Genomic DNA, 465,788 nt, shown 5'->3' with positions numbered 1-465,788 from the left:
GTGCCAAATAGCTCCTGTGTTTGTTTGAAAATGGCATTTCCAAGGTAAACAAACATCTTGTTTTAAAAGCTGATGCTCTAGTTAAAGGAGGGTCAGGAACATCTTTTCCTTTTAAGTTATTTGGGTAAAGTATGTTTAGGTAAGCAAATTTACCTTTCTGAGTTCTCCAAAATTCAGATTGTAATTTTATAACAGTATAGTTGTCTGCATGAGTTCAATAATAGTTAATTGTTTTAAGGGAAAAGTGTAATACTTAATACTAGATTTCAGCCCTAACTTTTTAAGTGTAGGTTAAATCATTATTTCTTGGATACAATAAATCTTTAGAAAGTACCAAATTATAATTTTTTCTTCAGATTTTTAGTTGGTTCCCTAATGGAATAGGTTCCTTTTTCTGTTTTAACATGCGAATTACTCTCATAACTGTCAAAACTATAAATGTTATTTATCTCTCCTTGTTTTACTTCCAAGGAAACCAAAATCATGGTATTCTGAAGACCAGAGATATGAGTCTCCCCCATTTGGCATCCCACTGGACCCCGATCTGTTTCGCTCCCAATTCTCCACTGCTAAAACTATACAAGCTGCCTCCCTCTAGGCCCAGGACTATCGCGGAAGACGTGGGCACATAAGATTTAAGAGCCAGTTTTGAGGGATAAAATTAGGAGAAGATCAAACTTCCAAATTAAGAAGGGGGTACAAAAAATGCCTAAACAGCTGGTAAAACAAGTTTAGTTGCCTTCTAAACTGTTATGTGTCACTTTTGCATACACCCCTACCACACAAAAATTTTCTGCTTACTATAAAATTTTAAAAATATATTTATTAATGGGGTAAAATACCTTTTAACAAAGCCTCCTGGTCATAATACTCCCAATTATAAGTTGTGAAGATAAATATATCTATACATATATACACATTTTTAATAATTTTTCAGAACAATGCTTATGTTTTGTATTGCTAGTTGCTGTAAGTCTGTAACAGAAACCAAGCTTACAGTAGCTCAACACATAGAAATTAAAAATAAGTTAGTCTTCTAACTTTGCATTTTGGTTTTATTGATGGCTTTTTCTTTCTTTTTGGGAGGGGGATGGGGTCTCGTTCTGTCACCCAGGCTGGAGTGCAATGGCGCAATCTCAGCTCACTGCAACCTCCACCTCCTGGGTTCAAGTGATTCTCCTGCCTCGGCCTCCCGAGTAGCTGGGATTACAGGCACCTGCTACCGCACCTGCCAAATTTTTTTTTTTTTTTTTTTTTTGAGATGGAGTCTCGCTCTGTCACCCAGGCTGGAGTGCAGTGGCACGATTTCGACTCACTGCAAGCTCACCTGGGTTCACGCCATTCTCCTGCCTCAGCCTCCCAAGTAGCTGGGACTACAGGCGCCTGCCACCATGCCCAGCTAATTTTTTGTACTTTTAGTAGAGACAGGGTTTCACCGTGTTAGCCAGAATGGTCTCGATCTCCTGACCTTGTGATCCGCCCGCCTTGGCCTCCCAAAATGCTGGGATTATAGGCATGAGCCACTGCACCCGGCCTAATTTTTGTATTTTTAATAGAGTCGGGGTTTCACCATCTTGGCCAGGCTGGTCTCAAACTCCTGACCTCGTGATCCACCCACCTCGGCCTCCCAAAGTACTGTGATTTTTTAACTTAAAATAATATTAGGAAGTAATGAATGCCTGTCCACATTCATTCCTATCTGGCCTGGAACAATTAATTGGCTGTAAGACTTCTGACTCTTTTTTTTTTTTTTTTTTTTTAAGTCTTTTGACTCTTAAAGCCCTCGGCCATAGGGAATCCTGCAGAGGAAAAACTGACACTGTGGAATTATGTGACTTCTCCTATGACAAAACCTTTTCTCTCCCAAATACCAGTATATGGTGCAATACAAAAGTGGTGGGAAAAAGAGATTTGTCTACTGTTAACAAGTCTGTAACAATTTAGACACTAAGGACCAGGCATTTTTTGCATTTAATTTATACCCTCCTCAGGATGCTATACCTATGGAGATAAATTGGCCGGAAGAGAGATTAAACTTATTAAATTATAATTTAATTTTGGTCCCACGATTTTCAAGTAAGATTTATCACAAGGTCCAAATAATCCTTGATAAGGACAATAAACACATTGTGAGTCTGATCAAAGAATATGATGATGCACAGGGGTTTTCTTCTGGCTGACTGGATTGTTTACTGCCCTCTGATTCTACCTATAACCTTGAATGTCCAAACCTTCACTATCTTTATGATATTTGTTACTGTATTAACATTAGACATTTCTTGTAAATGTTATGGCAGATACAGCGGAAGGAAAAGGCAAATTTAAAGACCTGAATCATGATCGCTTAGAAAATAGATCTGATCCAGAATTTTTTTAGACTAAACCCTAAGCCTGACTCCATCTCACCCCTTAAACAATTGGCTATTACATCGGGTTAGGCCATATCCTCCCACCATGATCCAAATCACTAATATTTAAAACTATTACCATCAAATCAGAGAACTCTAGGAACAAGCCTTTGTAGCACTGTGGGTCCCTGCCAGATTGCCAAATCAGACACTAATTTAGCCGGGCATGGCAGTGTGCACCTGTAATCCCAGCTACTCGGGAGGCTGAGACAGGAGAATTGCTTGAACCCGGGAGGCGGAGGTTTCAGTGAGCCAAGATGGCACCACTGCACTCCAGCCTGGGTGACAGAGCGAGACTCCGTCTCAGAAAAAAAAAAGAAACAATTTACAACCTGCTCTCTCTCTGAAGTCTGCTATCTGAGAGCTTCCTCTGCACAATAAAACTTGGTCTCCACAATATCTTAACCTGAACATTCCTTTCTATCAATCCCAGGTCTTTAGACAAACTCAAGCAATTGTCAACCAGAAAAATGTTTAAATTTAGCTATAGCCTGGAAGCCCCCTGCTTTGAATTGTCCCGCCTTTGTGAACAAAACCAATGTATTTCTTGAGTATTTGATTGATGTCTCATGCCTCCTTGAAATGTATAAAACCAAGCTGTGCCCGACCACGTTGGGAACATGTTCTCAGGACCTCTTAAGGACTGTGTCACGGGCCGTGCCATTCATATTTGACTCAGAATAAATCTCTTAAAATATTTTACAGAGTTTGACTCTTTTCGTCGAGAAGGACCACCCACCAAAGTGAGAGCTGGGGCTGGTGAATTCATTTAGAGGCAGGAACTTGCCTCCCCACTCTAAGTTCGAGGCGGAATGAACTACTGTGACAGGGTAATTTTTTAAAGGATCAATTCATATTCTTTTTTCCTTCCCCTTTGTCTTTTTCTCCCCTTCCTTTTTCTCCCATTCAAGCAAAAATCAGAAATATTGCATCTCCTAGCTTTGGCTTCCAAAACCCTCCATTGAGATTAAGCTAGGTGTGAAACATTAAGAGGAAGTATGACCCTTAAGAATGCATTTGGGGCCAGGCACGGTGGCTCATGCCTGTAATCCCAGCACTTTGGGAGGCCAAGGTGTGAGGATCACAAGGTCAGGAGTTTGAGACCGGCCTGGCCAACATAGTGAAACCCCATCTCTACTAAAAATACAAAAATGAGCTGGGTGGGGTGGCACACGCCTGTGGTCCCAGCTACTCGGGAGGCTGAGGGAGGAGAATAGCTTGAACCCAGGAGGCAGAGGTTGCAGTGAGCTGGCACTACGCCATTGCACTCCAGCCTGGGTGACAGAATGAGAGTCCGTCTCAAAAAAAAAAAAAAAGAATGCATTTGGAGGCCAGGTGTGGTGGCTCACGCCTGTAATCCCAGCACTTTAGCAGGCCAAGGCAGGCGGATCACTTGAGGTCAGGAGTTCGAGACCAGCCTGGCCAACATGTTGAAACACTGTCTCTATTAAAAATACAAAAATTAGCCAGGCATAGTGGCGGGTGCCTGTAATCCCAGCTACTGGGGAGGCTGAGGTGGGAGAATTGCTTGAACCCGGGGGTGGAGGTTGCAATCTCTGTCCAAGATTGTGCCACTGCACTCCAGCCTGGGCAACAAAGCATGACTCCATCTCCAAAGAAAAAAAAAAAAAGCATTTGGGCCGGGCTGGGCGTGGTGGCTTATGCCTATAATCCCAGCATTTTGGGAGGCCAAGGCGAGAAGATCACTGGAGCCCAGGAGCTCAAGACCAGGCAACATAAGGAGACTCCGTCGCTACGAGAAAATACAAAATTTAGCCAGGGAGCATGGTGCATGCGTGTAGTCCCAGCTACTTGGGAGGCTTAGGTGGGAGGATCCCTTGAGCCAAGGAGTTTCAGACTGCCGTGATCATACCACTGCGCTCTAGTCTGGGCAACAGAGAAAGACCCTGTCTTGAAAAAAAAAAAGTGTATTTCACTCTCACATAAAAACTGAGAGGTGGTCACTGCAGTGTTGTTCAGGGAACCAGGATTTTATTTTTTTGCTCTGCTGTGTGTGGCTTCTGATTTCAAGATCACTGCATGGTGCAAGACAACTTTCCTACATGGCAGGCATCGTTCTAATCCCTCTTGTATGCATTATCTTGTAATACTCATAACAGCCCTGTGAGGTAAGTGCTATTATTACCTCCATTTTGCAGATAAGTCAGATAAATAACTTGTCAACCATCAAGTTTATGCTCTTAAACCATATTTTTAGAGATTATATCTCCCTATCCAGGAACCTGGCTCATGACTTACTCTGCATTTATTTAGGTCTCCTTTAATTTCTTGCACATCTTTTATTAAATTTATTAGTAGGTTCTCTATTTTGCTCTTGTTACTGATATCATTTGGGATATTATATTTTCTTTGAGGCTGATGAATCTAAAATGTAATTGAATTTTGTGTATTGACTTTATATCCAGCTATCTTACTAAGCTTATTAACTATAATAATTTGTCTAAAGGATTTTGAGTTTTCTATGTAAACATTTATATCATCTCTGAATAAAACCAGTTTTGTTTCTTCCTTTTCACTCCTAATACCTGCCCACCTCCCTTTTCTCCTTCTCCTCTCCTTTCCTTCCTCCCTCCCTTTCTTGTCTTACTGCATTGGTTACAAGCTCTAGAAATGAGAACAGTGAGCATCCTCTTCTTGATCCTGGTTTTTAAAGAGAAAGTTTCTAAAGTTTTACTAAGAATGATGTTTACTATAGGTTTTTGTAGATAGTCTTTATTTGGCTAACAAGAATTGCTCTCTAGTCTTGGTTTGCTAAGGGTTTTTCCATAAACGCTTTTCCTACAACTATTGAGAATGTGTTTTTTTCTTTAATCTATTAATGTAATAAATTACATTTACAAAAATTTTTAGTGTTAGATGAAATATATTTCAGGGATAAAGTGAACTTAAGTTGTAGTATCTTTTCTATGTTTTGTTGCATTCAGTTTTGAAACTAAACAAAAACTAATATTTTGTTTAGTTTCACACCTATGTTTACGAGTGGGATTAGTCTGTAATTTTCATTTTTTATATTATCCATATCTAGTTTAGGTATCAAGATCACACTAGCCTCATAGACTAAATTGAGGACTGTTTCTTCTTTTTATATCCTTTGGAAGCCTTGTATTAAATTGGAATTATCTGTTCCTTGAAAGGTTAGAAAAATTTTCTTGTAGGCATGGTGATTTATTTTTAAACATTATCTTAATTTTTTATTTTTAAATAATTTCAGCTTATAGAAAACTTACAAGTACACTACAAAGAACTCCCATAAAATTTTCATTCAGATGACCCAATTATTGACGTTCTATCACATTTGTCTTATTATTCTATCTCTCTCTCAAGACACATACACACACAAATGCTTTTTTTTTTTTTTTTTTTTTTTTTTGAGATGGAGTTTCGCTCTTGTTGCCCAGGCTGGAGTGCAATGGCGTGCTCTTGGCTCACCACAACCTCCGCTTCCCGGGTTCAAGTGAATCTCCTGCCTCAGCCTCCCAAGTAGCTGGGATTACAGGCATGTGCCACCATGCCCGGCTAATTTTGTATTTTTAGTAGAAACCAGGTTTCTCCATGTTGGTCAGGCTGGTCTTGAACTCCCGACCTCAGGTGATCCGCCCATCTCGGCCTCCCAAAGTGCTGGGATTACAGGCATGAGCCACTGCGCCTGGCCACACAGTTTTTTTTTTTTTTCTCTCTCTCTTTTTTTAAATAGAGATGGGGTCTCACTGTGTTACCCAGGATGGTCTTGAACTTCTGGGCTCAAGCTATCCTCCCACCTTGGCCTCTCAAAGTACTAGGATTACAGGCATGAGCCACTGAGCCCAGACTCTATTTTTCTGAACACTTTTAGAATAAATTGAGGATATGAAGTTCCATTACCCCGTAATACTTTCAGTGCATATTTCCTAAAATGAAAACCACTCTCCTAATTAACCACGTAATACTCACAAAATAAAGAAATAAACATATATATACACATATATATATACATATATATATATTTTGTTTGTTTGTTTTTTGTTTTTTTTTTTTGAGACGGAGTCTCGCTGTCGCCCAGGCTGGAGTGCAGTGGCGCGATCTCGGCTCACTGCAGGCTCCACCCCCTGGGGTTCACGCCATTCTCTTGACTCAGCCTCCGGAGTAGCTGGGACTACAGGCGCCCGCCACCTCGCCCGGCTAATTTTTGTATTTTTAGTAGAGACGGGGTTTCACCGTGTTAGCCAGGATGGTCTCCATTTCCTGACCTCGTGATCTGCCCGCCTCGGCCTCCCAAAGTGCTAGGATTACAGGCGTGAGCCACTGCGCCCGGCCAGATATTACATTTTCATTTATCCACAGAACTCATTCAAATTTCACCAGTCATCCTAATGATGTCATTTATAGGTCTGGGGTCCAATCCAAGGTTGAATTGCACGTACTTATTCTGCCTCTTTAGTCTTTCCAATTTGGCACAGTTCCTCAGGCTTTCATGTCTTTCATGACCTTGACATTTTTAAAAAGAACAGTTTAGTTATATTGTAGATTGTTCTGAAATTTAGGCTTACCTGATAATTTCTTATGATTAGATTCAATCTATGCATTTTTGGCGAAAAACACACAGTGATAGGTTTTCCTGCCACACATCAGAAAGCACATAGTGATTTGTCCCATTACTGTTTTTGTTGTTTTTTTTTTTTTGAGACTGAGTCTCACTCTTATTGCCCAGGCTGGAGTGCAATGGCATGATCTTGGCTCACTGCAACCTCCGCCTCCGGGGTTCAAGTGATTCTCCTGCCTCAGCGGCATGAGTAGCTGGGATTACAGGCACCTGCCGCCAAGCCTGGCTAATTTTTGTATTTTTAGTAGAGACGGGGTTTCACCATGTTGGCCAGGCTGGTCTCGAACTCCTGACCTCAGGTGATCTCCCCACCTCAGCCTCCCAAAGTGCTGGGATTACAGGCATGAGCCACCGCGCCCAGCTGTGACATTAACTTTTATCCATTGGTTTAGATAATGTCTCTCTTTTTTCATCACTGTAAGTGAAACAGTATTTTGTACTATTAATAATAAATGATTATTTTTGTGATACTTTAGACTACATAAATGTCCTGTTCCTCATCCAATTTATATCCACAAATTTCAGGATTTATTGGTGATTCCTGTCTGAATCATTTATTATTATTATGGTGGTTGCCAATTGGTGATTTTTTTTCTATTCTTTTCTTTTTCTAGAGACAGGGTCTCACTCTCTTGCACAGGCCGAAGTGCAGTGGTGTGATTATAGCTCACTGCGGCCTCCAATCTCTGGGCTCAAGCAATGCTCCCACCTCAGCCTCCCAAGTAGCTGGGAGAACAGTCGTGCACCATTGCCATGATCTCTTCTTATAAAGCCACTAGGTCCCTTCCCATGATAATCCATTAATCTGTGAATGAACTAATCCATTCACGAGGGCAGAGCTCTCATGATCCAATCATCTCTTAAAGGCCCCACCTCTAAATACTGCCAATATTGCCAGATTGAGGACCTTTCTTTTTTCTTTCTCTTTCTTTCTCTCTCTTTATTTCCTTTCCTTTCCTTTTTTTGTTTCTTTTTTTTTTTTTTTTTTTTGAGAACAGGACCTCACTGTTGCCCAGGCTGGAATGCAGTGGTGCGATCTCGGGTCACTGCAACCTCCGCCTCCCAGGTTCAAGCAATTCTCCCACCTCAGCCTCCCCAGTAGCTGGGAATACAGGCTACTGTATAATTTTTTATATTTTTGGTAGAGATGGGGTTTCACCATATTGGGTAGGCTGGTCTCGAACTCCTGACCATAAGGTTCTTGTATTGGTTCGAACCCTGAAAGTATGCCAATAGACAACACGAGGCGGTGTGGAGCAACATGCTGTTTTAATGAGCGCCTGGGTGCAGGCAGGCTGAGGCCTAAAATGGCGTCATCCTGAGGTGAGGTTTTATAGTCTCTTGTAAACAGGAAGTGTCCTAGTCTGACGTTACTGCTACGTTGTACACAGATGGCCTCTTTCTGGATCTTCAGGGGTACGTGTCTTCCTGCCGGCTTTCTTCCTGCTTCTGCTACCTTGCTGGCGCACGCTGCTGGCACAAGTAGCCTTGCACCTTGGGACTGGGCCTGAGAAGGGAGGAGTCATTCATCTCCTTTAGCTTGCAGGCCCCAGAGAGAATCTTACATTCCTATTTGGTTATAGAAAAGGGAAAAGGGACGACTTTCTCAATAACTACTTCAGGTGTGACATAGGGGTGGAGTGGGCACCTTGGAAAAAGAAAAACCTAATTTTTGGGGTATTCTTGAGAGACGGGTTATCCATCGTGTCGTTGTAGCAGGAGCATCGTCTGGATTGTCTGGCGGTTAACTGTACTTTCAACAAGAGTTTTAATGGCTTTTAGCTTTTATTATCAGTGGGATAACACAGGGGAGAAACAGAAGGAGCCCAATGATGAAGATTACTGTCCCTACCAGTGCTTTAAATCCTCCTAAATGAGAGAACCACCCTCCTAGAAGGTTTGTTGGGTCTCATCCCTTCCAGGTTTGGACTGGTACATGGGCTACTTTTCTGATGTTTGAAGCGATTTCTAGAACCGCTTTTCTATTATCGCCTATGTTAAGACAGCAGTTAGAGATATTAAATTTACCACAGACTCCACTCTCTGGAGTTTTTGTATTTTTAGTGGAGATGGGGTTCCACCATGTTGGCCAGGGTGGTCTTGATCTCCTGACCTTGTGATCTGCTAATAAGTAGTTTAGTGCTAGCCCGTTTTAATAAATTGCCGTGCACATTTGGTTTTGTTGTTGCGCGAGCATTTCCGGGGCTGAGGCGGTTTGGTATTTCTAGAACAGCCTGTAGTCTAATTATTCTATTTAGCATATATAGGAGTGTGATAACCCCATGAACCCTTCTCAGCCCAAGTGGCAGGACTATAATATTCGATGATCTGTTGCGGAGGCCATTTGTTCCCTTGTCATTTTTGGCTTCCTCCTACCTTTAAGGATTGTTTTTCTTTGTTTAGGTTATTATATACAAGGACTCTGAGGGTGTTGCCTGCTGTTAATGTTTTGGAGGAAGGAGTACCCTTGTGGGGTGAGCTTGACCCTGGTGCGATGGACCCAGTGGGGGAGTCCTTGGACTCTCACTGCAGTTGGCGTGCTGAGTATCACAGTGTAGGGGCCTCTCCTCTTCGGCTGTAGCTTTTGATGAGGGTCGGATTGACAGATAAACACATCTGTGCCTGCAAGACAGTTATGTTGAGAGGACAAGGTAGTGCCAACAGGGAGAGGCATGGCCTCATTTGCTGCTTCACGAATGAAAGACCGTGTCTGGACTAAGGAGGGGAGGTAATTCCTGAGTGGCTCAGAGTCTGGTAAGGGTGGAGGCCCCAAGACAAAAGTTTGGCCATACATGATTTCAAAGGGGCTATAAAAAGAGGATGACTTTAGTGGTGTGTGGAGTCCTATCAGGGCAAAAGGGAGATTTTTTGTCCACAGCTGGCAGGTTTCTAGAGCCAGCTTGATGAGTTGGGCTTTAAGGACAGAGTTAATTTTTTTTAACTTTGCCTGAAGATTGAGGCCTGTAGGGTGTGTGGAGAACCCACTTTATTCCTAAGGATATAGAAATGCCTTGGGTAATTTGGCTGATGAAGGCAGGCCTGTTATTGGACTGGATGGATGTTGGGAGTCCAAAACGGGGAATTTTATGCATGATGAGAGTTTGTGTGAGGATATTTGCACCTTCTGAAGTTCTTGGGAACACTTTTACCCACCCGGAGAAAGTACAAAGACTAGAATATAGCAGAGCCGTTTATTAGGCGGCATGTGAGTGAAGTCTACTTGCCAATCTTGCCCGGGCAACTGGCCCTGGGCTTGGTGGGTAGGAAAAGGCAGTGGCCGGAGGGAGCCCTGGGGTGACGTTGAGTGGCAGATAGAGCAGGACTGAGTAATTTCTTGAACCAGCTGGAAAGATGAGGAAAGTGAGAATAGGACGGAGAAGTTGCAAGAGAGGTTTGTAACCAACATGGAAGGAGTTGTGGAGGCTTTGGATAAAGATTGTTTGAGAGTGAGGAAGAATGAAGCACCTTTCCTTGACATACCATGGTCCTTGCTTTTGAAGGTTGGGGGCTCAGAAGTCCTCCTTTTCTTCTGAGGAGTAAAGAGGAGAGAACAGCGACAGGGACAGAAACTGGTCTTGCACGGGTTGTAGAGCTACTTCTTTGGCTACCTGATCTGCCAGCGCATTTCCAGCTATTATAGGATTGTCTGGGGTTTGGTGGCCTCTGCAATGAATGATGGCAACTTTCTGCAGGAGCATGGCAGCTTGAAGGAGTTTGCTGGTGAGAGAGCCATTTATGACAGGAGTGTTTTTTTGCAGTTAGGAAACCCCATTCTTTCTAGATGGACAAGTGTGAGTGCACTATGTGGAACGCATAACGAGGATTTGCATATATATTTTTTTTTTTTTTTTTTTGAGATGGAGTCTTGCTCTGTCGCCCAGGCTGGGGTGCAATGGTGCGATCTCGGCTCACTGCAACCTCCGCCTCCTGGGTTCAAGCGATTCTACTGCCTCAGCATGCCAAGTAGCTGGGACTACAGGCGCGTGCTACCACGCCCAGCTAATTTTTGTATTTTTAGTGGAGACAGGGTTTCACCATGTTAGCCAGGGTGGTCTTCATCTCCTGACCTTGTGATCTGCCCGCCTCAGCCTCCCAAAGTGCTGGGATTACAGGTGTGAGCCACAGCGCCCGGCCAAGATTTGCATATATGTTGATCTGTTGTCTGGCTGCTACAGTGAGAGCTCGAGTGAGGGCGATGAGTTCAGCTTTTTGGGAGGTGGTGCCTAGGGAGAGCAGATTGGCTTCAGTAGTGTGGAGAGGTGACACTATAGCATAGCCAGCATGCCAGCGTCCTTGATGTAGGAAGAAGCTACCATCTACAAACCAAGTAAAGGAGGCATCTGGAAGGGGTTGGTTAGGTTTGGAAAAGGTATAAGAAAGGTTTGAACAGTGTTCACACAGATATGTGTAGGGTCTTGGGCGGTCGTAGCTTTAGGTAAGAGCATGGCCGGGTTCAGACGGGAGCTGGTTCGCATGGGATTTGGGGGGTTTCTATGAACAGAGCATACAGTTGGAGGAGCCGTGGGGCAGAGATGAGACTTAGTACACTGCGGTGAGCTAGCATATCTTTGATGTTATGGGTTGAATAAACTGTTACGTTGGCATGGAGAGATAGTTTTAGGCTTTCAAGGGTGAGGACAGCAGCTGCCGCCAATGCTTGGAGGCAGGCAGGCCATCCTAGAACTGTGGCTTCAAGCTGTTTAGAGAGGTAGGCAACAACCTGGAGGGTGGATCCCTTAGACTGGGTTAGAACACCTAGGGCAACTCTACGCCGTTTGTCAGTATAGAGGGAGAGAGGTTTGGTGAGGTGTAGAGAGTGAGGACGGGGACTGAGATGAGAGCTTTTTGGAGTAGACAGAAAGGTTGGGTAATAGGCTGTGTAGGTTTTAAAGGCTCACGGATAGGGCCTTTAGCAGTTTGGTATAACGATTTGGCAAGTAGAGCGAAGGAGGGAACCTAGAGCCTAAAGTATCCCATTAGTCCTAGAAAAGAGAGAATTTCTTGCTTAGTGTGTGGAGGCGGGAGGGACTGGAGGAGGGATACGCGGTCGGTTGTGAGCCCTCAGGTTCGCGGGGTAAGAGCTAGGCCTAGATAGGTGACTTGAGGGGGTGTATATTTGTGCTTTTTAAGGGGAGACCTGATACCCCCGTTCTGCCAAGAAGTTTAAAAGAGATGGTATGGGCGTTGCAGTCTCTTTGAGAGGGGCTACACAGGAGTAGATTATTAACATATTGAAGGAGAGTGGACTGTTTAGAAATAAGGTACAGAGGTTGCGAGCAAGGGCCTGTCCAAAAAGTTGGGGGCTGTCTCTGAAACCTTGAGGTAGTACGCACCAGGTGAGCTGACGTGAAAGGTGGGTGCCAGGGTTTTCCCACACAAAGGCAAAGAGGTTTTGGGAATTAGGGTGTAAAGGAATTGTGAAAAAAAAGCATCCTTTAGGTTTAGAACAGAAAAATGGGTAGTATTGGAGGGAATTGTGGAAAGTAAAGTATATGGGTTCGACATACTGGGAGTACAGCTTGGTTAATGAGCCTGAGGTCCTGGACTAAACGATAAGTTCCATTTGGCTTTTTAACAGGTAGAATTGGTGTGTTAAAAGGAGAGTCTGTTGGGCGGAGTAGGTGACTGGCGAGGAGGTGAGAAATGATAGGCTGTAGGCCTACGAGAGCTGCTTGGGGGATGGGATACTGCTTCTGTGATAGGAACTGGGTGGGCTCTTTAAGGGTAATGCGGATGGGGGTATGGTGTTCTGCGACTGAGGGTGTGGAAGTATCCCAAACAGCAGGGTTAACTATGGATGGAGGACAAGGAAAGGCTGCACGTTTTAGGGTGGGAGGTTGAAAGGGTAGAAGAAAGCTAGAAGTACTGGAGGGGTCTGGGTGGATGGATTGGGTACTGTGGGGAATGTGGAAGTGGAGAGTAGTGTGGAGTTTTGAAAGGATATTTCTGCCTAGGAGCGGAGTTGGGCATGAGGGCAGGACTAAGAAAGAGTGAGTGAAGGAAAAAGTGTGCAGGGAGCAGAAAAGTGGAGGGGTGGCTCGGGGTTTGGAGACTTGTCGGTCAATTTCCACAACAGAGACGTGGGAGGATTGGGTGGGTCCTGAAAAATTAGGTAAAGCAGAGTAGGTTGCCCAGGATTAATTAAAAAAGAAATACTGGCCTACCTGCCACCATCAGGGTTACCCTTGGCTTGGATGAAGCGATGGTAGTTGCTGGGGCATCCGTTCCAGGGCACCGTCAGTCTTCAGCAGCAAGGCCAATGAGATCCAAGTAGGCCAGCTCAGGAAGGGATGGGGGCGGTCCTCGCAGGGGCTGCTCACAGTCCGACTTCCAGTGGGGTCCTCCGCAGAGGGGGCATGGCCTGGTGGGCTTACCTGGCTTTGGGCATTGTCTGGACCAGTGGCCTTCATTGCCGCACTTGAAACAGGCACCAGGTGGAGGTGGAGTGTTAGGAGGCTTCCGTGCGGAGCTGCCGCCCCGTGGGCCTGCAGGGCTCCTGATGGCGGAGGCAAGCATTTGAAACTCTGCCGGTTTTTGCCTTTTACTTTTCTCATCACGATTGTTAAAGACTTTGATGGCTAAATTAAGAAGGTCTCTTTGTGGGGTTTGAGGGCCGTCATCAAGCTTCTGAAGCTTGCGCCGAATATCGGGGTGGATTGGGAGATGAACCGAAGGTTTAAGCTAGTGTTTCCTGCTGAGGGTTTGAAGGGAGAAGGGGGGTTGTGTTAACAGGCAGTGGAGGATAGATAGGGGCGTAAGGTGGCGGGATGGGTTTACAAGCCTCAGGAGAGGGCAGTTGTGGACGAGAATACGTGCAAGCAATACTAGAATTGTCCTGAGGGGGGATGGTGTAGGAAAAGAAGTGGATACAGCTGACTGGGAAGATGGCGGCTGGGAAGATGGCAACTGAGAAGACAATGAGGAGGCTTTCGGGGTTAAAGAAGGCAGTTGAGAGGAAAAGGTAGGGGCTGGGAGGGGTGGACAGCAGTCAGCTGGATTAAACGAGGAAAAAGAGGTAGGCTTGGGAGGAGAAAGGCGATCTGGGCCATGGGAATGAAGGAGGAGGATTTGAACAGTTGAGCAAGAACCGCAGAGGTCGGGTTGTGATCTGAGTGCAAAAAGGCCTGGACATAAGGAATTTCTTCCCATTTCTCCAGTCGTCGGCAATAAGTACTTAAATCAGTTAAAATTGTAAGGTTGAATGTTCTATTTACGGGCGATTTGGACCTGTTATTTAATTTGTACTGCTGCCAGGCTGTATTGCAAAAAAAAAAAAAAAAAAAACGCGCTTAGGGTGGATATTTTGCCTGAGGCCTAAGGTTTGCAGGTTTTTTATGAGGCAGCCTAGAGTACTGTTTTTTGGAATGGAAGACCAGGAGTTTCCTATAACAGAGGGTAGGCTCAGGAGAACAGGGAAAAAGGAGACCGTCCTGGACAGCCGGAGGGAGACCATAAAAGGAGCAACCGTCACCGCTGCCATTTTCGTTCCCGGAACGGGATCAAATGGCTTAGAGGCGTCTCCGTAAGACCAGATGATCAGTGAGTGCCTGGCACACACCAGAGCCTTCTTGGACCAACGTTGGATTTTCGGACCGAAGAAACCGAGAGGCCATGCGAATTTTTCCCTGTTAACTGGGCTCCCGGAGAAACCATTAGTCGAGACCAGTGACCGAGGTGCATGCACAGAGAGGCGACTGGAGGCTGAGGAGCTTCCTTTGTCCGGCTGCCTATAATCCCAGCATTTTGGGAGGCTAAGGCAGGCGGGTCGTTTGAGCCCAGGAGTTCCAACCTGAGCAACACGGCAAAACCCCATATCTATTAAAATACAAAAAAATTAGCCGGGTGTAGTGGCACATGCCTGTAGTCCCAGCTACTCAGGGGGCTTAGGTGGGAGGATCACCTGAGCCTGGGGAGGTCGAGGCTGTGGTGAGCCTCACACCACTGCACTCCAGCCTGGGTGACAGAGTGAGATCCTCGTATCAAAAAAAAAAAGTACAGTCTGTTAAATTTTAAAATGCATATAACTTTTCATGTAACAATTTCACTGTTAGGAATATGGTGTAGATTTTACTTATGCATAAATCCTTTATGCAGAAGATTTATATCCAAAGAGATTCACTATAGCGTTGTTTGGAAACAATATAAATGTCCATCACCAGAGGATTGGTTAAATAAATAAATAGAATATTAGCTAATAAAAAATGAGTTAGTTACAAACTGAAAAGAAATGACTTTCAAGGTGAATTTTGACTACTTGGTTTATAATTATATAGAGAGACTATCCCTGTGCTTACACAACCCAGGAAAGACATAGGAGAAATGATGATAGTTGGCAGCTGTGGGCAAACCACTTGGGAATCACACCAGCTCAGGGACCAGGTAGATAAGATCTGCTTAGTATCACCTATGATAGGGAATCATGCAAAACCTTTTGACTCCTGTCTCTTTGTATCCAGAAATTCCCACCCCACTACAATGAAAATAATTTAGGGTAATGTGGATTAAATTAAGCAAACAGGCTGGGGAACCAGACCATCTGGGTTTGAATTCCAGCTCCATTGCTTATAAGTTGTGCAACTTCGGGCAAGTTATTTAACTTCTTTGTGATACAATATTCTTATCTGAAAAAATTAGGATCATAAACAGTACATATTCATATTCAGAAAGTTGTAGGGAATTTGAATGAATTACTAAGTCTAGGAAATTTTGTTTCTGGCACATAGTAACTCAAAAAATGTGAGTTATTATTAGTAGTAGTAGTAATATTAGACCTAGAGAGAGGGAGGGAAGACAGGGTCTAAGTCTGGCAATCTTTTTTTTTTTTTTTTTGGAGGCAGGGTCTTGCTCTGTCGCCCAGGCTAGAGTACAGTGGCATGATCTTGGCTCACTGCAACCTCCACCTCCTGGGTTCAAGCGAGTCTCCTGCCTCAGCCTCCTGAGTAGCTGGGATTACAGGCGTGTGCCACCACGCTTGGCTAATTTTTGTATTTTAACAGAGACAGGGTTTTGCCATGTTGGCCAGGCTGGTCTCAAACTCCTGACCTCAGGTGATCCGCCTGCCTCGGCCTCCCAAAGTGCTGGGATTATAGGCATGAGCCACTGCCCCTGGTCCTGGCAGTCTTAAGACAAGGACACTTGATTTTTACTATGTAAACATGAGTAATGTTTGATTTTTTTTTTAAACCATGTACATGATTTTCTTTAGGGGAAAAGGAATTATTCTACAGAATAAAAAAAAAAAAAAAAGCCAGGTCATGGTAGATGTGAATGAACTATCCCACTCCATCCCAGGGTATACTTGGCAGATCATTCATTCATTCATGAGCATCAGGGCCAGGTTCCCTCTCCTGGTCTTTCTGTCTCTCAGTCTCCTCCCTCAACTCCAGCCCTCATGCTGGTCAGCAAAGTTTTATTGGCTCTCTCAAATGCATATAGAATAAAGTAGTAATTAAAAAACAAAATAAAATGAGGAACTGGGACTTTTGTTTGTTAGTTTGACCTATCTGTTTGGCAACAATTAAAAAGACAAAAAGTGCCTATTTTGGCAAATACGTTGGTGGGCGGATCTCCTAAGCCCAGGAATTTGAGACCAGCCTGGCCAACATGGCAAAACCCAGTTTCTACTAAAAATACAAAAATTAACTAGGTGTGGTGGCATCCGCTTGTGGTCCCAGCTACTCAGGAGGCTCACTTGAGCCCAGGAGGTGGAGGTTGCAGTGAGCCCAGATAACGCCAGTGCACTCCAGCCTAAGCAACAAAGCCAGACTCTGTCTCAAAAAATAAAATAATAAAAGTAAAAAGCAGTTATGAAATAACATATATGTTTTTATTTTTGTTCTAAAAAACCAATATATGTATCTTTGTGTCTACTGCACTTTCTTGCAAGTGTGTGCTCTTTTTTTTTTAATCCATCTATCATCTATCTATCTCTACGTTATTATCTGAAAAAGTCCTAGAAAGATATTGACAAAAAATTAGGGAGTAGGGTTGGGAGAAGCAGGGCTTTTACTGTCTACTGGTTTTCACTTTGGTACAGCTTGATTACTTTTCTTTCTTTTTTTTTTTTTTAACAATTAACATACATATATCAATTTTATGATTTCTTATTTCTATTTTGAAATAACAAAAATATATTGTTTGGAGCTTATAAATAGGAGTTTACATTGATGATGGAAGTGTAAATTCCAACAATATGTACAAACATAATTTGGCATTATGTTCCAAAATCCTTAAAAATGTGCATACTACATGATGGTAGCAATTTTACTTGAAGGAATTTATACTAAAGAAGCAAATAAAAATGCCCATCAAGATGCCTAATAATAGCCTGGGCAATATGGTGAAGCCCCACCTCTACAAAAAGATATGCATGCCTGTAGTCTCAGCTACTAGGGAGGCTGAGGTAGAAGGACTGATTGAGCCCAGGGAGGTTGAGGGTGCAGTGAGCCTTGATCATGCCATTGCACTCCAGCCTGAGCAAAAAAGTGAGATCCTGTTTCAAAAAAAAAAAAGTCCAAGCATGGTGGCTCACGCCTGTAATCCCAGCTACTCAGGACGCTGAGGCACGAGAATTGCTTGAACCAGGAGATGTAGGCTGCAGTGGGCCAAAGTTGCACAGTTGCACCCCAGCTTGGGCAACACAGCGAGACACACACACACAAAAGCTGCCTAATAGAAGGGTTTTGTTTTGTTTTTGAGGCATGGTCTCACTCTGTTGTCCAGGCTGGAGTGCAGTGGCCCAATCAGCTCACTGTAGCCTCTGCCTCCCAGGTTCATGTGATCCTCCCACCTCAGCCTCCCAAGTAGCTGGGATTACAGGCACACACCACCATACCCAGCTAAGTTTTTGTATTTTTTGTAGGGATGAGGTTTCGCCACACTGCCCAAGCTGGTCTCAAATTACTGGGCTTAAGCAATCCACCCACCTTTGCCTCCCAAAGTGCTAGGATTATAGGCATAAGCCACTGTGCCCGGCCAAGAGCAGGGCTTTGCCATGTTGGCCAGGCTGGTCTTGAATTCCTGACCTCAAGTGATCCTCCCCTCTCAGCCTCCCAAAGTGCTGGGATTATAGGCATGAGCAACCATGCCCGGCCATAAAAAATACTTTTTCTTTTTTTATGTGTGAGACAGGGTCTTGCTCTGTCACCAAGGCTAGAATGCAGTGGCGTGATCTCAGCTCACTGCAGCCTTGACCTCCTGAGCTCAAGCAACTCTCCTACCTCTGCCTCTAGAGTAGAAGGTATATGCCACTACACTTGGCTAATTTTTAAATTGTTTGTAGAGACAGGGTCTCCCTATGTTGGTCAGGCTGGTCTTGAACTCCTTGGCTCAAGTGATTCTCTGACCTCAGCCTCCCAAAGCGCTGGGATTACAGGCAACAGCCACTGCACCTGGCTGAAAAAAAGTTGTTAGTAATATTTCTGAGTACAACATTTCCTGCTTTGCTTTTAATAATATACTGTAAATACTCAGTCTCCACTCTGCAGCTGACTATGAAGGTGTTTATAATAACAGCTAATGACTGTGCGAAGCTTACCTTTTTTACTTTGTATTAAATCCAGCTTTCTGGATTTTTTTCTCTCAGTTATGCTTGTGTTTTTCCATATTCCTAAGGTGAAGTCAAGAGTAGGCACTGGAGCCTGTTGTCATGGATATAGATGACACTAAGTTGGTGAAAAGTATTCAATGACGAGAAAATATGATTATTTAGTCTCTGATATGAAGTAGTCCTTTTCTTAAAAAAAAAAAATTGGGCCAATGAAAGAAAATTTGACAATGGCTTCTGTAGATTATTTTAGGCTTTTATTTTTCTTTATTTAATTATATGGCTAAGAGAGAAGTCTGGTGTGTGAAGGTCAAACCTGGAGGTGATACAAAGCCATACCCTAAATTCTGATCTTAGCTCTATCACTAATTAGGTATGTCTGAGGCCTCTAAGTCCCTCTTTCCAAAAGCTTTAAAAACAATGACTTAGCCAAGTCTCCTACCGTTCAGCATAGTGCCCTAGATCCGGAGAATGCTATTTAATAGCTCTTTTAAAATCTTTTTGCATGCAGGCTCTTATGTCCTCAGAGTATTATATATTTTGTTTTTTATTTTTATTTTTTCTTTATTTTTCTTTTTGAGATGGAGTCTCGCTCTGTCACCCAGGCTGGAGTGCAATGGTGTGATCTTGGCTCCCTCTGCCTCCTGGGTTCAAGCGATTCTCCTGCCTTAGCCTCCTAAGTAGCTGGGATTACAAACACGCACCACCATGCCTGGCTAATTTTTGTATTTTTAGTAGAGATGGGGTTTCGCCATGTTGGCCAGGCTGGTCTTGAACTCCTAACATCAGGTGATCAACTCTCCTCGGCCTCCCAAAGTCCTGGGATTACAGGCATGAGCCACCAGCGTGGCCGGAGTATTATATATTCTGAAAATAGCAAGGTTATGTCATTTACAGATGATGAAACTGAGAAAGAGATAGATTAAAAGTTGGCCAATGTTTGACTAGATTGTGAGACAAGAGATCCAAAACCTGAATTTTCCAGCCCCTGAAACACTTACTGTCACAGGAAAAATATATAAGGGACAAATGTTTGTGAAGTGTCTCTCATCAGCAATGTCTACATCTGGAACAGTATAGTTTATCAACTTGTAACACTATCTTTTCCAATTTCTATGTTCTTCATCAAAATTCTTTCAAATGGCTGCATTAAGAGTTCATACTGGCCGTGTGTGGTGGCTCACACCTGTAATCCCAGCACTTTGGGAGGCCAAGGTGGGAGGATTGCTTGAGATCAGGAGTTTGAGACCAACCTGGGCAACATGGTGAAACTCCATCTTTACAAAAAATACAAAAATTATCTGGGCATGGTGGCGTGCCTCTATAGTCCCAGATACTTGGTAGGTGGAGGTGGGAGGATCACTTGAGCTTGGGAGGTGGAGTTTGCAGTGAGTGAGTGGAGATCGCGCCACTGCACTCCAGCCTAGGCGACAGAGCCAGACCTTGTTTCCAAAAAAAAAAAAAAAGAAAAGAAAAAAAAAACCAAACAAACAAACAAAAAACAGTTTGTACTATAGCTGTGCCATAGTTTACCATTTTCCTGGTGTTGAGTATTTTGCTGGGTGTGTGCCATTTGGACTTTATTTTTATACATCATTTATAGTTTTGGAGAAGTAGGAGTTCAATAGACAGTTATTGACCAAGACATCAACCCCCAAAGACAGTTGAGAGGAGTTGCTTAAGGGTTTTCTCTCTTCTCTGTCTCAGCAGACACCCTAAACCTCTCAGAGTTTCAGGGGTATAATTAGAATCTTTTGAAGACTGACATGGATGTTAATTCTTCATTAGTAAAGGGATAAGCACTATAGGAGCCATCTAATGAGGTACCAGCTCTCCTTGGAGAATTATTCATTTGCTTGCTTTTCTCTCCTGTTTCTCCCACCCCCATGCTGATGGTCCGTTAGATTAACAAAACTAGCTGCATCCAGTTTTTTTTAAAGCATTTTCTCTCTGAAAGACAAGGAAATTGTCTTAGTCCATTCAGTCTGCTATAACAAAATACCATAAACTGGGTGATTTATAAACAACAGAAATTTATTTCTCACAGTTGCGGAGGTGGGAATTCAAGGCAGATTTGGTGTCTGGTAAGGGCTGGCTTCCTGGTTCATGGATGGCCATCTTGTGGCTGTAACCTCACGTGGGGGAAGCAGCTAATGAGCTATCTGGGGCCTCTTGTATAAGGGCATTAATCCCTTCATAAGGGCTCTGCCCCACCGTGAACATTATAATCATCTCTCAAAGACCCACATCCTAATATCATCACCTTGAAGGTTAGAATTTCAACATAGGAATTTTGGGAGTGGGGACAGAAACATTCACTGCATTGCAGAAGGTATATGTATTAGTTACCTATTGCTACATAATAAATTACCCCCAAATTTAGCAGATTAAAACAACAAACTTCTGTTATTTCACACAGTTTCTGAGAGTGTCAAGAATCCAGGGGTGGCTTAGCTGAGTGGTTCTGAGTGTCTTTCATGAGGCTATAGTCAAGCTATTGGCTGGAGCTGCCATCATCTCAAGGCTTGACTGGGGCTGGGGAATCAGCTTCTAGGCTCACACACACAGTTGCTGGCAGGCATGGTTTGTTCACTGCCTGTTGGCTGGAGCCTTCAGTTCTTCAACAGGTAGTTCTCTCCATAAGACTGCTTAGCACATGGCAGCTTGCCTCCCTGAGAGCAAGTGATCTGAGATTGGGAGTGGAAGCAGGGAGAGCACGCAAGACAGAAGCTGCAATCTTTTATAACCTACTCTTGCAGAAGTGACATACCATCTTTTCTGCTGCACGTTTTTGGTCACACAGACCAAGGCTGGTACAATGTGAGAAAGGACTACCCACGGCTGTGAATACCTAGAGGAGGAATCATTGAGGGAGATCTTGGAAGCTGGCTATCACAGCATCCAGCCAAGCCCTATTGCCTCTACAAACCACTCTTACCTCCTGAGGATGGGTAGAAACAGGGAAACACAATTTCACGCTTTAACAATGAGCGTCCCGCTTAGTCACTCTGGAAACTGGAAACTTACCCATGGTTTGCCAAGTCCTGTGTGGTTTGTAGAGGCATATGTTGGAGGGAGTGGAAACTTCTTTGCTCTCTCAATGATATTTAATTAGCATTTTGCCACATTTTCTGTTATGTTTGTCTGGTCTTCATAATAGGTCTTCATTTCCCCACTGAAGTAACTAACTTTATATAAAATTCCACCAGCTATTTATAAAATTACTGGGCTTTTTACATTAAATGCTTTTTTCCCTGAGGGTTGCCAACTTAATTATGAAAAAGACTCTTTTCATAGAGTCTTTGTGTTAGTTTGGGCTTAAATTCACATACTTCAGCATGTATGAGAAAAGACATACACATATGTATTAATCCATTCTCATAATGCTATAAGAAATACCTGGGACTGGGTAATTTATAAGGAAAAAAGGTTTAGGCCAGGCACGGTGGTTCATGTCTGTAATCCTAGCACTTTGGGAGGCCAAGGCAGGCAGATTCCTTGAGGCCAAGAGTTTGAGACCAGCCTGGCCAACATGGCAAAACCCCACTTCTACTAAAAATACAAAAATTAGCCAGGCGTGGGGGCATGAGCCTGTGGTCCCAGCTACTCTGAGGCTAGGAAGTGGAGGTTGCAGTGAGCCAATATTGCACCACTGCACTCTAGTCTGGGTGACAGAGTGAGATTCCGTCTCAAAAAAAAAAAAAAAAAAGATTTAATTGGCTCATGATTCTGCAGGCTGAACAAGAAGCGTAGCAGTTTCTGCTGCTAGGGAAGCCTCAGGAAACTGACAATCATGGCGGAAGGCAAAGGTGGGGCAGCACTTCACATGGCCAAAGAAGGAACAAGAGGCTAGGGAGATGTGCCATGCACTTTTTTAAAAAATTATTTTTATTTATTATTATTATTATTTTCTGAGATGGAGTCTTGCTCTGTCACCCACGCTGAAATGTAGTGGCGCAATCTCAGCTCACTGAAACCTCTGCTTCCCGGGTTCAAGCGATTCTCCTGTCTCATCCTCTTGAGTAGCTGGGACTACAGGCGCCCACCACCACGCCCGGCTAATTTTTGTATTTTTAGTGGAGATGGGGTTTCACCATATTGGTCAGGCTGGTCTCAAACTCCTGACCTTGTGATCTGCCCACCTTGGCCTCCCAAAGTGCTGGGATTACATGCATGAGCCACCACATCCGGCCTACTTATTATTTTTTCTTATACTTATTTCAGATTCTCAAGTGTCACACACCTTTAAACAACCAGATCTCACAATAACTCACTCACTATCATGAGAACAGCACTGGGGGGATGGTGCCAAACCATTCATCAGAACTATGCCCACATGATCCAGTCACCTCCCACCAGGCCCCACCTCTAATACGGGGGATTACAATTCGACATGAGATTTGGTGGGGACACAGATCCAAACTGTATCAGCAAACTATTGTGGGCATTTCAGTGAATATTAGAATACAGGCCAGCCACAGTGGCTCATGCCTATAATCCCAGTACTTTGGGAGACCAAGGCAGGAGGATCCTTTGAGCCCAGGGGTTTGAGACCAGCTTGGGCAACATGGTGAAATTCTGTCTCTACAGAAAAATACAAAAATTAGCCGTGTGTGGTGGCATGCATCTGCAGTCCCAGCTGCTCAGGAGGCTGAGGTGGGAGATTGCTTGAGCCCAGAAGATGGAGGTTGCATTGAGCCATGATCGTGTCACTGCACTCCAGCCTGGGTGACACAGCAAGATTCTGTCTCAAAATTAGTAAATAAGTAAAAAATAAAAAAAGAATGCAGCCATATATATATATATATATATATATATATATATATATATATATATATATATAATTCTTAAATTCGCTTATGCCTAAATAAAAGCTGCTATTAGCTAACTCACAATGTAAATTAAAAATCTGGATAAGAATCATTTACAACCAATATTCTACAAAAAGTGATATAAAATCCAGAAAAAAATAACACTACTGTTTCCACATTGTAGCATATGGTCCCAGGCATTCTGTTTCTCAATAAAGGATATGAATGCCCAATGAAGGATATTATCTGTGATGTTAATAATGCAATCTTGGGTAATTGCTCTTTCCAATTAAAAAAGAACTATACAAGGCCAGGTGTGGTGGCTCATGCCTGTAATCCCAGCACTTTGAGAGGCTGAGGCATGTGGATCATCTGACGTCAGGAGTTCAAGACAAGCCTGGCCAACATGGTGAAAACCTGTCTCTGCTCAAAATACAAAAAATTAGCCAGGCGTGGTGGCGGGCACCTGTAATCCCAGCTACTCAAGAGGCTGAGGCAGGAGAATCACTTGAACCCGGGAGGCAGATGTTGCGGTGAGCTGAGATCGTGCCATTGCACTCCAACCTGGGCAACAAGAGCAAAACTCCATCTCAAAAAATAAATAATAAAGTAAAAAAGAACTATATATAAAAATAATTTTTGATTTATGGTTTAGTTTGCTTATCTTTTCCTCACCAATATTTTTGCACAATTTGAGTACTACTGCATACTCTTTAAGGAAATACACCCACTGTTGCAGGACTCAAGAGATTCTTTTCTCTGCCTTTATGCAGATGGAGAAATGACTTCTGATATCCTTTGAAACCATGAGCTGTGTCCTAGGTCTGGAGTTCTGCCTTCTAGCCAGGAGTGTGTCACTTTCTGCACCTGGCACACTTATCAACTTTTAGCCTTTCTTCTGCTACCTCATTTCTACTGTCCCCATTCACATTGTGTCCTTGCCCCTCTGTGCCACCAAGTCGTCCAAGTAGGGACGCTTGCTGGACTTTTGCTCTAGTCTCTTTCACCTTCTACGTGCAGTCATCAGCAGGCCCTGCTTCTGCTTACCCATTCCTATCTCCAACAATCAGAGTCTAAGCCAGCTCTTCATTTCCTCTTCCCACAGCCCCCATTATAATGCACCTTCCTGCATACAGTGTTCTTGCTGCGTCATGTTCCTCCAGCTCCAGACTTATCTGGCCCCTAAAGATGGCCACTGCTGACAAAGTGTATGCCTGTCATTCAGCCATTACAGTGTTCATGTCCTCACTTATGATGGTGGACACACAGCTTGGCACTATGCTTCTTGTATGTCCTCTCCCATAGACTGAATTCTAGTTTCTTCAAAGTAAGAAGCATTAGGGTAATAACAGTGGCCAAGGACTGTGGCAGATGCTTTACAGATACCAGTGACTCTTAATCTGGGGTGATTTTTGTCTACCAGGGGAGATTTGGCAATGTCAGGAGATGGTTTTCATTGTCACAACTGGAGGGGGCGCTACTGGCATCTAGTGGGTAGAGTCCAGGAATACTGTTTAACATTCTGCAATCCACAGGACAGTCTCCACAACAAAACATTCTCCAACTCAAAATGTCAATAGTTCCGAAGTTGAGAAACCCTGATTATATGCTCATTTAGTTTTTTATTTTTAGGAGACGGAGTCTTGCTCTGTCACGCAGGCTGGAGTGCAGTGGCTCAGTCTTGGCTCACTGCAACCCTGCAACCTCTGCCTACAGGGTTCAAGCAATTCTCCTGCCTCAGCCTCCCTAGTAGCTGGGATTACAGGCAAGTGCCACCACGCCTGGTTAATTTTTGTATTTTTAGTACAGACAGGGTTTCATCATGTTGGTGAGGCTGGTCTCAAACTCCTGACCTCGTGATCCACCAGCCTCGGCCTCTCAAAGTGCTGGGATTATAGGCATGAGCCACTGTATCCAGCCTTCTTCTTCTTCTTCTTCTTTTTTTTTTTTTTTTTGAGATGGAGTCTCGCTCTGTCGCCCAGGCTGGAGTTGCAGTGGTACGATCTCGGCTCACTGCAACCTCTGCCTCCCCAGTTCAAGCCATCCTCCTGCCAGCCTCCTGAGTAGTTGGGACCACAGGCATGCACCACCACTCCTGTTTAATTTTTTGTATTTTTAGTAGAGATGGGGTTTCACCATGTTGGCCAGGCTGGTCTCAAACTCCTGACCTCAAGCAATCTGCCTGCCTCGGCCTCCCAATGTGCTGGGATTACAGGCATGAGCCACCGCGATCGGTGTTATTTAGTCTTTATAAAAGCCCCACAAGGATCTGATAACCTCCTTTCCCAGATAAAGAGGCTGTTGCTTTCCTCAGTTTCCTTTTCCAGAAAACTGAGACTATTTTCCCTAGCTCCCTGGGTAGAACTAGTATTTGCATTCAAGACTCTGCCTAGAGAGTCTGCTCTTTTTTCCACCACCTCCATCTTGGTGGAAGCATCTACTGACTGCCAATCAGGAGCAGCTAGGGTAGGACTGAGGCTGCTGCATGACTGTGTTGTATAAATCAAACTGTAGCTTCTGATTTATTCGTGGGTTATGCGTGAAATTAGTGGTGGTCTGTGACCAGCAAAAATAGCAACAGCCACAGCAATTGTAATAATACAAGATAAGAAAGACTAGAAAACATATAGAAATATTGTTTGGTAAAACTTTAGTTTCAGATATACGTGTGGTAGAGTATATGCTCTATGTTAATGTAAACTAAATTTATTTATTTTATTTGAGAGTGGGTCTCACTCTGTGGTCCAGGCTGGAGTGCAGTGGTGCCATCTTGCAACCTCTGCCTCCTGGGTTCAAGTGATCCTCCCACTTCAGCCTGCCGAGTAGCTGAGATTACAGGCGCACGCCACCACGCCCAGCTAATTTTTGTGTTTTAGTAGAGACAGGGTTTTGCCTTCTTGCCCAGGCTGGTCTTGAACTCCTGGGCTCAAGCGATCCACCTGCCTCGACCTCCCAAAGTGCTGGGATTACAGGTGTGAGCCGCTGTGACTGGCCAGCAGAATTTATTTCTTCTTAATATTTGCCATCAAAATGTTTGATAAACATGTTCTATGCACTAAGAAACCCTTACTCCATCCCTGAAGATAGATGATTTTTTGTACCTTGAATCCAACTTGATCCAACTCATGGGAGATAGGAAGGAAAAGGTGAAACTGGGTTAATTATATACTGGAGACGTCATCTCCCCAGTAATTATATTTACTAAGCATCTGCTCTACTTGGGTCTATTCTAGGCAGCAAAGATACAGTGGAGAACAAAACAGTGAAACTCTATTGGAGTTTACATTCTGGTGGGGGCTAGCAGGCAACAGTCAGGTAGATAGAGGGAGAGAAGAAAGTATCCACCTAATAAAGACTGCAGTCACTTTCAGAGCTGTGATCTGCATAGACACCTCCTCCCCTGACATCCAAACAGTCATCCCATTCACAGGCTGCATCTTGGTTTCTCTCTTTCTTTCTTTCTTTTTTTTTTTTTTGAGACAGTCTTCCTCTGTCACCCAGGCTGGAGTTCAGTGGCATGATCTCAGCACTGCAACCTCTGCCTCCCGGGTTCCAGTGATTCTCCTGCCTCAGCTTTCCAAGTAGCTGGGATTACAGGTACCTGCCACCACGCCTGGCTAATTTTTATGTTTTTAGTAGAGATGGGGCTTCACCATGTTGGTCAGGCTGGTCTCAAACTCCTAGCCTTAAGTGATCCACCCACCTCGGCCTCCCAAAGTGCTGGGATTACAGACATGAGCCACTGTGTCTGGCCTGCATCTTGGTTTCTGATGACTCCAATTCATATCTCCCTCCAGAATCAGTGCAGTAATCAACCTCAGCAAGCACAGAATTTAAAGAAAGGAAAAATTAAGAAAAGACAGGGGCTGAGAACAATTGGGATATCGGATAATGTAGTCCCGAAACTACTTGAGCTTTAAAAATACTATTAATGTGCTCCAGAAATGCCATGAAGAAATAAGAATGTCATGGGGCTTTTAGCCATTTTGTTAAAAATATTATACATTTAAACAATTTTCCCTGCCTTCCAATTTATTTTATTGAAGAGTGGATTTTTTAAAAAAAGCTTTTTTGGAGTCCATCTCGTTTTTATAGATGATGACTCTACTTGAACAATGGATTCTGTATGTAGGAGCAAGAGGTTTATGAATTATTGATATAAAGTCAATAAATAATCAGACTAGTGCTTCTTTGTTGCTGTGGTACAGTAATACTGTATGATACAGATAAACCATTCATTAGAGATACTTCTACTTTCATGAGATGTCATATACACATGTTAACTGCATCTGTCTAGGACTGGAAGTGTCTGGTTTGTGAAGTTAGTTGAATTTTTGGTGAATGGCAGGTAAGGACATTGCAAAGAATGAACCTGTGAGCTTAGGTGAAAATGTGAGCTTAGGTGAACCTGTAAGCTTAGGTGAAAATGGCCCTTAGGGTCTGGGAGCACATGGATGTGTGGGGTACTTAGATACGTGACTGGTTGAGATTTTTTTTTTTGAGATGGAGTCTTGCCCTGTCACCCAGACTGGAGTGCAATGGTGCGATCTCGGCTCACTGCAACCTCCGCTTCCTGAGTTCAAGCGATTCTCCCACCTCAGCCTCCTGAGTAGCTGGGATTACAGGCACCTGCCATCAAGCCTGGCTCATTTCTGTATTTTTAGGAGAGACGGGCTTTCTCCATGTTGGCCAGGCTGGTCTTGAACTCCTGATCTCAGGTGATTCAGCCACCTCAGCCTCCCAAAGTGCTGGGATTACAGGTGTTAACCAGTGCGCCTGGCCAACTGGTTGAGATTTTATACATATCTTCATAGATTAGTTAATCTAAACTAGCTGCATGTATGCTAGGCACAGAGGCTAAAACAGTGAACAAAACATAGTGCCTGCTCCTAGGAGCTTGTCAGGGAAGTCAGGCCAATTAGCTAGCAATCACAATACCACAAGGGAAGAGGTGGTGGGGTAGAGACAGAAGCTCCTGGGAGGAGGCCTAACTCATAAACTTCTTTTGGGGTAAAAATGTAAATTAGCAAGTAGAGGGTAATTGAAAGCAGTAGGAGGTGGGTAGGAGGTTGGAAGGGGTAGGTAAAAGAAGAGATCATAGAATGGCGGGGCATGTTGAAGGACTGTACATGAGCATTCTGAGGGGCACCAGGAAAACTTCAGCCTACCAGAATGCCTGTAATTCCAACAGTGGAACTTTGTGTTTGAGCATCATTTTTAGGACACTGTTAGAGTGCACATATATTAAAAGGATGGGGAAGGAAGGAGGGCAAAGTAATTTCTTAGCTTACTGATTTTACCTTGGAAAGCAGAATCCATGGTTGTGAGGGGTGGGAAACAGGACAGATGGGTTTAAAGAACACTACAGAAGGCCGGGCGCGGTGGCTCACGCCTGTAATCCCAGCACTTTGGGAGGCTGAGGCGGGTGGATCACAAGGTCAGGAGTTTGAGACCAGCCTGGCCAACATGGTGAAACCCTGTCTCTACAAAAAATACAAAAATTAGCCAGGCATGGTGGCAGGTGCCTGTAATCCCAGCTACTTGGGAGGCTGAGGCACTAGAATCACTTGAACCCAGGAGGTAGAGGTTGCAGTGAGCCAAGATTGCCACACTGCACTCCAGCCTGGTGACAAAGTGAGACTCCATCTCCAAAAAAAATAAATAAATAAAAAATAAAAACTGCGGAAAAGACCTAAAGTAGGTCTTTAGTTTTAAGTCAATTTTTTTTGTGATGAATTAATTATTTGAGAATATGTTGCAATTTTGGACCATTTGGCTTGAAATTTCTCCCCTGAAGTATTGCATTAAATTCATGCAGCCTCTTGCATCAGGTTAAGAACTCCTGTTTTGAAGTATAGGTGTGGACAATCTCCAGTGGAATGCCATGTGAGGAGACCCTAGACAGCTGTAGGGAAACCAGAGAGGGGAAAGGAAATCTCTGGAAGAGAGGAGGAACTAAAAAAGAAATTTCACAATTTTTTCAATGATCGGCCCTGGAAGGTAATGGTGCATACTATGATAAAAAGTAGGTATGCCATTGTGAATATTGCTGCAATGAACATACACAAAGACATGGAATCAACCTAAATGCCCATCAGTGATAGACTGGATAAAGAAAACGTGGTACATATACACCATGGGATACTATGCAGCCATAAAAAGGAATAAAATCATGTCCTTTGCAGGGACATGGATGGAGTTGGAAGCCAGACTAACTCAGCAGACTAATTCGGGAACAGAAAACCAAACACTCACTTATAAGGGGGAGCTGAATGATGAGAACACATGGACACGTTGGGGGAACAACATAAAACTGGGGCCTGTCGAAGGGAGAGCATCAGGAAGAATAGCTAATGATTGCTGGGCTTAATATGTAGGTGATGGGATGATCTGTGCAGCAAACCACCATGGCACACATTTCTCTATGTAACAAACCTGCACATCCTGCACATGTACCCCTGAACTTAAAAGTTGAAGGGAAAAAAAAAGAACAAAACAAAACCAAAAAAGTAGATATGCCATGTTGTAGAGACGGGGGGTCTCACCATGTTGCCCAGGCTGGTCTCGAACTCCTAGACACAAGTGAGCTGCCCACCTCCTCCCCACAAAATGCTAAGATTACAGGTATGAACCACCACACCCAGCCAGGTAGAGATTCTTTTAGAGGAAAGGTTTACCAACACACCTTAATCCTGTAGAACAGTGGTCCCCAACCTTTTTGGCACCAGGGACTGCTTTCGTGGAAGATAATTTTTCCATGGACATGGAATTGGGGGATGGGGAGAAAGGTTTTGGGATGAAACTGTTCATCAGTTCATCAGATCATCAGGCATTAGATTCTCATAAGGAGCTCACACCTAGATCCCTTGCATGTTCAGTTCCCAATAGGGTTCTTGATCCCATGAGAATCTAATGCTGCTGCTGATCTGACAGGAGGCAGAGCTCAGGCAGTAATGCTCGTTCCCCTGCTGCTCACCTCCTGCTGTGCAGCTCAGTTCATAACAGGCCACAGACTGAGGCCCTGGGTTTGGTGGGGGGGTCCCCTGCTGTGGAATAATGTCAAACTTTAGTTTTCAGGCCGAATCAGCCCTCTGCCTATTTCTATATGACCAGCTCCCTGTTTTATTGTGATCCAAAAACTAAGAAGGATCTTTAAATTTTTAAGTGGCTGAAAAATGTAAACAACAGAATAATATTCCATGACATATGAAAATTGTATGAAATTTCAATTTCAGTGTCAGTAAAGTTTTATTAGAACACAGCCACGCTCATTCATCTGTGGTGCTTTTGTGCTAGTGGCAGAGTTGGTAGTTACAACAGAAGCCATAATGCCCATGAAAACCTAAAATATCACCATGTGGTCCTTCAAAGTTTGCCAACCTCTGTGTTAGGATAGAGCTAGTAGGCATCAAAAGACCTAAGTGATAGTGTTGGTTATTTGGGGCTAATATCAAAGAATAACTATTTTCATAAGAACAGATCAGTTCATTTCTTATACATCACTTAGAGGAGAGAAAAATTTTTAAAAAGATCTCACCTACAGTATGACGTATATATTAATCCTTAGGAAGCCAGCCTGAGCAACATAGCAAGACCTCTTCTCTACAAAAATTGAAAAATAAAAAAAAATTAGCTGGTGTATTAGGGTTCTCTAGAGGGACAGAACTAATGGAATGAATATATATCTGTATATATATAAATAACTTACTAAAATAATGGAATATATATATATATATATATATTCCATTATATATATATATGGGAGTTTAATGAGTATTAACTCACACGATCACAAGGTCCCACAATAGGCCATCTGCAGGCTGAGGAGCAAGGAGAGCCAGTCTGAATCCCAAAGCTGAAGAACTTGGAGTCTGATGTTCGAGGGCAGGAAGCATCCAGCATGGGAGAAAGATGTAGGCTGGGGGCTAGGCCTGTCTCTCTTTTCACATTTTTCTGCCTGCTTTATATTCTAACTGTGCTGGCAGCTGATTAGATTGTGCCACCCAGATTAAGGGTGGGTCGGCCTTTCCCAGCCCACTGACTCAAATGTTAATGTCCTTTGGCAACACCCTCACAGACACACCCAGGATCAATACTTTGTATCCTTCAATCCAATCAATTTGACACTCAGTATTAACCATCAAAGCTGGGCATGGTTGCATGCTCCTGTAATCCCAGCTACTCAGGAGGCTGAGGTGGGAGGACCACTTGAGCCCAGGAATTCAAGGTTACAGTGAGCTACGATGTCACCACTGCACTCTAGCCTAAGTGGCACAGAAAGACCCTAGTTTAAAAAAGAAGAAAGAGAGAGAGAGAAAGCAAGCAAGAAAGCAAGCAAGCAAGAAATATTCTTAGGAAGCATATCACTAAAGCTAAGACAACTTAAAGTATGTAATAAGTCTGCACATAAATTATTAATCTAGGGTGATACCTTATTTAAAGTACAGGGGACAAATGATGTGAAAATCGAGATATAATTTTATTATATTTTTCGCATCCTATCTTTTACACCCTTAGTGTAATTGTCTGTTCACTGGTGGGGACGTATAGCCATTCTGCTATACAACCAGGGTAGTTATTTATTTAAGCATCTTTGTATCTTTTATGCTACAAATGAAAGCACTGTGATGATTATATAAGGTTTTGTTTTTCTTCTAATATTTAGTTGACCACTATAGTCCAAGAGTCCTTTCTATGAGCATGAAATGTGAGGCTTCTCAGGAAAACTTCTATCCAATTCTAAAGAGTCTTTTTTTTTTTTTTTCTGATACAGGGTCTTGCTGTGCCACTCAGGCTAGAGTACACTGGTGTGATCTCAGCTCACTGCAGCCTTGACCTCTGGGTTCAAGTGATCCTCCCATCTTGGCCTCCCAATGTGCTGGAATTACAGGCAGGAACCACTGATTTACAATCTTCTAATAAGAGTCTTTATCTTAAAGATATTTGTTTCCTGTGTTTGAGAATTAAAATGCTGGCTTTTTGCTGAATAAAAACAAGTTGGCAATAATAGTTAAATTGACATGGTAAGAGAAATTATTCTAAAAACCCACCAGTTCTTTAGTAATTTGTTTTAGAAGTTTTCACTTGAGTTACCTTACAGATTTCTTTTCATTTTTATTTTGGAATTTAGCAAGTATTCTTTATTTTCTTGGGGGCAGGGACAAACCAATAAGAATCAACCAGTAAGCAAATAGTAAAAACAAAAACAAAACAGTTATAACTGCTTTCTGTCAAAAAGTTGGAGAGTCAGCCAAAGTTCAGGAATTGTTTGGAAGGTACATTTCATCCTGATTAGTTTCTCTTGACTGACACTTGGGTTCCTAGTCTGGAGGAGAATCACTGCAACCCCCGTAGGGTCAGAACAATGTATGCGGGACCCCCAAAAGACTTAACATGGAAGTCATAGTAATGAATTCCAGGGGCAATAGCTGAGGATGTGGCAGATTATGAAACAAAATTCAGAGTCTGCTGGCCAGTACTTATACATTGCATCTGGGTTCTCTGTGGTATAAGCCACCACACAGCGCAAAATACATTTCCCCAATAGTTTTTCCTTTTCTTTTCTTTTGTTTTTGAGATGGGTGTGATATGGTTTGGCTGTGTCCCCACCCAAATCTCACATTGAATTGTTGCTCCCATAATCCCCACGTGTCATGGGAGGGACCCAACGGGAGGTAATTGAATCATGAGGGTGGGTTTTTCCATGCTGTTCTGGTGATAGTGAATAAGTCTCATGAGATCTGATGGTTTATAAAGGATAGTTCCTCTGCACATGCTGTCTTGCCTGTTGCCATGTAAGATATGACTTTATTCCTCCTTCACCTTCTGCTATGACAGAGAGACCTCCCCAGCCATGTGGAACTGTAAGTCCATTAAACCTCTTTTTCTTTATAAATTACCCAGTCTCAGGTATGTTTGTATTAGCAGCGTGAGAATGTACTAATATAGGTTGTCACTATGTTGCCCAGGCTGGTCTACAACTCCTGGGCTCAAGGGATCCTCCGGCATCAGCCTCTCAATAGCTGGGATTACAGGCACACACCACCATGCTCGGCTAATTTCCCTACTAGTTGACTGGGAAATCTACCTGTAAGAAGCCCCAGCCCAGCTTTGTGGGTGTACAGGGCATTCCAGGATTTAGGCATTTACCCAATTCAGGCCACTATATACCAACACTTTTGTAATTTCCCTGTTAACACTGTAAGATGCATAATATGACTTTTTAAAATTGATGTCACACCATAGAAGTGTGAGCAAAGGAAGACATGAAGGTAAAAGTAGGAGAGAAAGTTTCAAGGTGACAGAAAATGATGGCATGATCAAATCAAAGAGTCTATGAAGGAGAAAATTAATAAGAATGACATTTTAAAAATTTAGTTTAATTTTATTTTTTAATTCCCCCAGCTTTATAAGGCATAAGTGACAAAAAGTGTATGTATTTACAATGTTCAATGTGATTTTTTTTTTTTTGAGACAGGGTCTCACTCTGTTACCCAGGCTAGAGTGCAGTGGTGGGATCATAGTTCACTGCAGCCTTGACCCCCCAGACTCAATACATTTTCCCACCTCAGTCTCCCAAGTAGCTGAGACTGCAGGCATGCACCACCATTCCTGGCTAATGTTTTTGTATTTTTTGTAGAGACAGGGTCTTACCATGTTGCCCAGGCTGGTCTTGAACTCCTGGGCTCAGGCTATCCACTCCCCTGGGCCTCCCAGATTGCTGGGATCATAGGCGTGAGGCTTCAATGTAATGTTTTGATATAACCACCTTACCCCCATTCTACTCTCTGCTTTTACTTTTTTTTGTCTTTAGAGACAGAGTCTTGCTATGTTGCCCAGGCTGGAGTGCAGTGGCCACAGGGCACTTATAGCCCCAAAATCCTGGGCTCAAGTGACGCCCTTGCCTCAGCCTCTCGAGTAACTGGGATTACAGGCACATGCCATCGCACCCAGCTCTACTCTCTGCAAGGTCAACCTTTGCAGATTCCACGTATGAGTGAGACATGCAGCATTTATCTTTCTGTGCCTGGTTTTTTTCACTTTTTTCACTTAGCATAATGTCCTCCATGTTGTCACAAATGATGGCATTTCCTTCTGTTTAAAGGCTGAAGAGTATTCCACTGTGTGTGTGTGTACGTATATATTTTCTTTGCCCATTCATCTGACAGACACTTAGGTTGATTTCATATCTTGGCTATTGTGAATAATCCTGCGATAAACATGGGAGTGCAGATATCTCTTCAACACACTGACTTCATTTCCTTTACATATATATATATATATCCAGAAATAGGATTGCTGGATCATATGGTGATTTTATTTTTAGTTTTCTGAGGAACCACCATTCTGTTTTCCATAATAGCTGTACTAATTTACATTCCCGCTAACAGTGTGCAAGGCTTTCTTTTTCTCCACATCCTTGCCAACACTAGTATCTTTTGTTTTTGTGCTAATAGCCATTGTTAACAAGTATGCAGTGATAGCTGATTGTGGCTTTAATTTGCATTTCCCTGATGATTAATTATGTTAAGCATTTTATTATATAACTCTTGTCTCTTTGATATGGGAGAAAATATTTGCAAACCATACATCTGATAAGGGGTTAATATCCAAAATACCGAAGAAACTCAAAACAACTCAATAGCAAGAAAAATAATAACCAGATTAAAAAATGATTTTTTTTTTTTTTTTAAGACGGAGTCTCGCTCTATTATCCAGGCTGGAGTGCAGTGGCACGATCTTGGCTCACTGCAAGCTCCGCCTTCCGGGTTCACACCATTCTCCTGCCTCAGCCTCCCGAGTGGCTGGGACTACAGGCGTCTGCCACCATGCCCGGCTAATTTTTTGTATTTTTAGTAGAGACGGGGTTTCATGGTGTTAGCCAGGATGGTCTCGATCTCCTGACCTAGTTATCCACCTGCCTCAGCCTCCCAAAGTGCTAGGATTACAGGCGTGAGCCACCGCACCTGGCCTAAAAAATGATTTTTAAAAGTATTTTTTCAGCTAACTGCTTTCTCATACTGCAGCTTTTTCTTTTTTTTTTGTTTTTGAGATGGAGCCTTGCTCTGTCGCCCAGGCTGGAGTACAGTGGTGCGATCTCGGCTCACTGCAACCTCCGCCTCCCAGGTTCAAGCGATTCTCTTGCCTCAGCCTCCCGAGTAGCTGGGATTACAGGCACAGACCACTATGCCAGGCTAATTTTTTTGTATTTTTAATAGAGATGGGGTTTCGCCATGTTGGCCAGGCTGGTCTCGAACTTCTGACCTTAGGTGTTCCACCCGCCTCGGTCTCCCAAAGTGCTGGGATTATAGGCGTGAGCCACCATGCCCAGCCAGCTTTTTCTTTAAGCATTGAATTATTGAAATATAATTCACATAACATACTATTTACACATTTATAATGTACAATTAAATATCTTAGTATAAAGCTTGTTCAACCAGAGGCATGATTCATATGTGGCATGTTCTTTCTTTTGGCTGGCTGAACAAGGTGTCCCAATTGCATATGTCTGCTTTACTCACTCCTGTATTTCAATCCAGTTTGATTGAGTGTTCTCACCAGCATCCATGTTAAAATGTAAATGCCACCAGGAAAAGAAATATGGCTGTGTAGAATAGACCTGGGTCCAAACCAAGTACAGTACCAGCTCAGTATAGAGCGAATGGTTAAAACTTGTTTTATAATAATAGTACCATTTTAAATTTAAGCTGCTTGTTTGAAGAATAGTAATTTTCATCATGGATTTAATTCATCCTTGAAAATGACCATGTACTCAAAATCCCTGAACTCTTCTCACTTCCCCTTGTTCTTCCCTCTTTTCTCATAGCAAAATGATAGGGTATGGGACCATATTAGTCCACTGTTCTGCTACCGAAGAAAAATACTTATGCTTTTAGTTAGATAAATGAGAATAGAAGGATAAATTATTAACAGTATAGAAGACAATGATCCAGCATGGCCAAAAAGGTGAAACCCCATCTCTACTAAAAATACAAAAATTAGCAGGGTGTGGTGGCTTGCGCCTGTAATCCCAGCTACTCGGGAGACTGAGGTGGGAGAATCGCTGGAACCCGAGAGGCAGAGGTTGCAGTGAGCCAACATCGCGCCACTGCACTCCAGCCTGGGTGACAGAACAAGACTCTGTCTCAAAAAAAAAAAAAAAAGACAATGATAAACACAAGGAAGGCCATTGTAGATTATGTGGGGTCAATTAAAGCAGGCTTCGTGATTTAGAGAGGGAAAAAAAAATAGTGTTCATTCCTAGGACTATCTTATTAATTCAGGCATTCAGGCACTTGACTCACCCAAACTATAGCACTTTTTCTTTTTTGAGACGGAGTCTCGCTCTATCACTCAGGCTAAAGTGCAATGGTGCAATCTCAGCTCACTGTAACCTCTGCCTCCCACGTTCAAGCGATTCTCCCGCCTCGGCCTCCCAAGTAGCTGGGATTACAGGCACCCGCCATCATGCCCAGCTGATTTTTGTATTTTGGTAGAGACGAGGTTTCACCATGTTGGCCAGGATGGTCTCGAACTCCTGGCCTCGTGATCCGCCCGCCTCGGCCTCCCAAACTTCTGGGATTACAGGCATGAGCCATGGCACCCGGCAGCACTTTTAAGTTAAAAAAAAAAAAAAAAAAAAATATATATATATATATATATATATATATATATATATATATATAATTTTTTGTGCTGTCTAGCCTTAATATGTAATCCATATGTCGAGCTTGCTGTATTGCATTTTTAAATGGTAGAACTGGCCGAGTGCAGTGGCTCACGCCTGTAATCCCAGCACTTTGGGAGGCTGAGGCGGGAGGATCACTTGAGGTCAGGAGTTTGAGACCAGCCTGGCCAACATGGTGAAACCCCATCTCTGCTAAAAATACAAAAATTAGCCAGGCACGGTGGCAGGCACCTGTAATCCCAGCTACTCAGGAGGCTGAGGCAGGAGAATTGCTTGAACCTGGGAGGTGGAGGGTTGCAGTGAGCCGAGATTATGCCACTGCACTCCAACGTGGGTAATAGAGCAAGACTCCGTCTCAAAAAAAAAAAAAGGTAGAACCACTATACTTCAAGCCCAAATTTAAATCTCGGGCCCTTCCTCCAACACTCCTTTCCCCAAATAGATGCTAGGTCCTCTCTTCCAGGTGCTAGGCATACAGCAGTGAAAAAGACAAGTACTTGTTCCCATGTTCTAGAAGAGGGGAAAGCAAAAGATTCAGTCCTCCTCTGCCCTGGTTTGCCTAACAACCACCTGTGGAAAGATCAGTATCTTATTTCTTCATGATACTACAAAGGAGCAGTATAATTTGCTTTAAGAATTCTGTCCTACTAGATGTCATGTTTTGGTGCTAGAAAATGGTTGACTATGGCTTTCTGTGGTGAACAACTGGGATTTCAGAGTAAATCTGAGTTTTTCATTGTATTGCCACTCTATGTAACAAACTGCAAGAAAGCTACAGCATTCTCTCTGCAAAATGTCCCAATTTTTATCGTTTTCATCAGGTCAGAGATAGCTTTCTATAATATTACTTAGAAAGTTTTCTTGGGGCAAAGAAATCAGATATTCATGAAAGCTAAACAAAGAGACTAGAGAATTAAGAGGAAGGAAACCCACTGCAACACTGTTTTAATTTCCCTTTAAAATGTGTCCATCTTGGGGTCTATCCAAAAGTGTTCAGTTACTGAAATACCAAAAAGGCCTTGTTAAGTGATGGCATGGATATTGAATATATATCTTCTTTGGTTTCTTAATTTCATTCTTAAACTTCCCAATGCCCATTCTCACCTACACTTTTCACCTTGATGTCTGCCCCTCATTTTTCTTGATTCATTTCACTCGATTCTCTCCTACTTTCATCAAAATGAATAAGAACATACAGACACTAAAAGTGACTTTAGAGCACTAAAAATATTAGCTTAATATATAAGAATGACCAATTCAGGATATTAAATTAGGGTGTTGTTAGTGTCTAATAAAATGCATCAGGGAAATAGGTAATTGTTGGATACCATTGAGCTTGACTGATCCTTATAGTAGAAGTTGAAATATGGCCAGGTGCGGTGGCTCATGCCTGTAATCCCAGCACTTCGGGAGGCTGAGGCAGGCAGGTCACAAGGTCAGAAGTTTGAGACCAGCCTGGGCCAACATGATGAAAACCCTGTCTCTACTAAAAATACAAAAATTAGCTGGGGCATAGTGGCACATGCCTGTAATCCCAGCTACCTGGGAGGCTGAGACAGGAGAATCATTTGAACCCGGGAGGTGGAGGTTGCAGTGAGCCGGGATCGCGCCACTGCACTCCAGCCTGGGCGACAAGAGTGAAACTCCGTCTCAAAAAAAGAAAAAAAAAAAAAAAGAAATTGACATATAAGGAAAAAGGTTGGCATGAAAGATTATTTAATATTAGTTTTAGTGTCATATTATTTTCTCCTTTAAGGAGCTAAAATGCAAAACTTCTAGAATAAGGATAAAAGGGAGTCTATGGGCAGGGCGCGGTGGTTCACGCCTGTAATCCCAGCACTTTGGGAGGCAGGCGGATCACGAGGTCAGGAGATCAAGTCCATCCTGGCTAACACGGTGAAACCCCTTTTCTACTAAAAATACAAAAAATTAGCCGGGCGTGGTGGCAGGCGCCTGTAGTCCCAGCTACTCGCAAGGCTGAGGCAGGAGAATGGCGTGAACTCAGGAGGCGGAGCTTGCAGTGAGCAGAGATCGCACCGCTGCACTCCAGCCTGGGCGACAGAGCGAGACTCTGTCTCAAAAACATAAAAAATAAAATAATAATAAAAAAAGGGAGTCTATGGTCTTAAGTTTTCTAAAAAGTGGCCGGGTGCAGTGGCTCACCCCTATAATCCCAGCACTCTACTCTGGGAGTGCCAAGGCGGGAGGATTGCTTAAGCCCAGGAGTTTGAGACTAGGCTAGGCAACATAGTGAGACCTCGTTCTACAAAATAAACAAAATTAGCCAAATGTGGTGGTGCGTGCCTGTAGTCCCAGCTACTTGGGAGGCTGAGATGGGAGGATTGCTTGAGCCTGGGAAGTTGAGGCTGCAGTGAGCTGTGATCATGCCACTGCACTCCACTCTGGTGACAGAGCAAGACCATCTCAAAATTAAAAAAAAAAAAAAAATCTAAAAAGCAAGAACAAAAGGTATTTTAAGAAGGCATTTTCAGCCAGGCGTAGTGGCTAACGCCTATAATCCCAGCACTCAGGTGGAACACCCAAGGTCAAGAGATCGAGACCATCCCGGCTAACATGGTGAAACCCTGTCTCTACTAAAAATACAAAAAATTAGCCGGGCGTGGTGGCAGGCGCCTGTAGTCCCAGCTACATGGGAGGCTGAGGCAGGAGAATTGCTTGAACCCGGGAGGTGGAGGTTGCAGTGAGCCGAGATCACGCCACTGCACTCCAGCCTGGGTGACAGAGCGAGACTCCATCTCAAAAAATAAATAAATAGATAAATAAGAAGGCATTTGCAAATTGGCTGAAATTCCATACGTTAGTTATACATTTTGTTTATATAGGGCAAATATCCACCTTTTCCTGGAAAGCACTCTTCTGCTGATTGATGTAATCATAGTACTCCACACATCTCCTTATGCTTGATAGTTCCAGGGAGGACATCTGATGCAAGCCAGGACAAACAGAGATCTTTTAGAGGAATTTTTTTTTTTTTTTGAGATGGAGTCTCGCCCTATTGCCCAGGCTAGAGTGCAGTGGTGCAATCTTGGCTCACTGCAGCCTCTGCCTTCGGGGTTCAAGTGATTCTCCTGCCTCAGCCTCCCGAGTAGCTGGCATTACAGGCACACGCCACCACGCCCGGCTAATTTTTATATTTTTAGTAGAGATGGGGTTTCACCCTATTGGCCAGGCTGTTCTCGAACTCCTGACCTCATGATCTGCCTGCCTCGGCCTCCCAAAGTGCTGGGATTACAGGTGTAAGCCACCATGCCCGGCCTTAGAGGACTTTTTTTTTTTTTGAGACCGAGTTTCGCTCTCATTGCCCAGGCTAGAGTACAGTGGCCTGATCTCGGCTCACTGCAACCTCTGCCTCCCAGGTTCAGGCAATTCTCCTGCCTCAGCCTCTGGAGTAGCTGGGATTGAAGGCACCCGCCACCACACCCAGTTAATTTTTTGTATTTTTAGTAGAGACAGGGTTTCATCGTGTTGGCCAGGCTGGACTCGAACTCCTGACCTCAGGTGATCCACCCGCCTGGGCCTCCCAAAGTGCTGGGATTACAGGCGTGAGCCAAGGCATCCATCTAGAAGATTTTATTTATTTATTTATTTTTAGACAGAGTTTCACTCTGTTGCCCAGGCTGGAGTGCAGTGGTGCGATCTCTGCTCACTTCAAGCTCCGCCTCTCAGGTTCATGCCATTCTCCTGCCTCAGCCTCCCGAGCAGCTGGGACTACAGGCACCATCACCACCGCCCGGCTAAGTTTTTGTATTTTTAGTAGAGACGGGGTTTCACCGTGTTAGCCAGGATGGTCTCGATCTCCTGACCTCGTGATCCACCCGCCTCGGCCTCCCAAAGTATTGGGATTACAGGCGTGAGCCACCGTGCCCGGCCAGAAGATTTTTAAACTGGACACTAGAGTGAGTCTCAGTCTCCTTAGAACAAACCTGGGGATATGGGAGTTGCTAGCAGCTCTGTTTTCGGTTTGTGGAAATCAGTCCCAAAGAAGAGAGCTAACGTAAGGAAAGCAGCAGACACCAGGGATGGCGAGTCTTGGGGTTGTGCTGGGTCAAGGTTCCAGACATCTGAGGCACACAGTGGAGGCTGGCAATAACACTGATCTGGTTCTTCTTATTATATACCAGATATTCAGCTCTAGGTGTTTTTCACATTTCACATTTAATCCTGAAAACCTCACGAGATAAGTACCATCATTATCCTGCCTGTTTTACGGATGAAAATATTGAGGCATAGGAAAGTTAAGTAACTTGCCTAAATATACAATAAATCCGAACAGCAAGTTCGGATTTAAACTGAAGAGGTCAAGCTCCAGAGCCAGTGCTCTGAACTACTTTGTTATTGTCTCTAGGCCAGGAATTTCCTTTATCTTTTTTTTTTTTTTTTTTTTTTTTTTTTTTTTTTTTTTGAGAAAGAGTCTCACTCTGTAGCTCAGGCTGGAGTGCAGTAGCGCAATCTTAGCAAACTCTGCCTCCCGGGTTCCAGCAATCTCCTGCCTCAGCCTCCCAAGTAGCTGGGATTACAGGCAGATCGACTATTGGAGTTCTTAAGTTGTTAAAATTGCTCCTCTTATTCAGTGAATATTCAAGGCATAAATTCACTTGATTCAACAAAGGATAAAAGGGTCTCTATTGTATAGGTAACATACAAATACAGACACAAAATATTCACATTTCACTTCATATTAGAGATTGTTTTATTGTTGTTGTTTTGAGATGAGGCCTCGCTCTGTTGCCCAGGCTGGAGTACAGTGGCACAATCATAGCTCACTGCAGCATCAAACTTCTGGGCTCAACGGATCCTCCCACCTTAGCCTCCCAAAGTGCTGGGATTACAGCTATGAGCCACCGCACCCGGTCTCTTTTTTTCTTGATATTCAATGTCCATATTGGCTTAATAAAACGAAAAGGGCCAGGTATGGTGGTTCACACCTGTAATCTGAGACAGAAGGATCACTTGAGATCAGGAGTTTGAGATCAGCGTAGGCAACATAGTAAGACCTGGCTCTAAAAAGTAGCCAGGCATGGTGGCATGTGCCTGTAGTCCCAGCTACTCAGGAGGCTGAGGTGGGAGGATCACTTGCCCTCAGGAGTTTGAGGCTGCAGTGAGTTGATTGTCCCACCGCTCTCCAGTGCAGATGACAGACGAGGACCCCCATCTCTGGAGGGGAGAAAAAAGCCTACTGTAAGGATCAAATGTAAGACAGCCTATGAGTTTTTCCCATTAAAACACATTTGTCTTCATTAGTCTTCTGGGGGAATAGAGCCATACATATGAGTCCAGCTAGGAGCCTGAGGGTCGTGTGGTTAAGACAAAATAAACTGGGCTGTTTTTTGTGTGACAGAAATAGAAAAGGAAGATCTAGTAATAATCAAACTCAAATGCATGATTTCCTGTCATGCATTGCTTAATGACAGGGATGTTCTGAGAAATGCATCATTAGGCAATTTCATTACTGTGTGAACATCACACAATGTACTTAGGCAAATCTAGATGGTACAGCCTACTCCACACCTAGGCCAGATATTGCTCCTAGGCTACAAACCCATACAGCATGTTACTATATTGAACACTGTAGGCAACTGTAACACAACAGTAAGCATTCATGGATCTAAACATAAAAAAGGTAGTGTAAAAATACTGATATTATAATCTTATGGGATCCACTATCGTATATGCTGTCCATCATTGATCAAAGCCTTGTTATGCAGAACATGACTAATCTACATATGAGGAAATGCAAAGTTAAATATGAAAAGAATGCTCAACAAAATCAAACATGCAAAATTAAACCAAGATGCCATCAGATTGACTAAAAATTAGTAAAATCGGCCTGGCAAGTGGATCATGCCTGTAATCCCAGCACTTTGGGTGGCTGAGGTGGAAGGATCACTTGAGCCCCGGAGTTTGAAACTGGCCTGGGCAACATAGTGAGGCCCCATCCCTAAAAAAGATTAAAAATTAGTAAGATCAATGTTGTTAATTTGTAGTCCTAGTGAGGAAATGGGGTAATGGTTATTGATAGAAATCACTGCAATCTTGACTTCTCTGATGACTTCTGAGAATCCATCTATCTGCTAAGTGTCACTATATGTAAGAATGTGCACTACATTAATCCTTTTTTCGAGACAGAGTCTCGCTCTGTCACTCTGTCACCAGGCTGGAGTGCAGTGACATGATCTCAGCTCACTGCAACCTCTGCCTCCAGTGTTCCAAAGTGATTCTCTTGCCTCAGCCTCCTGAGTAGCTGGGACTACAGGTGCACGCCACCATGCCCTGCTCATTTTTGTATTTTTAGTAGAGACACGGTTTCTCCATGTTGGCCAGGCTGGTCTCCAACTCCTAACCTCCTGATCTGCCCGCCTTGGCCTTCCAAAGAGCTGGGATTACAGGCGTGAGACACCTCGCCCGGCCTCACTACATTAGTCTAATAGTAGGAAACTACCAACCACCTGAGTACTCATACCCAGCAATTGGTTAAGTTGGGGAGCTGCCATATGATACCCTACTATGTCCCTATTTAAAAAGATATAAAATATCTTGATTACTAAACAAACACAAGACACTGTTCTGTCTCACATGCATACATTTCACCCTTATAGGAGCCCATGAATAACAGATGAGGAAACTCAGACACAGAGAGGTGAAGTACATTAATTTGTTCAGAATCAAATAGCAGATTCCAACCCAGGTAACCTCTCTGGAGTGGCTAGCAGCTATGCTAGAATAGAGTATATTTTAGTGTATTTATTAAGTAAGATGACCCAAGATAACAACTGGGTGAAATATAAATTGCAAATATATTTTTTGTTAAAAACTATTTTTTTTGAGTTTCACTCGTCGCCCAGGATGGAGTGCAATGGTGCAATCTTGTCTCACTGCAACCCCCGCTCCCTGGGTTCAAGCAATTCTCCTGCCTCAGCCTCCACAGCAGCTGAGATTACAGGAACACACCCCCATGCCTGGCTAATTTTTGTATTTTTAGTAGAGAGGGGGTTTTGTTATGTTGGCCAGGCTGGTCTTGAAATCCAGAGATATGGGTATCAATTGAACTTCGGGTTTGAAGCAAGGAAATTGATGAGGTGGCCTTACTTCTGTAGCATCTGAGTTGTTACAAGAAGCCTATTACATAAACATCAGAGGGTAGAAATGATAGAAAAAGGGTTTTCTCTTCAGCTAAAGATCTAAGCTCCAGGAATTCAAGAATTTGAATGAATGGTTTGGCTCAATCCTTCCATAATACACCGTGGTAGACAGGAGAGATGGAAAGAGGAAGAGAGGAAGGGCGAGAAAGATGATGCAAGATGCTCCACTGCTTGCTGATTCTGAAGATGGAAAGGGCCAGGAACCAAAGAATATACGTGGCCTTTTGAAATGGAAGAGAGAAGGAAAGATTCTGCCATCAAAGCCTCCAGAAGGAATTCCCCTGATAACCTGACTTCAGCTTGCTTAATTTTGGACTTCTGACCTACAGAACTATTTTCAGCCATAAATGGGTTAAATTTGTGGTAATTTGTTAAAGCACCAATAAGAAACTAATACAAACACTAGAGAATATAAAAAAACAATATTTTTCAAATTTTTTGAGAAACAGTCTGTCATCCAGGCTGGAGCACAGTGGTATTGACATAGAGCTCACTGTAACCTTAAACTCCTAGGCTTAAGGGACCTTCCCAAGTAGCAAGGACTACAGGTGCAAGCCACCACACCCAGCTAATTTTAAAATTTCTTGTAGAGGTGGGGGTCTCACTGTTGCCCGGGCTGATCTCAAACTTCTGGGATTCAAGTAATCTTCCTGCGTTGGCCTCCCCAAATTTTGGGATTACAGGTGTGTGCCACCATGCATGGCCAAAGGACAATATATTGTTTTCAGAAATGCCCTTAGTAAAATTGAATGTAGGGCCACCAACTACTAATATGAATAGAAGGTTCTCTATCATCTGTGAACCCACCGCTGAGAGCAGTGGTGGGTATATATATATATATATAAGGAGGTACTTAATAAACATCAGTTATTTACCTTTTTCTGTATGGATTTTGGAAATCAATTAAAATGTGTCTATCATCACACTGAGCCCTATCAGAATACTTTACATTCTTTAGAAGACAGTTACAACAAACCAGAATTTAAAACCTCATTTTAATGAGACAATTGACCCTAGGCATCACATGAAACTTTTATTTCCCAACTGTGGAAACATTCCTGTGGAAATACATATTCAAGTTTAAAACTCGTAAGCTCAAAAGATCTAGGATATGTACTGTAATGCCTTACTGGTATCATCTAACTTATAAACAAAGATAATCCAATGAGTGTGGGCATTTCTATTTCTACTGTAAAGGCATATCAAATAAAGAAAAAAGTCTAATAATTGCATAAAGGAATATAAAACTATTTATTAACCACTGTTCACCAGTATTTACAATAAAGTAAACAATATACAGTTGGATAACATTTTGATTACTACAAAGTTGTTCTTCCTGGCTTTTGCTGAACCAGTAAAGCAAACTCAAGATTGAGCCTCCATGTAATGAATTGGGGTAAAGAAAAAACATGCAGGTCAATAGGTTAGGTTACAAAAGGTTGTTCACACATTTATGACAGCAGGTCCTAAACTGCCAACACCTCTAACCATCTGATTAGGTTTCTATGAGCCAAGTCTTACATATTCCATTCATCATGACCTTTTAGTCAATGTAGCAACAGGGATTCCAACATTTTGCTAAGGAATGGCCCGCTAGGGAAACTTTTAAATGTTCATTTAACTTAGTTTTGTTTAGCTAGTTAAAACACACTAGCATTTGTCTAGTTTCCTCATCTGGATGAGGAAACCTGCTGTGATGGCAGTGATAAAATTTTTCCTTTTAGGAATTTTGCAAATAAACCACTGCAATTATAGACACTTTAAAATTATCCAATTTAAATTGTCCTATCTAGAATTACTTATTTCACTTGAAATGTATGGTTTCAGGAAAATTTTCAATTTAACTTGAAGGGATTATCTCTTATTTTGCTTGGAATAATGGCATCTCAGAAACATGGGTTTACCTGTGATTTTTTTGTTTGGGTGAATGCTTAAAAACAAAAAAAAATTTACATATGCATTTTATGGATACACACACACACACACACACACACACACACAAAAAACACGTAATAAATCTAGAATGGTCCTTAGGCTCATGAGAACACAAGTTTTGACTGAGTAATGACTATGGACATTTCCCCCAACATTTAGAAAAGCTGTTCTTTAATGAAGAGGAAATGATATACCATGGTATCAAATGTTCTTTTCTGATAAAGGAAGCAACTACAGAAAGCTTTTATTTATTTGTTCAAAGTAACCAGTGCTATGGATGCAAAAAACCCCCAACAACTCTTCCAACGCTACTTTCAAAACAAACATATCAAACTTGATTTTCATTAGGATGTAGTTATTTTGTCACACTAGTAAATCAAAATCTAAGACCCAATTTTTATATATATATATAAATATATATAAAAGAACAATGTGAACAATTATTGAGCTTCATCTTCTGGACAAGAATGCCAAGTTAGTCTCTCTTCATAAAAAGCAATTACAATTTGAGGACACTTCATATTTGCCTCTTTCGCCAGCACCAAGTCTGCCTCATCTGAATCTTTCCTGTTTTAAGAAAAAGAAAAATTCAGTTACAAGTCGAAGTTGTTCATGTCAACCGACAGCCATTCATTTAAGAAATAATAGTCCAAACAAAAGGTATTGAAGTGCTCCAGGAGAGTTATGTTACTTGTTGCTATGTTCTAATAAACTTCATTTTCAAAACAGGCCACAGTTTGCTGACCCTTGCTTTAAAACACTACTAGTAAAAGTAACCAGAATCATCCTCTCAGCAGATAGTTTTTCCCTACCTAATGATGAAAAACCATTTCACAAATTAAAAAAAAAAAGCTACTCTTACTTTCAAATGTAACAATCTCTGCATACTCACCATTTCATGAGAAACATCAATTCTCCACTGCTGTCTGTGGCACCAATTATTCTTTCAGGATCAAGACCTCTGGCAAATCCTCTTGGTTTGTCAGCCTGTTTAGAAGACATTTTTTCATACAGCAAACTCAGAGTATTAAATTGTTTTCATGGCGTATTTTAAATAAAAACATTCCAATAGTGAGATGGAAATGACTAGAGCAAGAACCCATATTTGGTAATTAAAAACATCTGATTTCCATTAACTTTACAAGCAGAAAAACCTGAGTTTGATACTCAACGTAGAATACTTAAAATTTCTGAAAACATTCAGAATAAAAAGTCAAGAAAATTACTGCGTTCAATGACACCAAAGTCAGAGTTGTGTGGGCATACAGAAAAACTAACCTCTTTATTTCTGGTAATAATAAAGTCTTGAAAGTTAATATATTTCAAATGACTTCCAGGAATTAGTCTGAATTACTGACACATTTTAAAAGCATAAACAAAACACAAACGGTAAGAAATATTAAAAATGTTAAAACTCATACCAACTATCTGTAATCATTCTAAATGATAGTAAATGTTAGAACAAACTTGTGTAACCTGTGGCCCAGGATGGCTTTGGAGGCCCAACACAAATTTGTAAACTTTCTTAAAACATTGAAACTTTCTTGCGATTTTTTTTTTTTTTTTTTTTAGCTCATCAGCTATGGTTGGTATTAAGTCTATTTTATGTGTAGCCCTCGACAATTCTCCTAATGTGGCCCAGGGCTGCCAAAAGATTGGACCCCCTGCGCTAGAAAGTACTTAATATAAACCAGTGGCTCTCAAAATGTGGTCTACGGATTCACTGGGGATTCCAGAGTCCTTTTTGGGAGGGGGTTGTGTAAGGCCCCCTTTTTTCATCTATTTGTGACTTTGGATTGTCTTCATATACCTCCACCAAAATGATCCGCCACAGCAATCAAATGTGTTTAAGTAAAATTGCCTTAAGACACATGTTGAATATCTGTAAAAATGTAAAATGCTACTCTTCTCAGCTTTTTTAGAAAAGTCATTTTAGAAATTTGTTTTAATTTCTACTGTTAGTATTGATAATTATAACCCATATAAACAAAAGCTCTCTGGGGATCCTCAATAATTTTTTTAGAGTATAAAGAGGCCCTGAGACCAAAAAAAGTTTGAGAACCAATGATATCAATAAATCCTTTATTCCTGTCAGAGTTTTACATCAATGTCACAAGCTCTGGAGTCACACTGCCTGGGTGAGAATGATGGACCTACCCCACTTACGAGCTGTGTGGCTTTGGGCAAGTTAATTAACCTCTTTGTGGTTTAGGTTAATAAAACAGAATTTTAGTATCTACTGCACAGATATTTCACAGCACATTAAAAGCAAATAATTTGGCACACAGTATAGCACATGCTAAGGACTCAATAAGTGTTGTTAAAGTTGTGCCTGATTTATTATTTAATAATTTTTTGAGACAAGGTCTTGCTCCGTTGCCTAGGCCAAAGTGCACTGGCATGATCACAGCTCACTGCACCTTGAACTCCCAGGCTCAAGCAATCCTTCTGCCTCAGCCTCCCAAGTAGCTGAGACTACAGGAGGTGTCCACCACGTCTTGCTGATTCTTTTTTTTTTCTTTGTAGAGATGGGGTCTCACTATGTTGCCCAAACTGGCCTCCAACTCCTGGGCTCAAGCGATGTTCCTGCTTTGGTTTCCCAAGGTGCTGGGATTATAGGTGCGAGCCACCGTGCCTGGCCAAAACTGCTTCTGTTGAGCATGTGATTTATTTTCAAAACCAAATTTGTAGTCAATCTCGTTTCCTCATCTGTAAAATAGTGATTATACCTATGACCTTATACAGAGTTGTCTTGAAGGTTGTACTTGGCTTCTAGTTCAAATGATCAAGTTTTAAATCATGTTTAGTGCCTGAGCCTAGAACCTAATTCAGCACCAAGATGTTTCCCCAAATTGCCACACTAGGTCAGTAGGCAAGACAAGTATAATCTGTTTTACAATCAAGGGTGTAAGTAAGAAGTTACCTGATTTGCCTGACGCCACAGAGACATAAGTAAAGCAAAGACTGGACCAAAACACATGTATAGTGAATGAACTGAATGTCTCAATTCATGCCAAGAAAAGTGTTTAACTATTATCAAAGATTACAGACTTCAAAATCAAGGTATTGTTTGGCAATACAAAGATGACATGCAAGTACTTTTCGGTGGTCAATGCCATTGATGGACTATAATCAGAAAGTTCTATTTGCGTTGTTCTTACTGTAGTGCAAAGGCTTTCGATAATCCAATCTTAGTATTGTTTGTATTTAAGATTGCTAGCCTTGGATCACAGGTAATTGGTCTGATCAGGGATCAAATCCATGAAACTAAGAAAAATTGCACTAGCACAACCTAAGTGGCATGAGCACTTACTGCACATTTACACAAAGTAGGCTAAACCACGCCCATCCTTATTGTCCTAAGTATTAAAATATTTAAAATACGATTAAGAGGCCTTTTATAAAAGTATCTGAATTTTAAAAAAGCAAGTCGTCAAAGGTGGGCTTGGTGTGGTGGTTCACGCCTGTAATCCCAGCACTCTGGGAGGCCGAGGCGGGTGGATCACCTGATGTCAGGAGTTTGAGATCAGTCTGGCCAACATGGTGAAACCCCGTCTCTACTAAATATACAAAAACCAGCTGGGTGTGGTGGTACACGCTTGTAATCCCAGCTACTCTGGAGGCGGAGGTTGCAGTGAGCCGAAACTGCACCACTACACTCCAGCCTGGGTGACAGAGGGAGACTCTGTCTCCCAGGAAAAAAAAAAAAAAAAAAAAAAAAAAAAAAAAAAGGCCAGGCGTGGTGGCTCATGCCTACAATCCCAACACTTTGGGAGGCCGAGGCGGGAGGATCATGAGGTCAGGAGTTCAAGACCAGCCTGGCCAACATGGCAAAACCCCATCTCTACTAAAAGTACCAAAATTAGCTGGGCGTGGTGGTGGGCACCTATAATCCCAGCTACTTGGGAGGCTCAGGCAGGAGAATCGCTTGAACCCAGGAGGCGGCAGTTGCAGTGACCAAGATCATGCCATTGCACTCCAGCCTGGGCGACAAGAGCAAGACTCCATCTCAAAAAAACAAACAAACAAAAAAGAAATCAAGCCATCAACCTTTTACAAAAGGACAAGCTGGTGGGCAATATTTTATACTTACAGCATCTCTTTTCTTCTTTGATTTGCTGTCATCAGATTCACTGTCAGATAAAGATTTTCTTTTTGTACCATCTTTTTCTTTGCCAGCTTTCTGAGAGTTAAGAAACGCTTCAATCAATTCTGGACAATCTAAATTTTCTTCAGGTTCCCAAGTATTGTCAGCACTGTGTTTAGTTTATTAAAAAAAAAAAAGGTGATTGAATTAAATATGATTCATCACCATTATCCAGATCTATTTTAATAGACACCCGGGGGAATAAAAAGTCCTCTGTACTGCAGATACTAATCATTTCCTCCTTCCCTACATTACCCCACCCCCCAGCCTGCCTCCGCCAGAGACAGGGTCTTGCTTTGTTGCCCAGACGAGAGTGCAGTAGTGGAATCATAGCTCACTGAAGATTCCAACTCCCGACTCAAGCGATCCTCCACCTCAGCCCAAGTAGCTGGGACTACAGGCATGCACCACCATGCCCAGCTAACTTAAAACACACACTTTTTTTTTTTTTTTAATAGAGAAGGGGTCTCATTTTGTTGGCCAGGCTGGTCTTGAATTCCTGGTGTCAAGTGATCCTCCAGCCTTGGACCCCCAAAGTGCTGGAATTACAGGTGTGAGCCACTGCACCCAGGCCCTATATTCTAATTTGCTACCCTGAGACTCCAAATTAGTAAACCCAAATTACTGGGTAGAGGACAATAAAAGTCTCTGCTCTGTAGTATTATTTTCATTAAAGTCTTCTTTGGCCTGGCACGGTGGCTCACACCTGTAATCCCAGCACTTTGGGAGGCCAAGGCAGGTGGATCACTTGAGGTCAGGAGTTTGGGATCAGCCTGACCAACATGGTGAAACCCGGTCTCTGCTAAAATACAAAAATTAGCCGGGCATAGTGGCAGGCGCCTGTAGTCCCAGCTACTCAGGAGGCTGAGGCAGGAAAATCGCCTCAACTCGGAAGGCAGAGGTTGCAGTGAGCTGAGATCACGCCACTGCACTCCAGCCTGGGCAACAGGGTGAGACTCCATCTCAAAACAAAACAAAAAAAAGTCTTTTACATTACCTGTTACACTGCACATGGGAAGTACGCTATAATCATGCTAGTGGCCTTAAGTTTTGGGAGAAGAGGGAGGAGCCCATTCATTTCCTAATGTTTTGATGGGTAAAAATAATTTTTCATGTTTCATGGGCTTAATAAAGAAGGGACTTACGACACATACTTAATTTAAACTAAGAATACTGAAGGATAAAACAGGCAAACGTAAATCTCCCATTCAATTCATAATTCCCAAACTGCTATGAATTAAATGTGAAGAGCAGGGGAAGTAGGAGATAACAGATAGGTGAAGCCCAATCATTCGACTATCATATGCTCCATCTCCAGCGTGCTCAGGAAATTGATCTCCACCTATCCATTTTTAATTGTCACTGCCTATGGAGCTTTGTGGTGTAAGGGGGAAGAATCAAAGCAGATAAGCACAACAAACCCCAAGCGTTAAAGTATGTAATTGTTGCATGTTCAAGTTATTCACATTTTGTGAATAACATTATCAAGAATAATGAGAGCAATCCATATCAAAGAACACAAGGAACCAGAGAGCTTAAAACATGCCCAGGTTCTACTTCTTAGGTATAAGGATATAATAAACCTAGTATAAAGCCTAGATTATATGTAATCCTGTATGAGACCCACTAGTCTATATTGTAAAGCTTCAATGTTTTTAGCACCCTCTGTGTGGAGGAAAATAATGCAGATTATTCTAATTAGTGTAATATCTAACCACATTAAAATATATTACATAGTAAACTACACTCCATAATTTTATAAATTTGACTCCCCAGGGTAATAAACTAGTCTCTAGTCTGCTCACCTTCAACTGTACAATAAAGTCTTGGTTCTTTTGAAATAGACCTCAAATGAGACACCTAAAATTCAAAGTGTCTTTACATTTAAAGACACCTACAGGAAAGCAGGTAAAAGAGCCAGGTTAAAAACAAATTCTAAAACCACTTAGCTGCAGTTAAACATATAGTAAAGATGCACTAAAGTTTCTTACTCTGTAAATCCCTTCCACTTCAGGAAATATTCCACTTTCCCATTCACTACACGTCGATCTAGTACTTTTTCCACGACAAATTCTTCAGGCTCTGCCTCTTCAACTTTTTTACTCTTTCCATTCTGTTTTTTTCCCATTTTTTGCTAAAATAAAACAAAAGAGAAATTAAGAAATATTCCTCTTGAATTTTGAGCACATTTTCAAGGCTCAATTGCTTATATTATTATCACATTCGACATAAATTTTTACTTCTATATCCCAGGGCAGACACCTTCTGGAAAGATTAAAAGTCAACAGACAATAAAATAAAAGAATGCTTTATCTTGTTCATTTAGTTCAAACTTACAACCCACCACCAAAATAATACAATAAAAAAACACTATCTGGAAACAGTTATTTTTTTCCAGTCTTTTTTTTTGAGACAGGGTCTCACACTCTTGTCGCCCAGGCTGGAGTGCAGTGGCGTGATCTCAGCTCACTGCAACCTCCGCCTCCCCAGGTTCAAGCAGTTCTCATGCCTCAGCCTCCAGAGTAGCTGGGATTATAGGCGGATGCCACCATGCCGGGCTAATTTTTTTTGTGTTTTTATTAGAAACAGGGTTTCACCATGTTGACCAGGCTGGTCTCAAACTCCTGACCTGAAGTGATTCACCAGCCTGGGCCTCCCAAAGTGCTGGCATTACAGGCGTGAGCCACTGCGCCCGGCCCTGTAGTCTTAAAAGACCAAGTTTACTAATTTTCACTCATTTTAACAACACTGCAACAAACAACTATGCAGGAAGTACCTAAAGGGTGATACAGAGAAGCAAGTAGTAGTGACAGGTCTTAGGTGAACCTATGACAGACCTTGTATCCACCCCCAGATGGTAAAAGCCCCAGCCCCCTTCTCAATTCAAATATTAATGTCAAAAGCATCAATGATACAGAGAAAAGATAAATGCAGAATGAAAACATGGTTCAAAATCCTGATACCAACTGCAGGGTCAACTATAGAGACCACTAGGAGGTTCAATTAAAGGACAAGATTATTTTTCCATAATCTCTGTAGATAATATTTCCTACCACTTAGAACAAAACTATAAAGCTATCACTTCAAGAGACCAACATTACAAATTTATTTTAATTCCCTAAGGTGAAAAAAATCCTTCCTTCCTGGTTTCTCAAGAGAAAGTCTATACTGGTAACCAAATTCACTTTAAACAGGCATTTTCTTTGGTATGACACTATTTAAGAGAAGCAGGAAACCAACGTGAACCAGCTCTTTCCAATGGCTCAAGATTTCCTATGAGAGGACTAAAAATGGGGAAAATTTTTATGAGAGGATTAAAAATGGGGGAAAAAAAACCCTGAAATGGTTAATCAGAAGATCCTATGGGCTGAGAAGGAATCCATCTTAACATTTCATCTTAAAGCAAATGCTATTGCCGGGGGCAGTGGCTCATGCCTGTAATCCCAGCACTTTGGGAGGCCGAGGTGGGCAGATCATCTGAGGTCAGGAGTTTGAGACCAGCCTGACCAACATGGAGAAACCCCGTTTCTACTAAAAATACAAAATTAGCCAGGCATAGTGGTGCATGCCTGTAATCCCAGCTACTTGGGAGGCTGAGGCAGGAGAACTGCTTGAACCCAGGAGGCTTAAGTTGCGGTGAGCCAAGATCACGCCATTGCACTCTAGCCTGGACAACAAGAGAAAAACTCTGTCTCAAAAAAACACAAAAACAAAAAACCCAAATACTATTTAAAAAAGATAAACCTTAATTGCTCAATCATTAAAGCCATCCCACAAGTAAAGCAGCAAGCAGAAAAAAGTTAAGAACACCTCAAGGCTACAGAAGGACATTTCAAGCTATGCAGGCATATGAAGTGTGCAGACAGATATGTAAGAAAGGCCTCAAGACTGCAAAAGGGCATTTCAAGCTATGCAAGCATATAGGTAACACATACACACACACAAAATAAAAATCCCCTGAAATACAAAAACATGCAGCAAACACCTGACGTTTTTGGATACCATTTCTAAGTCAGGTGTTATGATTCTCATTAGTCAAGATACTTGAGTACTGGGCCCAAACAGCTTTCTGCCACTGTACAGTACAAGAAGGTAGGAATAATGGTGGGAGGAGCAAAGACAAACTGTAATAGACAGAAGTGTATCAGATACCTATACTACATGAAAAACAAAACAGCTACTGCCACAAAGGGAGAAGGCTAACAAAATAAAGTCAACAATAAATACAGAAAATGAAAAGGATACACACTAAGGTTTACAAAAAAAAAAAGGCAGACAAAATGCCATACAGTATTCATTCACTACTATGGCATTCATAAGCTAGTTTCAAATGCTCACTATTTTCTTTTATAGTATATATTTGCCTTAACCCAGCACTTTTTTCCAAAAGTGGATGAGTCAAAATAAATTTCCCATTATTTAAGTGAAATTAACAGCACACATATCTCACAACACTAATGAATTTTTAAAATGGAAAGTTAAGAACTTTTAAAGTGGCCAACCTGTGATCCTTCACAAAATAAACTAAATACAATAACAGACCCCAAAGGCTATCAATTGCGTGCAAAAACAACTTCTGTTTTCCAGGGTAAACAGAATCTAATGCAGAATCTAATGCAGGGTAAACAGACTTAATGCAGAATCTAATGATGGCACAAATTAAAAATCACTAACGTGCCCTTTTTAGTGTGAAACCCAGAGAGAGCACATACAAGCCAAAAACAAATGCTTTATTTTACCTAGGAGACATTAACATTCACCTTTACGTGTTTAAGATTAATGCAATGTTAAATATTGTGAAAACTGTAACTTTGAATTTCATGATTTTTATGTGAATATTCCAGGGTTTAAAAAAACTTGTAACATGACATGGCTGAATAAGATAAAAAAAAAATCTAGCCTTTTCTCCCTTCTGGCTCATATTTGCGATTTCGATCATTTTGTTTAAAAAACAAAACACTGCAATGAATTAAACTTAATATTCTTCTATGTTTTAGAGTAAGTTAAAACAAGATAAAGTGACCAAAGTAATTTGAAAGATTCAATGACTTTTGCTCCAACCTAGGTGCACAAGGTACCTTGTTCTTTAAATTGGGCTTTAATGAAAATACTTCTCCAGAATTCTGGGGATTTAAGAAAAATTATGCCAACCAACAAGGGCTTTACCATTTTATGTAACATTTTTCAACGCTGCAAAAATGTGTGTATTTCTATTTGAAGATAAAAATCCTCAGCAAAATCCACATTGCACTGTCCTTCAAAGATTAGCCTTCTTTGAACTAGTTAAGACACTATTAAGCCAAGCCAGTATCTCCCTGTAATGAATTCGTTTTTCTCTTAATTTTCCCCTGTAATTTACACTGGGAGAGCTGGGAAATATGTGGATGTAAATTTCTCAGCCACAGAGATGCAAAGTTATACTGTGGGGAAAAAAAACTTGAGTTAAATCCTTACATATTTTAGGTTTTCATTAACTTACCAATGTAGTTTTGTTGGAGGCCATTTTTTATTGCAGACTTGAAGAGCTATTACTAGAAAAATGCATGACAGTTAAGGTAAGTTTGCATGACACAAAAAAGGTAACTAAATACAAATTCTGTTTGGATTCCAACCCCCAAGTAGAGAGCGCACATTTCAAACGTGAATACAAATCCAGAGTAGATCTGCGCTCCTACCTACATTGCTTATGATGTACTTAAGTACGTGTCCTAACCATGTGAGTCTAGAAAGACTTTACTGGGGATCCTGGTACCTAAAACAGCTTCACATGGCTTAAAATAGGGGACCAATGTCTTTTCCAATCTAAGTCCCATTTATAATAAAGTCCATGTTCCATTTTTAAAGGACAATCCTTTCGGTTTAAAACCAGGCACGATTACCCAAACAACTCACAACGGTAAAGCACTGTGAATCTTCTCTGTTCTGCAATCCCAACTTGGTTTCTGCTCAGAAACCCTCCCTCTTTCCAATCGGTAATTAAATAACAAAAGGAAAAAACTTAAGATGCTTCAACCCCGTTTCGTGACACTTTGAAAAAAGAATCACCTCTTGCAAACACCCGCTCCCGACCCCCGCCGCTGAAGCCCGGCGTCCAGAGGCCTAAGCGCGGGTGCCCGCCCCCACCCGGGAGCGCGGGCCTCGTGGTCAGCGCATCCGCGGGGAGAAACAAAGGCCGCGGCACGGGGGCTCAAGGGCACTGCGCCACACCGCACGCGCCTACCCCCGCGGCGGCCACGTTAACTGGGCGGTCGCCGCAGCCTCGGGACAGCCGGCCGCGCGCCGCCAGGCCTCGCGGACGCGGGACCACGCGCCGCCCTCCGGGAGGCCCAAGTCTCGACCCAGCCCCGCGTGGCGGCTGGGGGAGGGGGCGCCTCCGCCGGAACGCGGGTGGGGGAGGGGAGGGGGAAATGCGCTTTGTCTCGAAATGGGGCAACCGTCGCCACAGCTCCCTACCCCCTCGAGGGCAGAGCAGTCCCCCCACTAACTACCGGCGCTGGCCGCGCGCCAGGCCAGCCGCGAGGCCACCGCCCGACCCTCCACTCCTTCCCGCAGCTCCCGGCGCGGGGTCCGGCGAGAAGGGGAGGGGAGGGGAGCGGAGAACCGGGCCCCCGGGACGCGTGTGGCATCTGAAGCACCACCAGCGAGCGAGAGCTAGAGAGAAGGAAAGCCACCGACTTCACCGCCTCCGAGCTGCTCCGGGTCGCGGGTCTGCAGCGTCTCCGGCCCTCCGCGCCTACAGCTCAAGCCACATCCGAAGGGGGAGGGAGCCGGGAGCTGCGCGCGGGGCCGCCGGGGGGAGGGGTGGCACCGCCCACGCCGGGCGGCCACGAAGGGCGGGGCAGCGGGCGCGCGCCCGGCGGGGGGAGGGGCCGCGCGCCGCGCCCGCTGGGAATTGGGGCCCTAGGGGGAGGGCGGAGGCGCCGACGACCGCGGCACTTACCGTTCGCGGCGTGGCGCCCGGTGGTCCCCAAGGGGAGGGAAGGGGGAGGCGGGGCGAGGACAGTGACCGGAGTCTCCTCAGCGGTGGCTTTTCTGCTTGGCAGCCTCAGCGGCTGGCGCCAAAACCGGACTCCGCCCACTTCCTCGCCCCTGCGGTGCGAGGGTGTGGAATCCTCCAGACGCTGGGGGAGGGGGAGTTGGGAGCTTAAAAACTAGTACCCCTTTGGGACCACTTTCAGCAGCGAACTCTCCTGTACACCAGGGGTCAGTTCCACAGACGCGGGCCAGGGGTGGGTCATTGCGGCGTGAACAATAATTTGACTAGAAGTTGATTCGGGTGTTTCCGGAAGGGGCCGAGTCAATCCGCCGAGTTGGGGCACGGAAAACAAAAAGGGAAGGCTACTAAGATTTTTCTGGCGGGGGTTATCATTGGCGTAACTGCAGGGACCACCTCCCGGGTTGAGGGGGCTGGATCTCCAGGCTGCGGATTAAGCCCCTCCCGTCGGCGTTAATTTCAAACTGCGCGACCGTTTCTCACCTGCCTTGCGCCAAGGCAGGGGGCGGGACCCTATTCCAAGAGGTAGTAACTAGCAGGACTCTAGCCTTCCGCAATTCATTGAGCGCATTTACGGAAGTAACGTCGGGTACTGTCTCTGGCCGCAAGGGTGGGAGGAGTACGCATTTGGCGTAAGGTGGGGCGTAGAGCCTTCCCGCCATTGGCGGCGGATAGGGCGTTTACGCGACGGCCTGACGTAGCGGAAGACGCGTTAGTGGGGGGGAAGGTTCTAGAAAAGCGGCGGCAGCGGCTCTAGCGGCAGTAGCAGCAGCGCCGGGTCCCGTGCGGAGGTGCTCCTCGCAGAGTTGTTTCTCGAGCAGCGGCAGTTCTCACTACAGCGCCAGGACGAGTCCGGTTCGTGTTCGTCCGCGGAGATCTCTCTCATCTCGCTCGGCTGCGGGAAATCGGGCTGAAGCGACTGAGTCCGCGATGGAGGTAACGGGTTTGAAATCAATGAGTTATTGAAAAGGGCATGGCGAGGCCGTTGGCGCCTCAGTGGAAGTCGGCCAGCCGCCTCCGTGGGAGAGAGGCAGGAAATCGGACCAATTCAGTAGCAGTGGGGCTTAAGGTTTATGAACGGGGTCTTGAGCGGAGGCCTGAGCGTACAAACAGCTTCCCCACCCTCAGCCTCCCGGCGCCATTTCCCTTCACTGGGGGTGGGGGATGGGGAGCTTTCACATGGCGGACGCTGCCCCGCTGGGGTGAAAGTGGGGCGCGGAGGCGGGAATTCTTATTCCCTTTCTAAAGCACGCTGCTTCGGGGGCCACGGCGTCTCCTCGGCGAGCGTTTCGGCGGGCAGCAGGTCCTCGTGAGCGAGGCTGCGGAGCTTCCCCTCCCCCTCTCTCCCGGGAACCGGATTTGGCGGCCGCCATTTTCATGGCTCGCCTTCCTCTCAGCGTTTTCCTTATAACTCTTTTATTTTCTTAGTGTGCTTTCTCTATCAAGAAGTAGAAGTGGTTAACTATTTTTTTTTCTTCTCGGGCTGTTTTCATATCGTTTCGAGGTGGATTTGGAGTGTTTTGTGAGCTTGGATCTTTAGAGTCCTGCGCACCTCATTAAAGGCGCTCAGCCTTCCCCTCGATGAAATGGCGCCATTGCGTTCGGAAGCCACACCGAAGAGCGGGGAGGGGGGGTGCTCCGGGTTTGCGGGCCCGGTTTCAGAGAAGATATCACCACCCAGGGCGTCGGGCCGGGTTCAATGCGAGCCGTAGGACAAAGAAACCATTTTATGTTTTTCCTGTCTTTTTTTTCCTTTGAGTAACGGTTTTATCTGGGTCTGCAGTCAGTAAAACGACAGATGAACCGCGGCAAAATAAACATAAATTGGAAGCCATCGGCCACGAGGGGCAGGGACGAAGGTGGTTTTCTGGGCGGGGGAGGGATATTCGCGTCAGAATCCTTTACTGTTCTTAAGGATTCCGTTTAAGTTGTAGAGCTGACTCATTTTAAGTAATGTTGTTACTGAGAAGTTTAACCCTTACGGGACAGATCCATGGACCTTTATAGATGATTACGAGGAAAGTGAAATAACGATTTTGTCCTTAGTTATACTTCGATTAAAACATGGCTTCAGAGGCTCCTTCCTGTAATGCGTATGGATTGATGTGCAAAACTGTTTTGGGCCTGGGCCGCTCTGTATTTGAACTTTGTTACTTTTCTCATTTTGTTTGCAATCTTGGTTGAACATTACATTGATAAGCATAAGGTCTCAAGCGAAGGGGGTCTACCTGGTTATTTTCTTTGACCCTAAGCACGTTTATAAAATAACATTGTTTAAAATCGATAGTGGACATCGGGTAAGTTTGGATAAATTGTGAGGTAAGTAATGAGTTTTTGCTTTTTGTTAGTGATTTGTAAAACTTGTTATAAATGTACATTATCCGTAATTTCAGTTTAGAGATAACCTATGTGCTGACGACAATTAAGAATAAAAACTAGCTGAAAAAATGAAAATAACTATCGTGACAAGTAACCATTTCAAAAGACTGCTTTGTGTCTCATAGGAGCTAGTTTGATCATTTCAGTTAATTTTTTCTTTAATTTTTACGAGTCATGAAAACTACAGGAAAAAAATCTGAACTGGGTTTTACCACTACTTTTTAGGAGTTGGGAGCATGCGAATGGAGGGAGAGCTCCGTAGAACTGGGATGAGAGCAGCAATTAATGCTGCTTGCTAGGAACAAAAAATAATTGATTGAAAATTACGTGTGACTTTTTAGTTTGCATTATGCGTTTGTAGCAGTTGGTCCTGGATATCACTTTCTCTCGTTTGAGGTTTTTTAACCTAGTTAACTTTTAAGACAGGTTTCCTTAACATTCATAAGTGCCCAGAATACAGCTGTGTAGTACAGCATATAAAGATTTCAGCTCTGAGGTTTTTCCTATTGACTTGGAAAATTGTTTTGTGCCTGTCGCTTGCCACATGGCCAATCAAGTAAGCTTCAGCTTTCAGTAATTGTTATCTTAGAGATTATGCCACGTGAATGTATTTTATTGTACATATGGTTAAGCTGAGTAATTCATATTCTGTATTGTCATATATCAAATATAGACATGTCCACCAAAAATTAAACTTTTTAAGCTTCGAGTGCTGCTGGTCATAAAAATTAATTTGTCCTGGTTATAAGAGTAATTTTTAAGGTTATTTCTAATGCATATCTTTAAATATTTTCGTAACTGAGAGTCATATGGAGAAACTTAGTGTTTGTTGTAAAAAGTTGTGTTTTTTTGGCTGAGATACTTAGAATCACCACCAGAGGGGGCAGTTAAGGGAAAATAAATGATACTTTTCAGATATTGAATAGTGAAATAAAAACTTTGGGTCATAAGTAATGAACCAAGAGTTATTTTCTGATGTTTAAAAATAGAAATTTGCGTTTTTAGGTTGTAGGGTTGAAATTTTTGGTAAAGATTCTTTAATAATCCTTTGATAATCACGGTCTACATTTGTTTATTTTTCCTTAGAAAGTTTTTTTTTTAATTAATAATTTAAGATAATTTAATGTTGAGTAAATTTATATCAAGCATTAATGACTTTGAAACTTGTGTAGATCAGCTGAGGCAATTTTTTGGTGTAACACAACTAATATGCAGTTTAACATATGGTTTAAATTTGATGTAAGTTTTTTTTTTCCCCCCAGAAAACTTTAGAAACTGTTCCTTTGGAGAGGAAAAAGGTACTCTGCCAGCAGGTCACCTCATATTTAAGAATTTAATTTCCTGCATACAAAGAGGAAAATGTAAATAAAAATTGAAATGGTATTTTCCTTTGCAGAGAGAAAAGGAACAGTTCCGTAAGCTCTTTATTGGTGGCTTAAGCTTTGAAACCACAGAAGAAAGTTTGAGGAACTACTACGAACAATGGGGAAAGCTTACAGACTGTGTGGTATGTAAATTACTGAATTGTTACTGGATATTAGTCTTTTAGCTGTATGTTAAGTGAATCATGGAGGAAATAACTATCAGCATAGTAAAAAATTCTATTATGACTTCACTTATAAGCTATAATGAGATTAAATGCTAAAGTTTACCCTTTGGTTTGAAAGGTAATGAGGGATCCTGCAAGCAAAAGATCAAGAGGATTTGGTTTTGTAACTTTTTCATCCATGGCTGAGGTTGATGCTGCCATGGCTGCAAGACCTCATTCAATTGATGGGAGAGTAGTTGAGCCAAAACGTGCTGTAGCAAGAGAGGTAAGCAAACAATGACTGTCTTGTGCATTAACATGAAGAACGCTGCCCTGCTGAAAATCAGAAACTATTTCTGAATTTAGTTTTAACTCAAGATTTTTTCTCTTATTAAAGGTGTGTTGGGTTTCTGGACCATTTTCTTAAGCTAGCTTATTTTTCAAAAGCTAGGTCCCTAAAAGCTATTTTATATCTGGTAGTTTTAAGGTGGATACAAGCGAAGTATGGTACTACGGTTGGGTGCTTTGAATTATGCTTGTGTTTTTTTCTGTTTGGATGACTTTTACCCCACCACTATTTTAGGAATCTGGAAAACCAGGGGCTCATGTAACTGTGAAGAAGCTGTTTGTTGGCGGAATTAAAGAAGATACTGAGGAACATCACCTTAGAGATTACTTTGAGGAATATGGAAAAATTGATACCATTGAGATAATTACTGATAGGCAGTCTGGAAAGAAAAGAGGCTTTGGCTTTGTTACTTTTGATGACCATGATCCTGTGGATAAAATCGTATGTAAGTGTCTAACCACAAATGTACTGTTTTTTTCCAGTGTATTCAATTTTGTGTATGTTAACATCTGTAACTTTATTGAAAGGTAAACTTTTGAAGCTGCTTAATATTGTTGATTTAATTTAAAAGGAGTCTGAATTTTTCATTCCAGTGCAGAAATACCATACCATCAATGGTCATAATGCAGAAGTAAGAAAGGCTTTGTCTAGACAAGAAATGCAGGAAGTTCAGAGTTCTAGGAGTGGAAGAGGAGGTAATTTTAATTCTGTTTCTTCTTTATTTTTGTTCATATATAAGGGCTTGCTTCTAACTGGGGCATTTATTGTAGGCAACTTTGGCTTTGGGGATTCACGTGGTGGCGGTGGAAATTTCGGACCAGGACCAGGAAGTAACTTTAGAGGAGGATCTGGTGAGTTTCAAGTTCTACGTGTTTAAAGGATGAGTGTGCTTTTATTTTAAATATGATTAGGTTTTCATTAGTAGAATCAAGAAATCCAACCTAAGTCAATTTTCCTAAGACTTCAAATAGATTGTATCCTGGCAAGCTCTTGTGATTTGGCCAGACAAGAAGTTAATAGAGTTGTATTAATAACAGTTGTATTTATCTGGATTAATAATGTAACATGAAGTGTCATCCGAAAAGCTTTGACCCCCATCAAGTGTCATTCTTACGTATAAATAGGATGGAATCTCTAAGATTGAGACTTGTTAAGAGTCCAAAATTTAGGCGGTAGATTTAATTATATGCTTTCATGTTTTGTGGGTAAACTGGTAGCACTGGTGTGTCCTTTTCTGCGGTTCTTAATTATTGTGCTGAGGTAGTAAGAGAACTGAAAATGAATATTAGCAATAATGCTGAACAGTTTATAGTAAACGTAATCTTTTTTTGGCCCCTAACAGATGGATATGGCAGTGGACGTGGATTTGGGGATGGCTATAATGGGTATGGAGGAGGACCTGGAGGTCAGTTTTCCTCTACGTTTTGGTTTGTTTATGTGACTAATACTTAACTATATCGTATATTTACTTCATTTATATTTTGAGTTTTTAAACATTTTATATTAGTGTCTATAAATGGCTTGGGTGATAGTGGTCCAGTTATTTCTAAGTAGTTTTGCCATCTTAGCTGTTATAGCCTAAGGAATAGAGTGCCATTTTAAATGAAAATGTAAAGATAACCATCAGAGTATCTCATCTTTTCTCAAGCAAAATGATTGGATCTAGATATATCTTTGTACGTGCTTCTCTGGAAAAGTACAGAATACTGGATTTAACAGAGTAAAACCTAAGGGGGTGGTATATGTAGGAAAAAATATGAAATATGTCTAAACCCGTAACTAGATGGGAAGCATCCCAGGATAACTTTCAAAAAGCGTAACCTACGGAAATGTTCCAAAATGTTTAGTGTGCTCCTGGCTGCAGATAAGGTTGTGAACTACCATTAAACATGAAGTGTGATATATCATTGGCGTACAGAAAAGGCTGATACACACTGACAGATTTTGTAACAAGGGACATTTAAAACTGAGCTGGTAATAGACTTGATTTCTGGTGTTGCCACTCAATAGGCATGACTAAATAGTGTATCTCACTGTTCTACTTTTTATAATTAAAATTTTAGAGGAAGCTGAGTTCTTGTATTTAACTACAAGTTAGAGACTCAGCCCACAAGCTTTTTTTTTTTTTTTAATATGGTTTCTTTTTTTTTTTTTTTTTTGAGACGGAGCCTTGCTCTGTCACCCAGGCTGGAGTGTAGTGGCGCGTCTCTGCTCACTGCAATCTCTGCCTTCCCGGTCCAAGTGATTCTCCTGCCTCAGCCTCCTGAGTAGCTGGGATTACCGGCGTGCACCACCACGCCCAGCTAATTTTAGTATTTTTAGTAGAGACGGGGTTTCCCCATGTTGGTCAGGCTGGTCTTGAACTCCTGACCTCGTGAACTGCCCACCTTGGCCTCCCAAAAACGCTGGGGTTACAGGCGTGAGCAACCATGCCCAGCCTTTTTTTTTTTTTTATTTTTGTTTTGCAGTATGTGAAAGTGTAAATTTTTGTTTATGTCCGCACTTCTATTTACAGTAAAGAACATACTGTGTGGAGTGTTGGGTCTGTTTTTTTTCTTTGAAATGGGGTCTGGCTTTGTTGCTCAGACTGGAGTGCAGTGGTGTGATCTTGGCTTACTGCAATCTTAGTCTCAAGCCATCCTCCCACCTCAGCCTCCTGGGTAGCTGGAACTACGGGGTGTGCCACCATGACCGGCTAATTTTGTGTTTTTTTGTAGAGGTGTGGGGGTTTTGCTGTGTTGCCCTGGCTGGTCTTGAATTCCTGGGCTCAAGCAATCCACCCGCCTCAACTTCCCGTACTGCTGGGATTACAGGTGTGAGCTGCTGCGCCCAGCCAAGAACATTGTTTCGTTTTTTGAGAGGGAGTCTCTCTCTGTCGCCCAGGCTGGAGTGCAGTGGTGTGATCTCAGCTCACTGCAACCTCTGCCTCCCGGGTTCACGCCATTCTCCTGCCTCAGCCTCCAGAGTAGCTAGTACTACAGGTTGCTGCCACCATGTCCGGCTAATGTTTTGTATTTTTAGTAGAGATGGGGTTTCACCGTGTTAGCCAGGGTGGTCTCAATCTCTTGACCTCGTGATCCGTCCGCCTCGGCCTTCCCAAAGTGCTGGGATTACAGGCATGAGCCACTGTGCCCAACCGAGAACATTGTTTTAAGATATGTAATTCGTAGAGAGACATAATAGAAACTTTATCTTTTGGGCCAGTAGGAGGAAGTGCTCTTTTACTTTCCCTCTAGCCCACACTACTAGTCTAGCCTCACAGTCCTTACCCACAATATACATGAAGTATTTCAAGATACTTAAGATTTTTAGTTTTGAGGGAAAGCTGTGGAATTACAGGTATTTAACTGTGTGCACATGGTGTTATCCATTTGGCTGAGTAACCCCAGCCACCAAATGTTTACCAAGGATAGTTATTCAGTCCTTGAAGCTATTTTAGAGGAATTTCATTAAATATTTCACATGGAAACTTGGAAAGCTGGAAATGGATGTGAGGAGACAGTTCAAAATGGTATTGAAAATATTAAGTGATTACTTAAAGGCTTATTTTATAATAGGTGGCAATTTTGGAGGTAGCCCCGGTTATGGAGGAGGAAGAGGAGGATATGGTGGTGGAGGACCTGGATATGGCAACCAGGGTGGGGGCTACGGAGGTGGTTATGACAACTATGGAGGAGGTAATAAATTCACCTGCAACCTTTATGTGGGAATTTGGAATTAATGTCTTTGTAACACTTGATCTTTTGTTTCCATGTTTGTCACTAGATGCCCATAAAATTTGTGGATAAGTGTTTGCTTTTATTTGTTTTTATGGGAGCTTTGTCCTAAGTCCTTGGTTTAATGTTTGTATTGTTCTGAGTATTCCAATTTTTTAATAGGAAATTATGGAAGTGGAAATTACAATGATTTTGGAAATTATAACCAGCAACCTTCTAACTACGGTCCAATGAAGAGTGGAAACTTTGGTGGTAGCAGGAACATGGGGGGACCATATGGTGGAGGTAATTTATAAAAATTGAGGTTATTCAGATTTTTGTGATTAAAGGATTAGCCTTTTGTGACTTAAAGGGAAGATAACATACTAAGTAGTTTGTACTGTGGGCAGTGCTCCATGTACGGTCTTAGTGAAAATAAAGAAATTTTGCATAAATCTCCACAGAAGTACTCAGCAAGCAGTTATGACATCAAATTGGGATTAGGGATGTTGGAGGTGGGGGTGTTCAGTAGTTTAATTTCTGGTGGGGACTCATAAACAGCTAAATACAGTTGCAACCCACATTGCAAGTGGTATACATTGGAATGAGGGTCTTTGAAGTTAAATCCTTAAACCATGATTCAAACCATTGCTTAGCTTATTTTTGAGGTTTTTAGCTAGGAGTAAACTAGCTTTGTCTTGGGCTTGATGTACTTTTAAAAAAATCCCTTACTCAGTCCAAATGAGGATGAGAGGGTGAAAGGACCCTTTATTTAAAAGAATAGGGTCAGCCACGAAATAAAAATGTCTATGAACCCGAGTAATTTATCTCCTGAGTAATTCTGCTAACTGGCTGCAAAGGATTAGGATCTGCTTGTTTAAAAGACTGGATGGATATAAAATAGAATCAACTGTAGTGTTAGGCTGATCATGGGAAATCAAAGTAAGTTTGTTTTCTCTTGCTGTTCCAACAATTATAGGAAACTATGGTCCAGGAGGCAGTGGAGGAAGTGGGGGTTATGGTGGGAGGAGCCGATACTGAGCTTCTTCCTATTTGCCATGGGTAAGTAGCTTTTGAGTTTTACAATTATTATTATCTTGGGAGACATAGCTGCAGGAGTAAAAGCTTTTTAGGATCATGTTATCTTTCCTTAAAATCTGGTTAGATGGATAATTTCATAACCTATTTTTTTTTTACTCTTTACTTCTGTTGAAACAGGCTTCACTGTATAAATAGGAGAGGATGAGAGCCCAGAGGTAACAGAACAGCTTCAGGTTATCGAAATAACAATGTTAAGGAAACTCTTATCTCAGTCATGCATAAATATGCAGTGATATGGCAGAAGACACCAGAGCAGATGCAGAGAGCCATTTTGTGAATGGATTGGATTATTTAATAACATTACCTTACTGTGGAGGAAGGATTGTAAAAAAAAATGCCTTTGAGACAGTTTCTTAGCTTTTTAATTGTTGTTTCTTTCTAGTGGTCTTTGTAAGAGTGTAGAAGCATTCCTTCTTTGATAATGTTAAATTTGTAAGTTTCAGGTGACATGTGAAACCTTTTTTAAGATTTTTCTCAAAGTTTTGAAAAGCTATTAGCCAGGATCATGGTGTAATAAGACATAACGTTTTTCCTTTAAAAAAATTTAAGTGCGTGTGTAGAGTTAAGAAGCTGTTGTACATTTATGATTTAATAAAATAATTCTAAAGGAAATTGTGTAATTATAGACTTTTTATTTTAAATAAGTTAAGGAGTGGGTAGTATAATTAAGGTCCGTTGCAAAGCTGTTGTTATATTTGTATAAGATAAATGCTGGTCAGATGTAAGTGTGTTGTCTGCAATTCATCAGGATTAAATTATGTAGATAACTTAAGGGATATCTCTGCAAGGAGAAACACCTTTTTAGATCTTTTAGATGCTGCTTCTTCAATGCAAGGAAAGGAAATAACCCCAGCGAGGTACTCTTCAGGGACACAGGTCTAGTACAAGAGAACTCTTGACGGCTACTAAGTTCAGCCAGTCTTAAAAAACTGTGCTGTTTCTACAAAACTTTAACTACAGTAGTTTATAAGGATGCCAACGAAAGCTGAGGGTGTAGAGCAAAATAGTTCTAAGCTTCAGTTAAACTTCTTTAGGTAAGATCTTATTTACTTTTCCTTTCTTAATTTTCCTCCCTAAAAGATAAACTAATACTCTTAAATGGTCTTTCAGTATAGTGGTTCTTACGTAGTTTAACATAGCTATAAATTGAGTTTAACAATTTATAAACTCAAGAGAATAATTTTTATAAACCCTGTTTTCCAATCTGTCATTTACTTAAATTATTTTGGTTGTTTTTCCCTTTTTTTCCTTCTTTTCCCACCCCCTCCCCCTCCATGTGAAGATTTGGGTGCTTAACATATCATTTTTTTCCCTGCCGGAATTTTAGCATTGATATGAACCATGGACAAGTATATTCTGCTGCCACAAAGACTGTAAAGTGCTTCATTTCAACAGCTGAGGCAAGCCAAGTGATCATTAATAAAGCTTTTCTTGGTTCCTTCAGTGGTGTTGGTAGTAAAATGGTAGGTAAAAGTTAGGCTGCAAGTTCAATAAATCATGAGATTTCCCATCGTTACACCCTTGTGTATTCACATTTCTTGGATCAAACATTTTGAGTGAACTAGGGGTTTTTATTAAAGACATTTGTTGTATTTATGGTTGTAACTGTACATGCTTATCAGGATGAGACTGAAAGAAGGTAGGGCAAAAATGGTTGAATCTATTTTCAGATAGTAGTTCATACTTGAGTGAAGTGTCTTGTCTGCATTATGAAGCCTGGTATGTATCCAGTACTAAATAGGTGGGTTAAATGTGGTAATTCTAGTTCAGTGTCTTACCCTGAAGAGAAAGTTGTAGGTTGGCTGTTGAAATTCATTCCTTAGATATGATCAGTTTGATTGCCCGGCTTTATTGCCTTTACAGGAATGTGATACTCAGGGCTTACTCTATACACCAATGAGTCTTCTTTGATCCTAAGACCACCACTGAAGTTGTTTAGGTTCTTTTGGACAAACATGATAAACTTCTTCAGATACTTTTTTTTTCCTTTGGCAGGAAGGTGTCTTGCTGCAGGTAACTAATGAAGAAGTGGTCAACCACAGAGTCTTCAAGAAATAAGAAATTCTGTACCATCTGAAAGTAGTTCTTGTTGGTGCCTTCATTTAAAAAGCACTCTTTAAAATAAAAGGGAAATGTTTTCTGATAAAACAAACATTTAGTTGAGGTTCTTGATATAAAACAATTACAAAATGAGTGTTGTTTGTAAAACAGTAACATCAAATTGGCTAGAGAGATAAATGTATCATGTTTTAAATTAGGTTTTGTGAGTAGACAGATTACAATTCTATTTTAAATATAAAGTTTATAAAATAAATACTTTTTGTATCCAAATACTTGGTGTAATGTTTACACATAAAATGTGTGAATCTTGTTCTATAAATATTTGGTTGTCTAAAAGATCACCATCCCCTAAATTTTTAAAAGCAGTTTCACAAAGCTATGCATATTTTAATATTAACAGGTAAATGAGAAGAGCATTGTGGACATTATTGGCTGTCCCCAATAAAATGCTGTTCATTATGCACTGTATATTCAGCGTTTGAGTACTCCTAAAGTTTCTGGCTTTACTTTTACGTTTAGCAATACTGGTGGCATTTTGAAAATCATGGATTTTAAAGGTTAACCGGCTGGAGTGGTCCAGATTAAGTGGCTTTGCAGAAGCACTGAGGTTTACAATATGTGCTAGATTGTCAAATGTCAATTAGTTTTATTGTGGTTTACACTGAGTAAATGAATATCAGTGTTGCTTTTTAAATGTGTTTATTTGGACATTTATCTGAATTAAGAAAACCAAAAAGACCAGGTTAATTTGTTTCTATGATAATTTGTTTTGGTTTTGATAATGTGAGGTATCTAACAGGTAAGTCAAATTTAACAGCAGGTAACACATAGAAAGCAGCTTTCTGTTTGAAATAGCTGAGTTCGTCAATTAAAGACGTACAAATATCCCAACTTTAAGAAAATTTTGAAGGTTTAAAAATGTGTGGATGTACAAAGACGTTGAACTTTGAAATACATCAGGTTGATATGCATAACCTCAAAATACCAACTCCTATCCAGCCAAGGTCAAGGGAATATCACACAAATAGGGGAGAATTAGGTAATTGCACAATAGACTGAAATGAACTGATTGAAGGAGGGTTTACTGAAGCATGGGGGTAATGTTGGATATTCAACATAGGCTTATTTCCTGTGTGTATATGTTGTGTTGAGCTGTTTCTCTTGTAGAAATTGAAGTTTAAGGTAGTTCTTGTGTAGCTTTGAGACAGTGCCCTAAATGAAGAAAGGCTGCTTTTTGGCCAAGGCTTTATATTGTTGCTGTGTAACAACTTACCTCAATACTTAAGAGCAGTTCAGAGAAACAAACCAGCATCTATGGGTCAGCAATTGGGAGCAACTTAACTGATTCTGGGTAAAGCTCAAGGTTCCAATCACAGAAAACTAGGATTGGAGAATTTTTTTAATATCCAGAGTGGCATACTAACAGCTTTAAAGTTAATCCTGGTTGTCATCTTCCCTCGGTGAGTGATTTGAGCAAGAAAAGCTGTAAAATGAACACGCTCTACGAAGTAGTCGTGCTATCTTGCATCCTTTATGGTCACAGAATGTGGTGGGAGGGTTCTTTTCCCTGGTACAATTACCAAGCAGGCAGGGAGCATTGGGAACTCTCAGATGCCAGCTGTCACACTCAAGGGGGTGCCCTTACTCAGTTTATTCACTAGTGTGAAACCAGATTTCTGTATGTGTAAGCTTTTCCATGTAGCCCAATTTGGTAGATGCCAAATTGCTTGACCTAATAAATACTAGTTAGGCATTGGGAGCTAACAATGTAAGGCAACAAGTCTCAGTTTGTCACTGATGGTTGAAAAGTGGAAAACATCTGTCAGGACACCTGGACTGCATGTTACATAAATTCGCTCTCTTTAAGGTTTGGAACTAATATACTGAGATGTTGACAGGCCCTACATAATTTTTGACATTTCCACTATTTAGTAATGCACTAACACTGGCTTGTTTTGGGGTAGTGGAGGGGAATTGGTAACAAATCAGTTGAGTTGCATGGACTTAACAGAGAACAAATCGTTCAGAGACTGAGATGGGGAATGATTTAGCTACTTGAGTGCGTTTAAAAGACGTTAATATTACCACACAAAACCCTGTATACTGGTTCTGAAGCTCTGCTGAACCGAAGCCTACCTTGAGACCAGGGGACCACTAGAAATCTAGGTCTTTTTTTGCTTGGAGTTGCCGTACAATTGGCCTAAAATCTGATCACACTTGTGAAGATGCTCAAGTGATAGTTTTAATTGGAAAAGGAGATGTCCAACCCACTTGGGTTGTCTTTGTTCTTGTCTTCCTCATTCTGATTAAGACGTTAGATGATGCAATCAAGACTGCTCAACTAGGTAGGTAATGTGGAGGGTCCTAGGCAATGGTCAGCTTTCGGGCATTGGCTTTGTAATCTAGTTGGTTTGCACTGGAAGCCGAATGTGGAATTCCCTTCTGCCTCTAAAACTGGACTGTCAGAAAAGCAGTTGCAGTTTATATACCTTGAATCCAGCATGTTAAGATGGAGGCAGGGTTATGTCAGGAAGCCAGCCCATAGCCAATTAGAGCTTGTGACGCTGGCTGCTTAATGCGCCGATTAAAAGTCCCTTGATGGGAGAGGGGCCCATCAGTTTCAGGAACCTCCACAATACCAAAATGTGGATGCTCTAGCCCCCTTGTATGAAACGTGTATTTGCACGTGGTCTAAGCACATCTCATACACTTGAGTTGTCTAGGTTACCCAATATTTAATCCAAGGTAGAAGCTAGGTAAATGGTATGCTGCATTATGTATGGGGAATAAAGTTCAGTACAGACACTACCATCTTTAAATATATTCAGTTTGCAGTTACTAGATCTGTGTGTGCTATATTTAAGGGTTTTTAGAGTTTAAACTTCAGGCCAGGCATGGCGGTCCATAATCTGAGCAGCTCGGGAGGCTGAGGCAGTCCAGGAGTTTGAGGCTGGATCTTTTATTGGGGCCACTGCACTTCAGCATGGGTAACAAGAGTCACCATGATTACCGATTCTGCTCTCCACTGTCTTTTATTTTAGAGGTTTGAAAAGAATGCTATCTGATAAGCAGGCACTCTTTTGAGTGTACTTAGTAGGATTTCCTACTGAAATGTTTTATGTGTGTTCTTAAATTATAATTATCAAAAGCTTAAGACATTTGAAATACTCCCTTGTAAAAAGCAACAGACTAAAATGATCATTTGAACACCATGAGTCACTGAAGGGGCAATTTTATCTAGAAGCATACTAGAAGCATTTCTGGCAAAATAACAGGTCTTGGGAAACTTTATTATAAAAATCCAACGGTATATATAAACTGCATTTCTCTAGCCCAAGATACTTATGTGATACTCTACACTGTAGCTCCTATGGCAGAAATAATATCTGAGAAACTTCATTTTGAAAATTTGGACATATTAAGCATTATAGTACCCGTCAAAATCTTGATGTTCCCCAAACTTGAGTCATCTAGGTGAGGTCATTGCTGTCTTCAAAAAATTCAGCAATCTCCTGTTTACTGTTCTAGTGAACTTAAGTGAGGTTTTCATTTCAAATGCTATTATTTCTAGAATTTACCTTACCCTGGTTTATTTTCAAATTCACCTGTTTTTTTTCCCTTAATCGCTTTTGCCCATTTTAAACAGATGGTTTCACTGTTGCTGACTCTTTCCCTACTGTTTATATGGCTTACAGTGTTCTGGTGAGATCTCAGTATTCTAAGATGGTGAGGCCATCCCTTCAGGCTGGCTTTACTGCCAGAGATTTTATGGATTTAATATACACACAAGGAGTTACGTTTTTGCAAGTAGCCCATTCTGTCTCTGGTTACATGAGGAAGGCCTGTGGCTCAAACTACCAGTGACCGTAGGTCTTCAGTGCATTCTATATCACATAGTATTCTGTGTGTTAAGTATTGGGGTAGGGGGGTGGATTTGCCTTACTATGGATTTGGCATACTATGTTGACCTCAATTTGGCTTGAGTCTGAGCAGTTTGCTATGCTGCCTTATTTGTTATTCACCTATATTCCTGAATGTGGATATTTTGGAAGGAAAGTAAGGTAAATTTGGTTCAGATTCTGTATAAAAGGGAAAAGTTAATTTTTAATACAAATACAAAATTTATTTCCATAGAAAGCAAAATTTATAAGTTAAATATAAAGATTAAAATAGTGTTTGAAAAGCTCACTATAGTGCTAACAAACTAAATGAAAATAAGGCTATTTTGCATTTAAAACTGAAATACCTCTTAAAATAATTTGATCCCCAGTGTTTGCTCTTTTTGAAGTAACCAACTTACTCTTAAAAAGGATGGCTGCCAAGATGGAAAGTCTTACTGGGTTTTCATGTTAACCTATTCTTTGGACATAACTATGAATTTTGTATACAATGCACTTCATGAAAAGTTGTGGCTCCCCCAGATTGCCCACAAGTGTGATCTTGAAGTCCTAAACATTTGTCCATGTAAGCTTCAAAACAGCGTTAACTGAGTTATTCAAGTAGCAGTACTTAAAGATACAATTCTTGAAGCAGTTTCAATGGTTTCTGATCCAAATAATCAGTTTCTGAACATTACTACTTCACATAATAGAGTCCATCTTCAGTTTCTTCTCACTTTCTCTTTCCCTTTTGGGTTTCCTTTTTGTGGCCTGAGGCCACCAGTTCTTTGGGTACTATCAAGATACTTCCATCATGGGTACACTGGAGAGCATAGTGGTTGGGATTGACTGGCCTACCTTGGTCATCTCTTAATCTACTAAAAATATCATGATAAAGGTCATGCAGTTTCTGTTTCATTATGTTAATAGCTTTGTTACATTGTGCTTGCTCTCTCTTAAGAGTTTCCTTCTTTGCTTGCAAGTTACATACATCATCTTCTAAATTCAAAATTATGTCCAATTTGCGTTTACGACAGTTCTGCGCAGCAACTTTATTTTTCCCTCTTCGTCTGATGTCACGGATAAGTGAGACTTGTAGGTCTGTCAGATAATATCTACTTAACATGCTATTGAAAGAATCAACAGGCATGCCGACAATTTCATCTACAGAAAAAGGGATATGCAAAGCTTTAGCACGCTGTTCATCACGGCTCAAGTTTCTATCTGTGTCTTCAAGGTATCTACTCCTTATCTTCTGTGACTTCCCAGGCCACGGAAAAGGTTCAGAAGTAGATTCTGGTGCAGTTGGCTGTAAGTGGTAAGTGTGGTTATGAAATACGTGTTGAAATGTAAGATCTCCATGGAAATCAGAATCACTTTGATCCAAGTGACAAAGCTTACTGGGTTCTGGGTAGTAGCCACCTACAGCACCTTCTAAGTCATGATGGGAACTAGATTCATGGTCAGTGCAATAACCTATAGCACCTTCATCACACACAGAGTGAGAGGAATTAGACTTGATGACAGAGGTATTATTGTGACTTGAATCTAAAGAAAGGCCAGAATCAGAATCTGGTTCATCAAAAAGCTGAGAAACATCGATTGGATCAAAGTTGTCTTCTGTGGCCAATGACATTAAGTTTATCTCATCAAATATATTTATGTCAAGGTCATACAGTAGGTCTTGGCTTGTTAGATTCCTCATATGATTGTCAACCGGTGAAAGAAATCCTGTCAAATTAGTTCCAGGAAGGGTTTGCTCAGGATTGGTGGTATGAGAATTTAACTGCAGAAATGGTTCTTGTGACTGTGAAGTCCTTGCTGTTGGATCTCTTCTAAATGTATTGTTGGGACAAAGCAAGATGGCCTCATGAAGATTCACATCCTGACTTATAGCCTGGCTGAAGTTTACATGATAATGTGCTGAAGAATTCATGCCATCACTGATACTGCCTGGAAGAGGAATATCTCCCAATGAGATGCCCTGAAAAACGAAGGAGAAACACTTCAAACATGAATAGCCCTATTTCTGAAGCAGTTCTATTACCTAACAACTTTCTTTCCCCTCTTTTGTCAATTCCTCTACATTTAATAGAGATAGATGCTGTTGGCAGTAACTTCCTAGTTAAATACAGGCAATACAATACGAGATGTGAGTCCAAATCAGAATACCTGGAATTCTGAGTAACCTAGAAATTAAGATGGATTAGTATAAAAGCTGACTGGATTTTCTTAAAAAGTCTAATGTTACAATCTTGTAATTTGCTACTTTATAATAAGATGCAACTCATCCTAGCGGTTGGTAATCACATTGTGGAGGGTCAGGGATAATAAACTACAGTGAAGTAGTCTGGAGGAGAGAGGCTGTTTAAATGCCTCTAAGCGCTAAAACTACAAGGCTATTGTGAATATTGCTGCAATAAACATGGGGGTGCAGGTGTCCCTTTGATACACTGATTTCCTTTCCTTTGGATAAATACCTGATAATTCTTTTAGTTTTTTGAGAAATCTCCACGCTGTTTTCCATGACTAGTCTAAATTTGATTATACCTTTGGGATTATTTGGAAAGAGGAATGCTATACATATTTGGTTAATTCTAAGCTGAAGTGCTTCTGTAAAAATAAGCATTACTTTAAACTGCTGTGTCATCCAAGTAAAGGAGTTGTATTTGTTCACCAAAAGGTCAGTGCAGATATGTTCCTGCGAGGATAAAAGCCAAAGTTCCAATTACCTCCAGTGAATTTTCAGGCTGTGATGAAAGCAACTGGAATAAGTCTTCCAGAGAGAAAGAAGTATCTGTCCCATTCAGATGTCTCTGTAGAGAAACACAAAAAGTGCATCTTTCACATAAAAGACTGAACTGGTTGGGGCTTTAGGCTTTATCTTTAAAGGATCACCAGGTATTATTTCCACACTGGATTTTTATGCTATTATGTTCCTTGGTTGGAAGTTCTACTTTTTATTATATTTTGAGACGGATCTCACTCTGGCCCAGAATGGAGTGCAGTGGTGCAATCTCGGCTCACTACACCCTCTGCCTCCCAGGTTCAAAGGATTCTCCTGCCTTAGCCTCCGGAGTAGCTGGGATTACAGCTGTGCACCACCACGTCTGGCTAATTTTTGTATTTTTAGTAGAGACAGGGTTTCACCATGTTGGCCAAGTTGGTCTCGAACTTTTGACCGCAAGTGATCCACCCACCTAGGCCTCCCAAAGTGCTGGGATTACAGACGTGAGCCACTGCAGCTGACCTATTTCTCTGATTATGGTACTCAGTATTTCAACATGCATACTTAAAAGTCCAAAGCTAATCAGTATTTCTATTCCTACCATAAACAACTTCCATGTAATTTTTGGCTAATTGTTAGTTTCAGCTTATTTTGCCCCTCCATAGCCAGCCCTCCCAGTTGGTTACACAATTATATAATTTTGGCCAGGTGTGGTGGCTCACGCTTGTAATCCCAGCACTTTGGGAGGCCAAAGCAGGCAGATCGCCTGAGCCCAGGAGTTGGAGACCAGCTTGGGCAACACAACAAGACCGTTTCTACAAATTAAATTAGCTGGGTGTGGTGGTGTGCACCTGTGGTCCCAGCTACTCCGGGATGGTGAGGCAGGAGGACTGCCTGAGTCCAGGAGGTTGAGGCTGCAGTGAGTCGTGACAGCGCTGCCACACTCCAGCCTAACAGAATGAGATCTCGTCTCAAAAAATATTTTTACAGTCAATACTTATTTACATTTACTCCAATTTGTTTTTTTAAAACCAATTTATCGATGCTTCATCTCACTCCTGGCCTTTATGCTTTAGCCTCTTTCTAGTTGAAAGAACTCTTCAGAGTTCTTTTTAGAGAGGACCTGAGCAGTAAACCCAGTTTTTGTTACATGGAATTATTTTGAGACAGTCTTGTCCTGTCGCCCAGGCTGGAGAGCACTGGTGAGATCTCAGCTCACTGCAATCTCCGCCTCCTGGGTTCAAGTGATTGATTCTTGTGTGTCAGCCTCCCGAATAGCTGGGACTACAGGCATGTGTCACTGCGCCTGGCCAATTTTTATATTTTTAGTAGAGCTGGCGTTTTGCCATGTTGGCCAGGCTTGTCTTGAACTACTGACCACAGGTGATCCACCTGCCTTGGCCTCACAAAGAGTTGGGATTACAGGCATGAGACACCATGCCCGGCCTACATGGAATTATTTTGCCTTCATGCTTAAATGATGAGTTAACTGGTAAAAATATAAGGTTTAATGTTTTCCCTCAGTACTCTGTCTTATGGCATTTATTACTACTGGTAAGTTTGCTCTCAGTGTTATTTATAATGAAACTTTTCTATCTCAGGTAATTTAAAAAATGTTTCTTCTTAGTTCTTGACGTTCTGTTTCAATCTGGTATGTCTAGGACTTAATTTGTTTTCGTTAGGAGCTCTGTGTAGTCCTTTAATCTGAGGACTTTTCTGGAAATATTTTGCCATAAACTCATTTTAAATATTGCTTATCTTTCATATTTTATAGTTTCTTCTGGGACTCCTATTAGAAGTAACTTAGATTTTTCTCTTCTATCATTGTCTCAATTTTGCTTTCATATTTTGCATCTTCTCTGGTATATTCTAGATAATTTTCTTAGATCTTTCTTCCAACTTACCCTTTTCCTTAGCTGTTCACATCACTTCCACTGAATTTTCAATGAAAATGACTTTTTTCATATCTAGAATTTCATTTGGGCTCTTTTCTAGATCTTTTTCTTTTTTCATGATAGTCTGTTCTTGCCTTATAGATTCTGTTCCTATGAACAATTTAAACACTGATTTAGAGTCTTTTTCAGAGGACTAGGAATCCTGACTTTTGCATATGCTGACTCATGGCTATTTATGTCATTTTTAATTCTTAAAAGGTGAGCATTTTGGGGAGCAGTTTTGCATTTTTCTTTTCAAGAACCAGTGTTTATATCATTTTCCAGACTGTACTTTCTCTTGGCCGAGGATTCTTGATGGTGATGGTAGTGTGCATTCAGATCTTATATCTAGCTTTGGGGCCCCCACTGGGGTTCTGATTTCTAAAGGGTAGCTAGAATTGTACCAGTCCCCATTTCCTAGATATTCTTCCAGAGTTGTCATCTGGAAGAATGGAAATGCCAGTGATTCACTGGTCTAACTCATTTCTGTTTTATTTCAACAAGCTTTAAAAGCACCTACTAAGTAATAGCCCAATAAAAGAACAGAAATATCTTGTCAGAGCTACTATAAGAAATGTGGCTGGGTGCAGTGGCTCACACCTGTAATCCCAGCACTTTGGGAGGCCAAAGTGGGCAGATTGCTTGAGCCCAGGAATTTGAGACCAGCCTGAGCAACATGGTGAAACCCCACTTCTACTGAAAATACAAAAAATTAGCTGGGCATGGTGGTGTGCACCTATAGCCCCAGTTACTTGGGAGGCTGAAGTGGGAGATCACCTGAGCCCAGGAGGTTTAGGCTGCAGTGAGCCATGACAGCGCCACTGCACTTTAGCCTGGGTGACAGAGTGAGATCCTGTCTCCCCCGCCGCCTTCCTCAAAAAAAAAAAAAGTGTTAAGTACACGAAGATGTGACGTAAATGCTCAGGCTAGGAACATGGAGATAACACAATGAGGAACCAAGCCTGATAAGAATTAGGCACAAATGCCTGGCTTTGAATGATTAATATGTTTCTGAAAAGTTTTGTCCAAATTGATGTTTGTCCTATGTCAAATTACATTTTAAATTCTCTCCAAGGAAGCTCCCTACTTCATTTGTCTCCTCATTAATATTTAGTAAGTGCCTAGTCTGTGCCTAGCAGTGAATTAGTTTGTTACAGTTCTTGCTTTTCTGGGAAGCCCAGTGAGGGAGTAAAGACGAAGACATACCTGGGAGAAAGGCAATATACAATTCAGTGTTAAATAAGTGAAAGACTAGTGAAAACATCTTTTCCCTCAAACAGAGCTGTGAATACTCAGGGAAGTGGGCAGAAATGTTGTCCTCTTCAACATATATATGGTTCTGTCAGTATTTTAATATAAAAGTCCATGGGTAATGATTTGACAATACAGTATGTATGCTGTGGGGAGAGTGGTAAAACCATACAATGCATCCATTAATTAGGAAATAGATAAGTCAGAGGAGCTGGGGAGAATACCAGCTGGGAAAAAAGAACAGGCAGTTGCCAAATGCCAGGTTGCAATTGAGGGTTACAAAAGGGTTAAAGCTCCACTGGTCAGAGTGAAAATGGGAGGGTTCCTTGGGGTGTGCTCTCTACCCCCTCCCCTTCATCTGAAGAATGTCAAAAAGGGCCTCAAGGAGACCACTTAGAACTCAGTGTGTGTTTTCCGCAGTTTGGGGACACAGAAGCTTAGTGTCCTGTTTTTGCCTGGGAAATATAAACGATGAGAAACCATGCAAGAGCCATAGTTAGGGAACTGGAAAAGGGTCTAAGGGCATGTTTCCAGGTGCTAGGCGGCCAGCAAATGGTTGAGAGGGCCACCTGAAGAGGTGAGATGCATGTATACCACGGAACATTCAGGGAAGAGTCCTAAAGGACCAGCTGCAGTGGAGATGCATTTGCCCCTGTCAAGAGGAAGACTCCCAGCTGTGGGGCCAGGGGTCTCCAAAGAACCTATACACGAAAAGGTGCCCACGTGACAAAGAGTTGTATAATATTTAAATGTATCGCGTGGTCAAGAGAAACAATTTCCTATGTTCTTAGCACCCCACACCCTCAACCCCAGAGAAATCAGCAGGGCAGGCCACACAAAACTGAGGAAAGATGCTGAATTTTAGCCCAGTGTGTTTTGTTTTGGATTTTTCTTTTTTGAGACAGGGTCCTGCTCTGTCACCCCGTCTGAAGTGCAGTGGCATGATGACGGATCACTGCAGCCTCAACTTCCCAGGCTCAAGTGATCCTCCCACCTCAGCCTGCCAAACAGCTGGGACCACAGGCACACACCACTACGCCCAGCTAACTTTTGGTTCAGCGTTCTTGGAAATTACATTGGGTTATACTTTTTTTTTTTTTTTTTGAGACAGGGTCTCACTCTGTTGCCCAGGTTGGAGTGCACTGGTGTGATCACAGCTCACTGCAGCCTCGACCTCCCAGGCTCAGGTGATCCTCCCACCTCAGCCTCCTGGATAGCTAGGAGTACAGGAACACATCACCACACCAACTAATTTTTGTAATTTTTGTGGAGATGGGGTTTTGCCATGTTGCCCAGGCTGATCTCCAACTCCTGGGCTCAAGCGATCTGCATGCTTTGGCTTCCCAAAGTGCTGGGATTATAGGTGTGAGCAACTGTACATGGACACACTGGGTTATTCTTATCAATTGCTGCACTGGGATGGCCAGAGCGATTTTCATTAGTATCTAGAATTTATGGGACCTGCCCTAGATTTCACCAAGGGGCTCTAGGTGGAAGCTGGAGGGGCAAGGGAGTGGTAGGCAGGCAAAGAGAACAAACCTGTTTTCTGATTTCATGCAAAATAAGTAATGTTCCATGTAATATTACATGGCCAGGGCTACCATGATGACAGCTGTCTGAGAAGGGTCAGGGCATGGTACTCTCCATCCTCCAAGGTATTCAAAACACAGCCCTAAACTCCACATTCTGGGAAGGGGACATGCTAAAGCAGGTGATGCCTAAGAAAACCGTCAGGGCAAGACCCCTGAGGGTATGCCTTCCAGGTGGAAGTGCCACGTGGTTATTAAATATCTCGAGTGCCTGTTTGCCATGCTTGTGGGCAGGACCTCAGCAGGGCTGAAGAGAAATCAGAGTACAGCCCAAATGAAAGGAGGAGGAAGCACAGATCGCAGAAAGCATCCATCCCTTCAGCCTGGCTCCGGGAGTTCATCTTTGTACACCTCTTCTCACAGCCAAAGAGTAAGGTTAGGCAATGAGGAGTTAAGGAGGTGGTCCCACTGGACCATGGATGCCCAACGGTTCAGCCAGGCCTGCCAGGAGACTGAACAAAGATTTCAGCCCAAGCCTTAGCTGACATCATGGGTGATTGGCTGTAGGGTTGGTCCTCGGCTTGCTCTCCTGGACTAGGCCAGCCTGGCTACCTGTGCATGTGGCTGGTTGAGGACTCCTAGGTTCCCCATTTCTTCATCACTTGCCTTGGCAAACATAACTAGCAAAACCTGCTAGCAAGGTCCTGGAAGGGGGTGTGTGCACATACACACAAAATCTTGAGTTTAACCAGAGAAAACAATTGTATGGGCTAATTCATTTATAAATCAAATTACTACTCCCATAACTTAAAGACATAGGTATTTTCATATATCATATTTGTTAATAGTAGAGCATACTGTTTTACATGCTCATTCTTGACACAAACTGTCAATGCCACAAAATCTACATTAAAACCAAAACGGCAAGGCTTGAATATTCTGACAGGCTTACCTCATTTCTAGATTCAGTGGTCTTTTCTGCCTCCCAGTCAGGTTTCTCTGCTATTTTGTTTTCATCATCATCATTCTGCTGAAGTGAGTTCTCCTTCTGGGCTGACACCCTTTCTTCATTTTCCTCATGCTGGGAACTATGATCCACAGCTTCGTGCTTTTCTCTTAGTACCCCATTCTCCTATAAAAGTACGAAATTTCATCAAATAAGCAAACAGTCTTTAAAACTGCATTGTGCTTATTGTTCAGGGACCATGAAAACCCACAAGTCAAAAGCTAAGACCGGCATTTCAATATTTCAGTATCAAAGAAACATTTAATTCAGAAACAAAGGTCAGTTTTACATCCTGTCCTGAGACAGGCTGTTCTAATCTGTGCAATTTAAATTAACATGCACTTATAAAGCCCCTGAATTTAAAATACTCATGAGTTAGATTAGATTTGGAAATTAATGTTGCCAGCAGGCAGTTTTAGTTTTCTGTTGAAAATTGATTCCTTCCTTCCTCCCTTCCTCCCTCCTTCCCTCCTTTCGACGGTCTCCCTCCATTGCTGAGCCTGGACTCTACTGCCGTGATCTTGGCTCGCTGCAACCTCCCTGCCTCGGGCTCCCGTGATTGTCCTGCCTCGGCCCGCCCAGTGCCTGGGATTGCAGGGACGCGCCGCCATGCCTGACTGGTTTTTGTATTTTTGGTGGAGATGGGGTTTCGCCGTGTTGGCCAGGCTGGTCTCCAGCTCCTGACCTCGAGTGATCTGCCCGCCTCGGCCTCCCGAGGTGCTGGGATTGCAGAGGGAGTCTCGCTCACTCAATGCTCAATGTTGCCCAGGCTGGAGTGCAGTGGCATGATCTCGGCTCGCTACAACCTCCACCTCCCAGCTGCCTGCCTTGGCCTCCCAAAGTGCTAAAATTACAGCTTCTGCCCAGCCGCCACCCTGTCTAGGAAGTGAGGAGCGTCTCTGCCTGGCCACCCATCGTCTGGGATGTAAGGAGCGCCTCTGCCCGGCCACCCCGTCTGGGATGTGAGGAGCGCCTCTGCCCGGCTGCCACCCCGTCTAGGAAGTGAGGAGCATCTCTGCCTGGCCGCCCATCGTCTGGGATGTGAGGAGCGCCTCTGCCCGGCCACCCCGTCTGGGATGTGAGGAGCGCCTCTGCCCGGCTGCCACCCCGTCTAGGAAGTGAGGAGCATCTCTGCCTGGCCGCCCATCGTCTGGGATGTGAGGAGCGCCTCTGCCCGGCCGCCCCGTCTGGGAGGTGAGGAGTGCCTCTGCCCGGCCACCCATCGTCTGGGAAGTGAGGAGCGCCTCTGCCTGGCCACCCCGTCTGGGAAGTGAGGAGCGCCTCTGCCTGGCCACCCCGTCTGGGAAGTGAGGAGCGCCTCTGCCCGGCTGCCCATCGTCTGGGATGTGAGGAGCGCCTCTGCCTGGCCACCCCGTCTGGGAAGTGAGGAGCGCCTCTGCCTGGCCACCCCGTCTGGGATGTGAGGAGCGCCTCTGCCCGGCTGCCCATCGTCTGGGATGTGAGGAGCGCCTCTGCCTGGCCACCCCGTCTGGGAAGTGAGGAGCGCCTCTGCCTGGCCACCCCGTCTGGGATGTGAGGAGCGCCTCTGCCCGGCTGCCCATCGTCTGGGATGTGAGGAGCGCCTCTGCCCGGCCGCCCCGTCTGGGAAGTGAGGAGCGCCTCTGCCTGGCTGCTGTGCAATCTTCCAAGTGTGAAGTGACAGCCTTTCTGCAGGTGTACCCAACAGCTCCGAAGAGACAGTGACCATCGAGAATGGGCCATGATGACGATGGCGGTTTTGTCAAAAAGAAAAGGGGGAAATGTGGGGAAAAGAACGAGAGATCAGATTGTTACTGTGTCTGTGTAGAAAGAAGTAGACACAGGAGACTCCATTTTGTTCTGTACTAAGAAAAATTCTTCTGCCTTGGGATGCTGTTAATCTATAACCTTACTCCCAACCCCCTGCTCTCTGAAACATGTGCTGTGTCAACTCAGGGTTAAATGGATTAAGGGCGGTGCAAGATGTGCTTTGTTAAACAGATGCTTGAAGGCAGCATGCTCATTAAGAGTCATCACCACTCCCTAATCTCAAGTACCCAGGGACACAAACACTGCGGAAGGCCACAGGGACCTCTGCCTAGGAAAACCAGAGACCTTTGTTCACGTGTTTATCTGCTGACCTTCTCTCCACTATTATCCTATGACCCTGCCACATCCCCCTCTCCAAGAAACACCCAAGAATGATCAATAAATACTAAAAAAAAAAAAAAAAAAAGAAAAGAAAATTGATCAAACAGCTAATTGGAAGCAAACACTGATCAAATATGGAAACTATTTTTTTTTTTTTTTTGAGACAGAGTCTTGCTCTGTCGCCCAGGCTGGAGTGCAGTGGCACGATCTTGGCTCACTACAAGCTCGGCCTCCCGGGTTCACGCCATTCTCCTGCCTCAGCCTCCCCAGTAACTGGGACTACAGGTGCCCGGCACCACACCCGGCTAATTTTTGTTGTATTTTTAGTAGACACAGGGTTTCACCATGTTAGCCAGGATGGTCTCGATCTCCTGACCTCGTGATCCGCCCGCCTCGGCCTCCCAAAGTGCTGGGATTACAGGCGTGAGCCACCGCACCCGGCGGAAACTATTATTATAAACTATTAATTCTGGTTCTCTCTGAAGGTTGGCAACAGGGTGGGAAAGAGTTTACTTCACTTTATACGTGTCTATAACTGTGAATATTTTACAACAAACACATATTGCTTTATTTATTTATTTTTTTGAGTCTCACTCTGTCGCCCAGGGTGGAGCGCAGTGGCGAGATCTCGGCTCACGGCAGGCTCCGCCTCCCAGGTTCACACCATTCTCCTGCCTCAGCCTCCCAAGTAGCTGGGACTACAGGTGCCTGCCACCACGCCCAGCTATTTTTTTTTTTTTTTTTTTGGTATTTTTTAGTAGAGACGGGGTTTCACCATGTTAGCCAGGATGGTCTCAATCTCCTGACCTCATGATCCGTCCGCCTCAGCCTCCCAAAGTGCTGGGATTACAGGCATGAGCCACCACGCCCCGCCATATTCCTTTTATAATCAGGAAAATGATAAATGTAAAACATCTCCACAGATCTATACTTATTTACCCAGATAAGTCCTTCTACCTTAATTTACTTTATAAATAAGGAGACCTAAATAATTAAAAGGCTAGAGAATTCTTCTAAACATTCAAATATGGTTACCATTTAGAGTGTACTGCATATTCAGATAGTTTCAACTATCATGTTAAAAGCTCTCTGGATGTATTTTTTCCCTATAACATTAAAGCTTGTCAAACTTTTTCACTCTTTCTGTTTCTTCCAGGAACAGGACACACTGGCACATCCTTTTCCCACCAAACCACAGAAAAACATTTTTAAGTGAAGGTTGAAGAAATGGCAATTTACAGATGCCAGAAGAAAGGATAAAAATCAAGGCAAGATAAGAAAAAAGGAGGCTGATGTTCTGCTGGTCCACTTGGTTTACTGGCTTCTCTGTCTGATTGTGCCTAACTCTGACACTGTGCCTTCCCTCTAGACACTGTAGATGATGTTTAGTCCTAGCTCAATCAGTCTCTCCCTTTGCACATTTCCGTTACAACCCTGCTCATGTGCTCAAGATATTGCTCCTGCTACTCTCCCCTCTCTTCTGCATCAACAGTTCTTTCTCATCTACTGGACAATTCGCATCAGCCTACTATCATACACAAATACCCCCACCTTTAAAAACCCCTCCCTTGGTCCCACACTAGTCTTCAGATTCCATCCCATTTTTTGCTCCCCTTGACAGCAAAAACCTCCAAAGAGTATCTGTACTCAGTGTATTTTCTCTTCACCCATCAGCAAAATTTGACTTAGTTACCATCTCCTCCTGGAAACAGCTTCTTCACCTGGCATCCAAGTACCTCTCTATTCTCCTACCTCATCAAGAACTTCTGCTTTGCTGATTCTTCATCCCCTTGATATCCAAACATAGCAATGTCCCAAGGCTCAGTTCTCAGGTCCACCAAGCACTCTCCCACTTCACAGCCCTTGTATTTGCAGCCCTTTCTGCCTGTAAGCTCTCTCAACCCTCTTATCCTCCTGACCCCAGGTCTCTTCAAATATTTACCATCTCAGTTTTCTTTCTTAATCTCTCTATATAAAAAACTACATCAAAATCTTTTTCCCTTATCTTGCTTTATTTTTTCTCCATAGCATTTAGCACCAGCTGATATATTACCATGTTTATTTGTTTGCTGTTTGTCCTACTAGAATGCTAGTTTTTTGAAGGCAAGGGCTCTGTCTGCTTGGTTCCTGCTGTTGGCCACTTCGTAACCCAGATTCTGGCACATAACAGACCCTTGCTACATATTTGTTGAATAGCTGAACTCTTAGACACAATATCCTAAGACTTTGATAGAGATCTTACTTCTGATAGATTGTTCTTTCCTGCAACAATACTGATTCCTATATAAATCTGGGGAAGGAAGAAAAGGTGACTGATCACTTTTTACCTCTCATCTTTTGCCAAGGTAAGGTTTTTTGTGGTTGTTAAATCTGAATATAATTAAATTAAAAACTTTGGATACCCGAGGCAGCTAACTTTGTTTAAAAACTTGCTAGTGGTAGAGAGAGAAACTTCTAATCTCGAAATCAAATGATCTATTTTAGAACCATGAAGCAAAGTCCCCTAAATCTGTAATATGTGCATTAATACAACACACATGGACACACACAAACATGCAAACACAAGAATGTCACCTATATTACACAAATAATAACAGGGAAACAAGTGGTTGATACAGATCAAGCCCATAGAGAAATTGATCAAGCAAACTTTAGTCTGGGAAGGCTTTTTTTGTGGGGGGAAACTTTTTGAGTGTAATGAATTGGTAACAAAGGTATGTAAGATGTCTTGTCTGAAAACTCAGGAAGAGAAGGACTGGAGGCAGAGAAATTCTGTATGATCAAAATTCACACTACAGGAAGCCAAAATTAGGTATAATATAATAATGGATCATAACTCATTGAATAAAATGAGTTGAATAAAAGAATCAATGAGTGCACTCAAATATAAACAAATAAATGAAGGAAAAAGGAAATCTTTCTTATAGTAGAATACAAATAATAAATATAAAAGGAGAATGATGAATTAGAAAACCATCAATGGATGCTTAATTTAAGGAGTGAAAATTTTATGAGAAATAAGATACTTAAAGAGTCTCAAAGTATCACTCTGCAGATTACTTGTTAATTACAAAAAGAAAAATAATAACACTACAGGAGAAATCTGGCAGACACCATCTAAATCAAATGGTCAACTCTATCATCAAAATACGAAGTTAAACCAACATCGTGGTCTCCTGATATGGAGGACACAATACCATTTCTGTGATTTTCTCACCAAAAATTCATAATCTCAATCTAATCATTGAGGAAACATCAGATAAATCAACATTGGGGGTCATTTTTACAAACTAACTGATTGATGCCCTTCAACAATCTAAAGGTGAAGAAACACTGAGAGAGGAGTGTTTCCACATTACAGGTGACTAAAGAGACTCGGCAAATACATACTGACAGATTCTGAAAATGGACTGTAGATTAGATAGTAGCCTTACATTCAGATTAAATGTCCTGATTTGATAACTGGGTATAGAAAAGAAAATCACTGTTCTTAGGAAATATACACTAATAAGTATCTGGGTGATGAGGGATGCAATGGTTTCAATTCACATATGTATACAGAGAGACATCGTTATTAATATAGCTAAATGAGGCAAGACATAAATAGGTAAATCTGGGTAAAGGGTATATATATGCCATTTTTAAAAGTTTGAAATTATATTTAGCTAAAAGGTTCACCTAAAAATGCCTACATAGCAAAATCACTTTGGCTAAGGCAACAGCAAAGGGTTAGCCCAGAATTTCTCCCATTAAATTTTCTGTTTATTTGTGTTTTGCCCCCAAGGGCATAGACATATAAACTTTAATATTTTCAACTCTTCTAACATTTAAATTTCTTATTTCATTTTCTTATCTAATTGCTTTAGCTATGCTTCCCAAATAATGCTAAATAATAATGGTGATACCTGATATTCTTGCTGATGAATTTAATGAGAATGCTTCACCAATAAGGATGACTTGTATTTGAGATACAGTCAGTCATTTTAAATTGAGTATCAAATACAACACTAGTGCTGGGAATACGACAGTAAAAAATACAATCAGACCCTGCCCCCTTCACATCTTACATTCTATTTTTGTTTTTTTTGTAGAGATGGGGTCTTGCTATGTTGCCCAGGCTAGTCAAACAATTCTTCCTCCTTGGCCTCCCAAAACACTGGGATTATAGGTGTGGGTCATCACTCCTGGCCAGATCTCACATTCTAAAGAGAGAGGGAACCAAAAATACAAGTGAACTAATGAAATAACTGCAAGTTATGGTAAGTGAAAGAGCTAGCTAGCTATGTGAAAAAAGGAGACAAAGGAATTCAAGGCATAGATAATATCCGAATGGTATACTCATTTGCCTCTTACCATAGTTTATTTAACTGGCTTCTTTTTTTTTTTTTTCTTTTCAGAAGGAGTTTTGATCTTGTTGCCCAGGCTGGAGTGCAATGGCGCGATCTCAGCTCACCGCAACCTCCACCTGCAGGGTTCCAGCGATTCTCCTGCCTCAGCCTCCCGAGTAGCTGGGATTACAGGTGCCTGCCACCACACCCAGATAATTTTTGTATTTTTAGTAGAAACGAGGTTTCACCATGTTGAACAAGTTGGTCTCGAACTCCTGACTTCAGGTGATCCACCTGCCAGCCTCCCAAAGTACTGGGATTACAGGCATGAACCACCACGCCCAGCCTAACTGGCTTCTTAATGGTGCATAGTTGTTTCTAATCTTTTCTTGTAACAGATATTAAAATCTCCTCATCCATACTTCTTTGCACACGTGTGCAAGTAGGATACATTCCTGGAATTTATGCTGGGTCAATGGATATGTGTGTTTTTTATTTGATGGATTCTACTGAAAAGCCCTTCAAAAAAGTTTGTGCCAATTATAATTCCTACCAACAATGGATAAAAGTGCCAATCTGATAGATGAAAACTGGTGATCATGGCTTACTGCAGCCTCAAACTCTTGGGCTCAAGTGATCCTCTCACCTCTCAGCTTCCCCAGTAGCTGGGACTACAGAAACATGCCACCATGCCTGGCTAATGTTTACTTTTTGTAGAGATAAGGGTCTTGCTGTTTTGCCCAGGCTGGTTTCAAAACTTCTAGGCTCAAGTGATCCTCTCCACTCAGCCTTCCAAAAGGACTGAGTCATGCAGGCCAAGAGCGAGTCAGGGTCTTCTCTGATGTGCTTTTTTAGGCCTTGGTATCACTGTTATCCTGGTTTTGAAAAAAGAATTGGGAAGCTTTATTTAACATTGGAATTCCTGATACTTGGAATATTTGAAAGAAATCCCCTTGAATTCTGTCTGTGCCAGGAGTTTTTTGTTTTTCTGAAGAAACTGTTCTGACAACTTTTTAAACTTATTTCATGGGATATACCAACAGACATCCAAAAAGGCTGTTCCAACCTACACTGCCATCTGGTATGTGAGCAAACCCATTTCCTCACACCCCACCTACCTTGGGTTTGTTTCTTAATATTTGCTAATTAAAAGGTGAGAAACACAGCTCATTAGCAGGACAGTCTTGCAGGTATCAGCGTACATAGGAAACGAGGGGGTGAATATGAAGATAGTAGGGGCACAACTCTGGACTGAGGTGGGGACAGATTCGAAATGTTAGAGTGCCTGCCTGCTCTTAAAGATGAGCAACTGAAAGAGCCAAGGGAAGGAAGGTAGTGGCTACAGTGGATATTTCTTCTTTAGCCGGGTAGGGAGAGGAAGACACCAAGACCTGGGGACCATGTCACATCAGTCTTGAAAACCTGGTTTCCTTAGAGGGCCCCTTCCAGCTCTGACACTCCAAAGGTCTATGAATAAGTGACCGTATAATTTATCACCAAACCCATCCACTTTTGAGAGGGTAAGAGGGTACTATTAACCATTAGGCTGGGCAACAAGCATAAACCAGGACTATCCCATATGGTGACCCACCTGAGGCCACAGGGGAAGAGACTGCATAGCTCTTAAGAAGGGGAAGAAGAGACTGCATAGCTCTTAAGAAGCATTTTTTTTTTTGGTAGAGACGGGGTCTCGCCATGTTGCCCAGGCTGGTCTTGAACTTCTGGGCTCAAGCAATCCTCCCACCTCAGCCTCCCAAAGGGCCGGGATTACAGGCGTGAGCCACCGCGCCCGGCCACTCTCAAGAATCTGGATGGCAGACTGAATTCCACAGACTGAGGGAAGAAAAATACTTCAACCTGCACAGACTTAGGTATTGAATAAGTATCTTCTTAGATGGTCCTTCCTGTATTCATTCAACTTTTCTTTCTTGAGAGCCTATTGTGAAGCAAATATAATAAACACAACAAGCATTGTAAGTGATAAATGAGAGGAAGCATTTCCTCCAGGGCTAGTGGGATGCATGGGGAGATGTGCAGCCCAGGTCCCCTTCAAAGGAGGACTTGTGGCTATTCCCACATACCTGTGGGCAGCCAGCCTCCAGCAGCCAAGAGTCGCCTCCCCTAAGGTCACACCCATCCCAGTGTGCCCACATCCCATGACCTGTCAGGCGAGGGTAAAGAGACAAGGCCATCTTGGCCCAATGTGGGACAAGTCTGATGCATCCATGTCAGCCCAGGTGCTGGGTTCTGCCAGCCTGCATCACAGTTCGACTTCTGCTTCTGTCTAATCCTGCCTGTCTCCAGTTATTGATCCCAATGGCTCCCCCTAATAAACCTCCTTCACACTAAAGGCAGTCTCAGAGTCTGCTTCCCAGAGAACCCAACTTGTAACAGTTAGCAATTATTCTACCTTGAGGGAGAGAGAGGGAGAATCTCAAGGCAGGGAGGAGTGGAGGATTTACTACTGTAATATTTACAAAGTAAAAAAGGCCTACGGAATTTGTAATATAATTTGCAATTGCTTCTTGGCCTTTTGGCTAGAATCAAGTGTAATATAATGTGCAGTCTGCAAAGCCCAAAACAGCCTAGTGGCTAGGAGGTCCCAAGTTCAAAACAGCTGAGTAAAAAGACCTATCCTACCCAGTAGCTGGGTAACATTGGGCCAGTTGCTAAACCTCTTTGACCCTCAGTTTCCCGATGTGTGAAATGAGAAGATAATATCTAATTCATATTTTAAGGAATTAGTTGAAAACGGCCCCTTCAGGAACACTTCTCCCCTGCTGGTGGGAATGTAAACCACTATGGAAAACAGTACGGAGATTCCTTAAAGAACTAAGAGTAGAACTACCATTTGATCCAGCAATCCCACTACTGGGTATCTACCCAGAGGAAATGAAGTCATTATACAAAAAAGATACTTGCATACGCATGTTTATAGCAGCACAATTCGCAATTCCAAAAATGTGGTATCAGCACAAATGCCCATCAATCAATGAGTGGATAAAGAAATTGTGAGATAGAAATATATCTATAATCTCTCTCTATATATATTATATATAATCTCTATATTATATATATATTATATGCATATAATCATATAATATATATATGATGGAATACTACTCAGCCATAAAAAAGAACGAATTAATGGCATTCACAGCAACCTGGATGGAAATGGAGACTACAGTGGCTCACGCCTATAATCTCACCATTTTGGGAGGCGAGGCAGGTGGATCACCTGAGGTCAGGAGTTTGAGACCAGTCTGGGCAACATGGTGAAACCCTGTCTCTACTTAAAATACAAAAATTAGCCAGGTGTGGTGGCGTGTGCCTGTAGTCCCAGCTACTTGGGAGGCTGAGGCAGGAAAATCACTTGAACCCAGGAGGTGGAGGTTGCAGTGAGCCGAGATCACACCATTGCACTCCAGTCTGGGTGACAGAGTATGACTCTGTCTCAAAAAAAAAGAAAAAAAAAGACAAGAATGACACAATGGATTTCAAGGACTTGGGGGGAGGCAGGAAGGGAGAGAGGGGGGTGAGGGATAAAAGACTACAAATTGGGTTCAGTGTATACTACTTGGGTGATGAGTGCACCAAAATCTCACAAATCGCCACTAAAGAACTCACTCATGTAACCACACACCACCTGTTTGGAAATAAAAAATTAAAAATAATTAAAAAATTAAAAAATCAGATATTCATTTTAAAAATAGCCCCTTCATATGTGTAAGCTGCTATATAAACATGAATTACTCCTTGCTACTGCTTTTTGATTCTGAAGATTTGCAATTAATGATTAACTGCCAATAACTCAATCCGGATTTCAAGAGAAAGCAAAACCAGCTAGCCCTAGTAGCCAGTAATTATTATCTCTGCTTTCTTTTTCTGTTTTTCTTCTCAACTCAATGACATGGAGCTGAGATACAGAGTATGTTTTACTAGTTCTGTTGCGTAGTCTTGAGGTTTATAGTTCATGCTCTTTATTTAAAGAATAGACAAGTTAAACCCATCATTAAGTTACTTTTTATTTGTGAGCAGGTGACTTTTACCCTTGTGGGGCTGGGACAATTAAAAAAAAAAAGTACATTTTCACACCTGCCACACAGGAAGCTATCGTAAACTTGTGAGCTGGGGCCCTTAGTCACAACTAAACACCTACTGACTTGTACAGAACTGGCACCTGCTGGAAAGGCCTGCCCTACCACATCCCTCTGGCTGGTAACTGACCCATCTGTGCTCTGTGAGGATCCAGAATGTTCTCAGTTTGGGCCCTTTAACCAAAACTGGGTGCTCCTGTCTCTAAAATCCCATGTCTTCTAGGTTTTCTCTTATGGCACTTATCCTGTTCTATCTAAAATCACAAATTATATGGGTCTTTTCTTTCCTACTGGCTGTAAACATGATACCTGCCCTCCAGCCATTCACCTTTGCCACCCGGGTAAGAAGCAGAGCAGAAGAGTCTTGCGCAAAGGTTTTCTGAATCAGTAATGTAGTGGAAAGGGGAAGAAAGGAGCAAAGCTGGCCTTTTCTTTTCTCCTTGCAAAGTCTCTGAAGCCCCTGTCAACTGGCAAGTGTGCCGCTTATGCTGTACTGGGATCTGAGTCATGTGGTAGAGGGTTTGCCCCTGAAAATACCCTTTGTGAACAGCCTCGACTGCTTTAGCTAGGCCTTTCATTTATTCATCTGGAGGAGGAGGGATGGAGACCTGCTTTTACCTCTAGGGTTGGAAGAACCTTCAAAGACAAAGAACAGTGTGGTGCCTATGAGAAGGATGACGTCAGAGGGAGAATGGTAAGGCCAAAGCACTCTGAGGCCTGTCTCTAGGCTGAAGGCAAGCTAGAGTCATCAGGGCTAGAGAGAAACATGGAGCCAGATAAAGAGAGACTGTGTCCTGTTTGGCCTGGGTGGTTTTTAATAGTGGTTTGTAATAATTCCAGCTTGTGTTGATTGAGCACTGGCTGTAGGCCAGGCCCTATGTACATTATCTCATTGAAGCTGCTCGGCATCCCTGTAAGGTAGGTATTGTTATTACAGAGGAGGAAACTGAGACACAGAGAGGTTAAACAGCTTGCCTTAAGTCACACAGCTAGTAAATGACAGAACCAGGATTTGGCGGCAGGCATTTTTATTTCACAGCCAGCTCTTGGCCACAGTACTGGTTCTTCTTTGCCCCTCCAGGTCCATGTGTGTCCCTGAGAAACTCTAGGGCTCCTGTGCTGGCTGGCTTCCAGCTGGGTTCACCAGGGGAAGGCTAGAGCAGAACACAGGTATAGCCAAGGGGGAGGTCAGAGCATTTCCTCCATGATCCACGATGACAGCCCCTCATCTTGGGCTCCAGCAATTCCTTCCATCCCTTCTCACCGGGAGCCTCTGGGCACTCCAACGTCCCTGTCTGCCCCTGACCACATGGCTGTAAGAAGTCATTCATTTAAGTCTCTTCCATTGAGCCATCCAGGGTGAATTCTTTCCCCCCCGCCCCACCCGCTCGCTTCACACTGCATCACACAGATTACAACAGCAGTGCTGGCAGAAGCTGACTGCATACAAATCCAGTAAAGCACCTGTCTGCTTGAATACTACTTTATCATGCAAAAACAGCTGGATACAATGCAAGGTATGGATCTTGTCGGATTGTGATTCAAACAAACCAACTATGAAAAATTATTCATGAGATAACAGGAAATTTGAACAGTGACTAGATATGTGATGATTATTAAAGAATCCTGGCCAGCTTTGACAAAATTCAACAACCCTTCATGCTAAAAACTCTCAATAAATTAGGTATTGATGGGACGTATCTCAAACTAATAAAAGCTATCTATGACAAACCCACAGCCAATATCATACTGAATGGGCAAAAACTGGAAGCATTCCCTTTGAAAACTGGCACAAGACAGGGATGCCCTCTCTCACCACTCCTATTCAACATAGTGTTGGAAGTTCTGGCCAGGGCAATCAGGCAGGAGAAGGAAATAAAGGGTATTCAATTAGGAAAAGAGGAAGTCAAATTGTCCCTGTTTGCAGATGACATGATTGTATATCTAGAAAATCCCATCGTCTCAGCCCAAGATCTCCTTAAGCTGATAAGCAACTTGAGCAAAGCCTCGGGATACAAAATCAATGTGCAAAAATCACAAGCATTCTTATATACCAATAACAGACAAACAGAGCCAAATCATGAGTGAACTCCCATTCACAATTGCTTCAAAGAGAATAAAATACATAGGAATCCAACTTACAAGGGATGTGAAGGACCTCTTCAAGGAGAACTACAAACCACTGCTCAACGAAATAAAAGAGGACACAAACAAATGGAAGAACATTCCATGCTCATGGGTAGGAAGAATCAATATCGTGAAAATGGCCATACTGCCCAAGGTAATGTATAGATTCAATGCCATCCCCATCAAGCTACCAATGACTGTCTTCACAGAATTGGAAAAAACTACTTTAAAGTTCATATGGAACCAAAAAAGAGCCCGCATTACCAAGTCAATCCTAAGCCAAAGGAACAAAGCTGGAGGCATCACGCTACCTGACTTCAAACTATACTACAAGGCTACAGTAACCAAAACAGCATGGTACTGGTACCAAAACAGAGATATAGACCAATGGAACAGAACAGAGCCCTCAGAAATAATGCCACATATCTACAACTATCTGATCTTTGACAAAAACAAGAAATGGGGAAAGGATTCCCTATTTAATAAATGGTGCTGGGAAAACTGGCTAGCCATATGTAGAAAGCTGAAATTGTATCCTTTCCTTACACCTTATACAAAAATTAATTCAAGATGGATTAAAGACTTAAATGTTAGACCTAAAACCATAAAAACCCTAGAAGAAAACCTAGGCAATGCCATTCAGGACATATAGCATGGGCAAGGACTTCATGTCTAAAACACCAAAAGCAATGGCTCAAAAGCCAGAATTGACAAATGGGATCTAATTGAACTAAAGAGCTTCTGCACAGCAAAAGAAACTACCATCAGAGTGAACAGGCAACCTACAGAATGGGGGAAAATTTTTGCAATCTACTCATCTGACAAAGGGCTAATATCCAGAATCTACAAAGAACTCAAACAAATTTACAAGAAAAAAACAAACAACCCCATCAACAAGCGGGCAAAGGATATGAACAGACACTTCTTAAAAGAAGACATTTATGCAGCCAAAAGACACATGAAAAAATGCTCAATATCACTGGCCATCAGAGAAATACAGATCAAAACCACAATGAGATACCATCTCACACCAGTTAGAATGGCGATCATTAAAAAGTCAGGAAACAACAGGTGCTGGAGAGGATGTGGAGAAATAGGAACACTTTTACACTGTTGATGGGACTGTAAACTAGTTCAACCATTGTGGAAGTCAGTGTGGCGATTCCTCAGGGATCTAGAACTAGAAATGCCATTTGACCTAGCCATCCCATTACTGGGTATATACCCAAAGGATTATACATCATGCTGCTATAAAGACACATGCACACATATGTTTATTGTGGCACTATTCACAATAGCAAAGACTTGGAACCAACCCAAATGTCCAACAATGATAGACTGGATTAAGAAAATGTGGCAAATATACAACATGGAATACTATGCAGCCATAAAAAAGGATGAGTTTGTGTCCTTTGCAGGGACATGGATGAAGCTGCAAACCATCATTCTCAGCAAACTAGCACAAGAACAGAAAACCACACACTGCATGTTCTTACTCATAAGTGGGAGTTGAACAATGAGAACACATGGACACAGGAAGGGGAACATCACACACTGGGGCCTGTTGTGGGGTCGGGGGAGGAGGGAGGGATAGCATTAGGAGATATACCTAATGTAAATGACGAGTTAATGGGTACAGCACACCAACATGGCACATGTATACATATGTAACAAACCTGCAAGTTGTGCACATGTACCCTAAAACTTAAAGTATAATAAAATAAATAAATAAAGAATCCTGGCCACGTGTGGTAGCTCACGCCTGTAATCCCAGCACTTTGGGAGGCTGAGGTGGGCGGATCACCTGAGGTCAGGAGTTCAAGACCAGCCTGGTCAACGTGGTGAAATCCCGTCTCTACTAAAAATACAAAAATTAGCTGGGCTTGGCAGCGCACGCTTGTAATCTTAGCTACTTGGGAGGCTGAGGCAGGAGAATTGCTTGAACCCGGGAGGTGGAGGTTGCAGTGAGCTGAGATCGCGCCATTGCACCCCAGCCTGGGCAACAAGAGCAAATCTCCGTTTCAAAAAAACAAAAAAGAATCCTTGGGAATTTCTTTTAGGTGTGCTAACGGCATTGTGGTTATGTTTAGAAGAGTCCTTATGATTTGGGGATATATACTAAAATATTTACAGACGGTTTTGAGTTAATGGAAGTAGTGGAAGAGTAAGAAAGGAACAATGCTTGGTTTTTCTCTTCTCCTTGCTAAGAAATGTCTGGGATTTGTTTCAAAAGAATAGAGGGGCGGACAGAGAGGGCAAGAGTTAAAGATGAAACATGACCGGCCATGAATTGGTAACTGTTGAAGCTACATGATGGGGAGGGGGGCATTATCCACCTCCATTTTCTCCACTAGTAATAAATGCTTGATATTTTCCATAATAAAATGTGATATGGACCTATAATCCCAGCACTTTGGGAGGCCAAGGCAGGTGGATCATTTGAGCCCAGGAGTTTGAGACCACCCTGGGCAACATGGTGAAACCCATCACTACAAAAATACCAGAAATCAGCCAGGCGTGGTGGTGCGCACCTGTAATCCCAGGTACTCAGTAGGCTGAGGTGGGAGGATCACCTGAGCCTGGGAGGTCAAGGCTGCAGTGAGCCCTGATTATGCCACTGCACTCCAGCCTGGGCAACAGAGTTAGACCCTGTCTCAGAAAAAAAAAAAAAGAAATAGTCTAAACTTACTTCTAAAGTCCCCTGGAGAAGGCAGAGAAACAGCTGAAAAACTTGGCAGATATCCACTAGGTAGGTGAAGCTAGGACATAAGAGGCCCATGTTCCATGGGGGCGGCAGTAAAGAGTATCATTTATGATTCATTTATTTAGTGTTAAATTATCCCAGCAGGCAGAATAGGCCAACTGGTCCTCAAAATACATGATGTTTTTTGTATTTTTCCTTATTATGGAAAATTTCAAACATACGTAAACAGAATACAGAATCACTGTATGATTATACAGTGCACTTTCCATGTAACTATTACCCAGTTTCAACAATGATCAGCACTCTTATCATCAATACCTTCACCCCTCCCCACTCAATTCTTCTTTAATAGTTTTTAGGCAGGATTTATACACGCAGAAATGCAGAAACCTTAGGTGCACACTTTGACAAATGGAGGCACCCATGTAAACTGACACCCCAACCACGATATAGAACTTTTCAGAAAGTTCTCCTCGCTAATATTTTTAGCTCAGCTTTGCCTGTTCTAGAACTGAAGAATGAATTTTTTTTTTTTTTTTTGAGATGGAGTCCAGCTCTGTCACCCAGGCTGGAGTGCAGTGGCGTGATCTCAGCTCACTGCAACCTCCACCTCCCGGGTTCAAGCGATTCTCGTGCCTCAGCCTCCCAAGTAGCTGGGATTACATGTGTGTGCCAACATGCCCAGCTAATTTTTGTATTTTTAGTAGAGACGGGGTTTTGCCATGTTGGCCAGGCTGGTCTCAAACTCCTGACCTCAAGTGATCTTCCTGTCTTGGCCTCCCAAAGTGCTGGGATTACAGGCAAGAGCCACTGCGCCTGGCATTAAGCATGAATTTTAAACTGCACTTATGTGCAAGCTAATTCTGCATTCATTGTTTTTGCATGCTAGATCCCCATTCCCCAACCTACCTCCACCCCCATCCAGAGAGATGTTCTTTAGAATATATTAGAAAATAATAAAAGGAGCTAGGGAAATTGGGCTTTGACTTTTAAGTACCTGGTAAGTCACTTTGGCCCAGTTTTTTAACTGCTCTGAGCCTTAAATTCATAGAAGGGCTTTCAGCCAGACACTCCTTCCATTCAGGTATTGCCGGACACTGAGGAGCCCTGGGGGAGGAGCGTCAAGGCAGAGGACCTTAAGCTTGGGATGGCACAAGAACCACCTGGGGGTCTGGAAAACTCCAGAGGTATTCATTCAGCCTGGTGGTAGATGGGTGGGCCTGGCAATCTGCATTTTAACTAGTGCCCCAGGAGGCTCTCATTTTGTCACTGGATTTCCCTTAGACCCTTGGAGAAACTCTAAAGAAAGGTAAGACCCAAAAAAAAAAAAAAAAAAAAAAAAAAAAAGAGAGAGAAGCTAAGAAATTAAGTTCTTCCTGCGGTTGAGCTTTAGCAGAACTTCAGTTGGCATTTAGAGTTCTGCCTCCTCAACAAGTCCAAGGCCTCTTTCACATAACAGCTCTTCAAATATTTGAAGTTGGTGATCATGATCCTTCCTCAGTCTGATCTTCTCAACATGGAACTGCCCCAATTCATTCAACCATTTCCAGTATGACCTCCCCCTTGGGGAGGGAAGGGTTCCTTTCATGCTAAAGTGGATTCCAGTCTTTGGTAATTTCCTCTAGAAGACAAGGGGTGTCCTGGAGGTTTGACCTGGAGCTCAGAAGCAATAAAAGCGAATCATCTGTTGACGATCTATTACTATGCCAGGAACTGTACCAGCCCTTAAACATACAGTGTCATTTAATCCTCACAAGAACTCTTCAAGAAAGATGTTAATTTTCTCCATTTACCAATTTGGAAATCATGGTTTCCCAGGAAGAGGTGGAGCTGGATGGCGTGATGGTCAGTTTTAAATGTCAAGGAGCTAGGCTATTGTTCTTAAGTCATTCTATTAAGTGCTAACCTGTGTGTTGCTCTGAAGGTATTCTGTACATGTGGTTAGCATCTACAATCAACCAGCTGACTTTAAGTAAAGGAGATTATCTTCAATAATCTGGGTGGGTCTCATCCAATTAATTGGAGAGCTTTAAGAGCAAAACTGAGGTTTCCTTGATAAAGAAGAAATTCTCCCTGAAGCCTGTAGCATTGCAGCTCCTGCGGAGCTTCCAGAGTTTCTGGGTGCCCTAGAGAGTTTGAATTTGCCAGCCTTCCCAATTATATCATCCAATTCCTTGAAATAAATCTGTGTGTATATGTGTATTTATTTATTCATATTCTACTCATTCTGTTTTTCTGGAGAACTCTGACAGATAAAGACAGGAACCCAGTTCTCCCCAATTTCAAAAGATCACGTCTTGCCTCTGTGACTTGCCCACATTCTGCCAACCACCACCTGCAACTCCACCAAAAACAACTCAGGGATGTACCTCAGCCTAGGCAGGCTTCAGCTGCCTGGAATTGTATTTGAATATTAACATAGATCCAGCCGGGTGCGGTGGCTCACACCTGTAATCCCAGCACTTTAGGAGGAGAGGCAGGAGGATAGCTTGAGCCCAGGAGTTTGAGAGCAGCCTAAGCAGCATGGCAAGACCTTGTCTCTGCAAACAAATTTTTAAAAAATTAGCCAGGTGCAGTGGTGCATGCTTGTGATCCCAGCCACTTGGGAGACTAAGGCAGGAGGATGGCTTGTGCCCAGAAGGTTGAGGCTGCAGTAAGATATGACTGCACCACTGCACTCCAGCCTGGGTGACACAGCAAGACCCTATCTCTCAAAAAAAAAAAAAAAAAAAAGCAACAAGATTTTAAGAATAAACTCTTCCTATCACAAGGCTGCCATGAACGAGACAGACTTTTGTTTTTACCTTTGAAGTTTTATAGTGAGCAGAAGGTATGGTTTACTCAGTGCTTAAGAACAGTGACCTGTTCTATTCCTAGCAAGGTCACTAACTTGCTATATAACTTTAGGCAATCCCAAGTTTCACCACTTGATTAATTATAATGCTAGCCTGAAAGTCTGCTTTCCACTGCCCTCATCCACTCAGACAGTTGGCATTAAATAGTCAGATGGCCCATCAGGATTTCAGATCTGACCTACTTTCTAGTTGAGACTCGGGCCTTGAAGGACCCAAGACACCTTCACACCCATGGTATCTTTGAAGTTCTGCAAACACAATGTCATGAATGATAAGTGCTCAACAGACAGACACTGGCTGAACTGACCTCTGCTCCTAACCCTGTCCCTGGGTGCTATTTCAGGTGAAAGCCAAGACCCAGTCTCCACATTCCAGCCACTGCAGTTCAAAGGAGAGGATGCCAAGTCCTATAGAAGAAATGTTACAGAGTGCAATAGGGCTCAAAGGGAAGAACAGGAAATGTTTTATGGATGAGGTGATGGTTGAGCTGAGTTTGAGAATTTAACCATAAAAGACTTGAGAGGAATGAAAGGAAGGCATTCCGGGCAAAGGTAAGAACAGACTAAAGGGCAGGAGATCATAGGGTTGTTGGGCAAAGGGATGAAGAAAGTTTTCTCCTGGAAAGAAGGCTACATGGAGAGGCCCAGCAAGAGCAGCTGGGGGCTGGGTCACATAAGCCACAAGGGCAGCCCTGAATGACAAAATACTGAATAAGTAGGCAATGGCGAGCTAGAGGAGGCATCCCACAAAACGCAGAGAGACGAACCAAGGTGTGCTTTGGAAACCTGCACCTGACAACACAATGGACGGGAGTAAATTGGGGAAGAAGCGGTACAAGCCCCACCTGAATTATTAATAGTGTATCAACCCTGCTCAACTTGCACTATCTCATTCAATCCTCACCACCACTTCCCTAAGGTGCTCTTACTATTCCATTTTACGGATAAGGGAACCAAGGCTCAGAGCACTTAAGAAGTGTGCCCCAGATCACACAGCCAGTGTGGCACTGGGATCTTCCCCAGCTGGTCTGACTCCAGGGCCAGCACACAAGACCCCTAGACCAGCCTGCCTCAAGTCAGGGCTTGGGCCCTGCATGCTCATTTCCCACTGTGTGGGTTGAGAAGTAGGGGTCATGGAAAGAAGGAGAATGATACAAGAGACTTGGCAAAGATGATTTCTCTGTAACCTACTAATGGAGGGGAAATACTGACTGGAAAAAGATGGTTTGAGCCAAGCTTCCTCAGGGTTGCACATCAAGCCAGCAAAACCCCAGATTTTCTCAGGAGCACACACCAAGTCCTATGCAAATGATCCTCCATATAGACCAGCTGCTTTCAGAAACAGCTCAGTTAGCTTTTAATCATAAGCAAGCTGAACACCCCAAGAATTGATGGAAGGAAGATGGTGATTGTTATAGATTGAACTGTGTCCCCAAAATTCATGTTGAACTCCTAACCCCCATACTTTGGAAACTGGGTCCATTGCAGATGTAACTAGGTAAGTTAAGATAGGAAGGAAGGTAGACCCTTATCCAATGATGTCCTTATAAAAAGGGAAATCTGGCCAGCCTGGGTAACATGGCAAAACCCTCGTCTCTACAAAAATTAAAAAATTAGCTGGGCGTGGTGGCAGGCGCCTGTAATCTCAGCTACTTGGGAGGCTGAGGCAGGAGAATCGCTCGATCCTGGGAGGCAGAGGTTGCAGTGAGCCGAGATTGCGCCATTGAATTCCAGCCTGGGAGACAGAGCAAGATTCCATCTCAAAAATAAAAAACAAAACAAAACAAAAAAACCCCAACAACAAAAAAGGGAAATTTGGATACAGACATGCACATAGGGAGAATGCCATGTGAAGATGAAGGCAGAGCTCAGGTGATGGAGAAGAAACCAAGGAATGCCAAAGATTGCCAGCAAACCACCAAAAGGCAGGAGAGAGCTGTAGAACACTTTCTCCCTCACAGCCCGCAGAAGGGCCAATCTGCTGACACCTTGATCTTGGACTTCTTGCCTCCAGAACTGTTAGAGAATAAATTTCTGTTTAAGCCACCCAGTCTGTGGTATTTGTTATGGCAGCCCTAGCAAATTCATACAGTAACTTATGACATCCTTTCCCATACAAAGACAATAGTGCACCTTTACAACTTCCTTTAGTAAACAAAATGAAAATCCCACTGTGAACGCTTGTCATAAACGCAATGTATGTAATTATAAGACTATTTCCGTAACATAGCTGTGAGTTAAAAACAGGCAAATGTCTGAAATTTCATCTCTTGTCCAATTGCCCAGGAGTTAGGGACTATTTTTTATTCTGAAATGAAAAACAATTTTTACTTTAACAATCAAGGACCTTCTTTCTCTTTCCTTTACTCTTAGAATTAAATATTGAGGCCAGGTGCAGTAGCTCATGCCTGTACTTGAGCCCAGGAGTTTGAGACCAGCCTGGGCAACACAGAGAGACCTTATTTCTATTAAAAAAAAAAAAAATCAGCCAGAAGCAGTGGTGCGCGTCTGTAGTCCCAGCTACTTGGGAGGCTGAGGTGGGAGAATTGTTTGAGTCCAGGAGGTTGAGGTAGCAGTGAGCTGTGATGGTACTACTATACTCCAGCCTGGGAGGCAAAGTGACCCTGTCCCAAAAAAAATTAAATATTGACTGGATCAGATTCTCTCTGTGCCCTGAAGAAACCAGCCCAACAGTTTCTTTTCTTTTTTTTTCTTTTGAGATGGAGTCTCGCTTTGTCACCCAGGCTGGAGTGCAGTAGAGCGATCTCGGCTCACTGCACCCTCCGCCTCCCAGGTTCAAGCGAGTCTCTTGCCTCAGGCTCCCGAGTAGCTGGGACTACAGGCACGTGCCACCGTGCCCGGCTAATTTTTAGTATTTTTAGTAGAGACGGGGTTTCACCGTGTTGGCTAGGATGGTCTCGATGTCTTGATCTCGTAATCCTCCTGCCTCGGCCTCCCAAAGTGTTGGGATTACAGGTGTGAGCCACCACACCCGGCCCAGCCCAACAGTTTCTTCAGGCAGTTAATCAAGAGGTCTTACCAGACCCCTCACCCAGCAGAGGGTCTCTGTACCAGGATAGGAAACCACATCAAAATGACTACAAGCCCTCTCAGTTTCAAAGTGGCAACAGCTCTCTGAAATACTGAAGCTGGCTGTAGGCAGCTGTTCCATACGTTTACACATTCAATTCTACAAAAACTGTTCATTTCTTTGTTTAACCTGTGTGTTACTTGGAAGAATGCATGCTTCATCCGTTGTGAATGACTGTGGTTATGAAGGGAAGCGTGTCAGCCCTGGGGAATTCCAGAGTCAGTTTTCAGATCATGATAAGCCCCAGTAAGAAGTGAAACCAAAACAGTACTCCTTTTGATACTTGGAAAATCCCCTACTCCAAAATATTTTTGCATATGTACATAAATTATGGAAAATTATACTATAAAACTCCTGCAACTCAAATGTAAGCCACCGGAATTATCTATTTTTTAAAATTAAAAATTATGTTCCTATGGGACAAAGCACTTCGTCTCTTTGAAGTTAACAGTAGCTAACATTTACTAACTAAGCACTTAAGTGACAGGCAAGTTCTAAGCCCTTTACATGGAATGAACTTTTTAATTCTCACATCAACCCTCTGAGGTAAGCCCCTTCTGATTCCCATTGTGCATGGGAATGCACACAGAATGAAGCACAGAAAGGATAAGCAACTTGTCCAAGGTCACAGACGTGGTAGAGCTGGGATTCAAAACCAGGCAGTCTGGGTCTAGCATACCCCACTTCTTCAATAACCAACCAAACTAGATATGCAGACAAGCCAAAAGGAATCCAGTGAGTGGGGACAGGTGAAGGAGGGTGGGTTAAGGACGGAGGGCAGAAGAGCGCAGCTACAATCCAGGCACCATGCTGCTCTTCCCATGGGCTTTTCCCACTTAATCAGCACACCTCCCCCTGGAGTACACATTCCTCTCCCACTTGACATGAGACACTGAAGCTTGGAGTGATTCAAGCAGCTTATGGGAGGGCATACTAGCAGGTGATACTCCCAAACCCAGGTCTAGCTGACCGCAAAGACCAGTGTTGTTTTTCCAGCCCATTTTCTCCCCAAAGTCATGGTTCCAAATTGCAACCTCTTCATTATGAATGGCACAATCTAGCACTGGAGAGTGATTAGCCTGGGCAGTGGAAGGCTGAGTCACCCCATCCCAGATGCACTGAGACGTCCTAGATGTCCCAAGAGCTTGAGTACCGTGTAGGTACTTAATTAATGTGCCAGTCTGAGAGTCAAGAGACTCAGGCTCTGGTCTCTCTTTTGGCACTGACATGTGGCTTTAGCCAAATCCCTAACCTAGGCTTCTAGTTTTCTTCTTCTTCTTCATTTTTTTTCTTTTTGAGACAGAGTCTCACTCTGTCACCCAGGCTGGAGTTCAGTGGCACAATCTCGGCTCACTGCAACCTCCGCCGCCCAGATTCAAGTGATTCTCGTGCCTCAGCCTCCCGAGTAGCTGGGACTACGGGCATGTGTAATCACGCCCAAGTAATTTTTGTATTTTTAGTAAAGATGGGGTTCACCATGTTGCCCAGTCTGGTCTCGAACTCCTGACCTCAAGTGATCTGCCTGCCTCAGCCTCCCAAAGTGCTGGGATAACAGGTGTGAGCCACCGCACTCAGCCCTATTTTTCTTAAGTACAAATTGTATATAAGGGTGCCTGGCCAGTGCACCACACAAGGTTGATGTAAAAGGCAACAAAAGTGAACTGGCCGTGACAACTGTAAGGAGCTGGACAGCTGATTTTTGCCAGATTGAATGTAACCAGGTCATCCCAGCAGTGAACATGGTGCACACATGCCAGCCCAGCCAGGAAGGCACTGCCAGGAGAATGGTTCTCGGGGAACTTCACTCTCTCCCCTAGGAAAGCTGGATTCAGAGCCTCCACAGTGGTTTGGCTGGCCTAGGCTCAAAAAATGCCTCCAAGGCAGGCCTGCCAGTCTAGGCCACCCATGGTGGCTCATGCCTGTAAACCCAGCACTTTGGGAGGCTGAGATGGGATGGGTACTTGAGCCAAGGAGTTCGAGACCAGCCTAGGCAACATAGCGAGACCTGTCTCTACAAAAAATCAGCCAGTATGGTGGTGCACGCCAGTTCTCCTAGCTACCTGGGAGACTGAAGTGGAAGGATTGCTGGAGCCGGGGAGGTTGAGGCTGCAGTGAGTCGTCATTGCACCTTTGCACTCCAGCCTGGGCAACAGAGCAAGACCCTGTCTTTAAAACAAAACAAACAAAAAAACAGCCAAGGGAAGGCCACTTTGTCTCCCAGGTGATGCCGGGAGGGAAGTTTCCGAGGACTGAACAGCTTCCTCTCTTCTCCCTCCAGGTCCCTGTGCACTTTGCACACAGGTTGGCATTCGGGTGTGGGTGGCAGAGTGCCATCTGGTACAGCATCCAGCACTAGGTTTCAACTCTGTGTTACAGAACCAGGAATGGTGGTAGTGCACAAGTACTCACTTATTAGAGGGCAGAGCATTTAGGTGAGACAGACCCCATGGGGTCCAGATTGGATGAGTGAGTGGGGAAGAACCTCCCACAGTATATCCTGAACACAGAAGGATCCCTCCAAGACTCTCACTGGCCCCCACCCCATTGGTTCCGGTCCCCAGGAAGAGGAAGGGCTCAGATCAGCATAACAGTGAATCACCGAGCACTTCCACACAATGACCCCTCCAGGAGGGTGGAGAAGCTTGTCTGGCAACAGCCTACACAAACGGCAATTCTGAAGAGCAACAAACAAACCAGTTTAGCCCCAATTCCCATTTTGCATAAGAATGCGCCCCACAAAAACAACACCCGAAGAACATTAGTTGATCACCACTGGTTGATCGTTACCAGTTGCAAACACTAAAGTTTGAGCCAAGACAGAATTTTAAAAGTCCCCTGGAAGGAACTTTGGGTAAAGTGGTTTTGTGGAAACTGGTGTTAAAGTGTCATTAGACTGAACTCAAACGTTCCATGGGGAGCACCAGATGTTTCAAGCAACAGATCTTGGTAAACTTGGTTTCAGAAAGAAGTTAAGCCAGAGAAGGGTTTGGACCCATAAACCAAAGGGAACTTGTTAGTCACTAAGTGACTGCCAAGGTACCTGTTTTCGTTATGCTAATAAGAGGTTACACAAATTCCAGGAAGGAGGATTGCTAGGTGCAGGGGATGGTTAGGTCACAGGGGGACCGCCTGCCGGCTGGCCTCTGAATAGACCCTGACCATGGCTCCTTAATCCAGGGAAGCAGCAAAAACGAACAGCAATTGGGCTGAAAACAGGGCGAAGGTCCTTGCGTTAGGCCGGGAGAGTCGTTCTTAAAAACATGCATCCTCCCAGAGGTCACGGCCTCCTTCACATCGTCCAGGTCGGGCACGGGTCCCAGAGAACGACACCCCAGTGTACATGAGGTACTGAGCGAAGACAGTGGGCATTGCTTCTCCCCTCCCCATCCCCGAACTACTCTTGCCAGCCATCACACACAAGGAAAGGTATTCTCTATAACCAAACGGATGATTTCGTCCACTTCTTCCTTAAACACCTAAAAACCACAGCGACAGCACTAGTAGCCCTTCATTCGGAATCAGAGCAGCAGCATCTGCGAACCTGCAAAGACCAGGGGCTAAGGGTGCCAGGACACAGCGAGAGTGGCCCCTGCTCAGATCCGACACAAGCCTCGGGGGCTCCCGGCGGCGTAGACGCCGCACTTCGCTCGCTTCCCGCTCTGCACCTACCTCGCTCGCACATCCGCCAGCGTCCGGCACCTGAGCCGTCGGTTCCGCGGGTGCCTTCTCCTCTTCCCCGGCGTCCAAGGGGCCACTCCGAGCCGCTCGGGGGTCCCCGCCGCCCCCCTGCACAGCCTGGCTGCCGCCGTCCACGCTGGCGCCGGCTCCTCCGGTGGACGAGGCGGCGGCGGCGCCGAGCAGCCCGTGGGCCTCGTCCGCGCTCCCGGCAGCCACGCTGTGCACCAGCCATGCATCCACGCTGGTGCGAGGGACGAAGGGGACCCCGAGCGCGCGCACCTCCCGGAGCAGCTGGCCCTCGGGCGGCGCGGCAGGGTCCAGCTCCCGGCCCTTGGGGTGCAAGTGGCCCGCGCGCCCCCACCCTCCCGAGGCCGAGAAGGGGCTGAGCGCGTAGGCGGAGCTGGCCGGGCCGCCCAGGAACAGCAGCTCGTCCTGCAGCAGGGTGGGCGGCGGCAGCAGCAGGTAAAGATCTAGGTCTACGCGGAGCCCCGCCAAGCTCAGCAGGAGGGTGAGGTGCAGGAGGCCGCCGCCGGCCGACCACCACCGCTTCAGGTGCTTCATCGCCGCCGCGCGCCCGGGAACGCCCCTGCCGGCGCCCGCGGGTCCCGGCGCCCCAGCCGCCGGGGTGACACGTGCGGACCCCGCGCGCCGCCCGCACCTGCCTGGAACCCAGATAAGCGAAACAATGGACCGGGGCGCGTGGCGGCCGTCGCGGGTTCCCAGCACCGGGCACAAAGGCGTTCCCTCGGCAGCCGGCACCGTGCCTGGCACCGCCGGGGATCGGGAGAAGCGAAGAAGGAGCCACCTGAGCGCCGAGCCCGTTCGCCCAGCCGCCCGCAGCCCGGCGCGGTGGCCAAGCTCCGCCCCCGGCCGCGGGCGCAGCCGACAGGAACACGCCCCCTGCCGCCCGGGGCCCGCGCCCGTGGGAGGGGCCGCACGGGGCGGGGCTCCCCGAGCTCAAAGCCTCTTTATGTCCGGGGAACGCAAGGCTTTCTGGGAGCAGAAGTTGTTCTGGGCACCAAGTGGCCCCTTGCCACCCTGTGGCCGTGAGCTGGGCCATCCTTGCTGAAAGCCAAGGGCGGGAGTTGGGGTGGAGGGCTAGGTGGTGGGTAGCTGGGTGGGAAGGGACAGGATGTGTAGACTGGGCGGAGAGTGACTGGGCAGCTACGAGGGGCCTGGCAGCTTGCAACGGGCTTCCACCCCAACGTGAGGACACTTGGCGGGCAGAGTGGGCAAGAGTAACCTCTCTGTCTCAGTTCCGCTATCTGTAAAATGGGGATCATAGAGCCTGTCAAACAGGGATGTGTTGAGGTCAGATGAAATATTTCGTGTAAAGTTCGGAGTTTCACATATAAATTCCACCGTTGCCATTGGGATCAGTCATCCCACCACTCCGCACACCCCAGTCCCAGCCTCACAGACCCCTCTCTCTTCTCTGGGCGTGCTCTGCATAGTGCTAGACCTCCTCTCGGTATCCTTTGCTCCTTATCCGTTGTTTCCTTGAGGGTTGACAGCACCAGCTCTACAGTTACCCTGAGTGAGTTCAAGTCCCCCCTCCACTTGAGGGGCGACCTTGGACAAATCTCTCCTTTTCTCTGTGCCTCAGTTTTCTCACTGTAAAATGAGACTAATAATAGCACCTCCCCAGCAGACCTTTTGTGAGCCCCAAATGAGATAATGCATGTAAACCACCGACCACAGCACTGCATGGGTAGGAAGTGCTCCCTGCTACCCATTGTTTGTGTTACTCACCCTCAAGGCTTAGCTCCAAAGCTACATCCTCTGAATTTTCACCAGTTGGCATTAATCTCTCCCCCATCTGTTGCACCGTGATTTCTCCGTTTGCCAACATTGTAACAGTTGGCCCATTCAACTCTGTGTTGTAGATGAGAATCGGTCTGATTTGCCCATTGTAAATTCTTGAGGACAAGGAACCTGTTTGGTTCACCTTTGTCCATGCACAGTACCCAGCACTGGGCCTTGCAAGGGTAGGTTTTACTAACCTTAGCTCCCTTCCTTGGAAGAAAAGGGGACAGGAGGGGATGCCCAACTGAGAATGGGCAGTTGTGTAAAAAGTTGAGCAAGACTTGTTTTAAAAGGCCCCTCCCTCCACCTGGCTTTCTCATCTCTCTCCTGGGCTAGTGTAGTAAGAAGAGAAAAGAATGGGGACCAGGGGAGCAGAAACAGGGGAGCAGAGGAAAGTTGCTTCCTCTGTGTTAAGCCTTGGAAGATGGGTTGGGGTGGCAAAGAGGATGAAGAAAGGTGATTGCCAGGTTATCAAGACCCCGTTCACAGCATTTAGTCTTTGAACAGCGGATTTAGAGTCTCAGCTTAGTAAATGCTGCCTTCAGCTTTTTACTGAGAACCTACTAACTGCCTGAGGCTGTGCTGGAGGCATGAAGGATATGAAACGGAGTTCTTTCCTTCCGTAAGCTTATGGTTTTACTAGGGAGATGAGATAAAAATTTGTGAGACACTAAGAAACAAGAGAAATAATGTACTCAATTGCCAAAATACTTAGATGTAAATTACTTCAAGGTTTATATAGGGAGCTCTAAAACTATTGAGAGTAGAGGCGGTGCCTTCTTCAAGGCGGTGCCCTCCAGAATCTTACACACAGTTGATGCTCAAAAAAAATATTAGTTGAATTGAGGAGGTTACACTTGAGATGTATTTTGAGAAATCTGAATAGACTGGGAACAGGAAGCACATACAAACTTCTAACATTTGTTGGGAAGTGGGCTAACCCCTCACCATTTTACAATGTGAATTGGTAATCATAGTGTTAAATATCTTTCAGACTATACACTTCAAAAGCATGGCTTAACTCTGGCTCTTGACTGGTGGGAAGAACAAGGGTACCTAAAAGACCTTGCAGGAAAGTGTTAACCAGGAGACAATCCTACATACCCTTGACTTTACTCACAATAAAAAGTCCCACTTTTAGGAGCATGGGGAGAATGGAATGAAATTAGAAGGAAAAACTTCTCTTTAGGTTTATTTCTAGAATCCTCCATCTAGGAATAGCCAAGTGAAAAGTCCAAACCATTGTCTTGTAAAAGCCTTGAAAAGTCATCTGCATTCATAAAATCCTGAAATCAGTGCTACTCAAAGGTTGACCTGAAACTGATGCTCATGTGTAAACTATTTGCTTCTGATCCAAATGAGATAAGTAATAGAATTGAGAATTTAAAGAAAAAAAAATTTTTTTTTGTAGAGATGGAGTCTTGCTGTGTTGCCCAGGCCTGTCTTGAACTCCTGGGCTCAAGCGATCCTCCTGCCTCAGCCTCCCTAACTGCTGCAATTACAGGTGTGAGCCACCATGCCTGGCCTAAAGAAATTTTTATAGCAATTTGACATCATTACAACATCAACAGATGAGCTGAGGTTTTGGGTTTTTTAAATGCCTTTGTAATTTCATTTTTCTAGAAATGAATTTCTATTTTATTTGACAAAAGTGCTGACTTGCAACAAATTGAAAAAATTTTTTTAAAGTTGATTCTTCAAAGGGTTAGTTTGAGAAGCACCACCTTAAATGGCATCCTGGTAGGGTAGGCAACTCCCAAGATAATGTCCAGTGATTATTCCCTTCCCTATATTCCCTAGTGTGGGCTAGACCTGGTGATGTGCTTCTAATAAACAAAATATGGCAAAAATGGTGGGCTTTCATTTCTGAGTTTAGATTACAAAAAGATGGAGTGGCTTTTATCTTGCTTACCCTCTCTCCCACTTTCTCCCTCTTGGAGCCCTCACTCTGGGGGAAGGAAGCTACCATGGTTGTTGTTTTTTTTTTGTTTTTTCTTTTTTTTTTTTGAGATGAGGTTTTGCTCTTGTTGCCCAGGCTGGAGTGCAATGGCGCGATCTTGGCTCACTGCAGCCTCTGCCTCCCAGGTTCAAGCAATTCTCCTGCCTCAGCCTCCTGAGTAGATGGGATTACAGGCGCCCACCAACACGCCCAGCCCAGCTGTTTTGTATTTTTTTTAATTTTATTATTATTTTTTTAAATTGATCATTCTTGGGTGTTTCTCGCAGAGGGGGATTTGGCAGGGTCATAAGACAATAGTGGAGGGAAGGTCAGCAGATAAACAAGTGAACAAAGGTCTCTGGTTTTCCTAGGCAGAGGACGCTGCGGCCTTCCGCAGTGTTTGTGTCCCTGGGTACTTGAGATTAGGGAGTGGTGATGACTCTTAACGAGCATGCTGCCTTCAAGCATCTGTTTAACAAAGCACATCTTGCACCGCCCTTAATCCATTTAACCCTGAGTTGACACAGCACATGTTTCAGAGAGCACAGGGTTGGGGGTAAGGTCACAGATCAACAGGATCCCAAGGCAGAAGAATTTTTCTTAGTACAGAACAAAATGAAAAGTCTCCCACGTCTACTTCTTTCAACACAGACACAGCAACCATCCGATTTCTCAATCTTTTCCCCACCTTTCCCCCTTTTCTATTCCGCAAAACCGCCATTGTCATCATGGCCCGTTCTCAATGAGCTGTTGGGTACACCTCCCAGACGGGGTGGTGGCCGGGCAGAGGGGCTGCTCACTTCTCAGAAGGGGCGGCCGGGCAGAGGCACCCCCCCCTCGTCCCGGACGGGGCGGCTGGCGGGGCGGAGGCGCCCCTCACCTCCCTCCCGGACGGGGCGGCTGGCCGGGCGGGGGCTGACCCCCCAGCTCCCTCCCGGAGGGGGCGGCTGGCCGGGCGGGGGCTGACCCCCCAGCTCCCTCCCGGAGGGGGCGGCTGGCCGGGCGGGGGCTGACCCCCCAGCTCCCTCCCGGAGGGGGCGGCTGGCCGGGCGGGGGCTGACCCCCCCACCTCCCTCCCGGACGGGGCGGCTGCCGGGTGGAGGGGCTCCTCACTTCTCAGACGGGGCGGCTGCCGGGCGGAGGGGCTCCTCACTTCCCAGACGGGGCGGCCGGGCAGAGACGCTCCTCACCTCCCAGACGGGGCGGGGCGGCGGGGCAGAGGCGCTCCCCACACCTCAGACAATGGGCGGCCGGGCAGACACTCCTCACTTCCTAGACGGGATGGCGGCCGGGAAGAGGCGCTCCTCACTTTCCAGACTGGGCAGCCAGGCAGAGGGGCTCCTCACATCCCAGATGATGGGTGGCCAGGCAGAGACGCTCCTCACTTCCCAGAAGGGGTGGCGGCTGGGCAGAGGCTGCAATCTTGGCACTTTGGGAGGCCAAGGCAGACGGCTGGGAGGTGGAGGTTGTAGCGAGCCGAGGTCACGCCACTGCACTCCAGCCTGGGCACCGTTGAGCACTGAGTGAACGAGACTCCGTCTGCAATCCTGGCACCTCGGGAGGCCGAGGCTGGTGGATCACTCGCGTTTAGGAGCTGGAGACCAGCCCGGCCAACACAGTGAAACCCCGTCTCCACCAAAAAAATACGAAAACCAGTCAGGTGTGGCAGTGCGCGCCTGCAATCGCAGGCACTCGACAGGCTGAGGCGGGAGAATCAGGCAGGGAGGTTGCAGTGAGCCGAGATGGCAGCAGTACAGTCCAGCTTCTGCTCAGCATCAGAGGGAGACCGTGGAAAGAGAGGGAGAGGGAGACTGTGGGGAGAGGGAGAGGGAGAGGGAGAGGCAGAGGCAGAGGCAGAGGCCAAGCTCTCCCTGGCCAAGCTGGTCTCGAACTCTTGACCTCAGGTGATCCACCCACCTTGGCCTCCCAAAGTCCTGGGATTGCAGGCATGAGCCACCATGCCCAGCAGGGAAGTTACCATGTTTTAAGGAGTCCTATGTAGAGGCTCATGTGGCAAGGCCAATATCCAGTGAGAGAGAAGCTGAGGCCTGCCAGCAGCCACTTGAGTAGGCTTAGAAGCTGATCCTTCTCCAGTTGAGGCTTGAAGTGACTAAGTTGGCTTCTAGCCCATGCCAACTCTTTGATTGCAGCTTTGTGAAAGGCCCTGAGCAAGAGGACTACACTGCACATGGATTCCTGACCCAGAAATAAACTTAAGATAATAAATGTTGTTTGAAGTCACTACATTTTTGAGTAATTTGCTACATAGTCATAGATAACTTGTATACCTTGTGTAAGAGGTGGACCTCGCCGGGCACAGTGGCTCACGCCTGTAATCCTAGCACTTTGGGAGGCTGAGGCGGGTGGATTGCCTGAGCTCAGGAGTTCGAGACTAGCCTGGGCAACACGGTGAAACCCTGTTTCTACTAAAATACAAAAAATTAGCTGGGTGTGGTGGCATGTGCCTGTAGTCCCAGCTACTCTGGAGGCTGAGGCAGGAGAATTGCTTGAACCCGGGAGGTAGAGGTTGCAGTAAGCCAAGATTGCACCACTGCACTCCAGCCTGGGTGACAGAGCGAGACTCTGTCTGCAAAAAAAAAAAAGAGGTGGACCTCCAGTCTTGAGTCCAGGAGTTCAAGACCAGCCTGGGCAACATAGTGAGATCCTGTTTCTATTTAAAAAAGAAAAAGAGGTAGACATCAGTCAAGTAGAAGGAAAAGCTGAAAATGTAACTGCAGTTGTGCCATACAGTTAATGATATAGTCAATGAATAATTTATAACTAGGAAGTAACTTTACAGTAGTACATTCTAGTCCCTAGATATATTTAAAGGGCTTAACCCTTTAAACGTGAAATTATAACTTGCCATGAAAGATAGTAACCACTAAAACATGGCCACCCCTACCTGGTATGAGATGAACAAAACATGGCAATTTCTTGTAGACCTCTAAATAGAAAAATCTTTTTTCCTCCTTTCTATACTCTCACACAACACTTCTGACAACCAATGTGTGGGTTTTCGATACCAAGCAATTCTTTGATTCCAGTTATCTGGGGTCATCAACATGGTGTCCTCCAACTCAATTCAATTCTGACACTATCTGCCTGGGGTTAGCATGAGACCTCACTTCAGATGCCAATCTCATCTGTGCCTTCTGAACTTCTGACTGATGGGCTATACACTGGGGGTTCCCACAACCCCCTTCTCAGGTTCAATAATTTGCTAGAATGGCTCACAACACTTGGAAACATTTACTCATGTTTACAGGTTTGTTATAAAAGATACAATAAATGGAAGAGACACATAGGGCAAGGTATGGGGAAGGGGCACGGAGCTTCCATAACTTCTCCAGGTGCACCACCCTCCCAGCATCTCTATGAGTGCGTCAACCCAGATGGTCTCCAAACCCTGTCCTTTTATTTATCTGTTTATTTATTTTTTATGAAGTCTTCATTGTGTAGGCATGATTTTTTTTTTTTTTTAAACAGAGTCTTGCTCTATTGCCCAGGCTGGAGTGCAGTGGCGCAATCTTGGCTCACTATAACCTCCACCTCCTGGGTTCAAGTGATTCTCTCGTGCCTCAGCCTCCCCTAGTAGCTGGAACTACAGGCATGTACCACCATGCCAGGCTAATTTTTTTTTTTTTTTTTTTTTGTATTTTTAGTAGAGATAGGGTTCCGCCACATTGGCAAGGCTGGTCTCGAACTCCTGGCCTCAAGTGATTTGCTTGTCTTGGCCTCCAGAAGTGCTGGGATTAGAGGCATGAGCCACCACACACCAGTCTTGCAGGCATGACTGATTAATTCATTAGTCTTTGGGGACTGAACTCAATCTCTAGCCCCTTTCCTCTCCCACTCTTATCACATTGTAAGTTTTAAGGGTTTTAGGCGCTCTGGCCGGGAGCCAGAGACAAAGACCAAAGACCTATGTATATATGGTGGGTTTGGAGTTTTTTTTTTTTTTTTCTTTTCTTTTCTTTCTTTTTTTTTTTTTTTTTTTTTTTTTTTTCTGAGACAGAGTCTCTCTCTGTCACTCAGGCTGGAGTGCAGTGGTGCAGTCTTGACTCACTGCACCCCCTGCTTCCCAGGCTGAAGAGACCCTCCCAAAGAGATCCTCCCACCTCAGTCTCCTGAGTAGCTGGGACCACATGAGGCTAATTTTTGTAGTTTTTGTAGAGATGGGGTCTCTCTGTGTTGCCAAGATTGGTCTTGAACTCGTAGACTCAAGTGATCCACCCACCTCAGCCTCCCAAAGTGCAGGGATTATGGGCTTGAGCCATGGCACCCAGCCAAAGATATATTTCTCATTATATCACAAGATCACAGCATCTATCCAAATCAGCAAGAAAGAAAACAGGTCAAAACCTTGACATCCTTCTTTTAGAAAGTGTCTGTTAATATTAGCCACAGGAAATTTAAATTTGTGGTAGAAATTCCATGATTAAGCAAAATAGCCTGTTAAAGTCCAAGACATAAATTAAGATATACATTGTATCATCTAGGAGGGAGAATTAAGTATAGCTAATTTTAAAACAGGCGTAGTCACTAGAATTAAAATTCTTGGGACATTTTGCCAAAGGCTTTCGCAAGAGAATAGCTTTATGAATGAACTGATTTGCTGTGTAATACCGATCTTGGTGATGAAGAATCAACTGATACTTAATGCAGAGGATGAGTTTATGCTTTTTTCTGGTTAGTTTATAATCTTCCGAAAGTTTGACTTTAAAGTTGCTTTGGACATTATGATGACGATGATCACTAAGTGCTTGCACATAGTATTCACAATAGTAGCTACGACGTACTGAACCCTGCTCTGCGCTGGCCCCTTTTTGTGCATTTATTCCTTACAGCACCTTTGTGAAGTAGGGTAGCCAGGGATAAAAACCAAATATCATAACAAAAGATGCTTTTATTTATTTATTTATTTATTTATTTATTTATTTATTTATTTATTTTAAGACAGAGTTTTGCTCTGTCGCCCAGGCTGGAGTGCACTGGCACGATCTCAGCTCACTGCAACCTCTGCCTCCTGGGTTCAAGCGATTCTTCTGCGTCAGCCTCCTGAGTAGCTGAGACTACAGGCGCCTGCCACCATGCCTGGCTAATTTTTGTATTTTTAGTAGAGACAGGGTTTCACCATATTGACCAGGCTGGTCTCAAACTCCTGACCTCATGATCCACCCACCTCAGCCTCCCAAAGTGCTGGGATTACAGGCATGAACCACCGCGCCTGGCCGCTTTTATCACTCTTATCACTTAGGAAGTTACAAGGGTTTTAGGAGCTCTGGCCAGAGTTCCTAAAATTATCTCCATTTCATATAGTCTAGATGAGGACACTGAGGCTCAGGGACACGCCACCCTCTGCCTAAGGAAATGCCCTCAATAAACGGCAGAGTCAGAATTGAAATTCACAATCTGTCAACTTTCTGCTGCCGTCCGCCACTCCTCTGCACTGTTTTGCTTGTTTGTTCATGACTCAGCCTCCTCCTTTTGCAAGAGGGAATGCCCTTCTTCAACCAAGCATTCTTTCCACAGCTTTGGAAAGTGTAAAATCTGCCAAAATCTCTTCTCTGCAAAGTGTCAGAAGAAATGAAGTATTGGATTTTGCCCCTTCATACGATGCCTTTCTTGATCTTTTACACAAAAACAACTAACTGTATTTAAAGCACTTTATCTTGTTGCTTGGCTCTTTGGTGATTCCTGCATGCTTTTGATTCCTATTGATTCATGCCAGCCTTGTTTACTTTCAAAGACATATTTTAAGCATCCATTGGTGACAGTCCCTGGGATACAAAGACTGTCAAGGCAAGAGCTTGTGGTCTTATTAGGGAAGCAGGATGTGTAGAGGGTGAAATGCATGCCACTGATTGAGGAGTCTGGGACTCCTCATATGAGAAACATATTTAGGACCAGGCTTGTCCCAGGGAAATCACAAGCTAAGTAGGCTTGCTGACTCCCACCTAGTCTCTTTGGTGTGAACTGGAATTCTTACACTCAGGTTAAGGTTCCAGGGTTTGCGATTGCACTCTGTGTGTGTGTGTGTGTGTTTGTGTGTGTGTGTGTGTGTGTGCAGAGGATGGAAAAGGAATAAAGAAAAGGGGTCTAGGGGACCTCGGAGTCAGGCTGATCAGTGGGGGTTACAGCATACATCATTTGGAAGCAAAGGGGAACTACCATTGGCAACTTTTGTCCTGTCCATCAGATCCAAAGTGCTGGATCTGGTTCTGTTTAACAACCCACACAAGCGTAGTGCACTAATCAGGATGGGATAGCCACTATAACAATCCCCAAATCTCAGTGCTTTAACCCAACAGGGTCTGGCTTTGTCACCCAGGCTGGAAAGCAGTGGCACGATCTTGGCTCATTCTAACCTCTGCCTTGCAGGCTCAAGCCATGCCCCCCAACCTTAGCCTCCCGAGTAGCTGGGACTATAGGCACACACCACCGCACCCAGCTAATTTTTGTATTTTTCAATAGAGACAAGGTCTTGCTGTGTTGCCCTGGCTGGTCTTGAACTCCTGGGCTCAAGTGATCCTCCAGCCTTGGCCTCCCAAAAGTGCTGGGTTTACAAGCTCACGTGAGCCACTGCACCTGGCCTCTTGCTTATTTTATACTTCAGAAAAAGGGTGTAAGATAAAGGGAGACCGTGTCCTTTAAAGTCGTTTGAGGACAGAGCCTCTTTTTTTATTGTGGCTCTGGGCTCCTCTGGATCCTCAGAGTCCTGTCCATTCAGCCAGTGGATGGAGCGAGTGAAAATCAAGCACGGGAGGTTTGTATGGGCCAGGCTGGGAAGTGGTGTTCATGACTTCCACTTCATACTTCATTGGCCAGAACCAGGCCACAGGGCCACACCTAAGTGGCGAGGTGTTACAGTAGGTAGCTAGTCAGACATGAACAGGGCAGGAGAGGGCTTCCCTTTCCCCACCAGGAATGTCAGGTGATGGTTAACTGTCTCTCTAAAATAATAATTGGTCACAGCCGACACCAGGGAAAGGCCGTCTCCCAACAGATAGGAAAACCTGAAACCGGTGATCAGCAGCTTCCCAATACGATCTCAGGAGTTGAGTGAGTGGGCTCACGCATGTGCCCTAAGAGGCAAAATGGCAGCATTTAACTGCTATATGATCTTCCTCTAGGAAGGCCTCAAGTGAGCATGCATACAACTTCAGTAAACACACTGCTCCCGCAGCCCCTCCCAAGTGCTGGCAGAACTGCACATGCTGACAGCCCACCTCAAGGGAATAATCAGGGGAGAAGTACCAGCAAGACCTCAGAAGTATGCCAACACAGAAAACTTGAAGTCAAAGGTCAAACCATGCACTTGATCTCTCAAGTTGTCTGCTTGGCCCTCTTCCAAGTATACTTTATGTCCTTGCATTCCTTTCCCAAAACTTTTTAATAAACTTTCATTCCTTCTCTAAAACTTGCCTCAGTCTCTCACTCTGTCTTATTCCCCCTTGTTTGCATTCTTTCTTCTGAGGAGGCAAGAATTGAGGTTGCTGCAGACCCATATGGATTCACTGCTAGTAACAAAGGGAGGCTGCAAGGAAGCCCTAACTCTGCCCAAGACCAAGAAGAGAGCATAGATGGCTATCTTTGCCACATGTGATAAGTTACTGTCCTTGGGTTTTATTCTGTATTCCATTCATTTGAAAACCACTTATTCAACACCTACTGGGTATCTTGCTTTTTTTTTTTTTGACTAAACATATTCTTTTAGCCACTCATAGTGAATTAATACACTAACACAAACCTCAATGACTTGTTCATGGTAGAGCAGCACTTTGCCCTGACAGTCTAGGTGTTTAGGAAATGCTGCCTGGTGAGAATGGTCAAAGTGGGGTATATTGTGGAAAGAGCTTGGGGTTTAGGTCTCATAGTTTGGCACAAGCAAGTCATTTTAGAAGGAACACCTACTACATCTCTGGACCTCAGAGCCGCTCACCTTCACAGTGAGGACTTGAACTGGACAGATTTCTAAGTTCCCTTTGCACCTTGAGTGTCTCTGAAAGCCCTGGCAACAAGTGAGGAATTACGCTAGATAATGACCAAACTCTGGTGTTCTTGCTTAACTCTGTGGCTTTCAGCCCTAAAAGCACCACCACATAGATTTGGAAAAGAAAGCAGAAGATATTTTGCTCTACTCTTGATTAAATCTCCAGATGGAGGAAGAATTTGAAAGGCCTCTCTCTGGCTTTGGGATGCATCTTACTCTTTTTGTCAGTACATGTATCTGCCGGATGACGTTGTGAACGTGTGACACTCATATTGATCTTCTTTCCCTAATTGCACACTACTTGATAGTAGGAAAGCTGCACGTAAGTAAGTTGGACTGTGGGCAAAGTCGCTGATTATTTACAAGGTAGAAAACCAAGCACCCATAACTGAAAATTAACAGAAGCACAGTTGGCAGAGGGCCTAATTATTGCTCCTTTGCTAGAAAAAAACCTAAGTTTTGAGGCCAGTGACCCTGATCAGTATTTAATAAAGTTGATGGGTTTTTATATTTGAATTGACCATTAATTTAGCACCTGAATTCTCTCAATTGTTTAATCATCTCCCTTAAGCGCATTTATATTTTTGGTAGCAGCTATAATACTCTCTTTAGTAATTCACATCATTAAACAATTCCTTTTCAACTGTTTCTTTGTCCTTGCTGGCTTTATCTAATTCCTAGTTTTATGATCAGCTCTGTGGAATCTCTATCTGATCTTAACCAGGCAGCAGCCTTCTGATTGTCAGAAGGCAGGAACAGAACAGAAGGTGAGACTCCCCAGCCATCTAGGCCCACTTCTGAGCCCCCTCAACCTCTGCCTGCCTTCTATCTGCTTTCTAAAAAGATAAATGCTAGTTATAATTTTAGTTTGCTGAACAAATGTGTCTATGCTATTGTAGTGGGTTGAATATACCTCCCATCCTCAAATTCACATTCACCTCAACCTCAAAATATGACCTTATTTGGAAATAGAGTCTTTGCAGACATAACCCTAAGGTAAGGATGGAGATAAAATCATACTGGATTAGTATGGGTCACAAATCTAATGAGAGTGCCTTATAAGAGACAGAAAAACTCACACAAAGACACAAAGAAGCAGGTGATATGAAGACAGAGGCAGAGATTGGAGTGATGCTGTCCCAAGCCAAGGAATGCCAGGAGCCACCAGACACTGTAAGAGGCAAGCAAGGATCCTTCCTTAGAGACTTCAGCCCTGCTGGCACCTTAATTTCAGACTTCTGGGCCCTGGAACTATGAGAGAATACATTTATGTTGTCTTTTTTTTTTTTTTTTTCTGAGACAGAGTCTTGCTCTGTTGCCCAGGCTGGAGTGCAGTGGCACTATCTCAGCCCACTGCAACCTCTACTTCTCTGGTTCAAGCAATTCTCCTGTCTCAGCCTTCCAAGTAGCTGGGATTACAGGTGCATGCCACCATGCCCAGCTAATTTTTGTATTTTTAATAGAGACAGGATTTCACCATGTTGGCCAGGCTGGCCTGGAACTCCTGACCTCAGGTGATCCACCCGCCTTGGCGTCCCACAGTGCTTGGATTACAGGCGTGGGCCACCACACACGGCCCATTTCTGTTATCTTAAGCAACCAAGTTTGTGGTCATTTGTTATGGCATTCCAGGGAAACTAATACAGATATGTTTTTTATTTTCCTTCCCTTTTTATTTTGTTCTTGTTATTACATAAGAACTATTTCCTTTTTTTTTTTTTTTTTTTTTTTTTGAGACGGAGTCTTGTTCTGTCACCCAGGCTGGAGTGCAGTGGTGCTATCTCAGCTCACTGCAACCTCTGCCTCCCAGGTTCAAGCGATTCTCCAGCCTCAGCCTCCCGAGTAGCTGGGATTATAGGCGCGTGCCACCATGCCCGGCTAATTTTTTTGTATTTTTGGTAGAGATGGGGTTTCACCATGTTAGCTAGGCTGGTCTCAAACTTCTGACCTCGTGGTTCGCCCACCTCGGCCTCCCAAAGTGCTGGGATTACAGGCGTGAGCCACTGTGCCCAGCCTACATAAGAACTATTTCTATGGAATATATGTATGTGTGTGTGTGTGTGTGTGTGTGTGTGTGTGTGTATCTATACATACATATATTTTTTCTTTCGAGACAGGTTCTGGCTCTGTCGCCCAGGCTGGAGTGCAATGGAGCAATCTCCATTGTTCACAGTAACCTCTGCCTCCTGGGCCCACCTCAGCCTCCCAAGTAGCTGGGACTATAGGTGCACACCACTATGCCTGGCTAATTTTTGTATTTTTGGTAGAGACAAAGTTTTGCCATATTGCCCAGGCTGGTCTCCAATCCTGGGCTCAAGCGATCCTCCTGCCTCAGCTTCCCAAAGTGCTAGGATTACAGGCATGAGCCACCATGTCCAGTCTTGGAATATTCTTCAGCCATAAAGAAGAAGGAACTCCCGTTATTTGGCACAACATGGATGAATCTGGAGGACATTATGCCAAATGAAATAAGCCAAACACAGAAAGACAGATACTGTATGATTTCACTTATGTGTAGAATCTTTAAAATTTTTTTAATTAAAAAAATTTTTTTGAGTGACAGGGTCTTACTCTGTTGCCCAGGCTGGAGTACAGTGGTGCAGTCATAGCTTACTGCAGCCTCAAATGCCTGGGCCCAAAACGATCCTCCTGCCTCAGCTTCCTGAGTAGCTAGGACTACAGGCATAAACCACCACACCCAGCTAAATGTGTTGAATCGTTAAAAAAAAAAAAGTCAAACTCATAGAAGCAGAGAATGGATTGGTGGTTTCCAGGGGCTAGGAGGTTGGTTAAAGGGTACAAACGTTGTTATAGGATGAGTAAGTTCTGAGAATCTAATGTACAGCATGATGATAATAGTTAATAATACTGTATTGTTTACTTGAAATTTGCATTGAGAATAGATTTGAAGTGTCTTCACTACACTCACACACGTAAATGGTAACTAATTGCGTTAGTTAGGTGATGGATGTGTTTATTCATTTGATGTGGTAATCATCTCACAATGTATATCATATATCAAGACATCATATTGTATACCTTCAATATATAGAATTTTAATTTGTCAATTACACCTCAATAAAGCTGGGAAAAAAATGAACTCTTTCCCTGAGTAAAAACTGGGGGACTCTGGGTGCCGCTGAGTTCAAGGTAGCCTTGGAGCAAAGGTACAGGAGGGAGTACTGCTGAAGCAGGGCATTGAGATACTGCCACTCTGGGCCAGCACTTGTCCAGCATGATGGAGCATGAACACAGGAGATGGTTTGGCACTGACAGTGGGTTCTTGTCTGAGAAAACCACTTGAATCCTTTCTTCTGTCCCTGTCTCACCTTCAAGGTTGATCTGTGCCATCTTCATTTTATCCTTCTCCTCCCACCCCCAACAAGGCTGCAGCAAAACACAAACCTAAGGCTTTTATAACAGAAGTTATTGGGTCAGGCATGGTGGGTCGTGCCTGTAATCTCAGCACTCTAGGAGGTTGAGGCAGGCGGATCACTTGAGGTCAGGAGTTCGAGACCAGCCTGACCAACATGGTGAAACCCCATCTCTACTAAAACTACAAACATTAGCTGGGGTGGTGGCACACGCCTGTAATCCCAGCTACTCAGGAGGCTGAGTCAGGAGAATCACTTGAACCCAGGAAGCGGACATTGCAGTGAGCCGAGATTGCATCACTGCACTCCAGCCTAGGCGACAAGGCAAGACTCCATCTCAAAAACAAACAAACAAGAAAAACAGTACATGCGAATTTTGAATTACAGTAAATATTCCCTGATTTTCTAGGCACACTACCGTAACCTTGCTATTACTAACATCTAGGTTGAAAAGGGTTTTTTTAAAAAAAGTTTCAGGCTGGGGGTAGTGGCGCACGCTTGTAATCCCAGCACTTTGGGAGGTTGAGGTGGGCAGATCATTTGAGTCCAGGAGTTCAAGACCAGTCTGGGCAAATATGGCAAAACCCCATCTCTACAAAAAATACAAAAATTAGCTGGGTGTGGTGGTGCGCACCTGTAGTTCCAGCTACTCAGAAGGCTGAGGTGGCAGGATCACTTAAGCCCTGGAGGCAGAGGTTGCAGTGAGCTGAGATTGCACCACTGCACTCCCGCCTGGGTGACAGAGCCGATCTTGTCGCAAAAACAATAAAAATAAAATTTTAAAAAGTTTCATATAGCAATTTGAATTTTTAGGAAGCATTTTTCTTCTGTCCTCTCCTCTCTCCCTTTCTTTCCTGTCTCATTTCCGCTTGAAAGTGCTTTGTGATCACAGTGTCCCAGTATTATTTATTACTTTGTGACTTTTACAAGCAGCAATTAACCAAGAACATTATTCTTCAAGATGTATGTCTTTTTATAATTCAATGGTAAGTGCATTTTCACAATTCTATTGAACTACACCTCTTCAAACCTTCAAGATTGCCAAGATGAGTTAGGAAGAAACAGGATCTGGATCAGTTTCCTACAAAAGTGTCAATATTTGTTAAAACAAAGAGTACCCCCAATAGAATGCCATCTGTCCTTGTCTTTGAGGACCTGCCGAAAAATCTTTTCCCAGCCAAGAGACGATTATTTGGCATAACTGACACACATTCAGCAAGATGGTTTACAGATCAGAAACTGGCTTATATAGGCCGGGTGCAGTGGCTCACGTCTGTAATCCCAGCACTTTGGGAGGCTGAGGTGGGTGGATCACCTGAGGTCAGGAGTTCGAGACCAGTGTGGGCAACATGGTGAAACCCCGTCTCTACAAAAGATACAAATAATTAGCCAGGCGTGGTGGCGGATGCCTGTAATCCCAGCTACTCGGAAGTCTGAGGCAGAAGAATCGCTTGAACTTGGGAGGTGGAGGTTGCAATGAGCCAAGATTACAACACAGCACTCCAGCCTGGGTGACGGAGCGAGACTCCATCTAAAATAAATAAATAAATAAAGAGTTGCTTTGTTATGTGAAAACTGAAAGTATAGTAATGTGTTTCATTTTTGAAAGTATAAATTAGTGATTGTTTACCAAAGTATTTCCCATAGGAAGCTTTTAAACAGCAGGATACCTAATTGATTTAAACATTCAATTCACTAACAAGTTATTTGTTGTACAACATTTTAGAAAGTAAGCAATTGATAGGTAAAACACAAGGCCCTTCTCATGGTTTTATTGTTTCAACTATGCTGTCTCTGAAGCAAATAAACTCACTACTTTCTCCTATTACAGATGGAAACACAGTTTTGTTGCAGTTTTCAGGCTGAAGCATAACACACAAAGTCTAGCACCTCAGAGTATTGCAGTTCCCAGATCTATGCTGGCACCTCACCCCCATCATCAATAGCCTTTCTTTTTACGAGGCAAGCGTGTTCAACATGCTTTTGAGTATGGTCAGTTATCTGACTTGAGTTCCAAAGGAGTGTCTTAGCTATCTGAATTCCTTTGGAGAAAACTCAAGATTCCTTCAAATAGTAACCTGAAGAGTAATTCAAAAGGTCATCTCAGGTAGGAGTTGTGAAAGTTGATCAATAAATTGGGTCATCTTTGTTCTACCCAACTAAAACAGTTGAGAGGCCACTGGGAGAAGGCTCTCAGGGCACATAACATTGCTCCAAGAATGTAATTCTCTGCAAGCCCTGCTGCTGAAACTGCCTGCTGTAGCCTAAAGCCAGTTTTATCTACTAGCTACCGAAACTACCTCCTGTGACTTGAAGAATTATTTTACCCATTGCCATCACTTACCAAGCAAAACTTGCCAGCTTCCTAAAACCTTACTAGTGCCAATGAACTTTCTCAAAGAGCAATATGTAATATTTCTCCGTTTAAAGAAAACTTCTGACCTTCTCTTTGTTCTTCAGACACAGTGAAGACCACCTGGTCTGTGTGTATGGCCCAAATTGCAATTCTTCCTTCCCAGATAAAACATTTTAATTTCAGAGATTTGTCTGTATATTTCATTTGAGTTCAACAGAGTGAAATTCTTCAAAATGCATTAGACAGTTTTCAGGGCCCATTTCTCCTACAGTGGATTGCTCAGTGGGATGTTTGCCACTCAGAATTTCTATCCATCTGTGTCTCTTCTAACTCTCCCTGAAAATGAATTAATTTGGAAACCTCAAACCATCTGTAGAGTCTGACTCCACAGCATTCTTGCAGCCCCCAAACACTCCATCCAGCTATGCCATTCCTTCCCAATTTATTTTCTACAGGTACTGCCACCCTTTATTTAGACCTTCATGAATCTCACTTTTCCCAAGAAAAGAACAGTCATCCCAGCCTCAGCCAGGGCCCTAGGCCAGTTGTCCCTCCCTTAGGTTGGTATAGGCCAGGAGTGTGGTCTTCTTCCACTGCAAGGCATTCAGCTGCTCTGCAGACATCTTAGCGCAGTTTAACTAGACACAGCTAATCTAGAGGATCTTGGCCACCATAGAAACACATAATTCCAGCCTCCAAAGATACATGGGCATGTTTACCAAATAGGTTTTTGTATGTGCTAAGTTAATTAATTAATTCAATAAATATCTCATGAGCAGCTGCTATATTTAAGGCATTGATCTGAGAACATTGTTCCATGAATAAAACAAAGCCCCAGATCTAATGGAGCTTGCAATCCACTTGGGAGAGACAGACAACAGATTTTTTTTTCAGTGGATACTAAGTGCTAAGAAGAAAAATAAAACAGGAGCAAAAGAATGAAGGGGAGGAGAGTGATGGTATGTAGATGGGATCATCTACCTGTGTTACATAAGGAGGTGGGCAGGGAAAGTCTGACCTGAAAGAGGGAGAAAGCCACACAGTCATTGGTGGTTGGGAAAGAGTATTTCAAGCAGTGTGAATAGCAAGTACAAAGATCCTGAGGCAGAAGAGTACTAACCATGTTTGAGGAATGGAAAGAGGCCAATGTAGGAGGAAGGAAAAGCTGTATTATGTACCAAGTCATATTGAACATCACAGGCTATGGTGAAGAATTTGTATTTCACTCTGAGAAGGGCAGGAAGCTATTAGAGGGTTTTGATTTTATTTATTTATTTTTATTGAGATGCAGTCTTGCTCTGCCACCCAGGCTGGAGTGCAGTGGCGTGATCTCAGCTTACTGCAAACTGCACCTTCTGGGTTCAAGCGATTCTCCTGCCTCAGTCTCTTGAGTATCTGGGACTACAGATGTGTACCACCACAACTGGCTAATTTAATTTTTTATTTTTAGTAGAGACAGGGTTTCACCATGTTGGCCAGGCTGGTCTCAAATTCCTGACCTCAAATGATCCTCCTGCCTGGGCCTCCCAAAATGCTGGGATTATAGGCGTGAGCCTCTGTCCCCAGCCTATTAGAGGATTTTGAACAGGAAATTAATACATACAAAACACAATATGTCACACATAGTGAGTACTGAAAAAAGCCTATCTTTAATTTTTATTTTTCCTTGACTCTAAAGGAGCTCTCTATTCTGCTTTATGAAAATGGTATTGTTGTTTTCTAATGGTATTGCCTTTTCTAAAATTGACAGAAAAGATGGAAAGCAAATATAAAAATCCTGGTCTTATAATCTCTAGGTGAAATTTCCACATCCTACATCTACAAAAGGTTGGATTATTAGAAAATTAAGACCCCATGTCCAAGGCTTTAGGTCCTTCTCTACATTTTGCTGCTTAGCAATGTATTTTTTTTAAAAAACTTCTTCTTATGGAAAATTTCAAATTCAATACAAAATTAGATAGAACAGCCATCTCCAAGCAATTATGAATTCAAGGCTATTCTTGTTTCTTCTATTCTGCCATCCATTTTCTTTCCCTTCCTTACACTGAATTATTTTGAGGCAAATCCCAGGCATATCTTTTCATCCATGAATGCTTCAGTATGTATCTCTAAAAATAAAATCTTTTCTTTTTGCATTGCCACAATACTATAATCACACCTAAAAGTTTAACTATAATTTCTTAATACAATCAAAAATCCAGCCAGTTATGACATTTCCCTGGTTGTTTCATTAATGTGTTTTTAAAAATAGTTGATTTGTTTAAATCAAGATTCAAATACTGCATTTGGTTGATAGGCCTTATAAATCTAAAAAGACTAAATCTGATTATTTACCCTACCGTCCTTTTTGTTTGTTTGTTTTGAGGCAAGATCTCACTGTCACCTAGGCTGGAGTGCAATGGCACGATCTTGGCTCACTGCAACCTCCGTCTCCTGGGTTCAAGTGATTCTTGTGTCTCAGCCTCCCGAGTAGCTGGGACTACAGGCACACACCACCACACCCAGCTAATTTTTGTATTTTTTGGTAGAGAAAGGGTTTCACCATGTTGGCCAGGCTGCCTTTTTTTTTTTTTTCTTTCTTTCTTGTCATTTATTTGTTGAAGAAACTTGGCCATTTGTTCCTTAGATGTCCCTGATTTTGGATTTTGTTGAATGCATTCCCATGACATTGGTGAATATATTTCACTTCCCTCTGTATTTCTTAGAGATAGTAGTGAGCTCTAGAGGCATAATCAGGTGGGATTTTTTGGCAAGAAAACCTCATAGGAGGTGCTAGGAACTTCCCATTGCATCCCATCAGGAGGCATCCTGCCTCGCTGCCTCTCTTTTTGTGATGTTAGGACTGATGGGTGGGTTCAGTTGGCATCAGCCTGATTCATTTATGATTAAGTTCCCTGTGAGACTTTTCATCTAACAGCTTTAGCTGCCATTGACAGTCACTGCCTACTGCAGTAGGGTTCCTATAGTGTGCTTTTCATAGAGGTGAGGTGCTCTGACCATTTTGCTTTTAGTTAACGTTAAAGCCGCTCTGTTTTGGGCAACCAAGTTCATGGGACTCTCTGAGGGGAAAAAAATGGGGATGGAAGTGAAGGAGGGATTGGTGACCAAAAAGTGAGGAAAAAGCTGCTTCTGATGGCCTCCTCTTGCCACAGACTCCAATGACACTTCCCCTGGGAAGTTCTGCAGGAAAGAAGCCCATTTAGCTTTGTTTGATTCTGTATTTTCCAAGTTCACTTGACTACGAACATTTTATTCTATGTGGAGTCCTAATAAGGGAAGGGGAGTTAGGCTGGTGGGAGCAGGGGAAAGTAAAAAGAAAAAGAAGATAAGCTTTAAGGCTGCCTTTCTTCATGGTCCAGGACACGTAGCCCTCCTGCACGAATAACTCACAATCTTCCTGCACTGACTTATCACCAGATCCTCGGCTGATAGAAAAATGCAAGTTAGCTCACTGCAATCTTGGTGTTATCAGTACAGCACATAGCCCTCTCTAGCACAAGCACCATCTTATAAAATCCCCAGCAAACTTTTGTCTCCTTGCAGTCAGCTCCTCTGTTGCTGATCTGCCCATTGCACCCTTGCAACGTATTTTCATACTTTCTCCTATAATTCTGCCTTTTTTTTTCACTTACAATTGTCTTGGTAAATTCCTTTACCCATGTGCCACCAGCCCCAGCTAGTCGCTACCTGCAACATTCTTTATCATACTTTTTACTACCCATTGGAGTAAGCTTTGGAGAATACTATTTTAGTGTCCAGGTTACTTAAAATAATGCCACTTATTAATATATGCATGTGTTCCTTAGCTGTCTGGAACCAATCTGACAGTCTTCTGAAGGCTGTGTTCACTAGTGGCCATAAGCTGAATGCGTTCTTATAAAAGCCCAGGATGGCAGCATTGGCAATATTTCTGGCAAAGCTTCACCTGGAAACTCTGAATTGACATTGTATCCCTGGGAATGAATGCCCGAGGCAAAGAAGAAAATATCAATTTCACGTATCAGCTCAATCTTACAGTGCTTGCCGGTAGCCCTTGTGATAAACTTTCAAGAAATGCCACATTGGGGTGCACCCAGGGACGCTAGTACTAGATATAGTTACTCTCTGTCTTCATTGCTTTCCTCCACACAATCTCCAAACCACACCTAGTGGACCATTCCCCTTCTGTTTCCCTCAGTAACACTGCTGTCAACTCTGTCACCGCTTGCACAGTGTGGTTAGCTGATAGCAAATGAGATATTGGAGAGGTGATATAGCAGAGGCCTTGACTGACTTTTACTTATTTATTTATTTATTTTTTAGAAGGAGTCTCGCCCTGTGCCCCAAGCTGGGATGCAATTGCACAATCTCTGCTCATTGAAACCTCCGCCTTCCACGTTCAAACGATTCTCCAGCCTCAGCCTCGTGAGTAGCTGGGATTATATGCGCGCCACCACACCCAACTAATTTTTGTATTTTTACAAAATTGTATTTTTAGTAGAGATGGGGTTTCACCATGTTGGCCAGGCTGGTCTCGAATTCCTGACCTCGTGATCTGCCTGCCTCAGCCTCCCAAAGTGCTGGGATTACAGGCGTGAGTCACCGCGTCTGGCCCTTGACTGACTTTCTGAAGGCAGGGATTTCATAGTGCTCCTTTCATGTGGCCTTTAGTAAGAAGCGTCCACTCTCATTGTGTTTTATTTACCAGCTTGCTTTTAAAGAGCCAGGACCAGTCCACTAGCTGTGCAGAGTGCTGACCTCTTGGATGAGAGCCCTGACCTCATAGGATATCTGAGCTTGTCATAATTCAGGTGGGTTCTGTAGGGAAGCAGGGGCTCGTGGGGAGTGGGAGGAAGCTGGGGAGAAGATGAGTTGAGAGCAGTCCAGTGTGAGGGAAAGTGGGGATCCTGGGCCAACTTACCATTAAGAGGGTCCAGTCCTGTGACTGCTGTGAAGTAACCAGGATTCCACATAGAGATGGGGCTCAAAGTCAGCCCAGGAGCAGCACTGTGGTCCCAGGTAAGAGGTTTGCTTTGATAGGATCCCAGCCAGGAGCTGGAGATACAGAGTTATGGCCAAGCCCCTGGGGAAGGGACCTGGTAAGAGCTGGGTAGGGTACCAGGATCCCAACCATGAACTGCCTTAGCTCTGATGGGCTCAGAAGTTAGGCAGGGTTGAGTATGCTTGTGGGAGGCTTCTCTGGCTAAAATAGTAGGACCCAGCCTGGCGTGGTGGCTCACACCTGTAATCCCAGCACTTTGGGAGGCCCAGATGGGTGGATCACATGAGGTCAGGAGTTCGAGACCAGCGTGGCCAAGATGGCGAAACCCCGTCTTTACTAAAAATACAAAAATTAACGTGATGGCGGGCGCCTATAATCCCAGCTACTTGGGAGGCTGAGGCAGGAAAATCGTTTGAACCTGGGAGACAGAAGTTGCAGTGACCCAAGATCACGCCACTGCATTCCAGCCTGGGTGACAGAGTGAGACGCTGTCTTAAAAAAAAAAAAAAAGAAAAAATAGCAGGGCCTAAACATTAACTGTCACATCCTAATATCTAACACTATAGGACAGGTTGGAATTGAGAGTCAGGATAGTGGAGTGATTAAAACTATAGACGCTGATGCCAGCCTTCCAGGGTTCAAATCCTAGCCCAGTTGTGTGACCTCAGGCAAGTCACTCCACCTCCCTGTATCCCAGGCTCCCCATCTATAAAGTGAAGGCAAATACTTCCCTCATAGTGTTGTTATGAGGATTAAAGGAGCTGAGATATGTAAAAGCACTTAGAACAGTGCCTGGCACAAGGTCAAATGCAGAGTGTCACCTGTTATTATTAAATTGTGGCCGTAGAGGACAGATCAGTGATTTTAGCCTGGTGCACTCTGAGGAAAGGACCGTAACTTCAATAAGGTGTCAGAGCTGAGTGCAAGCTGGATAAGCTGTGGTAAGGAGGGGGTGCTCCAGGGCAGGTGGACAGGAGCCGAGGCAGGGAGGGAGCAGACAGTGAGACAGTGAGGGAAAGCTGTGGTCCTTGTCCCCACAGACACAGCTATTTCGAGGATAAGGAGGATCATAGGCCCCCTTCCCAGGCTCATGGGCCCAGGTCATGGTTTGCTGCTCTCTCCCGGGTAAGAAGGGGGTGATGGCCAGGCTCATATCTGTGTCCCTAGGTTACTTGATTTCCCCTGGTGGCCTCCTTTCTAGAGGCCCTCACGTATCTCCCAACCTGTTCTCTTCAGGTCACTCACAAAAGTTTCAAACTTAATGTCAGGTTATAATTTTTCATTTTCTGATCACTCAGCTTGCTTTTGCTTTTTCTTTTTTACACAAGCAAAGAAGATTTGGCTCATTCTGGAGTTTTCTTGGGATTCTGAAATACATTTTTCCTTCCTCTTGATAATAGTTCGATGAAAGTGGGGTGGGGAGAGTGCCAAGTGCCTCAAAGTTGCAGGGGTTCAGAAGCTTCTGTGGCAGCCAGCTGCCTGGCCTGTCGCACCAGGGGCTCTGTGCAGTCACTCCCCCAGCTTTTCAGGGCAGGAATCCGGCCTTCTCTGCCAGCCCCATGCCAGCTGCCTAGCGCAGTGTCTCCAGCCCCACTTTCCTCCCCTCCCATGGTGATCTGGGGCTCTAAATGCCGGGCCAAGCAACTACTATTGCCCCCCTCCTGACACCATTCATTTTCATTTTTGTCTTGGAAAAATCTGGCCCCTTACACTTGTGGCTCTAGAAATATACTGATGATTTTTGTTTTAAAAATTTTTTTTTAGCTGAGCGTTGTAGCTCACGCCTGTAATCCCAGCAGTTTGGGAGGCCAAGCTGGGAGGATCACTTGAGCCCAGGAGTTTGAGACCTCATCTCTCAAAAAATTAAAAAAAAAATCAGTTGGACACGGTGGTGTGCACCTGTGGTCCCAGCTACTTATGAGGCTGAGGCGGGAGAATGGCTTGAGGCCAGGAGTTCAAGGCTGCAGTGAGCTATGATTGTGCCTCTGCACTCCTTATTTTATTTTTATTTTTAGAGACAGGGTCTCACATCCTCTGGGTCATTCCCCAGCTCTATGCTTCTGCACAAAATCATCATGGTTATTGGGCTTCTAGTTCTTCCCACCTCTCACTTCTATGTCCCTCTGTCTTCTCTCAGCAGCACCTCTGGGCCAGTCCAGCCAGGTGTAGAGTGAAGCTGAGCCCTTGATTCATCCTTGATTCCATTGTGAAGTCACACAGCAGCTTGGTGTGTTAAAGGCAAACCTCATGGGTGTCTAGTAAGCCTTGATTGTTTCTAACAGACTGCTTTGGCATTCTCTAATTAGCAGCCTCAGTCCCTGTGTCAGTCTGAGAGCTACCTCCCAATTCATAATCATTGTTAACCTTAAAAAGTAGGTACAAGTCAGACAAAGTGGTGGCACATGTCTGTGGACCCAGCTACTTGAGAGGCTGAGGCAGAAGAATTGCTTGAGCCCAGGAATTCGAGGCTGCAGTGAGCTATGACTGCACCACTCCACTCCAGCCTGGGCAACATAGCAAGACCCCTGTCTGTAAAAACAAAAAAAGTGGTATAGTATCTACTTGGTCCTGCCCATTTAGCAAGCATGAGATGCTAAAGCTCTCATTATTTGTTGCTAAGTTCTCTGTGAATCTGAGTCAGCTGGTTATTTTCCCTCTTCACAGAGGAGGTATGTGCTTCTCTGTGCTTGGCAGTCTGGGTGAGGAGCAAGGTGGCGAGGTGCTACTAAGGCCAAATACAAGGTCTGCCTCCCTTCCATGACAGTCTGCAGACATGGTTTCAGGGCCAGGTCTGGGCACTGCTTGAAACAGTACTTTCTGAAGGAAAGTATCACAGAAGGAAACTGCCTTGTAAGAATAAAAGGAGAACTTCAAACATGCTGTCAATATTTGATGAAGCAGCCAGTTCAGGTCACGCTGGGTAGTCAACTGCTCTTGGGTTGAGAAAACCATGGCTAATGAGAGGAGGAAGCACACCTGAGCCAACTTGCTCATGAGCTGAGTTATTCAAATGTGGGCACAAAGCAGTCACCTAAGTCTTGCACCTGCTGTGACTCAGCGCACACCCGAGTGTCAAATTGAGATTTAACAGGATGCCAGTACCAGCGGCAGAAAGAGCATTTCACAATGATGCCACCCAAATGGTGCCAGGGAAGGGAGGAGAGAGCCCACTGCGTCCTGCCGTCAGCTATGCAAGACTTTCTGGAGCCTTTCATCTAACAGCCGGGGACGGGCTGATATCTGGCTTCCTTGGAGTAGCTTGCAAAACAAATTAGCATGGACCTGACATTTCAAATTTGCCAATTGTAGATTTTCAAAGTGTATTGAGCGGTGGGGCGTGGGGCGGGGGTTGGTTTCATGATTGCTGCTAAAAATTTTTGCCACTCACATGACTATATACAATTTTCACTGATTTAATTACTGCTTAGAAAAGAAGTTGCCAGATTGAGGTGCCCAGGAAAAGACATGAGCAGCGTGCATCACATTACTCATGGTGTCCAAGGCAGAGTCAGTATTGATCAAAACCTTTCAGCAGCCTTTAGTCTACATCCAGTGGTTTTAAAGTGACATGTAATTAGCTGACTTATTTTGTGGTCCCTTCCTCATGATTCTGCCTTGGACAAGTTCAAAAGAGATTTGCCTGCAGGTGTTAATATAAATCTTTCAATTCAGTATCCTGGGGGCTTACAGAAGTGCTCTCAAGTGCTTATGGGAGAAAATCTTGAAAAGATGGTAGATCCATTTATAGGAGAGGTGGCAAACTATGAACAGTTTAGAATATAGAAAAAAAGATGTATGTATCTGCTTTAAGCATCGTTTTATTAGAACTCAAGGCTTACTCCGTAAGTGGTAAAACCTAAGGCTTGGCAGCATTTTTAATACTCCAGGGACTGCAGCTAATGTGAAAAGGGCTGATTTGGTTCATGGCAAGATCCAAATGAGTTCTAGAATAATCAGAAAATCCAACTCAAAATAAGTGTTGACTGAGTGGTTCCAAGACTGACAGCTGTTCCTGGCAGGTGGGGTGTCTACCACCTGGATGCATTTGAATCATTGTCACAGAGCAGGCGAGGACCTAGCTGGCATCTCCTCCAGCTTCCCCTGCTTCCAGTCCTGCAATTGATTCTTTGACAATCTAGATGGTTGAACATGTCCAGGACCTCACAGGCAGCCTAGCTCTTGGGCGCTTGCCCTGCTCAAAGTTTGTAAAGTCTTCCTGTAGCTTCTAACCATGAGGCCTGATCTCTGGAACTTCTCACAGTGAATCTCACTTCTATAAAACAGGCTTTCTAAGATTTGAAGTTAGGTCTTATGTTTCCCATACTCTCCCTTTTCCTTTTCCAGGCTAGTTCTGTAGATTGGGGTGCTTCTGAAGTGGCTCACTTATTCAAAGAGGGTGAACTTCCCATAGAGCAGTGCTTCAGCCAAGCAATACCAGTAGCCATGCTTCTGAACCAGGCTCTCCAAAAGGCCCACATGCACTTTTCCAGACCAGCACCCCTTCCTCCCTGGCAGAGTTTCCAGACCTTTCACCATCCTGCGGGACAGTTCTCTGGGTGGCCTTGGACTGGCCCAGTTCTCTCCCTCTTTCTTGCTTGCAGTTCTCAAGAATAACTGTAGAATGTGCTGGGAGTGCAACATCCCAAGATAGGGAGGGACTGACTGGAACAGCCTGAATTCTCTCCAGCTCCCCCCTAGAAACAGGATGTCCTTCAATGCTTTATCCCAGCAACTCATGTTCCCTGGGGTATAAAACCCAGGTAGGTCACTTTTTGGGTGACCTTCAGCTGCTGTGCAAGTGAAGCACTTGTGGAAGACTCCATCCACCTGGGCAGCTTTCCTGAGCCCTGGGGAACCAGCTCACCATGAATCCTGGGCTTCTTTCTGTTGTCTCTTGTTGCCTGTCTGAAGTAATAAATCCCCTTCATATATATATATGAGTTATTAAGTATTAACTCACATGACCACAAGGTCCCACAATAGGCCATCTGCAAGCTGAGGAGCAAGGAGAGCCAGTCTGAGTACGAAAACTGAAGAACTTGAAGTCCAATGTTTGAGGGGAGGAAGCATCCAGCATGGGAGAAAGATGTAGTCCGGGAGGCTAGGCTAGTCTAGTCTTTTCATATTTTTCTGCCTACTTTATATTCTAGCCGTGCTGGCAGCTGATTAGATGGTGCCCACCCAGATTAAGGGTGGGTCTGCCTTTCCCAGCCCACTGACTCGAATGTTAATCTCCTTGGCAACACCCTCACAGACACACCCAGGATCAATACTTTGTATCCTTTCAATCCAATCAAGTTGACACTCAGTATTAACCATCACAAGTCCACCCCTTGTCAACTTGAACCCACACACATCTCCTGAGATCATACATAGTCTTCAAATAAAGACAATAATAAGGTCATAGTTATGCCTAACATAATACAACTATCCTTCATACAACCAGAAACACACCAATCATCAACCCAAATATTATTACATAAAATTAACAATACTTAAATGCTGATATGAGGTCAACAAATCTTACGTCACATGGTAAAGAAAATAGGAAATAAAGTGAAATAAAATTAGTATAAGTGTATACATGCACAAACATGTTTTTAACAAAAGAAGGAGGAAATACTCATGACAATTACAGTCCTTGTTCCTGCAGCTGATCACGTGGTCATAGCTGGTATTGATGACTACCTTCTTCTACTACTCATTCTGTATTCCCTTTGCCTTCAGCAAGCATCTCGGCAGGTCGTGTTTTTTTTTTTTTTTCCTGGTGGAGTGAACCAAACCTTCATTCCTGAAGGGTCTAGGCCATTTGTAGCCCTACCTGGCTTGGGCTGTTGTAGTTTCCCATTGACCTTAATCACAGGGCGTGGTAATACTAAGAGACATCCTAATGGATCTCCTGTATTCCATGCATACTCTTCCTTGCCTTTGCTGTGGAGTAGTAGACTGATTTCATCTTGATAATCGGGGTCAATCACCCCAGCCAACACTAACTCCCTTAGCCTGTTGACTTAAAGACAGGAGGATCCCAAAGTGTCCAGGTGGCACTTGTAACTTTCCAGTTTAATGGAATCGTTGTTGTATCTCCTGGTGGCAGCGTTCCTCCCTCTGGAACTAAGACCTCTAGGCCAGCAGAATGTCATGTTGTGGGAACAGGAGGCACAAATTTTGCTAGTGGATCACTTGAGGTAATGGTGAGTGGTGCCACTTCCACTTCCACCCCTTGATTCCTGGATCCATGAATCCTGGCTATGGGAGAAGCAGTACAGTATACTGGACGTTGATTCAGGGCATACACGACCTTCTGAAGAACTTTGCCCCAGCCCTGCAAAGTATTGTCATGTAGTTGGCATTGTAATTGTGACTTCAAAAGGCCATTCCATCGTTCTATCATTCCAGCTGCTTCAGGATGTCGGGGAACATGGTAAGACCGGTAAATTCCACGAGCATGAGCACGTTGCTGTACTTCTTTAGCCATAAAGTGAGTGCCTTGGTCAGAGGCAATGCTGTGTGGAACACCATGATGGTGGATAAGGCATTCTGTGAGTCCATGGAAGGTAGTCTTGGCAGAAGCATTGCGTGCAGAATAGGCAAACCCACATCTGGGGTAAGTGTCTATTCCAGTGAAGACAAACCTCTGCCCTTTCCATGATGGAAGAGGTCCAATACAATTAACCTGCCACCAGGTAGCTGGCTGATTACCCCGAGGAATGGTGCCATATTGAGGGCTCAGTGTTGGTCTCTGCTGCTGGCAAATTGGGCAGTCAGCAGTGGGCGTAGCCAGATCAGTCTTGGTAAGTGGAAGTCCATGTTGCTGAGCCCATGCTTAACCTCCATCCCTGCCACCATGGCCACTTTGTTCATGGGCCCATTGGGCGATGACAGGGGTGGCTGGGGAAAGCGGCTGAATGGTGTTCACAGAACAGTCATCAATTCACTTGATTATTAAAATCCTCCTCTGCTGAGGTCACCCGTTGGTGGGCACTTACATGGGATACAAATATCTTCACAGTTTTTGACCACTTGATAAGTCCATCCACACCTCTTCCGCAAATTTCTTTGTCACCAACTTTCCAATCATGTTTCTTCCAAGTCCATGACCATCCAGCCAAACCATTGGCTACAGCCCATGAATCAGTATATAAATCACACATCTGGTCATTTCTCCTTCCATGCAAAGTGCACAGTCAGGTGCACTGCTCAAAATTCTGCCCACTGGGAAGATTTCCCTTCACCGCTGTCCTTCAGGGATGTCCTAGAAAGGGGTTGTAGTGCTGCAGCTGTCCCCTTTCAGGTGGTGCTTGCATATCATGCAGAACCATCTGTGAACCAGGCCCTAGTCTTCTCTTCCTCTGTCAACTGATCATAGGGAATTCCCCATGAGGCCATTGGTGCACGCTGAGGGAGAGAAGGCAGGGTGGCAGGAGTGGAGACCATGAGCATTTGAGCCACTTCCTTATGTAACTTACTTGTGCCTTCAGGACCTGCTCGAGCCCGATTACGTATATACCACTTCCATTTGTTGATGGAATGCTGCTGTGCACCACCCACTTTATGGCTAGATGGGTCAGAAAGCACCCAGTTCATGACAGGCAGTTCAGGTTTACATGGTGACTTGATGACCCATAGCCAATGTTCAGTTTCCACCAAGGCCCAGTAACAGGCCAAGAGCTGTCACTCAAAAGGAGAGTAGTTATCTGCAGAAGAAAATTCTCCATTCTCCTCTTCCCCCAGCCCCTGGCAACGTCTGTTCTACTTTCTGTCTCTATGAATTTGCCTATTCTAGGTACCTCATAGAAAATACTTGTCCTTTTGTGACTGACTTATCTTACTTAGCATAATGTCCTCAGGTCCATCCATTTAACTTAAGGCTGAATAATATTCCATTATACACACACACACACACACACACACACACAAACATCACAACACATTTCGTTTATCCATTCATCCATTGATGGACACTTGGTTTGCTCCCACCTTATGGCTATTGTGAATAATGCTGTGACATAAGTGTACAAATATACGTTCTTATCCCTGCTTTCACTTCTTTTGGGTATATACCCAGACGTGGAATTGTATGGTAATTCTATGTTTAAAATTTTGAAGAATCATACTATTTTCTACAGCAGCTGTACCTGTTAATTCATTTTCTGCTACATATATTTTATAGTATAAATATAATCTTTAGATATTGCCAAACTTTTTTCTAAAGTGGTTTGCTAATATATATATAACCATCAACAGTGGATTAAGAATTCCTAGTGATCCATATTTTTGCCAATACTGAGTATTATCAGATTTCTTTATTTTTGCCAATTCAGTGGCTTTAAAATGAATATCTTATGATAGCCTTGATTTTAATTTCCTTGATTATCATTGTGATTACTCCTCATTTTATACGTTTGAAAGTTTTATTTTTCACATGGAAGTCTTTGGTCCATTTAGAATTATTATTTTTGAGATGGAGTTTCCCTCTTGTAGCCTAGGCTGGAGTGCAATGGTGCAATCTGGACTCACTGCAACCTCCTTCTCCTGGGTTCAAGTGATTCTCCTGCCTCAGCCTTCCGAGTAGCTGGGATTACAGGCGCCAGCCACCACACCCTGCTAATTTTGTATTTTTAGTAGAGACGGGTTTCACCATGTAGGTCTCGAATTCCTGACCTCAAGTGATCTGCCCGCCTCGGCCTCCCAGAGTGCTGGGGTCACAGGCATAAACCGCAGCGCCCAGCCCATTTAGAATTATTTTTTATGTATCGTGTATGATACGGGGTCTACTTTCATTCCTTTGTTACACGGACCACTGAGTGTGCTGGCTCCATCCTTTTCCCAGTGTACCTCTTACATGCCAGGTTTCTGTATCTGGTGGGTCTGCCTCTGAGCTGTCCATCTGTTCCCTTAGTCAATTTGTCCACTTAGGTTAATGGCATCTCCCTCTATAGTGATGGATCAAGAGGGACTGATGCTGGGTTAATCAAGCACTTATCCCGTACTGTAATCGCACCTGCATATGGACTGTGTGGTTAGAATTGGCCCGCTGGCTTAATAAAACATGGTCCATGCACTCATGGAGCTCCCAGACACATATTTAAATCCTGATGCAATGTAATAGTGTGGCAATGGAAGAATATTTGAAATGTTATGAGAAAAAAACAGTGAAGGAAACAATTAATTCTAGGAAGAGGGTGTCCAAGAAGGTAACAGTTATGGAAGCTGACTATGTCAAACAGTAGGTGTATAACATCATGGGTGAGAGCTGAGATCTAGAGGTAGACAAACTCATATTTGAATCCAAGCACCCACACTCATTAGCTGTGTGACCCTGACAAATCCCTGAGACCTCGATGAGCCTTGACATCCTTACCTATCCCACAGGGGTAATAATAGTGCCTACCTCAGAAGGTTGTTGGGAAAATTAAAATACATCATGTGTCAGGAGCACATAGCAGTACCTGACGTATTGTTAAGTGCTCAGTAAACATAAACCTCTGAATTCATCCAATAATACTGAGTACCTTCTGTGTGCCAGACATGGTAATAGGCATAAATACAAGTCTGAGCAAAGCAAATGGTCTCAGCACTCATGTAGTTTTCAGTGGGATAGATAGGTGCTCATCAAATAATGACACAATTAGATCATGAAAGACTTTGATGAGAACTACAAAGGGAAATTATATAGTAAGCTAAGACAGAGTTGAATAGGGAAATGTGATTTATGATTATTATTTTCACTACTTCTGAGCCAAAACTTGAAGGATGATTAGGAGTTTCTGGGGGAGTGGCAGGAGGGGAAGGTCATTCAGGCATTCTGAACTTCAGAGGAAAAGGCCTGGAATGGGGAAAGCTCTTCCCAAAGTCAGGGGCAAGGGCAAAGTACTCCTCACTGCCCAGAGGCTTCAGGGGGATTTTTCTTACCCACCTTTCCCAGGAGACAGGCAAGAAAAGGAAGCCGAGTGACTGCCTGTGGCTCCCAAAACATGTCTTGGCACTCAGTGAACCCCAGTTTTTGGTCAGTGTGAAAAATTCTCAGTGCCATTGGCCAGCTCCTTGGTAATAATAGGCTGAACATGAATGGCGAAAATGGCTCAAATTGAATTGCAATGAAGTCTTTTTGATGTAAGTGTTGATTAGAAAAGGATTTAGGACTGACTTTAATTCGGTGCTCCAAAGCTCAAAGATTAGAAAAAAAGCACTCAGAGAAAAGAAAGTTGTGATTAAAGGTTTTCCTAAGACATACGTGAAGTATTTTGACAGGCTGACAGTGAACACTATTTCTCATTTAGAGTAAATGTGATTAAGAGTTATATTTGCAAGAAGGGAAAACTAGGTGAGTATGAGGGATTTTGTTCTGGAACAAGTACAATCCAATAGCTCTCAAATTTTAGTGGAGCCTGCTAGCAAATTTAGGCTCCTTGGCCATCCCCTAGACTCGGTGGGAGTGCCCTGGGCCCAGGGCTCTGCATTTTTAACCAGTGCTCCGTGCCACCCTACCCCCAACCTGCCCAAGGGATTTCTGATGCTGGAGAATTCACTGTGAAAAACCTTATAGACTTAAGTCTTTAACTCTTTCCTTTCTTTGTCTTTGCTTTCAAATTCCTTTTTTAGAAGGATCTCAAGATTGGGCTCTGGCAGGGTATGGTGGCTTATGCCTGTAATCCCAGCACTTTGGGAGGCCGAGGCCGGTGGATTACCTGAGGTCAGGAGTTTGAGACCAGCCTGACCAACATAGTGAAAACCCATCTCTACTAAAAAATTATAAAAATTAGCCAGGTGTGGTGGCGGCCACCTGTAATTGCAGCTACTTGGGAGACTGAGGCAGGATAATTGCTTGAACCTGGGAGGCGGAGGTTGCAGTGAGCCAAGGTCGTGCCACTGCATTCCAGCCTGGGCAACAGAATGAGACTCTGTCTCAAAAAAAAAGAATGGGCTCTTTCTTTTCCATTTCTCCTCACCTCCCTCAGTGTCAGCTGGGCACCTTAGGCAGGATTTCTTGGACAGGTAGCATGAGCATGTGAAACTGGGAGGGTGGGAAACAGGAATTAAGCTGATCGGGCAGCCAGCCTATCCCAGCCAAGTCAATCTGCTTTTCTACACATTGTTCTGGCCAAAAACACCTATCTTTAAGCTTTATGCTGCTCACTGCTGCCAACTGGCCACCCAACCATGGATTCATATAAAAGTGTTGGAGTTAACAGCATAGGCTCTGGACTTGGGTGACTTCAGTTAGAGTCCCAGCTCTGCCACTTACTAACATGCAACCTTGGACAAATTACTGAACCCTTCTGAGCCCTTCCTTCCCTTCTGGTGTGGAAAGGCTTCTGTGAGGATGTAACAGGGTAATAAGTGAGTGTGTCTGGCACAGGCGCTGGCATATAGTGAGCAGGCAACATGGGGCACGCTCCTACCCATCGCATGGAAGGTGGACAGCACGCTCCTACCCATCGCATGGAAGGTGGACAGCACCAGGCAGACATCTGGTCCTGCACACAGTCCCTCTTGTTCTGACTGCTGAACTTTTGCTGTTACTTCTTCTCGGATAAACTTCCATCTCATTCTCATATTCATTTTATTTATTTATTTATTTATTTGAGACAGGGTCTCACTCTGTCACCCAAGCTGGAGTGCAGTGGTGTGATCACAGCTCACTGCAGCCTTGACCTCCCAGGCTCAAGCAATCCTCCCACCTCAGCCTCTGCCTCCCACATTCCTGGGATTACAGGCATAAACTACTGTACCCAGCCATAGTTCCCATATACATTTAACTAAATTATTTTCAGAGCTCAACTGAAGTCCCATTTCTATGAAATCTTTCACTGCAGCAGTAGCTTTAGCTTCCAGAGATGTTTTCTTTCTCTAGATTACTGTTATGGCTTTAATCCACACCTGCCCCATTTAGGTTCTGGTTACATTCTGCTTTATACTGATTTTTAATCATTACATGGGCATTTTGTCATCTCATCTAAAATAAAACTCTTGGAGGTCAGGGTCAATATTTTGCTTCTAGTAACTGCAGGAAAAACCTGTATACATGAAAAGGAGGTAGAAGTTTGCATTGCCAAGCTGGGTGTGGTGGCTCACGCCTGTAATCCCAGCACTTTGGGAGGCCAAGGTGGACAGATTTCTTGAGCCCTAGAGTTTGAGACCAGCCTGGGTAGCGTGGTGAAACTCTACAAAAACTACAAAAAGTAAATCAGACATGGTGGTAGGTGCCCGTAGTGCCAGCTACTTCAGGAAGCTGAGCCCAGGAAGTTGAGGCTACAATGAGCTGTGATCGAGCCATTGCACTCCAGCCTGGATGACAGAGTGAGACCTGTCTCAACAACAACAACAACAACAAAAGGAGTTTGCATTGACTAGCTTGAGGTACTCTCTTTTTCTTTCGAGATGGGGTCTTGCTCTGTTGCCCAGGTTGGAGTGCAGCGTCATGATTATACTTCACTGCAGCTGTGATCTCCTGGACTCACGCAAACCTCCCACCTCAGCCTTCTGAGTAGCTGAGACTACAGTTGTGCGCTACCTACCATGCCTGGCTAATTTTATTTTTATTTGTTATTATTATTTTTTTAGAGACAGGGTCTCACTATGTTGCCCAGGCTGGTCTTGAATTCTTGGGCTCAAGCGATTCTTCTGCCTCAGCCTCCTGAGTATCTGAGAGTACAGTCTCGAGCCACCATGCCCAGCTGATGTAATTTTTCTTGCCTAGTGAAGAGTGAAGGCTCTGAATTTTCATAATTCTCATATATGAATTCTTAAATAATTTTCAAAGAATCATGCATTCTTTATATTCGATTTCACATTTCACATATACAGAAATATGTGAAATTCATTAGCAAACTATATCTACCCCTTTCTCCTCAACACACGCACACTCCAAAGGAGGGACAATTGGAAGCCAAGATTATCATAAAAAAGCTGTTGGTACTAGGATGCTAATCTCCGCAGTTTCCACTGGGGGCCGGTGTCCTCTCCTCTTATGTGCACACATGCTGATGCGGGGGGTTGTCATCCTCAGTCCCAACCCCTTCCTGGTTGGTTGTGAATGGGTCTGGAGGCTTCTGGTGGCTGTCCCTATCACTGCCCCACTGTGGCTGTACTCTGAGGCAGAGGCTCTGCATCACTGCTCTTCAAATGTTTTGCTTAGACACTGTTCTCTTCCCATCCCCAAAAAGGACACCCTCTTCAAGCAAAATGCCCTCAGCCAGCAGTTGACAGTCTGCACTGAATATTATCACAGCTGCTCAGAAGCAGGTTGGCAGTTCCTGGGAGGCTGGGCTGGGGGCATTTGCGTGACACATCCCTGTGTGGCAGTCTTCACTTTCGGTCTTGAAATAAAGCATGCAACTTTTGAATTTCCTCTACCTTAGTTTTCTGTCTTCTGGGGACATTGTTTCCAAAAGGGCGGCTTTCAGAGGTCTCAACCTCATGGTCTGGGAGCTTGATCTTTCATCCCCAGCCCTTTCCCTTTTCCTCCTGGGAAGCCCAACGTCTTTCCTGCAATGTGACTTCTACAGGCCTGCTGTGGCATCCCAGTGACATCCAGGAAAGGCCCCCCCTTCATCTTGACACCAAATGTAAGCATCCAAGGTAAGCATCCTGCCATGAAGTGGGTCTGCAAATGGGTGAAAGAATCTTTTTAAAAAGTTACCATTTCTCTTAGAAGAAAAATCTCAGTTTAAACTCTGACAACCAGTTTCTCTGGTCAACTCCCGTTTCTCTAGTACATTTTCACATGAAGTTGGGCAGACTTGTCCTCCCACTTTTGAGAACAGAGAACACCTAATTTTCACAGTCCAGATTCCCTATTTGTATTAAAAGAATCTCTCCGTATGTTTGTCAAACCCTGAAGGCTTTCTTGGCTTGTATGATTTTATCCTTTACAAAACATCTTACTCAATTTAGGATGAGAAAACAAACCCATGACAAACTTTCACTGCCCATGGGTGTTTACCATAAACTCCCCTACTGCCTGCAGAGACTTTTTGTTGTGGTCCTGTAAGTTGACGAATGAAAAGAACTTACTTTTCCAACTTTCTTTGGCTTACTTTGTAGTGAGGTTTTGCAAGGTTCTCAGCAGGAGGAAATTAAGGAGGACCAGGACCAGACATCTATAGATCTGTCCGTTTCTAGAGAACAAGTACATTTTACAGGACTCTACAAAAGACAGTTCGCAGCACTGTACTTCAGAGCAGAGTCAAAAGACCAAGTCACGTGAAGTGGCTTACAGTGAGGAGAAAAAATGACCTGGTGTCTTTTAGTTATGAAGTTGCCAATACTCATCTTGAGGGAGAAATTCACGAGTTTCACCAACACTATAAGCTTCCAATTCAATTCAAAAACCCTGATGTTGCCAAATAGAAACGTACGCCCTTATTCATTCTCAAGTAGAATGAAATAAAATTGTCTATAAAATATTTATCAGCTCTAGGTTAGTGTTTGAATTATAATATCTCCTGCAGGCTTTAAAATGTCCTCTCTCTGCTTATTTCATTATTGAGTAGGCAGACAAAATTTTTTACTTAATGCAGTGACTATAATGTGTTTACTGGGATTAATTTACACACCCTTGAGGATTAATTTAATTCCTTTATGATAGCAATTTTTCCTGGGATATTTTTCCCCCAAGGGGTCACATCCAAATTTATTAGACTGTTATATGGGCCACAATTATTTGGGTGTAACTGAATAATTTATGTCCATGTTTGCCAAGCCTGGCTGCCCATCAGAGTTACCTGGGGAATGTCTTAAAAATATAGATTTCCACGTCCTTCCCCAGATCCAGTGAAGCAGAGTACAACCCGAGAATTCTTGCATTTAAAGATGCTCCCTAGCGATTTAGGTGTAGCAGCCTAGTTAGTGGACGAGGGTTTGGGAACTGATCAATATAGTTTAGTTTCGTGTGATTTTAGGGTAAAATGTTATTGCTATTAGCTGTAGAATTTTCTGTTGCTAACACCACATGCCCTTGTCGCTTTTCCTCCTGCCACTCACCAGAATTGCCCAAGCTTCTCTCTCTATATTAGAAGTAGAAATAAGAGGAGGAGAACAAGTGAGATGAGAAAGGTTTGGAGTGGAACCGTGTTGTCACTGATGGTGGTCACTGTGACCAGAGGAGCCAGCAGGAGCAAGCAGAACAGACCCCAGATAAGGTTCTCACTCTCCTTCCTGCTGGCCTAGCCTGTCCCAAACTTTTTGAGTCAGTGTTGCCCTATTTGACTGGGTCACTGTAAGCCCTCAAAAAAGTGAGGTTGGTCCTGGGTTACATCCCAACCTGAATTCACCTTGCTCAGTGACGTGAATTGTTATCTGGGCACAGGGCTTGAAAAACACTGACCAGTAAAGTTGATTGATGAGTAGACATAGTTACACCATTTCAAAGCCATCAAGTCTAAAACAACCACAACAAAAACTCTTAAAAAATCCTTAGGTGTTGTTTCTGTCTTCTTAATGCCAATGAGAGGCTTTCCTGTATTGCACGAAGGACATCCATCTATTTTATTTATTTATTTATTTATTTATTTATTTATTTATTTATGAGATGGAGTCTTGCTCTGTCGCTCAGGCTGGAGTGCAGTGACACGATCTCGGCTCACTGCAGCCTCTGCCTCCCGGGTTCAAGCGATTCTCGTGCCTCAGCCTCCCGAGTAGCTGGGATTACAGGTGCCCACCACTAAGCCTGGTTAATTTTTGTATTTTTAGTAGAGACAGGGTTTTGCCATGTTGGCCAGGCTGGTCTTGAACTCCTGACCTCAGGTGATCCACCCGCCTCCGCCTCCCAAAGTGCCCGGGGTTACAGGCGTGAGTCACCACTCCCAGCCTAGATCCATCTATCTTGAACTAAAAGTTAATCTTCTGGTTTAATCTAGGATTTTATGAAAATAAATTTGTCTGTTAGAAAAGTCTTACCTGCGCTACGAAAACATTTTAAGGCATGCGTTTTGGGAGCACATGGCTAGTTCCAACCACACAAAAGGCATATGGTAAAAAACAAGCTCCTTCTCATCCTTTCTAGGTTTTATTCCTTAGAGACACTCACTGATACCACTTTCTTGGCTATTCTTTGAAAAATGTTTTGTACTCATATCAAATACTAGCTCATACATATATAGGCATCCCCTTATAAAACCAGTTGTTTCCAGCCTTTTTGCTGTTATAAAAAATGCTCTAATGAACATGTATACATATACATACCTGTATCTGTGTCTCTGAACCATGGGGCAGTATATCTGAAGGAGAAATTTTGGGAAGTAAGATTACAGGCTCAATGAGTTTTGATAGATAGTCCAAATTGCCCCCAAGGGCTTGTGCCACTTTACCACTCATCAATGGTGTGAAAGTCATTTTGCTGTATGTTCTTATTGTTTCTAAAAGCATTTTGTTTTTTGAGATGGAGTTTTGCACTGTTGCCCAGCTGGAGTGCAGTGCTGTGATCTTGGCCCACTGCAACCTCCCCCTCCCAGGTTCAAGTGGTTCTCCTGCCTCAGCCTCCCAAGTAGCTGGGATTACAGGTGTGTGCTACCACGCCTGGCTAATTTTTGTATTTTTGGTGGAGAAGGGGTTTCACCGTGTTGGCCAGGCTGGTCTCAAACTCCTGACCGCAGGTGATCCTCCCGCCTTGGCCTCCCAAAGTGCTGGGATTACAGGCATGAGCCACTGCGCCAGACCCCCCCTTTTTTTTTTGAGTCAGGGTCTCGCTCTGACACCCAGGATGGAGTGCAATTGTGTGATCAAGGCCCACTGTAGCCTTGAACTTCTGGGCTCAAGCAATCCTCCTACCTCAGCCTCCCAGGTAGCTGGGACTACATGTGCATGCCACCACACCCAGCTAATTTCTAAATTATTTTTAGAGATAGGGGTCTCACTATGTTGCCCAGGCTGGTCTCCAACTCCTGTCTGGAACTCCTGGGCTCAAATGATCCTCCCATTTTAGCTTCCCGAAGTGCTGGGATTACAGGCATGAGCCACCACACCTGGCCCTCTAAAAGCTTTTCTGTTGATTTTGCGTGTTTTTCATGATATATAATAGTCATCTGCAGATCAAGATAATTTTACCTCCTTATTTTCCATTTTAATACCTCTGTTTCTTTCTTTTGCATTAGTAATTCTAGAGCAATTTAACCAATAATGGTGAGAATGGGTATCTTTGTCTTTTTCCTGCCTCTAATGGAAAAGCTTCCATTATTTCCCCATTAAGCATAAAAATTAAAAAAAGAATTTTTTCTTAACTGAAATTTCTTTTTAAAAAATCAGGAATAAAATGTTATCAAATGCCTTTTTGGAATCTATATAAATTATTCTATTAAAAATCATTTATGACATTAATTTAAGACTGTTCAGGAAATCTAGGACTTTCGATTGCCTTGAATCTGTCAAAAAATGTTATGGTTACAACATTATTTTTAATATGAAAAACCCTAGAAACTATGAAAATATCTCACACTAGGGAAATGGTTATAGCACTTTCATGTAGTGAAAAACTATGCAGCTCTTACAAAAAATAATGAAGTAGATTATCTATGCCAAGATGAATCAATCTGAGACCTGAGGTCAAATAAAAATGGCAAGTGCAATACAGTGTGTGTTCTTATTTGTGTAAACAAAAAGGGACATCACATGTAAATATACATATATATACAAAGAAAAATTCCAGAAGGATAGAGGTCAAGATCTGAGACAATATACTGTGTCTGGATTTAAAAAAATCTTGTGCATTTATTCCTTTTGCCAATGAAAAAAAGAACAGCAAAAAAAGTAACATAATCATTATGTGGGTGCGGTGGCTCACACCCATAATCCCAGCACTTTGGGAGGCCGAGGCAAGAAGATTGCTTGAGCCCAGGAGTTCGAGACTAGCCCGGGCAACATGGCAAAACCTGATCTCCACCCAAAATACAAAGATTAGCTGGGCATGGTGGTGTGAGCCTGTAATACCAGCTACTCAGGAGGCTGAGGTAGGAAGATCACATGAGTCTGGGAGGTTGAGGCCGCAGTGAGCTGCGATCAGATTTGGTGACTGAATGAGACCCTGCCTCAAAAAAAAAAAAAAAAAAGTAATGATTAAAGTTTTTTTTTGTTGTTGTTCATGTTAAAAGTTTGTACACCAGTAACCAAAAGGGGAAAAACAAGCAATATTCAACACAACTAATTATGGGTAAAATTTTCGTTCTTTGATGTGGCTTTCTTGTTTTGTTTTTCATTTTGTCCCTGAGGTGGCAGCCTCATCCTTTCATGCTAGTGCTGGCTCTATGATGAACCACCAGATTCTGAAATTTTCCCCCTACTTTTCTGTAGTAGGAGCTTATCCCAGCTGAGCTGGCCTCACTCTTGCATCCGAAGGAGTCACGTAGAGCTTTCAGAGCAATTGTTCTCCGAATAGAGTTCCCAACTCAAAACTTAATAGCAAATGGAAGCTTCTTTGGTCTTGTGCTGATAAAGACTCTTTCAGCCTGGATGAACAATAGGGAAATGATTTACTAAATTAGGGCCAACAATACGCTGATATACCCTTTGTAAAAAATTGTGATTATGAAACTTATAGGAGAAAATACCTGCCATAATCATAAATGAAAGCAGCAGATGAACAGATCACATATACATCATGAATCTAATTTTGCAGAAACAAAAGGGGGACATATTGATCAGCCAGCTTTTAGAGTGATTTGGTAAATTGGGTATTTGGGTTTTTCCCAAACATTATCTTAATTTTGGCATTACATGAATGTATTGTATTAAAAAGTTAAAAAGGAAGCAGTAAAAATTGTGAGATCCTAATATGAAAAAAGAAAATATGTTTTCTTGTTTCCCTTTAATGTCCTGATATGAAGAAGGGAAGTGCCCAGGCTCAAGGTCACGCATAGCTAAGAAAATCAAGACAGAATCATAGTGCAGAAATGACTCTTTGATTGCACTTCTGGGCACACAAATGGGGATTCTGCCGTGGCAAGGTTGGGCACAACTATGAGTATAAAATCCCATTATGGATGGATTCCACTTGGAACTTCCTAATGGACGGTGGCCACCATGGTTTGAGTTTATATCAGCGTGACTGGCCCTGCTGCTCATTCATCATTTACAAGTGCTCTGCCTCACCGTGTCTTGATACAAGGCCCAATTATTCTCTAGGTTGATATAAATTATTTGTTATTGGGGGACAATGGTTTAGCAACTTAGGGAAAGCTTTAGAAAATTCTCCTTGAATGTCCAGAGAGCTTGGACTCTGGGAAATCTGATTGGTGACCATTGTTGGGAGTAGATTTGCCTCCTTTCATTCCCTTACACATTTTATCTCTCAGCTAATATGGTAACCAGCACTGCTCTCTGCTCATTAATTGCCAGGCATATCAGGTAAGGCCCAGTCTTCCTCAATTTCTTTCTTCCTATTCTAAAATAAATAATGCCCAGGGGTTATTCTATTTCTGCCTCTTTCCAGGTGTGACTTTGTCTACGTAGGTAGATATAGCACTATCATCCGTTTGGCTAGTGCTAAACCACTCTGCTGCTTTGCTGACTGCTGCAGAAGCCTTGCCTCGACTAGAATACATCCTCTTGTCTCACCTGTACAGTGTCCTTTGGGAAAAGTGGGTCTTCATAAGATGACACTTGAAACCTTCCTACTTTGGTCAGTTCAGAGAATGACTAGATGGGGAGAGAAGTCACCAACTCTGAGGTTTTGTGAATTAGCAGCTGAGAGATTACTTATATTGCAGGGAAAAGTAAAACCATGAAGGTTGAATTGGAAAAAGAGCAGAACTTTGGGAAAATGTGATATGTAGGGACATTTTTTGCAACCAACTTTTAGTCACATAATCAACCTTCAGCAAAAAGCTGAGACTAGCAATGAAAGGCATCAATGGAGAAATTCCAGGAAATGATTGGCAAGGAAAAATCTCAGTAAAAGCAGTAAAGAGCACTTGTCTGAAATTTGAAAAATCTGAATTTTCTTTTTTTTTTTCCCTCGGGAGAAAGGGATTATAAAATTAAACCAGTTAGGCAGGGGCTCGGTGGCTCATGCCTGTAATCCCAGCACTTTGGGAGGCCGAGGTGGGCAGATCACATGAGGTCAGGAGTTCGAGACCAGCCTGACCAACATAGAGAAACCCTGTCTACACTAAAAATACAAAAATTAGCCAGGCATGGTGGTATGTGCCTGTATAGTCCCAGCTATTTGGGAGGCTGAGGCACGAGAATGGCTTGAACCCAGGAGATGGAGGTTGCAGTGACCCAAGATTGTACCACTGCACTCCAGCCTGGGAGACAGAGCTGACTCTGTCTCCAAAAAAAAAAAAAAAAAGTTCGTAGAAAAGTGGTATTAAAAGATGAAAAATATAAACTTTATAAACTTTATTTCTCAACGTAAACTCCATCAAATTCAAGACATCTTTGTAAGTGATGACACCAGCCATTTAGTCCATTTCTAAAGAACTGAGGGTCCTGGGAATTTAACCATTTCAATGCTGTTTTTTTTGTTTGTTTTTTTTTTTTACATTATCAACTGAAGAAAAATGGATGCCCTTTAAATTTTTATTTATTTATTATTTTTTGAGACAGGGTCTCACTCTGTCACCCAGGCTGGAGTGCTGTGGCATGATCTCTGCTCACTGCAACCTCTGCCCCCCGGGCTCAGGTGATCCTCCCACTTCAGTCTCCTGAATAGCTGGGACTATAGGCTCCCAACACCACACCCAGCTAATGTTTTTGGTATTTTTTGTAGAGTTGGGGTTTCACCACATTGCCCAAGCTAGTCTCGAACTCCTGGACTCAAGCAATCCACCTGCCTTGGTCTCCCAAAGTGCTGGGATTACAGCATGAGCCACCACACCTGGCCTAAATTTTTTCTTAAGATTAGAAAATTAAGAAGGTCAGAAGGAGCCAAATCAGGACTGTAAGATGGATGCCTAATGATTTCCCATTGAAACTCTAGAAAAATTGCCCTTGTTTGATGGGAGGAATAAGCAGGAGCACTGTTTTGGTGGAGAAGGACTCTCTGATGACACTTTTCTGGGTGTTTTTCTGTGGAAGCTTTGGCTAACTTTCTCAAAATACTCTCATAATAAGCAGATGTTATCATTCTTTGGCCCTCCAGAAAGTCAACAAGCAAAATGCCTTGAGCATCCCAAAAAACTGTTGCCATGACCTCTGCTCTTGAATGGTCTGCTTTTGCTTAGACTGGACTTTTATCTCTTGGTAGTCATTGCTTTGATCGTACTTTGTCTTCAAGATCATACTGGTAAAGCCATGTTTCATCTCCTATTACAATTCTTCAAAGAAATTCTTCAGGATCTTGGTCCCACTTGTTTAAATTTCTGTTGAAAGCTCTGCTCTTGTCTGCAGCTGATCTGGGTGCAATGGTTTTGGCATCCATTGAATGGAAAGTTTGCTCAACTTTAAGTTTTCGTTTAGAATTTTCTAGTTGAGAACCAGTTGAGATGTCTATAGTGTTGATTATTGTTTCTGCAGTTAATTGTCAGTCCTCTTTAAATAGGCACAAGCAAGATGAATTTTTTTTTTTTTTCCAAATTGAGATGGATGGTCTGCTGCTGCGGGCTACATCTTCAACATCATCTCATCCCTTCTTAAAACAAGGCTGGGTGTGGTGGCTTGTGTTTGTAATCTCAGCACTTTGGGAGGCTGAGGCAGGAGGATTGCTTGAGCCCAGGGGTTGGAGACCAGCCTGGCCAACATAGCGAGACCCCCCTCTCTACAAATTGAAAAACAAACAGACAAACAAAAAAACTAAGTTATCTATTTGCAAACTGCTGATTTCTTTGGAGGCATTATTTCCATAAACTTTTTGTAAAGCATCATTGATCTCACCATTTTTCCACCCAAGCTTCACCATAAATTTGATATTTGTCCTTGCTTCAGTTTTAGCAGAATTCATGTTGCTCTGACAGAGGCTCTTTTCAAACTTATGTCTTATCATTTTAGTGCCTTAAACTAGATCCTGCTCAGACACATAACGTTAGTCCAGTTTACTTTTGAAATCTATGCATAGTTTTTTCATAATATGTATTTTCCATGAACTTTTTGCGGGGGGTAGACAGGATCTTGCTCTGTCATCCAGGCTACAGTGCAGTGGCATGATCATAGTTCACTGTAGCCTCAAGCTCCTTGGTTCAAGGGATCCCCCGGCCTCAGCTTCCCAAGTAGCTGAGACTACAGGAACATACCACCATGCCAGGCTAAGTTTTATGTTTTTGTAGAGACAGGCCCTCCCTATGTTGCCCAGACTAGTCTCAAACTTCTGGGCTCAAGCGATCCTCCTGCCTTGACCTCCCAAACTGCTGGGATTACGGACGTGCACCACCGTGCCTGGCCTCTATGAACTTTTTGAAGACCCTTTGTGTGTGTGTGTGTGTGTGTGTGTGTGTGTTAGAGAGAGAAGAGGTATTTTTTATTTCATTCTGGAAAAAAATATTTAAACAAAAACTTAAAATCATTAGATAAGGAGTTGAAACCACTCAAGTGCACATGAATTATACCCCTGAAATCAATTTACCGGTCTCCAGGAAATGGAAGAATCCACCAGGTGCCCAGGGATAAATTGTGATTTGGGGTTTTGACCATCAGGTTTCTCATTTGTCCAAGCAGCAGGCTGTTTCCGGGCATCTCTAAGGCCTTCTCAATTCTAGCCCAAGGACATTCTTTAGTTAGTTATGGTGTCAGTATGTGGCAGAAATGCCGTCACCAAGCTCTGCCGGGGTTTCAACCAGTGCTCCAAGTGGTCCTCACGGAGTGGGTGGGGGTGAGAGGCTGGCTGAGCGCAGCACCCAGTCATGCTCCTCAGTGTCTTCTCTTTCCTACCTTCCCTTCCAGAGTGCCTGGCTTCCCCCATGGCAGCTTTGAGGCTATGCCCACATTTTACAAAAGTCTTCACATTTCATGAGCCGTCTTCAAGGTCCATATAAGACAATTTCGTGACTGAAGAGAGGCAAGTTTCCACTTAACATCTGGGCATTTTTCATTTGTCTATTTGTCCCATGATGCTTTTGAGCAATGGCCAGACTCAGACGAGTTTTGGTAATTGTGGTGGACATCTGTTTTGGTCTGACCAACATCCCTTTCCCTGCCATTGGAAAACAGCAGCCAGCTTTTCCTTTCGGGGAACTACCCTGACTCCACTGCCTGCAGTCTTGAGGGAACTGTCAATCAAGGAGCCTTGGGTAGGTGAGATCTGAGACCCATGGCAAGCCAGTCAGACTCTTCAGGGAATTTGATCATGAGTGGAATGACATCAGATTGGAAAAATAATTCAGGTCCAACAAAGCATCATTAATTCCTGTTACGTCAAGTAGCACAGTGATGAGACTGCAATGAACTGAATGCGTCCTTCTCAAATTTGTATGTTGAAAGACTAACCCACAGTGTGATGGTGTTAGGGTGGGGGCTTTGGGAGGTTATTAAGTTGTTAAGGTGGAGACCTCTTTTTTTGTTTGTTTTTTTGAGACGGAGTCTCGTTCCTGTCACGCAGGCTGGAGTGCAGTGGCGTGATCTCGGCTCACTGCAACCTCCACCTCCCAGGTTTAAGTGATTTTCCTGCCTCAGCCTCCCCAGTAGCTGGGATTACAGGCGTGCACCACCACATCTGGCTAATTTTTATATTTTTAGTAGAGACGGGGTTTCGCCATGTTATCCAGGCGGGTCTCGAACTCCTATACTCAGGTGATAGATGGAGCCGTCTTGAATGGGATTAGTGCTGTTCCAAAGGGACCCCAGAGATCTCTCTTGCTCTTTTCTGCCATGTGAAGACTCGAGAATTAACCTGGATTCTCAACCCAGAAGAGGGTCTTTGCCAGAACCTGATCATGCTGGCACCCTCATCTTGGACTTCCAGCGTCTGGAGCTATAAGAAATAAATTTCTGTTGTTTCTAAGCCACCTCGCCTATGGTACTTTGTTAGAGCAGCCCCAGCTAAGACAGAGGCAGTGAAGCCTTTGGAGTGTGGCCTGTGGAGCTGGACTGGGATGGATTGAGCCAGAGACCCACTTACTAAAGAAACCGCCACTTACTAAGTAAGCCCTGGGGCAACCTTATTAACCTCCTGTGCCACTTTCCTCAGACTGTAAAAGGGAATACTAGTCCTTCCTTCATAGGGTTCTTGTGACATGATTAGTGCAGGTGTATTAGCCAGGGCTCTTAAATAGGATCCATTCAGAGTATTTTAAGCAGAACCAAATTGATGCATGGAACTAGGAACATAAAAACCAATGGAAGGCTAGAGAAGTGGGTCCCAGGCTGCAGGAATGGGTTCTGGAGCACGCTTCCCAACTGGCCTGCTGGGAGCTGCCTCCTTTGCCATCATCGGGAAGGAAGATTGTATGTAGACCATCACAGGACGATTGACTTCAAGAATGCAATGCCACAGCTGTGATCCAGGGACCAGGAAGCCACTTGGCTGCTACTTAACCACCTCTCATCACTCAAGAAGTTGGAGACTGGGCCGGGCGCAGTGGCTCACCCCTGTGATCCCAGCACTTTGGGAGGCCGAGGCGGGATCACGTGAGGTCGGGAGCTTAAGACTAGCCTGACCGACATGGAGAAATCCCATCTGTATTAAAAATACAAAATTAGCCAGGCATGGTGGTACATGCCTGTAATCCCAGCTACTTACGAGGTTGAGGCAGGAGAACTGGTTGAACCCAGGGGGTGGAAGTTGAGGTGAGCTGAGATTGCGCCATTGTGCTCCAGCCTGGGCAACAAGAGCGAAACTCTGTCTCAAAAAAAAAAAAAAAAAAAGAAGTTGGAGACTGGACAGTGGACAGTACTCTTCCCAAAAGCATGAAGATTATGGGGGCTCATTTGTTAGTGCTGAAACAATGGTAAAAGTGCTTTTTACCATTGTGCTACAAAAAAGCATTTGTAAACAAGTGATGCAACTTGCAGGGAGTGATCTAACTCTGAGGACCCTCTCAGCTTTATAATTTTATAATTCCCAAGTCACATGCAAAAGTCAGTTCCATTAACTTGTAATTATGCATCATATCTTTTGTGATTATAAAGAGGGAGGATTGCAATTCATGGGCCTTCCAGCAGACTAGAAGCATTTATTACCTGCATCTTACTGACACTCTTTCAAGGAGTTACTGCCTCATTTTGATGCAGTTATAACAGTGTGATTCACTTTTGTCATACTGGCCTGGTGAACTGGAGTTGGCACCAGGCAGTTGTCACTGTGATCACATATGCTGTTGAGGCTGTCACTGAGCCAAAGGAGAAGCATCTGAACATGAGTCTGGCAGGGAGAAGGGAAAGAAGGAGGATGAGGAAGCTGGTGCTGATTGGGACCTCACAGTCAGGTGTCAGCTGTGACAGAGAGTTGGGAAACTCACCTGCCCTGCAGAAGGCTGGAGGTCGGAGTGGGGTAGGATGAGGAATACTTTGGGTTCAAAGATGGCAATGTCAGCTGCAACTCCAGCTTGCATTCCTAGCAGGAGAGCTGACCTAACAGCAGAACACTTCACAGGAAAACTAGGCATTGGGAATGCTCAGGGGCTTGACAAGTGGAGATGAGTTCAGGAGTCTCAGTTCTTACCCAGTAGGCCTTCCCTAGTGAGGAGGGCATGCTGGGCTGTGAGGAGAGGATCAGAAAGGCTTACAGAGCTAAGCCAGGCATTGGAGCCACTTCCTACTTCATGTCACCACTGGGATTTAGAATGGGTCCCAGCCGGGCATGGTGGTTTATGCCTGAAATCCCAGCAATTTGGGATGCCAAGGTGGGTGGATTGCTTGAGACCAGGAGTTTGAGACCAGCCTGGCCACCATGGCGAAACCCCATTTCTACAAAAAATACAAAAATTAGCAGGGCTTGGTGGTGCGCACCTGTAGTCCCAGCTACTCGGGAGGCTGAGGTGGGAAGGACTGCTTGAGATCAAAGCTGCAGTGAGCGGTGATTGCACCACTGCATTCCAGCCTGGGCAACAAGAGCGAGACCCTGTCTCAAAAACAAACAAACAAAAACAAAACAAAACAAAACAAAACAAAACAAAACAACAACATCAAAACAAAGAACAGGTCCCAGTTACTCTGAGCAGAAATTCTACTAAAACAGCATTTCTTTCACTTGAATAGTACATAGACCTTTCTTTTTCTTAAATCAGAAAAGAAATTTTTACAAGCTAAATATTGGATTAAGCAGTTTTTATAACTATTCAAATATGTAAAAAAATATGTAAAAAATATAAAATGAAATCATGAAATCATTTAATATATAAAGTGATATATAATCATATATATATAAAATGATATAATGATAAACAGTATAGTGTTGCATTAAGAACACAATTTCTGGAGCAAGACCCACTTGGGTTTAAATCCTAGACCTGTCACTTACATGGTGTGTAACCTCAGGTAAGTTAATTTCTCTGTGCCTCAGTTTACTGACTGGTAAGACGCAGGAAATAGTATCTATCTCATAGGATTGTTTTGAGGATTAAAGAGTCAATCCATGAAAAAGGTTTAGCACAGTGCCTGGCATGTGGCAAGCACTAATTAGTACTAGCTATTATTATAAAAACAAAGCTGATGTATGAATGAAGCCCAAACACCACTGCAAAACCAGTATTTTATAAGTAAAACAACATTAGTTTAATATGACAGATGATGCTCTTGTCCTGAAACTAATGGTATAGTTATTGTCTTTGGCCTTTGGGTTCAGTGCTAATGCAGAGAATACCTGTTAGCTTTGCCTTGTATGCTAGCTCAGAATAATCCGACCTCATAGTTAATTAAAACTCTGCCCCTGAGCATTCCTGAAATGCCGATTTTAATGAAAGGCCACTTGCTCACTCTGAGGAACTGTCTTGTTCACTCAAAAGTAAAGTTAGCATTGCCACATGCTGGAAATCTGCCTTTAAGAAGTGTCTAATTGCATAATTGCTAGAATGAGGAACAGAAAGATTTTTCATTGTTCATTCACTGCCATATTCATAACAAACTTTTAGAAGATGGTAGGTACAAAATGGGGTCCATGAACACGAGAATGTTGCTTTGATTGCTACAAGTTTCCTTTGAGCTTGGATAACAAAATGTTGGGCACTTTATTTAAATCATTTTGGATTATTCATGGTTCATCACCACATGATATCATTTGGCCTTCACTTGAAGAGAATGTTTATGAATATAAATACAGACTGTAAATTATATGGCAGAGGCTGGGTGTGGTGGTTAATGCCTGTAATCCTAGCACTTTGGGAGGCCGAGGCAGGCAGATCACCTGAGGTCAGGAGTTTGAGACAGGCTTGGCCAACATGGTGAAATCCCATCTCTACTAAAAATATAAAAAATTAGCCAGGTGTGGTGGTGGGCACGTGTAATCCCAGCTACTCGGGAGGCTGAGGCAGGGAGAATTATTTGAACCTGGGAGGCAGAGGTTGCAGTGAGCCAAGATTGTGCCACTGCACTCCAGCCTGGGCAACAGAGTGAGACTCCATCTCAAAAATTAAAAAAAAATTATATGGCAGAATATCAATTTTTTTTTTAAAAAAGATTACCATCAGGCTGGGCGCGGTGGCTCATGCCTGTAATCCCAGCACTCAGGGAGGGCGAGGCAGGTGGATCACGAGGTCAGGAGATCGAGATCATCCTGGCTAACATGGTGAAACCCCGTCTCTACTAAAAATACAAAAAATTAGCCAGGTGTGGTGGTGGGTGCATGCAGTCCCAGCTACTCGGGAGGCTGAGGCAGGAGAACGGTGTGAACCCGGGAGGCGGAGCTTGCAGTGAGCCAAGATCGCGCCACTGCACTCCAGCCTGGGCAACAGAGCGAGACTCCATCTCAAAAAAAAAAAAAAAGATTACCATCAAAATGGAAAAACCAAACCAAACCAAACCAATACTCTTGTGGAGAAATGGAGACCCCCAGGAATTCAAATCCTCTCTCACTTTGGTAACCCAGTGCCTGGCACATATACAGTGGGTGCTCAGTACATGTTTGTTTCTGAATTAGGGAAAGACTCGAATGAGGGAAGTGAAGGCAGTCACCCACTCCTGTGTGTTAGGTCAGTATGGTGGGGGCAGGTGAGATGCTGGGATCTAGAGGTATTGTGGACCCCCAGGGCTCACCGTGGTACTCCAGCTCTGGGGCACCTTCAGGGAACAATTAGGAGCAGGGATGGTTGGGCCTGGGATGTCAAGTCTGGAAAGGATGACCTAATTATCAGCACAGTGGGTAGAGGGTAGGGCCGAGATTCCTGCCATTGGGATTGCACCAGAAACTGGGACTGCCCAGCCCTGCAGCTGGCCCTGTAGGTAAAAACAGATCTGGGCAAACCGGTCCAGTGTGGAGACAGGGAATGAGATAAACTCCACCTGAAAAATGGGACGAATCACACCAGATACATTCATATGAATACTGTCACTGCCTCTATTTTGCTCAATTGGGGGAAAAATTAATTTTAACCTGAAATTTAAGGCAAACAGTACCCAATACAATAACAAGTTTCTCCAACAGAACAAGGCGACCCACAGGTACAGCCATGTAGCCCAGTGGTATACAGATTCCTGGGCCCCAGGCCCAGGAGGTTAGGATTAAGTCTCTTTCAGAGCCCTGGTATCTGTATTTTCAACAAGCCCCAATCCCCCACCCCCACCGGGTGATTCTGATGCAGGAGGGCTGCAGCCCTGCCTTAACACTGATCCAGTTTCTTTAAAGACTCAACAGACCTGGCTGAGCTAAATAAGCTGCTGAGTTAATTAACGAAACAGCCAATCTTTATTGATTTCCTCCCACGTGCAGGACTCTGTGCTGGGTCTTAGCAAGAGAGGCAATTGTTTCCCATCCTCCCTCACTTTCTGCCCCACATTCAGTACCTGCTATCTTTTTCCGGTAATTAAACCTTCCTCTTGTGCCCCAGTTTTACTCACTGGGCACCTGCATTGTTCCCCTCTGCCAGAATCCACGTTGGTATTTGTCTCTTTGTTCCTCTGGAATCAGACTTCCAGGCTGCACCCTGGACTTGGGTCTCATCTGAGCTCTGCCCGTTTCCTGCTATCGTACTTCCTGAAACTGCAGGGGTCACGCAGACTGGTGGCCCCTGCCTACCCTCGGCCCCGCTGTCTAAGCAGCCACGCTGGGTCCCTGGGGCACCATTTCTCTCCCTACCCTCGGCTGATTGGATAAGTTTGACCCCAAAACATTCCGCCCTGGTCAGGCTAGCGGCGTGTGTTGCTGGGAGACAGGAGCTGGTTCCTTCATTGGGAATTTGGAAATTTGGAGTCCAGCGATGGGTACTGAAAAAGCATGAGGAACTTAGGTGTTAGTTTCATAGTTTTGTTGGATTTATTACATAGTTGTTAAAAATTAAGTTCCCGTAACAAGTAGTTTAAAGGAACATAATAAAAAGTACAGACAGCAGAAAAGAGAACGGCCGGTTCTCAACTGCATCAGTTCCTCTTTCCTGAGATCGAGCTGTTTAGCTTAGCCTGGGATTCTGAGCCTGTGGTCGTTTCCTTAGGTCTTGTTTTTCAAAGGCGGCAGGTCCTGGCTAGAACAGCTCAACTGCCTGTCTCCACACACTGTGTCCCTCCGCACCCGCCTGGACGACCCCTCGCCCCTGCCAGCAAAGTCCATATCACGTCATTTCTCTTACTGGGATGGAGTTTCCTCCCCTGTGTGGGATGTGGCCCCAGGGGCTTGGGCACCCTCATTTGGGCATGAGCCCATCCCATGGCCAGCCATGCTCGTGATGTGGCCTAATTTTATGCTTGTAAAAAGTTAAGTTTTAATGTCTTAATTTTAAAAATACATTTTAAATGTCATTTTGAAGAGATTGCGGGTGGGGGGAGGGGGGTCTCACTATATTGCCCAGGCTGGTGTTGAACTCCTGGACTCAAGTGATCCTCCCGCCTCCACCTCCCAAAGTGCGGGGATTACAGGCGTGAACCACTGCAGTGGGCCTCTTAAGTTTTAATTTCTGATCTGTTCTTATATTTTGGAGAAGCAATTTCACTTCCTAATTTTTTAAAAGACTGGGAACCATAAATATGAACCTTCTCCATTTCTGTCCTTTTAACAAACTTCAGAATTACCCATGGAAATAAGTGTGATTTAAGAGGAAATGACATTTTTCCTTTTCAGGATGCAGAAATTTTTAGTTGAAGTCCTGATTATATGGAAATTCCTGCATAACTTTTGGTGGCGGGGCAGAGTAGAAAACAAAAGGGTTCCCTAATAGATTTGTTATGTAAAAATTGCTAACCTTTATTCTTTCTATACCCTGCCATTATAGAGTGACAATCCATAAAATCATACTTCCTGTCAATGCACAGGCAGTGCCTGTCATATTTCACCCTCCTAGAAGTCATTAGCCGGGTGCAGTGGCTCATGCCTGTAATCCCAGCACTTTGGGAGGCCAAGGCAGGTGGATCACGAGGTCAGGAGTTCAAGACCAGTCTGGCCAATATGGTGAAACCCTGTTTCTACTAAAAATACAAAAATTAGCCAGGCATGGTGGTACGTGCCTGTAGTTCCAGCTACTCAGGAGGCTGAGGCAGGAGAATCACTTGAACCCGGGAGGCAGAGGTTGAAGTGAGCTGAGATTGTGCCACTGCACTCCAGCCTGGGTGACAGAGTGAGACTCAGTCTCAAAAACAAAAACAAAAACAGGAAGTCATCATTGGTGTGTGATTAGTGCGTACCTGTTTTTCATTCTAGATCTATCTTTTCCTTCTTTTTTCTCCTTTGCTTTTCCCTTGTGTGTTCATCTCTTCAGCAGTTGAACCAGGTTGTTCTTGAAAAGAGTCTTTTTTTTTCTTTTTCTTTTTTCTTTTTTTTTTTGAGACAGAGTCTCACTCTGTAGCCCAGGCTGGAGTGCAGTGGTGCGACCTCAGCTCACTGCAACCTCTGCCTCCCGGGTTCAAGCGATTCTCCTACCTCAGCCTCCTGAGTAGCTGGGACTACAGGCACGCACCATCATGCCCAGCTAATTTTTTTTGTATTTTTTAGTAGAGATGGGGTTTCACCATATTAGTCAGGCTGGTCTCGAACTCCTGACCTTGTGATCCGCCCACCTCAGCCTCCCGAAGTGCTGGGATTACAGGCCTGAGCCATCGCACCTGGCTGAAACAGCATCTTACCTCAGGGTCAGACTTGCGTCTGCAGTGGCTGCTGTTGCATCACTGTGGCCTTTACTGGGCCGAGTTCTCTCCAGTTGAAAGGCAAAATTGTTCAAGAGCCCATGCTCTTGCTGTCTGAGACAACCATCCAGCCCTGGGACTTCTGCTTTTGCTGGAGCTGGAAGATGGCACCAATGATGATGTTTGAGTGTGTTCTTGTTGGTATGTTGGAATATAAGACACATTTCTTGGCTGGGCATTTGGCTCATGCCTGTAATCCTAGCACTTTGGAAGGCTGAGGCAGGAGGATCGCTTGAGGCCAGGAGTTTGAGACCAGCCTGGGCAACATAGGGAGACCCTGTCTCTACAAAAAATAAAAATTATTAGCTGGGCATGGTGGCACACACCTGTAGTCCCAGCTACTTGGGAGGCTGAGGCAGGCACATTGATTTAGCCTGGGAGGTCGAGGCTGCAGAGAGCTGTAATTGTTCCACAGCACTCCAGCCTGAGTGACAAGTGAGACTGTCTCAAAAAAAAAAAAAAAAAAAGAGATAAGAACCATTTATTGACAGTGACCTAACTGTAAGACTCCGTGCTGGGTGCTATAAATAGGTGAAGGACAACTTTTCCTTACAATAATAAAAGAGAAAAACAATTTATAAAAATAATATAACCCAATGCCCAGTGAAGGAAGTCCCACGCACTCTAGTTACCAAATCTCATGACACGTATAAGAGAAGAAATTATTAGGATGACTTCTGTAGGATACAAAATTCTGGAGCTGGTAGAAAGTTTGGAGATTGTTCCATGTATGGACTTTGCAACCCACACTAAGCACTAGATTTTACACTGAGACCCAGTACACATGGACATAGATATGTAGCTGAAACATATTTTACAAACAATATTTCCTTGCCACGTGCAATGCCCTCTCACATATTCCATTTTATTCTATTATTTTAAAATGCTGTTTGCAAGCCACTACATTGATTTCCTGGCCCATGAAAATCAAACTGTTGTCTGGAGTTTGAAAACACTGATTTGGTGCAGCTCCTCACCTACGCATTATATCTCTGAGGCCCAGGAAGGCAGTGTGGCATAGCTCAAGCTTCACACCACAGTGGGGGCCCAGAGCTTACTGTCATTTTCTTCTCTTACCATGTTGGGTCACAAGCTTGGGAAAGTTCTTGGAGGTGAACACCAGCCAGGTAGAACAAAATGACCTAATGGCTGATGTCAGGATTGCTGGCTTCCATTCTCGATGGGCAGCTGAAATATATCTTATGGCCTCATGTGGGCTTCCTTTTCCTCTGACCAATGGTTTGTTCTGGTTTGCCTTGAACTGAGCAGTTTCCTGGGACGTGGGGCTGCCAGTGCTGAAACCGTGACAGTTCCATGCAAACTGGGACAGTTAGAGGACATTTATGCCCTACTACCCATGGTAAATGAGGGAACACCATTTGACCTCCATGTGCAAACAGCCACAGGCACAAACAGCTATGATTTTGATCCTTGGTATGTTATTTTGACAACCACTGGGGAATGAATTATCTCTGCAAGACAATACAAACCCAGTGACATAGACTCTTTCCTGTGTGTACCACTATTCCCTGTGCTACCAGAAAACCCCACTTCGACCCTTCTCTACGATATTTTCCAGAATTGGCTTAGAAGTATTGGCCTAGGAATCCTTGTGGTTGCTTCTGGTTGTCTTAATAGGTTGTAGATATTCTCCCTCCTCCTCTCAACCCCAAGGTTGTAGATATTCTCCCTCTTCCCCTACCCAGGTTCAGTAACTTGCCCAAGGTTGTAGATATTCTGATGCAATGAATGAGTCTAGTGAAAAGGACTGGTTGTAAGAAATGTTAAGAAATGATGACTCAGCCAGGCACGGTGGCTCACGTCTGTAATCCCAGCACTTTAGGAGGCTGAGGTGGGTGGATCACGAGGTCAGGAGTTGGAGACCAGCCTGGCCAACATGATGAAACCCCATCTCCACTAAAAAATACAACAATTAGCTGGGTGTGGTGGCAGGTGCCTGTAATCCCAGCTACTCGGGAGGCTGAGGCAGGAGAATTGCCTGAACCTGGGAGGCAGAGGTTGCAGTGAGCTGAGATCGCACCATTGCACTCCAGCCTGGGTGACAGAGCAAGACTCTGTCTCAAAAAAAAAAAAAAAAAAAAAAGAAATGACTCTAAGGGTAACAACAAAGAACAAAGATATTTGATTTGGATTTAAGATCTCACATTTCTCGTGGCCTTTTCACTTCCTGTTTTCCTCCTTTGCTCTGCTGGTTTAGCCTTTGTATATGATGAGGAGGTTTCACTCACTACAATGTCACCTAGTTGAAAGATGACTTCTCTGTTCCTGATACAATAGAGGAGTATTGATACATTTTTATTATTGACTATTTAAAAATATATCAATTATAGAGGGCTACAAAAAAACTGTATTTTTTTTTTTTGAGACAAAGTCTTGCTCTGTTGTCCATGTTGGAGTGCAGTGGCACAATCTTGGCTCATTGCAAACTCTGCCTTGTAGGTTCAAGCATTTTCTCTGCCTCAGCCTCCTGAATGGCTGGGATTACAGGTGTGCACCACCATGCCTGGCTAATTTTTGTATTTTTAGTAGAGAGGGAGTTTCACCATGTTGGCCAGGCTGGTTTCCCAAAATGCTGGGATTACAGGTGTGAGCCACCATGCCCGGCCCTCAGTATTGTATTTTGTAGATACCTTTGAGGTTATTTGAACCATGGGTCAGGCCAAGGTGGGGGCAGATGCGAACGTAAATGAGGCACTATTATGCTAGATACATTGTAAATGCAGACCCTAATGTACAGATGTTAGATGTAATGATGCTTATGATGCGTTCTTCTTGCTTGTTTTGTCCCTTCTGTGGAGTGGATAGATTTACTAAATCAACCCTCAAAAATCATTTCTGGAACTATTTCTCTGGATTTGCTTTTAGAGCCAGTGTAAAAAGCCATGTAAGAAAATAAATTCTTATTACATGGCAATCACATTTCCCTTTTGGTTTATAATCTAGGATTCTCAATCACCAACCAATTCCTAATGCCCTTTTGTTATCTACAAGAATCAAATTTACCCTCCAAATATGAAGATTTGCCACTACAGCAGATATTAAAAAGAACAGGCCGCTGGCTCTGTGTAGTGTTTCTAAAGAGGAATTTTAAAATGCGTTGAACAATGATATCATTGTTGGAATAAAGATGTAGCCTCCTGAGGTTTGTACTAATGAGGATGTGTAAGTTCTGATGTTTTGTTTAAAAATCTGTCACAGAACTTTAGAGTTTCTCTCTCTATGGACGCAATACTGCAAATAACTTGAACTGTGTGTCAGTTTGCTGTTGTTTGCATGCATAGCCTGTGGAAATATGTGAGTGGCTTTCTATATGATTCTTAATGGAGCATGAATATTTTTCATAACTCAAAATCATCATGTCATGTGTTTCATTGGATTCTTCATCTTTTTTTGATATGAAAGTGTTATGTCAATCTTTTTCTTTCTTTTTTTTTTTTTTTTGAGATGCAGTCTTGCTCTGTCACCCAGGCTGGAGTGCAGCGATGTGATTTCGGCTCACTAGAACCTCTGCCTCCTGGGTTCAAGCAATTCTCCTGCCTCAGCCTCCCGAGTAGCTGGGACTACAGGCGCACACCATCAGGCCCAGCTAATTTTTGTATTTTTGGTAGAGACGGGGTTTCACCATGTTGGCCAGGATTGTCTCGATCTCTTGACCTCATGATCTGCCCGCCTGGGCTTCCCAAAATGCTGGGATTACAGGTGTGGCCAGCGCGCCCAGCTATGTCAATCTTTGGACCTGTTTCTGGACATTGGGCCAGATTTGAGCAAATAATTTATTGGGCCATGGAATAAATCTTTACTGAGCACTTACTATGTGCTTGGCTATATGGAAAAAATGATTTGAATGTCGCCAGGTTCTAATGAGTTAGATTTTCCTTCATGTTCGAGGATTTCCTCTAACGTCAAGCATGGAAAGAAATTCCAGCATTGTGAACACCATTTAAAAGAGAACAAAAAAATCCCCACAAGTCCTCTGTAAAGTGAAACCTTGCTTCTCCCAGCCAGCAGGATCATTCTCAGATGACATGGGGTATACTTTTCTTCCTTGAACTCCACTAATCAAAGCATTAACTCATCTTGAACAAGCTTTACCTGGTTCAAATGCCTTTCATCTCAGATGCCGAGGCTCTCCATAAACAGCAATTATGTTTCACAATGTCCTCGTTAGTCCCATTTGATGGAGAAGAAAAGCGAGGTGGAGCAAGAGTCCACGACTTCCAGAGGAGCCACCAAGGAGGAATGATGCCCATGGCCTGCTGAGCCAAGTTGCTCAGTCTGCTCTAGTGTAACAGCTTGGCGAATACAATACTCTAGTTTCTTGATTTGATTTTCTGGCCACCTGGGTTCACAAAGTGAGCTTTTTAACAACCATCTTAGAGAACAGTGGGGAACTGTTATGAGGTCCTGGAAATCTTTCCCTAAACATTCCTTTTCTCTTTGTATGTAAGATATTGAAAAATTGCTCTGGCCTCTTTTGAAATGAGAATAGAAAGACACATAGACCATATTTTCAGAACCCCAAATTGGGACACCTAGTGTGAAAAATTATAAGTTAATTTATAGGAACGATGAAAGAGAAAGTCAAGATTAAGATTGTAATGGAGAATCCTGAATACTCAGCAACCCTGGGCACAGGAGTATAGGTGTCTTTAAGAGGGTTATAATAATAGATAATATTTTAGATCTACTGATGTGAACAATACTGCATCCAGCAAAAGTTGGTGGTGATATGGGACGGGGAATAGAAACATGGTGACCTTCAAAGTTTAGACAAAGAGAAGGAATTCAAATACAAATTCATGATACTCAATGATGGAAACGAGAGGGAGGTTGGATAATCAGTCTACATATGCGAGGACTTTAAGCAAGTATACATAGTAAGCTCATTTTTTGCTGTGGAAGATTAAAGATTTTCTGAGTTTCAGGTATCATCAACGCTCAAACATAATTTAAGCATCACTTTTTCTTCAGTTTTGGGTGTTTTGGAAGCCGCTGTGATCATACAGACATACATGCTTTTGGAAAGAGCGTTTCATTTGGCTCCCCTTTCTTGGAGGCCCTCTGGTTTCTTCTTTAATTGAGGTGGTCTCGCTGTAGACTACCACATTTCCCAGAAGAAAACAGCCAAGATGCTTTGAGGCGAGGAGTTGGGGGGAATGGGTAAAGAAAGGTGGAGGAGGAAAGGCAGAGAAGGACAGGGGAATGGTGAAGAGGGGGTCTGGGGAGAACTGTAGGATCAGCACAGCCATCTTTAATTGCTCCTTTAGGGGAAGCAACTACAGATCCTCCTAAGAATATGTTGGGAGGTGCTCTCCTAATATGCCCAAGAGAACAGAGCTGCTTTGGGTTATCTGAGTTATTGTAGTCGTAACAATGATGATGGTAAGGTAATAACTCTCATAGTAATATCTACCTTTTTTTTTTTTGAGATGGAGTGTCACTCTGTCTCCCAGGCTGGAATGCAGTGGCTTGAACCTGGGAAGCAGAGGTGGCAGTGACCCGAGATCGTGCCACTGCACTCCAGCCTGGGCGACAGAGCAAGACTCCAAAAACAAACAAACAAACAACACACCCACACATACACACAACAAAACAAAAAAACACAGTACTTGGCCTTGGAGGAAGTAGACTGAAGGGAATATTGTTTAAATAGACTTTTAAAAAAACATACAATGGAATATATATACATATACCATGGTATATATTTTTAAAAAAACATACAATGGAATGTATATATATATACATATACAATGGTATATATTTTTTAAAAGACATACAATGGAATATTGTATAACAATGAGTAGGAATAATCTATTGCTTCTCACAACAACACGGATATTTCTTAGAGAAAATATCATGCTGGATAAAAAAAGCCAGACACAAGGAGTACATACTGTAAGATTCCATTTAGATCAAGTTCAAAATGAGGCAAAACTAGTCTATCTTGTTAAGTGTCAGGATGTGTTACTCTTAGGAGGGAATGAGGTGCTGGTTACATTGTTTCTTAATCTGGGTATGTTTGCTGTGAAAATCTATAGTTAGTTTATAATTTGTATACACATATATATACAAGATATTTAGTAAAAAATGCATGCATTTACTATTTGTAGAAAAGTATCCCCATTATACCAGCATGATGGATTTTGTTTTTGCCATTTGATAAATGAAGAAACTGAGATCTAAGAGTTTAAGTGACTTGTTGAAGGCCACATAGTAACAGGTGACAGAGCCAGGCTCTAAGCAGGCCTGTCTGGCCACCAGGACCATGGCTTCACACTCTCCCCCTGGGCTCTGACAGCTCCTCCCTGCCAGGTCTCCAATTCCTCTTCTCTTTGGCCACAAGTGGAGCTTTCCATGGAGAAACTTTTGTTTTTTGATAGGACAACTACAGAGCTAGAAGGCCTTTCTCCCACCTAGATTACACCTGGGGAGGATCTGCGGTGCAAAGTTTTCATAGGCCTGGTCTAACACTGTGAGCAGCTCTATCGCGTTAGCTGTGGCCCTCTCTGTTGCTGGCAACTTCAGCTCCAAATTCCTCTGAAAGCTTCTGTAAGGGGAGCAACATTTGAATAGTTGGATGGTGTTCACCTGACAGAATCTAGCTAAAAATAAAAAAGAGGTTTTAATGAGATGCCACTGGTGGCATAATATTAGCTGATTGACACGTTCTGGTTATTTCGGTGAAAAGAAACATTTAAAGCATAGCTGGCCCTGTTGTCCAACGTGGCAGTAAATTCTGGTCACTCATTAGTACAGTTCGAGCTAGAACAGGGGGTTATGCAAGGAAATAACACCGATGGCAGCTTCTACCCTGAATACAAAGGAAAGTGATATACAGTGATTACGTGAAATCGAGACATGCTTAGCACAGGAGAATTGGATCAATGCTGCATCAAGGCTGATGCTCTCTCTCATACACAGGAGAGGTTAGTATGAGAGTCAGGCCAACATTCAGCTGGAAAAACACCCAAGCTATGTTTGGGCTGAGATCCCTAATGTGCCCTCCATTTGAAAATGCATTTTTCAATGTAAGTTGATTCGTTGAACTGAAATAGAATTTTAAGTGCAATATTGAGATCTTCTGAATAAATTTACTGGAAGTTCTTGAGGTTTTATTTCTCTTAGGGTCAGTCTATTCCTAAAGTGCTCCTTTTCATGTGTACGTGTGTTTTTGAGTGTGAAATAGAAATCGATGAGTTTGGCTTAGTGGTCAGGATGTAAAAAGGTGTGGCCATAGAAACCTGAATCTTGACAAGAACACTTTGCCTCGGGCAAGGTTTTAGTTTTTGGCACTTCCTGTTTGGAGGTTCTAGACAAGAAGGTTTCCCTGTCTCCTGAGGGTCCTGCTGGCTGAAAAGGGTTCCTACAGGACCAGGCATGCTTTGACACAGGGGAGGCATTTCTCAAGGGTCACATGGATTGACTGAAAACGGGGCTCTAATTTGCTTAGGGAGAAAAAAACTCAGCAAATATTAATTAGTATTTTCTACTTAATTTTTAAATTTAGAGTTATTGAGGGGAAAAGGCATAACAGGAAGAAAGTAACAGAGCCTCTGGATCATACACGGTAGAGATACTTTAAATGAAAAATGACTTCCATCACGAGGTTAAATTCTTTTTCAGCATCTCTTCTATCACAAAATCTTCCAAAAGGAGATGTTCCATCTCCACTCAAGATGGACTTATTTATTCACAAAAGGTGGTCCACTAATAAACTTTTACTTTGAGAGCACAGAATTTAAACTTTTATCGAAATCTACTTTCCTTAAGCTAATTTTGCCAATTCATGAGTGGAATTTACAGTAAGGACTAAAGTTGAGGGTAATATATTCTTTGGTATAAGGTTGGCTTTTTTCTCCCTCAATTTTTTTTTATTGTGATAAAATACACAAACGTAAAATTTACCATCTTATCCATTTCTAGTGTACGGTTAGTGGTAGTAAATACATTTATAATATTGTGCAACTGTCACCACCATCAATCTCTACTCTTTTCATCTTATAAAACGGAAACTCCGTATCCATTAAATAATAACTCTCCATTCCTTTCTTCCTCCAGCCCCTGGCAACTACCAGTATAAGCTTGGTTTTATAAGATTTACAAGAAATGGGTATATGAGACTTGAATGCTGATTTTTAGGAGAATGAGAAACTATTCCATTACATTTCTCCATTTTAAAAATTAAGGAGGAAGAAAATTCTTTGCTTTTAAGCATGTTGGGATCTCTGGGGACAATCGGAGAAAGGGTTTTGTTTAATTGGATCTGAAATGGAGTGGCTGAGAACAGAGGGAGCCCTATTCATTTAGGCAAAACAGAGACATCTGCTGGTGGATTGGCAGACTTACTTTTCCACAACTTACAAAGACCCCTGAAAGGGTCGTATTTGCAAGACAGGGACAAATCTGTCACCGTTTTTGCTGTCTCGATTTTTAAAGAGCTGTTGTCTAATCATGGAATAAGAATGTTCATAAAAGAGAAGAAAATGTACATATGCAATTTACTAAGCTATGTTGCTTTGGTAAGACTTTTCTTGACTACTTTCTTTTCTTGACTATACCTGCATTGAAGAGCCAGAATTCTTTCAGAAAAGGATCACCAAGCTGTGGATTAAAAGGTGAACTTTTGCCTACACCTTTCAACCCACAGCTTGTGGCAAAAGGGCCCTCAACTCAAGAGCAGTTCCGTGAGAAGGGCTCACTTATTCCTAGACGAGCCAAACCGCACCCTGCTGTGTATGGCTTCTCGGGTAGGAAGTGTCTGGCTGGGGTCTAGCCCAGTTTCTCTGTGGGCTAGCTACTTAATGCTCAGCATGTTATTTTTTTTTTTTCTTGAGATGGAGTCTCGCTTTGTCACCCAGGCTGCAGTGCAATGGTACAATCTCGGCTCACTGCAACCTCTGCCTCCCGGGTTCAACTGATTCTCCTGCCTCAGCCTCTCGAGTAGCTGGGATTACAGGCACCCACCACAACACCCAGCTAATTTTTTTTTTTTTTTTTTTTGAGATGGAGTTTCGCTCTGTCGCCCAGGCTGGAGTGCAGTGGTGCGATCTCGACTCACTGCAAGCTCCGCCTCTCGGGTTCACGCCATTCTCCTGCCTCAGCCTCCCGTGTAGCTGGGACTACAGGCGCGCGCCACCACGCCCGGCTAATTTTTGTATTTTTAGTAGAGACGGGGAACACCCAGCTAATTTTTGTATTTTCAGTAGAGACAGGGTTTTGCCATGTTGGTCAGGCTGGTCTCAAACTCCTGACCTCAGGTAACTGATCTGCCTCGGCCTCCCAAAGTGCTGGGATTACAGGCGTGAGCCACCGTGCCCGGCCCAGCATGTTAGCTTTCAAAGGGCCTAAGCAATACCCATTTTATATGGATTAAATGAGATTTGAGATGCAAAGGTCAAGGATGGTCGATAAGGGCCAGTTTCTTCCCTTCTCACAGAGCCTTCCTAGCCACAGTCACTATCTCTCAGTTGGGCAGGCTCCTCTAATCTCAGAGATGATGCTGTGAGAATGCTGGCTAGGATTCTCAACTCCCTGAACCAGCGTGTCCTTCTGTTAGCTCAGACACAATAAACACCAAACAGAATTCATCACCTCTATATCAGTTCGTTTTTGCGCTGCTGATAAAGGCACACCTGAAACTGGGAATAAAAAGAGGTTTAATTGTGCTTATAGTTCCACATGGCTGGGGAGGCCTCAGAATCGTGGTGGAGGTGAAAGTCACTTTTTACGTGGTGGCAGCAAGAGAAAAATGAGGAAGAAGCCAAAGCGGAAACCCTGATAAACCCATCAGATCTCATGAGACTTACTCACTATCACAAGAACAGCACAGGAAAGACCAGCCCCCATGATTCAGTTACTTCCCCCTGGGTCCCTCCCACAACACGTGGGAATTCTGGGAGAAACAATTCAAGTTGAGATTTGGGTGGGGACACAGCCAAACCATATCAACCTCCAACTACCTCCCTGACCTCAAATGGCTTTGAAGAAGCAAAAAGGAGCTATTCTTGATAAGAAATTGAGGCATCCAATGCATTGCCAGAGCCTGTTTATGTCATTGGAAGCATAGGTGGGTGAAGTTGGGGCCTTGGTTTTCTTTTCTTTAGGATGGGGACAATAACACCCCTTCTCCCAGGTTTGCGGTGAGGATGCAGCGAGGTAAGCTCACAGGCTTGGTCTCGAGGTTACCTTGTAGGTACACTTACCTCATAGCCCCAACTAGTGAGCTCATAGCCCCAACTGGCCTGGCCCAGAGGAGGTACTCAGCATGGCTACTGAATTTTTAATAACATATTCTCACAGCTGTGTCTTTTCTCCATTTCTGTTGTCTCCAGGCCTGGATTAATGCAGCCTCTGCCATATTGGTCTCCAGGCCTTCAAGCCGCTGCCCTCTCCCACTGTTCTTACAGGCTGTTGGCCAAGCTAATGCCCCTTAAGTTCACTTCTTGTTGGGCTATTTCCTAGTCAAGAAACCAGACAGGCTTCTTAAACAACCAACCAAGCTCCCTAGCCTGTGTCTAAGTCCTCTGTACTCCGACTCTACCCCACAGTATCCAAATTTACGTCTTGCTAATCCCTGAGGCACAGTTTCCATTCCAGGCAGAAGGTCTCTGGGCACACCTTCTATATTTTGGCCCCAGGCCTTTGTTTATGCCGTTTCCCTTATCCTTCAGTCTGGCCTCTATCTTCAGAAGTAGCTTAAATCCCACCTCCACTGTGACCTTTTCTCTAATTCTACAGCCTAGGATGATTTTTCCCACAGGCTAATTCCTATTGCTTTAATACAACCAAATTCCTATTTGGATAATAAATCCCATGCTGCACCCATCAGTTAGAATTTAATTGTCCTAGAATTTTTCTTATAAGCATTGTGAAGTAAGGCTCTGTGCTGCTTTAACCTCTCTGTGCCTCAGTTTCCTCTTCTGTGAAATGGTGATGATCATAGTTCCTGTTTCATAGGATTGTTATAAAGATTAAGTCAACATGTGTAAAGCAAGTGTCTGGCCCCTAGTAAGTGTTTAACAGTGTTAGCTATTATTATTGTTCTGGGAACATAAAAAAGGGATCAGTGCAGCTTGTTTGATTATTAGGCATGTTTGTGGGGAAGCCATCAGGTGCTGGACGAAGGCTTTCACAGCCGTCTGACCCAATATTGTGTATCTTTTAAATGGCACATTAATTCATCTGACAAATATTTATTGAGTGCCTACCATGTTCCAGGTAATACTGTACTGTAGGTGCTGGTCTTAGCTTTGTTTATTTTTGTATATGTGGCCAGCTAGCTATTCATATCTTGAAAAAACAGTGTAGGTCAAATATGGTCATCAAAGGGGCTTTAAGTTCAAGTCTTGGCTCCATCTGTGTGGCCTTGAGCACATAATTGACCACATCTGGGCTTTAATCTCTGCTGCATAATGAGCGCTGAAGTTCAGTTCTCCATCTTAATATTTGTCAAAAGAACTAACGATGCTTTAAGTCACACATTAGCCAGGCAGAGATGGGTCCTCTCTCTGTTCTTGTTCCCAGCAGGCCTGGATATGGGATCTGCTTGTCTGGACCTGCACTCCACATGCTTGTTCTGTGACTATTAGTTAATCACCTTCTGTTTAAGGAAGGGCCTCTGAGGAACTCCCTGGCCTCATTCACATCACTACCCTTTTTGTTATTTTAGATGAATAGAAGAGAACATGATTTTGCTCCCCAAACGTTATGAGAGAAAAAGGGACGTGTGTACCTTTATCTATTTGTCATCTCCCCCTTTTATTTCCCTATTTTCCTGCCCTTTCGTAATTAAATTACACACATGCAAGCATATCACACAGCTCACTTATATGCTCCTTAACAGAAGGCCCTAAGATATATTTTTAAAAAATCCAAAACATTCCTGGCAGCGCCTAGCACACTCCTAGTCCCATATGCTTGCCTAATACATACTTGCTGAGAGATGGAAACTGCCCTAGTTGCCATCAGGGAAATGGAATGCTTTGTTTTTTTCCAGTGATTTCCAAGTGTGGGTTGGTTGTGAACTCTACCATCTCCTTCTCTCCCCTTCCCAACTGAGTCAGAATTTCTGGAGCCAGGACCAGGAACCCAGATGTTTGACAAGTATCCAGGTGAAGTATCCAGCATACTGAAGTCGGAGGCCCGGAGAGGCTGGCCCACCTGTGTCAAACTCAAATCAACTACAGCTGCCCGTGAGCTAGATGAGGCCCCATTGACTGTTGGCTCAGAACAGCAGCTTCACAGAAAGAGGCAGCAGATGCCATTTAGCTCTGGCTTGTCTAGCCTGGGTTGCCAGTGCCTGCTCCCAGTTGCTCAGTCCTGAAGCCTGGTGTTCCCATGCACTCCCTCAGTGGCCTCAGTCGCCAATGGCTCCTTTCCCTTCAATTGTCAGCCTTCGTCATGTGTGGCTTCCTGAATGAAGTTCAGTTTCCCTTGAATATGTGATTTGCAAACCTGGGCATGATCTAGTCGCTTGGATTTTTCAGGACTAGATTGCTATATTCTGGGGAGTAACATATTCTAGAGCAGCAGATTTAAAACTTTCTGGACCATGACTTAGTTTAAGAATTCCATTTTACTCTGAGACTTGAGCTATATACAGATACACACACACACACACACACACACACACACACACACACACACACACACATAAATATGCCCAGTGGCCAGGCACGGTGGCTCACGCTTGTAATCCCAGCACTTTGGGAGGCCGAGGCAGGCGGATCACTTGAGGTCAGGAGTTTGAGACCAGTTTGGCCAACATGATGAAACCCCATCTCTACTAAAAATACAAAAAAATTAGCTGGGTATGGTGGCACATGCCTGTAATCCCAACTACTCAGGAGGCTGAGGTAGGAGAATTGCTTGAACCCAAGGCAGAGGTTGCAGTGAGCTGAAATCACACCACTGCACTCCAGCCTGGGTGACAGCGAGACTCCGCCTCAATAAATAAATATATATGCCCAGTGAACAAATATATCCATCATATGTTTGTGCTTTGACATTTTCTATTTCATCAAGAAGACAGTCTTTAGGTGCAAAATCCAAATCTAGAGTCTCTGTAGAGAATGTGATGGAAGCTGTAGGTCTACCCCTCATCATTTTCAAATGACTTCAGGGTCTTCCATTGTTGTGCCAAACCCCTATTAACCTCAGTAGGGAAGGCACCAGGCTCAAGAGGCCAAAGAAGAGACCCAGAGCCAGCAAATGAGACACGGGGTTTTATTAAGGGATTACATACAGGGGAGAGAGTCCAGTGGCAGCGGGCTGTGCAGGAAAACCACTGCCGCTTGCAAACAGCTTGTAGCGTATATACCATTTCACTCAACACCCTACCCCCGAGGACCTCCACCTGGCAACCTTCATCTAACCCCAAACTCAGGGCTTCAGTCCCTGCACAGCCAGTGTTCCATGGGAGAGGCTGAAGGCTCAGATGTTCCTCAAAGACAAGGAATGAATCTCTGGCTTGGCCACGCCCGGATTCCCTAGTTCAGAGCACACATTCAGGTGCGTCTGCAATACAGGGCCATCCTCAGGGTATGCTGAAGTTATTGCTCTCAGGTGCGTTTACCATACAGCATCTTCCTAATCCATCTATAGAATCCAGCTGATAATATACTTTCTTGTCCACTCTGGAAAGCACACCTCTCTGCTAGTGAAGAAGGGTGACATTAGGGTAGACTTTTTAGAAGTAGATGTGGAATTATTTTCAAAATATGCTGCTTCCCGTCTCATACACTTTCAGAATGCCTGGGACAGGGTGGGGGTTCTCAGCCCCTGGAAGAGTAGTTGAAAGCGTTTCAAGTGGATTTTCTAACCTCCCCACTGGCCCTGGGGGGTGGGCGAGACACAAACCCTCTGAAAATACCTGTAGCTGTGACCTACTTCCCTAATAGCAGCAGAGCCACCCTTAACATTTTAAAAGTGGACAAAAACCTGAGAATCTTTCTGCTATTTGTAGCAAAGTACTTGTAATATATTCCACAACCAACAGTGTGTGGTCACACCATGGCTCCTTCAACCCTTAATAAGATTTTTTTTTTTTTTTTTTGAGACGAAGTCTCGTTCTTGTCCCCTAGTCTGGAGTGCAATGGCACAGTCTCGGCTCACTGCAACCTCTGCCTCCCGGGTTCAAGCAATTCTCCTGCCTCAGCCTCCTGAGTACCTGGGATTACAGGTGCATACCACCACACCCAGCTGATTTATTTTATTTTATTTTATTTTAAGTAGAGATGGGGGTTTCACCATGTTGGCCAGGCTGGTCTCGAACTCCTGACCTCAGGTGGTTTGCCCATCTCGGCCTCCCAAAGTGCTGGGATTACAAGCATGAGCCACCACGCCCGGCCCTTAATAAGATTTTTTAGAGACCTTTCTGCATCCGCATATGTAGAGCTGAAACTTGAATCAGACTACCCAGTGTCATCTGAAGCGTCTTTGAGGGACGCCTGCAAAGCTGGTTCCACTTGACCTGGCTACATCTTCCTCATGGGTCCTCCAAACACATCCCCCAGCTACTGGCTTTCCTTTCCTCATGCCATTCCTTTTCCACCCGGGCTTCCCAACTTCCTTTCTGAACAGTTCTCACCTTCCAAGATTTCTTTCCCTGAACCCCATGGACACTGTACTGTGCAACTCTCTGCTTTCATGACTGAAATTAGGCCTACGCGTCTTAACTCCAAATGAATGGAGGGGAAGGACTAGGTCTCGTCCCTCTTTGGGTTTACCTCCATGCCCTAAGAAGAGCAGCAGCTCAATGAGAACTCCCCCTTGAAGCTCATACCCTGAGTTTAGCACCAGTGCCTTCTGTTAACCTCCCCACAGGCGTCCAGAGGTGATGTAGCAAAAAGGTTGGGGGTGCCCAGAGGTGATATAGCAAAATGGTTATCAGCACAGTTTTGGTGCTGGGTAGTCGGAATCAAGTTTCAGCTTTACATATGCAGACGCGGAAAGGTCTCTTAAAAATCTTACTAAAGTTTGAGGGGGAGAAACAAGTTACAGGACAGTGTATTTTGCTACCATTTGTGAGTGAAAGAACATGTACACACATGTTTGTTAATGCATGGAATTTCTTTGGATGAATCCAAGAGAAACTAGTAGTAGCGACTTCCTCCATGGAGAGAGAAAAGGAGATTTGCTTATTTTTCACTAGAGACCTTTTGAGTTTAGTAATGTGTGCATGTATTGTCTAGTTTAAAACTTTACATTTTAAAAATTCCAGCTTTTGGCAGCCGGGCGTGGTGGCTCATGCCTGTCAGCCCAGCATTTTGGGAGGCCGAGGTGGGCGGATCACCTGAGGTCAGGAGTTCTAGACCAGCTTGGCTAACATGGCAAAACCCCATCTTTGCTAAAAATATAAAAATTAGACGGGTGCGGTGGCGGGGGCCTGTAATCCCAGCTACTCGGGAGGCTGAAGCAGGATAATCGCTGGAACCCGGGAGGCAGATGTTGCAGTGAGCCGAGATCACCCCACTTCACTCCAGGCTAGGCGACAGAGCAAGACTCCATCTCAAAAATAATAATAATAAAATAAATAAATAAAAAATTACAGCTTTTATGCTCACTAGCTGTGTAAGTTGTAGAAAGTTATTTGATTTTCCTAATCCTCAATTTCCCATCTGTAAAATGGAGCTAAGAAACCCTATGTAACTGGATTGGGTAATGCACACAAATTATTTAGCAGACTGCCTGGCTCATTTATTGTATGAATTCATGAGATGGTAGCTATTATTATTTTGTTGGCTGACCCAGGTACTTAGAATTCTGTTTCTTGCCTTCTTATTTTAACCCAAAGCCTAGAAGCTTGGAAAACAAGGATCATTACCTTGTGTTTCTCACATGTTGTAGCATTTGGTGATCTGCGCCAGGTCAGCATCTGGTTGAGGGCAGTATAACCACGCCGCCTGTGCTAGGAGCTGACCCTTCCCTTCATTTCTTCCCCTCCATCATCCTCCCTTTCTCTTTTTACCCTTAAGGCACTCTAATCTTTGTTCCTTCCAGTGATTATTCTGTAACTTGATCCCTCAAAGACGCCTCAGATGACACTAATGAGCAGCTTAAAAAACTGGAAATTCTTGAATCAAAGCACAAGATTCTACCCAAGGTACTTAACTTCCAGTTGGTTGCTTTCACCACAGTGAGGGAGCTCTACAAGCCGTGATTCATTTCAGCTCCTGTTGCCTGAGCCTATGTAACTTTATCAGAATTATTGTGAGTCACATCAACTCTCTGCCTAATTAACTTTTTCTGCTAAAGTGGTTTTAAGATAATGTACTTGCTTTTACTTAAATCATGGGAAATAGACCTTCTAGAGGTTAGAGCTTGATGCAAAATGATTGTCAACTCTTGCTATTTAATATTTTTCTGAAATCTTTTGGTAGTCATGGCCATACCAAAGTGGATTACTTTCCAGTCTTATTCAGGAACAAGATGTATTATTCTAACTTGTAATGGGGGACAGGGAAGTGTGGAAGAATAAGATTATGCGTCAGTGTCTAATCACATTAAAACATAATAACAGCTAATATTTATTGAACACTTACTATGCACCAGACCCTGTGCCGAACATTTATTTATTCAAACACTTATTTAGTTCTTACCCTAATTCTACAAGGACTTGTCCTCATTTTACAGATGAAGAAATTAAGGGACTTGCCTGAGGAGTTAAGTGGCACAGCTTCCACCCAGAACACTGGCCACAAAGCACATCTTCTTAACCAATATCTAGATCATGGATTCAGATGCTTTTTCTGTAAAGGGCCAGGCAGTAAATATTTTAGGCTTTGTGGAAATATCTTACAGCAGAAGGCAACTATAGACAACATGTAAAAGAATGGGCATGACTCTGTTCCAATAAAACTTTGCTTATGGGCAGTAAGATGTGAATTTCACATAATTTTTTTGTCATGAAATATTATTTTTCTTTTGATTTCCCATCATTTAAAAAGGTAAAAACCATTTTTAGCTTATAGGTACAAAACAGATGCTGGACCAGACTTGGCTGCAGGCCATAGATTGCCAAGCCCTGATCTAGATCATTGAAAATAGGACAAATTATGCGAGAATGAAATGATCACTGTAAGAGGACTCCCCATCCTATTCTAGATCCTTCTGGACGTTAGCCAGGGTCTAAGTCTCACGCTGGATGTTCCTTTTTAAAGAAATCACTTTCCACTGAATCCCCCCTTCAACCTCAGAGTCAGCCTGCTCTCCTGGGTTGCTCAGCGCCTCTCCTGGACCCCTACTTAGACTGCCCCTTCCTAGGCAGTTTTCCTTCCTGCCTCTTCCCCCAGCCTCCTATCTCCTTAGAGAACTGGTATAAGCTAAAGTGCTTTTTCAAAATCTCTATTATGTGTATTTGCATTTTAAAGGAGGTTTCTGGACAGGGCAATTCAAAGATAGAACTCTGGAGCATTTAGCCTGGGAAGATGGGTGTTGTGCATTTGGGGGGTGTGGAAGAAGGAACTTTTGCGCAGAGAGATTCTTATCACTCTTACAGTCATACTGAACAGAGCCTGGGAGGCTGGCCCTGACCAAGAGCCCCAGGGCCTCCAAGACCTTTGGACTAGGCTTGGCTGTAGGTAGGGAAAGGCTATTGCTATACTGTGGGAACCCCTAGGGGCTCTTTACCTAACAGCTGTGATTAATGAGTTGAATGGAGGAGGGGATGACTTCCTTCCTTGGCCCACTCAGAGTTCCCTGGAGGTGACAGCCACTCCAGGCACTCATCTCTGTGGCAGGCACCCCGTGGGAAGAGGTTGCATCAGCTCCAAGGTCTTTTCAGTTGTATCAGGTGGTCCTTAAGAACTGTATGTGGTTGAGACTCTGAACTCCCGGACACAGCAGAGAAGCAGAAAGTTGCCTTCTCAAAGGGGCACGTGTTCCCTGAGCTGTTTTATATCCCTGAGCTTTCCTGTGTCTTATGATTGTTTTCCCTCTGCCCCCTCCCCAAATATCCATTACGGACACTTAATCTTGTGTTAATTATGTATATGTTTCTGAGCCTACCAAATTCATCTGCATGTAGAAGTTTACTTTTATCCCATGTCATAGTTGTGGGGGCCAAGGCTCTTGGTCCTGTAAAGGTTTGCTGAAAATCACTGAGATGAGGCAGGTTGATTAATTGGAGAAAAGGCATATACGCTTATTTAACGTGCATTCACAGGAGCCTTCAGCATGAAGACTCAAAGATACAGGGGAAATTGTCCATTTTTATGCTTAGGTTCAACAAAATATGGACAGCCATATGGGAATATGATTGGAGGAAAAGCATAGATCTAAGTCTAATAGAATGAGTGGGGAAGCCCAGCAAGAGCTGCCTGTCTAGATTCTCCCTGGCCTCTCTGAGCGCACATTTCTTCCTTCTGGGTGTGGGGCAGGACCCTCTCTGGAATGGGGGTCTTATGACCTACTATCAAACAGGGTAGGTCAGATTATTTATTTATGGCCAGTTTTAATTTTTATTATTTATTTATTTGAAACAGAGCCTTGCTCTATTGCCCGGCCTGGAGTGCAGTGGTACGATCTCAGCTCACTGCAACCTCCGCCTCCCGGGTTGAAGCAATTCTTCTGCCTCAACCTCTTCAGTAGCTGGGACTACAGGCGTGAGGCACAACGCCTGGCTAATTTTTGTATTTTTAGTAGAGATGGGGTTTCACCATGTTGGCCAGGCTGGTCTTGAACTCCTGACCTCAAGTGATCCTCCCGCCTTGGCCTCCCAAAGTGCTGGGATCACAGGCATGAGCCACCGTGCCCAGCCCATATGGCCAGTTTTTATACAGATAGGGTGGAGGGAAAGTTAAACTAATATTTTTAGGTTTTATGGCTGGCTTTGGAAAAGGCTTCTGGTTTCTATGGCTAGCCTCCGAGGAGAATGGGACTGAGAGACAGGAGGGCAAGAGAAGGTCAGAGAAAATCATTTGCTTCTGAGGCTGCTGCTGAGGGCTTCATTTTGGGGTGTTGTTTTCTGAGCCCCAGCACAGTCTTTCTGGGAAGGTGGGAGGGTACCTGACTCCTTTTATTGTAGATCCAGCTAAGACTCCATGGCTGTCCAGAGCTTTCTCTGTGGTTTTCTCATGGTAACTGCAAATGGTGAAAGGAGGATATTTGGCAGGACTGTGCTCAAGGAATAGCAAGATAGAAGAAATGCCTGACCACTGTCCTCCCAGAGGTAGAATATTCCCAGGGAAATGCCTTTCTTTGTCAAAGTCTCTTTTCTTTTCTTTTCTTTTCTTTCCCTCCTTTCCTTCCTTCCTTCCTTTCTTTCTTTCGCCAGCTAAGTATATGCATGTACTTTTGGACCTGGAGAACAATAGAATGTACTGTTGTATTTTTATTCTCTTTGATTTTTTAAATTCCAGAATTTTCCTTTTCCTTTTTTGGGGAAGAAAAAAAGTAAAATAAATAAACTGTGATGATTTGACATTTCCCTGTAGCTTCAGAAAGGAAATTTATATAATACATATCTGTCTTTGGCTGTTTTCTCCCTCCAAGGTCAAGTTTGGTTTTTAGATGTGGCTTATAATACTTTATATTGTTAGAGGGTTTGAAACTCATCAATATTTGAACAACATCCTGAATTGGATGGTATGTGGGTTGTGTTATATTTGGCCTCTGTGTCTGCCTCAGAGGTGGGGGTTTTAGGATGGATTGATTAACACAGAATGTTAAGCCTAATAATGAAATTGTGGATGGTTCTGAGCTTGGAGCTGTCTATTCAGACTTTCTGCCACTGAACAGTGTGGTGGCTCCATTCACCCCATGCTGCTTTTTCTAGACTCGTCTTCACTTACTACTCACAGATTCCAATTTCTATTCTTGCCTGAACAGAGGAAGGGAGCCTTGAATACACAGGCAGGATTAGGCACATGAGTGGATAACCCACTTACAGTAGCCCACTTCCAGACAGCCCAAATTCTAGAAGAGCATCTAAAGAGGGATGGGTATTATTTCAATTTATTTCCATTTAATTCTCTGCATCCTTGGTCTAAGCACAGCTGTGTCACTGTGGTGATGTCCCTTGCCTATTGGGGATGATGATGGGAGCTGGGATGGCATATGGTAATAACAGATACCATTTATTATTGAGCATCGACAGCAGAACTAAGAAGATGTATGTGGGTTATCTCTTTAGTCCTCACAGTAACTCTGCAAGGTGGCATTTTCTTCATGCGGCAGATGGGAAAACCGAGGCTAAGAAGGATTACTCAACTTGCCCCAAACCACACAGCTTGAGTAGCAGGGCTACTCCAGCTAACTCCAGCTGTCTGTGCGCTTTCAACTGTTACCCCGCTACACCTGATCCCGCGGGCACAGGGCATGCGCGGGCGGTGTGGGCGCGTCGGGTCCTTCTCCCTTTGTCTGCAGTGAGTGATCCGCGCGCCCCCTGCCTGAGCCATCCCGGCTTTGCTTTGTCTGTTGCATTGTTGGCGAGACCTCTACTGCCTGAGTAGTTTGTTCAGTGCACAGTAAAGAGCTCTTTAGTTTTATTGAAATTATGTTTATGTTAAAATTATGTTATCCAAAATCTTGGATTACAGAGCAGCAGAACTGTTTGCAAGGACTACTGTTTAGTGAGTTGTTACAGAAACACCTTGTAAAATAATGAGTTATGTGAGCTGGAAGAATCAAAGATGTGGAACTGGGCAATGTAAACAATTTATTCCTGCCAGTAACAGCTGTAAAATGATGATAGCGCAAGTCTCTTGACTTTATTCCCTTACTCTGATTTTTATTTTACAGTACATTCACTTCTAGATCTTGTTGCTAGTTTTTAAGAAAATTTTAATTTTTTTTTTGAGACAGGATCTTGCTCTGTTGCCCTGGCTGGAGTGCAATGGTGAGATCACAGATCACTGCAGCCTGGAACTCCCTGGCTCCAGCAAGCCTCCCACCATAGCCTCCCAAGTAACTAGGACTGCAGGTGTGTGTGCCACCATGCCCGGCTACTTTTTTTTTTAGTTGAGATGTGGGGGAGGTGGGGAGGGTCTGCCTATGTTGCCCAGGCTGGTCTTGAACTCCTGATCACGATGGATCCTCCCACCTCAGCCTCCTGGTGTTAGAACTATAGGTGTGAGCCACTGCTCCTGGCCATAGATCTTTTTTTTTTTTTTAATACCTCACTCAATTTTTTAGAATTTTTTTTTTGTATCAAACATAATGGATTTCACATTGTTTTAAAAAGTAATTGGGAAGGAATACTGTTTCAGAGGACAGCTTACAGAAATCTCTACTATATGACACAGTTTCTTGTTGGTAAACACCATTAAAAAAGTTCAGAAGATTCCATGAGAACTTATAAATTACCTATGGTCTATTTAGAATCCTAAACAAATACACAGTGATTTACAGTGAACTGAGAGAGAAAGATCTAGGAAGAAGAAATTTTAAATTTGCTTGGCTCTTTTCTTTCCTTTTCTGAGACAGAGTCTCACTCTGTCACCCAGGCTGGAATGCAGTGGTGCTATCTCAGTTCACTGCAACCTCTGCCTCCCAGGCTCAAGCAATCCTCATGCCACAGCCTCCCAAGTAGCTGGGATTACAGGCATGCACCACTACGCCCGGCTAATTTTCTTTGTATTTTTTGTAGAGACGAGGTTTTACCCTGTTGTCCAGGCTGGTCTCAAACTCTTGGGCTCCAGTGATCTGCCTGCCTCGGCCTCTCAAAGGGCTGGGATTACAGCACTGAGCCATCGTGCCCGGCCCCCGATTTTATTTTCAAAAATACATTTAGTGACAAAACATCACTTTCTACCTACATACTTAATTTTGGTTTCTCTCAGTTTTATTTTGTTTTTGACACATTTAAATTCCCTAAATACTGTAATAAAAATATTCTAAATACATTCTAAATATTTTAAGCCATTTTTTCCCTCTCTCCCTCCTTCCCTCCCTTCCTCCTTCCTTCCCTTCCTTCCTTTCTTCTTCCTGTGTTCCATCTTTCCTTCTCCCTTTCCCTCTCTTCTTCTTCCTTTTAATCACAAGGTGCCTTCCCCTGTTAGGAATGAGACAATCATTTTGTAAAAATATTAATTTAAAAAATTTGTTTAGAGATGTCCTTTGAAATGAAGCTTCCATACTTTTCATACTTTGGAATTTTTCAAAAATATTCGTCTTGAAGGAAGTCTTGTTAAAATCTAAAGGACCGAGAAACATATTTTAGTTCTAAGGTGTTTTTATAGAGACTCTGATAGCAAATGAATGGAAAGAAATACTGCTTTATGCACTACGGAAATGCAATGATTATCCTGCTGCCAACGTAACCTGGAGTGATATATAACCACCTCTCCCTGGCCTGGGAGATTAATGAAATGACTCTAATTTTGGCAACCCTTCCCACCAAGAGTGGGTAACATAACTCTAAGTTGATTTGAGCAAAGGGCAGAGCAAACTTTAAACAGAGCATCATGGCTTCTACTCACTTTGGTGACATTCGGAGTGCTATTTCAGCCCTATTTGATGAAGGTTGTCTGGGACCTCCTCAGCCTCTGTTTCCATGCCTGTACCAAGATGACACTGTGACTGCAGTCCAACTTGCCTCCTCTGTCAGATGACACGCCCTTCAGATGATTGCGTTCGCCAGTTAATAAACAGTCACTTTTTGAAACGGAATCTCTCTCTGTTGCCCAGGCTGGAGTGGTATTATCTTGGCTCACTGCAACCTTTGCCTTCCAGGTTCAAGCAATTCTTCTGCCTCAGCCTCCTAAGTAGCTGGGACTACAGGCACCTGCCACCACACCCAGCTAATTTTTGTATTTTTAGTGGAGACGGGGTTAAGCTGTGTTGGCCAAGCTGGTCTCCAACTCCTGACCACAGGTGATCCACCTGCCTCGGCCTCCCAAAGTGCTGGGATTACAAGCATGAGCCACCGTGTCTGGCCCACTTGGTGTTTTGATCAGTCTTATAGGAATGTATACCTTGTGTTTTAAGATTCAACCATTTTTTTGGTTACTGCTTCACTTCTACCTCTTTCAGTTATTCATGCTACCTAAGTCAAAAGGGGCTTCTCCTTTGCAGCCGGCCCATAAGATAAGACTCTCAAGGCGATCTGCTTCTGTGGTAGCTAAGAGAATGAGCTTTGGAGGCTCACTGGCTGGGTTCAAATCTGCTCCCATCAGCACCTCATGAGGGTGTTAGAATGATTAAATGAGGTGCTATGTGCAGGAAAACACAGTGCCTACCACAGAGAAAAAGGATTTTAGTGTGTTTTTTTTTTAAACAAAACCTTCTGAATGTTTTGGTTCAATGGTTTTCTTCTAACAGCTTATATTATATTATCAGAGCCCATTGATCATAATGGCCAATAACATCATGAAAGGAGACATGGCACTTCTGGTGGAGGAACATGACCCCTCCAGTAAAGCTGTCCTGTCAAAACATCAAGCCCATATCTATTCAAGCCTCCGTGTAACTACCACTTCTCAGAAAACAATAGGGCACAGGCGGCACAGCCCAGAACGTGGGAACCCCTAGAACAAATGACTCAATGTCTTCAGTAAGGGAATAGCCAGAAAAAGTGTGTGGGGAGGGAACCTCAGATTAAAATAATGTCAATGGGATGGCAGCCAACTGCCACATGTGGACAGGTCCATTTAGGAGACAACTGGGAAAAGTAAACATTGACTGGACACTTGATACAATTAAAGACTTATGGTTAATTTTTAGTCGTCTTTTTTGTTTTTTTTTTTCTTTTTGAGACAGGACCTCACTCTGTTGCCCAGGATGGTCTTTTCTCAGGCAATCTGCTTGCCATGGCCTCCCAAAGTGCGGGGATTACAGGCATGAGCCACCACACCTGGTCAATTTTTTTTAGTAGTGATAATGGTTTTGGATTGGTTTTTAAAAGGTCTTTATTTTTAGAAATGTGTATGTAAATATTTTAGAAATATGCACTTAAATATTTATTTCAAATTTACGGATGAGATGATATGATGTCTGAGTATAGAGGGAACGAGAGTGGCACCACTGCCTTGGTAATTGTTGGAGCTGCCTGGTCGGTAGATGGTGGCTTATCATGCTGTTCTGTCTACTTTTATGTATGTTGAGATTTTTCAGGAGATGAACTAAAAATGATCAAAACAAAGCAAAATAACTACAACAAAAACAACCGTGCCAAAATCTAGTGGACCCTCAATATAAAGCAGCACATTCCCGCAGTTCCTCCACCTGCTTTCTGCTCAAATCATGGTGCCCGTTTCTAGGTCATTGATTACAAGAGGTTTCCTTACTAGGGCAGGTGATTTCCCCTATCATGGTTTATTATCCTTAACAGAATTTGAGAAAATGGCTGTTTCAGGTTGGTTGCTGTCACGTGCCTCTGAGGTCAAATACTGCTATCAGGAGTTGACAGTTGCTATTTGGCTCAAAGTACTTGAGGTCATGGTCACTCCATTATCTTTCTAAGACTGCAATTTTTGAACCTGCCTTTACTGGATATCAGGTGCTCGGTTGGTTGTCTTTTTATAGATGGCATCAATATCAGGTGGCATATAAAAGCTTTCCCAAACCATGATTGCCTTATTAATCAATTCATAAAACTGATCAGGAAAGTGTTAGGGTATCTATTAATGTAGTAGTTAGGAAATAAATCTAAACCCTACCTTTCTCTGATAAGTAGGTTTTAAAAAAGGAATGAGGATGAAGTTCAAACAAATGCATCTTATTATTTAATTTGCTCTTCTCTCTTTTGACCTATAATTTTTGCTCCATGCAATGTCTTCAGTTGGCAACTAAAAATATTTCTCTTTTCTGAGTGCAGATAGCCATAATTTGACAGTGTGGGTTCCTTTTGTTATTGCCTTCATCTTGGAGAAACTGGACATAGATTTTGGGGTTATTAAAATAAATTTTGAGCTAACAGATTAGATATTTTTGAATTTAAAAAAATCAATTCAAATGGCCAGGTGCAGTGGCTCATGCCTCTAATCTCAGCACTTTGGGAGGCTGAGGCGGGCAGATCACATGAGCCCAGGAGTTCAAGACCAGCCTGGCCAACATGGTAAAGTCTCATCTCTACTAAAAATACAAAAATTATCCGGGCATAGTGGTGTGCGCTTGTAAGCCCAGTTATTGGGGAGGCTGAGGCATCAGAGTCACTTGAACCCAAGAGGTGGAGGTTGTAGTCCTGGGTGATGGAATGAGACTATGTCTCAAAAACAACACAAAACAAAACAAAACAGCAATTCATTTGGCTTAAATAAAATTCTGTCTTCATGCTATCACATTTAATGAAGATGGGCAGCATGCATCTTTCAGAAATACTAATCAGTTTATCAGGACTCTGGACCAAAACATTTACTGTTTAAGTCAAATAAAATACTTATCTTATTAAAATCACTATGTTGGCTGGGCACGGTGGCTCACTCCTGTAAACCCAGTGTTTTTGGAGGCTGAGGAGGGAGGATCGCTTGAGGCCAGGAATTTGAGACCATCCTGGGCACACAGTGAGACCCCATGTCTAGAAACAATTTTTAAACATTAGCCAAGTGTGGTGGCACATGCCTATACTAGCTACTTGGGAGGCAGAGGTGGGAAGGTCACTTGAGCCCAGCAGTTCAAGGCTATGATTGCACCACAGCACTCCAGCCTGGGTGACAGAAGGAGACCCTGTTTTTATAAAATAGATAAGTAAATAAAAATAAAATCACTATATTGGGGATTATTTATTAAAACTCATGGGCATGCTAAAAGTTAATATTATATTTGATTAGTAAATTACACATTCTATCAGAGAAAGAAGTATAATTGTTATAATTCATTAACAATTCCACATATTTTATGATGGATACTAAATTTCAAGAATTTAAGAGTTTCTGATCCCTACCGGCCTTGGAAGTTTCGAGACCCGCAGAACATTCTGTCACTCTCCTCCACAAGCTTGAATGTGTGTTTCCGGTTCCTGATATCAAACCGAATGCATGCTGGTAATTTTCCTCTCCTTCTCACGGTGGGCTCAGGGGCAGTTTGGTTCTACATCTGGGTGGACTAGAAGCTTCTTTCTGTTTCTCTAATTCTTCCACATTCTGTAAGAGCTGGTTTAAATGTTATTTCTTCTGTGAAGTTTTCTACTTTGTTACCACAGCCCCCACCCCCCAGCTGAATTAAGCTCACCCTCAGCACTTAATCTGTTGTGTAAACACTGCAGATTTAGAGTTTAGATCATCCTCACACTCAGCCCTGGGCGTCCCAGAGCTTGGTGGCTTGCCCCTCTTGGCAACCCTAGGCCCTAGCAGGGTTCCAGGGCCGCCATAAATGTCTGTTGAATGACGGTGTTTCCTGCTTCTGCTTTGACCTCCATTTTGTCTTCTGAAGCTTTGCCCTATGCTTTCGAAAGGGCTCTCCTTTCATTTATCCCCTTAACCCCTCCTACCAGCCCTGAGATGTGGCTAAAGGAGTTCTAACAACTCTGAGTTTAAAGAGGCAGGCAATTTACCTTACCAAGTCCTACACTCAGTTTCTGGAAGAAATCTGACTACTACCAGGTCTCTCTACTCTCCTAAGACAGGTGCTTTGTTCTGTTTTTTGTTTGTACCAAGCAGTTGTCAAAATAACTTAAATATTAACATTGCTTACATATTCTCCACTCCTGAGAGATAGATAAGAACTGAACCATCGCTCATTCCTCTATGGCAATCCTAGGGCTGACTTTGGGACTATATCCAAAACCTCAGGGAGGCGCCTGGTCTCAACTCTCTCCACAGGATTCTGAGGCTCTGGAAAGGGGGCAGCAACCTGACCTGAGTTGGGTGAATCACCCTGGGCTCTCTGAGTTTTCAGGTACTATGTGCTACCTTGATGAGGGGAGTATTTGAACTGAGGGAAGGAAACTATGTCACGATGTCTTACGTTTCTTTTTCTGACTGCTGTCGTTTTTCCCTAAAGTGTATCACTAAAATATGACAGATGGAGCATCTCCATTTCATAAGTTGAAGTGCTGAGACCTGGGCATGGTGGCCATGCCCTTTATGAAGGAGAGCATTGCTCAAAGCCTGACAGTCACTGATGCAGGTCTGAAATCCCCAGTCTGCCCTGCCTTTTGGGGTACCAATGGGACTGATGTTTCAAGGCTGAAGTTTTAGATGCATTTCCTATGAACATGCTCCCATCCAGCTAAAAAGAATTAGAGCAAGGACTCTGTGTGTAATTCACACATGACTCTGCATACCAGTTTATAATAATTGTGTAATAAAAATGGCTTAGCCGAGAGTTGCTATGCAGCACTGTTTAGCAGCTTGCTTCCAATATCGCATTTACAAAAATTACATATTTCATATAATCAGGCCTGTCTCTTACTTAATCATCCCACACATCATATAAATCTTTAAAATGGACAGGTCTATAAATCACTAGCATTTTTCATTTACCACTTATTCTAAGCCAGGCAGTTTCTTATTTAAATTGCCATACGAATAAATCTAATAATCCTTATTCACTTACATCATCTCAAACTTTAAATCTTATTCCAGCTGAGGTCATAAGTGAAATCAGTATTGAGGGCAGAACTAGCAGCTGTAACAACTATAATAGCTTGCCAAATTATATTAAAGGGCCTAAATAACATTAAAAAAATTAGGAAAAATTGAATTACATGATTAAAGTGTGATGTGCTGAATCAGGCAAATGTGGGGCCTAAACAGAGCTTCTGCCTGGGGTGTGGCTTCCATGCGGGATTGGTGCCAACTGGAAGAGAGAGCTACTTGCCTAAACCCTCTCCTTGATTAAAATCTAGATCAGGGTTTCTCAACTTTGGCATTACTGACTTTTTAAAAAGAGATGGAGTCTTGCTTTGTTACCCAGGGCAGCCCCAAACTCTCTGGGCTAAAGTGATCCTCTTACTTCAGCCTCCCAAGTAGCTGGGACTATAGGCGCCCCAGCACTATTCACATTTGGGGTCAGACAGTTCTTTGCTATGGGGCCTGTTCTGTGCATAGTAGGATGTTTAGCAGAATCCCTGGTTTCCATCCGCTAGATGCCAGTAATGCCCTTTACCCCCAGTTGTAGCAGCTAAAAATGTCTTCAGACATTGCAAATGTTTCCTGAAGGACAGTCACCCCCACTGATAACTACTGGTCTGGATAATGAGACAAGATTGGATTTGGGCCTCTCCCAGGGATGTTGGGACATCTCTGGGTCTTCCAGGGAGACATGTTCTGCACTGTGCCCCTTTCTTTAGCCTTGGTTTTGTGGCGTTAGAGGACAAACAAGGAGTTCAGTGTGTATCTCATTCAAACAGTGGTCCAGGAGAAGAAGCAAAGGAGAAGGAACCATGATAAGGAGAGTAGGGAGAACATTCAGTGGACAGGACAACTCTGAACTCAGGGCAAAGCGTCTCTGATGTTGAGGACAGATAATTTCCTTACCCTTTCCCATTGAATTCTCAGCCCGCTCTATGCCCTTTATGAGAATACAGGGGCATCACAGACCTGACATTCACAGCAGCTCACAGCATGACTGTAGAGTAAAAATGATTTTTGTATGCACCATAAGTAGTTCAGAAAGGTGATGTGATTTTTGTAGGATCAAAAGAAAATGGTGAATGTTTGTATAGGGGACATTTAAATCTCAATAATTGGCTTTTGAGAAACAGCATTATCAGGCATGTACCAGTGTTGAGAATGAGAGATCTGGTTTCCTCTCTTCTTATGGCTGGTAGATTGTATCTTATGATGGCTGGCAGAGATGCCAATAGTTCACCTCCGAGCTGGGGAAGGAACTGGCTGCAATTAGTTTCCCAGAAAGATTCTGCCAGGTCTTTGACAGACTAAGGAGTTATTCCCCATATAAATCATTCTTGCTCTGCCATCTTAAATGCACATGCTGTTTAGAAGGGCATCCATCCTACATCACCTAAGACCAAATAAAGCAAATAGTGCCATTACAATTTGGAGATGAAACTCACTGACAGCTCAATGTAACAGAATGCCGGGGGGAGGCATTTGTAATTATGGGTTGGCAGTACCTCATGCCTAACTAATGGGAATGGTGACATCATTTATACCGAGGATCAGAAAGACAGAACCAGGAAACAAAATTAGAATGAAATTTGTTGTGTCCAGGAAATATGCTTTTTGAAAGGTTTTTGATCAGCATTGAGAATGGCAAAGTCATTCCATTGTCTTAAACCTATGGTGACTTCTGACTCATTGAGCTGTCAAACCAATTCACTTTGTATAGGAAAGAGACCATTAATCCAGCTCAATTTTATGTGTAATTTTTGGGATCTCACTCCATCTTTCCCCTTTATTTCTCCATATAAAATATTATTTTCATTCATGTTCTTTAAAGATGAACTTAAAGCTCCCAGCTATTTCATTTAGTCGTCCTACAGAAGATACAGATGATGCCTTCTGGTATCTTCCCACCTAATTAAAATGCTCCAGGATGCTTGATATTTAAGATAGCATTATTACTCCAACAGTAAAGAGTATAATTTTTCCTCACAGCCAATTTTCTGTATCTCCTTGAGTAGATAGAGACAGGATGAGAAGCCAAGGAATAGCCAGTGCTTTCCTGGTGTAGCTGGGCCCAACTGCCAGGGTGAAGTCACTATCTCAATTTCCACTTTATCTTTCTATTAGCTATGAATATTAGCAGTAATTGGCATTGGTGGTTTGGAGTAATTTCTACATGTTAGGCACGCGAATGTGTTTTTTGGATTCCAGAACTAATATTTGGCGACTCCAAGGCCAGGGATAAAAATGAAGAGATGGAGAGACAAGATTTCCTGGCCTCTAATTGGCAGCACCCGTTGACTCTGCTCGTGACCAGACTCATGAACGCTTCATCCAAGGTTTCATGTCATCCGTGTGAGGAACCTCTCTGATTTGAGAAAATCTTTCTTAAAATGGGCTTCTAGTTGTAAAGCCATTGTCTTTTTAGGAAATCATCAAATACCTTAAAGCTAGACACGCAATCAGCTGCATAAATGACACACTCACTAAATCAATCCTTTATCAGGTAAGATGATGGAGTCAGTGCCTGTTTTATTGACAGATCATTTTGTATCTTACATAAAATATTTTGCATTTTTAAGGACCCCTTTTATTCTGGAAGAGTAAACACTTATAGGTCAATGTTAGCCTGTTTTTCTTGGTCACCATTGATGCTGATGGTTGATATGCATACTCCGAAGTTGGTCACCTGTATCAATATGGGGGGATAAAGACTGCTAGAAGGTTCACACTAGAGGCCCACGGAATGGGTCATTGCTAAAAAACAAATGGGCTACAGTGATTTGACTGGTTGCTACTTGGTAGTAGAGTCTACGTCTTTTCTGTTACCCATGTCCAGCCCAGGGCCTGTTACATATAATAACAATAATAACTTTCATTAAGCACCATGACGTGCCGGCGGGGAGTGCTCAGCACATGTGTAACCCATTTAAATCTCATGACAGCCCAGTGAGGTCTTGAGCTGGTGAATTGCTCATTTGCTCTCAGGTCCATCTCTGCCCTTTTCCTGCTCTGCTCTGTACCACAGCCATCACATTTCCCAGGCTCCCTGGCTTCTCATTAGGTTCAGCCAATAAGAGGCGCTGGCAGAGGCTGGAGGGCAGGAAGAGGGAAGATGTGAGGGCATTTATCCCTTTCCTGTGCTGATGCCAGTGCTGACTCCAGGAGCAGCTGTGTCTCCCCTATGGACCCAGTGCCCAGTAGCCCTGGCTTTTGGGCTCTGCTGTCACCACCTGCTCTGTCTGGTTGTCCCTGCAGCCCTACGGATGGTGGTGGCTTCCTGCTGCAGCTCGTATCCAGGTCATCTCACCATCCCATTTAGCTTCCCCACTCTTCCCTCACCTAGGGAACCAGTTCCACATATTAAATGCCCTCTTTGAAATGCCTAGAGTGGTTTCTTTTTTCCTGGTTAGAACCTAACTGATATAGATGTTAATAAATTACCTAAATTCTACATATGAGAAAACTAAGGCTCAGAGAGGTTAACAAACATACACAGGCCTGGTCATTCAGCCCATGCCTCTTAACCATGAAGCAATCTTGCCTCAAAATACAAATAAAGGCTTGGTGCGGTGGCTCACACCTGTAATCCCAGCACTTTGGGAGGCCGAGGTGGGAGGAGTGCTTGAGCCCAGGAGTTCGAGACCAGCCTAACCAATTTTTTGTAGAGACATGGTGAAACCCTCTCTCTGCGAAAAATACAAAAATTAGCTGGGCGTGGTTTTGCGCACCTGTAGTCTCAGCTACTCAGGATGCTGAGGTTGGAGGATCACTTGAGACTGCGAGGTGGAGGGTGCAGTGAGCAGAGATTGTGCCACTGCACTGCAGCCTGGGCAACAGAGGAAGACTGTCTCAAAAAACAAACACACAAACAAACCAAAACAACCCCAAAAAACAAAAAAAAGTTGTCAAGTTGTCAAGTAATTAATGAAGCAACTCAAATTTGGACACATCAGACTTGGACACATTGTGCTAAGAAAACTTTTACTATACTTGCATCTTTGCTAGAAGACATGTTTTAGCAAGCTGTGTATGTGTCCTTCCCTCCCTCCCTCCCTTCCTTCCTTCTTTCCTTAATTTCCCACCCCCCATCTCTCTCTCTTTCTTTTCTTTCTTTCTTTTTTGAGACAGAGTCTCCCTCTGTTGCCCAGGCTGGAGTGCAGTAGCACGATCTCAGCTCACCTGCAACCTCTGTCTCATGGGTTCAAGTGATTCTCCTGCCTCAGCCTCCTGAGTAGGTGGGATTACAGGAGTGTGCTACCATGCCTGGCTAATTTTTTTTTTTTTTTTTTTTTTTTTTGCATTTTTACTAGAGACAGGGTTTCACCATGTTGGCCAAGTTGGTTTTGAACTCCTGACCTCAAGTGATCCACCCACCTCGGCCTCCCAAAGTGCTGGGATTACAGGTGTGAGCCACCGTACCCGGCCAAGTTGTGTGTCTTTGATTAAGCATCATAAAACTGCGTTAATTACCTCACAGGATGATTCTAATATAAAATACAAGGCAAATACAAGGCAAGACTTAGCCACTTGGGTTCTCCCAAGAAACCATGCCCTGGAGGTGGAGTCTCAATTGTGCCATAAAGTTTATGTGGGAGTACCCATATAGGGGATTCTGTATATCTTGTTTTGGTTCAACCACAAGTTTGACAAATATTTTTGAAAGCTTGCCATGTGCTAGGCACTATTCTAGGCCCACGGATTTAGCTGTGAACAAAATAGACAAAAAAAAAAATTACCCTCAGATGCAGCCCACTTTCTGTATTGTTTTGTTTTAAACATCTATATTATTAAAAATGCTATTTCTTAGGAATCTCAATGTAGAGATAGAGTCTTAAATATCAATTGCACTTTAAAAAGTGTCATATGGTTGTTCTTCAAGAGCATTCTTTCTAGAGTTTAAAAACCAGGAAATACAGAACTTACCTGTGGGTTGAAGAGGGGAAAAGAAGGTGGAATGTTTGTCCTTGCAGGAGGTGATACAGTGAACAGGTTAAGAGCATGGCCTTGGAGTCAGACTGTCCAGGTTCGAAGACCCATGGCTGCACTTACCAGCTGTGCCACCTTGGGCAAGTCACTTAAGTTCTCTAGACCTCAGTTTCCTCATCTGTAAAATGGGGATGGCAGTACTGGCAAACTTAACACACAGAGTTCTTGAGAGGATCAAATGAGGATACATGTAAAGTCCTTAGAATGGTGAGAACAGCTAACATGTATTATTTTCACTTTGCAAGGATTAATTGAGATAGCAAATTTCATGGTGGTCCCTCAGGCCAATTCTTGAAGCTTTAAACCGAATAGTTCCATTAATGTGGATAATCGATCATTTTCCTTAGACTCCCCACCTTTGGATTCCTTTCTTCTCATTGTTAAAAATTGTCCCTGTCTTTCTCTTCCTCGTCACTCTCATATCCTTGTGCTGAATAATGAATAATGTCCCTTCTTCTGAAGTATTTGCACCAATGAATATGCTTTTTTATTTGGGCTTCCACCAATGAGGTTTTATTGTAGTTTAATTCAGTCCAAAGAGCTTTTCTTAAGTATCTACCATGGGCAACTGGATCACTGAGACATTCACTGAGGTGACCGGAAGAGGACTCCAACTTAGTCATAATTTACACAGAGCCAAACTGTCTCTAGCCATCTTTATCATTTATATTTACTGATTGTTTCTTTTACTTCATTCGTGATCCACCTAGCACCAGTTTTTAGATCATTTATTCAACAATCAAGCACTTTCTGTGTGTTCAGGCACTTTGCTGGTTTCTTGGGGTACAGAGGTAAACAAACAGGCATGATCCCTGCCTTTCCAAGCATCTGAGGGGTTGGATAGTACATTTGGTTGCATGAAAGAACATTCTTTTTCTTAAGCAGTGAATTTCCCCTGCCCCACCCCCATAGGCTATGGGAAGGTCCACTGGGCGTATGGAGAGATATTTCAACACTGGGAAGGCTAGAAAGACAGCGCAATGTGAAAGTGAACTTTGCAAGCATCATCTCCACAGTGTCTCGGGATCCTCAGAGCTGCTTCTTTCTTGGGAGAAGTGGGATGGGCTTTTGCACCCTGGCCATGGACAGTGCTGATGGGTTAGAGAATGGTATCCCTCCGTGTGCTGGAATCCAATCAGATACATTAATCTCCTTGGGGGACAAATCAAATTAATCCTCTCTCCAGATGGCAGCAAAGTGACAAGAGTGCAGAGATTAAAAGAGATTGTGAGGTTATACGGTGACAGCACCATCAATCGGGTTAGGAAACCCAGCACTCTATTTTCACCAAAGGTAAATGGCACCATCTCATTTTTTGCAAGTCTGATAGGTTTGGGGTCCTGGAGAAAAGCCCATTCCTATTCACTTCCCTCAATTTGACCCTTTCAATTTCAGAATTTCTATTTCTAAGGAACTATTTTTATTTATCTGTTAAATACTATTTCTTTGTGTTTTCTTTCTCCCTTCCCTCCTTCCTCCCTTCCTCCCTCCCTCCCTCCCTCTCTCCCTCTCTCTCTTTCTCTCTTTCTTTCTTTCTTTTTTTTTTCCACAGTGTTGCTCTGTTGCCCAGGCTGGAGTGCAGTGGGCGATCTCAGCTCACCGTAACCTTTGCCTCCTGGGTTCAAGTGATCCTTGTGCCTCAGTCTCCCAAGTAGCTAGGATTACAGGCATGCACCACCACTCCTGGCTAATTTTTGTAATTTAGTAGAGATGGGGGTTTCACCATGTTGGCCAGGCTGGTCTTGAACTTCTGAACTCAAGTGATCCACGTGCCTCAGCCTCCCAAATTGCTAGGATGACAAGCATGAACCACTGCACCTGGCCTGTTAAATGCTATATTGATCTCTTTGTGCCAAAACTCTTCCCTGATGTTATCATTTTTATTTTTATTGAATTTTCTAATACATTGTGGCCTCTGGGTTCCTGGGGAAGCAGATCCCGACTCAGAGATTGGCATTGCTGCTTAAAGTGTCCTGGGGGTCTTTTCTTCTCACTGGCGTCAACGCTGTGTGGGGAAGGGGAGGCTGGCGGCAGTGCAGTCACAGTGTGTTGTGACTCAGCCCTAGCTGACTCCATGGCTCGAAACCTGGAATGGCCCTTTTGAGTTGTCCCTTTTTGGGAAGAAACTGGGCTTTTATACCCCGAAGTCAACCAGCCATTGCTGCAGGCTGCCCCAGGATGCGGGCACGACCTTGGGCAAGATGGCTTTCCTCAGCCGAGCCGCTGGGAGCTGTCAGCTTACAACCCTCCCCGGGGAGACAGCACCTTGGGTCCTGATGGAGAAATCTGGGTGGCACAGCACAGCATTCATGACAAACATTTAGCAGAGACCCTTAGGATAAGCTGCACTTGAGAAACTCTTTCTTGATGCCATCAATGACTTTTTTTTTTTTTTCCTTGAGACAGAGTCTGGCTCTGTCACCCAGGCTGGAGTGCAGTAACTTGACCTCAGCTCACTGCAACCTCCGCCTCCCGGGTTCAAGAGATTCTCCTGCCTCAGCCTCCCAAGTAGTTGGCATTATAGGCGGGCACCATCACACTCTGCTAATTTTTATAGTTTTAGTAGAGACAGCATTTCACCATATTGGCCAGGCTGGTCTCGAACTCTTGACCTCAGGTGATCCACCCGCCTCGGCCTCGCAAAGTGCTGGGATGGATTACAGGCATGAGCCACCTGCCTGGCCCATCAATGACTTCTTAATGATCTCCTCCAAAGGCATACTTAGTTATCCTTTATCTCTTAGTAGTGTTTGACAGTGGCTTTTCCATCTTTCTCAATATTTTTGCTAAAATAACATGTCTCTTCCTGATTTTCTGATGCTTTCCTCTCTTTGGCCTCTTTTCCTTTTTCTTTTTTTTTTTTTTTGAGATAGAATCTCACTCTGTTGCCCAGGCTGGAGTGCAGTGGCGTGATCTCGGCTCACCGCAATGTCCGCTTCCCAGGTTCAAGCAATTCTCCTGCCTCTGCCTCCCTAGTAGCTGGGATTACAGGCACCTGCCACTGTACCCGGCTAATTTTTGTATTTTTTTTTTTTTTTTTTTTTTTTTTTTTAGTAGAGATGGAGTTTCACCATGTTGGCCACACTGATCTTGAACTCTTCACCTTAGGTGACCCGCCTGCCTAGGCCTCCCAAAGTGCTGGGATTACAGGCATGAGCCACCATGCCCGGCCTCTTCAGCCTCTTTTCTAATCCATAACTATGGTCATGTCTCCTAAATTTCATTCTTAGAGCTCTTTTTTTTCAGCCACTTCTGTCTTAGTTATCTGTCATCTCCATGGCTTCAAAGATAGCCCCCAAAGGAAGAGGTTCCAATCCATAAGGATACCCTTGATCTCTCTTCTGAGCCCTAGTCTGACATTTCTAATCACTTGTCCACTTCAAACTCAGTATGCCTGAAATCCAACCTGCCCTGCCTCTCAAACCAATTTCCCATCCTGAATTCTCTTTTTCTCTCCTTTCTACTGTTTTCCTAATCATTACGCTTGAGATCTCATGTTCATCTTGAACCCCTTTGTATGCTTCATTTACCATCTTGTTGTCATCAAACCTTCTAAGTTAACCTTCCAGAAATACTGCCCCTTTTATTTTGTTTCCACAACTGATATGTAAGTCACTATCACACCACATCTGACCTACTGCAGTAATAATGATTTCGGAGACATTTCTTCCTTTTGAGTAGTTTTGGTAAATTACCTAACACTGATGTAAACACCTTCTACACAACATTGACACACATTTATTCCTCATACCAACCCTATAAGGAAGGTCCTATTATTAGATCCATTCTACAGGTCATAAAACTGAGGCACAGAGAAAACCAAGGCACATGCCAGAGGTCACACAGCTAGTAAATGACACCAGAATTCTGAACCCCAGCAGCCTGGCTCTAGCGCTTGTGCTCTTAACCATGAAGCTAAACTGCCTCAAGCTGGTGCTTGGCTGCTGGTGACACCACCTTTTTCATCTTCATTATTATTGCTCTTGTGTACAAGCCAGAACAATCCTTCACTGTCTCTCGTAAGTTTAATTTGAAGTGTGCCTATCTTATTTTCCCAAGTTGATTGAAAGCTCTCTGAGGGCAGAGACCAAGATATTTTATTCTTCTCTGAACCTTGTTGTAAACAGCAGGAATTTCAGTTTGGTGAAATTCATTGATTGAATTGTTTGAAATATGATGGCAGTAGCCTCCAAAATGGGCCTCTCAGATTTCACACTCGCAGTTAGTTCTTGTTGCACACAGAATGGTCTATTTAGAATGGAAAGCAAATTTAGTTAATTCTCTGTTCAAGCCTCTCCGTGGATTACTGTAAAATCCAAAATTCTTACCATGTAAGGCTCCGCATCATTGGGCTCAGCTCATTTTTAAGTTTCGGTTCATCGCTCAGCTACCGGGGCCTTCTGCACTGCTAACTGCTCCGTGCACTCCCTGACCCCCGCCCAGCTCTCACACTCGCTCCGCCCCTTTCCTGGAAGCCCCTCCTACCAATTTCTCCCTCTTCTTCATTTTATTTATTCAGTTCTTCTGTCTAAAAATACATCATCCTCCCATCACTCTTTACTTCCTCTCCCTGCTGTGCTGTGATTCATAGTTTATCTGTTAGTATCAATTTCTATGTGACATTATAGTTTATGGTTATTTGGTTTTCTTTTCCTTTTTTTTTTTGAGATGAAGTCTTGCTGTGTCGCCCAGGGTGCAATGGCGTGATCTTGGCTTACTGCAACCTCTGCCTCCTGGGGTTCAAGTGACTCTCCTGCCTCAGCCTCCCGTGTAGCTGGGACTAAAGGTGTGCACCATCACGCCCGGCTAATTTTTTGTATTTTTAGTAGAGATGGGGTTTTGCAATGCTAGCCAGTCTGGTCTCGAGCTCCTGACCCCAGGTGATCCGTCCGCCTCGGCCTCCCAAAGTGTTGGGATTACAGGTGTGAGCCACCGCGTCCGGCCATTTGAATTCTTTTTTTGCAGTGTAAACTCCAGTAAGGCAAAGACCTGTATGTTTTGTTGAACAGATTATCCCCAGAGCCTAGAACAGTGCCTGGCACAGAGCAAGCCTCAACGAATATTTGCTGCATGAATGAATGACCTGGGGGGAAAATGAGGAGTTTGAAATGATGGCCATCGGGTCCATTCAGGTCTCTTCCTCCTTCAGCCAGCAGGGGGCTCTAGGCTCTAGAATTCAGAGGCGTAGACAGGCACCTTCACAGTGGTTTACCTGAAATCCCGCCTCCTAAAGCCAGAAAAATCCGCCTCCTTTTTCCCCTCCAAGTAGGATTGTGCCAACCCAGGCAAATATTGAACCTTGTGTTAACAAAGTTTTTTTTTATAGGTGGTCCTTCAAGGATTTCTTGGTTTTGGGTTTTGAAATGTGTAAGGTTTGCTGCTAGCAACTCCACATTTTTTTATTCACTCACAAAGACACATGGTCATAAATAAAATGCATGGAACCAGCGAGACAATAGCACAGCAGTAATGTCATTTTATGTAAGTACTTAAACACCGCAAATTAAACGGCTGACTGAATGAAGCCCATCAATTATATTTTGTGTTTACATCCTTTTGAAAGGAATACATCTCTCTCTGTTTTTGTTTGTTTTATGTTTGTTTTGTTCTGACACCTTCTCAATTACCTGGCACTATAATATTTCTTGTTGCGGACAGATGTCAGAAATACATTGGTAAATATAACATCTTCTTTTGGAAAATAAAACTCCCACTCCCTACTTAAAATAGGTGGTTTTAAAATTTGTATCAACTTAGAAATTGAAAAATCCCTGCTGGAAGAAATCGCTAGTGCATTTGAATGGACTTATTGTCTCTGGTTCATTTCCTTTAGAGTAGATTCTGGCAGGAGTGCCAGACTTATTGCCAAGACAAAAAGAACTATATATTACAGCTCCTGTCCTGCCAACACTAAGTAAAGCTAGTTTGGCAACACTTAACCATTGTTGAGAAGGCCCAAGTATAGTCATAAAAACATTAATATGGCTTATATTCTGTTACTTATGTCTGTTTCTGCACAAATGGTCCTCAAATTTGTACACAGAAAATTTGCCTCCCTCATCAGGCAGCAGTTTCCTGGAAAAACCACAGTAACCTTCTGTACATGAACCAGAGTAGATGGATTCCTGTAGAGGAAGGAGCAAAGAGGAGCCCATGGGAAAGGACGGCTCACCTCTGTGGAGAAGGCTGCCTATCAGTGTTTGTAACAAATAGACCCCTCACTGCATTAGTTTCCAAACAGGGAAATCTATTTCAGTCCAGACACTTTTATTTCTTTCTGGAAAAGAAATAATTGAAATTGCCAACTCTAGGCAGGAGAGAATGCATTGTATGGCTCATAGGGACTGAAGAAGCAGATTAGAAAAGGTGTGTGCTGAGTCTGGTGACCTAACTCAGCAGCTTTTGGCTAAAGGGGTTCCTTGGAATGCAGGGCTTCCTAATTGTGTTAAAATAAAATGATACGCTTAGTCAATAGTTAATGTTTGCCCAGTGTGGGCAGACTTCCTTACAAGGTAGTGTGTGTGGGTAACAATAACATCAACAGAATAGACAGAAGTCCTGCCCTCAGAGAGCTTATGAAACTGTGCATATATTAGGTTGATGCAAAAGTAATTGCGGTTTTTGCCTTTTTTTTAAAAAAAAAAGAATGGCAAAAACCGCAATTACTTTTGCATCAACCTAATAGAATATCACACACTTGAAAGAGGCTTAAGGTCATTATGAAGCATGATACTAATGACTGTGACCCCAGACTCAACTTCTTCAGGAAGGCGTAAATCTTGATCCTGTTTTTTGTTTTGTTTTGTTTTTTTTTTTTTTTTTGAAACAGAGTCTCACTCTGTCACCCAGGCTGGAGTTCAGTGGTAAAATCTCAGCTCAATGCAACCTCTGCCTCCCAGGTTGAAGCCACTCTTGTGCCTCAGCCTCTTGAGTAGCTGTGATTACAGGTGTGCACCACCACACCCAGCTAATTTTTGTATTTTTAGTAGAGATGGGGTTTCACCATTTTGGACAGGCTGGTTTCGAACTCCTGACCTCAGGTGATCTGCCCTCCAAGGCCTCTCAAAATGCTGGGATCACAGGCATGCGCCACCACATCTGGCCCTCTTGATCCTGTTTTTAAAAACTGAAATTGGGCTGAAGCTTGGGTATATCTGGTCTCTAGAAAGCATACCAGAATTCTGTGTATTCCGAAGTATTTAGGAACATGGCAGCCCTCCTGAGCACAAAGGCACTGCTCCCCAAGTGAGATCCGGAGGGGCGAGTGTACGTTTGGTCTCTGTATTTTAATAGGTATTAAACAGCCATTCACTCATTTTCCAAGGTGTTTACTGAGTACTTAGTATATACGAGCCAAAATGCGAGGGCCCTCGAGTTACTTCTGATTGAAAAGAGGATATGACGTGTACATAAACTGCTAAAATTGAATGGACACAGGGATGAGGGTCTCGAGGGAGGCATGTATAAATGGTGAGGAGTTTGGGGAGGGTGGATGACTCATAGATGAGAAGCCTGGGGAGGTTGTCAACGGCGGGTGCATCTTTTTTTTTTGAGGTGGAGTCTCGCTCTGTCACCCAGGCTGGAGTGCAGCGGTACGATCTCAGCTTACTGCAACCTCTGCCTCTCGGGTTCAAGCGATTCTCCTGCCTCAGCCTCCCAAGTAGCTGGGATTACAGGCTCCCGCCACCACGCCCAGCTAATTTTCATATTTTTAGTAGAGACAGGGTTTCACTGTGTTGGCCAGGCTGGTCTCGAACTCCTGACCTCGTGATCTGTCTGCCTTGGCCCCTCAAAGTGCTGGGATTACAAGTGTGAGCCACTGCTCCTGGCCAGCAGGTGCTTCTTATAGGACAAATAGGACTTGACCGCTTTGGAGATGGGCATGAGCCTGGGCCAAGTCCAAAGCTGTAACAGGCTGTGAAGCTTTGTTCCCTTGTCTTTGAGTATCAGATGCCCAGCTAGAACTCCATATTAATAAATTAAACACAGGAGATCGGTTGAACCTTCAGTCAAGCATCTTCCCACATTCCTAATCCTCTGCCTATCTAACTTCAGGAATATTTCTTCACATTATTTTAGTTGAAGGGCTCAAAACTTATTTCTTCTAGTAGGAACTGGTGAATAAATGGTGTCTATTTCCGAGATTCTTTTGTATCCTCCTTATAGACCATGACCACTCATGCTCACATGATCACCGGCCTTTCCCCAGATGCAGCATGGCCCTGTTGTGAACGGAATGATTGTGAACGGAATGATGGCCAAGGAGCTTTATGCTTCTGCACCGCCAGCTCACACGATGGTCCGTGTATTGCCCCGTGGAAAACCGGGGGTGGAAAGCTGTCTCCACGTTCTGCTGCCGAAGCAGCAAGCTGATTCACACATCTTGAAGGCACAGTGGAACATGGAAGGGTGCATATGAGACTTGATTTTGAGGATGAAACTTCCTGTCTGAATCGCTAAGTCTCCCAGCAGGGGTGTTAATGTCCCTGTGAGATGCAGGCTTCCCACAGACACACCCAGGTTGCGAGTGGGTTCAACATGGTCACAGGAGCTTCAAATGGTAAGATGGCAAGATCTGGTAGCATACTGAGACCACCAACCAGGAATGGAGGCTTGCTCCCAAGTAACTAAACATGGACTTGTCTCTGACACGGAAACAATGTGAAACACAGAAGGCTTTTGAGACTCAGAGGCACTCCAACAATGATACTTGAAAACCAGAACAGAGTTTGACACAGATGGATGCTTTCCAAATGTCATGTCATTTTTTCATATGTCAAGGGCGACCCAATGTTTGCTTCCTGTTCCCTAGGTGGGTTTTCCATGGGGACTGCTTCTAACCCCCAATCCCCACACACTCCACCTGGGCTGAAACTGCTGCCTCTTTTCCAATATATAGAAAGAAATGTGGCTCCACCCTGCATTTCCGTAAGACTCAGCTAGTTACAAATTTAGAACCTTGGAAACAATGATAAAACATTCTTCAAGAGAAAATAATCTCCAGGTTTTGTTTCATTATCTGTGAGACTATTCAGTGCTACATCTGCTGAAGGGCATAAAATCCATATTTTTGTTTTAAAAATGGGTCTACTTTGATGCAGCACCCAAATTTAATTACTCTTAAAGCTTTTTAGGATCCCAGATGAAAGATGCTACTGCAGTGTAAAGTTCTAATATTATTTATTTCCCTAGTCATCAACATTAGTTGGTTTCTCCTTTCTTGAAACCTATTTATCATTTGTATAAATATAGTATTTGGGGAGCTTCCTGCATTAGATCATCTCCTGTCGTTTCAGTGCCCTTGATGTTCATTACGCTTTCCTGGTGAGGCTTGCTGAGACATTAATGCAGTGACCTCTCCCATTTTAATATTGCTAGAAGGGCTTTAATGTTACTTATTGCTATTGAGATGAGATTTGACAATTATTTTTCTTGTTTTTGCCTCATGTAAAATACAATCTTCTTTCCTATAAGGGTGACCAGACTTTTCTCCCGATGTCAATACTGTCATTCACAAACATTTGTTCTTTCCTCCTATAACGCTAAACATTGACTAGGTTCTGGGGCTGCCAAGCAATTCTGGGGCTCTTAACCTTCTTCAAAAGCCAGCTCAGATTGTGTCTCCTCTGAGAAGTCACATCTGGCATGTCTTCCCCAGCCACCCACCTTGCCTAGTATAGTGGACAGTCTCTAAGGCACTCCCATGACCCTGTCTCCTGGCATTCACCCTTCATCTCCTCCCCTTAAGTGTAAGCAGCATGTGTGACTTGCTTCACATTAATAAAACATGGCAAAGGAGATATCACTTCCATGGTTACATTACATAAGACTCTAATATCTATCTTGCTGAGGAACTCCCTTGCTGGCTTTGATGAGCAAGCAGTCATGTTGGGGAGGCCCACGTGGCAGGGAACTTGACACCAGCAAGAAGAAACTGAGGCTCTCAGTCCACCACCAACAAGGAATTAAATGCATCCAACAACCTTGTAAGCTTAGAAGCAGATTCTTCCACAGTTAAGCCTTCAGATAAGGACCCAGCCCTGGCCAATACCTTGATTGAAGCCTTACAGAGGACCCAGCTACATGGATACCTACCCCCCGTGGATACCTACTCCCCGTGGGTACCTGCAACTGTGGATAGTACTGTACCCCGCATATACTATGCTTTTTTGACCTGATAACCGAGACAGCTACTAAGTGCCTAGCAGATGGGAAGTATATATGGTGTGGATACACTGGAAAAAGGAATGATGCATGTCCTGGGCAGGAGGCAGCGGCATGGTGCAAGATTTCATTATGCTATTCAGCATGATGCATAATTTAAAACTTATGAATTATTTCTGAAATATTCCATTTAATATTTTTGAACCACAGTTGACTATGAGTAACTGAAACCATGGAAAGTAAAACTGTGGATAAGTAAAACTGTATTGGTTTAACCTGCTAAGTTTGTGGTAATATTGTTATACAGCAATATAAAACTAATATATGTAGCTAATTTCTGCCTTTTCTATGGGCTCTATGTATATTGTGTATAGCTCAGTTACTGTATTTAGATTGTACTATAATCTTTTTTTGCATGTTCAGACTTCCCATATACAATGAGGACCATAATAATAACTATTGAAGCGGAGTAGAGAGGTACATAGAATCTCTCAAATATGCAAAAAGAAAAAGGTAGTTTGCTTTTATTTTCTCTAACTACTCTCATCTTAGTCTCAAGGCCCCATTTTCATGAGGGCTGTGTGTGTGGGGAGGAGCTGTTTCTCTTCTTTGAAAGCCTTTCTCTTATCCTTTCTCTAGAGGCATAGGGAAGGTTTACCCATCCTCATGGCAGTAGGGGAGGATGGCTGGTTCAGGTGATGGTCCTTGTGCTGTTGTCTGTGTTCATGCTGACCTCCTCAGAATTGTGAATTAATCATCTCATTTCCAGGCATCCTGCTGGCATCTGCTGTTGAAGGCTGCAGCTGACATAACTCATGGCCTATCCTTTGGCCTGATCAGGAGCTGGTAGGCTTCTTTTCGCTGATTGAGCTCCACATTGACCCTTGCTGGCTGTGCAGATGCTCTAATCCTCTTCCATATTCTCCATCCAATTCTGGCCTGGAATGTCCATTCTGTGGTCTCTGCTACGGATCACTTTCACACTAGCCTTGCCAGCCATATGGCAGTTCTCTTGGCCCTCAGTGGTCAACTAGCTTCTGTGTCACTCAGTGGGAGAGCCCACTGGACCATCTGAATCCCCTTCATTCTACAAAGGAACTGGGAGAGACGTGGAACACTTTGTGTCACATCTTGACAAAGGAATACCCTGTGAGATGGTCTTGTTCCACAGTTTCAGAGAAGTGGCACAAGCCCCATTCACTTTCAGCTTCTCTCTTATTTTGGATTATGTTCTTCTGGCCAGTGTAAGGCCCAAGGTGGAGGCAGTGCTTAGTCTCTGAGAGACTCAGGTAGCGTCTTCTCTTTGCCTCCTTCTCTGCAAATCTCTCTCTATTACCACCACTTCTCCTGGAAGGGCTTCAGATTCCTCATTCTCCCTGGTGGGAACTCACCCTTACGTCATTTCCTTCTGCTTTCTTTCCCTACCCTAGACGGGACTTGCCCTTTCTTCCCTGGGACACTAAGCCTCATGGCTTAGCCTTGATGATATGCAGGCTTCAGGAAAAAAATTGCTTAACAATTAAGAGAGATGCATCAGAAGTGAATTGAAAAATATTTTCTTTAAAAAATTATGTCATAAAGGAAAAGATGAATATATTTTACTCCACTGACTTTAAGAACTTATGTTCATCAAAAGATTCCATAAAGAGATTGAAAAGACGGGCCCCAAATTGGGAAAAGGTACTTGCACATGTATAGCTGACAAAAGGTTAGTTTCCAGAATACACAGAGTATGCCTTAGAATAGAGCCGAAAAAGACAAATGACCCAATAGAAAATTAGTTACGGGACACAAATAGGAATTCTCCAAAAGCATGAATGGCCAATAGACATATAAGATGATTTTCAACCTTATTAGTAATCAGGGAGATGGAAGTTAAAATCACAGTGAGATACTATTTATACCCATCGAATTGGCAAAAAATGTAGTCTGATATTTAGTGTTGGGCACAATGCAGACTCTCATATATGGGATTTGGAGTACAAATTAGAACAACCACATCAGAAAACAAGTTGTCATTACTTAGGCAAAGTTGAATGTATGCACATACAGTAATTCCGGTCAGAGATCCTGAGAAACTCTTGCATCGAAACACCAGGAGACCTGCAGAATAATGTTCACAGCAAAGATTTGGAAACAATTGATATGACCATCAACATGAGAATGAATTAATAATTAAGTTGTGGTATATTTATGCCATACAATGCCATTCACCAGTGAAACGAAATGAATGAACTACAGCTGCACAGTCAATATGGATGAATCTCAAAAGTGCTTTGAGTGAACAAAGGAAAGTCACAGCATGAGGCAGAAAAAGCAAGCATGAGTCCTTTTATCTAAAGATTGAAAGCAGGCAAACCCAAGCAATATTTTCTTCCTTTTTTTTTTTTTTTTTTTAAACTGAGACAGGGTCTCGTTCTGTTGCCCTGGTTGGAGTGTAGTGACATGATCTCAGCTCACTGCAACCTCTGCCTCCTGGGCTCAAACCATCCTCCCACCTCAGCTTCCTGAGTAGCTAGGACCACAGGCGCCCACCACCACACCCAGCTAATTTTTTGTATTTTTCATACAAAATGGGGTTTCATACAAAATGGGGTTTCACTATGATCACCAGGCTGATCTAGAACTCCTGGGCTCAAGCTATCCACCTGCCTTGGCCTCCCAGAGTGCTGGGATTACAGGCATGAGCCACCATGCCTGGCCCAAGCAATATTTTCTTTAGGATACAAGAAAAAGAACATAATAAGACACGAAAAAGATTACCTCTTTGTGGGAGAGAAATTTGGGGGAGAGGCAATTAGGAATGGGCAACCCAAGGCTTCAAAGGTCATGGTAACTTTCCATTTCTTAAGTCAGTTTATTTTATGTCTTCATTGTACAAGGCGCCATAGTGGTGCTGTACATAATTATTTTTAATTTCAGCAATATTCATGAAAGCTAGGCTCTTTTTATTTCTCTGATGAGATCAGGTGCATTCAGGGTGGTATGGCTATAGACTTTTTAAATTCCTTTGAGATGATGAAACTAAGCTGCATGAGGGTTAAGTGATTTGAACAAGGGCCCACAGGAAGTAAGAGCAGACTAGAGAGGTTGAACCCAGGTCTGTCCCAAGCCCACATTCTATACATTTGATCATTCTGTGTCTCTGAAATACAACCTATATTTTACTAATCTCTGCACTCCTGTGCCCAGCTCAGAGTCTGGCATGTAGAAAGCATTCCTTAAACATTAGCAATATGCTGTTTCCTCATCCCTTGTTTTCTCTTTTAGATAATTTTAACCATTTTACTTAGGTAGAAATTATTATAAATGACTGTCTTAGTCCAGTTGTGTTGCTATAACAGAATACTACAAGGTAGATAATTTATAAAGAAAAGAAATGTATTTGGCTCACAGCTCTGGAGGCTGGGAAGTCCAAGGACATGGTGCCATAATCTGCTTGGCATCTGCTGAGGCTCTTATTGCTGTGACATTCCATAGTGGAAGGCAGAAGGGCAAGAGAGCTCAAGAGGGGGCCAAACTTGCTTTTATAGCAAAGCCACTCTCATGATGACTGAACCCACTCTCACCATAATGACATCAATCCACTCCTGAGAGCAGATCCCTCATGGCCTAATCACCTCTTGATGGTTCCACCTCCCAATACTACTACAATGACAATTTAAATTAAATTTAACAATTAAATTTCAACATGAGTTTTTGAAGGGATATTCAAACCATAGCAATAAGACTGGGCTTTTGGTATTTTTTTTTCCCTGCATGTCTCAGTGGAGTTCTGGTTGTCAGATACCCAAATGTCTCTGGCTAATTCAAGAAAAAAGGAATTTTTGCAAACATGTTGAAAACCTGTGCAGATAGAGTTGAATCATCAGGTCTTGGGTAGAAGCAGGCAGCAGGAATGACAGAACATTCTCTTTGTGGCTCTTTCATTAGAGTGACTCATTCCTATTATTTTTGCCCCTGTGTTTCCTTGTTTCTGGGAGGGTGAGTGGTTGGCCTCTCTGGGTTACATGCTCATCCTTTGGATGAGAAGAGACAATGTGACTGGCCATCCTACCAAGACCACATGGGATGGGGGAAGGACTAGTCTCTCCAGAGGTAAGGTAGTTGCTTATTACCCCTGAAAAGAGATACTCCTATTTCCCTGCTCACAGGACAGGCCATTGAGAGTTAGAAGAAGAAACATTAATTCTTCACCATCACTCTTGGAGGAGGGGCTTAGAGCATTGGCAGCAGCATCTTCATGCTGGAAAAACACTTAGAAAGTTTTTTGTTTTTTTTTTTTAAATTAATAGACTTTATTTTTTAGGACAGATTTAGATTCAAGAAAAAATTGAGCAGATAGTACAGACAGATCCCATGAAGCCCCACTATCCACTAGTTTCCCCTGTTATTAACATCTCACATTAGTGTGGTACATTTGTTAAAATTGATGAACCAATATTAACTATTAACACATTATTATTAATTAAAATCCATAGTTTACATAAAGTTTTGCTCTTTGTGTTGAACAATTCTACAGGTTTTTACAAAAGCATAATTCTTGTATCCTACAGAATAGTTTCATACCCTAAAAATCCTCTGTGCTTCACCTATTCATCTCTTTCCCTATCCCATTGAGTACATTCAGACAATGGAATATTAGTCAGTGCTAAAAAGAAATGAGCTACTAAGGAGGTAAAAGATCTTCTCTATGATGAAAACTAAAAAGCACTGATGAAAGAAATCAAAGAGGGCACCAAAAATGAAAAGATATCTCATGCTTGTGGATTAAAATAAATAATATTGTTAAAATGGCCCTACTACTCAAAGCAATATACAGATTTAATGTAATCCCTATCAAAATACCAATACCAATGACATTTTTTCATAGAAATGGAAAAAAAAATTCTAAAATTTATATGGAACCACAAAAGATCCCAAATAGCCAAAGCAATCTGAGCAAAAAGAAAGCTGGAAGCATCACACTGCTTGTCTTCAAAAATATACTACAAAGCTATAGTAACCAAAATAGCATGGTATTGGCATAAAAGCAGGCAGATAGAGCAGTAGAACAGAATAGAGAATCTAGAAATAAATGCATCTATTTACAGATCACAGATTTTTGACAAAGGAGTCAAGAGCATACACTGGGGGAAAGAAAATCCTCTTCAATAAATGGTGCTGGGAAAACTATATATCTATATGCAGAAGAATGAAACGAGACCCCTATCTGTCACCATGTACAAAAATCAATTCAAAATGGATTAAAGACGTAAATGTAAGACCTAAAACTATAAAATGACTAGAAGAAAACATGGGGGAAATGTTTCAGGACATTGATCTAAGCAAAGATTTTATGGGTGACACTTCATAAGCACAGGCAACAAAAACGAATATAGACAAATGGGATTATGTCAAGCTAAAAAGCTTCCTTACAGCATAGGAAACAATTGATAGAAAGAAGAAACAAACCTGTAGAGTGGGAGAAAATATTTGCAAACTATTAAGCTCACAAGGCACTAATATCCAGAATATATAAGGAAATGAAACAACTCAACAGGAAAAAAAAACCAAATAATTCACTTTAAAAAGTGGGCAAAGGATCTGAACAGACATTTTGCAAAAGACTTACAAATGGCCAACTAGTGTGTGAAAAACTTGCTCAACATCACTAATCATTAGGGAAATGCAAACCAAAACCACAATGAGATGTCATTTCACCCCAGTTAGAATGGCTACTATGAAAAAGACAAAAATAACAAATGCTGGTGAGGATGCAGAGAAAAGGGAACTTTTATACACTGTTGGTGGGAATGTAAATTAGTACAGCTATTATGGAAAACAGTATGGAGATTTCTCAAAAAATTGAAAATAGAACTACCATATGATTCAGTAATCCCATTGCTGGGAATTTATCCAAAGGAAAGGAAATCAGTACACCAAAGAGATATCTACACCCCATGTTTATAGTACAACTATTCGTAATAGCCAAGATACGGAATCGACCTAAATGTCTATCAGCAGATGAATAAGTAGGGAGAATGTGGTATATATACACAATGGAATACTATTTAGCCATAAACATGAATAAAATCCTGTCATTTGAGGCAACATGGATAAACCTGGAGGACATTATGTTAAGTGAAATAAGTCAGGCACAGAAATATAAATAATGCATGTTCTCACTTATATATGGGAGCTAAAAAAGTTGAGCTCATGGAAGTAGAGTAGAATTGTGATTATTAGAGGTTGGAACAGGTAGTGGGGAGGGGAGGATAGGGAGAGGTTGGTTAATGAATACAAAATTACAGCTAGATAGGAGAAATAAGTTCTAGCATTCTATAGCCCTGTAGGATGAATATAGCTAACAGTAATTTATTGTATATTTTCAAAACACTGGCAGAGAAGGTTTTGAATGTTCCCAACACAAATAAATGATACATATTTGAGGTGATGTATATGTGAATTACCTGGATTTGATCATTACACATTGTATACATGTATTGGAGTATCACTTTGTATCCCATAAATACATACAAATACATGTGTCAACTAAAAATAAAAGGAAAAAAGTTAATAAAAAAAGAACAGAAAAAAAGAGAATGAGCTATCAAACCATAAAAATACATGGAAAAGCCTTAAATGGATATTGCTAAGTGAAAGAAGCCAATCTGAAGAGGCTATGTACTGTATGAGTCCAACTGTATGGCATCAGGAAAAGGCACAACTATAGAACAGTAAAAGATCAGTGGTTGCTAGGGGTGGGGGGAGAGGGATGAATGGGTGGAGCACCGGGCATGTGTAGGGCAGCAAAACCGCTCTGTACAAGTAGTTTGTGCATTTGTCAAAATTGCATGTGGAGAATTTGGAAAGAATCAGAGTGAAAAAGAAAATAAATCTTAAAGTGCACAGTCTTTTGCTTCATTTGTATATGCTGAGGAAGACAGAAAGAACATTCTGAAGGGTCGTGGGGAGAGAGATTAGTGACATGCTTGTGCCTTCTTCATGACCTCACCAATTATATCTCTGTATCTCAAGGTAGTTTACTAATATCACCTATTATATTACACTAATATAATTATATTCTAGTATATAACTTATTAGTAAATGATATAATGATTTAGTAGATGAAAATTTCAGACATAGATTTGGGGATACATAGATTTGACAAAGACTAGATTATGTTTAAATAAACAAGAGCTGGGTATAAAATGGAGAGTAGCCTGAATCTTTAGGATAATGATATTGTTAACTCTAATACATTCAATATTGAGAGTAATTTTTGAAAATACAATACATATAATAAACAAAAATATCCAAGAGAAGAATAACTGAAGGTCACAAGATTTGCTGAATACCAAATAGGAGAGGGTCTGGGTACAATAATGTACAATAATAATGGGTTCAATAAGGTGTTGTCTTCAGCAACAATACAAAAGCAAATTCAAATAGCTGAAAATGATCTACTTTGAAAAAAGAAAGCTAAACCCAAAGCACATGATTTAAAATATTAGAAATCTTACTGCTCTCAAGGAATGGAAAAGGAAGATAAAGTTAATCATAAATGTGGCACTGAGTCATGCTGGTGGCCCACAGCCTGAAATTCTGTCCCTGCAGTGACTCTGAGGGGTGTTTTGTGTCAGGTCAAGCCTGGCCCTGGGCTCCCAGATTACACAGTTATCGACTTATTATTTATGAAGTGATATAAATGTCAATTATTTATATTTTCACCTTGTGTCAGCTTTGGTCTAATACTTTCTACTGATAATATCTTATATGTACCCAAAGCTAGTATTTTCAAACTTTAAATAATGTCTTCTCATTTTAGAGTCCTGGAACTTAAAGAACAGATCTCTGTTCCATGCATCTGTTTCTTCTATGGTTTTGAGATTAAAGAGTAAACTTTAGTCTTAAATACTCTCAACTTTAAAATCCAAGCCCTCTCTCTCTGTCCCATGTATAGAAATCGCACCACCTGTTTAGACTGTTGCGGTTTCTTCTCCCTGAATCTTTTCCATGCCTTTTGCATCTTTCTTGAGGTCTAACCACAGAACTCATACAGTTTGTCAGGTAAAGATGCATCATGACTTTGAATAAGGGTGGGCTAATGCTACTGTTAAAAGTTTAATTCAGGGACTTAGTGTTCTGCAGCACTAACTGCGGGTCAGATGGATTGGACTCTGTTACCGACGTGGTCTTTGACAGCAGGGTGACCTTGGGCAAGTCATTTGACCTCCTTTGAGCCTCAGTTTCTTCTCCTGTTTTACATACCTCCCAGGGTAATCACAGGACCAAATGAGACAAAGTATAGACCAGAGTAAAGATACATATCTTTATTTTTTTCTGATTTAAAATTAATATGTGTGCCAGGTGTCGTGGTTCACGCCTATAATTCCAGCGCTTTGGGAGGCCAAGGCAGAAGGATCACTTGAGCCCGGGAGTTAGAGACTAGCCTGGGGAACACAGGGAGATTCTCTCTACAAAAAAAATTTAAAAAACTAGCCAGGCATGGTGACACATGCCTGTAGTCTTAGCTACTTTGGAGGCCGAGGTGGGGGGATCACTTGAGCCTGGGAGGTTGAGGCTGCAGTGAGTCATGATCGCCTCGCTGCACTCTAGCTTGGACAACAGAATGAGAGCCTGTCTCAATTTTTCTTAAATTAATATGTGCTTGTAAAAAAACAAAGTATAAAAGGAATATGAAATGAAAGAAAAATTTCTAAAGATAATGAGTAGGGGGCCGGGTACAGTGGCTCACAACTATAATCCCAGCACATTGGGAGGCCAAGGTAGGTGGATCACTTGAGCCCAGGAGCTCGAGACCAGCCTGCACAACATGGTGAAACCGCATCTCTACTAAAAATACAAAAATTAGCTGGGGTGGTAGCTTGTGCCTGTAGTCCCAGCTACTCATGTGGCTGAGGAACGAGAATTGCCTAAACCTGGGAGGTGGAGGTTGCAGTGAGCCGAGATCACACCATTGCACTCCAGCCTGGGTGACAAAGTAAGACTCTATCTCAAAAAAAGAAAAGAAATAATAATGACTAGGACTAGCTTGGTTATACACAGACTTTTTTCTCTCAGACTAATAACATGTAATATGATTATTATTTATTTCTTACAAAAACAAGGTCATTCAATCTTTTTCTTCTTTCATTTCATACATTGTGACGTCTTTCCAGGTCAGTGCATAGAGAGCTACACATTATTTCCATGCCTCCATAGGACCCTAATTTGCATGGTGCCCCATAAATTATTTAACCAATTTCATGGTGGTAGCTATTTGAGTTTGTCTCCAATTTTTTTTTTTTAATTTTTTTTTTTCAACCAATGTGGACCAGGTTGGCCTCGAACTCGTAGCCTCGCCTACCCTGAGTGCCAGCGCAACCAGCCGGAGCCACAATGGCTCCCTCTTGTCTCCAATTTTTTAGCACTGGAAACAAGGCTGCAACAAACAGTGTTGTGCTACAATATTTTTATATACTTGAGTGATTATTTCTATATATTCCTAGGAAAGAAATTGCTGGGTCAAATGTATGTGCAATTTAAATTTTGAAGGATATTGCTAACTTGGACAAGTGTTTTAAAGCCATGGGGGCTCTCCGGAAATACTAATTATTCAACTGGATTCCAGAAAGCAAGCAGTGAGTACAGGTGAGAGAATGAGACTCACAACAGAGACTGGGAACAGAGTAGATGCAGGCACAAGTCACTTATCCTATCTGTGACTCAGTTTCTTTATCTGTAAAGTAGAGATAAAAATAGTTTGCATCTGGTAGGATTGTTGTGAGGATTAAATGAGATAATATATGGTAAGTGCTAAGAATCCTGAGCAGCATAGAGAAAGCACTATATAATGAGAGATGTTATTAGGATTACTTTGGGCCAGAACTGTAACCCTGACATGGGCTGTTCATTGCCTCCCAGAGCAGGGCTGAACTCAGCAGGTAGCCAGGCACCCTGGGGAGTCCTCCTGGCATGAACTCTCCACCTACCTTCTTTATTATTATTTATTTTGTTTTATTTATTTAATTTTTTTGAGACAGAGTCTTGCTCTGTTGCCCAAGCTGGAGTGCAGTGGCGTGATCTCAGCTCACTGCAACCTCTGCCTCTAGGGTTCAAAAGATTCTCATGCTTCAGCCCCCCAAGTCACCTGTCTTCTTTAGACATGATCTGATTCGTTTCTTCCTCTTCCATGACCCTCTGAAATCATTTTACAGTTTATATGTGAGCTTGGCATGCGGGGAGCCAGAAAACCTTCTGTCATTGGCCTCTTTCAGGCCCTTTAAAGATGAGTCCAGCTCTGATCCCCATGAAGGGAGAAGCAAACTACTTTTTACTGAACCCCTGCCAGGTACTAGACTTTATCACACTTACAAAAATATATATATACATGACTTCCTTGAATCCTCACTCTACCCCACGATGTCAGTATGACTATCACCATTTTAGAGAGGAGTAATTGGAGGTATAATGATCTTAAGGAACTTGCCAAAGCCACGCAGTTAATAAGTGGCAGAACTGGAATTTGGCCCAGAACTGGCCTCAAAGTCCCTACTTGTTCCATGGTGCCTACGAACTCTGAGCCCAGAGATGTTCTTAGCCATATCCATACTCTGTATCCTGACTCAGAACCACTTCTGTGTCTATAACTTTTAATAGCCTTTGGTGGAGAATCTTGTTTCATATCCTTTAAAGTTGAAATGACCTTCATAGCTGGCTTGGGGTTGTTAACAAATCTATTTATTCCAGAGAATCACAGAAGCCTTAGTGTGATTGGCCCAATGGGCCCTTTCTTTTTCTTTTCTTTTTTTTTTGAGATGGAGTCTTGCTCTGTAGCCCAGGCTGGAGTGCAGTGGCGTAATCTCGGCTCACTGCAACCTCTGCCTCCCGGGTTCAAGCAATTCTCCTGCGTCAGCCTCCTGAGTAGCTTGGACTACAGGTGTGCGGCACCATCCCTTTCTAATGTATTTTTAGTAGAGACGGAGTTTCCCCACGTTGGCCAGGCTAGTCACGATCCCCTTGCCTCGGCCTCCCAGAGTGCTGGGATTACAGGCGTGAGCCACCGCGCCTGCCCCCAGTGGGCTCTTTCATAAGCATTCAAGGGTCTCAACTGTTTTCATGTACAGCACCATGCAGAAGGGAATGGTAGTGTGGCTGCTCCAGTCTTCTCTGGACAAATGACCTTTGTCCTTTGTCATGGTGATCATTGTTGGAGTTGTTTACATCCGCCTATTTGGATATAGGACTGTTCCACTTTCTTCTTAAGATCAAAGCAGAAAATTCAGAATCCACTCTCCTTTATGTTACCCTGGGCAATTTTTTTACATTGTGATGATCAAATGGCATCGATGCATATCTCAGCTGTTAGATGTCTTTGATGCATTTAAAGGATTAGTTTGCATCTTCTTCAATTCTCCTTTGCCCTTGAAGGAGCACACTTCCCCTTGCTTCCTTGGGATGAATTTCAATTGTTAAGCTGTCTGCTCCCTGGTCTTAGCAGCCTAATATAACTCTTTAGTCAAATGAGTCATGACTGGTCTTTGCATTCAGGAGTTTGGGTCTGATGATCTGCACAACTCTCTTTTCAGATCTTTTAATAAGTAATGTTAATATAAGCTCAAAATTTTCTGACGATTCTTTTTCAAACTCCTTCTTTTGGAGTATCTAAAGAAGTACTTGGATATTCTTGATATTTCTCTCAAATGGAGTGAGGGCCTGGTGGTTTTTTTCCCTTTCTTTTTCTATCCTGAATGGTGACTCCAATGTTCCTTTCATACTGAACTTCCTGCAGGCTTTCCTGTCTGTTACTTGGAACTGTGTCTAGGGTATTTTCTTTCTTTGTAGTTTCTAAAGCTATCTGTAATTGGAAGCTATCATTTATATCTTTCTTTTACATAGGACTGGCTGGCCTTGCCCATTGAGGGAACTGGCTGCAGTGATAGGTATAATTTGAAAGGGGCTGAGAAGGATTTCTCCCCCAAACCTTCTATCTTGGGTTTTCATTCATTCGATAAATATTAATTAAGCATGTTCTGTGTGCTTAATATAAACTGAGATGTAATAATGAACAAGACAGACCAGATCCTCGCTTGCATGGAGCCTCCATTCCCGAGGATGTTTATTGGAGGGTGGGGAATGCGGGGAGATGGATAAGCAAGCAAGGAGGTCTAAAGGGTGCCAAGTGTGATGAAGTCAATGAAAAGGGAGCTGTGGCAGGGCATGATGGGGAGGAAAAGCCTCTCTGAGGAGGTGATCTTTGGCTGACATTTAAATGATACAAAGAAGCCAGAACTTTTGGCAAGCCCAGGCAAAGGAAACAGCAAGTGCAAATGTCCTGAGTCAGGACAAGTTTGGTTGATTCAGAGAGCTGAAAGGAAAATAGCGTGGCTGGAGCAGAGTCAGCAAGGGCAGGAAAGACAAGAAATGAGAGCAGGGAGGTCGGGGGGCCAGACTATGTAGCCGCCTTGGGGTCAAGACGAGAAGTTCAGATTTTACGTCCACCATGCAATGCAAAGTCATTAGAGGAGAGTGCCATGATTTAATTTATGTTTTTGAGAGGCTTCTCTGGCTGCTGTGTAGAGAATAGATTATAAAAGGACAAGCTGGAAATCAGAGCCCAGTTGGGAGGATATTTCCATTCCTAATGTGAGATGATGGTGGCTTAGACTAGGAGATGGAGCGAGGCGTCTGGGTTTGGGAGATATTTTGGAGGTAGAGCAGACAGTCTTACTGATGGATTAGACATGGAGGGGAAGTCGAGGGAAGAATCGTAACCATCACTTTGGCTTTTGGTTTGAGGCTGAATGGATAGTGGATTTTACTTACTGAAATGGGGAACATGGGAGGAGGAACTGGTTGTTTGTGTGTGGGGAGGGTGAGAGCTTTGTTTAGGTCGGAAGTCTCAAGCAGGCATCAGGCTGGAAGAGCCTGCAGCTGAGAAGAGAAGCTCTGTGGATGCCTCACTTTACATTCCCCCATACTGGGAGTAGGACTCTATTTAGAGTCTGCAGCAAGAGAGAAGAGGGATCATGGCGGATGGGAAGCGGGACTAGATTGCAGCTCCCACATGGATGGACAGAGCAGTGTGTGGAGACTCGCATCGTGGTTTTTTGCTCCAGAACTACTGCAGGAATAAACCAGGAAGGCTGAGAGGACCCACAAACTCTCTGAAGGAAGTGGATTACTCCTGCAGGACCTGGGAGACACCCCAAATACTGTGCTGATATCCACGGCTGAGAGACCTGCAGACAGTTCACATCACAGTACTCTGTGCACACAACTCCCAGTGCCAGCCCCTGGAGCCTGGTAGACCTGCTGGGTGGCTAGTTCCAGAAGAGAGCTAGCAATCACTACAGCTCCCAGGAAGCCACATCCTTAGGAAAAGGGGGAGAGTACTACACCAAGGGAATACTCTGTGGGACAAAATAATCTGAACAGCAGCCTTGAGCCTTAGCTCTTCCCTCTGACATAAAGTCCGCAGCAGGAACACAAGGCCTGGACATGGAGATACTTCCTAAGTGCTTAATGGATTGAGTTGTTCTCATTAAAACGTAAATATGCTCCCAAAGTGATAACTCATTGCATGTCTTTAGTCATCTCAATTAGTATGAATTTACGTGTTTATTTTATGACAGCTATTTGAAAGCTGATGTTTAAGGAGGGGTAACAGAAAGACTTTAGCAGCACTGGGCTCCTTTGAGAGACAAGCTGAGCCTTATGAGTATCCCAGGAAGGAGAGGAAGGATGATAAAGGGGAGTCAAGAAAAAACTGCGGCAAGTGTAACTTTGCCTAAGGCTACTGTAATTCCTTCATTTCCAGGAATTATATATTTTTCAAATGTATACATTGAAATTATACATTTTTCAAATGTATAATTACTGCCTGCCTTGTTTTTTAAAAAACAAAGGCTGAAAACAACAACAAATGACTAATTTTGCAGAACATTTCCAGTTCATTTTCTTTATTCTAGTAAGGCGTTCTATTGCATAAGTTGTATTATGATGTGTTTATAATGTATAGAATTTCTACCTACAGACAGATTCATAAAATGTTTTGCTACTTGGGGACATTTTTGTATAATACTACAGTTAAAACCTGACGAACTAGTCTTCTGTGAGCTGGCGGTATATCCCATTTTTGAGAAAATAATCTTTGATAAACACCGAATACTCACTCTGTGACAGATGTTGCATTCAGCACTCATTTCTGAGTTCCTTGGGAATAGCAACTGACTTGGATCTCAAAGTCTGTCCGGGCTGGCCTTGTGGAGACTCAATGAAGTTTTGAATGAAAAAAATATATTTAAATTAAGGCCAATAACAATGAATAAAACTGTTCTTTGTAGTTTTGTTCTTTTGAATCAAAACGAAATAAAACAGCCTATAATTCCAACACACTGGGAGGCCGAGGTGGGAGGATCACTTGAGCTGAAGATTTCAAGATCAGCCTGGACAGCATAGTGAGACCTTGTCTCTACTAAAAATAAAAAAAAATTAGCCAGGCGTGGTGGCGCGTGCCTGCAGTCCCAGACACTCTGGAGGTTGAGGCAGGAGGATTGCTTGAACCCAGTAGATTGAGGCTGCAGTGAGCTATGATTGCACCACTGCATTCCAGCCTGGGTGACAGAGCAAGACTATCTCAAAAACAAACAAACAAACAAACAAACAAACAAACAGAAAAATAAAATAAAACAAACCAGAGGCTTCCACGTTAGGCTTTTGGGTAATTCTACCCATTGGGCTCACTTCTCCCTGTGGTGGAAGTGAGTTTTCCTTCTCTACGTTGGGTGCAATCATGGTTACATTGCTTTGATTTTCTAAGTAGAATGAAATCCAACTCTGTGTTTCTGTGATAAGGACGTAAAGAGAAGGAAGTTTAATCTTGATGATGTTTTGAGGAGCCCTTTGATTTGTTTAAGGACAATTTAAAAATAAATGTAAAATCATGACTATCAAATAAATTCAAAAATGAACAATGTGAAAGATTTTACTTAACTCGTTAATGAGGAAACAGGAAGATGTCACTACTGGCTCAAAGGAGAATTCAAACCATACACTATATCGGCCATCAGGAATGCTGAAATGAACTTACAAATAGGCGCAAATCTGGTCAATATCCACAGGTCAATAATCAACTGTGTTCCACCAGACAAAATTCGTTTGCATTTCAGTGGGCAAGAATCATCCACGTTACTACCTGTATCAGTTTCCTAGGGCTGCTGTAACCAAGTACCACAAACTGGGGGGCTTAAACAACAGAAAAGAATTGTCTCCTGGTTCTGGATGCTGGAAGTTCGAAATCAAGGTGTTACCAGGGCCATGCTCCCTGTGCGATCTGGGGAGGATCCTTCCTTGTCTCTTCTGGCTTCTGGTGGTTGCCTGTAAACCCTGGTGTTCCTTGGTGTGCAGCTGTGGCACTTTCGCCCCTGCCTCCATTGTCACATGGTGCTCTCCTGTCATGTCTCTGTATCTCTTCTTCTTCTTTTTTTTTTTTTTTGAGACGGAGTCTCCCTCTGTAACCCAGGCTGGAGTGCAGTGGCACGATCTCGGCTCACTGAAACCTCCACCTCCTGAGTTCAAGCAATTCTCCTCTCTCAGCTTCCTAAGTAGCTGGGATTACAGGTACCTGCCACCATGCCTGGCTAATTTTTGTATTTTTGGTAGAGACGGGGTTTCACCTTGTTGACCAGGCTAATCTTGAACTCCTGACCTCAGGTGATCTGCCCGCCTTGGCCTCCCAAAGTGCTGTGATTACAGGCATGAGCCACCACACCCGGCCTTCTTCTCTTCTTATAAGGACACCAGTCATGTTGAATTAAGGGTCCACTGTACTCCAGTATGCCCTCCTCTTAACTAATTATACCTGCAATGACCCTATTTTCAAATAAGGTCACTTTCTGAAGTACTGGGTGTTAGGACTTGGACATATCTTTTGGGGACACAATTCAACTCACAACACTACCTATTTTCTTTTTCTTTTTCTTTTTTTCTTTTTTTTGAGACAGAGTCTTGCTCTGTTGCCCAGGCTGGAGTGCAGTGGCACAATCTCAGCTCACTGCAATCTCCGCCTCCCGGGTTTAAGCGATTCTCCTGCCTCAGCCTCCCAAGTAGCTGGGACTACAGGCGCACACCATCATGCACAGCTAATTTTTTGTATTTTAGTAGAGATGGGGTTTCACCGTGTTGCCCAGGCTGGTCGCAAACTCCTGAGCTCAGGCAATCTGCCAGCCTTGACCTCCCAAAGTGCTGGGATTATAGGTGTGAGCCACCACACCCGGCCAACAGTACCTATTTTCTACAACTACAAAATATTAATAGTAAAATAGCTCAAAGGTCAGGAAAGATGTGATAGACAAGATACCCAGTACCATTTTTTTTTCCCATTTCAGTCTTTTAACATTTTTCCTGACATTCTTCCTAGGGTTGCCCCCAAATCTGGCGATCTTTAGTCCACACTGGTCCCCATTGATATGCTTGCGAAAAGGCAAGAAGGTTTACTGCTCTGGGCTACCTGGGCATGGAGATTTGGCCAAGGCTCAAGGCCCCTGTGTTAAATTCAGGTGCTGACTCAAACTTGCCAGGTAACCAGGCACATGTTTCTGAGGTGCTGCCCCAGCCCAGGGTGCTGTGTGGGTAAAGCAAGTGTTTGGTCTTCTCTAAATGGCCAAATTTCGCTCCCGTCTCAGCCTCAGGGGCATCTACTGCCTGCTCCGCCCTTCCAAAGCTCTGAGCATTCCTCACCACTCCCTTCCAATCTCCCAAGGTGCCTGTGGAAACTCTCTGTCTTTCTCCTCTGAGTTTCTCCTCCTCATGCAACTCTGCTACATATATTCAGGGCACCTGCACAGTGCAATTGTGGGATGGCTTTTGCCATTGGAAGAGTCAACAGCAGCATGCACTTGGAGAGTGGGGAACAGACTGATGAATTCAAGGAAGGTTGATGTGGAAAGGAACAGGAGTTTCCAGTACCCTTTGAGTCGGGAGCAGAGGACCCTCTTCCCTGCACATTCTGATGATGACGGTTTTATGATATTGCTGCTTAAATTGCTCCCCTCACATTAAACTACCTCCCCTTCTCTCTGCTCTGCTTCTCTTTCATCTGAGGAGCAATGGAGTCCAGTTGGTAAGCATGGGAGTCCGGTTCCACCAATTCGGATGTTTTTTCAGACTTCTGTAGGAACACCTCTGGGCTCTGGCCATGGGTAGGGGCCAGTGATGCTGCGAAACATCTTGCAGTGCACCAGACAGGTGCATGTTTTGCCCATTTCAGTCTTTTAATATAGAAATCAAGGTGTCAGCAGGGCCCCCCGAACACCCGCCCCCTGCCGCCCAGCCCCAACAAAGCATCATCAAGTCCAGAATGTCAATAGTGCTCAGGTTGAGAAACCTTAGTTTAAAAGGAAGAAAAAATGACAACTACATTTTAAAATGACAAAATAATACATGCTCCTTATCGAAAAAATTGGAAATACAGATAAGCTAAAAAGAAAAATGCAAGCCTCCTGAATTCCCAGAAAATCACATTTTTTACTAAGTTAAATAATTTTTTTCTTAAGGATATATTAAGAGTAAATTGAATCCTTTCTCATTCTCGGTAAAACTCAGAAGCAAAATATTTATTTCTGTTCATTTATAAAATTCAATGGACTGAAGCAAGTTGGCTCAAGTTTTTATAGGATATCAGGAAGAAAAAGCAAAGTTACAAATAAGGACTAACTCTTTAATACACTGGACTGATTCCAGATGTATTTCTAGACATGAAAATGCACCCAAAGTGCAGAGAAGAGGACCTTGTCAGAGGTATAGGGAACTTTTGAGCCTCCTCCCTTTCCGGCACCTCGCTGGAGGGTGAACACATTTTAGACAACGGTGCTTCAGTAGAAGGAGCTGGCGATAGTTGCTATTTTTAAAATAGAAGGCTTCTAAAATAGTAAGATGTTAAAATAATGATCTGTGAAAGGGGAGAAGCCCTTTTGTGGAGTTGAAAGCTGGAGACAATGTGGCACCAACCTGGGAGTGTCTCTGAGTGACATTTTGGCTGTGTGGGATACAGGAAAGTGGGTGGCTTCATATGCATGGGGGTGTGGACTTCAGTAGGACTCTGTGCCTGGTGGCAGCTGAAAACTCTAGATGAGTGTGAGCTGACAAGTGTGGTTACAGTGAGAAGCAAGCCCCTGTTAACTCGCTTCTGCTCTGGAGTATCTTTGAAAAAGTGGAGTGTTGAGGGAACCGGACACATGCCCTCCACAAGAACTTCTCGAGCTCCCAGTCTGTGGAAGGCTTTGTGCCGGGTTGGATGTCAGGGGACACAGAGATGAATCAGGTTTTTGTCTAAATTGAAGAAGACAGAATTCGTTGGGTCTGGGGCTACCTCTTTCTTTTCCTAAACAGGATGTTGCCTACTCTTGAAATCTAGGGCTGGTGCAGAACTTTTAGAGCTGCTTTTGTCTGAGTAGGTTGTACCAACGTAATTAGTTCTGAGTGAATCTAAGCAGGAGCTGTCAGAAATTAATCAAAAGGGCTTTTTGCTTGTAAGTGGGAAGCAGGATAGGAGGAGTCAGGGCTCCTTAGCGAGTTACAATCTGTCGGCTGAAAAGTGTCTCAAGCCCTATGAATGGAAATGGCTGCAGAGAACAATAAATAAAATATAAAAGCAAGTCAGCACAGAAGGGGTGAGTCGCTGAGGGCTGAGACAAGGGTGGGTGGAGCTACAGCAATAGCGTGTTTAAGTTAAAAATTTAGGTGGCATCCTGTTGGTGGGAGTGTAAATTAGTTCAACCATTGTGGAAGACAGTGTAGCGATTCCTCAAGGATCTAGAACCAGAAATACCATTTGACCCAGCAATCCCATTTCTGGGTATATACCCAAAGGATTACAAATCATTCTACTATAAAGACACATGCACACGTATGTTTATTGCAGCTCTATTTGCAATAGCAAAGATTTGGAACCAACCCAAATGCCCATCAGTGATAGACTGGATAAAGAAAATGTGGCACATATACACCATAGAATACTATGCAGCCATAAAAAGGATGAGTTCATGTCCTTTGCAGGGACATGGATGAAGCTGGAAACCATCATTCTCAGCAAACTAACACAAGAACAGAAAACCAAACGCCGCATGTTCTCACTCATAAGTGGGAGTTGAACAATGAGAACACATGGACACGGAGGGGAACATCACACACCAGGGCCTGTTGTGGGGTGGGGGCCTAGGGGACGGATAGCATTAGGAGAAATGCCTAATGTAGATGACGGGTTGATGGGTGCAGCAAACCACCATGGCATGTGTATACCTATGGAACAAATCTGCACGTTCTGCACTTGTATCCCAGAACTTAAAGTATATAAAAAAAATTTAGGTGGCATCAGTGTGGTTTGTAACAAGACACTTTATACTTGCAACCCATCTAATTGTTGTGTAATTTTAAAAGACTATGGAAAGTTTCAAACATAAATAAAAGTAAAAAGAATAGTAGAAAGAACCTGACGTATTTGTCAGCCAGTTTCACCAATTTTTAATAAATAATGATTTTGTTTCAGCTGTACCCCTACCTACCTAATCCCCCAGTAATTTTGAATTCCAGACATTGTAACTTTTTGTTTGTAACTATTTCAGCATATTTTAAAAGAAATAAAATGTAATTTGAATTTTAGGTCTTCATATAGTACATAGCTATGCTTTATTATTTATTTATTTATTTTGAGACATTGTCTTGCTCTGTCGCCCAGGCTGGAGTGCAGTGGTGCAATCTCGGCTCACTGAAACCTCTGCCTCCCGGGTTCAAGTGATTCTCCTGCCTCAGCCTCCCAAGCAGCTGGGATTATAGGTGTGGTGCCACCATACCTGGCTAATTTTTTTGTTTTGTTTTTTTTGAGATGCAATCTCTCTCTGTCGCCCAGGCTGGAGTGCAGTGGCACGATCTTTGCTCACTGCAAGCTCCGCCTCCTAGGTTCACGCTATTCTCCTGCCTCAGCCTCCCGAGTAGCTGGGACTACAGGCGCCTGCCACCACGCCCCACTAATTTTTTTGTATTTTTAGTAGAGACGGGGTTTCACCATGTTAGCCAGGATGGTCTTGATCTCCTGACCTCGTGATCCGCCTACCTTGGCCTCCCAAAGTGCTGGGATTACAGGCGTGAGCCACTGCGCCTGGCCAATTTTTGTATTTTTAGTAGAGATGGGGTTTCACCATGTTGCCCAGTCTGGTCTTGAACTCCTGACCTTAGGTGATCTACCCACCTTGGCCTCCCAAACTATTGGGATTACAGGTGTGAGCCACCACACTCAGCCCAGAGAGCTCTCTTTTACATGTTTCCTGAAACCTTATTCTAAGAAGCATATCTTACATTATTGCTTCTCTTTATCTATAGATACATATATAAAACTAAGATTTATAGGCTGGGCATTGTGGTTCATGTCTGTAATCCAAATACTTTGGGAGGCCAAAGCAGGTGGATCCCTTGAGCCCAGGAGTTTGAGACCTGCCTGGGCAACATAACGAGACCCCCTCTCTACAAAAAATAAAAAAATAAAAAAATTTAGCCAGGTGTGGTGGTGCACACCTGTTGCCCTAGCCACTTGGGAGGCTGAGGTGGGAGGATCACTTGAGCCTGGAGGTAAAGCCTGCAGGGAGCTGTGATCATGTCACTGCTCTCCAGCCTGGGCAACAGAATGAGGCCCTGTCTCAAAACAAAACAAAACAAAACAAAACAAAAACAACAACAACAACAAAACCAAAAAACAAACAAACAAAACAAAACAAAAACAAAAACCACCCCCAAACAATTAAAAAACCCCTAAGATTTATGAACAAGTGGGCAATCAGCTCTGCATTTCTAGATTTGGGAACTTCCTTGCACCTTCTTGTACCCATTGACATCACCCCCTTCAGCCCTTCCTTTTTCTCTCTTGTACCTAGCCTCACTGTGTGCCTCCTCCATGCCAGGCACTGTTTCCTGGTGCCATGGATACAGCAGGGAGCAAGAAAGAGCACCATTCTTGTCCTGGAGTAAACAGCCAGTGAGAAGACAGTTTCCATACAGTGTAGCAAGTGCTGTGGGTACATCCTGGAGGGCCCTCATCTAGTCTAGGGATAAGAGGAAGTGCTGCCTAGAGAGAGTATCTCCAGCAGATCCTGGAATGTAAGTTAGTCAGGGAAGGGGTTGTATCTTTAGTATCTTCTTGATTGTATCTTTAGTATCATGTTACCTCATTTCAGCCTTGGACTCCTCTTAGGTTTTTTTCCATGGTGCTTTGTGAACTTCCTTCTGCACTTGCAGGGAAACAGATGATCATCCAAAGTATATTTGAGAAAAAGCTCACAGTCTAGTTCCTACCATTAGGGAAAGGTCTCTGGGAGACACACCCTGCAGAGTCTTGCAACATATGTAATATCAGTAGCAATCCATGTGCAATTCTGACAATTTCACTCTGAAGCACATTCAATGAACCAAATGTCAAATATATTACCCTTGTTCCTGGACAGAGAATCACTGGCAGATGAGAAGGGAGGAAGTTTTCATTACCACCACTTTGTCATTTTCATCTCTCATCATCTTAATATGTGTTTCACCAAAAATTTAGCAATAATAAAATTTCCTGATCTTCTTATAGATCCACCTAGAAAAGATGACCATATGGCTGCAGAGAATGCAACTGTGTGCATGGAGAACTGCAGTTAACATTCTGAAATCAACTTCGGCTGTTACCTAGCTAGGTTTGGGGCTAGGGGAGAGTTAAAATTTTTTTACAAAGTGCAACGTGGTTTACAAAAATTCTGCAGTTCCCATTTAGTTTTAGCCAGACCGCTTCGGTATGTGAAGATAAGTCTAACCAGTTGGGAACCTCATCCCAGACTGGGCCTCAAAGGGTCTGACACCAGGCTGGGCTCCACCCAATGGAGTTGAACTTTGTTTTCTTCTAAATTGGCCCATTCCCTTGGCTAAAGGTTGAGACTTGACCTTAGCAACATGCCAGGAGTTATGCTAACCATTACAAGAAACTATCCCTGGTTAGCCTTGGCAGAAATGGGAACATTTCTAAAGAACACTCTTTTGCAGTTGGCCCACGTTTGGGAGAAGAGGCTTAATAGGTTGAGTGATGTGAGGGAAATTGCTGCTTGGTGCCTCCTTTGCTCTTCTTTAAATTCGTGGTGCTTTAAAGGAGACCAGCTTTATTCCACAACAGAGTGGATTTTCAGAAGGAAGGACACCTACTTCTTCTATTAAAATGCCTATAACTGTGACGCTACTTCTGCCCACAACAGCCCAGAGCAGTGGTGAACACTCAGCGGGAAAGACAAAAACATGAGTCATTTTCCTCTTTTCAAAAGTGGTTTTTTTTCTAGCTACCCATTTCTACAATATAGAATAGGACTTAGAGATGTAATGGAGTTATTTCTAGATGAGAAGCAAAGGTAATTCATCTTTAATGTCAATATATTTTTGTTTAAAGAGCATATTATTATGTAATCTATTCTACAGAAATAAAATGCCCCAGCCAATAAGGCTAGATGTATGGGAAATAGCAAAAAATTGAAAATAAAATATTAACGCTTATTGATGGAGGACAGTTGAACAAATTATGATTTACTCACACATTGGAATATTATGCAACTGTCAAGAAAGAGAGTTCAATCTATACATATTAACTGGGAAGATGTTTAAGACATACTGTTACAAGAAAAAAATTTTTTTGTAGAGTACCTTGTATGTCATAATCCAATCATTTTAAAGAGACAAATCCCACATATGTATATATGGGATTATATATATATGTATTATCTTATATATGTTTGTATAAACCTAGAGAAATTTAAAGAATACATTCCAGGCTGTTAACTTGGTTTTCTTTTGTGGTTATGGTAGAAACAGAGCTGGGAAGAAAAGTCTATTTTTCTACAAACCACTTTTGTATTGATTGATTTGTTTCAATGGATATGTAGCAAAAAATAATCACAGAAAAGTTTAAGCTAAAATTAGAATACAAGTATGAGCAAATGGGTTGAGCTAAAAATGCAGCATTAATCTTCCATTTCTTATACATTATTGCTTACAAATAATTTTTATTCCATTAGCTTGTGGATGTGAAGTTCACAAGTATAAATCTAAGATGGAGACTTTCAGTGATAGGACAAACCATGTGAAGTTAGAGGCTTTAATTTACAGAGAAGGAGAAACAGCTGGGAAGGGATATGATGTGGGGACATTTAAGGTGAGGGCACACATTATCAAAGAGGGGAAGTGATGTGTAGGATTACGGCCAATGTGGATACATGGAAATTGTCACTGACCAGAAAAGCCAAAAACAGGGCCAATCATGCTACTTTCATGTTGAAAGAAAACTTGTCTGATTGGTTCCAAGGACCAATAGATAAGTCTTACAGACACAGTTTCTGAAACCAGAGCATTTATTGAGAGACACAGCAAGGAACAAACATGGGGAGGACTTGGGGAAGAGGGTGGGCAAAAGGTGGCTCCCTGATTTCTAACATGAAGAGATATGAAGAGAACAATATAGAAATAAAATCTTTACTCCAAAGTGCAGCATTCAATGCCCTTCTCTTCACTTCACCACCTCTGTGATCCCTGTCTAGAGTGGCAAGAAGCAGAAGCCCATTCAAACCATCTCAGGTGAAAAGAGGATTCATTATAAAATATAGGACAATTGCATAAAACCTGGTTGTAGAAAGTACACCTGGACCTCCCAGGTGCTAAAATATAGAGAATGGCTCCCTCTGTCTCTTACTCTTTCTCCATCTGGGTTACCCTGGCCTTTCTCATGATTGCTTCTGCTTTTCTTTCTTTCAAAATCCCTCTCCCTACTTTGACTTGAACGTGATTACTCCACATTGCATTTCAATTCAGAGGTCACCACCAGCATCTTTAAGATGTATCTAGTCTCTGTGTCTTTTATGTGAGACCTGAGGTGAAGCACCTGATTGGCTGATGGTCAGCTAATTAAATAGTTGGCTCTGAGGAAGGTACCCACCCTTCATGTTGCCTGTTCTGTCCTTGGCAGAGGCAATGGGACCCAGCAGAGCTTCAGAGAATGGGTATGGGCAGGTAGACAGGGCATGTGCAACGTGTCTGCTGCTTCTTATGTCTCTTTCCCAACACCTGCTTTCAACTATTTTATGTTTGGACCTTGGTCATCCCACTCAAGAAAACACTCAGTTTATTCTCATGCCTCTGCTTGTGCCCAAGGTGTTCCCACAGCCTTGCATATTCTTCCTACATTCTTTGCTCATCAATCTTTTTCATATTTTCATACCTAATTTAAATATTATCTCTAATTTGTAATATCCCCTGATAATTCAAGATTTAATGATTTATTTCATTGTAGCTGCCACAACTTGTATTTCTACTTTACACCCCCTGTTTTTGTGTGTTTATGTTTCCATCTTTGCCTTCTTCTCCTCGAATGGGAGCATACACTGTTCACCTTTGTCCCTCCAAGCCTTTCCCAGCACAAGGAGCAGGTTCTCATAAGTGTTTCCTGCATTTAGGGGCCCTATCGCTCATTGAATCATCAGTGTCTGCATGTATGCCCTCATGGCATCATCATGAAACTGACAGAAAATATTTTACTATTCTCTATTAAATCCAGAGATGTCATCCTGTATATCTGAGGTGATTTTTCCTTATTAAGGTATAAAAAACTAGGAAACCATGTGTTTACATTTTTGTTTTCCAGAGAAAAGGATAAGTACAAAAAAGATAGGGTTTTAAATGATTTCTCAATAAATCGAAATTATTTTAAAAATAGCATCCTAATGCCCAATCAGAGGGCCTAGGGTTGCTTAGTGCTTCACTTGGGCGGTGTAAACAATGGTGGTTTACTTATTCAGTGTCTGTAATGTGTTGTTGGTTTGTTTCATGCTGCTTGAATGATCCAAGTGCCAAGTCCCCTAAGCTGAGCTGCTCTCTGGTTATGTTACCCTCCACGCATGTCAGTCATTCTTGACCCTTTTTCTCTCCTCACACTCCACATTCAACCCATCAGCAAATCCTACCTTTGAAATCCATGGGGAATCCAACCATCTCTTGTCCCTGTTACCATGGCCATGGTCACCTCTGACTAGGATTACTGCAAACGCCTCCTACCTGGCCTCCTTGCAACTGTCTAATTTATCCTCAGTGCAGTGGCAGTGAGAGACGTTTTGGAACACCAGTCAGATCTTACCACTCCCTTGCTCACAAACCCATTTCACTAGAAAAAGATTCAAGTCCTTACCTTGGCCAGCTGGATCCCTCGTGGGCCCTCAACTTCCTCCCAAAGGCTTCCTGCTCCACTCCTCACTTCACCCCTGCCACTCTCCTCCAGGCCACATGGACTCCTTCTGTGTCCTGAACACCGGATTAGTCTCTAAGACCGTCATAACAAAGTCCCCAAACTAGGTGCCTGAACATGACAGAAATGGATTTTCTCACAGTTCTGGAAGCCAGAAGTTGGAAGTCAAGGTGTTGGCAGGCCACGTGCCCTCTGAAGCCTCTGTGGGAGGACCCTGCCCTGCTTCTCCCAGCTTCTGGAAGCCCAGGCGTTCCTTGGCTGAGGCAGCATCACTCCAGTCTCTGTATCCATCTTCCCATGGCCTCTTCCCTCTGTGTGTCTTTGCATCTCCACACGGCCTTCTCCCTGGGTATCTGTGTCCAGATTTCCCTCTTCTCAGAAGGACGCCAGCCATTGGATGAGGGCCCACGCTCGTGACCTCCTCTTGACTACATCTGCAAAGTCCTTGTTTCCAAATAAGGTTGCATTCACAGGTGCTGGAGGTTAGGACTTCAACATATCTTTTTTGAGGGATGGCACAACTCAACTCATAGCCAACACCGAGGCAGTGTCCTCTGCCCCAGGTATCTACTTGGCCCGCTCCCTCACCTTCTTCAGGACTTTGCTTAAATGTGCCTTCTGCTAAGTTTATGTTCTCAATGAAGCCTATTCCAAATTCCCCCATCTTAATACTACAATCTGCCCCACTCCTCCGCACCAACTCCTACACCCCTTAAAGCTGCTCCTTTTTTTTCTTTTTGAAAAGTACATATTATTTGAACATAGGCAAAACCTATTTATTTTGCCTGTCAACCAAAAATAAATTCTAAGGCCCCCCACCCAGTCATCTCAGCGGACTTCCTCCTAGGCCAGGGCACTCTTAAAATGTAACCTGAAAGACTGGTTCAGGCCACGATGGGAAATGGGGGTCGGACATGCCTCATTATGCCTCTCCAGCATTAATGTCTACACAGACCTTAAGTCTGATAAGAAGCATTTACAATCTATTCTCTCAGGAGCCTGCTACCTGAAGGCTTTCTCTGCAAAATAAGAACTTTGATCTCCACGATCCTTTACCTTAACCCAGACATTTCCTGTCTATTGATCCCAGGACTTTAGATGAACTCAACCAATTGTCAACCAGGAAAATTTTAAACCTACTTGTAACCTAGAAGCCACCCCCTACCCCTTCAAGTTGACCCACCTTTCTGAACCAAACCAATGTATTTCTTAAATGTATTTGGTTGAAGTCTCATGTCTCCCTAAAATGTATCAAACCAAGCTGTATCCTGACCACTTTGGGCACATGTTCTCAGGACCTCCTGAGGGGTCCTGAGACCCCCTCAGGACATGAGACCTCATAGGCCTTGGTCACTTATATTTGGCTCAGAATAAATCTCTTCGTATATTTTACAGAGTTTAACTCTTTTTATTGACATGCTTGTAGTCAACTGTCTGTCGCAATACCTGACCTTCAGGAATAGCGTAGACCTTTGGCTATTGTTCACTGATATGTCCCATCTCCTACTGCAGTACCTGGCACAGAGACACTCAGTACTTCATAGAACTAATTGATTGTTTTTTTCAAACAAACAAGCCCATCAAAAAGTGGCCTAAGGACATGAATAGATAATTCTCAAAAGAAGCTATACAAATGACCAATAATCATAAGAAGAAATGCTCAGCATCTCTAATGATCAGGGAAATGCAAATCAAAACTACAATGCGATACCACCTTACTCCTGCAAGAATGGCCATAATCAAAAAATCAAAAAACAGTAGATGTTGGTGTCAGGCCTCTGAGCCCAGGCCAGGCCATCGCATCCCCTGTGACTTGCATGTATACATCCAGATGGCCTAAAGTAACTGAAGATCCACAAAAGAAGTAAAAACAGCCTTAACTGATGACATTCCACCATTGTGATTTGTTCCTGCCCCACCCTAACTGATCAATGTACTTTGTAATCTCCCCCACCCTTAAGAAGGTTCTTTGTAATTCTCCCCACCCTTGAGAATATACTTTGTGAGATCCACCCCTGCCCACCAGAGGACAACCCCCTTTGACTGTAATTTTCCATTACCTTCCCAAATCCTATAAAACGGCCCCACCCGTATCTCCCTTCGCTGACTCTCTTATTGGACTCAGCCCACCTGCACCCAGGTGAAATAAACAGCCATGTTGCTCACACAAAGCCTGTTTGGTGGTCTCTTCACACAGACGCGCATGAAATTTGGTGCCGTGACTCGGATCGGGGGACCTCCCTTGGGAGATCAATCCCCTGTCCTGCTGCTCTTTGCTCCGTGAGAAAGATCCACCTATGACCTCAGGTCCTCAGACCGACCAGCCCAAGAAACATCGCACCAATTTCAAATCCGGTAAGCGGCCTCTTTTTACTCTCTTCTCCAACTTCCCTCACTATCCCTCAACCTCTTTCTCCTTTCAATCTTGGCGCTACGCTTCAATCTCTCCCTTCTCTTAATTTCAATTCCTTTCATTTTCTGGTAGACACAAAAGAGACGTTTTATCCGTGGACCCAAAACTCCGGCGCCGGTCACGGACTGGGAAGGCAGCCTTCCCTTGGTGTTTAATCAATGCAGGGACGCCTCTCTGATTATACACCCACGTTTCAAGGGTGTCAGACCACGCAGGGACACCTGCCTTGGTCCTTCACCCTTAGCGGCAAGTCCTGCTTTTCTGGGGAAGGGGCAAGTAGCCCAACCCCTTCTCTCCTTGTCTCTACCCCTTCTCTGCTTTCCTGGGGCAGGGGCAAGTACCCCTCAACCCCTTCTCCTTCACCCTTAGCGGCAAGTCCCGCTTTCCTGGGGCAGGGGCAAGTACCCCTCAACCCCTTCTCCTTCACCCTTAGCGGCAAGTCCTGCTTTTCTAGGGGGCAAGAACCCCCAAACCACTTCCCTCCGTGTCTCTACGCTCTCTGTTCTCTGGGCTTGCCTCCTTCACTATGGGCAAGCTTCCACCTTCCATTCCTCCTTCTTCTCCCTTAGCCTGTGTTCTTAAGAACTTAAAACCTCTTCAACTCTCACCTGACCTAAAATCTAAGCATCTTATTTTCTTCTGCAATGCCGCTTGACCCCAATACAAACTCGACAGTAGTTCCAAATAGCCAGAAAACAGCACTTTCAATTTTTCTGTCCTACAAGATCTAAATAATTCCTGTCGTAAAATGGGCAAATTGTCTGAGGTGCCTGACGTCCAGGCATTCTTTTACACATCAGTCCATTCCTAGTCTCTGTGCCCAATGCAACTCGTCCCAAATCTCCCGCCTGTCCCCTCAGTCCCAACGCCAAGCATCGCTGAGTCTTTCTAATCTTCCTTTTCTACAGACCCATCTGACCTCTCCCCTCCTAGCCAGGCCAAGCTAGGTCCCAATTCTTCCTCAGCCTCCACTCCTCCACCCTATAATCTTTTTATCGCTTCCCCTCCTCACACCTGGTCGGGCTTACAGTTTCATTCCGTGACTAGCCCTCCCCCACCTGCCCAGCAATTTATTCTTAAAAAGGTGGCTGGAGCTAAAGGCATAGTCAAGGTTAATGCTCCTTTTTATTTATCCCAAATCAGATAGCGTTTAGGCTTTTTCATCAAATATAAAAACCCTGCCCAGTTCATGGCTCGTTCGGCAGCAACCCTGAGACTCTTTACAGCCCTAGACCCTGAAAGGTCAAAAGGCCATCTTATTCTCAATATACATTGTATTACCCAATCTGCTCCCGACATTAAATAAAACTCCAAAAATTAAATTCTGGCCCTCAAACCCCACAACAGGATTTAATTAACCTCGCCTTCAAGGTGTACAATAATAGAAAAAAGTTGCAATTCCTTGCCTCCACTGTGAGACAAACCCCAGCCACATCTCCAGCACACAAGAACTTCCAAACGCCTGAACCACAGCAGCCAGGCTTCCTCCAGAACCTCCTCCCCCAGGAGCTTGCTACAAGTGCCAGAAATCTGACCACCAGGCCAAGGAATGCCTGCAGCCCAGGATTCCTCCTAAGCCATGTCCCATCTGTGCGGGACCCCACTGGAAACTGGACTGTTCAACTCACCTGGCAGCCACTCCCAGAGCCCCTGGAACTCTGGCCCAAGGCTCTCTGACTGACTCCTTCTCGGCTTAGCGGCTGAAGACTGATGCTGCCCGATCGCCTCGGAAGCCCCGTAGACCATCACGGACACCGAGCTTTGGGTAACTCTCACAGTGGAAGGTAAGTCCGTCCCCTTCTTAATCAATATGGAGGCTACCCACTCCACATTACCTTCTTTTCAAGGGCCCGTTTCCGTTGCCTCCATAACTGTTGTGGGTATTGACGGCCAGGCTTCTAAACCTCTTAAAACTCCCCAACTCTGGTGCCAACTTAGACAATACTCTTTTAAGCACTCCTTTTTAGTTATCCCCACCTGCCCAGTTCCCTTATTAGGCTGAGACACTTTAACTAAATTATCTGCTTCCCTGACTATTCCTGGACTACAGCTACATCTCATTGCCGCCCTTCTTCCCAATCCAAAGCCTCCTTTGTGTCCTCCTCTTATATCCCCCTACCTTAACCCACAAGTATAAGATACCTCTACTCCCTCCTTGGCGACCGATCATGCACCCCTTACCATCTCATTAAAACCTAATCACCCTTACCCCGCTCAATGTCAAGATCCCATCCCACAGCACGCTTTAAAAGGATTAAAGCCTGTTATCACTCGCCTGCTACAGCATGACCTTTTAAAGCCTATAAACTCTCCTTACCATTCCCCTGTTTTACCTGTCCTAAAACCAGACAAGGCTTACAAGTTAGTTCAGAATCTGCGCCTTATCAACCAAATTGTTTTGCCTATCCAACTCGTGGTGCCAAATCCATATACTCTCCTATCCTCAATACCTCTCTCTACTACCCATTATTCTGTTCTAGATCTCAAACATGCTTTCTTTACTATTCCTTTGCACGCTTCATCCCAGCCTCTCTTTGCTTTCACTTAGACTGACCCTGACACCCATCAAGCTCAGCAAATTACCTTGGCTGTACTGCCGCAAGGCTTCACAGACAGCCCCCATTACTTCAGTCAAGCCCAAATTTCACCCTCATCTGTTACCTATCTCGGCCAAATTCTCATAAAAACACACGTGCTTTCCCTGCTGATCGTGTCTGATTAATCTCCCAAACCTCAATCCCTTTCAAAACAACAACTCCTTTCCTTCCTAGGCATGGTTAGTGCGGTCAGAATTCTTACACAAGAGCCAGGACCGCACCCTGTAGCCTTTCTGTCCAAACAACTTGACCTTACTGTTTTAGCCTAGCCCTCATGTCTGCGTGCAGCGGCTGCCGCTGCTTTAATACTTTTAGAGGCCCTCAAAATCACAAACTATGCTCAACTCACTCTCTACATTTCTCATAACTTCCAAAATCTATTTTCTTCCTCATACCTGATGCATATACTTTCTGCTTCCCGGCTCCTTCAGCTGTACTCACTCTTTAAGTCCCACAATTACCATTGTTTCTGGCCCGGACTTCAATCCGGCCTCCCACATTATTCCTGATACCACACCTGACACCCATGACTGTATCTCTCTGATCCACCTGATATTCACCCCATTTCCCCATATTTCCCTCTTTCCTGTTCCTCACCCTGATCACGCTTGATTTATTGATGGCAGTTCCACCAGGCCTAATCGCCGCATACCAGCAAAGGCAGGTTATGCTATAGTACAAGCCACTAGCCCACCTCTCAGAACCTCTCATTTCCTTTCCATCGTGGAAACCTGTCCTCAAGGAAATAACTTCTCAGTGTTCCATCTGCTATTCTACTACTCCTCAGGGATTATTCAGGCCCCCTCCCTTCCCTACACATCAAGTTCGAGGATTTGCCCCTACCCAGGACTGGCAAATTAGCTTTACTCAACGTGCCTGAGTCAGGAAACTAAAATACCTCTTAGTCCAAATAGACACTTTCACTGAATAAGTAAAGGTCTTTCCTACAGGGTCTGAGAAGGCCACCGCAGTCATTTCTTTCCTTCTGTCAGACATAATTCCTCAGTTTAGCCTTCCCACCTCTATACAGTCTGATAACGGACCAGCCTTTATTAGTCAAATCAGCCAAGCAGTTTTTCAGGCTCTTAGTAGGTTTCAGTGAAAACTTTATATCCCTTACGGTCCTCCGTCTTCAAGAAAAGTAGAACGGACTAAAGATCTTTTAAAAACACAGCTCACCAAGCTCAGCCACCAACTTAAAAGGACTGACAATACTTTTACCACTTTTGCTTCTCAGAATTCAGGCCTGTCCTCAATGCTACAAGGTACAGCCCATTTAAGCTCCTGTATAGACGCTCCTTTTTATTAGGCCCCAGTCTCATTTGACACCAGACCAACTTAGACTGTGCCCCAAAAAAACTTGTCATCCCTACTATCTTTTGTCCAGTCATACTCCTATTCACCGTTCTCAACTACTCATACATGCCCTGCTCTTGTTTACACTGCCGGTTTACACTGTTTCTCCAAGCCATCACAGCTGATATCTCCTGGTGCTATCCCCAAACTGCCACTCTAAACTCTTGAAGTAAATAAATAATCTTTGCTGGCAGGACTATGCTGAATCTCCTTAGGCACTCTCTAATCAGATGTCCTAGGTCCTCCCAATTCTTAGACCTTTTATACCTGTTTTTCTCCTTCTCTTATTCCATTTAGTTTCTCAATTCATCCAAAACCGTATCCAGGCCATCACCAATCATTCTATACAACAAATGTTTCTTCTTACATCCCCACAATATCACCCTTTACCACAAGACCTCCCTTCAGCTTAATCTCTCCCACTCTAGGTTCCCACGCCGCCCCTAATCCTGCTTGAAGCAGCCCTAAGAAACATTGCCCATTCTCTCTCCATACCACCCCCACAAAAATTTTCGCCGCCCCAACACTTCAACACTATTTTGTTTTGTCTTATTAATATAAGAAGGCAGGAATGTCAGGCCTCTGAGCCCAGGCCAGGCCATCGCATCCCCTGTGACTTGCACGTATACATCCAGATGGCCTAAAGTAACTGAAGATCCACAAAAGAAGTAAAAACAGCCTTAACTGATGACATTCCACCGTGTGATTTGTTCCTGCCCCACCCTAACTGATCAATGTACTTTGTAATCTCCCCCACCCTTAAGAAGGTTCTTTGTAATTCTCCCCACCCTTGAGAATGTACTTTGTGAGATCCACCCCTGCCCACCAGAGAACAACCCCCTTTGACTGTAATTTTCCATTACCTTCCCAAATCCTATAAAACGGCCCCACCCATATCTCCCTTCGCTGACTCTCTTTTCGGACTCAGCCCACCTGCACCCAGGTGAAATAAACAGCCATGTTGCTCACACAAAGCCTGTTTGGTGGTCTCTTCACACGGACATGTATGAAAGTTGGCATGGATGTGGTGAACAGGGAACACTTCTGCACTGCTGGTGGGAATGTAAACTAGTACAACCACCATGGAAAACAGTGTGGAGATTCCTTAAAGAACTAAGAGTAGAACTACCATTTGATCCAGCAATCCCACTACTGAGTATCTACCCAGAGGAAAAGAAGTCATTATTTGAAAAAGACACTTGCACATGCATGTTTATAGCAGCACAATTCACAATTGCAAAATCTTGGTACCAATCCAAATGCCCATCAATCAATGAGTGGATAAACCATGGTATATATATACCATGGAACACTATGCAGCCATAAAAAGGAATGAAGTAACAGCATTTGCAGTGACCTGGTTGAGATTGGAGACTATTATTCTAAGTGAAGTAACTCCGGAATGGAAAACCAAACATCGTATGTTCTCACTGATATGTGGGAGCTAAGCTACTAGGACACAAAGGCATAAGAATGATACAATGGACTTTGGGGACTTGGGGGCAAGTGTGGGAGGGGGGCGAGGGATAAAAGACTACAAATATGGTGCAGTATATACTGCTTAGGTGATGGGTGCACCAAAATCTCACAAATCGCCACTAATGAACTTACTCATGTAACCAAATACCACCTGTACCCCAATAACTTATGGAAAAAAAGTAACTTTCTCAAGGTCAAAAAAATAAAATATAATATAAAATTCTAAAAAAAAGAGAACTAATTGATTGGTTTTTTTCAAAGGAAAAGGTAAATCTAGTTTTGGCATTCACTATTTTCTAACTATTTTATGTTTAAAAAAAGAAAGTATAATTTCAGGCTTATGCCATATGCTTAATCACATATGGCATGTGATTAAGACTTATTTTACACCTTTTCTTAGGCCATATTTCCATACATTTATTATTTGTTCTGGGTGCTTTAAGAAATGGCAACCCACGTAGTTACATTTCTCAATCCCATACTTAGGACAAAGTATATAATAGTCTTGGGATGTGGTTTCAATTAGCATAGCAAACCTCGTACATACTTTCTTCCTGGCATCCAGATTAAAGAAGCCGTTTTCACTTTCTAGCCCAGTTTTTATTTCTGCTTTCTCTTTTTCTCCCTAAAAAATCTATGGTATCCACAGTATGTTGGTAGGTTTAAAAAATAAGTCACCAAAGAGAATCTACATTATTACTCAATTTTTTATAGATTAAAAAGCAGTATAGATGTATATCCTATATGTTTTTATATGAAAAGGTGAATCTGTAACCATGGGATGGAGAAAGACTATGTATTTTGATATTGTTTGGATTTTTTTTTTTTAATGAACAGGCAAGTAAAAACTAAAAAAGCCTTCCTTGAGAGAGTAGGTTTTCCATGGCACAAGGAACAAAAGCTGTTGGATGCTGAAAGCCACGTGCTCTGCTGAGAGGAACCTGAAGAAACTGTGCTTTTCTGTTTACTGTCCTGGAAACTAGTCATTAACATGAAAACAGATCTCAGGCTTGTTTTTAAAATGCGTAGAGAGGCTAGGCATAGTGGCTCACGCCTGTAATCTCAGCACTTTGGGGGGCTGAGGTGGGTGGATCACTTGAGGCCAGGAGTTTGACACCAGCTTGGCCAACATGGTGAAACCCTGTCTCTACTAAGAAAAAAAAAGAAAACATTAGCTGGGTGTGGTGGCACATGCCTGTAATCCCAGCTACTCAGGAGGTTGAGGCACAAGAATCATTTGAATCGGGAGGTGGAAGTTGCAGTGAGCTGAGATTGCATCACTGCACTCCAGCCTACGCGACAGAGTGAGCCTCTGTCTCAAAATAAAATTAAAATAAAATAAAATAAAATAAAACAAAATAAAATGTGTAGAGAAAGACTGGAAGTAAATGCAAATACAGGACCAACCGTGGTTGTCATTGTGTGGTAGGATTGCGGACGATTTTTTTGTGTATTTTGCTTTTATTTTTATTCTCTACTGTATTAAAAAACATCCATCTGGGTGCATGTTGTTGACCAAAGACAGAAATATTTTTACTCTGTGTCCCTGCTCTTCAGGCTTGTAGAGGCTTCTGGGCCTGAGGAATGCCCTCTCCTGCCTGAGTGGAGATGGGGGTGTTCATGGACTTTCCACACTTTTCTTTGGGTATTCCCCCCTCCCCAACATGAGCAGACACAGCCTTAAAGCCTCTAGAGATATGGAAGCCTTGCAGGCTGATGAGGGGCTTCCTAAACTGGAGAGGATTTATTAATAGGAAAGAGCTAACCTGAGGCATACACCCCTCCCTTTTGGCTCCACAGAATTTTCCCAAAGGGGTCATGTAGAAAGAAGCCAGGTGGGAAGGACTGATGAAGATGCTTCTTGAAATAGTGGGACGCAAATGCTAGAAGTGTCTATTGTTCAGTCTCTCCAATTCCACAGGAGAAGTACCATTGGCAAGCTGGTTCATTGCCAGGGTTCTGAGCTTAGTGCCTCTGGCAGGATAGACTCTGGGTTTGATATGGAAATTGCCAAAGCAGAAGCTATGATAGTGGTTCACAAAACCTGATGTGCCTCAGAATCACCTGGGCAGCTTCCCTGGTCCTACCTACAGTCTGATTCAGCAGTTTGTCCTGTGGGCTTAGGAATCTGAATTGCAATAAATACCCCTATGCTGTTTTCGAAGAGTAATTCTCTGACACCAGTGCTATTCTGACACTAACTATCTGGAGTTAGCATCAGACTCCACAGGTTGAAGGGCTCCAGCCCATACAACTGTCCTCACTTCAGATGCCAGCCACAAGTCTCAGCACCCCAGGCTACCTGGGCTTCTGCTTAACTTGGCTACAAATTCAAAGTTTCCTCAGGCCCCCCAGCCTGCTCAGGTGTGACAATTTACTAGAATGATTCAAAGAACTCAGGAAAACCCTATACTTATAATTGCTGCCTTATTACAAAGGGTATAATTTAGGAACAGCCAAATAGAAGAGATCTGCAGGGCTAGGAAGGGGTGGGGGCACAGGGCTTCCGTGCCCTCTCTGTTGCATCCCTCTCAAGGCCTATCAATGTGTTCACCAAACTAGAAGTTCCCCCAACCTCATCATTTAAGAGTTTTCATTTTGTAGGCATGATCTCCAGTCCCTCTCCCTTTCCTGGAAGTTGGGAGTTGGGGCTGAAAGTTCTAACCCGCTAATCACATGCCTGGTCTTTCTGTTGCGGCCAGCCTTTCCCATAAAACTATGGGCCCACTGTCTCAGTCCATTTGTGCTGCTATAACCAAGTACCTCAGGCTGTGTAATTTATAAATAATAGAGTTTTTTTTTTTTTTGAGACAGAGTTTCGCTCTTGTTGCCCAAGCTGGAGTGCAATGGTGTGATCTCAGCTCACTGCAACCTCTGCCTCCCGGGTTCAAGCGATTCTCCTGCCTCAGCCTCCTCAGTAGCTGGGATTAGAGGCACCCGCCACCATGCCTGGCTAATTTTTGTATTTTTAGTAGACACAGGGTTTCACCATATTGGCCAGGCTGGTCTCGAACTCCTGACCTCAGGTGATCCACCCACCTCGGCCTCCCAGTAGAAATTTTTTTTTTTTTTTTTTTGAGATGGAGTCTCGCTTTGTCGTACAGGCTGGAGTGCAGTGGCGCAGTCTCAGCTCACTGCAACCTCTGCCTCCCAGGTTCACGCCATTCTCCTGCCTCAGCCTCCCAAGTAGCTGGGACTACAGGTGCCTGCCATCACACCTGGCTAATTTTTTGTATTTTTAGTAGAGACGGGGTTTCACCGTGTTAGCCAGGATGGTCTCAATCTCCTGACCTCGTGATCCGCCTGCCTCGGCCTCCCAAAGTGCTGGGATTATAGGTGTGAGCCACCATGCCCGGTCGAAATTAATTTTTTTATAATTCTGGAGGTTGGAAAGTCTAAGATCAAGGTGCTGGCAGATTCAGTGTGTGATGAGGGCTGTGCTCTGCAGATAATGCCTTGTAGCTGCATCCTCCAGAGGGGACCAACACTGTGTCCTCACATGGCAGAAGGTAGAAGGGCAAAAGGCCTAGCTGGTTCCCTTGAGCTCTTTCACACAGGTGCCCATCCCATTCACGAGGGTGGAATCCACATGATTTAATTGCCTCCTAGACCCTCCACCTCTTTTTTAATTTAATTTAATTAATTAATTTATTTTTTGAGATGGAGTCTCGCTCTGTTGCCCAGCCTGGAGTGTAGTGGCGCAATCTCGGCTCACTGCAACCTCCGCCTCCCGGGTTCAAGTGATTCTCCTGCCTCAGCCTCCTGAGTAGCTGGGATTACAAGCGCCTGCCACCACGACTGGCTAATTTTTGTATTTTTAGTAGAGACAGGGTTTCACTATATTGGCCAGGCTGGTCTTGAACTCCTGACCTTAGGTGACCTGCCTGCCTCAGCCTCCCAAAGTGCTGGGATTACAGGCGTGAGCCACCACGCCCGGCTTGCCCCCACCCCTTAATACTATCATGTCAAGTCTTAGATTCCAACATATGAATTTTGGAAAGACACATACGTCCAAACCATAAGAGTCACCTTATTAGCATAAACTCACATATGGCTTGAAAGGAGCTCCTTATGTATAAAAAAGATGCTCCTATCACTCACGGTATTTCAAGAGTCTTAGGAGCTTTGTGCTGGGAACCAGAGACAAAGACCAAATATATTTTTTGTTATACCACAACCCACAGGTGATCCTGATGCTCATGGCCATGCATTGAGAACAACTGTGTAAGAAGATATGGATAATGCTTGAAAACTACTAGTATTAGCACCATTTTGGTGAGTAAAGAATTCTATTTTTGATGTAGACTGTTCCCTGCACTCAGCAGGGTACCTGAGAGAAGAACATTATAGTTCAGGGAACAGTCTAAATCTTCCCCTTCAGGAAAACCCTTCAAGATAGAGTTGTAGCTCATCTCCCAGTCCCCATCAAGCCCCCTCTTCTCGGTGTTCCACGGTGCATTCTCATTTGAGGAATTCTCTTTGACTCTTTGCATAATGTTTGTGCTGCTCCTCAACTCTTGTGTGTGCCTGTTTCATCTTCCCAGATGCCTAAGGACCCTGCCTTGTATTTCTGTAATGAAAGATTACAGACGCAAGATTTATTATCTTTACAGCATATACTCCAAGGAAGATCTCAATAAATGCTTAATGGAAATAAGTAAAGGTATGAATGCTGGACCTAATACAGGAGGAAGACCCAGGTGATTTGTGTACAATTTGGACACAAGCTCTTGCCAACCACCTGAGAGATTCCAACAATGAGATGAGATTCCTTACCTTGAACCAGATAATTTGGAATGAATGTCTAGGCAGAACTTCTGCTTCAGAATGACCACAATTAACTACCAGACAACCAACTTTGGGGACATATCAGTAGGTACGATAACAGGGGAATGAGCCCTAGACTTAAAATCAGAGGATCTCAGTTTGCATCCTGGCTCTGTGCCTTGCTAATTGAGATGCTTGGGGTAAGTTGCTTGCTTGATGGTTTTATGCACTTAGCCATTCATTCAATGCCTTTCACTGAGAAACTACTGTGTGCCTAGTACTGTGCCGTACGTTTTACACATTATCTCACTTAATTAATACAACACCTCTAGTAGATAATCATCTTCCCTATACATAATTTTAGAGAGGAAGAAAAATCACATGTTGGGGCTCTCCTAGCAATTGTACACTTAAGTCTCCAGACTTTATTTCCAGGGTCCTGACCTTTAATTCCTGGGGCACAGTTATTATTAATTTTCCTGCATGACCTCTGAGACCTCATGGGCCCATAAAGGGAATCAAGCTTGGATGAAATTTTAGAGTTGGAAAGAACATGAGAGATGGTCTAATTCACCTGCATTCAAATGAAGATTCAGAGTCAAGATCCCAAATTAGAAAATGGGAGGTGACATTTCCAGAATAACTCCTTCCCTCACTCTGGGGCTCTCCAGCTTTGGCTTCTCCTGGGTCAACAGGTGGTCCGTCAGAGAGGCAACATTCATGGTGAGTGGTGTCCGATCCAAGATGTCTGCAGAGGCTGGCCATCCTGAAGTGTTCATTTAGATACTAAGGACCGATGGTCCCTGCCTCTTGCCTTCATCTGAACCTGACACTCCAAATCGATGCCTAACGGATCTTTCCATTTTTACATCAGACTAACCAATTAAAAACAACCAAACAAACCTATGTGTACTGGTGGGAGGGAAGGGGAATGGAAAGTACTATGCATTTGTTAGAAGAAACCCTCAAATGTAACTGAACTGGATGAAAGTTATGAAGTTCTCTATGCACACAAACTAGAAAACCTAGAAGAAATGGATAAATTTCTGGACACATACACTTTTTCAAGTCTGAACCAGGAAGAAATTGATTCCCTGAACAGACCAATAATGGTCTCTCTAGTTGAATTAGTAATAAATACCCTACCAACCAAAAAAGCCCAGGACCAGATAGATTCACAGCCAAATTCTACCAAATGTACAGAGAAGAGACGGTACAATTCCTACTGAAACCATTCCAAAAAATTGATGAGGAGGGACTCCTCCCCAGCTCATTCTTTTTTTTTTTTTTTTTGAGATGGAATCTTACTCTGTCACCAGGCTGGAGTGCAGTGGCACGATCTCAGCTCACTGCAACCTCCACCTCCCGGGTTCAAGCGATTCTCCTGCCTCAGCCTCCCAAGTAGCTGGGACTACAGGTGCACACCACCACACCCAGCTAATTTTTATATTTTTAGTAGAGACAGGGTTTCACCATGTTGGCCAGGATGGTCTTGATCTCTTGACCTCGTGATCCACCCGCCTCAGCCTCCCAAAGTGCTGGGATTACAGGCGTGAGCCACCGTGCCTGGCCCTCTCCACCTCACTCTATGAGGCCAGCATCATCCTGATACCAAAACCTGGCAGAGACCCAACAAAAACAGAAAACTTCAGGCCAATATCCTTGATGAACATCATTGCAAAAATCTTCAACAAAATACTTGGAAACCAAATCCAGTATCACATCAAAAAGCTAATCCACCATGGTCAGATAGACATCATTGTGAGTATGCAAGGTTAGCTTAACATACACAAATCAATAAATGTGATTAATCACATAAACAGAACTAAAGACAAAAACCACATGATTATCTCAATAGATGCAGAAAAAAGCTTTTGATACAATTCAACACCACTTCATGTTAAAGACTCTCAATAGCTAGGTATTGAAGGAACATACCTCAAAATAATAGGAGCCATATGTAACAAACCCACAGCCAGCAGCATAATGAATGGGTAAAAGCTCAAGCATTCCCCTTGAAAACTGGCACAAAACAATGATGCCCTCTCTTACCACTCCTATTCAACACAGTATTGGAAGTCCTAGCCAGAGTAATCAGGCAAGAGAGAGAAATAAAGGGCATCCAATAGGAAGAGAGGAAGTCAATGTATCCCTGTTTGCAGATGACATGATTCTACATCTAAAAAACTCCACAGTCTTGTCCCAAAAGCTTCTTAAGCTGATAAACAACTTTAGCAAAGTTTCAGGATACAAAATCAATGTACAAAAATCACTTGCATTCCTATACACCAATAACAGCCAAGCCAAGAGCCAAATGAGGAAGGCAATCCCATTCACAATTGCCACATGAAGAATAAAACACCTAGTAATACAGCTAACCAAGGATGTGAAAGATCTCTACAATGAGAACTACAAAACACTGTTCAAAGAAATCAGTGAAGACACAAACTAATAGAAAAACATTCCATGCTCATGGATAGGAAGAATCAATATCATTAAAATGGCCATACTGCCCAAAGCAATTTACAGATTCAATGCTATTCGTATCAAATTATCAATGACATTCTTTACAGAATTAGAAAAAACTATTTTAAAATTCATGTGGAACCAAAAAAGAGCCCAAAATGCTAAGGCAATTCTGAGCAAAAAGAGCAAAGCTGGAGATATCACACTCTCTGACTTCAAACTATACTCCAGGGCTACAATAACTCAAACAGCATGGCACTGAAACAGACACATAGACCAATGAAACAGAATAGACAGCCCAGAAATAAGGCCGCACACCTACAACAATCTGATCTTTGACAAAGCTGACAAAAGCAATGGAGAAAAGACTACCTATTCAATAAATGGTGTTGGGATAACTGGCTAGCCATATGCAGAAGATTGAAGCTGGACACCTTCCTTACACCATATACAAAAATCAACTCAAGATGGATCAGAGACTTAAGTGTAAAACCCAAAACTAAAAGAACTCTGGAAGAAAACCTAGATAATACCCTACTGGACAGGAATGAGCAAGGTTTCATGACAAATATACCAAAAGCAATTGCAACAAAAGCAAAAATTGACAAATGGGATCTAATTGAACTAAAGAGCTTCTGCACAGCAAAAGAAACTATCAACAGAGTAAACAGACAACCTACAGAATAGAAGAAAACATTTGCAAACTATGCATCTGAGAGAGGTCTAATAGCCTGCATCTATAAGGAAATTAAAGAAATTTACAAGAGAAAAACAACCCCATTAAGAAGTGGGCAAAGAACTTGAACGACACTTTTCAAAAGAAGACATACATGCAGCCAACAAGCATATGAAGAAAAAGCTCAATATCACTGATTATTAAAGAAATGCAAATGAAAACCACAATGAGATACCATCTCACACCAGTAAGAATGCCTATCATTAGAAAGTCAAAAAATAACAGATGCTGGTGAGGCTGTGGAGAAAAGAGAACACTTATACATTGTTGTTGGGAGTGTAAATTAGTTTAACCATTGTGAAAAGCGGTATGGCAGTTCCTCCAACAGCTGAAAGCAGAACTACCATTTGTCCCAGCAATCCCATTACTGGGTATATACCCAGAGGAATACAAATCATTCTACCATAAAGATACACACTCATGAATGTTCATTGCAGCACTATTCACAATAGCAAAGACATAGAATCAACCTAAATGCCCATCAATGACAGATTGGATAAAGAAAATGTGGTACATATACACCATGGAATACCATGCAACCATAAAAAAGAATAAGATCTTGTCTTTTGTGAGAACACGGATGGAACTGGAAGTTATTATCCTTAGCAAACTAACGCAGGAACAGAAAACCAAATACTGCATATTTTCACTTATAAGTGGGAGCTAAATGATGAGAACTTATGAACACAAAGAAGAGGACAATAGACACTGGGGCCTCCTTAAGTGGGGAGGGTGGGAGGAGGAAGAGGAGCAGAAAAAAATAACTATTGGGTACTGGGCTTAATACCTGAGTGATGAAATAATCTGTACAACAAACCCCTGTGACATGAGTTTACCTATAGAACAAACCTGCACATGGACTCCTGAACCTAAAATAAAAGTTAAAAAAAAGTTATGAGGTTCCCAGTGAAAACTAAGGGTTTTTCTTCAACTCTTGCCACTGGTGAGGTTAGAAAACCAGAGTGGAAAAAAGTCAGGGTTAAACTACTGGATGGCTAATCAAAATAAAGAAACACTGTTTAACTCTCACTTTTAAGTGTATAAGCATTTGTTGTTATGCTAAAAAAACAAATCCTGTGGGAAGTGTAGTTACATGCGGCAAGTTTGGATACACTGCACCCCTTCCCCCCATCCCCAGAACAAAGCCGGCCAACAACAATACGAATCCTACAGCTGGAATGCATTCTGGATTTCTAATCTGATTATTTATCCATGATTATATGTTTTTTTTCCCACAGCATTCCCATATCCATAAACATACATTTAAAATCAAGACCCCAAATCCCTTAAATAAAACCTATTTCATGAGTCACACTCTTCATCTAATTCAAGCTTAGTGGCTTAAAGAAAAAACAACCACTAACTACAATCTGAATTCACAAGTGAAGCCCTCGACTCCTGTTGACTCACCAAAGCCTTATTTTATGAACATCAAGATGCGATCTTTTGCGTGTGGGCTCTCCCAGAAGAGTGCTCTGATAATGCAAAGGATTGCTCGGTTTGACTTTGGAAGTAATCAAGTGGCCTTTCCGTTGTGTGGTTGTTAGCAGCAGATTTGCCCTCCAGATTAAGTTTGCTATAAGATGATGTTAAAAATCATTCTGCTTTCTCAGGGTTACTCATGTCACAAGCAGTAGAGAGGAATTTATGGGACAAGAGAAAACACCACTGCACAGTGGGATCGAGAGCCCAATGCACAGTAGGATCCTACAGGTTTGGAAAAGCATGGTTCTTGTGTTGAACTGAATTTTGCCTCTGGCTTGGTCCTGTTGCTAAGAAATAAGAGACTATCTGCAACAGGCGCTGGAGAAATATAAACTGTACATTTGCTTCAGGGATTTTCCTCAATTATCTGTGCCCGGACAAACAGAAAACGGCATTTCTTGGATTCCTGCCCATTTGGAGTGGGGAAGCATCCTGCTACATTGGCAAGACATCAACCAGAGTCTACAGGAGAATGAACAAAAAGAATGGCCTCTTATCCACGTCTGGAGAAAAATTGCTCACAGGATTTGAGGTCCGCTGCACACCACCAAGAGAACGCCCCATCAGAAAGCGTAAGAGAGCCTTCCCTGCCCTTTTTGGAGCGTTACCTCCACAGCCCAAATGTCACCCATGCTTTAGAAACCCAAAGCCTTGCTAAGAGCCAAGAAGAAGGCTGACAAGCAAGTCCTCATTTTTGACCAAAGCAGTAGAACTTGTAAAGAATCCTGATTGTGTTACAATCTGACACCGAGAGGTTTCCCACCACTGAATGGGCACATCTGGGTGTTTAGTGAGGCGAGGGGTTGCCAGACATCCAAAGGCTTCAGAGCAAGGCAGGAGGACAGCTGCTGGGCGAGGCAATCAGAGAACACAGGTAGGTCCTCAGAGCTCCTTGGAGAACACAGGTAGGTCCTCCTCCACATGCATTCACATTCAATTCAAATGAAACCACTGTGGCAGCAGCAGCAGTGACAACAAAACATTGTTCCAGCCCTTCCATATGTGGCCTCTGCTCTGAATTCAGACATCTGTGTCTTCCCTGTCACTGAGGCTGGTGCTGTTGGAGGTAGGCAGGGAAAATCTGGTCACTGGAGGATTGCCACATATTTTTGTCTTAAAATGTCATTAGGCCGGGCACGGTGGCTGTAATCCCAGCACTTTGGGAGGCCAAGGCAGGTGGATCACAAGGTCAGGAGTTCGAGATCAGCCTGACAAACATGGTGAAACCCCATCTCTACTAAAAATACAAAAATTAGCTGGGTGTGGTGGCACATGCCTGTAATCCCAGCTACTCAGGAGGCTGAGGCAGGAGAATTGCTTGAACCTGGGAGGCAGAAATTGCAGTGAGCCAAGATTGTGCCATTGTACTCCAGCCTGGGTGACAGAGTGAGATTCCGTCTCAAAAAAAAAAAAAAAAAAAAAAGAAGAAAATGTCATTAGCTCCATGTCCTGCTCATACCAGTGATCAACCACCCACAGATGCTGCTCGTTACCCTGTGCTGAAATAGAATCAATAACCAACACAACAGTGAGCATGACCTGGCCATGCATTTTGTGCCAGGCCCTATAATATGTGTGAGGATTCAGCGAACTTTCCTGATAAGCTTGTGAGGTTGGCACTTTGACTGAACCAGCCTTACAGATGAGGAGGCCAAGGCTCATGGAGGTGAGGTGACCTGTCCAAGATCACATAGCCAGTGCCTGGCAGGGCTGTGATTTCACTCCCACCTGGCTGGCCCCAGGCCTTGTGTTCTGAACCATGGGTGTGAGGATGAGTTTCCTGCTCATCACATAATTCCCAGTGATGTCCCCTGGTTAGCCCATGCTGGGTATTTCTGATATGCAGGCAGCACTGAGGGGATGGCTCCATGTGTCCAGCATGGTCCCACAGCTAGACCTCCTGCGAGAGCCTTTTGATGTCCTCCCCAGGGGAAAGGCTAACCTGCTGCAGCGTTTTAGAGCCACTGCATGGTGGATCTTTGAAGGCAGGGTGCAGGCAGGTAGCAGATGCTTAAAAAATACTTGTCAAATGACAGAACTGCTTTTCCACCACGTGAGACCTCCCCAGTCCCCAAACTCCACCTCTGGAAATAGGGGTCATTGCTGGTGTTCTGGGGGAGTCATAGGATGCTCTCTGGAACTTTCACTGATAAGTTGAAGTACGTGAAGTTGGCAGTGCCAGAATCATATTGGCAGAGGAAGAGATGAGGTCCCAAGATGAACTATCAAGCTGCACTTTCACCCAACAGCCAACTTCACCTGAGCGGGAATCTGGGTCAAAAACTGGAGAGAGACACTAAAGGGCCTGAAAATCTGGGATTATTCTTCCTTTTTCTTCAAAGCCCAGAGGAAGAGGCGTTAGGCGTTTTTAACTTTAGAGGCATGGCTGAATTGAATGAATTCTGAATAATCTAAGAATGATAATCCATTGAGCACAAAACAGTGGGAAATACAAAGTGGGTTTTCATGCACATTCTTCAGTCTCAGGTTTGTAGTTATAAGTGATCTGTGTAAACAAGGACCAAGTGGACCTTTCTTTTAAAACCTTCAGAAATATTTGTTTCCTTTAGCAGGCAAAGCCCTTCATATCAGTATTTTAACACAAGATCACCAAAATTTCACAAAAGAATCCAGTTTTAAAATTAATAAAACATTTTGTAACTAAAACAATAGCAGAGGAAATTGCTTCAGGAAACAAGAAAATGCAAAGAAGCACTTGTGGTGACTTCTATGGCAAAAAATACAATACAAATGTAAAATACTTCCTATGTGGTTTCGTGAAACTATTAATATACATTAGAAATCTAGTTAAAGCAACCTGTTAGAACAGAGTGGATTTCTTCAGTACTTACAAATGGCTAGAGAAAGACATCTTACGGGGAACCAAGGCATTTCACATGAGGACAGGAATCATCTGGGGAAGGACTGGCCAAAATCCTAATCCCTATGGAAAGATTCCCGGACAGTATAAAGACAAAGCTGATGGCTTACACGGGGGGCAGCAGGTCAAAGAGACTGTGGTTTCAATATTGCAGGTGTTAATGCTTTGTTCGCCTGCAATGTGGTCCCGGTGGCGGACACTCTTTTTCGTAACCAGTGGATCTGTGTGTCTGATTCTTCATTTTGTTGCCATTTGCACAGTACACAATGGTGTGTCCCATTTTCTCCAACATTGGTCTCCCTTGTGCTGTCTCTTCATGAGGATCTGCTTCGGTTGACTCTGACCCCATCAGTTACTCCTCAGCTCTGGAACGGCACTGGGCAGGCACTACAGTAGGGGGAAATATGACTACCTTGGCTTTAGCCACCACCTTCTCCCTCTTGGATTATTGCACTAGCTCACCCTTGCCTGTTACAGGCTATTCTTATGTATAGCCTGTAACAGGCTATTCTTATGTATAGCCTGTTACAGGCTATTCTTATGTATAGCCTGTTACAGGCTATTCTTATGTATAGCCTGTTACAGGCTATTCTTATGTATAGCCTGTTACAGGCTATTCTTATGTATAGCCTGTTACAGGCTATTCTTATGTATAGCCTGTTACAGGCTATTCTTATGTATAGCCTGTTACAGGCTATTCTTATGTATAGCCTGTTACAGGCTATTCTTATGTATAGCCTGTAACAGGCTATTCTTATGTATAGCCTGTTACAGGCTATTCTATTATGATTAAGAAAGATCATGTCAGCCCTATGCATTTTTTTTTTTTTTTTTGAGACAGAGTTTTGTTCATGTTGCCCAGGCTGGAGTGCAATGGTGTGGTCTTGGCTCACTGCAACCCCTGCCTCCCGGGTTTAAGTGATTCTCCTGCCTCAGCCTCCTGAGTAGCTGGGACTAGAGGTGCTTGCCACCACACTTTGCTAACTTTTGTATTTTTAGTAGAGATGGGGTTTCACCATGTTGGCCAGGCTGGTCTTGAACTCCAGTGATTCACTTGCCTCGGCCTCCCAAAGGGCTGGGATTACAGATGTGAGCCACCATGCCTGTCCCACCCCTGTCTTTGACCTGGCAGGGGCTCCCCGTCTTACTGACAGTAAAGGGCCCAAGCCCTTCCAATAGCCCTTTGTGATGTGACTCTCCAGCCTCTCATGTTCTGACCTCGTGTTCTACCATGCCCTCAGCCTGAGCTTCCTCCACTCCAGCCACACTGACCTCCTTGCTGTGCCTTGAGCTCCAGGCTTCCTCCCCATATCTACATGGCTTTCTCACTCACCTTCTTCAGTCTTGGCTCAAGTGTCATCTTTTCTGGTTATCCCATGTAATACTACAAACTGCCCCACTCCTCCCCTCTCCCATCCTGATCTCTCTTAGACCTTCCTTTGTTTTCTATTTTTTCCAAGACAGGAATTATCCTCCAACACCCTATATAAATTACTTACTTGTCGCTCTGAAAATGCCAGCTCTACGAGGGAAGGGACCTTTGTGTGTTGTATTCATGATGTGTCCCAAGCCCCTAGAACAGTGCCTGGCTAGCCAAGTGTGGTGGCTCACACCTGTAATCCCAGCACTTTGGGAGGCTGAGGCAGGTAGAGTGCTTAAGTCCAAGAGTTTAAGACCAGCCTGGGCAACATGGCAAAACTCCATCTCTAAAAAAATTTTAAAAATTAAAAGATAAATATAAAAGAACAGTGCCTGGTGCATAGTAGGTGCTCAATAAGTACTTGTTGAATGAATGAATGAAACACACATACAAATAAGCCCCCTCCTAATACCCCACACATGAGTCAGTTGCCCTCACCAGCGAGGATGTGGATTGCATTTCCTAAGAACCAGAAGTTTTGCTGGCTACACGTTTTTACAGTAAGTGGTCACCGGATTCCATTGTCAAGGTACTCACTGAGGGTGGTGCTGAGCTGAGCTTTTATCAAGGAAGGGAATAATACAATTGCGTTCCCCATCTCCTTAGTGGTATTAAATGTAAGATGAGGCCAGGGGCAGTGGCTCACGCCTGTAATCCCAGCACTTTGGGAGGCAGAGGCGGGTGGATCACCTGAGGTCAGGAGTTTGAGACCAGCCTGGCCAACATGGTGAAACCCTGTCTCTACTAAAAATATAAAAAAATTAGCCAAGCGTGGTGGCAGGTGCCTGTAATCACAGCTACTTGGGAGGCTGAGATAGGAGAATCACTTGAACCTGGGAGGCAGAGGCTGCAGTGAGCTGTGATCGTGCCACTGCACTCTAGCCTGGGTGACCAAGCAAGACTCCATCTCAAAAAAAAAAAACAAACAAACAAACAGATGAATACGCTAACGTGATACAGATTACCAAGGACAAAACCAAGGAACAAAGAGGGTTAACATATAATCAACTGTAAAGCGACTGCATCTTACACACACCAGAGACAGTCATTTAGCAAATAGCTTTTAAGCTCTAGCTTTTGCTACAACATATCCTGAATCTCCCAACCCGCCACTGCCTAAGCCCTACCCTGAGTTGACTATTATGCAGATTAAGGGTATGAAGAAGGAACCCTGGTGCCGTCATCTCCTTGTTAGTGTTGTGCTTATGTCACTTTGATCACATCACATGCCAGGAAGGGATAGGGGCTGGCAGCGAACAGCATGGTTCTTGGGGCATGCAGTAGCCTGGTTTCCCATCCTGTCCCGTCACTTAGGAGTCATGAGGCCTGAGTACCTTCCTTAAGGCCTCAGGGATGCTGAGCTCCCCCAGGTTTCCTCAGCTGGGAAATCAGCCTTCCACGAATGAGGTAATCCCTGCAAAGCGCTTAGAACAGCTCCTGCTTATGGTAAACCCTCAATCAATGTTAAAGTCTGTTGTTACTCAGGAATCCACTGCATAACCTGAATGTCTTGCCTGACCTTCATGTTCCTCATCAGTGGCACCTCCACCCCACGCCTGCCCCCCACCCCGCCCCGATCTTGCCATCTTGTTTCCCAGTACCAGCTCCTTTTTTTTTTTTTTTTTTTTTTTTTGCTATGTTGCTCAGGCTGGAGTGCAGTGGCGCGATCTCGGCTCATTGCAGCCTCTGCCTTCCGGGTTCAAGCGATTCTCGTGCCTCAGCGTCCCGAGTAGCTGGGATTGTAGGTGCACACCACAATGCCTGGCTAATTTTTGTATTCTTTGTAGAGATGGGGTTTCACCATGTTGGTCAGGCTGGTCTCAAACTCCTGGCCTGAAGCATTTCACCCATCTCAGCCTCCCAAAGTGTTGGGATTACAGGCGCCTGCCACCACGCCCAGCTAATTTTTGTATTTTTAGTATAGACAGGGTTTTGCCATGTTGGCTAGGCTGGTCTCAAATTCTGGACCTCAGGTGATCTGCCCACCTCAGCCTCCCAAAGTGCTGGGATTACAGGTGTGAGCCACTGCGCCTGGCTGCTCTTACTTCTTGTGCCAACTCAACTCTGGAGTGGTCTTCCCCACTAATTTTCTGGTCCTTCCAAATTGAGCCCAAGTCACTGCTCCAGGTCCCTCCTCTCCTGCCTGGCTCCTACTGCTCCCTCCCATCTCTCCCTCCTCTGCAAGCTCATTGAGCTTATCTCTTGACTCACGCATTAGTGCTGTTGATTGGAAGCCAGCTGTACATTATTTTTGCCTCGCTCAAGGATCTCTGAGAAGGAACACTGGTCCTGCAATTGTTAGCCTTTGCTTTATCTTCATTCTTGTTTTTTCAGGTGCAGTGAGGCCTTGGGAAACAGCCTGCTTAGCCCAGAGGTAGAGGAGAGGGTTTCATCCATTCACTCATTCAGCAAATATTTATGGAGCACAAATGACATGCTTGGCATAGAGGCATATATCATTCCTTCCCAACGGGAGCTCTGTCTTCTTGAGATGACACTGCAATACACATGAAGTTCTAACTTGGCACTCTGTGTGAAAGGGAGTTGTATAGGAATGAGCATGGTTTTGGAGGGAGCCTCGCTGGCATTGAATGCTGGCTCAGCCACTAACTGGTTGTGTGACCTTGGATGGTTAGCTTAACCTCTTAGAAACTCAGTTTCCTCATCTGTAAAATTGAGTGATGGCCTGCTCTTCCCAGAGTTGTTATTTTCTATTGCTCTTGGGCACCCACTTGGCTGGGTAGCCTAAGGATGGGTGGGTGGAGGTGGAGGGGTCAGGTCCCTCAACTTGCCACTGATGGGATCTTACTTTCTTCAGGCCTTGAGATCTCAGTGTGAAATAGCTGTCTCTGGGATAGGTGCTCAGTTTTCCAGCCTCTTCCCTTGCCATCCTCTCCAAGCGGTGTCTAGGGCTGATGCAGTAGTTCTCAACCTACTACAGTGTTTGTCTTCAGGGGACATTTGGTGTCCCGAGGTGTTTTTGATGATCACTACTGAAGAGGGGAGGGGAGTGCTACTGGCATCTGGTGGGTAGGGGGCAGGGATACTGCTAAACATTCTACAATGTGTAGGCAGCCTCCATCAGTGAAGAATTATCTGGTCCAAACGTCAATAGTGCTGAGGTGACCACAGAGTAGTAGATCTCATGACAGGGATCTTATTGCTGCAGTCCATGGAGCTGGTGCAGCTTCTCTCCCGTTTACCTGGCTCTCCACCTTAGCTCTCCCTAGCAATGCAGACCTTTTTGAATTTCAGCTTTGACCTGTAACTGACCTGTCTGGTAGAGTTGCCTCACCCCTTATCACCTTATCTCCTGGACTCTCCACTCCCCTTTGCTCCATAGGAACCAGTGTTGGTGAGGGACACTTACTCAGGACTCTTCCCTACCTGACTTACACTGGGCTGCCACTTCCACCCCGCTGTGCCTACCCTGTACTGGCAGGGTGACGCCCAGGACTGGAGTCACCTCCTGCAGTTCCCAATGAAGAGCAGAGTATCAAGATCCCTCACCTTCCAGCCTTCCCCCAATCCAGCTGAAGCCCGGCTCCACCCCGTACCAGGATTCCCATCCAGAGGTGGATGAGGGGGCAGGATTCAGGGTCCAACTGTCTGCTGCCATCCATCAGCCCATCCTTCATCGGCTCCATCTTCTTCCTCTTGGACCCGAGAGGCTTGCTTTGACTTCCCATCCTGCCTGGCTCGTATTCTTGTCCATCCAGAATGGCATTTCTTCTCCCTCTTCCCTGGAGCTATGGAATGTGTGCAGGGAATGTGACTAGGGCGTGGGATGAAAAAACACACCACTCATAGTTTCCAAATATTATTCCTGTTACACAGTCTACGTGGCATATATTCTCCCAGGCTTCCTAGCACAGGCGAGACCATGAGACCGTGGAGTGCCTTCGGTGAGAATTATCATTTCTCTCACTCTGGGAACACAGCAAAGGAAGTGATAGAGAGATAGGATGGCAGCTTCTCAACATATGTCTGTGAATGTATCATTCCTCAGTTTCTCCAGGAAACTCTTTCTTCACTTCCCTGAGTTAGGGCGGTGCCCCTGATGACGTCACGTGGGCCTTTCCAAGACTTTGAGCAGCAGCAGGTCAGGTCAGCACCTGTGCACTGTTTGCCTGGTTTATCTTGTTTTCTATGGGAAAAGCTGCAGCTGTTAACTCTTAATAAAGAGTTAACAGCAGTCACCTCATGACAGAGGTTGAGACTTTGGCCATGTGTTTTATTTAATAACAGTGCTCTACTCTGCTTCTGCCAAGCTATCTTTGGGAAACGTGTCTCAAGCATTGTGCTAATCTTACTGTGAACTCTTGAAATCTTAAAATAAGAAAAGATATACACATATATATCTCTTAAGAAAACATTATTTCATTACACTATAATTTTTGATTTCAGTAATTATGATTTGGCAAATTTATTTTTATCTTGCAAGTGGCAAAATGCAATTAAATGATATCAAGTGTAAAAGAGAAATAATGACGTTTTCTTTCCATAAATCATTTGAAAAAACTGTAGGACTTTATATTCTTTTAATAGTTTTTGCAATTTAAGCCTCGTGTTTATACCACTTTATGAAGGTGATTTTTTTAAAAGCATAAGTTTGTTTTACTATAAATTATAATTCTGTAAACATCAGAAATGCAAACTTGTGGACTTCTGTTCATGTTTATATGTCAACATACTTAAGTGCCAGCAGAAGTTCTGTGATCAATAAGACACAATTTATATGCATTATTTTGAAGCGTCCTTGGCTGGAAATGTTGGTTGGCAATATCCAAATTATGGCTGAATATGAACGATGATAATCAATAAGAAGGGTAACATCAATATGGCTGTGGTGGCAAGCTCTGTTTCAGCAGGGGAAGTAAAGCAGCTATTGATTTGAATGAAGCAGATAAACCTAACCATAATTTTAAGTAGACTGGTGGGTCCAACTGAGAGTTTTATGATGCTAAAATTAACCCTTGTGTTGCTAGGGGCATGTAATTGCTGCTAGCAGTCTTGTGTGATTTTGTGTAAAGTTTGCCCCTACAGTAAATTTAGACCCAATGAAATAGCTGAAGTATTTTGTTTGCATTTGGAGTTAACAAATAAAATATACCAGACTTTTATTCTGATATCTAGTAATGTCAATCAAGAAGATAAACCAATGCAATTTATTAAATATCTTGAATTTAGGTTGCGTTTTAATCTTAGGTCAATGATTTCCATCTCTGACTGCTATTACCTGGAGAACTTGAAAAACAAAACTAAGCAGCAGACCCATTGAATCAGTCTCTCTGGGTCCTGGGCATGGGTATTTTAAAAAATAAACGATGATTTTGATATGCATCAGGGATTAGAACTTCTGACAAATAATCTTGTGAAGGAAAGCTTTAAGTAGTTCAACTAGTTTGCAATCCAATTAGTTTCTATTATAGTTTAATTTTAGCTGAAGTACAGGTAGTCTTTTTTATTTTTTTTTAAAAAAAGCAATCTGTGTAAGATCAAAGGCGGGTGTAACTTAGATATCCTCAGGGTGTCTGTGGCATTCACAACAATGGGTGAGCCTCATGATGGTCACCTGGAAATATTTCAGTTGATCAATCCATCAAGATGGTGAGGATCTGTGTTCTCAGTGAGCCCTTTCCTCCTCATGAGGTTGGAGTCGCTTCTGAGGGATTCCCTGAAAGAGCTAAAAGACTGTGAGTATAAGGTATTAAAAAAAAAAAAAAGAAAGAAAGAAAAAAGAAAAGACTGTGAGTATAAGGTATTAAAAAAAAAAAAAAGAAAGAAAGAAAAAAGAAAAGACTGTGAGTATAACGAATCAGGTTTTGCATCTCATTCCTGCCACCTACTTGTCCTGCCCCAGGGCTGTGGTCTGTAGATCCCCAGCATCACCAGGTGCAGGGTAGCAATGCAGAGTAGCAATGCAGAGTCTCGGGCCCTACCCAGAACCATGAACCCGATTCTGCTTTGTAAATCCCCTCTGCTTCCTGGCAGGGTGTTTGGGAGGATCAAGTGCATGATATAAAAGTATCTTTGTATTTTTTATTGTAGTAAAATACACATAAAATTTTACCATTTTAACCATTTTTAGGTGTGCAGTGGCATTATTCACATTGTTGTGCAACCATCACCACCATCTAGCTCCAGAACTTTTTCTTTTTTTTTTTTTTGAGACAGAGTCTTGCACTGTCACCAGGCTGGAGTGCAGTGGTGTGATCTCAGTTCACTGCAACCTCCGCCTCCCTGGTTCAAGCAATTCTCCTGCCTCAGCCTCCTGAGTAGCTGGGACTACAGGCGTGCACCACCACACCCAGCTAAGTTTTGTATTTTTAGTAGAGACAGTGTTTCACCATGTTGGCCAGGATGGTCTCGATCTCTTGACCTCGTGATCCATCTGCCTCAGGCTCCCAAAGTGCTGGGATTACAGGCGTGAGCCACCGTGCCCAGCCCAGAACTTTTTATCTTCCCAAAGTGAAGCTGTGTGCCGTGGAACACGAACTTTAAATTCCCTTTTCCCCTTGGCCCCTTGCAACTACTATTCTACTTGTGAGTTTGACTATTCCAGCTGGCACATCTATGTGGAATCATATAACATCTGTCCTTTGGTGACTGGTTTATTTCACTTAGCATTATGTCTTCAAGGTTTATCCGTGTCGTAGCATGTGCCAGAATTTCATTGCTTTTTAAAGCTGAATAATATTTCAATAAATGTGTAGACCACATTTTGTTTATCCATTCATCTTTGACATTTGGTTTATTTCTATATTTTGGTTATTGTGAATAATGCTGCTATGAACACAGGTGTACAAATATCTGAGTCTTTGCTTTCAACGCTAGAAGAGGAATTGCTGAATCATATGGTAATTCAATGTTTAATTTTTTGAGGAATTACCAAATATTTTCCACAGCAGCTGCACCTTGTATATTCCCACCAGCAAATGCCCAAGGGTTTCAATTTCTCCCTATTTTCACCCATACTTATTTTCTTTCTTTCTTTTTTTTAATCGTAGCCATCCTAATGGGCGTGTAGGGGTATCTCATTGTGGCTTTGATTTTTCGTTTCTCTAATGATTAATGATATTGAGCATCTTTACATGTGTAAAGTATTTATTTATTTATTTATTTTTTGAGACAGAGTCTTGCTCTGTTGCCTAGGCTGGAGTGCAGTGGCGCAATCTTGGCTCACTGCAAGCTCCGCCCCTCCAGGTTCAAACCATTCTCCTGCCTCAGCCTCCTGAGTAGCTGGGACTACAGGCACCCGCCACCACACCCGGCTAATTTTGTGCATTTTTAGTAGAGACAGAGTTTCACCGTGTTAGCTAGGACGGTCTCGATCTCCTGACCTTGTGATCCGCCCACCTCAGCCTCCCAAAGTGCTGGGATTACAGGTGTGAGCCACTGTGCCTGGCCTACGTGTGTAAAGTATTTTTAAATACCATATATGCTGTTGCAATTTTGAGATTATTATACTGAATTTTGAAAGCACTCACTGCTTTGTTTAAGAAATCTTATAGATGTCCATCAGCTGTCTTAGGAGTAAATTAGCCAGATTTTCTTCTGGAGCATAAGTGAGCTATAAATATTATCTGAGACTTGAATTACACAGTCTGAAAATATTAGGGTGTTTGCCTCAGTTTCCTCATCCATAAAATGGAGGAAATAATCCTACTTTATAATTTTGAGAAGTGAGATAATACATGAAAAGTGCTTAATGAGTATGTAAGAAGTGTCAACTGTACAAGGTGGCAGGAAAGGGTCATTACATGATGGTTCTGAGAAGAGGAGGGACCTGAGCTGGCTGATGCAGAATGCACTGGATGGGGAGGGGCAGGGGAAAGAAAAGGGAGTATTTGGAGACCAGGAAGCCAGTCAGTGCAGTCATGAGTTGTTCACGGAGTGTTTGGTGAGCTTGTTCATGGTAGTGAAAGGCATTGGAAGATAAGGCAGGGAGGGTGGGCTGAGACCAGGTGGTAGGGGCACAGAGGAGTTTGCCAAGAAGTGTGGGCTTTTGAAGGCAGTGAGGAACCACTGAAGGTTCTGTGTTCAGAGTGAGATGATCAAAGCCAGGCTGCGTTTATTGTTCTTCCAGGCAGCCATGACCCTCGAGCCATAACAGTTGCATTCCATACCCAACGCTTTGATCTTGACCATTGCCGCTGTTTATCTTTTGGGGAGTACCTTAGATATTTACAAAGTGCCATGTAATCAGTTTCATTAGTCCAGAGATAAGATTAATTAGATGTTTAAGGCAAGTCAGGACTGGACTTGGCTTTGAAAACCTCAGGCATTAAAGGAAGGCTCAAATGGTGATTCTCTCTGCAAATCTGTGAACTTGTGATTTCCTCAGTGATATTTTTACTATGCAGAACACCATACCAAGAGTTCCTCCAGTTGGTAAAGCCTGGTTCCTGTCTTCAAGAAGCTTACAACCTTATCAAGGAGGGGTGGAGTGCTGCTTTAATACAAAATGGAGTGCAGACATATCTTGTTTTGTTGCACATTGCTTTAACACACTCCACAGATGTTGCACTTTCTACAAATTGAAGCAACCCAAATTTGTGGCAACTCTGCATTCAGCAAGTCTGTCTATGCTATTTTTCAACAGCATGTGCTCACCTCATGTTTCTGTGTCACATTTTGATAATTCTCACATTATTTCAAACTTTTTCATCATTACTATATTTGTTACAATACTGTTGGTGATCAGCTATCTTTGATATTGTTATTTTAATTGTTTTTGGGCACCATGAACTGCACCCATATAAGACAGTGAACTTAATGGATAAACGATGTGTGTATGTGACTGCTCCATGCATCAGCCACTCCCCTATGTCTCTCCCTTTCCTACGGCCTCCCTATTTCTTGAGAAACAACAATATTGAAATTAGGCCAATTAATAACAATGGCCTTTAAGTGTTCAAGTGAAAAGAAGCATTGCACATGTCACTTCAAATCAAAATCCGGAAATGATTAAGCTTAGTGAGAAGAACATGTTGAAAACTGACATAGTCCAAAAGCTAGGCCTCTTGCACCAGTTAGCCAAGTTGTGAATGTGAAGGAAAAGTTACTGAAGAAAATTAAAAATGCTATAGTGCTATTCTAGTGAACACATGAATGATAAGAAAGCCTTACTGCAGGCTGGGCGCAGTGGGTCACACCTGTAATCCCAGCACTTTGGGAGGCCGAGGCGGGTGGGTCACGAGGTCAGGAGATCTAGACCATCCTAGCTAACACGGTGAAACCCCGTCTCTACTAAAAATACAAAAAATTAGTCAGGCGTGGTGGTGGGTGCCTGTAGTCCCAGCTACTCGGGAGGCTGAGGCAGGAGAATAGCGTGAACCCGGGAGGCGGAGCTTGCAGTGAGCGAGACTCCGTCTCAAAAAAAAAAAAAAAAAAAAAAAAGGAAAGCCTTATTGCTGATATGGAGAAAGTCTGAGTGGTCTGGATAGAAGATTAAATCAGCTACAACACTCCCTTAAAACCAGAACCTAATTTAGTGCAAGGCCCTAACTTTCTCCAATTCTGCAAAGGCTGAGAGAGGTGAGGAAGCTGCAGAAGAAAAATTGGAAGCTAGCAGAGACTGGTTCACGAGATTTAAGGAAAAAAGCCATCTCCATAACATGAAAGTACAAAGCAAAACAGCAAGTGCTGGTGTAGAAGCTGCAGCAAGTTCCCCCGAAGATCTATCTACAACCATTGATGAAGGTGGCTACACCAAACAGCAGATTTTCCATATAGGTAAAACAGCCTTCTATTGGAAGAAAATGCCATCTAGGACTTTTATAGCTAGAGAGAAGTCAATGTCTACCTTTAAAGGACAGGCTGACTCTCTTGTTAGGGTCTAATGAAGCTGGTGACTAAGTTGAAGCCAGTGCTCACTTACCATTCTGAAAATCTTAGGAGCTTTAAGAATTTATTCTTACTTATTTATTTATTTTTAAATTTATTTTTATTTATTTATTTTTTGAGACGGAATCTCGCTCCCTCGACCAGGCTGGAGTGCAGTGGCGTGATCTCGGCTCACTGCAAGCTCCACGCCATTCTCCTGTCTCAGCCTCCCGAGTAGCTGGGACTACAGGCGCCCGCCACCGCGCCCGGCTAATTTTTTTGTATTTTTAGTAGAGATGGGGTTTCACCGTGTTAGCCAGGATGGTCTCGATCTCCTGACCTCGTGATCCGCCTGCCTCGGCCTCCCAAAGTGCTGGGATTACAGACTGAGCCACCGTGCCCGGCCAAGAATTATTAATATACTCTGCTTGTGCTCTAAATGGAACAACAAATCCTGGATGATAGCATATCTGTTTACAGCATGGTTTACTGAATTTTTAAAGCCCACTTGTAAGACCTACTGCTCAGAAAAAAAGATTCTTTTCAAAATATTACTCATTTACCTGGTTCAGCCTATATTTTATATAAGTCTATAAATAAGGTGTTTGAAATGGTCACGTGAACCAAATAAACGGATTTTAAATCAAAGTGCTATTAGGATGATTAACATAGTTGTTAACTTGTCTTCATTGCCTTGGAGAATTCTGAAGTCTTCAGTTTTATAGAAGAATCCATAACAGTTATGCACATGATGAAGGACCTCCACAGTAGTGATTAATTCAAGGATCATTTCTATAAAAGGTACTTTTGGGGTATAAAACTTAGTACACTCTGGTAGATCTCATTCAGGGTTCAGTTAGAAAAAGCTAAACCAGCCGGGCATGGTGGCTCATGCCTGTAATCCTAGCACTTTGGGACATTGAGGTGGGTAGATCGCTTGAGCCCAGGAGTTTGAGACCAGCCTGGGCAATATGGTGGACCCCTGTCTGTACAAAAAATACAAAATATTAGCTGGGCATGGTGGCATGCGCCTGTAGTCCGTGCTACTCAGGAGGCTGAGGTGGGAGGATCACTTGAGTGGGGGGAGGTTGAGGCTGCAGTGGGCGGTGATTGTGCCACTACACTCCACCCTGGGTCATAGAGCGAGACCCTGTCTCAAAATAAAAGAAAAGACCTTAGATATTTTATGTAGGAAGAAGTTTAATGGAAGGAATTAGAAGTTCATTAAAATAAAAAAGTTTAAAAGGCTGAAGGAGCAAAAGTCACGGGAGGCACCGTGAGCTTTTAGGTTCACCCATACAGTCTTACTCTGAGAAACTGCTGCCACCACTGAGATGAGGAAAACAACAGAAAACTGCTGCCCATGGTCACCGCTGGTCATAGCCGTCCTGAAGCACCCAGGCTGATAACTAGGAAGCGAAAACTTAGAAGTTGCTGTGAAGCTCACATCTGCTAAAGCTTGAACTTCCGAAACTTGCACAGGGGCATATCATTGGCAGAATGTATTTATATACAGTTTTAAGAACCGTGAAGGAAATGGAGATGGACATGTAGCAGTTGCCAGACTTCCGGTCCCGGGTTATAGGAAAAAGTATTGAAAGGGGTAGGGGGTGAATGTGGTGGCCAAAAATAATAGCCACCAATAAAAAAAAAAAGAAGCACGGAATAATATTCTCATTTTACAGATGAGGAAACTGAGGCATGGGATGCAAGTAATTTGCCCAAAGTCACATAGTATAAGATTCAAAACCAGGTCTATCTGATTTCAGAACTAGAGGTTTTTAACCCTTAATTATACTGGGGGCTATCTGTTACAGGGCAGATAGCCCAAAAACTTAGTTTGCTTCCTTGGCTTTGACCAACTCTCATAAGCTCACATTCTACTAGACTACATAATTTAAAACAGAACTGTTAAAAAAGGATTATTTTGGCAACTTCTTATTTGGTGGTATTTCCAAATTTGCTAACCTTTTCAAGTCCTTCCAGAAAATGTGATGTGGTTAGCTCTTGCAATTATGGTAAAATTCCTAGATAAGAAGTCTTGGTTTGATGATATTTTAGGGAGTAGGTGAAGGATATTTGTGCCAGAACTCCTAAGTCCAGGCTTTAAGCCAAATTATACCACAGATAACATCTATGAAATCTCTAAAACATGCCCAATTTTTCTTCTCTGTTTTACTCTTTGAGTGCTGATATTGTTTGGCTGTGTCCCCGCCCAAATCTCATCTTGAACTGTAGTTCCCATAATTCCCACATGTGGTGGGAGGGTCCCGGTGGGAGGTAATTGAATCATGGAGGTGGTTACCTCCGTGCTGTTCTCATGATAGTGAGTGAGTTCTCACGAGATCTGATGATTTTATAAGGGGCTTTTCCCCCTTTTGCTCGGCACTTCTTGCAGCCGCCTTGTGGAGAAGGAAGTGTTTGCTCCTCCTTCTGCTGTGATTTAAGTTTCCTAAGGCCTCCCCAGCTCTACGGAACTGTGAGTCAATTGAACCTCTTTCCTTTATAAATTATCCAGGCTCGGATATGTCTTTATTAGTGATGTGAGAATGGACTAATATCAGTGCCTTGTCTATCTTGGCTGAAATAAAGTTTTAAGCAAAGGAACAAAGTTGACATTTACTGATTATGATCCCCCTGCCCCCCGCAAAGCCAATATGCTAAGTAGAGATAATGCATATTCAGTATAACTCATTTATTCATTCGTTAGCAAATACTATTACTATAACCTTGCTGAAGACCAGTGGGGATTCATTCATTCATTCATTCAACCAATATTCCTTGTGCTGTGTACTGGTTATTCACTTATCATCCCATTTCCCCATGTTCACACAGATCCAGTCTCCTCCCTTCTCTGCCCTTCGCTGGCCCCCAGCAGACTGCTTCCGGCATTATTGGGGTCTGCTTGCTTGCTGGCTTCCATTTGGGTTTGTCTAATGGGAGGAACCAGCAGGCAACTGAAGGGCAAGAGAAGCAGAGGCAGTGTTCCCTCCCTGCTCCCCCTGATTTGTGATGGTGGGTGTGGGCCTTCATGACTTCCGCTTTGGCTGGGCAGCCATGACTCTATAGTCTCCACTCTTGCTGGGTTCCACTGACACTAATTCCTCCCCTTGTCCCTTCAGCCCTAGGGGTGGCAATGGCTTCCCACTCTTGCTGGTCCCTGGACACCTCACTATTCCTCGTGTATCGCAGTAATCTTGCCTTCACTTCTGAAAGGAGCTGCTTCATTACATTTCCTTCATTTAATCCATCTGGAGTATCTGACGCTCCTGAAAGACCATCAGAATAATCAGCTGATCAAACAAAGCTGAGTTTATTATTTACTATAATAAGGGAAAGTATCACCTTGGTGGAGACTTAGTAGTGTGTCAGAAGAAAAATAGTCATTGAGTTTTGGGGCCTGAGTTCAAGTGGTTTAATTTTAATCAGTAATCTGATTAGAATTAGGCAAAGTTTATGATAAAATTGTTTAGAGTTGATGGATGCAACAAAGAAGAGAGTTTTAAGGTGAGACTTCATGAATAACTGTTTGATAGGCAAGTAGATTTGCCCAGGTGAGTGACCTACTGTCTTGGGAAGGGGACTGTTTACCTGTATGAATAACCTATTGTCCTGAGAAGATGGCTGGTTGAGCAGTCTATTTTTGATAAATGAGTATTGGAGGTATCTTATTGGTTTATGGCCTTATCTTCCTGAGCCAGAATTTCTTTGAACAAATAGTAAAGTCACATTGATATAGAGGCTGTAATCTTAGTGCTAATAATTAAGCCGTGGGGCTTCAGACATCTGACAGGGAATTTAGTGCCCACTTGTGGTCATTCTTCAGCCTGAGTTGGAGGCTAGACCATTACCGTCTGGGAGTGTGAGCATTGTGGATCCCCACTGCTGCTTGAGTTATGATTGTGTATCGGGCTTCTGGGGACGGTTATTTCGATCTCTGTAGGTGCCAGGTTTTCAGGTTCTTATTGATGGGTGATCATTTGTTAGCTCACTTGATGAGACAATGGCTGCAGAGCAGCATTAATGATTCTGAAGATCACAAATGTAAATATTGCAACACAAACAAACACTAAGAGAAGGATTATGGTCAGAGCTTATAGTGCATTTCCGTACTAGGAATCAAGAGTGCTCAAATTAAAACGAAAGAACAGATCTCATTCCTAGTCTGAATAGTCCTCAGAACCAGATAGGAGGATATTAGCTAAATCACCTAATTTTATATTATCTTTTTCTTCTGATCTTTTCTAGTAATAGCAAAGAACCCAGAGAGTTCTGCAGGGATGTAAGGACATTCTTCTACTAATGCAGCCCCTGCTCCCCATCAAGAGGCTGGTATTAGATCTAAAGTGGCCCTATTTGACAGATGATGGGAGAAAACAGCTTGGAATAAAACATTATATTGGCTTAGGAGGAAAACAGAAAGGGCTGTGGTTCAGCCTGGAAATAAAAGCTGGATTTGATTAAGAAGCTGTTTTCATTATGGGTGGCTTAAGGATGCCAAAATTAGCAGGGAAATGTTCTTTCTTTTTACTTCTAATATTTGCTCCTTTAGTCCTAGTACTTGTAATCTGCTCCATGGTGAGACTGTTTCTGTATCTACATTTTTAAGGCATTTTACACTAGCCTCTCGTATGGCCCTTCTAACAGTAATGTGACAGTGTTTAATTGTAATTATTTGCTTCCTGGTCTGTCTTCCAGCTGGACCTGTGAGGTCGTCAAGGGCAGAAAGTGTGTCTTAATCATTGGGCTCCTGCAGCCCTTAGCCCAATGCCTGGCATGTGGGAGGTGCTCAGGAAGGCAGTTAGTGACCACTGCGGTCCTCTATCTCTGTAACCCACTGTTACCTAGGGCTCAAGGGCAGGCTGGGTCCTCAGCCTCTACCTACCATGGAGAAGGAATTTGTCACTTTTCTTGATTCCTCAAATTAAAAGGTACCAGAGAGAAATGAACGTTTTTCCTGAGCTTATTGCTCTTGCTGGTGGTGAGAGTTCAATGCACAGCATTCTGAATGTCACTTCCATGAGGCAGGTCACCTCTCCTAGCATTCCCTCCTCGCAGCAAGTGCACCCCACACTCTGCCCCAGCAGCTGTGCTGGAGAAACCACCTCTCCAGAGGCAGCCTCACCTCCTCCATACCTTCAGCAAACAAAGGCCCTCCTGATTACCAGGGACTGCCCTCCTGAAAATGAGGCTAAAGGCCTGTAAATAACTAATGAGTTTCCCCTTTCACAGTTTTTTCCCTGTCTCACTTAGATGTCCAAGTGGCCTTTGCTCTGCTCCAATTCCCTTCCCCTTTCTTCTTCTCTTGTTAAATTGCTGCTTACCCTTAGAGACGGATGTGGGTTATCACACCTCCTTAGTGGGAGAATGAAAACAATAGACATTCATGCCCTGCCTACCATGTGCCAGGCACTTTCTCTAAGCACTTGAGATGTATTTACTCATTAAATCCTCATAACGACCTTATAAAGTAGGTGCCATTTTACAGGTAAGAGAACTGAGGCATAAAGAGCCTCCTCCATATCCTCACCAACACTTGACATGGTCAGTCTTTTTAATTGCAGCCATTCTAATAGATGTGTAGTAGTATCTTGTGATTTTTATTTTGTATTTCTTTAGTGACTAATGATGTTGAGCATCTTTTCCTGTGCTTATTTGCAGATCCTTTGTGAAGTGTTCTTGATTTTCTTTGTAAAGGATCTGATCAAATCTTTTGTTCGTCTTTTATTGGGTTGTCTTTTTTCTTATCGTTGAGTTTGGAGTGTTCTTTATATATTCTGGGTATAAATTCTTTATCTGATAGATGCTGTGCAAATATTTTCTTCCAGTTGGTGGAGTACCTTTTTATTCTTTTAGTAGAAAAGCAAAAGTCTTTAATTTTGATGAAGTCCAATCAATCTATTTGTTCTTTTATTGGTTGTGCTTTTGTTGTCCTAAAAAGCCTTTGCCTAATCCAAGGTCACAAAAATTTTCTCCTGTTTTATTCTAGAAATTTTATAGGTTTAGGCTTTCTATTAAGTCTATGATAAATTTCCAGTTAATTTTTTAATACAGTGCAAGATATAAATCCAAATTCACCTTTATTTTTGCATATAGATAGCCAATTGTTCCAACATCATTTGTTTAAAAGGCCATACTTTCTCCATAGGATTACCTTTTTGTGCCTGCCCAAATCAGTTGTCCATATATGTGTGGATTTATTTCCAGACTCTCTGTTCTTTCCCATTGATCTGTCTCTCTCTACATCAAACACACCATTTTGATTACTGTAGCTTCATAATAATTTTTGCAATCAGTGAGTGTTGTCCTTTTAATATTGTTCTTCTGGTTGGACAGGATGGCCTACACCTGTAATCCTAGCACTTTGGAAGTTCGAGATGGGCAGATCGCTTGAACAATATCGATTCAAAAAAATTTTTTTGTTCTTTTTCACACTTATTTTGGCTAAGTCATTTGCATTTTCATATGAACTTAAAGTCAACTTGTCAGTTCCTACATAAAAAGATTGCTGGACCAGACACAGTGGCTCACGCCTGTAATCTCAGCACTTTGGGAGGCTGAGGTAGGTGTATTGCTTGAGCCTAGGAGCTCAAGACTCACCTGGGCAACATGGAAAAACCCTGTCTCTACCAAAAAATACAAAAATTAGCCAGGCGTGGTAGTGCATGCCTGTGGTCCCAGCTACTTGGGAGGCTGAGGTGGGAGGATTGCCTGAGCCCAGGGAAGTCAAAGTAGCAGTGAGCCATGATCATGCCACTGTACTCCAGCTTGGGTAGCACAGTAAGACCCTGTTTAAAAAAAAAAAAAAAAAAAGCTTGCTAGGATTTTAATAGCAATTACACTGAATCTATAGATCAATTTGAAGAATATTGACATGTCAACAATATTGATTCTTCTAATCCATTTGCTATTTATTTAGGTTTTTAAAAATTTCTTTCAGACATGTTTTATGGTTTTCAGTGTATGGGTCTTACATGTCTTTTGTCAGATGTATCCTTAAATATTTTATATTTTTATGCTATTGTGAATTGTATTTTTTTCAATTTTCATATCTGATTGTTGCTGGCATATACATGTATAGTAGATTTTTATATATTGCTCTTGTATCCTGCAACCTTGCTAAATTTACTTACTGGTTCTAGCAGGTTTTGTTTTGTTTTTTTTTGTAGATTACATTGGGTTTTCTATATAGATGATTATCTGATGTTTTATTTCTTCCATTCTAATCTGGATGAATTTTTCTTTTATTTTCTTTTTTCTTCACCTGATTGCACTGATCAGAACCTCCACACAGTGTTGAACAGAAGTGAGGAGAGTGAACATAACAGTCTTGTTCTTAATCTTAGAGGGGATGCATTCAATTCTTCAGCATTAAGTGTAGTGTTTTAATTAAGTAGATAGTTTTTTAATAGATGTCCTTAGCAGGCTGAGAAAGTTTCCATCTCTTCCTAGTTTGCTGAGAGCTTTGATCAGGAATGAATGTTAGATTTTGTTAAATGCTTTTCCTGTATCTACTGAGATGATCATATGTTTTTATTTTTAAATTTATTAATCTCATAAATTACATTGAATTAATTTTCAATGTTAAGCCAGCCCTGCATTCTCAGGATAAACCCCACTTGGTTAGGATGTATTATCCTTTTAACATATTGTTGGATTAGATTTCAGAATAATGCTGACCTCAGAGAATGAGTTGAGAAGTATTTCTTCCTGTTCAATTCTTTTGGTAGAGTTTGTGTAGAATTGATATTATTTCTTCCTTAAGCGTTTGGTAGAATTCACCAATGAAGCCATCTAGGCCTGGGGTTTTCTTTTTGGGAAGATTGTAAACTACAATTTCAGTTTTTAAAATAGATACAGGGCAACCAGGCATGGTGGCTCATGCCTGCAGTCCCAGCACTTTGGGAGACCAAGGTGGGCAGATCACTTGAGGTCGGGAACTCAAGACCAGCCTGGCCAACATGGTAAAACCCTGTCTCTACTAAAAATAGAAAAATTAGCTGAGTGTGGTGGTGCTCACCTGTAATCCCAGCTACTCTGGAGGCTGAGGCAGGAGAACCACTTGAATTTGGGAGGTGGAGGTTGCAGTGAGCCAAGATCACACCACTATACTCCAGCCTGAATGACACAGTGAGTGAGACTCCATCTAAATAAATAAATAGATAAAATAGATACAGGGAGAATCAAGTTATCTATTTTTCTTGAGTAAGCTTTTGTAATATATCTTTCAAGGAATTTTCTATTTTATCCAAATTGTTGAGTTTATAGGCATAAAGTTGCTTTAAATATTCCTTTATTGTTCTTTTAATGTCATAGAATATATAGTTGTGCCACCTCTTTCATTCCTGATATTGATCACTTGTGTCTTCTCTTTTATGGTCCTCATCACTTCTGGCCATAGGTTTGCCAGTTTTATTGATCTTCTCAAAGAAGCAGCTTTTGACTTTACTGATTTTCTCTATTATTTTTCTGGGTTTTTTTTTTTTTTTTTGACAAATGAATTTTTTTTTAGAGGCAGAGATAAGGGACAGAATGAAAAAAATCTTGATAGTTTCCAACAGATTCTGTCCTTGGTTCTGATATATTCTTCTTTTTTGCTTAAACTAATTGTATTAGTCTGTTTTCACACTGCTATACAGATACTACCTGAGACTGGGTAATTCATAAAGAACAGAATTTTAATTGACTCACAATTCTGCATGGCTGGGGAGGCCTCAGGAAACTTATAATCATGGCAGAAGGCAAAAGGGAAGCAATCACCTTACATGGTGGCAGGAGAGAGCGAGCTCAGGGAAAACTGCCACTTTTAAACCACCAGATCTTATGAGAACTCCCTCACTATCACCAGAACAGCATGGGGGAAACCGACCCCATGATCCAATCACCTCCCACCAGATCCCTCCCTCATTTACTCCCTTGACCTCTTATTTTTCTCTCTCTTTTTTAAAAATTAGAGACAAGGTCTCAATATGTTGCCCAGGCTGGACTGGAACTCTTGGGCTCAAGGGATTCTCTCACCTCAGCCTCCCAATTAATTTGGACTACAGGCATGTGCCACTGTGCCCAGCTGATTTTTCTTAGTTTTAAAAGATGAGAGAGCTAGGAATTTTTTTAGCGTTTCTCAAACTATAGAGAAACGCTATAAATAAATAAATACATAAATAAACGCAATTTTATTTTTTTAAATTTCTGTGTTTGAAACACATTTTACTCTTCTGAATTCTCTTCTGATTGTTGTTCATGTGTATTTATACATCTTGCCTGGTCATTCTTTAAAAAAACCTGTATTTCTGTTTGGGGCCAAACATTGTCTTATGAAGATTTCTATGTAGTAAAAGTCAACAGAATTTCGGATTGTTGCAGCTATGTAGTACTTAATTGTGTTAACATGTAAATAGCTTGATTTAATACAGGACAATAATTTACACTACAGGAACTTTTGGAATGACCATCTCTGACAAGGTGAGTGTTCTGCTTGGTCAAGCACTTTGCAAATGTTAAAAGCTGACAATTTATGAAGTTAGACAGTTGAGGAAAATGTTTAGAAGAGCAAGGATTGGCTATCCTACCCTTGGAGCCATACTAAGTGGTTTCTGTCAAAAAACTGAGTATCAGACTGGGACATAGGCACTCTTACGTCCTGAAGGGAGGCTCAGATGAAGGCTGTGGCCAGGAGGATTGAAGTCAAGGGGAGAAGAGTCTGGAGCCACATTATGTCAGAGCTAGGAACAATCTTGAGTATCTCCTAATAGAATTCAACACCCATTTTACAAATTGAGGAGACTGAGGCTCAGGTGCTGACTTTCGCTGTTTACATGAAACAAGTTACAAAACTTGGATCTTCTGATGAAACATTCTTAGCTTGATTTGGAAGTTTTAGGAGGTAAAGCCCTGAGGGCACCAGAAACGCAGAAGAGGCAAGAGAATACAGAAAGTATGCAGTCTAGAAAGTTCAGACTTAAGTCAGGGAGTGGGCCATTTTTTATGGTCAAAATGAGAGAGGAAGTTTGAAATACAGAGATCCTTCAACCTGAAAAGTTGACGCAGTAGATGTAAGATAACCACAAGTGGGGCAAAGAGTTTTGGGCCTAGATGACCCCTTATACCGATGGAGCTGGGATCAAGTCATGAGCTCGCCCAAATTTGCAGGGAAGCCTTGGCTGAGGAAGGAAAGGTGAATCCTTCCACTTCGTGGTTCTGACACAGAGACAAAAGCAAAGAAAGCTCTGGATTGGTGGGGACAGAGGGGGGAACAAATTTATTCTATCACATAGGACTGCCAGATAAAATACAAGATGCCCCGTTAGATTTGAGTTTCAGACAAGCCATGAATAATGTTTTAGTGTAAGTACGCCCCATGTAATGCTATAATCATAAAATACTATGTAATATATAGTACAATAAATAATAATAAAATAACCATTATGTGCGGTTTATCTGAAATTCATATTTAACTGGGTATCTAGTTTCTTTAAGTCCTAAATCTTACAACTCTACTATTATAGCCAGAGAAATATGATCACTTTCTGTGGTGGTATAGGTTCAAAATAAGGATTTTTGGAGCCCTGTAGCTCTTTCTGGCATCTTGACACCCTACGTGCTTGCACTCATCAAATATACAAACATTTGCTGGAGTTTCACCTTTGGGGTTGAATAAGTAGGTTGCAGTTTTATAAAGGACTCCGTTGCTCAGATGGCTTTCAGGCTGAATGTTCATACTTTTATACAACTCTGTAAGTTTACAGAAGAGTGAAAGTTCACAAACCGGTTACGGAGCCTGCAGATGGTTAAAAAATTGTTCCCAGTGTGGAAAGGCTACGAGATGATCAAAGGCCTGCAGGACAAACACTTCCTGCCTCCAGCAAGGAGCAGCTGCTGCTCTAGTTATACAGAAAGCTGGCTCAGGGTTCACTGGCACTCAGCTCAATTGATGTAAAAACATGCGTGAAAAAGAGAGAGAAAGAGCAAGAGAGAGAGAGATGGTAGTTTACTCCAACAGATATCTATTCTCTATTAATTTACAGATGAGGAAACTGAGGCACAGGCGATGACTTTTCCTGTTTATATAATGCAGGCTACAAAACTTGGATCTTCTGATGACACAGTCTTAGCTTCTAATTCTTTCAAGGAGAATTAGTATGCAAAAATCTAAACTTTGAATGTAAGCACAAGAGTCACTGGTCCTACAGGCAAGGCGGTACCAGCATGCTGCTTGCAGCTTGGTTTGTGGCAGGAAAAACAAAGAAAAAGAAAAATATGGAACATCCATCTAAAGGGGCATGGTTAGCAAATCATTATATAGTTACACTATGTAAATATTTGATAACCATGGCTGTTACTAAACAGTGAGATGGAACCATATGTAATGATCTGAGGGATATCTGTTCTACCTTGCTAAGTGACAGAAAAAATAAAGGATAATGTGTATAATCTAATTGGTTATAATAAGAATGAAAACAAGAGCTGCAATTCCATCAAAAACTCAGTGAGTATATGTGTATGTCTGTATATATTTTTGTGAGAAGAGTGTAGAAGAATCTGCCTCCAACCATCAATATTAATCACATGAGGGAAAATAGCAGCTGAAATATTAGGGAGTTGGTAAGAAGATTATTAGCTGTTTTTTTGAGACAGGGTCTTCTTGCTCTGTCACCCGAACTGGAGCACATTGTCGCAATGACGCTTCACTGCAGCCTCAACCTCCCAGGCTCAAGCAATCCTCCCATCTTAGCTTCCTGAGTAGCTGAGACCACAGGCACATGCTACTATGCCCCGCTAATTTTCATATTTTTTTTGTAGAGATGAGGTCTTGTTATGTTGTTCAGGCTAGTCTCTAACTCCTGGGCTCAAGTAACCCTCCTGCCTCAGCCTCCCAAAGTGCTGGGATTACAGGTGTGAGCTGGGATTACAGCTGATTATTAGCTTTTTGTTGGTACCTCTCTGTATTATTTGGCTTATTTAAATAAGTGTGCATTATTATTACTTATGATTTTAAAAAATCAAAGAAAATATAAAAAGTTATATGACATGTAGGTTTAAAAAATTTATTGCTGGGCTTTTTAAAACAGTAGACTCCCCACCAAACTCCTTATTTTTCATTTCACTTTATCCATTTAAAATATGGTTTAATTCACAAAATTTTGGTTGATAAACAATTCTTTTCCAGGAATAGACTTCAGCACTGTAGTATGCTTATACCTTTTATCTGGAAGCTAACCAGAAATAGGATTTTGGCTTACTGGAGAAAATGCTGGATGATATGAGAATGCTGAGATGGGTTAATGGTAACAAAATGAGCTGTCACAGGAATCCCAATACAAATGCTGAGGCTCAACACTGTGAAGTTGCCGAGCAGGAGCTCTGGACATCTTCCATGCAGTGAAAAGATAGTATACGTTGGCATATATTAGGTTGGTGCAAAAGTAATTGTGGTTCTTGCCATTAAAAGTAATGGCAATAACAATGACTTGTAAGCTTTGCTTTTAGTGATGGGTCTAATCTCTGTTTGCATCATCCCTTCATTCAGCCAGAATCTGTAAGCTCAGTTTTTGAGGTCCCTATTCTCAGTACTAATCAGCATGCTCATTTGTTTTATAGGTTGATCCTATAAGCCTATAAAACAAATTAAGCCTCTGCTCTAGAAAGTTCTATGTTGTTAGATTCAAGAACAAAAAGCACTGCATACTGTTTATATATGTAAATATTTTATATATTTAGTTGAACATTTATATATTTTTTTCTTTGTGTTTTCTACAATCATCACAGATTCTTTGGGAATATATATATTGTTACACATATAAAATGTGTAACAATGTGGCTAATGGGAAAAGGGTGGATGTTTGATACAGTTGGTAGGTAAGTACAATGAATGTTATTACCTTTGTATCTCCTTTAATTGCCAGCTGAAGTATTGAGTTGGTTTTGGGTAAGAGAAGACTTTCTGCTTCTAATTTATTGCAGATTACTAAATTTTTTAGGCACCTGCCCAGTCCACAAAATTTCAAGGAGAGGATGTCAATACCAAAACCCAACCTACCTAGACAGTTACTGTGAATAAAATGGGATAAAATGTATAAATTGCTCTGAGATCCTTGGAAATGGCTATATCAATCCAAGGAAAAATTGCTGTTGCTAATTAGTAGCCCTGTTGGCCTCAAAAACAAAACAAGTAAAACAACCGAGGTATATATTTAACAATATTCTATTTTGCATTCATCAAAGGTATTTGTCATTTATGTGAAATTTGACAGGACACATAAGGACTCTGGGCTTTCTCTGGAGGAAGTGCCAGGGCTCTAGGGATGAACTTGACCCACTGCAGCCTTTTAAAGAGTGCAACACAGAGCATCTCATACTTTGCTTTCCTTCAGTGTGGTGGGACTGGACCTGACCTGTTTGATATGCAAAAGTCCCTTTCCCCTGAGGGCCTTTCCACAACTTCCTGGAGGTTGTGCTTCTGGACCAGACCACTTCTCAGTACATCTGCATGATTTCTAGAATCAGATTTTGAATCCATGGCTTAAGAAAAGAAAATTCCTTTGACTAAACTTTTGGAGGAAATTGAAATATATACTGCTTTTAAAATGCACTTTACACATGTGAACCCATTTTATGGACATACCAAGATAACACTGGAATGTACGTAACTTTGTTTACTTATAAAGTTGCTAGATTTGGTATTTTTGAGACTAAAAGAACTGCAGATATTTTTGTGAGAATGTGGGCTTTCTTTCAATCGCAAAGTCCAAGTAAAAATTTAATTTATTTAATTATTCAATTTTTGCCAACATTTATGATCAAGCCTCCTTTTTCTCCTGTGCAATGAGAAAGGGTTTGAGCAGGGACAGCTCTTCCTTGGCAGAGGGGCTGCCTGGGGTGGTTGTGTCATTCTGAAACAAGTCCTGCCTTCCTGTGGCTGTGTGTGCTCCCTCGCTCTTGTGTTCACTGCACTCTATTCCATTCTGTACTCTTAGCGGTAGGAGAGAGGGGTGGTAAACCCATTAACAAAACCACCTTAGTATAGCTGAACATGCACATGCATGAAGTCCAGAAGAAAGAACAAAACAGCTCTTTACATCAGTTCATGTCTGTTCCAACCCATAAGGGTCTATGAGGCAAAGAACTTGGAGGGTCGTGTTTGCTCTGTTTAACTCACACCAGCTCCTTAATAGGTCTTGATAGAATACAGGACATCCAGTTATCTTTGAATTTCAGATAAGCAATGAATGCATGCAGTATTTGAGGCATATACTTATTTAGCATTGCATGCATTCATTATTTATCCAAAATTCAAATATAACTGGGTGCACTGTGTTTTTATGTGTAAAATGGCAAACCCACTCTGGGGTCTTCATTCTGGACTCCTGGGGCAACCCCACATCTCTTCATTTACTCACTCATTCTTTCAACAAAACATTTATGGAGCATTTACTCTTGTGCCAGGCTCTGTTCTAGGCTCTGTGGATACAGTCTCAAACAAGATAGGCACAATCTCTGCGCTGTGCTAGAACTTTCAGTCTTGTTGAAAAACAGACTTAAAAAAAAAGTAAGAAAAAAGAATTGGCAAGATAACTTCAAATAGCTGTGAGTGGTATAAAGGTGAAGAGTGAGGCTGGCCCAGGGTGGTCAGAAAAGGCTGCCTGGAGGTGTTTACGCTGAACTAATTTGAGGGATGTGAAGGAGACAGTCATGGCAGGAGCTGCAGGGAGAGCATTCCAGGCAGAGAGAACGGGAAGCTCGGGAAGCTCGAAGGCCTTAGGGCAAGAATGTGATTAGCTGTGCAAAGAACAGAAAGAAGGCCAGTGTGGCTGTATGAGTGAGCTGGGGGACAAGTGGAAACATCTAAGGTCAGGGAAGAACTTTGAGTTCAGATCACACAGGCATTGTTGGTGCTGTGGAAAAGCTGCTGGGGGTTCTTATGATCTGATTTATGGTTTAAAAGACCATTCTGGCTGCTTGTTGAAGAGTGAATTTTCTGGAGAAAAGAGTGGAAGTCAGGAAACCATTTAGGAGGCAAGGGCCCTAAAATGGGTGATGGGGGTGCACTGGACAGGGTGGAGGGAGGAAGTGATTGGTTTGGAATTTGTTGAAGAGCACACAGATCTGGCTGGTGGGTACAATGTGGTGGTGGGTGAGGCACACAGAAGATCCAGGTTGATGCCCCCACTGCCTCTGTAGGGAAAACATTTCTTTTCACTCTTTTTTTTGAGACGGAGTTTCACTCTTGTTGCCCAGGCTGGAGTGCAATGGCACAATCTTGGCTCACTGCAACCTCTGCCTCCCGGGTTCAAATGATTCTCCTGCCTCAGCCTCCCAAGTAGCTGGGATTACAGGTGCCCACAACCATACCCAGCTAATTTTTTGTATTTTTAGTAGAGACGGGGTTTCACCATGTTTGCCTCGACCTCGAACTCCTGACCTCAGGTGATCCACCCGCCTCGGCCTCCCAAAGTGCTGGGATTACAGGCATAAGCCACTGCACCCGGCCTTCACTCTTTTTCTCTTCTTCTCCCCTTCCCTATTGATCCTGCCATCCTCCTTTCGTCACTGGCCACTCCTGCCTCAGATGTGCCAGCCCTGTCCAACTCTCCTGGGCCAGGGTTTCAGTGCTTTAGTCCCAGACCTGCTTTTTTGTGGCTGGTTGGGGCTGGGACTCAGGGAGAAGGGACTGTGGAATGTAAGGCCAGGGGAGGAGAGGGGAGAGAGAGTCCTCCCTGACAGCTGACCTCCCTTTTTTTTTTTTTTTTTTTTTGAGATGGGGTCTCTCTCTGTCACCCAGGCTGCAACTTCTGCCTCCCAGGTTCAAGGGATCCTCCCACCTCAGCCTCCCAAATAGCTGGGACTACAGGTGTCCACCACCATGCCCAGCTAGTTTTTTTTTTTTTTGTATTTTTAGTAGAGATGGAGTTTCACCATGTTGCCCAGGCTGGTCTCAGACTGCTTGGCTCAAGCAATCCACCTGCCTCAGCCTCCCAAAGTGCTGGGATTACAGGCATGAGCCACCGTGCCCAGGGCCATCTCTGGATATCATTCTAAATGTGTTGGGTCTTTCTCCCCTTCAGCCATTCTAACTTCAGTGTATTAATCCAGGCTCCAGGTGGGGCAAAGGATGCCAATTTGCCCTATTTCCTATTTCTCTAAAGGATAGCTACATTGCAAGTCAACATTTCAGAGAAATATGAGAACGGGGTGGTGCATGGCACTTACTTCTTGAATCCTAGGCTTGCAATAGTTCTGTCTGGATTGTGATTCCAACCAAGAAATGTCTTCGTTGGTTGCAAGGTCAAGGTGAGGAAGAATCATAAATCTACACAGGGAAATAATATATGCTGGAAGGAAGGAAGAAGAAAGGAAAGGAGGCAAGGAAGGAAGGAGGGAGAGAGAGAGGGAGAGAGAAAGACCTTAGAAAAACATCTGAGCAAAGTTTTACCACTTTATTTTCTTAATCTAATAGTGAGCAAACCCCACAAGCACAGATATAAAGCAGAACTAGTGTGAGAGCCAGTACCGATTAATATCTGGGATAGAGAAGGGCAGTGATTTTGCAGGAAAAACAAACAAAACAAAAAAATCCCTAACTTGGGTTTGATCTTGACTCTGTACCAGCTCGTGTTGAGAGCCCTAGGAGGGCAGGAGCATGGTTATCTTCCTATCCTCATAGTCCTGTGTTTGGCAGAGAATGGTTCATGGCTGGCATTCAGTGCATGCGGAAGGAAGGAGCCAAGAGTCCCGCTCTGGCCCCATTACCTCATGTTTAAGGGAAGGGGCTGGACCATGGGACCTCAAAGGTCCCTTCAACACCATGCTCCCACACTTTTTCTGTTTTCTCTCTACTTCCACGCTCCCAAATTTCTCTGTAGCCAATGCTGCTTTAAAAGTTTTCTTCCTTTTCCTTGCCTCTCTTATATGCTTTAGATATTGGCCAGAGTTCCCAGTGTTTCTCACTTCTGAGGGTGGCTGCTTATTATATTTAGACCTTTGGGAGGACAGATGAATAAAGCTGTTGATTGGTGGGTCAAGGTCATATACACCAAAATTTTCATATTAGTATATAATCAAACACCAGAGAAAAGATCTATGAAATTGATATTTTTAATATGGGTTCCACAAATGGAGCAGACTGTGATTATCGCATCAAGCTCCTGTCTCCATGAAGCCACATAAAGCTGCCTTCAAAGACACTGACAACCAAGTTCAGCATGGTTTGGAGACTGGCAGGTGGCCAGAAAAATGGCTTCCTTCCCACTGTTTATAGAACTCAAGAGAACTACATGTGTGTTACTACAGGAATGAATCAATCCTCTATTTCCTGACCCAGGCCTAATCCTTATTTACAGATTGGGAACAAAAAGTAGATTATTAATCAGAAAAAGTGTTATCCTACCAAGGCCATTGCAGCCACTGACGATTTTTTTCCTCACAGGCATGAAAGAGGGTGGCATTTTAGAATCAATTACAAAAGAATTACCCAAATATTTCTCCAATTTTCTCCTAATTTTTCAGAGAAAAACTTGAATATCGGTGAAGTAGAGGAATAACGCACACTCATTTAACAGGCTTCTGACACTGCTTTCTCAAGAAGGGCCAGTTATGATGCTTTTTGTCACAAGTAACAGGAAATCCAACAAACTCAGTTTTAACAATAGGTTAATTTATTTAACACAAAAACATAAGTTTAACACAAAAATCCATGGATTCCATTTTGTTGTCAAGGACACAGTTTTTCTCCATCTTTTCTGTGGTTCATTTTCTTAAGCCAGCTATTCTCAAGGCCTCAAAATAGCTGCCATTGCTCCAGGAAGTGCAATGGGATAACAAAACCCATAGCAGAAAAAGGAATGTCCCTCCCTATCTCATATTTCATTTTAAGAAAAAGAAAAGCCCTCCCAGAAACTTGTTGCCAACCCCCCATTTTCATTGGCCAGAATGGCATCGTGCTCACACCCTTACCTAAACCCTTTACTTGGTGAAGGAATGGGGCTGGGAACTCTGGCCAATGTCTAAAGCATGTAAGAGAGGCAAGGAAAAGGAAGAAAACTTTTACTACACCTGTGCTGTCTAGTAGAAATGTAATAGGAGCCAGATATATAATAAACATTTTTCTAACAGCTATATTTTAAGAAAAAAAAAGAAACAGATATTAGTTCTAATAATGTATTTTATTGACCCCAATATATCCAAAACGTTAGTTTAACATATAACTAAATAAGAAATTATTAATTTTATGTTTACATTCTTCCCCCCTCAACCATACTTTGGAATCCAGTGTGTATTTAACACTCACAGCATATCTCAGTTTGAATTAGCTGCTAGACGGTGTGGGCAATAGCCACAAGTGGCCAGTGGCTGCCATATTGGATAGTGCAGGTCTAGGCCTAATGAGATTGTCTGCCTGGGTGCAGAGAGAGGGTCCAGCCTCCCCTGATGTCGTCGCCCCGCTAGAGGACAGCGAACAAAATTGGGGCTGTCTTAGCAAAGGGAAAGAGGGGCAATGGCTGCTGGGCTGACAAGTGATCTGATCTTCCTTCCAACCTATAGCTTTTCCCATATCCCCTTGCTTGGGGAAAGTTACCACCACCTCCTTAGTCAACAGGAGAAATGGGAATCATTCTAGACTCCTCTCTTTTCCTCAATTCTCCAATACAGCCACTCATCAAGTTCTGTCAATTCTGCCTCCTAAGTATCTCTGGAACGCATCTCCTCTGCCATGGCCGTGATGCAGGACCCTCTGCCCCAGTCCTGCCTGAATCCAGTCATGTTGCTGACTTCCATCAGGCTCCTCAGCAGCTGCCCCAGCCTTTGGGATACAGTTCAGACCTTTCTGCAGGGCACACACTAGCACATTACACCTCATTCCCATGACCGCTTGGCTCTGGCCACGTGGAACTGCGAGTAGTTCTTAGAATGTCCTTGCTCTTTTATGACTCCATGTGAGTCCCTGTCTTCAGACCACCCTCTCCCTTCTCCTTCTTCCACCCCCTCTTCCATGTTTCTCTTCTTGGGACCTTCCTTACCTCTCTCAGGAAGAGATTAAGTGTTTCTCCTGTGAGCACCCCACACTCTGTGTGTCCTGGGCTCTAGCATGTGGCAAACCATATTACACCTGCTGTACCCTCTTTCCCTTCGATGGCGAGCTCTCTGAGGGCAAGGGCTGTGCTTTGATCTCTGTAACCTCACTGCATAGCACATAGGGCCTGCCTGGCACCTGGTGACTGTGTAGTGCCACACCTGGCAAAGTAAAGGCTCTGTGTCTATTGAATGGATGGATGGATGCATGCATGGATGAATTTTATGCTCCTCTCAGTCCTTTTCCATCCATGACTGGAAAGCAACCCTTCCCAGCATCTTGCCTTTGGGAACTGTATTAGTTGCTTGGGTTTGGCAAAACAAAGTGCCACAGACTGGGTGGCTTAAACAACAGAAATGATTGCCTTGCAGTTCTGAAGGCTAGGTCTAAAACCAAAGTGTTGGAAAGGTTGGTGCCTTCTGAGTGCCGTGAGAATTTGCCCCATGCCTCTCTTAGCTTCTGGAAGCTGCAGGTGTCCTGTGTCTTGGAGTCGGTGTTCTCCTTAGGCCTTCTCATCATTCTCCTTCTGATGTATCTCTCTGTGTCCAAATTTCCCCTTCTTATAAGGGAATCGGTCAAATTGGATTAGGGCCCACCCTAATGACCTTATCTTAATTTGATCATCTGTGATAGGATTCCAATTTCCAAATAAGGTCCAATTCACAGGCACTGGGGCTTACAACAGCAACATCTTTTGGGGAACCTATCCAACCCATAACAGGAACCATAGGTGAAGGCATGTGTATTCATTTTCTACTGCTGTGCAGCAAGTTGTCACACATAGTTAGCAACTTAAGAGGCAATTTGATTATCTCATAGTTTCTGTGGGCCAGGAGTCCAGGCATGGCTTAACAGGGTCCCCTACTCAGTCTCACAAGGCCACAATCAAAGTGTGGCCTTGAATGTGTTCTCATCTGGAGGGTCTAGGGAAGAATCGGCTTCTAAGCTCATGCAAGTTGTTGGAACAATTCAGCTTCTCGGTACTGCTTGATGGACGGTCCTGGCTTCGTCCTGGCTCTCAGCGGGAGGAGCCCACAGGTCCCTGCCTCCAGGCCCTCTCCATGGGTGGCTCACAATGTGCAAGTTTGCTTCTTCAAGGCTCAGGAGAGAGTCTGTCTCTCTCTGACTCCAGATGGAGTTGCTCATACGCTCTTTCTCTTGCTCTCTTTCTTGCTTACTCTCTCTCTCTTTCCAATGATGGCAGTGACATATAGTCACAGGTTCTTCCCGTCCTGAAGAGGAGGGGCTTATACATGGTGTGACTCATTGGAGGTCACCTTAGGGTGTGTCTGCCACAGTAGGTATGTTGCTTCCTTGGCCTCCCCAACTTACATATAGCAGCTGTGTTCTATTTCTGTCTTTCAGATTCCATGAAATCCACCAGGGAAAGGGTTGGGTGGTGGTGGTGGTGTTGTATGCTCAAGAGACTCAGTGGCCCCACAGGAGAGCATCATTTAAAAAATTAAACTCTAATGATTTTAACTTAATATTCAACTGTGTGAAGCATTCAAATGCAATACTTAGATTGTATTTTTTCAAAAGCAACATTTGATGTTGAAATAACTATACAGGAATTGTAATAATAATAGCTGATATTATTAAGTGCTGACCACATGCCAAGCACCATTCTAATACACTTAGGTTATGGTATCTCATTTCATCCCCACAACTAGCCTATGTGATGGGAACTATTATTATTCCTATTTTACAGATGATGATATTGAGGTATAGAGGGGCCAATAAAAGCCCCACCATAGGTAGCAGTTTGAAGATGGGAGGTTCAAATCTCCAACCCCCGCAGATTACTTGATGGCAAAACCCACATACTGAAATATGAAGGTTGGCTGGCTGCCCTTGGGTAGCTGTTTCTCAAAGGGTTAGGATGAACACACCTAGCATTTGTCTCTGGGATTCTCTTTTCTTCAAACTTTCCTGCTGATTGATCTATTCTTTATGAATGATTAAGTCATTCAAATGACAGAAAGAGGTATAAAACTAACTTACAAGACAAAAGCTGCTCATTCATACTTAGGTATTTTTCATCTGGCATTGGAGAGATTCCAGTGATTCTCTATATTGAAGCATCTTTAGTTTTACTTTATCCAACTTCGACTCTCCTGGCTTGTTTTGCTTGTGTCTACTCAAGTTTGGCAATATTTGAGAGTACTGTCAGCAGTCTCGCTCAGTAGTTTAAATGTCTGCGAATATAGAATAATATTTTATTTTATAAAAACGATGGCAATAAGCAAGAACCGAAAGTTATAATTTCCACAAAAATGTTTGCAACCACAGAATTTTTTGAGAGTATTTTTGTATTTGTGAAGTGTATGATAGTGATCATACTAGTGACCTAAGATTCATTGATCCTCAGAAGATCCGTGTCATAAAGTTGGCCACCTCCCTGCTGGCTGACATCCCCGGACATCTGTGCTTTGACTCAGATCCTAGTTTGTCATCCATTTTTGGTGTGAAATCTCAATGAGAAAGAGCCAACCATTAAAATTGTATGTCAAATTCTAGTATTTTTTATTACATACATACCGTTTCTCTGGGTAACATTTTCTGATTCACAAAATTTGAGTAATGGGCTTGTTAGTCTCTTACATATATGGTTATAATGAATTAATTCAGGATATGCTTACAGACCTGAAAGTTTTGCAAGACAAAAGCAACAAAGTTTTTGTTTTTCTGTAAATAATGACTGGAGACAATATATTTTCAAATTAGTAAAATGTCATTTCAGGTGCTGCAAGTTTTCCATGATCATTTATACATCTGCTAATTAAGCCTCAGCTACATAATATATTTTTTAAAAGAAGAAATTAAAATTCTTATGGTATTTATACACCAGCAAAAAAAAAAGAAAAACCTGCTTCTTGGTGCTGAGAGACACAGGTTTTATTACTAGGCATTTGGTAATGCCTAAAAATTAATCTCACTATTGCCTTTATTACCCAATCAAAATTGTATCATCCTCCCTTTTTCTTTCCCTGCCCACTTATCATTTCAAGGAGAAGGAAAATAGAAAATAGTTTGCAGTTGTCAGCTGCCATGTTCTTTAAGTCCAAGTCCGTGGTCCGAGCCTGCCCATCTGACACTGGCTTCTCTCTTCTCCCACCTCCTCTCCCTATTCTTTTTTTCCCCTTTCTGGATTCTTGAAGATTTAAAGGGTAGAATAGTTTCTCGGATTCTAAAATTGCATCCTGTGGTAAGAAAAAATAATTAATCTTTTATGCAGCATATTGTTAAGAGAAGTACTTACTTTTCTTTAAAAAGTTTACCATAAACAGGCCGGGCATGGTGGCTCATGCCTGTAATCCCAGCACTTTGGGAGGCTGAGGCGGGCAGATCATGAGGTCAGGAGATCGAGACCATCCTGGTTAGCATGGTGAAACCCCGTGTCTACTAAAAATACAAAAAAATTAGCCAGGCGCGGTGGCAGGCACCTGTAGTTCGAGCTACTTGGGAGGCTGAGGCAGGAGAATGGCGTGAACCCAGGAGGCAGAGCTTGCAGTGAGCAGAGATAGGGCCATTGCACTCCAGCCTGGGTGACAGAGCAAGACTCTGTCTAAAAAAAAAAAAAAAAGTTTACCATAAACCAAATCAAATCTTTGTAAATTTGGGAGATGAAACATAAGAAAGATGTATGGCAATTAATCAAAACACAAGGCTGATTTTTTTTTCTTTTTTATACTTTTTCTGAATGTCAGCTTTGACAAACCATTACTGCTAAGGGCCTGAATAAATGCTAATGATTCAAAAGAAAGAAGAAACGCTTGACACATTGATTAATTAGGCTGTATTTGTAGTTCTACTGTGAAAAACACTTGTTCACTTAAATGAGATCCTTGACTTGTCATAATTTTTCCTCTCAAAACGCAAATATCTTCTTTTTCTGTTTAAATGGTATTGCGCACTGGTTCTCAGCCCTCTCCTCCCCAAGCTTCAGAATCACCTGTTGAACTAGTAAATCTGCAGATTACTAGTCCCACAGTTTCTGATTCAGTAGGTCTGAGATGGGACCAGAGATTCCAGATTTGTTATCAGACAGAATGATACAGCTGCAAATGATAGCAATCATAAAGGAAAAGGTTAGGGATCACTTGAAATGCTATCCCCAGAGACAAGCCCTGTTAACTATTTGGAGTACCTTCTTTTAGCCTTCAATGCACTCATGAGACAGACACTGCCAAATACCTGCCCACACTCAAGCTTGCATTCAAGGCAGCATGTGCTCAACAGAGAAATTAAAGTGTGCAGGCTCTCTTGCAGCTAGGAGCCATCATGTGACACAGTGTTGGCCAATGAAAGGTAAGCAGAAGTCTATTGGGGGAAGGCCTTCTGAAAATGCTATCATTTTCCTCATTAAAAAAGGGGCAGGGGGTAGCTGGTCTGTGCCTTTTTGTGCTTTGCCCTTCCCCTTTTGCCCTGCCTGAAGTGTGGGTGTGAATCCTGGAATGGCAGCTGCCATCTTGTGACCAGACATGGAGGATAGTAGTCTGGGAAAATAGAGGGTAATTGTTCCTTGAGCAGCTGCACCAGCTCTCCCCCGCCTTCTTTTTCAATGTGAGAAAAATAACCTGAGGTGTTTAAGCCACTGCAGTTGTTCTCTGTTACATAGTGCCAAACACAATCCTAACAGAAATAATTATATACATAACATAAATGCACATATGTATTCAGGTAGTCTCAAGGCAAATGTCATTTTATCGAGTAGTCAGAAAGGCCTCTGACTACTTGATCTACACCAGCACCCTCGAAAATATCTATCTCAGTGGCCTGCCCCATTTTTCTTTACTAACGTCATATATGTATTTGTTTCTTGTTTGTTTCTCTCCACTACAAAGTACACTCCATGAGAATAGGAACTTTGGTTGGTTTGCTGTTGTATTTCTAACCCATTGAAATGCTTAAGAAATACTTGTTGAATGAATGAACAAATGAACATAAAAATGGGTTATACTCTCATCTAGTGTTGTGTAACAAATTTTCCTACACTTAACCATATGTGACTTTCCAAATCAGTTCATATATACCTTTTATATTTGTTTTTGTTGTTGTTGTTTTTGTTTTTTTGTTTTTTTTTTTGATGGAGTCTCCCTCTGTCGCCCAGGCTGGAGTGCAGTGGTATGATCTAGGCTCACTGCAACATCTGCCTCCTGGGTTCAAGCAATTCTCCTGTCTCAGGCTCCCGAGTAGCTGGGATTACAGGCACCTGGCCTCACACTCGGCTAATTTTTGTATTTTTAATAGAGACGGGGATTCACCATGTTGGCCCTGCTGGTCTTGAACTCCTGACCTCAGGTGATCCTCCTGCCTTGGCCTCCCAAAGTGCTAGGATTACAGGCGTGAGCCACTGTGCCAGGCCTCTATATTCTTTTTAATGTCTACATGGTATTTCATTGCTTGGATATACTGTGCTATAATTGTTGTTTTTCCCCCAATCCTTCATTAATAGACATTCAAGTTCACATTTTTCCTTTACATATGAAAAATACACAATTCCTGAGTTTTGCTCTGGGAAGGCGAAATTTGATCTTTTCTGTCCCTTCTGCTCACAGACTGTACCAGAATGATTAACAATAGGAACAAGGAAATCCACACCTGTAGTGTTTGGTCTGGCTTTGCCAGCTTGAAGAAGGGAATTTCAATAATTGCTAGTATATTTCCCCAAATTGGATTATTTTTAAAAACACTGTGTACGTGGCTCCTATAATTCAGTTCAGACAAATTTAGCCCCCTTTCACAGTCTAGCATAAGAGAGCTCAGATTTTCATAGGCTTTTTGGGAAATCCAGTCTTCTCTCTCTTAGGAGCAAATACTTGTTCAAAAAGACACATATCTCCCCCCAAAAACTAATTTTCAGAGATGTTCTAGTCTAAATCCCTATAGAAAATAATTAAGAAGAATTAAAAAGAAAACAACTCTCCAAGAACATGATATTACTTAAAATAAACCCAATTTCCTGTACTAAACACATCGCTTAACCTAACTGCACTTGAGTTAATGGCATCCTCATAGGGTTTTCTAAGAGCAACGGGTGGCTATTGCTCTATAAATAGAGGGATCATTTTGGTAATTTTCCCCCAAATAAAGGAAGCTGGCTATAAAGGTGCATTGATCTCTTTTTACCTCTAGAGAAAAAAATTACAAGCAATTTAAAATGAAATGAAACTTTTTCAGCTTCAAAGTATTTTAAACCCCACTGGGCACTCCAATAAATTTATAACTAGTTTCCCTTTTTGCTTTTGCTTCTAGGAATTCAAACTAAACTTGCTTCCCACTACTGAATAACCAGCAGGACTTTAAGACACAAGATTGCATTAACTCATTAGCCCTTAACTATACATAAGGAGAAATTTAAGACATTCAAATGGACAAAAATCTTTACTGGGTATCCTTTCAAGGGAGCCTCTGGGGAATTATCTGATCCTATAGGAGTGTGCAACCCTGTTGATTTTACAACTCCCTGGAAAAGTTACAGAGAACTGATAGCAACGCAAGTAATTGTTGTCCATCGAAACATACATACTTTGTCTGCAGAATGCAACTAATTATTGCTTTATGGATAAACTAGTTTTTGTGAATTCATTTCAACATTTCTTTACTGTATGCAAATTTGTAGTTCTTTGACTTCTTTGAATAAGCTGTAATATCTCATTGATTCTCTCACTTAATTTATCTTTGATGTGTGTTCATTTTATATTTTTGTGTGAATCATAATTTTGCCTTTTTTGAAAATCACTTTTTAACCTGTGTCAAACTATATAACCTTTCTTTTTTTCTCTTCATCCTGATTGTATTTAAAAAATAAAATGTACTTTTTGAATTGTAAGGTTAACACATATTACTTTTTAAACAGTGGACAAGACAAAAAAAGAATATGGAGTGAATTCACATCACTGGTAATCACACTATCCACATATACCCACTACTAATATTTTGAATTACCTCCCACTATTCTTTCTTTTTTAAGTTAAAAGTTAATTTTTATCCAAATAACACATCTATGTGGTTTAAAAAGTCAAATAGTACTACAAGGAAATATTTATAATGCAAAACTAGGAGTTTCCTGCCCCAGCCTTCCCCAACCCCAACAGTCCCACTGTAACTCTTTGGCTGCATCCCCAGGTGTTCATGTCCATGTCTTGAAATTATATGCTTATCTTGCTTTTTTTGTTGTTGTTGTTGTTTTTGAGATGGAGTCTTGCACTGTTGCCCAGGCTGGAGTGCAGTGGCGTGATCTGGGCTCACTGCAAGCTTCACCTCCTGGGTTTATGCCATTCTCCTGTCTCAGCCTCCAGAGTAGCTGGGACTACAGGTGCCCGCCACCACGCCCGGCTAATTTTTTGTACTTTTAGTAGAGACGGGGTTTCACTGTGTTAGCCAGGACGGTCTTAATCTCCTGACCTCGTGATCCACCAGCCTCAGCCTCCCAAAGTGCTGGGATTACAGGTGTGAGCCACCGCGCCTGGCCCATCTTGCTATTTTTTAAATTTCAGTTTTAGATATTAACTATTGACTTCCCATTTTGGTAAATGAGGACTGAGCTCTCTCCACTGCCTTTTTACCATTTCCCCACTCCCCATTTCCCTAACTCAGTTATATCACAGTTTTTAGTTAAATCAAGCAACTCAAAAGTTAGCATTTACATGATTTTGACTACACGAATATTATTTGCTTCTGAGCAAACAATGAATAAACCATGTTCTTGTCCACCCTTTGTTTTTCCTGGAGTTAAAACCTGCTTAATTTTTTAATCAGTCTAATTTGCTGTGTCATTACAATTTTCCTTGAGTGCTCTATATCTCTGTCACTTGCCTATCAATAATATTTTTTGCAAATTTTTTGAGACAGGGTCTCACTCTGTCACCCAGGCTGGAGTGCAGTGGCATGATGATGGCTTGCAGTAGCCTCCATCTCCTGGGCTCCAGTAGTCCTCCCACCTTAGCCTCCTAAGTATCTGGGACTACAGGTGCATGCCACCACACCCAGCTAATTTTTAAGTTTTTTTTTTTTTTTTTTTTTTTGTAGAGATGGGGGTCTCGTTATATTGCCTAGGTCGATCTCAAACTCCTGGGTGCAAACGATCTTCCCATCTTGGCCTCCCAAAGTGCTGGGATTACAATCATGAACCACGATACCTGGCCAGTAATATTTTTTATATATTCACATATATCTACCCAATTTTTTCCCCTGGAGGTCTGTCTTCTGGAGCCCTCGGTCCTCCATTTTTGAGACTGCATACTTGAAGCATAGTTGTTATCCTGGGACCTCCCTTTACTATCATCTAATGAATTCGTCTCTTTTTGAGTCCTCTCTTGTCTGCATTCTATGTCTTCAACTTGCCTGGTTTTATTTAAACCAGCAGTATCTTCCTGAGAAGGAATATAAGGGAAATCAAGCTCTAAATACCTTGTATGTTTGAAAATGTCTTTATTCTACCCTCACATTTGATTTGTAGCTTAGTTGTTATACAATACTAGATTTGAAAATATTTCCTCTAAATAAATGTGAAGCTATTACTCCATGGGTTCTAGCTTCCAATGTTACTGTTGAGAAGTCTGAGGAAAAAAGTCAGCATTTTTATAACATGAGCTATGGGCCAGGCTCTATTTTATGTGTTTTATATCCATTATGCCAGATAAGTGGGAGGTAGTCTTATTATTTCTGTTTTAGAAATGAAGAAACTGAAGCAAGAGAGGTTCAGTAACTTACCCAAAATCACACAACTAGTATTTGAGTTACAAGCCCAGGTAGTTGGCTCCAGAATCCATGTTCTTAACCACTGTGCTATCTTACCTGTCATGTCATTCTCTTTCCCAGTACTTTCTATGTGGCTTGTGTTATCTTTCTGGGAGCATTTAGGTCTTCCATTTGTCATGTTAGGTACTCAGTGGACCTTTACCATCTGGAGGCATGTTTCCTTCCATTCTGGAAAATTTTCTCTTATTATTGATTATTATTAGTTGATAATTTTCTTCCCTCTGTTTCTCCTATCTCTATTTTGCAACTCCTATTATTCAGATATTGGACTTCCCAGGTTGATTTTTAAATGTTCTTATCTCTTCTTTCCTATTTTCTGACTCTTAAACATTTTGTATTACTTTCTAAAAGATTTTATTGCCTTTATCTTCTAATATTCTGAATGAGTTTCAATTTTTATCATATTTGTAATTGTCAAGAGTCCTTTCATGTTCTCCAGTTGTTCTCTTTTTATTGAATTCTGTTCTTCCTTATCTTTCTGAGAATACTAGTTAAAAATATTTTTTAAAATGTTCTTTGATTCCTTTCATTTTCTCTTTCCTCCTGGTCCCCTTGTTTGCTCAGTCTGTGTCTTCAGGTCACAGGCTTTCACCAAGTGTCTAGTTGTTCTTTCATATTTAAGAATAAGATGCTAAAAGCTCACTTGACGTTCTGTAAACAAGGGCAAGAATTGTTGATTGGTAGGAAGAGGATAACCAGGTGGGTGCCAGCTTTTTGTTGGGAGAACCTTAAATATGCGCATCACAGGATATACCTCTGGACTGTTTGGGTCTGCAGTGCAGGTCTTCCAGTCCTCCTGTCTGTACTGATATTCCCTGTTGCTGATGTTCTGAGACCTAGATAGGAGAAGGGGCCCACAGCTCATGGCTCTGTGGGCTTTCATTTCATATTCCTGGCTTTAGCTTCATGCCTACCCCCTACTCCAGTGCTCTTATAAGGCTGGTGTCTTCTAGGTTGAGTCTCTCCTTTCAACCCATCCAAAAATAAATCTCCTGAGTCTTTTAGGAGGCTGTTTGGGAAACCCTGTCCTCTGGCTGTATGTGGTGGGGAGGAGGTCCAATGCTTCTGAATAAAGCCTGTGAAACCCATGTCTGTGTCCGGCTTCCTGCCTGACATCTGCCTCCCCTAGCATCTGGCGTCTCCCAGTGCAGGGTCTCCAGGGCTCTGAGGAGTCAGTTGGCTTACATTTTATTGGGCCTGGGTTGTAACTTTGTTCTTTTCTGCCAGGTCAGTTACCGCTCCTCTCTTGGCTACCCATCCACCGTCTCCTGTTTACTACTGTCTTCCCTGGAGCCTCTTTCTGCATGTGGAGTAGTAACTTTTTATTGTAGTCTTAGTGAGGTCTTAGGAGAGTGACTAGATGAACGTATGTGTTCAGTTTGCTGAGATTTTTACTTTTTGTTGTGGGTTGAATTGTATCCCTTCAAAATTCATATGCTGAAGTCCCACCCCCTAGTGCCTCAGAATGTGACCTTATTTGGAAAGAGGGATGTGGCAGATATAATCAGTTAAGATAAGGCCACACTGGAGGTGGGTGGACCCCCTAATCCAATGTGATTGGTATCCTTATAAAAAGAAGAAATCTGGACACGGACATGTGCACAGGGAGAATGCCATGTGAAGACTGGAATTATGCTATCACAAGCCAAAAGCAAGGAAAGAGGTTGGGAACAGATCCTTCCTTAGCTCATCCAGAAGGAACCAGCCCTTCCATAGCCTTGATCGTGGACTTTGGCCTCCAGAGCTAGGAGATAATTCATTTCTGTTGTTAAGCCACCCAGCCTCTGGCACTTTGTTACAGCAGTCCCAGGACACTTATGTGGGTTGAGCATCCCTTATTTGAAGTGCTTGGGGCCAGAAGTGTTTCGGATTTTAGGGTTTTTATTTTTTATTGTTTTGAATTTTGGAATATTTGCATATACATAATGAGATATGTTAGGAATATGACCCGAGCCTAAACATGATATTTATTTATGTTTAATATACACGTATGCACATAGCCTGAAGGTAATTTTATATAGTATTTTAAATAATTTCATGCATAAAACAAAGATTTGACTGCATTTTGACTGTGACCCATCACATGAGGTTAGGTGTGGAATTTTCCACTTGTGGCATTGTGTCAGCATTCAAAAAATGTCAGATTTTCAGACTAGGGATACTCGACCTGTACACACAAAAAAACCTTATTTTGATGTATGTATTCTTGCAGATCACCTCAAGTCTTTGGGAGAAGGTGCAGAATAAATAAATATAAATAACATTGAACCAACAGCAGTTTCTGAGTGTGGACTGAATTACCACAGGGTGTGCAAGGGGAGTGTGTCCACCGTTTTGTAGCTTAGCATGGTTTCTGGAACTTAGTTCATGTTCAACACATGTTAGTAGTAGTAGTAGCAGTAGTTGTTGTTATTAGTATTATTATTATAACTACATGAACCGGGCATTTTAAAATTTATTTCAATATTTAATTTAGAGAAGTACATGTATATATATTTTGGAGACAGAGTCTCACTGTATCTCGAGTCTGGAGTGCAGTGGCATGATCTCACTCAGCTCACTGCAACCTCCACCTCCCAGGTTCAAGCAATTCTCGTTCCTCAGCTACCCAAGTAGATGGGACTACACGCACCCACCACCACGCCTGGCTAATTTTTTTATTTTTAGTAGAGACAGGGTCTCACCATATTGGCCAGACTGGTCTCGAACTCCTGACCTCAAGTGATCTGCCCGCCTCAGCCTCCCAAAGTGTTAGGATTACAGGCGTGAGCCACTGTGCCCGGCCCTTGGCAAGGCTATGTTAAAACAAAGGATGTTATGGGTTACCTAATAACTTGACATAGTGTATTTTTTTGTTTTGTTTTGTTTTGTTTTTGTTTTTGTTTTTGTTTTGAGACTGAGTTTTACTCTTGTCGCCCAGGCTGGAGTGCAATGGTGTGATCTTGGCTCACTGCAACCTCTGCCTCCTGGGGCCAACCAATTCTCCTGCCTCAGCCTCCGAGTAGCTGGGATTACAGGTGTGCGCCACAACGGCCAGCTAATTTTTGTATTTTTAGTAGAGACGGGGTTACACCATATTGGCCAGGCTGGTCTCAAACTCCTGACCTCAGGTGATCCATCCGCCTTGGCTTCCCAGAGTGCTGGGATTACAGGCATGAACCACCGTGCCCAGCCCATAGTGGTAATTTCTTAATGCCTTTGTGGAACCAGCTCAGTGGTTGGGACACTTTTACAGGTGAGTGGGCTTTGAAGCATAAGGCTCTTCAGGGCAAGTCCCTTAGGAGCAGCCTTATAAAGACGTAAGGCAATGCTGACCTCTCTCGTGGCATGGGTCTCCCCTCTGGGCAGCAGCCCCTGCTGATGGCGGGGATAGTTCAGAAGGAATTTGGTGGCCGGGAACGTCCTCTGTGCTGAGCGCACCCTCTAGTCCTTTGCCATGCAGCTGTGGCGATTTGCGTAGCCTGTGCTATTTATAACTGCATATTTGCTCAGAAAGAACCATCTCATTTTCTGACTGCAGCTGCCCACACGGGTCTGGCCGCCGCTGGGGTTTTCCAGCAGGCCACCACGCCGCCACATCACTTGAGAGCATCTTCCGTGGGTTCTGCCTCGTTCTCCTGCCCTCATGACGTTCTGTGGTTTCACTTTGGCTCACTCATTCATCTCACAGCCATGCATTGAGCACCTACTATGGGCCAGACACTATCCAAGGCCCTCAGAAAACTGAGTGAGACACATGTGCTGCAAATCCCTCCCTCAAGTAGCTTGCAGGCTATGAGGAAGACTGATAGGCAATTTACTGTGCAGGTTCTTAGCCTTTGGTGTTAGTTTCTACCTTCTCTTCCTCTGTTTTCAAACCAGATCCTTGGCGGGAACCTGCCATGCCGCAAGCTTGTTTTTGTCTTTCCATTCACTGTCAAACTCTACCACGTGATTGCACCCACTCATTAAATGCCCTGCAGCCTGGCTTCCTGCCTAGATCACCAGTCACTCATACCGGCTACCCTCCCTTTACCCTCACGTTTCAGTTCTCTTTTGACTGTGAAGACCTAGTGTTGGACCCAGTGGAACACCTGTGTGTCTCCGCACGTGGCGCCCGCGCTGGCTAGCCTCACTCCTTTGCTCTGCTCCCTCTGACATGGGTTCTGTCACCTCCTCTTCCCTTGGGACCCAGGAGCCCTGACTTCAACCTGATCTTCCTTCTCTCCAGTTCCCAAACCCAGCCAGTCCCAGGCCGTCGTGTTCCCTCCCATCTCTGGAGGACTCATTTGGCAAGTGTCATGATTTACCTTGTGGTTTATCAAGGGGTACTGTTGATTGGTAGTTATTTTTGTCATCTCATAATTTGAGTTTTCATGCAGATTGTGAATGGTCCTTGTTCACAGAGCTAATAAGCAGTCCCTTCTGGCTGAATCTGCTGAGGACTGGCAATAGATATTTTCCCTTCTCTTTAGCTAGTTAGCTAGTGTGCCAGGCCTGGCCTGTGAGGCCATTCCTTCCCAGCTGTGCTGTGTAATGCAGGAGGCTGGCCCTTGTGGGCTATTTCTTAGGATCCGGTGTCAGCTGCTTTCTGGCTGGGTTTGGCCAATGGAAGGCACCAATGGGAACTGCATGGTGAGAAGAAGAGAGAAGCCACAATGTTTCTCCTTGCCCTTCCCTGTCTTGAATGGCATCTACAGCTCCAGCTCCTACCAATCAGGCCCCTGTGGTTCCAGCTTCTGCAGGGTGACCTGGCTTCTTCTGGCTTCTGGTAACACTGCTTCCTCCTTTGATCCTCCACTTTAGGGGCAGTATAGCTTCCTGTCCCTGCTCATCTCTGGGTTATGTCACCGTCTCCTAGTAACTGCTCAGCTTTGTTGTCTCCTGAGCAACCAAAATACTCAGAGTGGTTTCTGTTCCCTGGCTAGATTATGGCAGACATGGTTATTCCTGCCTTCTTCCCTTCCTTCCCTCTCTTCTTCCCTTGTTCCCTCCCTTTTTCCTTCCTTCCTTCCAATTAGTTATTTATTGCTGCATAACAAATTACTCTAAAACCTAGGCAATAAGCATTTAAGAGCTCACAGGTCCTGTAAGTAAGGAATCTGGGCACAGCCTAGCTGGGCACCTCTGGCTCAAGTTGTCTCATGCAGTCAAGCTGTTGGTAAGGGTTTTGGTCTTATCTGAAAGCATGACTTGTGAGGGGGCTTCATCCCCAAGATCACTTGCTTGGTGGTCCTCAGCCCCTTGCTATGTGGCCTCTCTGCAGGACACCCTTGTGATGTGGCAGCTAGCTTCCACCAAGGCAAGCGGTTATAGAAAGGGAGAAGGGGAGAGAAAGCCCGAGACAGAAACCACTGCCTTTTTATAGCCCAATCTTGGAAGTGGCATCTGATCTCTTTTTCTGTATTCTATTTGCTACAAGTGAAGTTAATAATAAGGCCAGCCCATATTCAAGAAGACACTACACAAGGGTATGAATACCAGGAGGTGTTGATAATTGGAGGTCATCTTAGAGACTTCTTGTCTTTCTTTCCTCCTTCTCAACCTACCTCCATCCCTTTCTTCTTCCTTCTGTTCCTTCCTTCTTCCCTCCCTCTCTTCCCTCCCTCCCACTCTTCCCTTTGTTCTTCTCTCCTTCCTCCATCCTTCCTATCCTCCTTCCCTCTCTCCCTCACTCCCCCTTCCTTCCCTTTCTTTCTTTTTTCCTTCCTTCCTCCCTTCCTCCCTCTCTTGCCTCCTTCCCTCCTTCCCTTCTTGCTCCCCTCTCTCCCTCCCTCCCTTCCTCCTTTCTTTCCTCCTTCCTTCCTTCTTTCTGGAAGTGGTAGAAATTATAAGGAGATTGTTTTGGGATCTTGTGCCACAGATTGTCTTTCCAAAGCCAACTCTACCTTTTGAATCCTGCATATTTCTTTGTCTTCTCCAACACCATCAGCAAGATATAAATGAAATGGGTGTCTATGGGCTGGTTTGGGAATACCATTTGTAATACTGCATACATGGGAACTTGTACTTGACACTCTATATTCCAAATATATTAGTGAATTTTTTTTGGACACAACCTATTTGTAAATTGCCAATTCGCTGGAATAACAACAATCACAAAAGATTGTTGTTTTTGAGACACCATTTGACTCTTAATATCAGAGATATTGTCATGCGCTTCCTGATTGGTTTAATTTCACCTGGGACTGATATTAAAGGAGGTATATTGTTCACATTACAGATACAGGTTCCTCAGTGCACCTATCTGTTAGGGATGAACTGAAGCATGGAAGTTAAAATAAGGGTAATATTATTTCTTCAAAGGTACTCATCCCTTTTGGAAATGGTACTCAATTCTTTTTCTTTAAATGTCACAGAATTGCTGATGTCATCAGTAGGAAATCTAGTTTATGGACCTTCCCTCCCAATGATAGCAGTCATTCCTGTGAAATGACACCTCCTTGCTAATATTGAATTGTGGGGTGCTACACTGAGTCACTCAAAGAGGAGCTGAGAAATGAAACAAAGATTACATAGACCAGCCATCTACCGAGCTGTAAGATTTGGTATTCTATTTTCTACTGAGGATTGATTATTCTCCATTTCATGGCAATTTCTGTGTCAGTCTTTGAAAAGAAGTAAAACAATATAATAAGAGAGAGACGATAACTTGTAATTGTTGATTCCTTCACAGACACTGGGATGGATTAAATGCTGACATATTTGCCATAAATACGGATATGGATGTCTGCCAATGCGAGAGTCACCCACGTATCTGCCAAAACAAACATAGTTAGGCACTATTTAAGATATCCGTCTTCAGAAAGCACAGAACTATATCAATTTTTAAAATTGATTTTTAAAGCTTATAATCAAACCCTCTGATCTATTCTTCCTATTTCCCCAAAAGGAGCTGTCCCAGGAATTAGGACATTCACTGTGCTTTGCTGAGGTAGGGTGGACCTAGGGGAGGGAGGCAGTGCTGCCTAGGGGTTTCTGGAAAGGAATTGCATAGCTTGGAAAATGAGCCAGAAACCTATACTCCAAGGTGATTTCCAAATGATCACAGCAGGAAGTTTTGTGGCAATTTTGCATATATGACTTTTATACCTAATTTTCAGTGCTTCTGCACATGTGGTTCATATGTTTACCCCAAAGCATTTCTTGCCTCCAGCTGGAATATGCTCAGAAATGACCTGTGACATTTTTACATTCACAAACTAAAAGTACCAATATCTATCCCTCAGTGTATCCACAAATGTTGTCTCTTTCCCTTTGTGCCATTTTCTGTTCGGTTGCCATTTCACAGGAATGGGTTGAAAGATGCCCCCAAGGTGATCTTCATGAATCCCAGTAAAGCAAAGACAGCCAATGTAAAGACAGAGGCCAATTGTTGTAAAAGGTCACAGCTGCTTTCATCAGCTGACATGTGAACCGCTGGAAAGGTACCATATCAATGAAAAGAATAACACGACAGCAAAATCAGGCACACTGCCTCCTCAGTTCTATATCCTGTGCAGGTTTGCAACCCGCCTTGCTGCTGGTGAGGCAGAGAGTGAGAGAGTATTTGCATTGGCTGGAAGGGACTTTTTTTTTTCTACAGGATAAAAATAGGTGGAACAGGAAAGCACCCATGCTTTTATTGAAAGAAAGTATGCTGGTTGCCGAGATTTAGGGCTATATTTTTAAAGACGAACTTCTCTTACTGGAATTATTACTCTTACAGGGGTGGTGAGGTCAGAGTCAACTGTAGTCAACTGTAGTTGCTATGGGTGTAGTTATTTGATGGGGAGACATCCAAGAATGATGGGCTGTGATGTGGTTGAGGTTTGCAGAGGACGTTCTAGCCTCACACTATTGCTACTTGGCTTTTTCTGTCCGATGCATCCCACTTCTTATTCATACCTCAGTGGAGTCCCCTCTTGTGTAACTGAGAGGCCCCTTTGAATCCCAGAGCTGCTCACTGCCCTTCTTTGACCATGAAGGCTTAACTAAAGATCTTTGGAAGGACTGGTTGCTCAGGTTTTTTTTCTATTGCATTGGAAACATCAGTAAAGAGAAGTTTACATGAGCCTGCACATTAGAGCCAAATTACAGATGTAATTTAAAACAAACATATATACATATCCACACACATACACACATATACATATACACATATATATGGACTTAGCCCTCTAGACACTGGAATTTGAAACTGAAAATATGTATACGGGGATTTGGGGAATGACATTCTATTTAATTCTAATTTGAAAGACTTTAACTTTCTACCATTAAAAAAAACTATGTTTTTGTAACAGCATGCACTGTTCACAGTACTAGCACAGCATTTTGCAAGAAGAGTGTTTATTATTAATAATTAGCTAAGTTAGATGATTTTGCTACCAGAGTTTTAGTCTTGGCTCTGCCACCGGGCAGTAACTGTGTGTGTGACCTTGGCCGGATCACTTAACCTTCTTGGCTTTGGTTTCCTGCTCTATAACACATGAGGATTAAAATAGATCAGTAAGTCTCAAACTGTAGGCCTCAATCCACTAGTGAATCATGAAACCAATTTAGTGAGTTTGATCAGCATTAAAAATTAAAAAAAAAAAAAAAAAAAAAAAAAAAAAAGAGGCTGGGCGCGGTGGCTTATGCCTGTAATCCCAACACTTTGGGAGACCGAGGTGGGCGGATCACAAGGTTAGGAGATCAAGACTATCCTGGCCAACATAGTGAAATCCCGTCTCTACTAAAAATACAAAAATTAGCCGGGCGTGGCAGTGCACACCTGTAGTCCCAGCTACTCGGGAGGCTAAGGCAGGAGAATTGCTTGAACCCGGGAGGCTGAGGCTGCAGTGAGCCAAGATCACATCACAGCACTCCAGCCTGGGCGACAGAGTGAGACTCTTCTCAAAATAATAATAGTAATAATAATAAATAAAAATAAAGAAAAGAAAAGAAAATGTTGGAACGCATTACATGTCATATGACATATTATTGTTGCCAAAAGTTGTCATTTCCGTTAAATCTCTGTTTATATGTTTATGTGTACATAGGGTTGCAATGTGAAATGTTTTTTCTACTATGGGGTATAATAAAAGAGTTTGAAAACACTGAAATAGATGATCTTTAGGGTCCATTCAGGCTGAAAATCCAAGACTTCCTGAAATGAGCACTCCTAGCCATACGCATCAGTAACTACCATCAAAGTGCTCAGAGCATGGTTGAGAAAGTAGGAGCGGAGGAGTCTGTGTAGCTCCAGTCTCATGGGGAGGCACCATTAACCTACTGAGAAGGACCCTTGAGAGAGAGAGTATGTACTCCATCCCCTTGGTGGCCAAGGCCAGGGAGAAAAGCACCTCAGGCTCCATTGCATCCTGATTGTGTCCGACGGATACTGCTGAGATCCCAGTGGCAGCCACCTCTCAGCCCTTCCCACACCTTTTTTCCCTCTCCCTTCGATTCTCTCCCTGCTACCCAAAAAAGCATGCAAGAGGGAGACATGATTAAGGTTATTGTTGCAGTGATCTCAGGCACAAGAAAAAAGCACCACTGCATTTTTCCTCTTGTTCTCATTGAAAACCCAGAATCTGAGACCATCTCTAAAAATGTCAGAGATCATTGAATGGCTGACAACCTGCAAAGCGTGCATTTGAAGATCATGTGACTTGTCTCTAAAAAAATCTTCCTTGCACAAAATGTTGACCTGGTTCCATTTATTCTGAAAGAGATTTGGTCTTGACAGGACAACTCTCATTATTGTTAGCAGGAACCATCTTCACAATCGAACTAAACGGCGAAAAAATTTGTGGGTGGCAAATCCCTCTCTTGTTTCATGATGGAGGACTGGGACTGGGAGGAAGGAAGAAGATGAGTGTACTCCCCTTCCCTAATTTTCTCCCTAAACGTCATAAAAATAGGTAGTTGGTGTTATCCCATCTTTCTCTGACTCACCCATAGGAAGGGGTGTCTTTTTGTAATTTACACAAAGGTGCCATATGGGCCAACAACAGTTCTGGGTATAAATTATTGATTGCAAAACTCTGTGATAGGTGTCAGAGGGAGATTTGTTGAAAGCATAAAGGGGAAAGCAACTGAATGCTGCCTGGTAACTCAAAAGAAAGTTCAAATTCCAGGCAGAAGGAGCAGAACACTGGAACATCTGGGGTTCTGTATCATGCAAAAGGCTTTTTCTCCACTGATTGGAGAGCCAATGTCATGGAGAGTTGCAATCAAAACCTGTCAGTGAGCAGAAATAAACCCGAGGATCAGCACCAACTTCAATAATGCAACTCATATTTAATAGGCAAAATTGAATCCAGAGCAGAGCTATCCCTACTATCGTTTGGCAAACTTGAACTGAATTGCGTTGAGAATGCATTCATCAGCTTTTGATTTAACAAGAGGTTCCTTGATCCTGAGTAAATCAAATACTTTACTGTGACATTCACGATAGATGAAGAAATAAAATTATTAAAGGCGAATCTTATTGGAAGATTAAATGAGTTTATAAGCCATTCTCTTCCCTTTCCCTCTTCTTTCATTATTTTAGCGAAACACACTTTCTGACTCGTTCAGATTTTTGAAAGTACCATATGATTTTGTAGTCTATATTTAAAAGGATACTGCTTAAAAAGGCATATGTGTTTCTGATATAGATTTTTGGTGAAAGTGACTTTTCTCCAAAAAGATAATCAAATTAAGAAGTAGATCATGTTGGTGGTGGCTGAGGAATATAAAGAAAGGAAAACATTGAGTTTGATGATATGACTCAATATTTTATATGCTTTAAATAAGAAGGTTTCACACAGGTGCCTAACAGATTGCTTCTTTACAAAATAAAAATCCCCACAATAAATGTCAGGCTACAACGGACATCTGAAAGCAAAAGTAGGTTTTATTTTTTTACTAGAGGGCAGCATTAGGATGTCATTGACTGTGTTAACACCCCTTGGGTAATTCCATAACCCTTTACAGAACAATTATTGGTTACATGACAAAGGCTTAGGCAAGTTATTTGATGCATGTCTGGTCTTCACTCCCTTTGTTTACATCTTCCACTCTAAGCACATTTATCCATTCAACAACTATTTATAGAATGCCTACAATGTGTATGTGCTGCTGTCTGGGGACAACAGGGGTGAAAGACAAAGTTCCTGCCCTCAGGGAGCTTACAGTCTTGGGGAGAAAAAAGCATTCGGTAAGCATATACTATGTTAGATGGGAAGAAGGCAGGGGAGGGGGCTGGGGAGCTCTGAGCACTGGGGTCGGTGTGTCATTCCATATAGTTCCAGGCACTGTTCCCAAAATGGTGGCTATATCATTATTTTACTGCTAAAGATGAAGAAAAAGCTTTGTTGCTAATGAAGAGAAACAAGAGGGTGGGCAGAGAAGCTATAAAGGCCAAGAAAATGGCACTTGTCTGCACGCTTTAGCCCAATGGAGATTGGAGCAGGAAAGAAGGCACCAAGTAGGAAATAGAGTGAACTGAAAACCAGGGATAAGCATACTAAGAGCTTGGAAACCGGCCTTTCCTTTCAGAGAACGGCGCTATGTCTTCCTTAAAGAGTTCATAGGGTTTTGATGTCTCCTGGCAAGAGGGGCTGAAGGAGACACAGGCTCTGCCTCATGTTAGGGCAGGAGGAACGAAAAGGAGGAAAGGCAGTGAGATCAAGAGTAAGCAACTGGGGTGCTAGGCAGAGGTCTCATGTTTAGTAGGATTGCCAGCAGCCAGAGGGAGGGCCCTGCAGACATTCCAGCTTTGAGAGTCGATCTTCCAAATCTCTCTTCCCTTGTAAAGAAAAATCTGAGATTAGAACAGAACCTGGAATAAAGATGAACAATTCTCAGGAATGTACTGTTATTTCCACAGGACCTCAAATTGAGATTTTTAGAGAGATTAAGGATGCTGGTACATGTGGTTGTGTGGTTTGCTAGAGGGGGCTGGTATTGGTAGACTTATCTTCAAAAGGTGCTGTCAAGGGGGCTTGTAATTTTTTTTTTTTTTTTTTTTTGAGAGTCTCGCTCTGTCACCTAGGCTGGAGTGTAGTAGCATGATCTTGGCTCACTGCAGCCTCCACCTCTGAGGTTCACGTGATTCTCCTGCCTCAGCCTCCTGAATAGCTGGGATTACAAGCACACGCTATCACTCCTGGCTAACTTTTTGTATTTTTAGTACAGACAGGGTTTCACCATGTTGGCCAGGCTAGTCTTGAACTCCCGACATCAAGTGATCCGCCTGCCTCAGCCTCCCAAAGTGCTGGGATTACAGGCATGAACCACCATGCCTGGCCCATTTGTACATTTTTAACAGAGTATTAGTAAACTACACTATAGATTCCATCTATAAGATCAGCATCTAGAGGGTAAAATGAATATTGATTATTAAGTTTAAAGGTTAGAAGCTATAGTTTTTCTGAATATGATGTTAGAAAAATTAAACAGCTTGGAATTTGTAACAGAATTCCCCAGTTATTTGTAAATTAAGATACAAGTAATGCCAGTTGATGAATATTTTTTTCATGTAGGTGGAAAGTTTTGCACTTAATTTATTCTTACCTTCAGACTTCGAAGCAAGCACCTTTTGTGTGCAAACTGAAAGCCATATGATTTACATCTCTAACCCAGCTCCTTTACTTCCTCTAGCTTGGAAACAATGATCTCTTTTGAATATTTAGTTTAAAGCACTCTATTTGGAAAAGAATCTTTAGGAAAATATTTTCCCATTAGTAGGTCCGTTTCAGGAGAGTCCACAAACAAATAGGTCTAAGCTGCTTTCAGGAACAGTCTTTTACAATCTCCCGTTCAGTTAAACTAAACAAACACACTGACTAAAGACAAGCTCACTGGGCAGGATTTTGAGTTAGGCTTCAATCTACTGTAGATTCTCAGTCTCCTTGAGCTGTGATTCTTACACGTGTAGACTCCTCTCTGGAAGTTTGAGGGTGGCTGGTCAACGTGCTACATTCTTGACTTAGGCTGTCTGGGGCAGTAGTTCCCTTCTTTTGGCTAAGCTGCACAGATGATGGCCTCCCTTGGGGGTTCAGCTTTGACTCTTAACTCTCCGTGGAACCAGCTATGAGCTCAGTGAGAGGGTTTATGTGGGCCTGGGGAGATGTGGACAGGTCTCTTGCCTTAGGAGTGACATTAACATCAGATTGTCTTCTTCCTTTGATGGATGGCATCATCTCTAACATGACACCTACCCAAATTTTTAAAATTTCCTGACTTCTTGGTAGAAGAAGGCTAAAGAATAACCCTTTCTCTCCCACTAAGAAATAATCCTTTATGAAACACTATTCTACTGTCAACTATTGGATAAAGTTTATCCAATTTTCTTGTTTCTCTTTCTCTTCCTTCATATTTGATCTACTATGCTGGGCTTTACCTCAAGTTTATAAACCTTATTTGAATATCATGGATATCTCCTGGCTTAAAGCTTCATCACATAGTCGGTTTTTCCATCATGACTAGCCCCATCCTAGGTCATCTCCTTATCATAACTCAGGTGGGGCTCGGGACCCACCATGAATAACCAAGGCACTCCTATCTCTCAGAAAATTCTAAGGCTTTAGAAGATCCCAGGAGCCCAGGCAAAGACCAAATTCTTTATTACAGAATAGGAGGCTGGGTGCCATGGCTCACACCTGTAATCCCAGTACTTTGGGAGGGTGAGGCGGGCAGATCACTTGAGGTCAGGGGTTCGAGACCAGCCTGACCAACGTGGCAAAACCCTGTCTCTACTAAAAATATAATAATTAACTTGGCGTGGTGGAATGTGCCTGTAATCCCAGCTACTAGGGAGGTTGAGGCAGGAGAATCACTTGAACCTGGGAGGCAGAGGTTGCAGTGAGCTGAGACTGTACCACTGCACTCCAGCCTGGGTGACAGAGCAAGACCCTGTCTTAAAAAACAAAAACAAAAACAGAATAGGAGCCACATCTCCATATCTGATTCATCTTTTAATTATCTCCAGGGCTTAGTACGATGCTTTGTACATAATAGGCACTCACATTTATTAAAACAATGGGCAAAGGTGAGCTAGAGGAAAATAATGCTAGCAATTTATGTAGGATGGATCATAGAGACCAGTTAAGACTACTGTAATAGACTGATGTTATTTCATGGACTCTCTCAATATTTCATTGATGGTGAGACTGAGGAATTATAAACTTTTAAAAAGTTAAATTGTTCTATTGCTCCCCTTCTTCCCAACTATAAAGTCCTGCAGTAATTTTCCATATGTTAAGTTTATCCAAGAAAACCTTCTACTGGGAAGTTAAAGCGAGTCTCAACTGCAAAGAACTTTGGTCTTCTCATTTATTTAATTAATTAGAATGAATAGCATGTAATAATGTTGCAAAGAGAGGCCTCCTACTCAGTGTTGCCATTCCTAATATCCTATCTGGAGCTTTGAGAATACTTGTCATGAAGATCCATTCACAACATTTACACCCCATGATATTGAGGATTTGCTTCAAAATAATCCTGGGGAGCATGGGGGAAGTACAAATGAAACACAAATGGTCCTGAGTTAATAATTATTGAAACTGGTGGTGGGTGACAGATTTCTTTATACTTTTCCTGTAATTTTTATATCTATTTTTGTGGGATATATTTATACTGCATTCTTTATCCTTCGGTATATTTTTGGCAATTTTTCATGACAAAAAGTTTTTTTTTTTTTTTAATCTATGTCTCCAAAGCTGAAGACCTCACACAAAGTGTACAGGACTGGGGGCCATTCCACCTTAGGTAGCAGGTCTTAAAAAATGGTACTCCAGGCCAGGTGCGGTGGCTCACATCTGTAATCCCAGTACTTTGGGAGGCCGAAACGGGGAGATCACCTGAGGTCAGGAGTTCGAGACCAGCCTGGCCAACATGGTGAAACCCCGTCTCTACTAAAAATACAAAAAATTAGCCAGGCATGGTGGCAGGCACCTGTAATCCCAGCTACTCAGGAGGCCGAGGCAGGAGAATCGCTTAATCCTGGGAGGTGGGGGTTGCAGTGAGCCGAGATCGTGCCACTGCACTCCAGCCTGGGGGACGAGAGTGGAACTCTTTCTCAAAAAAAAAAAAAAAAAAAAAAAAGCCAAAAAAAAAAAAAAACCAAAAAAGGTACTCAACCCAACTGATGTGTGTCTGTAGCATCCAACATCCAAAGGTGGATGTAAGCGGCAATGTTTGGGTGCCAAATATTACTGCTGCCCTAAGACCACCTTCATCCCTCCTCCATGTGCTAAGCATCCGCTTCATTTGGTGAACCCTATGTAAGCCAGTCCTTTCAGTGGAAACAATGATATTTAAAGTACCTGTGAGTTCTGATAATTACTTCCAAATGCTGCGTTTAGAGTCAAGGAAGTAGAAAACTACATCAAACAAAACTGGCTTATTCTTTGGGAGACTATGGAATCAAAGATGGAATCAAAGTCAAAAATAACACTAATGCCAGATTGTTGCAGGACTGTGAGACCAAGCCACTCTAGATGATGTCTTGGCCAGATGGACAAACCTTATAAAACAACAGAAGACAAGTCAGGAGCACACAGAATGTGATTTTTCAGCATTAAAATCAAAACTGTAATCAATCAGAGTAGAGACAATTTCACATGGGCTAAGTGGGATATTTATGAACTGTATAGCTCAGCCCTAGCTGCAGAAGCTGCCCAAATGGCTAGCTGCAGGCAAGATGAAGGAAGGGCTCCGGAGGCACACAGAGGGCACGCTCCAAGAGACTTTTGGAGGTACTGCTCCTGCTGGTATACCCCCCAACTCTGGGAGTGCAGTGTAGTTCTCAGAGAAAATGAGGCTCATTTGGAGCATAAACTGAAAACATTTTTTGCACAAGCCCAGATGTGGGTGGCTGTTATGAAGTCTGTTTAACTAGAGGGATTACAAATAGCAAATTGCCAATAAAGAGTTGGCTTTTATGAGTTTGAAGGGAAACTTAGTGATTAGCCTCAACTCCAAGAAGTAAAGCATCTTAGATTAGAATACAGAAGCCCCTAAACAGAATTCTTAAAAAAAAATTTAAATCTAATATTTGGTACATATAAAATATATATATCTCTCACATATGCAAATCACAAAACATAATATACTGAACACTTACTAGCCTAAGTGTTATGTCCAATTTAAGAACAGGAACATTGCCAATTGCATCCACCTTTGGGCTGCCTTCTCACCCTCCTTCCCTCCACGTCCTACCAGCAACCACTAACCCGAATTTTCTATTTATCATTTTCTTGCTTTTTATCACTTTATAAATTTCTTAAAATTATATTGTTTGGCTGTGTTTGAGCTTTATAAAAATGGCATCGTTATATCTTAGTCTCCTGGGACTTGCTTTTTTCCATCTTCTTTTTTTTTTGCTCAACATTATGTTTCCAAGCTTCATCCATAGCTTTGTGAGGAGCTGTAGTTCATTCATTTTCAGTGCTGTATAATAATCCGTTGTGTGAAAAGACCCCAAATGCCACTGATTTACATCATCTCCATCTATTGATGTTGTCAGGCTTGTGAATTTTTGCCAACCTAGTGGGTATAAAATGATATCTCACTGAAGTCTTAAATTACATTTCCTTGTTTCTAATGAGGCTTAACATCTTTACCTAAGCTTATTTGCCATTTGCTTTTCTTTTTCTGTGCAATGCTTGTTTATGCCTTTTCCACTCTTTTTTTTCTATAGCGCTGTCTTTTTTCTTACTGATTTTGTGGAGTTCTTTTTTTTTTTTTTAAGTGAAAGCAAGTTTATTAAGAAAGTAAAGGAATAAAAAAATGGCTACTCCATAGGCAAAGCAGCTGGGATTCTTTATGTACTAAGCAGCATGGGTTTTTAAAATCCATTTATCAATCTGTTGATTTTTAACATGTTAGGTGCAGAGCATTTAGAACTGGAAGGACCATTTGAAATACATAGTTCATCTCTCTCATGTTACTGAGGAGGAAAACTGAAGTGCACGGAGGTAAAGTAACTCGCCCAGTATCACAATTTGTGTTTGTACCATTGCTGAGGTGAGCACCTGGGCCTTCTAACCCCAAATTAAATTATTCTCCTATGTGACAACCTCCTTTAATGGTTTTTTCTCATTTATATTTAAAATTTTTAAAGTACCCAAGTAATAATACACGTTCATGGTAGAAAAAGAAAAAAAATTAGCAAAATGAGGAAAATAAAAATCAGTTTTAATCCCACCTTCAGATGCAACTATTCTCTGTTTTGTATTTCCTTTCTAGATAATAACTATAACGGATCATTATTATGAAATGCTTACTCTGTGCTAGTTATTATGGAGTGCTTCTTACAAAATGCTAGGCATTTTGTAAACACTCTTCATGTGTGGATGCTTTAATCTTCTGCACAACCCTATGATGTAGATTATCACCATCAGTGATAGGCAGTGTGGCAGGCAGAATGACAGCCTCCCTGAAATGTCCACATACTAATCCCAGGAACCTGTGAATGCGTTATGTTACATGGCAAAGGAGAATTAAGATAGCAGACAAAATTAAGGTTGGTAATTGGCTGATCCTGAAATAGCAAGAATATCCTAGATTACCCAGGTAGGCCCAACGCAATCAGAAAGGAAGAGGGAGACACAAGAGGCGGCATGAGAGTGATGCGATGTGAGAATGATTCAACCAGCCTTTGCTGGCTTTGAAGGTGGAGGAGGAGGCCAGAGCCAAGGAATGCGGGAAACCTTTAGAAACTGAAAAACCAAAAAATGGATTTCTCCTTTTGGTACTCCAGAAAGGAATGCACCCCTGCTGACACCTTGACTTTAGCCCAACATGGTAGACAGAACAATGGCCCCAAAATATCCACATTCCAATCCCTGGAATGTGTGACTGTGTTACCTTACATGTCAAAAGGAAGTTTACAGATGTGATTAAGACTTTTGAGAAGGGGAGATTATCTTGGATTATCTAGGTGGGCCCAATGTAATCATAAGGATCTTTAAAAGAAGCAGGCAGGAGGATGAGAGTCAGAGAGAAGATGTGATGACAAAAGCAGGGAATGGAGTGCTGTGCTTTTAAGACAGAGGAAGGGGCCAAAAGCCAAGGAACACAAGAGGCCTCTAAAAGAGGTAAGGAAACAGAATCTTCCCTTGAGTCTCTGGAAGAGTATGGCCCTGTTGACACCTTGATTTTGGCCCAGCAAAACCTATTTTGGACTGACCACCAGAACCGTAAGATAATAAATGCATGTTATTTTAAGCCACTAAGTTTGTGGGAATTTCTTACAGCAGCAATAGGAAACTGGTACACCTAGTTTACAACTTGCTAGGGCCACAGAGTTGGCCAGTGGCAGAGACAGGATGTGGTTTCAAGCCATCTGGCTTCAGAGCCCATATCTGTTACCATTATGACATAAACATACATGGACACATAGAGATTTAAATAGTACATACATCTCAATGAATGCAAACCTTCCATAATATTTTGATAGTCATTCAGCACCACCATATTAAATAGTTGTAGTCCACTCAATAAATATACCACTCCCCATATTTTATATAATAAATCCCTTATTATTCAATACATACGTTGTTTCTAATGTTTCAATATTGTACTACTGGCAATGATAAACATCTTTCTAGTGCTATTAATTATTTCATTAGGAAAAACTCTTAAAATTAGAAACGCCAGGTCAAGTTACCCCTAAGAAAGACTGCATTGGAATATAACGGAAAATAAAACATGCAACTGGAAGTCGGAGCATCTCTGCCTTCTTTTTCTGTAACACCTTTGGTATTAAGCTATTTTTCTTATCCATGGTACACACTCAATCGTATTTTTGTTTTTGAAGGTTTTAGCTATAACACTATTTCTTCTGTAGACTCATAGGTGTTAGAGCAAGAAGGTATTTAGAGGTGATTTAGTCTAATCCTTTAAATCACAGGTAAATTCCCTGAGGCCCAGAGTGGTGAACTGACTCACTAAAAGCTCTCCTTACAGGGGTGCTTGGTGAGAACGCACCTTCCTGACTCCAAGGCCAGCTATCTTTCCACATCTGCTGCAAATGTCATGAGGCTAGCCCCCAAGTTGGGACCATTATTAATTTTTCCCCTCAAGTCATGCGAAACATCTCTTGTCCTTTTAATCAGAAGCATATTTTAGGGGCTGCGGAATAATAAGCACCCACATATCCAGTATTAAAAGATAAACTCTGGCCCTTTCCTGGAGTGAGCCTGTTTTCATTTTATCATTGTGAAATGTGGTAGGATTGATGGCAGACAATAACTCCCCACCTCCCCCAGTATTTTATTAAGATCCGTTCTTACAAAGGATAACCGGAGGTTTTCCATCATCACCTCGTTGTCTTTTTTCTAACTTGGTTCGTCTGCTACCCAACAGTAGTAAGGTTACCTCATCCTGGAATCTGATGTACACAACGGTATGCAAACTCTTTCCTTCTCTCCGAAGCAAACAATGAAATGGGAAAACACTGCCATTTTCTGACTGACCTCAATCGCTGAGGGTGGACCCCGCACGTTACATCAGCAGGCTGGCTCCATTACACTGCCCTGCGCTGTGCTCGAGCTACTGAAATATTGATTTTTACAGAGCCGGCGCACACACACTGAAAAATCAATATTCCAGTGCACACAACAGAACAGGCAGCAGAGCGGGGACAAACTCCGAGCCCCAGCAAGCACTGCCGCCGGGCCTTGACCGAGGAGGGGGTGGGGGGCTGGAGGAGACAATGCCTGGGGAGAGGCCCCTGCAAACCCGCGAATGGTCAGATAAACAAACAAGTGTGGAGAGGGAAGAGAAAGGAGAGTGGAGAGAAAGATCCTTGAGGATAAAACAGTTGGAAGGAGCAATGATTTATCTTTCCATAGGGGGAAATGGGGAGAAGGAAAGTAAATTAAGAAGAGTGGATGGGAAGAATTTTCCAGGTAAGAATCTTCCCATAAAAATGTATGTTTTTCTGTATCACCAGGTCAGACTTCAGATGCAACCATTATAAAGATGATACACATACTTTGTTACCTGAGGGAAAAAATAACTAGGCCAGTTCTCAGAAATATTTATATTTTTTAAAATGCAGTCCCCTTCTTTTTCCTTGGTGACTACAGGCCGGCATCAGAGAGTCCGATTTATAACATGGGCTCTACCTTTGCAATGCAGTTACTTTCTTTTCCTTGGGGAGAGGGAAGGAAGGAAGACATCCTGGTCACGTGGCCATTCATCAATTTCCCTTTCTTTCTAGAACAGCATCTTCTTTGGCGTGCTTGGGGAACCACGTTAAAATTGATTCTACGTGCCCGTGACCTCTTCTCAGGGAATTCTGAGCTCCCCCGAGTCACACCCCCATCTAGATGAGGAGAGGAGGACGTGTCCCCTGGTTCAGTCTCGGGTGCCCAGTACCCAGCAGACGTCAGGGTGGAGGCAAACCGGCCTTTCGGTTAGTCCTTGTAGACGTGTTAAAAAAAAAAATCCAGAACTGGCATTTTTACTACTTTTAGTTAGCTCTTTGGCCTCTTTTTATTTGGGGATGGGTGGTGGGCAGTTTATTAAAAGAAACGACTTTTAACCTTGATGAATTCTTGATTTTGCTTTGTCCTAGAATTCCCTTACCGGGAATCTCGCATTTAGTTCTCAACTCCCTGCCAGGGGAGGAAACTGTCCTCCCGAGGTTTCCATTTCGCACTCTGCCCTGCAGCAGCTTCGCCGCCGCCTCCTCCCCAGCCAGGAGACACCGGGCCCAGGCAGGGCTCCGGCTGGGTTTGGAGGAGGGGGCTCCGGGGAAAGCGGGCATTCAGGGGCATCTTGCAAAACGCGGGCTCCCTGGGCCCAGCGGGGCTGGCCGGGGACAGCGCCCGGCCCGAGTGTCGCGGGAAGCGGAACAGGCAGCCTGGCAGAGGCTGGTGGGCAGAAGGGCGGGGCGGGACGTCGAGCCAGGTGGCCACCTGGAGCGCCCCGCCCTCCCAGCGCCGGCCGCGCCCCCGCCCCCGCCCCCACGCGCCACCGCCCACCCCGCCCCCGCCCCCAGCCCCGCGCGGCCGCTCTATTTGCATAAGGAGGCGTCTCCCGGGCCCGCCCGGGGCGCACGTGACCCCGGGGGAGGCGGAGGGAACCTGCTGACTTGACACGAGCCGCTGTGCGGCTCCCCTTGGCGCGGAATAGCGAGAGCAGCCGTGACCTCCGACCCCGCCCGCCGGCAGCCAATAAGAGCGCAGGTCGTCTCCAAACCCAAAATTTCCACGTCGGCAAAAGTCAAGATGGAAGGGAGCGGAGCGGAGCGCGAGGGGGGAGCCGGCCCGGGAATGCCTGGCGGCCGGCGCTGGAGGGGCAGGCTGGGGAGCCTGCGGCGGGCGCACGAGGGGCCACTCGCGAAGGTGTCCCGGCCCAGCGCGACCACCGCCCCCAACCCCGGGAGCCTCTGGGCGCCCCGCACTCCGCCAGCCGCCCGTGCACCCCGGCCCGGGGGACGCAGCCCACTGCCCCTCCGGCCTTGTCTCTTAGGGGTGGCGGGGGATGGAACGGTGGCGAGGGGTTTGGGGGAAGATGGGAAAGCACTTTCCAGACCTGTTGCACGCGCGCAACAGCTGTTCAGGTGCGGTATGTGGGGGGAGGGGGTCTGCTAGGATGGGGGACAGAGTGGTCGCTTATGCTGCAGGGAAAAGGGGGTGCCGGGAGGGGGAGAAGAGCAGTCTTGGGGACTGTGTGCAAGGTTGTGCGCGAACGGGGTCCGCGGGAAGCACTGCCTAATGGGGCAGGGAGAATCCCAAAGAGTGGGTGGGTGGAACGGAGGGGATGGGACGACTTCGACCCGAGTTCCCGGGGCTGGGCGCGGGCGGCTGGAAGACCGGGAATAGAGTACTGGGAATGGCTGGGGAAGGGGGTCTCAGGGGAGGCCCCGCAAAGCGGGTCTTTCTTGGGTCGTCCCATCTTAGGGGCTTTTCCCGGGCCTGTATTTGTTCCCCACCGTTTAACTCTTTCAGCTCCGAATATTCGTCCTCGTGCAGCGCCCCCGCCCCCAGCTTTCCAGATGGGAAGGTAAAAAGTTGCCACAAGTTAGAGTGAGTTAGCTGCTGGCAAAAGTTTAAATAACTACCGAGGGAGGTGAGGGTTCGACCAGGAATGGGTTCTAATCTGAGGACGGGTAGGAAGGAAGGAGAGTGTGCGATTCTTGCAGCCCCTTTGCTGTGACATTGCGACCAGAATTTGTCGAATCGGGCTGTTAAAACACCATTTCTGTTGGGCATTTGCTCCTGCTGACTGCGGCAGTAACTTTCCATAATTAATGACCCGTTCCATTATCGGTCGCATCCTGAACTAAATTGCTTTTAACGAGTTATTCTTCTTTGTCTTAGCTGGGGGGTGGGGGAACACACCTGCAGGAAGAAACTTCTGGAGGAAGACAGCACGTTTGGTCTTTTGAGGCAAAGTTCTGAGACACTCCGACTCTGAGTATGATAGAAGTCAGTGCACTACAGAACTTTGTCTCTAGAGGCTGTGGTCGCCGATGCCGCCAGTGCTCCAGACGCCAGGCCGAGTGGCCCTGGTGGCCACGTCGCTGCGCCTTTCCCTTGGGGGAGGGGCAAGGCCAGAGGGGGTCCAAGTGCAGCACGAGGAACTTGACCAATTCCCTTGAAGCGGGTGGGTTAAACCCTGTAAATGGGAACAAAATCCCCCCAAATCTCTTCATCTTACCCTGGTGGACTCCTGACTGTAGAATTTTTTGGTTTAAAGAAGAAAAAAATAAAGCTTTGGACTTTTCAAGGTTGCTTAACAGGTACTGAAAGACTGGCCTCACTTAAACTGAGCCAGGAGAGCTGCAGATTTATTAATGGGTGTGTTAGTGTGCAGTGCCTTGCAGGAATTTAAACTCTCTACCCTTAAAGAAGGAAATGTATTTGTACAAAAGCCACAGATAATGGTCCTTTTACTCAAGCGACCTGCTGGATAAATGACAGCCTGCAGGGATTGAGTTTGGAGATCTAGTCTCAATTCTGCTTCCGATTTAGATGCAGTTCACTTTTGTTTTTTAAAGTAAGTTTTATTAATGGAAAGGAAGAACTTTTTCCAAGAAAGCATTTTGAAAGCCACTGGGGGAGGGGGACATTTATGCTTTTGGGCTGTGGAGATCCTTTAGGTGGAGAGACTGCTCTCTCATCCCTAGTGGAATGGAGGTTTGGGTTGGTGAGTTTCTATCAATAGCCTGCTCTCTATAGTGGGTCAGTGACTGGCACCAAATTGTAGTCCTGTTCCATGGACATTGCCCTGTTTTGGTTTTATGAGCTTTTGGCCAGGCACAGGACGCAGGGTGGTAGGGAAAAAAGGAAATGGTTCCTGTGCCCGTGGTGCTGACAGGTAAGGGAAGGGCCTTCTGATGTATTTTATGGGATGCTTCAGAAACCTGGGGGTTGCTTGTGTCTCTGGGAAGCCCTTGGTAAAGAAAGCCACCATTTTTTTTACTTAGGTATATTCCAGTGGTTTATCATCGGGAGAGGGATGATAATGGAGGAAGGCTCAATGAGGGAGAAAGTATTCAGCTGCTTGATGTTAGAGCTTAATGGCAGGACCTACCAGTTGCTTTTCACAGAAATGCTGTGTATTGATCCTAAGGCAGCATGTGTTCTCTTTTGTGTGGCCATTATCCATTCTCCCACTTTTCCATCAGTGACTGCTTTGCTTTTGTTCCTCAATCCTTTACCCAAAAATGGCTGAATTATTTCTGTGCAGTTAAATAAAGTGATCCAAACTCAAGTACGTCTTGTGTTCATTTGAGATGTAAGGTATGCTTACTTGAGGAAGAGGATTCTCTTTCCTAGTTCTTATGTCTGTACATCTCCACAAGATAGTCTGAATATACTGAATTTTAAGAAAACTTAAATCAACTTTGTAAGAGAATGGGAGGTAAAGAGTGGAGCGGTTGACTGGGAGAGTAGTCATCCATACAAAGGAATTAGGTCAGGATCTCTCACCTCCAGAGAAAGGCAAGGTTTGGAGTCCCTGACATGATTCAGTCTGGTTTGACTTCTATGCTTAAGTGATTTGCATTTCTCCTGTTTGTGACCACAAGTGAGTTAAGGACTAACCAAGCAGGAGGGCTGTGGTTTACTCTGGTGCTAAGGATGCCAGGAATAGGAACTGGGAAAATCGGCAGTCTTGGGGTGCTTACTGTAAACCTGGCATGGTCTCATAGACCTCAGTCGTTTAGCAATCAGTGTATTTTCACCTCCCGAGCATCAGGTGTTACTCTAGACGTTACGAATGCAACAGTGAACAAAATAGGCCCCGAACCCTGCCCTCTTGGAGGTCTTTCTCATGCAAGAGGTAGACAATACAAATATAAAATAATCAGAAGGGTGATAAACGTCAGGGAAGGAAGAACAAGGAACGCTGGGGAGGCCGTGGTGTTCATTTAACCCAGATCGCTGGGCAAAGGAAACCATCACTAGCAACCTACTTTGCATGGCCTTGGCACTCCTGTCTTTATTTTAGATACTTTATGTGAATGAACCAAACAGGTGCAGCTGAAACTTTAGTCATGCATTGCTTAATGATGAGGATAGGTTCTGAGAAACGTGGTGTTAGGCGATTTCATTGTTTTTGCAAACATCACAGAGTGAGTGTTCTTAAACCTGGGTGGTAGAGACTACCACACACTTAAGCTGTATGCCATAGCCTAGTGCTCCTGGGCTACAAACCTGTGCAGGATGGTACTGTACTGAGTGCTGTAGGCAAATGTAACACAATGGTAAGGATTTATTTAACCGTACAAAAGGTACAGTAAAAATACAATATAAAATGTAAAAAATGTTACACCCATATGGGACACTTAGCATGCATGGAGCTTGTGGGACTAGAAGTTGCTCTGGGTGAGTCAGTGAGTGGTGAGTGAATGTGAAGGCCTAGGACGTTACACTATTGTAGACTTTATAAATATTATAAACTTAGGCTACACTATATTTAAAAAAAATGCTATGACATGACAGCTGTGACATCATTAGGCTGTAGGAATTTTTCAGCTTCATTATAATCTTACGCGACTACTGTCATATATTTGGTCCATTGTTGACTGAAATATCCTTATGCAGTGCGTGACTATCACTCAACACTGAAAGCCTTTAATTTTTTAAAGAACATTTTAAATTTCAAATGCAAGGGTTGGGAAATATGGGGGGGCGTGCAGAGGAGCTGGGAAGCCATGGTGCTGGGTCACTGATTCCCCATTTTATATAATCTCCCACCACATCTTCCAGAAGTAAAATTCTAGGATTCGACATAACTTGCATTTCAAAGAGTGTTTATGCCAAAGAATTCGAGTGCTTTCAAATATTCTTTAAATAGTTGGGAGCGGGGTGGACGACGTATTTGTTGGGATCCCACAAGAGTGCTATAGTCTAGTCTGCAGGTGATGTTCAGGAAGCACTTCTTCCCCTAAGCTTGTCTCTTGTTAATTGATACAAAATTTTCTTGTTCATGGGGCCTTATATACAGGGAGATCTTCTGAGATAATCACTACTGACACAGGAGCAACCTTAAATATGAAAGCAGTGGACAGGGAAAAAAAGGCAGAACTCATTGTTCCCACAGCTATAGTTGATGTGTAAGGAATGAACAACCCATGTTGCTTTGGCTGTGTTGGAGGAGCCAGCTGGAAGGAGGACAATGTCTCTTCTGCAGACCCCTGGCAATATTAGACATAGGTCTTGCAATTCTGATCTGTGAATTAATTAAGTGGGCACTAGGAGAGCCAGGAGTGTCTCCACACAGCAAAGAGACACCCTGAAATTACCTCTGATTTGCTTCTTAGATATTCCTCTCTCTCTGTGTTTGCCAGTTAATAGAAGAAATACAAAAAATAGCTGGTTAAGTAGTACTTAATTTGTGCAAAGCACTGTTGTAACCATTCACGTATGTGAAATCATTTATTCTATGAGGTCAGTACTGTTAATATTGTTCCCATCTTACAGATAAGCAAACTGAGGCATAAAGGGATTAACTAACTTGCCCAAGACACACAGCTAGACAGTGGCTGAAGCAAGGTACAGACCCGGGCAGTTTGGATTAGTCTGTGATCTTAGCAGCTGTGCTGTACCGGTCATCATTTAGTTGCCCAATTGGTTACGGCATAGTACAAAGCCTGGGAGTCTAGATTCAAAGTTAAGAACACTGAACATAATTAGGGCTTAGCTCAATGCAGATCTTCAGTCTGTCTTTAGTATGTGAGGTTGGTTTCCAGGGCCTAGTGGTAGCACTACTTTGGGGATTATTTTTACTACTTTGAATCTCCTGATCACCTTTGCCACTGGACAGAATTGAATGCTGAGAAGAATTGCAGTTTCTTCAAAAAGTGTCCTAGTTGGTATACTACAAGAAAAACAATAGAAGCAGAAAATAAGTTGCATTAATGCATTCTTTCAAGAAACTTTTAATTCTTTACCATGTGTCAGCTTCTGGATGTAGGCCATTTCAGTGTGATACACATAGCATGCTGCTAAATCAACCTGAAATATCCAGGAAGTCTTCCCAGAGGAGGTGCCAGCTGGATATTGGAGGATGAGTAGGTGGTACCTGAATGAAGGGAGGAAAGGGCATTTTAGTTCAAGGGAACAGCAAGTACAGACTCATGGAAATATGCAACAGTATGATGTGTTTGGGAATTAGCAAGTCTTTATGTGTGGCAGGCAGATGAGCAACAGGTAATGAGGCTAGGAGATTGGCAGGGGAAAACCAGGAAGGGTCTTGTGTGGTACCTATAAACATTTGAACTGCACCCTGGAAGCCATGGGGAGCAACAAAAGCCTGTAAGCAGGAAAATGGCCTAATCAGCTCTGCTTTTGTAGAAAATATATTCTGGCAGCAGAAGGCAGGGTGAGTTGTTGGGAGGCAAACTAGCCAGTTATGAAGCTGTTAGAGTCATGGAGAGAAGACATGCTGAAAGCCAGTGGCATGGACAGGAGGGGTGTGGGTGGGCGTAGGATGAGAGCAGGAAGACCCACTGACCTGGAGCAACACACAGGAACGTTCAGGGCAGTCTGTTCTTGAGGCCCTTACGTACATTTTGCTGATTAGTACTAACCCAGGGAATAAAATTGGCGCTCAGCTGCATTGTGTATGATATTTCGAAACATTAAACTTGCTTGGCTGTAATCCCAAATTAATTCTGGAAGTGTAATATTGGAAACATCTCTTTAACTCTTTATGGCTTATTGAAAATTTCACCCTCATTCATCAAATCTAAGAAATTAACCATTGCCAAAGCACGCTCCAAAGGGAAGGGGGCACTGAAGAGAGGTTGCTGAAAGGAATATTACACAGGGTGTGGGCAGGGTTGAGGGAAGCCAACCAGGAAGAGGGAAGTACTCTGGTGCTGGCAGCAGTGGGAAGCTGTGACCACTCCCAGCCATCAAGGGGCGACTGGAGAGAACAGCTCCTGGGGGGAGCTGAGGCTGTAGGAGAGGGCTGCCTGCCAGGAGCTGGGGCATTTGGTGGAGGAAACCAAATGCCATTGCCAACTCACAGCTCAGCAAGGGGGGAACCAAGGGAGTGAATACCCTGATATGGTCCAAGGAGGGTGGCCTCCAGGGGTTAAGACGGTGGGGTGTGGACATGGAGGGTCAAATGGGAAATTGCCAGCATAGTTTTTGGTTTGTTTGTTTTTTTTTTTTGGTCGCATGTCACATCTATGAATACATTTAAAAAAACCTATAAGAGAAATAAGTTGGTTGAAGAATTCCTAAAACTTCTTCATATTCAGGGTCCTCACGTCTGTATATATTTTTTTCGCATAGTGTCATCTTCTGTGCCATCAAGAACACAAGCCAAGATGCAGTGTTTCTTAAAAGAGTGTTCCACTATTGTCTCTGCATCGAAGCCACTGATGCTCTTTCTGCAAAGTTTAATGCTGGGCCTTTTCCCTCCTGCTTTTAATTGTGGTGAAATATACATAACATATAATTTACTATTTTGACCACTTTTAAGTGTGCGTTCCTGTGGTATTAAGTACATTCCCATTGTTTGCTGTGCAACCATCATCACCATCCACCTCCAGAAGTTTTTCATCATGTCACACTGAAACTCTGTACTCATTAAACAGTAACTCACCGTGATGCTGGGGTCTCCTCGGCCCTACCAGAAGGGACCAACAGAAGATCGTTAGTCTGAATTTGAACAAAGGTAGAAAATGTTAGTGATATCATGCCTGCCGCCTGGCTGAGAGCACTTTTAAGATGTTATTGGTTATTAAATGCATCCTAATTTCAGAGACGTTAAAATGTAGAAAAAAATAATGTTGTTTGGAATCAACATATGATGAATCCTTCCAGAGCAAACCTCACAACCAGTGTTCCATGACTGGCTTTCAAGTGGAACTGGCTTTCAAATTTGTTCTCTCCTCCAGGGAGGCCAGGCAGGGCCTACTAGGGCAGCAGGAATCCTTAGGTGAAAAACCCTTGGCTTTGAATAGCACTATCCATTTATCCCAGTGTGCCCTAAAATGTTATCCTTTTCTATGTGTAACATGATATGAAAAAGGCTAGGAAATATAGCTCCGGAAGATCTTTATCTTTAGTCTGGCCAGATTTCTGGAGATATATATATATATATATATATATATATATACATATATATATATTTTTTTTTGAGACAGAGTCTCTCTCTGTCTCCCAGGCTGGAGCGCATTGGCGTGATCTCGGCTCACTGCAACGTCTGCCTCCCAGGTTCAAGCGATTCTCCTGTCTCAGCCTCCCGAGTAGCTGGGACTACAGGCGTGCCACCATGCCTGGCTAATTTTTGTATTTTTAGTAGAGACAGGGTTTCACTTTGTTGGTCAGGCTGGTCTCGAACTCCTGAACTCAAGCAATCTGCCCACCTCGGCCTCCCAAAGTGCTGGGATTACAGGCATGAGCCACCGTGCCCAGTCGTGGTTGTATATTTAATTCAATATCATCTGTGTGCATCAGGCAGGGGATGCTGATGGGAGGGCTGTTCAAATAAGCTTGGACCGATGTAGCAGAATGCTGCCATTCTAGAGGATGAAGAATGATCCATGCCATTGAGACATTTTCTGCATTCATGCTATGAAGAGGTTAAACAGAAGTGACTATAGGGTACCCATCAGAATAAAATCTGTGCATCTGCTTTGAACCACCAATTGCATTTGTATTGGTTAGGTAGTTTTGGTTCTAATTAATGTAGACCCAAACTCAACTGGCTGAAAGGAAAAAATAACTTACTTTACAGGAAGCCCAGAGGTAAGGAGGCTCCAGTTTGGTTAATTCAGCAGCTCAACACTGCATTAAAGATCTGGCTTCTTCCCATCTTTTTCCTCTGCCATCCTCGGCTTCTTTGTCTTATTCTCAGACTAGGTTCTCTTGTGGCAATGTGATGGCTGCAGCCCTCACAGAAGAATGTCCCTGAGCACCTTGTTTTTTCAAGACCTCCAGCCATTTTCTGCTATTTGCCGAGGGGCAGAATTGAGTTGGATGCCCAGGTATTAACCAATCACTGCTGATGAAAATGGGATCACTTAAGTGGCCTAGACCAATCAGGACCTAAGTCTGAGTCACGAGGAACTGGGGTGGACCCTGAACCAGGTCAATTCTGATAGCAAAGAAGAGGTGGAGGGGTGTCTTTTGGGTAGACAAACAACAATGTCTGCTGAACCATGTATAGGGAGTGGTCTTAAAAAGCTGCAACTCCATGGTGGTTGTACACTCATTGCAGTATTATTTTTAAAGACAAAATTGAGAATTAATTAAGATTTCCATTAATAGAAGACCAATTAAATAAATTGGGATAAAGCCATCAACAAAATATTTACTAGGAAAGAATGAGGTAGATATGTAGGCAATCAACATGGAAGGTGAATGAGATGTAATTTTATGTAAAGAAAATGTTGTAGAACAGTTAAGTGGGATTGGATCCCATTTTTATTCCTCTGTGTGCACTCATGTACATATAGACTCAAATAGATACAGAATTTGTGTGCTCTGGTCTGAAGGGGATCAGGATGGGGGCGGTGGAAGTGGTGCTGGAGAAAGGAAGTTTTGCTTAATAGGTTATACACTTTTGATCATTTGACTTTTTAAAAATAATAGATTTTTTTTACTGAAAAAATAAGTTTGTCATATAGGTAGAAGGCAAATAGGAAATAATATGGCAATATTATTAGCAATGAGATATGTTTGTCTCCCGCATTACAGTCACATGTATAGACACATTAGTCCCAATTTTATTAGTGTCATTTTTGAAGTCTCCTGCCTACACTGGATGTACCTGAGCTTTGGAAGTTAACAGTGGGACCTCTTGAGCTGTGATGCCTGATATGGTAGCAGCTAGCCACATGTGGCTTTTTAAATTGAAATTCATTAAAATTAAATAAAATTCAAAATTTATTTCCTCAGTTGCACCAGCCACATTAAAGTGTTCAACAGCTGCATAGGGCTAGTGGCTGCTGTGCCAGAAATCACAGATTATAGAACATTTTCCATCATTGCAGAAAGGTCCATTGGACTGTCCTGCTCTAAGCCTGGCTGCTCGAGGCCAAGCATAGGCTTAGTCTCTTGGTAGCGAGGTGGCTTTAGGCAAGATATTTAACCTTTGTTTCTTAGCTTTCTACTCATTAAAACAAGAATAATGATAGTATGCAGCTCACAGAATTGTTGAACAGATTAAAATTGTTAGTGCTGGCCAGGCGCGGTGGCTGACGCCTGTAATCCCAGCATTTTGGGAGTCCAAGGCCGGCAGATCACTTGAGGTCGGGTGTTCGAGATCAGCCTGACCAACATGGAGAAACCCCATCTCTACTAAAAATACGAAATTAGCTGGGTGTGGTGACGCACCTGTAATCTCAGCTACTTGAGAGCCTGGAGCAGGAGAATCACTTGAACCCGGGAGACGGAGGTTGTGGTGAGCCGAGATTGTGCCATTGCACTCCAGCCTGGGCAATAAGAGTGAAACTCTGTCTCAAAAAAAAAAAAAAAAAAAAAAAAAAATTGTTAGTGCCTCACACCTGGTAAATCATCATTAAAGTTACCTAGTACTATTATAATTGTTATTAGGAACCTTTCCACCAATATTGATTGAGCACTTACTAAATGCTGGGCATTTTCCTCATGTCGCCACTTTATGGATAAAATTGAGGTATGATAAGGGAACTGGAGCTTCCCTGTCACACTACAAGGGGCGGGGCAGAGGGTCAGAGCCAGGTCTGGTTCCAAGGCTTGTGTTCCTTGGTGTTTAATCTGTTAGGAGGGTAGGACTGAGTCACTAACCCTCCCTCTGGCGCCAATAGCCACTCCTGCCCTTCCTCTTCCTTTCTGAACAAGAACTGACTGGTTCAAACGAACTACAAGGTTTCAGACTTCAGATTCATTCTCTGTCTCTCTTTCTCTTTCCTTCTGTGTCTTTCTGTTGGTGGAGAGGCTGGAGATAAAAGGACAATGAAGTTTAGTAGCAGCTGTGTACCCAGTTTTCTGTGGTGTGTGAATTCTCTCAGTTTCTTCTTGTCGGTTTTCCAAAAGCTGAATAGTTCTTTTAAAAGAAAACCACTCTGTGACCAAATGAAGGAAGGGGAGCTCTTGCCAGAGGACAAAACAGGAAGAGATTATCTTGAAAAGCTTCTAATCAAAGTTAAAAATCATCTTATGTCTCTACTTGAAGGTTCAGTTGCACATACGCCTTGCCTGGAGGTGGGAGGTGCGTGGATAACTGGAGACATTATTAAAGAGGCTCATGAGAAGAGGATGGAGGTGCTGTTTTCACTTAATACATTTGGGAGGGGATTTGTGTCCTTCAGATACGTCTTGGGCTGGACCTGGGTTCATCTTCATTGGTAGAAATGGCACCCTTAATTAGGGCTCCATTAGAATTGTTTTCCCAACTCTGCTGCATGCTGTCAAAAAGATATGCTCCGTCTCCTCAGTGATGAATGAGGCTGACCCCCTGCTGCAGCATAGAGACAGAACTGGTATCTGCGGATTAGGTCTTGCTGTGTGCTTCATTTCTTAAGCTGCACTTTCAGTTGGCTACTGTTTTCCTATGAGTCAACATTTATATTGAAGTTATTACCATGAGCTGAAGTGCTATAGAAAATACGCCTTCAGATTTTTCAGTCTTCCTAAGCTGTGAGAGAGTGTGTGTGTTAGAGAAGAGGAAAGGCAACCAATGCAGCTTTTGAAAGGCCGTCAGAGAACTGGTTTGTTAGGGTGTTGAGATGTATCTGGGGATTAGACAAAAGGAAGAGGATGGTTAAGTGATTAAGCAAGACCAGCCTGGGCTGTTAAGTCATTTGATGTTAACAGTTGATGGATCAGGATTTATCTGTACCCCGTGAAAACGGAAAATTGAATTCAGTTTTTCTTTTTAGCTTTGAAGTAGTGGATTTCAAACGATTTTAGACATTTTATAATGGATTATGGATAATTTACCTTGAAAAACTGTACTTCACCAGGAAAAACAGGAAAGAATAGGAAGCTTATTCTCTCATATCTTTTCTTCCTTGATTCGCTCATATCTTTTCTTCCTCCCCAAGCTAAATCATTAGGTTTGTTTTTCTGTTTCTGAAACAGAATTTGTTGAAACTAAATTGTCGTACAATGCCTAGAACATTGGTCACATTGGCTTCAATTCTAGTCTCCATGAGGGCAGGTCCATTTGTGCATAATTTGTTGCTATAGCCCAACACCCAGCACTGTGCATGGCATATGGTGGCCATTCCGTAAATCACTGAATGAGTGAATGAGTTTGTGGGTTCTAATCTGTGTGTGTGTGCCTGTGTGTATCTTGACTATGAGAGTTAACATAATTTCAATTTCATTTCACTAATGTTGGCTCCTCTAATGTTTAATGTGAAGTTGAGATAACTATGTCCTTCCATATACCTGCTTTCCAAGTTTTTCTCTTGTGGGATTGAATTAAAGCCTACATTTATCTTCCATCATTTCTTTTTAGGTTGATCCTGGTTTGGGAAGCTTCCAGCTTGGAATGATTACAATAGAAAGAAGCTGTTCTCCTGATTCTTCCTGATGCTGACACACCTTCTCTTTTTAAAAACAATAGCATGGCACCTTTGATTACTGTTATAAAGTCCAGAGGTCTTCAGACTGGGGCACACCCACCCAGGGGGGTATATAAAGACTTTGTAAGGGGCACTTGGGCATCGAAGTGTTGGGTTATGTGTCCTCAACTTTCCTATCGTCGAGTTCCTAAAACAGACTTGCATAAGAACCTCTGGGCTGGGAGTTATTTACCCTCTCCTACATCTCTTCCTTTCTATCATCCTTTTGCTACTCTACAAAGGAAAGGCACCACCCTCCCCCATCCCAAATCTTACTAAAGTATATTGCCTGGGTGTAGAAACCTTTATGATAGCAAAGGGACAATTTCATTTCATAATACATATTTATTAAATACCTAATATATACCAGGCACAGTTCTGGATGATGAGTTACTGCAGTGAACATAACAGTAAAACATTTCTGTCCTCATGGGGCTTCCATTTTATCAGGAAGAGATGGGCAAGAAGCAAAAAAGATATTATCCATGCTGCTTCTTTCAATTAAGGCCCTAAAATTTTCCCATTAACCTGATGAAGAAATACATTTCCGAAAAATTTTCCTGGTTATGTTTAGTAATTATCAAAACTTACAAAGTTACATTATTTTGATCAGTTGTATACTAGTAATAATTATAATGAAGACTCAATCTAGCAAAATTAATACTTGGAAAATCATGGCAATGGGAAATTAAATTTAAATCACAATTTATATATGTATTTTGATTATAGAGAAGTATAATAATCAGTAAAAAGGCTTTAAGTATAAAAAATTACATCATAAGGCCGGGCGCGGTGGCTCATGCCTGTAATCCTAGCACTTTGGGAGGCCGAGGCAGGCGGATCACGAGGTCAGTAGTTTGAGACCAGCCTGACCAACATGGTGAAACCCCGTCTCTACTAAAAATACAAAAATTAGCCAGGCGTGGTGTCATGCGCCTGTAATCTCAGCTACTCAGGAGGCTGAGGCAGGAGAATTGCTTGAACCTGGGAGGCAGAGGTTGCAGTGAGCCAAGATTGCGCCACTGCACTGCAACCTGGCGACAGTGCAAGACTCCGTCTCAAAAAAAAAAAAATTATGTCATAATACTTCTGTAGGGAAAGTAGAATGCATTATAGTTTCAAGAAATAAGAAAACATCGATATTCTGATTATTAAATAAGAGCGTATTTGTATATTTTAAAATGAATAATTGTTGGAATCAAATTGCCATGACGTTTAAGCTTCATTGGAGATATATAAAAGAATAATGTTGCTATTTTATTTTAACATTTGAATTTTTAAAATGTTTATTTTAAGTTCAGGGGTTCATGTGCAGGTTTGTTATATAGTTAACGTCATGTCATGGGGGTTTGTTGTACAGATTATTTCATCACCCAGGTATTAAGCCTATTACCCATTAGTTATTTTTTATGATCCTCTCCTTTCTGCCACTGTCCACCCTCAAGTAGACACCAGTGTGTGTTGTTCCCTTCTATGTGTCCATATGTTCTCATCATTTAGCTCCCACTTATAAGTGAGAACATGCAGTATTTGGTTTTCTGTTCCTACATTAGCTTGCTAAGGATAATGACCCCAGCTCCAAACATGTTTCTGCAAAGGACGTGATGTAGTTCTTTTTTTATGGTTGCATAGTTTTCCATGGTGTATATAGACCACATTTTCTTTATTCAGTTTACCATTGATGGGCATTTAGGTTGATTCCATGTCTTTGCTATTGTGAATAGTGCTGCAGGAGACATACACATGCATGTGTCTTTATGATAGGATGATTTATATTCCTTTGGGTATATACCCAGTAATAGGATTGCTGGGTCGAATGGCAGTTCTGTTTTTAGGTCTTTGAGGAATGACCTCACTGTTTTCCACAATGGTTGAACTAATTTTTACTCCTTCCAACAGTGTATAAGCATTCCTTTTTCTCTGCAACCTTGACAGCACCTGTTATTTTTTCACTTTTTAATAGTAGCCATTCTGACTGGTGTGAGATGGTATCTCATTGAGGCTTTGATTTACATTTCTCTAATCATCAGTAATGTTGAGCTTTTAAAAATATGCTTGTTGGCCACATGTATGTTTTCTTTTGAAAAGTGACTGTTCATGTTCTTTGACTACTTTTTAATGGGGTTGTTTGTTTTTTTCCTGTAGATTTGTTTAAGATCCTTATAGATGCTGGATATTAGACATTTGTCAGATGCATAGTTTCCAAATATTATCTCCCATTCTCTAGGCTGTTTACTCTGTTGATAGGTTTGTTTTTGTTTTGCTGTGCAGAAGCTCTTTAGTTTAATTAGATACCATTTGTTAATTTTTGCTTTCATTACAATTGCTTTTGGAGTCTTTGTCATGAAATCCTTGCCCATTCCTATGTCCAGAATAGTATTCCTAGGTTACCTTCCAGGGTTTTCTATAGTTTTGGGTTTTATATTTAAGTCTTTGATCCGTCTTGACTTAATTTTTGTATAAGGTATAAGGAAGGGGTCCAGTTTCAATCTTCTTCATACTGTTAGCCAGTTATCCCAGCACCATTAATTGAATAGAGTCCTTTTTCCATTGCTTGTTTTTGTCAGCTTTGTGAAAGATCAGAGGTTGTAGGTGTGTGGCCTTATTTCTAGGCTCTCTATTGGTTTATATGTCTGTTCTTGTACCAGTACCATGCTGTTTTGGTTACTGTAACCCTGTAATATAGTTTGAAGTTGGATAATGTGATGCCTCCAGCATTGTTCTTTTTGCTTAGGATTGCATAGGCTTTCAGGCTCTTTTTTGGTTCCACCTGAATTTTGAAATTCTTTTTCTAGTTCTGTGAAGAATATCACTGGTAGTTTGATAGGAATAACATTAAATCTATAAACTGCTTAGGGTGGTGTGGCCATTTTAACAATATCAATTATTCCCATACATGAGCATGGGATGTTTTTCCATTTGTTTGTGTCTTCTCTGAGTTATTTGAGTAGCGTTTTGTAGTTCTCATTGTAGAGATCTTTCACCTCCCTGGTTAGCTATATTACTAGGTATTTTATTCTTTCTGTGGCAATTATGAATGGGATTGTGCTCCTGATGTGGCTCTCAGCTTCGTGGTTGTTGTATAAGAATGCTAGTGATTTTTGTACGTTGATTTTGTATCCTGAAACTTTGCTGAAGTTATTTATCAGGTGAGGGAGCTTTTGGGCCAAGACTGCAGAGTTTTCTAGATATAGAATCATATTGTCTGCAAACAGGGATAATTTGGCTTTCTCTCTGTTTATTTGGATGCCCTTTATTTCTCTTACCTAATTGCTCTAGCCAGGACTTCCAATACTATGTTGAATAGGAGTGGTGAGAGAGGGCATCTTTGTCTTGTGACAGTTTTCAAGGGGAATGCTTCCAGCTTTTGCCCATTCAGTATGATGTTGGCTATGGGTTTGTCATAGATAGCTCTTATTATTTTGGGATATGTTCCTTCAATACCTAGTTTATTGGGGGTTTTTAACATGAAGAGGTGTTGAATTTTACCAGAAGCCTTTTCTGCATCTATTGAGATGACCATGTGGTTTTTGTCTTTAGTTATGTTTATGTGATGAATCACATTTATTGATTTGTGTACATTGAAACAGCCTTGCATCCCAGGGATGAAGCCTACTTGATTGTGGTGGATTAGCTTTTTGATCTGCTACTGGATTCAGTTTGCCAATATTTTGTTGAGGATTTTTGCATCAATGTTCATTAAGGATATTGACCTGAAATTTTCGTTTTTTGTTGTGTCTCTGCCAGTTTTTGGTATAGGATGATTCCAGCCTCACAGAATGAGTTAGGGAGGAGTACCCCCTCCTCAATTTTTTGGAATAATTTCAGTAGGGATGTCACCAGCTCTTCTTTGCACATCTGGTAGAATTTGGTTGTGAATCCGTCTGGTACTGGGATTTTTTTTTGGTTGGCAGGCTATTTATTACTGATTGAATTTTGTAGCTCATTATTGGTCTGTTCAGGGTTTAAATTTCTTCCTGGTTCAGTCTTGGGAGAGTGTATATATGCAGGAATTTGTCAGTTTCTTCTAGATTTTCTAGTCTGTGTGCATAAGGTGTTCATAATACTCTCTGGTGGTTATTTGTATTTCTCTGGGGTCAGTGGTAATATTCCCATTGTTGTTTCTAAAATGTACTTATTTGGATCTTCTCTCTTTCATCATTAGTCTAGCTAGTGGTCTATCAATTTTAGTTATTTTTTCAAAAAACCAACTCCTGGATTTATCGATCTTTTAAATGGTGTTTTTTTGTGTCTCAGTCTCCTTCACCTCAGCTCTGTTTTTGGTTATTTCATTTCATTTCTGCTAGCTCTGGTATTGGTTTGCTCTTAGCTCTCTAGTTCTTTTAGTTGTGATGGTAGGTAGTTAAATTGATATTTTTTTCTAATTTTTTATGTGGGTGTTTAGTGCTATAAATTTTCCCCTTGACACTGCCTTAGCTGTGTCCCAGAGATTCTGGTATGTTGTCTGGTATGTTCTCGTTGGTTTCAAAGAACTTCTTGATTATGTCTTAATTTTATTATTTACCTAAAAGTCATTCAAGAGAAGGTTATCCAATTTCTATACAATTGTATGGTTTTGAGTGATTTTCTCAGTCTTGATTTCTGATTTTATTGTGCTGTAGTCTGAGAGAGTGGTTGTTATGATTTCAGTTCTTTTTCATTTGGTGAGGAGTGTTTTATTTTGGATTATTTGTTTGATTTTAGAGTATGTGCCCTGTGGCAATGCAAAAATATTATGTTGTTTTTGGGTGGAGAGTTCTGTGGATGTCTATCCAGTTCCTTTGATCTAGTGCTGAGTTTATGTTCTGAATATCTTTGTTTATTTTCTGCCTCTGTGATCTGTCTAATACTGTCAGTGGGATGTTAAAGTCTCCCACTATTATTGTGTGGGAGTCTAAGTTTCTTTGAAGGTCTCTAAGAACTTGATTTATGAATCTGGGTGCTCCTGTGTTGGATACATATATATTTAGGATAGTTAGGTCTTCTTGTTGAACCCTTTGCCATTACATAATGCCCTTCTTTGTGTTTTTTGGTTTTTGTTGGTTAAGTCTGTTTTGTCAGAAGCTATGATTGCAACCCTGCTTTTTTCTGTTTTCCATTTGCTTGGTGGATTTTTCTCCATTCCTTTATTTTGAGCCCAGGGGTGTCATTGCATGTTTGATGAGTCTCTTAAAGACAGCATATCATTGGGTCTGGGTTCTCTATCCAGCTTGCCACTCTGTGCCTTTTAATTGGGGCATTTAGCCCATTTACATTCAGGGTTAGTATTGATATGTGTAGATTTGACCCTGTCATCATGATATTAGCTGGTTATTATGTAGACTTGTTTGTTTGGTTGCTTTATAGTGTCACTGGTCTGTGTACATATGAAGCGTAGTTTGCTGGATATGAAATTCTTGGTTGGAGTTTTTTCTTTAAGAATATTGAATACTGGCCCCTAATCTCTTCTGGCTTTTAAGGTTTCTGTTGAGACATCCACTATTAGTCTGATGGGCTTCCCTTTGTAGGTGACCCTGACCTTTTTGTCTAGCTGCCTTTAACATTTTTTCTTTCATTTTGACCTTGGAGAATCTGATGATGATGTGTCTTAGGGATGACCTTCTTGTGAAGTATCTTACTGGGGTTCTCTGCATTTCCTGAATGTTGACCTCTGTAGCTAGGGTGGGAATTTCTCATGGATGATATCCTGAATTATGTTTTCCAACTTGGTTATACTCTCCCCATCTCTTTCAGGGACACCAATGGGTTGTAGATTTGGTTTCTTTACATAATCCCATATTTCTCAGAGATTTTCTTCATTCCTTTTCATTCTTTTTTTCTCTATTCTTGTCTGACTCTCTTATTTCAGAAAGCCAGTCTTCAAGCTCTGAGATTCTTTCCTCAGTCTGGTCTATTCTGCTATTAATACTTGCGATTCCATTATGAAGTTCTTATAGTGTGTTTTTCAGCTCTATCAGGTCAGTTATATTCTTTTGCATACTGGCTATTTTGTGTGTCAGCTGCTGTATCATTTTATTGTGATTCTTTACTTCCTTGGATTGGGTTTCAATGTACTCCTGAATCTCAATGATCTGTGTTCCTATCTTTATTCTGAATTCTATTTTTGTCACTTCAGCCATTTTGGCCTGGATCAGAACCCTTGCTTGAGTGGTAGTGTGGTCATTTGGAGGAAAGAGGCATTCTGGATTTTTGAGATGTCAGAGTTCTTGCACTGGTTCTTTCCTCATCTTTGTGGCCTGGTGTTCCTTCAGTCTTTGAAGTTGCTGTCCTTTGGATGGGTTTTAATTTTTTTGGCCATGCTCCACTACAGACACTCCCTCACCAAACCCTCTGGGCTCTACATCGACTGGTGTGCTTCCCCTACCACTTCTCTAAGAAGCTCTTCCTGCCAACTCAATTGTCTGTAGTGGTTGAGGGTTCTCCTCCTGTTGGGATTCTAGAGGCCCATGGTGGGAGTGAGTTGGTCCTTTCCTGTTCAACTCACTCATTCCCCTGGAGTCACTGGGGGCCAGGGATGAGTCAAGTGCACAGCAGCCCCCTGCAGGATTCCCAGCTCCCTTCTCTTCAGCCCAGCTTCTGTTCAATGTTTTCAATGACCAGAAATAACATCCTTTGCAACTATTTAGACTTATGAAAAATATTAAGTATCTACTTAAGTATGTGCTGGGGGCACATAGTTTTTCAAAGTTCTTACAGGGGAAAGGGAGTGGCTATGTAAACAAACAGTTGAAATCCAAACTACACGTTATGTTAGAAAGAAAGGCAATAGATGGAGTAACACAATAAATATATGACAATATTGCCTGGCTGTAATTGACATTCAGCAGAGTCATACTGACGCTTTTTCTGGAGGGATAGAAAAAAAAGTGTGAAGATCACTTATAAAATATTGACTAATCACTGCTTTTTAAATGATCAATATGTAAATATTAGTGTGGTAATGAAAATTTGCAGTTATTTTGGATTGTCAACACTAGAGGCCAGGAAGTCATGCTACCATAATTAAGATACAGTTATAGGTTTATGAACCACTCTGCAGCTGTAATCCTGAAATAATTCACACTCAGGCACTAGCATAGATAAACTGTGGCAGCTTCATCATAGGGAGTTTGTAGGAACACTGCTAAAGTTTGGTAGAACCTTGCTCTAGGAACAGGCTAGAGCACCACATATACCGCATCCTAAGTTGTGCAACATGGCAGCCCTGTTGTACTTCATGTCATATTTGTTGAACACTACTATATGCCAGCTGGGTTTGGGCAAAATTCTGAAAGACACAATCCCGAATGCCATCATCCTGAATGTTGGAATCTTGAAAAATCAAAATCCCAAAAATAGTTCTGGAAAAAATATTTTAAATCATTTAAAAGACATTTATTTACATTTTAAAAGGAGATTTATTTGAGAAGCGTAAAAACATGACAGAACACTTCATAGGCCACTTTCCACAATAAAACAGGCAATAATAACATACATATTTTTACAAGAGTAGACACTCAGCTATACCAATGGCAGGTATAACAGTTATGGGCAGACAAACCATATTCATAAAAAAATAGGTCAAAAAGCAAAATGTATTGACACATAACACTATGGTTGGTAATTGCATGCACTCATTTTTATAACTGTGGTCATCTAAAATACGGTGACAGACAACCTAAGTTTTGACAAGATTGAGCAAAAACCGTGATGGGTCACCAACACCCACATAGTCACCCAAAGAGCCAAGATCTCAAGAAATTTTATCTTTCACAAGTGCAGATGTACAAAAAAGACATCTTGTCATTTATTGAGGAAGTTTTTACATTTTTATGTACACACACAATGCTTCCACATAAAGTCAACGTTGTGATAATGCCCTTTCATGGTGTCAAATTTGCAAAAAATGCATAAAATGAACTAGAACTCTCTAAAAGTTTTCACCAATTTATACAAGTCCAGTGTTGGAAATGATGTGAAGATGAAATACATAGCTTATCAAATTAAAAAAAAATTATGCTGACAAGTTAAAATTGTGGAAAAAAATGAAAAAAAATCATGAAAAGTCAAAAAAAATTGACACATGAAAAGGTATATTACAGGGCTAGGTTATGGGCAATTGCAAAGAGGTAGTCCATAAAAGCTGGCCAACTTTCATGATCATTCACTATATTTTTGAAGTCTTGAGTCATAAATGAATAGCTGCTTCTTTTCTTGAAGGTCATGGCTCTCCTCAAAGAATATTTTCATCTTCATTTTCTATGCAACACTGCTCTTCAAATTCTATGATTTGATATACACTGACATGAGCATTCCCTATTACATTTTCTCATTTTCTGTACAATGCTTCTGTGTTGTTTTGGGTACATGGAAATCCATTCTGCACGCACTCGTATATAAACCACACATTTGGCAGAAACAATACTGGTGATCAAAGGCAACACTGTTGCATGTCTTCTTACCCTGCTTTGCACGTAATTATTTTCAAACCAGTTAAAAATTGCTGGCTTCTTCAGACAAATGAAGCTTTAATTTATTCAAAGCTCAGAATTTCATCGACTGGAAGTAATGCCATTGCAGGCAAATGACACATTTTTAAACTGAAGTTTTCCTTAACGCCTTATTGAATGGCCCATCCACTCATCTGAATTTTCTGCCAAATGCACATATAGACAATACCAAGATAATAGTTCCACCCAACATGATGCAACTAACATGATGCAACTATCCTGCATGTCACTAAAGATGCACTAATCCCTTCCCCAGAATTCTGCTTTTGGGATTTCAATATTTGGGATTTAAATTTTTCAAGATTGTGATTTTTGGGATATTAGATGTTAGGGATTTTGACTTTTTTAGATTTCAGTATTATGGACTGTGTTTTTTGGGATTATGACCAGACTGATGCTAAGCATTGTGTGAAAGGGTAGATATATACTATTAAATCAAAGGACATGGCCAGCCCTGGGCTGGGTCCAGTGTCAACCTCATGGGGAAAATCAGGTGAGCTTTGTGGGAGTCGGGGAGGGAGACAGGTAAGGAGAAACTTCCACATATGCTTGTGTGTGGCATAGAATATGCATGCAAAATATGGAAGCTGTTACTAATTGGTAAAGTAATGCTGCTGCTTACTAGTACTATTAGTATTAACTCTAACCCTAGTTACTGCTGCCAGTGTATCTGCCAATATACCCAGATCCTGTATATCTTATTCAAAGGCACATTGGAAAGTGCACCAATCAGGAGGCTCCCTTTTTAAATGCACCAGGTACTGTTTTAAGTACTTTATATACCTCGTCTCAGTGGTTCCTCAGAATAACCTAATATTAGCTTTGTTTTACAGATGAGGTAACTGGGGCACAGAGAAACTAAATAATTTGTTCAAGGACACACAGCTGGGAAATGATGGAGCCAAGATTCAATCCCAGCGAGTCTGGGTCCATAATAATACTGACTCTTTTCTTAATCACAATGGAATTAATCTTTAACGTTTATGGAGCACTTAATCGAGATCAGGCTTTGTGCTAGCCACTTCACATAAATTATCTAATTTAATTTTTACAATCAAGTAACTCTGGTGTAATTCTCCAATTTACAAGGAAATGGAGGCATAAAGCAGCCGAGTAACTCTTCAAGCATTACAAAGCTGGCAGATGGCAAAGCCAGGATGTGGAGCTAGGATCCCAATCTGGATCCCTCCCCCACGCCCAACCACCCCGGCAAAGACCATTTTGCAGAGTTCTGCAGCAGGCTTGGAAGGGGGCCCCACCTGATGGTGTTATCACAAGCAGGGACCCTTCCTTAGGGTCTCCTGGGCCACCTTTCATTCCATGGTTCACTTGCCGTCAGAAGCTGCCACAGCATCTCAATTCACCATTTAATTTACTTCAAACTGCCTCATGCTAAAAATCTCTAGTGTCACGGTCACTGAATGGATTAAAAAAGTGCCAAAGTTGCTTTAATGAGTGGGGTATGGGTTGCAGAATCTGCATAGAATCTGAATCTTAACAACAGACAGTGCAAACTTTCGTGGGTTGATGTCTTCACAACGGTACATTTTAGGATAGGGTCACCATCAAAGTATACTGTAAAAATTAAGGCCGGTTCTGTCATCCACAAGGGTCATAATTTGACTTTGAAATATTTGATATACAATGGTGGCTTTTGGCCTGCTTGTTTTACAAACGAACACTCACAGGTACATGGACATGCCTCCAAACAGCTGTCACTGGAATGGCCCCTGGCCAAGTAGTGCACAGCACAGTTCACAGTTGAGATTCTGGCTGGTGACACCAGCCAACTGCTACTCAAGAGTGAAGGGACATGCAACTGTGGACATGCCAATGTGCTGTAGGAGCTCCAAGCTCAGACAGCATCTCCCCGTCAGCAAAGGGTCTGTTTATTTAATGAACATTTACTGGGGACCTGTTTCTCAACAGATACTGTTGAGTATTAGTTCTACAAAGATAAGTAAGATGCAATTCTTATCTTGCAGAAACTCAGAACTTGATATGATAAAAAAATGTGTCAATAAATCACTGCACCATATTGTGGCCAGTGGGTATATATTAGGCTTGGGGGTTGGCACCCAGGAAGCAGTACCTGTCTGGTACCAGGAGTGGGAGTCAATGAATACTTCCCAAAGATGGATAACCTAGGCCTAGGGGAGACCCAGAAATCCCTAGATGGAAAGAGCAGAGAAAAGCATTCCAAATAACACAGCATGCACAAATGGATGGAGTCTCTAAATTGCATGGTGGGTTTGAGATCTTGTAGGGCTGTTATAGTATGTGCAGGAGTCGGAGGATGAAGTGAGAGAGACAGATGGGGACCACACATCATGGAGGGTCTCATATACAATGCCAGTGGATTTGAATTTTAAGCTGAAGGCCACGAGGCACCCCTGCAGGACTCTAGGCAGGAAGAAACATGCCTATATTTTGACTAGGAATAGGAATCGGAATGATCGATGAGCATTCTGAAAGTGGCTCCTGCTGTAGAGTACAGCATGATCTGGAATGGGTGTGGGGGTATCAGGCAAGGTGAAGGGGCAGTAAGTCTGGAGGATGGTGGACCAGTTAGAAGGTGACAGCAAGACCCTCTTGTGAAATTGCTTAAAAGAGACTTGGAGGTAGAAAAGTCAGACTTCGTTTTGGCCTGAATGTGGAGAGTGAGAGAAAAAGTGAAGTTTAAGACGACAGATTTCTGGTTTGAAAAGTGTCTAGCCGACCACTTTTGGAGGTGCTGGGGGTGGCATAAAAGAGAAGAGAATATAGAAGGGAAGGAATGGAAGCTCAAAACAGAATGCTGTGACAGGGACCATTAGTTGTCTCCCAAAGTCAATCATAAAAGTCTTTGATTTTTAGTTGAGCTATATAACAAATACGTTTTTCAGGGTTTTTTTGCATCTAGGTATGACCATGTGACTAAGTTCTGCCTAATGGGAGAAAACTAAAATGTCATGTGATAACTCCGGGAACCATAAAAGACAGCTGGTATGTGCCTTTTACTCTCTTATCCTTTGTTTCTTCCTCCATCCTGTTGCCCGGAACATAATTGCCTCCATCTTGGATCATGGGGACCAAAAGAGAATCTAGGGGTAGCTTGGCCCCAGCTCATAGGAGCCCGGATCCCTGAGGACTTAGTGGAACAGAACGCTATACCTACCCTTGACTGCCTGCTTCCAGACTTTATTTACATGAAAAAGACAAAGATTTATATGGTTTTAACCACTGTTACAAATTTGATTTTCAGTCACATGTAGCTGAAACTAACTCTAATTGACGACATTACTTACGGGCTTGATACATATCCTAAGTTGAGGACTTCCCAGTATTATCAGCTCGAAAAACTGGTTTTCTGGTTATTCAATGAAAAGTCTTAGACAACCTATTTCCATAACTCAAATTTGTATTGCTACCACATTCTCAGAGTCTTCCTGAGAAAAGTCCTGGTCAGAAGTGAGGGGTGTGGTAAAGTGCATGTTTTGATCTAATCCCTGACTTCCTGTATCATTTCAGAGAACTACAGTGGGTATGTCTATTAATCATGTCTTTTCATTCTGTATTTCGGATGTTTTGACATCTTGGGGCCTTGATAACCCTGGAAGGACTGCCCCTCCAGAGACAGCTCATTCCTGGAGAGAGCAAACAACTCTCCAAGCACATCTTTCATATGCGAACCAACCAATCCAGAGCCCCTACTCCCAACCACAACCTCTACTGGGCTATTGCACTATGGGCCACTATTTACCTTCCCTAATCATCCCAGGGCCAAACACCAGACAGCTAGGGACAGCCCTTAAGCCCCAGAGCCTGATGAAATTATTCAAACTAGCCTAAGCCTGCTTACCCTGCCTTGCTAATTTCTTCCTGTGGAAACCACAATGAAGGCTCTTGTCCATGTTTCCCCTTCACTCTGTCTGTCTCCTGACAGCCCTGGTGCTTCCCCGTGTGGCCCTGCACAGCATGCCATGCCTCCGGTTTCCAGGGACCTGTAAGTATAAAGTAGACTTTTTTCATTATGACAGTCATTTCTACGTTTGCATATCTTACCATCTCTGATTAAAACAATCCCAGGTACTCTTAAAACAGTGTGTTCCTCAATTTTTCTGGCTGAAAGACCAGTGTACAACTCATTAGCAAGACATGCTGAGAAAGTATTCTGGGAGAGAGAAAGATGCAAGAGGGAGAGGACCCAGCGATATTCATTCATATTCATGGCATTTGATTTACCAAAGTGATGACTCAGGACTGCTGAGATTCCTGTTTTAGATTTGATGCATAATTAGTTAATAAAGGAATGTTATTTAATCCTTAGAGTAAGTACCTAATCCTCTAGGTGCTTACTGTTTCTTTTCTCTGAATATTTGTTTTATTAATTCATGTCTAGGTAGCACTTATAAACTGCATGTGGTACTTTTACACAGGTAAATTATATGCTTAATAAGAAATAAAATATCTGCCCCTAGGAGCTTGTAGTTAAGAAAACTATATTGTCGAGAGTTAATACAATATGCTAGCTGGTTATGACTAAGACTGCCTTTCATTGAGAAGAGGAGAAATCCTCTTCCTGAATGCCACAATAGCGTGTGTTTGAGTCCTGAAAGAGTCATCCCCACGCACGGTGCTGGAGACCCAATCCATTGCCTTCCTTCTTGTTTCCCAGTGCTGCTGCTGAAGCAATCGTGCACCAAGAACAGCAGTTTGTTAGTTGAAGTTGAGAAATAAATGACTCCCGGGGCCCATTCAGCTCAAGTGTATATATAGTTCAAACAAACCCAAGATATAAAAATCTGTATTTACACAGCAGATAGAATGAGAATAATTCACGTTCCAAAGGATTCACCACTGCATGCCCTTTCAAAGTGAACTAACCTCATATATTTAAAATATGATTTGATTAGGAGTGGTGAGAGAGGGCATCCCTGTCTTGCGCCAGTTTTCAAAGGGAATGCTTCCAGTTTTTGCCCATTCAGTATGATATTGGCTGTGGGTTTGTCATAGATAGCTCATTATTTTGAAATATGTCCCATCAATACCTAATTTATTGAGAGTTTTTAGCATGAAGGGTTGTTGAATTTTGTCAAAGGCTTTTTCTGCATCTATTGAGATAATCATGTGGTTTTTGTCTTTGGCTCTGTTTATATGCTGGATTACATTTATTGATTTGCGTATATTGAACCAGCCTTGCATCCCAGGGATGAAGCCAACTTGATCATGGTGGATAAGCTTTTTGATGTGCTGCTGGATTCGTTTTGCCAGTATTTTATTGAGGATTTTTGCATCAATGTTCATCAAGGATATTGGTCTAAAATGCTCTTTTTTTGTTGTGTCTCTGCCTGGCTTTGGTATCAGAATGATGCTGGCCTCATAAAATGAGTTAGGGAGGATTCCCTCTTTTTCTATTGATTGGAATAGTTTCAGAAGGAATGGTACCAGTTCCTCCTTGTACCTCTGGTAGAATTCAGCTGTGAATCCATCTGGTCCTGGACTCTTTTTGGTTGGTAAGCTATTGATTATTGCCACAATTTCAGATCCTGTTATTGGTCTATTCAGAGATTCAACTTCTTCCTGGTTTAGTCTTGGGAGAGTGTATGTGTCGAGGAATTTATCCATTTCTTCTAGATTTTCTAGTTTATTTGCGTAGAGGTGTTTGTAGTATTCACTGATGGTAGTTTGTATTTCTGTGGGATCGGTGGTGATATCCCCTTTATCATTTTTTATTGCATCTATTAGATTCTTCTCTCTTTTTTTCTTATGTTTATTGCGGCATTATTCACAATAGCAAAGACTTGGAACCAACCCAAATGTCCAACAATGATAGACTGGATTAAGAAAATGTGGCACATATACACCATGGAATACTATGCAGCCATAAAAAATGATGAGTTCATGTCCTTAGTAGGGACATGGATGAAATTGGAAAACATCATTCTCAGTAAACTATCGCAAGAACAAAAAACTAAACACCGCATATTCTCACTCATAGGTGGGAATTGAACAATGAGATCACATGGACACAGGAAGGGGAATATCACACTCTGGGGACTGTTGTGGGGTGGGGGTAGGGGGGAGGGATAACATTGGGAGATATACCTAATGCTAGATGACGAGTTAGTGGGTGCAGTGCACCAGCATGGCACATGTATACATATGTAACTAACCTGCACAATGTGCGCATGTACCCTAAAACTTAAAGTATAATAAAAAAAAAATTAAAAAGAAATATGATTTGATTTTAAAAACATCCTCTTCATAGGCATTTTTAAGGGAGGGGGAATCCATGGTAAAAATGAAGTCAATGGAGATAAGGCTCATAGACATGGAATGTGGCAGTTTACTTTTTAGTTCATTTGTGACTTTACCTCCACATTCTCTCAACTTCTAAGTTGAGACATTCTTTAGAAAGTGTCATGGTGTACAGAGATGGAGGCTTGATTGCAAGAGATTAAAGGATTAATTGAATATATAAAGCTCTAGTATTCCTTAATGTAATGTAAATGCTAACAGCCTTTGCAAGGGTCTAAATAACTTTGCCTTTGATAGAGAAGTTTATGGCTTTCTGAGCATATTATATGCATTACTGCATTTGCTCTTCATAACAATTGTATGGAGTAGGAGGCAAGGAAATGTTTTCATTTCCGTTTTACTGATCAGAGTCAAAGCCACATGGATTACAAGAGGTGGAGCTAGGGCTAGAACACAAGCCCCCTTCTCCCAGGCCTTCACATGTGACATCACCTTGAGAGTGCCCATTCTAGTTGCAGCTGGTTTTAGAGTGTACCAGTGACCCCAGATTTATCATTTTGACTCCCTAAATTTCATCTAATATTCATATCTCTGCAAGAAAGCCACTCTTCCTTACAACTTCATTGGTGTGTTTTAATCAGCTTTGGCATGAGGATTTAGCAATTCCTGGATTTCAGCTGTGACTGTAGATCTTGACATTGGAAAATATTTACACTTGAAGCCCTAAGGGGCAGTAACATGAGTTGTGTTGCATCCCTGCCAAATACACATTAACTTATTCAGAGTAAGTAGGAGAAAATATTGAAGGATGCATTTATCTATTTGTGGTGATGAATGTTTATATAGAAAGGGAATTTTAAAAATACTTGGATAATAATTTAAAACTTTACAGAAATTGTATTAATGGTGCCCTCTTTAGTAGTACATAACAAATAGTGTTTTAGGAATTGAAAATACAATGCAAGCATTATAAAATAATTCTGCCATAATAAAACATATCTTTAAAAGAAATACTTGAAAAAGACAGATACAGTTTTTGTCCAACAAAGACACAAGTTAGGATAGATACTTCGGGATAGTCAACTTTTGCCTAGAGTGAGATCTCAGGGAAGAACTATCTTCACGTTCTCCACCCAGAGGGGAATTCTCCCCTGAGTAATGGACAGGCACTGAACCCAAATCAAGTTGATTCAAGTATAGGTAATAGCAATTACCCTTGGGTAGCAAGAGCCTTCTGTGGTATATCTTTTTAGACAACAAGAGGTCCCGTGGGATAAACTGAAATGCTGTTGAATGCCTAATGCTAGAAAGAGCATCATGTCCTACCTGTCTGGGTACAGAGAAAAAAAAATGTGGGTAATGGCGAATGCCTGATTCTTAGAGCAAGATGGAAATCCGTAACTTTTCTGAACCTATCATAAGCTTTCAAGACCAGTGATGAAGTGTCATGTGAGACCTTCATACTGACTGATCTTTGTTCAGTTTTATGCATAGTTTTCTTAGAATTTGCAGCCAATATCCCTTTGACCTCTATTTTTTGACTTTGTGAATATTCTTCATTTTTGAGTAATTTCTTGACTTCTCAACAATATCCGTGCTAAATGCAAAATGTGATGATACAAGTAATACCTAAAATGTAATTAATTAGCACAATATGATGGCAAAATGGTACAGTTGGTCACAAGTGTTCAAATCTTCACTTTGCTTCTTTCTAAACTTATTTTCTTGGATAGATTACTTAGATATTTGTGTCACACTTTTCTCATCTTCAACGGGAATAAAGATGCCTCATTTGCTAGGGTGTTGTGAATAGTCCATGCAGTAAAATACATATGGTATGTACTAGGTCCTTGGCACATGAAAGATACTTAAAAATATGAGTTTGCAAAAGCTGGAAGTAAGCTTCAGCATGAGAAGATTCGTCCTTGATCTACCCATGTATTCTAACTTTCAACCATAAATTCCTTACTGCTGACAAGTGGTCAAGGTTTTGTTTGCTGTATATTCAACATGGGTCAGCCAAAGCGTGCTACTCTTTGGGATATGGATGTTAAACAGGTTTTATCTCCTGTGCCATCCTGATTCATTGGTTCTGCCTGCCTGAACGCTGTGTCCTGAGGATACAAGACTGTGTGTAGCCTTGAAGACAAAGAGCACAATTATTTATTAGTCATGTCTGCTGTGGAGTTGGGAGATAACTCATTACTCATGCCTGCTGTGGAATTGGGAGAAGGGAGTGGTGGTGGCATGCATGCAGGCATTTGCCTTCCTTGGCCTAAGATACTCATCCTCGTTTCTTTCCCCAGGACCACAGAGACTTATAGGTACCTAATTCTACTACTATTGGAACGCATGCAAGGTGCCTAGAGGTAACTCTTTATTATTGGAAAGGCAGCTTATGTGAGAAGAAGGCAGGGCAGAGAGCTGGAAACTTGTTCTCCCTGGCTTCATGTCTCCACTCATGCCTTCTTGTCTCCCATTTCCTAGGATGGACCTTCCCCTTTCACAATTACATGCCTTCACACACACTCTTTCAGCTTCTGAGAATGCAGTTCCCTACGTTTTGTCACTTGGCAAATTCTATTTATCCTGCAAGATCTAGCTCAAGTGTAGATTCTCAACATAAGGAGGCCTGATAGATTCAAGCCCAGGACTTCCTAGTATTCTTAGTGCCTAGCTCACAGTAGGCCCTCAATAAATGTTGCTTGAACAAAGTACATAGATATAAAGAGGGGGATATTGATGAGTTGAAGGTGAAAATTTTCCTGGGAAAATAATCCAGATGTGAATACTATATTGCTTCTCTCTGGAGTTTGTGAAACCATCTTGTTTGGGGTCCTTTATATTTTAAAGGGGTGGCAGCCCTGATTATATGTTGAGATAAAAATCAAAGTTTTAATACTATATTTGAAATGGACTTCTTGAATTATGATGATTGAGTCTCATGGGCAGTAAGACAAGCAAGACTTGAACTTTTAAAAAAATGTAAAATACACATGACACAAAATTTACTATTTTAACCATTTTAAAGTGTATAATTTAGTGGCATTAACTACATTCACATTGTTGTGCAACCATCACTACCATCCATCTACAGAACTCTTTTTATCTTGCAGAACTGAAACTCTGTACCTATTAAACAGCAACTCCCTGGTCTCCCACCCGACTGCCCTGGACAACCACCATTTTACTTTCTGTCTCTGTGAATTTGACTACTCTAAGAACCTCATATATGTGGGATCATATAGTATCCTTTCTGGCTGCCTTATTTCACTTAACATCATAGAGTCCTCAAGGTTCATTCATGTTGTAGCATGAATCAGAATTTCCTTATTTTTAAGACTGAATAATATTCCATTATTTATATACAGCACAATTTGTTTATCCGTTCGTCTGCTAATGAACATAGGTTGCTTTCACCCTTTGGCTATTGTGAATAATGCTGCTATGAACATGGGTATACAAATATCTCTTCAAGTCCCAGCTTTCAATTCTTTTGGGTGTATAACCAGATTTGGAATTGCTGGGTTATATGGCAATTCTATTTTTAATTTTTTGAGGAACTACCATAATGTTCCCTAGTGGCTGCATCATTTTACATTCCCACCAACAGTGCACAAGGGTTCCAATTTCTCCATATTTTTGCCACTTGTTATTTTCTGGTTTTTTGATAGTAGCCACTTGAATGGGTGTGAGGTGGCATTTTCTTTTGGTTTTGATTTGCATATTTCCTAATGATTTGTGTCTTAGTCCATTTGGGCTACTATAACATAATACTGTACACTGGGTAGCTTATAACCAAGAGAAATTTGTTTCTCACAGTTCTGGAGGCTTGGAAGTCCAAGATCAAGCAGCCATGTTTGGTATCTGATGAAGGCACACTTTCTCATAGACAGTGCCTTTCACTGTGTCCTCACATGATGGGAGGGATTTAAGAGCTGCCTTGGGCCTATTTTATAAGGGGCACTGATTTTATTCATTAGGGCTCTGCCTTCATGACCTAATCGGCTCCCCCAAAAGGCCCACCTCCTAATATAATTACCTTGGGGATTCAAATTTTAATGTATGAGTTTTGGGAAGACACAAACATCACTAGCAATTAGTGATGTTGAGCATCTTTTCATTGTTTATTGGCCATTTTTATATCTTCTTTGGAGAAATATCTATTCAAGTCCTTCACTCATTTTTAAATGAGGTTGTTGGGCTTCTTGTTGTTGAGTTGTGAGTTGTAGGAGTTCTTTATGTATTCAGAATATTAGCCCTTTATCAGATGCATGATTTGCAAATATTTTTTCCCCATTTCCTGTGGTGTCTTTTCACTCTTTTGATTCTATCATTTAATACACAGAAGTTTTTTAATTTGATGGAGTTTGATTTTTCTATTATTTTCTTTTTTTTGCCTGTGTTTTTTGCATCATATTCAAGAAATCATTGATAAATCCAATGTCATCATGCTTCTTCCCTGTGTTTTATTCTAAGAGTTTTATAGTTTTAGTTCTTACATTTAGGTCTTTGATCCATTTTTAGTTAATTTTTGTTCATGGTATAAGGTAAGAGTCCAACTTCATTCTTTTGCATGTGAGTATACAGTTTTACCAACACTGTTTGTTGAAAAGACTTCCCTTTTCCCATTGAATGATCTTGGGGCTCTTGTCAAAAATCATTCAACTATATATGTGAAGGTTTATTTTTGGGCCGTTTATCTTATTCCATTGGTCTATATGTCTGTCATTATACCAATACCTCACTCATAATATAGTTGTTATTACTATAGGTGTGTATTACGTTTTGAAATCAGGAAGTGTGAGAACTCCAACTTTGTTCTTCATTTTCAAAATTGTTTTGGCTATTTGGTGTCCCTTGAAATTCCATATAAATTTTAGGAGGGATTTTTCTATTTCTAAAAAAAATGTCATTAGGATTTTGATAGGGATTGTATTGAATCTATAGATTACTTTTAATAGTACTGATATCTTAATAGTGTTAACTCTTCTGATCTGTGAACACAGGATGCCTTTCCATTCATTGGTGTCTTCTTTCAGCAATGTTTTGTAGTTTTCAGTGTACAAGTATTTTGCCTCCTTGGATAAGCTTATTCCTAAGTATTTTATTATTTTTGATACTATCATAAATGGAATTATTTTCTTAATTTCCTTTTCTAATTGTTCATTGTTAGTGTATAGAAATCTAGCTGAGTTTTGTTCATTGATTTTGTATCCTAAAACTTCACTTTTCTAACTGACTCTTTTGGTGGAATCTTTAGGGTTTTCTAAATATCAGATTATGTCATCTATAAACAGAGATAACTTCACTTCTTCCTTTCTAATTTAGATGCTTTTTATTTATATATTTTTTCTTGCCTAATTTCTCTGGCTAAGACTTCCAGTATAGAATAGAAGTGACAATAGTGGGCATCCTTGTCTTCTTTCTGATCTTAGAGAAAGAGCTTCAGTCTTTCACCATTGAGTACAATTTTAGCTATGCGATTTTCATATGTGGTTTTTATTATGTTGAGGTAGTTATTTTTTATTTGTAGTTGGTTGACTGTTTCTATCATTAAAAAGTGTTGAAATGTGTCAAATGCTTTTACTGCATCAATTGAGATAATGAGGTTTTTTTTTTTTTACTTTATTCTGTTAATGCGATATATTATATTGATTGACTTTTATACATTGAGCCATCCTTGCATTGCAGGAATAAATCCCATATAGCCATGTTAGTATAATCCTTTTATGTGCTATTGAATTCTTTTTGCTGGTATTTTGTTGAAGATTTGTTTGTACCAATGTTTATTAGGGGTAATGGTTTGCAGTTTTTTTTGTTTTTGTTTTTTGTTTTTTTTTGGAGTGTCTTTGTTTAGCTTTGGTATCAAGGTAATACTGGCCTCATAGAATGAGTTTGGATGTTTTCTCCCCTATTCAATTTTTTTGGAAGAGTTTAGAATGACCGGTGTTACTTCTTTTTTAAATATTTGGTAGAAATTCCTCAGTGAAGCCATCTGGGCCTAGGCTTTTCTTTGTTGGGAGGTTTTTCATTACTGATTCAATTGCCTTAGTAGTTATGGGTTTATTGAGATTTTCTGTTTCTTCATGATTCAGAAACAGAGATTTTCTGTTCCTTCCTGATTCAGTACAATAAGTTGTGTACTTCTGGGAATTTATTCGTTTCGTATAAGTTATCCAATTTGTTGCTGCACAATTGTTTGTAGTACTCTCTTATAATTCTTTTGATATCTGTAAAATCAGTTATAATGTTCCCTCTTTCATTTCTGATTTTGGTTATGAATATTACTTCCTTTTTTTCTTAGTCAATCTAGCTAAAGCTTTGTCAATTTTGTTGAATTTTTCAAAGCACCAACTCTTGGTTTTGTTGATTTTCTATACTGGCTTTCTATTCTTTATTTTGTTTATCTCTGCTCTAATCTTTATTATTATCTTCCTTCTGCTAACTTTGAGGTTAGTCCTTTATCTAGTTCCTTAGGGTGCAAATTTGGGTTGTTGATTTGAGATCTTTCCTCGTTTTTAATGTAAGTGCTTTAGAGCTTTCTAAATAGGGCCATCTACATGCATTTATCCTGGTAACTTTACAGGAAGAATCAGTGAGCAGTTGGCAACATTCCACCCCAGGTAAGGGACCCTCATTAGATACTTGCCTACTGCTCATATTTCAGTTTCAGAGTTCCATGCATTTCCCACGTCTGAGATTTTGGAGAGGCTTTTCCTGTTTATATAACCACATCAAGTTTTCACTAACTGATTGTATTTTGGACTCAAATAATTTTGTTTCATTGTGATTAGGTCTATATCCAAGACCTAATCATTTTGTTTGAAACACAGTACTTAAAGGAAATCAGTCTACTCTTTTGCTTCTAAAATATCTAATATAAAGTACTGCCTTAACTTCATTAAGAGTAGATCCACTGCCATAGGATTCAAACAAAGGTGAAGACAGTAGTAACTGTTCAAGGAAATAGGAGACTTAGAGTTTCACTGGTTCTCTCAATTTGTAGCCTGGGTGAGAAACGTGTTTGGCTGGTGTCTACTTATTTGATATAACAAGAAAACTCATCACAAGGGCTGGAAATACTTCTTTGTGGCTACAATACGGATGGGAGGGGTATGTAGATTAGCACATTTTCTGATGCGTTTAACAGAAAATCAGACTCAAAATGGCTTAAACTATAGAGAAATGAATCATGTCTTATCACTGGGAGTTCAGAGGCAGGCAGACTCTGGAGTAGCAAAGCTTAGTTATGTGATCAAGGACCCAGGATCCAGTCTGGATCACTTCATGGTCATAAGATGGCTGTAAGCAGCCATGGGGCAATATGCTTCCTCATTCATAGCTTAAAAAAAGAGGGGGAAAAGAAAGAATGCTCTTTTCCTCACTCTAAAACATAGAATTAAAGTCCTACACTGTCAGTTATGGCCGTATGTGGTTATCAAGGACTTGAAATGTGCCTATTCCAAATTGAGGTGTTCTGTAAGTATAAACAACACAACTAAATTTTGAAGACTTAGTATGAAAAAAGGAATGTAAAATATCTCAATAATTTTTTTATTGATTCTGTGTTTACATAACATTTTGGGTATATGGTATTGAATTACCTAAATATATTTCTAAAATTAATTTTACCTGTTTCTTTGTACTTTTAAAAATGTGGCTACTAGAAAATTTTAAATTGCATATGTGGCTTGCATTATATTTCTACTGGGGCTGGGCGTTGGACACAGTTTGGACAGTGACCAGACAGGTCCCATGGGCTGATTGGCCTCAGCCAATCATGGGGGTGAGTGGATGTTGGGGGGTCAATTACAATGTCCATCACAAAGCAAGAGGAGTGGAGGAGAGCTGTGCATCACTGTACTCGTTCGGGACTGATAGAGATAAAAAATGACTTCAATACATTTAATCTACTCTGGGATTTGGAATAACGCAAATCCTCCCAAACCCACTCCTTTTTTCCTTCTCTCAGGCCTGTTTTCTCAAGCCCATTCTTTACTCTAGGAGTGGACAAGATAGATTGAAGAGTGCCAGGAAGTGGAGGGTGGGATGAGGGTGTGGCCGTGGAGGGCTAGCGGCACAAATAGCTAAGGTTCTAGCACAAGGTGAAAAGACGTATAGAAATGCCAGGTCCGAACTGCTTGGTATTAAACTGGTTATTTCCCCCTTCATAGGATGGAGCATCCCAGTAGATACTACTTTTCTGCTTGCCGTATTTGGGCAGCTTGGTCAATTAAGAACACGGTGAATAGGAAAAGGTAGCTGGGGGATTCTTTCCTGGAGCCCGTATCTTTGGGTGGAAAGAGGCTAAGAGGGGTGGTGTAGGGTTGATTTCCTGTGCAGTCCCTAGATTGTGATTCCTCACAACCTATTGCTATTCTAATGTTTTTCGTATTCTCTTAGCCCTGTATGTACTAGCCATTTTTACTGGCCACATTGTTTATTATGGAGTTTCCCCAAATGTTCTCTGGCTCCTCTCTTTATGAAACCGAATGTGTGTTACTCCTCATTATGTAGTCTCTTCCCACTTTTTTCAAGGTGTCATCCAGACTACCTGCTTCAGAATCATCTAGGAACTCGTTTCAAAGCAGATTCCCTGGCCCTTCATCAAAACTACTGAATCAGGATCTCTAGGGGTGGGATGTAGGGATCTCCCTTTCTAACGAGCTCCCAGGCCACTCCCATCCTCACTAAAGTCCCAGGGCTTCAGAGACTTGTATAGAGAGAGTGGGTGCAGGAAGACGTGAAAGGGGTTGTTTCTCAATGTGGATCCTTGCAAGGGGTAAGTCCTAAGTGGGAGAAGTGGGCATCTCTCGGTTTCCGCAAGGAAAGCAGGGCTAGTATCTCAGCATCTGGTGGACTGAAGAGTGATGGTGATGCCTGTCATGCCCAATAGCATGGCAGAGAGAGTGTTCTTATGAGGGCCACAGCAGCTGAGACCAAGACGTGACGCCTCTCTCCAGGGGCTCACAGGCTCCTGCAAGGAGGCCACACCCTGGAGAACGCAGTTGGATTTGTTTCTAGCAAATGTGGCACTCATAACAGATTTCCAGAAATAACCGTGGAGACGGGAGGATATGAGGTCCTTCGGTGGGCAGGTGAAGCCTAACAGGTCTCCCGGGCTCAGCATTAATGTTAACCTTCAGTTAAGCTGCTGAGGCTTGAGGGCAGTTAAGTTACAAAAAATCTGCAAAACCCAGGAAAGCATCACTTCTGCCTAAGCAGCTTGAAGGCATCATAATGCCTCTACCCCAGCACTTCTGTGGCTTTGATTGACACATTTGGAGCCACATCTGTCTGGTAGACGTGGGTAGAGACATTCTTGCTTGTTTTTCTAGTGCAGTCCGGATTTGTGTGGCTCCACTATAAATTCAAGAACCCACCCTTTTCCCTTTATGGAAGGGCCAGAGCTTCTTCAGGCTGGCAGAGCAGTTGGCGTTGACCCAAAGTAGGGGTGCCCTGGTGTTTTCTGCCATCCAGGTAGTGCTGAAGATGTGGAGTGGGCATCTGAGTCAGCTCCCTGTCACAGGCCAAATAACTCTCCACTTCTCCACTGCAGCACTGTAGAATGGGGAGGGTGGGTATGTGTTTGAAGGAGACCCAGAAGGAGTGGGGAGCCGTAGGCCACACTGTGAAACTTCCACCGTTCCCAGAGAGCCCAAGATCTGAGTCTGTTTCTTGGGGTGGAATTGAACAGTGAAAGACTGGATCAACAATTTCCTTTCCATGTACAGAAAGCAACCTCTTCTTCTTCAGCAGGATTCAGCTTCTTTCCTGCAGGTTTCCTCCCTCCAGTTCCCTCCACTGAAGAATCCTTTGAGATTGGCTGCAGTACCATGCAGAAAACTGGAGTGTTAAAGCTTCAGACTTCTAGAAAGGTGGAAGCTCCTGATGGCGGTGGAAGTCCACAGATGGCGGGGAGGAGGGCGAATGGAAAGTGTTTGTGGAGCAGAGAGCACCATGAGCTCTGGACCTCAGAATGACCCAGAACAGGTCTTCTCCTTTGAAGAAACATCTCTCTCTAATCTAAATGGTCAGCTCTCTCTGGATACATACGCTTATTTTGGCCTGTGACAACATGAATTGTTAGACATATCCCTGCCGACCCTTTTTTGTTGTTACCTATGAATAACACTTTTCTATTGTACTAACATTCAATTGCCAGGGAACACCTTGGTATTCTCTATAAATGCAGGAGAGCTTCTGTTAGGGCATTCAAGGCAGTTTGGGGTTCCCATTATATGCAGGCTGTGTCCGACGGAAGGGATTTATTCTGCAGCTGAAATGTCTAAGAGTTATTATTTTTCCCACGGAGTATATTTATTTCTTTTTGACAGTGTTTGAGGTTATGGACTCTATTTCTAGCTGACAAAAGAAAACAGCATACAATAAAATCTGTGACATTAGACTGGGTAAAACCAAATGCACTCATTTGCTTTCAGACAAGGACACCCGTTTCAATAACTGAAAGAATTGAGAATGTTTAATGTTCTGAGAACATGCTGAGCTGAATTTAAGTGAAAGATGATCCCTGGTTCTTTCATTCATGCTTTAAAAATAAACTACGTAATTAAATGGCTACAGATACTTCTTTTGTGGGGAGGAAAACAGCAGTCAGATTCTTTGCAATCATGCCAACAGGGCAGTAGGTTTCCTAACCCTTTGGCAAAATTGAGAATCAATACCAATAAGAAAAAAAATAATAACAAAAGGGGAAATCTCACAGGAGTCACAGGCGATAAAAGATTTACAATGTGAATAAAACATTACAGGTCAGCATTAAAACAGATGATACGTCTCTCTGACAAGACAAAGCAGCCAGCCTCTAACCAGAGGTGCAAAACCGCATCCAGGGGCCAATGAGAAAGCCCCAGACCAGCCACTTCCCTTCCCCTCAAGGAAAGGAGCCTCCTTCTCGGGGAGACATTCACTCCACAAGCTGCATTCACAGTTTGACAGTTCACCTTGTTTGAAAGTAAAATTCTCTGGAAGTACAAATCTTGCCCATGCATAATTTCTAGGACTAGTATATTTGGAATTTGTGAACAAAGAGACCAGACTTGCTTTTGAAAAGGAAAAGATGCTTATCTGTTGGTTCATTTTGTAGGTGAATAAGACTTTTAAAAATACAACCTGGAGAAATTATGAAGTCAAAAAAGGTCCATAAAGACAGGCTGAATTCTGACTAAAAGGCAGTGGAAGCCATCGCCAACTGGAGGGGTTTTATGAACATGGTGGAGGGGAACTCTCGGAGGGTGATCATTATTCAGGGCTCATTAGTTCTTGCTGAGTGGACTCTCAATCATGGGAATTTCCATATTCCAAAGCCAAATTCTTGAAAAGAAAACTCAGAAAACGATATTTTGGTGTCCAGCCATTATCAAGGGAATACATTTGACAAATATAAATCAAATTTTATTATTTTCTGCCAAATCATGGAGAGTAGGTCTATATGCTCACCACTCGAAAGAATGCAGTTCACCTCCAATCAGAGACAGCATAACTGGATGCCCAGGCAGCCTGATCTCACATCCCTTAAAGTTGCCAGTGGACACACAGCCATGGCCAACAGTCTCAGTTTGGCAATATGTCTTGTCATGATAAATTAAATATCTGCTTCAGTAACTAGACTCTATACTGGAAACTTGCACACCGATTTTATAACACTTTACATTTAAAATTTAGAGCACTTTATCTTATTTATTATTATTATTATTATTATTTTGAGACAAGGTCTCACTCTGTCACCCAGGCTGGCGTGCAGTGGCATCATCACAGGTCGCTGTAGCCTAGACCTCCTGGGCTCAGGTGATTCTCTCACCTCAGCCTCCCAAGTAGCTGGGACCACAGTGCACACCACCATGCCCGGCTAATTTTTGTATTTTTTGTAGAGATGGGTTTTCACCATGTTGCCCAGGCTGGTCTTGAACTCCTAGGCTCAAGCCATCTCCCCGCCTCGGCCTCCCAAAGTGCTGGGATTATAAGCATGAGCCACCACGCCTGGCCTAGAGCCTTTTAAAAATGGTTCATAGAAGCAAATTTTTGTGTTTTTTTGTGTGTGTGTGTTAACATGAACTACAGAGTTTATCACAGACGATTAGTAACAATATCTAATTCCTGTTCCTGTTTCTCAACTGGCCATCTGGCTTTTCTTAATCTTTTGAAGTTCACTTACTATTGCTAACGATTAATGAGCACATACAAATGTACTAGACACTGGGCTAGGCCCTTTATTTACTTTGTTTTTTTTGCATTTCATCCTCATAGCATCCTTATGAGGTAGAAGCTGTCTACCTTAGTGATAAGAAAATCAGGGCTTGGAAAATTTGGCCAAGGCCACCCACTGCTACCACCAAAATCCAGCCAAGGCAGTTTGAAGCCAGTCAGAGCTCTTAACAGGCACTCCCTGTGGCCTCCCTCCGAGTGCAGGCAATGTAGACTTGTGGCAATTTCTCTCACCTTATTGCTCAGCTAATACCTCTACCCTGAAACTGCCAATATTTTTAGTCCTGATGAATTTCATCCAATTTTCTTCCTTTTCATTTTGCCTCACCCATTTATTTCCCGTTTCTAGAATTGTTTGTCTTGCATGATATGTAGTTATCTAGAAACGCTTGTTTTCTCAGTGTTAAATGAACTCATATCATTGTTTGACTTATAATCTGTGTTGTTCTAGCTTGCCTGGCTTTAGTAATACAGTTTTTACTTCAATTTACAGGCAACCTGCGGAGGAAATAGCTTGGCCTCTGTTATTTACATATTGATGTGTGAGATCCACAAATTATAATGGTGGCGTCTGATAATGCAGTGTCTGTACTGCCCTTTTCTTTATTCTTTTTGAAATGGTGACACAAACCTTTATCACCTGGTTTGGTCTTTTCCTGGAGCAACTTGCTATTTCTAGGAAGATCTAAAATGCAGGGTTTCTTCTTATTTTTTTTTTCTCTTTTTATGGCTCTTCTTCCTTTAGAATGAAGTATTGTACAACTGTTTTCCAATTGGGAACATTCTAATTAAGAAACAGAAAGAACTTAATGGTGTAAAATACATTTGTGTACGATGAAGTAAAAATATTACTTCTTTCTTTTTTTGTGAGACAGAGTCTGTCTCTGTCACCCAGGCTGGAGTGCAGTTGCATGATCTCGGCTCACTGTAACCTCTGCCTCCCGGGTTCAAGCCATGCTCCCACCTCAGCCTGTTGAGTAGCTGGGATTACAGGCACCTGCCATCATGCCTGGATAATTTTTGTATTTTTAGTAGAGATGCGGTTTCACTATGTTGGCCAGGCTGGTCTCGAACTCCTGACCTCAAGTGATCCACCTTCCTTGGCCTCCTAAGGTGCAGGGATTACAGGTGTGAGACACTGCACCTGGCCTCATCTTTATTATAGCATTATGATAATAGCAAAAAGTTGAGAATAATATAAATGTGCCCAAATAAGGAACTGGTTAAATAAATTATATGACATCCATATGTTGGAATATCATGCTACTCTAAAAGTTACATTGTAGAACAGTTTTTAAAGATATAAGAGAAATGTTTACGATAGATTAAGTGACAAAAACAATTAATAAAATAGTATGAGTTCCTTAATCCATGAATTATTTATATGTGTATTTTTTCATTTCCAAAAAATTAAAAATTTTTTTGCTCTCATTTGTACTGTTGGATTATAATTTTTATATTACTGTGAATGGATAACATAGTCTGTATGATAATCAGTTCTTTGGAACTGGTTAAAATTTCCTTCTGATTTGGGAAAGGTTCATATTTTATAAATGTAAATTCCTCATGAGTGGAATTTTTTGGTACCTGATTCTATCTCTGTAAAACATACATATGATATTATATATTATACAACAAGCTACATATGTGTGTGTATGTATAAAATCTATAGACCATCATTTTTATATGTATGCACACATTATATGCGTGTGTATATACATATATATATGAAATATATGTATACCCACAAATATTTATACGTGTGTGTGTGTAGACTAAGCCTGTCAATAGTGTTATTCATATGATTGATTCTGGTTGTTTTTTTGTTTTTGTTTTTGTTTTTGTTTTTGAGATGGAGTCTTGCTCTTGTCACCCAGGCTGCAGTGCAGTGGTGTGATCTTGGCTCAGTGCAACCTCCACCTCCCAGGTTCAAGCGATTCTCCTGCCTCAGCTGCCTGAGTAGCTGGGATTACAGGCATGTGCCACCACGCCTGCCTAATTTTTGTACGTCTAGTAGAAACGGGGTTTCGCCATGTGGGCCAGACTGGTCTGGATCTCCTGACCTCAGGTGATCCATCCACCTCGGCCTCCCAAAGTGCTGGGATTACAGGCGTGAGCCACCGTGCCTGGCCCATATCATTTACTCTTTACATAGCTTCTGGCTGCTTAATCACTCAGATTTTAAGAGAAGCATATTAGAATCTCCCAGTCCTACTGTAGTTTTGTCAATTTCTCCTGGTAACTCTATTTTCATTTTATATATTTCAAGTACATTTATTAAGTAAATGAAAGTAATTGTTGGTAGAATTTTTTTGTGATGGGTTGCTCCTATCAGTAATGTCTCTCCATTCCCATTTATTTTCACCTTGAATTATATTTTTATTAATATTAATATTCCACACTAGTTTTCTGTTGATTATTATTTGCCTAGGATTTCTTCTTTCGTTCTTTTTGTTTCAGCCTTTCTGGATCATTTTAGGAGTATCTTTCTTGTAAATAGCACATGGCCAAATTTTGGTTTTAAATCAAATCTGAGAATCTTTGTGTTCTAATAGTTAACAAATACAGTTATTTAATCTATCCTTCATGTCTTTTAATTTTTGTTTTATATTTTTGATGTCTTCATCTCTCTGGGCTATACTCAAGGTAATTTCTTCAGATTCTCTCCTAATTCACTAAGTTTATCTTTAATACGATCTGACCTGCTATTTTAACTCATCTATTGAATTTATTCTTTCAATGACTATTCTTAAGTGGTAGAATCTTTGTTTTTCAAATCTACCTGTTCTGATTTCATAATACCACGTTATTTTTATAATATAGCTTTTTATCTCTGTAAACGCTTTAAAATACTTATTTAATTTTTTTAAAGTTACAGACATTGTTCTTTTAGCTTTAGTTCCTTAGGTTTGAATTTTCCTGTTTGTTGAGGCTATAGAGTGTCTTTCTTGGCATTGCCTACCTCATATGTTTTAAAAATGCAGTCTTATCTTGCATAGGACTTAGCCTCTGTAGAACCTCCATGTGTGCTCTGTGCTGGGGAGCTCTCCCTGTGGTAAAGTTCCAGGCCTTAGGGGGCAGCCAATTTTTATACCAGCATATTGACTAAATTCTCCTTTCACGTGGTAGCTCAAAAGTAATTCCCATACACAAGATTGGGCTTGGCATCTCAATCTTTGTCAGAAATCTCTCAACCTAAGGTATGTGGTATTAGTCTTAGTGCAAAATTCTCTTCTGGATTTTGCAATGTAAATAACACATCTTTGGCTAGTTCTAGTATGCAGTTTACTATCAGCTGCTATGGGATTAACCATTTTCTTTTATTAATTTGATGTTTTATGATGTAAATATCAATAAACAAATGATGATCTATTGGTTGACCTTGTCTGTATAGATCAGGATTTCTCAAGATCACCACCACTGGCATTTTGAGCTGTGTACTTTTTTTGGGGGTTGGGTAGGAGAGCTGTCCTGGACATTACAGAATGTTTAGCAGCATCCTTGGTTTTACTGACTAGATGGCAGTAGCAAAAACTCCCCAAGTTGTGATAATGAAAAATGACTCCAGACATTGCCAAATGTCTTGCGGGGAGCTGGTGGTGGGCAAAATTACTCCCAGTTCTGCTATATAGGGAAATGGCATATCTTCTTTCAAAATGAGTGAATAAGTGTGAGTTTCACTGAGTCAATAAGCACATTTATTTAGCCTTTAATGTGTATAAGACACCATTCTTTTGTGGAAGCAGTTTTATTTAGGCACAGAGAAAGAAAGTTGTAGTCTACTGCATTCTCATGAAGCCATTTGTGGCACATGACAACATTTTAATATAGTGTAAGCATTTTAACAACCAAACATAACAGTGGGCTTCAATCTGTACAATAGAGACAATCACTCTGTCCTTTTAGAGCTCTTGGGAGAATGTATGCAAAAAGGTCAAACACTGCTGAAACACAGCTGGCACTCAATAAATTGTAGCTTTTACTATTATTATTATCCAGTCAGAGCTCATGCATATAAACCAGGGCCCACCAACCAGCTTGACTTGTCTGCCTCTGGCTACATGATACATGTCACACCCACACATCTTCCTGAAATGTTTTTATAGAACAACCTCAGAGTCCATGACCAATCAAGCCAACAAATGAGTTAAAGAAAATCACATACAGCAAACCAGTGCTTGGCCAATAGTTAAAGTTCATGTTCCATGGTATCTCCATGTGTCTGGGGAGCAGTGACCTCTGCATCTGTGTATGGCCCACACATGTTATTCATATCTTGGGTGGCACATAGATTCTACTGCTGGAGGAATGAATGATTGTTCGATTTCTTCAGCCTGGTTCGTGATCTGTTTTAACATACCAGAGCTCCATCTGAGCAGGCCAACAGGAAGGCTGCTTTTGATTTAACAGTGCTCTGAACAAGCTCCTTCTATGGCTTTCCAAGAATTAATTACAGAGCTTAGTAAAGGCGCCTGCCACAGAGTCCCATGGATAGCTTTATGAGCAATAACAGCAGCCGCATTGATGCCGGCAGAATTAGAATTTTCTTGGAGAACTGCTTAGAAAGAGAGGACTGGCTTGTGGAAGTGTAGGACACATGGGTCTCCTATCTATACTTATGGGGGAATTTCAAGTCTGGAAGCAAGAAGAGATTGGTTCACTGTCAGACAATATCTGTATTTTTGAGTCTTACACACCTAGGCTTGTGTGATTTGGCTAAAAAAGGAGAAATCATTCTGATACTTAGCAACTGAAGCACTGTGGAGGGAAGGAAGCAACCAAGTGCCCACTGGGGAAGGGTGCAAAGCTGAAGACCGTGGGGATCTAATTGCGTGGCCGTGCAGCGCAGCATCCTTCACACTGCAGTGCCTGTGACTCGGGGGGATGAAGCAAATGCATACAGTAGCTGTCCCCAACTGCAGCAACAGAGCGAGTTCCTGAGAGCACATTTCATGTCTTGCCAGAAAGTTTCAATTGGTTGTGTGAGCAGGTTGCAGAGGTGGCCAGTGGGAGGCAAAAGAGAGAAGGTGACTCCCTGCTGAGCAAAGATGCGGGAGCCTTCCCCAAAACAGACAGCAGCTGCCTCTTGGCAGGGCAGGCTCACTGCCCACTTTGTGTGTGGATGGAGCTGCAATGGCTTTCCATAGCTACTCATTGAAAGAATAAAGTAATGAAAGACACAGCACTGGTAACCTCACAAATCAAACGTTTGTACAATTTTGAGATTATAGTAGCAGGAGGGCCTCTGCCTCCCAATTCCTGATGGTAAAGATGGTAGATTCCAAAAGGATAGCCATTTTTATGTAAATATCTGCCAGTGCAATTGAGCTTACATAAGGAATACCTGGGAGTCTCTTTCACCGAGGAGCCCTGTATCTCCCTCTGTCCTTATGTCCAGGGCTGCTGGAAGCTGGGACAGCTCTGTGGGCGTGAACTACTCTCCCAGGGGCGGGAATAAAGAGCGTGGCCTCTGGGTTTCTGCTGCACCTTCTGGTTTTGTCTGTGTGCATATTTTCATGCACATGAGAAATTCCATTCTTGCTTTTTACCCAAACATTTGTGAATTTTCTGTGCAGAGGCCTGCGGCCTCTGGTCAAAAGCTATAACTGTGACAGAGAAAAATTAATTTAAAAATGGAAGTTTCTACCCTGATTTTTTTTCTTTCTGGGGTCCTTTAAAAATAAATGTGGTTGTCCCTCTGTATCCGTGGTTCTGCATCTGTGAACTCAACCAAATCCACAATCTGTGGATTGAAAATATTAAAAAAAAATCCATAGAATTCCAAAAAGCAAAACGTGTATTTGGCCCACACCGAGTACTACCTTTAATCTATGTGAATGAAGTGAAATCTAGGTCTTGTATTAAGTAATATAAGTAATCTAGAGTTTATTTAAAGTGTACACGAGTGTGTGTGTAGGTGAAATGCAAATACTACACCATTTATATCAGTGACTTGAACATCCATGGATTTTGGTATCGTTGGGCATCCTGGAACCTCTACAGATTCTGAGGGATGACTGTAATTGTCAAACGATCTTTTGCTCTTAGTCATTTCACTTGTTTGGGAAAATGAAATTCTCCAATTGAATGAGCAGTTGGTTTTCACCAGCTTTTGCCAGACATCACAAGCCCCATTGTGGTTTTGTTTAGCCTCATGGCTTTCAGAGGGAGCTACCTCCCAAATTCACACCTGCAGTTCAGGCCCCCCTCCTAGCCTCCAGGCCCACGTCTCTACCTACTCAACCCCTCCACTTCAAGGGCTAATTAGACATCTCAAATTAAACCTGACCACACCCGAACTCCTGAATTCAGCACTGCAAATTAGCTGCACCCACATTCTCCCTGTCTCAGTAACTGGCAACTTCAGCCTTCCAGCTGCTTAGACTAAAAACCTTGGCATCCTCCAGACCTTTTCTCTTTTGTCATGTTTCCCCCATCCAATCTGCCAGGAAAACCCATGGTATCCAGAATCCAGCCATTTCCCTACCTGCTTGCTCCCACACTGGTCTGGGCTAGCGTGGTCTCTTACCTGGATGACTTCAGTCAGATGCTTTAATGTCTCCTAGTTGGTCTCTTGGCCTCTACTCTTGCCCCCTGAAGTATGTTCTCAACACAGCAACCTGAGGGCTCCTTTTAAAATCCAAGCCTCGTTATATCACTTCTCTGCCCACAAGCCTCCAGGCACTCTCCATTTCACACTGAGTAAAGCTGGAGTTCTTAGAGTGGACTCCCAGGCCCTACGTAATCTGCACACCCTGCCCCAACTTCCCTGCTTCTCTTTCTGACTCGTTTCCTCCTGTTTTCCCTTTTGCTCACTCAGCTCAGCAACAGTGACCTCCTTTCTGCTCCCACCTTAGGGCCGGGCACCAGCTGTCCACCCTGCTGAAAGGTTCTTCCATCTGAAAAAGTGCTCACAGATCCTCAGTGAGGCCTGCTCTGCCCATCCTATTTAAATTGACAACCTGTCCCTCTTCCCTTCTGAACTCCAAATCCCACTACCCTTGGCTATTTCATTTTTCTCTAACCCACATTACCTTTTAACATAATATATAATTTACTAGCTCATTATGGTTATTGCTTACTGCCTGCCTCCATCAGTTAAGAACGTAATCTCCATGAGGGTAGAAATTTTTGTCCATTTTGTTCAGGGATGCATCCCATGTGCCCAGAAGCTTCCTTGTACATAGTTGTTGTGCAACAAGAATTTGCAATGAATAAAACACTTTCCTTCAGCATAACTAAAAGGGTTTTGGGTATTACAGAAATGGATAAAATATTTGAATATAGAAAGGATATTATTGAAATAATCATTTCGAATCACCTTCACTTTTTTTTTGCCTCTTGATGGGTGGCATATGATAGAAGAGTCAATTTCTTTCTTTCTTTTTTTTTTTGAGACAGAGTTTTGCTCTTGTCACCCAGGCTAGAGTGTAATGGTGTGAACTTGGCTCATGGCAACCTCAGCTTCCCGGTTTCAAGCGATTCTCCTGCCTCAGCTTCCAGAGAAGCTGGGATTACAGGTGCCTGCCACCATGCCCGGCTAATTTTTTGTATTTTTAGTAGAGACAGGTTTTCACCATGTTGGTCAGGCTGGTCTGGAACTCCTGACCTCAGGTGATCCACCTGCCTTGGCCTCTCAAAGTGCTGGGATTACAGGCATGAGCCACCACGCCTGGCCAAGAGTCAGTGTCATTAAACCATTAGATTCGTTTGTCTGGAAACTCCTCAATGCAGGAAGAGACCAATCAGAAAATTTGGACACTATATGCTGACCCTTGACACAGAGCCCTGCCCAAGGTAGATGCTCTGAAATGTTAGTTAAATGAACAATGAAGAAATTTAAGGGTTGGTCTTACCATTCATACGGACTGCTATTCTAGGCCACTAAAACAATTGGAATTATTTATGTATTTTTTAATAAGATGTAAATTCACTCATAGAAGTTATTTTTAAAAATTAGGGGTGGAGGTAGGTGGGAGGTCTATGGTGGAAAGAGTATATATGGGAGTTGGAAATCTTGGACACTGATTCTGGACCCAACATACTGTGTAGAATCTGTATTTTTTTTTTTTTCTCTAAAAACCATAGAAGTAGCTGGAAAATCTGCAATTGTTTTCAGCTCTAAACATTCTTTCTAAGAAAAAAAGCCATAGTAACCTTTGTTTCCTTCTCTTCCCTTCCCTTCCTTGCCCCATCTTCCCCATTTCCTTCCTCAACCATGTGGGGCTCAGGCTAGGTGAAAAGCCACATTAGTGTTGAGGTTAATAGCTCAGACTGGGGAGGCACCTAGCCTGGGTCTGAATTCAGGGTCTGCTTCTTACAGCTGTTTGACTTAGGATAAATTACTGAACTTCACTGCGCATAATTTTCTCATCTGATAAATGGGTTAAAAAATTCCTACCCTACAGGACTATGGTATGAACTACATAAGATCACGTTAATTGCATGTTAAAAGTCTGGCATAAGGTAAGCATTAGGTAAATGGGAGCTATTATGAGAAGATGAGTGGGAAGGGGAGAGGCCACATCTAACATCTGAGAGTTGGAATAATTCAGAGGTGGAACATCTATGTGAATAGAGTTTTCTCTATTGATATTTGCAAGAGGTTTGCAAATGGACCAGTAGGGTGGAACTTCTCAACTCATTGATTTTAGGATACACATAGAAAATAATAAATGGTTATATAACTGCATTTTTGAAACAAAAAGTGTCAAAGACCATTACCTCCAAAGAATTGTCCCTGCCTGTTCCCTTCTTATTCTTTACAGAGAAGAATGGGGCCTCTTCATGGATACGGTTGACTAAATGCTGTCATTCATGGTCTAGAGAACAAAATGCCCACCTTCATTAGAAAGTAAATGCCTGCCTCTTGAGACTGATTTGGGCTCTGTATAATATAAGGCTATGATTTTCTAGAATAAGAGTAAGTTAAGAAAAAAAAGGCCAACTGAGTGTTTTTCCTTCAGAGCAGAATTCATGAACAAAACTGATGGCCTTAAGACTGTATCATTCACGGCAGCCGACAAACTCCCCTCTCTTTATATGGACTATCATTAGCCTACTCTGAGATCTGAGTCATCTGAGTCTTGCATGTGTTTAATTAGGTAATTTTTGTAGATGAAGGAGAAATGATTAAATTATCTGGACTCCAGAAAAAACCCAAAAGATCCTTATTTCAACCATCCATCAGGCCTTGACATCTAGAGTATTACATGCTATAACTCAAATGAAAATATTTCACTTAAAAGTACGGTGCCCCTGTCCATGATATCATTAAAGGAAATCATTAAGCATTTATGCAGCACTTTGTGCCGGAAAAGTGGTTTATAGTTATTTTTATTGCTCACCGAAACCCTCTGAGGCAGGTCCTTCTCTACATCTTAAAACCAAAACAGAGAAAAGAGATGGAATTACTTAGGATCTCAGAGAAAATAAATGACTGGATCACAATGAGAACTTTGAGTGCCAAAGCCAACTGTTTTAATCCACTGAGCCATTAGGTTAGATGTTTATTCACTGTGTACAGTGTTATCTGATTTGGAACTGACTTTTTAAAACTACTTAGATTATTGACTGTATAGACCTGGTACAAAAGCTGCACAATTTACAATCACTTCCATTCATCGTGAGCATCTCCAAAGAGCACTAAGTTCCTAAAGAAATTTAATTAAAAAGAAAAAGTCAATGTACTTTAAAAGATAGGCCTTATTATGCTATGGCATTCAATAAACATTGAAATCTCTGTTTTGTGCCTTCATACTGCATTTTGCATTCTAAGTAGGAGGGCACTTCTGCATCCGGTGACCCAGGAATCCAGGTTCGTGCCATCTCAATATGTGGTTTCCGGGATCACTGAAGCAGAGGTGAGCGAGTGTGGAGGGACCCATTTCTGTTCCTACATACTCTGGACCAAAGTGATACATAGTCCATCAGCCCTTTTTCTCATGGTCTTTTGGCCAGAGGTAGTCACATGGCCCCCAGCCCAACTGTAACCAAGGCTGGAAATGTTGCCAAGCAGAGGGCCTAGTTGGAAAATACTTTTGCCCCTTCCACAGACTGATTTTAGCTTGATTTTGATTTGGACTTGGTTGTTTTTTTTTTTTTTTGAGATGGAGACTCACTCTGTCACCCAGACTGGAGTGCAGTGGCATGATCTCGGCTCACTGCAACCTCCATCTCCCAGGTTCCAGCGATTTTCCTGTCTCAGCCTCCCAAGTAGCTGGGACTACAGGCATGTGCCACCATGCCGGGCTAATGTGTATATTTTTTAGTAGAGACAGGGTCTCACCATATTGGCCAGGCTGGGCTCAAACTCCTGGCCTCGTGTGATCTGCCCGCCTCGGCCTCCCAAAGTGTTTGGATTACAGGCATGAGCCACTATGCCCAGCCTCTGATTTGAACTTTGAATTCAAAATGGTAACGAGAGTATTTATTCAACTTCTGCCTGAAATAGTTGACATGATATCCCTTATATTTCTTTTATGGGCTCCCATTTCCTTAGTGCTTTATTATTTTCAACACCCTTCCACATGACTCATCTCATGTGATACTAGCAGAAAGAGAAATTCTGATAGTCCAGGAGACTGCTGTATTTCCCTTTTGTTTCCTCCAGTTCAGCAGCTGTGGTACCTGTGAAGCAAGTTTATGGAAGATATATCCTGTTAGCTCAACCCCTGGAAGTGGTCTTTTACAAAAGATTGAAGTCAGAAATAGTATTTATTTCATCATTGGAACTAAATCTTGGTAAACTATGACCACATCTTTTGTTGACAATTAACAACATCAGTGACAGACTCAGCTTCATTGTGATTGAGTTTCTGGAAGCTGAGAATATTCTAGTTTGAAAGGAGGTAGGTAGGAGGGGCCTGGCATGACTGAGTTTGGGGTCCAGGGCAAAGCTAGACCATTCCCAAAACTGCTGAAAGACTGGTGTTGGAGGCTTTACCTGCTAGCTTTTTAAAATTAGCCATCAGATGATTCTAAAATTAAAAAGAAGCTAAGATGGAAGTGAAATGTGAAATGGCATGGAAACAAATGGGTAGTTGAAAGTTCTGGATCATGGGATCATTTCCTTTGGTGGTGGTGAGCACAAACTTAGATTTCAACTTTTCCCCCTAATATATGTTCTGAAGACATGATTGCCAATAGGGCAGATAAATCCCATGGAGTGGTTTCCGAAGGAGGCCAATGATGAATTTGTTTACAAATTAATTGGTCAGGGCTCTGACTTTAGCCTTTAAGTCCTCAGCAACTGCTGACAACTTTGGCCTAATTTTGGGAGGAGATTATATTTGGCTGGGTTGCTGAGCTCTTTCTCAGAACCTCTTCTCAGGACAGTTGCCAAATGCTCTTTTTGAAACTGTGTTCTGAGGAAAGTTGTTTTGAGTCGTCGCCTGGGGCCTGATGCCCCAACTGGAGACACACATGTTACAATCTTTATATTCCATTAGAGTTGAAAGCAGATATCATCAACCTCCCATAGCTCCCAATAACTAGAAAGATTCTCTGAACCTTACCAGTTGCCTGATGGGAAGCAAGGAATCTTACCTCTCTATTGTTGGGCAATTTCTTAGTCCAACACAGTCCTTCTCAATGCTTTTAAAACCAGGGCTCCCTTTGAGAAATCATGAAAGATTTCAAGGCTAGTGTGCTGGAAAGACTGGTGTACCTCCCTGAACCTCGATTCTATTCTTTGACTTGAATAATTTGGGTAGGTTTCTGTTTCTTGCAATCACACATGCCCTAATTAAGCCTCTAGAAATGGGAACATATCTAGAAGGGTCACTAAAATATAGCTGAGTTTCAGCCCTCCAAAATGTGAATAAGACATTATTGCCCTCATAACTTTAATGTTTCTCTAGGAATCATGATGATATGAAAATGCAGCCTCTTCATTCATTTTGTTTTAAAAAACAGTGCTGTTTAATAAGAAAAAAGATATATATCTAGCCAAGGGGTGGGAGGGTGACGCAAGAGGAGTTGGGTGAGAAAAAAAAAGGAGAAAATAGCAAAATTGTCCACGTTAGCCTTTGCCGCTGGCTTTTGAGCTATTCTTAATCCTGTCAGCACAATTAATGAGGGAAAAATAGTTCCCAGAAGAAAAGTAGCTGGAGGCACTGACCTGCCCTCCAACCCCCTCATGCCAAGAGGTGCAAAGTCTAGAGAAAGTTTCCCCGGTGAGAGTTACTGGGAAAATGACTCTCGGTCCTGGGTAAAACTTTCTTTCTTTGTCAACCTCAAGGGCAAGTTAGTTTATGGCCAAGAATATACACGGTGCTTCAAATGCAAAGGAAGACACTCTCTCTTCAAATGGTTTACGGCTTAGATGGGGAAGAAATGTCTACACTCTAGAAATGAAATGATGAAAGGACCTTACAGAGCAGGGGTACTCCTGAGCGAGCCAGGGGATTCACAGGTAAGCATTCTTGGAAAGTAAAGCTTTCACACTGGAGTAGTTGGGAAAGACTTCAGGAGAAGGTGGGTCCTGGCAAACCTTAGAGGAAATATGGCTCCATGTGGATGAGGAGAAGCAGGAAAGAATGTGGATAGAGTATCCTGTGTTGGAACGGCAGAAACGGAGTGGCCTGATCCGAGGGAAGGCTTTGTATTCAGTTGCAACAGTGAAAATAGAAAAAATGTCTTGAGTTAATACTGCCTCCATCTAAATGCCAATTAGACTCAAATCCACCCTCCGTAAGCGTGTTAATGGCTGGGTGCAGTGGCTCATGCCTGTTATCCCAGCACTTTGGGAGATCAAGGTGGGAGGATTGCTTGAGCCCAGGAGTTGTCGACCAGCCTGGGCAACATAATAAGATCCTGTCTCTACAAAAAATAAAAGATTAGCCAGATTTTGTGGTGCATGCCTGTAATCCCAGCTATTCGGGAGGCTGAGGCAGAAGGATGACGTTAGCCCGGGAGGTTGAGGCTGCAGTGAGTCATGATCATGCAGCTGCACTCCAGCCTGAGTGACAGAGCAAGACCCTGTCTCTAAAACATAAAAATAAAAAAAAAAAAAACACTTTTCATTACCAGCTTAGTTTGCATAATCCAAGACAATATACAACTTTATTTCACATATTAAAGTTAGGCAGGCTCACCTGGGATTCAGATGCTGCAGAATTTTTTGGGGGTAAGCTCAGAAAGAGATGGGAGAAAGTATGCTAATAAGAAAGTCACCTATCTCTTATATTTAAGAAGGAAACCTTAAGTCAATATTTCCATAAAATTTTATTTTTTGTTTATAATTTACATTATAAACCCAGTTTCTAATTTTAGCACGGAAATTTAGGTACCAGTAGCAACAGATAGGTGCCTTGCCATAATAAGTCCTCATATTTTGCATTTACAGAGCATTTTCACGTTCATTACCTTATTTTGGTAGTCTGTTCCCAATTTTTATTCTTGCTGCTAAGGGTTTTCTGCGATGTCACAGAGCTACATAATAGGAGAATCCAAATTCAAGGCCAGGTCTCCTGACTCCCAGTCTAAGCCCTTCCCAAACCTGGGCCACACCACCTGTTTCAGTGGAGGTGTCTATTGTGTAGGCCCAGAGGCAAACACAGCTATCCTGGATGTGGATGAGGGCACAGCAAGCCAGCCAGTCTCACTCACTGTGGTGGGAGCACAAACTGATATGCATCCTTTGGAAAAAGCAATTTGGCAAAATGTATTGAGAACCTTAATACTGTTTCTACACTTTGACCCAGTAATTCTACTTAAAGGAATCTATCCTAAGAAATTAATGTGATATTAGCCGAAGGTTTACATAGAAATATGTTTACTGGAATGCTACTTATAATTCCAACAATAAAAGGTTAGTTAAGAACATTGTGGTTCTGGGTGCAGTGGCTCATGCCTGTAATCCCAGCACTTTGGGAGGCTGAGGTGGGTGGATTGCTTGAGCCCAGGAGTTTGAGACCAACCTGGGCAACATGGCAAAACCCTGTCTCTACCAAATAATACAAAAATTAGCTGGCATGTTGGTGCACACCTGTGGTCTCAGCTACTCAGCAGGCTGAGGTGAGAGGATCACCTCAAGGGTGTAGTGAGCCATGATCATGCCACAGCACTCTAGCCTGGGTGACAGAATGAGACCCTGTCTTAAAAAAAAAAAAATTATGGAAATAATGTGAAAATATTTATTATATAAGATCAAATGAAAAAAGTCATCATCCAGATAGAATAACTAGCAGAGAAACAAGATGTATACCAAAATGTTAAGGCCTAACTGTGACTAATGAGATTACAAATACAATTTTTTACATTTAATACCCATTTCCCATGTTTTCTATAAATAAGATGTAATTTTATAATCAGAAAAAAAGATTATATTTAAAAATTTTTAAATTATAAAAGCAGCCAGTGAGACTAAACACTAAAAATAAAGAGTGATTTGGGGATTAAAAATGGTCATTTTATCTAGATTGGTTCATAAACTGTATGGTTCATGTTCAGGAAAAACTAACAAACAAAAATATGGTGCTAATTTGTTACATTTCCAAGGAGAAGATTAAGGATGTATGATTTAAAGATGAAAACCACAATTGCAATAGAGCATGTGGCAAATATTTCAAGCTAGCAAAGTTTGACTAGGTAGTGGAATCACTTTCATGACTAAAGAAAGCTATACTGAATGTGTAGGAGTGAGGCTCTAGGGAGCCTCACTAGGAGAAGCTCTTGCAAGATCCCTGCACCATGTGGTAAGCTGGTTTCTTCCTCCGTGGTCTTTGGCCCTGGCTTGTTTTGTGTGATAAAAAGGAAGAGTCATCGGAGAGCTTCATATACAGCGAACACAACCTCAGAGATACTTTGGAGCTTTCTGGGTGGGGGAGAAAGACGTGGCAAAAGCAGCTGAAGGATTCAGGGTTAACACTTTGCCTTTTGAAGAGACTTCAGTTCTTGGAGGGCTTCCAGTCTGAATTTGGGGAATTCATCAACAGGAAAACAAATAGCTGGCAGGCTCTGTATTTACTCTGCCCTTCTCAAGGTTGCAACATAAATCTCCCAACTTGGAAAGCATTAAGGCCGAGGAGACATTTTGTGAGTTCAGGGACTCTCCTCCAGTCTGCATGAACCACGTCTACCCTCATTTCGGGAAAACACAGGCACCAGCCCTCAAGGTGCTGCGGGAGACAGTACTGACACTGTTTGACTCGCTTGGGGCAGACTGGGGAAATGAGAGCTGGAAAACTTGAGTTCTCAAGTGAGAGCTGTTGGTCTGCTTTGGAAAAAACCCACTTACGCCAGGAGAATGAAAGCCCTGAGAAGTTCTCACTGGGTGAGTTTATGGCAGGCTTGCCATGAAAAATACCCAATGGTTCTTTGATGGTGCCCGAATTGTAATATAGCTAGATCAATTCTGGAAGCAACCTTCTTCAACACCACTGGAATATGTATGCTCCCATGCCCAACGTTTCCAATTAGCAGAGAAGCTAATGCTGGAAACCATTACATATAATCCAGAAAAACTGTCTATGTAACATTATAAAAATTGAATATGTGTCAGAAGTGGATTTAGATTCTTTGGGTTAATATTATTTTTGCAATTAAGTAAGGAACTGACATTAATTTACTTGCTCTGTGTGATTAGGTTAATTTACTCCAGAATAATCTTGCATTTTAAAAATTAAAAATGGTAGCTGTATCTTCTCATTATCAATCAAACTAGCAGTGGCACTACAGAAACATCGTCATTTTGTACTCAACTGTGCTCTTATAGACAGTCAAATAAGCACTAAAAAATGACAAATTACCATGCTCTGATAGATCTTCACGTTTAAGTACCTACAAATAACTGTCCATTTGTGAATGGTTAAGCTTAATCCATTATTTTTCCTATAAGCAAGATAACCTCTTTCATAAATAGATATCTACAAATAATACTTAGAGCAGTTTAACTCTTAGATATAATAATGCCACAGTATGTAGAAAACGAAATAGGCTTACAAAAATAAAGCTAAATAGTTTATCCTTTTTTTGACCTTCACAAATGTAAGTGTTCTATCTATGGCTCTATAAATTGTTTAAATCCTTTAATGATGCAAATGCGCTGATAATGTTCCTATACTTGCTGGAACTATGGTTCTGTTAATATTTTGAAAATTACTTTAATTAACCTTATCTCATTTTGTAGTAGTTATAGAACACTTTTATATTTTTTAACTGTGCACTAATTTGTTTCATCATTAACCTTGGGTTTTACCCTTGGTAATTATGGTAATTCATAATTTGGGTTGTGTCAGGTGCTAGTGGATTCAAACAATACATATTGTGGGAACCATCAATAGCTTTGGTAGTCAGGATTCTTTAGTTTGCAGGGGACAGAAAAAAGGCTTGGCAGGCTGGAGGGTAGAGGGGCAGGGTTCCGCAGAAGATTCCCAGGAATGGTTTTTAGTTGGCCAAGGACTCTGGTGGAGGAAGGGGGATGCTGAGTGGCCTAGGTCAGGCACTTACCCGACCCTCCCTAACTCCTCCTTCTGAAATCAGAGAGGGAGGAATCTGTGATAGAAGAAGGAGGAAAAGGAATGGATAGCCCCAAACACTGCGCACTATAATAGTTAATCATATTGATAGTGAGCGCGCGGTCTCTCTCTCTCTTTCTCTCCAGGCAGCCAAAGACTGCCACCATATGCAACTGGGTCCTGCATTTTTCATCTGCATCACCAATTTGTCACTCGAAAACCCAGGTCTCAATCCTCCCTGATTTTTCCAGAAACACCACTAGTATCCAATTCAGTAGGTCCCTATCATGGGCAGTGCGGGGGCGCCGGGCGTGGGCGACGCTCGTGTGTGACTCGCAGCTGGGCAGCCATCCCCGCGGGCGTCCTGGCTCCCCTTCCCTCTGAAAGCGCCGGGGCGGGCCAGCAGGGGGCGAGTTTCATTTCCGCACCGGAGACCCAGCCGGAATCACAAATGCCGCGAACTACACCCTCCTTTCCTGATCTGGCCAGGAGTCTGTGTCATTAAAACTCTCAGTTCTGCTTTTCCCTATATTAACATTATCTTCATTTTGAGCACATCACGTTCAGTGACAGAAAAGGAGATCCCATGAGTCACTGGAGGTAGACTTAAAATAGCTTAAGGATGATATTTCATGGATGTTAGTGACATCAGTCGAAGAAGCAGTGCTTTCAAAGAGCAGAATTCCTCATATTCACTCTTCGGATACCCAGCAGTTTTCCAGGTCTTGGTCTATACCCAGCCTTTTTCTTGGAGGAAGGTGCTCATCTTCCCACACAGGCTACACAGGGGGCAGGGAAAGTTGGGACAGGTGGCACAAGGCCATGTGAAGCCCCCCGTCCTCCTGCCGGGGCATCTTACATATTGCTGCCACTGCCGAGGGGGCATATCTGTGTATAGCTGCCCAGCAGAGTACAGGGAAGGTGTTATGTGGGAAGGAAGACTCCTGGGTGGGTAGGAGTTTGGGCTAAGTCCCTCCTGGTCCAGGTAACTTAGCTGGCCCCTGCAGATATGAGTGGTGGGAGACGGGATCCGGCGGGTGAGAGAGGGGAACCACAGAACCACAGGCTTTTCTCAGGTCGGGGAAAGACCTTAGAGATCACTTAGCTCAATGTCTTCTTTTCCTGACGCCCAGGGAAATTGTGAACAAATTCACCACCACAGAACTAGGCAAGTCCCCTGGTGGGCAAATGGACACCTTCACAGAAGCCATTTTCTTTCCTTGTGTATTATGTATCAAAGGCTAACTGTTTAACAAGCAACCCCGTGTCACAGTGGCTTAACACAAAACAAGTTATTTCTTGCTCTTGGACCACTGAAAGCGTTTCTTGGACAGCTTCCATGCAGTGATTCAGGGACCCAGGCACCTTTCATTCTGTGGCCCCACCATCCCTAAGGGCCTTAATGTTTGCTGCTGAGTACTCTGCATCTGGCTGTGACAGGTAGAGAGAGAGAATGAAGGACTGTGCAGGAGGTGGGCAGGCCTCACTGCCACTCACATTCCACTAGCTAGACGCCACTCTCAGGGCCAACCTTCCCCCAAGGGGAGCTGGGAAATGTAGTCCAGCTGTGTGCACAGGAAGCAGATAGGATGGCTCGGGGCAAGCACACAGCAGTGTCTGCCTCACCTATCTTCAAAGAAAACAGTCTTTGAGTTCTTTTGGGTTATTTACACTGGGTAGCAGAAGGCACATGATCTTTGGAGGTGGACAGACTTGGGTTTGGATATTGGCAGTGTGACCTTGGGCAAAGAAGTAACCTTTAGCCTCAGTTTGCTCAGCTGGTAAATGGGGCTATCTTGTGGGTATTACCTGAGGTAAGGAATGTAACTTGTCTATGTTACCACGTGGTCTCACATGTTTGTTTGTACAAACCAATGGGGCTGGGAGTATTGTTGGGGGAGGAGGAAACAGACTTCCTGTGTCCCATTTCCCCCACTCTGGATGGCAGCACTGCCCAACAGCTTCATTAGACGCCAAGAGTGGTGGCACTTTCTTCTGTCACTTGTTAAATTTCGATGTAGTTCATTCTAATCAATATGGGACTTTGGAAGGAAAAAAAGCATTCCCCAAACCCACAAGCAACCATTTTATTTGATTCATAAAAATTCAGTCACTGAGAAGGCAGTTCCAGCAAGAGAGTTTTGATCCTTCTTGCTCAGGCTGAGATGGTCACATCTAGAAAGCAGTGATTTTAAAATCCTATTTTCTTCTGAAAAAAAAAAAAATTTTTCTGAAGGGCAGTGAAAAGAGAAATAATCTAAGCTGAAGTGTCACTTTTCACTTATGGATATTGATGCTCTAAGACTAAATCTGGCTGACAGGAGTAAAGAGAACTGCCTTCTCATCATGGGTGAGACCCTGCAGGGTGAGATGTGGCTCAGGTATCATGGTGTGCCCAGGGACTGGCACATTAGGGGCTTCAATAAATATTTGCTGGTTAAATTAATAGGTGATTGAAGACAGTTACAGAAGTAATAACAACGAAAACAATTTTTTGGCCTGAAACGTCACTTTTTTTTTTTTTTTTTTGCGGGGTGGGTGGAGGGGAGGCAGTGGAATCCTGCATTTTAGTTTTTGGATTCCCTGAATGGTTTCTTCAATCATAAATGTTTGCTAAACACACACACACACACACACACACACACACACACACACACACACGCTCATACACGCTCATACACATGCCGACATTCTATAGGAAGGTAAAATAAAGAGGAAGCCCAATTGTGTCTGCCTTTTTAGGGCATTGTCCTTTAAAATAACCTTCCAAGCCTAGCTAGTTAAGCTTAGTGGCGATAAGATATTGAAAGCAATAAATAAATCCACATACGGATCTCAGAAGGTTAACAGTTTTTTAAGAAATTATTGTTCAAATCCAAGGGTAAAATGGCGCCTGAAATTACAAAACGTGGTCCTGTAGTGCCCTCTGGTGTCTTTTGCCTGGAATTGTCAAAGTCTGCCATTGCACCTAGCTCTAGTTATTAGCATAATCTTGATTTATTTGAGTCCGGGACTTTGGGGCCCTGGCTGATTTGGAGGGGAAGTGGGGGACGCAGGAAGCTGGGACTACTTTCTTTCAGGCCTTTTTTCAAATGGGTTACCAGCACAATGTAAAAATAATTTTATATTAACCCTGGTATAAGATTTAAAAATTGAAACGAATCATTATCTTGAAAAGAAGCCTTTTAGCTCCAAAAAATTATTGGCTTTTTTTCCAGAAGGCATATTATGCAGTTTCTTTTGTCCATTAAGCTATTCTTTGCAAATCAATTGGACAGAGGACATTTTTTAATTTCAGAAATTAATTATCACATGTAATAACTGAACCATTCTTTATTTTTTCTTGATACCCATTCAGTTAAATAAAAGACATGTGAGCTAGTCTATGAAATAGAATAAAGATTATGAATAAAATTAAAATATTCTAAAAGACAGTATTTTTTATGTTAAAAAAGTGTTGAAATTTATTCCATAAGGATGTTCATATTTTGAGGAAGGGGAAACTAGTCAAATTATACATATTTGGCAAGTGAAAATGGTGTAAGGCAATCACTGAGAGTTTTAGATTGTTAGTATTTGTTAATGAATCTGGCTTAACTCTAAATGCTGCAGCCAACATGGTAAAGTGCTATGAAAAAAGAAGGGTCTTCTTTCACCACCTTCTGTGAAGATGAAAGTCAATTTAATTCAATTTGTAGGTATTTAATGGGTGGCTCTGAGCACCAGGGACTGGGCTTAGGCCTGGCCTGGGTGGAATCCCTGACCCTCAGGAGCTCCAGGCCCAGGAGGGGGACATGTTGGCAACACCCGCCATTTGCAGTCCAGGGGATGCAGGCTGCGCTGGAAAGAGAGCATGCAGGAAGGAGCCTGTGAGATTGAAGGAATCAGGGGAGGCCTCCCTGGAGGACATGACCTTGGAAGATAGGAGTCAGCCAGGTGGGCAAGAGATGCAGGGCATCACAGACACAGGAAGGGCCAGCAGAGCACTTCTTTGGAGCAGGGATATGGAGGGGAGGAGAGGTCAACCTAGAGAGGGTCCCCAACATGCTCTACTGAGCCAAACAGTTTTATAACAAGAGCCTGGAGTGCTCTGCAGGGTTTAGGCCAGAGAGGGATACGTGCAGCCCAGTAGCCCAGAGAACATGGGTTGGAGGGGAGCCAGCTGAGGTTGACCACAGATTCTCAGTGGAAGGACAGTGCATGTCTCAAATTCTTCTCGCTTTGTGACAATAGTCACCAACGTTTATGAAGACCCTTGCAGGCAGGAGTGCAGAGCAGAGAAGAGACTGGAGCTTCGGCACTTGGCAAGACCTCCCTGAAAGGCTGGCTTGCCCACTGCCAACTTTGGGCGGGTTTCCTGACCTCTTGAAGCCTCAGTGTTTTCCCCAGTGAACTGGGCATGATGAAACTACTTTCCAGGATTGGAGAAGGTGTATAGGATGTGATTGGCAGAGGGGCTGGCACATTGCAAGTGCCTTGTAAATGATACTTGACTTTTATTAAAGGGAAAATGATTCACATCATAAAAGCTCGAGATCAAGCCAGGCCCCTGCATATAATCTCATGGCAACTCCAAACCATCTTATAGCATCTGGTTATGTATATTTTTATATGATTATACGATTAATGTCTGCTCCTTCTTCTAGCTCCACAAAGGCAGGACTGTGTCCTGCTGACAGCCCATGTGAACCTTGTCACCATGGTTCATGTGCATGGAAGGTGCTAGAAAATAGCCATCAAATGAAGGACAAGGAGAATGGCTGGGGACAGCTCTGCCAACATCTTCTTGCTTTGGTGATGACAGAACTAAAAAATGGTAAAGGAACCCAAATATTTCCCATAATACTGTGATTCTGGGACTGAAAACTTGTTTTGTAACGTACAGTTGAATTAGGGGCATTAGTGTCCTCATTCTAGCCAAGTGGGAGGACAAAGTAGTGGTTGACAGAACTGGCCTCTGAGTCAGAAAGACCTGGATTAGGGTTTCAGTTTCATCACCAACTTCTCTGCGCCTGCATTTGCTCATCTGCAGAATAGGGATGAGATGCTTTGTTTGCAGAGTCCTGAGGACTAAACAAGGCAACCTACTTAACACCCTTAGCACAAACTCAACTCCTGTTTTTAGGTGGTATTGATTATTGACTTTATGGATGAAAAATGTCTTTCAGATTCTGGTTCGCTGTTCTGTAGCACGGGAAAGACAAATAGTGGTTTCCATGTTTATTCTCTGCAGTAAAGAAAAATTATCCTGTATTCAGTTTTAAAGGTTTAAAAATCTCAAAAACAACAACTTCTCTGCATCTCTAAATTCACATCAAAATTTTTCAGTGTATTGACAGAAATTGTATATAGCTGTAATTAGTTAATACTATGTGCTGTTTTCAGGTTTTAGCATTGTTTGAATATATATGTGTGTATGTGTTTATGTATTTTTAGGAAGTAAATTAATTCATTCCTCTTTATACATAAATATAAAAATATTCATTTTTATACAAACATGGAAACAATGAGAGACTGAATGAGTTTGACTTCATTCCCATGCCAACCTAGTACTGGGTGCTGGGACTAAAATCCTGGTCTCTGGAGGGTTTTATGAGTAAGTTTGGTGTCGTTTAATTCTTTGTACAACGTCTTCCTGTTGCTTGTTTGTTCCTTCCTTCCCCCACTCATCAGCATGGGTCGAGGGCTCACCACCTGCAGCCAGAGGACTGCGTCAGGACTGTAGATACAAGGAGGTCCATGCACCGAAGGAGCTTGGGGCACGGGCAGAGCTTCTCAGAGGGGTGTGGGTATCAACCCTATGGTGTTTTGGAAATTTGGACTGACGTTTTTGTCATCATAAAATTGAGTGGGCAATGAAGATATTCCGTGGGCAGAGGCCAGTGTTGCTGGAGATCCCAGAATGCCTAAGAGTAATGCCTGGAGGAATGCCACCATGCTCCTCTCCACACTGTCCTCTGACAGCCAAAGGCTGTCCTGCCTCCTGCACGTCTGTCAGATGTCCCACCAGACAGTCACTGATAAGTGAGGAAGCTGGTTATAATTATCTAAGCCTCGTTCCCGAGTCTGTTTTATAATTAAACACAAAGGCACGTGTATGTGTGTGTTTATATGTTTCGTTTTATATTCATATAAGTATGTAAATGTTTAGTTTTTGGCTCTGAATTTTCCACCATGCAAATCAAGAGAAGATTGTATTTCATTGTGTTCAGGGTTTCATTAAGAGTTTTTCTTCTGTATGGGATGAATGTCATCCATGCTATCTGAATCACCTGAACAGGATGCTCTGTGGGGCCACACTGTGGGGCTCCTGCAGCACCCATGGGGTTCCACACAGGGGGCAAGTGCTGACCATGGCTGTGTGCCTTCTGGTAGTCAGTTGGAACATTTACTTGTTGATACATGTATATATTTTTATCACAAATTACTTTTGTTTTTCCTTTCTGTTACAGATAGGGCATTGTATTGATGGTGTTGTCATTGTTGAAATTATGTGCTTAGGTAGATTATCTCCGAATTTCATTTCTGGGAAGAAAAAAAGACGCTTTACAGAATATCTGTTATAAGAAGGGGCTGGAGGGTAAGGCATAGGGACCGCTGATATAGGGGACGGAGACAGGAAAACAGGTGGGTATCGTGCTGGAGAAATGGGTTGGAGGGCCCCTGCCTGGGAATGGAAGCAGAGACCCTGAATACAAATAGACTAAAGCAATTTAATATATTATTTTTATTTTAGTTTTTGAGACAGGATCTTGTGGTGTCACCCAGGCTGGCATATAGTGGCATGATCTCAGCTCACTTGTAACTTTCACCCCCTGGGCTCAGGAGATCCTCCTATCTCAGCCTCTCTAGGAGATGGGACTATAAACACATATTGCGATGCTTGGCTAATTTTTACTTTTTTTTTGGTTTCACCATGTTGCCCAGGCTGGTCTCAAACTCCTGAGCTCAAGCGATACTCCTGCCTTGGCCTCACAAAGTGCTGGGATTAAGGTGTGAGCCTCCGTGCCCAGCCAAAAGCACATTTACTTTAAAATGCTATTAGCATACATATTAACTAGAAAGAAAAATATCATAAGCATTCAAATCAAAATATCTTCCAGCTTGCATCGGGAAGTGGAAAGAGTTGTGTGTTCTGAAGTTGATGGTTCCTTAACTTCCACCCTGACTCTGAACCGTAGTTTCCACACCTGTAAAATAACTGGGTTGGGTTCAATCTTCTCTGGTGTCTTTCTTTGCTAAAATTTTATGAGTCATCGACAGCAGCTGTCTGATAGTAAATCTGTCTCATTTTTCTTATCATGAACTTCATAAAGAGGCATGGATTTTTTTCATGTTATTTTTCAGTAAAAAATTTAAAGACTACTTTTAAAATAAAAATTGGGCAGAAGGTGAAATAAAACCCTGTAATTCTATAAATCTGCAAGTTTGTGGAAATTTTACTTAGCGTATAACTGCTAGGTAGAGTTTAATGAAGATGTATGAGTTTCAAATCCATCTCTACCAATCATTAGCTGCATGACCTTGCTTAACTTCTTGTCTCAAAATGGGAACAATAATTATCCCTACCTCTAGTACTATGAGATTTAAATGAGATAATGCTTCCAAAACACTTAGAACCTACCATGCCATTCAGTTCTGAAAGATGAAAAAGTTTTAGAGATTGAATGCATAACAGTGGGAATATACTTAGCACTAGTCAACTGTACACTTAAAAATGCTTAAGATAGTACATTTTATGCCATTTGTTTTTTACTACAATTAAAAAAAAATGAATTGGCCAGGCATGGTGGCTCATGCCTAAAATCCCAGCACTTTGGGAGGCCAAGGCAGGAGAATCACTTGAGCCCTGGAGTTGAATGCCAGCCTAGGCAACACAGTGAGACCTCATCTCTACAACAAATTTAAAAATTAGCTGGGCATGCTGGTGCATGCCTGTGGTCCCAGCTACTTGGGAGGTTGAGTTAGGAGGCTCACTGAAGCCTGGGAGGTCAAGGCTGCAGCGAGCTGTTGTTATGCCACTGTACTCCAGGCTGGGTGACAGAGTGAGATGCTGTCTCAAAAATAAATAAATAAAATGAAAATAAAAATTGGATTGCAATACATGTATACAAATATATGTACTAAGTGCTTAATAAATATACTGCACCTATTATTTTACTACTTGTTTTTGTTTTCTGCTGGGCTCTCATGTCGCCCATACATTCCACAGACAAGGACCAAGTACTGGGCTAGGCTGGGGAAGTTAGAGAAGAACATTATTGCTGACCTCAGGAAGCTAAGGCTCTAGAAGGGGAGATAGGGGAGTAAACAGCTGCCATGGAAGGTGCCAAGTGCTACGGCAGGTATGTGACAGGCAGGATATGAGGATTCACCTTCAGCTGTCTGTGTGCCTATTGTGGGGAGAGCCCAAGGTGAAGGGTAAAGACAAAGTGGGGGAACCGCCAGGGGAGGCTTTCTACAGTGCCTGGGGCCTGAGCTCAGGCATGGAGGACACAGTGGAGCTGGCCAGGCTGAGATGGCACAATCTGGATTCTCTGACTTGATGATTGGGGAATGCTGGTTCCACATCTGCACTGAGATACTTATGATAAGGGTAAACAAAAATCCCTAAACAGGGGACGAGATGGTACCAGGAGTGAAAATGCACAACCTTGCTTGCCCAAGAAAGACCAAACCCCAATAACTGGAAAAACACATTCCTTCCCCTAAAGCCAAGGCTCCTCCATGCGAAGGGGAGGATGGTAAGGCCCCCTGTGTGCACTACACATGGTCTAGGCAGAGTGCTGTGTCCACCGCTTGCCCCTCCCCTGGGCCTGGCCTTCACACTGTCCAGGATCTGTTTAGGGGGGCAGCCCCATCTACTTGCAGTTCACCAGTCACATGCAGCAGCACAGACCCGTTCCCCTCCACCTGCCTGCCACCCACAGTGACAGGAGATGAGATGGGAAATAATGGGCCTTCCTCTTGCCTCCCACATGAGCATTTGAGTTAATTCGTATCTGGGCCTCATGACTCAACATATTATTTTGTGCATTTGCTTTATCACAGACTAGTGGTTCTAATAAAATTAGTGCTATTCCACATTATTGGTTCACAATTAGAATTACATGAACAAAACAGATACAATCTCACCCAGTCTTCTAGGGCTAAACCATGGAACTGACCGCAAAATTTCATCTTTTTTTTTCACCTCTGTAGTTTCATTTTCAGGTTTTTTTCAGCCCTTAAAAGAACAAGACCTATTTCAAATGGATTTTCCTACAGTTCTTAGGTAGGGTGAGTGTCTAATTCAGCACACAAACTGGGACAATCATGAGAGTGAAAGGCAGGCTATTAATAGTTAAGCAAGGACAATAGCATATGCCAGAGCTGCCACAGGCAAACTGTGACAGGTGGTCACCCTATTTTTAGGGGCAGGCTGACCCTCTTCAATAGTCATGAATTAGTCTTACTAAGCAATGCTGCTTTTTCTGATGGCTTTTTTTTAAAAAAAAAAAACAACACGTTAATTTGGGGCAATCATCTCAACACATTTGAGAAATTAAAAGGAGAAGCAAAGATATATTTACATCCAGACATATGTGATTGCTTGGGACTTCCTTTGATGTGAAACCTGCAAAGTATAAGGGGAAATCTGGGCTGGCATTTCTTTATGCTTGTGACCTGGATCAAAATATGAAAATGTACTTATTTTAACCCAAGGCACTGGAAATGTTGTACAAGTAGCACTAGAGTCTCTCTCCATTCCACAAAAGTCAGATTTGAGCAAAGGGAAAGTTCACCCTTTGGCTTGAAGACGGAATGTACATCAGTAAATATGAGACTGTTTTTCTAGGAAATAACGCTTATTTAGGAACATCCAGGTATTATCCAGAGAACCTGACCTTGACTCCAGGTTGATTCAAGTGAAACTGGCTGTCTAGTATTCCTGCCTTCAACGCTGCCATCTGCCATCCATCCGTTCCGTAATCTCCTCTAGCCAAAGAATGGTTTTCCATATGAAAACTTGAGATATTATGCTTTCGGTTTTGCCGGTGATCCTGAAACACGTGAACCTGAGGCAAAAAAAGTAAAGTGCTGTACCTTTGGTCCTTAAAGCAGCAGTGATTTCTCCAAATGCGAGGGCTGCATGTAAAAGCATGCCACCACCTCCCCCCTACCATGGCGCAGGTTTGCGTGAAGACCCACTGTGATAATATACAGGACGGGATAGACTTTGCTAACTGTAAAACACCACAACAATATGAGTTATTTTTCTTGTTTGAGTGTTTCCTGGATGGAGTTGAAATATTTTGACAATCACAGATTGAACTGTAGATATCTCAACCCGTGGATGATGAATTGTGTTTTAAAAAGGTGATGCTCCACTGAGTTGTAGGTTACATATTTCTCTGTCAGAAGCAGCCCACACTGAGCAAGGTAGAGAGTGGTCTCGAGTTAGGACATGTGTGGAGTCCTGGTGAGCTCTAGAGAATAAACGACTGCTAAGAAGGTAGACAACGAGATGGTGGGAAGGAAAAAAAAAGGAGGGAGGGAGTGGTGGGGGAAGAAGGGAGGTACAGGGAGGGAGGTGAAAAAGAAAGGAAGAAAAAGAAAAAAAAGAGAAAGAAATGAAAGGTTCAGCAAGGACTCATGATGATTTCAACAGCACAATTTGCAATTCATCCTAAGGCAGCTGGGGCACCCACTCATCCATGACCATCCAAGGGAAAATCTTATTAGAATGAGGTCGTCTTTCCCCTCAAAACAACCAAGACAGAAAATGGCAGGTGAATTGGAATTGCACTCCCACCTTGCAATGTGTGGATGAGATTTGATTTCTCTCCACCGTGTGTGGTGGGCCTCGGGCACCCAAGGCTGGCGTCCACACTGATGTAGACTGAAGACCCCAATAGGAAGATGGTTGAGGCCTGGGAACTGGGCACCTCCTACAAGGAACTGCTGATAAAACAAACCTTCGTTAGGGCACAGGTGATCATCTTTTATCAAAATTGTTCTCCCTCCTATCTCATAACAAGCCTGTCTGTGTTGTGTGTGCGTGCATGTGGAGGGTGGGTGCGTGCTGCTGAGTGGGTGCGTGCCTCCGTGTGTGTTTGATGTCTCATCTGGTGTGATTAAGGGAGAAAAGGGGTGGGGGGGCTGTTCTTTGTTTATTTTGCAGATAAATCTCATCTTTAATCTGGATGCACAGAAATGTCTCATGCAAAGGAAAGGAAGCCCCCTATGCCACCCCATGACATCCATATAAATCACAGGTTTTATTTCTCTGCTGTGAGGGGGCACTGCAGAATGGAGCAACGTTGCAGACTCTCATTGGGTGATGCTTCATTACTTGGTGGAAAATCCCCAGGGCCAAAACGTTATTTAAATGTGCTATGAAAATAAATGTGATTTATATATGTGTCGTCTGCTGAGACGTTCTTCTCTGTTACTGCAGGTGATGTCGTGCATCAGGATTAGCGCCTCAATTTATCGCCGGCTCAAGCTCCACACATGCTCCATGACAGGGTGTTGTCCGCATCCCCGAAAGTTCCAGGAAGGAGACAGTGTTTGCTGAGTGGTGGGCTTTAGATATTCAGCAGTGTGGTTGGCTTTTATGGGCTGAGAATGTGTGTGAGTGTGAGCGCATGCGTGCTCGTGCATGCTGGTGTTGGGCCTGGGGCACTGTGTTGTTTGAAAGGCGCAGGGAACAGACACTTTGTACTCAGATGCATCAATTTCCAACGGCAGCAGAATGCTGTTTCTGGTTGAAAGAGAAAGAAGAAAGCGAAATCTTCATTTCAGCTTAGGAATGGGGTCCACATGTTTAGCTCAAAGTGAGTGGAAATCTCTGAAAAGCAGGTTTGGGCTAATGAATGTCAGCAGGCCTTCAATGTAAATGGGATTTGATTAGCAGGAAGGAGTGTGGTTGGGATGTTTCCATTACCAAAGAATGATATAGAGGGGCAAGGCTTGTCTTAAGGGGATGAAGAAGGTCCCTCCAACTGCCCAAGTAGATCCTTTTCCAGTAGGCTTTCAGACGCTCAGAAAACATGGGGCTGACCTTGGCTTCTACCACATGCCATGGGGCACGAGACCATTGTTCCAGACAAGTAAACCTGAGGTGGGGGGAGGTGGCAGAGCTGCGACTGGACACCACGAATGAAATATTCTACAATACAAAACATGCCACATCAGTCCTCAACATTGCCTTGCCTCTATGCCCCTCATTTTAAAGATGACAAAACTGAGGACCACAGAGGTCAATATCCCAGAGTCTGGAACTCTTCATCCTTGGAGAATCCAGGTCTTCTGCTTCTGGAATCCTTCTTCTTTGGGCATTCTTTTAACTGGTAGCAACTCATGTCTTGCCAGTCTTGTCTCTGGCTCCCCTACTCTGTTTTTCTTCAAGATTAAGGGTTTAAATGATATCTAAAGTAGGACCTACCTAGAAAAAAGACCTACATAAAATTCCTTTTAGATTGATATGGGGAAGCAAACAAAGGAACTTACAAATATACTCTCTTAGGCTATTATTTTAAATAAGCAACGGTTGCTCAGGAGCACTAATGGGAAACCGTAAAAAAACCTTTTTATTTTGAAATAAATTCAAATCCACATAGAAATTTCAAAAATAGTGCCAAGAGTTCCTGTAAATTTTTCTTCAGCTTCCCTCACTTTACCGTGTTTGCTTTATCCTTCTCTCTCTCTCTCTCTCTGTGTGTGTGTGTGTGTGTGTGTGTGTGTGTGTGTGTGTTTTATTTCTTTTCTGAATGGCTTGGGAGTACACTGTACACATTCTACCACTTTATCCCTAAATACATCAGTACACATTTCCTAAATTCATTTACACAACCACAGTACAGTTATGAAATCCAAGAAATTAACATTGCTATAGTATTATTCTCTAATTTATAGACCTTGTTTGAACTTCAGTAAATGTCCTACTAATGTCCTTTCTAGCAAAAAAAAAAAATTGTTTTCCACTTACTTTGGGATTGTGTGAAACTCGTGTCTCATTTATGGGGACTTACGTGAGAGGGTTGAGTGTGCTGAAGTTTTAGGCTGTTAAACTAAAAAGTAAACATTACCTTAAAAATACGTGTATGTTATATCTATAGTATCTTCACCTTGATAATTCTTCTTTGATAATTATGATTAAATGTCATAATGGGAAAATTCAAAACCTTTATATCTGTGAACCAAAAAATAAAACCAGATTCTGCATTCCTCGTGCATTTCAATTTGGTGTAAGTCTCTTCAATATCTGCTTGCTTGCTAGCTGTGCCTTTCTACTTGCCTGCTCACAAGATTTCTGAAAGTCTTGGTGATGGTTTTGGCTCTGAATCCAGACTGAGTAAAACAAAAGTCCAAAGCGTGTTTTGGCAAAGTGTGGTTAGCAAGGGTGATTGGTCTACAAGTGCGTTTCAGTGATGCTCAGTTCCTGGAGGAATGTGATGCTGGAGGCGCCCCTCGTTATAGCCGCGAGGAGGTCATTGGCTCCTGTGATCACATTGTGTGTCCCAAGACCCAGGTAGAGCCAAGTCACGAAATGAGAAGACAACATTGCTGGAGGAGTTGATGTTTTCCACCGAGGAGGATTAGTGAAACACCTTTATAATGCTGGTGTTGACAGACGGGACTAACATGGCTTTTATAGGCTATCAACTGAGTTATATCAGGCTTCTCCTGTGGGTAGCAGTTATGTTTCAGCCGACATGATTTGACCTGTAGTTTATCCAAATCGGTGTAATAATAAGCTATGTTATAAGGGCGTTTACTTTGCCATATATGCTCAAATATAGTAAACTTGTTATAAAACCAAGCAAATAAGGGCTTCTGTTTCTCCCACTGGAGCCCAGTGAGGGTGTGAGAGTAATCGACTTGTTCCTCTCCAAGACATATCCATCCAGAAGGTCTGTAAAAGCTCTTTATTCCTCATAGGGAAATGATTTTAGTCTTAGGAAGGAAACACATGGCTTTCTTCTTACAGCTTCAAGCTCCGTCTTGCCAGCTGCATTTATTTCTCTTGGCCTGACACTAATGAAAGGAGACTTTGATGAGCTGTTTGAGTGGTCACTCCAGAGAGAGGGATGCAGAAAGTCTCGACTTTTTGGAAGGCGCTCCTTTCGAGAACGTTTCTGCCTTATCTCTAACACACATCCCAGAGAGACATCCTTGGCTTTTGATGAAAAGCTCATGGGGCCCGATTTACCTGCCAGAATGGTTTTCTGTGGTTTGGGCTTCTCGGAAAAGTGATCTTGGGAAGGTAAAGTAGCTCCCTCCTTCAGCCGCCTTGTGTATCTCCCAGTCCCTGCTGGGCTTGGTATACTTTAAAGAAAATTCCTGCCTTTTTTATTTAAACTTTTTTTTTTAAGGTGTTAGCAATCTGTCTTACGTTCTCCCACCCCTGCTGGGATTTATGATCCAGTTCGTATTTTACTACACGATCTTGGCAGGCTCCCCTCGTTGAAATTCAAACCGAAGCAACTCGATGGGGGAACAGACATAAAAATATTAATTTGGTAGATATTAAAAAAAATCACACTGGTTATAAATCAGGGGCTGTCCACTGGTTCCTTTCATCATCTAAATGGTCCTTCTAACCAGACTACAAATCTTACTGGAAAGCAGGAGGGGGTTTGGAAGGTGGGGGTCCCCTTCCTGAGGCTTTGGAGACAGCTTACATCCAACACTTCCTCAAACCTGGCTTTGTTTTCTAAAGGTAATAAAAAGTGAGTACTTCTGGTACAGGCAGGCTAATTAGCTGGACTCACAGAACAGACTTGGGGCTTATAAGAAAGTTGGCTTGGTCTGAAAGAAATCAGGTTGTGGAAATGTTAAATGTTGATTTAAAATAAAGTTGGGGAGACATAAGATGTGTGCTATGCTGTGGAGAAGGACTCACCTGCACTCATCGGCAGCAGAGCACTCAGTGATGCTCTGCAGTGGAGCACAAAAAAGGCAGGGGGCCCACTATGTTAGGAGGTGGTGTATGGAGAAGTGCTGATGCAGGGTCAAGGTGGTAAAGGCCAGGGGTAGCACACCATGGCATGTGTGTACCCATGACCGAACCTGAGGATGGGACAGTGTGCCTATGTCTCTACTGACACCTCCCGTGCCAGCCTCAGATTTTCACAGGGAGCCATAACTAGATAGAACCAGGGAAGGGAGGGCAGTTACATTCCTGTTGGGTAGAATTAAGAAAAAGTGGCAGAGAATTTCTCTTCCTGTAATGATATTTTAATGGACTCTTTCATTTCCATCTTACGGCTGATCTTTACCATTAAAAGACTCTTGATAGGTACTTTAAAGTTTCATGAAAACTTCAGGAATTGGTTTTAAAAAACTGTGGATGGCTGGAAGGCTAAATACTTCTATAAAGAGATGCTAATAAAAATAGAAAGCTGTCCTCATTATAAATAGCCTTATATGCAAAAAAGTATGTAGCCATGATGGAAAATTCATTAGTATTCTAGAAGTCCAAAGCTCCTTTTAGTGGCAAACATTTTAATAAAGCAACTGAACCCCAAATTCAACCCCACTAGGCCTATTGTTAAAGTGCATGATATCATGAAGCTCAAAGCACATCTACATCTTGAGATTTAAGGAGAAAGAAAATTCAGGAGCTGGAAAAGGGGCAACAAGTTTTCTGCAAAAATCAAAGCAAGTTCTTGATTCAGAATATTAACGTGACAGCAGGAAGAAAAAAGGCTGTAAACCAATGCTGTTTTTTTTTTAAGGGAAAATATTTCTAACTAACAATTGGTTCATATTATTTATCTGCCCTCTTCATAACAGCATTAAAGCAGGGGTCTCATTTCTGCCTGAACAGTATAATGATGAAAATTATTTCATCTTAAACAGAGATTTTTCTACTTGGTTACCACGCAATCTAATACTGACAGTGCCTTGGACTTGAAAAATGATATTCTCATCTCTGAGAAATAGAAGGCGGAAGAAGGCACAGTCATTCCGAGCTTTACTCTAAAGCAATTATGAGCTCTTCACAACTCTCAGACAAGAATTGATTTCTATTTTTAGATTATTAAGCTGTGGGTGCAAGGAAGTCAGAATATGTGACCTAGTTTTGACCTTCTAGATTGAATTCCTCTTGAATTGATTCAATATTGAAAAGGAAAACTTTTAAAATGCATTTCTGCCTTATATTCTCCCCCAAATTCCCTTTATTTCTTTCCCATCTTTACCAAAACCTTCATGTTCATAAAGACAGATGAATAAGTAGGATAGTGAATGTGGGGTATTCGAATAAAACATAAATACATCTGAATTAATGAATTAGTTGTCGTGTCCTAAAGAAACTCAGAAATAAGGAAAACCTCCAAGAGTTGATGATGTTATGTTTGATGTTTTTGTTGCCATCATCAATGTGCTCCCTTTCATGCATCCAGAGGGGTCTAGCAACTCACACTGTTGGCAGTCATATCACTAGTTGTTTTTGGAAATAGTGTTTACATATACATTTATGTCCTAAATTGGATTGCCCCAGGAAGCCTAGAAGGGTCCTCTGACTAGATTAAGGGCCCTTCCGAAGAGGCAGAAAGACCACTGCTTCCTTCTCTGAACCCTTCAAATAGCTCAGACGTGGTCAAATTGGGCCAACTTCCAATTTTAGTACTGTCTGGAGTGTAGACTTTGGAGCCCAGCAGCTTTCTCCCACCCCAACCTGGGCCATTGATAAGGCCAACACCCTCACTGTGCCTCAAGAACATGTATTCATCCCTGCCTTCCTTCACTTGGATTCTTCTATAGGATGTTCTCTCCTGCTGCTCCAGCTCTCAACTGTTCCCAGAATCTTCCATGTGCTTCCCCTGACCATCCACCTAAGCTTTTGCTCATGCTGCTCTCTTTGCAATCTCTCTTGCGTTTCTGGAAGGGCCTTTCTGGTTTGGCACTCAATAATGAGGCACTCTCTTCAACTGCGCCCATTTCAACCAGAGATAACCTCACTTCTTTGAGTCTCAGGTTTGCCGTTTCAAAACGATCACATATGCAGGGTTGTTGTGAAGATGAAATGGGACAGTGCACAAGGCCTGCCCACAGCATGTACTTAATAAAGAGCCCTGGCTTCTCCTTTCTTCCCAGGGGACCATGTTTCTCCTGTCTTTCTTTGCATCTGACAGTATTGTTACTGTTGAGTGGTTAAGCAAAAATTGAGCTGCTCTGCATTATTATACTTTATAATAGGCAGATGATACTTTTCATTAGTTTTTCAGAATGGAATGGTCAAAATGCTTGGGTAGGGACAAGCCTGGTCTGATGTAGACTGGCTAAGAGAAGCCATGCCTGAAAGAGAAGTAATGGAAAGTTAGCTACTCATGGCAGAACACTTCACAGTCCTGAATGCCAGGGTTAGAGGAACCTTGGAGAAGGGCCAATCCAAACTTCTCCTCTTCCCGGGTGCCTCCATTCTCTAGGATGAGCTGTGGCAGGGATCGGCCTCAGTAGTTGGATTTAAGCAATCACATATGCAGTAAGTAGGGAAATGAGATTAAGATAAGAACAAGGCCCCCTGGAGATGTTAATGCCTCCTCCTGGCAAAAATAAGGGGACTCTGGAGCAGATTAATTTTCTGAAAAGGGCTGTGACATTTCCATTGGAACTACTGAGCTGATTATTAACCCTAAACAAGAGCGGCAACTCCTCCCTGTGAAACGCTGGTCCTGAAGGGGTCTTCTGGGAGAGCAAAGCTTTAGAAAGAGATATCCCTACCAGCCTGTGAAGTGGGCACACAGCCAGCCCTGTGATGACACAAGAAAGAACCATCTCAGCTAAGCAGACCTCTTGCCAAAAGCAAAGACCAGAAACTTCAACTCATGTTTAACGTTTGTTGTGTTTGGTTTTAAGTGAAAGCAGACTAAAGTACGATGTGTGTGCATACATAAAGCCTATAACATTAGTACAGACAGCTGGCAAATCATTAATTAACAGCAGTGATGATCTTCAAATAGTGCTCTGGAGAGGCCAGAAAAAGAGGAAGTTCCCTGGACCTGGTTGCAGTTTCGCCCATGACCTGAATTCATCCTCATTAAAAAAAAACAAAAAAAAAGAGAGATGGGATGGAGAAAGGAGAAACAGCCACGTAGATGCCACCTTAACACCTTCTACCCCTCTTCTCTCCTCACCGAGAGAGAACAGTGAACGAGCCACACCACCCCTCTGTCTGCAAGGCGTCCCCCAAACCAGACAGACGCCAAATGAGCTGTGGGCACATGAGGCTGTGCCCAGCACAGGATAATTGTGCCATAAATATAATTAAAGTCAGCAGGAGGACCATCATGGAGAAAACCAAACTTAAAAAAAAAATTAGTACTACTGAAGAAAATATCATACATTCTTTTTATTTCAGTCTAATTTTGTTTACATGATTCATACAGTTTCCAAGAGTATCCCTGGAGAACATTAGACTGGCACCACATGCATAAACATTCATATATAACATGTAAATTAGAAACAATCTCAGGATTTATATAGAAATTACAGCCACTTCTAGCAAATTAATTCAATGACAGAAAAAGGGTTACTGTCTCTCTTCAAATCAAGAGGGGGAAATATTGGGCAAAGCAGATTTATTTATTCCAGGGTCTTGTTCCTTGCCAGGAGCTGATGTCCCCTTGGCCTGGAGATTTCCATTTTTTTTGTTGGATATGTATTGGTGATTGAATTTACTTTGAATATAGGAGCAGTCAGTGAGGACCATAATGGGCTGTTTTAAGTTATAGCATAGCTAATACAGTCATAAAGTCAATTGGGCTAGAAGAGTTTGCAATAGGGAAATGATGGAAGAAGGCAAGTTAAAATATTCAAGATTATTGAATCTTAGAGCTGCAAAGCCCCAAGAGCGCAAACTTACCATTTCATAGATGAAAATACTGAGCCCCAGAGAAGATGTAGTCCACCCAAGAAAACAAAGAACATGATTGATAAAGTCAAACCAGAAACTGAGTCTTCTCCCCTGTAGTTAAGTGCCCTGAACACTTCATGAAGTCCCTCATCTTTGATATTAAAATAGAATGGGCAAGTGACATTTTCTTGGAGAATTCTGTGCTGAGCTCTTTTGTTGGTGATTTTGCTACTAGGAACTGTGGCAGACTGTCAAAAAGGCCCCAATTCTTCAACTTCCCTGTGTGTCCTTCTCAATGTGACTTTGTAGTCCTTGAATCTGGGCTGGGCAAAGTCACAAACTTGCTTTGGCCAACAGAAGGCAATGAAGTACCAGCCGAGTCTAGACTCCAGAGAACCAAGCAAGTTCCACTGTGCTTCCCCTGCCGGCCACGGAGCTGTGCCTGTGCTAGCCTGCTAGAGGGATGGGGAGACTCACAGGTAGGCTTGCCAGATTCAGCAAACATTTGGGATATACTTACACTAAAAAAGTATCTATTGTTTATCTGTAATTCCAATTTAACTGGGTATCCTGCATTTTATCTGTCAACTGTACACATAGAAGAGCTCCCAGAGACATAGTTCTGTATTAGTCAGCCAAGCCTAACCCCCAAACATATGAGTGAGCCTGGCCAAAATCAGCAGATACATCTTCCCAATCCCTGGTTGATGACAAGTGCACAAGTGAACCCAATTGACACCATCAGAACCGGCCTTAGACTCAATAACAAAAAATCAGTATTGACTGACATGTAGACACTGAGGTTTGGTGGCTGTTTGTTACACAGTATTATTGTGGCAGTAGCTGACTAATACAAGGACCGTCAGTGTAAAAAATGTTCTGGGAAAATAAATTAGATTGGAGTGATCTAATTGGTCACTTCAGATGCGAGTGATCTAATTGTTGTGATATCTCCTATGTATTCTATACAGAAATAGCAGGAAAGCAATATCTTGACATGCATTCCAATACTACAATATCCAGCGTAAGTACACATTAATAGATGTATCTTGTGCGTGTTTCTGCCTTTGTGGGGCCTTGCAATTGTTCTGGCATTTTGTTTTAAATGACCCAGTTTGAGGTTTTACATCTTTGTTACAGAAGAAAATGCCAGAATGAGACAATGTAGCCTTTTCAACTTCCTCTAGCCCTTTGATACGTTCTCTCTGGATTAGTGTTTCTTCTGCTGTTTCTTTTCTGCCTTTATATGACCCCTTTCTCACCCTTCAGGGAGGTGGATGATTTAAGTGAAGGTTGGTTCTCCCTGCCCTGTAATTGTGCTTCATCTCCACTCATGGTTACATTTCCAAAGCTCAGATTCATCTATCAGAGGCCCTGAACTATGTATCTTGTCGTTGTATTAGGTTGGTGCAAAAGGAATAGCAAAAACACAATTTCTTTTGCACTGAGGTTGGTGCAAACCAAGGTTGGTGCAAAACTTTTCAAAGCACATTCACATTTATTACTTCACTGATTCCCCATAATCTCCCCATGAGAACAATTGGGCCAGGCATTGGTATCTCCCTTTGCAGATGAGGAAGCTGAGTCTCAGAGAGTTCAAGTGATTTTCCCAAGGTCACACAGCCTATCTAATGGAAGAATTAAAACTAGAACCCAGATTCTTGTTTCCTAACCTGGGACTCTGTCTGGTATCCTCTGCTGACTCCTTCATTCTGGGGCTTTGGCTAATTGATGTCATAGCCAGGTGTTTGATGGGTACCTGAATAATATTTCTGTCTAGGAGTGATTCGAGTGGAAACAGGGCATTCTTAAAGAGGCCATTAGAAATCCCCAGACCTCCACTAAAGCAGGTTTTGGTGCAGATGACTGACGACTGTATAAATGCCTTCACCTTGTAACAGCCGGTCTCAGCCTCCAGAACAGAGTCCTACATTGTGGATTAATCGCTCCATATCTCTGTTTTAAAATCATGTTATGGTCTTTTAAAGGTATGTTTTAAGATGTAATGTTCTGCAAGGAGACATGGTCCATTTAAAAGCAGTGCTGCTTTAAGGTTGCTGGTTGAGGAGAACAATTGAATGCAGATGAAGGGAAAAGTACCAGGAAACGTCTTTTTCTCTGAATCTATAAAGCAAAGGCATAAGCCACCCACCAAAATGTTAGACTTGCCTTGATTCTTTTTTTTCTTTTTAGAGATGACCTCTTGCTAGGTTACCCAGGCTGGACTTGAACTCCTGGGCTCAAGTGATCGACCTGTTTCAGCCTCCTGAGTAGCTGGGAGTACAGGTGCATATCACCATGGCTGGCAACTTGCCTTGATTCTTTGCTTCATCTGAATTTTGGAAGATTGGTGACATTATCATTGGTATCAGTGGAACAACTATCCTGATTTGCCTCGGATTGAGAGATTTCTTGGCATGGGGGCTTTGAGTGCTAAAACTGAGTCAGTCCCAGGTAAGGCTTGGTCACCCTATCCCATCCCTGCACAGCCCTTTGAGGCAAGCTGACGAACACACCTTTCTCCTCCACCAAGAGGCAGCTCATGTCTCCCACCCTGTCCATCCTAAACAAAAGAATCCTCATACAGGGGAAATACACAATATGGATGTGCTGAAGTAATACAAGAAAGAATGACATGCCCTGGTCTTCCAACACTGGTCTGTACCCAACTAGAAAAGAGGACTGGCTTGGGAATTAGCAGACAAGCTCAATTATTAACTTTTGTGTTAACTTTTGCCAAGCGACTAATTTACTGCCACTGAGTTTTCCTGTCTGTAAAGAGGGGCAACAACTAGAGGTCTCTAAGCTTTCTTCTCCATTATACACTCCAAAGCTTGATTGTATAGGAACCAATACAGTGCCTCCACCCTGCCCGAACTCATTGTATCCTTAAGTCCCAGAAATTGCACACCAAGCCATCTTGGAGGCCTCTCTTTTAGCTCAGCCCAAATAATGAACCCAGCTCAGGGTCAGACATGGGGTAGAGTCTCAGCGCTTTTGCTCAGGGGTAGACCCTTTAGCTTAGTGCTGTCTGATAAAATTTTCTGCAGTGATGAAAATATTCTGCATTTGAACTGTCCAATATGGTAGCCATTAGTCACATGACTATATTTTAAATTTATTAAAATGAAATTTAAATTTTAGTTCCTGAGTCAGAATAATCACATTTCAAGGGCTCACTAGCCACATATAGCTAATGGCTACAATATTGGACAGTGCCAACTGAGAACACTTCCATCATTGCGAGTTGTTCTATTGAGCACCATAGTTTTAGAGGACCATTTTGAACATTTTCTCAGTAGCTGGGGAAGTATCCAGAGTAGAAAAATGAGGAGAAAGACAGGAAATGGGAGGGAAAGTGGCCATCACCAGCAATAAACTTCATCTATTGGCATGGAATTGTGGGAACAATGTAGCCAGCTTATTGGAAATGGGACATCTTAAATCTTATTATAGGCAACAATCTTCCAAAAGTCAATTAAAATGCGTGAAAATATATCCTTCAGTGACACCAAGGTGGAAGTTCAGGCATGGAAACTTTCTTTTCACGAACACCCCTAACTGGGCTAACTCTTTGTTTAACAATAGAAAGCACCAGGCAGTACCATTAATCAGCTAAATGTAAATGTGGAAAATTACTTTTTTTGCAAGAATCATGATAGGAGATTTTTTTCCCCCAAGCATTTTGTAGAATAAAAAAAAATACATGGAAAGTGTTTTGTTTATTATTGAAATAAAGCAAAAATCAAAATTCATGGTTAAGTGTTCAACTCTTGAAAGCAGCATTACTGTCCTTGCTTAGGGAGTAAATAAAGAATATTTTGTAGAATTGGAGCCCCAGTAAGGATGTTGGCAACAAAGCATTGCAATTCCAGCAGTAGATTCTTAGTTCCAACTCTGGCACTGGAATCTCTGTGACCTAGGGCAACTGACTTAATCTCCCTGGCCTCAGTTTTCATCTTGAGTTGGAGAAAGATGGCATTGGACAGGGTCCCTGGCATCATTAACATTCTAGGATCACTTTTGTGACCACATTCCTGACTTCTGCCATAGACATTAATGCTTACATCTTTTATCATAGCCATAAATATTGTTTCTTTTAACACTCACAGATGATCAGTGTTGTCAGTTGCCCTCACTGAAGGCTCCCATAATCAAACCTCTAAGCACTGTAGGCCTGGCAAACCTTCAGGTTTTCTGAAACCCTCATACAGGGGGATACTCAGCATTAAACTACTCTGCTCAGAGTGAGGAGTGAACACCTCTCAGAGAAATAGGAGCCCCAGCAACCGTAGACCTACCCAGAGGTGAGAGCAGAGGCTCCACCCTACTTGTAAGTGCAGCTGTAGTGTTGGAGCCATTTCCAACTTGGCCACTCATCAATGACATGACTTGGAACAAGTCCTTTCACTTCTCCAAACCCCAGTTTCCTAATCTGTAAAGGAATCATAATACTGTGGTTGCAGGCAAGGTAAGTTAGGAAGCTAATGAAGCTTAGGTTTCAGGGTCTCTCACTTGCATGGGCCCCTTTCAAGGCCCTGTGCATTGTTATTATTATTTTTTTTAGAGACAGACTCTTGCTCTGTCACCCAGGCTTCAGTGCAGCCATGCAATCACATCTCACTGCAGCCTGTAACTCCTGGGCTCAAGTGATCTTCCTGCTTCAGCCTCCTGAGTAGCCAGGACTATAGGCGTGAGCCACAGTGCCTGGCCATTTTGACATTTGTATAATTTCATAATCTTTTCCTCAAAGAAGGGCCCCCAAATTATATACGATTCAGGCCCTACAAAACCTTTAGCAAGACGGCACTTGGATACACTGCTGTCTCCTGAAAGAGATTACTCAACAAACAAGATCTGGTGAAGCCAGCCTGGTCTGCAGCTTTTCTGTTTCTTCCAGATGCCATCCTCTCTCACATCTCAGCACACCTGTGAGCAGTGCTGGCCTGTGCCTCTGGACACCACAGGAAAGGTGACACTTATCAGTCACCAGCCCTTCTTGGGCACTACAGTGTGTGTTCTTAGAGGCCACAGAATTATGGAATCTGAGAGCCAAAAAGAACCTCCAGGGACCTTTTACTTTACTCACTCCTTCCAACAGGTGTTCCTTCCTCCCCTTTCTTTCAAATTCTCCCCAAATAGAGATTTCACAGTCTCCTTTAAAAGCCTGGTCTGGTATTACATCATCAATATTCTTAGGGATATTTTCCTTAGGACTAACCCTATTTTCTATTCTAATTCGGATATGACAATGCTTTGAACCTTCTTTTTAGTTCTGTTTTATGCAGATTACTGGACACTTTCACAGACATACTTATGTGTTTTCCTGAACCTACTGAATTAACATCCTTCTTTTAGAAAGAGGTAACTGAGGTTCAAGGTGATACGAGATTTGGCCAACGTAATAGATGGTGGGGTCAAGACCCTGGGAGGAAAGTTCTATTTATTATGGCCATTGTCTCCAGAGGGGGATTCTTGACCTTGGAGATGTCACACAATCTTTGAGACAGCCAAAGTTTATAAACAGCTTGCTTGATTCCCAGGGGCTGTTGTTTCTGTTATAGGATGGCTGTCTCCATTTCTGTCAGCTGCCACTGGCTTTGTCACTAAAGCCTCTTTCCTGGGTCACTGGGCTCAGAATTCTGTTTTTCTCCTTGGTGAAAATCCAAACTTTCAGTGGGGTGCTAAAGGAGGTACTTGTGCCTCAACTCTTCACACACACTACCCCCTCTCCCACCACCATCCCCATTCATTATTTAAAAATGAAATCACAGTCTATTCTTTCTTCATTCATTCATTCCAAAATTATTTATTGGGTGCCTGTTATGGGCATGACAGTAATCCCATAACCTCCCCCAGAATGCAAGAAAGCAAGCATTTAAAGAGGTCTAGATATGGCAAGCGACATCAGCAAGGTGGCAGAAGAGGAAACCCCAGGCCCTCATGTCCCCACAGAGACATTGACTTATCAATAATATGTGGACCAAATTGCTTTTGTGAGAATGCCTCAAGAGGCCTAAATAGTCTGCTTTCTAGAAAAAAGGAATTTCTAGTTATTTAGGCAAACAGTGCACTTAGTAAAAAAAATTTTTTGTTGCTTTCTGTGTGTCAGGCACTAAGACCTTTATGAATATTAATGTAATTTTCACCCAATTCCCATGAGGTGGTGGATTCTATAATTATTTATTATTGTCCCAATGAGGGAAGTAGAGACACAGAAAGGTTACAAACTTGCCTCAGGCAACACAGGTGGCCAGTGCCTGCCACAGAAAATCCAGCAGCACTGTTCCCGGGGCATCGCTCCAGACTGTATTTAAAATTGGAAGCTGGCACAATCTGGGGATGTTTCTGAGCTGTTCAGATGAACAGATGCTTGAGTTATGCTGGTTTTAGGGATCTGCCTTTCAAAACAAAAGTGTGTTCCTCAAAGGAGTAATTGAATTCACCCGGTTTTAACTCTTGATTCAATAAGCAGAAGATAGAGGAAAGGAGCTGGTTTAGGTTTTAGGTCTCTATCTTTGATCCTAACTCTTGCTGGATTTTACCAGACAAAAGAAGAGAATGACCAATTAAAGAGGGGAAAAGGTGATGATTGGGTGAGATCTTTAAGAATACATGTTTATCACAAATGCAACTGAATAGGACTTGAATTTCACCATACTTACACATGGAAGCAGAAACTACCACTGCAAACATTTCCGTATCAGTAATCCATACACTCTGACACAAAAATAAACATTCTATAGATAGACATAGGTATAGATACAATTATAGCTTCTTAGATTTCTCTACAGCTCAGAAAAAAAGGAAGGTTTGGAAAATATTGTGTTGGTGTGAAACTAATTGAGATTTTTGCTATTACTTTTACAAAAATGGCAAAGACCACAATTACTTTTGCATCAACCTAGTAGTTAATGCATAAAATTGGGGAAGAAATTAGAAAAACCTGGGTGGCTTTTTGTTGAGAGCAGGGATTTCTCTGATTCAGCACACTATTGCTCACATTAACCGGAAATATGATAAATGTCTCCCTCCTCCTGTGCCATGGAGGTAGACCTGGAGAAGAATGCACGTGTGAAGATTTGGTTTGCTTGGAAACAATGTGGCATCAATTCTGATGCCAGAGCCTAGAAGTTCTTTTATGGATTTTTTTTTTCAAATGCCTTGATGCCTTTGCAAAAGAGGCTGAAGAAGAGTCAGATGTTTTTGAAAGATCAAATGTGTGTCAGCCCTTCTAGTAAAGCAATAATAATTAATTTCCCCACTGCAATAAAATTGTATAATTAGAATGGGTTGGGTGTGGGTAAAAATAATTTTTCAAACATGGGATGAGCAAATGGAAATGCTTTCTTTTTTTCCAGGCTCTTCCTTTATTTTTGGAGTTTGTGTGAAATATAGAGAGGAAGGGAGCCCATCTGTTTCTGATACTCCTGGGTTTGATGTATCAGAATGTTTTGAAGCAGTAATTTGATGTCTACTAAGTATGCTTCTAAAGTATTTCCCATAAGTTTGAAGCTTATTCCTTTATTGACAGGAAGTTTGTTTTTATGGCATTTTAGGGTTGGTTTGACACTCAGAAATGAAAAAAAAAAAGAGTAATTGGTCAATTTCTAAGTTGCACTATGTTTTAGGTAGGTTTACTTTTGTTGATTAATCTACTGGGAGAAAATTTGAGAAGAAACAAAAATGAATGGAGCTGTAAATTATTATTTTTTTGCATTGCGGTTCATCTTCCCTTCTTCTTAATCCTCCATTGCCAACCTCAATCCCCTACAATATCCCTCCTTTATATTAGGAAAGAGTCACCCCCGGGGAGATGGAAAACAGTTCACAATGTTTTCTATATGGAAACACTTCAGAATGAAACGCAGAGAGTTAGAGGCTCATCCCTGGCACAAAGGTCAGGAGGAAGGAGAACCAGGTGCCACCAGGATGACACCACTGTCTCCTGTACTATCCTCATGACACATTGCTTATCGCTGGGAATATATGTGTGGCAGTGTGAGGGAGTTGTGGGAAGAAGAGGCAGTGCTCAGGGGATCATGCTATACCTGCAAGAAGCACTTCAACGTGGTAAGCCCTCTTCCCTGAGTGCTTCAACTGCAACTTACCTGCTTCACAAGTCTTACACTCCTGCTTCTCTCTGCCATCCCTGAAACTAGGAAAAGGGAGCAGAAAATTTGAAATTCAGTTCTGTCACTTCTTTCTGAGCACTTTGGTACTTTCTGAGGGAATTCTATTCTATTTAGCTCTAAAATTGCTTATCAATACAGAAAAAGCTCCAGTTTGGTGTACATTTTCTACAAATCTTTTGGACATTTCCTAAGGTAATTTTTGAAGGTGCTGAATGGCATACACAACTGCACAGTAGGACTAAGGGATTTGATTCCAGAAGGAGTAATGACTGCTTGGCAGTCCAGGGGGCTTCTCATCACCTCTGTCTGTGGAATGAACTGTGGGCTGACATCGCAGTAGGATCACAATTTTTGGATCATGATTTTTAATTTTTTTAAAATGCTAAGCAGGCTTCTCCAGTCATGGAAGAAGACACTACCTTCTTTAGCTTAGCTCATATCATCACTTCACTTGATTATCATGCCTTTAATTTCTCTCTCACTTTCCTTCAGCTCAACTGTATGCCCATCACTGAGAATAAATGCAATTTGAGTTATTATAACAGTATTTAAGACTATGCAGCCATATGATATATTTTCTACATATACATATATGTTACCTGTAAATAGATAGAGAGAGGATTCAAAAGCTATGCAGCAAACTGAGGAGGAGGAAGTGGGAATGTGGGAACTTCAGCCTTTTAAATGTTTTAATATTTTGGCTTCTAAAAGCAAGATTGCACTTTTGGATCACTTTTATTTGGTTAAAAAACAAGCAACCAATCTGAAGACAAAACAAAATAAAGCAATATAAACACACCAAAGAAAAGGGAAAAAAAGAAAAAAAAAGCAGAAAGAAAAGAAAAAAATGAAAAAAGAAATGAACAAAAAACAACATCTCTCATAGAAATGTGCCCTACAAAGATAGTTACAGCCACTGACAGAGGTGTAAGAATATATGCATTGCAGCACTGTTTCCAATGCTGAAAAATTAGACACAATTTAAACATCTCCTAATATGGAATGTGTTGAATGAATCCAGTTGTGATCATTGAAAGTAGCCCTGTTGGCCAATCTAAATCACCTTATAGAAGAATCCTGGACCACGGGAAGATTTCCATCATCTACCAAGACTAATAAAACACCCCAACAGTTTACAAAACAGAATGTGCAATATTTAACTTTTTGAAATGCAAATACATACACAGAAAAAAGATGTCAAGAATATATATCATCGAATATATATCAAATATATATCAAGATCTGAGTAGTGGTTTTCTTTCGTAGGGAGTGAATTTTTCTTCCCTGCTTTCTTTGTGCTTTTAAATTTTACTACAATGCACATATATTATTTTAATATTTCAAAATATGTATATAGTTTGGAAAATGCACTAGCCCATAGATGACAATTTTTAATATTGATGACTCTTTTAAAAATCAGGACAAGCTGATACCAGATGCAGTGAATTCTCTGACAACTTTATATTTGAATTTTGTCATCAATCTCCTGTTCATTTACCTCTAATATCCCTTGGAATATTCTTATCAATGATACTGACATTTTGTATATGTTGTGGAAGGCAAACTAAAAAGGGAGAGAAAAAACTATAATTATTAAATATATTTTTTCTAGGAGTGATTTTTTTTTTCTTCAAAAATATGTCCCAAACCACCTCTGGAAGTCACAGTACTATTTCAAATTGGCAATTTTACAAAGAAATGTAATTTTGCCTGGCATACTGTTGCTCACCATCATAGTAAATACAAATAACACTCAGATGCTGAGGCATCAAGGACTCTGGAGCCTGTGAACTTATGTAGTAAATATTTTATAATTTTTTCTATACAAAATTCATTTTACAATCTAACTTAAATACATAAGATTGTTTAGTTTTTTGGGGGGTTGAATATGACTTTGAAAAGTCACTTGAACTTTATCTGTCTGATGTGAAGAGAAAAAATTGAGGCAATTTTCAACGTAATCCAAACTTAAAAGAAAAAAAAAAAAACCTTGTTCATTTTACATTTTGGAGACAGACTGTTTCTTTCTCCCTTTAGATACATTTTTGTATTTGTATGGGAAGCTGGTATTCTGGCACTATTTTGTTTTTATTTTTGTATATGACATTTTTATAGCGAATGAAAGTTAAAGTTTTCATAACTGCTTTGCCATCTTTTAGAAACAGCCACAGAATATAACATCCCTAAATACAGTAACTGTTAATAAAGCTGCCACTTATTTTTTCAAGTCTGTTTTCATTACTTGATTATGGCACTCTGGGTACAAAACATAGCTTGTTTTCATGAAAAAAAATGATAGACATATAATTATCTTTCTCTCTCTCTCTCTATATATATATCTCAAATAGTGAATTCATGGTTTTTCTTTTTTTTTGTTTTTGAGACAGAGTCTCGCTGTCACTAGGCTGGAGTGCAGTGGTGCGATTTCTGCTCCCTGCAAACTCCGTCTTCGGGTTCAAGCGATTCTCCTGCCTCAGCCTCCCGAATAGTTTAACTTCTGCTACTACAGGCGCGCACCACCATGCCCAGCTAATTTTTGTATTTTTAGTAGAGACAGGGTTGCACCATGTTGGCCAGAATGGTCTCGATCTCTTGATCTTATGATCTGCCCTCCTCGGCCTCACAAAGTGTTGGGATTACAGGCGTGAGTCACCGCGCCCGGCCCATGGTATTAAATTTTTTAAAAATACCCATAATGAAAGGAACCTGAAACAAACAAAATACCTCTTTCATGTTCTTAATTTCCTTTCTTGGAGATAGTGTTTGTCCACAAAGGCAAATGCAATCTTTTGAAAAGTATATGGAAACAAACACCTTCCAGCTGTGAGCATGTAATTGGTCAATCAGTTCTTATTCAGAGATGTTTTTAAATGTCACTGTGTATTCTTATTTAATTCTTGGATCCCTGCATCCATAAAAATAGTGGCCTAAACTGTTGCTGTTCTATGGAGATATCAATTTCCATGTCTTTTTCTTACAAAACCATACTGGAAAAATGGATGGAATTACCCATTTCACATAATTCGTAAATTTAAATAAAATAACATGGAACACAGATTTCGACTTTCTCACAGTTGGCAATGTAATTTATATATTTGGAACGTGGTTCATTTCTATTATTTGAACCCTCACTTAAATATGTTAGAGTTAGTTATTACTGTAAGCTGAGAGAACCAACATGTAAAAACAGATTGATTTCCACAACCATCTGCCACCACAATGAAATAATTTGGCTTAGAAACTTACAGGATATGTGATATATTATAAACAGTGTATTGTTATGAGTTTACAATTTAATGATAAACAGGGCTATTTGTTTTGTTACTGAAACCGTAATATCAAGATGGGGAACAACTAAATAGAGACTGTAAAATGAAACGGTGAGATATGTACTTTTGCTCAATTTAGAGGCCACAAACATAGCTAATCATGCATTTTGTTAAATACTTGTTTGATGATATTCTTAATTACATGTCCTTTGTGGTTTGCTGCTATTTTCAGGTGCTATTAATAAAAATCAGTATTCCTAAAAGTGCAAATAGATTGGAAGCAGATGCTGTTAGTAAAACATAATTGGGCTAAAGAAAAAATGTTGCAATTTGAAAACAGACCAATGTCTTTTATGTGTTGGTTTGCCGTGATTATGCATTCATGCAGGACTTGAAAGAGGAGTAATCAACAAATGCATATTAAGAAGAATAGAAAATATAAAGAAGAAGCATTTTTGTAAAGCTCAGATAAAATGTTTATTTTATGTGAACAATATTGGAATTGCTGGCATAGGTTACAGAAGTTAAGCTGAACAAGAAAACTTAAATTAGTCTTTGCTACATTAGAATGTTAAAATGCAACTTTTAAATCTTTGAAACATATGCAAAAAAGTAAATTACTTTTGAAAATATTGTTTTAACCCAAAAGATTAATGATTTATATTTATAAATGATAATACTGTGTTTTTAAAAAATGCAAACTGGGAATTTTTTATGGCCAGATCATTATGATATTTTACTTCTACTTTTCAGTAGTTCTGAGTGGTTACTTTATGAATGTGTATTTCTTATAATAAAAAGAAGTTAAAAATATGAATGTAATAAAACTGTGAATTCTTACAAAGTCAAATTATAGTCCAAGCAGAAAATAAGAACAAAATAAATCTGAGCTTTGAGAAGCAAGTTCTTAATATAGAACCCAACTGGAATTTCGTACTAAAGCAAAACAAAAAAATGACCTCACTACTAATACATAGAAAAAGATAGGAAGAAAATATAGGAAACAGATTTACTTACTGATTGTGAGAATACATATAAACATTTTGGGTTTTTCTTGTTATGCCTTTTGGCATTTCTCAGATTTTTTCAGGAACATATATACTTCATAACCAGAAAAACCTTATTCATTAAAGAAAAATGAAAAATAACATGATAGTCTGGTTTAAATAATAAATAGTTTGGGTTTAATGCTTAGTTATATTACTTAAATTATAATAGTACTTTATTCATTACCCCAAAGCTTATTAAAACAGCACTAACACAGTCATATAAAGCTAACGCCTAAAATTAACACTAAAATGTAATTATTTCCTAGTAGATTGTAAAATTAACTTTTTATAATTACTAAGAACCAGGTGTATAAAAGTGCTAATGTTTTATTACTCTACTTTACCTAGAGTTCAATTTCAAATAACAATTTGACAAATTATCAACTGACAATGTTTTTGGCTTTAAGATGGATATACATTACTGTAATTGCTTGGAATATCATAGGAATTAACATTTATTTTTAACACTGAATCACTTGTTAGCAATGGAATAATGTCTCTGGATATAATTTCATGGAGGAGGCATAAAATAATGCCTCAAGTTATTTACTTTTAAGACTACAAAATTAAATATGAATTGAGTTAAATGTAATCCACATACTGATGTAAATTTAAAAAGACAGTAATTAAGCAAATTTTCCTACCTTTGTTACATGTCAAAAAGTATTTAGAAGAATAAACGTTACACCATACTGACCTAACAAGAAAACTTTTCCATTCCCCTTGATCTTATAATTTTCCACAAACCATTATTCTCCACTGAGAGCACTCTTAACTTCTTACTAATACAGAAATTCTTCGGAATCCTCTATCATTTCTGTGCTGGAGGCCCAGAAATTGCAGAATCGGAAAGGTGTAATTTGTTTTCCAGTGGAGAGAGAAAGAATTTTGGCTGTGAATTTTAATTTCTGTTTAAATAAAGGCCCATAGCCTGCCAAAAGAAGTAATTCTTTCTTACTTTTTTTTTCGTGAAACGGCCTTGTTGACAACTCAGATTTTAAAATGTAATCCAAATTAAGGAACAAAGACTTCCAAATTTAATTTGGAGCAAACAAACTACCATAATAACTTTTCTGAAAACTGTAAAAATGTTACCCAGTATAAACGCGCAGACAATATGTTTTAAAACTTAGGTTCCTGAAGATCGTGTTCATCCTTTCATTTTCCAGGTATTTGTCACTTGACATCTTATTTCATAAATCGTGAAAAGGTACGTCTATGTTCAGTTCGACCTAAAACAGGGAAAATTTTTGTAAAAAAAAAAAGAAGAAAAAAGAAAAAAAAAGATCAAATCAATCACAAGAAGAATTCTCTTATTAAAAAACTGTCAACCGAGTATCCCTGGGGCATTTTACTGTTGGAAACAATTTTAACACATACATCATTCATAAGCAATTCATAAATGCTTAGCTCGAAAGAATTTTCCATCCTTTCTCTGCTTCAGTGCAACTCGGCTCTCCCTAGCTCTGCTAGTGGAAAATTAGGAAGACAGGGAATTCATAGCAAAGGAAAAAATGAATTCTAGTGAAGGAATAATTTTTATTGCACAAAAATTTTGCTTCACACACGGCCAGCCAGGAGCAGTGGCCCTTACACAGATTAAAATAAAATTAATTTGGGGGCGGATAGATTGGTGATCTCTACTTATTTCATGTTACAACTCTTAACGACTTGTAAGAACCAACGAAAAAAATGCATTTAGAAACAGAATTCTCTCAAAAGGGCGAATTAAGACGAATTTTTTCAGAAAGCCATTTATTTCCTTCAGGCCCTTGGCTCAGTCTGGCGAGGCTGGCGGGAGACCCGCCCATACCCCCCGGGAGACAGGCGGGACACCGGGTTCTCGAGTTACAAAGCAGCCCTGGGTGCCCGCCCACTATTTATGCAAAATAAACACGCCCTCTTTATTAAACCAGCCAATGATCAAACGGCATCCTGCCCGGCGGGAGGTGGGGCCGAGGAAGGAAGCACTCAGCAAACCCAGCTCCGCGCGCCTCGGCCCGCTCCGCCTCTTCCTCGTGCCCTTCCTCCTCCGTGCTCCGCCCGCAGCTAGGCCCCTCCCACTCAGCTGGCGTCTGTGCGCTCCGGGAAGAGGTGGGAAATTGGGCGGAGCCGGGGGCGGGGGGAGATGCTCGCGGTTTCTCATTTACATGCAGCCACACTATTGGCTTAGGCTGGCGGTGAAAGGACAAATTAGGGGCGGGTAGCTTGTCAAAGTGCACTTCACGGATTGGCTTAGGCTTACGATGACGTAAGAAGGCCGTTTAAGCAAATGAGAGCGCAGGGCTAATGCGCCTCCTCCCTCTCGCCCCACCTCTGTGTGAGCGACCCAGTGAAAGATGAGCCCTTGAGGCACATTCCCTAGTAGATTTAAATGACAAATCTAGAAAGAAGCGGTTTAAATATTTATGAAGAGGCGGAGAGGTGTAGAGTGTCTTCCGGAAACGCTTCTGATTGGCTGGTGTTTTCAAGCAAGTGTTAGCTTTATGAAATGAGTGAGTACCCCCAGATCAATTCAATGATTATGTTTCGTGCTTCGGTTTTTCTTCTTCCAAAAGCGCCACACCATATACATCTATTTATTTTCTCAGTAATTGGTTGCATGTGTGGTCCGAGGGGCTCACTTTTGTCACATTTTCACTCTCAATATATTTTGTTTTTTGTAAATCATGTCTTATTTTCATCAATTTTAAAATGCAAAGATCTGGGACAGATGGAAACAATTAGAACCTCCGCTCTGCTGATGTGTATAATCTTATTAGTTTAATGGGTCACAGGGTGCAGGACCTATTTCCTATAGATCAAAGTGAAAACAAACACGGTTAATATCCCATTTTGTTTTAGAACCACATCGGATCGGGTTCCCTCTCTGGGCCGTGGTAATGACAATATTAAGAGAGCTTGGGTTGCCTTGAAGTTTAGAGGGAAAATTGAGTCATGAAGCATTTTGGTTTAAAAATGCATTGATATTAACACCAGGTAGCCGGTTGCCAGGTCCCTGAGCTCTCTTGCGTTTATCACAACAGCATGGCTTTTTAAAGGATTTCAGTAATGCTCGTTTTGATCTTTTGCCTTAAAGCAAGTGAAAAATCATGCTTATTTGGTTGTTAATTATACCAGTTCTCAGGTTTCCTCTATTCAGGCTCAGTGCAAAACTTCCGAGCCCTTGGTGTAATTTTCAACTATGACTTCTTAATGATTTTTTTTCTTCATCTGTGGATAGTAGTCACAGACTCTTTTCAGAATTTAATTTAAAAAAAAAAGTTAAGGAGCCACATGACCGCCACCCAAAATGCAGCATTTCATTTCAGGGAGTTCCTGACCGCCTAAGGCCACTCCATAGACTCCTAAATATCTGTGAACTCCGGTATCAGAACCCACACCTTAAGGAAATGTCTTTCATATTTTGAGTTGTGTTCGGTTGTGTTATTCCGAGGCCAAAATATAATCTTCTAAGCACCTACGGGGTTGGACCAGAGCCTCTCTCTTCGTGACAAAGACCCCCTTTGGAAACCTCCCGCAGCAACTTCTCACCCCAATAAATTAAATGCAGCCGCAGTGTGGTCCATTACACTGGAGTGTGAGGTGACGGCCCCTGTCAAAGGTGAACGGCCCAGTACAGCCCCTTAAATATTCCTACAGATAATAAATATCTGTGTAAGGAAGGGATGTAAAAGTTTCCTATTCGTTTGGAAAGCTCGGTACTACAACAATGAATAAACATTGCAGACTGATGAATGCCCCCAAGTCCCTCCACAGAGGCGGCGGGGAGAGAACCAGATCTTAAAAAATTTTTCACTCTAGGCCTGGAGGCCGGGTGCTGCGGCCACCCGTGCCTCGACGTGTTCCTCCGCACGGGCTCTAGGAATGTAAATACCACGAGTTGAGACAGGTCTGGGCCCCGGACAGAGCGGTCCGTGGTTTTAGCAATTCATTTTAATTCCGAAGCGGTCCAGTGCATTTGCTTTCACTTGGTTGCGCGGGGCTGGAATTGATAAGAGAGAAAACCATGTACTTGTCCTTGTGGGTTGGGAAACAGGGTCACTGAATCCTGGGCTGGCTCTCACAGCTTCCTGGCAGAGTTCACACACGCACTCAGAGGCTGCGCCAGCCCTGTACCGCAGGACTGCGGGCGCTCCCTTGCCGGCACTCCTCCTTCGGTTCAGAAACCAAAGTGGAAACGCATGGATCAAGTTGCAGGGAAGTCTGACATCTGGGACAGATGTTGCTCCTCTGCCCGTGGCGGTTCCTCAGATAAATCCTCATTGCTTTATTTTAATTTGCCTTTGAATTTCGTTATTTTTGCCTCAATGCAACACATAGTCTTTTTTTTTTCTGCTTTATTTAACTCTCACGGTCCTCTGCGCTATTTTTATCAATGGTATAACTTTATTTTGGGAAAGGGATTATTTCCCCCTCAGAAATGGGGGGAAATAATCAAATCTCCAGTCAATTATGTCTTGAAATTTAACTCTGCTTTTACTGGTCCATCATAAAACATTTAAACCGTTAAAAACATGTCCCTCACTGATCAACTTTAGTTGTTTTGTGTTTTAAAACATGGAAATACAACCCCTGTGTGTGTATGTCACATTACGGACAGACCATATTAATCTCTTTCTCACAGAAAAAACATCTGCGTGTGTGAGTCTAAGTAATTATTCATCTAGGGTAACAAATTCTAGAAGGCTTGACCTACCTTCCTTCCTCCCTTCCTTCCTCCCTTCCTTCCTTCTTTCCTTCCTTCCTTCCTTTTTCTTTTCCTTTCTCTTTTTCTTTTTTTGTGCTTCTTTGTATCTAATACCCAGGGGCATTAACAACATCTCCTCTGCCTCGTCTTCCCGTGTGTAGAGGGACCCGTCTCACGTCCAACAATAGATACCCCTTTTATTATATATTTTTCCTTTTGTTTTTCTTGACCAACAATTTCCCTTCAGTTATTTATTTTAGCTGGGTAACCCCAAGCTATATGCTCCGTGTAAACCAGAATGGTGTGGTCGGTTTTGTGACAGGTAGTGGCTTCCTGAGCTGGCTCTGATGCGCACCTCTGAGGCGAGCCAAGGCGGAAACTGTCATTCCTAGAGGAAAGCGATGCCCGTCTGGGAAGAATCTGGGAAACCCCAGCATTCCTATGAGCTGCGGCCCACTAAGCGCCCCTGACCGCAGTGATCACTGTCTCCTAGATTTTTTGACAATGTTGTTTTGCTTTGTTTTAAAATATTATCGTTACTGCTGAGAAACGTGGACTCTTATGATGAAGACCTGCCGGGCCTTCCCCAGCCATTTCACTCCCTGGCCTCCTCCAAGATGGCTTTCATTTAGGGAGGGTCAGACTCATCTAGGTGACATTTCCCCGAGCCTTTCAGTCAAGTTGGTCTACAAATTCACCAAATTAGTGCTTGGTCTACATCTAGGGCTTCCTGCACGGAAAGGCCAATAGAAAAGTCCACGACTTGACTTTTACGCCACATCACTACAGCCACAAAACGGGGACCTCCTCGGGACTGGAGGCGGATCCTCCACGGGTCCCCGGCCAGGCCCATCCTCCTCGCAGCGCGCCTGGTGCGGCCGTACCAATTCCGCGCCGTGCAGCCTGGAGTTACAGGCCCCGACCGAGCCAAGATCTGAGGCTGCCGGGCCCTCCCTGTTTACTGGGGGCTCTGCTACCGGAAGTCATTTGACAAATCTCAGGCAGGCCTTTCTAATCTTTACTGCTCGGCAGAGCTTTGCAAATCTCTAAACACGCTGTAACCTTCTTCAAACAGCACGCCAGACACACTTGAAGGTTTTTTTTTTTTTTTTGAGGCCGGACGGAATGGAAACTGCATCTGCACGGGATCTCTCCACAGTCTGGCCCGCAACACTGCCAGCACCTTCCCTAGACCCTCGCCTCCCCGCTTCCCCCGCACGCGGATTCTCGCGCATCCGTGCGCCCACTCAGCCCCGGGAGCCCTCCTGCCCCGGGAAGCCTCAGACGGTCTTGGGCTGGAGACTCACCCTGCGCCCCTGCAGCGGGCTGCGGGGAGAGAACCTTGGGGAACCAGGCAGGACCGGCAAGGGTGGACCGAGTGATTTATGACCCTGATCAAACTTTTTAGGAAGCAGAAATTAACCTGAGGGAGATTAGGCCTGAGCTTTGAAGTTCACGGTTTTGTTTTCCTTCAGCCCAGTTCTGCCATCAGATGGTTCTTGGTTCCTTCTACCCCTCTCCTCCTCCCCCTCCTTCGGTCTCTCGTCACCCCACTTTATCCTCCAGCAACCCCTCCTGCGTTGATTTTCTTAATTTCAAATACAAATATCTGAACACCAGAAACTGAAGTTCCTGACAGTGACCTATTGAACAGAGGCATCGCATACTCCCTACATCCCAGTCTTCTTGGAATTGCGTTTTACGTTTGAAAGTGCGATTTTGGTTTGGAGGTCGGGAGTAGAAAATTTGTATCTGTTCTTTTCTTTTGCTGTTTCCTACTTGCCTTTCAATACCCATACTTATTCCGCCCTCGGAGACTGGCCCTTCCCGGCAGAGCAGAAGCGCACGAGGGTTGAGTAACTCTGCAGGTGAGAGCTAATTTTTCAGCGCATCCACCAGATACCTCAGGTTTGTGGATTTTCCCCCTAGTTGGCCAGAAAACTCACACCCAAACATGCAAGTCCTCTATGGCCTCTCCGTCCTCTTACCTTGGCCCTCTTTATTTCCATATCTCCCTCCTCCCCATGCAGATCTCTAAAGGGAATCTGTCTCCTGCGGTTCTTTCCCGCAGGCGCCTGCTGAAAAGGCAATTTCCTTGGGGGTGTGCCTAGGGAGAGAGGAAAACAGAAACCAGGATTGTTTGGGGGCCTGAAACCATCCAAATTTTATTGCATCCGCTACAAAGTCAACTAACTCTTAATGAGCATCCAAGCGGAAAAAGGCCGAAGTTTACTCCGTGTTAGGGCGGGGAATGGGGGTGGGGGTGATGGGAGTTTGCTTATTTCCTTCTGGTACAACCAAAGGTTGCAACACCTTCCTGAGAGGCTCCTCCCAACGCCAAGAGTACGGACGCGAAAGTCAGAAGGCATCGGGTTTCAGCCCCCTGAATGATCCAAGATCACTCCGCCACGAAGACCTTCGAAGTTGGCCCTGTCTACAGCTTGTAATTAAAAGGATAATGTGTCTTGTAATAAAAAACAAGACCCACACAAACAAACCCAGCGTCCAACGGCCCTCCACCTCGCCACACTCTTCTCTAATAAGGGCCAGTGACAAACATTGCCATCCAGTTTAACCCAAAAGGAGGAAGCAGTAGATCTTCCTTTTAATAACTTCCCAAAGTGTTACAAATAATAAAAAGGACGCATAAATCATCGCGGGGGCGGCAGAACGGGGACGACAGAAGGATTTACTCCTCTCTAGCCCTGGCTTCCAACCGCGCTCTCATTGGCTACTTCCTTGTGGCCCGCCCCCGAATCCGCTCTCTTATTGGTGCGTCTGGTCCCAGACGCAGAGACAGGGCGTAGGATCGGTGGGGGCTGGAGTCCACCAGTGCGCATGCGCGCTATGGCGCGCATGTATGATTGACAGCAGGGAGAGGTGTTTGTGCGCGCGCGCGTGCGTGCGTGCGTGTGTGTGTGTGTGTGTGTGTGTGTGTGTGTGTGTGTGTCTCTCTCAGGGTTGAGGCAGCGAAGGTGGTGGTGGCGGGGCGACGGTGAAAGTGGTGGCTGTGAGTGCTGGAGCTGAGGCCGCTTTTGCCGCCGCGGTGAGGTGTAGTCCTGTTTGCCGGCGTTTTCCGCTGAGTCAGAAGCGCTGGTGGTCACAGACTGCGCTCTCACCCACACTGAGGTCGATCTGGAAGGAATTTACTGAGGGGGCTCTCCAGCAGCTGGCTAACCGGGAAGGAAGTAGAACTAGAAGACATGCTTTACTCTTCCTGAAGAAGATACTTAAGCCCCTCAAGAAGAGATTTAATTTGAGCGCTGTGTTGATTTGTGCATTCCTTGTAAAGCACACACTAAATTAGCTTCACATCCCAGCCGTACCTTCATCTGCAGCACACATCTCTCCCCCAGCTCCTCTCAGCACTCACTTAGCCCTGTTCAGTTCCCCTGTAGGCACAGGTACACATATATCAGCCTCTTGTAATCATGAAGACGAGGGACGAACTTACAAAGACACCCGGCACACTGTGACAATCCTTAACTGGGAGAAAAAAAAAAGAGAGAGAGAAAGCAAAGAAAGGTAGAATAAGAGCAAGAAAAAAAGAAAAGGAAAGAAAACTAGAAAGATGCAGCAACCAGTAAAACGATGGTGGCAAAGATAAAATGCCGATGGAAAAAATCCGTTAAATGCAAAGTTTGAAAAAAACTTCCTAACTCGGTTAATGCTGTGGAAATAATTCCAGTTCATCTCAGTGCTAGTGAACGCCTAGTACAAAATTCTTCAGAGGCGAGGGCTGGCTTAGTGCAGAGGAGAAACGTCGCTCCGTTGCCCTGTTGCATCCAAATTCTCCTTTCAGACAAGTTTCCGCGGCGTGATGGAGATGGGCAGAAGTCTGGAGAGTGCTTTCCTATTATAAGCTGTTAACTTGTTGGTTTGTACTCACATATATTTTAAAGAAATAATAAACATCTTATAGTTCTGCACATATTCTAAATTACAGTGGTTCTAGAAGAATTTTGTAACTGACAAATTAGAGCTTCGGTTTTACGAATTCTGAATTTTAAAACCGGTAATGACTTCTCAGTCCCTGAGATCCTCTTCTTTGTTTTTTTATTTTGGGGTGTGTGGGTACGTGTAAGATGAGAAATGTACAAACACAAGTATTTCAGAAACTCCAAGTAATATTCTGTCTGTGAGTTCACGGTAAATAAATAAAAAGGGCAAAGTGACAGAAATACAGGATTATTAAAAGCAAAATAATGTTCTTTGAAATCCCCCCCTTGGTGTATTTTTTATCTTAGGATGCAGCACTTTCAGCATGCCCAAGTATTGAAAGCAGTGTTTTTACGCTACCACGGTAATTTTATTTAGAAACCCCATGTTCACTTTTAGTTTTAAAATGGTCTTTATGACATAAAATTATCAGCATTCATATTTTTGTGTTTTAATATTCCTTTGGCTACTTATTGAAACAGTAAACATTACGAAAATTAGTAAACAAATCTTTGATAGTTGCTTATTTTTGTTTAATTGAATGTTTATTTTATTAGGTAAATATACAATCAAATTTATTTAAAAATAATGAGGAAAAGAATACTTTTCTTTCGCTTTGCGAAAGCAAAGTGATTTTTCATTCTTCTCCGTCCGATTCCTTCTCTTCCAGCTGCCACAGCCGACTGACAGGCTCCCGGCGGCCTGAGGAGTAGTATGCAAATTTTGGATGATTGACACCTACAGTAGAAGCCAATCACGTCAAAGTAGGATGCTGATTGGTTGACAACAATAGGCGTAAACCTTGACGTTTTAAAAACCTGACACCCAATCCAGGCGATTCATGCAAATAAAGGAAGGGAGTCACATTACCAGGGGCCAGAGAGACTTGAGTACGACCTCACGTGTTCAGTGGTGGATATTGCACAGACGTCTGCAAGGTCTATATAAACGCTACATAATGTTCAACTCAATTGCTTGCCTTGGCCTTTCCCAAACTTGTCACTGGAATATAAATTATCCCTTTTTTAAAAATAAAAAAATAAGAATTATGTAGTGCACATATATGATGGTTCATGTAGAAATCTAAATGGACTTCCAACGCATGGAATTTTCCTATTTCCCCCTTTCTTTAAATTAATCCTCAGTGAAGGAGGCTGTTTTCCCCTAGATTTCAAAAGGACGAGATTTACAGAGCCTTTCCTTGGAGAAACCCGCTCTAGGCACAGATGGTCAGTAAATTTAGCTTCTTCAGCGAAGTTCCACATGGCACCGCCAGATGGCATAAGGATCCCCTTCTCACCATCTCCACCCCCACCTTGTACCCTGCAAGTAATTTAGAAAAATTGAAAACCAAACACTTTTATATTTTATAACTAAATGAAGTGAGAACATACTGGCACTGTTAGAGAGCCACATATTACAAAAATAAGCTTTGTTGGTTGTTGCTTTAATGTGAAACTTCCTCCGGAGATTTTGCCCAGGAAAGTTTGCGAGTAAAATATTCATCCAGTGAAAGTGTTTGCAAAAATATTTCCTTAAGCGAAGTAAGCACCTTAAGCACGCTTTAAAAAGGTAAGAGTAAGAGGCCGCTGCGTTTCTGAGCGTGGTGTTTGCAGGGCCGGGCGAACTTTTTAGGGACTAAACTGAAATCGAGGGGGAAACTCAGTTTCCCAGCGAGTGGTCTCACTGGAGCAGAGCCTGGCCGGAGCCACAGGGCCGAGGTTGCATCTCTGCTTTCTCTGCTTTCCGATCCAGTTGCTGTTAGAGCAGCGTTGCTTTTTTAGGAATTCATTTTGGGGTCCCTATGACAGATAGGCAAGACTTTCTTTCCACTCACAAGTCACTGTAGTAGGGGGCAGAATCTTTGTTTTGCCAACCTCGGCGGGGGATTTGAGGGTGGAACCCTGGAAAGTGTAGACCTCCACTTCTCATCTGCCTCTCCTTTTATATCTGCTTTTCTGTTTGGGTTTATCAGGAAGAGAAGGGTTCGTGCTGTCCCCACATCAAGGTCAGAATAAGAACTTACGGTATTTGCAGAGGGAGACGGGAGGAAAGAAGAAAATACTGTACTCAAGTGAGAAGTTTCACAGCTTTAGATGTACATTTTTACATTTTACAGGTCGACAGCTCTCTAGCTGGGAAACTTCATGACTTCTTCTCCCATTTATACAAGCAGAATAATTGCACACTCACTTTTGATTACTCTACCCTATAATTATGCATTTTAAAATTGCAACCGGCCTTTAAAAATAAGTCTACCTAAAAAAATCTTTCAGAATACAGCCATTAGCCCTCATTTTACAAGAAGGTGGATTCATTGGATCTGTTGTTTTGTGCTCTGTCGGTTGACTTTTATTTAGCCAGAAACTAATGAGTTGGGTGCCGACGTTTACTTATATCTCCCTCTGACATCCTAACTGTGGGTGAATTTTCTAGCCCAGCACCAGATCCTTAGTGTCTGCAGGGCAAGAATCTGCACATTTTCACCAGCCCCTGTTTCTAGTGACCAACTTCGCAGGCTGTAGGAAAACTCATCCTACCCAGGCACATATAAGCAAAAAAAGTAGTAACACTTTTTAGTTTAGAATCAACACTTCTGATTCGTTAGTTCAAGTTGAAACCATACGTTTCTTATTTTATTTCACTATCTGGCTTTTTTTTCCTCTTGAAAAAGATCGGAGGGTATCAATAGTAAAACTGAAGTAAGAATTGCTAAAAGTAAAGCAAGAATTTTAGGGGGTACTTTTTTCCCTTAGGTGGTAAGAAGGAAGACCTGAAGGAACGAGTCTTTTAAAAGAGAACCTTAAGTTTCTAAGCACAATCTTGCTCTCTTAATATTTGTCTTCTGCCCTGCAGAAAACGGGGCAAAAAGTGTTTAAACAAATGGAGATGGGACCTGTGGGCTGTCCAGGCGTGGCTTAGGACTCGGGAGCTATCAGCTCCCCTCCCGAATCTCTGCTTCTAAGTCTCTTTTGCAGCCCCCCAGTAAAGGCGGGCCCCAGGTGGGAATTTGGCGATCCCGGCGCGTGGGGACGACTGCGCTGGGGCGCGGGGCGCTCCGGGTGCAAAGGCCCAGGCACAGGGCGGCGGGCGCAGGGGCAACGGTCCCAGGGCGAGGGATGCCGCTGTCCCCAGCTCTCCTGAAACCCACTCCCGGGCGAAAACGTGGGCAGAAGGCGGGAAAACGCCGCAGCCGGCGCTCAGAGCAAGCTTCCAGCAGACGCGGGAAGTTGAGGCTCGGCGCCCCCGCCCCCACCCCAGCGCCCAGTCTCCGCTCCCCTTCAGGGCCTCTTCCGGGCTGAGTCCTGGGAGTGGGTTTCCCCGGCCGCAGTGATTTTGCAAGAGTGCGGCCGGCCGGCTGTAAATCAGCCTTTCTCCACTCCCGGGGGGCAGCCCTCCCGAGCCGGGGCGGGGGCGCGGAGGACGCGGGGGCCGGGCCCATGGCCACCCTAGGCCCTCGGCCGCAGCTGGATCGGCCGCCTCCGGCGAGGCGGCGGGGGTTAAACGCCGTGAATCCATCAATCAAGCGCACCGCCGCCCTCGCGAAACCCGGAGCACCGCCCGCGGGGCCTGCTTTGTGTCTCGCCCGCCCGCCTGCCCGGGGCCTGGGAAGCAGGGTCGGGCCGCTCCAGAGTCCGGGGGGCGCGGCGCATTCCCACGAGGGGCCGGGGCGGCCTGAAGGCTGCTCCACCCAGTCCCACCCTGTAACGGGTTCACTGGGGCCTGGAACACAAATCTCCCAGGCTGCTGGTTTCCTTATTTGATCACTCCTTTGCGTCTTCAACAGAATAAGGCCAACTCATCACACTTTCCCGGCCGCCTGGAGCCCCGAACCCTGTCATCCCCCAAAAGCAGCATGACCAGGGTTGGTGAGATTAGCCATAAACAACCAGATGATGTGACTGGGCAAATCACATCATCTCTCTGTGCCTCAGTTTCTCGTCTGTAGAAAGAGGGGGCTGTTTTAGGATCTCCGCATTTTTTTGTACAGCTCTAATGTTCTTTTGTTTTAGGTGGAGAAGCCTGAACCCTTTTTGCCGGACAAATGTCCCCAAGTTCCCTTTTCTTCCACGTTTATTTTCGTACTGCCGGTTCCTTCCCTCCCCACCCGCGAGTCAGCCCCACTGCGTCCCAGAGAGCAGCTCCAGCCCGCAGGGCAGGACACCTGAGCCTCGGAGCTGAGCCCTGGCCGCGTTTGTCTCGGAGAAACCACCAGGGGGCAATAGAGCCCAAGGATAGAGGAGCAAGGCTCCACAAGGCCTTTCCAAAAGTTTGTCCAATTTGGCGTGAATTCCTTTTTCCAGTTTGTGTGATTTGTAAATTGCGCAGAGTGATTTCAAGATCCCCCGTTTGATCATTAGCGCTAAGGTAGATGGATGCAGCCCGGGGTTCATAAAGAATGAGGCACAAAAGCACTAATGAAGAGCAGGCTAGCGCACCCGCAAGACCTAATGGCAGAACAAAATGGGGCGAACGTGAACAAAGCTCACTTGAAGTGCAAAACTTTGGTTCTAAGGCCATGCATACAGTGGGTTCTCAGGCCATGGGGCAAAAGGCATGGAAACAGTGGGCCGCACGCCGGTGTGTCTTTTCCTAAGTTTTGCAAATATCGGGTTCGTTTTGCGATGGTGAAGTGGGAGGTAGCCCGGGAGGTGAGAGAATGCAGAGGAAATCAGTTAAGAGAGATTCTCCTGATAGGAAGAGGAGGTGGCGAAGGTTTAGGTTAGAGAACCCCAGTTCTTCATGCAGCAGCCACCTTCGCCCATCCTGGGAAGTTTCTGTCTGCCTGTAGAGCAGAGCCGCATCCCTGCCGCTGTCTCCGAGGGCAGTGTCGGATGGTTCTTTCATTTGTTTCCTGAGAATGGTTTACAATATAGATTAGCGGGGCCCCAGAGGAAACTGGGGTTTGCTCACTGCAAACAGCCAAAAGATCTTCAAGAGAGAACGTGTTAGGCTGGAATATCATCTTTTCCCACATGTGCAAGACTCTTGGATTGTGTTTGCTTTCAAAATCCATAAATGTTTTTATTAAACTATATCTTTCTTGTGGCCCCTGCGCACACAAAGTACTTGCAGCATATGTAAACGCTTCCATTTTGGTTCTCCTTCAGGAAAATTTTGTAACTCCGCAGTAAATATTTGCTCTGGGGTGAACCTTGGCAAGCGATAAACTCCAAAATCTGGTTTCACTGTACGTGTTTGTGTGCACATGTGTATGTTTTAACAGTATGTATATATTGGAAAATTTGCGGGAGAGCTTGATATTTTTACTTCTTTGCTGCGCCGCAGGAAAGTATAATGACTGTAATTACTTGGATAACATTTTAAAATTAACCAAATTCTCTTTCACATTCGATTCTTCCTTGTGTGCTGCCAGCCCTTCCTCCCAAATCATGTCAATTAAATATTCTTACAATGTCACCCTTTATAATGCCTTTAGTGTAGTGATTTTGGGGGTATATTTTAAAGTGATAAAGTGCAGTTTTGCTTCCTAAATTCTGTCTTAATAATAAGAATGTAAAAATTAAACAAATCATGATCTTTATTATTCTTTTATGTTTATAGTTTCTTTTCCTCTAATGCTTTAATCTGTAAGCCAAAAAATTTCAGAGAGATAAATGGAGACAGCTCAGTAGCATGGCAGGCAGAGTCAGGATTTTGGATTCTCATCCCTGAAGAAAAACTTGAAGTTATTCCTCTGTGATGAAAAATACTTTATTTTTATGAAGAAATGGAATCTGCTGAGGTTGAATAAATTAGAAAACTCTATGGAAGATCATTAAAATATGAAAACTGTTAGCATTGGGCTGTGTGTTAGTCATCTTTAAGAGAATAATCGGGAATTATTAACTGACTTTGACCTCATGAGCCTTGACATAATAACTGTGGCATTCGCGGTGTCCCTGGTGTTTTAAAAACCACCCTCCTCCCCCGCGTGCATTACAAAAATATGTCCTCTTCCTCTCATGTTGATTATATGGGTTTTATTTATTCTAATGACTGCTGTAGAGAGAGAAAATGCAGCTCTGAGCAGGGAGAAACAAGAACCCTTGTACACGTTTGCTGTGGGGTGGGCTGGCCACATAAGTTGAGTAGCCTTTGGCCAGATAAGCAAATGCACACTTCGCCTCCCAGTGAAAACATCATCCCCAACAAACATCATGTGGGCCTGAGTCACTCTCTGGAGAATCTGCTTCTCAGAGTTTGGTTTGGCAGTTCAGGCAGATATAATCCTTCCTTTCATTTTCCCCTGCCCTTTTGAAGAGCAATAATTTTCAGTCCCCTCACACCAAGGGCACTTTGAGAGATGGCCTACAGCTACACGGAGGAAGTTTCTTTGGCACAGCCTTTTGGGAGCTGTGAATATTTGAGGCTGTCTCAAATGGGGACTGTGTCCTTTGAATGAAGTGTTACACAGATGTGTGAGTGAATCCATGGGAACAGAGGCAGATGTTAGGGAGTTAGAGAATTCTGAGCTCTGTGGGCCGTGTCAGTCTGAAGAAAGGCAAGACGGCTGTTAGGTGCAGCCTGTAAGTGCTGTTCATCGAACTGGCCTCAATTCGTCTGCGCTTGGAAATAACTGAAATTGTCTGACCACTAAAAGTGTGATACAACTTGGAAGAGGGGCAGGAGAATACATTTTACTGGGGGCCATAGATCTGGCTTGGGCAAGCAATCTGTGTGTATTCAGATCCTGCATGTTTCTGAAAGATGATAGATGGATAATCGAAGCACACTTCTGCAGAATTTTTTTCTAGAGTATTTCAGTCCAAAAGAGCGCTAATGTGAGCTACATAGCTCATTTTACATATTACATTATATTACACATTAAAAAAAAGGTGAAATTATTTAATAGTATTTTTCATTAAATGCAATATCTCAAAAATATCACTTCAACATGTAATCAATATAAAGTTAGTATTGAGATATTTTACATTTTTTGCCCCTTCCCATATATTCAATAGCTGGTGTGTATTTCATTCTCAGAGCTCATCTCAGCTTGGACCAGACACATTTCGAGTGCTTGGTAGCCTCAGTGACCAGTGGCTGCTTCACTGGAGAGTACCAGTTCCAGATCATCTGGGTGCGTGTACAAAGTCACTAACAGATTTCCTCCCACATTTCTGTGAAGGTCTATGAAATTTTAAGTATCATAGGAAAGATTGAAGAAAATAGGTTCTAAAGCAGATGTATATTTTGAACACTGCCATTTTAGCTCTGAGGCTTCAAGCCATGATTAAGGAATATGTGACCTTTGAAAGAAGTAGGTGATGCCTTTTATAGATTTTATTCCATTTAAAAATATATTTTTAATTATAAAAATGAATCCATACTTACTATAGAATACTCAATACAAGGTCTAGAAAATAACAAAAATCATCTAGAATCCCACCATCTATAGCTAATCACCTTTTGAAGTTTTGGAGTATTGCTGTTCTCGTATGTGGATCGGTTTCATAGTTGTCATTATACTGCAAATGCCCTTGTATATCTTGCTTTTGTTCACAGTGTTATATCACAAGTATCTGTATTTGTTGTTAAAAGCTCTTCATAAGAATAATTTTGATCATCTGGATGATTCATCATATGGCTGAGCCATGGTTTACTGAAGTCAGTGACTTTGGTAGGGTAGTAGTTGCAGTAAGCTCACTAAATGTGACAAGAACAAAAAAGTTATTTTATTGAAAAGTCACCCTACTGTGTGGCCATCCTCATCCCTCATATTGGCGGCCTTCCTTCCATGACTCTAGACAGCTCCGGGAAACCAGAGCCCTTCTACTCTTAAGCTTATTTTTTAGAAAAAATATCTTAGAAAATAATCTCCCTTTCCCCACCTAATCAATCCAGATGTTTAATTACCACGTTGACACAATTGGATTATGACTTCAGGGCAAAAAGCAACTTTACTAAAGAGAATTTGAATGGAAAACAAGAGCATTTTAAAGATCCTCATACAGCAGTTTATTTCTCTTGTTAAATTCATGTCCCTCAAGATATCACAGTACCCACTAGGTACAGATACTGGGCCGCCCTTTGTTAAATCGTAGTTGGATTTATTTTTGCTTCCCTTTTTGGCCCTCTTTCTCACCATTTGTCATTTTCACAGGCTTTAGTGACATAAATCTTGTGGAATGTTGGCTATGCACATAGCATGAAGGATTCAACCTCTCCCATTTCAGGCTGGTTGGCCAATGTAAGCAACTGAGGGTGGCAGAGATCAGGGACAGATAAGACAGGGAGAAGAAGGGGTAGAGGGACTTTGGAAAGAATACCTGAAGTACGAAAGTGACACCTTTAAGGTTAAGGGTGATGGCAATTGACTGATGATTACCAGGTAACAATGGAGTCCACTGGAAGCTGCATAACCATGAACTGTTATGATTATTTTTTCCTATCTATGTGGAAAGGCCTGGTTTGCTTCTCTGCACACAGTCCTGATTCAGTGTGGTGCCCGCATATTGTAAATGTCTTATCCAAGAATCCAGGGACCTGGCCCTGAAGGAAAAGCTGAGGACAGAGTATTTCTGCAACAGGCCTAGGCTCTTGCAAACTTGCCTTCCCAAAGCTCCAAGCCCAACTGGCCTGCAGGGGAGGCGGTCTCGCTGACAACCTGCCCTTTGGCCTTATACCTTCTGTCACAAAAGAGCCATTTTTCCTGAATTTGAAATTGAAGAATTTGATGGCACACGAGTGCTGGGGGGATTTTATTAAGCTGATAAATATGACTACAATTTACTTAAAACCAGTGGCTCTTCTCACTGTCAATGTTGTGGAGTTTATGCCTTTTTCTCTCAAGCTCTCTTTGGCCCAAGCAATTCAGGGCAGAGAGTTTGAAGGGTATTTTGTTTCTGATGTGGGCAGTCTGAAAAATAGTGGACCTTTTAACATTGCACTGACAGACACTCTCAGGGCTAATATAATTGATGTATTCATAGGAGCTTAAGCAAAATAGCTTTCCAAAAGGGAGAAAAACTTGTCTTTTCACCTAAGCACTGACCGATTTGTGGTTTGGATGCTTACACGAGATATTAAACAGACCCGATGGAAAAGGCTTGTTTGCCTCAAGTCTGACTTTCCCTCCTCTTGTAATTTTTGGCCTTGAGTCAAATTTTTGTCCATTCCCCTGCACTCCTTGGGTTGAGGCCAGCACAACGGGCTTGCACTCTCCATGGTGTTGACAGAGTGTTTTTCAGCTGTACCAAAGGCCACAGATTTTCTGTCAGACTTCAAGATACACAGCCTGATAAACATGTCTGCCTCTGGCGATTGGCAGCATTCTTTCTGGAAAAGAAAACAAAAATTGTTTTATATCAATAAGGAAAGTGGTATGAATAGCATAGAATAACACAACTTGGAAGGTGTGCCTGAGGCCTGAGCTTTTTTGCAGTATGTTTAGCTCTTCAGTTCAATTTATTTTTGAGTTCTGTCTTCACCCCACCAGCATCTGATTACTTTCATCAGCCATATGTGTCTGGTTGTGTAACAAATAAACAAATCAACAACCGATTTGTTTGGAAGGTTGGTTGGTGGTAAATGACTCCAGAATGGTGTTTGGAAAAAGTATTTTGGCTTTCTGTAGATATTTTATTTTTCATATGGGATGAAATGGCTGATTTTCGTTAACTCTCTTGTTCACTACAATTTAAAGAAACTGCATGATGTTTCTTCTCTCTGATATTTTCTAGTTGAGTTTTTTTCCCATCACTTTATTCTCTTGGCCATGTGTCAGGTCACCAAATTGGGAAATCAGCCCATGTGGATGACACAAAACTCAACTCTGTGTTACCTGGAAATCTCATCTTTGTAGAGCTGTAGCCAGCTCGGTGCAGATTCCCACAATCAGAGGACTGGATAGCTTCTTCTGACAATTTCTTGCAATCAGAGGGGATTCTTGCTTTGCCATCTTGACTTCAACGTTGACTGTTGGAAAGGAAGAGGGAGGAACACATCCTCAGAGTCAGCACCCTCTTTCTAAAGCTGCTTTGCCATTGAGCAGATGCCCTGGAAGCCTGAAGGGAAGGCTGACTTCTTCAGGTTGAACTTCCCTTTGGAAGATTGATTAAATGCTGATGATCTCTTCAGCAAGCCCATGTGGACCCAATGGCTCAAAGCCAGCCTCAGAACCTCTCCAGTGCAGGCTGCTGGCCGGATTGTACCACCTCACCTGGATGCCGGCTGCTCAAAGGCAGACGAGGCTCATGATGCCTGCTCTTGGGAGTTCCTCAGTGGCACTCAACATTAATTACCTCTCCCCCAGGCCCTTCTGCAAAGTCCAGTGCCAGATCTCTGATGTCACTGCAGGACTATGATTAAACACCAGCTCCAGATCAGCCCAGTGACAGGGAGGGTCATCAGTAATGGATTTGAAAGGGGCTTCAAGGCCCAGGGTAATATGTTATTCATTACCAATGTCGGCTGAGGAGCTGTGAACCTGTCTGTTGGTTGGTAGCGCTTTATATGACACCTCCCCAGGGTCAGTTTCTGTTTGATGAGTGGGAGTGTGCTGTAAACATGTGATGTTAGTATCTTATCAGGTAGCAGAGCTGAGTAGAGATGAAATAGTTCAGCAGTCTTAAGCAGCTTTAGAGAGCTGCCTCAGAAATAAAAATTGTTCCTTCATAGACATAGTAATTCATACATACATACTTATACACACATATATGCATGTGTATACATACATACATATGCATATTGTATGTTTGGGGATGAGCTCTGAATTTAGGACATCTTGACAAGCTTTTCTGTGCAGCTATTCTGCTTGCAGAGGGCAGGGTTCCTAACCTGGGGTGCATGTTTGATGGCCCATGGATGGGCCTGGACAAGGTCTGAGAACCTCTATGATTGTAAGTAAATTTTTGCATGGAAGGCTAAGTTACTTACCCTCTCCAAGCTTTTTCAGTCATCTATAAGATGGAGAAAATAATATCTGCCGCATTGGGTTAGGGTGAGGACTAAATAAGAAAATGCACTTAAAGCACTTAACACAACCTGTGGCCCCAAAGTGCTCTCTCAATATTAGATGTTATTATTACACTTGTTGTGTTAATAAGATATACCTTTGTGAATTTTAATTGGATCTGGGAGCCACAGATTTTTACCAGATTTGCAGAGGAAACTTTGAACCAAACAGGTTAGGAACTGCTGTCTTTGATAGCTAGAATCACTGGAGAATAAATCTCTTGCAGAGTCAAACTCACTTTGTCAGAAATGGAAGATGAAGACATGTGATTTGTGAGGTTGACCAATCTGGGGAAATTCCTGTGGTCCCCAGGAAGCTGGAAGACCCTGCCAAGTTTTATGTCACTGCTGTTTTTCTTCTACCTTCTATTAGTTGAAAAAAAGTCTTTTCTCACTCTCTTCACATTTTTTTTCTCTGAATAAAGCCTATGGGGTATAGCCATCTCATCTGTACACACACAAAGCCTGTATTCCCACGTTTCACATTCTTTTGGTGTTTTGGTTATTGTTATAATAACAATACCCTGTTACCACTCAGTCTCAGTTTATAATTATAAGATAAAAATTTCAATTGAAACCTGCAGCTTTTCGTGTGACATAAGTAAACATTGCTATTTCCATTTTACAGATTTGTGAGCTGATCCAGAGAAGGGCAAACTTTTAATACACATTCCAATTCAGAAATAATAACTCTCAATTCAGATTATGCCAAACCCATGCACCGCAGAAAACATCACAAAGACTTCCTGCAGTCCAGTGGCCCCTGGAATCGATTTACCACAAACCCTGTTGGGAAGGAAGTATCTTCCTCCTGTCATAAATCCTCAGACCCTGTAGATATGACTGAATGACTGAAACTACATGCCTGATAATCGCCATGATTTTTCACATAGCAATGAAGAGCAATAGCTGTGAAAGTTACAGAACACCGAATTACATGTAGTAAAAATAGACAGTCAAGCCCTTCATCTAAAAATTGACTTAACTGCTTGAGGAAAGAGATGGCTATAAAGTTAAATGGTGTAATTTCATGTATGGAAATGGCTGTCCTTTCTTATATTTAAAATTTACCTTAGGACATAATTACCTCTGCACAAAGCCAGTTTCTAAATGGGAAACATTCCTCCAACAGGATGTTCTTTCCATCTCTTGGGGGCCCCCATGGAATAGCGCTACTCAGCGATCTAGGGGAGAAAGTGTCAGTGCTCAGAAGCAAACTTCCTCAATGAAAGTCTCACTGGAAACTGGCCTCATCCATCATTATCTGTTCTCATCCCAAGGCAGCATGCCGGCTTTCCATCCTATGGAATTTGGTGGGAAATCTCCTCTGAGAGGATGCTGTAGAGGGTGAGAAAAATGACCCAGTGTGCAGAGGGCCCTCTGCTGGAGCTGCCGAGGAGGAGACCAGAGGAACCATTGTTTGGCCATCTTCTAGCTGACTTTAGATCCATGGCTGCTCTGAATGTAGGAACCTACTGTGTACAAGCAAGATGATAATTCAAGATCATTGTGCAAATGGCGTTCTGTTTTCCTATCTGCAGTAACATAGTTTCTCCCCGGAATTCAGCTCATTAAGGCTTTCTTTGATCTACTCCTGTTCATAAACTCCATAGAAAAGTCTGACATTGAATTTTTGTCTGAATTTTTCTTTTTATCAAGGAAGCCAAGGCCTTTTGCATTCTTCTAATTGTCATTACAGGGCAAACCCATGCAATAATGTCATGACTTATAATGCCAAATATTTTTGCTTTTGGTGGTCCCCTGAGTCTCAGAGACAGAAGCAGGAGCTACTTTGTTTATTCATGATGCATTTATTGAGCCCTTACATCATTTGAGGCACTGTCCCGGACCCTGTGGAGACTGAAGATGAACGGGACCTGGATCCTGCTCTCGAGGGGTGGGGATGAAGTGGTGAGGCTGAGGCATGCGCATATCAAGGCACGAAGGCATGTCTGAAAATGCGGGTGTTGCAGAGGTGCAGGAAATTCCTATGGAAGGTCAGAGTCAAGAGAGATTGTATGTACCTTGTACATGAGATGAGGCTTCTTGGAGGAGGTGGCATTTAACTAGGTGAATAATATGGGCAAATCCAGAAAAGGTGATATCAAGTGGGAATGGTATTTTTACTCCATTTTCCTTGAAAAAAATGACTGTAGGTACATGTATTTTTTATGGAAATTAGGGTCAGAAAATGATCTGAGTGGATTTTACTTCAACTTCCAGCTCTAGATTTTTTTTGTACAAGGCATGTGACTTTAAAGCAAGAAAAGTGTAAAAATTAAAAATGCAAGACAGAAGAGCAAGTCAATATGGGCGTTGTGGGTCACAAAGGGCATTTCTTCCACATTAGAGTAATTCATCAGGTCATTGTGCCAGATAAATATAATATCTGAAATCAAAAAGCATGAGCAAAGTTTGAAAACTCTCCATTTCCACATGTGACCTTTACCTATTTATAGAAGGAATCACAGTGGAATAAGGCAATCATCCTTTCTCGGAAAGCAAGAAGGATGCATTTCCTGGCACCGTAAATAGAATGTCTGTGAGTCTCTGGCCACCCCCTCTCCTTAGCAGACAGCAGACAGTGGACGGTAACAGCCCCTGTCTTTTGGGTAGGAATAATTAATGGGGCAAGCGTATGTCTGTGGCTTTTGAGCAGCTAAGGTGAAACTGCTTGTCCATTTCAGCTTTCACTTAAACCACTGGGACACTTACTTCCTGAGTCAATGGTGAGTCTGCAGTGCTAACAAAAGACTCCCATTGATTATTGCCGTGTAGTAATTGCTGCCAGTGTGAGGCTGTCCCTCACAATTTGTTGACATCTCTTGACAATTTAAATATGGCCCATGCTAAAGGCCTGAAGCCATCAGAATGCAGGGTGAGGAATGAAAAGGCAAATATGAACTTTTCCAGCAAACTCAAGTGCAGGGTGCAAAAAAGCATCTCCAGTGATGACATTTTAATTGTACATTAGGAGTCTTTTCAGTGGAGCCTCCTGGCTCTGCTTATGCTGAGAGGTTGCTAGTAAGCTAAATCCCAGTAGTCCCCACAATACTTTGTAAATAAGAGGAGGCAGTGATGTATCCATTAGTACATGAACATCCCCTCGGATTTTAAAACAAAGGCATGTTAGGAACCACCAGAAGGAAAGGTTTCATATCATGGGTGAGGTGGAAGTTGGCAGCTGCATCTGGAAAACCAGTTTGCAACTCAGCTGCGCTTGATGCTCTGCAAACTGACCAGGGTTCAGCAAACTGTGGCCGTGGCCCAAATCCAGCTCCATGCCTGCTTGTTGTAAATAAAGTTTTATTGGAACACAGCCATGTTCACTTGTTTATATATTGTATATGGCTGCTTTCCTTCTACAACAGCAGAGTTGCTGTTGGACAGACTGTATGGCCTGCAAAGCTGAAAATAATCTACTATCTGGCCCTTTACAGAAAGAGTTTGCAGATCCCTACCCTAGATTAATGTATGCTGAAGGATGATTTTCATATTAAGCCACCAAATTAAATGTTTTGTAGGAGATTCTGTAGTCCTAGAGAAGCTGTACAAATATGTGTGGGCTTTGAGGCCTAGAAATCTGGGCTTGAGAGAAACAGGGCTATACCCTTCCCTTATTATAAAAACTTTTAAAACTTTTCTGCATCATTCTCATTCTACTTCTCTAAGATACTCATGTTCTTAGCTAAAAGTTCCCGCCTCCTGTGACTTTAGGGATCATGGGAAAACTGGTGGAATTTTATTTCCCTTGGAGCCTTACAATCTAAACTGCTAATTCTTAAATGGAGGTGTAAACGCTTTTGATTGACATTTGGTTTAAGTATGACCATTAAAAACTCCCAGTGCCACAGGTAGATTTAGTAAAAGTTAACCATGCTTGTTCTGGCATTCCATAGTTAAATTTAAGTTTTATGGACTGCTTAGAGAAAGAATTCTTTATAGCTGGGAAGGAATTAACCTTTAAGGCACCAGTTTGCTGTAATTGTTAAAATTAGCATAGTTACTTGGGTGAAAAACTCTAAAATGTTCTATACTCTTGCTTGCTTTGGCAGCACATATACCAAAATGTTCTCTACTCTTTTATTGTAAAGGTCCCTAGTTTAGGTCTGTCACCAACATGGATGCTGAATTGAGACCCAGCACTAGAGGTCACTTCCTACCCTCAATGTTATAAAACTCTTATACATGTGGAGAAGATGTCCTTTGCCTTGGATGAAAAGCCAGCAGATTGTAGTGTTGAGAAAGATCCTGAGGATGCATCCAGGAGCAGTAGGGAAGAACTCCACGATCGATATCAATGGTTGATATCTGTGATGCTTCAAGACAGAAAGTGATGGCAACTCATGCTGCGTAATTGTTTTTCTTGCTCTGTGGTTTCAAGGGCTGTGGAATTGCAGAACTGTCTTCTGTTTCTTTGTTATGAGCTCCCTGCTCTGTTGTCAGCAGGTCTGGGACTCCATGTTCCTGTCACTGGGTCTTATCACCACTTCTTATTCTGTTACTCCATTGCTCTATTTTTATGTCTTCTATATTTATTTATTTATTTTTGGCTCCTCTAACTGGAAAAAGTTCTCTTGAGAAGTCTTTCTTTTTTAGACACTTCTGGTTGATAAGCATGCTTCTTTCCACTCCCCAGGGCCGGTGCATACAAGTGTGTAGACTGTGACCTGGACAAGGTGGCCTGGAGAAGAGGTGTGAGGGAGGCTTAGATCCAGAGTGCGTCCATTCCTTTCAGCTTTATTGGTCTGTATCCATTTTTAAGGATGGATTTTCTTTTTTTCTCTTTTTCTTTGTTTTGAAATAATTCACTCTTAGATTACTATTTTATTAAATTAATTTTAATCAATTTGTTTTTTATTTATTTATTTTTTGAGCCAGTGTCTTGCTCTGTTGCCCAGGCTGGAGTGCAGTGGTGAGATCTTGGCTCACTGCAACCTCTGCCTCCTTGGTTGAGGCGATTCTTGTGTCTTAGCCTCCCTAGTAGCAGGGATTACAGGCGTGCGCCACCATGTGCAGCTACTTTTTGTAATTTTAGCAGAGATGAGGTTTCGCCATGTTGGCCAGGCTGGTCTTGAACTCCTGACCTCAGGTGATCTGCCAGCCTCAGCCTCCCAAAATGCTGGGATTACAGGCATGAGCCACCATGCCTGGCCTAATCCTTTTGTTTTGATGCTTAAATTGCCCCACATTTGGCCAGTGGGAACCCTTTCAGGTTGACTTCTGTGTTCTATTGACATATTGCTATCATTTTTGTGGGCACCTTTTTAACTTTCTTGCAAGGCAAAATGTTCCAGACTCATCTTTACCTTCACCACCCCAGCCCTGGAATCAACCATTTCTCCAAAGATCCCTGGCTCCTTTCAGTTAGCAATGGTATTTATAAACTAAGACTGGGGTGCCAGGTGTGCTCACAGCTAAATGGAATGTCATTGCTTTTAGGATGCAAAAAAAATAAAAAAATTTTAATGACGTCATGAGTTTATATTGACACTTCCAAGTCCAATCTAATCACATAAAGCCCTCCCTTGCTGTCCCCACTCCTTTTTTAATTCTTTTCTTTACAGTTAGAACCAACCCTGGCTCCCAACAATATCAATCCACCTATTATGTCAGAACTATAACATTTGCATACTTATTCATGTTCTCACCCTTAGTTTAATCCTAGCTCTACAATCATATATATTAAATACTCACCAACAGTCCTTTTGCCAAAGTTTCCCCACTTATCTCTCGGTTGGATGGCTGGATGAGTCTCATCCTCTAGTGGACTCCTCAGGAATAGCAGGTGTTTCATTATCTTTCAGATGGGAAAGCCTCTCCTGACATTACTTCTGGTTTCCAGTTCTGTAGGTCAGCTCTGGCTTGCTTTGGGCTCTGCTGAGCTCCACATTTCTTTCCATCCCAGGATGTAGGCTGGAGGAGCAGCCCCTCTCTGGAACACTCTTCTCATAGCAGAGGGTAGGAACAAAGAGGTTGACCCAAACGATTCAAGTACATTTAAAGCTTCTGCTTAGATGTGGTGTACATTTGCTCTCATTCCATTGGCTAAGGCGAGTCCCTTGGCCAAGCTTCCTGATGGGCCAGGAAGTACACTCCTCCCACATGGAAGCATGGCAAAGGTGAGGAGTGGCTGATACTTTCACAGAAAAGAGAGATGTTAAAATGCTGAAGTGTAAAGTACATCTTCAAGTGGGCGATTTTGTTTAGCAGAATTTCCCAACTTAATTGACCACAGAAATTTTTTTTTTTCTTTGAGGTACATCTTTTAGCACTCAAATTCCCTGGCGGACACTTTGGGAAATGCTGCTCTGGTCCATCTGGAGGTGTTATAATTGACCTTAGAAAAGACTTTCTTTTGGAGGTCTGGGTAAATGGAATATATGGAGTTCTGAAACTCATGTTTCATTGAGTGAGAACCAGACGTTAAAACCTTCCCACATCAGCAAGTCTAATGTTACTTTATTAGCTAACACTTCTTCAGCCTTAAAGAGCTGTCAAAAATAGATTTGGATAATAAACCTTAAATTCACATGCTTTCTGATCTTTGTGGATCATCAATGATCTCTTTAGGAATCATCCATGCCCCTAATCATCTTTTTTATTTTCTAATAATCCGTTGCTAAGGAATTATCATTTTCTATGTATTTCATCAAATAACAAAATCAAGAATCTCCATCTGGTTGTTTTTATGTCTCTCTCTAGATGATTACTGTCTTTCTTGGTAACAGATATGTGAGTAATAAATTGCTTTTAATGATGATGAAAAATTGCTTACTGAGCATTTGATATGTGCATGGCAGGGTGCCTTCACTCTGTGGACTTTGGCTACATGGAAAGCAGAGAAATAAAATTTAAATTAGGAACACATATTCTTTCTTTATAGCATAAGGTAAGTGTCTCATAACCTTGAAGTTAGGGGATACAGGTCATTGGCTAAAAGGATGGAAACCAGGGCATCCACATTCTAGTGCCAATCTGGGGGTACACTTGAACAATTTATTACAAGTCTTAGTCTTCTTATTTGCAAAATAAGAGATACTATGTGGAGTCTTCAAGAGGTTCTGCTAATGAAGACAGAAAAGATGAAGAAAGTATTGCAGAAGGATAGAAGTGTGCTACACAGTATAGTTTAAGTTGCAGTTCTTTTTATCCCAAATGTTTGATCTTTCAAGCCTTATTTTTCTAATTTTTAATTATAAAATATATATAACATAAAAGTGGCCATTTTAGCCATTTTAAGTGTACATTCATAGTGTTATACAACCATCACCACTATAAATTTCCAGAATTTTTTATTTCATACTGGAGCTCTGTACCCATTAATAAAAACTCTCCATTCCCCCTTACCCTCAGACCCTGGTAGCCTTTATTCTACTTTCTGTCTTTATGAATTTGCCTAGTCTACGTATCTTATATAAGCAGAATCATACAATATTGTCCTTTTGTGTCTTGTTTATTTCTCTTAACCTAATGTCTTCAAGCTTCATCCATGTTATTGCACTTAAAAAGGTGGGAATGTGATTTTTGGCTCTGCACTTAGCTTAGATCTGAATCAAATTAAGCCTCATCCAGGATGCTTCAACAATTTATAATTTAGTGAGGTTAGACTTGTTTTGGGCTCATAGGTGGTTTAAATTGGGCTTAAAAAGATTTATGCAAAATTCCAGTGCAATATTAGTAAGATCCAAAAAAGTCAGAACTTCGTTCCTTTTTAAGACTGAGTAATGTTTCACTGGGATAGTATTCCATTGTATGAACGTGCCAGGTTTTGCTTATCCATTCATCTGTTGATCTATGTCCACTTGGATTGTTTTCACGTTTTGGGTATTGTGAATAGTGCTGCTGTGGACATGGTGTACAGAACAAGTCTCATATTGAAGGGTTCCAGTTCACCTCTGCAGTCTTAAAGACTTGACACTCAACTGGGCAGAGGTACAGTATCTGGCGAGTAAAAGAAGGCAATTGGCAAATGGTTACACTTCTGGCTTGAAATGTTATAGGGTTAGTTTCTTTCCCCTTTTTTTCAGGGCAGATCTTTTCCTGGAATCAAGTTTGACTCCTAAAACCACCTTGGTGTGGTGGTGGAGCCCCAGGCGGATAAGAGCAGAAAGCCATTTGAATCCTGCTGCTTTACTTATTAATGGAGCCATTTGCTGTTGCGGAATTGAAAGTATTACAACTGAGTGACAGTTGTTTAATATTCTGATTACATGAACTTTGTGTGTTATGGTTTTGCCATTTGACATATTAGATTTCATAATGCAATTGAATTTGTGTGCTGGAACCATGTTTATTAACAGAGACTGACATGGTTCTCCTAAGAATTTACGTTAAGCTGACTGCAGTGATGTGGGAAGTCTATGGTGATAGTTGGGGGAGGCTGGAGCCCGTATGGACTAGAATCTTTTCTGTTTAAGTTTCACAAGAAAACTTCTTGGAGATGAAATCCATGTTTTCACTCATTTTGACATATTTTACAATGATGGATGTGAGATGGGGGAAGACTGGCTCAAAAATAGGAGATTGCTGAGGTCAAAAGTCAAAGGAATTGCTGTTTTTAAAGAGATTGTCCAAGGGGGAGCCACAGAAAAGCACTCAAACTGTCTGATTTTATTATTGTTTTCTCTCATAATGCCTTCCTGGCTGTGGGTATAAATCCATACTAGTTAACAAAAGTTTTGGTCGTATACAGCATTTTTTCAGGAGAATAAGATCTGCTCATTCCAAGATAGGTAACTGGGTCTAGAGCTATTTTTCAGTATAGTTATGGCCTAAAAACGTGGCAACATGATTTTTGCCTCGGCCCTCAGCTTACATTTGAATCAAACAAGGCCTCACCCATGAGGCTTTAATAATTATTAACTTAGTGAAATTGGGCAGGTCCTGGTCTTTAAAGTAGTTTAAATTGATTCTAAACAGATTTATGTAAAATTCCAGTGTAATATTAGTAAGATCCAAATAAATAAAAACTTCATTTCGTATTCTGGGAAATTATGGTTTTAAACTAGCAGAGAGAGTCTGTATGGTTAAAAATTATACAGCAAACAGACGGGCTATACCCATATCCAGGTTTTAATTTTTAAAATTATTATATATTAATTTTTTAAACTTACGAATATAATTAATTATGAAGGTAATATTACAGCAAATATATAAAATAAAATACTGCTTACCCATAATCTAACATCCTAAAGCAGCTTCTAATGTGTTTTGGCACAATTATTTATAGTCTTTTTCCTCATTGTAACTATTTAGCTATTTTTCTTTACATATTTATAATAATAATTTAAGGACAGTGTTTTATCTTGTTCTTCTCATTTAATATTGCATTAATATATTCCCCATGTTTCTACATTGTCTTCATAGCCATAATTTTAAGTGGCTTAATGAAAGGGAAGTGTGTAATGTAGAGCTTTCTGCCTATTTCCAGTTTTAAACTAAACCAGACTATAAGCATATGCAGATTTATCGTTCAAGATTTCAGGTATTCTCAGGCAATCCAGAGGTCCATGGAATGTGGTAATTAGTAATTTTACTGAAGCATTGGGGGAATGTGAGTCGCAAGACTGGAACTCAGGAGCTCACCAGCTAGAACACCAACTGCTTACTCAGTATAAAGATATTAACATAGTTTGCCTATTCTCAATTTGTCCCACAAGCATTTTACAGGGGGAAATTATTGTATTAGTTAATTTTTGCTGCATAACAAACCATCCACATTTTAGAGGCCTAAAACCACAAACATTTATTATTTAGTGCGTTATTCTGTGGCTGGCTGAGATGGCTGGGAGAGTTCTGGCCCGGGCAGACTCGGCTGGAGCTAGATGGTCTAGCATGGACTCAATCACATAGTTGGGTTGGCAGGCTGTTGGCCAGTGCCTTGGCTTTTCAGTATGTTTCCTCTCTAGCATCATAGCCCTATCTTGGGCTTATTTGCCTTAAGGTCTCATGGTTTCAGGTGCAGAAAGAGAAAACAAGATTTATGTGCAAGCGTTTTTCAAGCCTTTTTTGCTTGCATCATATTTGCTAATATTCTGCAGGCCAAAGCAAGTCATATGGCCAAACCCAGATCAAAGGATGAAAAAAGAGACTCTATTTCTTGATGGGTGGGGCAGAAATATCACAGGGCAGAGGGGCATGCAGACAGGAATGGAAAGAATTATTGGAACCATTTTTGCAAATAAACCAACACAATTTCATATATAGATGTACAGTCAAATTTGGGAATCTTTAAAAGTCCCTGGCAGATTCCTCCACAAACCCAAGGCCCACACAACTTGTAATTCATGGGAAGGGGGAGCTTCCAGTTATGGGCAAGTATTGTAAATAATACTTTAATGTACTTCTTTGTGTATATAGTTTTTAAAATATTTTGAGTTATTTGGTCAGGATAGAGTCCCAGAAGAATTCTTGGGGTAATGAAAACGAGTATTTTTATGTCTTTTAATATTTGCTTTCCAAAAAGTTGTGTTGAATCATGTCCTGTCAGCAATGTATGTTTGATTACCTATTTCACTATACTTCAGTGTTAAACTGAATGTTAACATTAAGAAAATTTTATAGTGAAAAGTTAAAAAATGGTATCTAATTTCTAGGGGTGTGGATTCTGCCATAAGAGAATTCTGCAGACTGGGTGGCTTAAACAATAGAAATTGATTGTCTGCTAGTTCGGGAGGCTTGAAGTCCGAGATTGAGGTGTAGACAGGTTTAATTTCTTCTGAGACCTCACTCCTCGGCTTGCAGATGGCGGCTTTTCTCTGTGTGCATGAAGCCCTAGTGTCTCTTCCTCTTTTTATAAGGATAACAGTCATATTGGATGAGGGTTCCACCCTTATGACCTCATTTAACTTCAGTTAACTCTTTGAAGGCCCTATTTTTCCAAATACAGTTACATTGGTAGTTAAGTCTTCAACATAGGAATTTTTGGGGAACACAATTCAGTCCCTAACAGGGTGGATCTAAAAGCTGTATGTGGCCTGAAGCTTATACAATTTTGGGGCCTTCTTTAAAAAGAATGTAAAATCACGCATACAAAATTGCTAGGTCCCCTGCCTAGGGTTTGGGAAGGGGCCTGTGCAAGCGAAGGGCCCCGAGACTTAAGGTTCATGGCTTACAATGAGCCCACCTCTGCTCATTGTTGTTTTTGTGCTTTACTTAACAGAGGGCATGATTGCTACTTGCTTGTATTTGCCAGATATAGAGTTAAGGCTATTGGTTTGATTATAGAGCAACAGGAGAGCAGTGTTATCATTTAGGGTGGAAGGGTCTCAGGTTTAAAGCTTTGAGTTTAAACAGACACTTAGGGTTTTTAGGAGGCCTTTCTTGTTCTAGTGGAGCAGAAAAGCACTTGCGTGGTATGTTTTTGTGACAATAAAGTCATGAAAGAGTGTGTCTTATTGTCGAAAGTGCCATCTCTCCCATCTGAGCACCGACGGCTAAAACATGATCAAGAGGGGACACATCTTCATTCTTTAGTTAGATACAGGGCTTAGAATTGAGGTACCCTTGGGAGAAGGAACACACCAACTTAAATTTGCATTAAGTTATACATGCCTGACGCTAGATTTTCTGGGAGCAGATTTTCATATGGGGAAGCAAGATGGTATTAAGTACGTAAACACGTGTGTTTGAAGAGAAGGTACTGAAAAATGGAGATTGAAGTGCAAATGACAAGCTTCACTTTAAAAAAATTTAGATAGGGCAGTGCTGCTTTCAGAGGACTTGGTTGATGTGTCTTAGTAGAGACCTTGTTCGCGTGGGGAGTCTGTTGTTTCAGAAATGTGTTTCTGCTGCTATTTCTGCTTCCAAGAATGTCAGATAAAGGGGCCTGAACACAACTGGGGACATGTGGGAAGGGGGAGCCTCTAGTCATGGGCAGGGGTGGGGCTGTGATGTAACAGGCATTGGCTTAGACCAATGGGAATGCAGAAACAGATGGATGGGGCAGAGATCCTTGGGTATAATGACTAATTAAGCATGATCTTTAAGTAGAGGTTGCAGGAAGTTTGGGGAGTTGATTGGTAGGACTGAGTAGAAAGCAGAAGTAACACAGGAGGTGGAGGTAAAGAGAAGAGAAATTAAGAAGGAAAATCTCATCAAATGACATATTTAAAGATAAATTAATTAAATACAGAAAAGGTAAATATAATTTTGTTTTCTTCTGGCTAAGTAATATAGATACTTCACATAGCTATGGAGATGATTATTCAAAATCACCGTGAACCTCTTGGCTTCTGGAAGATAGCCAATGTGATTCCCAGAGCTTAGAGGGGCCTGTCTTAACCACCAAACTGAGTTTCCACTGACACCGATACGAAACATGTAGAAAAATATTAGCATTTCCTATTCAAACAAATACGATATAGTCTGGGGACATAAGGTTATCTAATTTTCTTCCAAAAAGATAACATTTAAGAAAGCACATAGTTTAAACAGGAAAAACACTTTGCACAATGTGACCCACTGATCCAAGCCCGGGTAGTTCTCATTGCCCGGGGAGAACAAGCAGAGCATTGTTTCAGCGATGAAAAGAAAAACATCCTCTGATTTTCCAAGTTTGTTCTGAACCAAATTTTTGGTTGAAATAGAAAGATGTATTTTTTTTCCTTTTCTTGCCACCCTTCTTTATTTTTTAACCCATTTTTTAATGAAGCTATCTAAGTGGATGTTGAAACAGTGAATGTTAAGAAAGAGTACATTTCCTATGTAAACAAACACAACCCGGCTTAGAGAGAGAGGAAAGCAGTCTTGTCAACCCGAAAGGAACCCAGCACATGGTAATTTTTGTAATTGAAGTATCCCAGGGATTCCAGGGTACATGAACAATCCATAAAACAGGAATGAGACCACACAAAAACACAACCATGGCTCCAGGCGGGCACTGTTGAAAAGAAGCAGACTTTTAGCAGTAGGAAGCAGGGAGCTTGCATCAGAGGATCTTTGTAAATGCCCCTCTAAAATTAAAGTCCTCTCTAAGCTCCTTCCAGGTAAAAATGTTGTTTACTGGGGCTGAAGGCTGTGAAACACGAGCAATATAGAGAGGAAGACAAAAAGACTGGTGAGGTCATGACCTTGAGCCTTTTTGTTTTCTTTCTCAAGGTCTTTTACATGCATCGTTGGATTGCAGTCTCAAGCCTGGGATTCCAACGGAATTAACGTCCATTGAAAACTTACTGTGCTCAAGGCACAGAACGGGGTAGTTTTATACACATTCTCCCATTTGGATTTTTCAAAGACAACATCTAATCATCCCCAGAGAAATTTCAGCTGAGAAGACAGGATGGTGAGACAGTTCCTAAGTCTTTCCTAGACACAATTGTCTTTGCAAGTCCTCTGCCACAGTCAAAGGTGCTTTCTTGCCTACCTACTGGTAAAATCCTTGACTGTCCGATTTCTCTAAATAACTATAATTGGAGCAATCAGATCATTAAAAAAAAACAGCAGGAGAGATGTTAATGTTCTAAAATACAGTTTCCATTCTAATTGCAGATGAAGTGCCCTGGGGGCCAGAGTCCAGACAAGTATTTTGGCACCTCCAAGGACTCGCAGAACACAGAGAGGAAAAGAGAGACCCTGTTATCTTTCCGCAGGGGTGGCCGTTCAAACTCTCAGAGATGGAAGTTAAGATTTCCTTTGGTATAAGTGGCAGTTTGACTGGCTGCAAGGAGAGCCTCAGTTTGTTTAATTTGGAGTAAAATTTTATGAGTTAATCTCTAGTGAGGGAAAGCAGCAGTAAACACAGAACATACTGGTCATTATTCTAAGTATTTCTACATTCTTTCTCATGCATGAAAGGAGAAAAAAAGTCACAAAAATGAGGAGGCATGGTGCTCAAACATGTGTGTGTGTGTGTGTGTGTGTGCGCGTGTGTGTGTGTGTGTGTATGATTTTGTTTTGATCAAACCATCTGGTGTGCAGCATACCCCAGGATGTGAAGGCAAACATTTACCAAGAGATTCACATGATTTCTGCTGTGTATACTCATATTTGTAGAAGACGCTTATGTTTTCAGAAAGTGGAGATAAACATAGATCTCTCTGCATTTATTAATGCAGCCCCAGTTCTTTGCAGACCAAACCGTTATTTATTTTAGTGGGCCTTAGAAACTCAGGTGTGTTAAAAAGCCAGAGAGACATGCACAATCTGGAAATGATCAGTGTCATGCCTGAGGAAAACATTACCGTGCTCCTCAAGTTTAATAATATGGGCAAAAAATTCAGGGATATTGCGATACGATGGTGTGCTGAGAAGTGGATTAAATCTCGATTAAATCACAACATAAATAATGCCTTAACTAAAAATGTTAAAGGCGAACTTGAAATGGTCTTAAAAACAAAAGAGGTAATTTACCTGATTTATTAGGGGAGAGAAAAAGTAGCTTGGTGTGTGTTCTGTGGATTTCATGTTTAATGGGATGGACTTTTAGGGAAATGGCTGGGGATCTGAGGAAGCTAAACGAAAAACCCCTATATGCTGGCTGGAGTTTTAAGAAGATAGAGGGAGGGAAAAATCACCCATCAACCAACCAACCAAACCAAACCAAGAGTCTGAGTGCCCCAGCACTGGAAGCAAGACAATTGTTTCCTAGGGGACTCCTGGCTACCAGGAGACTGCTCAATAAGGGAGCGCTTAAACTTCAAAAAGGAAAAAGCAGATTTATTAGGAGGCACACATGAGGCTTTAAGGGAATGCTCCTGGTAAGTGGGACTCCTGCTGTTCTCATTCTTGTGCCTTTGTATTGCTGAAAACCCTTCTGCAAGATCCAAATATGCCTTTGGTTTTTTTTTTTTTTTTCCACGTGTGTTGTCACTTGAACATTTTGCACCACCCATCTCTCTGAAAAGTTCAGGATGTAGGGTACTTCCTTTTGAAGGTCTCTCAATTCTTCATAAGGAACTGATCATATTCAGCTTCACTATGGGGGGGCAGTCCTGGGGTGGGCTGGGGGTGCTGGCACACATGTTCCTAGTGGGTCATGTGTCCCCGTGGGCAAAGGATAACACCTCTTGGGGCTCAGTTTCCTCATCAGTAAATAGAGAATCTGCTCTTTAAGGGCCTTGCCAGGTCTAAGATCCTGTGATTCTCAGTAGGCCAGAAAACACAACTTCTGAGCAATCAAACCTCTGAGTGACAGGATGGAATATTTTGCCAAAGGTCATGCAGCAAATGCTTGTCAGTCCTAAAGAGAACTTGAGACTGTACCTGTCTTGTGACAGCTGGACTCTGACATCTGACAAGGCAGGGGACTTTGCAGGGCAATGGCCACTCTTGTCTTGCTGACCATTGTCTGCCTAGAGCATGTGCCATGTAGTAGGCAGAAGATATTTGTGAAATCAATCAATGAAAGTTTAAATAGAGAAATAAGGGATTTCCTAGGAGCAACTCAGTTTTGAGAGTCGAGTTCTCTCAGCTGTCTGGCGGGGAACCCCATGCAAGCAGTTAGCATGAACTTGGTGTGGAGGAGGGTAGATGCCCCAGCATGCTAGAAAAAGACTTGGCAGAATGATAGTTTGAGAGATTAAAACATTTCTGTCATTGAGACTGGTGGCAGAGCCTGGACTACTGTGTCACCGATCCAGACACAAAGTGTGATAATTCTGGAGGCAGTACAAGGAAAATTGGATGATAGCTTTGACTCTGGACATTGATGAGTAAATTGACAAACCTTGAACTGTCTAGGGTTGTGCAAGAGTCACCAAGACTGATCAGACAGATGAAGAAAGTATGTTGCTTGCTTGAGACTCTTCATAAAACACAAGTCACGTGTCTTTGAATTAGCACGTTGTGACACACTAGACACACACCAACAGGAAAGGAAAGCTTTGGGAGATGATACTTATCTTTATTCTGTGCAATACAATCTGATATTTTATGTTCTATTTTGTTTTTATTTTAGTTTTTTCTTTATGAAAAATTTTAATTTTTAATTTTTATGGGTATATAATAGGTGTATACATTTATGGGGTACATGACATATTTTGCTACAGGTATAAAATGTTTAATCACATCAGGGTAAATGGGGATATTCATCATCTGAAAAATCCATCATTTGTATGTGTTATGAACATTCCAGTTGTGCTCCCTTAGTTATTCTAAAATGTACAGCAAATATTGCTGACTGTAGTCGCTCTGTTATGCTATCAAGTATTAGATCTTATTCATTATATATAACCATATTTTTGTGCCCAATAACCATCCCCATTTTCCATCTCCCCACACTACCCTTCCCAGCCTCTGGTAACTATCATTCTAGTCTCTATTTTGATGGGTTCAATTGTTTTAACTCCCCCAAAATGAGTGAGAACACATGCAAAGTTTGTCTTTCTGTGTCTGGCTTATTTCACTTAACATAATGCCCTCTAGTTCCAACCATGTTACAAGTGACAGGATCTTATTCATTTTCATGGCTGAATAGTACTCCATTGTGTATATGGACCACAGTTTTTTTATTCATTCGTCTGTTGGCAGACACTTAGGTTGCTTCCAAATCTTGGCTATTGTGAATAACATAGGAATGCAGATATCTCTTTGATATACTGATTTCCTTCTTTTTGGGTATATACCTAGCAATGGGATTGCTGGATCCTATGGTAGCTCTATTTTTAGTGTTTGAGGAACCTCCATACAGTTCTCCATAGTGGCTGTACTAATTTACATTCCCACCAACAGTGTGCGAGGGTTCCCCTTACTCCACATACTTGCCGGCATTCATTATTGCCTGTCTTTTGGATAAAAGCCATTTTAACTGGGATGAGATGATATCTCATTGTAGTTTTGATTTTCATTTCTCTCTCAGATGATCAATGATGTTGAGGATCTTTTCATATGCCTGTTTGTTATTTGTATGTCTATGTCCTATTTGGGGAAATGCCTATTTAGACCTTTTGCACATTTAAAGATCAGATTGTTAGATTTTTTTTTCCTGTAGACTTGTTTGAGCTCCTTATATATTCTGGTTACTAATCCTTTGTCAGATCGATAGTCTGCAAATATTCTCTCCCATTCTGTGGGCTGTCTCTTCACTTTGTTGATTGTTTCCTTTGTTATGCAGAAGCTTTTGAACTTCATGTGATTTCATTTGTCCATTTTTGCTTTGGTTGCCTATGCTTTGGTTGCCTACGTAGTATTACTCAAGAAATATTTGTCCAGACCAATGTCCTGGAGAGTTTCCCCAATGTTTTCTTGTAGTAGCTTTATAGTTTGAGGTCTTATAGTTAAGTATTTAATCCATTTTGATTTGATTTTTGCATATGATTTCTGCATTTAATTTTGCATATAGTTTGAGGTCTTATAGTTAAGTATTTAGTCCATTTTGATTTGATTTTTGTATATGATGAGAAATAAGGGTCTAGTTTCATTCTTCTGCATATGAATAGCCAGTGTTTCCTGGGACCATTTATTGAAGAGACTGTCCTTTTCCCAGTGTGTTTCTGGCACCTTTGTCAAAAATGAGTTTACTGTAGGTGTATAGATTTATATCTGGGTTCTCTCTTCTCTTCCCCTGGTCTATGTGTCTGTTTTAATGCCAGCACTATGCTGTTTTGGTTACTATAGTTTTGTAGTATGATTTCAAGTCAGGTAATGTGATTCCTCTGTTTTGTTCTTTTTGCTCAGTATGGCTTTGGCAATTTTGGGTCTTTTGTGATTCCATATAAATTTTAGGATTTTTTTTCTATTTCTGTGAAGAGTGTCATTGGTATTTTGATAGGGATTGCATTGACTCTGTACATTGCTTTGGATAGTATGGACATTTTAACAATATTGATTCTTCCAATGCATGACCATGGAATATCTTTCCATTTTTTGGTGTCCTCTTCAACTTCTTACATCAGTGTTTTATAGTTTTAATATAGAGATCTTTTACTTCTTTAGTTAAGTTTATTCCTAGGTATTTTATCTGTGGTTATTGTACACGTGACTTATTTTCTTTCTTTCTTTCTCCTTCCTGCCTGCCTTCCTGCCTGCCTGCCTGCCTGCCTGCCTTCCTTCCTTCTTCCTTCCCTCTTTCCTTCCTTCTTTCCTTCCTTCCCTCCCTCCCTCCTTCCTTCCTTCCTTCCTTCCTTCCTTCCTTCCTTCCTTCCTTCCTTCTTTCCTTCTTTCTTTCTTTCTTTCTTTCTTTCTTTCTTTCTTTCTTTCTTTCTTTCTTTCTTTCTTTCTTTCTTTCTTTCTTTCTTTCTTTCTTTCTTTTTTTCTTTCTTTCTGTCTTGCTCTGTTGCCCAGGCTGGAATGCAATGGTGCGATCTCGGCTCACTGTAATCTCCACCTCCTGGGTTCAAGCGATTCTCCTGCCTTAGCCTCCTGAGTGGCTGAGATTACAGGCACATGCCACCGCACCTGGCTAATTTTTTATTTTTTTTTGGTATTTTTAGTAGAGATGGAGTTTCACCATGTTGGTCAGGCTTGTCTCGAACTCCTGACCTCATGATCTGCCCACCTCGGCCTCCCAAAGTGCTGGGATTACAGGCATGAGCCACCGCATCTGGCTGATTTCTTTTTTAGATTGTTCACTGTTGGCATATAGGAATGCTACTGATTTTTGTATCTTGATTTTATATCCTGCAACTTTACTGAATTCATTTATCAGTTCTAACAGTTTTTTGGTAGAGTCTTTAGGTTTTCCAAATATAAGATCGTGTCATTTGCAAACAAGGATAGTTTGACTTCTTCCTTTTTCCAATTTGGATGCCCTTTCTTTCTTTCTTTTGTCTGATTGCTCTAGGTAGGACTTCCAGCACTATATTGAATAATAGTAGTGAAAGTGGGCATCCTTGTCTTGTTCCAGATCTTAGAGGAAAGGCTTTCAGTTTTTTTCCCATTCACTATGATACTAACTGTAGGTCTGTCTATTTTAGTTTTTAAAAATGTTTGATACAGTGCACTAAGTTGATTCCATGACCAATGCACAATTTGAAAACAATACTCTGAGATGCATTTTAAGATGATTATGGCAGGTCCAGACTAGGAATTTCATCTTGTTTTGCTTTAAAAAATAGCTTTATTGAGATATAGTTTGCATACCATAGAATTCACCCATTTAAAGCATACAATTTAGGCTGGGCACTGTGGCTCATGGCTGTAATCCCAGCACTTTGGGAGGGCCAAGGAGGGTGGATAACTTGAGGCCAGAAGTTCGAGACCAGCCTGACCAACATGGCGAAATCCCGTCTCCACTAAAAATACAAAAAATTAGCCAAGTGTGGTGGTGCATGCCTGTAATCCCAGCTACTCCGGAGGCTGAGGCAGGAGAATCACCTGAACCTGTGAGACAGAGGTTGCAGTGAGCCAAGACTGCACCATTGCACTGCAGTGTGGGTTACAGAGCGAGGCTCCATCTAAAAAAAAATTAATAAAGTGTACAATTTAATGGTTTTTAGTACATTCACAGATCTGTGCAACAATCTTCACAGTCAATTTTAGAATGTTTCATTACCCCAGAAAGAAACCCCCTGTCCTTTACTTGTCACACCTCATCCCTTCATCTTCTTGGCCCCCCAGCCACAGGCAACCACTAATCTATTTTCTGTCTCTATAGATTTGCCTATTCTGGACATTTCATATAAATGATATCATACAATAGGCTGTCTTTTGTGACTGCCTTCTTTCACCTAGCATAGTGTTTTCACCACATTGCAGTGTGTATCAGTACTTCACTCCTTTTTGTGGCTGAATAATACTCCACTGAATGGGATATACCAAGTTTTGTTTATTCATTCATATAGGCATTTTACCTTCATTTATAATTTAGGCTATCAAATCTCCCTAAACTTACTAATTCTTAACATCCAAGAAGATGTGTGCATGGCAGGAACCCGGGACACCTATCTTGGTGAGAATGTTTCCTAGCCCCATCTATAACCTCATGTTTCACTCTCTGAAAAGTCTGCCTTTTTTCTCTTTGTTCTCATCATTGGCAGGAATCACAGAAAGGATCAGGTGTGTAGGGAAGAACTAGTTCTGATGGAAGTGAGGGCCACAGAGCACTTGCTTCTCCCTTCATTGGCAAATGGACAGTTGCAGGAGCAGTGAACATATTGATTCATTGGTCAGGATCATGAAAAGTGCTCTTTGGAACATCCTGTTCTGTCCTTAGAAGAATGCACAATGCAATGAGCCTCCTGGCATGAAGAAGACCTTGATCTGCCCCACAACAATTTCAGATAAAACTCTTTGCTCAGAAGAAAGTTATTCCCAGCTGAATTTTATCACCCCTAATTCTTTACATTTGCTACTTTAAGGCTCTTTAGACCCACCAAAATCACAGAGGCAAACTACTAAGCTGCAATTTCAGTCACTTTTAGGGTCAATGTTATTATTTTTCTAAAGTCTCATTTCATGCTTTTAAATGAAAACATAAGTGATACGTATACCAATCCCCAGAGAGGAGACAGTGGGTATTATACCCTTGTCCTCCAAGGACCTTACAGTACTTGATAGAGGATTTGATTTAATGTTCACTGAAAAGCCATCTTTGGCTTGACCTGATTTCTGGAATTTTCTCGGTTATTGAATCTGTGCAGTTTTTCATCTTCTTGGCCTTGTCTCTGACATTCCATGCTGACATGGCTGTGTCTGCCTCCACCATGTCTGAAATGTTCTTTGCATTTTCGTTGGGTGTTTGCTAATCCATTGTTCTGCATGATGGATTCAGAGAAGAAACGCTGTAATGCAGAGCCAGGGCAGAGGGGAGATGGTGCCACTCGGAGGGAACTGTCAGGCTTCCATACAGTGAGAGGTAACCGGAGCAGGATGACAGTGGTGCTGTGCAGCCTTAGCTGATGTCTCAGCCTCACCTGGAAGTGGCAGGTGGCGGTTCCAGACGGTGGCTGTGTATATGTGTATTGAGGGGCTGGGGGTGCAGAGAAAGAGGACTCTCTTTCTCAAGCAACAGGCCCTGAGAATAAGTCATATGGATTGTTCCCATGAAGGGAGAATAGAGTAGGAGTTTTATACTTAGAGGGACTTGTGTTTGGACTACTCTCCTCATGAAATTTATTCAACAGATACTTATTGAATGCTCAGTGTGTACCAGGCACCATTATAGGCATGGAGGATGTGTTTCAGGACAAACTAGAGAATGTTCCTGTCTTTATGGAGTTTTCCTTCTTTTGTCAGGGGAGACATCAATATAGCAAATATCTATGTATAATTTTGTATTGCCTAGAGATAAAGCTTTTGAAGAAAAATAGAGCAGGTGATGGATGTAGAGTGAGGTGCTATGATAGATGAAGGGGCCAGGGAAGATGCATTTTAAGGAAGTGATACTTAAGCAGAGGTCTGAATGAAACAAGAGACTGAGCAGGTGACTTTCTGGGATGTCTATTCCTGGCTGAGGGAGCAGCATATACAACTGCCCTGTGAATAGTGATTGCTTGGCACATTAGAGGGGCAGCAAGAGGGACAGTGACTGGCACAAGGTGACTAAGGCTGTTCACTAAGGGAGAGTGGTAGGAAGTAGGGTCACAGGATAGCCAGGGGCCCAAACAGGTGGGCCTCACAGAAGTATGAGTCCTGACATGATGAGCCCCACTCTGTGCCTCACTCTCCCCATTTTCTGCAGCCATGAAGTGATAGGATATAAGGAATGTTAAATGCACTTGGTAAAATGTGAGTCGTCTTCTTCCTCTTCTAAGAGATGACAACAGGTCCATTTTTCATGCGCTTATCCTCACTTGACTTTCTCAGTCCACCAGGATTGACACATAGTGAGGTTGGTCTTGGTTGGGGCATTTGGAAAGTCTTGATCATCTCTACTTTTAAATATCACTATGTCTCCTGGGCACTGACTTCAATGTGGTGGAGAAAGGGAGGGCAAAGCTTACACCATGAGAATGTTTTCCCTGGAGGGCCAGTAGGGACGGCATTTAGAGTTGGTCATCAGGTTTGGTGCCCATTTCCTCTTTGGCTGGGCATGAAGCTGGCAATGGCCCCGGGGTGCCAGACAACCCCTCGGCTCCCATGTGGATCTTCTGTGATTCTAAGACTATATTGTGAATGGTCACTTTAGTCCTCGGCACCTTTTTTTTTTTCCCTTAATCAGCATATCTTTGGTTCCTGACAACACAGGACAAAGCTCTTCAGAGAATAAATAATAACATGAATGTAAGCAAAGTATAATGGTGCCCAGGAATGTAGCCAGAAGATGGTGAGAACATTGGTTCACACCTAGACAAGCAGTTATGACATAGAAACTTATTTATGCCATCAAAGGTACTGAATCACCCTGATTACACTGAATACTAGGGATCAGCTGCAGAATCTGTAGCTCTCAAGCCCCCCCAGAGGGTTTTCTACCAGCTTACAAGGAAGTAACATTTAGGTTAATGGTTTCCAACCTGGTATGGGGAGGAGGTAGGAGCCCCTGGGAGTGTGCGAGATGATACATTTTGGGGGTTGGAAGAAGAAGAAAATTTAAAAGAAAATTTTCTAATTTTCTTTTAAAAAAATCTCATCAATTGGTGATTTTTTTCATTCCTTTTTTCCCTTTCACTTCCCTTTCACCTTCTTTCTCTTCCTGTTCTATCATGTACTAATCTACTACTTAAGAGATAGACTCTGGAACAAAATGGCCAGGGTTTGAATTTTGGCTCTGCCCCTTCGTAATGGCATTCCCATTCCTTTGGGTAAGTAACTATCCATCTGTGTGCACTAGCTTCTTCATTGGCAAAATGAAAAAATAACATTACCCGTCTGATAGAGTTCTTATAAAGATGGAAACATTCATATATGTAAAGTGCTTAGAAGAGGGCATAGCACACTGTTATATATTTTGACACTATTTTCCTATTATTTCAATAGGGCTATAATTTATAAGTAAATAATTGAATAATTTATATTCGATTAAATTATTCAAATAAATTAAATTATTCAAATAAGTATGAAAATATGAGGTGTGGCCAGCCAGTTTTCCCAGCATCATTTATCAAATAGGGTTTCCTTTCCCCAACTTATGTGTTCGTATACATTGTTAAAGATCAAGTGTATGTGTATGTGTATACAGTTTCTATAATTTTTCACTGATGGGATGGATGGCTTAAAAAATCTGGAGATCTCTCTTTGAGGCGATGAGAATCATTTTTATCTAACGACCATGACATTGGGTTGTGTAAGGACACAGTTTGTTGATGTCTCTGATTTTATACAAATGGAGCAGGTTTTAGTATCAACACTACAGAGGAAACATTCAAGATACAAAGAAACAAAGCCTCAGAAAGGCACCCAGCTCCTTTCTAATTATTAACATTTTCTGAGGGTGGTCTAATGGAGAGCTGAGCTGCAATGAGAACACAGAGACTTTCCAGTCTTCAGAGCCCTGAAAAAGCAAATGATTCTGGAATAATTGCACTCTTTGCATTCTAGTAACAGATCCAGAGAGAGATTAATTTTGAAAATCAAGAAAACCTTGGAGATCCTTCAACTAAAGAGTTTTTTTCCAGGGGAAAGAGAAAAGGAATAAAGCGAAATTCATTTTAATTCAAGATATATTTGCCAGATACTGTCATTCTCTTGGGCCTCCAATTCTCAGTGTTTCAAGTTAGAACAGCCTCAGTTAACCCATTGTTTATCAGGCTGATGACTGACACCCAGCGTGGTCTCAGCCTTCTACTTTTGAGCTAAGTTCCCTTGGGAACCAGGTGTCTCTTGTTTCACTTCCCTTTTGTCCCCTTCTCCCCATGGACTTGAAGTGCCTCTTCTTCTCTACCTAAGTGACTTGCAGGTTTGGGGTAGGGAGAGCCAAGGGTGGCCCATTTTCTTTCCAACCAGCCTTTCATGAACAGCGGATGGAATTCTACCTATAAGGGAATTCCAAGTGTGGGTTTTATAAAACTAAACATTGGCTCTGGCTTATGGATCAGTAGCAGTCTCTGTGTAGAATAAAATGAAGTGTCTGTATCCTGACTCTTAGAAAATGGCCACCCTCTTACAGCCACTCAGAGTAAACCAGATCATTAATTAGCCTGGCTGTCCAGGAGAAAGCTACCTGTAAATTCTCCAAAACAAAAGAGAAAAAAACCCTAACCCCCCAAACCAGAATGATAACACTTCTTAACAACAATATTTACAAAAATTGTATTGGAAAAAAGATTTAAACATATACAGAAGTAGAGAGAGAAGCATAATGAACCCTTTTTGTACTCATCACCCAGGTTCAAAGATGACCAGTCATGGCCAACCTTGTTTCATTTACAGGTCCCCCGGCATATTTTGAGGCAAGTCCCAGACATGGTATTATTTTATTTATACATATTAAAAAAGACCATTTAGGATATTGAACCATATGGTGAATGGTAAGAGGCAGAGGAAATCAAACTAAGCCAAATGAAAAGCATTAAGTGCACCTGTGAGATTATGTGAGACCTTTATAAAATAACTGGGTAAAAAAAATGGCCAAACGGTAATCAGTCTCTCCATCCTAAGGCAGCCACTAGGGGCGCCTCTGATCATGGGTCTCAGCAATCGACCAAGAAGTAAACTTTTTATTATTTTTTTTTTGTAGTGCTCTTTTGCACTCTAGTAATATTACAACCATGACTAAGGACACATTAAAGGAGGAGTAAGCTAGACACTGGAATCTGGTTGTAGTCTCAGGGGATTCTGATGTTCCCGTGAGCTTAAAGTGGGTAATTCACTCTTGGAATGATGGAATTACTAATTCAGATATATCAACCAGAAATTTTGAAATTTCTGGGAAATAGTAGCAGCGTTGGTATAGAAAAAATAATAATGGCCAATTTGCCTTCTAAAAAGGAATCTGCAGCCAGGCGTAGTGGCTCAAGCCTGTAATCCCAGCACTTTGGGAGGCCAAGGTGGAAGGATCTCTTGAGCCCATGAGTTCGAGACCAGCCTGGCCAACATGGTGGAAACCCGTCTCTACAGAAAATACACAAAATTAGCCAGGTGTGGTAGTGCATGTCTGTAGTCCCAGCTACTTGGAAGGCTGAGGTGGGAGGATCGCTTGAGCTGGGGAGGTTGAGGATGCAGTGAGCTATGATCGCACCACTGCACTCCAGCTTGGGTGACAGAGTGAGACTCTGTCCCTAAATAAATAAATAAATAAATAAACAAACAAACAAACCTGGGGAAGTTTCCAGTGGCCATTAAGTTACTCTCAATTGTCCCCCTGCTTGAGAGAGCATAGTAGACATCGATTCCCTTTTCTTCCTCGAGATACAGTCTAAACAAGAAATGGCAAGTGAGTGACTTTGTTTTTATTTTTGTTAGAAGCTTGAAATTACAGAACGGTTTATCCTGCACTTCTACACATTTGTTTTCTTCTTGGAGATCCTAAATAATTTCTTTATTTTACACATTTCACTCAAACAATTCTATTTTTCTCTATTGCCATTATCTTAACACATCATGTTCAACTTCCTTCTGCTTTTTAAAAATTCTAATAATTTCCATTTCGTGATTAGTGCCACAGGAAAAGATACAGTTTTAACTTTAAAACAATTTTTCTTTCACCTAAGTAAACCATCAAAGACAATAGAAAGGAGAACAAATGTGTTTTTCAAAAGCCAGGCTCCCATTGTATCAGCTCATTGCAGGCAGCACGTATACAATTCACTTTTGACGGAATCATAATAAATATGAGACAATGTGGTATAAACCACTTTTTTATAATACAATACTCACCAATAAATTCCACTTATAACCTTAAATCAAATTGGTGCAGATGCAAAAATTATGTAAAACTGGTGGTACCTGCTCCTGACCTTGTGGGGGCCCTCCCAGATCTTGACTCAATAAACTTTTTCTTCCCTAATGATCTGGCAGTTATTCCTACCAAGAGAATACAACGGGGGTGCTGAGAAGTGGGGAAGTGAAGCAGTGATTCAGAGACCACCAGGGCCCTTAAGAAGATTAATTTGTATGAGGTACCTGAAAAGTTGGAAAAATCTCAATGCATTTCTGAATACACATATTCATTTTGAGCTGATTTCTGTTCCTCTTGTGCCCTGTAAAATTTCAAGGAATGTAGTTGAGGTCTGGAGATTTCCACAAAGAGATTAAGAGGGGCTATAAACCGAAGAAATAGTGGTTTTGTATAACTGTTGGGCATGAAATATTTTCAGTACCAAGATGTCCTGACTTTCAGTATAGAAACTGAGTAAACACCTTGTAAACATTCAGGGAACATTTCTATTAATGCTCTTAATAATAGGGTACATGATTTAAATCTAAAAAGAACCCGTGTCTGTTATCTCAGAATAATGTGTGAGTCTGTTTTTATATTTATTTCATAAAGTAGTTGGTGACATGGCTTAGTTTGCTGTTAGACAGCGAGGTCTGATTTTGCATTTTGTTTGGGAGTCAACCCATTTTGGGTTCTCAATAAGCATGTTTAGTTACTATTCATTGAATTTTATTATCCTTACCAAACACTTACACTTTCTCTATGTTTAAAAGAAGTTGGGTCCTTTATATTGGGTCTATATGAAACCCTGAAACCTTCTCTTGCAATGTGTCAGTCATTCTACAGTGGAGAGAGAAAGACTATTTCTTGCCTCTTTCTTGCAGTCTAGACACTGGGCTCATTCTATATGGGCTTGGATGGTGATAAGGAGCTTATTCCTTGTGGGGTAGTGAGGGTCGGGGAGTTCATGGAGTCTTGCCCAATATTTTGCTTATTTCTAGCTCAGAGCAGCCCCAGGGTGTGAGAAGCAGAGAGTGACTGAAGCAGACGTAGAGTCAGGTGGCCTGCGATGCAACCTTATACCTGCTGCCTTAAGCTTCGTGGACTCGGGCAACTACACTTACCCTCCTTGAGCCTCTGTTCCTCTCTGTAAAATAGGGATCATACTATTTACCTTCAGGGTAGATGTTAGGGTTAAACAAAAGGCCTTGCAAAGTGGTATGTAAAATATAAACAGTTATTTTACTATCATCATCTAGTTATATATAGAGTGGGCCAGGATTGCTGAGGGATACTGAGCTGCAGACTTATTTGAGAGGGAAAGAAAGGGCTGGAATTACAGAGAGATGGTTGGGACCTGGTCTTGATCCCAGGTATACCAGTTGCCTTTTGTTGGGTGTGGCAGCTGAATCCAAACTCTGTTTCCAGAGGAAAACTTTGTTTTATTGTTCTGCTGGAGTCTGAGGAATCCAAAGTGAATAAGACCCAATCCCTGATTTCTTGGTTTGCAGATGCCCTACAGAGAGAGATTCACAAGGGCATATTCTTGTGGAACAGTTGTGGCTAACCAGACACAGGGAGATGTCTGTGAGTGCAGATTTACTTCCCAGATGAAAAAAAAACATGTTTCTTCTGATAATCTCCTTCCCACTTAACTGGAACAGTGGTGTGAGGGCATGATGTTAGAGTTCTGGTAGCCACCTTGCAACCATGAGTCAATTAGCAAGAAGATGAAAAGCCAATATACTGATGATGGTTGATTGAAGGAAGGAAAAGGCATGAGTTTTGAATAATAAAATTGAGCTACTGAAACAGTCTTGAATTGATTCCCTTTCAGACTTCTTATTTGTCTTTTGGTTGAGAGCCACTGTTATTCAGGTTTTGAGTTATTTGTATATAAACTCATTGGCTAATGAAGTGCAATATTCAAAGCTGGGCATGGGAAATGTGGTGTGAGGAGAATGGGGAAAGCCTTTGCAAAGTTAGGAAGGGTGAATAACAATTCAATGGACAAAGAAGAAAGGTCAGATGAACATTTCAATTACAAGAAACAGAATATGTAATGAGTCTAGAGGCACAGCATTGCGTGGAATATTTTGGATACTATAAGTGGTCTAGCTTGGTTAGATGCAGTGGTTCTTAGCAGAACTACACCCAAGGGATAATTAGTAAATGTCATAATGCCCAGACAGTGATTCTAGTGTTTAGTGGAAGGAATATTAAATATCTTGCAGTGTAGGTTGTGAAACTAACACAGATATCAAGCAGGAAACCCATGTGGAAACATGATCTGGGCTGTCTTCCTTGTGGACATAACATCTCCTTTTGGGGAAATAAGTCTTCATTCTTCAAATGCTGAGGAAGAAAAGGGGTGATTTCATTATTTAGGGGAGAGAGACTGTAACCATGCTTAAAGAGTGGCTGGGGTCCTCCTGACAGCCACTCCTTTGAATACCATTAGAATGGTCTTCGTAAACATTTCAATTTCTCATTTAGAAATTTGTCATTTTTGACATTTTTTAAAAAAGCCAACTCTGGAACAAGAAATAAACTATCCACATGAATGAAAAAAGTTGTTTTTATGTTTAGCACAGATCCAGTTCTTCATGCAATAGTTTAATTCTAATAGGAAAAACCCCAGGCAAAACTCTGAAGCTAGAGTAGTTGATTTTTTTTTTTTAGGATTTTAAGGACTAAAGATTGGGCATATTTACAAATTAAAAGAGGTTGAATGCTTGCTTTTTGATTACAAAATAATACACACACATGATAAAACTATATAATCTATACAATGAATGCTTCCAACAATTTTCTTCTCCCCAGATAAACACTATTAATAGATTGATAAATTAAAATATATTTATATTGATAAAGCAACATGTTACTTCCATGCAGGATTGGATAAGAACTATTTTTACATTATTTTGGGCAATGTACTATGTAGGAGCCATCTTTTTTTTTTTTTTAATTCTTAATTTTTTTTTTTTTTTTTGAGATGGAATCTCACTTTGTCGCCCAGGCTGGAGTGTAGTAGGGCCATATCGGCTCACTGCAACCCAAGCCTCCTGGGTTCAAGCGATTCTCCTGCCTCAGCCCCTTCAAGTAGCTGGGCTTACAGGTGTCTGCCACCACACTCAGCTATTTTTTAAAAATATTTTTAGTAGGGACAGGGTTTCACCATGTTGGCCAGGCTGGTCCTAAACTCCCAACCTCAAGTGATTCCCCCCTCAGCCTCCCAAAGTGCTGGGATTACAGGTGTGAGCCACTACACCTAGCCAGAGCCATCTTTTAAATACACAGTGGAGACTTTTCCAGGAGGAGGTGAAGAGGAAGACTTCTGCTTTTTTGGTTTCCAGGTTCATAGGGCAGAGCTAATACTCAGCTTGCATGAACCAGTCCAGCTGGCAGATGTGGTAAGCGTCTCTTCTGATTGGTTGGGGCCTGTATCCAGTGGTTAAATATTTTGAATATTACCCCTCTACCACGGACTGAACTTTGTTCTTCCCACCAAATTAGTAGATTAAAGCTCTAACCACTAAGTATGTGACTGTATTTGGTGACAAGGCCATTACAGAAGTAATTCAGGCTAGATGAGGTCATGTGGGTGGGGCTCTGATTGATAGAATTAGTGTCCTTATTGGGAGAGACATCAGAGCACTCATTCTCTCTTTTCTTCCTCTTGCTCTCTCTCTTCACCATGTGAAGAAACAGTGAAAAATTGGCCATCTGCAACCCAAGAAGAGAGCTCTTATCAGACACCAACTCTGCTGGCATCTTGATCTTGGACTTCCCAGCTTTCAGAACAGTGGAAAAACAAATTTCTGTTGTTCAAGCCCCCCAGTCCATGGTACTTTGTTATGGCAGCCTGAGCAGACTAAGACACCTCCCATTAAATATTAATTCTCCTTGAAAATTCCAGCAGTTCATTTAGTCATCTTTAGGGAATGGTAACTTGAAAGAGATTTTTTTGGTGGCCATTTGCAGCTTATCTGTTATCTGTAATTACATAAAAGCAGATTGCAAGTTTAAATTTCGATGGCATCAAGCTTCCAGGTTCAGTGTATGCCACCTCTGTCCCCTCTGAACATCCTGTGAGAGAAGGCATTCCTACTAAAGAGGAATTCTTCATCCAATTCCCAGCCAGGGGATAACCTCAGCCCACAGCCCACAGCCCACAGACATCTTCCTTCCCCCCAGCCTCTAGAAAATCTTAAAGCGTGGGTAAAGAAAAAAGGAAAATCTTCCCCTTGGACATATCATGCCTCACATGCCTTGCTGTATGAAGATAAACCAAACAATCATTTGGGATAAATGTATCCTGGGGTGGGTCATGGGAAGGGGAGGAGAGACAGAAAGACAATTTGAGCCAAATTATAGTTGTTGCAAAAATTTGCATTTGTCCTTAATTTTCCATTAACAAACATTTGGTCTGGCTGTCCATGAAGGATATTTTCCTTTTGTGTGTTCAGAAATAGGTGAATGTGTTATTTAGTAAGTGTTGACAGAACACACATAAGCCAGGTGATGTTAGAACTTCCATTTTGTTTTGTTTTCAGTTTGGATTTATTTGAAATCTCTTGGCTTGATGAAAATATTCTTAAAGAGAAATTGGCTTATCTTTCTTGGGGCTTTCTTGTGTTAACCTAAGGATGACTTTATTTTACAACCTTTTAGATATTTTCCTTGATAGGGCTCTTCAGTATTTCTTATAAAAATAGTTTATTATTATTCACTTTTACTTCCTTTTGAATAGCTTTTGAGAGATTCCTTATGTACATATGAGATCTCTTTGGTTAGATTGAAATTTATTTCAATACATGATGCAAAGCTATTTTTAAAAACTCATTATTGGAAAAGTCCAAAGGATAGTTTATCACATTGACATCCTTTGAAATGTGGGACAGATCCAAGCCTTCCTAAATAGTTGAATAGTTGTTTAATTTCTCCATCCCAGTATTCTTACCCAGTAGGATTTTCCTAGAGTGCCCTCATGACACCTGTGCACCTTGGTCTCAAAAATGACCAGACCATGTCTGGAAGTGAAGGAACCTTTCTTTGCCAGGTATGGCAGTCATTGTTGGAACTAACTACTGAAGGAATAAGGTTGTTCACTCTCATTCCCTGAGACACAGGGTAAGGTAAAGGTGAAAGCTGAATAATGTTTCGTGGTCATGTGGTTTCACTGTAATAGTTAGGTGCTGATGTACACCTTCCTCAGCACAAAGCCAAGATCATCAATGGGAAGGACTCTCATTCTCCATCAGTGAAGGGAACACTGTTTCCACATCCCATTCAGATTCAACAAATCTCATGTGCTCTCTTTTCTTATTAAAAAAAATCAATGAATGCTCATTTTATTTATAGGCCATTTATTCTCTTGGAGAAAACAAAACTGCAGAATCTTGATGCTGTGAGGATGTGGCTTCAGACGATGGTGGGTTTTTTGGGAAAGAGCCAGGAGGATTGTTTCTGTAGGAGAAACGTCAGCATTTTTCTTGTGGGACTTTAATTGGAAATAGGATGGTGGTTCGGCCTAGAGAAGAGATCAAAATGAAACAAGCTGGTGTTTTCATCCTCGTCCCTTAATGGACCATAATCCTGGTCATAAAAACCCACCACTTAAACTTTGGCAGTCTTACCTTCCCAGGAAGCTTTATTACTAAGTATTAGCTTGAGTCAAGACATAGCTTCTCTGAGCCACATTTGAGCCAAGTCTACCGGTGAAGAGAATGCTTTTGTGGGCAAGTCAGTGCTTCCCTACGTTCCTGCAATAAGCTATGCATGGTCTTCTGAGACTGCCTGATGTTTATCTGAGTGGAGAAAATATGCTTCAGCCCATTCCATACAAACCATATCTCGGGAGGTGTGGAGAATTCCGAGCCACAGGTTTTTCCAAGAGTGGCAAGCCAATACATAATCATAAACTACTTTAGGAACTTTGTCCATGCGTTGAGTGAATTCAGAGTGCTCTGGATAATCTCGTGCAGAGGAGTCAGGACCTGCAGGCCTATGAGGAATGGTGTTCCTAACCAGCCCTCACTCACTTATGCCTTGTGCTTGATCTGTTTACCTTTGTGCCAATCAGATCCACCCTGGGCATTCTTGACCTTGGCATTTGGCCCTGGACATTTCATGGTCAACCTGATTGGTTCCATCCGTCCTGCCAATCAGTTCTTCCCCTATGCAAGCAGCAGCATGCTGAGCAGTCATCCATAGTTCTTGCTATATCCCCCAACTTCTCTCCATAATAATAACAAATGGGATTTGCTCCAGTGAAGACCCATTCATGACTACTTTATGTAGCTTGAATGTCAAAAGCGGACCCACTCCAGGGACTACCTAGACTGAGGATAAGCCATTATTTCTATGATTTTAACAAAAACAATTAATGTCCAAATTACATCCCCCCATTTTTTTTGTAGGTGCAATAAACTTCTGGTCACTCTTGTAGCTTAAAACATTTAAAAATGCACTAGAAGATGAAGGGTTTTCATTCAAGTTGACTGTCTTATTTTTCCAAATATATGATTAAAGCCTTGGATTTACGTTGCCCTACTTGCTCCAGAGCACTTCGCAGATCCCCCAGATGAATGCTGCTTGCTAGCCTGCATCCATGCAACAGTGGTGGTAAGAAGCCAGCCTGGCCCTGCCTAGCGAGGTTTCTGAGGATGAAGTGAAAATCATTTCTGTGTCTGAAATGAGAGGGAGGATATTGTGTAGCCAGGAGGAAATTATCCAGGTTGGATTTGGGCCAGGCCAGTAGGGTTCATTTGCTCCTCTTGCAAAAATTACCATCTGGTCTTTAATGAACCAGAGTGGTCAGGCTGGCATTAATTTACACCTCATCGCAGGGAGATACCTCTGAGAATAAGCATGCCTGTTAATGTATTGCGGTTCCTTGGCTCCAAGGGAAGGAAGGGTGTGGATGCTAAGTGGAGATGGGAACTGTTTGCTCAGAAGAGAATGTATTCCAGAACGAAGGCAGGAGTTTGCAAAAAGGCCACCCTTCGAAATAGAAGCCAGTGAGAACCAACACAAAAGGATGAGCCCAGACACTAGTCATGTGCTGAGTACATCGGCAACATTTACCTGTTCATTTGGCAAAGGCTTTTGGAAGGCTCACCAGGCAGTAGGCACAGTGCTAGTGGCATGACAGCATACAGAGATGAATGGGCTGCGGACTCTGCTCACAGCTTAAGGGGAATGTGGATGCTGGCATGTGCCTTCATAGAGGCATATTCAAGATGATATCACAGCACAGGTAGGGCAGAAAGACTTTTCCTGGTGGCGGAAAATCTAGAGTGAATCAAAATAAGGGGTTTTCAAAATTCATTGAAGGTAACTGTCAGGAAGAAATGCTTCAATATGACATTTAAAAAAAACTATAATAATGGTTTATATTCATTTGGTCCTTCCTACAGGTCGGTTGCTGTTCTAAGCACTTTACATATGTAATAAACAACATTAATCCTCCCAACAGCTCTGCAGAGTAACTGCTATTAGTATTCCCATTTTCCAGTGGAGGGAAATAAGGCACAGAGAGATGAAGCAACTTGGCCAGGGCCGACCAGATGTGGCAGAGTCTTGATTTGAACTTGGAACAGGACAGAAACTTATATAAAAAGATATGAGAAAGAAATCGTACAAAATAAAAAATTATCTTGTAAAACAATACAATTTTGGTTATTAACAAAGAACTATATTTTTTAGAGACAGGATCTCGCTCTATCAGTCACCCTGGCTGGAGTGCAGTGACGTGATCATAGCTCACTGCATACTCAACCTTCTGGGCTCAAGTCATCCTTCAGCCTCAGCCTCCCATGTAGCTGGGACCACAGGCACATGCCACCATGCCTGGCTAATTTTTAATTTTTTTGTAGGGACAGGGTCTTGCCATGTTGTCCGTGCTGGACTTGAATTCCTGGTTTCAAGTGATCCTCCTGCCTCGGTCCCCCAAGGTGCTGGGATTACAGGCTTGAGCCACTGTGCCTGGCCTTAATATTAAATACATTAATAAAGAGACCAAATCACCTTGTGATTCTTTTCTTTTGATCAATGGAATATTTCTTGTGTTATTATGAGGAGAAAATGAAACACAGTTAATTATAACTTTGAAGCAGTCTTATTTCAATAGCTGTTAAAACCATTCTGTCCAATAAAAATTTCTGTAAACTCTGTAAATAGTTGAAATAAACTAGTTTTTAATAAATCAGTAAATTTGAAAAATTCAGTGAATTGGGCATTTAGATAAATGGATCATTCAGCAATTGATTTTTAAGTAAATCAGATTTTGATAAACTGTTTTTCTGTTATTGCTTTAGAGCCAATTCTCACACCTGGGAGACAATAGGTAAGGCTCAGCAAATGCTTCCTCTCCTACCTGTAGTCTGCAGACTGGGAAGACAATTTATTTCTAAGCACAATGACACTATAAGTGGCAACCAAAGAGATCTGCCAATAGGATGTGACAAAGAAGCAGCAAGGTGGGTCTGGAAAAGAGAGTTTAGTGCTAAAATTTATGAATGAGCAAATTCAGTATTCAAACCCAGCTCTAACTCCAAATTCCATGGCCTTGCTATGGAATGCTTCACAAAAACATTGTTATATGAGTGTCAAGATTCCAGTAAATATCTTGCACGGAGGCAGAAGAATAGACTGAGCTCTAAAATGTCATAAGGGCCCCTTCCTGGGCTAGCTTTGTAGAAGTATACCCATGGTGTCTTATCTCTTAAAAGCACCATGCAAAGAGGGCCAGAGAGAAATGTGAAGGAGATAAAACAAAACAAAACAAAGCAATGAACCTACCCATAGCTCTGAAGTCAGTAATCAATGATTGTATTAGGCCATTTTTTTGCATTGCTGTAAAGAAATGCCTGAGGCTGGGTAATTTATAAAGAAAAGAGGCTTAATTGCCTAATGGTTCTGCAGACTGTACATGAAGCATAGTACCCACAGCTGCTTTTGGTGAGGCCTCGGGAAGCTTACAATCATGGTGGAAGGCAAAGGGGGAGCCAGCATATCACATGGTGAGAATGGGATTGGGGGGATTGGGTCACTTGTAGTCAGGAGTTCAAGACCAGCCTGGCCAACATGGTAAAGCCCTGTCTCTACCAAAATACAAAAAGAAAAAAAAAAGCTGTGCATGGTGGTGGGTGCATGTAATTCCAGCTACCCAGGAAGCTGAGGCAGGAGAATCGCTTGAACCCGGGAGGTGGAGGTTGCAGTGAGCTGAGATTGTGTCACTGCCTTGGAGCCTGGGTGACAGAGAGAGACTCCACCTCAAAAAAAAAAAAAAGAATACTAACTCCTCTGACATCCTGCTGGAGGAAGCAAGAGATGGGCTGTGCGACCTCCTCCAGCCCCTTCCACTCTTGTAAGACTGACAGCTGCTGGATATTCTGGGACCAGTTTGTTGTACCAATGACTTGGCCATACTGTCTGTAAGCACTGCCAGGGGAATGGCTTGCCTGAAGTGTTTCCGTAGATGGTTCCATCTTAGCATTTTCATATCCATGCTCTGCAGAGTTTCCTAAGGAAATTCTTTGGAATCCGTTCTGCCAGTTTTCAGGCACACCATTCCAATGTGTTCAAGTTGGGTCTGGCATCACTACACATCAAGTAGGTGGCAATGCACAGACTCAGCACTGCTCTGCCCAGAGTGCATGCATCTGGTTTGCAATCAGAACAACACTGAGATTTCATTAGGGTATAAGGCAAGTTCTAAAACGTACTCTCCTGCCAGAGTGCCTTGATGATAATAAATTCGAGGCACTAACGTCATACTGGTTAGACTCTCTTGAAGACAAGCCCTTCTTCCAAGAATGTGGTAATGCGTGGGCCTCTGTCTTGGATATTTCTGCATTTCATACCTATTACATGTGCCCTGTTGTGGATCTCTACTTTTCTTTCCTATAAAACCTTTTAAAAAAGGACGACATTTTTAAAAGAGAGAGTATTTTCTCCAAAATCCTCTTTGGTGGCTGTCTAATGAAATTTTTTATTAAGCATAAAAATAGGCTGTTAACACTGGAGACATTCTTAAAACAGGGTTACCACTCACTAGAGGCCCAAGAGGATGTGTTCAGAATGCAGGCTTGTAAGAGACAAAGCTTTTGTGGCCATAAGAGCTATTCTGCTTCAGAGTTGTGAAAATTTGTTTTTGAAACTGTGTTTTGTGGATTTACAATACTGTATCGGCCTGGCAACAAGGAGCTTATGCAGTTTGGCAATAATTTTTTCACTGCCCTTCTCCGAAAATCATCTTCATTACAGATCACAGAAGCCTCAGAGATCTCCACTTCCAATGACTGGCAAAGTATGGTACAAATTAAACAGCTCTGGTGGTGTACAGGGAACTGCCAACATTTTCTTTTCTGGTGCTTTTATCTTCAAAGGGCAAAATTGGCCCTAACCATATGTTTTTTATACATCTTGTACGTATCTGTACAATAATAGTTAATCCAAACTAAGCAATATAACATTTTTCCCACCAGAAATTTGGTAATATATACAAAGATTGCAGCTGCCTATGGGTCTGTTTTGCTTTGCAAGCTGTCTTGATGGACAAGGCTCTATTTTTAAGCTAACACTTTATTTTCATTTGTCAATGCAGTTTTAGCCTTGAAATAATACTTATAAAATGGAAGCGTTTTTATAGTGCTCCAAATAGAACTTTCAAGAAAAAAATTGCAACTATTAAAAATCATCTTGGTCTCTCAGTTCCAAGATAGTAACTAATTAAGAAACATTATCAACTTATTTTTTAATGCCAAAACTTTCAGTTTGGTTGCTTGACTGTACATTTGCTATTTAAAAATAGAAAATGGAAATAATTTGTGCATAGGTTATGGCGTATTTTGGAAAAAGACCTATGATCTGGGAAATGGCATGTTGGTTTGCATTGCAAAGGAATAAGTGAATGAATACAAAAGTGTTTGTTCAATGTGCCTCTGAAGTAATAATTGAACTTGAGGAAAACATCATATTGAGGTTTTAAGAGGCTAGGGAGGTGAGAAGAAGAATCTTTCAAAACAAGGGGAAATCTCAGGGGAAACAGTATGGAAACGATTTCATCTCAGGAATTTACACAGTGAGAGACGCACCACCGAGGAACGGTGGTGTGGATGGCGCAGTAAGAGGAAATAGTTGGGATGTAGACAAATGTTTTAAAAGCCATGATTGGATTTGTCAATAAACCAAGAATAAGAAATGCTTTGTGCACAGTAATAAATGTAAAGTACGGTTTATTTGCAAAAGCCAGCTGTGTATAAGCCATAGCCTTCTGCTAAAAAGGTAGTTCTAGAAAGCAAAAGGAGGAATTTCTGTCACTTCTTATGATCTCGAAGGGATGTTGGAGAGAAGAGTACAGCATTTGTCACTTGCTTTGAGCATCAAGTGCAATAGTCGAGCTGAAAAGTGAGAGAAGCACTCTGGAGACATAATTTCCAATGAGGTTCTTTTCCCATGTCCACTAACAACTCTAACCACAGACACACTTGCTTATGCTTTAAAACATTCTCGAAAGGGTGCTCCATTTTCACAGCAGAAACCCTTTGCTGAATTCAAAAATAGGTTTTATTAATTAATGAGTCATCACTCTGAATTGCCCTACTGACCTGGATATATTCTTTACAAAATGCACTTCCCTTTAAGTTAGAAGATGGTCATGCATCTTTTTGTTATTATTTTTTAGAGAAAATTAGAATTTTTATTCTAGTTTTCTAGTGGCAGATCTTTAAAAAAATTTTAATGTAAAATTTCAAACCCCAAGCAGAAGGAGAAAATAGACTATAAAGAAACCCTGTGTATTCATTATCCTGCTTTAGCAATTACTATGTTTTGCCAATCTTGGCCAAATCTTTATAAAGTACAAGTGTCAGGTTATACTTTCTATATTTAGACATATTCCTGTAAAAAGGCATATAAATTGAACTATTATAAATTTATTGGGAAATCTTGCTCTTAAAAATTATCTTAAGGGAGGTCCATTGGCTAAAGTGAATAATCATTCCCTTTTCTGTTTTTTAGAGTAAATGCTTTTTGTCTTCCCTCCCTATCTCTTCTCCTCCCTCTCCCCACTCCTCCCTCCCCCCACTCCTCCCTCCTCCCTCCCTTCGTTTTGTTTCAGCACAGAGTACTTTTTGCAATATCTTGGAATGGGAAGTTGCCCTTTTCCATAGGATTATGCAAGCTGATAGTTTCAGTGGGAAAGAGGTAAAGAGTGTTATGAAGAGGATTTAAAATATATATATCTGTGTATGTGGTTCATGTTTTATGGTTGATCTGGTAAAGCCACTTACTTCCAGCATTAGTAGCAATCACATTTTGATTCCATAATTGCCCACTTTACATTTAACTCAAGATTTCACCTGCTAGGAAGTCAGGTCGAAGTTGTCCCTCTTAGGGACTGAATGCCTCTGGTGCTTACCAGGGTTTTGGAGAACACAGCCTGTTTCACTGAAGTCTGGGTGTGGCTCTCTCCTCGGGATAGAAATATATGACTTCTTAAGCACTGTGGTGGACCCTGCTAGAAACCTTCCTAATACCCATTCTTTCCATACTGACAGAATCCTAATCCTGTTTGGGGTGGCAACGTCCGCACCTAAACCACTGAATGTCCCAGCTTTCCCAATGAGACATGAGTAGAGGTTTGCTGGGGATTTTGGGGAAAAATTTTGCTTTTCTCTTGAAGGCTGATGTCCTATCCCCTTTTCCTTTTGTGTGGATGGGGTACCACAGGAGGACCGCTATCTTGTAACCATGAGGTAAGAAGCGTGAGGAGTAGATGAGAGAGGGAGGAGGCTGGGACCCAGCTCCTGCTGAGGAATTGCTACACCTGCCTGCACCAGCCACCTCAGGATTTCTTGCTATGTTTGAGAAATAAATACTCTTTGATTAGAGTCAGCTTTCTGTTACCTGTGTAGAAAGGCAATTTCAGATGGACTAATGCATAATATATAGGAAATCTTGCCGTTTCTTAACTTCAACCTTGGGTAACATCATTGTGCATGTCATGAGTTAGGGAAACTGTCTGAGAGAAATGTGAGCAGGACTCAGCTCTGCAAGTAGTGAATGTTTCTTGAAAACAGCCCATATTTTCTTCCAAGCGCACACTGAAAATGTTCCTTAAAAATTTCTCATTCCTAGGTCTAGGCTCACAAAGTGAATCTGAGAACTGAGGAAATTGCTTAGAGAGCTTTCCTTCCTGAACGCTTTCACAGGACTAATCATATCACTGAGTCACAGATGATTTTTAGACATGTTACGGGGATCATTTTCCTTGGTGATGTGAATTTGCTTTCAATGTTTACATGCACTGCATAAATAAAATAATCTAGGAAATTCAGGTTTGAATAGCTCTACACTTAAAAATGCTGTAGTTGTTTAGCAGAGACGGTGCCAAATAGGGTGGCTTCTTCTGAGGTGAATAAATCAGGCATGGGATGGTATCACTACAAGGCCTTCAAATGCTCTGAGAGCAATATGTAAAGGCCATTAAAGATTTTTTTTTTTGAGAAGTGACAGATTACCTAACACAATAATCCATGCTATTGGACAAATTGGTTTGCAAAGAATACAGCTGGCTTCATTTCAACACCACTAATGCTATGAACGGCAGCAACCAAATGATACCTGGAGGGCAGGGGCCCTTGTGTGACAAACCTGGCTCTGGGCCAGCTCAAAGAATGTTTTCTTCTTGTTTTTTTTGTCTACATTTGGCACATGGCAGCCACATAAGGGCTGTTAACATCAGATGTTGTGTAAATCTAAACAGGTAAAAAATCAGGATCAATTTTTTAAGATAGAGAAGTTTCCAGCAATTCATCTTGAACACAGAGCTCTGGCATTCCTCACTCTCTGTGAGGCCTCCTGTTGCAGCAGATAATTTATGACTCCCACATCTTGGCATTTCATTAAAACCTAAAGCATTTGACAAACTGTATTTTCAGAAAGTTTTTTCCATGAGTTGGTTTCTAGCAGGAGGAATTTATGATGAGTTGACTTAATCCTTGCTTTTTGGAGGCATCTAAAAAAAGTTCTTTCTATAAACAGCAGAATTGCGTGTAGGGGATGGCAGACCAAGCAATGGCTAGGATGTCCTTGTGAAAGAAAGCTCACCCAATGCCGTTGTAAAGCCTCCTGTGTGCTGCCCAGCTTTCATGTCTACCTCCTGTGCTAATTGTGCTGTCTGGAGGTTGGCGGGCTTCCAGCCTTACCTGGACCAGTTTTTTCCCAAACCCAGGTTGCCTGTGTATTCACTTATTACAACTAACCACTGTGAAATCATTCACAGACTTTGGAAATCACATATGTAAGGTGATTTATTTATATATTTTGACTAATAATCTTAACTTGTCATTTAGTTTTTAAAAGTTGATAAACGGACTGGGAGTTGGAAGAGGGAGCTGTTCGTGTTAAATTTATAACCCTGCTTCTTGGCATTTTTGGGTTGGTTATTGCTCTTGGATTTCTTTACTTTTCTTTTTTTTTTTGGTTAGAAACGTGTGTGTGTGTGTGTGTGTGTGTGTGTATTGGGGTCTCTTGCTTGCTCCTTCTGGTTTCCCTCAATATGTCAATATTGTGTTACACAGAAAATTTTTGAGAGGTGCAGACTTCACAGAATTTTTATGCACTAAGAAAGAGGAAACTGAAAAATGTGAATATAGCATTTTGTCAGTGTAATTTTTGCCTTTTCTTGCTGTTTATACACAATGTAAAGTTAAATGGCATTTCAGCAGTGATTCACTTATTTTGACAGGCAAAATAGAAAATTCAGACTCTTAAATGTATTTTCTTGTCTGTTTCCCCAATTATCATCATCTATGTGGAATTCAGTGATGGTCACAATTCCACTTCACTTTGAGCTGAATACACATCGCTCCTTCTTACATCTTTCTCGTCTGTTTCTATGACCAAGAGAAATGAACGGGGAGGTGTGGGGCAAGTGTGTAGATATTTCATATTACTGTTCCAATTGCTTGAGGGATAATATGAGTAATACTGGTTACTTTTGTTGACTGAATGCACAGTTGACTGGTCTCCTGCAAGTCTTGGCCTGTACAGACATAAGTCCATGTAGTTTGGGTTAAACAGCAAGTACAGGCAAAGAAAATTAGCGACATGGCAATTATCTGGATAATTCAGATTTACAACACTACTTATCCTTGAAATGGTTTCAAGGGAAAAATGGTTTTGTGGGGACTTGTTTAGATCAGGATGTGGGAACTTTCTGTAAAGGGCCAGATAGTACATATTTCAGACTTTGCAGACCTGACAGTCTCTATTGCAACTAGTCAACTTTCCAGCACAAAAACAGCCATAGAAAATACTTAAAGGGGTGGGTATGGCTGCATTTCAATAAAACCTTATTAATAAAAACAGGCAGTGGATCAGATTTGGACAGCTCTCTTTAGATATTCTATATGGGTCTTTATTCTCTAAGTTGTGTAATCACTAGATCACCAGTGATTATTCTGCCTCGTGGGAGTGGAAAGCACACGTGTGTGTTAAGTATGTGTGCATACAGATCTGATCAATACTATTTATGAATGTTAAGATGAATCAGGCTTAAAAAAACCCTGAAACATCTCAAACTACTTGGTTTCAAAATTCAAAATGTTTTACAAAGTCTTTTCTCCTGTCAGTCTTTTCAATTGTTCCAAGCCTTCTTGTCTACGTGTTGTAGAGAGCAAGGCTGAGAGTGCTGACAGACAGTGGGAAGGGCTGTCTCAGAGGTAGGGAATGAAGAATGGAAAACTGACACCTTCTAGAAATTGAAGAAGACGACATGGTCTGGACTGTCTGGAGAAGCGAGTAAATGGGACGTTTAAGCTGAATTAGGGTGTGCAGGCTTTTTGAGGTGTATTTATCTGTCAGGGATGGTTACTGCTTTTGTCTGCCCCGTTCTTGCTCCATGATCCATAATGACTGAGTGGGCACACAGCACCGGCCAGGAGAATCAGGGGCCTTCCCAGGTGTTCGAGGTGGTTCTGGTGGTGAGGATATCTTTCTATTCAGATTGGAAAGTCTGAGTTGTGCAAGTCAGAGTTGTCTCCAGCCATGCTCCCTGAAGTGTAGAAAGCCCTTTGGCAGTAGACAGCGTGGCACCAACAGCCCGCAGAGCGATGAGATGAACAGAAAGTGTCACCTCTGAGCTCTGAAGCTCTCCTTCGACTCCATGAACCACCCAGTACCTTCCTGATCACCCCCTTTATTTTGATTTAACTGTTTTTAGTTGGGAATTTTACAGCCATAATCAAACAGTCCTGACTGTTTTTTACCATCTCATTGGTAAAGTATCTGTCTTCAAATGTCAAGTTGTATATAAAATCTCTATTTTCATAGAAGATCTGTTTCTTTTTAACAAAACTGATGTGGCTATATTCCTGTTACATTTACCATGTTCCTAAGAGAGGCAAAAGATACCTTCCAATATCTTTTTAGGAGGAAATATATAATTCTATCTAGAACTTTGTGACTTTATATGCAGGTACTCACAAGACACATACACAACCATACCTACCTACTCTTTCTTTGGAGTAAAAGTTGCTATTTGGAGACAACTATCTTTTACAGACTTCAGAATGAACAAATAACAAAAATAACAAAGAAAATTTCCAGAGAGGTTGAAGCCACTGTAGCAGAACCCAGCAGTTGTTTTAAGAATGTTTTCATTGCTCTAAGGGAATTTCTTCTACTTTAGATTCACAAAACCATATGACTGGTCTCCTCTAACAAAGTGAAACAGAAGCTATGACAGACTTCACAACAGAAAGTCAAGTGGAAAGCTGGAAATGAATATAATCAGTGTTCACAAACAAGTTATAAATTTCCAGGAAGAAAGATTCCATTTGACATATTAATTTTTTTGCATGAGGCAGTCCACAAAAATCTTGATAAACAGTGTATTTCCCAGTGTTCACTGGACTCTGTGCAATGTGGTCCAAGCCAAAATGGACACGAATTTATGAAAGAAAACTAATCTTTTTGATTCTCAATAGTCAAGATATTCTTTTGACTTTTTATAACTCATGTACAGTAAAGTTTACAAATCTTAAGTGTGTAGCTCACTGAATGAATTTTCATCTATGTAGATATCCATGAAACCACTACTCACATCAAGAGTTACAGTATTTCCAGCATTCTAGAAAGTTCCGCTATGCCCTCTCTGTATGAATATCCCCACCAAAGGCAACCACTATTCTAAACTCTAACACCGTAGATTACTTTGGCCTGTTCTTAGGCCTCATATAAATGGAACTGTAGGCTATGCATTATTTTAGGTTTGACTTTTTTTTAACTCTACAGTATGTTGGTGAGAATCATCCACACTATTGAGTATAGCAGGATACTTTATTTTTATTGCTGTGTAATAGTCCACTGCACGAATATACAACAAAGTATTTAACTATTTTGTTTCTGATAGAAATTTGGGTTGTTTCTTGTTTGGGGTGATTATACATTAAGGTGCTAAGAATTTTCTTGTACATATCTTTGAGTACACGCATGTACTCTTTTCTCTTCATTAATATACCCGGGAATGGAATTTCTGGATCATAAAGTAGGTATGTGTTTAGCTGTAGTAGATACCAGTAAGCAGTTTCCAAAGTGATTGTTCTGATTTACAGTCCCACCAAAAGTGCATGAAAGTTCCATTTGGTCCATAAGCTCATCAACATTTGGCACTGTAAGTCCTTTTAATGTTAGCTCTTTTGATGATTGTATTAGTCTACTCAATCTGCCATAACACAATACCATAGCCTGGGCAGCTTAAACAACAGAAATTTATTTTCTGACAGTCCGGGAGGATTGAAATCCAAGATTAAGGTGCTAGAAAATTTGGTTTCTGGTGAGGGCTCTCTTTCTGGCTTATGATAGCTGCCTTCTCTTTATATCGTCTCCTGGCCCTTTCTCTGTGCATGAGTATGAGAAAGAGCCCTCTGGTATCTCCTCCTCTTATAAGGATGCCAGTCCTACCAGATTAAGACCCTGCCATTATGACGTCATTTAACCCTAATTTCTTATCTAATTTCCCAAGCAAAGCGTCATCTCCAAGTACCATCACATTGGGAGCTGGGGCTTCAATATATGAATTTTGAAGGCCATTTGGATGACCAGTAAGCATATAAACCTTAAGTGACTGCTTAAGGTTTAAGCCCATTAAAAAATTGGTTGTCATTCTCCTTATTGATTTGTAGGAGTTCTTTATATATTCTAGATGCTAGTTTTTTTGACAGATACATTAATCACAAATATCTTCTCCCAATCTACAGCTGATTGTTAATTATCTTCATCTTGTGTTATGATGAACAGAAGTTCTTAATATTAAGGAAGTCTAGTTTTTCAAACTTTCATAGTTTGTGTTTTTTGTGTTTAAGGAGTTTTTGCCCACACCAAGTTTCTGATAAATTCTCTTAAGCTTTCTTCCAGAAGCTTGATTGTTTTAACTTTCACATTTGAGTCTATGTGGTACCTTAAATTAATTTTCTCCTATAATGTGAGGTAGAGGCTCAAAGTTTATTTTTTTTCTAGGTGAAGATCCATTTGACCCAGAACCATTTATTTTAAAAGCTCCCCACTGAATTACAGTGTGTTTTTATTGTAAATCAGATGATGACTATATGTGGGTCTATTTTTGGGTTCTGTATTTTGTCCCATTGGTCCATTTATCTCTGTCTGTGCCTCCATCACTATCTTTACTACTGTAGAATCTTACATCTTGTTATCTGATTGTGTAAATCCTCCAGATGTGACTTTTAAGATTGCCATGACCAGGTCCTTTGCATTTTCATATGCATCTTAGAATCAGCTTGTCAGGTTCCACAAAAATCCTGGTGGAATTTTTATTAGGATGACATTGAATTTTTAAGTTAATTTAGGGAGAATTTATACCCTAACAATGTTGAGTCTTCTAATGCATGAAAATGACTTATTCCTTAATTTATTTAAGTCTTTCAAAATTTCCCTCAGCAATGCTTTGTAGTTTCTGGTATATAGATTTTGCACATTTTTGTTAGGCTTGTTCCTAGGTATTTTATGATTTTTGATACTATTATATTTGGTGTTTTAAAAATTTCATTTTGTAATTATTTTCAGTAATTATGCAATTACTTTTTGTATCCAACAATCTTAAGTTACCTTAATAAATTGAATAGTCTATAGTTTCATTTGGATTCTCTATGTGCACTTAATTATCTCCTCTATGAATAATGTTTTACTTTTTTCTTTCAAATCTTTTACTTTTATTTATTTTTCTTGGCTTATTTTCTGGGTAAGAGCTCTGCTATAATATTGAATAGAAGAGATTCAGGAGTATTTTCTTGTATTGTTCTCAGTCTCAGGGGAGAGTGTTAGATGAGTTTTATCGGCATCTTTTATCGAATTAAAGGTTTCTTTGCTATTCTTAATTTGCTAAAAGTTTTTTTAAGTCATGAACAGTTGTTGAATTTTATCAAATGTGTTGTCTGTGTCTATTAAGATGAATGAACAGATTTTCTCCTTTATTATGTTATGTGGTGAATTACTTTAATTTATTTAGTATGTTAAGCCAACTTTGCATTCCTGGAATAAATCCCATTTGGTCATAATGTATTAATTTTTGGCTGTATTATTGGATTCAATGCATTAATATCTTGCTTAGGATTTTTGCATCTATAATCTTCCTTTCTTATATCAGATTCTGATATCAATGTTATGCTCCTCAGAAAAAAAACTAGGAAGGGTTTCTTCTTTCTCTATTCTTTGGGAAGATTTGCACAAAAATTCACAAATGAAACCATATGGGTACACGGCTTTCTTTGTGGATGTCTTTAAATTATGATTCCAATTTCTTGAACAGCTTTAAGAGTATTCACATATTCTATCTCTTTCTGAGTCAATTGTAAATAGTTTTCTTCCAGAATTCATTCATTTCATTTAAAATTTCAAATTTATTGTTGTAAAGTTCTTTATAACATCCTCTTAATATGTTTTCAGTGTCTGTAAGATGTGTAGTGAGGTCCTGTTTTTCATCTTTGGACTTAGTTACCTGTGTTTTCTCTTTTTCTAAATTTACCTTGCTGGGAATTTGTAAACCTTGCTAATTTTTTCAAACTACCAAACATTTGTGTTTGTTGATTTTTCTCCATTGCGTATTTATTTTATATTTCATTAGTGTCTGGGCTTAACTTTATCATAGCTATTTTAACATTTTTACTTGTGCTTAATTTGCTACTTTTTCCATAAGCTTTTTGAGACAGCAATGTATTAATCTTCAGCCTTTAAAAACTTTAACAATATATGTATTTACCTAATTTAAAAAATATTTTTAATACCTGCATTTAGTTCTAGGAATATTCCTGTAGGCACTGCTTTAGCAGCATTCCACAAGCCTTGATATGTTGCATTTTCACTTGGTTCAGAATATTTTCTAATTTCTATTTCTATTCCTTCAATGACCTGTGGGATATTTAAATGTGTGTTGCTTAATGTCTAAATGTTTGGTTATTTCTTATCTATCTTTCTTATATTGATTTCTCATTCAATGCTACTATGATCAAAGAAGGTATTTTAATTTAAATTGTTTGAAATTTGTTGAGACTTATTTTATGGACAAGTTTATGGTTTATTTTGGTAACTGTTTTATAATCACTGGGAAAGCATGTGGGTTCTCCAGATGTTGGGTGGGCTGTTCTAAATATGCCAGTTAGGTCAAGTTGACTAATCATGTTGTTCCAACCATCTTTATTTTTTGCTGATCTTTTATCTGCATGTTCTATCAGTACTGAGAGAGGTGTATTAAGGTTGGTGCTACTCTGTCCAGCTGCAGAGGCTTGCCTGACTTTACGGAATATGTGCATGGCACTTCCTGGAGTCATAATCAGAACTCATGCTGAGTATGAATGTCAACCCTAGGACTTGGGCCTCAATGGACTGGACATCTCCAAGATGAGTCAGAGGCCTGTGTTGAAGATTCAGTGCCATGTATGAATGACAAATCAATCTCTGTCAATTACATAACTGTAATTGTAGGATTGCAATGGTAATTTGGGTAGGATTTTTGATTTATTTAGTCTGCTATTTCTCCTTCTTTAAGTCAGACCACAAAAATGCTCACTCTCCCAGGCTACAGAGAAAACATGAAGGCCCTGTCCGTGGTCTATGTGAAGACAGCGAGAAATGGAAATGTGACTGGACAGAAGGCAGATGCTGGGAGTTACCTAGGAAGTACCTTCTACCTGTAGAGAGCTGTTTCCTCAGCAAATTCTGATTTTGGAAGTGGAGCCTGACTCTGTCTGAAGCGTGGGTTCAAGCATCGCCATAAGTCCCTTTCTTCATGGTGAACACTTTCTAGATGGGCGTATATGCTGGCTCCAAATTGTCCAGTGCTGTGGGCTTGGTATTTGTGACGGACCAACAAGTGTGCACAGACTTCTTTGGAGCATCAGGCTGGGGAAGAACAAGGGTTTTTGAATTCAGAAGACCTAAAATTAAATCCTACTCTGGCACTTTCTGGTTATCTGACCATGGGCAAAACTACAACCTCTTTAAGCCTCACTGTTTTCATTTGTAAAATTGGATTCACAGGATTTATGGGTAGGATGAAATAAATAGGAAGCTCCTAGAGCTACGTCTGGTCAAAGAGATAATCAATATATGTTACTTCCTCCCCCTTGCTTCCCAGTCTCTCAAGTGAAAGAATTGAAGCATGTCCCCACCTTTGAGGTTAGTGTTGAAGACTGAGAATGGGATTGGCTGAGGAACCTAGCCCTGGGAAAAGGCTGGGAATATAAGCTGTCTGGGTTGACAGGTCCAAGGCCTATGGAACATTGAAGTTTTCCCACAAAAGGAATGGGGACCAGTTCTCAGCTGTACTAGACCCTGCTCCTTCCCTTAGTTTATGCTGACGCAGTTAAGCCTCCCAGGAGAATTATAAACCAGCCCATCCAGGAAAGACGTGACTGGCACTTCACTTCTGTCCAAATGTGGAAAAGCCCCTCACACATCAGAAGTCCACCCAAATATAATTCTAACACTTTCCTTTTGCACAGGACTGGGATCTGTTAGCACTCATCACTGTCTGAGATCTGCTGTAAAGCACATCCTAGGAAAATGTTATTGAAGCCACGGAAGGAGGGCTGGAAGTTCTGGCTCAGCATGGGCTCCAACAGAAATGGAAGCATCTGCTGAGGCTGGTGAGGGCAAGGCAGGGGTGACAACCTAATTCTGAGGGCCTGTGGGAGGCTCTGGGAGCCCTACCCTCCCTCTCTGCTAGAGTACCCAGGTTGTCCTGGAGTCCAGAGGACAAGTATTTTGGGCAGATCGGATCCTGTCTGAACTGTGAGAACCATTACAGGCAAAGTGTGGGATAAACACATGCTATGGAAGATCTCTTCATCTTGGGATGGGCTTCATCTCTAGCAGGCTGCACTGAGAATGATTCCAGAGGCTCTTCTGGGCTCAGCTGGAAATCAGGCTGAGGCTAATTAGTGATGTCTGCCATGGAGCAGGGACAGGCTGGCCGATAAGTTGCTCCATTATTTTTTGTTTCTTTTAATGTTTAATTTTTTTCAAGTGATATGTTCATATAATAGAAAAAGTCAGTGATACTACAGGGCATGTAAGGAAAACCATGGTCCCTTGTCTCACCTCTCCATACTTGAGCCTTGCCCTCTACCCCCACCGTCCCCTCCCCCAAAAGCCAAACCCTTTCCATTTTTAAAAGCTGTGCTTCTTATGTCCATATTTCTTTTTTTCTTTTTCTTTTATTAAGGGCAATTTAGAATATATACAAAAGTTGAGAGAATAGTTTGAGAAATCCCACGTTCCATCACCCAGCTTCAACCACTATGCACCACCAGTCTTGCTTGCTTGCTTTCTGGAGTGCAGTGGTGCCATCATGACTCTCTGCAGCCTCGACCTCCTGGGCTCAAGTGATTTTCCCACCTCAGCCTCCTCAATAGCTGGGACTACAGGCCGAGATTACAGATATGAACCACCATGCCTGGCATATATATATATATATATATATATATATATGTATGTTTACATTTTTACCTCTATATTTCTAAATAATATAGTTATATTTGAGTCTTTATTTTCAAAGCCAATAGTATGGTTGCTCTATCCCGGGGATCCATCTATGTTATAGCAAGTCTGCAAGTCACTGAGGGGCAGAAAGGTGCCTTTGGGTGAGGCATGATGGTCTCCTAGCTGGGATCCCTCCCCCTGTGGCCTCCCCTGCAGAGGTTGGCCTTCTAAGCAGTTGAGCCCAGCGATGAGCTAACACGGGGTTTTGCACTTTCACTTTGTGAATCTGAGCACAGTTTTAGAGATCCTTGCTCCACACAAGTGTATGTGGAGCAGACATGTGTGCTTATGTAATAGCACTCAGATTCCTTCCTGACACTGGGAAGGTGAAAATGGCAATTGTTTCTGAAGTAGCCAGAGTGGTGTAATGGAAAGAACTCATGGTTTGTTGGAACTAGTAAGCTTGGATTGAAATTGGGCTCTGTCATGTAGCAGCTATGTGACCTTGGGCAAATTATATAAACTTTTTGTCTCTCTTTTTTTCACATGTGTCATGCAGGACAAGAATGCTTACCCTGAAGAGGCGTTGTTGTGAGGACCAAATAAAATAACATTCACAATGCACTGGAACAGGATCTGGCATATAGCAGAACCTCAGTAATTTCATATGCTCTCTCTCAGTTCATATACTATAGTACATAGTATCTATCTATAGATGTATGTGTACAGATATCATACATAATATTTTACTTTTTTCATAGATAAATGGACAGCAAATCTAATTCACTTTATTTTGCATATTTACTATTGTATTTATTTAAAAGATTTAGCCTTTTTACTTTAACTTCTACTTATGACTACCTAGAATAAAAATGTAAGACATAATAAAACAACTCTTTTTAGTAAAACTTCCTTAATATAAATTAAAAATCTTACTAATAGAATTATTTTTAAAAATAGGTTTTATTAGTTTTATGTAATGCCAACTAATTGAAGTAAATGATTCTCTCTTGTTTGGGCCTGATTTAGTGGACATGTTACTCACACAGTGAAAAGTGTTTCAATCAGGGTTCCTCTGGTTGCAAGTGCCAGAAAGGTAATGCAAATTAGTGTAGGCAAAGAGGAATTTTGTTGGCTCACAGATGTGGGAAACCTGGAGGCTGAGTTGTCTACGGTCATATCACAGTCTAGGGGCTCATAAAACATTGCTAGATTTTTATCTTTCTCTTGCCATCTCTCCATCACTTAGCTCTGTGCATTGACACCAATTTGCAGTTTCTTCCACTTTTCAAAGGTATTCAAAGTGACTGAAAGCATCTCTAGCTTGTGTGGTCTTTGCAGCTCTCAATCCCAGAGGAAGAACTTTTGTTTCCCAGAATCCATAAGTCCCATCTCAGGAAAGACTCTGATTGTCTCAGTTTGGTCATTTGCTCACACCTGTGGTGAGATGGTGAGCACAGGGACCCAGTGGTTGCTAAGGTGGGCAATCTCACTAGGACCACATGGAGCTAAAGGGGTGATTCTCCAAAGGAAAATCAGAGGGTTGATATTATATAATGAATGTTGTTCAGAGTAAAGAAAATAAAACACATGATCATGTCAATAGATGCAGAGGAAGTATTTAACAAAATTCAACATCCATTCATCATAAAAACTGTAAGAAAACTAGGAAGAGAAGAGAACTTCCTTAACATGAAAATGACATCTATACAAAATTTACAGCTAGCATCGCATTTAATGGTGGAACACTGTGTGCTTTTCCCCTAAGGTTGTGAGCAAGGCAAAAATGTACACTGCCACCATATGTATTCAACATTAGAGGTCCTTGCCAGTGCAATAACTAAGAAAAACAAATAAAAGGCATACAAATTGAAGAATAATAAAGTGTCTTTAATTTCAGATAACATGCTCATCTACATGGATTATCAAAAACAAAACAAAACAAAACAAAACTACAAAGAAGCTACTAAAAGTAAAAAGTGAGTTAAGGAAGGCTGTACTATACAAAAATCAAATGCGTTTCTATAAATAAATAATTGAAATTTATAAACAATCTAAATTAAAAATTCAAAAAATAACAATTGTAATAACATCAAAAAACACTAACTACTTGGGGATAAATCTAAAAAATGTGTAAAATTTGTATTCCTCAAAATAAAAATTATTGATATGAGAAATTAAAACATATTTAACAAACAAAAAAATACAGCATTCTTTATTGATTGGAAGGCACACTAGTGTTAAAATGTCAGTTTTTCCCAAATTGACCAATAGATTCAAGGCAATCCCAGTCAAAATCCAGCAGGCTTTTATTTCTTGTAGAAACTGACAACATATATGAAAAATTTTAATTTGTATATAGATAAAAGGAAATAACTGTAAAGATAATAAAAGGAAATGACTATATAAGTATTAATAAAAGCAATTTTTAAAAATAAACAACAGTTTTTTTTTTTTTTAAATAGAGACAGCGTCTTTTTCTGTCACTCAAGGTGAGGTGCAGTGGCACAAGTATAGCTCACTGCAGCCTTGAACTCCTGGACTCAGGTGATCCTCCTGCCTTAGCTCCTAAGTATCTGGGACTTGAGGCACATGCCACTACACCCAGCTAATTTTGTTTTTTAGAATTGAGGTCTTGCTATATTTCCCAGGCTGGTCTCCATCTCCTGGCCTCAAGTGATCCTCCCACATCAGCCTCCTAAAGTGCTGGGATTATAGGCATGAGCCATCATGTCAGGTCAAGAATAGCTTTTTAAAAATTGACACATAATAGTTGTACACCATCTGATACAGTCTACTATAAAGCTATTTGAGCATGACGACATGGTGTTAATGTAAAGTTAGAGGGATAAATCAACAGAACAGAATAGAAAGTCCAAAAATAGACCTACACATATATTGTCAATTGATTTTCCACAAAGATGCCAAGATAATTCAAAGGAGAACAAACAATGTTTTCAACAAATGTTGCTGGAACAATTTGAAAGCTATATGCCGACCGGGCATGGTGGCTCACGCCTGTAATCCCAGCACTTTGGGAGGACGAGGAGGGTGGATCACGGGGTCAGGAGATCGAGACCATCCTGGCTAAGAGGGTGAAACCCCGTCTCTACTAAAAAATACAAAAAATTAGCCGGGCATGGTGGCTGGCGCCTGTAGTCCCAGCTACTCGGGAGGCCGAGGCAGGAGAATGGCGTGAACCCAGGAGGTGGAGCTTGCAGTGAGCCGAGATCACACCACTGGACTCCAGCCTGGGCAGCAGAGCGAGACTCCATCTCAAAAAAAAAAAAAAAAAAAAAAAAAGAAAAGAAAGCTATATGCCAAAAAATAAAAAAATCAAACCTTGACTCCCACTGGCTCTGTGACCTCACCAAGTCTCATTTTGAATTGTAACCCCCACA

At 42.3% G+C, this 465,788-nt stretch overlaps 3 protein-coding genes, 4 long non-coding RNA genes and 1 other non-coding gene across 50 annotated transcripts, besides 49 other annotated features; 4 read left to right on the top strand and 4 right to left on the bottom strand.

Annotated features, from left to right (window-relative positions):
• Nucleotides 35,522-35,624: a silencer, noted in NCBI's record as "fragment chr7:26262791-26262893 (GRCh37/hg19 assembly coordinates)". NCBI's record gives its function as "represses an EF-1alpha promoter that drives an FKBP-Casp9 reporter gene in an ReSE screen in phorbol 12-myristate 13-acetate-treated (for megakaryocytic differentiation) K562 erythroleukemia cells {active_cell/tissue: K562(+PMA)}" and the evidence as "EXISTENCE:reporter gene assay evidence [ECO:0000049][PMID:32094911]".
• Nucleotides 45,188-57,352, bottom strand: CBX3 (chromobox 3). Of its 4 annotated transcripts, none has more exons than NM_007276.5 (6): nucleotides 57,234-57,352; nucleotides 55,773-55,824; nucleotides 52,285-52,427; nucleotides 50,240-50,402; nucleotides 47,039-47,133; nucleotides 45,188-46,713 (listed from the first exon to the last, which is right to left on the bottom strand). In NM_007276.5, the coding sequence occupies exons 2-6, from the start codon at nucleotides 55,794-55,796 to the stop codon at nucleotides 46,587-46,589; spliced, it is 552 nt and encodes a 183-aa protein (NP_009207.2). In that variant the 5' UTR covers nucleotides 55,797-55,824; nucleotides 57,234-57,352; the 3' UTR covers nucleotides 45,188-46,586. The 4 variants fall into 4 exon arrangements, with proteins under 4 accessions (NP_009207.2, XP_005249668.1, NP_057671.2 ...); XM_005249611.5 differs by lacking the exon at nucleotides 57,234-57,352 and adding an exon at nucleotides 56,186-57,050; NM_016587.4 differs by lacking the exon at nucleotides 57,234-57,352 and adding an exon at nucleotides 56,969-57,050.
• Nucleotides 56,346-57,165: a silencer, noted in NCBI's record as "silent region_18035". NCBI's record gives its function as "represses an Ori minimal core promoter by ATAC-STARR-seq in GM12878 lymphoblastoid cells {active_cell/tissue: GM12878}" and the evidence as "EXISTENCE:reporter gene assay evidence [ECO:0000049][PMID:35858748]".
• Nucleotides 57,661-58,633: an enhancer, noted in NCBI's record as "NANOG-H3K27ac-H3K4me1 hESC enhancer chr7:26239782-26240754 (GRCh37/hg19 assembly coordinates)". NCBI's record gives its function as "activates a minimal SCP1, AML or CMV promoter by ChIP-STARR-seq in primed H9 embryonic stem cells {active_cell/tissue: H9 hESC(primed)}" and the evidence as "EXISTENCE:reporter gene assay evidence [ECO:0000049][PMID:30033119]".
• HNRNPA2B1 (heterogeneous nuclear ribonucleoprotein A2/B1) lies at nucleotides 58,049-68,868 on the top strand. 32 transcript variants are annotated; one of them, XR_007060011.1, is made up of 14 exons: nucleotides 58,049-58,223; nucleotides 60,929-60,964; nucleotides 61,063-61,173; nucleotides 61,334-61,480; nucleotides 61,778-61,988; nucleotides 62,137-62,238; nucleotides 62,314-62,394; nucleotides 62,886-62,948; nucleotides 65,101-65,220; nucleotides 65,422-65,544; nucleotides 66,218-66,300; nucleotides 67,145-67,373; nucleotides 67,667-67,739; nucleotides 68,335-68,670. XR_007060011.1 is itself a non-coding variant. In NM_001438568.1 (12 exons), the coding sequence occupies exons 1-11, from the start codon at nucleotides 58,218-58,220 to the stop codon at nucleotides 66,277-66,279; spliced, it is 1,062 nt and encodes a 353-aa protein (NP_001425497.1). In that variant the 5' UTR covers nucleotides 58,049-58,217; the 3' UTR covers nucleotides 66,280-66,300; nucleotides 68,335-68,670. The 32 variants fall into 32 exon arrangements, 14 of the variants coding, with proteins under 14 accessions (NP_001425497.1, NP_001425499.1, NP_001425498.1 ...); XR_428077.2 differs by having other exon boundaries at nucleotides 67,667-67,802; XR_001744674.3 differs by lacking the exon at nucleotides 60,929-60,964.
• Nucleotides 58,106-58,495: an enhancer, noted in NCBI's record as "active region_25787". NCBI's record gives its function as "activates an Ori minimal core promoter by ATAC-STARR-seq in GM12878 lymphoblastoid cells {active_cell/tissue: GM12878}" and the evidence as "EXISTENCE:reporter gene assay evidence [ECO:0000049][PMID:35858748]".
• Nucleotides 58,606-58,725: an enhancer, noted in NCBI's record as "active region_25786". NCBI's record gives its function as "activates an Ori minimal core promoter by ATAC-STARR-seq in GM12878 lymphoblastoid cells {active_cell/tissue: GM12878}" and the evidence as "EXISTENCE:reporter gene assay evidence [ECO:0000049][PMID:35858748]".
• Nucleotides 58,606-59,607: a biological region, named in NCBI's record as "NANOG-H3K27ac-H3K4me1 hESC enhancer GRCh37_chr7:26238808-26239781".
• Nucleotides 58,634-59,607: an enhancer, noted in NCBI's record as "NANOG-H3K27ac-H3K4me1 hESC enhancer chr7:26238808-26239781 (GRCh37/hg19 assembly coordinates)". NCBI's record gives its function as "activates a minimal SCP1, AML or CMV promoter by ChIP-STARR-seq in primed H9 embryonic stem cells {active_cell/tissue: H9 hESC(primed)}" and the evidence as "EXISTENCE:reporter gene assay evidence [ECO:0000049][PMID:30033119]".
• Nucleotides 70,000-70,524: an enhancer, noted in NCBI's record as "H3K27ac hESC enhancer chr7:26227891-26228415 (GRCh37/hg19 assembly coordinates)". NCBI's record gives its function as "activates a minimal SCP1, AML or CMV promoter by ChIP-STARR-seq in naive H9 embryonic stem cells {active_cell/tissue: H9 hESC(naive)}" and the evidence as "EXISTENCE:reporter gene assay evidence [ECO:0000049][PMID:30033119]".
• On the bottom strand, nucleotides 71,658-106,597 carry NFE2L3 (NFE2 like bZIP transcription factor 3). The gene is made up of 4 exons (NM_004289.7): nucleotides 105,727-106,597; nucleotides 80,673-80,852; nucleotides 75,011-75,094; nucleotides 71,658-74,262 (listed from the first exon to the last, which is right to left on the bottom strand). The coding sequence occupies exons 1-4, from the start codon at nucleotides 106,294-106,296 to the stop codon at nucleotides 73,012-73,014; spliced, it is 2,085 nt and encodes a 694-aa protein (NP_004280.5). The 5' UTR covers nucleotides 106,297-106,597; the 3' UTR covers nucleotides 71,658-73,011.
• Nucleotides 72,925-73,154: an enhancer, noted in NCBI's record as "active region_25785". NCBI's record gives its function as "activates an Ori minimal core promoter by ATAC-STARR-seq in GM12878 lymphoblastoid cells {active_cell/tissue: GM12878}" and the evidence as "EXISTENCE:reporter gene assay evidence [ECO:0000049][PMID:35858748]".
• Nucleotides 73,175-73,224: an enhancer, noted in NCBI's record as "active region_25784". NCBI's record gives its function as "activates an Ori minimal core promoter by ATAC-STARR-seq in GM12878 lymphoblastoid cells {active_cell/tissue: GM12878}" and the evidence as "EXISTENCE:reporter gene assay evidence [ECO:0000049][PMID:35858748]".
• Nucleotides 77,692-77,986: an enhancer, noted in NCBI's record as "tiled region #4449; K562 Activating DNase matched - State 5:Enh". NCBI's record gives its function as "activates a minimal TATA promoter and a strong SV40 promoter by Sharpr-MPRA in K562 cells {active_cell/tissue: K562}" and the evidence as "EXISTENCE:reporter gene assay evidence [ECO:0000049][PMID:27701403]".
• Nucleotides 91,198-91,267: an enhancer, noted in NCBI's record as "active region_25783". NCBI's record gives its function as "activates an Ori minimal core promoter by ATAC-STARR-seq in GM12878 lymphoblastoid cells {active_cell/tissue: GM12878}" and the evidence as "EXISTENCE:reporter gene assay evidence [ECO:0000049][PMID:35858748]".
• Nucleotides 91,948-91,997: an enhancer, noted in NCBI's record as "active region_25782". NCBI's record gives its function as "activates an Ori minimal core promoter by ATAC-STARR-seq in GM12878 lymphoblastoid cells {active_cell/tissue: GM12878}" and the evidence as "EXISTENCE:reporter gene assay evidence [ECO:0000049][PMID:35858748]".
• Nucleotides 99,092-99,386: a silencer, noted in NCBI's record as "tiled region #12991; HepG2 Repressive DNase unmatched - State 8:EnhW". NCBI's record gives its function as "represses a minimal TATA promoter and a strong SV40 promoter by Sharpr-MPRA in HepG2 cells {active_cell/tissue: HepG2}" and the evidence as "EXISTENCE:reporter gene assay evidence [ECO:0000049][PMID:27701403]".
• Nucleotides 99,438-99,938: an enhancer, noted in NCBI's record as "H3K4me1 hESC enhancer chr7:26198477-26198977 (GRCh37/hg19 assembly coordinates)". NCBI's record gives its function as "activates a minimal SCP1, AML or CMV promoter by ChIP-STARR-seq in primed H9 embryonic stem cells {active_cell/tissue: H9 hESC(primed)}" and the evidence as "EXISTENCE:reporter gene assay evidence [ECO:0000049][PMID:30033119]".
• Nucleotides 99,939-100,439: an enhancer, noted in NCBI's record as "H3K4me1 hESC enhancer chr7:26197976-26198476 (GRCh37/hg19 assembly coordinates)". NCBI's record gives its function as "activates a minimal SCP1, AML or CMV promoter by ChIP-STARR-seq in primed H9 embryonic stem cells {active_cell/tissue: H9 hESC(primed)}" and the evidence as "EXISTENCE:reporter gene assay evidence [ECO:0000049][PMID:30033119]".
• Nucleotides 101,349-101,398: an enhancer, noted in NCBI's record as "active region_25781". NCBI's record gives its function as "activates an Ori minimal core promoter by ATAC-STARR-seq in GM12878 lymphoblastoid cells {active_cell/tissue: GM12878}" and the evidence as "EXISTENCE:reporter gene assay evidence [ECO:0000049][PMID:35858748]".
• Nucleotides 101,599-101,678: an enhancer, noted in NCBI's record as "active region_25780". NCBI's record gives its function as "activates an Ori minimal core promoter by ATAC-STARR-seq in GM12878 lymphoblastoid cells {active_cell/tissue: GM12878}" and the evidence as "EXISTENCE:reporter gene assay evidence [ECO:0000049][PMID:35858748]".
• Nucleotides 105,049-105,842: an enhancer, noted in NCBI's record as "OCT4-H3K27ac hESC enhancer chr7:26192573-26193366 (GRCh37/hg19 assembly coordinates)". NCBI's record gives its function as "activates a minimal SCP1, AML or CMV promoter by ChIP-STARR-seq in naive H9 embryonic stem cells {active_cell/tissue: H9 hESC(naive)}" and the evidence as "EXISTENCE:reporter gene assay evidence [ECO:0000049][PMID:30033119]".
• Nucleotides 105,509-105,698: an enhancer, noted in NCBI's record as "active region_25779". NCBI's record gives its function as "activates an Ori minimal core promoter by ATAC-STARR-seq in GM12878 lymphoblastoid cells {active_cell/tissue: GM12878}" and the evidence as "EXISTENCE:reporter gene assay evidence [ECO:0000049][PMID:35858748]".
• Nucleotides 105,819-105,888: a silencer, noted in NCBI's record as "silent region_18034". NCBI's record gives its function as "represses an Ori minimal core promoter by ATAC-STARR-seq in GM12878 lymphoblastoid cells {active_cell/tissue: GM12878}" and the evidence as "EXISTENCE:reporter gene assay evidence [ECO:0000049][PMID:35858748]".
• Nucleotides 105,819-106,808: a biological region, named in NCBI's record as "H3K27ac hESC enhancer GRCh37_chr7:26191778-26192572".
• Nucleotides 105,843-106,637: an enhancer, noted in NCBI's record as "H3K27ac hESC enhancer chr7:26191778-26192572 (GRCh37/hg19 assembly coordinates)". NCBI's record gives its function as "activates a minimal SCP1, AML or CMV promoter by ChIP-STARR-seq in primed H9 embryonic stem cells {active_cell/tissue: H9 hESC(primed)}" and the evidence as "EXISTENCE:reporter gene assay evidence [ECO:0000049][PMID:30033119]".
• Nucleotides 105,899-106,148: a silencer, noted in NCBI's record as "silent region_18033". NCBI's record gives its function as "represses an Ori minimal core promoter by ATAC-STARR-seq in GM12878 lymphoblastoid cells {active_cell/tissue: GM12878}" and the evidence as "EXISTENCE:reporter gene assay evidence [ECO:0000049][PMID:35858748]".
• Nucleotides 106,259-106,328: a silencer, noted in NCBI's record as "silent region_18032". NCBI's record gives its function as "represses an Ori minimal core promoter by ATAC-STARR-seq in GM12878 lymphoblastoid cells {active_cell/tissue: GM12878}" and the evidence as "EXISTENCE:reporter gene assay evidence [ECO:0000049][PMID:35858748]".
• Nucleotides 106,339-106,408: a silencer, noted in NCBI's record as "silent region_18031". NCBI's record gives its function as "represses an Ori minimal core promoter by ATAC-STARR-seq in GM12878 lymphoblastoid cells {active_cell/tissue: GM12878}" and the evidence as "EXISTENCE:reporter gene assay evidence [ECO:0000049][PMID:35858748]".
• Nucleotides 106,429-106,808: a silencer, noted in NCBI's record as "silent region_18030". NCBI's record gives its function as "represses an Ori minimal core promoter by ATAC-STARR-seq in GM12878 lymphoblastoid cells {active_cell/tissue: GM12878}" and the evidence as "EXISTENCE:reporter gene assay evidence [ECO:0000049][PMID:35858748]".
• Nucleotides 109,646-110,318: an enhancer, noted in NCBI's record as "OCT4-NANOG-H3K27ac hESC enhancer chr7:26188097-26188769 (GRCh37/hg19 assembly coordinates)". NCBI's record gives its function as "activates a minimal SCP1, AML or CMV promoter by ChIP-STARR-seq in primed H9 embryonic stem cells {active_cell/tissue: H9 hESC(primed)}" and the evidence as "EXISTENCE:reporter gene assay evidence [ECO:0000049][PMID:30033119]".
• Nucleotides 110,319-110,991: an enhancer, noted in NCBI's record as "H3K27ac hESC enhancer chr7:26187424-26188096 (GRCh37/hg19 assembly coordinates)". NCBI's record gives its function as "activates a minimal SCP1, AML or CMV promoter by ChIP-STARR-seq in primed H9 embryonic stem cells {active_cell/tissue: H9 hESC(primed)}" and the evidence as "EXISTENCE:reporter gene assay evidence [ECO:0000049][PMID:30033119]".
• Nucleotides 113,250-113,450: a silencer, noted in NCBI's record as "peak6447 fragment used in MPRA reporter construct". NCBI's record gives its function as "represses an SCP1 promoter by STARR-seq MPRAs in K562 erythroleukemia cells {active_cell/tissue: K562}" and the evidence as "EXISTENCE:reporter gene assay evidence [ECO:0000049][PMID:32103011]".
• Nucleotides 119,000-119,200: a silencer, noted in NCBI's record as "peak6446 fragment used in MPRA reporter construct". NCBI's record gives its function as "represses an SCP1 promoter by STARR-seq MPRAs in K562 erythroleukemia cells {active_cell/tissue: K562}" and the evidence as "EXISTENCE:reporter gene assay evidence [ECO:0000049][PMID:32103011]".
• Nucleotides 128,006-319,533, top strand: LOC105375199 (uncharacterized). Of its 7 annotated transcripts, none has more exons than XR_927113.3 (7): nucleotides 128,006-128,204; nucleotides 188,994-189,288; nucleotides 197,098-197,252; nucleotides 199,981-200,331; nucleotides 239,247-239,337; nucleotides 239,676-239,938; nucleotides 303,296-303,692. It is a non-coding gene; the product is annotated as an uncharacterized LOC105375199 (long non-coding RNA). The 7 variants fall into 7 exon arrangements; XR_927114.3 differs by lacking the exon at nucleotides 303,296-303,692 and adding an exon at nucleotides 319,334-319,533 and having other exon boundaries at nucleotides 128,047-128,204; XR_927119.3 differs by lacking the exon at nucleotides 128,006-128,204 and adding an exon at nucleotides 185,920-186,108.
• Nucleotides 131,988-157,156, bottom strand: LOC105375198 (uncharacterized). 2 transcript variants are annotated; one of them, XR_927111.3, is made up of 3 exons: nucleotides 156,991-157,156; nucleotides 144,376-144,410; nucleotides 131,988-135,585 (listed from the first exon to the last, which is right to left on the bottom strand). It is a non-coding gene; the product is annotated as an uncharacterized LOC105375198 (long non-coding RNA). The 2 variants fall into 2 exon arrangements; XR_927112.4 differs by lacking the exon at nucleotides 131,988-135,585 and adding an exon at nucleotides 139,077-141,796.
• Nucleotides 135,721-135,780: an enhancer, noted in NCBI's record as "active region_25778". NCBI's record gives its function as "activates an Ori minimal core promoter by ATAC-STARR-seq in GM12878 lymphoblastoid cells {active_cell/tissue: GM12878}" and the evidence as "EXISTENCE:reporter gene assay evidence [ECO:0000049][PMID:35858748]".
• Nucleotides 157,287-157,457: a silencer, noted in NCBI's record as "fragment chr7:26140958-26141128 (GRCh37/hg19 assembly coordinates)". NCBI's record gives its function as "represses an EF-1alpha promoter that drives an FKBP-Casp9 reporter gene in an ReSE screen in K562 erythroleukemia cells {active_cell/tissue: K562}" and the evidence as "EXISTENCE:reporter gene assay evidence [ECO:0000049][PMID:32094911]".
• Nucleotides 179,579-179,648: an enhancer, noted in NCBI's record as "active region_25777". NCBI's record gives its function as "activates an Ori minimal core promoter by ATAC-STARR-seq in GM12878 lymphoblastoid cells {active_cell/tissue: GM12878}" and the evidence as "EXISTENCE:reporter gene assay evidence [ECO:0000049][PMID:35858748]".
• Nucleotides 247,710-248,383: an enhancer, noted in NCBI's record as "OCT4-NANOG-H3K27ac hESC enhancer chr7:26050032-26050705 (GRCh37/hg19 assembly coordinates)". NCBI's record gives its function as "activates a minimal SCP1, AML or CMV promoter by ChIP-STARR-seq in primed H9 embryonic stem cells {active_cell/tissue: H9 hESC(primed)}" and the evidence as "EXISTENCE:reporter gene assay evidence [ECO:0000049][PMID:30033119]".
• Nucleotides 289,798-290,237: an enhancer, noted in NCBI's record as "active region_25776". NCBI's record gives its function as "activates an Ori minimal core promoter by ATAC-STARR-seq in GM12878 lymphoblastoid cells {active_cell/tissue: GM12878}" and the evidence as "EXISTENCE:reporter gene assay evidence [ECO:0000049][PMID:35858748]".
• Nucleotides 290,688-290,747: an enhancer, noted in NCBI's record as "active region_25775". NCBI's record gives its function as "activates an Ori minimal core promoter by ATAC-STARR-seq in GM12878 lymphoblastoid cells {active_cell/tissue: GM12878}" and the evidence as "EXISTENCE:reporter gene assay evidence [ECO:0000049][PMID:35858748]".
• Nucleotides 294,021-294,160: an enhancer, noted in NCBI's record as "active region_25774". NCBI's record gives its function as "activates an Ori minimal core promoter by ATAC-STARR-seq in GM12878 lymphoblastoid cells {active_cell/tissue: GM12878}" and the evidence as "EXISTENCE:reporter gene assay evidence [ECO:0000049][PMID:35858748]".
• Nucleotides 307,036-307,245: a silencer, noted in NCBI's record as "silent region_18029". NCBI's record gives its function as "represses an Ori minimal core promoter by ATAC-STARR-seq in GM12878 lymphoblastoid cells {active_cell/tissue: GM12878}" and the evidence as "EXISTENCE:reporter gene assay evidence [ECO:0000049][PMID:35858748]".
• Nucleotides 307,366-307,585: a silencer, noted in NCBI's record as "silent region_18028". NCBI's record gives its function as "represses an Ori minimal core promoter by ATAC-STARR-seq in GM12878 lymphoblastoid cells {active_cell/tissue: GM12878}" and the evidence as "EXISTENCE:reporter gene assay evidence [ECO:0000049][PMID:35858748]".
• Nucleotides 307,716-307,855: a silencer, noted in NCBI's record as "silent region_18027". NCBI's record gives its function as "represses an Ori minimal core promoter by ATAC-STARR-seq in GM12878 lymphoblastoid cells {active_cell/tissue: GM12878}" and the evidence as "EXISTENCE:reporter gene assay evidence [ECO:0000049][PMID:35858748]".
• Nucleotides 308,809-308,876, top strand: MIR148A (microRNA 148a). Its single transcript, NR_029597.1, has one exon. It is a non-coding gene; the product is annotated as a microRNA 148a (primary transcript).
• Nucleotides 310,699-310,768: an enhancer, noted in NCBI's record as "active region_25773". NCBI's record gives its function as "activates an Ori minimal core promoter by ATAC-STARR-seq in GM12878 lymphoblastoid cells {active_cell/tissue: GM12878}" and the evidence as "EXISTENCE:reporter gene assay evidence [ECO:0000049][PMID:35858748]".
• On the bottom strand, nucleotides 312,794-317,263 carry LOC105375200 (uncharacterized). The gene is made up of 4 exons (XR_001745151.2): nucleotides 317,224-317,263; nucleotides 314,486-314,541; nucleotides 313,385-313,544; nucleotides 312,794-312,952 (listed from the first exon to the last, which is right to left on the bottom strand). It is a non-coding gene; the product is annotated as an uncharacterized LOC105375200 (long non-coding RNA).
• Nucleotides 363,446-363,535: an enhancer, noted in NCBI's record as "active region_25772". NCBI's record gives its function as "activates an Ori minimal core promoter by ATAC-STARR-seq in GM12878 lymphoblastoid cells {active_cell/tissue: GM12878}" and the evidence as "EXISTENCE:reporter gene assay evidence [ECO:0000049][PMID:35858748]".
• Nucleotides 365,729-365,808: an enhancer, noted in NCBI's record as "active region_25771". NCBI's record gives its function as "activates an Ori minimal core promoter by ATAC-STARR-seq in GM12878 lymphoblastoid cells {active_cell/tissue: GM12878}" and the evidence as "EXISTENCE:reporter gene assay evidence [ECO:0000049][PMID:35858748]".
• Nucleotides 375,874-379,415: an enhancer, noted in NCBI's record as "VISTA enhancer hs1465". NCBI's record gives its function as "enhancer in: somite[9/9] | limb[9/9]" and the evidence as "EXISTENCE:transgenic organism evidence [ECO:0001131][PMID:17130149]".
• Nucleotides 396,030-396,139: a silencer, noted in NCBI's record as "silent region_18026". NCBI's record gives its function as "represses an Ori minimal core promoter by ATAC-STARR-seq in GM12878 lymphoblastoid cells {active_cell/tissue: GM12878}" and the evidence as "EXISTENCE:reporter gene assay evidence [ECO:0000049][PMID:35858748]".
• Nucleotides 401,978-402,057: an enhancer, noted in NCBI's record as "active region_25770". NCBI's record gives its function as "activates an Ori minimal core promoter by ATAC-STARR-seq in GM12878 lymphoblastoid cells {active_cell/tissue: GM12878}" and the evidence as "EXISTENCE:reporter gene assay evidence [ECO:0000049][PMID:35858748]".
• Nucleotides 406,947-406,996: a silencer, noted in NCBI's record as "silent region_18025". NCBI's record gives its function as "represses an Ori minimal core promoter by ATAC-STARR-seq in GM12878 lymphoblastoid cells {active_cell/tissue: GM12878}" and the evidence as "EXISTENCE:reporter gene assay evidence [ECO:0000049][PMID:35858748]".
• On the top strand, nucleotides 425,711-427,504 carry LOC100506236 (uncharacterized). Of its 2 annotated transcripts, none has more exons than XR_108752.5 (3): nucleotides 425,711-425,885; nucleotides 426,846-427,029; nucleotides 427,236-427,504. It is a non-coding gene; the product is annotated as an uncharacterized LOC100506236 (long non-coding RNA). The 2 variants fall into 2 exon arrangements; XR_927110.3 differs by lacking the exon at nucleotides 425,711-425,885 and adding an exon at nucleotides 426,621-426,733.
• Nucleotides 428,123-428,695: an enhancer, noted in NCBI's record as "OCT4-NANOG hESC enhancer chr7:25869720-25870292 (GRCh37/hg19 assembly coordinates)". NCBI's record gives its function as "activates a minimal SCP1, AML or CMV promoter by ChIP-STARR-seq in naive and primed H9 embryonic stem cells {active_cell/tissue: H9 hESC(naive and primed)}" and the evidence as "EXISTENCE:reporter gene assay evidence [ECO:0000049][PMID:30033119]".

Source organism: Homo sapiens, chromosome 7 (genome assembly GCF_000001405.40).
Source record: "Homo sapiens chromosome 7, GRCh38.p14 Primary Assembly".
NCBI lineage: Eukaryota > Metazoa > Chordata > Mammalia > Primates > Hominidae > Homo > Homo sapiens.
Note: the sequence above shows the minus strand (reverse complement) of the source record. Positions and strands in the feature narration are given on the sequence as shown.

What these genes read in the sequence shown, in the direction of transcription:
- NFE2L3 (NM_004289.7), bottom strand. Translation starts at nt 106,296, where the DNA reads ATGAAGCACCTGAAGCGGTGGTGGTCGGCCGGCGGCGGCCTCCTGCAC. An exon ending in CTGGCGGATGTGCGAGCGAG is followed by an intron (nt 80,853 to 105,726) that starts GTAGGTGCAGAG and finishes GTACTTTTATAG; the next exon opens with GAGAATGGGGTACTAAGAGA. An exon ending in AGCCTGAAAATTCACTGGAG is followed by an intron (nt 74,263 to 75,010) that starts GTAATTGGAACT and finishes TTCGTTTTTCAG; the next exon opens with GGCATCTCATTGGGAGATAT.
- HNRNPA2B1 (NM_001438568.1), top strand. An exon ending in TCCTGTGGATAAAATCGTAT is followed by an intron (nt 61,989 to 62,136) that starts GTAAGTGTCTAA and finishes TTTTCATTCCAG; the next exon opens with TGCAGAAATACCATACCATC. An exon ending in GGGGGGACCATATGGTGGAG is followed by an intron (nt 65,545 to 66,217) that starts GTAATTTATAAA and finishes CAACAATTATAG; the next exon opens with GAAACTATGGTCCAGGAGGC.
- CBX3 (NM_007276.5), bottom strand. Translation starts at nt 55,796, where the DNA reads ATGGCCTCCAACAAAACTACATTG. An exon ending in CCTCCAACAAAACTACATTG is followed by an intron (nt 52,428 to 55,772) that starts GTAAGTTAATGA and finishes GTTTTATTTTAG; the next exon opens with CAAAAAATGGGAAAAAAACA. An exon ending in TTGATGTTTCTCATGAAATG is followed by an intron (nt 46,714 to 47,038) that starts GTGAGTATGCAG and finishes TTCTTAAAACAG; the next exon opens with GAAAGATTCAGATGAGGCAG.